This window comes from Hermetia illucens, chromosome 3, assembly GCF_905115235.1.
Source record: "Hermetia illucens chromosome 3, iHerIll2.2.curated.20191125, whole genome shotgun sequence".
Classification (NCBI taxonomy): domain Eukaryota; kingdom Metazoa; phylum Arthropoda; class Insecta; order Diptera; family Stratiomyidae; genus Hermetia; species Hermetia illucens.
In genome coordinates this window covers 130,003,652-130,580,367 of record NC_051851.1, presented here as the reverse complement: position 1 = coordinate 130,580,367, position 576,716 = coordinate 130,003,652, and the positions used below count along the sequence as shown (strand labels likewise).

Here is a 576,716-nt window from a genome sequence, read left to right as displayed (position 1 = left end):
TAACATCTGCTTGCAGGATGTTGAGTAGTACTGAGTATTCCACCTGTCAGAACTCCGTCTGGAAGACACTTCATCAAAACCGAGCGTGCTTCATAATCGATATAACCGTACCGTTGGACCAGAACATTACTGAAAAACAACAAGAAAAAATTCGGAACTATGGCCCCTTGCCAAGTAGTATGATATACTTATGTAGATCTAGGCTACAAAAGAACAAGATCAATATTGTTTTTTTGAGAACTGTGGGGTACTAAGTCCGCATCAACTTAATGGCGGTTCGGACTAAATGGGGAGCAACTTACTCCCTCTCAATATAGTCACAGTTTCGACGACGGGATTACTACAGCATAATTTATATATAGCGCTGAATACGCTTGATCGAAGGGTTGAACTATTTATACATGGAGATGGAAGTCATCGTTACATCTATGGTCCGAAGAGTGTTGTCTGGGTACAGTCTAGTCTATGTATATCTCTGCAGCTGGGAACCACCGCGACACTTCATCAAGGATGGTGCCACATACTGTGATGCGACCGAGTCATGTCCCCATAACGACAGTCAACATATATCATATATATAATATCTTACATTTACCTACAATTCGTTTTTTCGCCTTAGTAAACATAAAATTATTCTAAATTGCACTTTTTCCAAATTCCACATAAAATACATTTTTCCGGCAAGTTCATTGTATCAAATATCTTTCTAACACATGCTGGATCTGCATTTTCGAAATAAGCATAAAATAAAATGTATAAAAGTCAGAATCATAAATCAACGGTAGAAGTTGTAATCGGGAATTGGGCAGAAACGTTGCCCTAATAAATTGTTAAAAAATTTATACATTTGTTTTTTTTTAAAAAAGGTTAATGCGTAACCCATAACTGGCACAGTCGATTCTAAGAAAAGGGGCGAAAAGTGTAATTCGTTCGTTCGTTCGTGACAAGATTATTTCAGTTCGAAAAACTTAAGGGGGTCATCCCGTGTGAAGGCCGTTTCTTTTTGCCTTTTTTTGAAACATTATTTTGAAAGAGCGGATGAAGGTAGAAACATGATTTTTTCATCATATATTTACTGATATCTCTAGTATATGTGATAAATTTTTCAGCTTGATATCGTAGCTAGTTTTCGGAATACATGTCAATTTATGCACCCATCTCCAAAAAAAGGTGTTTTTCTGCTGCCACGCTGGAGGGCGCTGTGTTTATCTGAGGAAAAAAAACTAAACGGCGTTTTAATATGGACAATATTTCACGGTCCGCAAACTAGGATAATTAGAAAATATCAAAAGGTAAATTTTTGGTGAGCTTTTAAAGTTAATTTTTTGGATTCTGAGGTTTTTTTACGGCATTTTTTATGAATAAAAAAAAACTACCAGTCCGATTGCAATTATCCTAGTTTGCGGACCGTAGAAATATGTATTAAAGAAGTTGTGAAAATTTCAAAAAATATGGTTGGATAGATTTTGAGCTATGGTAGCAGCCGATTTTCAAGATGCAGTTTCGAGAAAAACGCATTTGAAAATTTAAATGCGATTATCAACAGTAAAATTTTAACTCACCATTAATCTGCTATACCTGGTCCGCAGAGAGCACCCTCCGTTTCCTCAAAAAAGTCTTTTAAAGCCGATCGTTGCTCTCTGGTTTCAATTCTGGCTCTTTTAGCGGGGTCAGTCGATCATCGTTCGGACCGCCAAATTCGTGCTTCATTACAACGGTCGGCATAAACCTGACATATGTGACCAACTTGACATCCCATTGTCACTAGGATTTTGAGAATGCCATTGACTCCTTCATTGAAAATATTTACAGCCAGAAAAGTGGCTATTTCTAGACCTTGGCCCCATAATGAAGGCGTTTAGGAGCGAAAGTCCAAATCAATGCATTTAACGACTCCTTGTTATTCCGGGTCATTGCTCCTAAACATCTGTTCAACAGATCATCTCGTGACAAATCTTCGTAGATTGGTTTGATGACTGTTTTAACTTCTTCAGTCAAAGGTGCCTTCTCGTGATGGAAACTATCCAGTTCTCCTTTAGCTTCCGCTTTGCGCCATTTACACCAACTGTCTCGCCTGCTGGACAATTTTGATGCTGAGGATTTTCGTCTGTAGAACATTTATGGAAGAAAGTTGTCCAAATTTCTTGCTTCATTCCTTCTATCGAATTTGCGTGTCGACGAATAGCTAGCCCAAAAAATGTAGTGAGGTCGTTAATAACCTCCTCAGTAAGTTTTCCAGCCCTTTTTCCACCAATGCCTTTGTGATTCTTCTTTGCATTTTTATGCCGTGTCCCCATTCTTTTCTCGACATGTCCTACGCATTCCTTTTCTACTACTACGTATATTTTATTATTCGCAGAAATTTGCAGAAATACCGGAGAAAACTCCAGCAAAATCCAATATACAAAACTTGTCGCAATTGGAACATCCATGTTCATGCTTGCTAAAAGTTTCTTTACTGATGTTGATGCGAAGTCCTTTTTCTTCTCTGATAAGTATCGATTCCCATGAAATACTCGTTTTTCAGTGGCAGCATGACGTTGAACGTTAAAGCGATCTTCCTTCGTACGATCCATTTAAAAAAATCACTAAACACACAAACAGCACAATACTTACAACAAAATATAACTGAGTATAGCTTGAAAGCCTTTCAGTGCTCACTCTAGACTGGATGATCCTTTTTATTCCAAACAGCAAATAAGTTTAGACAGTTGATTGGTTTTCCATCTTTTTATATTTATACTTGTGTTTGAATTTATAAGGCTCAGGTAAAAAACTAACAGGTAAAAAAGATTCGATGTTCTTTCTCATCGAGTACTCTAGCCGCGGCTCCAAACTCCTTACCTGTTTAATCCTGTAATTTCTGAACGATTCGGAATATCGGAAAATCCCTTTGCCCACATATTCTCCACTATATATAGATACAATTCATGCAAAAAAAAATCGATTTCTCCAACCCGACACACGGGATAACCCCCTTAAATTCCGAAGGTTTATCGGGGTCCGCGAGTGGATATCGCACTTTTTGAAATAAATAGTTCGGTGTTTGTGTGCAGCCTACCTGCAGCTACGTGAGCATAACGTGGTGAAGTTCCAACCACTAAGGTTCCCTCAAACAAATCCTTTACAATCAAGACCACAATTTCAACCGTTCGCAGGAATAAATAATAATCCCAATTTTACAAGACCCGTCCAATTTCAAAACCATTTCACAAGACCTATCCAATCACAAAACTACTTTCCAAATCCTCAATGGATCCAAGACTAGAGCCAATGGAATGAAAGCAATAATGATCAGAGTAGCTACCCCTTTCAAGACAATGACTGTTATCCAAGTCAGGATAATATTTACTGTTATGACCTTGTTCTTGATCATGAAAATAATAACCCTATAGAGGAAGTAATTGATGATGAAAATTTTCAGTACAGTGCCTGGAAAAACCACTTGGGTACTTAGACGTAAACAATCATGGTCATCTCCTACCATATATTCAAATTTCCTCACCATTTGGACGCTCATTAAAGTTTCTAATAGATACCGGCTCATCCTCATCTTTCATTAACCCAGAATACGTTCACCCTGAAGATGTTCAAAAATACCACCAGTTTCTATAAGCACTGTTCTCTCGGAACATGAACTGAATAAGGAGATACAACTTCCAAATTTTGCAGAATTTAAAAAAGAGGGTTCTACTCGCTTTCTCATTTTCCGATTCCACGGATACTTTGATGGATTATTAGGAATAGACGTTCTCAGTAATCTATGTGCCAAGGTTGACATTGCCAACAAAATCATTATTACTCAATACATTACTCTTCCAATCTATTTTAAACCCTGTTTCATGTTAAAAATATTACAATACCTCCATAGTCAAAAGGAGTTGTTCAATTACCCGTCGATCTAGAAAACGGAAACATATACATTAGGACCATTGAAGTCACCCCAGGCCTTATGATTTCAGAAGGGATTTATACCGCTCTTAATTGGTATGCTCTAGTGGAAGTAACGAATTCGGCAAGAGATGAAAAAACTCTTTTCCTTGAGCATCCACTGAAAGCCGAAAATATTTCTAGTAACTATGTCCAAATTAATAACTTCAGTATCAGTTGTGATGAATCCCATCCACATAGTGAACAGTTACCATACGGTGAGAACCAAACCCTTCGAACCTCACATCTTAATGACGAGAAAAGAAAACAGTTGTTTAAAATCTACCACGAATTCAGCGATATTTTCTTCAAATAAGGCCAAGATTTGAGCTTTGCTAATCAAATAAAGTATCAGATTAAAACCACTGATAACCTACCTATATATACCAAGTCCTACAGGTACTCCTTTGTGCACAAAGAGGAAGTCCGAAAACAAATCACTGATATGTTAAAACAAGGAGTGATTCGTCCTAACTAAATGGAGGTTGGTGATTGACAAGCTTAATGAGAAGACAATCACGGACAGATATCCAATACCGAACATTAACGACATCCTAGACAAACTTGGGAAATCAATGTACTTTTCAACCCCAGATTTGGCTAGTGGTTTCCATGAAATTGAAATGGATCCCCGGGATGTACAAAAAACGGCATTCACTGTAGAAGATGGTCATTATGAGTACTTGCGAATGCCTTTCGGACTTAACAACGCCCTTTCGACCTTCCAGAGGGTCATAGACAACGTAGTTAAGAACCTGCAAGGAACGATCTGCCTAGTCTATATAGAGAATTTGAAGAAGGTATTCCAGAGGTTGCGTGAGGCCAATCTAAAGGTGCAACCAGATAAATCGGAATTTCTCAAAAAAGAAATTGCTTTCCTTGTACATACAATAACAACCGAAGGGATAAAACCTAATCCAGATAACGTCCAAGCAATTAAAGAATTCCCTTTACCGAAAACTTCTAAAGAAATAAAATCCTTTCTCGGTCTCCTTGGTTACTATCGAAAGTTTATAAAAGGCTTCGCTAACCTTACCAAATCATTGACTGAATGCCTTAAGAAAGGACGAACCATCGAATTCAACACATGTAAAGACATACTCGTAAACGAGCCAATCCTCCAACACCCGGACTTCGAAAAACCGTTTGTTCTAACAACGGATGCGAGTAATTTCGCAATTGGCGAGATTCTATCACAGGGTCCTATAGGTAAGGATTTGCCTGTCTGCTACGCAAGCAGGACCCTCTCCGATTCAGAAGTTAATTACTCCACAATTGAAAAGGAGCTTTTGGCCATCATATGGGCCACCAAATACTTCCGTCCTTATTTGTTCGGGCGATGATTCAAAATCGTCACGGACCAGAAAACCTTTAACTTGGATGCTAAGTCTCAAAGATCCCAACCCCAGACTTATTCGTTGGAGACTAAAATTAGAGGAATTCGACTACGAAGTCAAAACAGTAACGCCAACGCCTTGAGTAGAATTAAAATCGGTGAGAATAGGGAGTAAGAAAACTAAGATCAGAGCCGATGTTAATGCCAGCGAAAATAGTACAATAAACCCAAATCCTTCCACACACACTACAAGAGGTTCAACAGTACATTCAGCCGATGAGGATATGAATACATGTATCCTCATTTCCCATCAATAAGTACCACCTAAACAATAAGCATCGGGGCATAAACGAGACTGTGGCACACCTTTAAAGCGATTACCATTTCTCATTTTTGAAAACTAAAATTACCCAAATTATTAATAATTGTGAAACATGCCAAACTCTAAAGTACGACCGAAACCCCCAGAAACCAAGTTTCAGACTCCTGTAATACCAGATAAACCCCTCGACGTGATACACATATATATATACACAATAAATAAACAGTACGTAGTTTCGATCATTGACACTTTCTCCAAATTTGCTGCAGCGTATGAGATGGTATGGGCTGGGCTCGAAATAGTTTATCAATAACAAAGGCATTAAAACACTTTATTAGCCTTCACGGCATTCCTAAAAATATAGTAACAGTAGTTACCGATCAGGGTACTGATTTTACATCTACCCTACTCAAGGATTTCTGCAGCAATACGACATTCACCACCATATAACTTCATACCAACAAACGAACAGCAACGCTCCAGTTGAAAGGCTCAATTCTACAATCACAGAAACCTACCGAATAATATATAATAAAAATAAAGAGAAAGATCCAGAAGACATCTTGAACGAAATTATCATAACGTACAGTATATAGAAAAGAGTGTAGGAGAAATAATTTAAATCGTAACGTAAATTCCAGACAAATAATACTAACATACGGGCAGAGAATGAACGTTCAGGACCTCTCGAATAAGAACGGATTGTTACCTATACGACTTGGAGACGCTAAACTTATAACATCTTATAACGAATTGGTACATATCTGGCAACTTGATAAATACGCTGACAATATCCAGAAAATACAAAAGACACTTGACACACTCGGGACGAATGAAGAAATTAGTAGTACTTTGGAAATAACGAAAACCAAACTTAAAGAAATAAACAATAAAGCTTGTAAACGGATTAGGCACTATAATAAAAACAATAACCGGAAACTTAGATGCAAATGGTGCAATTAGAATTAATTCCAAAATTAATCAAATACTAAATAACGAAAACGTAATAAACAAATAAATAAAGTAAATCAAAATCAGTAAAGTAAATCAACAAATGATCAAACAGTTTGAAAATATCACAAATCACATTAATCGTTAACAGACAACCATTACCAGCTACCTTAAATGCATTCAAGAAACGGCACCAAACAAAATTAAACAAGACAATACCAATGGGAAATATAGCCAATTTCTAAACCAAATTAACTACAATATTGACCTTCTTAACGTTCATTTGACCGGAATATCGGAAGAAATTATTTTGGCCAAACTGAACATAATATCTAAAATGATATTAGATCCTCACGAGATATCCGAAATACAACTAATGTTCGAAAACCAATCCCTAAATATAACATCTATTGAGCACATGTACGAATTATTGAAGCTCCAGGCTTATGCAAATGCAACAAATATAATCTTTAATATCCAAATCCCGGTCCTTTACAATCTTCCACATTATCCCTTTACCGCTAGAAAACAGTAAGATCATCTCCGCCAAACCCTCCCTCCGATTGAACCCCAAACATATCCAAAACGTCGACAGCGGATGCGAGAACATCGAGGGTACATACTATTGTCACCAAACAGCTGACCTCCAGGACTCGACCAATTCGAGATGCACCGGAAACCTGTTAAACAACAAACCAGCCCATTGCGAATTCTATAACTGGCAGAACGAAATGGAAATCTTCGAGCCAGAACCAAACCACATAGTTCTGATTAACACCCCAGCAACAACGATTAACACCACTTGTGGACCATAGCATGGTGCTAAATGGAACTTTACTCACCCAATTCAAGGATTGTGAAATCACAATCAACAATGTGATCTACAGCTCCAAGAAGTTATTTCATTGGAACGAAATAAATATATATCCCACAACTCTAAATAAAATAAATGTAACTTCGCTCAAAGGACTCGATATTAAATTCAAAGAGCTTCAAAAATACCAGTTCGTGAAGAGAAAGCCCAATGAAACCCTGCCAATACCGATAGAACAAAAGGACATCTACACACTACTTACCATCATCTCCATCCTTATCATCGGTATGATGTTCATGGAGTCCCCAATAGAAGAACAAGGTTTAGGGTAATAAGGTTTTTTTCTCAACATAGTTTTCGTCGCCCATTAGCTGTTAAGCCAGAGTATTGATCGCTTTAGTTCCGCCGCTTTACTTGAAATGTAAAACGCCAAATCTATGTATTTCCGTCATCTTTCTCTTCCGGTAATCTGTTTACATAATTTACCCGGGAGTGTACTGCAAGGCAATAGTTTGAACTTGTTATATTAGCTTTGGCCTTAGCCGCTATTATATCAACTGATTAGATGTACTTAACTTTTTCTTCCCTTCAATAAAATTAGATTATTATGCTGTCCCGCTTATCTCGTAGTAAACATGACTAGCGCCAACGAGTAGCCGGCAAGCGCTTCCATTGACCTTTCTGATGACGACTGTTATTATTTAAATAGTTAAGTGCATGAGAAGCTACTTACGAAGCCCAAAGTCGGTCAGATGTACTTAACAAGTTGAGAGTAAGAAGACGACGTCAAGGATCTCTTTTCAAAGAAAATTTGTAAGATTCTGAGAACACTTCCAAAGAGATAAATATACTCTGTTTTGTTTGTGGATTAAATTGTCTAGGGCAGTAGTCACCATGACTTAACAAAAAATAAGTGGAAATTATATGCAGAAAAGTCCGGAGAGACATTGGGGTTATGCAGCTGATAAGCATTGAAACCTGACCCTTTGTTTATCTGAGGGACTTATTTCGTGGAACCATCGTTGTTGGAGCACGTTTGAAACCAATTGAATTTGTTTATTGTGATTTGATGGCCTGTAAATCATATCTCTGGGTTAATGAGGTCAAGCAATTCCAGCACTATCGATCAATGAATGGCATCGAGCAATTAGTTATGAGATAATATGTACATTTTAAATTGATATTATTTTAGATTCACACAATACATTGCACTTCAATTGGGCTAAACAAAAGAGACTACAACAATGTCAATAATTGGGGGGCATATGTGTGCTTCGTAGAATTTTCACAGGCAAATTTGAGCCACCATAACTTTGTTAAGAATACTAGGATTTTAACCAATTTGATAGTGTAATCATCATCATCAACGGCGCAACAACCGGTATCCGGTCTAGATGTGCCTTAATAAGCAACTCCAGACATCCCGGTTTTGCGCCGAGGTCCACCAATTCGATATCCTTAAAAGCTGTCTGGCGTGCTGACTTATGCCATCGCTCCATCCTAGGCAGCGTCTGCCTCGTCTTCCTTTTCTACCGTAGATATTGCCATTATAGACTTTCCGGGTGGGACCATCTTCATCCATACGGATCTAGTGACCCGCCCACCGTAACTAATTGAGCACTCATAGATTTCGTCGTTATGTACGCTACGTCCATCCTCAGGTAGATGGCCAAAAATTCTTCGGAGGATTTTTCTCTCGAACGCGGCCAGAGTTCGCCATTTTTCTTTCTAAGAACCCAAGTCTCCGAGGAATACATGAGGACTGGCAAGCTCATTGTTTTGTACAGTAAGTGCTTTGACCCTGTAAGTTGAAATAAGCTCTGTTGGCTGACAACACTTGTGCGCGGATTTCATCATCGTAGCTGTTATTGGTTGTGATTTTTGACCCTAGATAGGAGAAATTATCAACGGTCTCTTCCTATTCGACCAGTGCGGTTTGATGTTGTTGGTTGGTTGGTTTTCGATGCTGACGTTGCCACCATATGCTTTGTCTTGCCTTCATTGATATGCAGCCCAAGATCTCGCGTCGCCTGCTCGATCTGAATGAAGGCAGTTTGTACGCCTCGGGTGGTTCTTCCCATGATGTTGATATCGTCAGTATAGGCCAGTGGTTGGGTGAACTTAAAGAGGATCGTACCTCTTACATTCACATCAGCATCACGGATCACTTTCTCGAGGGCCAGGTTAAAGAGGACGCATGATAAGGCATCCCTTGTCGCAGGCCGTTGTTGATGTCGAATGGTCTTGAGAGTGATCCTACTACTTTTATCTGGCCTCGCACATTGGTCAGGGTCAGCCGAGTCAGTCTTATCAATTTCGTTGGATACCGAATTCTCTCATGGCCGTGTACAATTTTTCCCTGGCTATGCTATCATATGCGGCGTTAAAGTCGATGAATAGATGGTGCAACCGTTGTCCATATTCCGACAGTTTTTTCATCGTTTGCCGCACAGAGAAAATCTGATCTGTTGCTGATTTACCTGGAGTGAAGCCTCTTTGGTATGGGCCAATGATGTTCTGGGCGTATGGGGCTATCCGGCCTAGCAAGATAGTGGAGAATATCTTATATATGGTACTTAGCAGCTTGATACCTCTATAATTGCTGCACTATGTGATATCTCCCTTTTTATGTATGAAATAGATTATGCCTCGTTGCCAATCGTCAGACTCGCTGTCCCATACCTGATTCGCTGTCCCATACCTTGAGCACAAGTTGATGAACAACTTGGTCCAACTGTTCGCCTGCATATTTAACTAATTCGGCTGTAATTCTAGCGGCTCCTGGCGACTTATGATTTTTAAGCCGATGAATTGCACGGACTGCTTCTCCTATACTTGGTGGTGGCAGTATTTGTCCGTCGTCTTCAGTTGGCGGGACCTCCAACTCGCCGATGTTCTGGTTGTTCAGCAATTCATCAAAATGTTCAACCCGTCTTTCCAATATGCCCATTCTGTCGGAAATCAGATTTCCTTCTTTGTCTCGGCAGGACGAGCATCGAGGTGTATAAGGCTTCATCCTGCTGACTCGTTGGTAAAACTTGCGCGCCTGGTGCGGTTGCTCCCTGTACTTTTCGAGTTCACAAACTTGTTGGTTCCCCCAGGCTTCCTTTTTCGGTCTGTGAAGTAGCTTCTCCGCTCGACGGAGTTTTGATAAGTCTCTGCGCCTGCCTGCGTTCTTTGAGAATGCAACATTACTCGGTATGTGGCATTCTTCTGTTCCATGGCTAGTTTACATTCATGTCATGCTAGCCGTTCTGACTTTTTTTACGGCTCGGGCCAAGTATCTTTGTGGCCGTATCCATGATAACGTTCTTCAGGTGGTTGTGAAGATCATTTGTTGATGTTTCATCTCCAGGACCTCTGTTGACTGCGGTCATTGCGGCATCCATTTCCCTCTTATAGGTGTTGCGGAGGGCTGTGTTGTGGATGGCTCTAGTATTCACTCTCACCTGATTGTCAGAAGGCATTGTAGGTGGTGTCGTAATTCGAGCTTGGAGCACCATGCCAACAAGATATTTATCCGGGTCTATATTGGCCCCCCTATATGTTCTCACACTCATCGAGGCTAAGAGGTGGCGGCGTTCAATATGCACGTGGTTAATTTGGTTGAAAGTGGTCCCCTTTTGGCGAGGCCCACGTATGTTTGTGGACCGCTTTCCGCGCAAACCAGGTACTTCCAACAAGCATTTCATGCGATACTGGTAACTTAATAATCCGCAGTCCGTTATCGTTGGTATTGATAGTGTGACGCTTCATATTAAAGCCTAAATTGCATTTTGAATTTTACGGACCTGCGATGAAACTAAGGAGGATTCGCAGTAAAGCAGTTATTTATTATAAACCTTATCGGAGCAGATATCGTAACGGAGAGTATTTGAAGGACTAGATACCATGCGTATGAATTACCATATTTTTTCTGATTTTTCTGTTGGGTAGTTGCTGAGAACGGGTCTTTAAAATAATTGACCCCTTTCGGACCCCAGCACTCCTTACCTTTCCAACCAATGTCAAACCTAATGTCAGCTTTGAAAAGTGCTAACTGAGACCTTTCATTTAATACTCAACATGGATGTATTCGTTAACAAAAAAAGTATAGGGCCTACAAATAAGTTCTGTCGGTTTTTTCTTTAAATTTGAAGCTTTATTGTGAAAAAGTGGTTATACATTCATTGTTCAAAGTATTGTCCATCGCTAGCCACAACTTTCTTCCATCTTTCAGACAATTCATAGATACCATCGCGCCAAAAATTGGCCTGCTTGGCCGCTATCCACTCATCGAGCCATTTTTTGAGTTCGTCGTAATTGGAGAAGTGCTGGTCAGCCAAGCCATGCTGCATCGACCGGAACAAATGGTAATCAGAAGGAGCAATGTCTGGAGAGTACAGCGGGTGGGGTAGGACTTCCCATTTCAACGTTTCTAGATATGTTTTAACGGGCTGTGCAACATGTGGACGAGCATTGTCATGTTGCAAAATAACTTTATCATGCCTTTGCTGGTATTGCGGCCGTTTTTTCTTGAGTTCGCGGCTCAAACGCATCATTTGACGTCGGTAGAGTTTGCCCGTGACCGTTTCGTTCGGTTTTAGCAGCTCATAGTATACCACACCCAGCTGGTCCCACCATATACACGGCATGATCTTCTCACCATGAATATTCGCTTTGGCCGTCGATGACGAGGCATGGCCGGGGTATCCCCACGTTGCCTGACGCTTGGGATTATCGTAATGGATCCACTTTTCATCGCCAGTAACTATTCGATGCAGAAAACCCTTCCTTTCTTGTCGTTGGAGTAGATGTTCGCACGTGAAAAAACGGCGTTCGACGTCTCTTGGCTTTAGTTCATACGGAACCCAACTTCCGACCTTTTGGATCATTCCCGTTACTTTTAAACGGTTGGAAATGGCTTGCTGAGTGACTTCAAGTGTTTTTCCAAGTTCTTCGTGCATTTGCGATGGATCTTAGTCGAGCAATGTCTCTAATTCTTCATCTTCAAAAATTGTTGGCCGTCCGGCGCGCTCTTCGTCTTCCAAGTCAAAATTGCCACTTTTAAACCGTCCAAACCACCTCTGACACGTTCGTTCAGATAGAGCATGGTCACCATAAACTTCCACCAAAATGCGATGACTTTCGGTTGCTTTTTTCTTCATATTGAAATAATTAAGTATAACTCCCCGCAAAAACACATTATTTGATACAAAATTGGCCATTTTCGTTGATGAAAAAAGTATTGTTGTTTACACTTCAATTAAATAATTTATACTGACGTTTGTGCCTATTGACAGTAGCTTTCCGATGAATGTTTGGAAATGTGGATCAATGGAATAAAAAACAAGCTACGCCATCTATTGTGAAAACCGACAGAACTTATTTGTAGGCCTAATACTATAACTCTACTTTACCTGTACGGGATTCCGCTTTAATTCAACGAGGAACAATGTAGTTCACCGTGTGAGTTGGGATTCACGGTTCCAAACTTTCTAACAAATTACATGACAATAGGTGTAACCATTTCTCATAAAAGTGCGTGTGCTAAGCAGATAGATAGACGGACAGAGTGATAGGTGAAGCCTAGGACGAGAGAACAATTTATCAAGAAAACTGTAGTAGCACATTGGATATCCAAGAAACTGGATAAACAAATGTTCGAAGGAGTACTATTGTAGGAGACAATAAAGATGAGAAACGCAGAGGAAAATGTGACGGAGGTTGTTGAAAAGATACAGAAAGCATGTGACGCTTGCATGCCATGCCGCGTTGTACTCAAGAAATCCACAAATTCTGGTGGAATTCCGAAATTGAAGAATGTCGCAGAGTCTGCTTTAAAGTTAAAGCAGTTACATTTAGCGTATCCGAGTACCGAGTTGAATCTGAAGAGTTGCCCAACCGATATAGAAAGGCGAACAAAGATCGGCAAGCAGCCATTACGAAAAGTAAAACTGGTTATGGTTCACAAACCGCAGAAACTAACGCTAATCCCGGAGACAAATAAGCCTTTGAGCGATCCTTCGTCTTACAGGCCTATATGCCGATCATTGAAATCGAGGGTGGTCTTTCAGATAGACATTTTGTATTGCGAAAAGCGAGATCTATTTGTACGATGGTGCAAAGTAATTGAGGCTTTAAGTAGATTATGGGCTCCTAAATATCTTGCGCATATAGTCATACAATTTCTCCTGGAGAGGTTACTGTGCTAGGATACTGACGATGAACCTAAAACGGTTCGTAAAATTTACCGGATTCTACAAGGATCGGCTTTGGTCCTCTTCTGTGGATAATAAATTACCGCGGAATGTTGACTTTATATCGTTTATCGTTATTGGTTTACTAGATGATATAGGAGTGACCATCGTGGCACAAGATATTAAAGAGATCGAGATTTTCGCAAACGTGTCATTTTGGGAAATAAAATCTTGGCTTGAAGATGCCGGTCTCGCGCTCGGGGAGCATAAAACCGAAGCTGTTCTAATACCAAAATAAGGCAGGAAGTATCGATACAGTTTAGAATTGGTGAACGTATCCAACGTTCGTAATAAGCGCGACCGAAAACTGAACTTTAAGCCACATCTCGAAAGGTTGGCAGCAAAGGTATCCGAAGTTGTTGGCCGAAATGTTACCGAATATAGTCGGCTTATGCCTTGAGAATTGCTAATCTGTTTTATGCAACTATTGTTTGGTCCTCGGCATTTTAGCATTAGGAAACTAGGAAAAAAATTGCAGGCTCTTACAAATCGAGCACATTACCAACATTTGTGCGGCTACCGTGCAACATCAGACGAAAGAGCATGTATGTTAGCGAGAATGATTCTTCTATGACCCAAAGTAAGCAATCACAGGATTCACAGAATTATGGCAAATGGCTCCAAGGGGATGTCGCCATGGAAAGGTTAGTTGCAACCTAACCCAATTTCTCAGAGGAAACAAGGTACAGGAAGATGGGATGGAATGATGCTTAGGAATACTTGCTCCGGGGAAAAGGGCGCGTTACCCAACATTATAGAAATGAAGCCTAATGCACTTGCAACTTAGACGGAAGCTGATACACCTTATCCGACACAGTAAAACGAACTTGGGAGTCAGAAAAAGTTAACTTGGACCCCAAGTTGGGCGCCATTTGTAATAAGCTCATTGTTTTTGGTTCCTTGGAAATTTTGGGAGAGTAAATTCCAATGTGTGGCAGGTACATATATTAAAACCACCTGGATCATGGTGTTCATCAAGAAAACCGCTTCTCTCTGCTCCATACGCTCAGATGTTCAACATCCCCGCCACCGGACGATGTTTTCCAAGCAATGAAACTTCTCCGGAGCAAATAGTCCAAAAATGAAATGATCGACCCATAGACGATTTGTCACTGAATTTTAACCACATAAAATTTTAAATCACCACCCCCAATGAAACAGACACTATCACTGTCAGTTACAGCGGTCTGTCAGGAACAATGGGATTCAAGTATCTTAGATTAGATCTTAGATTAGCTAATGATACCCTGCATTATGAAATTGCTTGACGCATCAAAGTTCCTTCGATAAAATGGCACTTGGGATCCTTTGCAATCAATGTATCAATGAGCATATGAAACCCAAACAAGTAATCCAAAGGGTCAACAATGCTGCCGCTCTCTAAGATTCTAAGTGTTGGTCGACTATTAAACGCAATGAACGCCATGCGGCAGAGATGAACCAGTGGCGTAGCATGCTATAATTACATTCGAAATGAGAACATTTGATATAACATTGCACAGATCTTGGAAAAATCACGACAGAAGCGTTTTCCAAGATATGGTCATATGGGCTGTTCTAACGATAACTCACTAGATACGATTGACCGACTTTGAAGCTGATAGGAAACATCCCAAAGGCAAACAGAGATAGTGATGGCTCGATGCCCTATATGGTGATTTGAAAGTTTCTCAACTCCACCTAGACCAAGCCTATTACCTAGAAAAGTGGCACATTTTATGCAGACGGGATGGACGCGTGCGAGTTCTACCCATCGTGGAAAAATTTCAAAAGATGCGACTTCCATATGATGGTTGCGTGTGATTTTTACGGGGATTGGCAAGCTGTCTAAGAACTGCTACATCAACTATGATAGAAATGGCGTCCGCTTTCTCCTATGTGATAGAAAAGCAATTTCACAAGAGAAAGCATCTAAATAACATCACTCATCATCAAAGTTCAAAGGAACCAACCACGATGATACGAGAGTATGCAAACAAAAGTGGATGATGACTACATGAGCAAGAAAGTAAAATCTATGCAAGTACCTAGGGGATGATCGAAAGAACGAGAAGCCCCTTTTGGGAGGGAGTGGATTTGAGCTTCCTGAAAGACTCAACGCTGTACGTATTGCATTCCAGCAACGATAAGTCATCAGGCTACTGCCTAAACACCTCTCGTCATCAAGGAGCCAGCTTGGAATCATTTGGGATGCTACGTTTCCACTGGCCCTTCCATTATTTCGCGTTAGGTAGTCTTCAAGTCGGGGAATTCCTTTCATCAAAGGGGAAGGGGAGGAGAGAGAAGAAATTTTTAGTTCAAAGAACCTTTTACCATCCGTCTCCTCCACTATTGAAGCTCAAATGTAATATGCAGTACGGGCTCATCTGTTAGCGCTCCTTAGCATATTTCTGGGAACTCCCTGATGCCAACGTTGAGTTTCTGATGAATTGAATTGATCAATCACTCTTTTCACAAAGAAAAGTGTGATCGCGTCGTTCACCACCCCATTGTAGAACACACCATCAGGGGAGCGGCTCTTCCCAATCATGTCCAAGTAAGAAAACCTCCATGGCCACTTAGAAGCCGGGTAAGGAAATAAACACTGTGTTCCACTTGTTGAGAAGACGTCTCATGATAGACGTAGGATCCCTATGCTTGTCAATAGATTACTTAAGAGCGAAATTGCAGCTGAAACTCAACATAGAGAACAGCTTATCTTCGAGTCGAACGGCAACCAAACCACTTAACAGTTACGCTCGGTACGGGGTAAGGTCCGAATTGTCTTGCTAGCCAAGATCATTACGTCGTTTTTTCCCATCGGAAGGCTACGGCTAATAGCAGCCATCCTTCTGGTTACCTATTGCATCAAATGCAGTTGTCCTTAATCTGCTTTGCGCTTGTTCAACATTGTGTTCGGCAGCAAATGCGACATCATTTGCATAACCGACTCTATCTTAGAGTCCCCGACGTGGTTACTCCTTCTGGCCCTTCAGCTTCTAAAAGAGCACTCAAATAATCTCTCAAGGAATGCATAGGTAACCCAGCACATGGCGTGAATTTTTTAGTGTACTTAGCAGAATGTTCAAATTACCGTCCGATCCGGTATTTTCCCATACGATGAAGATTTTTGAACGCATTCTTGACAACCGTATTCGTGAAACCACTCAAATAATCGTGAATCAAGCAGCATTTGTCAAGAATTGCGAAACTACTGACGCAGCGTGTATTGCTACATGATTACTCATGAGGAAACACTGTTAGAAGCATCGCCTTCTTTACATCTGGTATGCTCTACAACCACACTTAGTGTCAGGAAACCTCCTGCGTTGGGCCCAAATGTTCTACAATTATCCGAAAAGTGAAGTCCGAGTGTTGGTGTTCATCAAAAAGCGCCCTTCCACCACTGCTCTTTGTTCTTGTTATGGACACTGTCACACAGGACATCCAACGTGCAGCTGATGATGCTTTTCTAGTGTCTAATAACAACAAGTCGGGAAACCGGAAGCTTGACGCTTCAGGTATAAAAGGCTTTGTGTTTCTCTATGTGAGGAGCATAACGCAGTTCTCCATTGTTTGATAGCACTCACTAGTCTCAAATCTAAAATATAGCGCAATGTCGTCCGTCTGCCGCTCTCTATAATTCTGAGTGTTGGCCGACTATAAAAGATAATGAACGGTGTCTTGCGGTAATGGAGATGAAGATGTTGTATTGGTGGTCGTGTGACATGTTTTGATTACATTCGAAATGAAGATATCCGCGATCGATATGGGGTTGCATTGGTCGTGGAAAAATTGCGATAGAGGCATCTTCGATGGTATAATAACGTGATTCGCGCTAACGAGCATCGATATCAATAGTAAAGGAAGAAAAGGTCGGCCGAAACAACGGTGGTTTGATACGTTGGATGAGGTTTTGAAAGTCCCTCCATTGCATTTGTTCATCAGGCTTTTGATGAAACAAAATGGCGATACCAATTACGACGATCCGACCCCGCTTATGAACGGAACAAAGGCTGAAGAAAAAGAAGGATTATGGAATTATGGAAAAATTGCGAAAGAGGCGTCTTTGATGATATGGTCACGTAATTCGCGTTAAAAAGAAATCACTTGCCAAGGTTGGTCTGAACATCGAAGTCGATGGGAAAAGACCAAAAACCCGGCCGTAGCAGCGGTGGTTTGATCCGCTGGATGATGATTTGAAAGCATCGCGACTGCATTCAGATTAGGCCTTTGACAGAACGAAATGGCGCAACCGGCGCTAAGAAGAAGAATGCATTTCTAGAAGCAAGCATTTCGAGGACCATAGTCGTTGATATCAACAGCTTTGCGCTCAGGGCAGTCTATTCCTGATAAGCTTTTCGGATACTTTACCGGCTGGGTCAACATATAAGGTGGCCGTTATACAGACAGAGGCCCAAGGTCTCCTTTGCCTTTGGAAGGAAGGAGAGGTCCCCCATCTCTCTTCTTCCGTCAGGTTCAGGTACCTTTTTATTTTTCATAAATATCCTCTTTCGGTTTCTCTTGTGGCGAAAAGTGGGTAATCGCTATCGTTTCCCACACTGTTGTAATCAACCAAAACGTGCTGCGTGGGGAATCATGCCCTTACATCTTACATCTATCTGTTCGATATTAAAGTGAACATGATTACCTCAGAGCCCCGATTTTGTCGATGACTGATCTGCACTCTGCCATTCATTCGGGTGCATACCGCCTCCCGGTCTTTCGAACGTTGAAACAAATGGTCGACCCTATGACACTCCTTCCGCAGCTCGTTAATAGGTTTGTTATGACTACGTGCCCTCTGGACAATAGGCTGTCATTATCAATTTTTTCGGCCATGCTGTTCCCAGAGCAGAGGTGGTAAGAAACCGTAAAGCCGTCTTCGCTTTTTATTTTCTGTTATTATCAAGTTCATAACGAATGTGTAAGCCGAAGCTCATCTACCCTTGAAGTGTTCTTCAACGCAGCTTTGCCGATTCCAAAAGCTTCGAAGAATCTCCCGGTATTCACCTCTGACGTTTAATACGCATAGGCAGTGTTGGACTGAATTTCTTGCTATTGTGTCAACTACTTCGACTTGATGATCACTTGTGGAAAAATTTTCCGGAACTATGCGCAACAGCAACATTGATTCCGATGCCAATTTTACGTCGGGAAAGCTTCCTTTGCAGCCTGGATGCCAGAATGTCGGCGTGTATCCGGTGTTTAAAACCACGAGCCACATTATCATTATCATTTCGAGAATTCCTTTTCCTCTGGAATATAAATGAAGCACGATTCAATTGCTCTGGCATTGAAGTCTTTTCAAACCAGTGTGTCTAAGACAGTGTCTTCTAAAGCATCAAGTCTTCGTGAAAAGTCTGTCATGGTTTCGTTCGGTGGTAGACGCTGAGAAATGGAGCTTGGGTTTGAAGCCGAAGTCGAACGCCGCTCCGAACTCAAATGGGAGCGGTACTTGATAGGCGAGATGCCGTGAAGCCTGGCCCTTGTTCCAATACTGTTTGCTGATAAGCTTTTACTTCCGTACTGAACTGCTCTGCTGTACGTCGATGCATACGAATATGTAGGATGCGGATCATGTTAGCCGCGTCCTAGTCGTTCCCACTTCTGACCTGACTACCAAATACCGCTCGGAGTCCACAGGGCGTGCCACGCTCTCGTCGTCATACGCGCGCTACTACCCTCCTATCAGATCACCGGTAGGTTGTAGACGTGTACCCATGCTATAAGTACCTTTAACACTTGGTGGTATCTAGCCGCATTTGCAGCCAACGTACTATTTATTCCCAATTTCCGGCGTTAAGTTCCCTCGCATATTGTTTGGCAACTTCCAACGAGTTTTTGGCCTCCAGACTTCAACTATCTGGCCATTCACGCTTGATGGCCTCTTTGACTTCGGTCTTTTCTGGAAGACAGTTAACATCTCGTATTTTCAAAGAGCGCAGACACTAGGCTAAAAACCGGAGCCTTGGTTCCCAGTAGTCCCTAGATTTCTTCACAGAACTTACCCTGTCGTATCGTTTCCTTTGAAATACGTGTAAGCAATTCCCGAGTGCGGAAGGGTGGCTAAAGAACACAGAGAGAATTGAGGTACATTTCACAAATTGTGGGAAAAATTGTTCGAAACTATTGCTTAGAAAGGGGAATTTTGAAAGAAGAAAGTCACAAACTATCCATTTGGTTTGGCTTGGTTATCATTAAATTTCTTCTCAAATGTTACTTCTAATGGTGACGTGATCTTTCTGTCTAAGCAGTTGACGCATAATGTTAGCCAACCCTCTCCGCATGTCAATTTATATCGATTCTTATGGAACTTCCGAGTTATAATGGTTTGCTGTTATCCTTACATTGCAACCTTAAAAACTACTCTCAAGTATTGAAGGAAGTATCTCGGTTCTCGGTAAACTTTTATTAAAACTTATTAGTATTGTGTACAATAGATTTTGACTATGAATAAAAAGTATTAAGAATATAAATACATAATAGTCATCAATTTTAAAATAAATCCTTCTTTCTATTCAAGGCACATTATTAAGAACTTAGTGTATTTTAGTAGAAGCTAGCAAAATTTTCGTATAAAATACCGGTCAGTTTGGCCAGGATGGTTATTGCACTTTGGTTTTAAGCCCAGTTTCTGGACGCTTTCTTGCTCTTGTCCACTTTTGGTGGTGGCGGTCCACTACGACCAGCGTGCATGTGTCGGTTATATAGCCTGAAAAATGAAGGATAAAAAGAAAAGTGTTAAAATTGGGGGTTAAAATAAGAAACCGTGTCGTATCTATATCATTATTTGCAAAAAAAAGTATAAAAAGGTTAGTATATATTTTCAAATTACACTTTGTATGTGTCCGTTTTTATGTAGTCCAAAACATGGCTGATACCCAACAAATACTGTTCCATTATCGGCGTTACCCAAGGATTTTCTTCCATCTTCATCACGGATTTGCTGCCCAACAAGTCCAAGTTTGCAACTTCGGGAGGCAACACGGTGAGACGATTGTTCTGAATATGCAATTCTCTTAATCTTGTCAGCTCTCCAATTTCACGTGGGATATCCAACAGATCATTATCTCGCAAACCCAATATTTCCAAATTCTTCAAATTTTTAACTTCAGGCGGCAAAAATTCAAAATCATTATCTCCCAAGTAAAGTGCGCGGAGTGTCTCGATCATGAAGAAGTTCCCGGGCAGATTTTTCTCGTTCAAATTGTTGTAGGAGAGATCAAGAATTTCCAAGGCAGGGAAAGCACCAAAACCTCGTGGAAGTGAACTAATGCGATTTATTGACACATTCAGGATACGAAGTTTTGGCATGGATGATAGAGAAACTGGCAGCTCCTGAATCTGGTTGTTCGCTAATGTTAGAATTTCCAAGTTGGAGAGATTGGCTATGCCAGGTGGTACGATGGAGATTTTATTGTGGCTCAGCGTGATGCGGGTGATGTTGAGCATGTTGACTAGAAAACAAATAATGTAAAAATCTCTTTATCATGTTATAATTAGTCAGAATTAAATTAGTTATGCAATGAAATGTTATTGAAGAATCACGATTGTTCTATAGCTCTATTCTCCTAGTTGACTGGAGCTAACTTCACTAATTATTCTCAACATAGATTGCGTTCAGAGTGAAGACTGAACTCGCAAATATGGCGGAAGTAAAACTCTACAAAGCTCCTGTTTTAGTTCCTAATTTCTTTCTTGGATTGTCGAATCTGTGTATGTGCAATGTAGTGGGGGAGAAGCATAGCCTTTGAGTACTCAGTTCGTGGTGTCCCATTGTACTTGACTCACCAGTTTAACACAATATCCCGCATTCGTTTATGCATCGCAGACTTTCCGTTAGTGGTTGTGATACTACCAGACAAAGTCTGCGGTATGCATGTTAGGTTGTTGATACGGTCACAAAGATACATGGCCCCAGCCGCAGAAGAAGTCGGAACGGCTGGTTTGACGATGAATATAAGCTAGCAATGGAACGGAAAAATGTTGCATACAGAGTAATGTTGCATCCTCAAAGAATGCGGGCACGCGTAGAGACTTACCACGAACTCCTTCGAGCGGAGAAGCGACTTCACAGACGGAAAAAGGGAGCCTGTGAGAAGCAACAAGTCTGTGAACGAGAAAAGTACAGGGAGCAACCGCACCAGGCGCGGAACTTTTACCAACAAGTCAGCAGGATGAAGCCTCATACACCACGATGCTCATCCTGCCGAGACAAAGAGGGAAATCTGATTTCCGACATAATGGGCTTATTGGAGCGATGGGTTGAGTACTTTGATGAGCTACTGAACAACCAGAACATCGGCGAGTTGGAGGTCCCGCCAACTGAAGACGACGGACAAATACTACCACCACCGACTATAAGAGAAGCAGTCCGTGCAATTCACCGGCTCAGAAATCATAAGTCGCCAGGAGTCGATGGAATTGCAGCCAATTTAGTTAAATAAGGAGGCGACCAGTTACACCAAGTGGTTCATCAACTTGTGCTCAAGGTATGGGACAGCGAATCAATGCCTGACGATATCACACAGTGCAGCAATTATGGAGGTATCACGTTCCTGAGTACCATCTATAAGATATTCTCCGCTATCTTGCTAGGCCGGGGCTATACGCCCAGAACATCATTGGCCCTTATCAAACAGGCTGCACTCGAGGCAAATCAGCAACGCATCAGATTTTCTCGCTGCGGCAAGCGATGGAAAAACTGTTGGAATATGGACATCAGTTGCACCATATATTCATCGACTTCAAAGCCGCCTATGATAGCATAGCCAGGGTAAAACTTTACGCGGCCATGAGAGAATTCGGTATCCCGATGAAATTGATAAGACTGACTAGGCTGACCCTGTCGAATGTGCGAGGCGAGATAAAAGCAGCAGGATCACTCTCAAGACCATTCGACATCAACGACGGTCTACGACAAGGGGCTGCCCTATCATGCGTCCTCTTTAACCTGGCCCTGGAGAAGGTGATCCGTGATGCGGAGGTAAATGCATGAGGTACGATCCTCTTTAAGTCCACCCAACCACTAGCCTACGCTCACGATTTCAACATCATAGGAAAAACCACACGAGACGCACAAACTGTCTTCACCCACTTCGAGCAGGCGGCCCGAGATCTTGGGCTGCATATCAATGAAGGCAAGACAAAATATATGGTGGCAACGTCAGCATCGATAGCCAACCAACCAAAAATATCAAACGGTCAAACAGGAAGAATAAAGATAGGATACTAAAACTTTGAGACCATTGATAATTTCTCCTATTTAGGGTCGAAAATCACAACCAATCACAGCTACGATGATGAAATCCGCGCACGGTTGTTGTCAGCCAACAGAGCCTATTTCATCTTACAAAAACTGTTCCGTTCGAAACGTCTCACCATAGGGTCAACGCTCTTACTGTACAGGACTTGGGTTCTTAGCGAGAAGAATTGCCAACTCTTGACCGCGTTCGAGAGAAGAATCCTCCGAAGAATTTTTGGCCCCCTACATGAAGATGGACGATTCTGTAGCCTACATAACGACGAAATCTATGAGCGATACCATGACCGTCCGGTTTTGGATAAAATCCGGTTCAATAGGTTACGGTGGGCAGGTTACTTAATCCGTATGGATGAGGATGATCCCACCCGGTAAGTCTATAAGGGCAATATCTATGGTAGAAAAAGAAGACAAGGTAGACCCTGCCTAAGATGGAGCGATGGCGTAGGTCAGGACGCCAGACAGCTTTTAGGGATATCGAATTGGTGGACCTCGGCGCAAAACCGGTATGTCGGGAGTTCCTTATTAAGGCCGGCCTGGATCGAATACCGGTTGTTGCGCCGTTGATGATGATGATCTCGAGCTGGAAGAAATGTTCTCCCCGCTCAAGAACGCGGTACGGGTCTTCATAAGGAGCCTGCAGCGACTTCCGGACGGCATCTGTCCTGACCAGTACGTGCGTACACGTGTCCAACTCCTTGGGCGCACAGACAGATGCAGATGCGTGTGGGGTGGGGGGTGCGGCCTTGATGCGTCGGAGATTGTCCCTAAGCAAACGCGCCAACCCCGATTCTATGAGACCCGATCTCTTGTTGAAGACCGGATCACTTGCTGGCAGGCCTAACGTTGGGAGATCGAACTCCCAGCCAATTGCTGCGCGAAATGAAGCAATTGGGTAGGAGTAAGATCGACAACGAATTGATGAAGTCGCTTTGGGTGCGTCGGCTCCCGGAGGGCACCCGGCGTCTGTAGGCCCTCAAAAAGCTTTTGGTCTTCCCCACTGCATAAGTTCGCTAAGCCAAACGGCGAATGGCGCCCATGTGAGGATTACAGAAAGCTAAATACACAGACTGTTCCTGACCGATATTCAATTCCACTCATCCATGACTTTGCGCATCACCTCGCGGATTGCCGCATCTTTTCGACCTTACCAACCAAGGCTTATCATCAAATCCCTGTAGCTCCTGCGAAACCTCGACTTCTGTTTCGTATATTTGGATGATGTTTTGATCGCTTCTTCCTCAGAGTCTGAACACTTAGCCCATCTCGAGTGCATTTTTCAACGTCTCCTTGAGACCGGGTTAGTCCTAAACGTTGAGAAATGCAAATTCCTTCAAACACGGGTGAGATTCCTCGGCCACTCCATTTCCCCTGAAGGAATACAGCCCGACCCAGACAAGGTGCAGGCGATTACAAGCTTCCCGCGTCCTAAAACTGTAAAGGATTTGCGGAGGTTCTTGGGCACGCTAAACTTCTATCGTCGTTTCCTGCCCAAGGCCGCCCAATACCAATCCGTTTTGAACGCATACTTGTCTGGCCTCAAAAATAAGGACACACGAGATATCGTGCCGCTCTTCACCAAAAGGCGAATCACGTCTGGCACGTCTTCTTTAAGCAGTTGAACCCCGCTCAACGAACTGCAGTACCTATGATCGCGAACTTCTCGCCGCGTACTTGAGCATCAAATACTTTCGCTTCTCTCAAGAAGGCCGTTCATAGTGTTCACGGACCATAAGCCTTTCATATATACTTTGAAACAAAAGCCCGACAAAGCGTCCCCTCGTCAGCTTCGACACCTGTGCTTTATAAGCCAGTTTACGTCAGACATCCAGCACGTGTCCGGCAAGGACAACATAGTTGCTGACGCTTTGTCTCGTGTCTCCGAGGTTAACATCTCCGCCTCAATAGCCTTCTCGGCTATTGCCAAGTTACAGGAGGATGACGCAGTCCTTCAGAGCCTCAAATCCAACCCCAAATACAAATTTCGGGAATTTTCCATTTTCGGGTCGAACCTCTCTCTGTGCTGCGAAGACTCGGAAAAGAGACCTCGGCCATACATTCCGGCCGCCTTTCGTAAGGAAGTGTTCCAAGCGATTCACGACTTAGCGCATCCCGGCATCAGGTCAACAAATTGGTTAGTGACCGAGAAATACTTCTGGCCCTCCATAAACAAGGATGTCAATTCCTGAAGCTTAGTAAATGGGTATGCCGCAGATATCAGAAGGGCTTTCAGGAAAGAACATATGAAACCTTCTTCATCCAAAAACAAACACCAAAATCGGAAAAGCAAATTCTAATCAGACGTGGAATAAACCTACATCCTCCAGGAATTTCCTAGAGAACATTATAACCTCCGATGAGGCTTCGCGGCGAGAGCCACTTCAGATGAGTTCCTTGCAAACTCGGGTCTGATCGCCCCCCTCGGGGAGGGAGAAATTAGCTCGAGAACGTAACCTTTCAGTCAACTACCGCTCTGCCATACATGCAGCATGGGGAACCCGTACATAGAACATACAAGAAATAGTCCCACATATATGGATCTAGCAGCTCTCTTGCCTATACCCTATTTAGACCTCATCACACACTTTAGCATACATACCAATTTAATTAAACGTGACTTGAGTTCACGCAGTTGCGGGCACAAGGGCATACGCTCCGCGATTGTAACTTCCAAGTATGTCACTTTCTGCCGGTATTTCAAACATATCCCATTCGATTTCACCAAGGGTGGACGACGTAGGCAGTCTTTCAGCATCATCGCGACAGTTTTATTCATTGAGACCGCGACACCGACTTTTAGAGACCGCGCGTTAACGGTGCGCATGTATTTAGTACCCCGCTGCTAGAGTTCAAGTCGATTGTTCCCCTCAATAAGAATGAGGAGATCATCCGGGTAGGAAACACATTCATCTGCGGTAGAACGTTCACCCAACAGTTCATCCATCACCAGCTTCCATATAAATAGACCTGCTATAGATCCCGGTGGGCAGCCGCGCTCCACATTCATTCACACACGCTCGCTGACACCTTGGACGAATGCTTTCCTACCATGGAAGTGGCTCTTCCACGAAGCTCATTTTTGGCAGCCACACTCACAAAGTTTCGACAACACAGTCGACCGACTTAGGTAAGGAAATGTGCCTTTAAAATCTACAAAGATTCCAAGGATGTACTTGCTATAGAAACGGGCAAAAAAGTTCTTGACATTCATTAAGGCGTCGTCGGTGGACCTGCCAGTACGGAAGTCATACTACCTGCCAGGCACCAGATGGGATTTTTTCAGCCCCAGCTGCTGGACCACCAGGATCTTGCTAAGGGCCAGAAGAAGATATATGACCCCGTACTACTGAGGATTATTCTTATTTTTCTCTGGTGACTTTAGCAGCACAACCACCCTGGCAGTTTTCCTGAATGAAGGGAAATAACTCTCGTGCAAGCAACATTCAGACAGACACTGTATATGAGATGGGATGGCCCGTCAGATGGCTTTCCACAGTCATCTCATCCCAGCCAGGTGACTTCCGGGACCTGAGCCTCGCCATGCCCTCACAGCACCTCAAGGGTGACTACGCTGAACTTCGCTTGGTATCAAAACTCGAGCGCGTCACACCCGCCACCACTCGCAGCGGTCAATAGATTCTTCAAGCCGAGTCGTTCATCGATCCGCTTCCACGACCCCATAGTTAGTCAGATCCTATGACGCTCATTTTGGACATGGTCGACAACTTATGTAGCACCCGAATCAAGGTCCGACCCTGCGAGAAGTAGCGGACTCAACACCCAAGCGAACGTAAGCGACCATCTGATGGTGATCCCTGTCGAGGCCAATGTCAGCGCCATCAAGAGACAATTTCTAAATCTATTGCTGACGGCAAAGCAGTCGATCTAATTGCTGGTACGGTGTTGGTCAGTTGAAACGAACAATGTGCCACCAATGACGAGGCGTTACGGTCGTTTAGACCCGCTCAGGTTGGAGAAAGCAAGCATTCTGAGGAACCTCGCTACCATTATCGAGGAGCGTGCTCACATTTCCGAAACCAATCGTAGTCCGTTTTCAATAGCCAAAGGCGTGAGGTCAATCCATATTCGAGGCGTTTTTGATGTTTCCGTAGTAATAGCAGGGGACGAAACCGTTAGTCCTTATTTTTGAATAACAGGTTGCTAACCCAGAAATTTCTATCACTTCTAGACGCCTCTTACCACAAGCCGGGAAGACTGTATTTTTCAGCCCCAAATCACAAGGTAATGTGTCATTTACCGCATGGGTGGAAGTTCATAGTTCTAACCATTTTACAAATCTTGTGCCTGTTTTAGAACAGATTGGCAACCAAAATAAAGCGCTGGACTGGCCGTAACTTTCTTCAAATTGATGCGAAGCACATTATCGGAAAGATGCCAGACTATTTCTGTACAAATTATGATAAATCACAATCAGAGCCTCGACTTGGCTGGCCCAGCAGCACAAGTTTATACTGAATGCAGGCTCAGCATTTACACCAGTGGGGTGCTGCGTCCAAGCTGTACAGAGGAACTCTATGGTTAAACTCACAAGGAGTTCTGCTTGCAATATGTGCGCAACGACAGCCACCATGAAACTCCCTCAAGATCGCCAATCGCAAACAGCCAGGCCGACACAACAGCTTTTAAAGAGAGTATGCTCTAGAGGGCCAATCCACTGTTCATGGTACTAGATAACCTCTGGTGAGGCTTCATGGTAAGAGTCATTTCAGATGATTCCCTTACAAACTCGAGTTTAGTAATTTCTTCAGTATTAACACCAAGTGTAAACTGAAGTGTGTGCATTTGGAAGCGGCATAGGAATTGTCCGGACCCCGACTTTCTGCGGAGTTTTTTTTAATTTTCGCTTCGACTTCAACGCTGATAATATCCACAAGTTACCGTACGTCTCGGGCACTCGACAGCAGAATTTAGTTTGAATAATTTTTTTTGCATGTATCGTCAAGGGAATTAGTTTATGTTGTTGTTGTTATTGAAATAAAATTTAAATTTGTCGGCATTGTCTCTTTGCCTTCCAAATATTAAGAAAAGAGAAAGCCGCAAGAGACGTTGCAGGGTCATTTTTCTCTCCGGTCTTTCATTCTGCTCTTTCTGCACTCGTTTCGCTTGCGGGTTTTTGATTTTTTGTAGGTTGTTCGCTTCCGCTCATGATGTCAACCGGAATAAATGCAAGCCTCTCAGTAACTGCTGTGGCCGTTCGGGTGGCGTCGTTTTGGCGTAGGAGCCGGTCAGCGTGGTTCTATCTCGAGGCCCAATTCGTTTTGGCCGGCGTTACAATGGAAGCCATTCGCATCAAACACGCGCTGGTCGAGCTAGGTGATCGGACAGCTGAGCTTGTCTCTGTCGTTCTAGAGGACTCCTCTCATAAGAGACTAAAGGAGCAGCTCATGAAGGGCTTGCCAGTAGGTGAGACGGCTAAACCTAACCACTGACTGACAGATCTAACACTAGGTGACCGTTCGCCAAGCCAACTACCGGGCAAAATGAAGCAGTTGGATGTTTTCTAGTTGTAGTGGCTCCCAGAGAGCACACAGGCCATCCTGACATGTGCAGGTTCAGGGTCTCTGGACACGTTAGCTGCCACCGCAGATAAAATTCATGAGGTCCACGTGTGACCTATGGTTGGCGAAGTGTTTCGCGATAAGTCAAGCCAGATGGCTCAGCTGCAGCAGATGGTGGCATCATTAACTGTTACCGTCTCTGGGCTGTCAGAATCCGTCAGTGCCTTGCATTCTGGAAGTAGAACTAGATCAAGGTCTACGTACGCCTCCTGAAATTGGTGATTGATTAGTAGGTCGACAGACCTTCGGCAAGTACCAGGCCATGCTGATACCATCGTCCAAAAACAAAGAAATGTACCAGACCCCAAAAATTTACACCGAAAAAAAAAATGACTTGCGGGGAGTCCTAGTGACTGTTACCTGAAATTCCGCACCACGTCGCCTCACAATCACACACGCGGCGGCAACTTCTTCGTCGACTCGCACATACGGCTATAGGCGGGCAGACTTGAGTTTAGGACTTCGACCAACGTTTTCTTGGTGTTTCATTATAGCGGGCATCATCATTCGCATTTCAAGAGTAGATTTCCTGTGCTACTACGGATTGTTAGTGCTAGGTCCCTCATTGACCCCACAACTTCCCTTTGGTATTCAGGAAAAATCTCATCCTGCTCACCCAGAACTTTACATTTTTTGAAGAAGTTACCGACTCACGTATTCGCGCATTCCTTCAAAAATACCGCACTATCGTTACCGAGTGTAGTCTTTCTGAGCCCGTTAGACATGATGTCCAGCACCAGATTAACACTACCGGTTTCCCAATTTGTTCGAGGGTGTGTTCATTACTACTGCACTTGCAATTGCGCGGAAAGAGTTCGAAGAACTTCTTAAGCAAGTTATTTTCAAATCTGCAGATAGTTGTTGGTCTTCGCTACTTTACATAGTTCCTAAACTCATTGATGAATGGAGATCTTGTGGCGACTCTAAATGCTCAGACAATTCGAGACCGGTACCCCATTCTACTCATTCACGATTTTGTGCACTTGTCCTTAGACTTAGTCAAGGCATGCCATCAAAACCCTGTAGATTCCGAAGACATTCGGAAAACGAGAATATGCACCAGTTTCGGACTCTTCCGAGTTCACTAGGATGACTTTTGGACTGTGCAACGCAGGACAAACCTTTCAAAGATTCATCCACTCTGCGCTACGAAACCTCAACTTTTTTCCCGTATATTTGGATAATTTCCTGATTGCGTCTTTCTCTGAGTACGAGCATTTAGAGCACTCCGAGTGCATTTTTCAACGTCTCCTTCAGTCCGGTCTAGTTCTTGACGTTGCGAAATGAAAATTTCTGCAAAAGCAGGTGAGATTCCTCGGCAGGCACTCAAACGGACCCAGTCAAGGTACAAACGATTTTTCGTTTCCTGCTTTCAAAAACGATTAATGATTTGAGAAGATTCTTGGGCATGTTGAACTTCTATCGTCGTTTCTTGCCCAAGGCTGCTTACCATTAGTCGATCCTAAACTCCTTCTTGTCTGGGCCGAAGACCAAAGATTCCCGTCTGATTGTGTGGTTTCCAGAGACTGTGCAGGCGTTTGAAACCACCAAGGAACAGCACGTGGATGAAGGCTGGCCTTCCACAGTGTTCACGGACCATAATCCAAATACTTTTGCTTTGCAGCAAATGCCCGACAAACCGTCTGCTCGCCAACTTCGGCACAACACCTACTTCAAGACACAGCGTTAGCATAGCCTAGATCCAAATTATTAGAATTTCGTCAACACCGCGCTTTTTGGCGGCATCACAGAGCTTTTGGAAGGGCGCGCTGTCAAAAGCCCCTTCAATCTTCACGAACACCCCTATCCCGTACTCACCCTTCAGGATTTCATCCTATATTTTTGAAACCAAAGAATGAAGAGCAGACTCACAGGACTTTCCACGTTGGTAAGCATGTTGATTTTCATTTGGTGCGTGCGAACTTAGCGCCTTCTCGCGAATGTGGTGCTCAACCAGTCTCTGCAGCCATTTCAACGAAAATGATGGTAAGCTGATTTGCCTCAAGTTCTTTGGCTTTGAATAGTCATTTTTCCCAGGCTTTGGTATGAGACTACCTTCACCTTCTGCCAAGAGGAAGGCACGTAGCCCAGATCAAGACATCCTCGAAAAATATTTCTTAAAAGGTGTTCTAAGGGCTCTATACCCTCCTTTAGCATCGCTGTGTAGATGCCACTCATGCCAGGTGCTTTGCAGTGTTCAAATGATAGCATAGTACAAAGAAGGCAGTCAGAAAAGTAATGCTGTACTAAGCCGCAAGTCACAAAAGGCCTTAACAATGGCATTAAAACCGAAATTAACATCACTGATATAGCTGAGGCATCCTTACAGAGTACTAGAGATGCCACTATGCATTCAGCTGAGGAAAATCTTAACGCAGGTATTCCAATTTCTGAACATCCACCAAACGAATTTTGTCTTCAATTAGTACTCGAAAAAACTGATGTAAAACTCCAAGCGACCATAAAAATGCCATTCAGAGACAGACACTGAATTCGAATCCTGGAATTTACAGAAGCAGTCCTTTTTCAAGAAATTTATCCCTCCTAACAGGTTAACCGCAATCTATAGCACAGCTGAAATTTTCAGAATTGTACAAGCCATTTACACCAATCATTTTTCTCAATCTAATAATTTTAAAATTTTAAGATGTACAGGGATGGAGTGATGGAGTGTTGTGCCGAAGCGAGTAATTGTGTCGGACGCACGCATGACATCAAAAAACAATTCTCGACAACTGAACGGGGGACACTACTCCTTAAACTATAATATGGAAAAGATTTAAGAAGTTTAGAAATATAAGCCTCATAAACGTTCACCCCCCTACAGAGAAGACTGCAGAGTCGGAAAAGGATACCTTCTACGAGGTAGTTGAGCGGACCCTCGAAGCCTGTTCTAAGTATGATATCAAAATCATACTTGCAGATTTCAATAGTCAAGTAGGGACCGAGCCCGTATTCAGGCGATACGTTGGCTCCCATAGCTTACATAGAGATACCAATGATAAAGGACTACGGATTATTCAGTCAGCAGTATCGCACGAAATGGTTGTTGGTAGTACCTGGTTTCCGCGAAAAGCGGTCTACAAACATTCGTGAGCCTCTCCGGACGGGACCACTTTCAACCAAATTGACCAAGCGCTGATTGAACGCCTCCGCCTCTCAGCTTTGATGAATGTCAGAACATATAGGGGGGCCAATATAGACTCGAATCACAGTCTCGTTGGTATCGTGCTCCGAGCTCCAACTACGACACCACCTACCATCCCCTCTGACAATCAGGTAAGAGCGAATACCGAAGCCAATCACAACACAGCCCTCCGCGACACCTACAAGGGGGAAATGGATGCCGCAATAACCGCAGTCAACAGAGGTCCAGGAGATGAAGCATCAGCAATGATCTTCACAACCACCTGAAGAACGTTATCATTGATACGGCCACAAACATACTTGGCCCCAGCCGCAAAAGGAGTCGGAAAGGCTGGTTTGACGATGAATGTAAGCTACCGACGGAACGGAAGAATACCGCATACCGAGTAATGTTGCATTCTCAAAGAACGCGGGCACGCGCAGACAAATCAGCAACAGATTAGATTTTCTCTCTGCGGCAAGCGATGGAAAAACTGTTGGAATATGAACATCAGTTGCGCAGCTTTTCATCAACTTTAACGCTGCCTATGATAGCATAGTCAGGGTAAAACTGTACACGCCCATAAGAGAATTCGGTATCCCAACGAAATTGATAAGATTGACTAGGCTGACCCTGACCACTGTGCGAGACCAGATAAAGGCAGCATATCAACAACGGTCTAAGACAAGGACATGCCCTATCATGCGTCCTCTTCAACCTGGCGCTGGTGAAAGTGATTCGCGATGCCGATGTAAATGCGAGAGGCACCATCCTCTTCAAGTCCACCAAGCTACTGGTCTACGCTGACGATATAAATATCATAGAAGGAACAAACCGAGAAATTCAGTTCATCTTCATCCAGATCGAGCAGGCGACGCAAGATCTTGGGCTGCACATTAATGAATTTAAAACGAAGTACATGGTGGCAACATCAGCTCTAAAGCCAAAATGGAAACAATGAGTAACATCGAATCGCAGTGGTGAAACGAAAACAATGAAGATAGAAGACTACAACTTTGAGACCGTTGAAAATTTCTCTTATCTAGGGTCGAAAATCACAACCGATAAAAGCTACGATGATGAAATCCGCGCACGGTTGTTGTCAGCCAACATAGCGTATGTCAGCTTACGAAAACTGTTCCGCTCGAAACGTCTCACCATAGGTTCAAAGCTGTTACTGTACAAGACAATGATCTTGCTAGTCTAGCGAGAAAAATTTCGAACTCTTGGCCGCTTTTGAGAGAAGAATCTTCCGAAGAATTTTTGACGCCCTACATGAGGATGGACGAATTCGCAGCCTACATAGCGATGAAATTTATGAGCGATACCACGACCGTCAGGTTGTGGATAAAATACGGCTCAACAGGTTACGGTGGGCGGGTCACTTAATCCGTATGGAGGGCAATATCTATTATAGAAAAAAAAAAACGAGGCAGACCCTGCCTGAGATGGAGCGATGACGTAGGTCAGGACGCCAGACAGTTTTTAGGGATATCGAATTGGTGGATCTCGGCGCAAGACCGGGGTGTCTGGAGTTCCCTATTAAGGCAGGCCTAGACCGGATACCGGTTGTTGCGCCGTTGATGATGGACAACGTTGGGCTGGTGGTTTCGGCTATGTGCAGCCAATGTGAGGAGGAGGAATCGGTCCTGCACTTTTAATGCAGCTGCCCGGCCTCTTCACATCTCAGACGAAGACACCTTGGTAAGGTTTTCTTAAATGAAGAATCTACACAACCTCTGTCTCTGGCCTGCGAACGCCATAGGTGGGAAACCAGTGAATAGGCGATGAGTGCTCGGAGCTGCAGCTCCCCCCAGTAAACTAAACTAACTAGATAATACGGTCATAATATGATAGAGGAAATAAGGATTTTAAAGAAGCCTAGTAATTTCTGCAAGGACTGTGCTCTACGATCCCATTCGGTAGTATGGCAATTTCATTCACGACCCTGCAGCCACTTTTATTTTAAATGGCACCCACCGTGAGGGAGTGCTGGTCGTGACAATAGTTATCCCGAAATATAATTCAAGGATAACTGGTAGATATGTGTGGACATTTCCTAATGGAGTGTAGCTATACCTGGTGGTTAATGAAACTTATCTTGCGGTATTGTCTTTTCTCTGCCAGTAATGAATATTCTCTTAAAAGGCGCCCAACGTGGGGCTCAATAGCTTGGATTAGATAAATGTAAGAGACGCTTTACGAAACGAGTGTTAATTGCTACATGCTCGATATTCATAAATGATGTTCTTCCAAAAAACTTCGAAATTAGTTTCTTTCTGCCATTTGAGGGGGGGGGGGGGGCGGGGGGCTTTTCCCATCAAGCTTCTCAGAAGTGTCTGCTTCTTCCTGTTTGGAATCATTTCAAATCTTTTCCTTTCGACATCATCTCTTTTTTTGGAAAGAAAAAAGTTTCTATTGGCTGAATGTTTTTGAAAATAAGAAGCGGGTCGCCTATTACTAAATTTCGGTTCACAATAATATGCACGATTCCAAACATTTGTGAATTTCTCGAACGAATGAATGCTTCACTGTAGAATTTTCGCTGGGTATGATTTCACTCATTCCTCATATTCTTAATTGGAATTCATTTCACATTTTTCGATTGCTTACTTCATTAATACAAAGAATACAATGAATTCTCGATTCGTTCTTCGTTTCTTTCTGATTTATCGGAAAATTTTGTTTCGTAGGCAGTTACTCATGCAATAATATAGTAAGCAACCACGTAAGCCACCAAAAGAAAAGGAGAGTTGATTCTGTGCCTACAATAATGGTAGACCTGAACAAATTGGCCACGTTCCATAAATTTAAGTTAAGATTGGTTAAAACATCTGCATCAACAAATCTAGATTGAAGGATGTTATTATTAACTAGACAGTTTACAATTTGAATATGAGCCAAACCCAAGAAACACCTATAGAATGAGCAGTTTAATTTTCTGGGCATGTTCAGTCAACCCGGTGTAGGTGTAATTTATGTAAATTGTTCTCGATAATGTTTAACATAGTTGGCTGCAGGTTTGGAACTTCGCACATTTTTTAATTCCATATAATGTGAAAGACATCTAGAATTGAATAACTGCCATTTTCATAACCTGCGGGGCGTGAGTAACTTGTTTCTTTCGCGCCCTTTCCGTTCTATTTGCCAAATTATTAAAATTGTAAATAAACAGGCGGATTCCTTCGCCAGTATGAATTAATGACATCTAAAATATTTCTGCAAGAAATCTATAGTTTCTTAACGTAATTTCAGTTCACAGTTTGTTTTGAGAACTATTTCACGTCTCATTGACAGATGCTTGACATCTGCTAGGTGACTAATATCATACAATCAACCACGCCTATGTAGTAGTCCACTTTTCCCCTTCCAGCAACATTGCTCTCATTCGCACCCTCTCACGCCCATCACTCCCGACATGACACTATACTGTTGATTTTCTACCGAATATGGATGCAAAACTGGTTCCGGATAGATTGTCCAAAAACAGATGCAAGGTCGCACGACGATGAGAAATCTGAGAGAACTTACACAATCCGGGCAATTCCTCGAATGAGGAAACGCTCTTGTCCACCAAATCTAACTCACGATTTTGCGTTTCACGCGCTTCATCTAGCACTTTCTTTGCCTTCGACATCTTCGCCGATACTGGTAAACAAGACGATACTCCCGAAGATTGTTTCATTTTCGAATGTTTGACGTATCTTTTATCTTTTCTGAAACCGAACGGCTAAACGCTGCTAGTGTAGAAACGAGACAAATTACTCGAATTGACTTTATGGGGAAACGTAGCTCAGATGTGTGGGTGAGAAAGTATCTTTCGCTAGCAGTCAGTACGATGTGTATAAGATACTTTCGGAAATCTGTCCCAAATGGGACACTACTTAAAATTGGTTCAAGTATCTGCTAAACCTATGTTTTTAGCAATAATTAGGGTTTATCTTTTAAAACTTCTCTTAGAAACGAGAACTTTTAGTAACACAATTTTCTAATATATGTACTCTGCCATGAAACACTTTGTTAATGTTATCTTTTCCCTTAAGTTCGTGCTATGGAAATGTCTTAAATTCCTTTTCCCCCACGTAAGTACCTGAGCGCTAGTGTAGTGATAGAGAATATAATGCTTTATTGATTCACCCACGTTGGGCGCCACTTATAATAAACGTAACCGCTACGGTTAGAGTTACATAGGTATGACGAATCTTTGTAATGAGTTAATGAGAATAGAGATCGTCAAGCGACCATGCTGAATGGCCAAGGATGACCTAGAGGGAAGAGCTAAACCTAAAAAAGAAACGTAAAAAGTTGGCGAAATTTACCGGGAAGGTCCACCCGCAAATATTGAAGCTCCATCGGAGTGCTCAGTTGACACGTGCTTGTACGCATCTATGCTAACTAGGCTTGGGAATGTGTCCGGAGGGGGGGGGGGGTGTGGTCCTTTGAGCGCTACGATCCCTCACGTGTCATTATCCAAAATTCATGTGTCGTTCGTGGGTCCACACCGGATCTTGAAAATGACGCACAAACATATGGATTCGCGTAAGCCAAACGAGTTGAACTAAAACGCAAGCTAAAACCTGAAAAATGAAAATAAAAACAAGTCGGAATACCAGAAGTTTGTGCTTCAGGTATAAAGACTTTGTGTTCATCTTACGTGAGAAACTTCTGAACTCAATACAAAATGGCGGCACTGGCTATATGTACAAGGATTCACAGATCACATCTTCTTACCAAATTTCGGGATAATTGGTTTAGCTTATTTCGTAAACCGGTTGTGGCAGACAGACAGACAAGCAGACGTACAGACACGCAGACCTCTGTGGATTTACCAAATCTCCCATTACGCGCGTCGTTTCGTGCGGATAAAGAAATCCTCGGCAGATGCGTAGGTATATACACTTGTACGCTTTTGGAGGTGTGCTTACATGGGATGCGCAGGTCGGGTAAGTGAGAGAAAAATAGCCACCCGTGGACAAAAATGACTATGGAAAGAACATTCAGAACAAGAACCAATATGGAAGAAGAAAGGAGAGAAACATTTACGATGTAGGGACTCAGAACCCCAGTACCGGTGTGAACGATTATTTCGGATCCTCGAATCCTCCTTCGGACGCGGAAAGACACTTATCACCAAAGGGGAAGGCAAACAAAGTGACCAAAGTCGTGGAAATAGCGGTGTCAGCTCCAATCGACCCAAGGGAAGTTGTGGCGCAGCAGGATTTGCGGCATTCGAAATTTATTTTTACCAACTAAAGCAAAATTTCAATTAAATTATAAATAATAAATTAAATAAAACAAATGGCGACGTCTGCCTAGGAGGCGGCTGATGGCGGAGTATCCTGCTCCTGCGGCGATAGCGGTAGTGTTGGCGGCTGCTGCGGCGGTGTCTGTTGTGTTGATGGTGGCAACGGCTACGGTATCGGCTACGGTGTCGGCTACGGAGGCGGCGCTAGTGATAGTGTAGACGGCTGTGGCGGCGGCTACGGCGGTGGCGCTGGTGATGATGATGGTCAGCTGCGCTGGTTTTGACGGCGGGGGCTGCAGTATTTTGTTCAACTGGTTTCATACCTTTTATTGATTTTATAAACATGGTATTAAAACGCTACATGAATCGGGACAACCATTGAATTATTCTATGAGAACTAATTAGAATAAATTGAAGATTATTCCTTGAAAACTCTCTTCTTTCTCCTCGCTTTTAAGTTGAATAAACATTTATCGCGATCTAATTTTAAGGTAAAATAAATTGTTCTATTTTATCCGAATTCCTTTAATTGTAACGAACTAAGGGATACCGTACAATACACACTATTAAAAAGATCATGCCGTTAAGTCCTGGCACTCTGCTCTTCACTCCTGTAGCGAGGTCTAAACTGAGTGGAGAGCGCCGATGACGTCATCTGTCCGCTGGTGTTTGCAACATTCGAAATAAATTTCGAATGCCGCGAATCCTGCCGCCACAAGGTAAAGCCCTAAAAAAGACCCAGGGAAGCATGGACCAAGGTTCGTGGAATGAAAAATGCGGCACATAAAAGAAGATTACGGCCCAAATTGATTATCACAAAAAAAGGTGATATGATTTACGCCGATATCCTCAGGAAGGCCAAATCCGATTGAGAGCTGATGGACCTTGGAGAAGATTCCGCAATTAGAGGACAAGGACAGGCAAACGGCAACTATAAAGTTATCAGCTGAAGAAGCGTTCAAACTGCTAGCGGCTGGTAAAGTAAAAATAGGTTGGGTCGTTTGCCACAAGAAGCAGGGGTCCCTCAAGCGCTGCTTTAGATGCCTTGAGTTTGGCCACATTGCGGTGAAATACACCGGTGACTGTGACAGGTCAAAAGGATTTAGGAAATTTGAGGGAGAAGGTCATATGTTCACGGAGTGCACGGCTGAGCTTGTATGTATGCTTTGGAAGGGGAAAGGGCAGCAGATGCCCAGTATTTAGGAGAGCCTTGGATGCAGTAAAGAATTGAGGTATACAAATCAACCTCAACAACTACGAGGCAGCGCAAGAACGCCTATGGCAGATCATCAATGAGAAGGGAATAGAAGCTGTCATAATCAGCGAGCCTTATCGCAATAATGAGAACGGTGCCTGGACTACAGATGTAACTGGCAAGGCGGCAATATGGGCGTGTGGAAATCAAGCTATTCAAAAAATGATGGAGTTTGCAGAAGTTGGATTCGTCAGGGCGAAAGTAGTTGGTATCTATATATATAGTTGCTATGCTTCACCAAGAGCGAAGATACCAGAATTCGAAGGAATGCTAGGAAGTCGAAACCCCAAGATCATAGCGGGTGATTTCTCTGCGTGGGCCGTGGATTGGGCAGTTGCACTACGAACACCAGGGGCCGTATCTTGATCGTCTAGGTGCTTGCCAATACGGGAAATGTTTCCACTTTTTGTGGGACAGCGTCGGGCTCAATAGTCGAGTACCACATTGGCGAGGAGAATGGCATGGTTTGTCAGTGAGCATTACAATCACAACGACCGCTAGGCAATTTTCCTCCAGATCGAATATGGGCCATGCTGCAATGTGCGTTCCCATAGAGCTGGAAACCGGGGCTAATCCTTGAAAAACTTTGAAGAGGCTACCTTTATAGAGATGCTGTTGGAAGGCCAAAATCTAGGTGGTGCGGCTACAGAAAAGGTAGAGTAAATGATGGGACGCAGAACGAGAGCATGCGACGCTGCTATGCCGAGGCGGCGAGTCCTCGCAAAAAGGCGCTCAAATTATTGGCGGAGTGAAGAGATCGGAGAGGTACGGGATGCATGTTTTCGAGGTAGAAGGATCTGCAAATGATCTAGAGGAAGACCGGACTTCGGCGAGAAATGCCTAGTACATGTGAACTTTCGAGGTAGGTTTAAGCAGGCTATATGGACCAGCAAGCAAGAATACCTGAAGGAACTTTGTGCAGAGGCAAATCAAAGCTCCTGTGGAACAACGTACAGGTGGTTTGAAGAAGATGAGAGGGCGAACACGACAGCTGACTGCTTCTGCTCGTTATCACGATAGCCCTCTCCCCAGATAAAGGGGAGTGCAAAAAATACAAGCAAACATTCGACATCTATACTACATCTGTGGTAACTGAGGTAAGACTTACGCAACTTTGCAGGAGAATTGGTGATAACAAAGATCCCGGTCTGGATGCGGTTCCCAATAGAGCTCTTAAACTCGCTGTTAAGACCAGACCTGACTGGATTATCAGCGTATTTGAATCATGAGTTTTCCCCGACCGGTGGAAGGGGCAAAAACTAGTTTTGCTCTCGAAGCCGAATAAGCACCCAGGACATCCATCATCATACCGCCTCATTTACGTCATCAGCACCGTAGGAAAGATGCTCGAAAGGATTATCTACAATAGACTGCTCCCTATCATTGAATATAAAGATGGACTATCGGAGCGACAATTTGGATTTCGACAAGCCCAAGCCCCCAACGGTCGGCGCCGTAGACGTTGGTTTGAAACTGGCTCTAGACGTGATGTCGTCTAATAAATGTTGTGCCGTGGTGACGTTTTATTTTAAAAATGCGTTAAACTCCGCTAGTTGGAAGTGGATAAAAAGCTCACTGTCTAAAACGGGTTTCCATTGTTATTTGACTAAGCTCCTCGAGTGTTGGGTCGTCTCCTGTGGAAAGTGATGTACAATGCGGTCCTTGTCCTTCAGTTGACAAAGTAAGCCATAATAATCAGTTTTGCAGATGATCTAGCCGTGGTTGCCGTCACGAAGTGCCATAGCATCATGGCTGGAGATGGGACAAAAGACGGAGGCAGTCTTGATTACCAATCGTAGGAAGAGGAATGTGGTTAATGTTCGTGTTGGTGGTAACATCATCAATTCGAAGGTTACCAAATACCTGGATGGGATGATTGACGCTAAAATCAATTTCGAAGGACACTTGGACTATGCCAGTTAGAAAGCGGCAAATACCAGTGTATCATTAACGCAGATGATGCCTAACAACGAGGCTCAATGTTGGAGTAAGGACTTGCACGTAAGAGTAGTTGGAGGAGGGTAAACATGACTTACAGCTTACTGGCGGCAAGGCGAGAGTCGCTGGAAAAGTGGCAGTAACGGTGGGATGATTCACTCGCTGGACCCACCCCGTATTGAAGAGTAGATCCAACGATGACACGCCGAGATTAACTACCATCTGACGCAACTCCTGTCAGGACATGGTGGTTACAAGAAGTATCTGCACTAATTCAAGCTGGATGATTTTCCCTTTTGTCTTGAATGTGGTTGCACACCTGAGGACCCGGAGCATGTTATGTTCCACTGTCCACGTTTTTACTTAGAGAGGAGGAGCCCGGAAGAGCCTCTGAAAATCAACATAAGCCCGCAGAATATCGTCGGGGAAATGCTGAAGTCGGAGGTAAACTGGTGTACGGTGAACTCCGCAATTAAAAGTATACAGGAGGAACTTAGAAGGACGCGAAGAACGAAAGGTTTGTTCGCTTAAAGCTCAGTTCTCCCCGCGAAATAATGCTTTGCGACCGTTCCGGGGAAAGTGAGGGTGGCCTTTATTGGGTGAAAATCCCACACACTGCTCCAACCTTCCGCGGCAGTGTTTTTGTAAGATTTCCACCTCCATCCATAAAAAAAGACAGACAGATGTTGAACAAGAATAAGGATAGGAGAATACAACTTTGAGACCGTTGACAATTTCTCCTATCTAGGGTCGAAAATCACAACCGATAACAACTACGATGATGAAATCCGCGCACGGTTGTTGTCAGCCAACAGAGCCTACTTCAGCTTACAAAGACTGTTCCGCTCGAAACGTCTCACCATAGGGTCAAAGCTCTTACTGTACAAGACTATGATCTTGCCAGTCCTCATGTATTCCTCGGAAACTTGGGTTCTTAGCAAGAAAAATTGCGAACTCTTGGCCGCGTTCGAGAGAAGAATCCTCCGAAGAATTTTTGGCCCCCTACATGAGGATGGACGATTCCGTAGCCTACACAATGACGAAATCTATGAGCGATACCATGACCGTCCGGTTGTGGATAAAATCCGGCTCAATAGGTTACGGTGGGCGGGTCACTTAATCCGTATGGATGAGGATGATCCCACCCGGAAAGTCTATAAGGGCAATATCTATGGTAGGAAAAGAAGACGAGGCAGACCCTGCCTAAGATGGAGCGATGGCGTGGGCCAGGACGCCAGACAGCTTTTAGGGATATCGAATTGGTGGACCTCGGCGCAAAACCGGGATGTCTGGAGTTCCTTATTAAGGCAGGCCTAGACCGGATACCGGTTGTTGCGCCGTTGATGATGATGATGAGATATTGAATCGATTTTGTGTTTAAAAAAAAATGAGGGAAACCCGAAAAAAATGCTTAAACAGAGAATAAAAAAATAAAATACTTTAATAACTAAAAAAATTATTAAAAGAAATAAATAATAAAGAAAACATCGGAAGAAACCACTGTGGAAAATTCGTCTGAAGCGCCCGCGGGACTCACTAAGGCAAAACATTTCTAAACTGATTTAGATCAGCATTCGCAATGCCAGCAGACAGGTGAGAAATTAAATGCAGAGGGTATGCAGTCACTATGCCATCCCCAGTGAGACATTCACCCCAGACGTGTTCAGAACGCAACATACACCAGGAAACAGCGGAGTTTTTTTTCAGATTTCTTAACGAATCCCAACAAAGCGTTCAGACAGTACAGTTTTCGGTAACAAAAGTGAAAGAATATTTGAGGGTGAACTGCAGACCATGCTAAGTGGATCACCGCCGAAGGCACCCGCTATGCCACTATGCCAAGCATGAGTTTGCGGATGTTACCGAAGAGGAGGTTCGATAAGCCATAAACAGCTCGAAGAACTGGAGGCGCCCAGGTCTGGATTGGGTGCAAAACTTTTGGTACTAACAATTCACCAGTGTACACAGTCGGTTTGGGCACTGCATAAATCAGATCATTAGTCGGCCGGAGAAATTTCCATCCTTCTTCACTGCTGGGATTACCTACCTTATCCCTAAAAAGGACACGGTGCAGGACCCCGCAGACACAAGACCGATTGCTTGCTCACCAACCCTCTACAAATTTATAACGTTCATTATTAGTGGAAGGGTTAATATACATGGAGACTAATAACATTCTGTCCGAGGAGCAGAAGGGCTGCCAACTTGGGTCAAGGGGTTGCAAAGAGCAACTCATTATCGACTCGGTAGTTGTAGGACAAGCAACTATAGGTCTAAAAAACCTCTTTAGTTGATATATTGATTATGCCAAGGCTTTTGACAGCGTCCTGCATACCCGCATCGGTATCGTATTGATAAGAAACTATGATAATAAAATTTTTAACGACAGTCATGGAAGGGTGTCACACTACCTTATCAAACACCTCAGAGCCTATCCATATACTGATCCCCGGGGGATTCGTTGAGTCCCCTTTTGGATGGCACTGAACTCCCTTTCATGGCGACTGAATGATGCTAGAGGGTGCTAATGAAGTTTGCAGGTAGTGTCTAATTCAGATAGATATATTTGTACATTAAACCAGCCAGCCGTACTATATACTTTTGTGCATGATCTCAACCGGAAATATAAGTACGATTAATTTATATATGCACAGTATTTACAGTATTCGGTAATAGGTAGTTTGTTTGTTCAGGGTGATATTAATATCTATATCTGTAATATGAACAGACATGCGTGTAGTTTGGCAAAATATGAAGGAAGGAATATGTTGGTTGTAGCTATATACGTATGGAAAAATGAGCTTAGAAGTTTGTAACAAAAGATGAATACAAAATCTTCATACCCTAGACGCCCAGCTTCCGGTATTCCGACTTGCTTGTACTTAGATTTTCTTAGAAAAAACTGCGCTCGCATTAAAGCCGCGAGAAAGTTTATGTCTGCTTACCTATGCTCTTTCGACGATTATCTATCTTATCGTGGTGAGGGAGCCCAGTGAAGAAGATTCTCTAGCGAACCAGAGGTGACACCTCACGCTAAGCCGTAATCAAAACCACAAGCCAAGGTGTGACCACCGTGCCGAGGGCTTAATCGTTGCAGGGGTTAAAATGTGACCGTGAAGCGAAAAAGGACTCTGTCGAGGGGTTCGAGACCAAACGGGCCCCCCATGGGATTGAGACCGCCATGTTACAAGTATCGGCTCCTCAAACCATTGCAGGGCGTGAAATCCACGGAATTATCGCCCGAATCGTAGATGAGGTGCAACACATCTCAAATAAATTCGCAGCATTGTAATTCGGTGGCTGCCCTTATACCGCGTATGCCTAGCATACATCTATATTCCAATTAACTGGCGTGATGTGAAGGTGACACTTATTCCCAAAGCAAGAAAACCCACTTACAAGGACGCGAACATTTTCCAATGGACCAACCTGACGTAGGGATTGGAAAGACTACCCGCTCGGTTCACAAGGGATATACACATTCTAACATGGCAATTTCACTATAGGCAACACGCCTGGCAAAGAGGCGAATCCACGTTGACAGCACCCTATCAGCCACTGTAAAAGTGGAAAGGTGATAAAGAATTCGATGGCTTGAGTTTCCAATTGGATTTTAGGTTAGGGAATCTGGGTACCAGAAAAACTGCTGAAATTTTAGCGAATCTTGGGGAAGACCTCAAACGCTTATATCTATTAATTAATTAATTAATTAATTAATATTAAGAATTTCGCAAAAAGGGATTTAATTTGTGATCACTACTTCTGATAGAGGACCTGGGCTTCAAAATGGTATATAGATTTGGGGGGTCTGGGTGCCAGAAAAATTTCCGAAAATTCGATGAATCTTGGGAAAAACGTTAAACGCTTATATCTCCCTTTATATTGAGAATTTCGCAAAAAGGAGCTTAATTTGTTATCACTACTTCTGGTAGTGGAGCTTCAAAATGGTATCTAAGTTGGGGGGTCTGGGGGCCAGAAAGATTTCTCAAATTTCGATGAATCTCGGAAAAAACGTTATACGCTTAAATCTCCCTTAAAATTGAGAATTTCGCAAAAAGGAGCTTAATTTGTGATGACTACTGCTGGTAGAGGATCTGAGCTTCTAAATGGTACATAGGTTGGCGGGTCTGGGTGCTAGGAAAAGACTGTTACCAACCCAGAAGAGCAGTTCAGAGAGCGGTAGGCAGAATCGACCAAGGGCAAAAAGAGCGCGCCTATAAGGAAGCCAGGAAAACCCTCAAGCTCGCCATCCAACGGAGCAAGACGGAAAGCTTGAGGCAGCTCTATTCGGAAGCGAACGTAAACCTGTGGGGGAGCGCCTATAGAATCGTGATGGGGCGATTCAGAGGTCGATCATCTCCGCAGATCACGTGCCCTTCGCTCTTGTTATCAAATATCCAGGGGTTATTCCTCCAGCAAGAGGAGAGCATAGACCTTTGAGTGTGACGGCAATACCACCAGCCACCAGTGACGAGCTGGTGGAGATCTGCGCTAGGATAGGAGATAACAAAGCTCCGGGTTTGAATGGCGTTGCGAATAGGGTCCCTAAACTTGAGTTGTTCGAAGCGTGCATTTGCTGCATCATGGAAACGACCGAAGTTGGTGCTACTGCCTAATGCTGGCAAACCTCCAGGTGAGCCAACCTCCTACAGACCTATTTGTCTTTAGGATACTGTGGACAAAATGCTAGAGCGAGTAATCTATAATAGATTACTCCCGGTTGTTGAGAGCCAAGGAGGTCTCTCAGATCGGCAGTATGGGTTCCGTAAAGCCAGATCAACCATTGATGCCATCAAAATGTTTACTGGCTTGACCAAAGATACAACCTACAGAAAGGGTAGTTCTAGCAAATATTGCATAGTAGTGACCCTGAATGTGAGAAATGCATTCAATTCGGCCAATTGGAACCTAATACGAGAATCTCTGGCGACGATTGGTATTCCCGGTTATCTTGCAGCTACTGTCAACAGCTATTTACAAGAACGGAGGCTTTGGTATGACACCGATGACGGACCCCAGGAGTACGTTGTCTCCGCGGGTGTACTGGACCCACTGCTGTGGAACATCATGTATAACGATGTACTTAATCATCGCCACGGTGGTGGGCTACGCCGACGATATAGCGCTGGTTGTGCTCGCAAAACACCTCGAAGATGCTGAGTTATACTCATGTGAAGCGATCAGTGCTGTTAAGAGTTGGCTTTAGAGTTCTGGTTTGACACTCTCGGAGAAAAAAACGGAAGCGGTCCTCATCACCAAGCGCCGTAAAAGAAATTTTGCCCGTATTCAAATTGGGAATCATATCATCACATCTAAGTCTGCCATCAAATACTTGGGAGTAATGATAGATGCCAAGCTTAGCAATAAGTAACACGCGCAATATGTTTATGACAAAGGATCCACTGCAAGTGTGGCAAGAATGATGCCGAACGCGGAAGGGCCACGGCATGCTTCCAGGTTGCTAATAGCTAGGGTAGTGTGTTCGATTCTGCTCTATGCAGCTCCAATTTGGGGAAAGGCACTGCAGGTTGCATTTAACGCTAACAAGCTGAGTTCAGTCTACAGAAGAACAACCTTGAGGGTGTGTTCGGCATTCAGGACTGTCTCAGATGATGCAGCATTCATCATTTCTGGAATGATGCTCATTGACATCTTGGCAGGTGAGATGACGAATATATATAATGTAAAGCCTGTATCTTTTGAAGATTACCACCTCCTCAAAAAAAAAACAGAAAAGATAGACCGACATTGAACCGAGTTTAATCAGCAAAACCTTAAAAAGACTGCATTTGGAACACTCCACTACTTTGGAATGAGAAGTGCAATGCCGGTACAAGGTGGGGGAAACGTAATCAATCTATTGGAAAACACTATAACTTTTGCAAATGGCGCCAATTGTCAAATCGGTTTTGACATTTGTGAACCAAACAAACGTAAAATATAAATCGACAAGTCATGAATCGGCGATCGCTACGCAGAATTTTGGTGGAAGATTTAAAGGAGTTCCCCTACGAAGTACGATAGTGCTGTTGACAGTTAGTTGTTGACCGCCAAACGTGTCTAACTTACGCTCAAGCCATCCTGAAACGAAGAAGAGGACGATTTTTCATCAAATATGATCATGAACGATGAGGCTCATTTCCATCTTAGCCGTTACGTGAAAAAACAAAATAATAGTTTCTGGGGCACCGAAAATCCGTGTATCACCCACGAAGAGCCATTATATCCGCTCAAAGTTACTGCGTGGTGTACTATTTAGGCTACTAGCTAATTCAGATATGTTTCTAGAATTCGAGAGTGCAACCTTATACGCCATCATTTTTTCGTTTCCTAGTATTGTAATTGTTGGTTGTTATGTTGATATTAATCTGTTGAATGCAGAATTAAGTGGGCAGCTTATAAGCCTCATTGCATTTGAACATTTTTTAACTATTTGGCTGATTGTAGTCATTTCAATCTTATTCTTGACAATCTGGTACGGAATTCAATCGCAAACCATACAATGACCAATAGCGACTTATAAGCCCCCATCGCTGAAACCTGAAGGAAACATAATATTTGGCTCCTGTAGTTACTCGCAATACTTAGAACTTTCTTTGTTGCCTAACGCTTTAAATTTACCATTTAGATACGAACCAGTTCGAAGATGCTAGTGTAAATCATGAGATGGCCCGTTAAGGAATTCATTTTCGATCTATTTCAGCTAAATTGAAGTCGCTTTAAATAATTCTATTGGAATCTAAAGGTCCTTTCATCACTTTCTTTCCGTGACTTTATCAAATGTAATGTTGATGTTTGCATTCATTGGACTGTACGAGAAGTCGACGAACATCATCAATAGTAAGCAATCTTTCTATTAGAGATAAAAGAGAAAGCGACAAATCAACTCGTGTGAAAAATATATAATTTTACGCTTGAGTTTACCATCGGGAAGAAAGGCAGAGAAATTTTATTGCTTTTCCTTCTATAATCCTCTTAGCCAAAAATAGAAGTAGTTATCTGTGACTGAAAGTTTGTGGAAATTAGCGACAAATACGCACTTGATTTGAAATAGTGACATCGGGGCTTCGGAGTTGGGAAACCATGAGGAAAATTAGCAGAATCTCATGATAAACAGCACCGGGTTAGAACTGCTAATTTCGGAGCAAATCAACAATTAGCCCAATTGGGAAAACTGACAGCTTTCAGCAGTTGCTAATGCATTCTTACACTCTATCAGGGTAAGATTCCCATTTCGAGAATTGGACGTAAATCCACGCCTGGTTAGCGAGCTTAATCACGTTAGATATTGCACCCAGTTAGGAGCTCTGTTATACCTGGCTCTCCGGAGAATATCTATAAACATATTTAACGCAGATTTATATTTTTCCGACTTCGTTTATGAAGACAAAAGGGCATTAGAACATAACCATTACAAAATCTTACAATATTTAGAATTTATCAATTGAAAAAAGTAAAAAATCAACGTAAGTGCTCGAAGTTGGCCTTACCGGTTTCAATGCTTCCGCAGATGCGTTTGAAAATTTCCGATTTCGATCGGGCGCTGTTCAATGGAAATCTAGCTTTCTGCTGGTGTCAGCGCAGTTTTCCATGTGTGGATTGTACTGTAACTCATTTCTGTCTACTAATTTGACTATAATTTAGTCAAATTAAAAAAAAAAATGTTTGAATACTTGTAACCGAATTTACACACCTTGTAAATTAATAAGAAGATAAAGGTATGACAGCCACAGTGTTCACCCCCCACGTCCTTCATAATCACCTTATACACATCAAAGATCCACGACCAGTGTGCTCCCAACACACACAATTTTTCCCTGCCCCTCCACCACCGTAAAGCCGACCTAAATCTATGAAACAGGGCTTCCACAGCAACCTCATTCACCCACTCGAAAGCCTAAATAACTCGATACACACCTCAACGCACACTTTATGTAACTGAAATAACCTCACCATCCCCTGTATGCACACTTATATACATCTACTAGACCTATAAATGAGTACTACCTGTGTAGTTTGAAATTTTCAATCCAAAACGTATCGTCAAATTCAAACTGCCAAAACCTTACACGAACTCCGCTGGACTATACTATTTCCCTCTCTTTCTCCTTATCTTTTTCCTTTTTAAGGTTTAGTGTAAACACAAAACCTTATTAAAATCGGTTTACTGTGTGTCTGTCTGTCTGTCCGTCTTTCTGTCTGTCTGTCCGTCACACGCATTTTTCTTGGAGACGCTTGTAGCGATTGACACCAAATTTGGTAGAAAGGTGGAAACTGTGAACGCACATGCATATAGAGAGTTACATCCTTTTACGTTGAATTTAAGGCGAGGGGAGGTCTCCATGCATCGAAAAGGGGGGTGCACATTTTTTTCATCAAATAACGTCATGTGGGGTATCAAATTAAAGGACTCGGTTAGTACTTTTCGAAGCCGTTTTAACATTTGTTAGAAAGGTGGGGAGTGCGCGAAAAATCGGAAAAAAATCAAGAGGCTGCCACTATATGGTGCCTAGGTCCTTAAACACCCTGTTCAAAAAAAGTTAATAATAGTCAATTACTATCATCATCATCACCAACGGTGCAACAACCGGTATCCGGTCTAGACCTGCCTTAATAAGGAACTCCAGACATCCCGGTTTTGCGCCGAGGTTCACCAATTCGATATCCCTAAAAGCTGTCTGGTGTCCTGACCTACGCCACCGCTCCATCTTAGGCAGGGTCTGCCTCGTCTTCTTTTTCTACCATAGATATTGCCCTTATAGACTTTCCGGGTGGGATCATCCTCATCCCTACGGATTAAGTGACCCGCCCACCGTAACCTATTGAGCCGGATTTTATCCACAACCGGACGGTCATGGAATCGCTCATAATTTCGTCATTGCGTAGGCTACGGAATCTTCCATCCTCATGTAGGGGGCCAAAAATTACTATAATTTTTACTAATTGACAGGAAAACTTCCCTTAAGTTCATCCTAGAATCACGAAATGCAGTAATATAAGCTACAGCATAGACCATGATCCTGCCAAATTTGGTAAAAATCGCACTATTACTAACAAAGTTATAATAGTTTAAATCTGTCGCAAATTCACGACTTTGAGTGTCAATATCACTTGAAAGTGGATATTTTCACATAATATATGCGTATATTACGTGCTACATACTAATGGGACAAATGCACACTCAAATCTTTTTATAAAAGAAATACACAAAACCTTGCATACCTGAAACGTCTAGCTTCCGGTTTCCCGGGTTGTTTTAAGAAAATACTACTCTTGGGATTCGCCATCCCTATAAATTCCACATTTTTACGCACTAGAATCACCACTCACCAAGCTTTGATTGAGGTATCCTCATCCAGAAGCTTTCATTGAATATTCTGGTTTCGTTTTAATTGAGAAAAGATCCCATAGTCCACCCCAACACTTTGGTTGGCCTCGCTAAGGGACTGGCTATTTCTCAGTAGCTTACATCTTCAGGTATCCTTTCTGTTAGTAAGTCGTTTGGCTTTACTCTTTTCAGTGATCTCGTTATATTAGCGCTATCAGCTAATTATCGGACTTCGTTATTCTCATGGGAGCGTAGTCGGTGGCTATCTTTAATTCCTTGGTCTTTGATGACTGCACAAACCAACTGTACTGTAAGGTCTCTATGCAGAACGTCATTACGGATGAAACAGCGAGCATATACAATGCTCCTAAGCTCTATATTTTGGAACATATTACCTTCAGGTTTAATTCTTTGATAGAGCCCCAGAACTGGATGGCGTACGTTCATATGGGCCTTAGGATTTGCTTATAAATTAGCAGCTTGTTGTCGATAGTCAACTAAGAATTTCTCCCCAAAAGCCAGTACATCTGTCTATATCTGGGATTCAACTAGTCCTCCCCTCAGGGATCGTCAACGATTCTTCACGGGTCGCTTACGATACGGGGCGTGACGTCCCCGAAGTGCACGTGCAAGTAGTTCTGACCCCCTAGCTGACATAATACCTGCGTCCTAGGTAGTAGCATCGAGAAAGTTTCTCGGTGAAGAGCGGACTGCTAATGACCGATACACGCCGGGACACACTGGAAGTCCCCAGAGCCGTCGACAACTCCTTGTCGACGTCGATGGGGTGATGTGAGCCTAGCTCTGCCAAGGTGATAGTTGCGGCGTGTATCAGGAGCCAGCCCCTTCGGAACCCTGGTCAGGTAGTGTGCATTGGACCGGTATTAGTAGACCGCGTTGCTCCAGGCGAGCGCTGATCCGTCCGTGAGTTCCGGAATCAGCTAATCTTAGGCTAGCCATCAGGGAACTGGGGTAGGGGCTTTGTCTCCGAGGGTATAGCTCCCTTGCACACGATGCGCTGGTAAACAACTTAAATGGAGAATAAAAACAAACGAAACGAGGAGATAGTGGAAGTGGAGAATGAGATGGGTGCGTTTATTCTCAGCACGAAAATGCGCAGTTCGCCCCAGCGCGGAGCGAAGGAAACAACAAGGGCAGAAATACCGGGCAAGACATCGGGACGCGCAGACGGAGAGAGGGACTCACAAAGTGATGCGCCACCTGCAATGCAGATAGGAACCCAGACCATACCACACAGTGCTATAATTGCGGAAAGAGGCACAGTGGAAACTGCCGAAACTAATCAAATGGTTTCGAATATTGCCGAGTTGGAGGACTGTCGACTACTCTGGCGCGAGCTGATGAGGAAAGGCTTGTTAAGAAATGCACGCCAGTTGTGAAACACATGCGATCTGCGACGTTCCTCCAGAAAAACGTAGGCAAGGGGGTGAAAAAAGGGCTAGTGGAACTGGAGGAGCTCCTGGACAGGATTTCAAACTATAGGCTTACATGGAAAGTAAGACAAAATCCGCAAGAAGCAGAAACAACCGCGCTTCCCGACGGGGACACCACGAGTACCAAACAGATGGGTGACAGCCCATTGCACAGCGAATTTGGTAAAAAACGAAAGGAAGAAGGGACATCTGAAGGAGAATTCACTCAGGTACTCTCCAGCGGTCAAAAAAAGAAGGCGAAGATGAATAAAAGACAACAACACGTCGCGCCATCAGAAAAACATCTGCCTAGAACTAAGGCGGACATGAAGGACGGAGCACCAAAAGAAAAGGTGGGGAGACGAAGTAGGACTAAACCGTGAGCTTTGCTTATTAAGCCGACGGAAGACAAGACTTTTGCGGAAGTCCTCAGTGAAATCCCTTACAAGATTAAATCCGAAGATAACGGAGCAGAAGTGTCTTCCATTCGTAAAACGAAGGGTGGTGGAGTCTTAGTCAAACTAGGTCCGAAGACTATAAATAAAGTCACGTTCTGTGAAGCAGTCTAGCGGCTTCTGGGAGAAAAAGCTTTGGTTTCCAGCCTGGAACCCACGTGTTCTTTGGAAATCCGAGGCCTTGACTGTCTTGCAGAAAAGAACGAGGTAGAAGAGGCCATCAAACGCGAATGCCCGGAGGTAACCGATGTCCGGATTGGTATCACCTCTGTGAACTCCCGAGGACAAAACTCGCTGTGGTAGAAGTTGCCGAGCAATCCGCGATGAAGCTTCTAAACAGCGGGAACAAACGAATTTGTTGCGTAGTGTGTAGGATACGAATCCGGGCCGCCCCAACCAAATGTTACAGATGTTTGGATTATGGGCACAAATGTGCAAACTGTGCCTGACAGAAGGGCAACATGCCGTAAATGCGGTCAGGCAAGCCATAAAGCGAACACCTGCAATGAAAAGGAAAGTTGCGTGCTATACAAGGACCGTGGCGTGACTGATAAGAGCGTTGCGCATACTGCGGGATCTGGGTGGTGTCGAGTTTTCAGAGCAGAACTGGAAAGAGCTAGGACACGTCGTAAATTCAGTTATGAACCTGATAACGACGGTTTACGCAGCCTCCATGCCCAGGAAGGCATCGAGGCGCGGCAAACCTTCCTTGTTTTGATACACATCAGCCAAAAGGAGACTCCGCAGCGCAATGAACAAGAGCAAAGCTCACTGCTGGCAAGATCTGGTCGACGAGGTGAAAGGGGATCCGTGGGGACGCGGTTACAAACTGGTAACCCGAAAAATCGGGGCTCTGCGGAAACCCTGTTCACTTAAGGCCGAGCAGATGGACGCATTGTAAGGGCAGTCTTCTCTGCGCACCCCGTATGGGATGATGACGTCGGCGCAGAGAGCGCAGGGACTGTACACTTTTCTCTATAGAAGAGGTGAAACGGGCAGTCCTCTCTATGAAAAGCAAGAAGACGCCAGGACCCGATGGTATTCCAACAAAGGTATACAAACTGGTATTCCAACGCCGGCCAGACCTACTGCTCGGCGCATTCAACGCGTGCCTGAAAGAGGGAATTTTCCCTGCTCGTTGCAAGGTGGCGAGGCCCATCAGAACTAGACTCGCTGAAACGATACGCGCTGCCGCTATCTCCCCGGCAGTTTGGTTTTAGAGCAGGGAGATCCACAATTGATGCTGTCATGCAAGTCGTGGACGCCGTTCGACGAGCAGAGGCACATAGCCGCCGAACTCGACGAGTGGTGCTCCTCGTAACATTTGACGTCAGAAACGCCTTTAATTCCGTAACATGGAAAGACATTCTAGGCACACTAGACAATACTTTCAATGTGCCCAACTATCTCTTACGGATATTGAGGGACTATCTGAGGAACCGCTCCCTGGTCTATGAAACACTAGAGGGTCAAAGGAGGATGGAGGTCATGTCGGGTAGCACAGGGATTCAACCTAGGGCCGGACCTCTGAAACGCTGCCTATGACAGTCTGCTTAAACTCGACATGCCAGAAGAGTCGCGCCTGGTCGGCTATTCAGATGATGTCGTAGCGCTTGTTGCTGGACGCGCTATCGAACAGGCGCAGAGCAGACTCGGCATATTTATGCGACAGGTAAGCGGATGGATGACTACTCATGGTTTCAACCTTGCACTGAAAGTAGTCATCCTGACTAAAAAGAGAATTCCGACCCTGCGTCCCACATCGTTCGGCGAATCGATAATCGAGTCAAAATCAGCGGTAAAGTACCTTGAGTTGACTCTTGGCTCAAAGATGAGCTTTTATGAACAAATCAAAGCAGAAGCGAAGAAGGCTGCAGCTGGAATTTCGCGTTAAGTAGACTAATTGCAAACAATGGGGGTCCTACGTCTAACAGGCGACGGCTCCTGATGGATTCAACGCAGTCTGTCTTGCTCTACGATGCGGAGTTATGGGCTGGCGCTCCTAACAAGGAGGTATATCGTAAACGCCTCGCGCAAGTACAAAGACGGGGAGCTTTGCGGGTGGCGTCTGTGTTCCGCACTGTCTCTGAACCGGCTGTGATGGTGACCGCGGGAGTTATCCCCGTTGCCCTTCTTGCTAAGGAGCGTCAAGCCATATATAAGCGCAAGGGAGATGAGCCAAGGGAGGTCGCGAAGAACGGCAACGCACTCTAGACGAGTGGCAGTTCTCGTGGCAAAATGAAACTAGAGGCAGATGGACTGCGCGGCTCATCGGCAACTTAGGTGCGTGGCTGAATCGGAAGCATGGCGAAACTGACTATTTCCTTACCCAATTTTTGAGCAGGCATGGAAGTTTTCAGTCGTACCTGCACAAGATTGGAAAGGCGCGATCTCCAGATTGTGTGTTTGGCAATGAAGTTCTGGACGACGTCCACCACATTTTTTTTTCTTGTGGAAGGTGGGATGGGGTTCGTCAACAGCTCTAGGAGGAACCGAATGACAGGAGGTTCCTTGAACTGACAGTTCCCTTCCTCCTCTCCCCTCCCGTTGGTGAAAGGAATTCCCTGATTTGAAGGCTCCGCAAGGCGGGAGAGTTTGGGGACTAGCCCGAAGTAATATGACAAACGGTTCCGGGCTAGCTCTCTGACGATGGGGAGGTGTTTACTTGGTAGTCCGACAACGTACCGAATCGGGAGTCCAACACTGTGTGCGTAAATGCATTCACCTACCCTACCTGACAAAAAAAAATGCTCCTAAGCACTGTATTTTGGAACATATTACTTTCAAGTTTAATTCTTTGGTAGAGCCCCAGAGCTGGATGCCGTACGTCCATATGGGCCTTAGGATTTGCTTATAAATTAGCAGCTTGTTGTCGATAGTCACCTAATAATTCCTCCCCAAAAGCCAGTCTATATCTGGGATTCAACTAGTCCTTCTTTCTTAGGATTAGCCTTTTCCAGCTGAGCTTAGCATCAAGTGTCATACCTAAATATTTGACATCACTCGCCTGTGGCAGATCTTGTCCGTTCATAATGACCTTAGTCTTTTTTGTTTGTGAAGTTAATGTATAATAGCTCTTTGTAACTAATTTTTTGCTCCTTCCATGGTAAGTGTCGTTTGCGAATGTCGCTATTGGTATACAGCAGAAACAGTGTTGAGCTGCGGTACACGTGTTGCATTTCATTCAGTTCAGAGTAGGTTCCTTCGTATTTCACTCTGAATAGGCGCTCTGATGCATTTGTAATTCTGTGCACCTGTTGGATTGGGGAATGCTTTTCGCGGAAACCGAATTGGTTCCTTATCTGTCCCCTAGTTTAACGACCTCCGGGTGGAGCGGTGCGATAGCAAATATAGATCCGGAAGAATTACTCTATGCAATGGTTTTTCATTAAGTTTCATTTAAACGTTTCCCGTTTCTTGCCGAAATCCAGTCTTATTCCCATTGGTTGGTATATAGCTAGAAATTCCGCAATCTAATGGCTCCACTAATAGTTTCACCACCTATAACGAATACATTCTCTCCTTGCTTTCATGGACCAATCCAGATTCACGTCTTGAAAGAAGGTTATCTTATGGTTGCCGTTAGTATAGGACTTAGCTACGTACTTACGAATCAAACCATCCAGTCATCGACTATTTACCCCGAGCTCCTTGAAACGACAACGACCTCTGCTGTTTGTAATTCAAATACACAATCCAGCGCTCAGAGCACAAACCAAGCCAGTTAACATTGTTTCGATTGCGCAATTGTTACCTTTGGTGGAATGCAAACACCAGCCTATTTGCTCTGATGGATCCGAATCCCAGGCTTGATCTATTTGGGTCCCCAACGTATTACCTCCAATCCTCTCTGTGCAATTACCGCGACCGCTATTTTCTCGTTCCTAATATCGAAGATTCGTCGGCATCGACTGAATCGTTCCATTATTTTCCCCACTTTCTAACCGGTTTAAAGCCATCGATTTTGCGTTTGAATACGCTTTTGGGTATTCTGAAAACAAAACCTTGTTAAGAGGTTCAGCGTCTTTCTGTTTGTCTGTCTGTCACATATACTCTTCTGGGAAACCATTAAACCTTCAACTTAAACGCATAGCTTCTCCTTACCCGCTCTTTCATTACGAACTTTCTATAAGCTCGGGTGGCGACTATGTCGTCCAGGCAGCCATAAATCCCTCCGTCTCAGCAAAGAGCTCTCCAGTGCCCAGCCATCTATTCGAAAAATGCAAAACGACAAATGACTTCCAAAGGCAATTCATGTGGTTGCCGTTCATTGCCTTCGATTTTCATTCATCGATAGGCTCCTGGTCTGAGTTCACCCCACTCAGGGGATTGAAAGATGGATCCTTCAAGTTAAGTGGAATCAGCCCACAATCTGCCTTATAAACAGGTGCATGCAAGGTACTCGCCTGCTCTTTGCTGAAAAGATAAGCCCGCAGCGAGTCGACTGCGCTACATCAACCACGCTTCTACCTCCGATGACACGAGACAGGCTAATCCGCTACAAGCAGAGTTAGGATAGTGCATTCGAAAATCGGACATAGTAATCCGTATCTGTCGCTGAACGTTTTAAAAACCCATGGCAATACTCCAGATACATTCATTCAATGCGATTATCTTATTCTTCCCCAAGAGACGCAATTTCAGTACCAGCTTTACACGTTACAAAAATTTGGACAGCAGAACATCCTTCAGATAACCAACTCGACCATGGGTCCCTTGCAGAATTCCTAGGTATTTGTAGAAATCTGTTTCGCTCATAGCTTTAATGAGGAGGTCACCAACGCGACAATGACACCACCAGCTAGTGATGACCGTTGCGGATGGGCAGAGATCACTATTGTACCCAAGGCGTTTTAGGAAAAATTACACCGCCTGTTGATCCCTCCACGTCTTTTAACTAAGGTAGCGCAAAGAACGTCATCGATAATGAGAAGAAAAAGTATCGACGACAAGATGCGGTCATTGGATTTCCAATTCTTCTGGGATTTTACCTCGTGCTGCAACGTGATAGTTCTAACTTACCCGAAGCTCTGATATATAGTTAAAAAAAGCCCACGAACACTCTTTCTACCCAACCGGACCAAGGAGCGACCAACCTAAGGATGGGCTGAAAGCAACATCCAAAGCCTGCATCAATTTTTTGCTGGAAGCGCAGCATCCTGAATTGAAGTTAGGAATGCTTCGGTCTCAGAAGAAATTACTCCATTTGTCAACCAAGTTTTGGAGGTTCGATGTCAATGCCTGGCAATAACAAATTTTTTATATAACTTTTGTGAATGGGTTTCTTTTTCCATATGTCGACTTTCTGTTGAACTGAAGTACCATTCGACATGAGATCCAACTCTCTGCTTCTCAAGTTCAAAAGAGATAATTGCCATGACAGTAACCTGCTGTATTTGGCTAAAGGATTGTTTCTCATAGAAAAACTCACGAAGAGAATGCACTTGATTGTAGCGCAATGTTTTTAAATCAAGTACCCCCCTTCCTCCGTGACGACGTAGGTTAGTGATCCTCAATTTTTCGGCAGTTCTATTGGGCATGTTGTTGTTTGCAAGAACTACCCTTATCCGTCTATTGACAGATTCTAGATCGGTATTAATCCACTATATCACACCGAAAGTATATAGAGGACGGCAATAGCGAAGGTGTTGATTGCCATGATTTTATTTTTCCCAAACTGCTCGGTTTTAAGAACAAGAGCCAGACGCCATTAAAATTACACCAGCAACTTAAATTCCATTATTGCCACAACAGGTATTGTTGCTTGCAATATGCCAAGCTATTTGTAGACGTCGTCCGAATCCATACTTTCAATATGGATATTACTATGGCCGTACCCTTCATTATCAGTGTGTTTGTTCCGAAAAATTTTTTATGCGACATTTCTCCAAACCCGATTGCATGCCAATATCCCTGCTGAATTGGATGGATGGATGTCTAGCAAGGAATGAAGTTGATTCTTGTCTTGGCATACACTTTGATGTGGTGGTCAAAGGGTAGACGAAACGTGGATTAGTACCTACGATGGGGCATAAAACCTGGGAAATGCCTGCTGAACCAACACTAACAGCTCTACTATCAAACCGTACCTCCACCTCCACGTGGTGCCCGTTGAGAGCTCTTTGTTAACGAAAAGCTGCAGACGGAGAAGGATGAAGGCGAGTCTCCCGCACCTAAAAACGGCAGAAAATGTACCAACTGTTCCTCAAGGTTGGGGGTTGGGTAGGACTGATGACCCTACACGGAAAACCGATGTTACGAAGACACAACAGGAGCCTCGGACTGGACGGATAACACAATGACGAACCCGGCAACGACAACGGAATAACAATTTGCGCATTTTCTCATGTAACGTGCGCTCCATGCACAAAGATGAAACTGCCAAGCAGCTGGCCGATACCCTGTTCCAATATAGACCTGAAGTAACGGCGTTACAGGAGGTACGTTGGACAGGGACCGGTTTCTTGGAGAGGAGTCGCTACACCATATATATATAGTGGTCATCCAGTAAACCATGTGCTCGGAGTAGGTTTCTTAGTCAGCCAAAATATTAAACCTGCTGTTATCGGGGTTTGAAAGCATAAGCGGACGGCTATGCACTTTGTACTTGCCAGGCAAGTTTAGAAATAATAGCTTCATTAACGTTCACGCCCCTACACAGGAGTCTGAACAGTCGGAGAAGGGTACCTTCTACGAGGCAGTAGAACGAACCCTCGAAGCCTGTCCCAAATATGATATCAAAATCACACTTGGGGATTTTAATAGTCAAGTAGGGACGGGGTCCGTGTTCAGGCGATACGTTGACTCTCATAACTTACATCAAAATACAAACGATAACGGACTGCGGATTATTCAATTAGCAGCGTGACACGAAATGGTTTTTGCAAGTACCTGGTTTACGCGGAAAGCGCAAACATACGTGGGCCTCTCCAGACGGGGTCACTTTCAACAAAAGTGACCACGTGCTGATTGAACGCCGCCATCTCTCATCCTTGATGAATGTCAGAGCATATAGGGGGGCCAATACAGACTCGGATCACTATCTCATTGGCATGGTGCTCCGACTGCGAATAACAGCACCGCCCAGAATCCCCTCTGACAATCAGGTAAGAGTTAACACTGAAGCCATCCACACCACAACACCTATACAAGGGATTACACAACACCTATAAGAGGGAAATGGATGCCGCAATAACCGCAGTCAACAGATATCCTGGAAATGAAGCATCAACTAATGATCTTCACAACCACCTGAAGAACGTTATCAGTGATACTGCCACAAACATACTTGGCCCCAACCGCAAAAAGAGTCTAAGCTAGCTACGGAACCGAAGAATGCTGCATACCGGGTAAAGCTGCGTTCCCAAAGGACGCGGGCACGCGCAAAGATTTATCACGAACTCCGGAGAGCGCAGAAGCGACTTCACAGACGGAAAAAGGAAGCCTGGGAGAACCAACAGGTCTGTGAACTCGGAAATTACAGGGAGCAACCGGACAAGGCGCGGAACTTCTACCAACAAGTCAGCAGGATGAAGCCTTATACACCTCAATGTTCATCCTGCCGAGACAAAGAGGGAAATCTGATTTCCGACTGAACGAGCATATTGGAGCGATGGGTTGAATACTTTGATGAACTACTGAAGAACCACAATATCAGCGAGTTGGAGGTCCCGACAACTGAAGACGACGAACAAATACTGCCACCTCCAAGTATAGGAGAAACACTCCGTGTAATTCATTGGCTAAAAAAATGGAATTACAGCCGAAATGGTTAAATATGGAGGCGATCAGTTGCACCAAGTGGTTCATCAACTTGTGCTCAAGGTATGGGACAGCGAATCAATGCCTGACGATTAGCAACGAGGCATTATCTGTCTCATGCATGAAAAAGGAGATATCATGCAGTGCAGCAATTCTGGAGGTATCATGTTGCTGAGTATCATCTATAAGATATTCTCCGTTATCTTGCTAGGCCGGATACCAAAGCCGGATACCAAAGAGGCTTCACTGCAGCCAATTCAGCAACAGATCAGATTTTCTCTCTGCGGCAAGCGATGGAAAAACTGGTGGAATGTGGACTTCAGTTGGAAAAACTGTTGGAATATGGACAACAGTTGCACCATCTGTTCATCGACTTTAAACTGGCCTATGATAGCATAGCCAGGGTAAAATTGTACACGGCCATGAGAGAATGCGGTACCCCAACGAAATTAATAAGACTGACTAGGCTGACCCTGACCAATGTACGAGGCCAGATAAAAGCAGAAGGATCACTCTCAAGACAATTCAACATCAACAACTGTCTAGGATAAGGGGATGCCCTATCATGCGTCCTCTTAAAACTAGCCTTAGAGATTCGCGATGCGGATGTAAATGCGAGAGGCACCATCCTCTTCAAGTCCACCCAACTACTGGCCTGGCTGACGATATCGACATCACGGGAAGAATATCCCGAGATGTACAGTCTACCTCCATCCAGATCGAGCAGGCGGCGCGAGATTTTGTGCTGCACATGAATGAAGGCAAGACGAAGTGTATGATGGCAACGTCAGCGCTAAAACTAAAGAAACGAACAACATCGAATCGCACTGGTCACACGAAAACAAAGAAGATAGGAGACTACAACTTTGAGACCGTTGATAATTTCCCCTATCTAAGGTCGAAAATCACAACCGATATCAGCTACGATGATGAAATCCGTGCACGGTTGTTGGCTGCCAACAGAACCTATTTCAGCTTACAAAAACTGTTTCGCTCGAAACGTCTCACCATAGGGTGAACGCTCTTACTGTACATGACAATGATCTTGCCAGTCCTCATGTATTCCTCAGAGACTTGGGTTCTTAGCAAGAAAAATTGCGAACTTTTGGCCGCGTTCAAGAGAAGAATCCTCCGAAGAATGTTTGGCCCCCTACATGAGGATGGGCGATTCCGTAGCCAAATCGATGAGCGATAGCATGACCGTCAGGTTGATGATAAAATCCGGCTCAACAAGTTGCGGTGGGTGGTTCACTTAATCCGTATGGCAATATCTATGGTAGAAAAAGAAGACGAGGCAGACCTTGCCTAAGATGGAGCCATGGCGTAGGTCAGGACGCCAGACAACTTTTAGGGATATGGAATTGGTGGACCTCGGCGCAAAACCGGGGCGTCGGGAGTTCCTTATTAAGGCAGGCCTAGACTGGATACCGGTTGTTGCGCCGTGGATGATGATGATGATGAATCATCTGATTAAAATGAATTGCCAATACCGTGTGAGTGCTCTTAAGGCGCTTCAACCAGAAGTTGTGAATCTGATCAACTCCTGGCGCCTTCCAATTACCTGCCTTATCAAGGGCTACTTCTACGTTCACTTCAGTTATATCAGGCATGATCATTTCATGGATGGCTTTGCATGAACGCATAAGGTGTGGCAGCCACGCTGCTTCTAAATTGCAATGGCTAGATTCGCTACAAAGACTTCACAGGAAGTCTTGTGTCTGATCCCGATCGAGGTTGTTTTTACGACCTGAGTTAGTAAGATTTTTATAGAATTCCCGTTGGTTTTGGAAGAACAAGGTGATGTCTGCCCTTCGATGAAAGATTTTTTAATACCTGCGGGCGCGATTGGAGCATACCGCAAGCTTCTGCTTCAGCACCTGAAGCATTTCTTTGATTGGCATATCATTGAGCCGTGGTAGTTTCCATTGATGTTGGCAGTGCATATGTGCACTCTTGGTGATGGATTTTCAAGAAGTGCCTGCGTAACACGGTCGATCTCCTTTCTCAACTTTTCGACTCTTTTTTTGAGTAGAAACACTCAAAACTGTAAAGTCCTTCTGCGCTTACCTCCGTTATTCGCTCCAAGATGTAGATTATTGAGGCGAATAACCGTGGCAACAGCAACATCGACCAGGCTGTGCACCTCTGCGGCAGTAGTCTTGCTAGCCAAACGATCAGCCAAAATTCTGTCAACGGCAGCAATGGTGTGGGTAGTTGCCGAAGTAAACTTTAGTTTTGAGATTTTTGGCCTGGAAGAATCTCAGCATAGTCTGTGAATGCGATCTGGAATGCGGTCAAAGCCTCATTATAAATTGGGTCAACATCCCCAGTCACTAAGCTTATTCTAATTACTTTGTTCACGGAGTGTCTTACAGGCGGAGTATTCGAGTTGCTCCTTTGATCAGTGCAGTTTGTAAAAATTTGTTGCCTAGTTGATAGGACAACTGGATTGTTTTTCACTGTTATCCGGTATTGATTGACGACGTTCTGCCCCGGAGCATGACTTTGTTTTGGAAAGCGGGTTATGAACGCATCATGGTGTTGGTATCTGCACCAGAATGGATTCCACTCCAAATCCGTTACACGGTAACCGGCGCGGACGATAAATTCGTTTAGTTGATTCGTCTAAACCATACGACGCCCAGGTCTTTTGTCCCTGGTGGTTGACTCTGATGTTGTTTAGCGACTTTTAACCATGTTGGTTACCGTCTTCGTGCCCCTGAGGTCCCATTAAAAGAATTTGAAATATTATCCCCAAATTTCATTTCCACGAATAGTGAGGAAATCGTCAGCCTTGCAACCGAGCTTCAATGCCCCATGGTTACCTCCAAAAGTAGGGGAGGTATTTGGAGGGGAACCGCTGAAATTCAGTGTAACGTCACTTTAATTCATCCGATAAGCGCGTCGATTCTCTCCTCCTAATTATGAATTGTTTATGCAGGTTTACTCCCCCAAAAGAAGGAAAGGGTTTAGGAAGACGAGCATAAATGGAAATGGCTATTTATTTTCATAATAACTTGAACTTAGCCGGATCTGCGTTTGCAACTCGGGTCAGAATTAACCTGGTATGCCATATATATGTATATATTATCATACTTTTGTCGAATAGCACTCAAATAAACTCAAAAAAATTGTTCAAATCGTATTTTGGTACTGAGGCTTCTTTTCTGTGTGCTCGTTCGTAACATTGCGTTGGGTGTTGAGTTTGATTCAGATCACAGTTCATCCCTTTACTATTTCTTAACCCAGAATTCAAAAGCAAGCGAACTCATTAGAACCAATTGCGAAATAAAAAAGTGAAACAATGACTATAAATTTAGATTAAAAGGATCAAAATTCATGGGCAAAGGTAAGAAAATCGCTAATGTTTCTCTAGAAGAACTTTTGTTTATTGTGTTCTCAAGACACCTGTCTAAATTGAAGCTATTAATCTAATCATCCAACTGAACAAGGCTACATCATCCCCAAATCCCCCCTGCGTTATACAATTAAACGTCTGATACCCTCAAAATATAATTTCCGTAAATGGCAAAGAAAACAAGCACTGCCAGCATCACATTTTGCCTCAATTGCTGGGCACTTCAAATAGTCCTTCCATTCATTTGTGTATTACTCAGAACTCAATTCTTTCATTCATCCTTCCATTCATAAAGTCTGCTAGCGATACGGAGCTCCTTCTGAAATTTTGATGAATTGTCCTGACGAGCTTACAGACAACATCTTAAGAAACTAATCAGACTTAATGCCGGAGAGGACTCAACTGTGTACAAAACACACAAAAAGCTAGCTTACATCGACGCCCTCGAAGACAATAGGAAAAACAAAACGGTGCTCAGGTGTCCAGGTGGACAATACCCAACTATGTTAGGCAACGCACCTCGCCTCCAACTTTCCCTGGACGAGTACAATGTCAGAATATCCTGGGATTTATTTACTTTTAACGTCAATCAGGCTAAGAACCTTGTGGGATAGTGTCTAATCAAGGAGGTTACACCTGATTGGATAATTTATTGAATCTCATATGGTGCCTGTCGTTCCGGGCTCTCGCCAATTAATTAAACTCACTTAACGGGTGGATCCTAGTTTCTGCTTTTTGTACAGATTTCGAATGGCGCTTACCAACGGACGATGTTTTCTTTGAGGAAATTTAATTAGCGTGTAGTTTCAGTCATTGTCATTATTGTGACTACAGGGTTTCCTCGTAGGTCAGCGTCTGGTGAGAGATAATTCGGGAGCTCAGAAGGAGCCAGTGTGAACTTCTTGTTTAGGTTGTGTATCTGTGCTCCTCGAATTATCTGCAATGTTGCTGATTACTATACCTGGTAGATTTTGATTACACTCTCATTGTCGGATATTCTATCAAACTGTTTTAATGACGATGAAGTTGTCGTTGCAGAGGAAAATGCAAATCAGAATAGAGGAAGGCGATTCGAATGTTGAATAGTAGGACAGAGATGTTTGAAAAGTTTTTGATTGAATAGAAGTGGATTCTAAGATAAACTTTGAGTACTGAGATAGTAGATAAAATTAACTAGTTTGATTTTAGCCGTAAAAGGTTTTATTAGAGCGCTCAGGACATCTTTTAACGAAGGGTGGAACTTGTTTTGTTGTTAATTTCTTGAGTATACAAGGTATCTCGCACCCTTAATTCAATCATCGATCCTGTTCGTTTTTCAAGGATGAATAGGTAGTGATACACTACATTTTCAGGGACAACTATCCCTAAAGGATTCTTCAAACTTTATTTGCATTTGCAGTCTCACTCTCTTCCATTCTAATGAAGTTCAGACAACGGAACAGCACGTGATCTGGGTCCTCGCGTAGAAGTAGAAGTAGAATCTGGTGAATCTCTCAATCGAAAACGATGAAGCCGATCGTCATGAGGATTTATGTCAGATGATAATTCACATCTTCTTGGTCTCGCTCGACTCACTTTTCAATACAAAGAATCAACAGATAAATATATGGATACACCCATCTTTTCGGAATCTCTTTATAATTTCTTATTAGTGGGTTTCCGGAAGTGTGCAGTCAAATCAGAATGGGCGTCCAATTGGGCTACAAACAGCCGGGAACTGCATTTCATTCTTTTTATGTTAGACCCCACTTTCCCTAAACATGAGCGAGCACTTTTCCCCGGCATAGTGCCATTGTCAGGCGTTCGATCACTGCTTTCAAGATGTTGTTCTATTCACTTCCATTCAATCTTGGAGGTTTATTATCTCTAATATATCAGCAGATCTTCAATAGATTATCTCAGCAACTCACGACGCCGAGAAGATATTCTGCCCCTTCTTTTTCTTCGGCCTTTGTCCCATTTACAAGCGGAGTCAGCTCGTCTTTATCCGTTTCGCCATTTGGTTCTGTCAAAAACCTCATCTGGCTGCAATCGCGAGGCTTTCAAATCCCCATCTAACGTATTAAGCCACCGCTATTTCGGCCGGTCTTTTGGTCGCTTACCATCGACTACGGTATTCAGACCAATCTTGGCTACTGAATTCTCGTTAGCGCAGCTCGGAGAACATCACCACTGACTCTAAGGTCTTGATAGCCGATTGACTCTTGGCATGAGTCGAGTATCGCCAGAATCTCAGAAAAACATGCCATTAGTCCTCTTAGTAGCAGCTCAAAAATTTTTCAATGACCGTGGTATCATTGCGAGATCAGGAAACGTGAGCCTAGCTCTGCCAACGTGGGAATTCATACGTGTATCAGAAGCCAGCCCCTTCGAAACCCTGGTCGGGTAGTGTTTCATTGAACCGGTGTTAGTGGACCGCGTTGTCCCGAGCGAGTGTTGACCCGTCCGCGAGTTTCGGAATCAGCTAAGCGTAGTCGAGGCCTCAGGGACTTCCTGACTATTACGGCCCGCTCCCTTGCACACGATGCGCAGGGAAGGGGGAAGAGCCGATTGCGTTTGGGCACAGCACAAAAGCACGTCGTTCACCCCAGCGATCAGCGAAATACCCAATGTCACACCGGCACCCCCAAATAAAGTGGAAGCCTTAATAAGTGGCACGACTGACGGTGTAGGGACGGCAACTCCAATACCCTGTGGCGCCCCTGTTCCAAAGAAAAGCCCAGTGAGCATCGCTACTCCTAAGCAGATGGATTCGGACACGAAACGAGTACAAGTGCAGTCGACCATTCTAGCTAGACCCAAAGAGGAAAGGCCCATCAGGAAATGCGCGGCAGTGGTGAACCGTATGCTGTCGGCAACGTTCCTCCAGAGAAACGTCAGCCAAGGCTTCAAAAACGATCTCATGGAAATGAAGGAACCACTGGACCGCATCTCCTTCTACAGGCGAACTACCCTCCACGTTCGCCTGAAAAAGGAGATGCGGTCCAGTAGTTCCTCCAGTTCCACCAGATCGTTGGACACTTGGGAAGCAGAAACAATCACATCTCCCGCTGAGAATACTGCTAGCGCCAAGCGAACCGCACTGCGAAGCGAACTAGGGAGAAAGCGGGAAGACTTTACCAAAGGCAAAGATGGAGTAAATGAAACAATTGGTAACGCCGCCAGAGACCCGTTTATCCAAAGACAAGGAAACTACAAACCGAAAAGACGAGGAAACGAAAAAAGGACTAGACTTTCGGCTCTGTTCATTAAGCCGACGGAAAGTAAGTCATTTGCGAAGTCCTTAGTGAAATCCGCTTTAGGATGAAGCCCGAATACAACGGAGCATACGAAAAACGAGCAGTGGGGAAGTCCTCGTCGCAATGGGCCCGAAGATGACTAGCAAGATTATGTTCTGCGCAGCGGCCAAGGGGTTATTGGGGGAGAAGGCTGTTGTTTCCAGCCTAAAGCCCATGTGCTCTCTAGAAACCCGAGATCTTCACTGCCTCCCAAAAAAAGTTGAAGTCGAGGAGTACACGGGACCGGACAGGAGGACAGCTTTCCGGAGATATGGTCAGGTAGACCTTCAAGCGAAGACCTCCAATGAAAGCGAAAATTGCGTTCTCTGCAGGGATCGCGGCGCGTTTGGTGAGGGCGTCGCACACAATGCGAGCTCGAGAGGGTGTCCAATCTATAGGACGTATCTAGAAAGGGCTAGGACGCGAACAGGATGATCCGCATTCTACAAATTAACATTTATCAGAATGCAACCACTCACGAGCTGCAAGTGCAGCTCCCTGCGGAGGTAAAGGCTAATCTAGTGCTTATCAGCGAGCCATACCAATACAGGGACCTGGCTTCATGGTACCTTGACTTATCGGGTTCGGGGCAACGTTCGACTTCGTGTTCTTCTCCAAGGCCGAGGGAATTTGTTTGTCTGGATTCGGTATTCAGGGATAACATTTTCTAGCTTTTTCCTGACGCCGAATGAGATGATGCCAGATTTTCGCCGTCGGCGTGATGCTCTGGAGGACGCCGTTTCGGGCACAGAGGTACAATTCCTGGTAAACGGTGATTTTAATGCTAAGGCCCTTGAATGGGGCATCCCTCAGATTCTAGAGAAAAAGAGATGCTGGAAATGGTGGCGAGAACCGAGTTTTAAACACCCGATCCACGCCAACGTTTCGGCGCACTGGCTGTGAAGAAAGCATCCCAGACAACACTTTTGCGACGGAATCTCTGGCACTTTCGATTGACGGCTGGCGGGCCCTGGAAGATTTCTTGCCAAGTGATCGCAGTACATTGCATCCGAAGTGACTGACGATACTTGCTGGCGTGCACCAACCCGGCGCTTCCCCAGCTTGTGGAATGCCGCGAAGATGAATATCGTGAAATTCGTCCAAGTTCTTGAAACAGGCAGAGTCGCGCTGGAGGGCGCCTCGGAGGGTGGTAGTATTGCAGCTGACACTGTTGTAAACTCAATGATGAACCTGATAACGACAGCGTGTGAGACTTCCATGCCCAGGAGGGGCCCCAGCCGTGACAAGCCTTTTATGTACTGGTGGACTTGTTTATAAGCTCGTCAACGGGAAAATCGAAGCCCTGCAGAAGCGCTTCATACCAAGTAAAGACCAGGTGGATCGCATTGTACAGGCATTATCCCTAGACATCCCGAACGGGTTGATGTCAATAGCGCGGAAAGCGTCGATCATTGCCCCCTTTTTACAATGAGATAGTTCGAAGAAGCGGTTCTCACCATGAAGAATATGAAGGCGCTAGGTCCTGATGGTATCCCGGCGGAAGTTTACAAACTGATGTTTCGTCAACGGCCAGGCTTGTTGCTCGTGGCGTTCAGCGCTTGATTGAAGGAGGGCATTTTTCCTTGATCCCCAAGGCAGTTCTGGTTCAGATCAGGGAGATCCACGGTGGATGCTATTTTGCAGATCGGGAATGCGGTTCATCGAAACGAGGTACACAGCCGCCGATCTTGACCAATAATGCTTCTCGTAATGCTTCATGCCGAAAATGCCTTCAATTCCATTCCCATTAGAAAACTCATTCCATGTTTCAAACTATCTCCAGTGAATATTGGGGGATTATTTGAAACACCGGTGCCTGCTCTATGAGACCCTAGAGAGCTAAAGGAGGGTGAAACTCACATCGGGAGTAGCACAGGGATCCATCCCAGGGCCGGACCTCTGGAACGCTTCTTACGGTAGTCTGCTGAGTCTCAATATGCCCGAAGAATCGCGCCTGGTCAATTATGCAAACGACGTTGGTGGCGCTTGCTGCCTGATGCACTGTTGAACAGGCACAAAGCAGACTTTGCGTGTTGATGCGACGAGTATGCGGATGGATGGCGGCTCATGGTTTCAGCATTACGTTGAAAAAAAAAACAAAGTAGTCGTCTTGGCCAGAAAGAGAATCCCAACCCGGCATCCCATGTCGAGTTGAATATAGAGTCCAAACCAGTAGATAAATACCTTGGCTTAATGCTCGATTTGAAAATAAGCTTCTTCGAGCAAATCAAAGCAGCCGTGGACAGCGCTCGCAACGCACGGTAAGATTAATTATTTGCTTATCCAACTTCCAACGGGCATGGAGGTTTTCAGTTTTACCTGCACAATATTGGGAAGGCGCGCTCTTCTGATTGTGCGTTCAGCAATGGAGTGGAGGACAACGCTAAAAACACCCTTTTTCCTGGGGGTAGGACGGCTTTGTCAGCAGCTTTATGCAGATACAGGGGAGCTCTCTCCAGACAACATTTTCAGAGAGAGGTTGCGGAGCGCTGGGTTGGGCTCGACCAACGGAAGGATCGGATGACAAGGAGGTTCCTGAGCTAAGAACTCACTTCCTCCCCTCCGCTCCCGTCGGTGAGAAACCCAAAGCTAGGAGAGCGGGAGAGCTAGCCCGAAGTAATGTGTCAAAGGGTCCCAGGGTAGTTCCCTGATGAAAAGTATTAATTGGTAGTCTGACGGCGCACAGTTGCAGGAGTCCAACACTCTGTTTGCAAACGCATTCACCTACCCTGTTCCAAAAAAATATCCTAAGTATAGGAGACCTTGCGATCTTTAGATAGCTTTAGTATTATAATTTGGTATAATGACCGTTCTTTTGTGCTAATTGCCTCGCGAAGGTTAGTGTCCCTAGATAAAAGTATGCAAATTGGCAAAAGTAATTTAGAACCCATAAGCGAAAAGTTTTAAATCTAGTACAAATTTAATACAGTCAGTAATATGGATAAAATGCTTTCTTATCTATTTTCTAATTTTCGTTCATCTGAAGTTTAGCCATTGTTGCATTGACACGCATAGCATCGAGAATTGTCTGCCGCAGGAGACTTAGTTTAAATTGCAAAAGCACAACTAGATACGTTGCCATAAAAGAAATATTCTGAAAAAGAATTAAAATTAGCTTACATTGTAAGGAACTTTCGGTAATAATGTTATTGAAAAATCTTATCTGCCATACCGAAGTTAGCAATTCTCTGTTAATGTTGGCAAAGCCATTTAAATGCATCACTGGCGGATTCTTCTCTATAGCCACGAGGAACATTTCAACTTCCTTTGCTGTTAGATTGTCCACTGCAGTGAGGTTCACGTTAAAAAGTCGATCCTGAAAATCAGCTCCGACACTTTTCGAAGCATAATGCGCTTCATTGCAAATTATGAACAATAACGACATACAGTAGAAGGCTATCATGAAAAGCCCCAGCTCCTTAAGGCTAATTCCGTGATCAATAATTTCACTGAACGCTCCGTAAGTTGCGATGATTGTCGTGAAGAATATTACTAAGCAGTATATTCCGTACATGTTTGCGTAAGCCTTACCTGGAAATAATAGAAAAGGTGGGAGCTCGTTAGTCACCTTGTAGAGTGCGTGCTATAGCTAAGTCCTTAAAAATTAATGTCTGATGGCAGCCTACCTAATTGTTGCATCATGTGACTAAGATCAACCCATAGATGTCGATACTCCGTTAATTTTTCAGCAGGTCTCGATTGTTCCAAAGTTTCCTGCAAATTCGCCGCTAATGCTCGGCTCGTGAATTGGAAAGCTGTGCAGTTCACATACCTGCGGAATTTCAAAATAAATGAAGAATACTTTCAGGACATTAATGCGAGTATACTTACCACAGACTGCAAAATCCATTCAACATAGCTATGATATGATAGTAGGCGAAAGTGTGCCAAAATTCAAAATCCTTTTGAAGGTAGTACTGAGGTAGCACAACCAATATGCTTATAATCCAGGATGCAATGCACAACCCCCAGGTGAGAAGGTACAGGTGCGTAAATAGCAGAGGACGCCCGGTCACTTTTGCATACTTCAACTGGTAATTTGTCCACATATTTTTAAACACGGCTGCCTGCGGTCCATTCGGCCAAGCTGCGACCGGCAGCAGGAAGTGGGGAACTAAAATGCTTAGGAATATTACGTTGTAGATGATAGCATCGAATTTTTTCTCGGAATTGTCTATGAAGTTCATCACTCTATCGTATCCAACCAGTACCACCACCACCAACTCCAAGCAATATATAAAGATTGCCCAAACAAAAACGCGGGACCATTTAAATGATGTCCTTTCCACTCCACGTTTCGGAGGATTACGTCTTATGGGCATGATTCCCATGATTTGAAACAGGACGAGGAGACTTTTGGTTGTATGGTAAAATGAGTCGTATTCGTCAAGGAGCAATGGATCATCTGCCGTTGATTGTTTCCGCGTGTATAATCCTTCGGAGTCTGCACTTTCCCTCCGGATCCTTTCCAACTGATGTTTATAGCGTATTTCATCTTGGAGAAAAAGTCTTTGATTGGGATTTAATGTCGGTTGGATACGACCGGTTAATACCATTTTGCTTAACTTTCAATTGCTAAGGGATACTGCGGACTGTTTCTAACCACTTCGAGCTTTTAATTGAAGAAAACTAAATGCCGACTAATTACGCTGTTCTCTCTTTTATACGAATCGATTCTACTTGAATTATTAAGTTTGATTAGAATTTCCGTTGTTTATGGCGTTTATTTTTAAACTTTTGCATATGAAAGTGAACATTTGGTAGGAGTGGTTGTCAGGGAAAATAGAAATATAAATATTATCGTTTCAGACCATGGAAAAGGACGGAAAGCCCAATTAAAATGAACTTAACGTCTTCGCACATCGGACCAGCTGCTCGTACTTTTGTTTGACACGTGGAAGCTATTCCAAAACAGTTGAACCTGCATAATTTGGTGAGTGCGTGAAAAATGCTTACATTTGTATGCAAACGCGTTTGAATTTCAACCCAAGAATAAACATATGTAAATATCTTTCAAAAAATCGGGAAGCAAGGATCTAAGCTCCGCGCACTTTTCCATAATAAGCCAAAGGCTGTTAATGTAGCCTACCTTATTCTTTGACGTGCAGGATAATTTCAGTTATTATTTTTGCTGGAACAAAAAGCACACAAATACCTCTCCTATTGCTTTTTCTTGGGATCTTCGACTCCCTGCGAAAGATTTAAGATTCGAAGGAATTTTGTATAAGTGCAAGTAGCAACTCGATATTCTCAGATTCCTACTGGTAGACAGTCGCATACTCTACTTCATGGCTGAGAGTTTTGTTTGGAGAATCAGTACGTATTTGAAGTTATGTTGGGTTGTAATTTCTGTATTTCTCTACATATGTTGTTGAAGGAGTTGAAGTAAAGTCTCATTGAAACTTCAGTACTAAAGCAAGTAACTTTAATTCTTTCTTTTCTTTTATATTACTTGCCGGTCTTTTATTTCACTCGCGTTTGTGACAGAAACGGTGATTACTTGTGTCTCTAGTGAATAATTCCAAAGATCATTTAGGGTTTCAACAAAAAAGTGTTTTAAATGAAAGCTATATTGAAAATATACATTGTTGCGCTTTATCCTTTGATGACTTTCCGAGGTCCCCGCGCTCCTTCTCTTTTTTTTTGCCTCAATAGCCCTTGAGCCAGCCCCTCGTCGCTGCCTCCACTGCATGGCACAATGCGATTGTCGGCCTTTCTTAATGTGTGGCCTATCCACTACCACTTCTGCCTTCCCATCCCAGAGCGTACGAATGCCAGGCCTGTATGCCGATCAAGTTCTTGGTTTGTTATAGTGTCCGACCAGCGTACTCCAATGATACGTCACAGGCAGTTGTTGACGAAGACTTGGAGCGTTTGAGTGACAGTGGAGGCTGTTTTCAATGTGCTATTCTAATATAGCAACACAGAAAGAATACTAGACACTCAAATTGATCTTGGTGTTGAAAAAAACCGCATTTGCGAATTTCACAGAAAAAAACAGCGACAGCGAATCCAGGGCTATTAACACGTCCGATGAAATCAAATGCGGTGCCACGGTCAGCAGCAACCATGCTTTACCCATTATTGCAAATGACGACAACTCGTCAGACTGAGTGTCGAGCAAATAGATGTCATCAGAATAGTGAAAAGCGCAGATCAGCAACTTAGAGCTTCTAGCAGATATTACCACTCTTACTAACATTTTGAAAAGGGAAATTGCTAATACAACTTCACTCTGCACTAATCACATAGACCAACCGGAGGCGTGGTGAGCCCGGGAGCTTAAATTGTACTTTAAAGCACCTATTTGAGGAGGTCAAATACCTAGGCGGTCAAAGGGTAACACAGGCCCGAGGGCGAAACGTGGATTGGTACCCACGATGGAGCATAAAACCTGGGAAACGCCTGCTGAAACAACACCAACAAATCTACTACCAAGCCTCCACGTGGTGATCGCTAGGAGTCTTTTCTTCATGAAAAACTGCAGACGGAGAAGGACGAAGGCGAGTCTTCCGCGCCTAAAAATAAGACAAAATGTACCAACTGGTCCTCCAGGTTGGGGGTTGGGTAGGGCTGACAACCCTACACGGAAAACCGATGTTACGAAGTAAATTTTTTGTTGAGGATGCACCCAGTTGGTGACAGACCGGACCAGTTGGGAAGCAACTTACTTCCTCTTTTGCAGTCCACGGGCTCCTCTTTTTTAAGTTAAACCCGTCAGTCAGCTTTTTCGATGTTATGAAGCCACGGAAGAAGCCTTGGACAGGATATATTTTACAACGATGAACCCGGCAACGACAACGGATAAATGACCTGCGCATTTTCTCATGGAACGTGTGCTCCCTGTACAGATCGAATGCTGCTGAGCAGCTAGCCTGTTGCGACGCGAGTATGTAACGAAGACGCGGTGAAACTGCTCTAATCGACACGGCAGGCTGCACCCACAAACGTCCGCATGAACACAGAAGAAGACACTCCGAAGCGGACGCCCTTAAGCGCACACCGAAACTATTTAGAGAACCTCGCCAAGAGAGTGGAGAACTCGCGATGATGAGTACACTTCGACGCCATCTCCTGCACCTTTTATTGATTTTCATTTTCATTTAAATATTTAAATTAACTTCATTGATTTTATCAAAAATCTTAAACGTAAACTTGATTGAAACACTAAATAATCGTTGGTTTGTGAAATATCAAAGGGTGCCGATGTTGGCAGTAAGTAATCGTAAATATAATGCTCTCGCTGCTGTGTTAAGTCCTGTTGTTGCTGTTGGGTGAACGGCCTTGGGCAGGATCCAACTACGTGGTGGCCACGTCCATGAAATTAGCACTGCACGTGGTTCCTTTTGGAGCACGGTTTAGCCACAATACGCAACGAGCGGCACACAATAAACAGCCCGGACTGGCCTTGCTGCGATGATGCCGTCTGCCGCTCAAGTCTTGGCTGCCCTGCCTCGATTTATTTAGGGGCACTGATAGAGGTGTCGTTGTACGTGCACCCAACGCCTGATGGCTGATGCTATCGTCGTATACCCGCAGCGAAATGGTTGTACGATAACGATGAAGATTCAAATCGGTATCAAGTGTGGATACACGACGAGCGTAATGCTTCCGAAAAGTGCCGAGCTATCTCTTACGGATTTTGAGGGACTATCTGAGGAACCGCTTCATGCTCTATGAAACACTAGAGGGTCAAAGGTGGATGGAGGTCACGTCGGGGGTAGCACAGGGATCCATCCTAGGGCCGGACCTCTGGAACGCTACCTATGACAGTCTGCTTAAACTCGACATGCCAGAGTCGCGCCTGGTCGGCTACGCAGATGATGTCGCAGCGCTTGTTGCTGGACGCACTGTCGAACAGGTGCAAAGCAAACTCGGCATATTGATGCGACGTCGTCTAGTAGGCGACGTCTCCTGATGAATTCAACGCAGTCTGTCCTGCTCTACGGCGCGCAGGTATGGGCTGGCGCTCTTAACAAGGATGTATATCGTAAACGCCTCGCGCAAGTACAGAAACGGGGAGCTTTACGGGTGGCGTCTGCGTATCGCACTGTCTCTGAACCGGCTGTGATGGTGATCGCGGGAGTGATCCCCGTTGCCCTTCTTCCTAAGGAGCGTCAGGCCATATACAAGCGCAAGGGAGATGAGCCAAGGGTTGCTCGCGAAGAACGGCAACACACTCTAGACGAGTGGCAGCTCTCCTGGCAAAATGAAACTAGAAGCAGATGGACTGCTCTGCTCATCGGCAACTGAGATGCGTGGCTGAATCGGAAGCATGGTGAGACTGACTATTTCCTTACCCAATTTCTAAGTGGGCCTGGAAGTTTTCAGTTTTACCTGCACAAGATTGGAAAGGCGAGTTCTCCGGATTGTGTGCTTTGCAATGAAGTTGTGGACGACGTCCATCACACTTTATTTTCTTGTGGAAGGTGGGATGGGGTTCGTCTGCAGCTCTATTTAAACACTGGGGATCTCTCTCCAGACTACATTGTCGAAGAGATGCTGAAGACTGCTGACAAGTGGAACCGTGTTGCCCATTACGTTCGGGCCCTTCTCGTTGCTAAGAAGATAGAACTCGACCGGTGGAGGAGCCAGATGGCAGGGGGTTCCTTGAACTGACAGTTCCCTTCCTCCTCTCCTCTCCCGTTGGGAGTTGAAAGGAATTCCCTGATTTGAAGGCTTCCCAAGGCGGGAGAGTTCGGGGACTAACCCGAAGTAATGTGACAAACGGTTCCAGGCTAGCTCTCTGACGATGGGGAGGTGTTTAGTTGGTAGTCCGACGACGCACCGAATCGGGAGTCCAACACTGTGTGCGTGAATGCATTCACCTACCCTACCCCAAAAAAATGCTTCCGAAAAATGCCAAGTGACTAATTATTCGGGGCATTGAAAAACAGACCGGCGAACATCAATTGTGCCAATTAATCGCGCAATTTTCTAGTTGACTTTTCTTTGTGTACCAAACAATTTAGCTGGCTCCGATTTTCACTTGGTTTTAAACTGGGCGCGTTGTTTGTTTTCTCAATTTAGTAGATCGGGGTCACCACTTTATGTATTCACCTTTTATTTATTTTTACTTTTACTACAATTTCAGATAATACTTTATTTCTATAAAGACGTGGAGAGTTCCGTGCGCCATACATCCGCTCGTATTCGCAATTTCGAATGCTGCGAATCCTGCTGCGCCACAAGCCAATATAAGGCTGATATAACAGCATTGCAAGAGATGCGATGGACCGGTTTCCTGGAGAAGAGCTGCTACACCATATATTATAACGGCCAGTTTCTTAGTCAGCGAAAAAAGGAAACCTGCTGTTATCTGCTTTGAAAATATAAGCGAAAAGCTATGCACTCTGCGTTTGCGAGGCAAATTTAGAAATATAAGCCTCATTAACGTTCACGCCCATACAGGGGAAACTGGAGAGTCGGAGAAGGATACCTTCTACGAGGCAGTTGAGCGGACCCTCGAAGTCTGTCCCAAGTATGATATCAAAATCCTACTTGGAGATTTAACCAGTCAAGTGGGGGTGGAGCGCGTATTCAGGCGATACGTCGGCTCCCATCGCTTACATCAAAATGCAAATGAAAACGGACTGCGGATTATTCAGTTAGCAGTGTCCCACGAAATGTCTGTTGTAAGTACCTGGTTTGCGCGCAAAGCGGCTCAAAAAAAACGTGGGCCTCTCCAGACGGGACAACTTTCAACAAAATTGACCACGTACTGAACGAACACCGCCACCTTTCAGCCTTAATGAATATCAGAACATGTAAGGGGGCCAATATAGACCCCCATCACTATCTCGTTGGCATGGTGCTCCGAGCCCGAATAACAATACCATCCAGAACCCCTCTGACAATCAAGTGAGAGTTAGCACTGAAGCCACCCACAACACAGCCCTCCGCAACACCTACAAGAGGCAAATGGATGCCGCAATAACCGCAGTCAACAGAGATCCAGGAGATGAAGCATCAACAAATGGTTTTCACAATCACCTGAAGAATGTTATTATAAATACGGCCACAAACATACTTGGCCCAACCGCAAAAAGAGTCGGAACGGCTGTTTTGACGATGAATGTAGGATAGCAACGGAACGGAAGAATGCATTGCATTCTCAAAGGACGCGGCCACGCGGGAACCAATAGGTCTGTGAACTCGAAAAGTACAGGCAGCACCCGCACCAGGCGCGCAAGCTTTACCAACAAGTCAGCAGGATGAAGCCTTACACAGAGAGACAAAGAGGGGGGGGGGGCACATTGAAGTGATGGGTTCAGTACTTTGATGAACTACTGAGCAATCAGGACATCGGCGAGTAGAAGGTCCCGCCAACTGAAGACAATGGACAAATACTGCCACCACCAAGTATTGAAGAAACAATCCGTGCAATTCATCGGCTTAAAAATCACCCCCAGGAGCTGATGGAAATACAGCCGAATTGGTTAAATATGGAGGCGACCAATCACACCAAATGGTTCATCAACTTGTGCTGAAGGAATGGGACAGTGAATCAATGCCTGACGACTGGGCACAGTGCGGCAATTATGGAGGTATCACGTTGCTGAGTACCATTTAAGATATACTCTGTTATCTTGCTAGGCAGGATAGCTCCATACGCCCAGACCATCATTGGCCCATACCAAAGAGGCTTCACTCCAGGCAAATCAGCAACAGATCAGATTTTCTCACCGCGGCAAGCGATGACCAAACTGTTGGAATATGAACATCAGTTTCATCGACTTTAAAGCCGCCTATGATAGCATAGCCAGGGTAAAACTGTACACGGCCATGAGAGAATTCGGTATCCCGACGGAATTGGTAAAACTAACTAGGCTGACCCTGACCAATGTGCGAGGCAGCAGGATCACTCATCAAGACCATTCCACACCAACAACGTCCTCTTTAACCTGCAACTTTGAGACCGTTGATAATTTCTCCTATCTAGGGTCGAACATCACAACAGGTAAAAGCGACGATGATGAAATTCGCGCACGGTTGTTGGCAGCTAACAGAGCCTATTTCAACTTACAAAAACTGTTCTGCTCGAAACGTCTCACCATAGGGTCAAAACTCTTACTGTGCAAGACTATGATCTTGCCAGTCCTCATGTATTCCTCGGAGACTTTAGTTCTTAGCAACAAGAATTGTGAACTCTTGGCCGCGTTCGATAGAAGAATCCACCGAAGAATTTTTGGCCCCCTACATGAGGATGGACGATTCCGTAGCCTACATAACGACGAAAACTAAGAGCGATACCATAACCGTCCGGTTGTGGATAAAATCCGGCTCAATAGGTTATGGTGAGCGGTTCACTTAATCCGTATGGATGAGGATGATCCAGCCCGGAAAGTATATAAGGGCATTATCTATGGTTGAAAAAGAAGGCGAAGCAGACCCTGCCTAAGATGGAACGATGGCATAGGTCAAGCCGCCAGATAGCTTTTAGGGATATCGAATTGGTAGACCTTGGCGCAAAACCGGAATGTCTGGAGTTCCTTATTAAGGCAGGCCGGATACCGGTTGTTGCGCCGTTAATGATGATGATACTTATAATGAATATGGTAATATACTATTAATAACTTGTTTTAACCAGGTATCAGTACGGAAAGTATTTTGAGGCGTATATACTATATGCGTGGACATATTTTTGCAGATAGTTGGATTGGATAGTTTCTGAGAACGGGTCCTTGAAGGAACTGACCCCATTCGGACTCCTGCACTTCCCCCCTTTGCAACCAATGTCAAAACTAATATCGGTTTCGTGTACTAATCGAGACCTTTCATTTGATACCCCAAAAGACTATACTCGGTGAAAAAAAATTTACAACCCCCTTTTGCATGTATCCCCCTTTGCACAAAACCTTAGTTATAGTTCTCATTTGTCAATTTTATTCGATTATTCTTTCCATGAAGTTCGAAATCATCATATCGATACAATGGGATAAACAAATGACCTACGCAGTAAAGAAAATTAAAATCTTGAAAATAAAAGCAAGGCAGTGAAAATCCACTTAATGTGGCTTACAGTGATTGCGGTTAGCACGATTCGTGCTGCAATACCGTAAAATTTGTACTATTGCTTAATCCTAGTATTCATTCCCATCCAGATGCATCTTAATGAATAAACTTCTATAATTAACTTTTCCTACTCCAAAAGCCGAAGACCTGACCATCCATCCATCCATAAATGTTCACTAGACTATAATAGAATATTAAAGGCAATAAGTGAGGTAACAGATAGGACATTCATGGCTAAATGCGGTTGGCAGCATATAAAATGGAATAACAATAAATACCGGAGCAAATACTTTTTTCCACACGCCCATCCATGCCATCTGAATCACAAGTGCTCGCACTTACATACATTTTAATGAATTGACTCCGAACAATAACGTATGCCATTGAAGTGGGAGAGGACTTACCTTGATGATACCATTCATACGTGTGCACTAAACTATCTATAATAAAATATTAAAGTCTGTAAAGGAGCTAACAGATAAGGTATTCATGGCGACGTGACAGGACTTAAGTAGCGTATGTTGAATAACCTGGCTACAGGGTAAGGACGGTGCCAACGTATCTCGGAAAAGTTAAAAGCTCCTTGTTGCTGTTTTTTGTAAATCGCTTTGTGGTATGAGGGGGAACTTTCCGTGGTTTAGCGATATTTTACTATCAATGCTATAGAGATAAAACACGTCTATTTTCAACGGTTTCGGATTACATGCATTTGTAGAATTGTGGAATTTTAACGTGAGAAACTGAAAACCAATCTCAAGCCCGCTATTGCTGACAAACGATTATCTTGACTGACGTACTTAAGGGATATTCTCAGACCGCATTAATTTTTATTATAATACAAGAAAAACACAACGATATTACGTTCCCTGAATAATTCCCCCCATTATCAAGAACTCTTTTCGAAACCAATCTAATGGACACTACTATAATTCCCTGGAACGATTTCGAATTCTAGTCGGAGGTAAAATTCCGTCAAATATTTCCTCACGTTTTAAAAGTTTGACCGAATTATCTGCCCCAGTTTCGCTTTATGACATCCTATTCAACAGCCTTTAATCGATGCGATCTCACACATAAACATGAATCTTCGCTTTTCAAGATTTAAGGTACTTCTACATAGCTGCTTAAGGTAGACCGAGATTTATTTGGCTAAGGAAGCAAGAACTTCAAGCTGGTAAGTAATTAATATGGCCGAGAGGGTAGGCAGAAAGTTGGCTAAGATTTTCTCTATTCTTTTCATTACACACCGTTAAGGGTGCTTGTTGTTTTCTTGAGTCCTTAACTCAGGCATTTAAGGTATTAAGGGTTCCAGGTTAGAACGACATTGGTGAAATTAATTCACTTACCTGGGACTGTAAAGTCGAATGTGTGGGTGTAATTTGGTTAATTCCTATGAAGATGTGTAATAAGACAGTACGTAGTATACCAAGGATGGTATTTTCTCTGTCTGGTTGTGCATATGCCTATTTACATCATTGGATACTTGCTTATGGGGCAAGAAATTGAGGTCACCTTAATACATGTAGCTGTAATTTTCTGTCTTGTATTTTTGTATATCAAAATTTCAACTATCTTTGCTTCTTGCGAAACGAATTCGGTATTTTCGCTAGAAATTGCTTCTTCTGAGTGAAAAATCAAATACAGGGTGGCAATACAAATTAACTGGATAAGATATCTAGACCGTCACCTATTAATTTAAATAAAATCAGCAGACGGTGTGCACAGATATCCCTACCTCACCCAGGTGGCAAGTATATCGTGACCAGTTGGTTGTATCGGTTATGGGGATAAGTACAAATAGCTTGTGTCTTCAAAGGAAAATCAGGAAGTGACAGATTGCCACACAGGAAGATGAAGAGACACTAATAACATTAAAGCTATTTGAGTCTTGAGCCGCGCTTGCCAACTAGAAGGGCAAAACTTTAACGTTGGCGGTTATTACGAGTTCTATCTGTAAACTTACAACCAATCTACCGACACATATTACATACCATTCTGCTACCTAACGGAGAAGCTTGCATGAAGCGATATTCAAAACGATTTTTTGGGAACCTGTGGGCACCTTGTACCTATTTTCACTAACCTCAAGGTTCTAACTACAGCTGAACCGTCATTATGAGGATATCAAGTTTTATTAGTTGGTCTTATTCTTCTTTTTCTCTTGTCCTTGCCCCGTTCGAGGGTGATGACATTTCGAACAAATAAAGCCAGCTCTCGGCAAAAAATTCAGGAACTATTCAGATTTTCAGCTTGAATTTGAATCATTAAGCAGGAGATTAAAACCGTAGGGCTCTAACTTAATTTTTCATTCCAGACATGAACAATTGGACGAAAAATATTTTCGACGAACTGGGGCACAACTCACCAAGAACTAAAACTTCGTGTTTCTGCGAGTACACATAGTCTCATGAATGCTTTTAATAAATATTGTGACGCATGTACAGCCGTTTTGTTACCAAAGATGATTATGACCAAACCCGATATGAAAGGTGCTCGTTGCATATATTACAGGGATACGTAATTCCTTAACGCAGTCATTCATTACTTATTTACTAAGCCTTAATAAAGGATTTTACAGAGCTCTATTGCAAGAGGGCAGGCACTCTAGTAAAAATTGTTCGGTGATTTCTATCTCTTAATTGGGGAATTTCTGATCTGAACATATGCCCAGCTAGTACATTATGGCTAACCAGAATGCCCATAAACCTTTTGCAAGTATTTTTGTTGGGTTTTGATAGGAAAGGCTTGGATGTTTAGCAGTACGCAGCCTCTGGTACTTGTTCCAGTTTTAGGAAGCAGAACTAGCTAATGCTTCTGTTGCCTCGCCGGTTGTTGCCGGTTCTGGAATAGGTGAAATTGAACGCTTTTTGGCTAAGGGACCCGTAATTTTATTACTCTCTACTATAGAATATTTCGGTCTCCAGAGAAGTAACACCATATTGAATCTAGAAATACAGTTCAATCGACTACATTCCTTAATGATTTTTTAAGTGATCAAATGACTGCTTGTTATGCAAGCGGGTGGCTCCTTTTAGAGTCGAATACACTTCAGTCAGAAAGGCCAGTGGATATTTTCCCCAAGAAAAAACCCACTTCCCGTTTCAATTCGAAAGGCAGACTCCTGGTCCAAAACGCTGCTCACTGATGGCTGGTGTACAAGACCTCAGTATGTGCCGCCACTCGCTATTCTAGTTCTTCACCCCAGTTTTGTCTACATTCGATAGTAACTTGACATAACCTACCAAACAGATGTACTCAGCAGCCAGAGTTTTTTTTTTGAGAATCAAGGGATAGTCTCGGACGGCTTAGTCCTAATTTTACAAAGCGATTTTTGTCCTCGTTATAATTCACAAATATATCGTGCTTTTGGATTGATATAAGGGAGCAAATGCCTCCTTGTAAGCACTATGGTCACGCTGCTTCCAGGGCAGAGGTGTGGCAACGGATGATTAGTTGCCTCTGCCCTGGACAAAACCGCAAGTCATATACTTTTTGCAACACGCGTCCTTGCTCTAGAATAAGGATCGCGTGGACCATAACCGTGGAAGTATGCTGCTTCCCAACTGGTCCGGTCCGCGATCAAGTGGATGGGGTACTCAGGAATCCCACGATTCTCTAACAAAAAGTCTTCAAAGTGTTTTTTTCACAACTCAAATTTTCAAAGTCGGTGCCCCTCATAACTCCAAAATTATTTGACCGGTCCGTCTGAAATTTTGATCACTATTTCTGTATAAAATTTACGAGGTAACGCCGGAGAAGTTTTCTTCAAATTTATTAATATTTTTTACTTTACAATAATAAATAAGCCCGCTTTTTTCGCAATAATTGCATTTTTTTAATTCAAAGGGTTCCCAAAAAGCGGAAAATTGATATTTCGAAAAACCCTCGCAGCATTACTTGGGGAAAATGTTCCTCTATTGAACGAAACTTTTTAAGGTTTTGTGTAAACACAAAAATTAAAATCGATTTACTGTCTGTCTGTCTGTTCATCACACGCATTTTTCTCGGAGCGATTGTAGCGATTGGCACCAAATTTGTTAGAAAGGCAACAGCGAACGCTCACGCATAGAGAGTTACATCCTTTTACGTCGAATTTAAGGGGGGGGTGGGGGTTCTCATACCTGCAAAAGGGGGGTGTAAATTTTTTTTCCATCAAATATAGTCAAGTAGTCTCGGTTAGTACTTTTCGAAGCCGGTCTTAGCTTTGCGGGGGGTTGAAAGTGATCATTTTTTTAACGAACCCATTCTCAGAAACTACTCAACCGAAAAATCTGAAAAATCAGAGGGCTGCCAAAATACCCTCCACAACGATACCTGTTCAAATAAAGTTAATAATAATAATAATAAAGTCAAAGTTAAACTCCGCCGAAGCCGGTCCCAAGCCCGGTTGTGAAAGGAGGAGGGATGGATAGCTTCAGTCTGAATGGCTGTACGCCACCGCAGCGTCTCAGGGGGTAGGTGAGGAAAGTGCAGGAACTTTGCAGTCTTGCAGATTACTCACTAAGGAAGCTATCTCAACACCTGGCAGCTAGGGATAAAATGCACCACCAACAATGAGAAGAAGGAGAAATTTAAGGTCCGGTACGGATAACCGGCGGGAGTCGTCTGACTTGGTGACTGGGTCGGGCTCTCGTAATGGACAGCACGGCGTCGAAACCGCTAGTCGTGGGGCGGTTCGACGTCTAGGCGCCACGACGACCAGGAGCACAGCTCCGCCTGCTGCAGCTGTTTCGCCACAATCTGTGGCGACCACTTCAGCAGGTTCGCGTAGGAAGCGGATGAAATGGACTGAAGAAATGAACTTCTTCATCATCCGCTCCTACTACGAAATAACGGCGGGGGCGGGTACAACATCTTACCGCCCCTTGTTGCACCAGAGATTCGTCGAGCGTTTCCCCCAATTCGCGCACGTGACTGTGCAGCGAGTCGCAGACCAGTACCGCTTTATTACTCGCAGCGACACAATACCGGCCACCATCAGGGAGCGTGTTCGACTTGAGGTCGTCGGGGAGGCTGGTGACCGAGAGTCGATGGGGGCAGAGGCGACGGCATCAACAACACTACGCCGCACTGCAGGAAACAGGTTCAGTACTCGCCGAAGCACTCTTCTCCACCGTCCAGCTGAGGTTCGGGACGAATTCCAAAGAGCGTGTATAGAATTCTCGGATGTGGATCCTTTGCATAGACCAGGTATTCCCAGGCTCTATGCATCTCCAGCAACTCCGGGAATTCTATCTCAAATCAATGATGAGATTGCATCTCGACTGTGTGCTGATATGTCGCTGCTGCAACTACAATCACTTGTGTATTGTGGTGCAGTTGCGGCTATTAGATTGCACGGTCAGAAGATTCGCTTTCGCGTTATTGGTTTGAGTGACAAAAGAGATCCACCATGGAAAATTCGTCTGGAACGTCGGCGGGACTCACTAAGGCAGGACATTGCTAGACTGATTCAGATCAGCACTGGCAGTGCCAGCCGACGGGTGAGAAATAAAGTGCAGAGGGTTTACCGGAACTATGCCATCCCCAGTGAGACACCCGTAGTTGAAATTCTGGACACACTAAAACAGAAACTTTCTGTCATATGCAGTCGGTTACGATGGTATGGCGAAAGTTATTCCAGACGTGTCCAGAATGCAACATACGCGAGGAACCAGCGGAGCTTTTGCAGATCTCTCAACGAATCCCAACAGAGCGCCCAGACAATACAGTTCTCGGTGACGGAAGCGAAAGAGTATTGGGGTGGACTTTGGGGGTTACCTACTCAGTATGCTGAGCATGCTGAGTGGATCACCGCCGAAGGCACCCGCCATTCCAATACACCTGGCATGAATTTTGCGGATGTTACCGAAGAGGAAGTTCGACGAGCCACAAACAGCTCGAAGAACTGGAGAGGCCCAGGTCTGGATCGGGTGCAGAATTTACCAGCGTACACAGTCGGTTGGCACGCAGTATAAATGAGGTCATGAGTCGGCCGGAGGAATTTCCACCTTTCCTCACTGCGGGGATTACCTACCTTATCCCTAAGAAGGACACGTGCAGGATCCCGCAGACACAACACCGATCACTTGCTTACCAACCCTCTACAAATTCATCACGTCTATTATTAGTGGAAGGATCAATGCGCACCTCGAGATCAACAACATTCTGTCCGAGGAGCAGAAGGGCTGCCGAAATGGGGCAAGGGGTTGCAAAGAGCAACTCATTATCGACTCGGTAGTTGTAGGACAAGCAACTAGAGGCCAGAGAAACCTCTTCAGTTGTTATATCGATTATGCCAAGGCTTTCGACAGCGTTCCGCATACCTGGCTAATCGATATCCTACATCTGTATCGCATTGATCCGAAACTAATAAAGTTTTTGGCGACAGTCATGGAAGGGTGGCATACCACCTTATCAGTCCGTACATCTGAGGGTGCTAATACCTCAGAGCCCATCCGTATACGGAGAGGCATCTTCCAGGGGGATTCATTGAGTCCCCTTTGGTTTTGTATGCCACTGAACCCTTTCATGGCTACTGAATGATGCTAGAGGGCATGGTTTTGCAATAAAGTATGGTCTACGTGGTAAGTGCGAACTGACCCACTTGATGTACTTAGATGACATCAAGCTTTATGCTGGCACTGACGACCATCTTAGAAGTCTGTTGCGAATAATAGACATGTTCAGCCGTGATATTCGGATGGAGTTTGGATTAGACAAGTGTCGAATCCAAGCCATCCGCAAGGGTCATCACGAGCCACATGCCGGACATAGCATTGGTGACCTCCACATCGAAGCTATGACCGAGACAGACCTCTACAAGTACCTAGGAATTCTGCAAGGAACCCATGCTCGAGTTGGTGATCTGAAAGAAGCTCTGCTGTCCGAATTCCTGCGACGTGTAAAGCTGGTGCTGAAATCGCATTTCTCGGGGAAGAATAAAATAAGCGCGTTGAATGTATTCGCCATCCCTTCACTGGCTTATGCATTCGGAATATTGCCGTGGACGAAGACCGATCTGGAAAACGTCCAGCGGCGGATACGGACAACTATGTCCAAATTCCGAATGCATCACCCAAAGTCTGCCGTGGAGCGGATGAATCTGCCCCGTGACATCGGAGGTAGAGGCGTGGTTGACGTGGCTGCACAACATCATCGCCAAGTCGACTCGCTGCGCGCTTATTTTTACAGTAAAGAGCAGGCGAGCCCCTTGCATGCGGCTGTCTGTAAGGCAGACTGTGGACTGACTCCACTTAACTTGAAGGATCGATCTTTCAATCCTCTGAGTGGGGTGAAGTCGGACCAGGAGCGGATCGAGGAATGGAAGTCGAAGGCAATGCACGATAAACACGTGAATTGTCTTTGGCAGCCATTTGTCGATTTGCATCTGTCGAACAGGTGGCTGTGTGCTGGGGAGCTCTTTGCTGAGACAGAGGGGTTCATGTGTGCCATTCAGGATGGCGTGGTCGCCACCCGAGCTTATAAAAAGCTCATCATGAAAGAACGGGTGGAGAACGACCAGTGCAGAATGTGTGGTTCGGCGTTAGAGACGTTGAACCATCTCATTTCTGGCTGTACTGTTATGGCACCGGTGCAATACATCACCAGGCATAATGCTGTATGTAAGGTTATCCATCAAAACCTTGCATATAAGCATGGGCTGATCACGGGAACATGTCCGGTTTATCGATATGAGCCGCAAGCAGTACTTGATAGTTCTGCTTACAGCAACATTGAACGGAAATACGTGGAGAAGAAGGTGAACTATGAGCCATTGGCTCGGGAAATCAAAGAAATTTGGCGTCTCGAGCGGGTGGTCGTAGTTCCCATAATATTGTCAGCTACAGGTATTGTACCTAAATCCCTGACGGCTTCCCTTGATGTCCTGGGACTTTCGCACAGTCTGGTTCAAACCATGCAGAAGTACACCATTCTGCACACGTGCTCGATGTTGCGGGGAGTTCTCGACGGATTCTCCCACTGACCTACCACCGGCCACCACCACCAGTGCCCCTTTTAGTTTTTAAGTAGGTAGGATCGTCCGAGCCTAAATGCTTGGCACTTAGTGCTTGTATTAGGTAAAATCCGGCATCTGCCGAGATTGTGATAACTCGGAAATAACTCGGAAAAAAAGTTTTAGTAATTGACAGGAAATGCCCTTTAAGTTCAACCTAGAATCACAAAATTGCAGTAATGTTGGCTACAGCATAGAGCGTCATCCTGCCAAATTTAGTGAAAATCACACTATTACTAACAAAGTTATACTAAGTTAAAGCTGTCGCTCCTCTGCAAATTCAAGGCAATATATCAATATTAATAAACCGACTGACACCATTTGTTCAAGAAAAACAGATTGAATCCTCAGTAATTTTTTACTGATTTAAAAAAAGTAGTAAGTAGTAAGCTTTCTAGAGCACACGAAACATGTTTAAACCTATATAGCAGTAAAAAAAAGTGGGGACACATACAAAAACCTTAACATAAAAGAGGGCATTACTATCTATGTGACCAAAAAAGTCCCAAAAATAATCTCAACAATGTTCAAAATGTTGCAAATACGAGATGTGTTCAGAAAATTTGCAGCTCTATTCATTGTTTACTTTATCTATTGTAAGACGTGTTTGTATATTTTTTTTCGATTTGATCAATTTTTTTAACCAACGAAAATCGCCGTATGAAATTTGTTGCTTAGACTTCCCTAAATGAAGTCAACGACTTTCCAGGATTACTGAAATGTGTTACAACAGGCGACAAAACATCGGTTTACAGATACAACGTAGAAATTAAGATTCAATCATCCCAGTGGAAAAAGGCTCGACAAGTGGGGTCGGACGTGAAGGTGATCCTCACTGTGTTATTCGATTTTAATGGCATAGCGCATCGTAGTCAATAAGGAGTACTACCTACAAGTTCAATACCGTTTACGTGAAGCAATCCGAACAAAAAAAAATGTTGGAATACCGGAAGCTCATGCTTTGAGTATAAAGGTTTTGTGTTCATCCTATGTAAAAAACTTCAACGTACATTTTTCTATCCCTCTAGCTAGTGTCCGGATGGCTCAAGTGGTTAGAGCGCTGGGCTGTCGTAGCGGAAGGTCGCGGTTCAAATTTCGCTGGGGGCAGAGGAATTTGTTATCGTGACTGGATGTCGGACACCAGTCGACTCAGCTGTGAATGAGTACCTGAGTCAAATCAGAGTAATAATCTCGGGCGAGCGCAATGCTGACCACATTGCCTCCCACAGTCTACTGTGGTGTACCGTTACGGTCTTGAATGAAGTGCTCTAACACACTTCAAGGCCTTGATCCAATATGGATTGTTGCGCCAACGATTATTATTATTATTATTATACAGGCTGCGGCAGTATAACTTCCTTTTTTCAAAACTCAATAACAACTATTGTATGCATTGGAAAATATTTATTTATTTTTTATAATGTAGGTACATGTCTAAAGTTTTTATTTGCATTGTTTTGAAGATCAAATCTGTTAGGTGACGTCCCCCATTCTCCATACATTGCGTAAACCGAATTCCGGGCGTTTGTCATGACTCTTGTTAGCATAGCAGGTGTTATGTTGGCAATTTCTTCTTGGATGTTGGTCTTCAAATCTTGTAGGGTTCTTGGACGGTTCACATAAACACGGGATTTCAAAAAACCCCATAGAAAAAAATCACAAGGGGACAGATCGGGAGAGCGTGCCGGCCATTCCAAATCGCCTCTAATTGAGATAAGGCGCTCTGAAAAGTGTTCCCCCAAAACAGCCCTCGATGCTCTTGAAGTGTGTGCTGTTGCACCGTCTTGTTGGAACCAAGTGTCCCCCAAATCCAAATTTTCTAGCCGTGGGAAAAAAAATTCTGTAGCATGTTTACATACCGGTCCGAATTCACTGTCACTGTAACCTCATTTTCCTCAAAAAACCAGGGACCAATAATTCCAGCTGAGCAAACTGCACACCACTTTGACTTTGGGTGAATGCAAAGGCTTTTGATGCAATTCTCGAGGGTTGGTGTCAGCCCAGTAGCGCATGTTTTGTTTGTTAACCGACCCACACAAAAGAAAATGGGCTTCATCGCCAAAAAAAACAATAGCACCCTCGGGAACGACATCAAGAAGAAGTTCACACGCGTTCATCCGAGAATTGTTGTCACGTTCTGAAAGTTCCTGCACTATCACCATCTTATAGGGATGAAAATGAAGATCATCACGAAGAATTCTTCTCACAGACCGATCGGATAGTCCAAGGGCAGATGCGTGTTTGCGCGCAGAACGCCGTGGCGATCGCAACATTGACGCTCTCACTGCTTCAATGTTCTCAGGTGATCTTTTGTCGCACTTGCAGTTTGTCTGAATGTAGTGACCCATGTAACAATTGATTTGCGGTCTGGGACGGGAGCCAACGGGGCTAAATTAAAGCGATTCCGAAATGCACGCTGTGTTGCAATAACCGAACATCCGCAGTTACGTCATCCTCATCCATCCGCCTACACATGTCGGCATCATCAAAGAACGATGCCTAAATAAATACTCGTTAGCAAGTAAGTTAGTTTTATTGCACTAGACCTAAGTAAATACATAATTGTTAGGAAGTAAAAATAAGGAGAAGATGTGTATTTTATTGCTTGCATTGTGACCCTTTAAAAGGACATGTAACTGCAAGCAAAGGGTGCACTCTTATCCAAGATATTAAAGTGAAGAGTCACAGTTGAAATCATTTGTTTTGTAAAGGCAGATCACGGTCGGAAACTCGTGATCATAATTCCGCTTGAAAAGTAAACCTCAACGGCAAAGGCACGCTCCTCACTATTCCAACGCATGATGGCGACTGAACCGTGTCGGGACAAAACTTTACAGCATCCCCTCTTGAACGAGACCACTAGCGCTCCGCTATGACATCAACTAACTGAGTGGCGCACATTTTAAAAAAGGAAATTATGCTGCCGCACAAGCCATACGTACATAGATATTATCCTCACCCTAAATAAACAAATTACCTATTTCCGAGTGTTGCACATATATATGCACGTATATAAATTGACCATACCCATATTTCCGATTTACTCCGTACACAAAAGCATACATATGAACATACATAGCACGTATATTAAATACGGTTGGTTTAATGTACAAATATATCTATCTGAATTAGACACTACCCGCAAGGACAAGGGGAAGGCCGGAGGACCAGCAGCGTGAGGAGGAATACAGGAATCTGCGAAGCAACCTTAAGAAGGCCATTCGGAGAAGCAAGCGGGAATGCTACCAGAAGCTCTGCATGGAGGCTAATACGAATCCGTGGGGTTCAGCCTACCAACTTGTAATGAAGAAGATCCACGGGCAAAAATCACCTCAAGTGACATGCCCACGGCTCTTGTTGTAAATAATTGCAACTCTTTTCCCGCATCAGGAGCAGGACGAAAGATAACCCTGATGTTACCGAAGAGGAACTTTGGGAAATCTGCAGACGTATTGGGGACAGCAATGCTCCGGGATTGGACGGAATTCCGAACAGGGCTCTGAAGGGGGCGGTCAAGGCCAGACCAAGGTGGTTCGCAAGCACATTCGAATCGTGCATGGCGGAAGGAGTGTTTCCCGCCCAGTGGAAGAGGCAGAAGCTGGTGTTGCTACCGAAGCCCCGAAAACCACCAGGCGTGCCCTCTTCATATCGCCCTATTTATCTCTTGGACACCATGGGGAAGATGTTGGAGAGGGTGGTATACAACAGGCTGCTCCCGTTCATCGAGCTTTCGGGGGGTTTTTCAGAGCGGCAATATGGGTTTCGGCGAGCCCGTTCTACGGTTGATGTAGTAGCAAAGGTCGTGGAATTGGCTCGAAATGCATTGGCCATGGGCAAATGCTGTGCTCTGGTGCCGCTGGACGCCAAAAATGCTTTTAACTCAGCCAACTGAGGCTGGATTAAGGGCGCTTTGGCCAAACTGGGTGTTCCTAACTACTTGACTCGGCTCATCGAGAGTTACCTTTCGGACAGACTTCTCTGGTAAGAGACGGATGACGGGCCGAAGGAGTACATTGTGACAGCAGGTGTGCCTCAAGTTTCTGTATTGGGACCGCTGCTGTGGAACATAATGTACGACGGAGTGCTTGGCCTTCGCGTGCCGGAGGAGACAACGCTGATTGGTTTTGCGGACGACCTAGCGGTGGTTGCAATTGCAAAGCATCCCGAGGACATGGAGCTTTATGCAAATGAAGCCATTCATACCATCAAGTCATGGTTACGAATGGCCAAGCTGGACCTGGCGGACGAAAAGACGGAGGCGGTCCTCATTACCAACCGTAGGAAGAACAACACGGTTACCATCCGGGTTGGTAATCGTGAGGTCGTCTCAAAATCGGTTGTCAAATACCTGGGGGTGATGATCGATGCCAAGCTGTGTTTCAAGGGACACTTGGATTATGCGCGAGAGAAGGCAGCAAATGCCAGCTCATCCCTTGCAAGGATGATGCCTAACGTGGGAGGGCCGAAGTATAGTCGCAGGCTATTCATTGCGGGAGTGGTGAGGCCGATCCTGCTATACTCGGCCCCTGTCTGGACGGGAGCGTTGAGCCACGCTGTCAACCGGAGGAAGATAAGTTCGGCATACCGGCCAATTGCGCTAAGGATGTGCAGCGCATTTAGGACGGCGTCGACGGAGGCAGTGTGTGTCATCGCAGGAATGATCCCTTGAGATCTTCTAGCGAGCGCGGCACACTGGCTCTACGAAAAAAGGAAGCAAATCCAGCCGAGGTGAATGCGGATTTCCAAAAAGACATCAGGAGAGAGTTCTGTGGCAAGTGGCAACAACGATGGGATAACTCCAACAAGGGCCGGTGGACCCATACATTGATCCCGTGTATCGAGAAATGGGTCAACCGAAAGCACGGAGAATTGAAATACCACCTGACACAGTTCCTTACGGGACACGCTGGCTATAGGAAGTACTTGCATCGCTTCGAGTTGGACGTGTCTCCCAACTGTCCTGAATGCGGTGCTACACCCGAAGACCCGGAGCACGTTATGTTCCATTGTCCCAGATTTCTGCAGCAAAAAAGGAGGTTGAACAGCATCTTAGGGACGGACATCGAGCCCTCGAATCTGGTTGAAGAGATGCTGAAGTCGGAGGAAAACTGGAAGGCGGTAAATGAGGCAGTAGCCGTGGTGCAGACAAAACTCCTGGAGTTGGATCGAGCTCGGAAGGCGGCGCGACGGAGAGGTGACATGGACGAGCTGGTATAGCGAACCAGAGCCTCCCCCGCGAAGAAATACTTCACGGTGGTCCCGCGGGGAGGGGCGGAAGAGTGGGGGTGGTTTTAGTGGGTGCGAATCCCCCACACTGCTGCAACCTGGCGCAAAAGCGTCTTTCTAGGGTTTCCACCTCCATCCATAAAAAAACAAGTCGGAATACCGGAAGCTCGCGCTTCGGGTATAAAGGTTTTGTGTTCATCTTATGTGAGAAACTGCAACGCACATTTTTCTATCCGTATATAGCTACAAATCCAACATAATCCTTCATATTTTTCCAAACTACGAGACATACGTACTTATTACAGCCATAGATATCACGCTCACCCTAAACAAACAAACTGCCTATTACCGAATACTGTACACATATATGCACGTATATAAATTGATCATACCCATATTTCCGATTTACTTCTTATATCTATTTGAATTAGGCCCTACCCGCAAAGTTCATTAGCACGCATCTATTATATACCTACATACACACATGTCTGGCTGACAAATAACTAAAAAACTAAAACAAAATAATTCTCTGCCACCCAATTCATAAGGACTCATTTCGTTGTGGTATTGACGAATTGATATGTGATGATGACGTCATACAGGTTGTAGACTGCACGAAATTCATGGAAAACGGCCCCTACAACTCCCTACAACTTTGTTAATAATAGTTGAATTTTATTTTTAACTTGACCAAATTGTGGAATATGTTATCCCTTATCCTCGTACTGAATTTTGTATTTCTGGGATGAACATAGGGGGGGGGGGTTTCCGGGTAAATTTTTAAAATGTGGAAATATACTATTATTAACTTTATTTGTGCAGATATCGGAACCGGATGTATTTTAAGGCCTTGATTTCGTACAGATGCAACACTGTGATTTTTTCAGATTTTCCGGTTGGGTAGGTTCTGAGAACGTGACCTGTTACACTTTTTGGGGTGCATATTTTGAGCTCCCACTCGCCTACGTTTCACCGGATATCAAATAGGGAACCACCAGTACTAATTGTTCCTTTTCATTTAATACCCCATATGGTCACATTTTATGAAAAAAAACTTTTACACCCTCCGTTCATATGTCTGAGGAGCCCCCTTAAACTTAACATGAAATGGTGCCACTTACAGTACTTAAAAGGGACAACAGATCAGACGCTTTCACCGATTTTCGTGAAAATCGTTCTAGCCGTTTGCGAATAAATCGGGTGTGCCAGACAGACAAACAGACGGACAGGCAGACATCGACTCGATTCTAATAAGGTTTTGCTTCACACAAAACCTTAAAAACGCCCGGATTTGTAGCAAAACTAATAATGGCTTTTGCACCATGATAATGCACCTGCTCACACTTCATTACTTGTTCGTGAATTTTTGGTCAAACCCAATACTGCCTCCATATTCGCCCGGCATGGCTCCGTGGATTTTTTTTTATATTTGCAAACATAAAACATATCCACTGCTGGAGTTTTGACTTGGACTTGCGAGCGATTCTTTTTACCACAGATCGTGTCATTTCACTGCCATGGACCGGATGAACCTGCCTCGTGACATTGGATGCAGGGGCGTAGTTGACATGGCGGCATTATCACCTAGTGGATAGTTAAGGTGAAATCGGACGAAAAGCGAATCGATGTAAACGGTGAATTATCTTTGGCAATCATTTATCGACTTGCATTTGGCGAAAATACTGTAGTGTGTGTACTGGCGAGCTCTTTGCTAAGACGGGATTCATATATGCCATTCAGGACGGCTTGGTCCACCACTCGAGCTTATAAAAAGCTCATAAGGGAAGAGCGGGTAGAGAACGACCAGTGCAGAATGTGTGGCTCTTCGTTAGAGGCGTTAGACCACCTCATTTCTGGCTGCATTGTAATGGCACCGATGTTACAGGGAATAGGGATTCTCCCATTAACCTACCAGCGGATACCACCACCAGCCCCTTCATCTTTTAAGTAAGTAGATAAGATTGTCCGAGCGTAAATGCTTGCTACCTAATACTCGCAGCACCGAGATTGCGACAATTCGGAAATAATAATAATCGTTGGGGCAACAATCTAATTTGATCAGGGCCTAGAAGCTTGTTAGGGTACTTCATTCAAGACCGTAGCCGTATGCTACAGTACACTGGTCAGCGTTGCGCCCGCCCGAGATTATTACCCTCATTTGACTAAGGTACTCACTCATTCACAGCAAAGTGGACTGGTGACTTCCAGTTACCATAAGAAATCCCTCTGCCACCCGTAAGATTTGAACTGCGACCTTCCGTTCGACAATACAGCTCTCTAATCAATTAATCCATCTGGATAAACTTAATTTTTTGTTTTTCTAAGCTCCACACAGGAAAATAATAATAAGTGTACATTGAAAATTCCTCACATAATATGCGATATATAATATAACATGATAATGTACTTTAGCGCTACAGGTATGATCTAGTTTTGTGTTCCACCGTACTAACTTTAGGAGATATTCCTTCAGTTCCCTTAGGTTTCACCACATTGCTTGAGGATTTTTTTTATATTAAACTATTGGAAGAATGTAATACAGTGGTATTGCCATAATGTACCATGCAAATACTGGGAATAAACACGTATTATTATCCTTGAATTACGTTTTAGTACTCATTCTCCCATTGCGAGCTATATATGTATATATTAGTGGTTTACGGGGGTAAATAGTTGCTAAGAAGCAAGTATGCTTCAATGGAAATAACAAACTAAGTTACAATCAACAGCCAGGCAACAGAAAAGGTTCAAAGATATGCTTGCCTCATGAGAATTCCATTTATTTGGACCCCTATCCACACAGTTGACATAAGTACATATGTAGCTTCCAAACCGATCGATACATGAAAAATTCACCCAGCTCAATTTTGAGCTCTCAGCGTTGAATCCCACAATCATATTTCATGATTGCTTCTCAATTTAGTTTTTGTACAGCCTACAACGGATAAAAGGTGGTTCAAATCAATCAACCACCTATGAATAATGCGCCTTATGTCTTGTAGGATAACTAATTAGTTCTAAATGAGCAACTTAAGTTTTCCTGTTGAAATGATGTTCTTTTGCGTGCATATCCTATGTCGGTGTATCCCTCCTGGTATCGAAAAAGCGAGAACTATTAGTCAAATGATTGCTCTTGAAATGTATGCGTATTATGTTTTCAACATGACTATTATTTCCAATTACCCTTCACCGGATGGAAGAGAAGAAGGAATTTCGAGGAATCCTCGGTTGACAGGTGTAATCCTGGAGAAAGGATTCCTTTTAAAGGTATCGGCAATATGTTTGTTAGGACGAGTTACCACCTAGGATATGTTATGAAACGCAGGTGATATATGAGGCCAAATATTTAACAGGAAGCATAGATTCACTGTTTTCCCCGAAAAATAGGCCCCTATCGATATAAACCTTGGCATATAAAGGATATCCTAGTACTATTATTCAGCCCCGACAATCTAAAGGTGCAGAAGAAAAAACAGAGAAACTATTGCTGACAACCCTTCACTGCCACACACACTTTTTATCTGTTTCTCAAACGGAAAGGATTTATAGTGTGTCAGATTCGAGGTTCATTGGGATCCATCAGTGCTTATCAGTTATCACATTAGGCATCGTAACATTGAAAATTGATTGAGAATGTCGAGACAGATTATCGCCAGATGCTATCAAGGAAGGGTAGATGGGGATGTGAATCGGTATCACCTATGCTTGTTCTACCTTAACATGGGTAAATGTGTGAAATGCGTGCTAATCAAACCCGAATGATAAATGTTTATTTGGGGAATAATATGACTGTCTGTTTCCGGGGAAGAACATGTATGTGGGTGGTATTTTCTCAAGGACTATCTGCAAATACGCATAGCATGCCATGCATAAATATGAAAATGAAATTTCATATAGAGAATCTTTTACTTGAAGATTGTTGTCGCAAATCGGTTGGAGCTTGCAGTTTATTAAATATTACAACATAAGATTACTATTTAAATTCTATTCTAAATTTAATCTAAGTCTATGGAATGTATATTGTTCCATTTTTGAATATTATTACCACTTACAGCAACACATGTGTAGTGAAACTGCTCCTTAGACTACAATAAAAGTCCGCAATCTGTCGATTTCACAGAAAAAACTTTTGGAGAAAAATATGGTTGACCCTCGTCAGCCAAAGATTTGAATTCTGAGGCCCAAAGTACGTATTATCGGCGTGTCTACTGCCCTTGAAGCCAGTTCGTTGAAAGATAAATATAGTGCGGGGGGTAGCGTCATCCTGCCACATTGCAGGGAGAGTTTTCATTCTAGATGCCTATCGGTTGAATGGGCATAATGTTAAATGGTCGCTTCTAAGCAACGTATGCCGTTCATGCTTCCATGGTACCTTCTGTCAATTATCATTACCTGTACCTACCGTAACATGCTTATGACGTTATCAGAATGAGAGTGTTTCGCTGGAAATGTTATACCTGATAGTCAAATCTTTTTTGGACCAGGTGAATTACTATGACAAATAATTCGGGCCTGTAGGCTAAATATAATATATTTTCCCGTTTTCTGCTGAGCGTGTTAGATACGCTTGCAAGCAAAACCAAAAATCATAAATACAAATCGGATGTCAATCAGCATAACGAATGTATCTGGATATGGTGTGGAAATTATTTGTCACTGAAAAAAGGAGATAATAACACCAGTATGGTATAATGACAAGTTATATACATACTTATATATGACTGTGTGGAGTTGCTAAATCTCCTTTTTGGTGCGTCAGTTCGTGAGGATAAGGGAACGGTCGTCGATTGAATGAAAATTGGGTACTCAGAAATAATATCAAATACGGAGGAATAGAGGAAAAATAAAGTTACAATCCAGGACTTCAGGAACGCAGTACCGGTGGTTATTAAGAGTAGCCAACATAAGAGACGCGCACTAAAAACACGGGAGAGGTGAAACCGGGGAAGAGGCTGTATGAACAGGGAAGAAAACTCATAGGAAAAAGAAGGGTTCAACTCCCACGGAAGTAGCACCTAAGAAAAAGAGAGATTGGAGGAGGATACCTTTCCAAGTTATTATAATCACCAGACGAAACGAAGAGTCATACACTGGCATACTCTGTGGAGAACTCGTCAACTTGGGAGATAACATTATTAGACAGTGCCAAAAAGTAGGGCTTGTGAGCGAGCTTAAAAAATCGAAGCATATAACAACGGACAAACTTTTGAGACAAATTGAAACGTCCTTAGGACAGAAAGTGAAACTAAGGGCTAGTAGGTCGGGGACCACTATTGTTCGAAGGATGTAGATGAGATTTTCATGGAGAAGACTGATTAATAGGGAGTTCGGCCTCATTGGACTTCAAAGTCAACATCAAGCCATGGAAAGCCTGCGGTGGGACAGGCAAACCACCGTCATCAGTACCAGTGCGCAATACAGTCCAAAGGAATACAATAGATGCAGAGCAAAGGGCCATAACAATAAAGGCTATGAAGGTAACCTGAATTGCCCACTGTTCAAAGGAAAGAAGGGTGCAGACCATCCGGGTATTGGAAGCAGCTGCAGGTGCCTGAAAGGCAAGAGAGCCGTTGATACAAACTAACCTCAACCACTGTCAAACGGCGTAGGACCTACTATTGCAAACCATCAGAGAGAAGGATATTAATGTGGTCATAATTAGTGAACGATTTCGAAAGCACGGTGGCAGCATTTGAGTCAAGGTTCAAACTAGCCAAGCAACGTTATGGACTTACCGAGAAGAAGCCTTCCCAGAAATAATAGAGCATCGGGGGGAGAGATTCATATGAGGAAAGGTGAAAAAGGTGAACAAGTGTGTACTGGTATTATGCATCACTCAGCGCTATGAATGTGACCAAATTCGAACCAATTTAGTTTTGGACACGAGAAGACGATGACCGATAATCATTTTAGGTGACTTTAATGGCTGGACTCTTGAGCAGGACAACCGGACAACAAATTTGAGAAGACATGTTCTGTTCCAGCCATTCGGAGAGCTAGACGTGGCACCCGCGGGTGTTGCGACCCCGTACACTTTCAGACGAAGGGGCTTATGATCCGTAATAGAGCTAACAAGCGTGAGCACCACTTTATTTAGAAGAGTTGCTCGGTAAGTTAGTGAGGACTAAAATCACAGTGACCACTAGGCAATCTGCATTGAGATCCAGAGCGAAAATGGGAAAAGTTGAAGAGGAATACACCGTAGCGCTCGAACCTGATATATCCCTGAATGGTTTGGCTAATCCAAAACTCACCCAGATGAGGCAATGGGTGATGGCCGCATTCGATGCTACGATGCGCAGAAGTGAAGAACCCACCTACTGGTCTAAATCGTAGGTTTACAAGCCGCATATTTCCGACCCCGATAGTATAGATCAAAGAGTAGTGTAGTCCCCAGGAAAAAGCATGGATTGCTACACACAATGGAGCACAAAAACGCCTATTGACCTAACATCAACAGCTCTACTGTCCAACTTTATCTCCACCTCCATATGGTGGTAGTCAGGAGTTCTCTTCTCATGAAAACCTACAGACAGAGAAGGACATCCAGTGCAGTATTTCCGAAGTAAAGGAACTGCGTAGATTCTAGGTAATTGGGGAGATTGCGAAGAAAACACCGCACCCTCGATATGAAATGCACGTGAAAAATATTTTCGAGAAATGGTGAGACAGCAGAAATGCCATGAGAATTTCTTTTATACGGGACCCAGGAATTTCACCCAGGCTGACGAGATTATTGCAATTTGAGGAACGATTCAAAAGAAGTCGGAAATTCGAGGTGTTGTACAGGAACAGTATTAATGAATACATCCAGAATGGGTTCTTAGTGCATGCTGGTGAAGATACAGTAGTAAAGAATAACACCAAGAGGACTGCTGATGCGTCACATGCAGGTGAAGTTAGTCTGCACGGCCTTCATATGGTTCAGCCATAAAATAAAAGTTAATGCAAATTTTGCTACGAAGGTGCAAATGTCTCTGATGGTGAGCTCTGGCAATCGCGAGCAAGACTTATAGCGGGTACTGTGTAGAAATTCTTCTAATGGACGGATTTGGGATTGGACCACGGTGATTTTTGCCAGAGTAGTATCGCCAATCTTGGCCACACAAGTTCTACGGACTTAAATATAGGGGAGGAGACCAATCTGAAGGTGTTAGGAGTACAGTGGAATCCTGTAAAAGGCATGTTTAAAATTTGGGTAAACATTACATCAAATGATTGGCCACAGCCGAAGAAGATAGATACTCTCAGAAGCAGCCCCAATATTTGATCTATTAGGTTTCTGGCACCAGTTATCATTAACATAAAAATGATTTTGGGAGCACATAGTGAAATGGGATAATCATTTGCCAGATAACTGACTAAGATGGATAGGAATTCGACAGGAACTTCTCTATCGAACGAAATCAAAAGTTCCAGATGTGTAGATTTCCACAAGCAAGGCAAATGTGAGTTACATAGATTCTCTGAAGCAGCAGAGAAGAATTATGCGGCCGTCGTTTACATGCGAATGATTCATGGAGAGGAAATTAGGGAGCAATTCATGGTGACCAAAACAAATGTAGTACCGCTGAAGGAACCCAGTCTCTTCCGAGGCTGGAGTTATCTGGGGCTACGTTACTGGCAAATCAAAGCAATAGATGTTAAGGACATTGACTATTATGGGCGGACAGATTCGTCGATCGTGCATGGATAAATACAGAAGCATCCGGGAAAGCTAAAGTTATTTGTCGTTAACAGGGCATCAGAAATTCAACATTTGATTGATTGGGAAGCTTATTAAATATTTTAATTGCAATAATATAACTATTTTTATTGCTAATAGTTTTACAAATTTTTGGTAATAAAATGCTCTTATTTTTAGTTCTACTTGTTGATACTTCCTAACTTATTTTAGGTTCTATTGCGATATTAAATAATAAAATAAAAATTTAGATTATTGGAATAAAAAAATAGCATAATACATAAGTTACCAAAACAGTTTTTTCCATAAATTTAAATAGTTTGTAAAAAAACTAAATAAAGTAATCGGGTTTTATTGATTATGTATTCAATGTGCTTATTTCATTTTTAAGTCGGAATCAACTCCTATTCCTATCCTTATTGCAGCTGCATCAGTTATTTCTGTCAGTAGACATTTAGAATGAAAAATAATGGACGTAATATAGTACCTTGCGGCACTCCAGTTTTAATACTTTATAGTCACTAAATACATTGTCTACTTTTACGCTCTGCTATCTATTTGTTACATAACTACTTGGTAGTTTTAGCGCATCATCTCTTATTTCATAACAGTATATTCTATCTAATAATATTTCATGATTTACGGTATCAAACGTTTATGCTAAAGCGAGAAAAATGACTATCACTGGTTTACTTATATCCAAACAATTATATAAAGCAATTGTAATGTAGGCTAATACATCTTTGGTTCCTACTCCTTTAATGTAATGGATATCGTCACACGGAACATCCAACGTCCAGCGCCCTATATACTGCTTGATATAGATGATGTTTTTCTAGCGTCCAATAACAAAAATGATCTCCGCAACTTGTCCAAAAATGGAATGATCGCCTCAGCGGCAGTAACCTCCCCAGAACTAAGCAATTTAAATATCTCGAGTCAATTCTATCAGCTAATGGAAAACTGCGTTGTGTTATGAAATTGCGCATTAACGCAACCTGGATGAAGTGGCGTTCCAGAACTGGTGATCTTTATGGTCGACGTATCAACGAAAGTCTCAAATCAAAAATTTACTGTAATGTCCACCGTCCTGTCGGTCTCTATGTTTCTGAGTGTTGACCGACTATAAAAGACAATGAACGGTGTCTTGCGGTAATGGAGACGAACATGTTGCGCTTTGACTAGTGGTGTAACATGCCCTGATCACATCCGAAATGAGGATATCAGTGATCCATATTGAGTTGCACTGATCGTGGAAAAACTGCGAGCGATGTGTCTTCGATGAAATTCGCACTAACGAGAATTCACTTGCCAAGATTGGTCTGAACATCGAAGTCAATGGTAAATGACCAATAGGGGGGCAGAAACAAGGAAGGCAATGAAACGCTGGATGGAGATTTAAAAGCCTGGCGATTGCATCCAGATCAGGCAGATAGGCCTGTAGTTATTAGCTTTGCTGCCATCATTGGCCTTTTTCAAAATATCTGGCCACACCAAAACTTCCACGCATAAATTAAAAATGTTTGCTAGAGGTTCCGCTTTATATGCAGAGATAGTTTTCAATACTCTGTATTGATGTATATCATCAACCCTACCAGCTTTATCTTTTAGATTATCAAATATGTCTTTCATTCCATTTATAGATGTCGGATTAAAGAAAATACTATGTTAATTGGTAATTGGTATTTTAAGAACATAATTGGGAGTAAAAATTACTTTATTACCTAAATTTATTCAAATTTCACAAAAATATTTGTTCAATAATTTCACAACATCATTCGGATTATCAATCTTTGCCCCATCATTACTTCTTAGACAATCATTTCCTTTACATTTTCTTATTTTTTTGCCCAATTTTTGGTTAATAATACTCCATGACTTTTTATTATTATTACTATTTCATTGTATAATATCTCTATTGTATTTTATCTTTGCAAGTGAAATCACCTGACCTAATTTTTTGGCATATCTTTTATACTCATGACATTATAATACCTTTACTTATCCACAATTTTCTAGCTGTATTAGAATTATTGCAGCATTTAATTTCATTTATTAATAATTCAATGGATATATTGGGATCACACAGGAGAAATTCATTCCATTTGCTTTTATTTGCAATTATTCTTAGCTTATTGCAATGACCCGAGATATTACATTCGCTCAGTTCTGGGCACGTTACTGCTATTGCCAAAACTCAGCGATCTTAATATCAGTCAATGCTATCAGTCAATGGAGAACTGCGTAATGAATTTTTTTCACGCATTAACGCCACCTGGATAAAGTGGCATTCCCCAACTGGTGTTGACTGGTTGTGATCGACGTATCAGCACACGTCACAAATCTAAAATTTACTGCAATGTCGTCCGTCTGCCGCTCTCTATAGTTCTAAGTGTTGGCCGACTATAAAGGACAATGAACGGCGTCTTGCGGTAATGGAGACGAAGATGTTGAAATGCACTGGTGGCGTGACACGTTTTGATCACATCCAAAATGAGGATATCCGTGATCGATATGGGTTTGCACCGATCGTGGAAAAACTGCAAGAGAGGCGTTTTCGATGGTTTGGTCACGTAATTCACGCTAACGAGAATTCAATAACCAGTATTGGTCAGAACATCGAAGTCAATGGTAAGCAACAAAAAAGCCGGCCAAAACAAAGGTGACTTGATACACTGGATGGAGATTTAAACGTCTCGCAATTACAACCTGATCAGGCATTTGATAAAATAAAATGACGAAACCGACCACGACGAGCCCACCCCGCTTGTGAATTGAAGGCTGAAGAAAAAGAAAAAGAGGACTGACGAGTGCGCGACAGCTACGTGTCACAAAGCTAAAAATTTCACTGCTCTCTATTTTCTAAAAAGCGATTTAAATAAATCATTTGATGGAAAGCCCTGTTGATAATAGTCAACCTCACACGCTTCACACCCTGAATTTAATATTATTAGCAAATGCCAAGAATTTAACCAACATCAAAAATAAACAAGTGGGAATACCGGAAGCTCGCGCTTCGGTTATAAAGGTTTTGTGTTCATCTTATATAAGAAATTTCAACGCACATTTTTCTATCCGTATATAGCTACAAATCCAACATATTGCTTCATATTTCTCCAAACTACAAGCCATACGTACATATTACAGCCATATATATTAAACTCACCCTAAACACCCTACACAAAACCTTAAAAAGGGCTAGGGAGAATTAGATTGTTCTTGAATGGAATTTCAATATTTCACTCGAATGTCAATTATTCTCGTTAATTATGACTTCAGTATCTTATTTGTATGGCTTCGGATGCTGTTAATTAGCACGAAATTGATAAGTTTGAACTTCAATAACTTCGACACTAATAGTTGGATTTTCATGGAACGTGTGCATGAGACTGTCCTCTATATCAGTGCAACATTTAGTATACCTAGGATGAACTTAAGAAACGTTTTTTAATCAATTTCTAATAGTTGAAAATATACTATAAGTAAATTTATTTGAGCACATACCGGAATGGGACATCTCTCGAGACTTAGATTTTACCTAAGTGTTTTACACAAAACCTTAGAAAGGGCTGCAGAGAAGTAGATTCTTCATAAATGCGACTTTAATATTTCACGCGAATGTCAATTATCCCGGTTAACTATGACGTCACCATCTTATTTGCATGGCTTTGGAAGCAGTAAATTCGCGCGAAATTGCTATAACTTTGGCGTTAATAGCCAGATTTCCACCAAATTTAGGAAATATTGGGTGAATTTAAGGGGGTTTTTCAGTCAATTTCTAAAGAGTAGTAAGATACTATTAGTAAGTTTATTTGAGCAGATATCGGAATGGGACATATTTTGAGGCCTAGATTTCATCTAGGCGCACCACCCTGATTTTTCCCGGATTTTTAGGTTGGGTAGTTTCCAAATTTTTGGGGTGGCTAGTTTCCGAAAATGAGTCCTGTCTCACTTTAAGTGCGTACATTTTGGTTCCTTACTAACGCACTTTGCAATTAATGCCAAAACTAATGTCAGTCTCGAAAAGTACAAACCGAGGCCTTTCATTTGATACCCTACACGACTACATCCGGTGAAAAAAAATTTTGAATCCCCCCTCGCATGTATGGGGAGCCCCCTTTAAACTCCACCTAAATTTATGCCACTCGCTGTATGCGTGGGATTTCATAGTTCCCATCTGTCCACTAAATTTCATTCAGATCGATTTAGCCGTTTTGGAGAAAAATGCGTGTGACAGACAGTCAGACAGAAATTTTTTAAGTATATTATAAATCCAATTTAACGTTCTAATGTTTACATACAAAATAAAACTATTGTGTTCATTTAAATGTTCATTACAAATAGTAAGTTTGAAAAAATAATTGCCATTCTTAGTATTTCAAAATCTTCACCCAGGAGCTATCCATTTCTTACTTCTACTTCTTAGCTTCTTGAACTGGTTTTAAATGCTAATGAATTATGTTCATTACTTGACGATTCGGATCTATTTGATTCACGTGAAAAACTTGTTGTTGTTAGGTTTGCAAATTGTCTACATTATCGATGTATCTTAGTAAAATTGGCGCTTCTATACTTCTTACTTTATTTTTCAGAAATTGGAACATGGAACTGTCAGTTGCCACATGTACTACAGGGTGCGGCAGCATAACTTCCTTTTTTAAAATGCGCGCCACACAGTTAGTTGATGTTATAACGGAGCGCTAGTAGTCTCGTTCAAGAGGGGATACTGTAAAGTTTTGTCCCGACACGGTTCAGTCGCCATCATGCGTTGGAATAGTGAGGAGCGTGCCTTTGCCGTTGAGGTTTACTTTTCAAGCGGATGTTCGGTTATTGCAACACAGCGTGCATTTCGGAATCGCTTTAATTTAGCCCCGTTGGCTCCCGTCCCAGACCGCAAATCAATTGTTACATGGGTCACTACATTCAGACAAACTGCAAGTGCGACAAAAGGAAGAACTGGAGTCCCTCGCCCCGTTAGATCACCTGAGAACATTGAAGCAGTGAGAGCGTCAATGTTGCGATCGCCACGGCGTTCTGCGCGCAAACACGCATCTGCCCTTGGACTATCCGATCGTTCTGTGAGAAGAATTCTTCGTGATGATCTTCATTTTCATCCCTATAAGATGGCGATAATGCAGAAACTTTCAGAACGTGACTACAATTCTCGGATGAACGCGTGTGAGCTTCTTCTTGATGTCGTTCCCAAGGGTGCTATTGTTTTTTTTAGCGATGAAGCCCATTTTCATTTGTGTGGGTCGGTTAACAAACAAAACATGCGCTACTGGGCTGGCACCAACCGCCGAGAATTGCATCAAAAGCCTTTGCATTCACCCAAAGTCACAGTGTGGAGTGCAATTTCCTCAGCTGGAATATTGGTCCCTGGTTTTTTGAGCAAAATGAGGTTACAGTGACAGTGAATTCGGACCAGTATGTAAACATGCTACAGATTTTTTTTTCCCACGGCTAGAAAATTTGGATTTGGGGGACACTTGGTTCCAACAAGACGGTGCAATAGCACACGCTTCAAGAGCATCGATGGCTGTTTTGAGGGAACACTTTCCAGAACGCCTTATCTCAATAGGAGGCGATTTGGAATGGCCGGCACGCTCTCCCGATCTGTCCCCTTGTGATTTTTTTCTATGGGGTTTTTTTTAAATCCCGTGTTTATGTGAACCGTCCAAGAACCCTACAAGATATGAAGACCAACATCCAAGAAGAAATTGCCAACAAAACACCTGCTATGCTATCAAGAGTCATGACAAACGCCCGAAATCGGTTTACGCAATGTATGGAGAATGGGGGATGTCACCTAACAGATTTGATCTTCAAAAGAATGTAAATAAAAACTTTAGACATGTACCTACATTATAAAAAATAAATAAATATTTTCCGATGCATGCAATGGTTTTTATTGAGTTTTGAAAAAAGGAAGTTATGCTGCTGCAAAGTTAGTTTTAGAGCGTTTATTATAGTAAATGCAATTGACACATTGCACAATACTGAGCATTTTCATTCATTCATTTAAGTTGTCAAAATTTCTGTCATTTATGTCTAACTCTAGCATCGTTTTATAAAAATTGGCATTTTTGTCAATCCCATCTGTTTTTAATTCGGGTTTTAATAATTTTTATTTCTCTACTTTGTACTTTTTTGATTATTTACTATGAAGGTCTTTTTCTCCATTTCTAATACTTTCTTCATTGAGGCAAAGCAATATTAATTCGTCTCCTTCCCTAGTTATGTCCATTCGTTTAGTTTCAATAGATTTATTTTTAACAAGACACAGACTCGGCGGTCAAAGGGAAGTATAGGTCCAAGGGCACTACGTTAATTGGTACCCACGATGGAGCGTAAAGCCTGGGAAACCCTGCTGAACCAACACCGGCAGCTCTACTACCAAACCACCTCCACGTGGTGATCGCTGGGAGTTCTTTCTTTATGGAAAACTGCAGACGGAGAAGGATGAGGGCGAATCTCCCCCGCCTGAAAGCGGGACAAAATGTACAAACTTGTCCTCCAGGTTGCGGGTCGGGTAGGGCTGACAACCCTACACAGATGGATCTTAAAACGATGAACCCGGCAACGACAACGGAATAACGATTTGCGCATTTTCTCATGGAACGTGCGCTCCCTGTACAGAGATGAGCTGACGAGCAGCTAGCCGATACCATGTCCCAATATAGGGACAATGTAACGCTGTAACAGCGTTACAGAAGATGCGTTGGACAGGGACCGGTTTCTTGGAGAAGAGCCGCAACACCATATATTATAGTGGCCATCCAGTAAACGATGTGCTCGGAGTAGGTTTCTTAGTCAGCCAAAAAAAAAGAAACCTGCTGTTATCCGCTTTAAAAACATAAGCGAACGGCTATGCACTCTGCGCTTGCGAGGCAAGTTTAGAAATATAAGCCCCATAAACATTAACGCCCCTACAGAGGAGACTGCAGAGTCGGAGAAGGATACCTTCTACTGGGCAGTAGAGCGTACCCTCGATATGATATCAAAATCATACTTGGGGATTTTAACAGCCAAGTAGGGAAGGAGCCCGTATTCAGGCGATACGTTGGTTCGCATAGCTCACACGACAATTCGAATGATAACGGACTGCGGATTATTCAATTAGCAGGGTCACACGAAATAGTTGTTGGAAGTACCTGGTTTGCCCGCAAAGCGGTTTACAAACAAACGTGGGCCTCTCCAGACGGGACCACTTTCAACCAAATTGACCACGTGTTCATTGAACGCCGCCACCTCACAGCCTTGATGAATGTCAGAACATATAGGGGGGCCAATATAGACTCGGATTACTATCTCGTTGGCATGGTGTTCCGAGCCCGAATAACAACACCACCCAGAAACCCCTCTGACAATCAGGTGAGAGTTAACACTGAAGCCATCCACAACACAACTCTTCGCGACACCTATAAGAGGGAAATGGATACCGAATAACCGTAGTCAACAGAAGACCTGGAGATGAAGCATCAACAAATCTTCTTCTTTTCTTTTTCTTCAGCCTTTGTCCCGTTCACAAGCGGGGTCGGCTCGTCGTGATCGGCTTCGCCATTTAGCTCTATCGAATGCCTGATCTGGGTGCAATCTCGAGGCTTTCAAATCCCCATCCAGCGTATCAAGCCGCCGTTGCTTAGGTCTGCCTTTTGGTCGTTTACCATCGACTTCGATGTTCAGACCAATCTTTGCAAGTGAATTCTCGTTTGCACGAATTGCGTGACCATACCATCGAAGACGCCTCTCTCGCAACTTTTCCACGATCGGTGCAACCCCATAACGATCGCGGATATCCTCATTTCGGATGTGATCTAAACGTGTGACGCCACTAGTCCAACGTAGCATCTTCGTCTCCATTACCGCGAGACGCCGTTCATTGTCTTTTATGGTCGGCCAACACTCAGAACCATAGAGAGCGACTGGACGGACAACATTGCGGTAAATTTTAGATTTGAGACGTTCGTTGATACGTCGGCGTCGATCACAAAGGACACCAGTTGTGGAACGCCACTTCATCCAGCTTGCGTTAATGCGTGAAGCAATTTCATAACGCAGCTCTCCATTGGCTGATAGCGTTGACCCGAGGTATTTAAATCGCTCCGATCTGGGCAGATCACTGCCGCTGACAGTGATTGTGCCTGTTTCATGGGGATCGGTCGTCAAAAATTCAGTTTTGTTTAAATTCAATCTGAGACCGTGTTGCATGAGGCGATCATTCCATTTTTGAACAAGTTGCTCGAGATTATTTTTGCTATCAGATGCTAGGAAAACATCATCTGCATAAAGCAGTGTGTAGGGCGCTGGACGTTGGATATCCCGTGTGACGGTGTCCATAACAAGGACAAAGAGGAGTGATGAGAGGGCACTTCCTTGATGAACTCCAACAGAGACACGAAGCGATTTTGATACACCCGCCATACTTCGAACTTTACTTTTCGGATCGTGGTAGAGCAATTGAACCCAGCGCACGAGTTCTTCTGGCACGAAGTGTTGTCGTAAAGCATACCAGATGAGTTCGTGTGGTACACGGTCAAACGCTTTCTCTAGATCCAGAAATGCAATGTAAAGAGGGCGATGCTTCTCACGGTGTTTCTCCATGAGTAACCGCGCAGCGTGTATTCACGGTTATTTCAACGATTTCGCGAATACGGTTGTCAAGAATGCGTTCAAAAATCTTCATGGTATGGGAAAGTAACCGGATCGGACGGTAATTTGAACATTCTGCTGGACTACCTTTCTTTTTCGATACTGGAACAGTGGTACTTTCTTGCCAGTCAGATGGTGTTCTTCCTTCCTGAATAACCCGGTTAAAGAATTCACTCAGCCACGGTGTTGGGTCCCAGCTCTTTGCTTTCCAGAGCTCAGATGCGATGTCGTCAGGTCCTGTTGCTTTCCCCGATTTCATTTGTTTTATTGCCTCCTTGACTTCAGTTGCGCTGACTGGTGGAACTGCTTCAAACGTCGGCAATGATTGTGGAAGTGGAGGATGAGCAAATTCTTCAGTTGAAATCTGCTCGAAGTATTCTCGCCATCTATCCGTTGCGGCTCGACGATCAGTAAGCAAAGTACCGTTCTTGTCATTAACACAACAGAAGTGTTCGATATCCTGTGTGCGTTCATCACGGCTTTTAGCAAGTCGGTATAGATCTCTCTCGCCATCCCGAGTGTCCAGTTTATCGTAAAGATTTTTGAAATGGTTCGCTCGGGTGACAGCGACCGCTTTCTTTGCATCCCGGTTGGAATTCTTATAAATTTGCCAATTAGCAGGCGTTTTATCGTCGAGAAATTTGTGGTAGAGGCGTTTCTTTTCACGGACCTTCATTTCAACATCATCATTCCAAAGCCAAGTATCTCGGTTGATGTACCGCTTACCCGGCTTGGTGACCCCGAGGGTTGCAGAGGCCGCTTTGTGGATCGTGTCTTTCATTTGGTTCCATGATTCTTCCACATTCGTAATGGTTGGCAATCGTATGAGTGAGACCGTTTCTTCGTTCTTCTCACCAAATCGCCACCATTTAATGCGCGGCGGGCCAGTGCGTTCCTCACGCCGTTTTATCGGTGGCTTAATTCGCAGGACAGCAATCAACGGCCGATGTTGAGGTGCGATGGTCTCATAGGGAACGACTTTGCAATCATTGACAGTGGTAAAATGTTGACGTCTTATGAGAATATAGTCGATTTGCGTTTTATTGTTCCCACTATAAAATGTGGGAAGATGAGGCAATCGTTTGATGAACCATGTATTCATAAGTACAAGGTCATGGGTGTCCGCAAAATCGATTATACGCTCGCCACCTTCATTGCGCGCTCCGAACCCCTTTGCCCCATGGCACCTGTTACCGTCTGCCTTTTCACCCACATGACCATTAAGGTCGCCGGCAATGATTATGTAATCGTCAGCAGGCACGTGACAAGTCTTTTCATCGAGAAGTTGCCAGAAGGCATCTTTCTCGGCATAAGGTCGGCCTGTCTGTGGTGCATACGCGGTGAAGAAGTGAATAGTGCGATCAGCTGATATAATGGTGAGCTTCATCAGCCGATCATCAAATCGTTCGACTTCTTTAATGGCATCACGGAAACCCTCTGAGATGGCAATGCCAACACCATATTGAGTGTGTGGGTTACCAAAATAGAGAAGTTTGTAGCCATTTTTACCGCGTTCGGGTTCAATGTCGCAGCTTTTGGAACCAGACCATCGGGTTTCTTGCAGAGCGCAGATGTCAATGCACCTTTTCCGAAGGGCTCTTGCGAGTTCCTCGGTCTTTCCAGTTAGGGTACCAACATTTAGCATGCAGACACGTATTTGTTTTGTTCGTTGTGTGCGGACTAACTTGCTTACGTCCTGACGCCGTCCATGCGTCAAGAACCCTTGCCCATTTCTCGACAGGACCGGGGCCCGTCCTGCCGCGTCGACTGAGGTGGACGCCCTAGCATTTCTCCGAGGCCTGTGACTTAATCCGATCATCATGTTTGTAACGAGATTCTATGCATTTTCTTGGTCGACCTGTCGCGGGGCCTGTCACCAAGAGAGATCAGGTAGGATTTAGCATAGTAGAATAACTCCAACTATACTCTATTTATCTCTTTCCCTGATCTCCGCATTTTATTTTCATTTTACTGAGGATAGTACAGAGTACGTTGCCTCAAACCCTCCTCCTTTACCTGGGCTTGGGACCAGCATACTATGTTAATAGCATGGCGGAGTTATGAAGCATCAACAAATGGTCTTCACAATCACCTGAAGAACGTTATCATTGATACGGCCACAAACATACTTGGCCCCAGCCGCAAGAAAAGTCGGAACGGCTGGTTTGACGATGAATGTAAGCTAGCAACGGAATGGAAGAATGCCGCATACCGAGTAATGTTGCATTCTCAAAGAACGCGGGCACGCGCAGAAACTTATCACGAACTCCGTCGAGCGGAGAAGCGACTTCACAGACGGAAAAAGGAAGCCTGGGAGAACCAAGAAGTCTGTGAATTAGAAAAGTACCGGAAGCAATCGCACCAGGGGCGCAAGTTTTACCAACGAGTCAGCAGGATGAAGCGTTATATACCTCGATGCTCATCCTGCCGGGACAAAGAGGGAAATCTGATTTCCAATTGACATATTGAAGCGATGGGTTGAGTACTTTGATGAGCCACTGAACAACCAGAACATCGGCGAGTTGGAGGTCCTGCCAACTGAAGACGACGCACAAATACTTCCACCACCAAGTTTAGGAGAAACAGTCCGAGCAATTCATCGGCTAAAAAATCATAAGTCGCTAGGAGCCGATGGAATTACAGCCGAATTGTCAAAATATGGAGGCGACCAGTCACACAAGGTGGTTCATCAACTTGTGCTCAAGGTATGGCATAGCGAATCAATACTACTGGCAGCGAGGCATTATCTGTCTCATACATAAAAAGGGAGATATCACACTGTGCAGCAATTATAGAGGTATCACGTTGCTGGATACCATCTATAAGATATTCTTCGCTATGTTTCTAGGCCGGATAGCCCCATACGCTCAGAACATCATTGACCCATACCAAAGAGGCTTCACTCCAAGCAACTCAGCTACAGATCAGATTTTCCGTTTGCAGCAAGTTATGGAAAAACTGCTAGAATCTAGCCATCAGTTGCACCATCTTTTCATTGACTTTAAAGCCGCCTATAATAGCATAGCCAGGGTAAAACCGTACACGACCATGAGAAAATTCGGTATCCCAACGAAATTAATACCAATTTGCGAGGCCAGATAAAAGCGTCAGAATCACTCTCAACACCATTCAAAATCAACAACGGTCTAAGACAAGGGGATGCCCTATCATGCGTCCTCTTTAATCTGGTCCTGGAGAAAGTTATTCGCGATGCAGAAGTAAATGCCAGAAGCACCATTCTCGTCAAATGCGACCAACTACTGGCCTATGCTGACAATATTGACATCATAAGAAGAACAACCCGAGATGTACAGCCTTCCTTCATCCAGATCGCGCAGACTGTGCGAGATCTTGGACTGCACATTAATGAGGCTATCCGAAGTACATCAGCGCCAAAGAACAAACAACATGAGATCGTACTGGCCAAACGAAATCAATGAAGATTAGAGAATACAACTTTGAGACCGTTGAGAGTTTCTCTTATCTGGAGTCGAAAATCACAATCGAAAACAACTATGGCGATGAAATCCGGAACGGTTGTTGGCTGCCAACAGAATCTATTTCCGCTTACAAAAACTGTTCTGCTCGAAACGTCTCACCATAGGGTCAATAAAGAGAGCTCTTACTGTACAAGGCTATGATTTTGCCAGTCCTTACGTACTCCTCATGTTTTTAGCAAGAAAAATTGCGAACTCTTGACCGCGTTCGAAAGAAAAATCTTCCGAAGAATTTTTGGCCCCGTGCATGAGGATGGACGATTCCGTAGCCTACACAATGACGAAATCTATGAGCGAGACCATGACCGTCCGGTTGTGGATAAAATCCGGCTCAATAGGTTACAGTGGGCGGGTCATTTAATCAGTATGGATGAAAAGGGCAATATCTATGGTAGAAAAAGAAGACAACGCAGACCCTGGCTGAGATAGAACGATGGCGTACGTCAGGACGCCAGACAGCTTTTAGGGATATCGAATTGGTGGTCCTCGGCGTAAAACCGGGATGTCTGGAGTTCCTCATTAAGGCAGGCCTAGACCGGATACCGGTTGTTGCGCGTTTGATGATGACGACGAAGACAGAGCCGCACGGATTCTTTCTAGTCACTCTTGTTTTGAATATTTTTCTTTTTAATAATAATTTTAGATACTTTTTAAGGCTTTATGTAAAACAAAACCTTATTAAAATCGGTTTACTGTCTGTCCGTCTGTCTGTCCGTCTATCTGTCCGTCTGCCTGTCTGTCCGTCACACGCATTTTTCTCGGAGACGGTTATAGCGATTGGCACCAAATTTGGTGGAAAGGCAGGAACTGCAAACGTTCACACATAGAGTGAGTTATGTCCTTTTACGTCGGATTTAAGGAAGGGTACCCATACATACAAAAGCGGGTGTAAACATTTTTTCCACTAAATATAGTCATGTAAGGTATCAAATCCGAAGCCGGTCTTAGTTTTGACAGTTGTTGTAAAGGTAGGGAGTGCGGGGGATCGAAAAGGATCATCTCTTTAACGGACCCATTTTCAGAAACTACCCAACCGAAAAATCTGGAAAGGGGCTGCCACTGTGTGGTGCCTAGGCTCCGAAATACCCTTCCATCCCGATATCCTTTCAAATAAAGTTAATAATGGTATATTACTATAATTTTTAGTAAGTGGCTATAAAACCCCCCTTAAGTACATCCTAGCACCGAAAGTAATATAGACTATAATATTCAGCATGATCTTGCCAAGTTTGGTGGAAATCACGCTATTACTAACAAAGTTATACTAAGTCAAATCTGTCGCTTCATTGCAAATTCAAAACTTTGAATGTTAATATCACATGAAAATGGATATTTGCACATAATATATGCATATATAACGTGCTACATACTAATGGGAAGAATGCACACTCAAATGTATTTACAAAAGAAATACACAAAACCTTTCATACCCGAAACGTCCATCTTCCAGTTTCCCGGCTTGTTTAGGTTGTGGTGTAGAAACTCTAACAGCTTCTGAAAAGGTCGTAATTATTTGCTGACTATTACTCTTTTCTTTTGCAATAATGTCTTTTAAGAGCAGGTTTTCGTCGTCTCTCTTTTCATGTTTTATCTGTGCAATCTGTTTAGGAGGTACTCGACCCCGACGATATTGATTGGGGTTCTCCATAGATCGGCATAGTAGCATGCCTATGGCTTTCTTCTTCACACTCAAAAGTAAATGATTCTGTGGCGCAGCAGGATTAACAACATTCGAATGTTGTTAATTCGATTGACAGTTGCCACCACCGGTGTTCTCTGTGGCGTAGTAGGCCGTGATTTGTGAAGGAAAATACTTGAAAGTAAAAAGTTAAGAATGATAATTTGGAATTTGAAGAAAGAGTTGTAAATATTGATGTAAATAAAGATAAAATGTTTTTAATTTAAACTAAAATTCTTTTTGCTACAAGAGAATTTTGCACTTTTAAAAATGTATCCTCTATAAATTATCGTCTAGCTTGTTTCACGTATACAGTGGATATTATGTAAATTGCACGCAGGCAACTTGCACCTGTTTTCTAATTTCGATGCGAAAAATTAGAATTAGAAATTTACTTTTCTTCAAACAACACTTTTACTTCCGCTAAGTTCAACCAATATACGTTAATTTACTTTAAACTGCTTTTCCCCTTTTTGGAACAATATTCCCTTCACTTCAGTTACAACCTCACACTTGCTCAACAGCTGATAAAGCTGTTGTATCAGCTATGGTAAATTATTTCTATATTGTTTGGGTTGTTGGTTGTACAGGACTTCAACTCCATATGCAAATAATTGAGAGATTTTTCAAGTTAACGTGTATGAATTCATTAAGGTTATATGGTTCTTAAGGTGTGGCACAAAATCCATTTTTTAATAATGTACCAGTAAAACCGTGCATCAATTTTAAGTATTCTTTCTAATTCGTCCTCTAGTATTTCATCCAACCCATCGACTCCTAACTAATTCGTACTATTCCACGCCACTGCTTCCTAATTTTCCCTCAAAACATACTTTCCCCAGGGAAAATATCAACTTGTTCCTCGTGTTTTGGGAAATTTCAGCCACGTGCTAACAGAAAACCGATAAGAGTAAGCTTTTCATTTGAACTTGACTCCGCTCTTGCTCAGTACGTGCCTCAGTAGTTATCAGTTAGTTGCCAATGTGGGAGGACGTGATGCTTGTCCCACGAATTCGCGAATTTACGTAATTTTATCATTCATTGCTACGAGTATGTGCCAATAGACATGAACATCGAGACGGGTACATCCGTAGATTCCCGATTAATCACTTTCCTAAACTGAACACAAATCTGTCTCGTATATTAAGCTCCCTTATCAGTAAGTGTAGGAATTATGTAGCTCATGTGTATGAGAAAATGATTTAAATGTACAGACATTGGATTGTATATTTGAATATAGATAGTTCGGGGATTTTTCTGAAAGATAGATAAGTGTACAGTATGCATTGATATTTAGAAGAAGTATTCCACAATAACAAGAAAGTCCTGAAGGTAACCATTGTTTGCACTATAGTTTTTTCTGTAAGGGATTAAATGGCCTGTACTAGTTTTCGCATTAAATTAAAAGTAGTAACTTTGAGCTACCGACAATTAAAATTGAATATCAAAAAAGATATTGCCAGAGTTTGACCCCGACGTGATTTGAACACGCAACCTTCTGATCTGGAGTCAGACGCGCTACCGTTGCGCCACGGAGTCGTTGTATATCTTGCACCAAATTAAATATCGATTGAGACTCATTTTCTTTCAATTTTCTATCATGAAAGTGAAAGGCGTTTGATATGTAAATACGTGTGCATATTGATTAGATTCTCTGCGTCTTTTTACCTTATAACTACGTAAACAGATATGTATTTTGACGCTGAATTATGGTTTCGTATTCAATCTATGTACGTCGATTGATAAATATTTCACACAATGTTTGCCTTTTGTATGTTTATAATTAAACCGATTTAAGTGGTTTCTTTTTTTGTTATAATTATTACATAAATTGAAAACTATTTATTTTGTCCAGCTTTCCTTTTAATGGCGAAAAGTGATCCACAAAAAAAAAAGCTTTGAATTTCAAGATAAAAAGAAATCACACCTGAACAAATTACTACCTTCAATAACCGGGAACTATGTTGATTTGGGGTGCGTTTCCGACGGCATAGGCGTATACAATACACTGAGTGCTTTTCCTACCCTAGAATTTTCTTGGATTTGTTTGAATTTCCTGGAGATAGTACTTTCTTCGGAAATATATTTCCAGCGAATGAGTACCCTTCATGGTACTCAATTCACCTTATCAGGGTTTCTAGAACATTTATGATGAAAGTATTTTCAATTTAAGAGAAAAAGACCAACATTTCTCTAGGAAACTGATTTTAGTTCAAATAAACTTACCTTTTGAAAGTCGGTTAAGTTCGAGGAAAGATTTGAATTTACTTTTCTGCAAGTCTCACTTGAGCTAGTTCTGTAATTGTTTTGTATCTATATTGACTTTGAAGGCTGTGATAAGCGTTACCGAGAGTTTTCTTCAGAACTAAATCAGGAGCCACCGATGACTCAAGCGTTTTGACTAATCTATGGGGTTCACTCTAAACTTTTCATTTTCTTAATTTCAAACTAATTTTATATTATTTGCCTTGCCCAGGGGAAAAATAAATATTTACATATAAATTATCGCTTTGCAAAGACTTTGTGTTGGTTTGCTCTACCTTGTAAGGCCCATATTTATCGATAGTTAGCTGTACAATTATAATGCAATAAAACGTTCTATTAATAAAGTTGACGTTATCATCGAAGATCCCAAAACGCAACTGATGCTATTCACCACCAAAACAAGAATACCTAAATTCCATCTACCACTTCTGAATGAACAAAGATAGGTTCTTTCCTCTAATGTAAAGTATCTGGGTGTAATCTTGGATCCTAAGCTAAATTGGAGATTGAACATAGAACTGAGGGTTAAGAAGGCCTGTATAGCCTTCTATGCCTGCAAAGAAATGGGGTCTCCGGCCGAGGGTGGTTCTCTGGATGTAGTGCGTCCGATCCTAACATACAGCTCTATTGTATGGTGGCAGGCTTTGAAAAAAAAAATACAAAAGGACGAAGCTTAATAGGATTCAAAGAACCGCGTGTGCAGTTGCTACTGGGGCTCTGCAGTCCTGCCCGGCAGATGCTCTCAATGTACTCCTGCATCTCGTCCCCCTAGACCTCCACATTAAATACGTTGCAGTGTACAGAGCCGTCAGACTACGTGAGTCCCGGATACTGGGCAGCGAAGTCCTACGGCCACAGCAACACCCTAGATGAAATATCTCGGGAAATCTGGGCATCCCCCACGGACTATGCCACACGCAAGCTGAACTTCACGAGAAACTTTGCTGTGGACTCCCAACCAGGGAAGAGTGGAAGACCGGCGGCGTGTTGCAAGACTATGATACAGTATTCTTTACGGACGGATCAAAGATGGCCTGTGGAGTTGGCGCGGGGGTTTCGCCAGTGTATTCCAGGTGGAAGTACTGACGATATTGAAAGTCTGTCGATGGCTGGAGCGAGATTCGAGTCCCAAGCGTAACATAACCATTCTGACAGGCAGCCATGCGGCCATAAAGGCCTTGTACTCAGTGACGACATCTTCCAAGCTGGTGTGGCAGTGCAGAAATGCGCTGAACGGTCTGGGTGGCACCCTCAAGGTCACTCTCGTCTCGGTTTCCGGACATAGGGACATAGAGGGAAATGAGGGGGCTGACAGATTGGCGAGGCAAGGCTCTGCTCTTGGCAGTCCCTCGGCGAATACAGTCGGTGTTCCGCTGGTGGAAGTTGGGAGCCGAGTCTACTCGCACTACCTAGCAGCCTCCAGCCCAAGATGGCGAAGGCTTTCGAGCTGTGCCAAGTCAAGGAGAATTTGGCCCGCTTATAACATAGCCCGATCACAAGAGCTCCAGTGCAAGACGCGTGCAAATGCATTCAAAATTACGGCAGTCTGCACGGGGCACTGGCCCATAGGCGACCATGCCGACAGGCCCGGCATAACCTACAATTCGCATTGCCGAAGCTGTCGAGAAGGAAGGGAAACCCTCATGCACTTTCTCTGCGATTGCCCAGCTCTGGCTAGAGTCAGACTACGGACACTGGGTAAACCATTCTTTGGGGACCTCAGAGAGATTTCTAGCTGCAGGGTGGGAGAGCTACTTTCTTTCGTGAATGATACGGGCTGGCTCTGAAGGTCCGATCCGGCTGGACTCTGCCTCCTGCGCCCATAACAACAGTCACGGTCTTAAAAGTTTATGGCATCAACACAGCGCTTCAAAGCACTAATTGGGCTCCCCGGGGCGGCCCCTGATACCTACCTGCCTACCACATCGAAGATCGCTCCCCAGCAAGCAGAAATGATAGTCGCGCTTTGCTTTAACAACTAGAGAGTATGCTAGATAGAAAATTTTATGTACGATTTTGATGATATTTTCTGTTGCTGCAGTATGTGGGAATAACGGACTAATAAAGTCACTTCGCATTGATGACAGTCTGAAGGTTCGTACAATACGAAACGATATAAATATTTCCTACAATCACCACGTCTCCTCAGGAATTGGGTTATACACGAGAGCAGTGCTGGCGCCAGAGGCTAGTACCATTTTTGCCACTTTATGGGTGTCTCCCTCCCTGGAAGTCCGCTCCTTCGGATGGACTCGACTTTCTTCTCTGGTGAACGTAATGTACCTAATTCGTTAGTAGATCTAAAGATACTATTCCTACACACTGCCCTACCTTCAACACGATTCATGGTTTTGCCCACTACTCTCTCACAGCCAAGGGCATATATTAATATTGGCAATGGACATTGTACTGCATCCTAAAACAACCATTATCTCACCTTTTTAGTTACAGTATACCTATAGACTATGGTAAGGCATTTAAGCCTATAACCAGCAGGCACTTTATTATATTCCCAACTTTCAAACTCTTCAAGCTGGCATCTAATATTAACTATTTTTAAAGGTGCCTCAGCGTTTAAAAAATCTGTCCAGCGCTTGGTTTTGTACCCTGGACTGTTCCATTCTTGGTAAGTTCGTCCATTACAATTCCCTTAGCCGTCCTTCTTCGTTTTCTAGCGTAGTAGCCACGAACCTATTTCCGATTCCCCAGAATACATCCATACAAACGTCGGGCTCCGGCCTGTAGAGGGGCGTCGCTACTCTTTTCCTTGTGGGGCCGTCCACTGCCTTCTTGCCTTCTGGAATTCAGAGTATCCGGACTCTCTTGAGCGATCCGACTGTGTTCAGTCTGATCAAGCGTTCCCATACCAGTTCGAAATTCATCTGAAATTCACCCTATAGTACCTTTTGAGGTTGATGAGGGCACGTCTGTCTATGACACATATTCCCGGCTGCCAATGGTTCATTGGTACGTTGTTGTCAACCAAGAGAGCTTATAAAAACTGAACTGAACGAAGAATTTTTGGCCCCCTACATGAGGATGGACGATTCCGTAGCCTACACAATGACGAAATCTATGAGCGAGACCATGATCGTCCGGTTGTGAATAAAATCTGGCTCAATAGGTTACGATGGGCGGGTCACTTAATCCATATGGATGAGGATGATCTAGCCTGGAATGTTTATAAGGGCAATATCTATGGTAGAAAAAGAAGACGAGACAGACCCTGCCTAAGATGGAGCGATGGCGTAGGTCAGGACGGCAGATTTTTAGGGATATCGAATTGGTGGACCTCAGCGTAAAGCCGGGATGTCTGGAGTTCCTTATTAAGGCAGGCCTAGACTGGATACCGGTGGTTGCGCCGTTGATGATGATGATGAAGTACTGGCCTGACTATACTATACACTAACAGTGTATATCTAGTGCAGCATTTTCGCGATGCATCCCCATTTTTACCTGCTATTGACCTGCAAGTCATCCAAGCCCTTGTAGCTTTCCGTCATGTGTTTTCAACATCTGTCTTCCAGAGTAATTTTTGATCTTCTGTGATTTCCAAATATTTTACTTCTGTTACTAGTTTCATCTTCATGCCATGTAATCTAATAACTCCCAGGTAACCAAGCTCGCGTTTCCTAGTAAATATTACTAAATGGCTTGGCTGGATTGATACGCAGCTTCACCTGCCCTCGCAAATTACTAGCGATTCGTAGTACAGTTTGAGTTCTGTCATATAGGGTGTCCTCATATTTGCCCCAACAGGGCTTATAGCAGGATAGACTTCCCCACTCTTCGACATTTTGTCCTCTACAATTATTTCCAACAAGAGCCACGGGCTCCCCATTTGAAATAATTTTTGCTCAGGTATCTTGTTTATTACAATTATAGAAAAAGCACTGCACAGAGTTCTATTTGCCTCAAGGTACCGCTGGCTGCGGTAATACACTTTACCTTTTAATAGGGCCTTGTTAGGGTTGCCTCACAGAGCCCAGTATTATTCCTCCACTTCCTAGTATTTCATTTTCCCTCTTGGCCTTTTGCGGAGGTGCGGACTTTGCTTTTGTCCTTTCTATTTTTTCTGCTTGCCTTAAAGAGGTCCCACATGCGTTCCCGGCGATACTCTGCAAGGTAATGTGGAAGTAGTTTTTTCGTCTAAATCCCTGATGGAAGTAATCTTAATGCCCCACTTTAATGACCACACATAACTGCTTTATGCACATCCCCAGGTTCCCAAGTGGGAGCCCTTGTCAGAGTGAGGTAGCCTGTAGCAGTTCACTCCTACACTAAGAGTGGCAAAAATACACAAAGATAGAAGCTGCGGATTTTAGCTCACTAACTGGTAAGAGAGGGCACACACTTTCAATCCATCCACCACTTTGAGCAATGAATTTACGGCCTCTACATTTCAGTGGGAAGCCTGCATTCAATCTCTACGGCGCGGGCAGCCAGAGAGTAGACTACTACTTCCAACTTCCATATAGAGAGAAACTGGAAAACTGACTACAACCAGCCTGTCGGTGGCACTGTGAGAAGGGAAAAGCAGGGGGAACCTTCAGCCGCAAAGGACGGGAATCTATTATACAAGCTAAATGTTGCCTGTCAGAATCTTCTCTGTCATCATCTCTCGCAGGAAAAGCGGAAGGAAGGCAATCTGATGATGTGAATACCGCTAGCTTAAAACTGGTTTATGGAAACGAAGCCTTGCAGACCGGAAACTGTGAACGGTTTACTGGAAGTACAACTTTCAGTGGAAAGTACCAATAAGCTGATAACCTCGACTAACAGTGGACTCAACAATAACTTTAGTTAGCAGTGATTTTTACATTAGACTACACTTTTGTCTACAAACATAAAGATTAGTCAAATTAACTTGCATCATGCCAAAGTCTCATCCTTCCTGTTGGTAGCAAGGTTAGAAAAATTGTAGAACTGCCCTTGTATATTTCTGGCATATGACCCATGGGTCCGGTTTAATAAAATCTGATTCTCAATGATTTACAGGAACGAGAGCTTGCTTGTTGATTTCAAAAGTGTTAGTGTCAACCATGCTAAGATAATTCTGTATCCAGCAGTTGCGGTGACCTTGCAATATCAAGCTAATGGCACCATAGTTACCTCTGTGTATCTACCATATGATTCCCTGTGCCTTCCACAAGCGTGAGAACTAAGGAATCTGGTAAGGTATCTAGAGTCAAGCGGGCCTTGAACTCTTAACAGAATGGGATGTGACCGCTCAACGTATTTGTAAAGTTGTAGCGAATCCACATGAAAGTTTTAAGAGTTGATGGCGGGTGCTAGACAAAGTCTCAATATTAAGCTAGGGTTGCTTAGAATCTAATTTTACTACTGTAGCAAAGCCGGTTGAACAAAGTCTAATGGACATAATCTTGAGGAACTCATAGAGTGAATAAAGAGGCTAATAATACGTTTAAAGCGAGTCTCTTTTGGAACATGCAATGGTAAAAGAGAGACTTGAAGGCTATGCCGAGTGCACAGTAGATCTACTATAGGCAGTACCCTTACAAAAATGACCCCACTTGCAAATGTGCTTGCAGAAGCTTATCTGTACACATCAGAGACGCTAAACAAGGAAAAGGCATAATCTTCGTCAAATCGTATTGGTAAGAGAGAGATCGGTGAGCTTTTGCTATTCTGGTACTACGGCGTGCTCACCCATATAGCAAAAAGTTGTTTCACGTATTCACTTATACATAAGCAAAAACTTGCCAATCTCACCAATACATTGGCAAGTCCGGGCGGTATGTCAAACACAGCTGATCGGGTTTTCGGTACATCTCGCTCATGCTCAAGGGCAAAACAATTTGAAATCGTGTGTACCCGCACTGATTTCCCCCCTTGAGAGGCAAGGGGGAGTGAGGTAGCTGTCTAGTATCTAACTGTGGCCGAGTGCTTAAAAAAGATAAGTCTGCCAATTTGGACTCCTTTAGAAAACCAGATAGAACTTCCACGAACACAAGAGTTTAGTCTGTCCAGCTTCCCTTGGGAGTATACCATCCAAGAGAAAAGATGACAGAAGTGGGGGAGAGAGAAAAGGTGGTTCTTGCAAACTTTTCAATACGAAAATGTTGCAAGGAGAAATGGAACACTTCGAGAGCGGTATATATTTACTAGCGGTAAATATTTTACTAGCATGTTTTGCTGTGGACAATTTGCCTACCTCCCGGTAGAAGGTTTAGGTAGAACTTCATACCGAAGCCGGGAAAAGATATCTATTCAAAGCTGAAAAATTTCAGATAGATCACCTTAACATCATTCTTACCGAAATGTCTACAGAGAATGGTTGGGTGTCATATTCCCGAGAAGGCGCTAAGATTGCACGCGCAAATGAAAATCAACATGCCTGCCACCTGGAGTAGTTCTGTGCGTCTGCTCTTCATTTTTGGAAGACGAACCATAGGAGGCACAACTCTGGAAGGTGAATAAGCGAGGGGGGTGCTCGTGAACATTGAAGAGGTCTTTGACTGTGGGCCTTTCCAAAAACTTTATGATATCGTCAGTATGGTGAGCATGAGAGCATGGTGTAGATGACACCTTAATTAAGAGAACGTCGTTGTGGGTCTGCAAATCGACTATTCCTGGAGCGCCGAGCGGTAGATATTTGCTTTCGGGGACCCTGAAAATCGGTACTGAAATTTTTCATCGTATCCAGGAACAGAAAAAAATTTCTACGAAATTTGGCTTAACTTAAATTCCCCGTCAATTCCAATTTTTCCATTTTTTCACAAAATGACTAATGATGATATTTTTTCTGATAAAAAGCTCAAATATAGGTCTCAAAATTGCAACCAAGTAAACTTCAAAACGTTTGTGTATTTGCGGAAGAACCAGAAGAACGTGACTAACTCCATTTGTCTAAACTATGTGTTTGGACCACATCATTCCGAAATTACATCATCAGCAGATAATTAAATGTAAATGACCAACCAGTAACTGCAGCAGCGTAGAATCATTTGATCTAAAACTACATTCTAAGCCCTAAGACGGGGATTTTTCTATTATTATATAATTGCATATATGCATATTTGCGCATAACCAGCTGATGTTCTTTTATAATATGTGAAAATAATCTTCTAATATTCAGTTAACGGCTAACAGGGGAATGCAAGTGGTGAATAACCAAGCATTGATTGAAAGAATCAATGGTTAGGATCAATGATATCATTCAATATATAAGATGTAAACAACCTGCATTCACCAATGGTCGCCTCAAGTCAGTTTAAAACCCAGCGAGTGTTATTTTAACTTTTTCGGCCTGTTTGCGAATATTATCTTGATCCAACGAAGTCTAGGAAATCGAAATTGGGAGCCCCACAATCCTAACTTGAATGGTTCCCATAGCTCCCTAAGCAGTAGATTGCCTCTTACAATTTTGAAAACAGTTCGAGAATGTCTCATTGAAATAGATCCTAACCCCCGTGACTGATCCAAAACAACTTATTTTGTTAAAATGAACTCATGGGTCTTGTACCAGAAATATACAAGTCGGGAAACCGGAAGCTAGACGCTTCAGGTATGAAAGGTTTTGTGTATTTCTTTTATAAAGAGATTTGGGTGTGCATTTGTCCCATTAGCATCTAGCACGTAAAATATGCATATATTATGTGAAAATATCCACCCTCAAGTGATATTGGCATTCATAGTCTTGAATTTGCAGAGGAGCGACAATTTTGACCTAGTATAACTTTGTTAGTAATAGTGCGATTTTCACCAAATTTGGCAGGATCATGCACTACACTGTAGCCTATAAATTTTGTGATTCTAGGGTGAACTTAAGGGGAGTTTTCCTGTCAATTACTAAAAATTATAGTAATATACTATTATTAACTTTATTTGAACAGGTATCTATATGGAGGGTATTTCGGAACCTAGGCACCATATAGTGCCAGCCCCCTGATTTTTTCCAGATTTTTCGGTTGGGTAGTTCCTGAGAATGGGTTCGTTAAAAAATGACCACTTTCAACCCCCCGCACTCCCCACCTTTTCAGCAAAAGTCAAAACTAATACCGGCTTCAAAAAGTACTAGCTGAGACCTTTAATTTGATACCCCACATGACTATATTTGATAAAAAAAAAATTTACACCCCCCTTTTGCATGTATGGGGACCCCCCCTTAAATTCGTTGTAAGAGGATGTAACTCATTATATGCGTGAGCGTTCACAGTTCCCACCTTTCTACCAAATTTGGTGTCAATCGCTATAACTGTCTCCGAGAAAAATGCGTGTGACGGACAGACAGACAGACAGACAGACAGACGGACAGACAGACAGACAGTAAACCGATTTTAATAAGGTTTTGTTTTACAAACAAAACCTTAATAAGGGCAATCCTGGAACTTTACCAGCCTTACTACCAGTAGATAGAAAGAGGCGTCAGCATGCTCAAGGTTAATTTGACTAAAGTTTATACATAAGTATAGTCCAAAGTGATAACGGCTGCTAACTGAAGAATCCGCTACGTTTAATATGGGTCTCACCTGGGCTTGTCCTCACCTGATGGCGAAAGTGCCGAAAGTGGTAAAAGCGGAAGAAAAGGATTCTGACAGGTAATATTTAGCCTGTAATGCACTCTCCTTTGCGGCTGAACTTCTGCCGAGTCTTCCTCTCTCGTTTTCTGGAATAGTTAAGTAACAGTGTCAGCGACAGGCCGGCTATAGTCAGATTTCCAATTCCTCTCCGGCCTCCAACATTCGTGCCTCGGCTGCGACCTGATTGCGTAGAGTCACGGGCAGGTTCAAAGTCTGTGACTCCTTACCACTTGGAGAGTTACAAGCCTTCCGCCTTCATCTTCATGGGAAGTAATTTATATATTGAGGGATCGACTATGTAGGACCAATCGGCAATCACAGTTCATAAGTTCAGAGCACAGAGCACACCATCTGAATAGTGACAATGGTACGAAGTTCGTAAGGGCGATGAATATCATTCAGTCTGCTCAAACGCAAAATCAGGTTATCGAATCTGGGATTTGATGGATGTGATCAGGTATAAAAGCTATCAAACATCAACCAGATCGGATTATCCCTGATCAAAGATTAATATACGAGGAGATGAATACTATCTGGCCCCAGATAGAAAGACGCTTGAACTCCCTGCCATTAAGTCCCTTATCGGAACATATTGAAGAGTTCAATGCATTAACATCTAGGTATTTCATCATAGAGATACAAATGGAAACAGGAAACTCCATACCAAGGTGTAGAAATTGGACAATTCATTTGGTATTGTTAAAAAATGAAGCACTAGCCCCGTCCAAATGGCCTTTATGACGAATCATTGCAGTGTAAGGCGGAGCTGGCAATCTTATCCGACATATTCTTACTGCCAAGTGAAAAGACGATTAAAAGGATGAAATGGACAACTATTCTTCCAATTCTCCTTCGAATGTCGCAGTTACTGCGGAGGAACCCAGAACTTCTCTTAAGTATAGACCTTACCAGGGGCCATGCTAGTTATCGTCAAGATTACCGATTTCTTTGTTGGATGTAATTCGAAATCCAGCTATCACAATAAGGATAAAATGATTAGACATTGTAACAATGCGAACGTAGCAAAGAAATACAGTCAATGCAACAAGTTGATCCATCATCTGAAGGAATATGAGAACATTTTTCCACTTTTGACAGTCTAAAACCATCGTAACTCCCATACAAGCCAGGTCTACTACAGAAAATGTTGACATATGTTATGATAAGGAGGTAGTCAAAAGACCATCCTGAATCCGATCTGAGCTGTAACAAATGGCGTCCAACATAGATGCGGTCACTCGTTAAATTCATGGCCTAAATTCGTGAGGTTCTGAATAAATAAACCAGTGCAAGGTAGCCTATTGGGCCTCTCAACTTTGTTTTGGTGTGTCGGATAGACAGAAAACAATTTCTACACTTTGTTCCCGACCTCCTCTAAGTGCACTTGCCTTCATTGTCTAAATTTTAGCAAACTAGCGTTTTTCTACGAAGTAAGTGTTACCAAGCCTCAGTTTCCCATCCAATTTTGTAGACATGAGTTTACTGTCCTTTCCTTTTTAGCATAGCTTAAGACCTTGTCATTTCTTTGGTTTGTGTTAGGACATAGAATCTCGTAGTTGACTGCCTTCCAGAAATCTCTGGATTAAGAAGCCACTCCTGGCCTTTTTGCAGCTGCTCATAGAAAGCCTCCATTTCCTCTCCACAGGACACTTGCTGATTCTTGACTTCTACAACTGTGAGTTGACAATTCAGTACTACCAGATACCTGAATTGAACATATTGACAATAATTTTGGGGTCAATGACAATTAGATGAGGTAAATCAAGTACTCAAACTGAATGAAATCTTGTTCGCTGTCATATCTTCGATATTCCAGAACATCAAGACAGGTACCAACTGCGTAATACAACAAGTCGGAAACGGTGAGCTCGGCGTTGCAGGTATGACAGGTTTCGTTGATTTTTTATGCAGCAATATTTGGGTACACCATTGTTCTATAGCTCCACACGTCTTCTGAGGCAGTGTCCGGGTGTTATGCAAAGTAGACTGAAGCACCTCGGAGAATACTTTATACCAGATCCCAAGTTAAAATACCTGAAAGTAGGTAACATAATGAAATTCCTGTCGATTATAGGTTTGAATGACACCCTGTAGTTACTAGGTATACTTTAAAGGCGCGCAATAGTTATGTTAGGAAGCAGTGTGACTTCCTTTGACAATATTATTATTATTATCGTAACATAGGGATATTTTGAGATCAAGATACCATGTGCAGGGATCTCTGGTGATCAGATTTTTCGGTTGGATAGTTTCTGAAAACGAGTTCTTGGAGTAATTAATCACTTTCGAACCCCCGCATCACTCAACCTCCGAAAAAAATTAATCAAAAAATCAAAAAAAATTCCATCTTTGATGTGTTACGAAACCACCTCCTACAGGTGCAATAAGCAACGTTTCACAACTCCAAACATTTCAACAAATTTCGTGCCCATAGGTTTCTGAGAAACGTGCATGTGTCAGACAAATAGGTCAGCAGCGAGACTAACAGACACCTATGATAATTTGCCAGACCCCATTCCCTTCTTGTGAATAAAGGAATTTCCGACGCATTTGGAGGTGTGCACGGATTATTTACGTATGGGTCGGTTAGGTGAAAGGAAGATGCCCACCCGTGGGCAAAAATGACTATGGGAAGGTATACCACACACGCATATGGATCAAACAAACGAAATACTATTAACATTGAAGGGCAGAGAGAATATTGACCCCTTTCAGGTTGATTATAAAACCATCAAATAAGTAATAAGGAGGAGGTAACGAATCTGAATCCCTTTAGATGAAGTGGTAAAATGATACATCCAGTCCCGTAAAGATAGATGGACGGTCATGTTTTGATAGTAACCAAGGTTGTACCGGGAAGAGCAAGGAAGAAGTGATGCAACCCAATGACAAGAGAACTGATGCAGTTTTAGCAAAAGAATTCGTCGGGCCGAAGCAAAACGTTTACCGCTATACTAAGGTGGTTTTTCAAAACCTTAGAGGCACCTGCGAGAGGGCTATAGGCGATTTGACGGCCTACGCACGGCAAATACAGCGCTGCTACAAACTCCTACGATCATCCCAATGCAGCAGGTACCATTTGTTACCAAATGATAAAATGATCCAATCAAGCAAATCCAAAGTAAAAAACTGTAGGGTCATAAGGAGGAGAAGAGAAGGAATGAAAGATACTGGCCTAAAGCCTCCAACACCAAAAGAAGTAGAAGTTTCAAAAAATCCGCAACGGAGGGGATGCAACATTTCGATTTCGATTTCAAATGAAATCCCAGAAGAGTTGGAGCAGCTGTTTGGACAACTATGAAGCTAAAGAAACAAGCCGAACCAATGAAACCCCGTCTGGATGCGATTGTTATCGAGAGCAGAAGTAACCTCTCCTATGCTGAGATTCTGCGTAAGATCACGGGAAATCCAACGTTAAGGGGCATGGAAGAAAATGTTACAAGAGTTAGAACAACGCAGAAGGAAGAACTGTTCCTGGAGCTTCGGAAAACGCAGGGCTAATGACTATCCGGACTTGGTTGGTAGATCAATAGATGACAGGTTACGGGCAACTGATCCAGGAGGTAATTGTGAAGCGCAAGGACGTTCACGAGATCACGACGAAGGAGGATTCACTGCGGCTAATTCAAATTCCAGACGAGTGTGTTGACGGAATAAAGAAGTTGTGGAAAGAGTATGGTGGTACGAAAACGGCAGTCAGCTGCTTGGGCAAACAATTTGCAGGAAGCTTGCAAAGTTAAGATCGGATGCGTTTTATATACAGGATACAGGGAGAAAATATTTGCTGCTATGTATTTTAGATGCCTGAGCCCGGTATATGCCACCGGCAAAAGAGAATAGTGCGCAATCTAACCGCGTTACCTGGTAATGGGTTTTTTAAGAGCTAAAATTAACGGTGTTCATTTTTGTAGTTGCTACGTTCCGCCAAGCGCAACAAGCGTGGAATACGAGCCAATGGCACATGAACTAGCTTTAGACGCAATTGTACGCCCCCCCATTGTCATCGCGTGAGACTCCCATACAAGGACTACGAGGTTTCTAATAAATGAGGAGCTGGCATTGCTGGAAACCTTCTCTTCGCTGGACGTTGTACTTGGAAATATCAGAAGTGCCTATACCTTCCGTAAAGGGACGATAGACTCAGTGGCAGATATTACCTCCGGAAGCAGTACGTTGGTGAGGGACATTATCTGATGAGTTACTGAACACTACACCCATTGGGACCATCAACCAGTACAGTTTAGTATATTGGAGAGCAGGAAACTGGGGCATGCGGGAAACATAAATTTATATCGAACGAAATAGTCGTGTTCAATGATATTTGACGAGGAAATGTTTGGTCAAACATTTAAACAAAGTTTCACATTAACACGTATTACTGGAGAAAAATCTGAGCCAATTGTGAAAAACGTGATCGCAGCTTGTGATGCTTCTATGCTAAGACGTAGAAATAATGCCCACAGATTACCGAAACCGGTACTGATGAACACATTGATGCATCGTCCCTTTTGTTTGCTAGACAGTATGAAAACGCCCCAAGGATCGGAACTACGCCTTCTACTCCAGAGTCCAAGCCTTTCATCAAATACTTCGGTGTTATGCTGGTATTTTGGCATTGGCCTCTAAGGAACACTTGGGCTACACGGGGGAGAAAGTAGGGAAAGTTGTAGCTGTGTTGACTGGCATTATGTCTAATGTTGAGGTAAAGCACCGAGGAGGCCATTGCTATCAAAAGTGCGCTCATCTATTTTACTGTATAATACAAAGCCTCAGATTGGAGAAAGGTCCTTAATGTCAAGGCGTATAGGAGGAAATTATTTTCAGTATATCGTTTAAGCACATTGAGAGTCGCTAAGGCATTCCAAACAACATTATACGAAGCAGCTTTCACGGTCACAGGAATAGTGCCCACTGATATTTTCACTGAGGAGATGCCAAGATTATACAACTGGACAGCACGTGGTGATCATAATGCTAAAGACTGACGACGGGAGGAGGCGGGAACATACTCAAGAGGATGTGGACGCACTGACTAATTTCAAATATCCAGCTTTGGATTTGCACACCAATGGAGATATCCACTACCACTCTCTGTTTCTTCGGAACATGGTGGTTGCCGCAGGTATTTATCTCCTTTTGGACATGACGAAACTCCCTTCTGTCTAAATGTCTAAAAGAATACAAACACGCGCAGCACACACTCTTCTGCTGTTAGTGAGAGGGTACAGCTTGAACTTCTCTCGAAGAGACCCTGACTCGTGGAGACGATAATTCCACAAATACTTGAATCCCATTGGAAGTGTGGAATGCAGTTAGAGGTGCCATAAACTGTATTCAGGAAGAGCTTTGAAGGTTACAGCGCTTCCGAAAAAGCGGGTGTGGGGAGACTATTATCACCGTAGAAGTAAGCCGGCTGCGCTTTAACCCGTTCCCCGATGTAATGTCCATAGGTAGTTCCGTCCAGCTGAACGAGTGAGGAGAGGTGGTTTTAGTGGGTTAAAGAAGGTTAAGGTCAACACTGTGACAGACAGCCAGTGAACCGACAATGAAATTCCCGAATACCAACATTGGAATATTTCATGTTACTTCTATATACTGTTCAGTCCACCTTTCTCCAACTCGAAGCACGAAAATAAGGAAGTAGTGATGGTACCCCATTAAAGTAAAGGGATCGCCATTCTTACTGATGCGGTCATCGTTCAGTCTCTCGTCAGTATATCTAGTGAGATAGTCATCCCGTTGGACAACAATGTGGCAAGCATCCTTAATCTTAACGTACCTATTGCACTACTTTGAGGACATAAGTGGTATCCTGCCTTCCAATCAAACAAGGTGTTATCGATTGAAACGGTATTTTCATTTTCAATATTGAACAATTTCTAAAAAATAGATGGAAGCGAAGCTTCACTTCTGTGCGCCTTAGATCGACTAAATTTATGTTTATGAACCGGACAAATTTCCATTCATTCTCTATCTTAAAATTAAATAAAAACAATTCCCCCTTCTGGCCACATACAATTGTCGCTTGCTCACAAAATGTGACCGAAATTCTAAGGAAGTCTCCGCAAACCAATCCCAAGGACATTGATTAGAATTCAATAGGCCGGACAACTTTCGGTCGATTCATAGTCTGCACTCAACCGAGAGACCGTACATATGTACAAATATAAGTGTATTCTTCAAAGCCCTTGAGTTAATAGCAAGGACCAAATGGAGATGTGAAGGACGACATACATATGTGTAGGTGGGCAACAAGCGAGTCATCTAAAGCTGAATCACTCACTTGGGTCCAACTTTTTACCTACGATGTCTACGATTACTGCCCATCGGAACATGGATATGAAAATGGGAACTGTTTAATTCTGTTTTCCCAATGCTTTCTTTCAGGAACTTCTCCTTGTGAACGTGTCGGAAACAGATGATTAAGCACAAATCGAAAAGGATACATTGATTTTTCTGAAGGGACATTGGAATATGAATTTTTACCTGCGCTATCCATAATGTTAGCTTATGGGATGTTGACATTATGTTCGAAAATGAATTTTGTTTGGAATGAAGCCATTACGGAGTTTCACTACTATCGGGTCGTTGGTTTTCCCTTGTTCTGGGTGCCTTGACTTCCATTTCCTTGTTTCTAAGCCAAACTACCGCGTACTGAACCAAGAGCAGAGTAAGTGCTTGTATTTGAGTGGTTAGGAAAAGTTTTCAACTTTTTCTCAGCTGGAGAATAACAGAACAGTGTCTTTGTGGTCTTGGTCATATTTTTGACAAACACAAATTGATTTTCCTTTATAATATCCGGAATAATTGCAATGGAAATTAACATTTTTATAATATGATCCTCTTGGGTTATATACCTTCTGAGAAAAGTTTCGCCGAATTTATACTCGAGCGTTTTTGTTTTAAAATTGTCCAACGAAAAATATGGTAGAGAGTATTAAAATTAATTTATTCTGTTGAATAATTTCACAGGATGCCAGCATCTTTGTGAAGAACGAAGGCGACCTTCAAGTTAACGTTAACCTAATGTAATGAGATTCATGTTGACTTTATTATTTATTTCATGTTGTATCTACCTCACGAACTTATGTTGAAGAAATTGAATTCCCATTCAAATTGGGCTTTATCGAGCTGAATTATTTACAAAATATTAGACATTTGTACATTTAAAATACTGATAACTGTTAGATTTGTAGCACCATAATCTGGAGATGAGTTTATCGATAAAAGAATAAACAGGATGTATTTTAGAGTTTAGTATTCACCCACCACTTTCCATTTTTAAGGTTTTGTTAGCAAAACAAAACCTTATTAAAATCGGTTCAATGTCTGTCTGTCCGTTTGTCTGTCACGCACTTTTCTTAGAAACGGCTATACCGATTCACATGAAATTTGGTGAGAAGGTGGGAACTGTGAACGCCCAAGCATGCAGTGACATCCTTCTACGTTGACATTTAGGGGGGTACCCATAAATAAATAAATTTTTTTCACCGAATATAGTCATGTGGGATATCGAATGAAAGGTCTTGATTAGCACTTTTCGAAGTCGGTCTTAGTTTTTCGATTCGTTAGAAAGCCAGGGAGGGGTGGAAAATGATGATTTTTTTAACGATCCCATTCTCAGAAACTACCCAACCGAAAAATCTGAAAAAATTCATGAAGCTGCCTTTCCATATCGCTATCTGTTCAAATTAAGTTAATAATAGTATATTACCGCATTTTTGAGAAAATTGAGTAAAACCTCCCTAAAGTTTATCCCAGAGTTAGTTGGTAGTAGTATAAAATATAATATGAAGCATATTATATTTTGAGAATGACAAAACGAGCATTTAACATCTGCGAGTCGCTACGGTCACGCTGCTCCCAGGGCAGAGGTGAGGCAGCGTCTGACGATTTGCCTCTGCCCTGGTAAGAAATCGTAAAGCCGTCATCGCTTGACATTTCTGTGAAGTTTGAGTGCAAGCCCTAAGCGAAGGGTCCGTGGACCAGGAAAGAGGGAGTAAGTTGCTCCCCATTTGGTCCTGTCCAGCATTAAGTTGTTGCGGACTTAGGACCCCATCATTCTCAAAATATTTTCAGCTCTGGCCAGCTCTGGTCAATAAGGCGGATTTACGCTCAATATAATTCGTAGTCATGTCGTGTTCTACGAATTATATAAACGAGCATTTAACATCTGCGAACCGCTACGGTCACGCTGCTCCTAGGGCAGAGGTGAGGCAACGTCTGACGATTTTCCTCTGCCCAGGTAAGAAACCGTAAAGACGTCATCGTTTGACATTTCTATGAAGCATATTATCCCCAAGTTTGATCAAAATCATATTATTAGTAACAAAGTTACAATAGCTCAAAGTTGTTTTTACCGTGTAAATTTACAACCCGAAGTACTAAATCTAACATGTTTAATGCATATGCATAACGGGCTACGTACAAATGGGATAATTTTACACTCAAATAAACTAACAGAAGAAGCAAACAAAACCTTTCATACCGGAAGCGCCCGGCTTCCGGTTTCCCGACTTGTTTTATTTAAATTTATTTATATATTTAAATGTTATTAGATTAAATAAGATTTAGGAACAACGTACATGTTATAGTCAAAATTCCGGTTGCAGTGACAGGTGAAAATATTTATCTCTTTTTCTTTAATGCCAATCATTAATCCACTTCGTTTTAAATTTAAATGTCCAACTCCAATCAAAAATGAAAAATTTTAAAAACATGTTCCGCGGTCAGGGACTACTTAGAATCGCATTCCGCTCCCCCAAGAAAATATTTTCTTTTTCAGCCTTTGTTCCGGTCAGTAGTGGGAACGGCTCATCTCGATCGGATTCGCCGTATTTCCCGGTCCAAGGCTTAGTCCGAAGCCATCGCTGTACCGGCCAGGCTAAGGGTTTTCCATCGAATTGTATATTTAGGCCGATTTTAACTATACCTCAGTACTTGCTGCCTGATGTACAAATTGATTTGCACTACAATACTTCAAATGTCGATACTTGATTTTAATAATATTTTATCATAAGGTCGTCACAGTGTGTACAGTATGTACAATCAACCTCAAACCTCCACAATCCTGTATGCCTCGGATGGGTCGATGATCCTCAAAAAACCATCCCTTGTCACCATCCCCAGTACGGCAAGCCACGCAATCCCAGGCAATTTTATGGCTCTTCCTGAACGGTATGATTTGGACTGAGTATTTTTTTCTCTAAAAAATAGGGAAGGGTGTACATATATATTTGCCATTAATGGGACAAAGCCCACAAACCACGCGCGCCCCAACATTTACGCTTTGTGAGACGCTTTCACTCCTCCTCCGCTTCTCTGCGCCACGTGCTTTTGGGCGACCGCCATCATTGAACAAGGGTAGCCAACAACGGAGTTATCGCGCTTTCTTATTTGTGATCTATCCACCGCCACTTCCGTTTTCCACTTCAACACGTCAATAAGCGACTGCCAAGTGTACTGAAGTTTATCATTCGAAATAGTATCAGCGGACCCCAGTTACAGGTCGCAGACAAGTATTGATGGAGGCTTGGGGCTGTGCTAAAACAATCTCAACTAAATCTTATTGTTGAGATAACTGCATTTCCAAAATTTGAACAAGGCAGCAAAGACCGAGCTAGCGCTGTTAGCGGTCCTAGCGTCATGTACGTCAGTACCAACTCCTTCGATCCGTCCGACTGTGAAGTGTTTGAGGAACAGGAACATTGCAGTCTTGCAAACTACTCACTGAGAAAGCTATCACAAAATCTGGCAGTTAGGTGTAAAATGCAAATTTATTGATTCTCAATCAGGAGTAAATTGAGGTCCGTTACAGATACTTGGCGGTAGTTGTCTGACTTGGTGCCGAAACCGCTAATCTTAAAGCGGTGACGCGTGCATGACTGTCCAGAAAGATGGCGGTTTTTCCTCAGATCACTCAACAAATCCCAACAAAGCGCTGTCTGGGCGCAACTGAAGCAAAATAATATTGGGGTGACGTTTGGCGGTTGCTCGCCCAGCATGATGAGTAGATTACCGCCGAAGGCACCCGCAAGCAACTTTGTCAAGCGTGAATTTTGCAGAATTTACCGAAGAGGAGGTTCGACAGGCGATGAATTGTTCGAAGAATCGGAAGGTGGAGAATTGCTGATATATAAAGTTTACCAGTGTACATGGTCGATCTACACACAACATAAACCACGTCATTAGCCCAATGTAGGAATTTCCGGTTTCCTCACTGCAGGGATTACCTACCTTGTCTATAGAAAGGACACTGGGCAGGATCCCGCTAATTTCTTATCAGCCCGCTACAAATTCATAACGTCCACTATTATTGAAAGGGTCAAGTGTCCATCTCTGGACCAAGAACATTCTGTCGGAGAATCAGAAGAACTGGAAGTCAGTATAATCTCGGTCGTTATGGGGCAGGCAACTAGAGATCAACGAAATCTTTTTAGACGCCATTTCGCTATCGGCTTTTGATAGGGTTCCGCATAATTGACTCCTCCATCTGTATCGGATTCATCCAAAGCTAATAAAAATTTTGCCAATTATGCAGTGGCATACCTTGTCAGTGCCCTTATATGATGGTACTCAGATCTCAGAGCCCATCACCAATCTTTCATTCCTTTGAGGTGGACAGTTGAACTCGAAGAGTTTTCATCCGATCGATTTTCAATTACATAACTGTAACTTTTTTTTTGATTATCTAGTAAAATATTCGCGATTTGAAAAAGAAATTCTTTTTAAGGTTTTGTGTAAACACAAAACCTTATTAAAATCGGTTTACTGTCTGTCCGTCTGTCTTTTTTTTGAGGAGCTGGAAATCTTCAAAAGACACTGGTCTGGGCACACCAGCGTGTGGGATTTTTACCCACTAAAACCACCCCCGACTCCCTCCCTGCCCCGCGGAACCACCATAAGGTATTACATCACGGGGCGGAGTCAGCTCACTCTAGCTTAATCCCATTTCTTCTATACGCGCCGCACGTGACCGCGCTTTTTTCCTTTCCTCTGCCTTTCGCAATTTATCTTGAATAAATGCGATCATGCAGTTGCCCGCATCCCAATTCTCTTGATGTGCTAGCATTTTCGGCACCAGATTTTCCGGTACCAGCACCTCTCCTAGAGTCTCCTCTAGATTCCTCCTTTCTTCCACAAATCGCGGATAGTGGAAAAATACATGCTCTAAGTCCTCTCTCTGTCTGTCTGTCTGTCTGCCTGTCTGTCTGTCTGTCTGTCTGTCCGTCACACGCATTTTTCTCAGAGACGGTTATAGCGACTGACACCAAATTTGCTAGAAAGGTGGGAACTGTGAACGCTCACGCATATAATGAGTTACCTCTTTTCATGACGAATTTAAGGGGGGGGGTCCTCATACATGCAAAAGGGGGGCGTAAATTTTTTTTCCATCAAATATAGTCATGTGGGATATCAAATTAAAGGACTCGGTTAGTACTTTTCGAAGTCGGTCTTAGTTTTGACTTTTGTTGAAAAGTTGGGGAGTACGGGGGGTTGAAAGTGGAGATTTCTTTAACGAACCCATTCTCAGGAACTACCAAACCGAAAAATGTGAAAAAAATCAGGGGGCTGGCACTATATGGTGCCTAGGCTCCGAAATACCCTCCACACCGATGTCTGTTCAAATAAAGTTAATGATAGTATATTACTGTAATTTTTAGTAATTGACAGGAAAACCTCCCTTAAGTTCACCCTAGAATCACAAAATTTCGCAGCAATATAGGCTACAATATAGGTCCTCCCAAATCTGGTGAAAATCGCACTATTACTAACAAAGTTATACTAGGTCAAAACTGTCGTTCCTTTGCAAATTTAAGACTATGAATGTCAATATCACTTGAAAGTGGATATTTTCACATAACCTATGCATATATTACGTGCTACTTACTAATGGGACAAATGCACACCCAAATCTCTTTATAAAAGAAATACACAAAACCTTTCATACTTGAAGCGTCTAGCTTCCGGTTTCCCGACTTGTTTAATGAAATATTCTGGGCAATTTTCTTCGGCTAAAAAGGAAATTTTATTTTCCAAGTCTTCCTATTCTGCGCAAAAAAATTCTAAAATTATAGGTCGAGCGTGCCTGGGAGGATTTTGTAAAAATCTTGTATTGCTGATGGGGTCCTATATCCGGCATTTTGTAAATGTTGCCAACAATAAAATTCTCCATTACTTTGGAAAAGTTGCCTTATCGATTACTATACTAGAAACTTAGATATTGGAAACTCTGACAAGAAAAATTTAAAATGGAAAGTGAAGTACAGGTAACCGCTAGAACCTTTAGCAGGCTATAACTACACATGTGTGTGCTAATCCCTCAAAATTTGAATCAAATTGATTGAATATATCGTTCACAACCGTGTCAAACAGGCTAAAACGTGCGGCGATTGCACCCCACCCTGTGGGCAACCTTGAATAGTAATTATAACAATAGAATTTGTACCCGTCGGTTTCAGTTGACTGTCCTGCCCGGTAAGCGTGTTGATACTGATGTAGGTGATTAAGCTTTTGAACATTAGTTCTAATATATTATAGTTGTCTACAACCTTCTCCATCGTTTTGAGTACGAACGATATTAGGCAAATTTGTCTGAAAGATTTCGGATGAAAGGGGTCGTTTTTAACCGCTTTCGAAATAAAGAACACTTTTGCCGGTCTCCATGGCCTTGGTATATATCCCAGGGCTATGCAGTCCCTTATCACCCTCAGAAGAGACTCTAAGATGATTTCTAGGCCTCTCGGGATTAGTGCCGGGAATATGCCATCTACCCCGGGTGATTTCAGTGGTTCCAAAGTTCAACTACCCACCTTGTCCTACCTTCTGAGCATACCTCTTTTGCTAGTTTCCAGTTTTCCCTTTCTCCCCTTTTATCCGTTGTTGGGGTGTTAGGCAAAATATTGTCGCCTGCCGCTGTGGGGTAGAACCCCGGGAAATGAGTTCTGAAAAGCAGGGGTACCCTGTCTGTCTGTCTTCGTTCTTCAAACAGATTGAAGATATTGTTTCTGGCTGCAGCATTGTGATATGCTTGATCCCTTCACAGAATTCGCTGAAACTGTTTCGTTTTGCTTTCCTGATCGCGTTGCTATACCCAGTCAGTGTATTTTTCTACCCCTGCCATTCCCCGGTTTGTTTTGCCATGTTGAAGAGTTTTCGTACCTCTGTTACTTCATTCTGGCCAGGTTCCTGTCTTAGCCGAACAGCTGGCCTAATATGCGTTAATGACGACTACGTTCAGGTTTTCCACCACAGTTTCTAGTTTCAGTTCGCTCCTGATGTCACCGCCCCCTTGAAGGAGGGCCATATTGTCGCTGGAATTCCTCATTATTCTTTTTATTTCGGAGTGATCCTCAATGTCGAATCTGATTATTATGTGATTAGACATAGAGGGTTCATCCGACACCCTCCAATTACTAACCAGCTCGTTCATTAAAGAATTTCCTAGAGTTATGTCTAGCACCTGTTGTCTGGTCGCAAATGTTGGAGTGTTCCCCATGTTGTATATCGCTAACTTATTGCTAAGAATAAATTCATGAAGGTACTCACCTCTTTGAATGGTGCCGCTGCTTCCCCGGACTTCCGCGGAGGAGAAGTGGTAACGCCCTCTTTTCACCAGTTTAGGGACTTGTTCCTGTTGAACCCTAATGTCGTCTTCGGGGAAGTATCTCGACGCCACGACTACTTCTCGACTGCCCCTCCCGGCTTCCAATGAGACTTGGATAGCCACAAGGTCCCCGGTTAGGAACTCTGAAAGACATATATATTTTAAATTACGTTTAAGAATTATGCATGTTCGTGGTTTTTCACAAGAGGAGTTCCAAATTACCAGCATGATTCTCCCTTGCAGATCGTGCATCTGCCCCTGGAACACAGAGCTCCTGAGCCAGCACTATTCCAACGTTCTCCTTCGAACTTGCAATTACCGCAAATGTAACTTTCACATAGTGAAGTTTTATCTCTGGATATCTTACTGCTGGCCATTGGCTCTGTTATTGTTTGGAGCTCTTCTCCACTGTAGGAATATTGCCCTCCTCCTCCGACATGGTGCTTTCCTGCGCGTCGCTGTCCACCCTAAGCCCTAGAAGTCCTAGGTCTAGGTCATCCAGCTTTTGCTATTTACTGGGCACCAGGTCTACTTCCGTTGCAAATCCAGTCATTTTCGCCTCTATGGCTTTTGAGACTTCTTCGGGGACTTCGGCATGCTTTTCACCCAGTGTATCCTTCGAGGTACCTTTCTTCGGCCTTTCCCCGTGCACGTGCACAGGTACGTTGCCAAATCGATAATCGATATGACAACACCAACGTTTGATTGCCTCCAGGGATCCGTCACCTACCCCGACCGAGAGGAGTCTACCCCTGTCCTCCACCTTCCTTCTGAAGACTCTCCATAATCGCGTACGGAAAAAACTGTCACCATGTGTGCTCCTGATATATCATCCCCAGCACATATTGATAATTCTGCTCCTTTGTAGCCTGGCAATTTAGGAACTATGGTCCTAAGCCACTCTGCAGTGTCTTCCGTCGCGCAGTCCACCAGTATATGACTTGGCCGAAAGCGTATCCCGGTGAATACAAGTTTCGCAGTCCATCCCTTGCGTATCTGCCTGACGACAAGGTTTTCGATAATTTCCTGCTTCTAACGAGTGAGTATTTGCTCAGGAAACATTTTTGGCAATAGGGGCAGTCGAATTCCCTTTACCGCACTAGCATAGCTAATCGCGAACTTCCTGACCGCTGGCTTCATCCTTAACCTGCCCTGCCCCCAAGAGGGGGGTTGGGATTTTTTGAGAGCATTCCTTTCAGTCCCATAGCCAGAGTAAAACTGCATACGGCCATGAGAGAATTCGGTTTCCCGGCGAAATTAATAAATCTCACTAGGCTGACCCTGACCAATGTACGAGGCCAAATTAACAACGTTCTAAGACAAGGGGATGCCCTTTCATGCGTCCTCTTTTACCAGGTCCCGGAAAAAGTGATCCATGATGCTCAGGTAAATGTCGAAGATTGAAAAATTGTCAGCCAATGGGTGCGATTGCTCACGGTGGAGAACAAGCAGATGCGGCTGTTAACTTCGAAGCATTGTTTGGAGGAAATTAAATGAGATGCGAAGGAGCTTTTGCATCGAGTTGTCATCGTTGATGAAACCTGGATTCATCATTATACACTAGAAACTAAGCAACAATCAAAACAATAGGTTTTCTCCCGGCAAATCCGCTCCAAAGAAGGCGATGACGGTCCCTTCGGCCAGTCATGGGAACGGCATCATCCTCATGGATTTTTTAGAAAAAGGAACGACGAATGTGAATTATTAGACCGCTTCGACGAAAAATTGAAGGAGACACGGCCGCATTTTGCGAAAAAGAAGGTGCTTTTTCACGACGAAAAGGCACTAACACATTGATCTTCCAGACTGAATGAATTGCGTTAAGAATTGCTGCCGTACCCCCGGTATTCACACGATCTGGCTTTTTTGCGACTTCTTCTTATACCCTAACATGCAGGAATGGCTCGGGGGAAAAAATTTTGCTCAAGCGAAGAAGTCATCGCCGAGAGAGGAGCGTATTTTGGAGAGTTCGACAAATCCTATTTTTTAGAAGGGTTAAAGAAATCGCAGGAACATTGGGAGAAGTGTATTTTCCTAATTTTACAAAAATGGTGTCTTTATTTATAGCACGGGAACTTATTGTGCTTACAAAATGTTGCCCACCCTTTATCTTATATCTTACATCTTCGCAAAAAGTTAAAGATAAATTTGTTTTCATTTAGAGAAGTGTATTATTAAACTTTATCAAGTGCTTTCGTTTATGTTTCGCTTTGGTACCAATTCTAGTTAAATAAATGAAAGAACGATCCACCCCCAAAGTTCAAGCTCAACTTTCAATTTCGACACCCAATTAAATAGTATTACTAAATTACAGATATCTTTGAACAAACACCACTTTGGGAAATTGCTTGTGATTAATTAACGAATCAGTCCTTCAGAGCTAGCCATCATCACTAAATGTAAGATAATGTTTCCAATGATGTTTGAACATCAAAAGGCTTTGATTACACATTGAGGCGTTTCATTCCTACCCTTTCCGAGCTATCCAGCGTATGGCACAAAGGATATATACTAGGATCGCTATTTAGGACTTTTCCATTTTCGTGTCGTATATCCTGAATCAAATTCTAAGTAATTTCAATTAAAGAAAGAGCGATCAATTTCATTGCTAAAGAGATGAAAGCTTGTTAACAGAAAGTGAAAATAAAATCCTTTTCCCAAGGATGAACCTATAGTCCCTGATTTGCTATTATTGACATTTTATTGAAAATAAAATCAAGCTTCTTGTTACAGGAACAAGCAGAAAGCCTTCTACGATATTCTTCAAAAATAGCAGTTTCCGAAACTTTTGGGTAAATACTGGTAGTTTAATATTTAGTATAATGTTCGCGCCCTTAGATACTATGTTTATTCGACTAAAAAGAACGACCCTAAGATTCGTCTTCGTCTTCGAATAGTGCAATTGCTTAGCTAGCGAACAATTCAGACTTGCGGAAGAAGTGAGATTACCAGGGGCTTTGTGTGAACTTTCGAGATTTTGTTTGTTGTGCTCAAAATTGAAATTTTTACAAAACTTTAAGTAAACAACCATAAAAAGTTAATACATGGGAACATCGTCCTGTTTTGAATAGCAAGAATGCTCTGCTGTACACAAGCGCTCGAGCCTTAAATCCAACTTAATTAAAGCCGGTTCGCAGGGCCAATATCTACTCAAATAAAACCAATGAGAGTGTGTTATTGTAGATAAAATTAATAAAAATAAATATAAATCACAACACTAGATGCAACACTGGAAAGTTTGGTGGAAGTTCTACTATTATCGTCAAAACGGAACCAAGATTATGTTTTTGTGTTTTGTGTGCATGCACTGCTGTCTGCGTCGAAAGTGACTTAACCTATAGATGCAAAATTTTATGAACCATGCATTCCACGCATACAGTAAATTATCCAACTTGGTATCGAATTGAAAAAGGGGTGTCAATACAGGATAAAAGAGGGTATGAATGTTCTTTCCTACAAATATGACCTAGAGAAGTATCAAATAAAAGGCTTTGATTAGGTTTTCGCTTCGATATTAATCGCAAAGTAGCGTCTTTCTTTCTCGATCCATCCATCGTGTCCTCCAATTTCGAAATCAAAGCAGTGATGGGCTGTCTTCGTCAACGGAATCTGCCCAGCGCTTTAGCGAGTCATCCTAACGGGCTTCGTCCTTCTGCTCTTCCTACGTATACTCTTTTAGGTATCCAAGTATCATTCATACATTGAACGTGGCCAGCTCATTGTAACTTCCGAAATTTCCTATTATCCTCCTCAGAATCCTACTCTTACCAGGTCTGGGTGTATCTGAAATCACTACATACAGAGGCTGTCATGTCTGATAATATGAATTACACATTTGACTTCAAATTTCAGAAATTAATTAATAACCAAAAAATTACACAAAAAACTATATCTTGCATTTGTGGAAGAATACAAAATCATCGAATCCATTTGAATCTGAGTCCAAAACTTCAGGATGAATTTTACCTGCAAACTGAGTTTCGATGGTTTGAACGCGTCCGATCCATCAGATAAAGATGTTACTTTGGGTAGAGGGAATTCAGAATTTGAAGATTTAATTCTAGCAATTTATTTAACTACAGTAAAACCTCTCTAAGCTGAATTCTCAATTGCCAGGGAAAAGTTTCGAGTTAAAAAGATTTCTACTTAACTTTATATCTTAGTGGGTTTTACTCCAAATAACCTGAGGTTTTGGGAAAATGTTTTTAAGATGTTATTAGCTGGCATTCGTTGGAAAAAGGCAATGGCAAACAGCCGTCATCACTCCAATCAAATTTCTTGAAACCGTTAAAACAAAGTGCAGACTGCAATCTTTTTGATCTGCCGAACTTTATTGAACTTCAAACTGCGTTTCTGGTAATACATTTTAAAGTTCCAAATAACTCTCATGACCCTTGGTTGAACTTTGCCTACCAACTTGTAAAAATATCCCCTGTCATTCATAGCCACTTAGTAGTTGAAAACAATGACATTTGTTACGAATTGTAATTGTACGAAGTATTCGATTCGGGCATGTTGGTAACAATCAGGGAGGTTACTCGTTTTTTGCTATGGTTTCTGTCAAAACATTTATCTCCTTTTAGCACTAAAGTGTCCTTTGGCAAAAAAGACTTATCACTTATATCTGCAGTAAGTGAATTGTAAGATAATATTGAGGAAACTTTTTTAAGCCAGTCATCCACGCTTCTAGACTGCTGCACTTTCTCTAGATATATTTTTTCCATAGGTCGCACTTTTGAATCGCTGTAATCTCCTTTGAATGTTGGAACAACGATGGGGAGATCACTACTTCTCTTAGGTATTCGCATGCTCTGTTCTTTGCAGTTCTGCTAAAGCTAGCATTTCCATACCTTCTGTCCCTACCTACGAATTTTAACGTTAGTTTCGCCTTCTTCTGTGTCAATCGATAGAAATTTGTAGACAAACTCAAATAGAGATCGTGCATGTAGGTTTAGATAAAATCACTCCAAATAAACACTTTATGTAAAAATTTCATACACCAAGGGATCCAATGTGGATCTCGCTTCTCTAAAAATGGCAAAGTTTCACCTCCTATCTCTTTGTTAACAATAGTTGGATTTTCTTCAAACTTGACCAAATTGTACACTATGTTATCCCTTATCCCCATACCGTACTTCTGGGATGAAAATGAGGGGGGTTGCCGGGTAAATTTCTAAAATGCAGAAGTATACTATTATTAACTTTATTTGTGCGGATATCGGAGACCTGTTACACCTTTTGGGGGCAATATTTTGATTCCCCCACTCCCCTATGTTTCACCCGATATCAAATATGGAACTAATTTCGAAAAGTGCTAAATGAGCCCTTTCATTTGATATGAGGACATTTTATGAAAAATAATGTTGCACCCTCCATGTATCCTCCATGTATGAGGGGGGCGCCACTTGCTGCATGTAAAGGGAACAACAGACCACACGTTCTTGCCAATTTTTGTGACAGTCGGTCTAGCCGTTTGCGAACAAATCGGGTGTGACAGACGGACACGGCATGCTTCCAGGTTGCTTATAGCTAGGGTAGTGAGTTCGATCCTGCTCTATGCTGCTTCAGTTTGGGGAAAAGCATTGTAGGTTACATTTGACGCTAACAAACTAAGTTCAGTCAATAGAAGAACAGCCCTAAGGGTGTAGTCGGCATTCAAGACTGCCTGAGAGGATATAGCATTCATCATCTCTGGGATGATCTACAATGCGAAGTTTATCTCTCCTTTATTGCAGACGAAGCACGCCGAAAGGGAGAGATCTTTAGGAACATTAGGAACGCTCGGGAAAGGGTCGCTAGACACACAGGAGTGGTTGGAGAGACGGCATGGTGAGATTAATTATAATCTTTTTCAGTTTCTCACGGGGCATGGAGGATATCGACAGTACCTGTTCAGGTTTAAACTAGATACCTCACACGATTGTCCAAACTAAAAAGGAGTCCCAGAGGACTCAGAGCATATATTCTTTCACTATCCAAGTTTTGTGGAGGAAAGGAAGAACCTAAAGGAGACTCTAGGAGAGGTACTCGTACCAGAGAATCTGGTGCGAAGAATGTTAGCATGTCAGGAAGACTGGGATGCGATCAACTCCATGGTCGCATCTATCCAGAGCAAACCGCGAAAGGCAGAGGAGACTAGCAAAGCACGGTTATGTACGCCGCGTAGATACGAAAGGGGACCAAGCTAAAAACAGCAAACTCCGCCCCGTGATGTAATACCGTATGGTGGTTCCACGGGGCTTGGGGAGAGTGCGGGGTGGTTACACAAAACTTTAAATAAGTCGAGAAACCGGAAGCTGGACGCTTCAGGTACGAAAGGTTTTGTGTATTTCTTAGTACGTAGCACGTAATATATGCATATATTATGTGAGAGTATCCACTTTCGGATGATATTGGCATTCATAGTCTTCAATTTTCAAAGAAGCAACAAATTTGAGGTATTATAACTTTGTTAGTAATAATGCGATTTCCACCAAACTTGGTAAGATCATGCTCTATATTATCGCCTATATCACTGCAAAATTTCATGGTACTAGGATGAACTTAAGGGGAGTTTCTAGCCAATTACAAAAAATTGTAGTAATATACTATTATTAACTTTATTTAAACAGATATCGGCATGGAAGGTATTTCGGAGCCCAAGCACCATATAGTGGCAGCCTCCTGATTTTTTTCAGATTTTTCGGTTTGGTAGTTTCTGAGAATAGCCCCCTTAAAGAAGTGATCACTTTCAACCCCCCGCGCTCCCCACCCTTCCAACGAATGTCAAAACTAAGATCGGCTTGGAAAAGTACTAATTGAGACCTTTAATTTGATACCCCATATGACTATATTTGATGAAAAAAAATTTTACACCCCCCTTTTGCATGTATGGGGACCCCCCCTTAAATTCGACGTAAAAGGATGTAATTCACTGTATGCGTGAGCGTTTACAGTTCCCACCTTTCTACCAAATTTGGTGTCAATCACTATAACCGTCTCCGAGAAAAATGCGTGTGACGGACAGACAGACAGACAGACTAGAGGCTTTGTGTGGACAAAAATAAGCGGTATATTCATATATAGCTGTTACGTCCCATCGAGCCTCACACTGCCCGAGTTTGAAGAACTGTTAGACGATCTTGTTCACGATGCAAAGGGACGGAGTCCAAAGGTAATAGCCGGTGACTTTAATGCGTGGGCTATCGAGTGGGGCAGCAAAGAGACTAATGCAAGGGGGCGGTGCTTATTAGAAGCATTCGCCCAGTTGGATGTGGTTCTGGCCAACGAAGGCGATATAAACACTTATCGGAAAGGGGGAACTGGGTCAATTGTAGATCTGACTTTTATCAGCCCTGCGTTAGCACGTGACATGTCCTGGCAAGTTAGTGAGGACTTCACGTACAGCGACCACCAGGCAATCACCTTTGAACTAAGGATGGAGCCACAAGGCAGGAGACCCGCACCCCGGAAGCCGAAATCCAGAGGAACACCAGGATGGTCTGCCAAAGCGATGGATGAGCAGACATTCATGGAGGTGTGGCTAGACTTGCCTAGCAAAGCAGGCACCTCCACGGATAGAGCTCTCCATGTCACACAGACCATCTCTAAAGCATGTGACGCGTCGATGCCTAGGAGATGTTCATTCCCCACTAGAAGACCCAATTATTGGTGGAATAGTGAACTTGCCAATCTTCGATCAATTTGCCACAGAGCCAGACGAACGGCTCAGAGGGCAATAGGTAGGATCGATCAGGGGCAAAAGGAGCATGCCTATAGGGAAGCTCGCAAGAACCTCAAGCTCGCCATCCAGCGGAGTAAGAGGGAATGTTTTAAGGGGCTCTGATCGGAAGCGGACATAAATCCGTGGGGTAGCGCCTATAAAATCGTGACAGGACGATTCAGAGGCCGATCGTCTCCGCAGATCACGTACCCTATGCTCTTGTTGAAAATAATCCAGGGGTTATTTCCCCAGCAAGAGGGGGGTGCTGACACCTTTCAGCGCCCCCTGAATGTGACGCCGATTCCACCAGTCACCAGGGACGAGCTGCTAGAGATCTGCAGTCGAATAGGCGACAGTAAAGCCCCGAGTCTTGACGGCATACCAAATAAGGCTTTCAAACTTGCCGTCAAAAGTAGACCGGATATGTTCGCGGAGCTGTTTGAAACGTGCATGTCGGAGGGTATTTTTCCTGCACCATGGAAGCGGCAGAAGCTGGTACTGTTGCCTAAGGCTGGCAAACCTCCAGGTGAACCGTCCTCCTATAGACCCATATGTCTTCTAGACACTATGGGGAAAATGTTGGAGCGGGCCATTTATAATAGATTACTTCCAGTCGTCGAGAGCCAAGGGGGCCTTTCAGATAGGCAGTATGGGTTCCGGAAAGCCAGATCAACCATCGATGCCATCAAAATGGTTACTGGCTTGGCCGAAAATGCAATTCACGGAAGGGGTTGTACCAGCAAATATTGCGTGGTGGTGACCCTAGATGTGAGGAATGCATTTAACTCGGCCAATTGGAACCTTATACGAAAGTCTCTGGCGACGATTGGTGTTCCCACCTACCTCGCCGCTATTATCGATAGCTACTTGAAAGAGCGGACACTCTGGTATGATACCGATGACGGATCCAAAGAGTACGTTGTCTCCGCGGGTGTCCCCCAGGGCTCTGTACTGGGCCCACTACTGTGGAACATCATGTATAATGATGTGCTCAACCTTCCGGTTCCGGAGGAGGCTACGGTGGTGGGTTACGCCGATGATATAGCACTGGTTGTGGTTGCAAAGCATCTCGAGGATGCTGAGTTGTACTCAAGCGAAGCAATCAGTGTTATTAAGGCTTGGTTAGAGAGTGCTGGACTGGCACTCGCGGAGGAAAAGACGGAAGCGGTCCTCATCACTAAGCGCCGCAAAAGAAATTACGCCTGCATTAGAATCGGGAATTTTATCATCACTTCCAAGCCGGCCATCAAATACTTGGGGGTGATGATAGATTAAGCAGCACATAGAGCATACTTGTAAACGAGCATCCACCACGAGTATTTCTCTGTCAAGGATGATGCCGAACGTAGGAGGCCCGCGGCATACTTGCAGGCTGCTCATAGCCAGGGTGGTTAGCTCTATCATGCTGTATGCAGTCCCAGTTTGGGGAAAAGCACTGCAGATTTTAGGCAATACACATAAACTGAGTACGGTCTACAGAAGAACATCCCTAAGGGTGTGTTCTGCCTTCAGGACCGTGTCAGACGATGCAGCGTTCGTCATCTCGGGAATGATGCCGATTGACATCCTGGCAACCGAAATGATGAACATTTATAACACCAGGTCCATCTCTCCCTTATCTCAGGTGAAAAAAGCCGAAAGGGAGAGATCCATAAACAGGTGGCAACAGCGATGGGACCAGTCAGAAAAGGGTCGTTGGACTTACAGGTTGATCCCTTCCATCGGGGAGTGGTTGGAGAGAAAGCATGGGGAGATCAATTATAATCTCACCCAGTTTCTCACCGGCCATGGAGGATACTGTCAATACCTGTACAGGTTTAAATTGGACACCTCGCCTAATTGTCCAAACTGCAGGGTCCCAGAGGACCCGGCGCACGTTTTCTTCCAGTGTCCTAGGTTCGTGGAAGAAAGGAGAAACCTGGAGGAAACTCTAGGTGAAGTGCTATCACCGGAAAATTTAGTCCGAAGAATGGTAGCCTGTCAGGAAGACTGGGATGCGATCAATTCCATGATCGCTGTAATCCAGGAAAAACTGCGAAAAACAGAAGAAGTGAGGAAGACGCGGTTACGAACCCGGCGGGTAGACGGAAGGAGACCTAGCTAAAGTAAGCTAACTCCGCCCCGTGATGTAATACCTAAAGGTGGTCCCACGGGGTAGGGGGGGAGTCGGGGGTGGTTTTAGTGGGTAAAAATCCCACACTCTGGCGTGTCCAGGCCAGTCTTTTGAAGATTTCAACCTCCTCAAAAAAAAAAAAAAAAAAGACAGACAGACAGTAAACCGATTTTAATAAGGTTTTGTGTTTACACAAAACCTTAAAAAGGGCGCCCAGGGCAGAGGCAACTCATCAGATACTACTCCACTTCTCCCCCATCATCAGTCGGTCCAGAACTGCTAATTTTTGGTGTTATTGACCCTGACTTCAAACTTTCAATTCCACGTCGCGGCAAAATTTACAAAGCAATTTTGTGCATTGTTAAATGCATGTGCATTCGCCCTAGCTTGAGGTCGGAGGCTAGGCTTGCACTGAATAACAAGAACAACACTTCCTCTGTCCGATCCTGTTCAGCTTAACTCTGCCATGTTATTTATATAGCATGCTGGTCCCAAGCCCAGGTAAAGGGGGAGGGTTTGAGGCAACCTACTTTGTACTTTCCTCGGTAAAACAAAAGTAAAATCCAGAGGCCAGCGAAAGAGATAAATAAAATTTGGTTGGAGTTTCTCCTCTATGTTAAATCCAACCTCATCTCTTTTGATGACAGGCCGATTAATGAAATACCCTCAATGCTGTTAAATGTAAAATGATTGTGTTGAGATATCCTAAGCCTCGGCGAAATACCAGTGCGTTGACCTAAGTCAACGCGACAAAAAGTGCCGCGGTCTTGCCGACAACTGGGCAAGGCGCATGAACGGTATCAGGACGTAAGTAAATAAGTCCGGGCAAAACAAATACCCGTCTGAACGTCAAATATTGGTACTCTCCCTAGATAGACAGAGGAACTCACAACAGCCCTTCGCAAAGGCGGCAGTGATATTTGCGCTCTACAAAAACTCCGATAGTTTGGTTGCGAAAGCTGCGAAACTGAACGCGAACGGCGTAAAAATGGCAGTAAACTTTTCTATTTTGGTACAGCACATACTCAATACGATGCTGGCATTGCCATCTAAGAGGGTTTCCGTGATGCCGTTAAAGAAGTATAACCAAAAGCTCTGTATTGAACTGTCAAAAGCCGACACTAACGTACACAGGATATCGATCACTTTTGTTACATTAACGACAAACACGATACTTTGCTTGCTGACCGACGAGCCGCGACAGACATATAGGGAGGATATTTGGATCACATTTCAATGAACGAATTTATTCATCCTCCAATTGTCCAGGCACTGCCGACATTTGGAGCAATTACCTGTAAGCAAAACTGAAGTCGAGGATGCAATAAAACGAACGAAATTGCTGAAAGCATCAGAACCTGACGACATCGTATCTGAGTTCTGGAAAATGAAAAGTTGGCACCCAACATCATGGCTCCATGAGTTCTTAAATCAGGTTATTGAGGAAAGTAGAACACCATCTCACTGACAAGAAAACACCACTGTTCCAATTTGAAAAAAAAGGTTGTCCCACAGAATGTTCAAATTACCGTCCGATCCGGTTACTGTTCCATACAATGGAGATTTTTGAACGCATTCTTGAAAATCATATTCGCGATATCGTTCAAATAACCGTAAATCAAGTAGGCTTTGTCAAGCACTGTGTAACTACAGGCGCAATATATGCTGCGCGGTTACTCAAGTAGAAGCATCGTGAGAAGCATCGCCCTCTTTACATTCCAGGGATGGGAAGGGGCTTGACGGTATGCCACAGAAATTTATCTGGTATGCTGTACAAGCCCGATTGCCAGAAGGACTCGAGCACCGCATTGACTTGCTGTCCCACGATCCGAAAAGTAAAGTTCGAAGTGTGGCAGGCGTACCAAAGTCGCTTCGTGTTTCTGTTGGTGTTCATCAAGAATCTTCCGTCTTACCACACCTCTTTGTTCTTATTATGGGCGATGTCACATGGAGCATCCAAACTCCAGCGCTCTATACATTGCTTTAAGCAAATATTGTTTCCTAGCGTCTTATAGCAAAGTGATAGAAAATGGAATCATCGCCTCATGCAACACGGTCTCAGATTGAAACTGAATAAAACATAATTTTTGATGACCGATCACCATGAAACAGATAATATCACTAACAGTGGCAGTCACCTGCCCATAACTGAGCAATTGTGTGGATCAATCCTATCAGACAATGAAGAATTGCGTTATTAGCGCAACCTGGATGAAGTAACGTTCAGAAACTGGTGTGCTTTGTGAATTTACCGCAGTGTCGTCCACCTTGTCACCCTCTTTGTTTCTTCATGTTGGCCGACTATAAACGACAACGAGCGGCGAGTTGCAGTAATCGACATTACGGTAAATTTTAGATTTGAGACTATACGTCGATCAAAAAGACCACTAATTGTGGAACGCCACTTTATTCAGGTTGCGCTAATGCGTGAAGCGATTTCACAACGAAGTTCTCCACTGGCTGATAGCATTGATCCGAGATACTTAAATATAATAGATCAGCTCTGGGCTGGTCATTACCGCTGACAGTGATTGTGCTTGTTTCATGGGGATTAATAATAATAATAATCGTTGGCGCAACGATCCATGTTGGATCAGGGCCTTGAATTGTGTTAGAGCACTTCATTCAAGACCGTAACGGTACACTACAGAATAGTCTGTAGGAGGCAACGTGGTCAGCATTGCGCTCGCCCGAGATTATTACCTTGATTTGACTCAGGTACTCATTCACAGCTGAGTCGACTGGTATCCGACGTCAAATCACGATTAAAATTCCACTGCCACCAGTGAGATTTGAACTGCGACATGACACCCCAGTGCTCTAACCACTCAGCTATCCGGACATGGGGATTGGTCGTCGAAAATTCAGTTTAATTCAGATTCAATGTGAAACCGTGTTGCATAAGGCGATCATTCCATTTTTGGACAAGTTGCTCGACATTATTTCCCGTATTGCATTAATAGGTCCGCAGTTCTTGACAAATCCGGCTCGATTCATGATTATTGCAACGATTTCGCAAATACGGTTGTCAAGAATGGTATAGGAAAGTAACCGGACGGTAATTTGGGCATTCTGCTGGACTACATTTCTTTTCCCATATTGAAATAGTGGTATTTTCTTGCCAGTCAGATGGTGTTCTACCTTCCTCCGGTATAGATCTCTCTCGCCATCCCGAGTGTCCAGTTTATCGTAGAGATTTTCGTAATAGTCCGCTCGGGTAACAGCGACGGTTTTCTTTGCTTCCCGGTTGGCAATCTTATAAATTTGCCAATTGGCGAGCATTTTATCGTCGAGACACTTGTGCTAGAAGCGTTTCTCTTCATGGACCTTCATTTCAACATCGTCATTCCAAAGCCAAGTATCTCGGTTCATGTACCGCTTACCTGTCTTGTTAACCCCGAGGGTAGCAGAGGCCGCTTTGTGAATCGTATCTTTCAACTGATTCCATGATTGTTCCACATTCGTAATGATTGGTAATCGCGTAACTAACATCATTTCTTCTCACGAAATCGCCACCATTTAATGCGCGGCGGGCCAGTGTTCCTCACACTGTTTTATCGGTGGCTTAATTCGCAGGACGTCAATCAACGGTCGATGTTGAGGTGCGATTGTCCCATAGGGTACGGCTTTGCAATCAGTGACGATGGTAAAATGTCGGCGTCTTATGAGAATATAGTCGATTTGCGTTTTACTGTTGTCACTATAAAATATAGAAAGATGAGACCATCGTTTGATGAACCATGTGTTCATAAGTGCAAGGAGATGGGTGTACGCTCGCCACCCTCATTGCGCACTTTTCACCCACATGACCATTAAGGCCGCCGGCAATGATGATGTCGTCACCAGCAGACACGTTGCAGGCGGAAGTTTACAAACTGATGTTCCATCAACGGCCAGACTTGCTGCTCCAGACGTTCAACGCTTGCTTGAAGGAGGACATTTTTCCTTGTCGCTGGAAGGTCAACGGAAATGAAGATATAAGCGTCAGGTTAAAAAGTGAATAGTGATCAGGGTGTGAAGGGTTTTTGCTAGTTCCTCTGTCTTTTCAGTTAGGGTGTCAATATTTAGCGTGCAGACACGTATTTGTTTTACTCGGACTAACTTACTTAAGTCCTGACGCCGTCCATGTATCAATAATCCTTGTCCATTTCTTGACAGGACAGGGGCCCGTCCTGCCGCGTCAACTGAGGTTGACGCCCTAACATTTTTCCGAGGTTTGTTACTCGATCCGATCATCTTATTTCCAATGACATTGGATGCATTTTCTTGGTCGGCCTGTCGCGGGACCTGTCACCAGGAAAGATCAGTAGGATTTACCATAGTGGAATAACTCCAACTGTACTTTCCCTGATCTCCGCATTTTATTTTTGTTTTACTGAGGATACCCTCCTCCTTTACCTAGGCTTGGCATAAGCATACTATGTTAATAGCATGACGGAGTTGGTAACCGAGAAATCTAATAATTGTTTATTCCTATTGTGTTTGTAAAGACGGTCGTATTTTTTATACAATTTATTACAACTTCTTGTATCTGGATTGTTTTTCTTAATCGTGTTAACTTTGCGATGATACGGTATGTGAAAGAGGAAGCCTTGTAAGTATGAAAACTGTTAAAACAAGAAGATCGATATTGTAAGCATGAGGGCTATTTCTTCTGAGCCAGTCACACATGAAAATGCAAATTAACAGAAGTTTTTTTTAAACATGAAAGTTTACCAGATTTTTGTATAATAATTTTGAGCCTTCTGACAGCCTTTTACCTTCCATTTAGCCTTCCGACAGTATTTCCCTTATATTTGTGTATCTTGGGTGAATTTCTATACAAACATGGCTTCACCGCCACTAATCAAATCATTTCCAGCTAAAATTTTTCGAACTGCATCATTTTGATTTGTCTGGAGTCAGCTCTCTGTCTTTTAACATTACCAGAAAGATCAAAATTTCAGTAGGACTGAATATAATGAAACAAACGCAAGATATATACTTATCATAGGATTGTAATGTATTTTTTCAATAAAATTGAATTCGTTTATACAAAATCAAGGATGCCCATGCCCATCTAAGCTGCGCATATGTGTATAAATCGAGCGACCCTAGCTAGACCAGAACAAATATTGCTTTTGCCTGCTTTCCAAGACTTACCTTTCAAGCCCCTATTGAAAACCGTAAATGTTGGCATAGTTCAACCAATATGTCTACAGGAAAATTTTCAAAGATCTAAATTACTGGAAATATCTTTGAAATTAAAAATTTAATTATGCCACAGAAAGAAGCATTCCATGAAGTCTGCCTGTTTTTGAAACGGTTGACAATTAAAAATTATGTTTCTATTTCATCCATTTTTGTGTGGGAGCTATTAAATGAATAATCATTTTCTCCAGGAAAGTATTCGGAATATTCTAGCAATTATAATACTCATTCCCTAGATTCTACAAAGAATGTTACAAGTAAAAGGGCTGAAGGTCAGGGTTCATTTTCTAATTCAAGGTATATCCCACACCTTAAGAAGCAGCTTGCGTATATGCAGATTATAATGGTATTCATTGTTGTTGACATCAGAGGTAGGCCTCACAATAGCAAAGAAAGTACTTCCTAATCCCAACATCCTTTGTATCTGTCTATATAGTATCCTTGAATATTTAACTCTAATAGGTGCTCAATTCTCTCCTACACAGGTGTGCTGATATTATGCATCGAATCAATGTATCTAATCACAATAGAAAACCAAAACAAGGTAGATATGCCCATGTGGAGTGAATCTACCGAGAACGTGATAGCCAGCCCAACCGCACAACACTCGAACATTTAGCCATTTTGTCGCCACGCATACGTCACCTCGGAAGCTACCATTCGAGGCTGGAGTTTCCCGTTTTGCATGAATGACTAGTCCATAGGGTGATGAATAGTTGGATGTTTTGTGAATGCGGCTGAATTCCTGTGCCGATACTTTTACGGGGAATCCAGGAACAATATAGTATTCGGTAGTAGCATCCAACGTGTGTATGATGCTCCAGCATGCTCCGGCTCGACGGTTGGGCTTCTGGTCTGATACTTCTTCTCGCCATATTCTGGAGACTAGCAGTTTTCTGTATTTTAACGGAGTTGCCTTCATCCACAACAGTCAGTCGTTTCTTGTAAGCCAAACAGTTTAGAAGCTCAGATTCGGAACAGGCCGTATCGAAAAGTGAAAGAGCTTTCCTTTCATAGTATCTGAATCGTAGGAAAATCTGAAAATTTCTAATTTGCTTGGAATTTCTATCTGGAAGGTAATCGGCGCGATTTTTACCTTTGTTGTGTATTCGCTACTGAATTTGAGTGGTTTTGAACGAGTTGTGGAAATCTCTGCAGTGTTTTGGGAAATACAGTCCAAGCGTTCTTTTTTTCGGAATTCGTTATTTCTGCGGAACGGATGTAAAGTTATTTGGAAATTTCGGAAGAGCGCATAGCATGAATTTGTGAAGTTCTAAGTTGTAGAGTTGTTAAAATATAATAATTGTGTACAGAAGTTTTTAGATAATACAGTCTTGGAACTTTCTTTTGGATCAGTGTTCAGTGTAAATAAGAAGTTAAAATCAACTTTTGCTTTCTTTCGTAAGACTTTCGGGCCCCACAGAATTCAACGCTGCTTTGAAGAAAAGGTATTTATTTTTTTGCTAAAATTTTCCAATGTAAATTTAAAATTAAATGTTACAAATGCTTCTTGTGGGCAATAATGAGAAATTGAAGGATATCGCATTCAGTTACATTTTGTCAGTGAATAAGTTCGAAGTGATTAGTGGGCGTCAAAATTCTTATTCATTGAATTATGGGACTTTGAGATTCTTAGCTTGAAGGGCAAATGAAGCTGCTACCACACTTTACATAGAAGTTCCCATTCTCCTCAATTTGCATTTGATTAGTCTTAATCTTCGATACAACGAAACTGTTCCAAATACTGCTTTGATGAAAAATTGTATTCTATTGAAAAGCCAGAGCCCTTTAGGGATTGTTTCCTGTTCATTTCATTTGTTTCTTTTGTTCATTTCTAGATATCAGTATGTTAAAGCTAACATTACTTTGTTAGTTTCCAGCGTATTGGCCATAGATAATTTAAAATTTTGAGCTTCCTATATTCATACATAGCAAAGCTATGCAGGACCAAATTTAAACTGGATATCTTAGAAAAATCAAAACGACTGAAAAACCTTGCTCCTTACAAATGATGCCAATGTTCATTCAAACCATACCAGAGGTTATTATTTTAACAATGAATCTAGGTTGACTTTCGAGGGAAGTTGACAAGAAATCCTGAAGAAAGCGCAGGATATTTTGAAATATGTTCAGAGTCACTTGAATAATTATCTTGGCACGATTTAATGTCCCTCCTTTTTGGCTTTATTTTTTTTAATTTTTGATGTAAGATTATTTGCGCTGATATCTGATTATTTTCCTTCTAGTTATCTGTTCCCCTGTTATTAGGTTTACTTACAGATTTCCAAAAAAAACCTTCGTCAATGAATGGTGAACTCTTGTCAGCAATTGCACAAACGCATCTCAGGGTGGATGGTGAGGTTCATAGGTGCAGAATATTCTTCAGAGACTCTTCCGTCAGCTCTGCAAATGAAAATTTAAAAATAAGTTTGTGTCGATAAATTTGAGCTCCTTTTATTGTACGTTTAATGAATAAGTCAAGCAGTTTCTAAAATACAATATTCCATCCAGATTACTCGACGTTTAATATCTTAAAGTTAAACAGCTGCAAATGCTGGCAGCAGAATGGCTCCTCGTCTGCAATTGTGGCTGAGTAGAAGTGATTAATTGGGAATTTTACGGAATATGCCTTCAAAAACTCCAATGTACTATTTGGACGGCTCTATCCATTCCTAGATGCTGATTCGTGGCAGACCTAAAAGTTAGTGAAAATCACTCACCCTTCCAGCGTGATTTTCGTTTTAGTAAAGTTTCGTCCGTCGGCTAGATCCACCCTCAAATTCTAGCTTTTGCCACCTCGCTTTCGCAATCTTCTTGACATACTTGCCATCATACCATCTTCTTTTCGTCCCCATTCTCAGATTGGAAGCAGTCAAAGAGTCCTACCCTACAACTAATCATTTTTACATTGTCCTTAAAAGTAGAACCATCTACTGATTTCTTGTAACGAATGTTCCAAGTTAAGGACTATTCTGGGATAAGTGACAGAAGAAAATTGAATTACCCGTCCTTTTCTGCTGGGCAAATATTGTCAACCAGCCTAGGTAACTTCTCCTATCTTTATAAGTACGCATATTAACTCCGATCTTCTAAGTGTTGCTAATCTTGCGGTATTTCTAGCGATTAAATCATTTGTAGGAATTGTTTTTGCGTTTTGGCTAGTATTATTTATTACATTTGCAAATACCGATATTTCGAGAACCACTTGTTCCCTTCATCATTACAACAAGTTTGCTACATTTCGCTCTGTCCAAGACCTGATCTGAGTGCAGTCTCAAGGTTTTCAAACCACTGGCCTTTTAGACGTTTTTCATTGACTCCGGTGTTCAAACAAATCCTGGCAAGTGAATTCTCATTAGCACGGCTATGGGATCATACAGCAATTTTTCCACAATCGGTGCATTTCTAACGTGATCATGGCGGGTTACGCCACTTATCGAATGCAACATATCCATCTCTACTGCCGTGAGGTACGGTTCATAATCTTTTATAGTCGACCAACACCAACAGCCATGGAGGGTGACGTCGATCACAAAGATAACCAGTTGGAACGCCACTTCATTAAGGTTGCGCTAATTGGTTGATAGATTAATCGGAGATATTTAAATCACTAGGCAATTCCGGGCAAGTCACTGCTACTGACTGTGATAGTGCCTGTTTTGTTGGGATTGGTTGTCAGAAATTCAATTTTGTTTAGATTCAATCTTAGACCATGTTGCATGCGCGATCATTCCATTCCTGAATAAGTTGCTTGAGATCAGTTTTCCTATGAGATCTTAGAATGTGGTATCAGCACTCTGATTCTATATTTGTAATCTAAATGCACAGTTATAAGTAACGTATAAAATAACATTGACGGCTTTTATCCAAATTTCATATTTTGAGTTAGAAATACAAATAAAATATTGAAGACTAGAAAAACTCTCCTCTCTCTCCTGACTCTATCCTGCACTGACATCGAAAAACAATTTTCGCTGTCAAAAATTGTTTTTCGATGTCACGGCCACCGTGATTCGCATTTGCGTGTTTTCGACAAGAAAATTGTTCGCTCCGACACTAAACTCACCCCCCCCCCCCAGTTGAAACCAAAGGCAGTTACAGCGAGGAGTCAAACGCGTGGCTCCCTCAACCCGGTTGCCGCAAGTCAAAACGGAAGCATCGCGCGCCTTACCTCCTGGTTCCGCTTTCTCCCTAAAAGAAGATCTTTATTCGAGCCAAGGAGACCCTTTTGATTGTGCCCCCGAAGTTGAGGCTCTAATGGTGTGGGCCTCGCTCGAGTACCGCGAAGGGGTGGCTGCAGCGGCTTTCGATATCCCTAGACACATCAGCTACGGTTTTCATGTATCATAGTTAGCAGGCTTCAGCTTTGGCATTGCATAGTGTTGAGTCGCGACCTGGCGTTGAGTACAGGGTCGCTGAGGAGCCTTAAGTTCTCTCCGTATACCAACTCCACGGTACTTGTTCCAAGTTCTTCGCGATTGGCTGTCCGGAAGCTAAGTAGAACGATTGGCAAGAGCTACGAACAAGAAGGGTGATCTCGGCCTTCAGGGTCCTGTGCCACTTTCAACCATCTCATTGTACTGCGAGTGGAACGCACGCATCACGGGAACTCTCAGAAATGACAACACCATATCGAGTGTGTGGGCTACGAAAACAGGAAACTTTATAGCATTTTTTCCCGCGTTTACATTGTATATCGCAGTTTTTGGCACCACACCATCGAGTTTCCTGTAGAGCGCAAATATCAATACTTACGTCCTCACGCCGCTGATTTCTCGACAAGACCGGGGCCCATCCTGCGATGCCGACTGAGGTGAACGCCCCAGAATTTCTCCGAAGATTTTAACAACATGTTATGCGTTTTTTTTTAAGTCAGACCATATATGGGGCCCATTCTACTATATTCATCAAGGAAGCGCCCTCTCCTCTTTCTTCTTCTTATGGACACTTGCACATGAGATTTCCAACGTCCAGTGCTCTATACCCTGCTCAATGCAGATGATGTTTTCATAGCGTCTCATAACAAAGCTGATCAAGAGCAACTTGCCTGTGAAATGATTGCCTCGAGTCAATGTTATCAGCTAACAGACTACTTCGTTATGAAATTGCTTCACGTATTAACACAACCTGTATGAAGTAGTGTTCCACAACTCATGTTCTTTAAGATCGGCGTATCAACGAACGCTTCGAATCCAAAATTTACCGCAGTGTCGCTCGCCCTGTCGCCCTCTCCGGTTCTGAGTGTTGACCGACTATTAGAGACAATCCAATACTATCGGCCAACGATGAGCTGCGTGCCTAGCTTGGATGAAGTAGCGTTCAACCACTTACGTCCTTTGTGATGACGCATCAGCGAAAGTCTCAATTCTAAAATTTACTGCAGTGCCGTTCGCTCTGCCACCCTCTATGGTTCTGAGCATTGACCATATAAACAAGGAAATGACTGGTACCCCACGGTACTACGGACGAAAATATTTCCTTGGACCAATGGCGTAATACGCCATGATTACATTGGAAATAAGGACATTCGCGGTCGATATGAAGTTTAACCGATCGTAGGAATATTGCGAGAAAGGCGTTTTCGAGAGTATGATCATATAATTCCGGCTGATGAAAAGTTATTTGCCAAGAGTAGTCCGAAAATCAAAGACCATAGGAAAAGACTAGATAGTGATTTGAGAGTCTCTCGGCTCCACCCGGATCAGGCATTTTACGGGACAAAATGGCGCAACCAACCAAGAAGAGCCGAAAAAGTTTTTGAACAATTCAAAGGCTGAAGAAGAAGATTTATTCGGTTTCCTGGCTACCCCCCGCGCCTGATTTTGGCAATCGACGAATGTCTGCTAGGGGCAGAGAGCATGAAGCTTCCTTGTCGAAGAAGATTTTTTGCGATATCTCTGTCTTGGCTCAAAAGGTAGTTACATGTGAAGTACAGGACCTTGTCCTACTCATATTTGTATTGGTTACCTGTCGTTCGCTCTGCCACCCTCTCTAGTTCTGAGCATTGGCCAACTAAATAAGCCAATGACTGCGACCCCGCGACAATGGGGACAAAAATATTGTTTCGAGCCAATGACTTAACACGCCATGTTTACATCCGAAATAAGAACATTCGCGGTCGATATGAGATTTAACCGATCGTAGCGGCGTTTTCGAAGGTAAGGTCATGTGATATGCTCAATGGTGATTTGAGAGTCTCTCAGCTCCACCTAGATCAGGCATTTTACAGAGTAAAATGGCGCAGCCAACCAAGAAAAGCCGAATAAGTTTTTGAACGGGGCAAAGGCTGAAGAAGAAGTTCTATTCGGTTTCCCCGGCTACTCCGTCCTGGACTTTTAGAAATCTTCGAATGTCGCGATATTTCTGTTTTGGCTGATGAGGTAGTTAGTTACATGTGAAGTACAGGACCTTGGCTCATATTTATATTGGCTACTTACCTTGTCAAAAGTTTAGTATGGACCTCATGTTCTTTTTATGGGAATACCTTTTTTAGTGTCCGCAGCTTTGCCAACCAACGCAATTTAGATTTCTCTCTCGGTTGCATTGAAATTCTTGCGTCATCTATCTGCCCTATGTTATTTGCTCAGTAAAGCTTTAGAATTTTAATTTGGTTTTTAGTTTAGTAGTTGGAAATGCACTTCAAGCAGGTATATCATCCACTCTGCATTGATTGAACCTAGACACACCTTTAATTTCGATGTTATTTGAAATAATTTCATGTCTTCACATTTCGTCAATGATGTTTCGCCGACTTTATGCCCTTCGTAGCTCTTTACCGATAATGGCCTTTCATTGCTTCAATTTTCAGGGCTGCGTTCCGTTCTCCTCCGCTTTGACAAACTCGAGCCATCTATTGGTGTTTTCTCATTGTTTGGCATACTGAAAAAGTAGTAGTTCTCTAAAGCTCCTTTCATGTTAATAGTTATCATCTCGATTGCTTTTTTTATTCCGGTAATGCAGTTTATCTATTTTACTTGTAGTGTTATCCAAACGCTCAACGCAAATTGTACTTCGCCTAGTTGGTCTTCGACAGATTTTGGAGTACAGCGGCTGAAAATGGTTTCATGCACGTAAAAAATTCTATGCGCCTATAATCCCAGAATACAATATCATTTTATACTCAGTCCTCTCCCATGATACCACTTTGATATCGATAATTTCTAACCTAGTCGGCTTGACGAATCCGCATTCATGGCCCAAGTTCAGAATATAGAGATACATACATTGTTTTGATGATTGCTTGTTGATTTGGAAAACTTCGCGACAAATGTAGCGGGCGTCAGCATCGTAGCCCACTGATACAATCATGGGTTCTCCCAAGCGTATTGCATAACCTGTCTAATTAAGAATTTGGTTATCATTTTAAAAGAAATAAGAGAATCAGCGCAGAATTTTCTTGACTTGTTGCAAATGGTTTGACAATTGCAGTATTGTTATTATATTGGATAATTTTAAAGATAGCCTCGATAGCTTTCGAAACTTCCATGCAAGGACGGTGTCTAGTACCTCCGGTGCATCTGTGAGCTGGAAATTTGGAACCTTGATTTCTTCCCCAATAACTCATGATTTTTCAATCCTCCCTACCCTTTTTTTCTACCTACGATAGTATCAATCGTAAATACACTTCACAAAATTTGTTCCCCCTAGATTAGGGTAAAATCCCGATCTAAAACATTGAGGACCAAGTGAAAGTTCGAAAGAAACCATAACTACTCAATCGGATCTGGACTCAGATCAAGGAAACGTTCTCATCCCTATGGTCTTTAAATTGGTGCCAGCCATGGACGAATAGTTGAACTTTCGAGCAGGCACATCAGTTTTTGCACCCCAAAGTTCGGACCCTGCAATGAATGTCACAAAATTCTGCAAGCAAGTCACGGTGGCGTAAGGTATTTTATGCACTTCTCCCCTTTGTCAGAGGGAGGTTTACCGAGAAAGGAAAACTAAGCGGCCTTGTTATTATATAAAGTTGAAATGTGGTCTTCGCTTCAAAGAAATATGATGGACAACCATGAGTTTTATCAACTGTTTCACGACCCACCACCGTTTATCTTAGCTAAATTCCATAAATTAGAATGGGCCGGCCATGTCAGAAAATCCACTAGGTTCGAATTCCAAAACGAGCTTTTAAGGGCAGAGCTCCTTAAAGATAAATGTAGATAATTGCACAGAAAGGGCAAAAGGATTCAATAGGAGTGGATAGCAAGAGAACTCCCGGTTTAGCAGCGTTATCTACCAATCTAGTATTTTTCAACAACCAGAAAGGGCTGTGAAGCTTTTTATAATCACCAAGCTTCTAGGGCGTAGATCTACATCTTCTAGCCTTTTTAAAGTGATTTTCTTCGCAAATATTTCTTCCCCTTCTATTACAATCGGTCGAATGTCGGTCCTTATCCTCACGAAATATTCGCCTCATTTTGCTCGGTCCAGCGACCGTGTCTTCCCGGAAACGGAGCAATGAGTGACCTGCATTGTACACTGAGCCCACCCATTCCTTTCGGGGTTTTCCGGAGAATCGTTTGTCTTCCACGTTGCTTTTGGGTACCCACCTGGCGATTCTTCTGTCATCAATACGTTCTATATAGTCTGCCCATTGCAACTTTCGAACCTTAATATGGATAATGCATTCTAGTTCGTCCCGTAAGAGTAGAACTCACCGTTTTGCCCGATTGCCCTCTTTTTTGATTTTGGCATGTTGGTGATCTTCTATTCATTTATTTGTAGCCAATTTCCTTCTTTCCGCTTTCGACGGCGCGGCAGTTGAAGTAGGGCGTAAGCATCAAAATGCCTGTAGTTCAGGTTCGAATCCTGGTCGTGAAGGTTATGTTGTGTTCGTCTTCGTGCTTGTCTCCAATACTGTAAGCTTATCACTTATAACATTAAATGTGATCTTATTAAAACTGAAGTAGGATCTTCCTTAAAATATAATGTGAGAAAAAAATAACAATCAATGAGTGGACTGTGTGGAGGCTCTTTACTCTACAAAGGGGTGAACAGGAAACAAAATAGCTGCCCCATCGAGCTCCACCAGGGTTTACTTTGCCGTCTTTTCCGACAGTGGCAAGATATTTATATCAGCGTGAAGCACTCTCTGGGATAAGTTATACACTAGTGTATCATTTAGATCGACTAGAATCTTTCGCATTGTGTACTCCAGAGTGATGTTAAATAATGCTGGGGAAAGTCCATTATGTCCGGATAGCTAAGTGGTTAAAGCACAAGGCTGTCGTACGGAAGGTCGCGGTTCAAATCTCACTGGTGGCAGTGGGATTTGTATCATGATTTGGCGTCGGATACCAGTCGACTCAGCTGTGAATGAGTACCTGAGTCAAATCAGGGTAATAATCTCGGGCAAGCGCAATGTTGACCACATTGCCTCCTACAGTATACTGTAGTGTACTGTTACGATCTTGAATGTTGTGCTCTAACATACTTCAAGGCCCTGATCCAATATGGATTGTTGCGTCAACGATTATTATGATATTATTAAGCCCATTGGCATTTTGATAAGTCTAACCAGTTCCGTTGAAAATTTCAAAGGATTTTAAGGCACGAACGTTATATTCCCAGCACTTCTCCAGTATTTGTTTTATTGAAGATGACCGTTGACTTTACACTTTGAAATCCTCCTTGGTATTCGATATGAGAGGATTGTGGCACTCAATAGTTCCTTGAAATATTGCACTCATCCATTTTTTATCTGCTCCGACAAGGTTCCAATTTGTGTCCCTGCAAAATATGGTTCTGGGCTAATATTTTGTCTATTAAAGTTATCATTAAATCTGCAGATTTCGTTCCTTGTATGCTTCGGTTTCTTCCTTCTAAAAATTTCTTCGGCAGCACGTCTTTTTCGTACGTATTTTTCTCATTTGGCTCTCGTAGGTCGCAGGTCGCCTGCTGGCACCACTCGTTCCTTTTGCATCACTGTTTGTGTTCAAGGGTTTCTTTACAGCATCCTGATTGCGTCTTTTAGACGGTTTCCTTCATTTCTCTCGCCACCCTGGTGTCAGTTCGGCGTCTCCAAGAGTCTTGGACAAATCCAACGCTACGGCGCCATTTACTTCTTCGGGAACTTGCCAATATCGAACCTGATTGCTGGGATGAACTGGCTACTCCCATTATTTACTATCAAGCATTGATATCTTGCTTTGACGAGATAATGGTCGCTGTCCCAATTTGGTCTATGATATGATGAAAAGTAAGCCGAAGGTGCAGGTTACTTTGCGGTGGAACCATCGTACATAACCGAGAGTACTAAGGCCAAAATGGAGAACAAGGATGATATTTCCCCAGATCCACAGCATTACCTACTTCGACAAACATTTGAAAGATAGACTCACCTTTTTGAAGTACAACTTCCAAAAGGATTTCACGCATGATTTGGTGGTGATATCGAAAACTTGCTCCGAATTTGGCCAGAAGCACATCTTAGAGCCAACAATTACCGCAAGAAGAGGATTGGACGCTCAAAGAAGAATCTCAGATGGGCACCTACGAGAATCGTCAGGCGAACGAGGAGATGCTCGTTGATTTTCTAGTCTATTATTAAGTATTACATCGAACTCCGCGAATTTAAGTTGGTTCCATTGGAAACCATCAATAGACGATGACATTCACAGTATATTAGAAAACAAATTGTCTTCAAAAATAAAAGACTTGCAGTTTTGTCCAGGGTAGAGGCACCTCATCAGATGATGTCTCACCTCTGCTCTGGGAGTAACGTGACCGAAATGGCTACAAGCTGGTGTTAGCTAATAGCGCCTTTATGTAAATTGATAAATCCGATGGTGGATATATTCAGAACAAAGCGGCCTAATAAAATTCAGGCCTGAACTGGCTGATGCTAGTCCAAATATTTTTTAGGGTTTGAGGGAGGACCAGACTTTTTCCAGTGTTTGTGATCCACGGACCTTCCTGTTTTAGAATAGCAACCAACTTTCAAAAAAGAAAGCACTCAATTTTAAAAAAAGCAGCTTGCGGTTTCGTCTGCTCATCACATACTGCCTCACCACTGCCCTGGTAGCATTGTAGCCGAAGTGGCTATAATTTGGCATTTGTTTTTATAAATTTTATAAATTCATCAACATGAAGTGGGTATTAGTTCTCTCTGATCGGGATGAAACCGCAAATGGTCTATTTTTGCAAATTATGTACTAGCCCAAGACGTCTGAGAGTTTCGGGGACCAACTACAGTGAAAAAAGGTCTCTTCCCAACTGATCCTGGCATAGATTTCCTTCAAGATCTGTGATTTGATGGTCTGGAAAACTGTACTTGCAGGAATTTAAATTAAGTTGGATTGGTAAGATGTTAAGATAATTATGGATCAAATATCTGCGAATGTACATCCCGTACGAAATCTATGCGACTAGTCCTGAAATAAAATCTGTTCCTGTCCTTTGCTAAATTTCACTTGTTTCTCAAGATATACGTGTAAGAATTATTTATAGCTTGTCTTCACATGTTATCTGCTATTAATGGCTTGCAGATGATCCAACTACGCTTGCTTGAGGGACGCTTTGTTGGTCGTGTTAGTATCAGCTCCCGGGTATCTTGCCTCGATTTTAAATTTTAGTTTTTGCCATTGACGTTTATGCTTGACTTTGTGCTTGTCCTGACATTGTAAACTTATTACTACCTTGTCCAGCACTACGTGTGACAAAAATCAAACTGAAATTAGAGTTGGAATACAGTATCATTAAAGAGAATATATTATAGTATAAGTATGCTATGTGTGCTGTGGTCTTATGCTCAATCACAGTACTCTAGTTGATTATCATGGTGCAAGCTGAGCTCATACCGACTGACAGTCTGCTTGATTACTTCGCATTATGTGGGATATATATATGGGTAAACAAAAAGAATGGATGGGTGATCCCTATCTTAGAACATGGGAAGGATTCTTCTAGCTCTAAAAGCTATCGCCCAAACTGCAAACTGCTTAGGGTTTTGCTATTATCAGTATTCAGAAAAAATGAATTATTTGCTGAATAGGCCAGTTAGATTTGGACTCACAAAACAGCCAATGGGGTGGATTTACTTTGAATAGCCAGAAATATCCTATGTCTTGGTCCTTATTGAAGAGTTCGTTTTTCGGAGTTCTGAAAATTTTATATATCTTGAGCTTGGTCGTTGTATCGATTGGTTCTTTCTTGCTTGATTGCTTTAGATTTTTATTCACTGTCAAATCGATTTAATTGTAGTCTATTATGCCCATTCTGTCAAAATATAATCGAGCCTGAATCATTCAACCGGTCGCTGCCAATGGTTTGTTTATAATAAGTTTTTTCCCATTGTGGTACAGCCATATATTTTGAGTGCGATCTACTAGTTTGCTGTCAGCAGACATTAGTTGAGTGTGTTATAGATGAACAAATTATCAAACCTTTGTAAAACCAAAGTTTCTGTGCGAAATAAAACCTACTCAAGTTCCTTTATTAAGCAATTCCAAATTAACAGTTTCATACAATTAAGCAATATAATATCAATGATGGTAATCGAAGGTTAAGTGTTGTACGAAGTTGCGAATACTTAGACAGGGAACCAAATCAGAGCATTCTCGTTTCACTTCATAAATTTTCTTTAATTGTTGAAAAAATTGATTCATAATTTTGACTTTTTCTATTATTCTGTTGTATTTATTCAACTTATGAATTTTTATGTAATTTTGAAATAATTATCAACTCTCTTCCTGAAAGCACAAAATAATGCATGTATTTCCGGTACAATATTCTCAAGAAGTACCTTGTCTTGTTGTCCTGTTTAGTATGGGCACCCACATGGTCTCTACTCTGTGTTAGCAATCCAATCGAAAGTGTCACTAGGTGCTTTTGCTGGAAATTATGCTTATATTCCTCCTTAAAACATATTAGTATTTATTTTGCGAACGAGGCTATTTTTCTAAGTATTTCCCAGAGCAATGGAAAAATAATTTTCTAGTCTAGACGATGGCAAATGTGAAATCTGATATTCAAATCCCTGCAGCGGAAATTCGCGTTCACAATTTCGGAATCTTTTTTTCCTTGGAAGGAATGCTAAAAATAGGAAGAAAGCAGATATGTTTGAAGTAAATTGAATGTATATTACATTATTAAGAGCTAATGGCGAATAATTTCATAACATGAAATTATTTTACTTGAAAATAAACCTAAACCTGTTCCATGTCTACATATATACCTGAATAATGGAACACATACCTCTACCTTCTGATCAAAAAGCGATTTTTTTCCTATATTTCAATTTTCATATCCCGTATTTCAAGGTATAAACGCCCTTCAGATTTCATATGTAGACTGTTTTTAGGATGCTGTTACTGAAATTTTTTGTCAAATTCAAATATAAAATATCCTCTGGCAAACAATAAATTCTTGGAAGCAAATAGATATCTTTTTTGATTCCTTCATCCACTGCTCGAAGACTAATAGTCAATCGCTCCTGGATAGTAGATTATATTGTGACTTGAATCTTTCTCTCGTTATTCTCTGAAGCCAGGCCTATGCTGAAAGCCTCTTGGATGCTAATCTGTAGCGTTGAAGTCACCTAGAATCTACTTCCTTTATTTTTTATTGAATTCGTTTTATTTTCACGTCGTCAAACTCCTGTTCTTAACCAATTTTATCTAACTGAATTAATTTGTAATTGGGCTTCCCAAAATGCCTATGAACTATTTGCCTTTTGTTTCCTATAGTATCAATCAGGATTACACTTCGAAAATTTATCTATCTTATGCTACTCGGGATTATTTCATTCTAAGCGAAAGAAAAATATACTCTTTATTGCTCCCAGTTAAGGATAACTTTGTCTCTACGGTCAGATCTTTTAAGGTGCTTATACTTCCTAGTGCAGACCCCGGACAACTGTGGCAAGTGCGGTTGCCGTCTCAAAGCGTTCAGATTAAGCTCAATGCCCCCCCCCCCTTGATACTGCTAATTACTATTAAGTAGTAACTAGCTGATTTTTCCTTCAGAATTGCCATTAAGCAATTTTGCTATCTGAAACTTAGTTACCATATGGGGACTCCCTAGATACGTTTCATATGACGGGCTTCAGAAAGTTTTGTTGTAAAGTAAGGTGATTTCGAAAATTTGATTATGAATCACGTGGAATTGTAAAAAATTATTCTCCATTAAATTTTGGAATTTTGAAATAATCTGGTGATGGTTTCGTCTAGCACATCATCCCTAAGTGTAACAGTTAAACTCGCTAGGCCACCACATATCGAAATGAAGTAGATATCACACAGCAAAAGGGTCCCAACTATTGCGATAAAAGTTGAATAGGATGGTTCTTCAATGGAATACTGCCCTTTCCAGGGCGAAACGTGAATTGGTAAACACGGTGGAGCATAAAACCTGGGCAACGCCTGCTGAAAAAAGACCAACTGCTCCACTACCAAATCCTATCTCCACCCCCACGTGGTGGTTGCTTGGAGTTCTTCCTTAATAAAAACTGCATACGGAGAAAGATGAAGGCGAATCTTTCGCGCCTAAAACCGGGATAAATTATACCAACCGGTCCTCCTGGTTGGGGGTTGGGTGAGGCTGACAACCTTGACCTCTGACTATATTCACTAAACAACAACTAACCCGACAACGAAAACGAACTAGCAATTTACAAATTTACCCACAGAACGTGCACTCTCTTTACAGAAGAGGACCTAGCCGATATCCCGCCTCAATATAAAGCTTATTAGTTCAGCAGGCCACAGGAAATACGCTGGACAGGGATAAAACCTGCCCTTATCGGCCTTGAAAACGAAAGCCAAACGCTATTCACTCTGCGTTTGCGAGGCACATTTTGAAACACAGTAAATTTCCTTTAATCCTGTACCGACAGGACTTGAAGCATGCAGGAATACCAAACATTCCTGATTATCGGACACTGTTAGAATACAAAAGCGTATGATTGCTTTATTAATTATTGTAATTATAGCGCTGAACAAAATGGTTTATGCAGGTCTATTTTCGCGGTCTCGTTGGTAGAACACACCTTAAAGAGGTCCCGAACATCGGTTTGTGTTTTTGCTTTCTCCCTCCTTTTCTTAAGAAGCCATTTCGAATAATATGAGCCTTTATAATTTCGGCATCGTTGAAGTAACTGGACTTTTCAGAAAACTTCACCTACTTCACTCCAAGTGATTTGCATTGTTTCATTAACGTCATCTTCCGAGTCAAATGTCTCATCATCTTTGGGTGTTGTTGTATTGTATGATCGCCTCACCTATCAGAATATTCTTCCTCGCCTCATCATCCTCCACTTTTACCCACTCTGTTATTTCTTCTCGGTTCATTTTTGACATGAGGTTCTCTGACGGAAAATCACCCAAAACATCTTCCAGTTCAGCCATTGCATCGCATTCAGTAATTATGACATTATCTGCCACAACTTCAGGCCAAAGTTCAAGTCAAGACTTTATTAGCATGTCCTACTTGGCTTCCAATTTGGACAAAATAACGTCCGTAAAGTGACTTAAAATTCTGGATCACCCCCTACCCCATGGATTGAAGAAGGGATGTCACATTAGGAGGAAGGTAATCTATTGACATGTTACCAGACACTAATTTTCCCGTATTTGCATAGGCTCTACAGTTGTCTAAGAACGAAATTGTTTTGTTGGCTTCAGGCATTTTCAATTTGACGGAAGTGTTCCTTAAAGCTGGCCCAAGTATTTGAGAAACCAATTTCGAAACAAGTCTTGATCCATCGATGTACGAGTATTTATTTGTGCTCCATAAATCACAGCCAATGATTTTAAGCCTTCAAAGTCCTAGGCTTCTTTGGCTTTTTTATCTCAAACGGATCTAGCTTGTGATCACCGAACGAATTGGAACCGAGAAGTACTGTCAATCGATCTTTATTTTTCTTAAAACCCAGTTTTTTTCATCCCCACCAACAAGCGTTAAGCGTGGTAAGCAACGCCCCAATAGGCCAGTCTCTTCGGCATTATAAATTTGACAAGATGTCAGTTTATTTTCAGACACAATAGACTTGAATTTAACTTTAAATTCTTCACCACCTGCAATATCGGCAGACTTCAGTTCACCAGAAATATCTAATTTTCTGATACCATGAGGAATCTTAAGGTTCCCCCTTTAAGTCTTCCCAGCATATTCTAGGAAGATCAACGGCGCAGAGTGCCGAGGTTTGATTGCAGGTGATTAATTTCTGCAGGTAAGTCACCAGTACAAAATTGTCTCAAATAGTCTGCATACAAAAGGCAAGGACAAGTAAATACGGAAATAAGGTCATTAATAAATAAACAGAATAAATATAACCCAAGGATAGAACCCTGCGGGACTCCAGATGAAGAAAAAAAGGAATTGAGACGTAACTATTGAAGGTGACTCTACTCACTGTACCGCATAAAACTGAGAAATAATTTCGGTAAATCTCAGATATGTTGGTCACGAATGTAGCAGCCGAAGAGCAGCAATTCTGGCATGAAACCGGAAGGACTTAAATTCACGTCGCGTCAAATATTCGATAGATATTTTGAATAAGCATTCCTAATTAAGGCTTTTGTGGGCAAACGTAGGACTTTAAAGTTGGCAAGATCAACTGCACTGCCTGTGCAACGATATTTGACCCAATAGCGGGGTTTTGCACCTAAGGCATCACGAATTTCTGCTGTAAACCAAACCGGGTATCTACGGAGTTTATGGCACGAGATGAGAAAAAAACATGGAATCAGTTTTTCGAAGGTGAGATAAAACGTTATGCAAGATAAATTATGGAACGCTACGGTCCAATGGACTGAGCTAAGAAACTTATTTAGGGCCAGGTAGCCTTTTTTGGGGGAATTGAGTTATGAAACCTTATGCATTGCTTGCACGATGGGTCGATTTATACCGAAATCGACTTCAAAACGGTCATCCGGAGCAACAGTTTAGCGTAGGTAAGGGAGCGGACGGCGGTCTCTTCGGAAATTTTCTGCAGAATGACAACAGATTTAAATCCATCAAGATTGTGTGGGTATGTTATTTTAAACAACACAATAACACGAACGGAATTGTTATTCTTAGTTAAGTAGGTACAAGCAAGTGGAGATGGAGAATTATCCCAGCCTATGTTCCACTTACCTCAAAAAATGATCAGTCGTTATATTAGATGCAGATGAAATTTGGAGCAGCCCTGGGAAATGTTGTCGTTAACACTTCCTGAATGGTTCGGTGATCTGAAGACAAGTGGTTGCTGCCAGTAGGTAATGCAATATCTCCGCTCTATGTTGCCGGTAATGCGCTTTGGGTGAAGTTGTTAGTATACAACTGTTCATGTGTAGTCTGGCGGATCGGCACATTAGAAGAGGGATTCGATGTAACAGATGGTTAGTTCGTTATTTTAGCTTAGTTGAGGGAGCCGCAGGTCCAAGCACTAACCCCTTTACTAGACCCATTGTACTATCCTCGGAGATCACCCATTCATCGGCCTCTCGCGGACGACGTTTGCACGCTTTTGCGACCGAACAGCTGCATACGATTTTTTTTTATTTTGGTAGTAGTAGTGTACTGTTAAAAGCCCTACTAAGGTTTTCGTGTCCCACTTCTTAAGGGGCAACCAAAATGCCGCTCTAGCGCCCCCGGGTCCCTTCACAAATATTTTCGCCTGCCAGCAAAAGATCAAATTTCTTCATTGGGCTGCGTGAATCCTTTTCCTCCTCAAAGTAGACTTGGCAGTAGATGTCAAGAGCCAGTTCAGGCCCCACCATTGTGGATCCACAACCCTGGTCAGTCAATCTGTCAGCCTTCCTACCAGCGATGTTTAAGTGCCCTAGCATCCACATCAGAAATGTTTCGTTCAGTCGGCCAAGTTTCAGCAGCTCTAGATGACAACTTCATACCAACTGGCTTGATATATCGTTGCTATTTATTGCTGATAATGCTGCCCGACTGTCTGAACAGATTGGAGTGGTGTGACACCTCCATTTTTGCTGCAAACATTCTTCTGCTGTCAATAAAATGGCATATATTTCCACCTGCAATATGGTCGTAATTTTTCCGAGAGGTCGAGCCAGTTCCATATTCGGAATTCCCGAGAACACCCGATCCGTGTTCCATGACTGACCGGTCGCTGAAGATTATTAAGTCTGCAATCCCAACAGTCTGTCGGCGATCTATCAACCATTCTTCTCTTTTAGTGATTACGACGGAATATGTCTTTTCGATGATGAATCTGGAAACCATATGATCATCGGGCATCCCAGTCGCCTGATTTTTGCCAAGAAGTTTCCATATTGACGCCTGACCGTATGATTGGCTGCCTTCCCATGCGCCAATAGTATATAGCCTATATGCGTCGTTAGCTTTTCACCTCCAATGGATCAGCAGCTTCCTACTGTGAGCAAAGTTCTGTCTCGGTCACCAGACAATGCATGCATACATCAAAATGGGTTTCAATAAATCCATTTTGGTGAAAGTCCCCAGGCCGTATGTATCGCAGTTCTGCAGCATCAGAGCAATCTGCAGGATTTCTGGTATTGTTACTGGGCATGGTGCTTCCATGATAACTTGGAGTAAAGATGTACTCCTAAATATTTGAATTTACCAGCTGGGTTTTTGCCCCTGCTAAGGTGGGTAGCGTATAGCTGCCTCACCTAACGTTCCTAGTGAACATAACTAGTGCAGTGTTCCTAGTGTTCACCGTGAGTCCATTTTGGAGGCATCAATATACCAATATGCCGACAATTATTACGGCCGCCAATGTTTGCGCCATAGCAAGATGTCTATAAATAGAAGCAAACAGAAGGGAGAGAACCCCTCTCTGTGGGCAACCGCTAAGGCATCGTCCCTCAATTGACTTCTGTCCGACCAATATGTGAATCTTTCTCCACGCTCGCATGTGAAGGGGCGAACTGGTTAACAGCGGATCGATTCCATGCTGTCTTGCCCCGTTACAAATCGCCACTAATGAGGCATTCTTTATCGGACATCGTCTACTCGATTTTTGCCGTTCGTTCATGGAGTGCTGTCTCCGTTGATTTGCCTTTCTGGTAAGCATGTTGCCTCTAGGGAAGTGGCCAACTAGGGATATATGTATTTCTTATGAACCGATCTACTAGTCTTTCCCATCCTTTTAGCAGAAACGAAGTTAGACTGATCGGTCGGAAGCTTTTTGCGTCTGTACAGTTGGATTTCCCTGGTTTGCGAATAAATATTATCTTCACATCGGCCAGTTGATTGGAATATAAGCGTGTGCTAGGCAAATGCGGCATATATTCCGAATGTCTGGACCCAGGATATCCATTTCCTCTATTAGTAGAGCAAAAATAATGCCATCCGAACTAGCAGACTTATGTCTATATTACGAGTTAAATACTCGTTTAGTGAAACTAGTTTGCATGCCGTATGTATCTGGATGTATGTATCTGCCTGAGAAGTGCACTAGGTGCAAATGGTTTGCCGTTTCTTCATTTCTTTCTGTGTACCTTCGCTCTGTAAACGTAGGTAGCCGAACTGTTGGCTTCGCTCTTTGACAAGGATCGGCTTTAGCTTTGAGGTTGCCTCAAGAGAGATAGTCCCTTCGCAAAAGAGTCCCCATGATGATCATTTGGCCAACCTTAACCTCTCTCTCTTAAGAGCTCGATTGAAGGTTATTTTTGTCGTTCTCCCTTGATTCACCAAATCCAAGTTCCACCGTGGTTTTTTATCCTTCTTTTTGCATCATGAGTGGACAGCCCTCTTCGAAAACTTCTCTCATGCTGGCTTTGATCACCTGTGTTGTTTTCTCAATTCTAGCAATGGATTTGGTGCGTCTCCTAGGGATTGTAATTCAGGCGCTTAGTTCTGTTTCGCACGTCGCCCAATCTTTCTTACGTGCATTCCGAAATGTACTGGGTGGAAATAAAATAGGAGGAGGAGGTGAATCTATTCCCATTACTCTACTTCGATACTCTCCGCTCTTCGACAAGCACCGCATGTCAGGGAATGCCACCGTGATATCGATGACCTCTTGCCTGACCAGATACTCCAGTAGTTTCAATCCTGTCACCCTGATTTGTCACTTCCCGTTAACATAACATCCTGCTATTATTCCCATGCCTTTACTTTCGGCATATTGGTTAGCTTTGATGAATATTCCACTAGGAACTTCGTCTACGTTATAAGGAAAAATAAGCAGAGCATCATACAATCTCCTTATCTCCCTGTTGGCTTTTTATGGTCAATTTGATCGTTGTGGTGTCGCATCACATAGGTCGTTAACCAAGATAGCTTGGAGGCCTTTTGAAACCATCATGCAGGAGCGGGTCTATCATTTCCGTTGGCATACAACAAGTCAGTATGTCGGAAGTTTAAGCCCCTAACCACCAACAATCCATGGTTCTGGTATGAGGTATATATATGTAACAGATGGTAGATTGGGCGCACTCGTCGACTTGCTTGATTCGTTGTCAAGCCGTAAGACGCCTGGAGAAGATAACGCATAAGTCGAGTAGAGCACTCGGTCAATACTCAGAACCATAGAGCGCGACTGGGCGACAGGGATGATACTATGGCAAATTTTGCTTTGATCACAAAGGACAGCAGTTGTAGAGCGCCACTATGCCGGTTGCCTGAAACAATTTTATGACGCAGTACACCGTTGACTTAGGTATGTAAATAGCTCAGTTTTGGGGATGTTACCGCCACTGACAGTGGTAGTGCTTGCTTCATTAGAGTCCATCGTCAAAAATTCAGTTTTATGCAGATTAAATCTGTTATCATGTGCCACAATTCGAACTTCACTTTTCGGGTCGTGGTAGAGCAATTTAACTCTGCGCACGAGTTCTTATAACATATTGGCGTAGAACATACCAGATGAGTTCGTGTGGCACAACGTCAAATGCTTTCTTTAGATCTAGAAATGCATTACAAAAGAGAGAGTGCCTCTTTCCCAGTAACCTACTGTTGCGCCGGTAGCTCCGCAGTTCTTGACAAGCCCATCTTGATTCATGGTTCTTTAAACGATGTTGCGAATACGGTCGTCAAGAATGAGGATGGAAATCCCGAGTTAAGGCCAGGTCAACAGTTGTTTTCTACATATTTCAGTATTAACAACATCCACTTGGAATCTATATTATTACCCTTTCTAGTGCCTTCATCCCAAAAAAACACTTTTTCAATCAATCTTATCAAGAAAATCCGATAAATGGATAGTCTTGCCTTGCATGCCTCCAACGAAACTTGAAACTTGAAATGTAGTCGAAAGTCTGACTTCTCCGAATTTTCATTAAGGTGATTTTTATAGCAATTTGGAAGAGTCGAAATTTCACTTTAACTTCGTCAAATCACTCATTGTGACAACATGAAGTGGGCAGCCAAAACAGTGAATTAAAAAGTTATCTCTACGTACAAAAGCGTCACAATGAATTCATTCATTTCGCCTATTTGAATAAAGTGTTGAACTGTGTAAACGACATCTTTCGATACTTCTATCTGCACTTCGATAGAATAGATTTGCTTAGAGAGAGGGTAACCTTTCTGAGGGGGCGATAGACTCGCGGTGAAGTTGATTTCAACTTTTGGAACGACGGTTCTCCTTTCCAAATCGAAAGGCTCTACATCAAAGAATGCCAGACCCTTCGCTATTACCCAACAATTTCAAGTACGACAGCCGCACGATTTATAACGTTTCCTTTTGACTTCCCCTAACGTTCCTTAAAAATGTAAATGACATCTACATTAATAGCATATGTCAAACATTAGATTGAACTATAATAGCTGTAGATGTCTCCCACTGGGTTAAGTAGTTCCAGGACTGCGTATCTACATATTCGTCTAATAAATATAAATAGTTGTTTTATCAAGTCCTTCCCAGAACTCTTGTTCCCTTCCTTCCAACCATAGCCACGCACATGTATGTTTCCGCTTCGATTCTTCCTATGCAGTGCACTTGATAATTATCCGAACTAGAAATCTTTGTTCTCAGTTCAATAACTTCTAGAAATGCTGATAATTTCCAATTATTACGCAACGAGACCTCAACTATAATTGCAAACATTCTGAGATAAAACCACTTCAATCATTCTCCTCACTCAGGGCTTACCAGCAATTCTATTGATTCAATGCACTTTATTCTGATGAATGAAGTCAAATTAATTCCTTTTGCGGACAGTTTCAATGTCAATATCAATGTTAACACGTTGAAAATAGCTACGTATGCATATGCACATATGTCTGTTTTATACATCGTAGTATTCCCATATCTGAAATCAGTTGGTTTGATATCTATAGTACACAATCGGTCTGAGTGGAACCGATTAGTTTTCTCTGAAATAAAACTATCTAAATGGTGTTTATGTTGAAGCTCAAGTTCAAGGAATACTGATAAATATCAAAGAAGCGAAATAAGCCGTTGGTGCTTTGAGTAAATAAATTTATTCATTGTTCCTAAAAATTGTCAAGTAGCACAAAATGGAGTTGGAGCAACAATCGTCAGGACAGGGATTTTTTTAGGACGCACGTGCTAAATTTATAACATCCCCTACCTTATTCCGAAAAGCATGAGAGCTCCATTCACATATGCACATGTTAAATTCATCTGGAGTTGTAAAGTTCTTCACTTTGTTAGGTGAACTCATCTGCATTTTAAAACTATGCTGGGGTATCTACTTAAAATTTAGAAGTGATAAGAGAATGTAGTTCGCCGTCAGAGTGTCAACGAATTTTCCATTCTGATGAAACCGGGTTAAGTGTTTTTCGCGTCGGCAGACTGTACACATAAATTAGTTGTTATTTGAAGCTAGACAAAGAGTAGTTAACTGCTTTCGATTTCCAGCCATTTTGAAGTAGTTTCGACAAAGTATTCAGAAAGCGCAAACATACGCTCCTGCTCAGTTCCTTCTTTGTGGGAAGGGGTAATAATTTGTGGAATCTTTCAATAACCAGTTCTTGTCTGCATGCTAATATACATAAATTTTGATTTGAAATTTTAGATGTAATCAGGAATGGGTGGATACCTCCATCCACACTGATGAGATGTTGGAATTAGGGTGCGTTTGTTCGCCAGATTACTGAACTGTCTGACGTATTTATTTTCTAATTGAATGATTTCCTTTGCTTTGAAATCAGTATGCACGATATGCTCTTCTGTCTACCTGAACTAACTTAATTACTTGGTATCCTGGAGTTTGTCAAAAGTATACTAAAAGTATCACCAATAATAAGCCGCAGACCCACAACAGTTCTACATACGCATGCTTCCTGTTAACTCCTTTGTGGAGTATGCAAAAAGTCTCCTCGTCGCTACCATTATATTTTTTGTCTATTTTATTTTCAGTAATACTTTGTTTCAATTTCATTTTTCTGACGACTTGTTTTGTCGTAATGCTTTCAGCTGAAGTTAGCAATGGTGATTTTTTTCTGGTATTTCTAGCCCCTGTTACTTAATTTCATTCAGTAGCTGTCAATTTTTTTTCTGCGTAAGGATTGACACCATTGGTATTAACATTGAATAGGAGTAGACTTGATGTGTTTGTAGAGCTATGTGCTTCTGCTTCGCGATGCATCCTGGCTTAATGGCCAACATACTTGATCGATTGAATGATATCAGAACCGGGACATACTATGTTTAAATGGGGTTCATCAATCAAGGCATAGATCCGTTTGTTAGTTGTTGGGATCTCAATCCAAGCAGAATTGGTCATGATTGGTTCTATTTGACAGAACTCCGCCTCTAAACATTATTCAACAAGTCAACTTCACACCTGTTTTTATAGATTCCGCCACCTCGTGAGCAATAGTGGGTCCAGATAGGCCCGCAGAAAACCACTTCGTAATTGATCAATGGCCGTGCTGGTTGTATTCGATGTCATAGTAAATTACCCATCATCTACGCATATATCTTTCGCTTTGTTTTGTACAATGGATATTCTTCTCTTTCATATGTCAATATCGTTGCCTTGTAAATGCTACTAGCCCCTGAGATCCTACGTCCGCATTTTTAACGTGCAAGTCCGTCATAAATAATTTCAGGATTGGATGTTTTGCCTTGAACGAAAAAGTAGATGTCTCTAATCCACTCGTAATAATCCTTCTTCGTCAAGGAATAACGTAAACCTGAACAGTGCACTTTTCTTGTCGTCTTAAATAGGCTATATCACTTTCGAAATCTTCTTACTGGATTGTCTTTACTATAGCCAATAAAGCGGCATCCAACTCTTGTGAAGTCAGTGGCCACCACCCTTGAACATGTCCGAGTGCTTCTTGAAGACTCAATTTTGCCATTCTTGTTTCTTAAAAGTTTTAGGAAACATCATCATCATCAACGGTGCAACAACCGGTATCCGGTCTAGGCCTGCCTTAATAAGGAACTCCAGACATCCCGGTTTTGTGCCGAGGTCCACCAGTTCGATATCCCTAAAAACTGTCTGCCGTCCTGGCCTACGCCATCGTTCCATCTTAGGGTCTACCTCGTCTTCTTTTTCTACCATAGATATTGCCCTTATAGACTTTCCGGGCTGGATGACCCTCATCGATACGGATTAAGTGACCCGCCCATCGTAACCTATTGAGCCGGATTTTGTTCACAACCGGGCGGTCATGGAATCGCTCATAGATTTCGTCATTGTGTAGGCTACGGAATCGTCCATCCTCATGTAGGGGGCAAAAATTCTTCGGAAGATTCTTCTCTTGAACGCGGCCAAGAGTTCGCAATTCCTCTTGCTAAAAACCCAAGTTTCCGAGGAATACATGAGGACTGGCACAGTTAGCCGTTTGACTCTATGGTGAGACGTTTCCAGCGGAACAGTTTTTGTATGCTGAAATAGGCTCCGGTGGCTGACAACAACCGTGCGCGGGTTTCATCATCGTAGCTGTTATCGATTGATTTTCGACCCTAGATAGGAGAAATTATCAACGGTCTCAAAGTTGTATTCTCCTATCTTTATTCTTCCCGTTTGACCAGTGCGGTCTGACGTTGTTGGATGGGTGGTTTTCGGTGCTGACGTTGCCTCCATATATTTTGTCTTACCTTCATTGATGTGCAGCCCAAGATAACGCGTCAGTAACCACCTGCTCGATCTGGATGAAGGCAGTTTGTACGTCTCGGGTGGTTCTTCCCATGATGTCGATATTGTCAGCATAGGCCAGTAGTTGGGTGGACTTAAAGAGGATCGTACACGTTGCATTTACCCCAGCATCACGGATCACTTTCTCCAGTGCCAGGTTAAAGAGGACGCTTGATAGGGCATCCTCTTGTCGTAAACTATTATGGATGTCGAATGCAGAGAATATCTTATGGATGGTACTCAGCACGGATTGTTTCTTCTATACTCGGTGGTGGCAATGTTTGTCCGTTGTCTTCAGCTGGCGGGACCTACAACTTGCGGATGTTCTCGTTGTTCAGTAGTTCATCAAAATACTCAACCCATCGCTCTAATATGCCCATTCTGTCGGAAATCAGATTTCCCTCTTTGTCTCGGCAGGATGAGCATCGCGGTGTATAAGGCTTCATCCTGCTGACTTGTTGGTAAAACTTCCGCGTCTGCTGCAATTGCTCCCTGTACTTTTCTAGTTCACAGACTTGTTGGTTCTCCCAGGCTTCCTTTTTCCGTCTGTGAAGTCGCTTCTCCGCTCGACGGAGTTCGTGATAAGTCTCCGCGCGTGCCCGCGTTCTTTGAGAATGCAACACTACTCGGTATGCGGCATTGTTCCGTTCCGTTGCTAGCTTACATTCATCGTCAAACCAGCCGTTCCGACTCCTTTTGCGGCTAGGGCCAAGTATGTTTGTGGCCGTATCCATGATAACGTTCTTCAGGTGATTGTGAAGATCATTTGTTGATGCTTCATCTCCAGGTCCTCTGTTGACTGCGGTTATTGCGGCATCCATTTCCCTCTTATAGGTGTCGTGGAGGGTTGTGTTGTGGATGGCTTCAGTGTTCACTCTCACCTGATTGTCAGAGGGGATTCTAGGTGGTATTGTTATTCGCGCTCAGAGCACCATGCTAACGAGATAGTGATCCGAGTCTCTATTGGCCCCCTATATGTTCTGACATTCATCAAGGCTGAGAGGTCGCGGCGTTCGATCAACATGCGGTCAATTTGGTTGAAAGTGGACCTGTCTGGAGAGGCCCATGTATGTTTGTGGACCGCTTTCCGCGCAAACCAGCTACTTCCAACAACCATTTCGTGTGACCCTGCTAATTGAATAATCCACAGTCCGTTTGTTTTGTCGTGTAAGCTAAGCCAACGTATCGCCTAAATCCGGGCTCCTTCCCTACTTGGATGTTAAAATCCCCAAGTATAATTTTAATATCATATCTGGGACAGGCTTCGAAGGTTCGTTCTACTGCCTCGTAGAAGGTATCCTTCTCCGACTCTGCAGTCTTCTCTGCAGGGGCGTAAACGTTAATGAGGCTTATATTTCTAAACTTGCCTCGCAAGCGCAGAGTGCATAGCCGTTCGCTTATGTTTTCAAAGCCGATAACAGCAGGTTTCATTTTTTGGCTAACTAAGAAACCTACTCCGAGCACATGGTTTAGTGGATGACCGCTATAATATATGGTGTAGCGGCTATTCTCCAGCAAACCGGTCCCTGTCCATCGCATCTCTTGTAACGCTGTTATATCAGCTCTATATTGGGACAGGCTATCGGCTAGCTGCTCATCAGCTTCATCTCTGTACAAGGAGCGCACGTTCCATGAGAAAATGCACAAATCGTTAATCCGTTGCCGGGTTCGTCGTTGTAAAGTCCATCCTGTCCGAGGCTCCTTTCGTGGCTCCGTAACATCGGTTTTCCGTGTAGGGTTGTCAGCCCTACCCAACCCCCAACCTGGAGGACCAGTTGGTACAGTTTGTCCCGTTTTTAGGCGCGGGAGACTCGCCTTCATCCTTCTCCGTCTGCAGCTTTTCGTTACGAAAGAGCTCCCAGCGGTTACCACGTGGAGGTGGAGATAGGGTTGGTAGTAGAGCTGTTGGCGTTGGTTCAGCAGGCATTCCCAGGTTTTATGCTCCATCGTGGGTACCAATCCACGTTTCGCCCTGGGACCTATACTACTCTTTGACCATCTATGTCAAAAGTATACTAAATTTATCAACAATAATAAACCGCAGACCCACAACAGTTCTACATACGCATGCTTCCTGTTAACTCCTTTGTGGAGTATGCAAAAAGTCTTCTCGTCGCTACCGTTATATTTTTGTCTATTTTATTTTCAGTGATACTTTGTTTCAATTTCCTTATTATCACGATGTATTTTGTCGTAATGGTTTCAGCTGACCATTTTTGTACCGTCAACTATTCCGAAGAAAACTCTTAAGAAAATACCCTTTGACGAAACACCAATGAGTAATATGCTTAATTTGGTGAAACACCAACACAAGTTCAAGTTCAGTCAATAGTCCATAGCAGCCTCACTAGGGAAAAATAAAGAGGCTTGAAGTGATCAATTGATCGATTGCAAATTACAAGCACGTAAAATGATGTACTTGCAGATTTCCATGCATGTATCGCCCGTCATTGATTTCTGTGTATCTCACGTTTGCACCCAGACAAAAGTTAACTATAATATTATTTAAAACATTCTCGTAAATACAGTTTTTATGCCTACGTAAGATACACGTGAGAATTATATTCATACAATGCACCTACACATTGATCTTCCATCATCTTCCATCCATGATCAACGGGGAGAGGAGGAAAGGAGTTGACAGTTCAGGGAACCCCTTGCCATCGGGTCCCTCCGCCCATCGAGCTCAACCTTCTTCGCAACTAAAAGAGTCTGAACATAATGGGCAACACAATTCCGTCTGCCAGCACTCCTCAGCATCTCTCTGAAAATAAGATATACATAGGACAGACTAAACGCCGGATAACGACTAGATTTAATGAACACATCAACGAAGCGGTAAGTAGTGTTCGGAAACAAAAGTCGTGGATAAGATCACAGAGTCGAGGAAGCTCTTGCGTCATACACACCGAACGACAGCCTTGGACCCTTGGGAAAGTCATGAAATTTTGAGAGAATACACGACGCGACGCGGTTATTAAACACAGATTCCGGTAATTGCCCCTCAGAGCCCCCCCCCCCCTTAATAAGACTCGCCGCGGTAATTAACAGGTAATTAGATTAATAATTTAATGCAATTAGGGTTTAAGTATAAATAGAACCGTATAATCGCAATTGTTTTCAGTAGCTTTGTACTGATGAAGGGGGTAATTTGCTCCTGAAATATATATGTATATGTATACACTGTAAAATAAAATTTAGTTTTGAGAAAGGGTGTCATAGTCCACTAAAGTCCTCCACGTCCTCTGGACAAGGAGGACGACACTGTAAACAAGAGGTAATAGCTTGTTATACACCTTTGAACTTCAAATTTCCCAGAAAGTTTACCTCGGTCCAACACGTGACTTTTTCGAAGCGAAGATCTGAATGCCGCAAAATTTTCCAAAATAATCCGCCGAGTATTGATATGCTCAGTGCAGGAGGATCCAGAGAAGAAACCAGTCTGCTCTCTGTCGATCAAGTTTTGGAGCTACTCTTTTTGCGTTCCAATTGTAGCACTCAAGATGGATATCCTCTTTCAGAATCTTGGTTATTATCTCCTTCTTTCATTTATTCCGAGAACTTTATATTACTGCACCCGCAGCACTTGCCGAGATTTTCCGCGGTACCGCAGCTCGCTGTTCGTCTCCACCAACAGTCGTAATAAGAGCATCCAGTTCCTTATATTCGTCGATCCACTCCCGTGTCCCGATAGTCAGTCAGATCTTATGGTGCCCCTTCGCCACTTGAGCACTGAGGAGGGCACTTTTGAACGCGGACCAGTACACTGATCGTGACTGGAACACGATAGTTTCGGAAACTCGAAACTCGGCGCTTCAATCATTAAACGTTTTGTGAATTTTATAGAAGAATGATTGCATGTATCATACATGGTTCCCTCTGTAGAAAGCTCCTATTGAATTCGAAGCAAATAATTCAAAGTTTTCGCTTTATTGTGATACTGATGTATATGTAAGGTTTTACGCGAAACAGGCAGCTTCAGTTTGCTGCAACTTTGCTAATAATAGCAAAATTTCCACCAAACTTTCCGGTACATTATGATCTGGAAAATTTGAGAAGAGATGATATCTAATACTATTATTGAGCAGTTGCTTCAATTTGAAACAGATGACAAAAATAAAAGCTGCTTCTGAAAGTATCTCTCGAGATGTTTTATTTGATATCCCACATGACTATGCATATCTAGTAAGAAACAAATTTTAAAATCATCATTGAACGGTGTTACATCTAGGAAAAGTGCGTCTGACAGACAAACATACGAACTAGAGGGAAATTCGTACTCGCTGGTTTTAGAGAGAAGTTGAATCTTCCAAATGGTATAGAAGTTGAGGCGTCTGCTTGCCAGTAAAAAAGGAAGAAAAACTTTAAACGTTTGTTTTCTGTTATTATGAAGAATTTCATGAAGGAGTTAGAACTGCAAAGTGATATATAGGTCTACCTGAAAGGAAAATTGGGGAAAAGTAGAGGACTGTTGCGGAACACACGCTTGTGTCTCCGTTACTATTGACAATTTCAAAATTTGCGGCCACTGGCTTTACAGAAAGTCGGAGCTCCACAAAGATTTGTAGGTTGGGGGGTTTGGGTGCCAGGAAAATTGCGGTAAACGGGCAAAATTCAGTGTAAAAGAGTTTTCGCCTTGCTTCTTTATGAAAACCCCCTTAAACTGCACATCGGTTGAATAATGAATGAACTACGTTTACAATTCCTACACTTACACTAAATTTTGTGAAAGGGTTTCAAACAAAATGCGTGCAGCAGATGGATTAAGCCTGTGAATTCCTAGTCAAGATGCAGACTATCGGTTGAATCTGTTCTCTCGACTGATTTTCATGTGAAAAGATGATTTCGATTCTGTGTGATAAGCAAATTTTTTATTATACCCAGCAAAGATAACAGAAGTAATGCTCGGTCGCAAAAATCATGATTCCCTGTTCTTTTCTTGCAGAATTCCTAGGTATTTGTAGAGATCTGCCTCGGTCATAGCTTAGATGGATAGGTCACCAATGCTATGTAGCTCGTGATGGCCTTTGCGGTTCACTTGGATTCGGCACTTGTTTAAACCAAATTCCATCTAGGCATCACGGCTAGACATGTCAGCACATCAAGCGTGACAGCTCGCTCTGAGCACATAAACAATATTTGATTCCGAAACGATGACCTTTAGCATCATTTAGTAGCCATGAAAGGGGATTCAATGCCATGCAAAACCAAAGGAGACATTTCCTCAGCCCACTTCGTCCGCAGCTTACGCGAATTTGCTAAAGTGGAAGCGAAACAGCTACAGCAAATAAAGCCAGGTGTGGTGATAGCTTCCTCGGGGAGCAATTTGAAAGACTACAAAATTCCCGCACCTACTGCCTTAGGCGTTGCGGTGGTCTATAATCATTCAGATGGAAGTTGTGACGGAATTATTTTTATTAATACTGTGGTCTATGGATGCTACGGCATCTAGATCTAAAAAATATTTTTGTCCCTTTTTTTGCTCCCCTCCCGTTTTATTATTCTTATCATTTGTTCGAATTGTAGATCCATTCTGGGGGGAAAATGTTGAAGAAAAAATTTAACACGGCAAAAAGGAAAGATTCTTACCCACTAAAACCACTCCCTCCATACACCGTGCAACCGCAGTTTGCTCTGGATAGATGCGATCATGGATTTGATCGCATCCCAGTCTTCCTGCTAGCATTCTTCGCACCAGATTTTCTGGTACGAGCACTTCTCCTAGAGCCTCCTTTCTTCCACGAATCTCGGATAGTGGAATAATACATGCTCTGGGTCCTCTGGGACTCCATTGCAGTTTGGACAATGAGTTGAGATGTAGGTACTGGCGATATCTTTCATGCCCCGTGTAAAACTACGTTAGATTATTATTAGTCCCGCCGTGCCGTGGAATGAACGTATGTGCCCACCAACCTTTTCTCGAGCATTCCCAACGCTGTTGCCATGTATTTAGAGGTCTCTTCCTTTCGGCGTACTTCGTATACGGTAAAGGAAAAATAGACTTCGCATTGTATATGCCTCTTTTCCTGTAAACAGGTGTGGACAATAGCTGGTAGATCGGTGGGAATACCAACCTTCGCCAGAGATTCCTGTATAACGTTCCAATTAGCTGAATTGAATGCATTTCTCCGGTCCAACCGGGAGTAATCTATTGTAAATTACTCGCTCAAGCATTTTGCCCATAGTAATCAAAAGACATACAGGTCTCTAGGAGGTTTGCTTACCTGGAAACTTACCAGCCTTAGGTGGTAGTACTAGCTTCTGTCGCTTCCATGAGGCAGGAAATATCCCCTCGGGCATGTATGCTTCGAACAACTCCGTGAACATATCCGGTCTGGATTTGATGGCAAGTTTGAAGGACCTATTCGGAACGCCGTCCAGACCCGGAGCTTTATTATGTCCTTTTCGATTGCAGATTTCCCACAGCTCGTCACTGGTGACTGGCGGTATTGCCGTCACATTCAGAGGTCGCTGAAAGCTGTCAGTACCCTTGGGAACATAATCTCTCGATGATTTTGAATAAAAGGGAAGGGCACGTGATCTGCGGAAATGAATGGTCCTATCACGATTCTATAGGCGCTCCCCCAAGAGCTTCGTTGGATGGCGAACTTGCAGGTTTTGCAAGATTCCTTTCAACCGCGCTCTTTTTGCCATTAGTCGATTCTCCCTACCGCCCTCTGAGCCGCCCTTCTGGCTCGGTGACAAGCTGATCGAAAACTGGCCATTTTAACATTCCACCAGCAGTTTAGTCTTCTACTGGGGAATGAGCACCTGCTAGGCATGGACGCGTCACATGCTTTGGAGATGCATTGAGCCACATGGACATCTCTTTCCGCGCCTGCTTTCTTAGGTTGCTCTAGCCACACCTCTATGAAGGTCTGCGCATCCAAAGCTTTTGCACACCAACCTGACATCTTTCTCGGTTTCGGTCATGATAGTCCTCTGCCCTGTGGCTCCACCCATAGTTCAAAGAAGATTGCCTGGTGATGGTTGTCGGTGTAATCCTCGCTGAAGCACCAGGATATACCAAGCGTCAGTGCAGAGCTGACAAAGGTTCGGTCTACGATTGAAGCATCTTTCTGAAAGATGTTTACATAACCTTCGTTGGCAAGAATTATATCCAACTGTGCAAAATCGTCTAATAGACTGCGGCATCTTGCATTTGTTTCTCTGCTACCCCACTCAAGGGCCCAAGCATTGAAGCCATCAGTAATCACCCTTGGACTACGACCCCTTGCGTCGAAAACAAGACTGTCAAGCATTGCCTCGAATTCATGTACCCCGTTTATTTTCACCCTCACAAAGCCACTGGCTATTTGAGTACATTATATGGCTTGTAGACCGCATGCCCATATCGGCGCTCCACTAGTCCAATTTTTAACCCATACGCCACCATGACCGTTTCTATAAGGTCCACTAATGATGGCAATTTCCACATTGGATTCATAGGTGGTCTGCTCGAGTAATTCCTGGGAGATCGTGCAATGATTGAGGTTTATTTGAATAAACCTCATTTTCTCATTGAAGTTAGCGCCTTCCTAAATTCTGGCAATCAAGTACTTCCGGTAAGAAGAGAGCACTGGTTTTTAATTGACTGTTCTCTCTTTGTATTAATGAAAATGTTGTACTTATTTTACGCTTAACTTTACTTTGCCCTTCAGTCAATACTGCACCACCAAAAACAGGGGTGTTTGAAGATGAAGAACCTGGTGGGCACAAAACACTCATAAAGCAGGGAAAGTATTTTCCGTACACTTTGAAATTGGAGAAAGCTAACCCAAGTGTCATATCGCCGAGGACAGGCGAATTCTGTTCTGTTTATTAGTCCTTTAGTGGAATATACTATATTTTGTAACAATGCTAACGCATATTATTAGGCTGTTAACAAATGTTAGTTCATATGTAAGAGAAAGATAATATACAAAGAATTATGCCCTCGAATACGAATAAAACGTTAAGTAACAATAAGGGTCGAAATAACAAAGGGCTTTTCGTAAAAGCAAGGAAGTATGCCCTATTAAGCCTATAATAGATTCTGAAGTATTCAACATTGGAAATCTATTTATCTGTATTTTTTGGTTAATTATTTCTTAGCGTTTGAAAAGATACGCAAACAGATGTTTGATTTTATTTACAATACTTTCGGAAAGAAAGCCTATTTGCTTATTGAAAGTCTGATGAATTTCTTTCAAACTTCACATGAAGAAAAGAAATAGAAAATAACATCATCAAATATGGAAGTGAAAATCTATGTACGTATGCAATTCATGGGCTAGCCAGAAATAGGTCGCCCGTTGTTCAATTTCTAAGCGAAATATTATTCTACCAGAACTGATTTGCCACCCCCTTATATCATCATAATTGCCTGATTTGAATCAGCTGATTGAGTACTTGGTTTTGGCTAGAATAATTTGCGGTGAACATTGGAAAATTGCGGAAGATTGCCGCAAATTTGGAATTCACTAGCAGTTGCAATTCCATTTACAGTCCGTGCTCATTTGGTGCAAAAAACAACCACAACAATGCTATTCCAGGACAATTACACGCGACTGTATTTGGTCCCTCCGCTTCAAGTCGCCAGGAATAGTTATTTTCAGGAAAATCTGCCATGTGAAACAATGTGTGAAATGGTGCAATCATTTGTGCAAAATTAACATTTCATTTATTGGGGGAATAGACGCGGTGATGCTTGCAAATTTAGATACTTCTGGGTCATGTGTGTTGCCATTTGTTTTTTGGCCTTCTGAGAATTATTCTTTGGAAGATACTTTTTGAATAATGAGCTATTTCCCGAAATCATATTGAAAAATATAAATGTTATCCTTTTTCGTTAGAGTGACCTATTTCCGAAAATAGAAGGGAATACGGTGAGAGCTTCCTCAAGAGGAACTTTTCTACATGCACTAAGCGACTTTGTAAATAATCCGGTGAGAGCATGTGGTGTGAGCATTTTAGTTTTGGTGAATTTAGTCAAGTTCGGTTTCTTTGAATCTTCAAAGCGGTTGTGACGCAGATGTTGAGTTTGAAAGTAAGTATTGAGAGTAATCCACTTTATTGAAGATGGAAGTTTTTCCCAGGAATTCGCATAGAACAGGAACGGGGAGTCTGAAAGTGTTATCGAATATCGGAAAATTTAACACTTTCCTGTCACCTCCTTCAATTACTTCTAGAGATACATGTGCAAGTTTTACTATATTGTCCTGTCATATACCACATGTAGAGTAGACTGCACTTATTAGTAGTGTGAATAGTAGAATATCCTATTCTTATTTTATTTTCATCAAAAAGGGTGATCGGAAGTGATATATGATATTCATTGCAAGCACTTACGGCTGACCCTTTCCACTTGTTGACAAAATCTTATGTTTCTAAAGGTCTGTGTAAAACAAAACTGCGCTTGCTGTCAAGCGTTATCAACGCGTAGTGTTTCCTTTCATTAAAAGCTTTCCTGCCTAGCTTCATAATACTTTTAGTAGCATCAACCGCTGACTGAGCCTTCCGGAAGCCAATAAATAATCGGCGCTAACAATTATTAGATATAACCGGTTATATGTAACCGCGCGAAAACTTTGGCAATCGTGTTAAGAAGCTGGAAAGGCACCCAGGATGTTGGTTCACCTATGGGTTCACCCTAAGAGAAACGTCTTTGAAATATAATTGCTTGTTTACTGTTCGAAACTCATATTTCGAAATAAGCAAAAGCTCTTCAGCTCCTTCAGTTGACAATAAAAATGAAACTATTTGACGAATACATGATAGTTTGCCAATTTCTGGTAAGAAATAGTGCTTACAATTATAAATCAAATGCTTTCCGATACCATGACTTATCTCTTCAATTTTTTAAGGACTTATCGAATGTTTCTCGTATTTTTAAGTACCGATCTTGACTTAGTGCACGGGAAACCATTTTTAGTACTTAATGCATATTTGATTGCCCTCCACCCTTTGATAGCGTTTAGCGCGTCAACCTCATCCACGTCCCATCGCATGTGATTGATTATCTGAAATGCCCTTCAGCTCTCCTACGACTTCCCGAGGCTCGTCCTCTACTCTAATTGTCGCCACTTATTAGTGTGACCTATCCACTGCCACTTGCATCTTCCGATCACATCCCATGTGAGTGCCAAGCCTGTGCGAAGACTAAGTTCTCCGTTTGAGATAGAGTCAGGCCAGCTTACTTCGATGATACGACGCAGACAGACATTGACAAAAGCTTGAAACTTTTGAGTAAACGCGGAGTTCACATTTCATGTGCTACTTCCATATATCAACACAGAAAGAACCCTAGCACCGAGCAGTCTCAACTTGATCTTGGTGTTGAGATAATTGCATTTCCAGATTTTTGACAGGGATGCAAAGTGGATCTAGAGCTGTTAATGCCTCGGATAACGTATAGTTTAGTGTCGCCGTCGGTAGATGCTCTGCCCATTAATGCACATGAGGAGAGTGCGGCGACCAGTCAGATTGTGAACCTCGGTTTTGTTGGTATTTATCTTCAGTCCAACTCTACTCTTTTCAAATCCACAGCCATTTGGCCAAGGTCCATAACCCTGTCAGAGAACAATTGGATGCCATCAGCATTGTCAAAGTGTATGAGGAAAAAAGTTGCCGTCCATTGAATTCCTCCACGTCCTCCTGACAAGGCAATATGAGGAACGTTACCGATAACAAGAAGAAATAATATCGGTGACAGGATGCAACCCTGGCGCACCCCGTTTTGGACCTCAAAATCCTCCTAGATTTAACCTCGGTGCAACCCGTGACATTTTGCGCCCTCATAGGACACACAGTGGTGGTGGTGGTCAAAGTGTAGTATAGGTCCGAGAGTGAAACGTGGATTGGTACCCAGGATAGATCATAAAACCTGGGGAACGCCTGCTGAACCAACACCAACAGCTCTACTACCAAACCCTATCTCCACCTCCAAGTGGTGACCACCGGCAGCTTTTTCTTGACGAAACGTTGCAGACGGAAAAGGATGAAGGCGACTCTCTCGCGTCTAAAAACGGGACAAATTGTACCAACTGGACCTCCAGGTTGGGGGTTGGGTAGGGATGACAACCTTACATGGAAAACAACTGTTACGAAGAAACAACAGGAGCCTCGGACTGGACAGATTACACAACTACGAACCCGGCAACGACAACCGAATAACGATTTGCGCATTTCCTCATGGCACATGCGCTCCCTGTATACAGACGAAGCTACTGAGCAGCTAGCCGATACCCTGTCCCAATATAGAGCTGATATAACAGCGTTACAGGAGATGCGTTGGACAGGGTCTGGTTTGCTGGAGAAGATTCCCTACACCATATATTATAGCGGCCTTCCAGTAAACCATGTGCTCGGAGTAGGTTTTTTAATCAGCGAAAAAATGAAGCCTGCTGTTATCGGCTTTGAAAACATAAGCGAACGGCTATGTACTCTGCGCTTGCGAAGCAAATTTGGAAATATAAACCTCATTCATTCACGCCCCTACAGAGGAGACTGTAGAATCGGAGAAGAATACCTTCTACGAGGCAATAGAACGAACCCTCGAAGCCTGCCCCAGATATGATATCAAAATCATACTTGGGGATTTTAACAGCCAAGTAGGGAAGGAGCCGGTATTTAGGCGATACGTTGGCTGCCATAGCTTATACCAAAATACAAATGATAACGGACTGCGGATCATTCAGTTAGCAGGGTCACACGAAATGGTTGTTGGAAGTACCAGGTTTGCGCGGAAATCGGTCTATAGTCATACGTGGGCCTCTCCAGACGGGACGACATTCAACTAAATTGGCCACGTGTTGATCGAACGCCGCCACCTCTCACCTTGATGAATGTCAGAACATATAAGGGGGGGGGCACTATAGACTCGGATCACTATCTCGTTGGCGTGGTGCTCCAAGCTCGAATAACAACACCACAAAGAATAGCCTCTGACAATCAGGTGAGAGTTAACACTGAAGCCATGCAAAACACAGCCCTCCACAACACCTATAAGAGGGAAATAGGTGCCGCAATAACCGCAGTCAACAGAGGCCCTCGAGATGAAGCATCAGCAAATGATTTTCACAATCGCCTGAAGAACGTTATCATAAATACGGCCGCAAACATACTTGGCCCCAGGCGCAAAATGAATCGGAACGGCTGGTTTGACGATGAATGTAAACTAGTAACGGAATCGACCAGGCGGTGATTGGCGCGAGATCTGCCGCTGCACATCAATGAAGCCAACACAAAGTATATGGTGGCAACGTCAGCACCGAAAACGGCACTGGTCACACGGGAAGAATAAAGATAGGAGACTACAACTTTGAGACTGTTGATAATTTCTCCTATCTAGGGTCGAAAATCACAACCGATAACAGCTACGATGATGAAAAGACGAGGCAGACCCTGCCTGACATGGGGTGATGGCGTAGGTCAGGACGCCAGTCAGCTTTTAGAGATATCGAATTGGTGGACCTGGGCGCAAAACCGGGATGTCTGGAGGGCCTTATTAACGCAGCCCTAAGCCGGATACCGATTGTTGCGCCGTTAATGATGATGTTGATTAATCTATTATAGTATTGTAAAATAATCGCACCTTGGTCCTGTGATCAGGGTTGTCTCAGCGTAGTCGTTTTTGACAAATTTGACATCAGAATTTGGGCGCTCTTTTTTGAGAATCTCTTATTGTAGAAGATCCTTATCTCTCTACTGCTCCAATATCACAAATTTTCTTAAATCAAACCCGTGACTCTTGTATCAGAGAGATATGAGCCTTGCTCCCTGTAGAAAAGAAGTAGGTTTGGCTTGCTTCAAATTTATTTGACTAACCTTCATATTATTTTGACGTGGGTGTAGTCCGATATGTGCCGAGAAGCCGCCTTTAACTGAAGATTGCTGCCTCCAATGTAGGTTTTACCGAGGTCACCAGCTTCTAACCTCGTGCTGAAAGTTCCGCTTGTGTCGATTTCTCTAAGTATTGCCGCACCTGGTTCGTGCCTGGATCGCGACTTGATTACCTAAAATCGTGGATGTGCCCGAAATTTCTGCCTCCTTACCCCTTGGAAAGTCAAAATCCGTCGCTTCCATATTCATGCGCTGGACACGCTTGGTGTAGTAGAGAACTACTTCAATCTACCCCACTAAGGAAAGGGGGTTCGCATGGGCCTGGATAGGAGGATCAAATATTAGGAAGTAAGTCACATGCTTAGAAATGCTAAAGGTAGCTGAAAGCTTTTCGGTATAACCATATCCTATTTCCTGGGTTTGAAAGGCTTATACTCAATGCGTGTAGAGAACATCCGGTAATATCACTTCACTTATCTATCTTTTGTAATTCATTTCCTCCTGGTTCGCCAAAAGGATTTCATTTATTCAATCGTCTACCGCACCATTAGGATTCCTTGTATCCACTTAATCTTATAATTGATTAAAGTCTTGTTCACAACACGACACAGAAACCCCATCGCGCACATGTTCCGCGGGATGAAACACGAAAATAATGAAATGGTCCGTTTCATCAAAGGATGCGGGAAAGCATGTGATATAACGCGCAAAGTGAAACCCTGACACATTCTTCATTCTAGCTGGCTTTCTGTGACTTGCTATGTGATTTAATTAAGATTCATTAGCTGAAGCCAGCGCCCCTCCCCCAATAAACAGCAGTGATTAAGTGCATGTCCTTCTGCTTGTACTCTACGCGTGGGCTTTTTAATAATATCCAAAAGACTTTGCAGAAGCTTTGCTAATTGACCACGTTAAATAATTACTTCCAACATTTAATTGGAGTGAATACACATAGGATCCCCCGATTAAATTCCGCCAATGATGGAAAATAATTTTATTTTTTTACCCAGCAGGATTTTAAACCGCAAATTTAGTAGAAATATGAGGGTAGTATTTATGGCATTATTGAAATGTGAAATGGTGTTAATTCCGCATAAAATCCTTGTTTGCATTGGAAGATAAGTTGCGGGAAATGAGAACCCGAAATGGAATCATTATTATTCAATAAGGGACTTCTGGTATGGCGGCAAAGTCAATAATATTATGAAGTAAAAAATGTTATCCAGCTGTTCTTTTGAACTTAACTTCTTGGGGAATATTGATAGATATAAAGTTTAGTTTTTAGATTTCCTTCTTAAAATGTTTGACATTTATATGGACTCAATGTCACTCCACAGTCTCTTGGGGTGAACGGCAAAACAAATAAGAGTAAACGAAAAGTTTAGATATAAAAGCTTTGCAACTATCTTATGTTATCATCTAAACTGTGCCGTATATGATGTTGCTTGGAATATGTGTTTGACATTTTATTTGGGACGTTCCGAAAATTTTATTGCAAATCATGTTTGCACTATAGCCTTTTGCTTGGTATTCCGTTGGTGTTATGTATTTTTTATCCCTTTCACATTTTTAGGCAAAAATTGACGAAGTCTCTTAGAATAACGTCTACTTTCTGAGCAACTTCAGCTATTTATATTAAGCTGACCTATTGAATGATTTCCTCTGATCAGTCTTGTTTAGTAGCATGGACTCATCATATACTGTCTGCTCCGGGATAATATGAATATTTTGTTGCCGGAATTGTGGAAGGAAATCATTTTCTCAATGAGAGGAACTCTTTCTAAAAATAGGTTTGCAATTTTAAGTTTGGAACATCTACCGCCATACCATACCGAGTCTATTGCTAGGATTTCCTTTGAAACATTTTTTATTTCTGCCTTCGATAAAGAACGAGCCTCAACAAGCACTGCCTGTCCCATTATACTGCTGGAAGAACAAGTACTATAGATCCGTTGAGGTATTTTAGTCACTATTATAGGACCTAGGACCTTAAACTCATTTTCTAGAATGCTTTTGACGTAACAGGACGAAAAAAGAACAGGAACAGTAATACTATATTTGTTTGAGCCAAGTGTAGCAGATTCTAAATTGTTCTTCACATTTTTTTCCAATTTTATTCATGGCCAACTCTATTCCAATTACGTGTTTTCTACAGGCAAGTTGTTTGCTGCCACAATACTCCATCTCCAACTGAAACCAAAAAGGGCATCAGCAAGGAAGCAGACTCGCAGCTCCCTCCATTCAGTTGCCGCAAGTCAACATGAACGCATCGCGTTCAGTGGCGTTCAGAAATCTTAGGCCATTATAGCGGCTTTCAGCGTCCATTGCCGTTTTTTAAGCATCCCATTCCCTGATGGTTGACTATGATTGTCGGCACACTAAAGCGTGGAATCTAACTCCAACAGAGGGCCTCAGCACATAACTGTGCTGTAATGTCTTTCACAGGTCACATAATAAACCTATCAATGATTGTAAGGCAATACCGGAAACCATGTGAGTCTCGCAAAGGGCCAATGATGTCGAGATGGATTGTGTAACGCTTGGTGGACTGAGGGAACACGCCTACCTCTTTCCTCACATGTTTTATAGTCTTGCACTTCCGACATGCGATGCACTGTCTGGCTCAAAAATTAATGTCCTTGGTCGCTTGTCTGAGGTCTTGCAGTATATAGTGGATGCTGATCCGAAGCTATTAAACTCCCTAAATGTGTATTTGGAATTGGTCCACAAGCTCTGAGGAACTATGTCTTCCTCGACACTTGCCGGATAATCGACGGTTGCCGAGATCTTGACCTCTGCAACACGTGGCAAAGCGTCAGCAACTACGTTATCTTTTCCAAACACAAGTTGAATGTCGGAAATAAACTGGCTGATGTAGCTCAAGTGCTGAAGTTGACGAGGGGGCGCCTTTTCGGGCTTTTCTTTCAAAGGAAAAATGAGTGGCTTATGGTCCGTGACCACTGTGAATGGCCTATCTTCAAAGGGATATACGAAGTATTCAATTGCGAGGTATGCGGCGAGTAACTCACGATCATAGGTGCTGTAGTTCCGTTGAGCAGGATTCAGAAAGTCAACGGATGCAATATTTGGTTCGCCTCTTCGTATTGCTCAGTTCAAAGTCGTCCTAGTGAATTCGAAGAGTCGAAAAGTTGTGCATATTCCCGTTTTCGAAATATCTTCGAGAACTACAGGGATTTAATGGTTTTCCATGTCTAAGTCCAAGGTTGAGATACTGCGCCAGTTTGCAATAGAGTGCACAAAATCGTGGAAGAATAGGATGGGGTATCGGGTCTGGAATCGTTTAAGCATTTAGACGTCTGTAATCGGTTTAGGGACCATGTGAAGCGGCGAAGCCAAATAGCTGTCTGAAATTCTTCGAACTCTTTCTGTGCAACTATGAACTTTTGTACCGGGTGCATCTTAGAAATGATAGGGGAGCCAGTAGTGTTGATGCGGTGCCGAAAACCATGCTTAGCGGGCTTAGAGAGACTACGCTCGGTAGTGATGTTGTGATATTTTGGAAGAAGAACGCGAATATGTGGGTCAATAACGTCTTCGAAAACGATAGGTAGAGTGCTGGGTGTGAAGGATGAGATTCTTCTTGATTACCTAAAGGAAGTTATGGTGTCAATGAGAGATCTATTGTTAGTGAACAATCCATACTGACACAGGAAGTCTGCGCCTAAGATGGGAATTTTGATGTCCGCGATAATGGGCCTATAGACTTCTATAGCAGTACTGACTAGGTAGTTATTCTGGTTCTAGGAGTCGTAAATTGTACGACGGCTTGATGTTGCATTTTGGGTACTCGTTGTCAGGGACTGCTACATTTGGTGGCCTTTTTAGCGAGCTCGCGATGGTAAACGCATACCCTGGTATGGTAAAAGCAAACCCTGGTACTTGCCGAAGGTCCTGATGATCCTCTACTTGATCGCCCTTTTTAGGAAACGAACACAAAACACGGACGGCCTCTGTCAACTTAGAAACAAAGACTGTAGCAGCTGGGTGCCGACTTTATCAGGGCATGATTGAAGGGTCTGGGTCTTCCTCGTAACGAAACAGACAAAAATTCTACTCTAGGTTACTCATTATTCGACCTTAGCGGTCCTTTATATAAATAACTTGCGAATGATGTTCAATCACTGGGTTGATTCAAGTCTTTCACGGTGTTCCTGAAGTGTCCGATTCATCAGCCTTCCTCAGATCTGCAGACGTTCTGAGACGACCGATATGGTGATCAGCTTCGATTCGTAGCTGCAGTAAAAGACTCTTGCTTAGGTGTAGCAGAAGTCCAAGGTTGCGTAAGAGCTAAAGTTTGTCGAGAAGTTATCGAAGTGCGAAGTTCAATCGTTAGCTGAGACGTTGTAGAAGTGCAAGTGGTTACCGCTGCCTTTATTCAAACTTCGTATGAAGTTATTTAAAGCCGGATGAAGTTATTTAATATCATTACTCCCGATAACGTGGATATTTGAAATCCATCCCCTATTAGCCACTATCGGCGTTCCCGAACACGATGTTAAGGAGGTCCGGGAAAAATCGGGCTGCCGGCTGTACTATGGGCCGTCATGTTACAAGTGTCGGCTCCTAAAACCATTGAAGGAGACGTGCTCCCCTCGGCTGATACGTAGATGAGGTGCCTCATTTCCCAAATAAATTTGCAGCATTGTAAAGCGGCGACTGGACTTATCAGTCGTCGGATCAATAGCTGACAGACATTTATATACCTCATACAAGAACCGTGGGTGGTTTAGTCAAGGGCCTAAACTTCCAACATGCTGGCCTGTTGTATGCCAATAGAAGCGATCAACGCCGCTTCTGCATGGTAGTCTCAAAAGACTTCCAAGCTAATTTGGTTAACGACCTATGTGATGGCGACACCACATCGGCTAAGTTAACCATAAAAAGTCAACAGGGAGAAAAGGAAAGCAGAAAGCAGAGGCATGGGGGCAATAGTAGGACATATAAGAGGCTAAGCGATCATCATGGAAATGCTTTTGCGAAGAGACTAACTCTCTTGAGGCAACCTCAAAGCTGAAACGGATTCTGGTTAAAGAACGTAGCTAGAAACTGGGTTATTTACGTTTACAGAGGTACACAGAAAACGATGAAGAAACAACAAACCATTTGCTTGAAGTGCACTTCCCAGGCAGCATCCAAAATCGAATCTTGGGGCTGACAGGTGCATACAGTCCTCAACCGAGAGGGCCGGATGGCATCGTTCCTGCGCTAGTAATAGAGGGAATGGATGCCCTGGGTCTACATATTCCGAATATATATCGCGAATACCTAGCACACGCTTATATTCCAATTAAATGGCGTGATGTAAAGGAGTTATTCATTCCCAAACTAGGGAAACCCACCTACACAGACGCACGACCGATCAGTCTAACGTCCTTTCTACTAAAAGGACTAGAAACACTAGTAGATCGGATCATAAGGGGGACGCATATTTTTAAGTGCCCACTTCACAATACGCAACACGCCTACCAAACAGGCATATCCGCGGAGACAACTCTGCATGATATCCACGCCTACGCAATGGACAAGTTATGTTCACTAGGAACGTCAGATGTGGCAGCTATACGCTACCCAGGGGAAGGGCGGAAGTCCAGCTGACACAAATATTCAAGTATTTAGGAGTACATTTCGACTCGTTAACGTGGAAGCACCGTATCCAGGAACAATATCAGAAAGCCTGCAAATTGCTCTGGTGCTGTACAAATGCGATAGGTAAGACCTGGGGATTTTGACCAAAACGGGTATACTGGATGTATACATATATAATAAAACCCATTTTGATGTATGCATCGTCTGGTGGCCAACACTGAACTTTGCTGACAGCAGAAAGCTGCTAACGCAGATTCAGAGCCTTGGTTGCCTAAGTATTACTGGAGCAATGAGTGCTACGCCGACTGCGGCACTTGAAGCTATCCTAAACTTACCCCCCATTCACTCGGAGGTGAAACGGAAAGCAGCCAACGACGCATATAAGCTCGAAACCATTGGGGCGTGGAAAGGCGACCAATCACACGGTCATTCTTCTATCCACAAATTCCTTGAAAAACATCCGGTAGCGTTGATGCCGACAGATGATATGGTTTCCAGATTACCGAAAGCGAAAGATGGTCGACAAATGGCTATGAGTCTTTTCAGATTACAGAGTTAATAATCTTCATCAACGGGTCAGTCATGGAGAACGGATCGGGCGCTGGGGTGTTCTCGGGGAATCCGATTATAGAGCTGGGCCGACCCCTCGGAAAAATCACGACCATATTCCAGGCAGAGATATATGTCATTTCATTGGCAGCAAAAGAATGTATGCCACAAAAATGGAGGGGTCGCACCATTCGAATCTGTTCCGACAGTCAGGCGGCATTATCAGCACTAAATAGCAACGACATATTAAGCCAATTGGTGTGGAATTGTCATCAGGTGCTGCTGAAACTTGGCCGACTGAACAAAACATTCCTGATGTGAGTACCGGGGCACTCTAACATCGCTGGTAATGAGGAGGATGACAGACTGGCTCGCCGAGGGTCTGGATCCACAATGCGGAGGCCAGAACCAGCTCTTGGAATCCGACCATCTACTATCAAGTCTAGTCCGAAGGGTGAAATTGACAGAGTTCACGCAGCCGAGTGGTGAAGTTTGGATTCTTGCCGGCAGGTGCCGAAGAGCCTAAGGCCACTAGAGCGGCATTTTTGTTGTCCCTTAAGAATTGGGACATGGAAACCCTAGTAAGGCTTTTAACGGGACACTGCTCTTTAAACTACCATATGGGAAAGATTGGGGTAGTGGTTTGGGCTATGTGCAATCAATGTGAGGAGGAGGAGGAGACGGCCCTGCACTTTTTATGTATCTGCCCGGCTTCCTCAGATTTCAGATGAAGACACCTAGGCAGGGTTCTCTTCAATGAAGAATCTGCACACTCTCTGCTTCTAGAGAATGTGCTCAGATTCGCTGCAGCCTGCGAACGACGTAGGCAGGAAGCCTTTGAATAGGCGATTTACGGGAATAGTACAATGGCCTGAGTGCTCGTAGCTGCGGTTTCCCACAGTAAACTAAACTTAACTAAGTCCTGGAAATGGAACTGTCTCAACACGGTTGCCTCTAATCGTCTAGACATCAGGACACAAGTTCTCCGTCTTATGGATTTTTCATCGTAAAATATCATACTGAATGCAACAGATTCTATTAAACCGAGCCCATAGCTCTTGCACCAGAAAAATGTATTAGGTTGTTGCAAATGAAATGTCGGATATTTGAGTAAAATTTCAAAAAACTATAACTTTTATGAAAATTAATTTTATTAGTCAAAATAAGAACCAGCAGCTTCAATGCACTTCTCCCAACGAGATACAAGGGCATTTATTCCAGTTTCGTAAAAGTCTGGGTTTCTAGAGCTAAGAAATTCTTCAAAGGCACTTTTGACAGCTACTTCATTGCTGAATTGTTTCCCCGCCAAAAAGTGATCCAAATGCTTAAAAAAGTGGTAGTCGGTTGGCGAGAGGTCGGGTGAATATGGTGGATGAGGAAGAGTCTCATATCGTAATTCATTTAATTTTTGGACCGTCATTCTGGAAACATGAGGTCGGGCGTTATCATGGAGCAGTATCACTCCATCTCTGTTGACCAATCTAGGCCGCTGAACACGTAATTTCTCGTGCATTTCATCAAGTTGGGCACAATATTTCTCTGCATTAATTGTTTCACCACGCTCCAAAAACGAATAATGAATAATTCCAGATGCAGACCACCAAACAGTTACCATTACCTTCTTCGGATGAAGGCTCGGTTTTGGCATGTGTTGTGGAGGCTGATCGGCATCTAGCCATTGCGCTGATCTGCGACGGTTGTCGTACAATATCCACTTTTCATCGCATGTCACTATTCTGCGCAAAAAGGGATTGTTCCTGTTGCGGTTGAGTAGAGAACTGGATATTTCCATTCGCAGCGCCATGTTTTGCTCGTTGAGTTCATGCGGAACCCACTTATCAAGCTTCTTCACCTTTCCAAGCTGTTGTAAGTGCCGAGATACTGTCGAATAGTGTACGCCTATTTTCTCTGCAATGTCACGAATCGATGATCGGGGATCAGATTCCACTATCAAACGCAACTCCTCGTTGTCAATCGATGGTCCTGGGTGTCCACGAGGTTCACTTTGGAGGGTCATGTCGCCTGATCGGAATTTTTCGAACCACCGCTGTGTCGTTCGTTCGTTTGCTGCGTCAGCTCCAAATGCTCTGCAAATGTTTCTGGTTGCCTCCGCTGCGTTGTGACCAAGTTTAAATTCATCTAGAAAAAGTAGACGTTTTTGACTCCCTTCCATGCTTTTTTCTTTGAGTTTTACTTGGAACTTCAATGACGATTGAAACTGAAATGACTCCTTGATCGAACGAACGACTATTTATACTCAATTATCCCATACCACCAGAGTCACCTTGCGGCAGTTTTAAACATTAAAATCATAACTAACTTCACTTCATTGAAAAATCCGACATTTCATTTGCAACAACCTAATAGTTGCGGTCCTGCACTTTTGTCAGCCTGGATACCAGCAGATAAGAGGAGGCTTTGGCAGGCTTTGTGAAGCGTAGGCAGGTCTGACAAAATGGGAGGAGGAGGGTTGATTTTAAAACAATTTTCTTTGTCTGATAGAACTGATGGATTCGCATTTACTTCGTGTTCCGATTTTCTCTGTACAGCTCTCAAATGCCATGTTTTCGCGGATCATGAGCTAACCGTCTGCTAAAAATCGTTTAAACATTTTTCCTTTAACAAAGAGGAAATCGTTACTGTCATCAGAGCCTTGGGAGATGAGCACTACCCACAGGACTTAGAGAGCTACTGGAAATTTGGAGTATGATATGCAGAACCGAAACTTTCACTTCGGAAGGTAAACTTTATAAAATTTCAGCTTGTGATAAATACAAGGTCGGATATGTTTGCAAACAACATATTCCATGCACTATTCGCCGGGCGAAAAGCGTAAACACCAAATATCGAACGCAAGCCATGCGTAATATACTTGCAAATAGATTACCCAGGCCTCATGAAAGGAGGAGAAAAGAGGGTGATTAGGTTCGCACCCGTAATAGAAGCGCATAAATCCCTCGGACTAGGATTTTGTCTCCATGGCGCTGCCAATATATAAAAAGAGGAGGGGAAGAGTAAATGGACAAATTTACCACCTTTTCGGTCGTTTCCCGCAGTAAGGATGACCTTTCTGATAAGAGAACAGGAGCATTCTTTCACTTCTCGGTGATTAGGAAACGTGAAGAAATAACTTTCGGCGTTTGATTCGGTGTGCACCGCAATTATGAAACACATGCTTGGCTTCCTGCAGAGTTCACCGGTTTTTTAACCATGAAACACGGCATACCCTTTCAGATTAAAAAAGAGAAGTCCGAAATGCTCCAAAAATCCTTTCATGTTTTACAAATTCACCCCCTCCCCTTCCTATTTTTTCCCATACTTAAATGTTCATTAAAAAAAATGCGATGAGCGTGTGGGGGCGATGGGCGAAAGTACTACAGAAAACCTGTTTCGAGGAAGCCAGTCCGAATTTTGGTCATAGAGTTTAGCCTGCAATTAATTTAGTTCAAATGGGCAACATGCATTGCTCGGATGCTGTGGCTTTCATATTTTTATATTGGAAATTCCGCGGATCGAATGAGACGCGGACTTTCCTTCCCGGCGGTGTACGAGTATGTGTGCGTCGAGTGGTGTCGATTTTCTTTTGTTTTCTTTTGTGCTAGATATGGAGAATTTGTTAAATTTAGTTTGTGAAATAAATCCGGAATTATGGTTTTACTTCCACTTTCGGAAATGCTAAAAGTAAAAATGGTGATTTACAGTGTTTTGGAATTTAGGAAGATAGATGTGGCGGCAATAAATATCTATAATTTGGGATAGAAAACTACAATAAGAACCGTTTTCTATTTCTCCCAAAATTTTCCTATAAATATTACGTTATTTGCCTTCCAAGATTAATCCGGAAAACAAACGAAATCATCTAGTGTGACATCTGGAAAGGTAATCTATGTAATACTTTATAATTTTTACTCTTAAAGGTAGTTATGTATACAGGCATACCCCGACTTATCACGCTAATTGGTTTCATGAAAGTGCGTTATAAGTTGAAAATATGATAAGTCGAAGTGTAAGAAAAAAATATTAGTATGCATACGATAAAGAACAGTAGAATTCTTCGTTAACTGTCGCTTGTTGCTTATGAAGTACCAAAACTAACATTTCGCATAACATCATCAACGGCGCAACAACCGGTATCCGGTCTAGACCTGCCTTAATAAGGAACTCCGGACATCCCGGTTTTGCGCCGAGCTCCACCAATTCGATATTCCTAAAAGCTGTCTGGTGTCCTGACCTAGGCCATCGCTCTATCTTAGGCAGAGTCTGCCTCGTCTTCTTTTTCTACCATAGATATTGCCCTTATAGACTTTCCGGGCTGCATCATCCTCATACATATGGATTAAGTGACCCGCCCACCATAACCTATTTTTATCCACAATCGGACGGTCATGGTATCGCCCATATATTTCGTCGTTATGTAGGTTACGGACTTGTCCATCCTCATGTAGGGGGCCAAAAATTCTTCGCAGGATTCTTCTCTCGAACGCGGTCGAGTTCGCAATTTTTCTTGCTAAGAACCCAAGTTTCCGAGGAATACATGAGGACTGGCAAAATCATTTTCTTGTACAGTAAGAGCTTTGACCCTATGGTGAAACGTTTCGAGCGGAACAGTTTTTGTAAGCTAGAATAGGCTCTGTTGGCTGACAACAACCGTGCGCGGATTTCATCATCGTAGTTCTTATCGATTGTGATTTTCGACCCTAGATAGGAGATATTGTCAACGGTCTCAAAGTTGTATTCTCCTATCCTTATTCTTCCTGTTTGACCAGTGCGGTTTGATGTTGTTGGTTGGTTGGCTGGTTTTCGGTGCTGACGTTGCCGCCATATAGTTTGTCTTGCTTTCATTGATGTGTAGCCCAAGATCTCGCGGCATAGGCCGACTGATCGATCTGGATGAAGTCAGTTTGTACGTTTCGGGTGGTTCTTCCCATGATGTCGCTATCGTCAGCATAGGTCAGTAGTTGGGTGAACTTAAAGAGGCTAGTACCTATTGCATTTACCTCAGCATCACGAATCACTTTCTCGAGGGCCAGATTAAAGAGGACGCAATGCGATAATGCCTCGTTGCCAATCGTCAGGCATTGATTCGCTGTCTCATACCTTGAGCACAAGTTGATGAACCACTTGGTGTAACTGGCCGCCTTCATATTTAACCAATTTGTTTTTTAATCGATGAATTACAAGTACTGTTCCTCCTATACTTGGTGGTGGCAGTATTTGTCCGTCGTCTTGGTGGTGGGACTTGCAACTAGGAGATGTTCTGGTTATTCAGTGGCTCATCAAAGTACTCAACCCATTGCTCCAATATGCCCATTCTGTCGGAAAACAGATTTCCCTCTTTTTCTCGGCAGGATGAGCATCGAGGTATATAAGGCTTCATCTTACTGACTTTTTGGTAAAACTTGCGCCCCTGGTGCGGTTGCTCCCTGTACTTTTCGAGTTCACGGACTTGTTGGTTCTCCCAGGCTTCCTTTTTCCGTCTGTGAAGTCGCTTCTCCGCACGATGGAGTTCGTGATAAGTCTCTGTGGCATTCTTCCGTTCCGTTGCTAGCGTACATTCATCGTCAAACCAGCTATTCCGACTTTTCTTGCGGCTGGGGCCAAGTATCCTTGTGACCGTATCATTGATAACGTTCTTCAGGTGGTTGTGAAGATCATTTGTTGATGCTTAATCTCCAGGACCTCTGTTGACTGCGGTTATTGCGGCATCCATTTCCCCCCATTTCGCATATAGCACCAATTAAGAATCAACTCAAAATACATAGAAAAAGGTAAACGTTTTTAGTTTATACTATCAAAATAAAGCGGATTTATTAGATAATATTATAAAAGTACACATGTATATAAATATGAATATTTTTGTGTCACTCTTCATCACTTGATGACAAATCGCGATGAGTTTCTGCTGAGGTTTGCAGTTGAGAATCTGTCAGATGCTGACGGTTTGAAAAATTTAGTTAAAGTTGTCTGACTTGCTTTAAGAGTTCTCGATTTGTACCATTCCCGATAACATTCAACACTTTTGCTTATTGAAAGGACACTGTCTGCCTTCTTTCATTACCTCGGTTATCCTCCGAACACTGCAACACCTTCTCAATGTGAAATTTGTTTGGTTGAAAACTTTTTTTCTTCCTCGTCTAAATTTTGTTGGACCAATTCTGTGTCATCTGTTACAATATTCAATAATTCTTCGCTGGAAAGTGACACTGGGAGTATTAATTACGTCAAATATATCCTCTTCATCGATTTCGTCAAAGCCTAGTTTTCGCACTCTCAAGAATTTCTCTGACTCCTCAACAAAATTTATTTCTAAACCATTCAATGAATAACGCCGCAGTAACCGGCACCGTGGTTTTTGAAATATTGTTTAAGGTCCTTGCATTTTTCGAATGGTATACCAGTAGAGGCTTCAGTTTGAAAACGCCAGTGGCATTTCCGCCCAAAACAAATTTAAGCCTGTCTTTGGAGACTTGGAAGCCTGGTGTTTTAGCTTCTTCCTTGGAAATAAATGTACGTGATGATAAATTCTTCCAGTTAATTCCTGTCTCATCGGTATTAAAAATATCACTTGAGAGTGGACATTTTCACGTAATATATGCATATATTACGTGCTACGTACTAATAGGACAAATGCACACTTAAATTTCTTTATAAAAGAAATATACAAAATCTTTCATATCTGAAGCGTCTAGCAACTATCTTTGCTACTTTCCAGGTTCTGGGAAAATAACCACTGTTGATGCAGTTGTTCAAGTCTGCAAGAATGAACCTCAGTGGTTCCCTAGGAAGATTTTAAAAGATAAAATTTGCTATGTCCTGGTTGATTTTTTGCCCTCGAGGATTTTCGTGATAGCTGCTGGTTGCAGTAAACTCAAAAAGATTGTTCGGTCAGTTTGTTTATAGGATGGGTTTATAGTGAAGAAAGTAGTTAGCTTTGTTGAGTTTTCCCGGAGAAAGTCTTGGATTGTCGAATCTACAATCGAAGTAACAGCCTTTAGGTGGAGGTTAATTCAATTGGATTTGGAAAAACTTCGCAACCACTTGCCGGTTCCTGGCGTCATTACAGATAGTTTCATTGTTCTTACAGGTTTGCAGGTTCCCGATGGCAACTTCCATAAATTCATAGCCTATTTTGACTAATAGGGCCATTCCGCAGTTGGTATCGGTCCGGATAATATTATATCTGGTGAAATTGATTTTAATCGTGTTTGTGAAACGGAGTAGAAGTTCTAGGAAGAGTATTCCTAGCTACCTGGGCATAAGATACGCCTGGTTGAGGCGAGTATTGTGACATTTATGAACCGTTTCAGCGTTCTTTTTTGCCCTGCCAACTTCTATTCGAGTAACCATATTTCTGTATGCCGGGAATTATTGGTAGCTGGCTCGATCTAGCCCCAATTGCAGCAGTGTGGCGTCTCTGTCACGGCTTTCGGGCATACCTCACCCAAATGATTTTTTATGCACTTAACAGACCTGTACATAATAGAACAGCTCAATACACTTTTTTCAAGCGCAACCTTTTGGTTAAGCATATACCTCACTGAGCTTGTAAGACGGCTTGAAGGTGACCAGGAACACCCTCGTTTGTGATTTTGTCGGAAGTGCCCGATTCTTGCTGTGAAGCAGTTTATTCCTTTGTGTCACCAAATTAGATACATTTTTTACTTTCAAGTGCAGATGCTTCTCATTGAGCTCCTGCATTATGTCCGCTGGATTTGTCTCTCTGCGAAGACCTCGGATGAACTTTTTTGGGCGGGTTGCTTGAGGTAAGGTTTGTGTCTGTGCATTTGGCAGAGGCACAACTAGCACCAACCAACCTGATTTTTCTTTTTCCAACGCTGCAAGAAATTGAAGGTGTCGTCTTCTTCTTCTTGGATGATAGCTTCTAGGCATATCTCATTATCGTTTTTGTGTTATTGTTGATATTGTTCATGGTGACGTTGCTGCGCTGATGTTGTTGCTATTGCACGGATGAACTACCTTTTTCGTTGGCATTCCCTCTTCGAATTCTGCCAAGCGTTGCTCCCACCGCTTTTTGATTACCTGTTGGCACTCTAACTGCTGCATCATGACGGAATTTCCTGCTTTAATGTCTCAATTTTCTCACAGGGGCTCGAATTCTCTTCCATGCAGGAGCCGCGGGAGTGTCATCTCGCTCTTCTTGGTGCACATCCTGTCCCAAAGCCCGCTCTTAGCGCTAGACAATATTTTTAAAAGTTAAAAAAAAATTTCAATTAATGTTTATTTTTGTTCGTAAAAATCTGTCCCGATGCTCTCGAGACTGGTACTAGAACAATATTTGCTTTGGTGTTATTGTCACACCTCACTATTTTACTATTTTTTCGATTGCTACAAGAATTTTTCGCCGTGTTCTGTAGTGTTCTGCTTAGTTTCGGCGATGCTGAGCGAACTAACTTAGTTTCGAATAATTATATAAAATTAGAGGACTATTGAGGCATATTTTCAAGAAGATAATTGTTTGTTGTCCAATCCTGCCGATTATGAAATTCAAGAAAATGATGAAGTGGGGGATAACATACTATTCAAAATGGAAAAATACCTTTTTTTAGAAAATTTCAAAACTTTCTTTTCTGAACATGCTCCTTACAGTCTAGAATAAATAACTCATCGCCGATTCTGACTGAATGTTCCATTTTCGTTTCGAAATTCGGGCTATTGTGAGACTACTGTCGAAAGCGTTGATTTAATTCGCCACTCTGATATGAAAAGTGTTAATGTGGTCGGTGCAGGGGATCTAGAACGAAATCCAGCCGGTTCTCTGTGGATCGAATTTCGGGGGTGTTCCTTAATGCATTTCAGGAGGATTTTAGTCAACATCTGCGTGACAGTAGAAAGTAGGCAAATACCCTTCCGTTTGTCGCATTCAAACTGGGCGCTGTTCCTAGCAACATTATAGACCATCCCTTCTCCTCCTTATTCAGAGAGATCAGAGACTCTCAGCATTTAAGAATGAGTGGAAATAAGGACTCTGCAGAGGCAAGGGTTGCACCGAAAAATTCAACAGGATTTATTTGGCTTGAGTGCCTTGATGACAGAAGGTACGACTACGCTGGATGTTACAAGACTCTGAAGCGTGGTGAAGTGCTCCTTTTCCTTTTTTAGCTCCTTATCATCGTCAATGAGAAGTCTACAGTAAACACTTCAAACAGGACATTCCTGTTCCCTTGCCAGCAGATATTGTAGCGACATACAAGTAAAATTAAGCCGCCATCAGATGACGTCCTCTTTTCCTGACCGATGTCAGCGTCTTTCACGCTCATTCAGCAGGCAACTTTTAAATCTTCTGTTGATTACAATATGATGGATCTGATAAGATAGTCGATGCCGGCCATTTGAAATCTAATTGTGGCAGGCCCTCTACAAGAGAAGATGAAGATGAAGAGGCGGTGAAAGTTGCAAATGCCTACAAATCTTTCGCGGTTGTTGTTATGGTCGCCAAGGCTACGTCTCCTCATTAAATATCTAATCAAGGTATTGCCAGAGCCCACCTTAGCATTCAGATCGTCCATCAGAATCAGCCTCTCCTGAACTGCGTGTAATTACATCCTTTCTGCTGCATCAAAAATATAGTTGGGATACTCGGTTCTCATTTCAAAATAACGCTCCATGTGGCCCTTGGAACACTATTCCGTCTAAGAATGGGTGATGAGAGATGATTCTGTTGATTTTTGGTAGGAATTTGCTTTAAGTCAAACAGTCAATTTCTTACCCAAAGACTTTTTATTCTACCAGTGTCATGATGTAATTTCTCTGAAGTGAGGGGTGACTGAATTCTTTGAGGAGGAGGGATCTTGGAGTTTTCTACGAAATACCTACTGACGAAAGTCAGTTTGACACCCTTGCCACGTAACAACACGTGGCATTATATTTGATAATAAATTTAGGACTCTCCCTGCTAATGTGTTTAGTGGTACTCCACTGTGTGATGTGCATGCCTCGCAGTAGTTGATCAGGCTCTTCAATTCTCCACCCACCCAATGGGTGGGGCGCTAGGAAATCATATCGAGCGCACCATAATCAGCGGTAAATTTTGTGATTGCCTTCTGAATGTGCGCAATAGAAGCGGTGATGGTCGTTTCTCGTGCCGCATTTGCGTCTGTTGGTAGAAGAGCACCGCGTGACCTTCATATTTTAGAAGGGCCGCTTCCAACAGTAGGAAAAGTTCCTTTCTGTGCAAATCATATTAACTTTGAATGACTGGTTAAACTCTTGCAAACAAACATCACAAAGCCTGACTGATTATGGGAACCTGGAGACGGATGATGAATGTAATGAGCTGAGAGCTCTGTTGATCACTATGAACAAGGATGGGTGCGACGCACTGGATCTGTATTACTATGACAAGATACGAAAAATCCAGCATAGTAATTGGGGTTTGCTGTGGCGAGGAGGAAAACAGAAATCGCCACGAAGATTTCGCTATCGTATACCGCATCACAAAAGAATCTTTCAATGGTTTTGTGTTTTGCGATTAGAAGATGCAAAATCGTATCGCAAATGGTCCTGCTTGTCTAGGTTTCCCCAAAAAGGCAGATTTCGATATTTCTTTACTAAAAGAATATTCGCTTTTATGGGTTACAAGTAGCTGTTTCCTCGCATGCTATTGTAGAGTGCCGCCACCACGTTCCATAATCAGTGTATCACAAGCCACGATTTGGTGGATAAATTCTTCCCTATTGAAAGGCGTGACCTTTCCGTTTAGGAGATACAAACTGTACATCATGAGTCCCTGCCTATGCTCTTTATAGGGACTGGCTGTTGAGGTAGGATTCGTGGGGGTTTTGGTGGTCGTCTAATCTAAAAATAATGAAAATTGAAAGTATTTTTAAGGTATTTTGTAGTTTTATAACTGTATTTAGAGTGCTAATTTGCAGGATTTTCTTTTGTCTTTCATTAAAAATTAATTTTGAATCTAAAACTGAATTTACAGGAAATTTCGGTTATAAACATTTCTTAATATAACTTACCTTAGTTTACTGATTTCTGTTTAATTTACTTTGCAGGTACGTGGAATGTTAATGAACAAATTTATAATTACGGAAACATGTAGATCGTAAGTAAAATTTTGATAATTTTCTTGTTTTTTTCTTTTTTTTTGTATTTTCTTCTCAACGGAATCCGTCATGTTCAGTCAGATTTTACTATATGTTTTTTGCAGTCTAATGGAATATACAAGATTCGTTTGCGAACTACTAGTGGATACTAGATGCGTTAGAAGTGTTCCGGGAGCTCCGTTTCCTTGCAGGATGAACACGTATTTTATTTATTTATGTTACTATTCTAATCATATGGCACATATGTTCTAGGGAGTTATCGTCGGACAGACAGTATAAATTTTGGAGCAAAACCGTTTGGCCTTTACCATTTACTGGTTGCGAAGTCTATTTCTAAGTTTTTGGTGGCAATATTTGCTGCGTTATTGACACCCCAACTGCTAATTCTGGTCACGGTATGGGGGAAATCGAACCTTCTTCTGTTAGGGCATCTGAGACCTCATTAGCCTAACCTCTAAGTGGCCGGGTACTCAGAATAGTTCCAATATTTTTAATCTAAAATAGAGAGTTTAGCCGAGTTTCGCATTCCTGACCGACTTCTTAGGTGATCAAGTAATTGCTCTATCCATTAAAGCTGTTTGGCTTTCACTGTAAGAACCTTGTAAATTGTCCCAAAGAAACGTCCCATTACTCCCTTTTATCTGCGATATAAACTTCTGTTCTAGAACCTTGTTCTGTTTTTGTGTTATTAGTGTAGATAATCTCAGTATGCCCTGCCATGCATTGTTCCTACTCTGCCCTGTTGTTCTGCGGTGATCCTCATATCTTCAGTCATATGAACGTATGGTCTGCGCATTAAAAAACATTATAAGAGTTAAATTCAGTTCTCGTAAAATCTCCTCCGATTACCTGTGCCTCCCCATAAACCTAAACGGATTAGTTTCTGTTAGTACAACCATATATCCAAAGATTGCAAATTGAGGAGTACCCCTAGAACTCCGTTTGATGTCATGCTCGTGGCGCTGATAATACTCAAACTTAGAGTTTGTTTTGGCTAGTATAACTTCCAGTGAAAATGCTATGGTTTCATCCTGATCCGCTTGGCAGTGAGTCGACTAGTATACTCCCCAGAATTGGCGATAACAGACGTCCTATAAAGCAGCAGCTCGTTGCTTTTTTGCCGGGCAATAGTTAGCATAACATACACTCACTTAACTAAAGTTTCATAGACACCATGCTGGAAGAATCACAAGAAAGGAGAGGCTAGCAGTTACGGGGTGGGACACTTAAATTACTGCATAGTGTCAAACTATCATACGTTATTATATAGCATATATGATTGATATTCATCCTTTGTGGAATATATCGCTTCAATTATACCTACGCGAAATCGTTTGCAGTTCAATGCCCTTCAATTCTCTCCCGATCTCCCCGAAATCCCCGCACTCCTTGGTCGACCCGATCGTCGGCCATCTTGGAAGAGTGTGTTCCATTGGATGGCGTAGTTAACAATGAAATCGTCGTCCCTAACGTATCTGCTGCCACTTCTGCCTTCCGATCATATCGCGTACGAGTGAGTGCCGACCAAATCCTTTGTTTGAAATAGTAGCAGGTCAGGTTACTCCGATGACACAACGCAGACAAATGTTCGCGAGCGTTTGGGGCTTTCGAGTGGTAGTGGTGACCACTTTCCATGTGCTTTTCTCAAATAGAAATACAGAAAGAACACTAGCACAGCACAACCTCAAATTGATTTTGGTGGTGAGAACTCCATTTCTAAATTTTAAACAATGCAGCGAAAGCGGATGTTACACTGTTAATGTATTGAAGTGACATCCAGTGAAATCCTGCCACCATCGGCAGAAACCGCGCTTCTTAGGTATACAAATTGACCAATGCCTTCGACGCTTTGCCCGTTAATACAGATATGGAGAATGCAATGCTCCATTAGATTAGGAACTTTGGTTTTACTGATGTATATCTTCGGTTCAACTCTATTTGCCTCTATTTTGAAATCATTTAGCTAAGGTCCACGACTCAGTGAGAGAACGAACATATGTCATTCACGTCCATTGAACTCCCCCGCGGCCTTACGGCAAGGTAGCTTGAAAAACGGCACCGATAACAAGAAAAAATATCTGTGGCAGGATGCAACCTTGGTGGACTCTCCCATGAACCTCGAATATTTTTATAATTTTACATCTATGCAGCACGTGACATTTTGCGCCATCGCATCCGATTATAGTTATTAATTCCTCCTGAATGCCCCTCCTACGTAGAGCACGCCAAATACACGCCCTGCTCACGCTTTCGAAAGCTTTCTTGAAATCGATGAAGAGCAGTTGAAGTGAACGTGGGCAACTAGTCAAGGAAGGGACGTCCAAAAACACAACTTTAGTGGCCCTACATTCTTTCACAAAAATTTTCGCCTGCCGGCATCCCTTGCAATTTCACCTTTCGGAGTAGATCTGGTAGTAAATAGTCTGATACCAATAGCTGAATGTAGCCCCACCATTGTGGATCCTGAACCTCGGCGCGTCAGCCTGTCCTAATTACCAGGGATGTTTCCGTGTCCTGGTATCCACATCAAAAGCCTTCCTTTAGTCGGCCAAATTTCATCTGCAGTTGGTAGCAATTTCAAACTAACTGGTTTGATATGTTGCTTCTGTTTAGTGCTGATAATGCTGCCTGGCAGCATTCTTCTGCTGCCAATGATGTGGCATATATCTTCGCCTGAAATATGTTCGTCATTTTTCCGAGAGGTTGGGCAAGTTCCATAATCGAATTTCCCGAGAACACCCCTGCACCCGATCCGTCTTCCATGGGTGGCCCGTCGATATCTTTTTGGAGACGAATCGGGAAACTATATGATCGATAGGTACCAGAGCCACCTTATGTTTTCTAAGGAATTTCCAGATGGACGCATAAACGTATAATTAGCTTCTTACTACGCACCAATAGTATCAAGCCTATATGCATCGTTAGCTGTTTTTCGTTTCACTTTCAAATGAATGGAGGGTAGATTTATGATAACTTTGAGTGACGCTGTCAGCATAGTACTTATTGCTCCAGTAGGTAAGCGAACCTTAGAATCTGCGCAGTAGATTCCTGTCAGTCAGTCTGTTCAGTCTCGGCCACATAGATGTATATATCCAATAAATCCGCTGTAGTGAAAGTCCTCCAGTGCAATCCACCGGATATCTGATATTGATCCTGGATATGGTGCTTCCACGTTAACTTAGTGTCGAGATGTACTCCCAAATATTTGACTGTTTGTACCAAATGGGTTTCCGCACTGATTAGATGGGTAACATGTAGCTGCCTCACCTAAAGTCCCTAATGAACTAGTCCAGTCTTCCTAGTATTCACCGTGAGTCCGCTACGGAGATATCATCGCCGCATACTGTACCCGCAAAACTGCCGACAATTACTCCGACTAGATCGTCCGCAAATGCTTTGTTATGTCCACATGGAGCCACAGTAATGTGTCCGTGACAGGGTTAACATAACAAAAGGAGGAGAACGTTCCCTAACACATGTTGTCTCAATAGACTTTTGTGCCCCCAGTACGTGGATCTTTAACCACTCCAACATCCAAGCGATTAGCAGCGGATCGATTCCATTCTGTCTTGTCGTGTTACAAACAAAATGAGGCATAATTGAAGGTTCCTTCGATGTCCATGAATGCCCCTAGGGTGTATTCTTTTTCGGTCATGACCTTCTCAACTTTTTCCCTAAGCTCATTGAATGCTGTCCATGGATTTGCTTCTCTGGTAGGCGTGCTGCCTACAGTGAAGTGGTCATTTAGTATCCCCTATGAACCGATCTATTAGTCTTTTTAGTCCTTCTAGTAGGAGGTTAGGCTGATCGGTCGGAAACTTTTTGCGTTCGTGTAACGTAGGTAATTTTCCCTGTTATGGGAATTAAGATCACATCGCGCTAGTTAATTATAATATAAGCGTGTGCTAGGTAGTATCTATAAAACAAGTTAAATGTCCATTTTACTCGCTTCAGTGATACTGACATAGTCCAGTTTCTCGGATGAGGGCTGTATGCACCTGTCAACCCTGAGGTGAGATTTTGGACGCTACTTGGGGGTGCTTTTCAGACAAATAGTTTGCCTTTCCTTTGTCTGTGAACCTCACGCTTTGTGAACATAGATACCCCAGCTTCTGGTTACATTCTTCAATAGCGATTCGCTGGAACAAAAGGATCTCCATAAATATGAACCGATCCTATCCACTTCTTTAGAGCTTTTTGAGTTTCTTTGTTGAATCAGAATATAAGAGTTCGTTTGAGGAGAATCCTTGTCGTCCTTTATTCCAGTTTCACGTTGGTCTTCTATCCATCTTTGGCTTATTGAGTGGACAGGTCTCTTCCAAAGCTTCTATCATGCTAGTCGTGAACATCATGTTTGCTTTTTCAATTCCGGCAATGGATTTGATGCGGCTTCCAGTCAGCGTAACCTTGGCATTCAGTCTTATTTTATAAGTCGCCCAATTAGTCTTCCACAGATACCGAAATAGAGTGTTTGGAGGTGGATCCATGGCTATTGTGAAATCAATGTGCTCCGAGAGCGTGATATCGTTTGAGACTCTTCACTCTCCGACAAGGGCGGCAATGTCAGGAGAAGTCGCCGTGATGGCGATGACCTCTCGCCTAATTACGTTAAAGAAAGTGGTTTCAAATTGAGGATCTGTAGATCGGTTCCTATCAGATACTATGTTATAATCTTCTTGATCCTCGTACGTTGATGGTGGAATTTCTCCAACATACATGATGGGCGTCAGCATCACACCTGCTATTACCCCCAAGCCTTTACTTTCGGCATATTGGATAGCTCTGATAAATGTTCCGCTGAGACCTTTATCTACGTCATAGAGGAAATAAGCAACGAGTCTACTTACATATCTCCGTGTTGACTTTTTATGGTTACCTTGGCAGTTGTGAGGTTGCCATCATATTAGCCGTTAACCAAATTAGCCTGGGGGTCTTTTGAATCCGCCATGCAGAAGCGCAGTCTGTCACTTCCGTTGGCATATAACAGGTGAGTTCTCTGGAAATTTAAGACCCAGACTTCCCCGTCAACAACATGGTTCCTGTAAGAGGTATCAGGTAATTTATTTTCTTCTCCTTGACACCGCGAATGTCGGTGCACACACAAGTTGGTCGTTATGATATCAATTAAAGTATTTAAATCGAATATATTTCGCTTTTTTCTTTATACCAAAGAGATCCCACTATTTTTCTTCCCTATTAACAGAAAAACTACAAAAGTAATCTTCTGCAGTTACCCAAGTTGTAATTGGTTAATTTCCCTCGCATTGCTTCAAACATCGAATATTAATATTCGTCACTTCTGTTCTGTTTAGCGCAGATGCTCAAGATGATAAACTTATCCCGGTGGCCAAAACTTTTCGTGCACCTTAAATGGAAAAAACCATCTCAAACATTTTGATTATTAAACAAGGACTTTTTCCAAATATTTTCTACCACAGACACTCCTGCAGAGTGGTGAAACATCCGTCTGTCATTTGATGATCCTTTGAAGTATTTCCCACCACATCGACCAAAAAAGGGGCTGTCATTTGCGCATGCTTCCTCTCTCTCGCTGTGGTAATCACTTCCGAACACACCACCATCTACACCTTAGAGTTTACCAGAACGCTAGAAGTAGATTAGGACGGAGTACTTCAAGGCGGTGACCGATGGTTAAAGAGTGTCCTGGTTCTAGCGTGGGCCTCATCGGGGTAATCGTCGTATCTGCGGCTTCCGCCAAAGTTAATACGTTCTTTCTCAGGAGCTTGCCATGTTTGGTAGTATAGGAACGGGCAATTTTTCATTCTCATGGACCTCCGCCATTTTTCGCAGGGTTTTTTTTCCTATCGTCGGATGTGAACTTCCCAGTTTGATGATAATACATGTTCACATAACGATTTTGACCTGGCTGCGCCCACATCACCAATTTCCCTGATATAGGCGAAGAAGAGGGTTCTGTCAGGCAAGATCTAGTAGATAATCCTGCCTCGTTAGTGGTGGTAGTTTCCTTCTGACATCCCTTCCAATTTCGTTTTCTGAAAAATTTTAGCAATAGCGCTGCAAGCTGATCGGCTGTAGTCGGGTTTTCAGTTTCCTATTATGGAAGATTTCTCCATAAACGAACATGAAAAAGATGAGGCTTCCAAATTGGTTGGTCACGACTTCATTGCTCGAAGTTACGGGTGGATTTGGAAAGAGGGGAGTGAACCAATCTAGTCAGAGCCCCCTTCTTCAGACAGGGTTAATTAAATTTTGGGGCCTTCATCGGCCAGAATTCATGTTTCATGGGGTCTGATTATCGGCTGCGTTCACTTAATCATCAGCGCAGTAGCCACACCTTGGCTCAGGTTTAACTGCCGTTTAGCTTCAGCTTCCATTTTGTTGTGTCAAATATCCCAGATTAGCCTCTTGCGGCGCGGTTTGTCGTAGTTGAAGGTACGCTCCCCGAAATTAAAATGTCTAACTCTGCATAAATTGAACTTGCGAACCTTACTTATGATTCCATGATGTGTTAGAAACCCAAGGAATTATTCTGAGAAACTGGACAAGGCGGCTACGAATTTTAAATGACGGACAAACTTAAATATTTGTCAGTTCTTCAGCGGGTTCAGAAATAAAATTTTCAGTTTTACCTTTCAGATTTCTTCCCTTTCTGTTCGATAATCATTATGAAGTGGTTTTTGTGCTCATTAGTAATTATTTTTTGCAAATTTGCAATGATCAATACCCAAAATCGCATGATGAATGCAACGGAAGCCAAAGTCGGACAGTTTCCATTTATGGTAGCACTAACTTACGAATCTGGCTTTGCAACGTGTAGTGGCTCCCTGATTTCCGTTCGACATGTGTTGACGGCCGCACATTGTTTTAAGAAAAACTCTGACCTGCCATCACGGTATGTCATTGCAGGAGACATTCTTCCTCAAAGATCTGCGAACAACAAACCACCACGAAATAGACAAGTCTTACGAATAATGTATAACAGGATACACCCACTGTGCTATGTTGGAGGAAAATTCAACGCCTCTTACGATGTTGCAGTTGCTATATTAAATGGATCATTTGTCCTTTCACGCGACGTCGCAGTTATTCCTATAGCAAAATTCGACTTGAAATACGGAGATAGATGTACTGGCATGGGGTTTGGTGTATCTGAAATAAAAGATTCGAGATGTCTTAGATACGCGTTCTTCGTTGTTGAAAAGAATTGTGATCCGAACACGAGGTACTACTGCGCTGCTGAAAAAGATGTATCGACATGGGGAGGAGACTCTGGTGGGCCCCTGGTCAGCAAGTCCCCGCCATATGAAGTCTATGGCGTCTGCTCGGCACGTGCGCGCTATTGGCAGAATGGCATGTACCACTACAGAACAATATATCCAAGTGCACTGAGGCATAGAAACTGGATCACGGGGCAGATGAATACAAAATCTGTCCGATCCCTCCAAACGGGGTTATCGAAACTGGGAGTGGTGGCAGCCGTACCACTGTCAACCATTGCATTAAGTGCTTTCCAATTTCCCCACTGTGGAGTTACTCATTCAATCTGAGAAGTTTTGTTTAGATTTATTAATAGAATACGTCTTAGGTCATAGGTCTACAGGTGATTTTAATGTCAGAATTAAATTTGGGTTGCGTTGATTTCACAATTAAATACTTGAACCGCTTTCTTTATCATGCTAAGTACTATATATATGTTCATGTAAATAATGTAATAATTTAAATGAGTTGAATATATTCTAGAAACGAACAAGATGTCACTAAAAAATAATTGTGACGAAATTGTATCCCATTTTTAAGGTTTTGTGTCTTCGGTCTTTCTGTCACACCGGATTTATTCGAAAACAGCTTGACCGATTGTCGCAAAATTTGGTAGGAACGTGTGGTGTGTGAATCTCTTTACATATAGTCAGTGGCGTCATTTTCTGTTAATTTTAAGGGGGGGTCCTATACATGCCAAAGAACGTGCTCAATTATTTCTTTTAGAGACTAGTCCCATATTTAATATCGAGTGAAACGTAGGGGAATAAGGGCTCAAAATATGACCCCGACAAGTGTAACAAGTCTCGCTCTCAGAAACTATCTAACCGAAAAAAAATCAAAGTGGTGTATCCAAACGAAATCTAAGGTTCCAAATACATACTGTTTCGATATCTGGACAAATAAAGTTAATAATAGTATATTTCGATATTTTAGCTGACATAAGCATAAAGGATAGCATAAGGCATAACTTTGCGAACTTTGAAGGGAATCGAACCATTATTACCAAAGTTGTACATTTTATGTGAATTTCGTGCGTTCTAAACCGTGTATGACGTCATCATGACATATCAATTCGTTAATACCAGAATAAAATGAGCTTATATTTATGGAAGGGCTCAGGGAAACATTTCGTTTTAGTTTTCAATCATTTATATATCAATACCAATTATTCGAGACAGACATATGTATACATTTATATATTTATGCTAATGAAGCTTTGGGGATTTATATATTTGTGCTTTGGAGTTTTATGGTTGGAGGCGAAAATTTTAAAAAGACCTTGCTGCGCAGGCTGCAGTACCGTGTAAGATACTTATTTACGAAAAAAACACCCCTACGATAAGCAACCGACGACTAGATTTTGATCCTTCAATATTAGGCATCGTCCTTGCTGGAGATCAGTTAGCCTTTGCTGCCTTTTATCACGCATACGCCAGATGCCTCTTGAAGCTCAACTTAGTGTCGATCATTATTCCCATAAGGTATCTAATGGTCAATTTTGAAACGACCTCGTGATTACCAACCCGGATTTTGATAGTCTTGTTTTTCCTGCGATTAGTAATAAGGACCGTCTAAGTCTTATCCTCCGGTAAGTCCAGTTTCACAATTTGGAGCCATGCTTTGATGGCATATAGTTCCACGTCATGGGGGTCTTTTGGAACTATGTTCTACCACCGCCAGGTCATCCGTAGAACCAATCAATGACGCCTCTCTTGGCACGCGACGGCCGGGCACCCCGTCATACATTATGTTGCATAGCAGGAAAACTTGTTGTCGCAACATATTCCTTGGGCCCGTCGTTTGTCTCGTACTGACGAAGTCTCTCCGAGAGGTAACTCTTGATTATACGACTTATGTAACCAGAGACACCCAGTTCAACCAAGGTGCCTTTAATCCTATCCCAGTTGGCTAAGTTAAAGGCATTCCTGACATCCAGCGCATCACCAGCACTTACTTGCGGACAATGCTTCCAGAGTCAGGTTCGTTACCGTTTCTATTACATCGACAGTGATTCACGCTCTGCGAAACACATACTGCTGTTCCGACAAACCACTCGCTAGCTCGACGAAGGGAAGCAGCCTGTATATCACCCTCTCCAACATCTTCCTTGTAGTTTCTACAAGACAGATAGGGCGGTATGAAGAAGGTGCGCCAGGTGACTTTTGGGGCTTCGCTTGCAAAACCAGCCTCTTTTCCACTAGGCGGGAAACACTTTCTCTGCCATGCTTTCAACAGGGCAATTTCTTGGCCCCATCTGTAGTTTAGTTTCCTAGTGTGATGGAACTTCAATCCCGGCATTGTAGAGTTGCATGCCTCAGTTACTCGCTGACATAGCTGGTTCACTTTTTTCAGGGCCGTCCCCTTCTAAAGCCGCCAGTCAGGTTTCTTCCACGAAAGCTTCAGTGGACCACCCAGTTATCCTGGTTTTCTCTCTTCTGTCCCTCACTCGACCGTCGCTTCTTCCGTTCCTGATGTCGAGAAAGATGGCCTGCTGGTGACTGTGGGTATAGTGTTCACTCACCCGCCTGACCATCCCTCTCGCTAAAGAGGCACTGAGGTAAGTCAGATCGGCGATTGAGCCTAGCCCTCTGAATGGGTTGATGGTTGCTGTTTACAACATTAAGTTCAGGCTTGAGAACGAAGAGCGTAAGGCGGAAGTAGTACTAATCGGGGGAAAAGTAAGTTTGAAGAGATCAAAGTCGGAACACAAATAACAAATTGTTAGCCTGCGCTCAAGTATTCCGGTTTAATGGTAGATCAGAGGCTAAATTTCAAATTACATGTGGAGGGTGCTGCAACCAGGGCATAGAACACCGGAACACTGCTGGGGAGAACGCTAGTGAAACTAGGTACCCAAGGTCGGGTCGTCGACTGCTTGTTTTAAGGGTGGTCAGCTCGATGTTACCATACGTAACCCCATTGTGGGCGATTGCACTAGAAAAGAACGTAAATAGAAGAAAAATGGAAACTGCATTTTGCGCCTATCCACAATTATCTGACAAAGTGGCCTGCGCGATAGCAATTGACATTCTGCGACAGAAGCACATCGTGTTTATGATCGAGCGTATCTGGTGGTTGGTGGCAGTTCGCAGAGAGTGAGACTTTCGCTATATGGCAGGAGAGGTTGAATGAGTCAGAGAAAAGCCGCTGTACCCATTGAATCACATGATTGAGGAGGATTGATTCACCCCACGGCGAAGTAGGTTTCCACCTAACACAGTAAACCCGGAGGTTATTGAGTTCACCTCTATCGATTTGGGCATTACGATTAGTCATATTGTCCTGAGTGCCTGACCACTGCAAAGGATGCAAACACGCTTTATTTGAATGCCCGCGATTCGCGGTTCAAAGAGCTCCATTAGAAGCAACAACAAGGAAGGATGTGTGTGTATGATGCGGGAGAAAGGCAAAGTTTCTGAGCACTCAGATTCTAGTGGTCCATTGTACTTGATTTCCTCGTCTAACGGAATGTCTGGTATTTGTTTATGTATCGTACGATTTGTGCTAGCGGACGTGATGGTATCCTATGCAATTGGAACAAATCGGCACCAAAAATCTTCTGTCTTGGCGACCATATACAAAATGTTCCGTGGATTCCTCTTTCTCATTGCAAGATGGGTATGTATCACCTTGAAGAATACCTATTATCATCATATGTGCAGCTAGTGAATTATGGCCAGAATGCCTACAATACTCTCGCCTGCTTTTCGAGAGCAGAAACAAAAGGAAAAGTTTGATGTGTTTAACGGAATTAAGACTCTGTCACTTGTCATTAGGGGAAGCTTGTTCTCTGTGTTTGACAGCAGGATTAGCCAGTGCTACTGGCACACCAATTGCTAGTTTCGAACCGATCATGGGGGAATTGAATCCTCTTCTGCCAAGTCATCCGAGATTTTATTTCGCTCTGCACTACACTGACTGGGTAGTCAGAGTAGTTCCACCGAATTCTAGAATCTATAACAGAGTTCAATCGGTTCTTACATTCCTGAACGATTTTTGAAGCGATCAAATGACTGCTCAACGCCCTCAATGCAGTTTCACTATCGCCACAGATCGCGATGGGCCTGCTTTTCAACCACGTCAATCAACCAGGTTGCCGCCCTTCGGATCACATACACTAAAAGACCATTGTCCCAAGACAAAAGCCCACTTCTCATTTTTATTCGAAAGGTAGACTCCTGCTCTAGAACCCTCTTCTATTTTTGAACCATCGGTGTAGAAGACGTCAGTATACTTTGGCACGCATTCATCTATTTCGACCAGGTTGCTCATTTCTCATTTCAAGATAACTTGAAACAGATGCATGGGAATCTGAAAATCAGAAGGCATTGCAAAAAGTCGATTCCGTTCTCCTAATAATTCGTCCAATGCTTTGCGCCCCCCACGTTCCCAAAGTTCTAATCGAATTAGTCTATGAGCTGCTCTCATTGTATTTCTCTGAATAAAAAAATCCAAGGTCTGTAAATTGAGTAATGCATTTAGAGCTGCGCTAGATGTCGTGCTCATGGTCCCGGTAATAACCAGGCACACAGTTTTTTACAGTGTGGCTTGTTTACAATGAAAACTCTTTTGTTTCGCCTGAACCCACCCTTAACAATCACACTACGGATGCGGCATGATAGCAACATATATCCACATTACTATCTGAGGCCTAGTTCCCCATGTCGAGGGGAATATCCACATATAAAGTCAATAAGCTGCGAGAGCTACCCACTTCAGCACACAACCATTTCTCCGATAGCACAGATCCACTTAATTAAAATTTCATCAATACCATGTTCTTTGGTGGCATCAAGGAGTTATTGGAAAGGGGCACAGTCAAACGCCCCTTCAATGTCCACGAACACTCCCATCGCGTACTTGCCTTTTATGGTTGCGTCCTCTATCTTTGAAACCAAAGAGTGAAGAACAAACTCACCAGACTTTCCACGCTGGTTATCGTGCTGAGTTTCGATTAGTGGGAGCGACCTTCGGCGCTTTCAAGCGAATGTGACAACTATTCCCTCCTGACATTTCAGAGAAAATTATGTTAAGCTGATTTGTTTGGTACCTTATATTAAACAGTCATTTTCCTTCATTCTAGAAAAATATCTCTTAGAAGTTGCTCTAAAAGAGGGTATTGTGATAGATGTCATCCATGGCAGGTGCTTTGAAGTGTTCAAAGGATAGTATCTGCATTACTCTCGCCTTTTCATTGGTAACAACCCCTCTCGCAGTGTCAAAATTCTACTTGCAACCCCTTCGTGTTGAAGGGTTTGCGAAAACCGTCAATTCTCTTCCTCCCGCTGCTGCCACTTGATCTCTCCAATGGTGTACCTCCAAGACAGTCTGTGTAGACTCAACTCTGGAGTTTGTGAAAGTTGCATTCGGTTTTCTAAGAAAGCCCAATTTGGCCGATTCGTCGTTTAAGAACTCTGCACAGCCTGGAAGTCTCTTTTCTCCTTCTAGTTCCTCATAGGTGCCCGATAGAGTCCCGCTTCGAACGCTTTACGAGCTCCTTACATTCACCCTGTGAGTTCCAGAAGTTTAACTAGTCCTCATTCTTATTGCTTTTACAAGCACAGTCCAGAAGTTGTCTCGTTGATTTTCTGAGTCTTTGCAGTCCTCGGTTTCACCATGGAACCATTTTTTCGCTTTGGTATCGGGAAATAGGACAAGCCTCTTCAAAGCACTGTAAAAGTGTGCGGTTCAGAGCTTCCAATTGAGCTTTAATCGCCAAAGATGTTCTTAGTAACCTAAGGGGTTGTGCTTTGTTGCCCAGTTGCCCTATTGAACTTTGTCCAATCTGTTTTCCTAGGATGACAGGCACTCTACGTTCGTCGTTATCAGACTAGCTGACGTAATAAAATCAAACAGCTTCTCTCCTCTAAGATAGCGTTTGTTACTTCCTCGACAAATATGCTGAGCGTTCGCATCACAACGCATTAAAAGTTGAATGGCACTTGATTCTGCATACGCTACTTGATCCCTTAGTCCTTGCGTAAGTAGGCAGAGCAAACTAGTATGACGTTTCTTCTCTTGCTATTAACCTGGTATTGTAAGTTGACTACAACTAGGCTCTGGTAACAAAATTGTTTCAGCATGGTTGCTTCTAACAATTTTAATATTAGGACGCAGGCTCTCGGTCTTGATGGTCTCTCAACTCATCTCATCTCGTTCACTTTACTGATTCAATACCAGAGATTTTGTTAAAACGGACTCGTGGCTCTTCATCATCATCAACGGCGCAATAACCGGCATCCGGGGTAGGCCTGCCTTAATAAGGAACTCCAGACATCCTGGTTTTGCGCCGAGGTCCACCAATTCGATATCCCTAAAAGCTGTCTGGGGTCCTGATCTACGCCATCGATCCATCTTAGGCAAGGTCTGCCTCGTCTTCTTTTTCTACCATAGATATTGCCGTTATAAATTTTCCGGGCTGGATCATCCTCATCCATACGGATTAAGTGTGTGGCTCTTGCATCAGAAATATGTGAAAACAGCCCTGCAACTTTGCCAGCCTTGTTGCCAGCAGATAGGAAGAGGCTTTGGCATGCTGCAGATTAATTGGACTAGCCTTTATGTTTTATGTAGTGTAGTCTAATATGAAGACTGTTGCTAGCTGAAGAGTCTGCTGCTTCCAGTGCAGATTTAACTGGCGCTAACAGCTTGTTCTCACTTTCCGGAAAAAGTTTTGCTTTCTTGCGCCCGATTTCTCGGGACATCGCCCCATTTGGTGGTGTAGAAACGCCCATGTCCTTATTCATGAGAAACTTCGCCTTCTTTCCCAGTTTTTCGTTGCCGTGGGCTGGGAGCCTCCCAGGTTCACGGTGCCCGAGCTGCATGGATTTGTTTCCACATGCTGGTATTGTATAATCTCACTTGTGTCATTCGTAAACTACTACAGACTCCCTCACAACGAGAAAAGGGTTTCTGGAGGCAAGCACTTCAAACCCGACAGCAGTCCTTAGACCTTAGATAAGAGGAAGTTAGTTGGGAGAAGGAACAAGTGAGGAGCACGAACGGGATTACGAGTGCACCATGAGTGATCCAGTCCCGCGACGGAGAATGGAAAGAGAGGAAAGTGGTTTTAGTGGGTAAGAGCCCCGTCTGACAGGAGCCAACGGTAGCTTTTATAGCTTTCCACCCAAGACCTCCCGTTGCTACGGTGTTATAAGGCCATTTAGACGGTAGTGGCTTCTGACTGGTGAGTTCCGGATCCTTCGGCGTAGAATCCACCCTACATCTGACTTTTAGTGGATGGGCGGCAACTGCTAATCCAGTTGTGAAAATTTTGGATCTTTCTGTAGGCTTTTGATAGATATCCTTTTGCTGTCGAGTGTTTCGGTAGTCACTTGATTTTGTGGTTTTGCGGAGGCCACAACCATTTACTTAAAAAAAATAAAGTAGAGCCATCGACCTGGTTTCCTACGGCGGTACAGGTCTCCTGGTTTGCGTCCCCGCTCTTGGTTACTAAATTTGTTGCGATGGAACCACTCCGGTTTTAGTTCTGGTAATGATTTTTGGAAAAAAAGTTCCCAGGCTACCAGGTTTTGGATGCAGTGTCTAATCCTAACTTCTAGAACTGGTGACCATATCACGTTAGGGGTGATTTCATTGTTTTCACCATAATCTTGTTTAGGCGGTATATTAATTCAAATTGTAAATGAATTTCCTTGATGTGGAAGTATTAGGCTGTTGCACATGAAATGGCCGATTTGGTACTAAAATTTGAAACGACTGTAAAGCTTACAAAAATTTATTTAATTAATCAAAATAGGTGCCAGTCGATTCAAAACACTTCTCCCAGCGAGATACATGCCAGTTTCGTAGAAGTCCAATTTTCGGGGGTTGATAAACTCGTTGAAGGCAATTTTGATGGCCTCTTCTTTCCTCAATTGTTATTCTGCCAAAAAATGATCCAAATGCTTAAAAAAGTGGTAGTCGGTTGGCGAAAGGTCCGGGGAATATGGTGGATGAGGCAGAGTCTGATACTGCAATTCGTTCAACTTTTGAACTGTTGTTTTGGATTCATGAGGTCGTGCATTGTCGTGAAGGAGTCTAGGAATAATCTCAGCCGTTGAATACTCAATTTTTGGTGCATTTCCTCGTGTTTGCGACACTATTTCTATGCATTTATTGTTTCTCCAGCTGCCAAGAAAGAATAGTGGAGAATTCCAGCTGTAGACCACCAAATAGTCACTATAACCTTCTTCAGATGGATGCTCGGTTTCGGCATATGCTTCAGTGGCTCATCAGCATCTAGCCATTGTACTGATCGGCGACGATTGTCGTATAATATCCACTTTTCATCACATGTCACTATTCTGTGCAAAAAGGGATCGTTTTTGTTGCGGAAGAGTAAAGAACTGCAAATTTCCATTCGAAATTCCATGTTTTGCTCCGTAAGGGCTTGCAGAACCCATTTGTCGAGCTTTTTCACCTTTCCATGTTATTGCAAGTGCCAGAAAACTGTCGAATAGTGGACGCCCAGTTTCTCTGCAATGTCTCTCACAGACTGACGTGTGTCGGATTCAACTAGCAAACGCAGCTCGTTGTTGTCAATCGATGGTTCTGGATGTCCACGTGGCTCACTTTGAAGGTTTAAGTCGCCTAACCGGAATTTTTCGAACCACCGCCGTGTGGTTCGTTCGCTTACCGTATCAGTTCAAAATGCGCTGTTAATGTTCCTGGTCGCCTCCGCTGCTTTATGACCGAGTTTGAACTCATACAGAAAAAGTATATTTTCTTGGCTCTTTTCTATTCTTTTTTCCTTTTTATTCACTGTTATCACAAGGATGGTCAAAAGTGAAATGACTCCTTTATTAAATGTAGGAGTATTTATACTTCATTATCCGACACCAACAACCCCAACTGGTGGTGGTTTGATACAGCAAAATCGCAACTATCTTCACTTGAATGCCAAATCGGCCTTTTCATATGCAACAACTACTTCCGTCCAGCATTTCGATGAATCTCCATTTAGAACATAGTTAAATTACTTTAAATAATGACACAGTTGGGAGCGCGAGTCCATTATGGCTAGGGTATGTTATTTAATAATAGCCAGATTCAACCACATCATAAATCGGGAAAGGGATCACAATCCCAATGAAGTTGTACGCAACGATGTAATTCATTGAATATTGAAGAATCAAGTTGAATGGTGTATCAATTCAAGTAAATCATTTAATGGTCAAACCCCACCGTTTCGATCCTTTTTCCAGTAAATTTACTTCCTCAATAGCTCTTGGGTCACTTAGTCTGTGAGCTAAACTCTCCAGTATGCCATTTTCTTCTTGGCTGAACAGTGTGACGAGTGTCCAAGGAAATTAAGCAACAATATCAACAGGAAACCAAGTTTCCGAACTTTTTCCCAACCAGTCCATGGCGCCTCAACAACATTTTACGAGTACAACCATCAAAAAGGCTTATAAACTACACAAAATACCTTCTGCCCTATTTTTTTCATCCAATAATCTTTAATGGGGCCTAAACGACAAGAAATCCCTATAATTTGTAGGGAAAGGAACCCAAACATTTGTGCCAACAATTCAAAGCGAGCAAATGAATAAGTCTTGAGGAATTGCGGGTGGTTGGAGTTTGTCTGTAGTACCCAGTGAAAAAGGAGACACAGTATAGGGCTGTTCGTGCGGTTTAGGGTGGGAGGGAAGGAGGATCCAAAAGAATGAGCCCAGCGGGAGATGTTTTGGTGACAAGAGTAGTCTTGAGTGAGCTATCGAGGACCCAACCTGGCTGTTAATGTCGTTCACCCATGCTATAGGTGTATTATTTGCGACATATGTAAGGCTTGGGTTGTATGTGAGGAATCTCGGGATAGATAAAAGCCTTCTATGCGTATCAGGTTTATTGTTATTTTGGATTGGATATATTGCTTTGCATTTTAAGGTAATTTAATTTCGCTTTAAAATCCTTGGTGGAAGGGGTGCTAACTGGCCCTCTCAAAAAGTGGCGAATAGGATCCAACTGAGCCATTATTTCTACAAATTTGTTTTTTAGTTATTTAGTAATTGGCTATTACCGTTAGATGTTTCTATTAAGAAAAGATACGTAAGTCTAAATGCTGGTAATTCTGACATGCTCTTCTATAGGAGCGGCTGTTTGAGGAAGCTGCTGAATAAGCTCTTCACACTGGGAAAAAAGGTTCTGCCGTGTTCCTGTTTAAAACTGTGATTCTTTGAAAAAATTCCTTTAAATGTAAACGAACATAAAGGATTTTATAATACAATTGGATTAGAATATTCACAGAAAGGTGAAAAGCAGACAAAAATACAAAAATCTGGTTCTCATCGAACACTGGAATAAGAGGAACGAAAATTAGATTTGCAGAAACAGTCAGTGAAGGCATTCAACATGCGAATCTCCTATTCTATTCGGCTGCCCAAGAAGGAATCTGCGATGACATCTACAGATCCTTCCATTCATATGTATATATGTATGTACACGTGGAAAAAAAGCAAAAGATGCTCTGATGGCATCTTTCTCCGAAAATGTCGTATAAATCTCATAAATGAAAAGGAAAAGCGGAAGATGTTATATGAATATTTAATGATTGGCTGTTGTTCTTTTATATTTTTGAAAAGGATAGAATGCCTATGTGTATTTTACCGTCGTATTTTAGGGGTAGTGCTACCAACATCTGTTGATTTTCAGATAAATAGTCAATATTGGATTATATAAATGTGAATCCCAAATGTAATCATACGAGACAGCTCTGTATATCCAACATATTTGTTAAGTAATCAATGTTTATGAATTATTTGAACCATAATTGGTGCTGAATAAATTTTTTGTAGACATAGCTATGTTAACTATAATTTAGTTGCAGAGAATGATGGTTTTTAGTGGAAATCGAACCTGATAATCTCCCAAAATGTTACGGTTCAGTTATATTTTGTATTAATGTAAATGGAATGTGCAAGCAATAAGTCACGTGATCAATTAACCTCGCCTAACGAAACACACTATTAGACTCACCCAACTAGAGCTGCTCAACTTCGCTAATTTATAGTTACGTTTTTGTTGTACTGAACAGAGGTTTCTGCCAGTTCCATATCAGTGCATAGGGCCGCCGAATGCGTTTATGCACAGAGTATTGGAATCCCGTTGTCAGATTACCAATTAAACATCCCCCCATCGTAAAAGAGCTTCCACAAGAAACGTGTAATTGGTGTCGTCCACAACGGCATTTCAAAACCCACAATCAGACGATCGTGCCTTCCCAATTTTATGCAGGTAAGATTGAAAACCTCCATACGCACTTAGAAGCTGATTAAGGAAATAGTCGGCCTCACCACGCTTCCTACTCAGCCACGACCCTAAGTTGACAATGAGCTGCGCAAGTCCCACTGCTTCTTGTATCATTTTGTGAAAAGAGTTGCCACACCAACCAACTCTCTTGGCTCTTCTTCCTTGCGCTCCTTAGCAAAAAGGACATCGCGAATTACTCTCGCAATCAGAATCTGACGCCCCTCTAAAAATTCGACGTCTTTATACTTGCGCAAGGCGCTTACGATATAGCCCTTTGTCAAGAGCATCAGCCCATACCTCTGCGCTGTAGAGCAAAGCAGAGTGCGTTGAACTTATCGGGACACGTTGCCTACTATATGTAGGATCCTTCAAGTTTACCATTAGCCGACTTAATGCCGAAACTGTAGATGTAGCCGGGATAGCCGGGTGGGATTCTTGTTTTAGTGAGGATAACTAGTTCAGTTTTTTCCAATGCAAGGCTGAAACTATGAGCAATAATCTATCCGTCGCATGCATTCGACAATAAGCGCGGTAACATCATCTGTATTATCGACCACGCGCAACTCTTCTGGAATATCAAGTTCCAGAGGTCTGGTCCTACAATACATCCTTGCGCTGCTCCCGATGTGACCTCAATCTTCCTTTAACACGCTAGTATCTCATAAAGCAGGGTGCGGTTCTTCAGAAAATCGCTCAATATCCATAAGGGATAGGTCGGCACGCTGAAAGTATTATTTAGTGCGCCAAGAATGTCCTTCCACCTTATGAAAGTAAAACCATTTCTGACGTCAAACGTTACGAGAAGCATCACCCGTTGTACTCGGCGGCTATGTTCCTCCGCTCAATGAACGAAATCTACGACTAACATGATGCACTATACATCTTCGTGCTCTAAAACTCGACTTCCATGGGAAAAATCTCCATCTCTTCAGTGACTATACTTCTGATAAGCTTGTCGAGCGTTTTCCCAACAGGCACTTCTCAGCGCCTTCCACTCTGATGGTTGATAAGTCGATTAGTATTCCTCCATTGTCATTCCAACTTTTTTTCGGGTGTTAGGAGGTGAAATACATTTACGCGCATAGTGCCAGACGCCTGTCTCAGAGATACTACCGGCTATACACAAGCTATGACTTTAACTCGAAACTGTTTGGCACAATATCTTAGGCGAAGCCTATTCAGTGCAAGAAAACAACTCCGTGGTTCAGGTAGCCTCAGCTACCCTGACAATTCTTCTATTCATCTCCCCCTTTTTCAGCCAGATGCACTTGAAAGGTGATGGCAATGGCGCTCCTATCTTCTGCAGAAGAAAAAGATATGACAGGCACCATCCACCACACCCTTGTAATAAATGCAGTCAAGCGACCGTGATTTCCCGATTGTGTGCAGGTATATTACCGACCCGTGTCCGTTGAGCAACTGAGTTAAGTAATATTTACCGTGCTTTCGATTCAACAACGGGCGGACGTCTTTGAGGAGATGCGTGAGATTCTCTTTCATAAGATTGCTGCCATCTCTCTTCGCAAGCCATGGCTTCTTTATTTCCCTCACGGTTCTGAGGTAAATAAACCTTCGCTCGGCAGTATGGAGATCGATTGGAATAACTCCTGCTATCACCATTACTGCTGGCTCCGAGACGGTGCGATAGACGGAAATAACTCGCAGAGCTCATCGTCTTTGTTCATGCTTTAGGCGTTTGCGGTGCATCTCCTCAAGACAGTCAGCCAATATTGGAAACCGTAAAAAGGACAGACTGAACTGCAACAAGACAGTGGCTTTATCAATCTGAATAGAGGCGACTGTGGGAACCTTCTCCTCGATCAGGGCAATGTCTTCCGTTTTCTCCAGAGCTAAGGAGAATCCACAAACTGCAATTCATTTGTTAACTTGCCGCATCACCATTTCCGGTATGCGATGAGCTTGAGAATTTAATCGTGTGTGCGGTAACCAGTGCCGCAACATCATTCGTGTATCCGATCCGGGAGGAGGATCGAGCCCTGAGCTCCCCGATGTGACCTTCATTTTATGCTGTCCTTCGCAGAGTAAAGTCCTTTAAATAGTCTCAATATTTGCAAAAGGCAGCCTGTAGTATGAAAACGATTTTGCAGTGCTTTAAGCATGTAGCTCCACTTCGCAGAACTGAAGGCATTTCATATGGTTAATGTCGCAAGGAGCACCATGCGCCGACAGTGATGACTGTATGCCTGAGCCAATTTCACTGCTTAGACTACCTCCTTAATCGCATCAATTGCAGACCACCCACTCTGAAATCATATTGTGTTGGTAAGTAATCTCCCGCATCGCGCATTGCGTCAGCCAGTCTTGGTATGATGAGCTTCTCACGCAGTTTCTTTACTATGCCCAACATAGTGAGAGGACAGTGCGCTGACAGTGCCTCGGGACGCGTTTGCTCTTGCTTGCCTGCACAAGCCCCGCAACCCTCCAATGGGAGGGAGAAACATCCGCTGTCAAACATATGTTTGACGGAAGGACCGCCTCTTCCAGTTTCTTTATAGCGAAGAATGGTCATTCCTCAGTACTCATCTTCTCATCGACAGCGTTAGTTCGGATGGATTGGACAGAAACAAGGGCCTGCATAATTTCTTCTGATCGATCGACACTAGGTTTTTTGGTAACCAGCCGGGGGTTCATGGCTCCCGATTAAAATCCATGATTAGTTCCTGCCATTAGCGTGCTCCTCCTTCCTTTTTCCCTCTTTGGGGATCTAAGGGTTACTTTATCTTAGCCTCCTGGTTCGACAATTTGGTGGGGGTGTTTTCTATTCGAGGGCTCTCACGTTAAAGAGTCTCCCTTCCGTGTTTCTAATCTCATCATAACGGCCAATATTCAGCCTCAGTTGTTGACAGAAGTATTATAGCTCCCACCTTGAAATTGCTCATATCTGGGTAATCCCTTTTTATCGCTGTCTCCACCTCTTTCTTGTCAGGCTTCGACCCAATTCGACAAGTATATCGTCGTTTCAAGTCTTACCCCAGCTTCTTCTGGTTTGAAGTTATTGCGGATTTCTCGAAAAACTTCGACGATAAACTTCCCTTCGGTTAGCTTTGTTTAATTTAGTTACCGACTCACGGAATTTTTCTGATTGTGGCAAATCCACGCACCTAGCCACCTTTTGTCGGTTATTTGTTCATGCTGTGGCGGACTGAGGGACCCGCGTTTGCAAATGAGGACTGCGCCAGCGATGTGTTGTTTTCAAATTACACCATTCATGCAGATGTTTCGCTGGACGGTCGTTAAAGCCTTCATTTTCCGTTGGACGACTCCGCACCTCTTTAGTAGTTTTTCTTCTTCTACCCTTTTCTCGCAGAACCTCTCCAGTGAGATGACTTACCTTTCCACCTGGTCGGGGAATTCGTCGCCTTTTCTTCCCGGCCAAGGGGACTGACACAAATCCTTCTAGAAGTTTGCGTTCAGAGCAGAGATCAGATGCTAGTGAGGAGTCCATCCCAACTGAGCTTGCACTGCCAATTAAATGGTGTCATAGCTTTCGCATCCCTGCTAGGATTATTCTTAGGGTGGCGGCAACTGTAACATAAATCTGGAAGCCATTTTCACGAGATGTAGCGCTTGTGTAGTAAGGTAACAAAATGGTTCAGCTGTTGGTTGATATACGAACTCTTTTGAATCGTTAGGCAAATCATAAATCCATGCTATCCTCGTGAGTCGACTTGGTTTGGAAATAAAAAGGATCGTTAACTTCCTGCAATTTTACCAGTCATGGTGACCCCGAGAGCTACTAAGCCGCCTTGTGGATCGTGCCCTAACCAATAAACCATATGTTTATTGGTTAGGGCCTAAGCTCAAATCTCACTGGTAGCAGACTCAGCTATATATGAGTACCTAAATCCTACAGAATACCTTAGTCCTGTAGTATATTATTATGGTTTTGAATGAAGTCCTCTAACACGCATCAAGTCCCAGACGATAACTGACAACAATCAGTTGAATTTGGGCCGCGTTGGTCGTTATCTTGTCTATCTATATCTGAATTAACTTTGACAATGAATTGAGTCAGATATCCCTAGTTGCTAATTTTCTTTTCTTCCCGTGCTTATTGTATTGATTTAAATACTTTCCTTGTTTGATCGGGCTTTGGCAGCCTTTAACTTTTGTCTAAAATGAAGTCCTTTCATCGCTATTGTTCACTTAGCTTTGAATTCTCACTTCTACTTTATGATTATATGTCGTCCATCGCTAACCGCACTTTTTCCCCATCTTTCTGGTAACGTACGGGGCCGCGTTATATTTTGAGGTTATCTAGACACCAACTGAATTTTCGATATACCTTCAACAGAGAGCATATCTGGAGTGGGCACAAAGGGTCTTTCGAAGTAACTGATAGTTATCATCAGAGTTGAAATTGTCCCGCCTTGATGTTCTCACTGCGCTGCAATAATGGGGAAGCATATGGAAAGTAACTGTCACTGTTACTCAAGAACTTAGCCTTCGCTAACATCTGTCCCCACCATGCCATCGGCCGAGGTGCGGCAGACAGGCGAAAGCGGCAGTGGATAAATCACACAATAAAAAAGTGTGACAACTCCATTGCTGACTATGCCATCGAATGGGAACTATTATCTCAGAATAGTCGACGAATGGGTCAACAGTAGAAGAAGAGTGTAAACTTCTCGGGAAGACCTAGAGAGAGCTCAATCACTTCTCGGTGAATCGTTTGCGATGGCGGGTATGTGTGGCTAAAGCGCTATGCCCTACCTAGGGAATAATGGCAATTATAATATATAATATATGTTAATGAAGCTATCTGTTTCTTAAGCGCATTTTGCACAAAATTGTTACTTTCTATTTTCGTTTTCCGAAACTACCTATTTAGGCAACACTTTTGCCAAATACATATTTGGATATTTCTGGGTTTTCCAAATGTTTGTCCGTTGATTAGACTGGTTGCTATTCACTCCTTTGTGGAGTACAGGACGTCCACACTATCTCTTTGTAAATGGAATATGGGTTCACTAATTTGTGGCATTTTTCTGTTTGGATAAAATTTCGAAACCGGCAGGAAAATAGATATTAACGAAAAGATACTTCCAATGGCATTGAAATCATTTCAAAGGCTTTGCGTGTATAGTTGGATTGATACAGGTAATACCATTTGGATGGGTTCATCTCAGTTAGAATTGAATTAATTGAAATCGATTATTGGAAGGATATTTTGTTAATTTGAAAAGGAATATGTGGATATTTGGCCAAGCGTATAAACATTAACGAATTGGTGAGCATACATACATATGTATATGATCATTACTTCGCATGGTTTTATCTCTCCTTTGCGTGGAATGTTTTCGTTTGATTTCGTTATTATAATATGACAGGACTAGCAAACTAGATATCGGATAGCTCACGTTTTCAGATTTTCCTTCTAGAATTACCCTTTAAACATCATAATAACCATGTATGAAAATTATATGCTAAATTATAGATTCATGTAAATTACAGAGCTCGTTTCACAGGAAAATCATTAACGGGTTATCTCGAACATTGTGTGAAGATTGTAAAGCTTAGATTATCATGGATTTCGCATTTACGTCTAACATATCTTCAAACAAATTAATTTATTCACTACTTCTCCGAGATGAAAGTCCATACTGATAACCTCACTTTTAACAATAATATAAAGCAACTCCCTTCACAACCTTTCAAAAACTATACTTTGTGGCGCAGGATTAAAAATATGAAAGGCGTTCTGGTCTCGAAATGTGGTGGGTTTGAAGGTGTTTAAAATTGTACCAACTGGTCCTCCAGGTTGGGGTTGCGTAGGAAGGACGGAGGAGGGAGCGTCCGCCTGGATTGACTACACAATGACGAACCCGGCAACGAAACGGAATAACGATTTGCACATTTTCTCATGGAACGTGCGCGATTTCCTGAAGAAGAGTCGCTACACCGTATATTATGTGCTCGGAGTAGGTTTCTTAGTCAGCCAAAAAATGTAACCTGCTGTTATTGGCTTTGAAAACATAAGCGAACGGCTATGCGCTCTACGCTTCCGAGGCAAATTTAGAAAAATCAGCTTCATTAACGTTCACGCCCCTACAGAGGAGACTATAGAGTCAGGGAAGATTGCCTTCAACGAGACAGTAGAACGAACCCTCGAAGCCTGTCCCAGATATGATATCAAAATCATATTTGGGGATTTTAACAGTCAAGTAGAGACGGTGCCCGTATTCAGGCGATACGTTGGCTCCTATAGCTTACATCAAAATACAAATGATAACAGACTGTGGATTATTCAATCAGCAGTGTCACACGAAATGGTTGTTGGAAGTACCTGGTTAGCACGGAAAGCGGTCCACAAACAAATGCCTCTCCAGACGGGACCACTTTCAACCAAATTGACCACGTGTTGATCGAACGCCGCCACCTCTCAGTCTTGATGAATGCCAGGACATATAGGGGGACCAATGTAGATTCGGATGACTATCACGTCGGCATGGTGCTTCGAGCTCGAATAACAACACCGCCCAGAATCCCTTCTGACAATCAGGTGAGAGTTAAATACCACGCATCCCCAGCACAGCCCTCCATAATGCAGGCGGAAATCGATGCCGCAATAACCGCAGTCAGCAGAGATCCTGGAGATGAAACATCGACAAATGATTTTCACAATCACCTGAAGAACGTTATCATAAATGCGGTCACAAACATATTTGGCCCCAGCCACAACAAAAGTCGGAACGGCTGGTTCGACGATGAATTTCAAATGGCAACGGAACGAAAGAATGCTGCATACCGAGTAATGTTGCATTCAAAAAGGAATGCGGGCACGGGCAGAGACTGACCACAAACTCTGGCGAGTGGAGAAGCGACTTCACAGACAGGAAAAGGAAGCCTGGGGGAGCCAACAGGTCTGTGAACTCGAAAAGTACAGGGAGTAACCGCACCAGACGCGCAAGTCCGCAGATGAAGCCTTACAAACCTCGACGCTCATCCTGCCAAATCTGATGTCCGAGAGAATGGGAATATTAGAACGATGGGTTAAGTATTCATCAACTTATGCGATTCTCTTTAAGTCCACCCAACTGCTGGCCTATGCTGGCGATGTCGACATTATGGAAAGAACGAACCGCGACGCACAAACTGCCTTCATCCAGATCGAGCAGGCGCTGCGAGATTTTGGGCTGCACATCAATGAAAGAAAGACAAGATATATGGTGGCAACGTCAGTACCAAAAATTAACCAATCATCAACATCAAACTGAGCTGGTCAAACGGGAAGAATAAAGATAGGAGATTACAACTTTGGCATCGTTGATAATTTCTCCTATCTAGGGTCGAAAATTACAACCGATAACAGCTACCACGATGTACGCACGGTTGTTGGCAGCCAATACACCTTACAAAAACTGTTTCGCTCGAAGCGTCTCACTATAGGGTCAAAGCTCTTACTGTACAAGGCAACGATCTTACCAGTCCTCATGTATTCTTCGGAGACTTGGGGTCTTAGCAAGAAAAATTGGGAACTTTTAGCGTCACTCGAGAGAAGAATGTTTGACCGGGGGTTGGTCGATTCCGTAGCCTATATAACGACGAAATCTATGAGCGATACCATGGCTGTGAGGATATGGATAAAATCCGGCTCAATAGATTACGGTGGGCGGGTCACTTAACCCGTTTGGATGAGGATGATCCAGCCTGGAATGTTTATAAGGCCAATATCTATGGTAGAAAAAGAAGACGAGCCAGACCCTGCCTGAGATGGAACGATGGCGTAGGTGAGGACGCCAGACAGCTTTTAGGGATATTGAATTGGAGGACATCGGCACCTGGAGTTCCTTATTAAGGCAGGTCTAGACCGGATACCGGTTGTTGCACCGTTGATGATGATTATATATGGATCTACCAGCTCTCCTCTTTAACCCCAGTCAAACCTCACGCCTCAGCACAACAGACATACCAATTTAGTTAAGCCCGTCCTGAGCTCAATTAAGTGTAGCGTTCCCCGATTGTGATTATGTTCAGTAACTTTCTTCCAGTATTAAAAATTTGCTGCGTTCAACTTTCCGAGAGGCAGACGCGCTTCACATTAACCCCAAAACACCTTGTTCAGATGCTTCCCCAACATGAAAATAGTTCTGCACGAATCTTCAAAAGGCACTGTTGTTCAAAATAGTTGTTTTTGTGTGTATAGTGGAGTAGTTCCATCGTATTAAATCTAGAGAAAGAGTTCAAACAGTTTCTGCATTCCTGAACGATTTTCGAAGTGATCAAAGGGCTACTCAACGCCCTCAATGCAGCTTGGCTATCACCGCTGATTGCGATGCGCCTGCCCTTCAACCGCTCGTCAATCACCCAGTTTGCCGCCCGTAGGATCGCATAAACTTCGGCTTGAAAAACCGTTGCATACTGTCCCAAAGGAAAAGCCCACTTCTCGTTTTTATTTGGCCCCAAAACTCTGTTCTGTTTTTGAGCCATCGGTGTAGAAGACTTCCGTATATCCCGCCACGCATTCCTCTGGGACTTCCCAGTTCTCTCTACGCTTCAGGGTAACTTCATATCTTCTAGTCTATAACTAGTCTATGAGTTGCTCTCATCGCAGAGCTTTGAATAAATCTATCCAGGGGCTACAAATTGAGTAATGCACTTAGTGCTGCGTCGGATGTCGTGCTTATGGCACCAGTGATACCCAGACACACAGTTCTTTGCAGTGCGACTAGTTTACGGTGGAAACATTTTTGTCTCACCTTAACCCACCACATTACGAATGCATAAGCGAACATCGGCCTAATGATGGCAACATATATCCACATTACCATATGAGACCTGAGTTCCCATGTCGAGGCAATGGTCTGTCTGCACAGCCCATAAGTTGTGAGAGCCTGTTTCATCTTTATCTCTACATGTTTGTTCCAAAGAAGGTTTTTATCTAGAGTGACTCCCAGATGTTTGACTTCTATGGAGAGTTGGAGGGTAGTACCTCTCATTTCAAGGAGGCAAACTCCATTCAGCTTTCTCCTTTTTATGAATAATACCATTGTGGTTTTATTTGGATTAACTGAAAGACCATGTCTGAGGCACCAACTGTCAACATGTTGTATATTTCTACACCGCTCCAAGATCCCGATCAACAGCAACCCAGCCACGTTATCAGTATAAGCTTGAGCGTGTATTGGCTAATTTCGCGGTTCGTATAGTATTGTATCGCCCAGCATACCCCAAAGAAGTGGCGAAAGGACACCTCCTTGGAGCAGCCTTCTGTTGCTTCTGCTGTTAGATAGCGATCGACCCCCATCTCAGCGCACATCAATCTCTGCGTTAGCATAGCATGGATCTACTTAATTAAACCATCATCAACACCATGCGCCCTGCCGGCATCACAAAGTTTTCGAAAAGGCGCACAGTCAAACGCCCCTTCAATGTCCACGAACACCCCCATCGCATACCCATCATTCAAAATTGCATCGTCTATATTTGTAACCAAAGAATGAAGAACAGACTCACAGGACTGTCCACGCTGGTAAGCATGTTGGTTTTCATTAAACGGATGCGACCTAAGTGCGTTTCCACGAATATGACGCTCCACCAGTCTCTCCAAACCTTTCAGCAAGGATGATGTCAAGCTGATCTGTCTGAAGTTCTTTGACTAGTCATCTTTCCCAGTCTGAAGACTACCTTAACCTTTTGCCAAGAGGAAAGCACGTAGCTCAGAGGAAGGCACGTAACTCAGAGCAAGACATCCTCGAAATAATATTTCTTAGAGGTCGCTCTAAGTGCTCCATGCCCTCCTAGGGCATTGCCGAATAGATGCCACCCATGCCAATTGCTTTGAAATGTTCAAAGGACAGTATGGCAATTTCCACCTTTTCATTGGCAACAACCCTTTTCGCAGTGTTCCAGTTCTCCTTGCAGCACTTGCCTGTTGAAGAGGTTGCGAGAACCGTCAACTCTTCTCCTGCCACGTCTCTCATCCGTTCTCCCGGGTGGTGTACTTCCAGGAGGGTCTGTACTGAATCCAGTCTGAAGCTCGTGAAAGTACCGTCGGGTTTTCTAAAACAGTCCAACTTGGCCGATTATCCCTTTTAAGGACTCTGTATAGTTTTGAATTCATTTTTCGGCTTCCAGTTTGGCCACGGGAATTAGGACAAGCCTCTTCATAATACTCTAAAAGTGTGCAGTTCAGAGTTTGCAATTCATTTTCTAGCGCCAAATGAGTACCTAGTCGCGTAAGGAGCTGCACTTTATTGCCAAGAAGTTCAATGAACTTTGTACTGCAGACTATTCGCCCGCATTCTAGGTATCGGTGATCTGACAGTGAGACCTCTGGCACTCGCCAGTGTGTAGTCAACTCTAAGACGTTTGTGGTACAGATTGTAAGGTCAATTACTTCACTTCTTCTTGGTCCCACAAACGTAGGAGCGCACCCTACGTTTGCAGTCCTAAGACCAGCTGTCCTCATCCATGAAAAATCTCATCTCATCCCGTTTTCCACTTAACACCTTGACTGGTTTGCATAAATTCGATCATTCGAACTGGCATCAAGTCAGTTCTCTTCACGTCTCTGGCTTCCCTTTCTTCCGCCGGTTCCTTGAAGTTGTGGGAGAAGTTATTAGTAGGTAGGATTGACTCTGTATTCCCTTGACCGGTACGAACCCCCATACGTGAGTTCCGTCCCTATATGCACTATCTTCCGTGCGCAGCTTCATTGTAGGAAGGCGGACCGAAGATGCTGCAATTTGCTCTATATTGTGTGAGTCGAAGACCATCATTGTTCTTCGTTCTCAAAATGGAGATGATGCTCTACAGTTTCCTGATATGACTGAATTGTGACTTCTCCTGAGCACATTCAGACTCTTTTGGTCCAGTTCGAATACCAAGTTGAATTTTACCCTCGAGTGTCCAAAGTTCATGCCCGGGTTCTGTCCACCCAGTTTGCAGATGATGTCCTCTGTCTTCCTTCGAGGGCCCGGTAACCAACATCCGTCATGTTCCATTGAGAGGGTAATGGTAGCATTTATATATGTATAAATTTACCACGCGGGTATATTCGGAAAGAAAAATTGTACCACCTTTAACCCTCCCCCCTTAAATTATACACAATATCAATATCCATTCGCAGCTTGCATATGTCCTTGGAATTTCGAATTTGAGAAAATGCTCCTGACAAACAGACAGTCAGACGGATAGACAGTTAGTAAACGGATTTTATATGCCTGCAGAAAGTAGTTAGATGTTCGGTATCTGGAGAGTTTGGTGTTTTTGCTCCGTTAGCTATATTTGCTATATTATCCTTTTGTGGCTGAGTCTCTTTCATCAAAATAAATGATACTTCCAGCGCTTATATAAGCGTTAGCAGGTGGTTCTGTACTATGTCCTCACTTTGAATTTGCGTAGGAGCATTTTCCGGTTTTATGGGTGAGTGAGATATTTACCTATATGTGTACGCTTGAATACACTGAAGAAATAGATGCAGCATATAGGAATGAAGACCACCACTCCGCAGTCGCCTAAACCGGGTCTGGGAGCTGAATAAAGTAACTTAGTGACTATAAGCATTCATAAAGATTTGAAATATTTTCAGCTTTATTCTCCGTTTTTATTGCTCTTTGAGTTCCTTTTTGTGTCAACTAAAAATTCTTTGAACCAGAATAATGATTTTCTTTGCACTGAATCCAGAGCATTTCCAGCTTCACGACTGGGCACTATGTTGTTTCGGGGGAGCAATATCTGGGTCAAGTAGTCAGTGCGGGTGCTATTGAAATCATAGCGAGGTTTAAAGACTGAGAAGGAAATCATTAAGTCTCCATTGTCTGAAATGCTCCAAACTACTTGGTTTTTAACAACTTAACCATTATCAAATGAATTCGTTGAGAAAGTACCATAAGTAATTACTTACAAATACAAAACAAGAAATCTTAATATCTTCACGTAATCAAGTTATTATGCTTAATACGAAGATGGATATATCTAAGAAAGCTTGAACTGAAAACGCATTCCCATATTCAAATTGGTTTCGTTCTTTCTACACTTTTACAAGGAACTGGTCTGAACTCGACAATTTATGGAACATTTCCTTTCATTTCACAAGATTCCTGTGCAACTTGTGTATCTTAGATATTTCTCGAAAGCTAATTTGCGTTTCGTCTAGAATTTGTCTTATTTCCCTTGTTGCTGGCAGGCGCAGCTTCTTACAAAGTCGGAGCAAGCCAACAATCTGCATAACTCATTGCTTATAACGTCGTAAGAACTCTGCTATGCGGCATTTTAAATTTCATTCTTGTTGGGATCCTATTTTCATCCGTTTCACTTTCCACTACATCTAAATGATGCACTTGTTCATTCTAATTCAAATTCATGGTAGAGAAAACTTATTTAAAATGCATTAGTGGAGAAAGGCAGAAATGTTCGGAATGTATTAAATATGAATGTCTCCTGTGGGGTGACCGTGTGGATTTTACTTGAATCCTTTTCAGGTCTTGAGATACAGTTCTTTGGCATAAGGAAGATCAGGTTGCTTCCAGATTTCCAGACGAGACAACTTTGACCGACGTTTATTTTCCTGTTGAAAGCAAATGCAGATTGTTTGTATTCGGAATAAAAATTAATGAAAGAATTAAACTCCATTGTTGTAGGGAAATACCGTTTAACGTCCAGAAGGTCCGCATTTCTATCCAATTACTTTTATTATTTAATAACTTTTGCAAATACAATCAAATGGAATTAATCCACAAATCAAATGGAATTAAACCGAGAGTTTAGAACTTGATCCTTTCTTGGCTATTAAATAAAATAAACAAGTCGGGAAACCGGAAGGTGGATGCTTCAGGTGGTTTTGTGTATTTCTTCTATAAAGACATTTGAGTGCTCATTTGTTCCATTTGTTATTAGCACGTAATATATGCATGTATTATGTGACTCAACTTTCGGCTGATATTGATCTTTGACCTATTATAACTTTGTTGATAATTGTGCGATTTCTACCAAACTTGCCGAAATCGTGCTCTATATTAAAGCCTATGTGGCTGCAGTTGCTAGGATGAACTTAAGGGGGTTTTGCATCCAACAACCAAACATTTTAGTAATATACTATTATCAACTTTATTTGAATAAATATCGGTATGGAGGGTATTTCAGAGTCGGTGCCTAGACTAGTGGCAGCCTCTTGATTTTTTTTTCAAATTTTTCGGTTAAGTAGTTTCTGAGTATGGATCCGTTAAGGAAATTATCATTTTCGACTCCCGCATTTCCCACCTTCCCACCTTCCCAATGTCAAAATTAAGACCGGCTTCGAAAAGAAGTAACCTCTCATTTGATACCCAACATGACTACATTTGGGGAAAAAAAATTGTACCCTCCCTTTGCATATATGGAGCCCCCCTTAAGTTCGACGTAGAATGATGTAATTCACTGTATGCATGAGCGTCCACAATTCCCACTTTTCCACCAAATTTGGTGTCAATCGCTACAACCGTTCCCGATAAAAATGTGTGTGACAGACAGACAGATTGCGGGAAGCGGCAAGTGTCCCGAGCTCAAAAAGACTAACTAAGTTCAGCGAGAAAATGAAGTTGGTCCAAATGAACACCAATCACTGTAGGGTCGCGCAAGATCTGCTCTCGCAGACCACTCACGAATCAGAGCTGCAAGTGGCTATAATAAGCGAACCCTATAGAAATCCTAACAATAATATATGGGTAGCCGATCCAGGGTGGGCGGCCTTGATGACATGAGAGGAAGAGAGAGAGAAAGGTGCGATTGCGAATGCAATTGCTAATCGAAGGGAGAGGCGAGAGCATGTCCACCACGCGACAAAATACTTTGTGGTTATTCCATGGGGAAGAGGACAGGAGTTAGGAGGTGGTTTTAGTGGGTAAAAATCCCATACGCTGGAATATGTGCACCAGTGTCTTTGGAAGATTCCCACTTCCCGGAAAAAAAGGTAGGCACACAGACAGTAGACCGATTTTAATAAGGTACTATTTCCGTTGGGTAGAAAAATAATAAAATTGATGAAATAGTAGGCAAAGAATAAGAGTCAGTTGCGTTGGGCGCGCGAAAGAGGAAATCTCGTTGGGACGACAACTGCAGCATTCTGTAATCCTCCTGATCATCAGCCGAATGAGAACACAGTCGATTATCCTTGCGAGAGCCGCTGAAGATAGGAATATCAGGAAATTTGCGGCAGTTGCAACTTCCCTCCAGCAAAATATTAACAAAGGGAAGGAAAACGGACTGATGAAACTGGAGGAACTCTTAGACCGTACTTCCTTCCAGGCAAACATAGACAACAACGGAAAATACCGTAGGTGCCAAACGGATCCTTACAAAGCGAACTTGGGAAAAGGGGGAAAAGAACTCGCGCTTGAAGGGAAGTTTATCTAAGTAGTCTTCAGAGCTCAACAAAAAATTAAAAAAGGACAAATCAAAGCAACAGCTCACGTCGTTAGAAAACCGTTTTCCTAAAGTCAAGGCAGATACGAATGGTGGATTACCAAGGGAAAAGACGAGAAAACGAAGGAGGACTAGACGATTTACTTTGCTCATTAAACTGAGGCCCAAATATTTGCGGAAGCAAAATTCGCTATAAAATCAAATTCGAAAACAGTAGAGAACAACCGTACGGAAAATGAAGGTTGGCAGAGTCCTCGTTGAATTTGGCCGGAGACAACAAATAAGAGTACCTTCGGCAAGCCAGGGTACTATTGGAAGGAAGGCTACCGTTTCTCTCTGCTCTCCGCAAATTCGAGATTTTGACCACCGCACAATAAAGTTTGCAGCAATTGCTGTCATCAATTGCATATAATAATAATAATCGTTGGCGCAACAATCCAATTGGATCAAGGAATTGAAGTGTATTGCAACATTTTATTCTCGACTGTAACGGTACACTACAGTACATTGTAGGAGGCAATGTGGTCAACATTGCGCTCGCCCGAGATTATTACCCCGATTTGACTCAGTTACTCATTCACAGCTGAGTCGACTGGTATCCGACGTCAATTGCATATGTGCAGAGGTAACCAAACCCCGAAAAGGTATAACCTCAGCGTGTTCTCAAGGAACAAAGCCCGCTGTATGCGGGAGATCTCCTCAACAACAGGAAAATCAGAATTGGTTTGGTAGAATGTTGGGTTTGAAGGCAGATAACCTCCACCAACTGTTACAGGTGCTTCGGCTATGGACGCACGTCTACAATATGCTGGGGGTGTGCCGTAAATGCGGGCAGGTAAGCCATATAGCGAAGACTGGTAGCGAAAAGAAGAGTTGCGTTCTTTGTAGGGATTGTGACGCATCTGGGGAGACCTTTACACGCAGGTAAAACTGATCTAGGGTAAATCAGCGAACAATTCTGGAACAAAGGTCCAGCTTCATGGCTTCTCGATTTGTCGAGTTCTGCCGCCGCCTGTATTCTGGATGACCCTGAACTTCGTGTTCTCACACAAAGCGATGGTTTTCTTTGGATTCGGTGTTTAATGATAACGTTTCTTAGCTTTTATTCAATTCCGAATGAGACGATGCCGGCCGTTAGGACTTCTGTCTCTCTGGAAAACGCCGTTTTTAGCACGGAGAGACGGACTCTAGTTGGGGGTGCTTTCAATGCCAGACCGCTTGATTGGAGCATTCTGCATCCAGAATTTAGAGAGAAACCTACCCTGCAAACGGTAACGGGTACCGGGCTCGCAGTTTTAAATATCGAAACGGCGCTAACGTTCCGGTAGCCAAGTTGAAAAAAGGCATCTAAGCATGTAATCTTTGTCTCGGAATTACTAGTGTTCTCACTGGTCAGGTGTCGAGTTCTGGGAAACTTTTCGGTTAATGCTATTTTTCGATATGCACAACCCGGCGTTCTTCCTGCATTTGGTTCGTCGTGAGAGGGTCATGTGAAGTTCTTAGAACAGCATTGGAGCTTGCCCTGTCATAAATTCAGTGGTGTATATGATAACAACACTCATGCTCATGTCCCAGAGGACACCCAGTCGTGGTAAGTCTTCTGTTTATTGGTGAACGGCGGAAATAGGCGATCAGCGGAAGGAGCGTTATAAAACCCGCCTTTTGGCATATGCTTTACGGCAAATTATCCTGGGGCTGCTATGAAAACTGGTCACTGCACTGAAAATTTTACACCTTAGAAGAAGGCGCCATGAGCTAGATATCTTTTCCTCTGGCGTCCGTAGGCGAATTGGCAGGGTCCCGAACCTTCTCCATATCAATTTCTTTAACGTCGATAGTTGCAAAAAAGTTCACTGGTTAAGTAATATAACAAGAGGTAAGGTATGCTAGTTAGCCTGTTAGCGGCGTTTGTCCACAAGGCGTACTCGCCGACCGGACTGTCACGGTGCGTTTGGCGGAAGATTTCAGTTTTTTTGTGGCAGCAGCAAGCTATTTGCTACCTTCACCCGTATTGCAATCCCTGAAAACAAATTGTACGGACTGTCGTAGTTCATTTTCAGCGTGTTTTTCACCGCGTCATGCCGAAAAGAAGCGTACATGCAAACTGTTGCCGACAAACCCTAGCGCCAGCTTGGTTGTATACCCAGGAGAACTGTTGATAGTATTCAGGTTCATAACTCTCTTTTGCTCTCTCGTTTGGCGAATGACCACTTTCAGTTGTAGATGGAATGACCAAACCGTTCGCCTGGGGATGCTACGGAGTGGTGTGGTGGTATTTGGTGCATGTTAAGCGGTTAAGAGAAACAGCTCCGCCCATCGCGAGAATGAGTCCATGTATGTAAGACAATATCGGTTTCCCTTGGAGTAAGGTAACACGATTATGTCTACGTGCACGTGTTTAAAACGGATCGACGGTAACGTGAAGTAGTCCTGGCTGGCATTGCAAATGTGCTTGGCTCCATGTCTTTCAATTGGCTTTGATGTTCGGTAGTTTTCTTGACGGTACAGCGTATTCCCTGTTGTGGCAGTCCGTGCAGGTGATGAACGGCCCATCTCTCCCGGGGGAAGACTGCGATGGCTACGATTGGCATTTTATCAAGTTTCCAACGAAGACCAGTCTCATCTTGTAGGGGTTCCTGCACTTCAGGATCGGTGCGTTGTTCCCTCGCGAGAACCTCATAATCGATTATAATCCTTACAGTTTCTACGCGTGAGAGTGCGCCGGCAACGATGTTACCTCTGCCAGCCATGTGCTAAATATCCGTTGTAAACTAGCCTCTGTAATCCGGATCCCGAATTTGGCCAGGTGAGGCGTTTTTGTGTTTTTGCTTGAAGGCGAATGTAAGCGCCTTGTGGTTGATAAAAATTGTAAATTCACGCGGTTCGAGCATGTGCTTGATATGCTTTATTGTGCTACAAATTGCCAAAAGTTTTCGGTCCAATGCACTGCAATTCCTCTCCGTAGCGCGCAAAAAGTCGGCAGGTGTGTGTACGATCAGTGCAGCGCTAGAAAGGCCACTCTTTGCTTTCTATAAAATCCTACGAGTAGCTGATGTCCAAACTATTGTAACAGGTCGTTGTGCAGAGCTTGGATCTTCACGTGCGGGGTATGCACTTCCTATAAAAACTGAGCTTCCCGACGAACTTGCCTTGTTGTTTTGTTCTCGTGGGTTCCAGGAGGTTCTGGATGATGGCTACTTTCTCCATACCTCTAGAAGCGCTCGAAGATGATCTTGAGATGTTCGAGGTGTTGTTTTTTTTATCTTTCGGTACAACCGGGAAATCGTCTATATAAGCATAGACGAAATCAAGATTGCTCATCATATTGTCCCACGAACGGAAATATGAATAGTCCGAATGGAGTGATGAGAGCGCTCTTGGGAACGCCCGCCTCGGCGACAGGCAGCTGCTTGTATGCTTTCGGAAAATCAATTTTCAAGTAGATATTGGTCCTACAGGTCTGTTGTGCAAATTCATGGACGTGGCATACTGGATAAAGATCAGGGTACGTGCGTTGGGTCCCTTGGTCACCAGTCTCCGTCCCCTTTCGGTATCATCTGCTTCGGTGCTGCTCACCTGCGAGACGACGGACCGCTCCAAGGAGTCAGTGTCTCAAATTGTTTTTTAGCTACCAATCTTTCGGGGCGAAGCGGCGAGTCTTGCAGGCTACCGATACGGGGAGGTTAAAATATGGTGGTTAGCCATCGGGATACATAATTTGCTAGTAGTTGGTGCTACCGCGGGCCACCGAAGAGTTCTTTGACACATGGAGTTGCGAGCTTCACTATCTGACCTCTCGAAAAGAGCAGAGTTGTGTTGTCGATCAGCTGCCTATCTTATTGATGGATTACAAGATCATAATGATCTAAAAAATTGGCGCCAATAATGGCCCCATCTACGTTCCCTACGATGAAATTCCACATAAAATCACCCTGCAGATCGATGTTAAGAGTGCGGGCTTCTGAGTTTCCTATTTGCTGCAGATATTTTGTAGGTCGACTGTCGGGGTTTCTTCTTCGGTATTGACCGAGGGCGCATGCATAAGTCGGTGCTAGAACGATTCGAATACATTCAGGATGACATCTTATCAGTGACGAATAGACGACGTGAATTTGTAGCCGGGTCGCGCAACGGCGTTAGTGAGTGCTGGTCGTGTTTTCCGAAAACGCACAAGGTTTTTCTCATCTTTTAGCCTTGATGCCGGAAGTGTTATGGTATCAGCAACAGCCGTTTTCATAACTCCGTGCGCAGGCCGGAATGGTCGGAATTCGAATCAAATGCCTTACTCAAGTGCGGCTACTTTTGGCGGCTTAGTAATGACCGCTCCCTCTCCCGCCGGGTCGCACATTAGTGATTTGCGATGGTGTGTTCCCATGGACTGGTGATCAAGTTTGCTAAGTTGGCTCCTTCGCTGAGTGAAACGTCGGTTTGGGTGGCCAGGAAGCCCTACATGTTAGTTGCGTATCGGCTCATCTACAATGTGCGCGCAGGTTCGTCATCCATTGTGGTTACAGCTAAATCTTGCAGATATCATAAAAATTGGTCAGGTTTGCCGTCCCCCATCTCCTTACGCTCCAATATTCACCTGGTTTTTTACTCTTGCGACACACCTAAACGTTAAATTAACGCTTTATTGAAGGCAAAATACACCCGTATAAACACGGTTTGAGGTTTGGATTGAGGACGATGCCCTTGACCTCGAACGTGAATTTTGCATTAAGAGCAGCGACGACGTAGCTAAAACACATTGCTTCGTCGGTATCGCGATGTATCGCAAAGCTTTGCTCGCACACAAACCCTATCTCCAATTCCACATGCTGACCGCTGGGAGCTCTTTTTTTAAAGAAAAGCTGCAAACGAAGAAGGATGGAGGCGCGCCTAAAAACGGGACAAATTGTACTAACTGGTCCTCCAGGTTGGGGGTTGGATAGGGCTGGCGTATGGCTGCCGAAAAGCAGCTTGTTACGGACTGGACTGACAACATAAGGACGAACTCGCCAATATAGACTCAGATCACTACCTCGTTGACATGGTGCTCCGTGCTCGAAACTTATAATGAACTTCGTCGAGCGGAGAAGCGACTTCACAGGTGCAAAAAGAAGTCTGGGAGAGCCAATAGGTCTGTGAGCTTGAAAAGTACAGGGAGTAACCGCACCAGACGCGGAATTTTTACCAACAAGTCAACGAGATGAAGCGGTAACCCTGATGCTGACCCTGCCGAGACAAAGAGAGAAATCTGATTTCCGGTAAAATGGGCATATTGGAGCGATGGGTTGAGTATTTTGATGAACTGATCAACAACCAGAATATCGGCGAGTTGGAGGTCCCGCCAACCGAAGACGACAGACAAATACTTCAACCACCAAGCATAGAAGAAACAGTCCGTACAATTCGTCGGTTCAAAAATCATAAATCGCGCGGTGTCAATTGGTAAAAAATGGAGGCGACCAATTACATCAAATAACTGTCCCATACATAAACAGGTGTCCGAGTAGCTGAGTGGTTAGAGCACTAGGCTACCGTACGGAAGGTCGCGGTTCAAATCTCACTGGTGACAGTGGAATTTGTATCGTGATTTGACGTCGGATACCAGTCGACTCAGCTGTGAATGAGTACCTGAGTCAAATCAGGGTAATAATCTCGGGCGAGCGCAATGCTGACCACATTGCCTCCTACAGTCTACTGTAGTGTACCGTTACGGTCTTGAATGAAGTGCTCTAACACACTTCAAGGCCTAGATCCAATATGGATTGTTGCGCCAACGATTATTATTATTATACATAAACAGAGGGATCTCACGCAGTGGAGTAATTATAGAGGTATCACGTTGCTAAGTACTGTCTATAAGATATTCATGGGTATCTTGCTTGGTCGGATAGCCCTATACGCCCAGAGCATAATTGGCCCATATCAAAGTGGCTTCACTCCAGGCAAATCAGAAACAGATCAGATTTTTTCTCTGCGGCAAGCGATGGAAAAACTGTTTGAATATGGACATCAGTTGACATCATCGACGTTAAAGCTGCCAAGCCGCATAGCCAGGGTAAAACTGTTCATGGCCATGAGAGAATACCGAGGAAATTGATAAGACTGACTAGGCTGAACCTGACCAATCTGCGAGGCCAGATAAAAGGAACAGGATCACTCTCGAGATATCAACAACGGTATAAGACGAGTGGATGCCCTATCATGCGCTCTCTTTAATCTGGTTCTGGCAAAAGTGATTCGTGATGCTGAGGTAAATGCGAGGGGCACGATCCTCATTAAGTTCACCTAACTTTTGGCCTATGCTGACGATATCGACATCATGGGAAGAACGACCTGAGACGTACAAACTGCCTTCGTCCAAGTCGAGCTGGTGGCGCGAGATCGTGGGCTGCACATCAATGAGGACAACACAAAATATATGGTGGCAACGTCAGTACCAACAACATCAAACCGCACTGGTCAAACGGGAAGAATAAAGATAGGAAACTACAACTTTGAGATCCTTGATAACTTCTCCTATCTAGGGTCGAAGATCACAACCAATAACATCTACGACGATGAAATCCGCGCATAGTGGTTGGCAGCCAACAGAGCATATTCAGCCTGCAAAAACTGTTTCACTCGAAACGTCTCCCCATTGGGACAAAGCTCTTTCTGTACAAAACAATGCTCTTGCCAATCCTCAGATATTCCTCGGAGATTTGGGATTTTACCAAGAAAAATTGCGAACTCTTGACTGAAAAATTTTTGGTTTCCTTCATAAGGATGGACAACTCTGTAGCCTATATAACGACGAAATCTATGGGCAATACCGTGGCGGACAGGTTGTGGATAAAATCCGGCTCAATAAGTTGCGGTAGGCGAGTCACTTAATCCGTATAGATGAGGATGATCTAGCCCAGAAAGTCTATAAAGTCTAAATCTTAAGTCTATAGTAGAAAAGGAAGATGAGGCAGAACCTGCCTGAGATTGCCGTTGGCTAGACCGTCAGACAGATTTTCGGGATATCGAGTTGGTGGACCTCGGCACAAATGGGGAGGATGTCTGGAGTTTCTTATTAAGGCAGTTCCAGTCCGAATACCGGTTGTTGCGGTATTGATGATGATGATCCTGTTGGGCTAGCAGGAAGACGCTTTTTAACACAGGTCACACTTCACTCTGGTTTTTAAAGATTTGTGTCAAACAAAACCTTATTAAAATCGGTTTACTGTCTGTCTGTCCGTCACACGCATTTTGCTCGGAGACGGTTATAGCGTTTGAAACCAGATTTGGTAGAAAGGTGGGAATTGTGAACGCTCTCGCATACAGTGAGTTACATCCTTTTATGTCGAATTTAAGGGGGGGGGGGGTCCCATACCTGCAAAAGGAAGATGTTCATTTTTTTCATCAAATATAGTCATGTGTTAAAGATCTCGGTTATTACTTTTCGAAGCGGGTCTTAGTTTTGACATTTGTTGGAAAGGTAGGGAATGTGAGGGGTTGAAAGTGGCCATTCTCAGAAACTACCCAACCGAAAAATCTGAAAAAAATCTAGAGGTCCGAAATGCCTTCCATACCGATATCTGTTCAAATAAAGTTAACAATAATATATTACTATAATTTTTAGTAATTGGCTGCAAACCCCGTTCGTCGCCACATGTCATACAATACATAACGGCATTGGCTGCTAGCGAAGCCTTAGCGGGTAAGAGACGAGCTAGCTTTGCTGATGTTGGCTTAACAAATTCAAATTGTCGTAAAACCACCTTCACTTTGGTTTTCTCTTGACCGCAAATTTCTAGAAGCCTTAAATTGTATTATATTTCGCAAGCGTATTTTTTCTTCTCGCGGCACATCTAGTTTTTCTTTTGAATAGCTTAATTTATTTTAAGAAAATCTGGAAGGATCGTGACATTTGAAAATCTAAATACGCTTTTCTCCATATCTACCATTCTATGTCCTACATTGTTTTTTTTTTGCTGGTGGATATAATATCGTATATAAAATGCAATTTTATGGTTGATTAAATTGAGTCCATAATATCTGCAGGAAAGGAGTGTCCTAAAAACGTGTAGCTTGTTTTATTCACATGGCACAATCTTCCAGTTTCCTCATCCTCATTATCGACTAATGTTTCTTCCTAGAATACCAATTTTTTCTAATCTTTAAAACATAATAAACTGAAAGGATTTTTTATTCCCGCCTATTCTTCCATAATTAATAAATTTATTAGGTGTATAAGATTATTTGTATTATTAGTATTGGTTTCGAAATAATTAGTGAGCTCATCTCTTCCTGACGAAAAATTTGTTATAAAATCTTCATAGCTTAGGATATTCGTATATACAAAAAAGGTTATATCCAATATTTTACCCATGTCGCAGTAAAAGCAGTGTGCCGTATCCCTCTAGGACAAGTTTCGAAGAATAACTTAATTACCACAACTTATGTCAAATTTACGGCGATGCCACAATAAACCCCCAAAAAAAGATGACTTAATATTGACTTCTTTTATCCTTTTTCCGCAGAAATTTTCCTTAAGTCATTCTTTCCATCCCACAATCATTCTTCCATTATAAGAAGAAGCGAAGAGACAAACGAGTGGGGATGTATAATAAATTCAATGGCGACTCATTTAACAGCCAAAATATACTCCCAAGGATACAAGTATTATATTGTGGACAAATTACTTATTCCTCTTTCTATGGCTAGACGCCAAGATGTGGGGAGAGTGGAAAAAAGACGGTCCATGACTACCTAAATACGTTTTTTTAATAAACCATTCAAGAAAATGGACAGTTTTAATAGACGATGCCGACGTCCTTTTCACTTTTATTCATTCTTTTACTTAAGACTTGTTATTTAATCCTTTCGGTTAGAAGGCGGAACGAAGATGTTACCCATTATTATAAGTTGGTTGCATGAGGAAGCGAAGTGACCACTTTTGACTTCAGGCGTCTTTTTTGGTCAATGTCCGTTGGAAAGAAGCTTTCAGAAGGGTGAGGAAAGTGTCCCTATGATGGACATTTTTCAAGGAATGTTAATTTTGTTGTTGGGGAAAATTGTTTTTATTATCGGCATATAAACTGGGGGAAAATGTAAACTCCCTCTGGCAAAGTAGAAATGTAAAAAGGCATCACAAACACTGGTCACCCTGCGTGAAATTTTTCCTTCTGTCCAGAAAACCTTAGAGACAAGGAAACATTAATCAATGTCTCTGAAGGAGGCTCTCAGTGGTTCGTTTGAGTTTTGGGGAAACAAGACTTCTGTAGCAGAAATTTCATAATTGCTCCCAAATATCAGTGCCAATTTTTCCTTTCTATTTACGGCTTCATTTGTCACTACAACGTTTTCTGTTGTTCTTTTCCGACTTCACATTTGTTCAATTAAATTAGGTAATTAATGGATTAATCGACTGGAGTATTAGGCGTCTGAGTTTTCCTGCGTCGGAAAAACACCAGAAACCACAAATTAAATCAAATTACCATCCTTGATGTGGAAAAAGGCTCAGGTTACTGTGTACGTTTAAATCTCTAAAATTCCCTGCAATGTCATTATCAGCACAATTTCATTTTAAATTGCCACCAGGCCCCTTAATTTTGTTCAATCTCTTGGAACTCCATCGATTTCATCTCCAAACTATGTCCAAGTTAAGCCGTGTAAATTACCCAAATTGAAACTTCTGAGTAGCCTGGTCTCCCAGCAATTCTCGAAAATGTTATTTAATTAAAAGAGCCCCTGAAAATACATCAGTTCCGCTACAAAGGACTGCAGAGACAATATCCGTGACCAACAAGATTTCTGTTTACATAGTCTTTTTGATGGCAGTGAACATCAAGAATTTTATCGGTTTTGTCTTAGGAGGATTTCTGAAAACGAAGCACTTCATGTAATTGAAAGTATTTTAACGCCTTTATGTTTTGCTATGAAATCTACCCAGAGGGAAATTGTTTTGACCCCCGGAAACCAGTGGCAAATTTATTACCTCCAGGTATTTGTTATGCTGCTCGTAATAGGATTTGATTTAAATAGCGTTGGCGGAGGGTGTGTGGTCGGCGGAGTTATGGAGTTTCAGCTCAATGAATTGTGGAGGTTGTACAACAGGGGGGGGGGGGGGGGGGTTTAATGGCGAGTAAAACCGATAGAAATTTGTGGGCTATTAACCTGTTACCTTCGAAACTTGACTGCTACCGAAACGCCCATAATGCCTTGGATAATGACTGATCGACGACGGCTAAGACTTTTGACTATCGAAGACGGACAATGGTTGATTCGGAATGAACGCCCGCTCATCGACGACGGTATAGAAGGTCCTAGAATGCTCGCTTTCCCTCACTCCAGCTAGAATTATAAACTGGAGATTCTTGGCCTAAGCGCAGTAAGATGGTGGCACTCTGCTGCGAACTAACATCGGCCGCTTGTGTGATCGACCTGTCATTCGACATTGGGAGAACTAATTGCTAATCGTATGGTAGATACACTGAGTAACGCGCCCATGAGCATTGGGCTATCAGAAATGTTCTTTTCTCGCATGCTTTATAGGTGGACGCCCACACCCACACCATGCAAAATACCGGGAAGTTCAACGTGGGGTGCGCCGTGACAAAAGATAATTTGTTATTGCCCTGGTCAGGGAAACGGAAGGTGCTACAGAGCGCTATAATTTCAGAAGTGTCTACCGCATTACGTGATCACAAGTCTTTGGGTGTGAAAATTGGTGGAGTATCTGCCTGCCGTCGCAAAGATAACACCTAAAACAATAATGAAACTCCTCAAAGTTTTGTCAACAAAGAACAGGCTGATTCCTACTCCGGATACATCTGCATTGTCCGCATAAACATCCTACGGATCATTTTGAAACAGTGCGCGGAGTTCAAATCTTCGCTTCACTTGCTTCTCATCAATTTTAAGAAACCTTTCCAAAGCACGAACAGGGTATGTATCAGCTGTGGTCTACGCGGCAGGGGCGTTCCGGAGAAACTAATAGCTATTTTCAGAACGACATATGATGGCGCAAAATGTCATGTGCTGAACCGAGATAAAATCTCAGACGACGTCGAAAGCGAAGTCCACCAGGGCTGCATCTTGTCACCGATATTATTACTTCTTCTTATTTATCACGTTCTTCATGCTGCCTTGTCCGGATGATCTGGAGGAGTGCAGTGGATGATTACATCTGTTTGGTCTCTCATCGCTCATGGACTATGGCCAAATCAGGCCGAAGGTAAACACAAACCGCTCTCTCCTATGTAAATTCTTTTAGGGTAGCATAGGTGAATGCATTTATACACAGAATGTCGGACTCCCGGTTCGGTACGTCGTCGAACTACCAACTAAACACCTCCCCATCGTCAAAGAGCTAGCCTGGAACCGTTTGTTACATTACTTTCGGCTAGTCCCTGAATTCTTTCACCTTGCGCAGCCTTCAAATCAGGGAATTCCTTTCAACAACAGGAGAGGATAGGAATAAGACAACTGCCAGTTCAAGAACCCCCTGCCTTCCGGTTCGTTCACTGGTCGAGCTCTATCTTCTTAGCAACGAGGAGAACCCGAACCTAATGGGCAGCATCTCCTCGACAATGTTGTCTGGGTAGAGATCCCCTGTGTTTAAAAAGAGCCACTGGCAAATCCCATCCCACCTTCCACAAGAAAAAAAATGTGATGGGCGTCGTCCACAACTTGATTGCGGACACAAACCGTAGATCATGCCTTTCCAATCTTGTGCAGGTAAGACTGAACGCCTCCATGCCCACTTAAGAACTGGGTGAGGAAATAATCAATCTCACCATGCTTCCGATTCAGCCACGGATTACCCGTCGAGTTGGGTGCCTTCGCTCGTCGAACGGCATTCAGGACTTGCATGACAGCATCAGCTGTGGACTTCCCTGTTCTAAAACCGAACTGCCGGGGAGATAAATCTCCGGGAGTGCGTATCGCTTCAGCAAGTCAACTTCTGATGAGCTTTTCGGGCACTTTTCCAGCAGTTTTCTATAATACATACGGGCGGTATGAAGAGCCCCGATTTTTCGGGTTACCACTTTGTAACCGAGTCCCCACGGGCCCCTATTCACCTCGTCGACCAGATCCTGCCACCAGCGAGCTTTGCTCTTGTTTATTGCACTGTGGAGTCTCCTTTTGGCTGATTTGTACTGCGTCATTATGGTACATGCTTCCTCCCGGTCGCTTAGACGTTGTGTTAAACGACGGAGCCTGTGACACTTTTTCCGGAGCTCTGCGATTTCAACTGTGCGCCAATATATAGAAGGTTTGCCACGTCTCGATACTCTCCTAGGCATGGAGGCCCCGCAGGCCGTCGTTATCTGGTTCATAGCTGAATTTACGACAGTGTCGGCTGCAGCGCCACCGCTCCCAGGAGTACCCTCCAGCGCGCCCGCTCTGTTTCAAGAGTTTCGGAAAACCTCCCGGTATTCACTTTCGCAACCTTCCATGCACAGAAAGAGCGCCGGAGTGATCCACACCGAGAGTTTGTGGCCACCATTTCGAAAACAATGTATTGATGGTAGCTTGCCGAGGAGTCTTCCAGATCGCGCCACCAGTCCGCCAGCGACATCAGTGATTCCGACGCGCAGGTTACGACCAGGACCCGCCCATCTGTGCCTAAGACAGACCAGCGACCTCTGAAGCATCAAGCCTGCGTCGAAAGTGCGGATCGTTTCATTAGCCGTAAGACAGACACTGAAAAACGTTATCCTTGAACACCGAATCCAGACAAATCCGTCCCCTCGGCTTTTGGTAAGAACCCTAAGGAGTGTGCCGTCCCGAACCCTTACGGCAGCGGTACCTGATATGTCAGGGTGCCACGAAACCGCGTCTTTGTTTTGGTACTGCTCACTGATGAGTACTAAATCAGCTTTGGTCTTCGCAGCGAACTGCGCTAGCAACTCGTAAGAGGTTGCACACCGGTGCATATTGATTTTTAGGATGCGAATCATGTTGACCGCCCCCTAACTCTTTCCAATTTCGCTCTGAAAATTGGACAGCACCCGAGCCCGCAGTGTGTGCAACGTTCTTATCAGACGTGCCACGGGGACTCCCAGTGTATCCCGCCATATATCGATCATTAGAAGATCGCTCTTCACCGAGAAACTTTCTCGAGGCTACTCTGTAGGAGCCAGGTGTTATGCCAGCTAGGTGGTCAGAACTACTTGTCCGGGCACCTCGGGGACGCCATGCCCCGTATCGTAAGCGATCCGCTAAGGATAGTTAACGACCCCTGAGGGGCAAGGCCGTCCGGAAAAACTAATAGCTATTACCAGAACGACATATGATGGCGCAAAATATCACGTGCTGAATCGAGGTAAAATGTCAGAGGATTTTGAGGTCGAAAGCGAAGTCCGCCAGGCCAGCATTTTGTCACCGATATTATTTCTTCTTGTTATCTGTAACGTTCTTCTTCTTCGGAGGATCTGGAGGAGTGCAATGGATGATGATATCTGTTCGCTCTCTCACTGCTCTAACCAAGTCATGGACCATGGCCAAATCAAACCACTCTCTCCTATGTGCATTAATGGCCAGACCATTGAAGTCTTCAATCAATTTGTACATGTATGTATCAAGCGTGGCTTCTAGCGGCGATGGAACTGAGCTGCATATTGCTCGGTGTATTAACAGCGCTTGGTCCGCTTTCCCTGCCTTGTCAAAAATTTGGAAATGCAGCTATCTCAACAACAAGATCAAGTGGGGATTGTTCCGTCCTATTTTTCTTTCTGTGTTTCTGCATGCGATTAGCACATGTTACTCGAAAGCTCTAAGTCTGTCATATCATCGAAGTACAGTGGTCTACTACAATTTCAAACGAAGAACTTGGTCGACATACGTGGGTGATCTGTTCGGATCTCGGACGTGGCAGTTCTCCTATTAAGTAAAGACAGCAATTCTGATCTCGCCCCAAGAGCACGCGGAACAGTGAAGAAGGAGTGGGTGCATCTCGGAAACTCGGGGGAAGCTAAAGTGCCTTTCAGGAAACCGCGAACGATGGCATGTGCGGTATATCCTGCTGAGGGGCAAATGACAACCTATATATGTATTTATATATCTATATATATGTGTGCATTTGTATTAAGGATCGTCAGTGGTAGTTTTAAGGGAAAATTAGAACGAAACGAAAAAAATCAACTCGATTCCGAAGATAATAGGCCGAAGTTAACTTATAAGATTGACGAAAGAGAGTTGGAAAATGACACGAAATAGAGCAAAGCAGCAAATAGGGGGCCTGACAAGAACCGAAAATCTGAAAGGAGTCCTCATTCTCTTGCTGACAGCTGAAAAAGCCAAATTATAATGTCACTACTTCGTTGCAGCAAGCGCGTCCCCGTATAACGATTTCGGGCATTGAAATTTTGACTGAACAAGGTTAGCCCGCCAAAACGATAACAAAAGCTCTATATAAATATTTGTCTGTATATCTCCTATGGCAACGTGTGGATTATTGACAAAAGCAATGACAAATAAGAAAATTCAATGGCGCACATACGCGAATAAAACTTCTCGATTGATGAAGATCATTGCGAGACACCTCCGTAACTTATGTGGTGAATTCGAAACAGAAGAAGATCGAGGCAAAGTCAATGAATGGTTCCTAGTCATTGATGATTGCCAATTACACCTCTAACTCGTTGAATAGATTGATTGGAGATCAGTAATATTAGTAAGGAAAAATATTAGCCGTCATCCAGAGGATAAAATAGGCTACCACGAATTACAATTATGTAACAGCTTTTGCCCTTCTTCACTCTGGAATCCAGCTTTCCATCTGCGTTTTACATCAACATCGAGGTGGAGTATTCCTAATTTATTTGTAATATCTAGTAAGCAGCGGAGGAAAGCACTCCCTTAAAGTGGTACAAAGTCTATATATGGGTAGGATAAGCCATTTTTATCTAGAAATCAGTTGCAAAAAAAAAGGAAAAGCAGGGAAAAAATAGCATTCGATTAGGTAAACAACCAAAAAACATATCAGTGCATTTAAAGATGTTTCCATTACAAGATTCCTTCAAAACCTTACTGCCAACCAGTCAGCTGACTACTTTTTGTGGAATGCCGCCAAAGGTTTAAAAAGACCACAATCGTCCGATCCACCACTAAAATCAACCGATGGAAAATGGATTGGAAGGCCTAAGCCAGCATCTTCGCTGTATATCTCGTGAATATTTTCAAGCCGTTCTCACAGGCAAAATACGACAGCTGAAGAATTTTTGAATAAATAACTTAAGCAACATTTTTCGGCTGCTACTTTATCACCGTGCAAATAATTGAGGAAGTTCCTGATATTCGTCGTCTTCGTCGAGACTCTATAGCCTTGATGTATCGAATGCATTTCCTTCAGCTATCTTGATCTATCGATCGCGTCCTTCAATCTCGAAATCCTAGTCCTTGTCAACGGAATCTGCCCAGCGATTATTTCGTCCTTTTCCTCTCCTTTCAAATACTCTATTTAGTATCCGAATGTGGTTGATACGTTGAACGTGGCTACTCTTTGCCACTTCCGAAATTTGATCAATTTTACGACTTCAGAGCCGTCGAAGATCTGGTACGACTTGTTGTATCTGATTCTCCATTGGTCGTTTTCTTATTTAGCTATTGAAGATATTGACCTATTTCGGAGTCATGTTTCACATCCGTAGCGCCTTATTATCGTTTTGAATACTCGGAGCTTTGCTTTCCTGTTGGTGGAGCTTGCGAGCTGAATACGTCATTTTATTTTGTCAAGTTCATTTCCTTTCTTCGTCAGTTGTACACTTAAGTATATAAAGATGCCTACATTTTCGAAGTTGTATTCGTCAATCGCTCTATTTTATCTTGTGGGCATCATTTTTCCCGTTTGTGTCACAATTTAGGTGTTCTTTTCGTTAATTCGTCGACTAACTTCGTTTGGTGCTTTGTCTTCAGCATATTCGACGGTTTGGTGGGACTTATAAATCAGTGTGCCTTTTGTGTCCACAGGCAACCTTCGTCTAACCTGCTGCCCCTCTATCTAGGGTCCAAAACCATAATCGATAACAGATATGACGTTAAAATCCCCTCATAGTTGTTGGCAGCCAACAGAGCCAATTTCAGTCTTACAAAAACTGTTCCGCTCGAAACGTCTCACTATAGGGTCAATAAGAAAGATCTTGCTGTACAAGACAATGATGTTGCTAGTCCTCATGTATTCCTCAGGGACTTTTGTTCTTAGCAAGAAAAATTGGGAACTCTTGGCCGCGATCGAGAGAAGAATCCTCCGAAGAATTTTAGCCTCCTCCAAGAGGATGGACAATTCGGTAGCCTACACAGTGACGAAATCTATGAGCGATACCATGATCGTCCGATTGTGGATAAAATCCGGCTCAATAGGTTGCGGTGGGTAGGTCACTTAATCCTTCTGGATGAGGATGATCCAGCCCGAAAAGTCTATAAGGGCAATGGTAGAAAAAGAAGACGAGGCAGACCCTGCCTGAGATGGAACGATGGCATTGGCTAGGACGCCAGACAGCTTTTAGGGATATCAAATTGGTGGACCTTGGCGCAAAACCAGTTTGTCGTGCGTTAATTGCAATAAAAAAAGTTAAGACAAATAAACCTCGATCATTACATGGTTGCACAGGTTGGAGAAACAGTTACGAATCCGCGTTGGAGATTGTCATCAGTCGTGAACCGTACACAAACCTTGACAGTGTGTATGGGTCACGAATTCGACTGGTGGTGTGATCGTCAATCCATCAAATATAGCATGGATCGGAAAGGTGGATTTGGTTCAATTATAGATCTGACTTTTGTCAGCCCCGGGTTAGCACAGGGTCCGGGCAAGTTAGTGAGGATTTCACGTAGAGCGACCGTCAGGCAATCACCTTTGAACCAAGGACCCGCATACCGGAAGTCGAAATCCGAAGGAACGCTAGGATAGTCTGCAAAAGTGATGAACAAAAATTCGCGGTGTGAATAGACCTGCCCAGCAAAGTAGGCACTTCCACGGATAGAATTATTTACGCCAAACAATGCATCTCTAAATCATGTAACGCGTTAATGCCTAGGAGGTGCTCTTTCCCCACAAGAAGACCCAATTATTGGTGGAATAGTGAACTGGTCAACTTTCGATCGATCAGGAGCAAAAGGAGCTCTGTTCGTGACAGGACGATTGCGATGCTGTTAATTTCCGCAGATCACGTGCCTTATTCTCTTATTAAAAGAATCCAGGGGCTATTTCCACAGGCAGACGAGTATACTGGCATCTTCCAGCGGTCCCTAAGTGTAACACCGATTCTACCAGTCACTATGAACGAGCTACTGGAGATCTACAGTCGAATAGGCGACAGTAAAATACTGTGTCTGGGCGGCATATCGAATAAGGATCTCAAGCCTGCCGTCTAATAAAGACTGGATAAATTGACGCAACTGTTCGATGTGTGCATGTCGGAGGGTATCTTTCTTGCACCATGGAAACGGCAGAAGCTGGTGCTGCTGCCTAAGACTGGTAAACTTGCAGGAGAACCATCCTCCTACAGACCCTTATGTCCTCTAGGCAGTATAGGGAAAATGGTGGACCACGTAATTTATAATAGATTATTCTCGGTCGTCGAGAGCCAAGGAGGCTTGTCAGATCGGTAATGCGGGTTCTATGGAGCCAGATCAACTACTGATGCCATCAAAATAGTTACTCGCTTGGTCGAAAACGCAATTATTGGATTGTACCAGCAAACATTGCGTGGTGGTGACCCTGGACGTGAGGTATGCATTCAACTCGGCCAATTTAAATCTTATACAAAAGTCTCTGACGACGATTGGTGTTTCTACCTACCTCGCTGCTATTACCGATAGCTACATGAATGCGGACCTTCTGGTACAATACTGATGATGCATCCAAGGAGTACGTTATCTCCGCGGGTGCCCCACAGGGCTCCGTACTGGGCAGACTACTGTGGAACATCATGTACAATGGTATACTTAACCTTCCAAAGGAGGCCACGGTGGTGGGTTACGCCGACGACATAGCACTTGTTGTGGTCGCCAGGCATCTCGAAGATATCAAGTTGTACTTAAGCGAAGCATTTAGTGCTACAAAGGCTTGGTAAGAGAGTGCTGGAATGCCACTCACGGAGGAAAAAACGGAAGCGGTCTTCGTCGCTAAGTACCGCCAAACGAAAATATGCCTGTGTTAGAATTGGGAATCATATAATCACTTCCAAGTCGGCCATCAAATACTTGGGAGTAATAATAGATGGAAAACTCAATTTTAAACAGCGCATAGAGCATACTTGTGAGAAAGCATCTACTATGAGTATGGCTCTGAAAAGGAATGATACCGAACGTAAGAGGGCTGCGCCATACTTGCAGGCTGCTCATTGACAGGGTGGAGATTTCTATCTTGCTCTATTGTTTTGGCAATCTACATAGCTTGAGTACGGTCGACAAGAGAACAGTCTTAATAGTGTCTTCAGCATCAGGACCGCCACAGATGATGCAGCGTTCGTCATCTCAGGAATGATGCCAGTTGACATCCTCTCCTTTATCGCAGATGAAAAAAGCCGAAAGGGATCCATAAGCAGATGGCAACAGCAGAAAACAGAAGAAGTGAGCAAGGCCCGGGTAGACAGAAGACGACCTAGCTACAGTAAGCTAACTCCGAATCGTGATGTAATACCTAAAGGGGGTAAGGGGGTTCGGGGGTGGTTTTAGTGAGTAAAAATTCCACACTCTGTCGTACCCACGCGATAGTCTTTTGAAGATTTCCACCTCGTTAAAAAAAGGACAGGCGGACGGAGAGGCAGACATTAAACCGATTTTAGTAGGGTTTAACACTATGTAGAGATTTTTATTAAATTCACTTCCGATTTCAAACTACACATTATTCTAAGTTTACTCATTAATTTCTACAAAAATATCATCTTATTCAATGCAAGTATTTAGATCGAATTATTAGGTTTATTAGATTGAAGATGATGTTCCATGTATGGCAACTGGGCACATTGTTCCAGCGCTGGTGTCGATGAGGACAACGAAGCAAGGTTCATCTGCGAATGCTTCAAACAACAGAAGCTGTATTACTGTACCCCACCTTGCTACGGGTGCACCATGTTACCCTTATCATTCAAGATTATGAAAATAAAAGTAGCATATGCATATCTTCGAGTTTAGTAATTAATGAACGGATATTTCCCACTTTTGGTTCTGGAACTAAAAACCAAATAAAGTGAATTGAAAGTATTAAAGTATTTTAAAAGCTCATCAGACCGCTCAAAATAATAATTACTTTGCTTGGCCTCGACCGTTGGCATTGTCACAGATTGTATTCGTATCGTTCCAAGCACTGTTCAAACATTCAGAAATTCGCCGGGATAATAAATAAATGAATTAAAGAGAGACCATACGGCCACAATTCAAAGATGAATACCTACTTGAAATTCTCGAGGAGTTCTACAATGTCCATATCTACAAGCGTCCTTAATATCCACATTATGGATACTATTATTGTTTATTCAACGTAAACGTACCAAAATGGGTCGATCTCCAAAGGCATGATTCAATCGTTCCCCCACAAAACAATTTCCCAAGTGCCACTCGGCCTGGCCTAAACATTTTGGTGGCAAAGGTTTACCAGTCCATCATGGGGTCGTGCTTCTCGAACATCCTTCAATATTCTTCATTACCATATCAAAACGAAATAGGACCCTCTTGACGTTTCCACAAGTGGAAAATCATAAAATCAAGAAAATAAAATTGAATAAAAGTGAGTTTTTTGTTATCTTTAAACGTTCCATTCGGAATGGGCACTTTAACTTCAGATGATTGTCGGAGGCAGGATTTGAATTATTCATGTTTAAAGGAGCGCTCTCCTTGGCATATTGCTTTAAGAGGGACGGATGTCGGAAATATGGATATCTAGTTACAGGACTTCTGGCCGAATTGGGTACAATATTGGATTAGTCCTTGTCGCTCAAGTAATTAAATTATCAGTGTTTGAATTCCATGAATTATCTGGTCTGACTTAGATACTAATCACCGAGACAACAGAAACAGCTTTGCATGTGACTAAACGTAACCAGCTCTGAGTACAGGCTCAGCAATTACACAATTCTAAACAAGATAAGCATCAATTTGATTATGTGTACTAATTTGAGGCTATGACTACTAATCTGAATAGCAAATTACCGCAAATTGTTGGCATGTTGCTGGAGTGAATTTCACCCCTGCGGTCAAACTTTCAAGTGGTATAAAATGTAGTCCTTAGGTGTCATGTACTCAAAATTCCCCGCATCGCATTAATTGAAGGTCAACAATTCGTGGATGTCGCAGCTTTGATAAACTGAATTTCAGGACTTCGCTCCATTATAATTAATTTTATGAGAGTATTTACGATAATTTGGTGATAAAGTGGTTATAGCCTCCCAAGGAAGTGCCGCCTCCTGTCATTTATGGCTTCGATGTATATTGTTCACGTTATCAATTTATTGCAAAATGTTACCAATTACTTGGATGGCGATGATTTGTGATTATCGTTATTCGAAAATCAAAAGTGTAAACAGCTTTGATGTGATGTCCTGGACGTGACTGACTTATAAAAATCACGTTACTTCCTTGTGTTCGCTTTTGATAAACTTGGAAATTGCCATAAACAGCAGCCTATAATTTGATTTTGAAAATCGAAAGATCTTGAAATGAGGAATAAAGTCAGGGAAATTGGGGATTCTGAAGAAATCAAATTAGGTGAACCTCTATTGGCTTGACTAAATGAAGGCCATCAAAAGAAAAAATATGTTTAGACGTAAGATGGTGAATAAATCGCAATTGGGCTTTTGACATATTCAAAATGGAGTTTAGTCATCAGCAGTAAGCCTGGATCCGGGAGTCATTAATTTGGATGGAGAGCTAACATTGTCATTTTGGAAGATGTTTGCGGAATCTAGAGGAGTGGGCCTTAAGAAATGAGTATCGCTATTGGTTATCACGTACTTCCTTGATAATTGTACTTAGCCTTTACATCGACTCAGGCTTCGACGTGGAGAGCTTCAAGAGCGGTATTGAACCTAATAGTTTGGGAATATTCCATGAGGAAATTATCGGTTGTCGTTTATTCAGGGTACTTATGAGCCTATTCGGAGAGACTATTAGTACCTCTACTAATCTCCGAATTACTTTATTACTATTTCTTTATTATACGAATATTCCAAAAACACTAACTTTTTATTACCTAACGCCCTGAGCTCACAATCGGATTGGGTTTATTGTAAAGAAGCCCAGCCCTCAGGGGTCGTCAGCGATTTTTAATAGGTCGTTCACGATGCGCGGAATGACCCCGATGGTGCCCAAGTACGTAGTTCTGACTCCACGTCGAGGCAAATTGGGAGTTCTTGGAACCGTTGACAGCTCTCGGCCACGTGAGCTTAATTCTGCCAGGGTGATAGTTCCGTCGTGTACCAGGAACCAGCCCCTTCGGGACCCTGGATACTGTACATTGAATTAGTATTAGTAGACGGCGTTATCCCGAGCGAGCGCTCATCTGCCGTCAGCGTAAGTCAGGACTGAGGGAATTGTAGTAGGGGCTTTCTCCCTGATGGTACACCCGTTCCTGACTTTTGCGGTCCGCTGCTTTGTACTTTGCGCTGGTAAAAAAATCCCACGGAGAATAAAAATTAAATAAATAAAAAATCGATGTAATAACAGCAAAGAAATAAAAGTTGACTGCGTTGGTGTCCAGCACGAAAATGCGTTGCTCAGGCAGCGCCCAGTGAAAGAGGTAGTGAGGGCTGAAACACCGTATGTGCCACCGAGACACTCGAATTGACAGAAATCACTGCAGTGTTCCGGTTCTGGAAAAAAACCCAGTCAAGATCGCTAGACCTGAGCGGGTGGACTCGAAGACGAACCGGATGGAAGTGCAGTTGATCATGGAAATGCTGGACAATGGTGAAGCGCATGCGGTCGGTAACGTTCTTCCAGAAGAACATCAGCAAAGGCGTGTGGTGGAAGTCAAGAAATATGCAATCCTTAACAAAAAGGAAAATAAAAATTTGGTGTGTAGTACATATGATAGGCATGGATGTGGATAACCCTCACCAAGTGTTACCGATATTTGGACTATGGACATATGTCTGCAACTTGCCAGGAACCAGACAGGAGGACAGCACCCGGCGGATGTGGTCGTGTAGGTCAACGAAGAATCACGGCGCTTCTGGCGAAAGCGATACATACACTGCGAGTTGGGGGGATGTCCAGTCTCCAGAGCGGAACTGGAAAGAGATAAGACACGAACTGAGCGAACAATATCGGAACAAGGACCTGGCTTCATGGCATTTCGGCCTGTTTGGTTCGAGACGGCGTTCGATTTCGGGCGCTTGGCCAAAGCTAAAGGAATGGTTCTGTCTGGTTGTTTAAGTGTTTAAGAATAATGTTTTTTGGCATTTACTTAACACCGAGTGAGTCGGTTCCGGGCTTTCGATCCAGGCTCGATGCCCTGGAGGACGCCTTTTTGGATACGGAAGCACGAATCCTGGTAGGAACTGATTTCAATGCTAGGGCCCTTGAATGGCGCATCTCTCACTTAGACTCCAGGCGGAAACGAATCATGGAAATGGCGGCGAGAACCGAGTTCGTAATTTTAAGCACCGATTCCACGCTAATATTCCCGCACGTCACATGACGTAACTTTTGCGTTGAAATCTTTGAAATCGTCCATGAACGGGTAATGAGTACTGGAAGGCTTGTTAACAATTAACCACCAGTACACAGCGCTCAGAGTGGTTGATGCTATTTGTTGTGCACCATTTTCTCTGCCTTCGGGTCGAACGTTGTAAGAGTGAACGTCGGAACATTCGTCAAAGTTCTTGAAGCAGGTTCGGTGAAGGGATGCTAACGTTGCACCTGACACTGTTTTTAAATTCAGTGATGAATCTGATGACAGCCTGTTCGAGTTTCCATACCCAGGGGTTCCAGCCGTGACCGGCCTTCTATGTATTGGTTTAAGGCAGAAACTACTGCTCTACGGAAAGAGTGTCATAAGCTCTGCCGTTGGAGGCAGAGGTTACACGCCTGCGAGGAGGCATGCGCCGCAAAGGCAGAATGCAAGTCAGCTAAACGCTCGCGGCTGGCAATGTGGTAAACGAGGATCCGTGGAAACTGCCATAAATTTGTTACCCAGAAAATCGGGGCTTTGCGGAAACTCTGCTTACTTAGTACCGATCATATGGACCGCATTGTACGGGCATTATTTTCTAGATATCCTGTACCAGTTGATGTCAATCGCGGAAGGCGTCGAGAACTGTCCTCTTTTCATCATGAATTATCACGAATAAGCAGTACTCGCTATGAAAATTAAGAGGGCGCCAGGTACTAATGGGATTTAGGCGAACGTTTACAAACAGATTTTCCACCAATGACCGGACTTGTTGTTGGGGGCATTTTTCCTTATCTCTGGAAGGTGGTGCTCAGAGGTGGCGGCGAGGAAGATGGGTCGGCAACCCTATCGGCCAAACCAAAACCAAGTGGCCGAGCAGAACCTCCATAGTGGTGGCACCGGGAGACGCTGTAATCACTTTGGTTTGCCGGCCGTGATTCAGTGGGCGAATGCTCCAAAGGCCTAATCAGGGCGATCAGACCCGAGTCTGCACGGGGACTCATCTGAAGTGGCAAATTGGTCACGAAACCTTACCAGGGGTATACTGACAGGAGGGCGGGGGGGGGGGAAACCCCTGGACTCACATTCTTCAGGTGAACTCCTGTTGTATGTGAGGACAGCTCGGTTATTTGCGGTTGGCCGCCCTAGTGGGAGTTTCATGGTGGTTGTGGTTATGCTCAAGCGAGAAAAGACCTTCGGGCCTCGGCGTGGTGTTGCGTATCAACGCGGGTGCCATACTCCATATTTCGGTAGAGATTTAGGTAATTCTTGCATCCACCAGTATGAATGCTAAGCCATGCACTGGGTATAGACTGGTACCGTTGTTGCTTGTCTCAGCGGGGCTCTGATTGTGGTCACAAAATCAATCCGTGTCTTAAGAAGACCGTAGGATTAAGTCTCACGACAGGTGCCTACGTAAAACACCATGGGCTTCACTGTCTCTGGAAGGTGGTGCTTAGAGGTGGCGGTGAGGAAGACGGAGTGGCAACCCTGTCGGCCAAACCAAAACCAAGTTGCCGAGGAGAACCTCCATAGTGGTGGCACCGGGAGACGCTGTACTCACTTTGGTTTGCCGGCCGTGATGCAGTAGGCGAATGCTCGAAAGGCCTAATTAGGGCGATTAGACTCGTGTCTGCACGGAGACTCATCTGAAGTGGCAAATTGGTCACGAAACCTTACCAGGGATATACTGGTAACATGGAAAACGGGATAGCTCCTGGACTCTCATACTTCGGGTGAACTCCTGTTGTATGTGAGTACAACTCGGTTATTTGCGGTAGGCCCCCTAGTGGGAGTTTCATGGGGCTGTGGTTATGCTCAAGCGAGAAAAGACCTTCGGGCCTCTTAGTGGTGTTGCGTTTCAACACGGGTGCCATACTCCTTAGTTCGGTAGAGATTTAGGTATATCTTGCATCGACCAGTATGAATGCTAAGCCATGCGCTTGGTATAGACGTACTGCCGGGGACTTATCCGTAAGGCAGTTCGGGTTCAGAGCCGGGGATCCATGATGGATGCTGTTATGGAGGTAGTGGATGCAGTTCATCGAGCTGAGGCACACAACCGTTAATACCGACGGATAATGTTACTCATAACGCTTGTTGTCACAAATATCTTCAATTCCGGAGATGGAAACACATGCTAGGCACGCTAGAAAACTCACTCCGCGCGTGCCAACCTATCTCTTGCAGATATTGAGGGATAATCTGAAAGACCGTTTCTTGCTCTATGAGACTCTAGAAAGCCAGATGAAGATGAAGTTCATGTCTTGGGTATCGAACTTCCTAAGATAGTGTGCTAAGACTTGACATGCCGGAAGAGTCGTGCCTGGTTGATTATGCAGTTGATGTTGCGGCACTTGGTGCCGGACGCACTGTTGAACAGGCAGAACGCAGACTTGGCATATTGATGCGCAAGGTAAGTGAGTGGATGATTGCTCGTCCTTTTAGTCTTGCGATGGAAAAAGCCGAACTATGCATCTTGACCAGAAAGAGGATCTTGGCCCTGCATCTGCGTCTCACTTCGATAAGCTATTTGAATATAGAGTCAAAACCAACGGCTAGAGATGTTGGTTTACTGCTCGATTTGAAAATGAGCTCTTTCGAGCGAATTAAAGCAGCAGAGGGCAAAGCTGCAGCTGGAGTCTTGGCCTTAAGTCGGCTAATGGAGAACGTTGAGAGCTCTTTATTTACCAGAAAACGTCTTCTTATGGGAGCAATGCAGTCCGTCTGCTGTACGGTGCGGAGGTATGGGTTGATACCGTTAAAAAGAAGGTGTATCGTAAGTGCCTTGCTCAAATGCAATGGCGGGGAGCCTTACAAATGGCATCCACTTATCCATTGCTTTAGAACCGGCTGTAATAGTGATCGCGTTTTAGTGATCCCCGCAGCCCTCCCTGCTCAGGGACGTAAAGCTATCTACAGCCGCAAGAGCGCAGTTTTAAGAGGGGTGGTTGCCCCTGAAGAAAGTCAACACACACACTTCGAATGACTACTAACGAAACGAAACGAAAGCATGGTGAGATTGACTATTTCTGTATGCAACTTCTAAGCGGGTATGAAAGTATTACCTGCCCAAGATCGGAAAGGAACGATCTCCTGATTGTGTGTTCTGCAATAGAGTGGTGGACGACGCCGAACAGACCCTTTTTCCTGGGGAATGGTGGATAGGTTTCGTCACCAACTTTATGCAGACACAGGTGAGTCCTCTCTAGACAATGCTGTTAAAGAAGTGCTGAGGAGCGTTGGCAGATGCAGTCGTGCATAATGTTAGCTCTTTTCGTGTTGCAAAGAATGTTATGCTCGGGCAATAGAGGGACCAGATGGCAAGGGTTCCTTGAACTAATAACTTCTTTCGTCCTTTTCGCTTCCGTTGGTGAGAGAAATTTCCTGACTTGAAAGCTCTCTAAGCCGGGAGAGCGAGAAAGCTAACTCGAAGTAATGTCTCAAACGGTTCCAGGCTATTTTTTTGATGACGGGGAGGTGTCCGACGGCTTACCGTTTCGGAAGTTTAACACTTATAGAGTGTTGTATCTGTCCGTTGCGACTTGTCGATTCGTAAACAAAGTGTCGATCTTATCAATAACACAACAGAAGTTGTCGATCTCATGTAAGCGTTGGTGTTGGCTTTTGACCAGTCAATACAGATCCCTTTCGCCGGTTCGAGTATTAAGTTTATGGTAAAGATTTTCATAATGGGCCGCTCGGGAAATAGCGATCGCATCGCATCTCGGTTCTCATTTCTTTTATTTTCTCATGAAATCACTACCATTTATTGAGGAGCAATGGTAGGGAACGGCCGTGCAGTTAAAAATGTCGGCGTCTTATAAAATGTAGAAAGTTGCGACAATGTGTGGAGCGTGCATGCCGCTTATTTTTGTCCACACAAGGTCAAGGCCAATCGAGTCGGTGGCCCCTACACCGTTACCACGGTTTCTGTAGTGTTCACTTGCCATGCCAATTTCAATCTCAGATTCATAAGTGGGCTACTTAACTAAATCCTCAACGACCTGCTTACTATGCAGATTTCGTGGTCTTGGACGTTGACATTCTCCCCAAGAGACGAAAAAATCGAAAGCCATCAATTTTGCCCAAGCTGGATCCCATCAACTCAAACATGAGGACTTCCCTGGGTGCTTCGGATCTTGCTGACATTTCCGTCCAGATCTTTTAGGGGGGGTCAGCTTTGACTTTTTTTACTGAACATGACGATTACCTGTAGGCGAATTCGCATTTCTGCTTTCTTCTCCGTGTTTTTGTTTACGACCTTCGTCCATTCACTATTTTCTTTTTTTAGGTCTCCCTTTAATTGCTGACACTCGCACTTCGGGCACAGCTTTTCTATCTTCCGTTTTTCGAAACTACTAAGGTGCTTTTTTAGGGTTTTGTTTGGAACAAAACTTTATTAGAATCGATTCGACGTCTATCTGTCCGTCTGTTTGTCTGTCTGTCACACTCGGTTTATTTGGAAAGAGCGAAACCCGATTATCACGAAATTTGGTAAGACCGTGTAGTCTGTGAATCCTTTTACATGTAGCAAGTGGCGCCATTTTGTGTTGAGTTTAAGGGAGGGAGGGGGTGCTGATGGTTCCCCATACATGCGGAAGGGGAGTGCGGGCTCAAAATATGACCCTTAAAAAGTGTAACAGGTCTCGTTCTCATAACCCATCCAACCGAACCAAAATCTGCTCAATTGTTTTAGCTCCAAGATTTCGTGAAACGTAGTTCCTCCTAGTCAGGGTTCTGTTCTCTATGAGGCATTACTACTCCTAAACAGACCTTTATCTTTTAATGTGCTTGCTGCGTTTAATTTTTATTTTCGCATTGATGGGGATCGATGAATTGAGGAGCTTGACCTGAATAGATCAATTTCCTGATTTTTTTAAGTAACTCCTATGGACGTTTCTCTTGGATAAATGCGGTAGGTGTCAAAGCCGGCTTAGTCGGCCTGCGATGACCTTTGAACCCATCATTTTGGTTCCGAGCCCGTGCTCCGTAAGTTGCCTCCCTCTATTTGGTTTTATTTTCTGGGTATCCCTCCCATAGCCATTTTGCTCCACGCAGTAGAGATGAGGAAATATGCAAAAATATCATCGCATTTATTATCGCATCTGGCAACTCCTCATAGGAGTCTTTCACTCGTGCTTTTCTCAGAAACGGTTCTACCTAGCGATACGAAATTTGATAGAAGGTTTGAAACTGTCGACCTCCATGCGGTTGGTGAATTGCATTGCTGTATGTTGATTTTAAGGAGGGGGGCGGGACCTCATACACCTCCATGAGTGGGTGAATCTTTTTTTCAAATGAAAGGTTTCGATTAATAGATAGCAGGAAACACGTGTTAGTTTTGACATTGGTTGCAAATGGGAGGATTACGGGTGTCCCAAAGGGTCGATTACTTAAAAAAACATGGTTGTCCATGAACATGGTATCGAGGTAACAACATACTCTCTGTTATGAAATGTAATGCAGTAGCAACCACCGTGTCCAGTGAGAAACTACGTGAGTTGATAGTTCATCTCCCCGTGCCGTCGGTCATGCCATTTCCTAATATTAGCAATAAGCTTGTATGTCCACCGACCCTTCCACAACTCGTCCCACCATCGTTGCCAGAGTTTATGTGACTCCTCTCTTGCCGTTCTCGGGTGATCTGCTTCCGTTCTTGATGAACTCGCCTGCCTCCGTCCATACAGGCATCGCATCTGTCTCGTTAATAGGTCAATAGGGACCATCTCTGAGATTACAAACACAGCATCATGCGGACTAGTTCGAAATGCGCTGCATACCCTCAGTGCAGTCAAACGATAGACAGAATTTATCATCCTCCAGTTCAGTACGTTGTTCAAAACCTCCGGCCACGCAGGCGACGCGTACAACAATATGGACCGCGGGACCCCAGCTATCAGCAGCCTACTACACTGTTTTGGCCCACCTACGTTCGACATCATCGTGGCAAAGCCCGTGGTGGCTTTTGTAGCTTTTCTCAGGCGTACATCTTGTTTGCGTCTTTCATTAGAGTCATTAAGAGGAATAAAGCCCACTGAGCCTAGAATTTTTCAAATTTTCAGCATAAAATCCATCTTGCAATCCTTTGCTCACCGTTGGATTTTATCGTTATTTTAATATTTGTAAGGTGTTGGCAAAAAAGATGTTTTAGCGTATTTGCAAGGTAAAGGACCCTTCGAAATCAATGAAAAAGTCCCTCAGAGCTAATCGCATTAAAAACCTTTGCTTAAAATTGACTTGGTTAATTTGAATTTCTGTGCAAAAAAAACTGGAAATATCCATGCACTGCGAATAAAGCAAAAGCATCTTCAGGCTACAAGTCACATAAATCACTTAATTTTAATGGCACTCGCTAAGCTGAAGACTTTTCTTTTTATGAGATTTAAATTTGTCCTGCAAGCAATAAAATGCTCATAAAATTTAACTTACTTCCAAATTTTTGTTCCAGGCCAGACATCTACAGGGCCACCGAAAACGAGGAAAAGCAACAAGTTAAGCAGTTTCGAAACCAGCAAACACGCATACATATGTAGAAAAGGAATAGTGAAGAAATCAAACTCCAATAGCGACGACAGACATAATTTCAAAAAAACATAATACAAAACAGGCTACGAAATGCAAATCCTTAAATCGAATGCTATGTCCTGATCGTACCCTTTGTTGTGTTGACCAGTGGAAAAAAGCGACTTTAACAGGATTACAAGCTCTAGTGGTATTCCACGAGGTTGTTGCTTGTGAAAAACGAAACGACAAAAAACCTTTTAGACAAACGCCTTAACAAGCAAAACACCAAAGTGTACACAGGCAGTTTTCAAGGGCTTTACGAAGCCAAAAGTACGCAGATTCCGGATATTAGTCGTTCCTGCAGAACACAAAAGTTCGAATCATGATGTCGCATCACTTCAATTCGATGCTTGAACATTTGCGAATTGGTTCGCTTCGAAAGGCTAAGTCAACTGAAACTGAAAATTCAGAAACAGCAGAGTCGAAACGTCCCCCACCGGAGGGCGAGGACCCTAGACACAGGGAGGCTGGCATTGTCGAGAATGCTAATGCGGAATCCGGGCGTCGCGTCAGTGATTTGAATCGGTTGCCAAACGGTATGATTTTGAGCGAAGGTGGAAGTCCTCGAACCGGCTCTCCACGGAATTCCATCCCTGCCCTTGACTCTGAGCCATACCGAAACCATACTGGAATCGATGTATGCCCTCCGTTGGGTTCATTGAAGAAATCCCAAGCTTGCGAACCCAAATATAAACAACAGGAGAAAAAGCGTTTGAGCATATGCGTTCCTAACGGGCAAATTCGTAGTGAAAATTCAAATGGAGTGACGGGTTCCTCGATGGGGGGAGCAGGAACTATTCCGATTGTTACTGCAACTTCCGCATCCCCGAACTCAACAGGCCATCATCGATCTCGTGAACTATCCCCGACACCACGTAATCAACAACGTAAATTCTCACAGGATATTCGCTCGCGGGCGGGCAGCTTTGTTAATATGGATGAGGACGGACGTAGTGCTTTGATTCGGAAACCAGCGAAACTGAAAAATGTTAGCACAAAAGCTGAATCCTACGATACGCTTCATACTAAAGGACGTGATGTAAGTATTCGTTTTTTTCTCGAATTCGCAAATATTTTTGGCATCTTCGTTGTGCTTTCAATTTGTTTGAAATTAAAGGGTTTCGTTTGTTAATTGAACTTAGAAATAGACCTCGAAGTGAACAAAATAAAATGGATGAATTATTCGATGGGCTGCAAACAAGCCATTTGGACTTTCTGATAACCATCAACTGCAACCGAGATTTTATTGTAAAGGAATAAGATGCAAGATTTTATGGTAGTCAGTTTTCATCCGATATTCGACATGAAATAGTTTTGCTTTTAACTCTGGATATTTTCTACTTTTCCTGATTGTGTGTACTCCAACTTCTTTTTCATTCTTATTGACCCTTAGAAAACACTGACACAAAGTTCTCCTTAAAATATTAGATCACCGAAGAGGGGTAATAAAGATATTTTGGATTTTTTTTTAGTGGGACAATGAAGTTAATCGAAATTCTAATAATGGTCCTTAATTGTGCATGTGGTGTCTATCTGAGCTAGAGCAGGCTCGTACTATATTTTTACAATTACGGATTAAACGGTATGCCAGTTTTGTCTGGAGAGTAGACTTACGCTCCTTTTCAGCGGTTGATTCTGGTTTCTCCTCTCCATCGTAGGCCTTAGGCAGTGAAACACCACATGCTCTGCTTGCTCCGATGTGTTATTACATACATCGTGTCCTGTGAGGAACTAAGTAATATAGCAGTTGATATCTCCATGTTGCTATTCAAGCCATACACAAATGTTGGGAATGAGCCCAATCTTTGGAATACGTCCCATCTGCATTGCCAGTAATCATCCGCCTTTGACCTTGGCGTATTCCTGGGTTCTGCTTACATCTCCTTAGGTCTTGCATGGTATAGCACACTCATTTTATTCGCCATGGCTGGAGTTATGTTCGCCAAACTAATACGGCCTCGCTTTCTTCTCCGAACCTTTGGAAGCGTCTCCGTACACACATTACCAAAAAAATCGTCATCTTCATCATCATTGGTCTAGGCCTGCCAAAATAGGGGACTCCAGACATCCCGGTTTTGCGCCGAGGTCCACCAATTCGATATCCCTAAAAACTATCTGGCGCCCTGGCCTACGGTATCTTTCCACCTCAGTCAGGGCCTTATAGACTTTTCCGGCTGGATCATCCTAATCCATACGGATACGGACTCGCCCACCACAACTTATTGAGCCGGATTTTATCCACAACCGGACGGTCATGGTATCGCTCTTGGATCTCGTCGTTATGTAGGCTACAGAATCATCTATCCTCATGTAGGAGGCGAAAAATTCTTCGGAGTATTCTTCTCTCGAACGGGGCAAAGAGTTAGCAATTTTTCTTGCTGATAACCCAAGTCCCTGAGGAATGCATGAGGACTGACAAGATCATTGTCTTGTACAGTAAGAGCTTTGACCCTTTGGTGAACCGTTTCGCGCGGAACAGTTTTTGTAAGCTGAAATAGGCTCTTTTGGCTGCCAACAACCGTGCGCGGATTTCATCATCGTAGCTGTTATCGATTGTGATTTTCGACCCTAGATAGGAAAAATTATCGACGGTCTCAAAGTATTCTCCTATCCTTATTCTTCCCGTTTGACCAGTGCGGTTTGATGTTGTTGGTTGGTTGGTTTTCGGTGCTGACGTTGCCACCATATACTTTATCGTGCCTCCATTGATATGCAGCCCAAGATCTCACGCCAACTGCTCGATCTGGATGAAGGCTGTTTATACGTCTCGGGTGGTTCTTCCCATGATGTCGCTATCGTCAGCATAGGCCAATAGTTGGGACTTAAAGAGGATGGTAGCTCTTGCATTTACCTCAGCATCACGAATGATTTTGTCCAGGGCCAGGTTAAAGAGGTCGCATGATAGAGCATCCCTTTGTATTAGACCGTTGTTCATGTAGAGTGGTCTCGAGGGTGATCTTGCTGTGGTAGCGTCGCACATTGATCAGGATGCACCTAGTCAGTCCTATCGATTTCGGAATACCGAGTTTTCTCATGACCGTGTGCACAGGCAACGCTTAAAGCAGAATGGATCGCAGCATTCCGGCTAAAATCATTCTTCTGATGTTTCGGCTTACCGTCTTTCGCTAACAGTCTTGCAAGTGCCACGCTGGTACTAGCTGCGTTTTGACATGCATCCTCTAGGTGTTCGCTAAAGCTGAGTGTAACGTTAATTATCATGTACTTATAAAGACGCTGTTTACGTAGCCCGATAATCGCTGAGTGCTACGCTCATAAAATCTAAAGGAACACAAATTTGTCTATTCAGTAAAAAAGCCGATCCTCAAAACCTCCTCCCCGCCTTAATGGTTTCTGTGCGTAGGATTTTGCCCTAAACCCCTGGTGATGCTTTCTTATTATATATTAATTTGTTTGTCGTTGCTCAGTTAGTAGTTGGATTGGCTTCTGAGTATAGTAGCATCGCATGCTTGCGTCATCCATTGGGTGATCTTGGCGACTCTTTGTATAGTCGTATCATTCAGGGATATAACAGGCTAAAGCGAAACCGCTCGGTTTCCAACCTGGCAACCCACCCGCCACTTTGTAAGAACTTTTTTTGGAACTGTATTCACCCTTGATTTCCTGAAGATTGCCTGGTGACCAATGTGAGTGTAGTCCTCACTAACTTGCTAAGCAGCTCTTCTGATTAAAGCGGCACTCACGAATGTCCTCTATAGAACCCAAGCCACTTCTTCTGAAAGTATATGAGGTCCAAACTTTTGCGAGTACCACGTCTTCTCAAATTCGTTGTGCGACTGCTCCATTCAAGAGCCTACATATTAAAATTATCTGCTATGATTATTGGCCAACGTCTTCTTGCATCCAAAACCACTGCACTCAGCATTGGTTTATGCTCGTGAAGTGCAGCGCTGTGTAGAGTATGCAACCTTTGCTCTGCTGAAGCTATTGTCCGATATTCCATTAATTTCTGAAAGGCTTGTTTTTCGAAAGCCCATAGCGCTACTAGGCAAGTTTGATCCTTGACCTAAGTGCCACCAACATGATTTCGATGAAGGTCAATAATTATGGCCACGTCGATATCTTTCTTGCGGCTGGTTTGTGAGAGTAGATCTTGCACCTTCTGGCAGTGGTTGAGGTTCATTCGTATCACTGAAATTTTTATTCCGGACTTTCGAGAAAATTACAGGCCCGGGGGAATCCCCCTTTCCACGCCTGTCTCTTCAAGTTTGGATATACCACATCCCCTACCCTAACGCGCAAACTGTCAGTGCAAACCCCCGAGCACAATCCCACCGTGTAGTCTCACTTAACCCCACGATATCTACCGCTTAACGCTAGAATTTTTGCTCAAGATGGTCAACTGGTGACCTTGTCCGATAGTCAACGTTTGTAACCGGTTAGCCTATACTTATTCCAGGCATGAATAATTGAGCAAGTAGAATCAAAATTTCCAGGTAGCCATCCACGAATTACTGTTCTTTTTGGTAGTCTTTTACGATTTGCAGGGAATATTCCCTAATGTTGAATCACTATCTAAGTTGGGTAAAGATCTGACAGGTAGTAGATACTGTTAATCTGGTCCTACTTACACCTTTACCCCGTCCTTGCATGTGTTACATGGCCCATTCAGACTCCCATCCCGCTTCCTCTCACAAACGGAGTTAGACTCTCCAAAATTATAAATTTAATCAAAGGCGAATAATCCTAGGCATCATTTTGTTTCCGATCGTCTGATCTTATCTCTTCCTTACCTTGTCATTTTATTATCCTTCGTTCTTATCAAAGGTACTTCCTTTGATTGTATAACTCATTAATTTTACAGGTGTTGCGTATTACATCAAATTTTGCATCGGAATGGCATTTCTCAAGAGTTCTAGGGAGTGCAGTTTTAGTGGTTGAAGAAACAGAGCTGACAGCTAGTACCAAATTCGCAGTTTCGCTTTGGTTTTCGCGATTCTTTAGCCCAGAAGTGTATTCCGGTCGGTTTCTGGAGTAGCCTAGTTAGCGTGTTTTCGCAGTTTTTAAAATCCGAAACTTAAGGAAATGAAGTGGTCCTAGTGGGACTTTCCGGGTAGGCTTTGTGGAATGAGTCTCGCCTTTTAGCGCGGCGTATGAGATTCCTTAGAAGCCTAAGATCTAGCACCACCTGCTCGATCTCTGGTTGTCCGTCCCATTACCTGGATATTCTCAGCATAGATCAGTAGTCGAAGGGTTTGTATAGGATAATATCTCTAAAATTTACATCAGCATCATAGATTAGTTTTTCTCAGGCGAAGTTCAAGTCGATACTTGATAGAATAAGGAGATGTCCATTGTTCCATGTATGGAGCAGATAATGCCTCGTTGCCAATCATGAGGCGTGGTTTGTTTGTTCAGAACTTTAAGTACAAATTGATATACTGGTGTAGTTAGTTGCGTCTATATTCAACCAGTTAGGTTGTAATTGCATCGGCTCCTAGCGACTTAAGACTGTTACTACGAATTTCACGGATCGTTTCTTCCAGCTTGGTCATGGTAACATTGGTCTTGTAGTCAAATGGCTGGTCCTCCCAGGCTTCCTTTTCACCGGGGTTCATAGCCAGTCCCAAAACTGGTAGGAAAATGTCAACGATGTCGCGGATAGGGATTGACCTTATCGCTACTGTCTTCGGATATCGGAAACGGCTTATGCTTGGAATGTGCGCACACTTCTCGACAATGTTATCAAGAGTCCCCTAAATGCTCGCTTTCTTCGACTCGAGTTAGATTTGCAGCGATATAAGCTGAATATTTTGGGCCTAAGCGGAATTAGGTAGTGGGTGTCTGGAGAGTATTTCTCTCTATCCTCCCTTCCAGGGCAATGAGAATCACCATTGTACAGTGCTATGCGCCAACAGAGATTTCCAACATAGCGGAAAAGTACTTTCGATGGGCAGTTACACGCAGTTGAGCAGAGGCTTTCTAAAGGTGATATTGTGATCGTGATAGGTGATCGACAGCACTTTGTTCGGATATGTAATGAAGCAAACACAGTCTGGGCGGCCGTACCAATAATGGTGGGAGATTTACTGATTTATAAAGCTTCCATCGTCTCGTTATTGGTGGGGAATTGTTCGTGCAAAGACCTTGCGATAAGGTCAATTAGATTTCTTCTGACCGACATCCTACCAGCAATTAGATGTATGACAATGTGATCCTGTTGATATATCTCTTAGTTGTCATTTCGAAGGGGATTACCATTTAATCGTTGTTTTCGTTCGATTGCGTATTGCGCAGGGTCAGAGAAGTGCGAAGCTCCTCGAACATCGACCACTTATAAAATCCGGCTGTCGCTGAGTAACCCGCTTGAAAGTATTGATGACCATAGGGGTGTCATCAAAAATATTCTTGTCTCAAGTGCCACGAAGATTTGAAGTCAGATCGGCTGATCGGCGAAATCGTAAAAGTGGATCTATGATCGTAAGGGATTGAAGGCTCCTTTGATCAATACGAGTGATGTGTTCAACTTACTGTAAGCCGTGACTAAAGGTGGTTTATTATTTCGCTGGTCGGCGAAACAGAAGCTTCCACAGATAGTAATGACTTTTGAGCCGTATACCGAACCGCCAAAGATTTTGCATGTGGTGGCAACTCAAACTGAGTAAAACGGATTGGCCTCTCCTGAGAGCTATTCATCGCTACTTCTGCAGTTTCTCCAGATCTCTTAATTCCGCTTATATGGAAATCCTGGGAACCCGAGACATTTGCGAGAAAGTGAAAGAATGGAATCATCGTTAAGATTTGGGAAAAGCTACCTCTAGTGTGGCAATTTGAAGGCGTATTTGTTTGCTTTCTCCAATCGATAATCACTTAAATAATCCTGGAACACATCAAGCATAATCTCGAAAATTTGTTCCACAGAGTGCAAACTGTTTTCCACTCTCAATTCTCTTGCTTTGAGAGCACCTCGCTGCAGATCATTTTGAGACAATGCGAGGAGCTTACATCCGCGATTCACCTGCTATTCATCGATTTAGAGAAATTTTTGACTGCGTCGAATATAGGTGCTTTACAGACAAACTAATCATCATCATCATCAACGGGGCAACAACCGGTATCCCGTCTAGGCCTGCTTTAATAAGGGATTCCAGACATTCCGGTTTTGCGCCAAAGTCCACCAATTCGATATTCCTAAAAGCTGTCTGGTGTCCTGACCTTCGCCATCGCTCCATTTCAGCAGGGTCTGCTTCGTCTCCTTTTTCTACCATAGATATTGCCATTATAGACTTTCCGGATGGGATCATCCTCATTCATACGGATTAAATGATCCGCCCATCGTGACTTATTGAGCCGGACTTTATCAACAACGGTCATGGTATCACTCATGGATTTCGTCGTTATGTAGGGGCCAAAAATTCTTCGGAGGATTCTTCTCTCGAACGCGGCCAAGAGTTCGTAATTTTTCTTGCTAAGAACCCAAGTCTCCGAAGAATACATGAGCACTGGCAAAATCATTGCCTTTTACAGTAAGAGTTTGAACCTATGGTAAGACGTTTCGAGCGGAACAGGTTTTGTAAGATGAAATAGACTCTGTTGGCTGCCAACAATCGCGCGCCGATTCATTATCGTAGCTGGCGTCGGTTGTGATTTTCGACCCTAGATAACCGAAATTATCAACGGTCTCAAAGTTTTAGTCTCCTACCTTTATTTTTCCCGTTTGACCAGTGCGGTTTGATGTTGTTGGTTGATTGGTTTTCGGTGCTGACTTTGCCACCATATATTTTGTCTTGCCTTCATTGATGTGCAGCCCAACATCTCGTGCGGGTGGTTCTTCTCATCATGTCGATATCGTCAGCATAGGCCAGCAGTTGGGTGGACTTAAAGAGGATCATTCGATCACTTTCTCGAGGGCCAGGTTAAAGAGGACCCCCTGTCTTAGACCGCTGTTGATGTCGAATGGTCTCCAAAGTGATCCTGCTGCTTTTGTCTGGCTTCACACATTGGTCAGGGTCAGCTTAGTCAGTCTTATCAATTTCGTTGGGTTATCGAATTCTTTCATGGCCGTGTATAGTTTTACCCTGGCTATATTATCCTGGCGGCATTAAAATCAATGAAAAAGTGGTGCAACTGTTGTCCATATTCCAACAGTTTTTCCGTCGCTTGCCACACAGAGAAAATCTGATCTGTTGCTGACTTGCCTGAAGCGAAGCCTCTTTGGTTTAGGCTAATGATGTTCTGGCCGTATGGGGCTATCTGGCCTAGCAGGATAGCGGGGAATATCTTATAGATGGTACTCAGCAACGTGATACCTCTATAATTGCTGCTCTGTGTGATATCTCCCTTTTTATGTATGAGACAGATAATGCCTAGTTGCCAATCGTCAAGCATTGATTCGCTGTCCCACACCTTAGGCACAAGTTGATAAACCGCTTGGTGTAATTGGTCGCCTCCATATTTAACCAATTTGGCTGTAATTCCATCGGCTCCTGGCAACTTATGATTTTTAAGCCGATGAATTGCACGGACTGTTTCTTCTATACTTGGTGGTAGCTGCATTTGGCCGTCGTCGTCAGCTGGCGGGACCTCCAACTCGCCGATGTTCTGGTTGTTCACTAGTTCATCAAAGTACTCAACCCATCGCTTCCCACTCTGTCGGAAATCAGATTTCCCTCTTTATCTCGGCAGGATAAGCATCGAAGTATATCCTGTTCACTTGTTGGTAAAACTTCCGCGCCTCCTGCAGTTGCTTCCTGTACTTTTCTAGTTCAGAGACTTGTTGGTTCTCCCAGGCTTCCCTTTTCCGTCTGTGTCGCTTCTCCGATCGACGGAGTTCATGATAAGTCTCCTCGCGTGGCCGCGTTCTTTGAGAATGCAACATTACTCGGTATATAGCATTCTTCCGTTCCGTTGCTAGCTTACATTCATCGTCAAACCAGCCGTTTCGGCTCTTTTTGCGGCTGGGGTCAAGTATGTTTGTAGCCGTATTTATGATAACGTTCTTCGGGTGATTGTGAAAACCATTGTTTGGTGTTCATCTCCAGGATCTCTATTGACTGCGGTTATTGCGGCATCCATTTTCCTCTTGTAGGTGTCGCGGAGGGCTGTGTTTTGGATGGTTTCAGTGTTAACTCTCACATGATTGTCAGAGGGGATTGTAGGTGGTGTTGTTATTCGAGCTCGGAGCACCATGCCAACGAGATAGTGATTCGCGTTTATTTTGCGAGTATGATTTTGATATCATATCTGGGACAGGATTCGAGGGTTCGTTCTACTGCCTAGTAGAAGGTATCCTTCTCCGAGGCTGTGCTCTCCTCTGTAGAGGTGTGAACGTTAATGAGGCTTACCGCCCTGATAACGTCAGTCGGACTGTGCATTAATGGGTAGAGCATCGAAGGCGTCGATCAATTTGTACATCTAGGAAGCGTGTTTTTTGCCGCAGGGGGCGCCTCATTGTATGTCGCTCCGCCTTCCTTGCCTTGTCTCAAATCTGAAAATGCAGCTCTCTCAACAACAAGATCAACTTGAGATTGTTCTGTGGTAACCACCTTTCTGTGCTGCAATTTGGCGGTAGTTTATGGAGAATAAGCACCAATTTTAGTCAAACGCTCATAGCCTTCGTGAACACATGTCTGCGATGTGTCATTGGTACGCTACTATCAAGTGGGTCGATCATTTTGAACTTTGGATCCTACATTTTCAGAAATATGTAACATATATATATAGAGTGTGGAGTGTGTATTTCTTATGCAAGACTGTCTAAGTGGGTACTTCATCTAATTGTACTTCGTAATGTATATGTATGTACAAATTTGACCTATTATTACTTTGTTAGTACTAGTGTGATATCTACCAAACTTGGCAATATTACGGTATATATTATGGTAATTTTATAATGACATGAACTTAACTAGTATGATGGCACTCATTGCAGGTACAGCCGTTTCTGAGACAGACAGACAGATCGACAGATAGACACACAAACAGATAGACATTGTAAACTGATTTAAGTAAGATTTCGTTATACACAACCCCCTAACAATGTGGTGGCGATGCTTTTCCTAAGTTTCAAGTTCAAATTAACAACACATGCCTCCCTTTACTTGAAAGACTCTTAAACTCAATGTTCGGTTCTTACATCCCATTTTCGTGCAATTAACAAGAAGCTGTAATTGAAGTGAAACTATTTGCCAATTCAAACTTGCATAGTTTATTAAAACCAATAAACACTCAGGGCGATGTTCCCCACATAAACTACTAACCAAGGAGAATTATTTGCCTGTTTGTGGTCCTTACTTTATTCGTGCACACGCGTTGATTATCTTCTTAATATATCCCCATCGCGCATCCATTGCTATAAATCCTTCAAGCAAATACGATTTGTTCGAGATATTATCCGGGAGTCATCCTTCTAATTCCAAGCCAAGCCTGTTTTGAGAACGTGGCGGAGTTATCTCAAATAGCAGAACCGATGGAAGCCTGAACTCGAGCTGGCAGCAGGCATATTGAAAACAACAGAAACCGTAATGGTAAAATATCCCACACCTTATGAAATATGAAACTTTGTTTCGGTATTCATGGAACGGTTCTGAGGTTGAGTCAAGGAAGAGTGCTCTTGTTTCTCACCTGATTTGCATACAATTACCGGAGTGGAATTATCTCGTTTGGCTTTCCTCATTCCTATTTGCATATCTTAATCTGGTCGGATTCTTCGGTGCGTGTAAAGTTTGTGTGATATACCGGGTCTGGTTATTGACGCGGATAATTTGATCAATTCATGGAAGGAGATGACTGGTAACGGGTGCTGCTAGTTAGGGTAGATTTTCAATGCAGATGTTAGGATTTATGAATAGTAATGATACCAAATGCAGTCTAATTTGATTGGTGTCCTCTGACTAGTTGCTTCTAGGAGAAATGCTTTGTTTCTGGAATTATTTAACTTTACGATGGAAGCTGTTTCCCTGTTCCGTAGTTTATCGTGTTTATTCTAGAAAAGTTGTAAGGGTGTGCTGAATGAGCCAAACATGGAATATTCTTTCCCCGAAATTACGTCATTTTCGAATGAGTATAGCGAGGGAAATGTATTCTGTCGGAATATGTGCTTCAAGTGCCAATAAAGATTCGGAAGATGCGACTTTAACAGTTTGACCGCATGTGCCCATCTACCCCGAATATAGAATATGCCGTCTTCTCTCGAGGATTTCGAGTTTTTCAAAATCGCCACTTTGGCCGTTGCCCATCCAAGACCAGCACGTCAATGATAATCCCAAGGAATCAATGGGAGTTTGGCAACCATTGTGGATTCTTGATGACTCCGAATTTGCATATCTTCCCGAGATTAATCTGGAGGATCTGTTGTTTATCAACGGAGCTCCAAATATATAGATCATAGCTGTATGAATATTATCTTTCGAAAACTGCACTTTCTATACATTTTGCTTCTAAAAATGAAAGGGAGGGAACTAACTCACAATACAGAATAAAATGTCATCTGAAAGTGCAAAATGGTTATAAAGGATATTTGGGACGCCATTCCATTTTCACCAAACTGGACAGATTAAAAGAGCAAGTTAAATATTCAACTTGCCAGGCAAAACACAGCCCAGTAAACTGAAAAACTTCGCAAATACATAAGGGCTTTGTTCACACTAATAATGTAGCCATATTGCGAAACATGCTGAATGACTCCCAAGTCATAGTGGGCCAGTCGAATGATTAAACGCAAATTAATTAAAACACTCGCTCAAAATCTTCAGATTTTCTTCCCGAAGCCTAGACGGCCCAGATTATAGATTTGTTTATACTATTGGACGGAAGGAATTTAAATTAAATAAAACCCCTATAAACTGAACTTTGATTTGGGTGAACATTATTTCCCCAATGAATGTTTAGTTATGAATGGAAACGTGTGATAAATATTTAAATATTGACTTTTAGTCAGGCATTTGCTGTTTTAGATAGATCTTTTATTAACGGTGAAATATCAATTTATAGGAAATAGTTTTATTTTTAAATATATGGCAGCATTTTTACTTTTAAAGAATGGATCTTTAAAAATTTTGCGAGACTCTAACTTCAGAGGGAATGGCCCAACCAGGTTCTCGGGGCACAAATTTTAGAGATGACCCCCGGGACGGGACTTGTTGTGTCAGTAACACTCTGACATTCCAACGCCTTGGTTGTGAGGTCACTATTCCTAGCGTGAGTTCTTAGTATCAGCGGTGAAACTGTGAGGGTACTGGAAGATACAATTGCCAGTGATAACCACTTGGACCCATGTTTGACTTTCGGCAAATAGCTTCCAGGACTAACATCGAGAAAATCGACGTTAGCAAATTTGCCAGCTTCCCCAAGAGGGCCAAAAGAATCACAAGAAAACCTGCGGCTTACGGTGCATTGGTGCCAAAAAGGAGACTTCGCCACGGGAAGCCAACTGTCTACTGACCGGAATTGCAAGATTGGGGAAGAAGTATATCAAACTTCGGCGGATTGCAAGGTTCCAAGATATAAGATCCAGGGGCTCAGGGAGCCATTAGCAGAGGCTCAAGGAGCCTCGGGTATCAGTTGGTTACCAAAAAATCGGCTCTGAGGCGTTTAAATAATAATAATAATAATAATCGTTGGCGCAACAATCCATATTGGATCATGGCCTTGAAGTGTATTAGAGCACTTCATTCAAGACCGTAACGGTACACTAGGAGGCAATGTGATCAGCTCGCTCGAGATTATTACCCTGATTTGACCCAGGTACTTATTCACAGCTGAGTCGAATGGTATCCGACGTCAAATCACGATGCAAATTCCACTGCCGCCAGTGAGATTTGAACGGCGACCTTCCGTATGACAGCCTAGTGCTCTAACCACTGGGCTATCCGGACCGGCATTCAAACCATCACTATATCTAATAGGCAACGTGATACCATATCACACGTATCGCATGAAGAGCGGTACTGTTGGGTGATGTTTTGAAATGTGATATCATATTACAACATCAGTTTTGTAATGCGTTAATGTTAGGTAACGCATTGATGTTTCATAATGCTAGGTAATGCAATGGTGCTAAGTAGTGCAGTGATGGTATAATGTTTGATGGTATTGTTTGGGTCGCCCTTGGTGATGGGTAATATAATGTTTTACTTTAAAGTGACATCACTTTTGTATTGTTATATGCATAGTATAGCCATAAGTTCTGTCAGTCGATGCGTATAGCGAGAAACACTGCGCACGGAGAGTACCTAACTATACCCCACTTCCGTCAGATTTTCAGGTTCCGAAGATCAGTAGCGCGTGAACGACACCACGATGAAGTTGGGTAACTACGAAAAAAGAATCGCGATTATTGCGTTGCACCAATGTGGGAATACGCCGAAAAAGATTCATCGTTTGTTCAAAAAGCTTCCGGTAAATGAACGATTCGTTTTTAGGACATTAGCTCCATACCGCGAAACAGCTGATGTGGTTGACAGGCCGCGGGAGGGGTGCGCGCCCTCCGTACGTCGCCCGAATATCATGCATGCTGAGCGTGAGCGTGTTCGAAACGAATGTCGACGGAAATGGGCTTTTAAACTGGAAGTATTAGTTGTATTTTACGTGAACATCTCGGTCTCGGTGCGTATCGGCGGTGCGTTAGCCATATGTTAACACCAAAACTGAAAGAAATGCGGCGAACTCGGTGTGCTGCTCTTCTGCAACGATTTCCCGGTAAAAAATATCGCAAAATTCTATTTTTTGAAGAGAAAAGTTTTACCATCGAGAAAAAATTCGACCGAAAAAATGATCCGAGTATATGCTCACAAGTGTTATGAAGCCAAAGAAAATGCTCCGCGAGCCCAACGTTTTCACCGTCCGACTTCTGTCATGAAATCGTGGGGCGTCTCATATCTCAGTACGAACAGATACTAGAGGATGTAGTCGAGCCATTGAGTGAATCTCTATTCGCTGGAAAGCCGTGGTCCTTCCAGTAGGACGCGGCCAAGATAATTCAGCAGTGGATAGCGGCGCATGTTTCTGACTTCATTACCGCGGCTGAATGGGCCTCAGGCAGCCCAGATTTGAATCCTCCGGACTACAGCCTTTGGGCTAAGTTAGGAGAGACTGCCTGCGATCGAACTTATCCCGATTTGGAGAGTTTGAAGGCTAGCGTCGTTCGTGCAGCTCGAGAGAAGTCGCTTCATACCGTGCGTGAAGCGATGGATGCATGGCCTCACAGACTTCGGGCCTGTATAGCTGCTAGCGGCTGCCATTTTGAATAATTTTTGTTTCGTTTGAAAGCTCTCGATTGATTTTTATTACTTTGTGAGAAATAAAGATTTGTTTGACTGACAGAACTTATGGCTATACTATGTATATCACTACTCATTTCTAGTGCTAATTAATCACCCTGTTCCATGGAAGCAGTAAAATAGAAGAAATCCTGCAACTACTTTTTTCCTGTCGATCAATGGGAGAGAGATAGAGAGTAATGAGGAGTGGCCAAAGAATCTGGAAGAGGTGCTTTGTCCATGAATAACAAGGAACCATCGGGACTGGATGTTATTCCCAACCAAGTGCACATACTAGTATTCAAGTACAACAGCAGGTGTTTTTTCCTAATGCTGGATGTTTGCGAGGCTCGTGCTGATACCCAAAGGCAACCGAAGTCACTGTCAGCGTACCGTGTTTTCAGTATGCTGCTTACAGCGGGGACTCTGCTTGGCGAATTTACGATAAAAAGTTAAGAGCAGTTGAATCCAGCTTGGTATCGTTCGAGGAAACTTGGTCATCTGCGTGGTTTTCTTGACTGCTTTTGGTCCAGGAGCTAAGGATTGGAACGCGCGTTGAAGTTTGATATTGTATTCCAGGGGGTGATTGTGCTAGTGCAATGTGGACTCTAGGTTGAACCATCAAAGATTTGGTGAAACTACCATCAAAGATTTTGGGCAAACTACTTGTTCTGTTTCAAGCGGTCTATTAGAACTGTGGTACGTTTCTCTGTGCAGTGGACAACGTAGGTCGTTTCTACTTTGCTTATAACCTTGAATGGCCTATCATAAGACATAATGACATTATGTCGCAAAAATACATGTTCAGAACTTGCAGGATGTTTGAAAATGTCAGCCTTCTTTTATCCGTGACGTTTGACTCGCGTTGGGCGAAGTTGTTAAAACTGTCGCCGCAACTCCTAGATTAAATTGTCACCACTTAATGGCTTAATTTGCTGGTGAACCCAAAAATTCTCCATAAACCTATTCAAATGATGCTCCCCTGAGGTCTTTTTTCCATGCTGCACGAATACTGATTACAACGGTTGGTAAAATCTTAGTTCGAGTATCTATTTTGTGACATCGAATGGTTGCCGATGAAACTGTTTTACCATTCCATTGGCTTGTTGTTTTCGTTGCCTTCAAGCCAAAATCACCCAAACAACCTGTATAAGGCTAGTAAAAATTGTTTCCTTTGTTCGGTGGTAATTTCTTAATGAGCATCAAGTCGGTTAATCTATCTGTTGTAAAAGACACGATCTACGGTCGTTATTTCCACCTTTTCCTAGGGGAAGGCTTCTAGCTAGCATGTAAAACTGTGTATGTAGGTATCATTATTTTGTGTACATGGATATGTTGACATTCCTACTGGTTGAGTCATGTTCGATATTTTCCTTGAAATATTAGACCATTGACAAGGTCCGCATGGATTTTCCTACTCATGGCGGTCTAGTTTGTCTGTAGCTGTTAACCCAGGATTGTGCACAATTTCGAAAGCCACTTTGGAAAATGGTTTTCTAAGATATGAGCGTGCTTTTGCTGTTGAGGCGTTACAGTATACTTCTGTGTCCATCCCAGCAAGTTGGATTTTCTCAAAGAAACAAGTGTTTGGCTGCCACAATGTTTGCTTCTCGTTATCACTTTTTTGTGAAAATGTCAAGGCCTCGCAATCAATGGTAGTAATTTCACATAAGTCGATCTGTGAGAGTATCAGTATTAAAGTGTATATGTTGATTGTCTACGGTGTATTTGCTGATGAAGCTTAAATGGGGTGACAATCGTTATGAAGCCTTTTGTAATTTTTATGTGAATGAAAAAAGTTTGGGGTCAGTGCAAATGGTAAAATGTTTCGACTCGAGCATAGGTATGAAGAATTTTACATCATAAATTGTCAAAAACTCGTGCACGTAAGTGCTATATTTGACTTCCGTCGAGATGAATCTCAGTTTGTTGAATAGAAACTCTACTGCTCCTATTCACCGTTGGCAGAGCTTACCCCCGATCGCCTCCAACTTTTGAAAACGTTCCTTTGCCTCATATGCCTAGCAAGCGGTGTTCTTTTAGCTTAAGCTTAAGGAATAAGGCTGAAGTTTTAGGCAGTAAAAACCCCTTGAGCTTCCTTGCTGATTTTTTCTTTGAATATTGCTGGATTACGATGATCTTCTTCCGGAGTGGTTCGGCACTATGGCAGTTTACAAAATAGACTAAAGTGGCACCTCTTGCGCACTTGGCAGAGTTAATGATGCTCCCGCAATCGACGATTTTCTTGAAAACGATCCGCAGATGTTTTCCGCTGTTTTTACTTCCACCAAGCTCTTTGGCCTACTTGCTGCCGGAGGTCCTGTTGCGATGTGGATGTAATGCCTAGTGTTGCGCTCTTGACCATAGGTCTTCCTGCTGGGTGTGTGATTTCTGGAAGTTCTACTAGTAAATTTGTGTGCGGTCAATCGATACTGATTGCCTGCACACTGGCGGGTGTTGCAATTAAGTACTCACCCTCTCGACGTAAGCCTTCTAATTTGGTTGGCTAGTTGATTGTTCTACAAATCGAACAGTAAGTGATAATGATAAACAAAGTCTGCTCAGACGATTGGTCTTGACACACCCTCTACGAAGAATCGCTAAGGAAACTCTCATCATAGTCCAAGATTCGACGTCAACGGCGTTGCGATATATGACTGTTTAATCCGTTTGTCACCGCCAGTTAATACATCGTCTTGAGGTCACGCGTATGCATTCTCGATCGAAAATATACACACAAATCTGTTGATAATGGAAATTCCTTCAAGTTGTCGGTTATGAAGAAGCGGCGGGTAGTGATGCTACGGAGGATATTCTGGGACAGTGAGTTGCATTGCATGCGTAATCTGCAATTTCAACGACGCAACAACTGGTATCCGGTTTAGACCTGCCTTAATAAGGCATCCCGATTTTGCACCGAAGTTCACCAATTCGATATCTCTAAAAGCTGTTTGGCTTCCTGGCCTACGACATCGTTCCATCTCTGGCAAGATTTGCCTCGTCTTCTTTTTCTGCCATGAATATGGCCCTTATAAACTTTTTGGGCAGGATCATCCTTGTGCATACGGAGGTGGGGGGGTTATCACCCTCTTTTAATGTGCCACTTATCCACTCTCCGCTTTCTAACCAACACGTCCACAGGTATTTAGCCCGTACGCCGAGCAAGTTCTTCATAAGGCATTATCTTAGGCCAAAATACGCCGATGACACAATCCAAACATGAATTGATGAAAGCTTGAAACCTTTGAGTAGCATACGGTAGAACAGAAGGAATGTTGACGCTGAACAGCTTCAACTTGTTGTTAGTGTTGAGATAGTTTTATTTCCAGATTTTGGTCAAAAGGACGAAAGCGAATCTGACGCTCTTAATGCGTCGACCTTTGTCGAGTTCGGTGCCACCGCCGCGTCGGTAAAAACACAGCTTTCTGGATATACAAATAGGAGGTTTTTTATTTTTCTGGTGCTTATCTCAAGTTGACTTTGTTTGCATCTTTTTTGAAATTCTATTATCAACGTAGTCGAAGTGTTTGCGACAACATGGAATGGACCATTGAGCCCCTCTACTTCTTCCAGTCAAGGTGGCGTTGGGGTGAAATTTTCTGAAATATATTGGCCTGATGTGAAAAGCCAATAAATAACCTAAGGTATCAATAAAAAAATGTGTATGTTTGTATGAGGTGGGGAGGAGGCAAAGCCTCTGTGCACTCAGACCCTAGTGGTGCATTGCACTCGATTTCCCCGCCCAAATAGAAAATATTCCGTGGATCTCGCTTTCTCATTACAGGTTGGACACGCATCAGCTTGGATAATTCCTCTTCTGAACATAATGTGCCCTTGACTAGTTATGACCAGTCAGAATGCCCGCAATACTCTTGCAAGTCTTCCTGCTTTTCGACAGGATAAACTTTGCCTTATGTTTGTTTAGTTTTCACAGAAAAAGTTTGGTGATTTTACCAGAATTAAGGCTCTGTCACCAGTCAAGAAAGGGAAGCTTGCTGCCAGTTTTTGATATCAGCTTCTTGTCTAGAATAACTCCAAGATATTTTACTTCTTCGGAGAGATCAAGGGTGTGCGATCTCGTTTTTTTATTGGTAACAACCGCTCTCGCAGTATCTTGCAGCACCTTCTTGTTGAAGGGTTTGCAGAAATCGTCTATTCCCCCCTCCCACTTCTTAGACCTTTTCTTCTGAATGATGTTCTTTCAAGGGAGTCTGTATAGATTCAACTTTGGAATTCGTGAAAGTACAACTTGGCTGACTCATCTATATTAAGGACTCTGCACAGCCTGGAAGTCTCCCTTTCGCTTTCCAATTCCTCACAGTATGCTCTAGAAAATTCTCGTTTCGAACTTTTGACGAGCCTCTTATATTCACGCTGTGATTTCCAGAAGTTTAATCAGTCTTTATTCTTATTACTTTTGCGAGAAGTCGTCTAGTTGATTCCCTGAGCCTTTGCAGTTATCCGTTCTACCGTGGAACCGTTCTACCAGATTGGACTTGGGAAATAGGAGAAGACTCTTCAAAGCACGATTCAAAATTTCGAATTTATCTTCTATCGTCAAAGGAGTCCTTAGCTGCCTAGGAAGGCTCACTTTGTTAGCAAGGAGTTCATTGAACTTTCTCCAATCCCTTTTCCTAGGATTCCGTCTTTGCGTTATAGACTATTCGCCTGCAATAGTCAGACTAAATTTTAAGTAACGGTGATTTGAGTGTGAGACATCTAGCGCCCGCCCCGTCTCTGTTCAACTCTAACAACTTTAGAGTACAGATTATTAGGTCAATTACTTCACTTCTTCTTGGTCCCACGAATGTAGGGGCGCGCCCTATTTTCAAGTAATAAAATCAAACAGCCTCTCTTCTCTTGGATTACATTTGCTACTGCCCAATAAATATCCTAACGATTCGCATCGCAACCTACTATGAATTCAAGGCCACTTGGTTCTGCAGAGACTACCAGATCCTTTAGTTCTTGCGTCGACGGATGACATAGAGAATCATAGGGTAAGTAAGCAGAGTATCCAGACTTTGTTAGACGCGCAGAGCGTATTCAGTCTCTGAAGGCATTCCCATATCAGTTTAGAATTCACCTGGTTGGACCCAAGTGCCTTGATCACTGCTTGGCTCTCGGTGAGAATAGCAATATTTTGCCACCTGCCGTTCCTTTGGAGATTAAAGGAAGCACATCTGTCTATCGTGTATATTTCCGCCTGAAATATGGTTCCAAATAAATTTTCTTTTGACCAATGACACCAGCAAGCGCTCCCTCTGCTGTGAGGGATCCGTCAGTGTACCTGCTAGTTTAAGTCGTATGTCCCAGCCAGGCTCTCCTAGTTTACCTTCTTACTCCAACGTGTTTCATACTTCTTATCAAAGTGAAACCTCGTTGTCATGTTATCCCTTGGTATCAGTAATTCGGGATACCGCCTAGAAAGAGTATCAACGTGCCTTCGGGTTAGGCAGCTTCCCGCTTCACTGATACCTCGGCCATCTTGAAAATGGCCCTCCTTACCTTCGTCTGTATGTGCAGATGGAGAGGGATTAATCTCAGAAGGACCTTCAGCGATGCGGTTGGGCATGTCCTTATTACCCCATCGATACACACCCAAGCCAGTGTTTGGAGTTTGTGTAACTCTCTGGCTTGTGTGCTAAGTTCTTTCCGCTCAGCTTAACGCCTCATAGGTAATCATTGGACTTACTATTGCAGTATATATTCAAATTAGTATCTTCGGACTGTAATCCCTTTTTTTCCTGCTATGGACCGGACATGGACATCAGAACCCTCGTGGCTTGACAATAGAATTTGTACCTGTCGGTACTTTCAATTACCTACTCTCTAACATTTTGGCCATCCAGAAAGCTAAGATGTTTCCCACTTCCTTGCGACACTAATGTAGGGGTTACGCTTTAGAACGTTAGTTCTAATATGACTATGACTTTCTCCACCGTTTTGAGTACGAACTATGTTAGGCAAATTGGTCTGAATGATTTAGGGCTATGCTGCCCCTGATTTAGGGCTATGTTGCCCCTGACCACCCTCAAAAGACACTCCAAGATGGTTCGTAGGCTTCTCTGGATTAGTGTTGAGAAAATGCCATCCACTCCGGCAGATTTCAGTGATTCAAAAGTTCCCACTACCCGCCTGACCCTCACTTCTGAGCATATCTCTTTTGCTGGTTTCCAGTTCTCCTTTTTCCCCTTTTATTCGTTGTTGGGATGTCAGGCAAAATGTTGTCGTCTGCTACCGTGAGGTGGGAGCCCAAGAAATGAGTTCTGAGAAGCAGCTGTACCCTGCCATCTTCCTTCTTTAAACAGACAGGATATTGCGCCGACTTTTCATACAGCCTTGGAAAACCTGCTTCCTTCTGTGATCTGTTCGATCCCTTCACAGAATTCCCTGAAGCTGTTCCGTTTGGCTTCCCTGAGCGCGTTGCGATATGCAGTCAGTGCATATTTGCACCTCTGCCAGTCTCCGGTTTGTTTTACCCGGTTGAAGAGTTTTCGTACCTCAGTTCTCATTCTGGCCAGGTTTCTGATCCACCATGGTACATCCTTTGATGACTTAACTATCTAAGCCGGACAGTTGACGTCATATGCGCCAATGGCAACTGTGTTGAGGTTTTCCACCACTGTTTCTAGTGCCAGTTTGCTCCTGATGTCACCGCCCCCTTAAAGGTGGACCATGTTGTTGCACAACTTCGTTGCGTAGGATTCACAATCCGTTCTCCTGCGACTCCTTATTATTCTTTTTATTTCGCAGTTACCTTCAATATGGAATCTGATTATTCTGATATCAGACATAGAGGGCTCATCCGAGACCCTACAATTCCTGGCCAGTTCGTTCATTAGAGTATCTCCTAGAGTTATGTTTAGTACCTGGTCACAAATGTCTAGTCCTGTCTAGTCTTGGTCACAAATGTTGGAATGTTACCTAAGTTATGTATTTCTAACTAAGAATAAAGTCAAGAAGGTACTCACTTCTTCGATTGGTTTTACAGCTTCCCCAGACTTCGTGATGGGCGTTGGCATCGCATCCAAGTAGAGGTGGTAACACTCTCTTCTCACAGTACTTCACCAGTTTAGCGACTTGTTCTGGTATACTCGGTATAGGCTTAACCTTTCTTTGTTGTTTTTTTTTTGATTACTAAGGCAGCCCTGAGTCCGCAACAACCTGATGAAGATCCGGACTAATTGGGAAGCACTTACTTCCTCTCTTCTAGTGCTCGGATCTCTCTTTTTGGGTCAGATACTTATGTTATTCAAAAAATGACTAACGGTTTCGTCCAGGGCAGAGGGAAATCGTCAGACGCTGGCTCACCTCTATCCTGGGAGCATCGTGTGAGATGGCGTCTGATGAGTTGTCTCTGCCCTGACGAAACCTTCAGTAATTCTTTTTTTGTTGCCTTTCAGTAGGCTTCAACGCACAGAATCAGAAGCTAGTCATTGTTTCTGAATTCTACAAAATGGATGTACTGGAATTATTCGTACTGCTTGGCTTAACTACTGTCCAGGACTTACTGGGATTGTGGTGGATTTAAAGTGAATGTCATTGAGGTTGCCTTAGTAGTGCACATGTACTAATTGGTAGATCCACTTTATGTCTTGTTTTAAGGCTTACCTTCTCTGCTCTACAAAACAGACAGGTGAAAAATGTTTTTCAATAAATATGCATTTAAATTTTTGGTCTGTTAATTACATGTGTTTATCACACTTCTCTGAAGATAAAATCAACAATACCGTATTCAACATTTCGGTAGAATAGCTTTACTTTCATTCCGCGATTATCACATTCGCAAGCAAGGAGCATTTTATAAACTAGGTCAACTGGTTGATGAATTGAATTTTTTACCATTCATTACCACATTGCCGGCAATTTCCATTTTTTCACCCCATAATAAAGTTTGCATTTTTTCACAGGAAATTGTAGAGATTTAAATTAATTCAATAAACATTTGTTCTTATCACCGTGTATAACGAGTACGAACAGCAGCTTCTTTCCGAGCCAACACAAAAAATATTTAAATAAATTTACCTGGAAGGAAAACTCCGTTCCAGCTTTGTAACTGTGAGGGCTCCTACTCGTTATCTTTATTCTCGTTTCTCGAAGCATCTCCTTGGTCTTAACAGATGCTGCCATTCACGCGGAAGTGGACCTAATTCTATTAAGAGTTAGAGGCAATCCTTTTTTCGGCGTCTATAAAACTATTTGCCAGACTGCTTTTTCCCACCTTTCAGGTAATTTAGTTAACTAATTGCCGTGAACCTAAAGTGGTACTTAGGGAACCTACTGAAAAAATGTACCTAAAAAATTTCGGCTTATTAAGATAAGGTGCAGACTACTCGGGTAGCTGAATTATGTTAGGCAAAATATTATATATCGTTGATTACGGCCATTTGCTGTAGCTATGCGAGCGAATCCTTTTACTGGAACAAAGATGAGATTATTTTACATTGTAAAGAGGATTCTGGAAAGCAAGTCTATCGAATCAGGGTATTGATGGAAGCCTACGATAATAAGGTTAATAGCAGTAAGTTTGAAACAAAATGAATGGTAGCCCTTCAAGTGCTTTTTTGTGGGCGCCGGTATCCGTTCATCATCCTGATGTAACAATGCATTCCAATCGGAATGAAAATACAATAAAAAACTTAAAGTAATTGATTGGGAGGGTGGACTACCAGGACATTTCAATACCAAAATCTTTGCACATTAAGAAAATTGCAGAGAACAAGTAACGAAGGGAAACGATTGCGTTGTTTTATGACGACCCAGATCAATTGTCTTCCAACTCGAAAGATACGTTTCCTTCAATATCTCATGAAATTTCTCATCCAACATGAATTTCATCGTCCTCGTTTTCATTGTCGACAACTTGTTCATCATCCAGAACAAACCAAATTATTTTGCCCCGGGACTCTGAAAGTGTTATTCCTGAAACTAACCATACTAGTCGCAACCTGTTGCTCGCCAGTGCCATGTAAACATATCGAGTCCTGTCAACCAACAATCCTGCGGCATGCTTCACGTTTTTCCTAGCTTTGCATGTTCCTCCTCTCGGAAAACAGACGAACCAGCAGACAGCCCTGGCAAAGACACTTCATCTCCGGCAAGTTCCATGCTATCCTCTCTGACGGAAAATTGACTTTGTTTCGGCCTTAAATGGGGGATTGTGGTAAATGAGGTAGTCGGGGGATACTGCATAATTTAATGGTGAATGAAAGACGGCTAGAGCTCATGAAATTATGTGGCAAATTGTTGCGAATTAAGGATGTTTGCGGAAAGAACTGGGACTAGGGAGCACTGGATAAATTGGAAAGGAATTTTTCCACGGTGGTTGTGTTTTGGGGAATGCTTTGGATTGCATATTTAATTTTGAACTATATCTTATCTGATCAAATCCTGTTTTGCCCTCTGTGTATTTTGAGCTATTTTTAGTTTAAAATTCTTTAATACAAGAAATATTTTTGCATTTGGTTAAATCCACGATTTCAACACGAACCGCGCGGTGAATATTTAAAGGAGGTCAACATAGAACACTGAGGAAATGAATAATTTGAATATACATATCTACATTTTCTAAGTCAATTGCTAATTAAGTAGAATCAGTTAGGATAAATTTTCAAGTAAATTGTATAATCAATACCATGGCTACAAAAGTTATGCGGTTTTAACACTAAAGTATGTAATCATCCGAAAGTTGGGAGCCTTCGAAATATATCTATCTATTGACTATTAAGACTCCAAGCAACTTTATTCTGCTCATTTTTCTACAGGAGATATTTCTTTTGTACACTTTCCCATATGAGTTAAAGTGTTGGCCAGATGACTACGAGAAAGCATTGGTAATTTTTGGTAACTCTGGCAAACGAAATAACTTCGACAAAAACGGGAAGAAATTTTACACGTAAAGCACCTCTGCAGTCATGCCCGGCAGATGCTCTCAATGTCAGACTACGTGAGTCCGGATGCTGGGCAGCGAAGACCTATAGCCACAGCAACATCCTAGATGAAATACCTCGGGAAATCACACGCAAGCTGAACCTCACGAGAATCTTTGGTGTGGACCTTCCAATCAGGGCAAAGTGGAAAACCGGCGGCGTGTTGCAAGATTATGACACAGTATTCTTTACCGACAGATCAGACATGGCCTATGGAGTCGACGCGGGGTTTTCTCGAATACACACGGTGTATCCAAGTCGTATGGTGTCCCAGATTTCGCCAGTGTATTGCAGGCGGCTGTCGATGGCTGGAGCGTGATTCGAACTCCAAGCATAACATAGCCATTGTGACCGACAGCCAAGCGGCCATCAAGGCCTTGTACTTAGCGACGACATCTTCCGGGCTGGTGGGGCAGTACAGAGACGCGCTGAACGGTCTGGGCGGCACGCTCAAGGTCACTCTCCTCTTGGTTCCCGGGCATAGGAACATAGAGGAGAATGAGCGGGCTGACGGATTCGCCAGGCTAGGTTCTGCTCTTGGCAGTCCTTGGGCGAATACAGTCGGTGTTCCGCTTCCAGCTGTCGGGGGCCGAGTCTACTCACACTACCTAGCAGCCGCGGACCTGAGATGGCGAAGGCTTACAAGCTGTGCCAAGTGAAGGAGAATTTGGCCTGCTTATAACATAGCCCGTTCACGGGAGCTCCTGTGCCAGACGCGTGCAAATGCATTCAAGATTACGGCGGTCCACACGGGGCACTGGCCCACAGGGGACCATGCCGCTAGCCTCGGCATACCCTACAACTCGCATTGCCGAAGCTGCAGGGAAGGAAGGGTAACTCTCATGCACTTTCTCTGCGATTACCCAGCTACGGACACTGGGTAAACCATTCTTTGGGGACCTCAGAGAGATTTCTAGCTGCAAGGTGGGAAAGCTGGTTTCCTTCGTGAATGCTACGGACTGGCTCTGAGGATCCAATTTGGCTGGACTCTGCCTCCTTGCTGCTCTAACAACAGTCACGGTCTTAGGAGTTTGCGGCATCAAAACGGTGCACCAAAGTGCTAATTGGGCTCCTCGGAGTGGCCACTGATACCTACCTAGCCTAGGACCTAATTGGCTTACAAACATCTAGCGGTTGCGGGTAGAGTGGGGACGGCAGTGACGGTGTAATCCTGGATACAATTCAAAACCATTACTTCCAGTATATCAGGGACGAAGATAAGGAGCTGATTATCACAAATTTGCCTATAAATTCTCGGACAACAGAAAGGGCTGCAAGCTTATTGTCAAGCGACTTGTGCATGCCGAAGTTCCAATGGAAGTGAACGTTTATTATTATTCTGGTAAGAGGAAGTCGTACTCCGTCTTTAAAGAGCTATTGTGCCCCTTTTACTGGTTATCGTTAACTACAGTATGTCAAGCAATCCTATAACCGTTTGGAATTTTAGTATATTTCAACTTTGCATCTGATATTAAGTATTTTCCCTGGTGCCTCGACTTACTTTCCACAAGTGCTGGATATTATCTCAAAACGTATATAGAGGTTTGGACACACTCCGCACAGAGCCTGTAGACAATGTCCAAAGATATCCCTAGTTTACCCAGGTGATAGTTTAGTCGGCAGTGACCAATGAGAATTCCGACTATGATTCGGAGGTTCTTCTTGGAAAGATTTGAACCTTTCCTTGTGCGTGTATTTGGGTTCGTATCCCCCAATGAACACCTTGGACTGCTTCATTCCTAGTAAGATTGATCAGGATAGTTCCCTCAGCCGTTTCTCTTAATTTTTTAATGTCATAGCCATGAAACCGTTTCCGATTCCACAAAAGGGCTCTGGCCCGAGTAAAGGCATTCCTGTTCAATTCTTGACATGTTCATCCCCTGTCTCATTGCCTTGCAACCAAACATGGCATGGAACCCAGAGTTTCCAGAACTTACTGTGCGTATTCAGTCTCTAAAAGCACTCCCATTCCAGCTTTGAGTTCACCTGGTTTTACCTAAGTGCCTTGATTGCCACTTGGCTATCAGTCAGAATAACAATTTTCTGCTCCTGTAGTTCCTTTTGAGAGTAAAAAGGAGGCACATCTGTCAGTGGCGCATATTTTCGCCTGGAATATGGTAGTGTGCTTACCCATTTGATCCAAGTACATTTTCCTTAGACCAATGCTGATTGAAGCCGCATGTCAATGTCACGCTCTCTCAGTTTGTTTTCTTGCTCCAAACTATTTCAAACTTATTATCGAAATGGGTCTCGTTCTCATGTTATTCCTTGGTGTGAGTAATTCGAGATGCTGCTTAGAAAGAATATCAACTTTCCTTCGATTTAGGCAGCGCCTCGCCTTGCATACATTTGTACGTTTAGATGGAGAGGGGTCAATCCTAAAAGAACGTCTGAGGATACTGTTGGACAGGTTCTCATTGCCTCACTGAGACACCCAGAAGCCAGTCTTTCAAGTTTGCGTAACTCCCTGGCTATGGTGCTGAGTTCCCTTCTTTCGGCCCAGTTTATCGCTTCATAGGTAAATATTGGCTTTACTATTTTAGTGTATATCCTGTACAGCATTTTCGGTGTGCATCTCTATTTTTTCCCTGCTGGGGACCTTTGCTTGCTAGGAAATGGTACCATGTTGGCCTTGGCTGCATTTCTGTGCAGCCCCGCCTTTCTGCACTAAATACTAGTCATTCGCAGTTCGCTGTGAATTCTGCCACATACCCTCGTATTTGCCCGCAGAGGTTCAAACATCATCAGCGTAACCCTGGACCTGTATTTCAGTGTTGGCGCTTCGCCTACTCTCTAGCATTCTATCCATCGAGAAAGCCAGGGTATTTCCCACTCCCTAGCGCATCAAGGTAGCTTGTATCTCTGTGTGCGATGTGCTATTTCTTTTATTTCTATGGTATCCCATAATACATCCGTAAACTGATGCAAAGCAGTCTCGATTGGTCATCCTGGCCAGTAAGCGTGCTGACATGGACGTATTACAACGTTAGCTCTAATATCGTGGTCTATAACCTTCTCGCACGGTTGTTTGCAGCTAACAGAGCCTATTTCAGCTCGAAACGTCTCACCATAGGGTCAAAGCTCTTACTGTACAAGACAATGATCGTACCAGTCCTCATGTATTCCTCGGAGGCTTATGTTCTTAGCAAGAAGAATTGCGAACTCTTGGCCGCGTTCGAGAGAAGAATCCTCCGAAGAATTTTTGGCCCCCTACATGAGGATGGACGATTCCGTAGCCTACATAACGACGAAATCTATGAGCGATACCATGACCGTCCGGTTGTGGATAAAATCCGGCTCAATAGGTTACCGTGGGCGGGACACTTAATCCATATGGAAGAGGATGATCTCCCCCGGAAAGTCTATAAGGGCAATATCTATGGTTGAAAAAGAAGACGAGGGAGAGCCTACCTGAGATGAAGCGATGGCGTAGGTCAGGATGTCAGACAGCTTTTAGGGATATCAAATTGGTGGAACTTGGCGCAAAATCGGGGTGTTTGGAGACCGGCCTAGACCGGATACCGGTTGTTGCGCCGTTGGCGATGATGGTGATAACCGCCTCTAGTAGGAACGATGTCAGGCAGATTGGTCTGAAAGATTTACCTTTTTATCCGCTTTCGGAATAAGGACCCGTCTCCATGCCCTTACCACTCTAGGTGAAATCCTAAGATAAGGGAAAATGCCACGATTTCGGGAATTTAAGGATTGCCCATGCTATTCTAGCTTCCGATCATACGTAGCTAGTATCCAATTAACCTTTTTCCCTTCTGTTCATTGTCGGGGTATCAAGCAGCATGCTATTGCCTTCCGCGGTGGTGTAGCGATTCGGAAAATGAGTTGTAAGGAGCAGATGTAACCTATTCTCCTCATTCTCGGTAAATGTCTCATCTTCCTTCTTCAGACAGACAGAAGGCCTGGATGTTCCTGTGGTTTGTTCTATTCCTTCACTGAATTCCCTGAGGCTCTTTCGTTTTGTTTCTCTGATCGCGTTGCGCCCTTTTGTATCTTTACCAGCCCGCAGTTTGGTTCGCCCGGTTGAAGAGTTTCTACACCTCCTTTTCCACTCTGATAAGGTTGGTACTCAACTTGACTGTCTTTCCAGTTGGCCTCATATGCGTCAATGACGACTCTGTAGAGGCCTTCCACTATTATTTCGATCCTTAACGTCACCGCTCACCTGTAGGTGAGTCCGGTTGTCAGTCAGGTGTGTTGTGTAGGAGTCCCAGTCTGTTCTCCTGGGATTTGCTTGTTGTTCTATTTACTTCAATGTCCAATCTAATTATTCTGTGATCCGACATAAAAAGTTCATCTTCTTCTTGATTAAGACGGTCATCCAAGTGTTTATTCCCTTGAGTTATGTCTAGCACCACTTGTCTGGTACTGGTCACGAATTTTCGTTTGTTCCCAACATTACGTATTTCTAACTTATTACTGAGGATGAATTCTTGAAGGTACTCACCTCTTCGATTAATATCGCTGCTTCCCAAGAACTCATGGTGGGCGTTGGCATCGCAGCTGAGAAGAAGTGATAGTGCCTTCCTCTCATAGCACTTCGCCAGTCTAACAGCTAATTCCGATGGGATCCGGGTGTCGTCTCCTGGGAAGTATCCTGGTGCCACAACTGCTTCGCGAGTTCTTCCCCCCGTTCCCAATGAGACTTGTTTAGCCACGAAGTCTTCAGTTAGAAACTCTCACATATGTATCTCAAGTTTCTTTTGCGAATGATGCACGCCCTTGCTTTTTCACAAGAAGAATCCCAAATAACCTGCCTACTTCCTCTCTGCAGACCGCGAATCTGCTCCCGGTAGCCCCAGAACTTTCTCGTGCAACTGCTGTAGCCGCAGCTTCTGCATGGTGGAGGTTTACCAGGGCTATTTTAGTAGTGACCATCGGCTGCATTAGTGATTGGAACTCTTCTCCAATGTGGAAGCATTTCCCTTCCCTTCCGCCATGTCACTTCCTTGAGTTTTGCTATCGGACTTGAGCTTTAGAAGGCCTAGAGCAATGTTGTTCAGTTTCTCCTCTTCTGTTTGCATCATGTCCACTTTCCTGCTTGATCCTTCCCTTTCAGCATCTATGGCTTCCTCGATTTCTTCTTTCCTAAGTTTACCACCCAATATGTCCTTCGAAGTATCCTTCTTTGGTTTCTCCCTGTGCATATGCACAGGCATGCTACCAAATCTGTAACTGATGAGGCAGCTACGACGTTTAAACGCCTCCAAACAAGATACTAAACGCCTTTTTTCAAAATACCTAACCAACTTGCCAGAAGAGATCACGGGGAACACATCACGGAACGGCTACCTCCACTCCGTAGGGCAGAGCGGACTGCGTTGTTTTTATAAGAAGGCGTTAAAAATAGGGCCCCGAATATTCGCCAGCTCAAGGCCGAGACTGCAGCCTTGTTTACTGTGTTATTATTATTATTATTCTGTTACGGGAAAGTCGCACCGCGTCCTTGAAGAACTATTGTGCCCCTTTTACTGGTTATAGTGTACCTATTGATCATAGTATCTCAAGGAGGCCTGTAACCGTTAGGAACTTTAGTATGTTCCCTACTTCTAGATCTTTCAGCTTTGCACCTGGTATTAAGTGTTCTCCCAGATGCCCCGACCTACTTTGCACAAGTGCCGGACACTGTCGCAGGACGTGTATAGGGGTTTCGTCCTCCTCCTCACAAAACCTGCAGGCTGTTTACTGTGTTGCTTTGATTTGCTCGAAAATGTTCATATTCGAGTCGAACACTAAAGCAAGGTATTTAGCCGCTGGTTTTGGCTCTATAATCAAGTCGATGACCGATATGGAGGGGTCTGGATTCTTCTTCCGGTGAAGCTAACAGAGTATTTCTCAGCGTAAAGCTGAAACAATGAGCAGCTATCCATCCAACGTATCAATGTATTAAGTCTGTTTTGCCTGTTCAACAATGCGTCCGGCAACAAGTGCCGCAACGTCGTCTGCATCACCGGTAAGGCGCGACTCCTCTGGCATATCCTGTCTTGAATGAGCTTTCTAATGTGCCTAGGATTTCTTTTCATCTTGCGAAATTGACGACATTTCTGATATTAAACCTTATGAGGAGCACCATCGATATCGGCGGCTGTGTGCCTGCGCTTGATAAATCGTATCCACGACCTTCATAACAACATTCACTGTGGATCTTCCTGCTCGGAACCCCAACTGCGATGGGGATAAATCCCTGGCAGCACAGATAGCTTTGGCGAGTTTACTACCGATAAGCTTTTCGAGCATTTTCCCGGCCGTGTCAAGAATGTACATCGTCGGTATGCAGACGGTAGCTCAGTGTCTACTTTGCCTTCACTGATTGGCGCGAGCTTCGCCATCTTCCAGCGACAAATTTCTGCCGGGATATCGTCAGAATATAACCGCTTCTTAATTTTCATGGTGAGAATTGCCTCTTTGAGCTCTCCCATGACGAAAAAGAGCCGTCCGCTCCTTTCGCGCTATTGACATTATCCCGTGCAGGGTGTCTGGGCAATAATGGTCGACCAATATGGTTAATTAGGTTCTGACAGTCGCAAAGTCTCTTTTTGGCTGTTTTGACTTGTGGCGCATGCCTCCTCGCGGACGTGTAAACATTGTGACAAACGGCGGAGCTTATGAGACTTCCGTAGGTTTGCAGTTTCTGGCGTCCACCAGTGGAAAGAAGGATTATCACGGCTGGGGCCCTTTTGGGGCACGAAATCTTCACAGGCTGTTATTAGCAGGTTTATCACTGAGGTTTTGTTAGTTGCAACGTTACCATCGCCCGGAGCGTACTCCGACGTAACTCTGCCTGCTCCAAGAATTCCGACGAATCACTCGATGTTCTCGCGGGGTTCCATGCGAGGGGGAGGGTCGGGCCAAAAAATAGCATGAACCACTTCAAACGCGATGTACCATGGTAATTTGTCTCCTACCAGAATTCAACCTTCCGCCCGGCGTCGTCCAGGGCATCAAACCTGCTCCGAAAGTCGGACGTTGTCTAATTCGGCGTTAGTAAACGTTAAAGACGTTTTCCCTAAACACCGAGTCTAGACAAAGCCATTCCCTCGACCTTGAGCAAGAACCCGGAGCCAAATGCTGCCCCGTATGCAGCGGCAGTCAATAAGTAGTGATGCCATGAAGTTGGGTCCTTGTTCCAGTATTTGTCGCTGATTAGTGCTAGATGAGCTTTGAGATCCACCGCGAATTGCGGTGATCTATTTTCGTGCTGGACCCAAACGTGTCATCTCTTCCTCCTTCCCCTCTTATTGTATCAATTTTTAAGATTTTGTGTAAAACAAAACTTTATTAAAATCGGTCACACTCGATTTATTTTGAAACGGCCAAGGCATTGTCACGAAATTTGGTGAGAACATGTGGTCTGTGAATCCCTTTACTTACAGCAAGTGGCGGTTTTTAGTGTTAAGTTTAAGTGGGGGAAGGGCTCCTCAGACATGAGAGAAATGTAAAAGTTTTTCTTTTGACAAAATATAGTCATGTGGGGTATCAAATAAAAAGGTTCAATTGGTACTTCTCGAAATGATGATGTTTCCGATACTGGGTCAAACATAAGGAAATTGGGGCCGAAAACTGGTACCCCGGAAAGTGTAACAGGTCTCGTTCTCAGAATCAAAACCCTCCGTAAGTTCATTCTAGAAGTACAAAATTTGGTAACACCTTAAGTAATGATGAATATTTAGAATTTTTCGTGAAAACACGTGCATTCGAAATTTTTGATATAAGGTTAACACAAAACCTTTATACTTGAAGCATCCAGCTACCGGTATCGGTATTTCAATTTGTTTATGTTATTCTGGTTCTCCGTGTTTTTTTTACCAGCGTCTCATATGCAAGGGAACGAAGTACAATAGTCAGGAACGGGCGTACCCTCTTTAACAAAGCTCCTACCCCTATTCCATGTGGCCTGACCTCCGCTTAGCTAATCCCGGAATTCACGGTCGTTCATTTAGAGAAACGGGGTCTATTAATGCGGTTTAATGCACACTATCCGACCAAGATCCCGCAGGGGTCGGCTCCCGATATACGTTGATACACGTTACGGCTCCCACTACAAGAACTACTTACTCAGGCACCTACAGCCCATCACTAACCACCCCGTGAATGATCGCAGACGGCCCCTGAGGGAAATGTCCCACATACAAACTCGCTGCTTCATCACCGTTTAAAGAAGACACAAAATCAAAACTGGCCCAGGACGGCATTTCGCTACCCACCTCGAATCAAATTCCCAGCTACACAGTGGAGAATGTTCAGTCTTGCTAGTATCCCTCTATGGTAACGATATGAATGGCGATATGTATTGCAAAAAATCTAATTAAGGGAAATCCCTGGGAAATCCAAATGGTACAGTGAAAAAAAAACTTGAAAGCAAACAAATGAATGAATTAGAAGCCTTCAGATAAAGAAGGAACCCCTACAATAACATAAAACAATAAATATTCCGCTCAACCCATGGATCACTGCAAGACCTTCCATTTGGCACCCCACGGGGCTGTATTCGACGCCTTTCATTTAACATACATGTTAAATATGTAGGAAGACCCTCTTCAGCTCAACTTGCCATAAAATGATGCCATTAACTATACTCGTGGGGGTTCACAGTTCCAACATTTTCACTGAATTTCATTTAAATAGGTGTAACCGTTTCTGAACAAAAGTGTGTAACAGACAGGTTGACAGACAAACAGGGAAAGTTGGAGGGAGTGAGAGTATCCGTTTCGATGCAGCCAGTACAGACCTGTTAAAATGGATAGCAAGAGAATTAATTTCTTGAAACAAACTTTCATACATATTTGAAAGAAACTGATTCGATTTAAACAAAAAATGCTATTATTGCCTTTATACAAACCCCCCTCCCCCTTTTTGTTCTATTTATAACAACTGACAGAATCGGTTTCCCCGATAAAAATGGCAACGAACACTCTGATATCATTTTCCTGCGCTAACCACCTCCAATTGAATTTTTGCGGGAAGTGAAGTATTCACATCCCCCAACCATTTCTGTTACATGCCTTACATACCCTTTCAGCCTATTTTGTTGTTCCGTGCCGCATTTTTCATATCCGAGTTGATTTGAGTGCACAACCCGGAAGGATGCCAATCAGCGCATTTATCCGTCAATACTACGCGAGAAGTCAAGTACACTACGTTCGCTTTACGTCAAAAGTGTAATGAAATAAACCAAGATCGAATCAATTTATCCCCTTCTGACATAACCAAATCGTTTCATTTGCCCTCCATTTTTTTTGTGATTGTTTACTACCCCAGGAATGCCTCTGAGATTTACTCTCTACGTACTTTTACAATATCTATGGTTAGAGGATGCAAACTAGACGAAATTTGCTGCCATATGTGCGTAGACAGAGCAGACATTTGCCAATATGTTGGGAAAAAATATATAAAACCAACGAGGACAGAATAGCGGTAGACAGAATTCGGGGAAAGGTGAAATTCCACTTTCATCCAAACAATCCTTCTCGCGCACATTTAATAAAATTATTTGGAGTACAATCAACCCGGTGCTACCTAAAAGTCCAAACATGAAGTTTCTCCATTTTAAGAACCAAGAAAAAGTACAATTTAACTTTTGGAAATTGAACGCAATTTAGCTCAATGTCTATTTTATGGCTAAGTCTGGGGGAAAAGGGTAGAATAATACGGTGGGGGTTCACTGCTTTTCTTGCTCTTTTCCGTTTGAAATGAACTGATCTAAAGTCAAGGACACAGAAATACAAGAAATGGAAAATCGTTTGCTTTCACGAAGCAAATAATGGGATAAAAAAATTTATAGAAGTATCTCGTGAACACATAAACCAAAATACCTCAATGGAGCCTGTCGTGAAAGGGTGTCTCTGACAATTCGCTACAAATAAACACCATATTGTCCTCATGAACTCAATCTCAATTGTGTATACGTTTCCCAAATTTAATTTATTTTGAAAATAATTTGGATTTGAAATAAACAATTCTTCATAGGCAGTAATGCACTCCGGCATCATCTAAACAATATCTTGTATTATTTTTCAAAGAGATATGGTTATGACATATGGACATGACAAATTAATTTGTCGGGATATATTGTATGTTAGTTTTGAGCCTCTGTTCAGTTTCGAATCATTTAAAAGATGCACATAGGTTGGTCCTTTATCATACTTAAACGGGCACAATTTAATTACTTTTTCACTTCAATAGTGGTTTCCCGGCATACCGAAGCATCTCTGGGTTAGTTTTTAGTTTAGTTTAATGGGGGGAGCCGCAGCTACGAACACTCAGGTCATTGTTAGGCCCATTGTAGTATCCCCGTAATTCACCTATTCAATGGCTTCCCGCCTACGGCGTTCGCAGGCTTTAGCGAATCTGAGCACATTCTCCAGAGGCAGAGAGTGTGCAGATTCTTCGTTGAAGAAAACCCTGCCAAGGTGTCTTCGTCTCAGATCTGAAGAGGCCGGGCAGCTGCATAAAAAGTGCAGGGCCGTCTTCTCCTCCTCCTCACATTGGCTGCACATAGCTGAAACCACTACCCCAATCTTCTTCATATGGTAGTTTAAGGAGCATTATCTCGTTAAAAGCCCTACTAGAGTTTTCATGTCCCACTTCTTAAGGGACAACAAAAATGCCAGTCTAGTGCCCCTAGCCTCTTTCGCAAGGATTTTCGCCTGCCGTCAAGAGTCTAAATTTCTTTACTCGGCTGCGTGAATCTGTGGCGCGGCAGGATTCGCAGCATTCGAAATTTATTTCGAATGTTGCGAATGCGAGCAAATAGATGGCGCGCCGAACTCTCCACTTTTTAGAACTCGCCACGGGAGTGGAGGACTAGCGGTGAGAAAGTGCCGTTGGTTGGGACAGGAAAAGCCGGTCTTTTCTGTCGCAACCACCGGTAGGTACATGTGGCTTCTCACGCGGCCAAGTAGAAAACCATTCTCCAGTCACCGTATTAAATATACAGTAAGACGAGGAATTCTTCGACTGAAGTTTCTAAATTGAGTGATGATAATAATAATGTTGTAACGTAGCGTTAATTAATATCAGCAACATGAAATGTGTGAAAATGAATGTTCGGAATATATTGAAAACCCATATATACCAAAGTTAGAAAACTGTGTTACTCCTTGTTTCGATGAAATTACTGAGTTTGATCAAAAATGTGTAGAGAATCGTAATAACTGTGAATGGCCAGACGATACGATCAGTTGCGAAAGGTTGGCGATTAAAATTCTTCAATGCAATTTCACCCTTCAGAGTAGACTTGACAGCAGATGGTCGGGTTCCAAGAGCTGGTTCTGGCCCCATCATTGTAGATCCAGACCTTCGGCGAGCCAGTCTATCAGTCTCCTCATTACCGGCGATGTTAGAGTGCCCCGGCGCCCACATCAGGAATGCTTCGTTCAGTTGGCCAAGTTTCATCAGCGCCTTGTGACAACTCCACACCAACTGGCTTGATATGTCGTTGCTATTTAGTGCTGATAATGCCGCCCGACTGTTGGAACAGATTCGAATGGTGCAACTCTTCCATTTTCGTCGCAGACATTTTTCTGCTGTCAATGAAATGGCATATATCTCCGCCTGGAAAATGTTCGTCATTTTTCCGAGGGGTCGGGCCAGTTCTATAATCGAATTCCGCGAGAACACCCTTGCGCCCGATCCGCCCCTCATGACTGACCCATGGGTGAAGATTATTAAGCTGTAATCTGAAAAGACTCATGGCCATGTATCGACCATTCTTCTCTTTCGGTGATTACGATAGTGTATTTCGTTTCAAAGGCAAATTTGGAAATCATATGATTAGTCGGCATCACGACTACCGGATGTTTGTCAAAGAATTTCCAGATAGATGCATGATCGTGTAATTGGTCGCCTTTCCACGCCCCAATGGTATCGAATCTATATGCGTCATTCAATGCTTTCCGTTCCATCTCCAAGTGAATGGAGGATAAATTTAGGATAGCTTCAAGTACCGCAGTCGGCTTAGTACTCATTGCTTCCGTGATACTTAGGTAACCAAGTCCCTGAATCTGCGTTAGTAGCTTTCTGCTGTTAGCAAAGTTCAGTCTTGGCCACCAGACGATGCATGGATACGTTAAAATGTTTTATTATGGATGTATACAACCAATATATCCATTTTGGTGAAAGTTCCCAGGTCTTACCTATCGAATTCGTACAGCACGAGACCTATCTGCAGGATTTCTGATATTGTTCCTGGATATGGTGCTTCCACGTTAACTTGGAGTCGAAATGTACTCCTAAATATTTGGGTAGCGTATAGCTTCCCCACCTGACGTTCCTAGTGAACATAACTAGTCCAGTATTCCTAGCGTTCCCGTGAGTCCATTGTGGAGGCACCATCTGTGGATTTCATGCAGAGTTGCATTCAAGCGGTCACATACTGTGTCCGCAAACTTTCCGGTAATTATTATTGCTAGGTCAGTAGAGAGAGCCATAACAGTAGAGAGAGAAACCCTCCCTGTGGGCAGCCCCTAAGACAACCTTCTTCAATAGACTTCTGGCTGACCGATATGTGGATTTTTCTCCACTGTAGCATGTGAAGGATCCAACTGTTTAGCAGTGGTTTGATTCCGTGCTGTCTTGCCGTATCACAAATTCCCGCGAATGAGGCATAATTGAAGGCACCTTCGATGTCCATGAGTGCGCCTAAGGCGTATTCCTTTTGGAAAATCGCCTTTTCAAGTTTTGCCGTAAGTTCATGGAGTGTTGGATTTGGCTTTCTGGTAGGCGTGTTGCCTATGACGAAGTGGCCACTTAGGAATGTGTGTATTCCTTATGAACCGATGCACTAGTCTTTCTAGTCCTTTTAGTAGAAAGGAAGTTAGACTGATCGGTCGGAAGCTTTTCGCGTCTGTGTAGATGAGTTCCCTTGGTTTGGAAATGAATAACACCTTTACATCATCATCATCAACGGCGCAACAACCGGTATCCGGTCTAAGCCTGCCTTAATAAGGAACTCCAGACATCCCGGTTTTGCGCCGAGGTCCACCAATTCGATATCCCTAAAAGCTGTCTGGCGTCCTGACCTACGCCATCACTTCATCTTAAGCAGGGTCTGCCTCGTCTTCTTTTTCTACCATAGATATTGCCCTTATTGACTTTCCGGGTGGGATCATCCTCATCCATATGGATTAAGTGACCCGCCCACCGTAACTTATTGAGCCGGATTTTATCCACAACCGGACGATCATGGTATCGCTCATAGATTTCGTCATTGTGTAAGCTACGGAACACCTTTACATCACGCCATTTAATAGGAATATAAGCATATGTTTGGCATGGGCGATATACATTCCGAATGTGTAGAACAAAGGCATCCATTCCCTCTATTGCTAGCGCAGGAATGATGTCATCCGGACCTGCAGACTTATATCTTTGGAATGAATGAAAGGCCCATTTACTTTCTCCAGTGATATTACTTTGCATGCCAGATTCCAATCTCTCGGTTGAGGGCTGTATGCACCTGTTGGGCCCGAGATTAGATTTTCAAGCAATTGGTTTGCCGTTTCTTCGTCTCTTTCTGTGTACCTCCAGAATCCGCTACAGCTTTCAGGTTGTCTGAAGAGAGTTAGTCTCTTCGCAAAAGCGTCTCCATGATAATCGTTCAGCCGATTTTATGCTTCTCTTTAGCCTGAATCTGAGTCTAGACTCAGGTTCTCCATCGATGAGCTTAGGGTCGGCTTCCCCTTCACTCGGGCTTTGATCGTCACCAGTTTTATGTTTTTGTTTTTTTTTTCATAATTGGCTGCCATGGCCTCAGTTTGATCGGGGAAAGTAGGTCGATCTCGGCAGATCCCCCCTTGTCTTGCCGAGACAAGACAAGTTGAAACTGGGGGTCACCTTGTACCCAGAGTCCATCGTTTGGGACCACATCCACATGAATGGTCACCGGGGGTAAGGTGACCATTCAGCCCTCGGCATGATATTACACCTTGGCTTGGGGTTTGGATTACTGCTTGGCTTCAGGTGTCACCTCCCGTTTCCTGGAGGATCTTCCTTACTAAGCTCGCTCCCCACGAAAAAATAGGTAATCGTCGAGGGAGAGCACATCTGCGTGTTGCTGAGGTAAATGGTTTAATTTTCCTAGAAAAAAAAAAGATATCTTCATATCATGATGTCAACTCCAGTTCAGTTGTGCGAGTGGTATGGCTGGTAAGTTGGTTCCATTTTCTATTAAATTTCTGGGCCCTCATACTGTCACTCTGAAGTATGGGGCATTCAATATGGTAGCCACATCTTCATAGTCAATTCAACAGTATATTTTTGAGATTTTTTACAAAATAAAAAATGTTTTGTATACAATGTGTACAATATGAAAATTGGTCCAATGTCTGGCTGTCTGTTTATCTTTTTTTTATAAGTAGGCGGAAATTTTCAAAAGGCTCTGGCCTGAACACGCCAGAGTGAAGGATTTTTACCCACTAAAACCAGCCCCAACTTCCTACCTCGTGGAATCACCATAAGATGTTAATCACTGGCCAGAGTTAGATCACTTTAGCTTTTATGCGCAACGTTCCTTCCTCACCTCTCCCATATTACCCTGGATTGATGCGATCATTGAGTTAATCACAACCATCCTCCTGCGATGCTACCATTCCCCTCAGCATATTTTCAGTGCTTCACCTAAAGTTTAGTTAGCTAGTTTAGTTTAGGTTTTTCCTCTCGTCCAATTTCCGACATTGGAAGAGTATGTGCTCCGGGTTTTTAGGTCTACCTCGCAGTTTGTACAATTGATCACCTGATATCCTCCATGCGCCATGTGAAACTAAGATATTAAGCTCCCCAACCATTCCGTCATGGTAAAGTTCAGCCTGTGTATCCCCTGGCTTTTTCGGAGTGTTGCCAATCCTCATGCTATCTATTTGCAAATCTCTCCCTTTCGACGAAGGAAGACTAACTTTAAATTGCATATGCTGCCATGACGTCAATCGGCATCATCCCATGGTTAATGCTGCCCTTTCTAAGACGGTTCTGAAGGCAGAACACACCATTAGGGTTGTCCTTCTGCAGACCACACTTCGTTGTTGGCACTGCATGATATGTGAAATGTCCTTCCCCAAATAGGGGTGGCATAAAGCAAGATCGACCGTATCACCTTGCCATTAACCAGCCTACAAATATACCGTGGTCCTCCATTATCCGTGTCAAGAACACACATTGTGCGTCTTTTGTCTCAAGCATAGTGCACATGTTGCTGAAAACTTAACTTTGTGGCTATCACCACTCCAAGTATTTGATGGCCGGCCTGGAAGTGATGATGTAATTTCCACTGGTAATACGGGCGAATTTCGCTTCCCGCGCTTCGCAGTGACGACCGCCCCCGTTTTTTTCCTCTGCAAGTGCTCGTCCAGCGCTCCCTAACCAGGCCTTAACAGCACTTATCTTTAGATGCTTTGTGACTATATCCAATGCTATACCACCGGCGCAACCCACCACTATGAACCGAAGATTAAAAATCATTGTATATTATGTGCCACAGTAGTGCGTTCAGTACAGATTCTTGTGTGGCACCCGCGGAGACAACGTATTACTGAAGTTACTCATCGGTATCATACCAAAGCCTTCTTTCTGCTATATAGCTATGGATAATTGCAGCGAAGTATCGAAAATACCAATCGCTGCCAAGGATTTCTGTATTAAGCTACAACTGGGCAAATTTAACACGTTTCTGACATCCAACATTACCACCACCACGCAATATTTTCCGGAGCTATCCGTTCTGTGAGTCGGGCTCTCCGTCAATGCAGTAACCAATTTCATGGTATCTATGGTTGATCAGATTTTACGACACCCGTTCTGCCGGTCCGAAAGGCCTCCTTGGCTCTCAATAACTGAGTGCAATCTATTGTAGATTATGCTCTCTAGCTTTTTCCCCATAATGTCTAGGGGTCTATAAAAGAATGGCTCACATGAAGCTTTACCAGCCTTACGCAGCAGTTCCAGCTTCTGCTGTTTCCATGCTGTAGTATTTATCTCCTGGGATATGCACGCTTGAAACAACTCAGCGAACATGTACAGTTTGGATTTTATGGCGATCTTAAAAGCTCTGTTCGGTATGCCATTGTCGCTTATTCTGCTACAGATCTCCAACAACTTGACTCCGGTTACTGCAGGAATTGCCGTTACATTCAGAGTATTTGAGTTTCAGTGCTTTCTCTGCTGTTGGAGTAACTTTTCATGGTTTTCAATAAGACCGCCCTCTGAGCCGTTCCGTCACAATTTATAGGAGTTCCCCACAGATTTGCGTCCGCTTGCTAGCAGAGCTTCTTAAAACATTTCCTCTTGCTCCGCTGGATGGCAATCTTTGGTGATGCACTGTGCCACATTGACAACTCTTTCCGTAGAACCGCCTGGCTTAATAGGTTGGTATAGCCTCATTTCCAAAGAGGTTTCCTCATCCGATGCTGGTGCAGGCCTTGCCCTTCTCGGTCCCGAATATGCTGCTTCCCTGCGGTGGCTCTCTTCCTTGTGCACAGTTGATTGCCTGTTGATCACTGTGGAAATAGCCTTCGTCAACATGCTAGGGCATAAAGTGCACCAGTGCAGGACTGGAGGTCAGGTCTACGATTGAAGAAGAGAAGAAGAAGGCCCTCCTTTCAGAAGAGCATCGCCTTTAATAGACTTCAGCCCCTTGCGTTACTCTCCCTGCTTCTACACTCTAAGGCCTAAGTTCAACGCTTGCCACCAGCAGTCATTTTTGGACTTGGTCCCCTTATATCGAGAACAAAGCTTTCTAGCACATCTTGAAATTTAGACAGTGTGAGGCCGAATGAGGTGTAGCAGTTGAATACACCGCTTATTTTCGCACGTGCGAAGCCACTAGCCGCTAGTCGAGTCTGGGACCCAAACACCATCATCACGATTTCTGAAATGTTCACTAAGGATGGCAATTTCCGTTTCAGATTCATAGGTGGTCTGATGAAGTAAATCCAAAATGATTGAGGTTTATTCGAGTGAACCTTGTTCATCGCAGTTAACCCCTACATTCTGTGCATTCACCAATTCCAGGAATATGCCGGTTACCCGGTCCTTCCTTTTCTTCGCACAATAGGCATTTCGGGTTCCTACTGCGCTCCTTTGCAATTTGGCCTTTCTCACCATACCTTCTGCATGCGTCCCATTGATCAATGCTGCTGATGCATGCCTTCGCAATGTGTGCAAACATAGCGTACTTAAAGCACCAATTTAATGAAATCTACTATATCAAATGGTAGACAATCTATCCGATTCGAAACTTTCCGGCCGACAGTAATTTCTGCGCTGCCTCCACTGGTAGTTGCATTGTGGCCGTTTGAGTATTACCACAGGCTTTTCTTCTCTGTTCCCAGTTCTTTAAAATGGACATTTCTTCTCTAGATGTCACTTCGCCAAGATCCTTACACTGTATATGAATTTCACGCGTCTCAGCCCGTGCGGGATATTCTCTTTCCCCCCCTCTGAGTTCGTCACTTGGGTGCGAAAGCCATCAGTTTTGTTCAAGCTGAATTTTTTCAACTCAATAATGAGTTTGCCTTCTTTCAGGGTCCTCCAGATCTTGCTTACATTTCTGCCCAGATCTTTTAGCTCGGGATTGGTTTTGACCTTTTCTACAATCTCCACTATTGCTGAATAAATGGGGGCGAATTTGCACTTTCGCTTTCTTTGTCCTCTTTTTGTTAAAAATCTTCGTCCATTCATCATTTTCGTTCCCCTTCGATTGCTGATGCTCGCGTTTGGGGCGCTGATTTTTTACTTTCCGTACATTTAATTCAGTGTTTGGAACTGCTAGCGCGCTTTTTCCTCTTAGGCGTCTGTTAGTTCACTAGAGGATCACCATCTTTCTCTCGGGCGATGGTCGGGTGTCACCTGCATTGCCTGTGACACTGTGGGAATGGCAGGGATCAGCTTTTCCTTGGGAACTCCTTCCTCCCCAAAAACCTTTTGTAGAAGACCTTAATGACTCTTACGATTGAATAAATCGTAGGAGTACTGGTTTTCGTATGCTATGAGAGACCAACTGATGTACCTCTTCTGGTTTGAAGGGACTTTCAAGTGGCGAATGACCTAGCTGAACTGCTAGCGAGAACGTGCACAGTTTGGCGGAGGTTGTTATCCTGCTTTTCGATGAGGTTGCTCGGTTTTCGTAACGTTGCTCTTTTTGCTTGTGTGATCTTTTTCTTCTTTCATTTTTTTTCTGACGTTTTTAGTGTCGACAACTGTCATGCTTTCATGTGCCAGTTTTACTAGAGGCTCGGAACTTCGATGCTTTAGTCATAAGCGTACACCGGCTGTTAATTATTACGCACGTTTTGACTACAGTTGTTTCCAGATTGCAAATCAAAACTCCATTTTTCGCCCGATATCAGAGGTCCCAAAAGTCACTGATTTCACTAGTCCGCCGTTGTCTCCTGATTGCAGACAAGCATGGCAAATTGATACTAGAGGATGACGGACGGAGTAAAATAGTCGAAGATCTGAAAGGAGGTAAACTTGAAACTACGGGTCAACTAACTGGCCACTGTACGATCTGTTATGCAAACTACTTCATATTGGATTTCAATATGCACTTCCAGTGAAAGACCTCCTGAGATATGTTTTCCAAACTAATTGGCACTCCATACTCGAATCGCTATGATTATATTAACTTCAGATGAATAGAATTTTTAAAAAAAAGTAGAGCATTGGAAACAGAACCAACCATTTAACAACCATTTCGTTATTTGAATTTACCTGATTTGCTGTCCGTATGTTCGAACAGTATTATCAAAATGGCAATTACTGAACACATTAGCCACCACTGATGGACGGTTCTGACCCTAACAGCAAAAATCCCCCTCATTACCTGCTTCCTATTACAAACTCAATTAAATGTTCACTTGTTATATCCTGCCTAGGGTGATATTTCGATAGCGTTACGGTCAGTAGGGACACAATGGCTTGTAGTACGTCCGTGAACTTGTGCAGGCACAACATTAGGAGTCATGAATTACTAACTACCTCGTGCATGGTGGCAATTGATGGCTCCTAATTGCTTGTTAGATCGTTTATTCTGGCTGTAAGCACATTTCAGATATCAATAAGAATGACCTCATCTCATGAATGGTTCAGTTTGGCATTCGTATTTTGAAAAGGAGCCCAGCGGCTGTAAAAGAGATTTTATCGAGCTATCCTGGAAGTGGAAATTTACAGTGATGAAATTGGGGTTTGAAAAAAACCTAGGAAGAGGGAGGTAATGATACAGCAATAACGAAGAACGATCAAAGTAAAGAGAAGTGATTTCTCTTGTGAACTGTGTTGAGTGATGCAAAATAGGGGTTGAAATTATAATGAAAATTTGGAGGTGATATTATGCGTGTTATGCTATGGGATAAAAATTTATATATTTTGTGAACAAATACTATTGAAAGTGCGTGCTGCGCTGTCACTAAGCTGCCAAAAACTGCAGCAACAGATTTACCTTACACAGGCTCTTGAACTTTGACTATCATGAATGTCACAAAATGCAGTAAACTAAAATTACCTTCGTTGTCAGTGGCGGTACAAATTCTATCTTTTCATCCGTTTACTTTGTGCAGATTCGTGGACTTGAATTGCTCCAGAGCAGAGTCAATACCACAAACCATTGCAATGGAGCTTCTACTGTACCCAACATTTCGCCATAGTTGCATCTTAACTACATGAACTGGCAAATGGGGCCACATTTAAGGCTTTTGAGGACTCTTCAATGCACATTCACCGTCAGTCGTTCTTTTGTCCGTTGCAGAAGGCAAAATAATGGAGTACTTCTGCTAAAATGGCAAAGGATGTGGAGGGCGACCGGATGTCATTCGGCTAGATAAAGGATAATCGTGGGGGAGGAGGGCTATGTATACACTGTTTTTAAACAGAGAGTTAAAATTCGAGAAGCAAGAACAGCGATGCTTGGAAATGGGATGTCATATTTTTTAGAAATAAACCTCAAGTCAGGTGATATGTAACCAAACCAAAATAAGATGAATTGGGGAAGCTAACATTCTTTTGGCCGTTAATTTAAATATTTTACTTTTGCGTGTGAAGTTTTGCTTTTGTGGTGGAATTTAACCGACATTTTTTTTGTTTGCAACAGAACTGAGATACTAGAAAAGGGCTTTTCAAATTTATCCCTTTTACCAGTGCAAAAGCATTTTCTATTATTCAAAGGATTCTTCTGACATCAAAAGGTAAACCTGAAGGATCTGCAAACACTATGCGGTTCAGAAAGTTCATACTTTGCATGCATCACTGCTCCTACCTTTTTGGTTTTAACTTGCTTTCTTTGAAATCATACACACAATGGTCCACTAACTCTGAAATATTAAACACTCAAATTCAAATATTCCTTTTTCTATCTGTTCTAGGTTCTACAATGTGCTCGTAATACATGTCTAGGGAGCACAGTGCATTTTACTGTAGCGAGTGCGGAACCGAGAAAAGCGGACGCTGTATTGGATCACGCCAAGGATTTTTTAGATCAATACTTCACATCAATTAAACGGTAATTCATCTTACATAAGATATAAGATAAGAAATTGAAATAATAAGAAGAGAACTCTAATCGCCACTCAAGACATGCATCACCTGCTCACGAGGCTCGCTGGCAACAAGTCCAAAAGGAGATCGAGTCAACGGGCAGCTATCACCTAACCGAAACAGAATTGATTTATGGCGCAAAGCTGGCATGGAGAAACTCCTCCAGATGTATTGGGAGGATTCAGTGGTCAAAGCTTCAGGTAAGTTATTACAAAGTTACTGACAGACGATAGTCGACATTTATTAAGACATTTCAAGAAATGAACTTAGTTAAACTAGCAACATTTGGTAAGTTTTTTTTATGATTCGACTGAACAGTAAAACATAACATGCTCCGGGTGCTCAGGCGTATAATCGCATTCAGCGCAAAAGGGAGTAGGTGCAGATACTTCCTATAACCACTATGCCTTGACAGGAATTGAGTCAACTGATAGTTAACCTTGAGTCTAGGGACTCTTCTGCGAACGATCCCTTTATCGCTGCCGCTTTTCTAGCGGCTCCCGCCGTGTCACCTTTCGGCATTCTGTATACTTTTCGGGTGGATTCATTTTCCTTTTCTCGTACAGACAACATGCCTTACTTACCAGAATGTCTATCGGAACCATTCCCGCAATGAGACACACGTCGCTTGAGATTGTTCTGAAGGTGCCGCACACCCTTAGCGCCACTAAGTGGTAAGTTATGTTTACCTTCGGACACTAGTGCTTCCTCCCAAACTGATGCCGCGTATAATAGTGTTGAGCGAACCACTCCGGCCAAAACTAATCTGCGGCTGTACCTTGGGCCTTAAATATTAGGCATTGTTCGCGCTAAGGATGAGCTGGTATATGCGGCTTTTTCATAGGCATAATCTAGGTGTCCCTTCAAATTTATCTTCGCGTTAATCATCACCTCGAGACAATTGAAGCGACCATGTGGCCACCCACATGAATACTAATCGTATTCCTCTTCCTACGGTTGGTAACCAAGACTGCATCTGTTCTTTTTTCCGCAGTGTTAGGCTAAACTATCTCGGGCCACGCTTTTTTCGCCTCGATAATTTAATTAGTGTATACTTCAACATTTTTAAGTTGTTCCGCAACTACAAACGCGACAAAATTATATGCAAAACTAATTATTCTGGTCTCTTCCGCACGGAAAGGATAGGGACATCACGTACATTACGTTCCACAAGAGGAGACCCAACGCTGAGCCCTGTGGTGCTCTTGCTATGACGATGTACTGCTCGCCTTTCCGAGAGGCAAATCGGGCGGCATGATGGTCGATGTGCTGATTTGTTATTGGGCTTCGGTAGCAAAACTTGCTTGATTATCTGGTCGTGTTCTAGATAGTTAGTATATCCTTTTTGCTCGAAAGCATGCAGTCCGTAACTTCTCGATTTTTTTGTTCTGCCAATAATGTGACCGCCTATTGGCCAGGATTGGCCACCTCGGCATGGCAGCATCGCATGCTCTCCTTATGGGCCTCACCATCTGTGCTACCTTTTCTAAAGTGACCCCATCGGGATCATGTTCTCCCAATAGCATCTTTGTAAGTGCATCCCCTTCAAAGGTTTTCATGGACCAGCCCTAGTTACCACCTCCGCGGGAACGCACCTCGCTCTGTGACCCATTTTGGTTCTGGAGAAAACCGGCCTGGTGGTCGCTAAGAATATGTATGTTGCTTACTGACAAAGCATTTGTTGCGATAAGGCTTACTGATTATGGCCACTTCGACTCCCTTTTTATAGATGGTCTGTGAGAGTAGATCTCGCAATGGTTTAGATTCATTTACATCAACCTCATTTCTTCATGAAGCATCTGCTGCTGCCTGCCAAATGCCGACAGTCGTCGTCCTTTTCCCTCCTTACAAAGCATGCGCTTGGAATCAGCTTTATACTTGCTGAATATATGGTCCATTCCGCTTATGACTTCTCCACCTTGCCGAACCCGAAGACTTCTTTCTTTCAACAGTAAGATAATGGTGTCTGAATGAAGTGTGGCATACATTTGAAGAGCGAACTTACAACTCCCGTATGGTTATTTCACCGAAGATTACTAATAATAATAATCGTTGGCGCTACCTTGAAGTGTGTTAGAGTATTTCATTCAAGACCGTAACGGTTCACTACAGGATTACAGTACCCTGTAGGAGGCAATGTGGTCAGAATTACGCTCGCCCGAGATTATTACCCTGATTTGACTCAGGTACTCATTCGCAGCTGAGTCGACTGCTATCCGACGTCAAATTGGGATACAAATTCCACTGCCACCAGTGAGATTTAAACCACCATCTTCCGTACGACAGCCTTGTGCTCTGGCCACTCAGCAAGAGGGAAAAGCTGTAAGAAAAACTCAAAAACTTGGCAAAATTACCCGTGAAGGTCTGCTTGCAAATATGGATGCAGTTTGGAACTTGAGAAAAAACGGCTCCACTGCACACTTGGAGTCGTAGAACTTAGTTTATGCGAGTTTGGTAAGCATATGAGCCAAGGGAGAGAAGAGTTGATTATCCTGAGCGCTGATGGGTTTTCTATTACAGTTGAACATTCCTCGGGCGTCTTCCCGTATTATCGAGTCCAGTGGTGAGCTCGTTCTTAATTCGTGGAAGTGTCTGCTTTGCAGGCTCTTCGTGACTGCTTCGTCGTAATCCTATCTGCCAATAATCAGTATTTTTTTCGCCTTGTCAGCTTGAAGGTAACAAGCTAGTTTGCTCTTCTAGTCTTTCACGATTCCTGCTTTCCTTTCTGCGCTCCTTTTCAGATTTTATGGTTTTATGCAGTTTCAATGTCGATGATAATTTTTTCCTTCGAATCGCGTAATTGAGTCCATTATTAATAATTGTGCCTCCGGGTTGATGTCTACCTTATTGATGTCTTAGCTGCTGATGACGCTTTAGCTTTCGAAAGCTTTCTTTATTGCAAAAATTTCAGTTTTCTGATCAGAACCGTTCAATTTTTTCGCTTTTCTCTTTCGAAATCTCGCTGAATGGATGGTCCTTCTGCTCCAGATCTTCGAGCGCCTTTTGCGGTTCCTCATCGTCAGGGTATTATATTGGTGGATGCCCCTTATTAGTGAGAATTTTGCTGGCGTGAGAGAAAAAGGAACGGAGTCCTCAGAGCGAAAACAATTATCTCAACTTCATGTTCATATAATTCCGAAAGCAAGAGTATTGGTTGACAAATGTGGAAACCCCTCTCCCAGAACTCCGGGGTTGGTCCTCCAGGATATAACTTAAGTTTGGTGAATCGTACTTTTGCCCACACCCATCGGAAATCATAAATCTTAATAAGCGCTGGAGAACCAAATGTGTATAAAAATTTAAACATTCAACGAGACAGGTAACACTAGGTTGAAGTTTTAAATGTTTAGTGTTATAGTTTTAGTGTTTTAAATGATATAGATGAATATAAATATTTGTCTGAGCAAAAATCAGATTACAAGTTATATCTTTAGCCTCTAAACTTCACTAATCCAGTTTCAATTTCGATCGCCCCAACAGCGTCACGTCGCAAAGTATATGGATCGAGAAGTCGGAAGTTGCAATTCACACGATGGTGATAAATTTGGAGTCACTTTTACCACTTAAGTCTTCGCTGGAAGATATATAACCTCAATTTTCTTAACAATGGGGTACAACTTGGTATACTTAACAAAGAAGTGTGACTAATTTGCTCGAATGTTGCAACTAAACACTTACCTTCCCATTGCTGCCCATTGTCACAAGCCAGAAAAAAAACGTTAGAATTATCATACATTTCACAATATGCACCATGATTTAGAATTATATGTAAACAAGAACAGAGGCGAACGAATGTTTCTCCGAAATGTAAAAAAAATTTATATATTTATTTTGAATTTTAGAATTTCGTGGGAATTTCAAAATGGAATAGGGTTAGACAAAGCTTTAAAAAGGAAGAAGGGATTTAAGTAAGCAAAAGGGAAATATGGTGCATACAAAGAACTGAGTCTCTCCACCGCTCTTCACTAAAAAAAAGAACTAAATAATGAGGATACCAAGATGCCACGGACCAATTTTTCCAAGGGGAGGTAGAAGGATCATGAAAGGGGATTTCCTTGCCTCAAACCGATATTGATCGTGAAAGGTCTGGAGAGTGGTCGCGATCAGCCTAGTCGAGATACTGAATTCTCTCATTGTCGTGTATAGTTTAACCCTGCTTACTGTATCGCAGGCAGAACAGATGCAACTAATGGCCATATTCCAATTTATCTTCCATTGCTTGCTACGGAAAGACAATTTGATCCGTTGTGAACAGTGGCGTGACGCTTGTTTGGTATGAACTGGTGGTTTCCTGGATGTATGCGGAAAATGTTTTATTAGTGGTACGCAGTAGCCTACCTACCTACCTCTGTAAGTGCTGTCCTGCGTGATATCCCCTTTGTTATGTATGGAACGGATGATGCGCCATTGCCATCAATCAGGCATTTGTTCGCTGTCCCAAACGTTTAACGTAAGTTGATGAGCCGTTTATTGTAGTTGGCTGCCTCCATACTTAACCAGTTCGGCTTTATTTCCACCCGCTCCTGCGACTTATGATTTTTAAACTGATGAATTAGACGAACGTTTTCTCTCTAGTGGTGGTTGAACAGTTCATCCACCACTCCATTACGTAGCTCGCTTACAATCATCGTCGAGCTAATAGTTTCGAGTTTTTGTACAATTGACTACAAACAATAATTGGCAGCAGTTACAACGCTGGCTGATTTGAAGTCCTGCTGTACAGTTTACCCGGCATTCCCTACTTGCAATGTTAGGATATGTTAGTTTTATCTTGGCCACTTCTTGATTAAGAACAACATTCATATAAAGTCGGAACGGAATACGTTCCACTCCTTGAAATCTTTCTTCTTCTGCGGGACATATCACGATACCTTCGTCCTTGCGGTCAAACTCCCTGAATAATCATTCGTACATCCGCTTTTGTTTCGCCAACGCCAACGCCACCAACGTTAATTGACGGCTTATTGGCTATTCCTTAAGGTACCATCGCGTATCCAATGACGTGAACTAATGGCTGAACTAATTCAGAAGTAATTCAATTACTGAAACTTACATTTTCTTTGGGACGTCATCCTTCAAGATAGTACAAAAAAATATTAAAATGTAGATACTCTTCTTCCTGAAATCCTAACTGATCTCTTTTGGTGGCAGCTCCCGCGACAGCGCGACCAAGAAAATGCATCCAATGTCGTTAAAAACAAAATGATCGTGTTGAGAGATTCCAAGCCTCGGAGAAATGCTAAGACATTCACTTCAGTCGACGTCGAGAAATGGGCATGGGATTATGACGCATGGACGACGTCAGAACATAGGTAAATTAGTCTAAGCAAATCAAATACGTACAAATGCCTAAAATATTGGAATCTTCACTGGAAAGACCGAAGAACTCGCAACTGTCTTTCGGAAAAGGTGCATTGATATCAAGAAACCCGAAAGGCTGATGCTAAAATCGATATAGAACGTGAATGCAGTCAAAATAGTTATAAACGTCTCTTTACTTGGTAGCCTAAACAGTCAATGCAATGTTGGGATTGCCATCTCAGAGGGTTTCCGTGACGCCATCAAAGAAATCGAACGATTTGATGACTGCCTGATGACGCTCGTCATTATATCAGCTGATCACACTATTCACTTTTTCTCCGCGTATGCTTTTAAGACAGGTCGACTTGATGCCGAGAAAGGTGCCCTTTGGCAACTTCTCGATGAAGACGAGTCACGTGCAAGCGTTTTTGAAAAGGCGGACAACAACAGGTGTCATGGGGGAAAAGGGTTTGGAGCACGTAATGAGGATGACTAGCGTATTGTAGATTTTACGGACACCCATGACCTTCCTGTTTTTTATAGCGGGAAAAGTAGAATCCAAATCGACTATATTCTGATAAGACGCCGGCATTTTACCACCGTCACTGACTGCAACCCTGTTCCCTATGAGACCATCGTACCTCAATATCGACCCTTGATTGTCTTGCGAATCAAGTGATGAATCGAATCCGTTTCGGTTCTCTGTCGGTGATCACCAAGGAAGCGCCCTCTCACCATTCCTTTTTGTTCTTGTCATGAACACTGTCACGGGGCATCCAACGTCTGGCGCCCTATACACTGTTTTATTCAGATGATCTTTTCCTGGCGTTTAATAGCAAAGTTGACTTCGAGCAACTGATGACGAGCCGACCCCATTAGTAAATTGGACAATAGCTAAACAAAAAAAAGATGCTTTTTTTTCTGAAAAATTAATACCTTCAACCCAATATTTGCTTTGAATACTCATCATCTTCCTAATGGTCGGTCCAATATAGAACTTAACCTATATAATATATACTGGGAACTTCGAAAGATTTCTCTACGACTTGGCAAATTTATATTCCTAAAATAGCAGTCGTCCTTGCAAACACAAGCCACAGTCCAAATTCCACATGCTTGACCGAAGTTTCGAAACCGCTGTGAATGCATGAACCGAGTCCCTTAAATCCAGTACATCATCTGTCCAAGCAACTAGTAAAACTGTCCTATTCAAGTACCCACTTTGCTTAATCTGGCTCATTAGCTCTATTTCACCACCACCACCAATTACAAATAACTTGATCTAGCCCAACAATCGCAAAAGTTCGTTTTGCATAGTATAACAAAAAGGGCGACCGTGCTTGATAACATCACAACCATTATTACCGAGAATTGCTTTGTAAATATTAGTTCTTTCTTATTCTCCTTAATTAATCGTTGCCTGCTCAACGCCCACCTCTCCGTAAGTTGGAAATGAGAATCGTCTCTGTATTCATCGTTACAAGCTTGTATTCATCCTTTCAATCTTCACCACCTATGAAATGATCAATTTCATGGGAACACTACTATCCTAATTTTCCAGTTCATCAACTGAGCAAACCAGCTGGCTAAACACATCGTTATAATTCGATATCTTGTCGGACTTAACCACAAGCCACTTACAATAGCCTGCCTTCTTGACAAAAGGTAACAGTTCTACTCCCTATGGCAATATGGACTAGTTTATGCTCTCCTATGCATGTTTCATTTCTCCTGGAATCCCACACGTCTTTGTCCTTTCCTTAGCTCTCTTGTTGCCCTCCACATTGCACATTTCTAAGCCCGCTATCAGTCATAACCCCATCGAATTTCTCCAATATGCCGATGACCTCAGTGTACATCTGCCCGGAAGTGATAGTACGCGTCGAGGTTTGCCTGGATTCTTATTTAGACGAATTGCTGCTTGCTTGCTGAAGCTGGACAGTGGTTTCCCCTAGGCATCGGAAAACACTGTACCCCAAGAAAGACCAAACTTTCGCCATTGTTCCGAAATTTGTAAAAATGACGAAATACATATTCATCCAGATCATCTAGGACACTTCCCAAAGGCTGATTGTTCATGGCATGATGTAGTGAAATTCCTAAAAAGTTGTTAGTCACATCTCGTCGCCTCTAGTTGCCCCCTGTCTAAGAATTGAAATCGGGGAGGAGAAATTCTTACAGAAGAATCAATTCCCACAAATCTTCACTTCCTATAGCAATGATAGCTGTTTGCCAAAGTTTTTTTGTTTTTTATGGAAAAACTGACAGGTAATCATTTTCCTGCGGGTGTGAATAAGGTCAATTTCCGCCTTTTCGCCTGCAAGACATACTAACATATACTTATGAATCCACGAAAGAAAAGCAAACCCCTCTATGCGTGTGATCTTTATAATTCAAAAGGGTGCACAGCTTGTCATTCAATGTCTTCCATTTAATGACATGACTGAGGACAAGGAGGCAATATATGCTACAAAGCAAGGCCTGTTTTGATCGGGGGTGAGATTTAAGAGACTCCTTTGCATTCTAAAGTTTTTATGCAGCCGCTTCAAATGGCCTCAAATAAGGGCTTCTAACGAAAATCTACAACTCAAAGCACGCAACCAGCTGGCTTCGATTTCTACAATGCATTTACGTATGTCAATTCCATAATTGAAAATTTCATGCAGCAAAAAGTAAAAATAAAAATTCTGTATTCGGTTTTCATTTTCCATTTATTTATTATATTCATTTAAAAATTTGGCTATGTACAACTTTTGGTTGACTTTATTCATACTTTTCCATGAGGTTTGCTGGAGCAATACCCTAGATGACATGTCGACTCGAATGGTAAATGGGACGAAAGTAGCCCTCGGAGTGTTCCCGTTTGTAGTCGTAATCGAAGACCAAAGTGGATTTCCCCTTTGCTCAGGGTCTTTGATTAGCCCTGGGCATGTTTTGTCGGCTGCACACTGTTTCTTGAGTAATTTGGCTGGAGTGTTCTATGTTGTGGCAGGAGATATTGTCCCCGCAAGGAAGCCCCAGGATAAAGCACCTTCATCGAAGCAGATACTAAGAGTTGCCAAGGTCCGGGTCCATAATAATGCTAAAGGAATACACCGCCCTCTCGTACCCTATGATGTCGCTATGTTAACCTTAAACGGAACATTTTCTCTTTCAGCGAATGTCGCGTTGATTACCGTAGCTCAAGCGAGCATGGGGGTTGGATCTAGATGCATAGGTTTGGGATTCGGATACTCTCGGTTTACTGGTGATGAGCCACCAATTGAGAGATTCCTCAGATCCGCAAGATTCATCATTGAGGCCAAATGTTGCACTCAAATTGAATGCTATTGCGTTCGACAGCAAAGAGTATCTGTATATAGGGGAGATTCTGGTGGACCTCTGATCAATGCTCTGCCACCATATTTCGTCTATGGCGTCTGTTCGGTGTATGATAGTACTGGCAGAGGCAAGTATGCAAACATAGTGCGTTTTCGTTCATGGATCGCGAAGCAAGTGGACTTGGACGCTTCGCGTTATAGAGTCGTCAAATCGGATAAGACAGATTCTGTCCGGAATGGCTCGTTGAAGTTAAAGACGCCGCCCTTTGCAATATTAGTCCTTTGCCAAGCTATTATCCGAAATTATTGCAAAGCAAGTTTTGTGGAATGCAAGTGAATTGTTTGTAGCCATAAAAATATTTATGTCTTTATTTGTAGTATTAAGACTAATAAATCAAGCCCTTCTTTAAGAATAACTATGACTAAAATAGATTTCATGCAGAAGATTGGTTACATTCGTTTTTGAATCAAGCCTAATTAAGCTTAGCTCCTTTTTCATCATTGTGCGATGGCGTCGTATAACTATACTTTTCGGTTAACTAAAAGTACTTAAGGGAGTGCATCTAAGATTTTAAGAGCAGAAATATTTTAATTCCTCTCGTGTGATTCAACAAAACTTCACGTGCGCTTAACCGATGCGTTGGTCCGCAGCAGAACTTGAAAGATGAACAAATACGGCAATTTTTTTTTGTATGAAGATTTCATTTGGGCCCATTTTGGGCCTGACTATAAAGGCGGATTTCACTTGTATATATAAAGGAGCGATTACCACCTTGAGCTACTTGTGGTCATCCTAGTCCCAGGGCAGAGGTGAGGCGGTGTCTGATGAGTTGCCTCCGCCCTGAATGAAACCTTCAGCCACTTTTTTTACAGGAATTCCTGCAAACCTGCTGAAAGGTCAACACCCGAGCTAAACTTAGAAATTAAAAATAAAAACAAACAAATGAGTGCTCGACCGCATGCGTGGAGAGGGATGATCGACGATAGATCGCATCTTCAATCGATGGTCTCCCTAGCTCAGGTGTGCAATTAGGCGCGGCCGGAAAGTACTAAACGAGCGCTTTCATTTGATACCTCATATGACTATATTTGGAAAAAAAAAATGTACACTACCCTTTGCCCCCCCCCCCCCGCCCCCCTTTAAATTCCAGGTATTCGTGAGCGTTCACAGTTCCCACTCTTCCACCAAATTTGGTGTCAATCGCTATAACCGTTTCCGAGAAAAATGGGTGTGATGGACAGAAAGACATACAGTAAACCAATTTTAATAAGGTTTTGTTTTACAAAAAAACCTTAAAAAATATACTGAAATAAACAGAAAATTCACGAATATTTCCACTCGAGAGCACATCCAAGACGGTCATCAATTCCTTCGTTTAGGTTCTTATTTTTGCTATCAAATTTCGCGCTTGCGTGGAAAATCTATACCTCAAGAATACTTGCTATCTGAGCTTAACTTGATGAGAATCATCTGCTCAGTAGTGAGCAGAACCGCAGTTCTTCATTTGCAATTCTTCGCCGATCCCGCCGAATGACCCCCAAACTTTCTTCTTTGTTTTTCTGACGACTCCGGTAGTTCACACACACTTTTTCTCGCTGTTTAAAATCTCAAATACACTAAACCTTTCCCAGTGTCCATATACCGTCCTATGCCGGCGACAGCTCTTCACTAGCTCAGAGTTCAACTGTCTACCAGTCCACTTCCTTCAGCCGATCCAAGCCCCCCCAACTCATCAGACACCACTTCACCTCTGCCCTGGGAGCAGGGTAACCAAGTTGCGCTACGGACCAACGCATCGGTTAAGCACAAGTGAAGTTTTGTTAAATCATACGTGAGGGTTCAAAATATTTCTCCTCTGAGCCTACACCGACGTTACTTGAAGTCTTAGATGCAACCCCTTAAGTACTGTTTCGCTTTCGTTGTCCCTGATTTTGCCGCTCTGGGGTTGTCGAGGCAACAACCTTATCGACTGAATCAGCATCAAGTGGCCGAGCAGCACCCTCATGTGGTGGCACCGGGAAACGTTGCACTCACTCTTGCTTACTGGCCGGAATACAAGCGCTAATTAGGATTGGCCCGTTTGCACGTCTGAAGTGAAAAAATAAGTGAAGAAGCGAAAACTCACCAGAGGTTATCTGATATTATTCGGACCGGGAAAGCCCACCTAATTTATATGTTTCAGGAGAATTCCTGAGGCACGTTCTTTCAGGCCGGTTATGAGCAATTGACCCCTAGTGGTTGTTTCATGCGGGTTGTGGTTACTTCCAAGCGGAAAAGAAACCTTCGGGCCAAAAACCTGCAGTTGGGTAGAGATTTGAGTGGATCTTGCATCCACCAGTATAAATGTAGCGCCACGCACCTAATATAGCTTGGTATCGTTGTTGCTTGTCAGAGCCGAGTTCTAATTGCGGTCATAAAACCAATCCCTGTCTTAAGGTCTTAAGGAGACCATGGGGTTAGGTCCAAACGACGGTAAACGCAAAAACTGTACCATATTTTTCCCATTACGAAAACAATTTGTAGATCACTCAAGCCAGAAACAAACGATGGATATGTGTAGTATGTGCCCAATAATAAGCAGCAAGAGCGAGTCTATGTGAAAGCAAATGGCTGATGATCCTATCGCTATATTTTAAAAACTGCATCTTAAAATTTAAAATATTTAAATGGAAATGGAATTTAGAATTTGGGGGAAGTGGTAGGTCAAACAGTTTCGACGGCGAAATCCACAGTTATTGAACACAGCCTTTTTGAACTTACAAATCGTCTTACCATAAGGTCAAAGCTCATACTGTAGAAGACAATGATCTTGCTAGCATTCATGTATGCCTCAATATTCCTCAAGGGAAATATCTATGGTAGAAACAGAAGACGTGATAGCCCCTGTCTCAGATGGAGCGATGGTGTAGGCCAGGACGCCAGACAGCTTTTAAGAATATCGAATTGGTGGACGTCCGGTTCCAAACCGGAGTGTTTAGGATTCTTTACAAAAGCATGCCAAGACCAGAGTGGAAGGGTTGTTGTGCCGTTGGTGATTATGATGAACAAACAGGTTTTAAACAAATCCTCAGCAAATACGTGTACTTTTGGGTAATCGTATTTAAAGTTCCCTCAATGCCCTCTGTTGACCAAACTTTCGAAGTGTTCCTTGATCCTTTCTAGGATTATTTCAGCTTCAGCCTTTCCGACGGCAGTAGATACGCAGGCACATCCATCCCCCTTGGAAAATTTCAATACAAGAGAACATTTATTATGCAGGGATGCTATATAGAGGTTGAACATCATTGGACTTAAAAGGCGTCCTCGGGGGATGCCGTTGTGTAACTTGGACCCTATTATCCTTGACACCCATAAAACAACGTCCGCAGGAAAACGGAAACGTGACATTGTGTCATAAAAGGTCGCAAGATCCACCTTTCCATAGGCATTCTTCGCATCCAGCACCACAACCAGAACCTGGTGATTTCTCCCTTTAGCTATCGAGATGGGCAACAGAACGTCATTAATGCAAGCAGACGAAGATTTGCCTGCAGCATACGCGTAACAGTTGGCCGGTAGGACTTAATCATCAATGAAACTATTGATACTAACCTTGATCATCGAATTTAATAGTTAGGCAAACACATTAATGAGCGCGATAGGACGGTAACTCGTCAAAAGTTCAGGGTTCTTTAGAGCTTTAGGAATGGATACTACCCAAATAATGGACCAATCCTCCGGTGGGATCAAATTGCACCAGATGAGGTTATGCCTCTGTGGAAAACCGAGAGGACTTCTGGCGCCAACTAGTGTACACATTGATAAGTGATGTTGTCAGCACCAGGGGCAGAGGCACGCTTGTGCTTGAGCAAAACGGCACTGAGCTCTTCTAAAGAGAATGGCAGAGACACCATAGGATATTTGAGGACATCAGGAAGAGAGAGAGGGAGAGGGGCTATATTGCCCACCTAGATAGTCGAGATATCCAATATTCTTCCTTAGATCCCAAGTTGGGCCTCTTCAAAAAAAGGAAAATTTCTAGTTGTGGACCTAGTTCTAAAATGTCTGTATGCGATTTGTTCCCTTTTAAAGTAAAACTTAAACTGTGGAGCCCATCACTTCTTTGGTTGGCCAGCGTGTTTAATGCAAAGTCTAGTTGCAACCGCAATTTCCCTTTTCAAAAGGTTCGTTAGAGTAGGAATATCTTCTTGTTGTACTAAGTTGCTGATCTGCACCTTTTACCTAATCGAATCAATCTTGAATTTAGGAGAGACATTGGGCACCTGCGTGGAGATGCATATGGGAGTGTGGTAGCTATTAGATATTAACCTCGTAATGAGGTTCCACTGCCAACATTGATTGGCAGAATTAGCAAGAGCAATGTCCAGAACCGAGCTAATTGGTTTGACATTGACGGTGAGTTGTAAAAAGTAGGCATACTAATATTAAGGAAGATAAATCAGGACCTTTGCCATTGCTGAGGTAATCACTCAGGTTGATGGATCTGGCATTCAGATCTCTCATGGTGAGAACGTTGTCATATTTTTCACAAAAAGTGGGAAGCCTGCCAACACCGTGTTAAAATCCCTTTTGAAGATGCTGGGAGCGAGAGAAACCGAAATAGTAACAAAATTTGAAGAGAGGTTGACGGTTTCCGCTATGACGACGTCATCGACGGAAACATAGCTGACTTGGCGGAAGCGAATGGATTTACGGAAAGCCAAAGTGACACCACCATAGCTGTCCTAACTAAACTTAGCAATAAGTTAAATCCAGAGATTTAACCGTATCCAAGTTTTAGACAAGGCAGCAAAAGCGGATGTAGCGCTACTAATGCGTCCGGCAACATTAAGTTCGATGTCTCCGTCGGCAGAAACCATGCTTCCTAGATATATAAATTGGTAGATGTCTTGAATGCCGTGCCCATTAATGAAGATAGGGAGACTGCGATTGTCCGTCAGACTGAGAACCTTGATTTTGTTGGTGGTCATCTTTAGTCCAACTCTACTTGCCTCTCCCTCCAAATCCAGAGATGTTTGGCCAAACTCCATGTCGTTTTTGAGGGAACACATCCCAGTCCATAGTTTCACTTCTTCCGGATAAGGCGACATGAAGAACGTCACCGATAACAAAAATAAATAATATTGATCATCATCATTATCAACGGCGCAACAACCGGTATCCGGTCTAGGCCTGCCTTAATAAGGAACTCCAGACATCCCGGTTTTGCGTCGAGGTCCACCAATTCGGTATCCCTAAAAGCTGTCTGGCGTCCTGACCTACGCCATCACTCCATCTTAGGCAGGGTCAGTCTCGTCTTCTTTTTCTACCATAGATATTGCCCTTATAGACTTTCGGGGCGGGATCATCCACATCCATACGTATTAAGTGACCCGCCCACCGTAACCTATCGAGCCGGATTTTATCCACAACCGGACGGTCATGGTATCGCTCATAGATTTCGTCATTGTGTAAGCTACGGAATCGTCGATCCTCATGTAGGGGGCCAAAAATTCTTCAGAGGATTCTGCTCTCGAACGCGGCCAAGAGTTTGCAATTTTTCTTGCTAAGAACCCAAGTTTCCGAGGAATACATGAGGACTGGCAAGATCATAGAATTGTACAGTAAGAGTTTTGACCCTATGGTGAGACGTTTCGAGCGAAACAGTCTTTGTGCGGAATTCATCATCGTAGCTGTTATCGGTTGTGATTTTCGACCCTAGATAGGAGAAATTGTCATCTCCAAGTTGTATTCTCCTATCTTTATTCTTCCTGTTTGACCAGTGCGGTTTGATGTTGTTGGTTGATTCGTCTTCGGTGCTGATGTTGCCACTATATATTTTGTCTTGCCTTCATTGATGTGCAGCCCAAGATCTCGCGCCAATCACCGCCTGTTCGGTCTGGATGAAGGCAGTTTGTACGTCTCGGGTGGTTCTTCCCATGATGTCGATATCATGAGCATAGGCCAGCAGTTGGGTGGACTTAAGGAGGATCGTACCCTTTGCATTTACCTCAGCATCACGAATCACTTTCTCGACGGTCAGGTTAAAGAGGACGAATATCGATATCAAGATATAACCCTGGCGACTTCCACTTTGAACCTCAAATTCCTCTAAGATTTTATCTCCTTCAGCACATGACATTCTGCGCCATAATATGTCGCTTTGATTAAAGCCATTAGTTTGTCTGGAATGCCCCTTGCGTAGAGCATTCCAGATACACTCCCTGTACATGCTATGGAAAGCTTTCTCGAAATCAATGAAGAGCAGGTTCAGCGAAGATCTAAATTCCGCGCACTGTTCTAAAATAATCCGTAGGGTGTAGAGCACGCAAATACCGTCCAATTTTCACACGTTCACATGTGTGCCCCCACTATCTGGGGCCGTCGATCGGAAATTGGATGAGTTGCAGCTCTCCAATCCTGCGAGAATTAAGCGAATGTAAGCGAGCACCAGATGGTGATCCCTTTAGAAGTCAATCTCAGCGCGTTCTACATCTGCTACTGATCACAAAGTGGTTATTCTGTATGCTCATATGGTGGCGGTCAGTTGAAATGCAACTAACTTTCTGGAAGGCTCTGTGTTCAAACAGTGTTCCATCAATGATGATTTGCAGAAATCCACAAACCTTCCACCATGATCATTATCACCGCCAAGATCGTGCTTCTCCATCACATGACCGAACAAAGTTTTGTCAGCATCCTTCTATGCTATATTGGAAGTCTGCGTTGGTGCATAGCTTTTTCCAAATCTGATGCTCCGTAACCTGGACCGGAATCTTGCAGTTAGAAGTCTGCGAGAAACCGGCTCCTTGGTCAAAAGAGAGCGCCTTGCGATAGCTTGGCTAGCTTTTTCCATAGTACAAAAGTATATTGCCGCAAGAAGGAGAGGAGTACTCTCTCGAGTATCACCATGTTACTTCGCTTAGGCACAGAATGTCCTGCTTATATCTTTAGAATTCCCGCCCGAGTTGGAGAAACCGAAATTTCTAGGAACTCACACTACAGGTGTCGAATGGCGTACGCACATTCCCGAAATCAATCGATAGCCAACTTACTTTTCATTGCGAATTAGTTGTGTATTTGGAAAATAGTACACAATCGAAATTAAGTGTAAGTAAGTGGGATTGTGAACTTTTCTGAAGTTTTCTTCCATCGAAAACCGCCAAATAAATTACATTCGAAGCCTGTACATAATGTGTGTAGCACTCGAATATCCAGAAGGAACGCACAATATTTCCGAGTCCGGTCAACAGAGAGGTATGAACGCCCTTATCGACGAGAAACTTCATTGCACTTAGGTGCTAGCGAAATTGTATGGTTAATTTTCGCCACTTTTTCTTTTAGGGTCGCTCTACTCGGAATTGGCCATATTCTTTTCATTCTCCCGACCTATGATAACTTCTTCTTACGGACATCCTAGAGACAACTCGTGAATCTACTACTAATCGCAATTTAGTTCGTTCACTGTTGAAATCCGGTTGACTTAGCAGGCTCACTCTTCAAACCGTTTTCCACCAATGGTAAGGGTCGGAAGCTACAGAAATCCACAAACGTCTCACCGTCATCGTTGCCAAGATGTCTTTGCACATCATATGCGCGAGTGAGGTGTTATCGAAGTCCATGCTGGCATTCAGATCTGCGTTAGGATAACTTTTGGGAAACCCCTTCTGGAATCCAATCAGTTGCTCACGGAAGACCTCTTTCGCCTCTATATTGGAAGTCTCCGATGTTGCCTAATACTGTGCAATTGAAATATTCATCGTCTTGGTTATACCGCATTCAGTGGACTCCCAGGCAATGAGGGCGTACATTAAGCATTAGTCCGATTGTGAATCCATGCTTACTTTCGTCACGCTTAGTAAAGTACAATAGTACAATGCCACAGGAGTGATAAGAGTGCCGTCTACCTTTCAACCTCACTTGGTCCCACCTCATTTCGCTGCAATTTTATCTCGATTTTGAAAAGAGGAACATTCTGGTCTGGTCTTTCTATACCCTCGTCTTTGTGGGGGCGAATAGCATTTCAGTAATAAGAAGGACAGTCGAAATTTGCATATTGCTAGCCTGAATACCCCACAAAGGTGTACGCGTTCTTTACTAGAGAGCAACTTTTCGCATTTTCTTTCCAAATACTCTATGAAATATTCGTCCCTACTTTTATACAATTTGTGTGCCGTTACTCATCATCTTCATCAACGGCGCAACAACCGGTATCCCATCTAGGCTTGCCTTAATAAGGTACTCTAAACACCCCGGTTTTGCGCCCAGGTCTACCAATTCGATATCCTGAAAAGTTGCCTGGCGTCCTGACCTAGTGCCATCGTCCCATCTCAGGCAAGGTTTGACTCGTTTTCTTTTTCTACCATAGATATTGCCCTTTTAGACTTTCCGGGCTGGATCATCCTCATCCACACGGATTAAGTGACCCGCCCTGACGCAACCGACGGTCGTGGTATCGCTCATGGATTTTGCTGTCATGTAGGCTACGAAATCGTCCATCCTCATGTAGAGGGCCAAAAATTCTTCAGAGGATTCTTCTCTCGAACGCGGCCAAGAGTTCGCAATTTCTCTTGCTAAGAACCCAGGTCTCCTAGAAATACATGAGGACTGGCAAGATCATAGCCTTCTATAGTAAGAGTTTTGACCTTATGGTGAGATATTTCGAGCGGAACAATTTTTGTAAGCTGAAATAGGCTCTGTTGGCAGTCAGCAACCCTGCGCGGATTTCATCGTCATAGCTATTATCGGTTGTGATTTTCGAACTTTCGAACGAGTTCAATTCGATATTGTTGTTTCTTTGTTCGTTCAGGCTGACGCTGTTACCATGTACTTCGTCTTGCTTTTATTATTCTGCAGTCCGAGATCTCGCGCCGCCTGCCCGATCCGGATGTAGGTAGACTGTACATCTCGGGTCGTTCTTCCCATAATGTCAGTATTCGTCACCATAGGCCAGTAGTTGCTTGGACCTGAAAAGAATGGTTCCTCCTGCATTGACGTCTGAATCGCGAATCGCTTTCTTCAGGGTCAGGTTAAAGAGGACACATGATAGGGTATCCCTTTGTCGTAGACCGTTGTTGATGTGGAATGGTCTGGTGAGTGATCCTGCTACTTTTATTTGGCCTCGCACATTGGTCAGGGCAGCTTAGTAAGTCTTATCAATTTCGTCGGGATTCCGAATTCTCTCATGGCCGTGTACAGTTTTACCCTGGCTACATAGGCGGCCTTAAATTCGATGGAAAGATGGTGCAACTGATGTCCATATTACAGCAGTTTTTCCATTGCTTGCCGCACAGTGAGATTTGCGTGGAGTGAAACTTCTTTGGTATGGGCCAATGATATTCTGGGCGTATGGGCTACCCGCCCTAGCGGGATAGCGGAGAATATCTTATAGATGGTACTCATCAACGTGATACTTCTATAATGGCTGCATTGTGTACCTCCCTTTTTATGTATGGATAAGAGGCGATAATGCTTCGTTGCCAGTCGTCAGGTATTAATTCGCTGTCCCACATCTTGAGAATCAGTTAGTGAACCGCTTGGTGTATTTGGTCGCCTCCATATTTAACCAATTCGGCTAGTCCGTCGATTCCGTAATTTTTTCTAACGAAACATAAGTATTTATAGTATCAAATAAAAGGGATCGATTGGTACTTTTCAAAGTCGGTACTACTTGTGACATCAATCTTAAAAGGGGGCAGTTCGGGTGATAGAAGGAGGTTTTTTTGTTTTGCTAACACATGCAGAGCGAGATATCACCAAATTTATTGAAAACCTGCTATGACTGACAAAGCAAATCAAAGTCGTATCTTTTGTGTAAATTTTCTACAACGAAACAACGAAAATCAGTATCACACTTAAGTGAGTAGTGCAAGTAAAACCACTGTACATTCAAATATTTTCCCCTAATATATATGCGTATTATTTATCCCTTGGTATACCCCACTTTTCGTCTGCGTACCGCGCTATTTCTGAACCGGCCGTGATGTTAATCGCAGGAGTGACTACCATTTCTCGTCTTGCTAAGGAACGTTAAGCCATATGTAAACGTGAGGGAAAAGAGCCCAGGGAGGTAGTAGCTCGTGAAGAACGGCAACGCAGATTAAATAAGCGGCAACTCTCAAAATGCGACAAGTAGCATATGGATTGCGCAGCTCATTGGTAACTTAGCTGCGTGGCTGAATCGGAAGCATGATGAGACTGACTATTTGGAGGTTTACAGTCTTACCTGTATAAGACTAGGAAGGCAAGATCTCTTGATTGTGTGTTTTGGAATAGGGTTGTAGATGATGCTCATCATACTTTTTTTCTTATGAAAGGTGAGATGGGATTCATCAACAACTTTATAAAAACACAGGGGATCTCTCTTCACACAATTTTATCGGGGAAAAACTAAGGAGCGTTGTTTGGAGTTGTTTTGCCTGTTATCTTCGACTTCTCCTTGTTGCAAAAAATATAGAGCTCGATCGGTGGAATGGCCGTACGGCAGAAAGTTTTCTGGATTAACAGTTCCCTTCATCCCTTTTCTACCATTGTTGAAAGGAGTCCCCTGATGCGAAGGCTTTCGAAGGCGGGAGAGCCTTAATAATATTGATTGATCCTGGCGGCCTTCGCGTTGGCCATCAAGTTTTTCTGAGATTTTACCACGTGCAGCTAGTGGCATTTTACGCTATTATATGTCGGTCTGATAATAGCTATTAGTTTCCCAGAAATGCCGTTCCTGTGGAGAACCCGAAACAATTCAGGTGAAGCGAAGATCTAAACTCGACGCACTATTCCAATATGATCCATAGTGTGTTGGTGTCGTCAATGCAAGAGGATGTTAAGTGGAAACTAGCAGCAATATACCTTTCCCACTGTTGAACGACGACCGTGGGTGGTCGTAGCTCTTCAAACTTGCGAGAAGTTGCGGACTCCTAAGCGACTAAATTTTTGTCCATTCTCCCGTACGTATGATTACATATTGTTATGAACATCCTGGAGACAACTCTTGAATCTATTACTATTCGCAATCTAGTTCGTGTACTGTTGAAACCCGGTTGACTTAACAGCCTTACTCCTGAAACAGTGTTCTACCAATGATAAGGGGTGGCAGTTATAGAAATCCACAAACGTCTCACCGTCATCATTGCCAAGATGTCTTTCCACATTATAAGTTCGAATGAGGTGTTAACAAAGCCCATGCTGGTATTCGGATCTGCGTTAGGAACACCTTTGGGAAACTTCTTCTGAAATACAATCAGTTGCTCACGGAAGATCTCCTTCTCCTCCATATTGGAAGTCACCGATGGTGCATAATACTGTGCAGTTGAAATATTATTCGTTTTGGGTTGGAATCCCGCAGTCAGTAGACTCCCAGGCAATTAGTTCAACTCCGAATCAATGCTTTCTTTCGTAACGTTTAGTAGGGTACAATAGCACAATGCCACGGGAGTAATGAGAGTGTTGTCCAGTGTTCCACCATTCAACCTCGTTTTATTCCAGCTTATATAGCTGCAATTATATCTCGAGTGGAAAAAAGGCAAGCATTCTTGGGTCCCTCAATACCTTTGTCTTTGTGTCCTTGTACAATAACAGAAGGTTTAATTAATAGGTCCTTACCCGAGGTATCGACAGCATTCCACTAACAACAAGAGTAATCGAAATTTTCATATTGCTAGCTGGAATATCCGACAAAGGGGTCGGGGTGCTTTACTACAACTGCTTCTAAGATTTTCTTACCGAGATTCGAGTCATCTGTTATCACAAACTCTATTAAATATTCGTTTTCCTTTTATACAAATTTTATGTCCTCACTAAATTGATTATTTTAAAAAGAAAAATGTTAATATTACATACTTATTGAGCTTGTTCCTGGCACCCGAGCGGACCATTACAAAAATCTTTACGGTAAACTAAATACTCGGGATGGCGAGAGAGATCTGTATCGACTTTCCACAAGTCGAAAAGAACGCACACAAGATGTTGAACACTTCTGCTGCGTTAATGATAAGAACAGTACTTTGCTTACCAACCGTCGAGCCGCAAGGGATAGATGGCGAGAATCTTTCGAGCAGATTTCAACTGAAGAATTTGCTTATCCTCAACTTCCACAATCATTGCCGACAATTGGACCAGTTCCACCTGTCAGAGCAACTGGTGCTCAGAGGTGGCGGTGAGGAAGACGGGGCGGTAACCCTGTCGGCCAAACCAAAACCAAGTGGCCGAGTAAAACCTCCATAGTGGTGGCGCCGGGAGACGCTGTACTCACTTTGGTTTGCCGGCCGTGATGCAGTAGGGGAATGCTCCAAAGGCGTAATTAGGGCGATCAGACCCGAGTCTGCACGGGGACACATCTGAAGTGGCAAATTGGTCGCGAAACCTTACCACGGGTATACTGGTACCATGCGAACCGGGAAAGCCCCTGGACTCACATACTTCGGGGAACTCCTGTTGTATGTGAGGACAGCTCGGTTATTTGCGGTTGGCCCCCCTAGTGGGAGTTTCATGGTGGTTGTGGTTATATTCAAGCGAGAAGAGACCTTCGGGCGTGGTGGTGCGTTTCAACACGGGTGCCTTACTCTTTAGTTCGGTAGAGATTTAGGTATGTCTTGCATCCACCAGTATGAATACTAAGCCATGCACTTGGTATAGACTGGTACCGTTGTTGCTTGTCTCAGCGGGGCTCTGAATAATAATATAATAATAATAATCGTTGGCGCAACAATCCATATTGGATCAGGGCCTTGAAGTGTGTTAAAACACTTCATTCAAGACCGTAACGGTACACTACAGAATAGTCTGTAGGAGGCAACGTGGTCAGCATTGCGCTCGCCCGAGATTATTACCTTGATTTGACTCAGGTACTCATTCACAGCTGAGTCGACTGGTATCCGACGTCAAATCACGATTAAAATTCCACTGCCACCAGTGAGATTTGAACTGCGACATGACACGATATCCGGACACTGATTGTGGTCACAATATCAATCTGTGTCTGAAGAGGACAGGTACCTACGTTAAACACTCAAGGGCTTAACTGTCAGCGCAACTGAAGGGCAATAAACCGAATGAAACGACATCCCATCTGAGCTCTGGAAAACGAAGAGCTGGGGTCTAAGACTGTGGCTCAGTGAATTCTTTAATCGGGTTATTTAGGAAGGAAAAACACCATCTGACTAGTAAGAAAGTACCACAGTTTCAAAGAAAGGTAGTCCAGCAGAATATTCAAATTACCGCCCGATCCGGTTGCTTTCCAATATCATGAAGATTTTTGAACGCGTTCTTGACAAACGTATTCGCGAAATTGTTGACATAACCGTGAATCACCCCGGATTTGTCAAAAACTGCTGAACTACTGACGTAATACACGCTGCGCGGTTACTCATAGAGAAACACCGTGAAAAGCATCGCCTTTCTGGATCTAGAGAAAGCGTTTGACCGTGTGCCACACGAACTCATCTGGTATGCTTTACGACAACACTTAGTGCCAGAAGAACTCATGCGTTGGGTTCAACTGCTCTACTATGATCCATAAAGTAAAGTACGAAGTGTGGCGGGTGTATCAAAACCGCTTCGTGTCTATGTTGGTGTTCATCAAGGAAGCGCCTTCTTACCACTCCTCTTTGTTCTTGTTAAGGACACCGTCACACGGGACACACAAAGTCCAGCGCTCTACACACTGCTTTATGCAGATGATGTTTTCCTAGTATCTAATAGCAAACATGATCTCGAGAAACTTATATATAAAAATGGGATGATCGCCTCATACAACACTGTCTCAGATCGAATTGAACAAGACTGAATTTTGACGACCGATCCTCATGAAATAGGCACAGTCACTGTTACCGGCAGTGATCTGCTTAGAACTGAGTGATTTAAATACCTCGCGTCAACGCTATCAGCCAATGGAGAACTGCGTTGTGAAATTGCCTCACGCATTAACGCAACCTGGATGAAGTGGCGTTCCACAACTGGTGTTCTTCGTTGTTTAGGATCTGCGGGATCCTAAGTCCCCATCCACTTGATGGTGGACCGGACTAAATGAGGAGCAACTTACTCCCTCGTTTTTTAGTCCATGGATCCCTAGTATGGGAGCGTAGCACCCCAAGCATTAAGAATTGAAAAAATCAAAAATTTGACTGACGGTTTCGTCCAGGGCAGAGGCAACTCATCAGACGGTGTTCTTTGTGATCGACGTATCAACCAACGTCTCAAATCTAACATTTACCGTAATGTAATCGGCCCTGTTACCCTCTATGGTTCTGAGTGTTGGCCGACTATAAAAGAAAATGAACGGCGTCTTGCGGTAATGGAGACGAAGATGTTGCGTTGGGCTAGTAACACATTTTGATCACATCCAAAATGAGGATATCCGCGATCGTTATGGGGTTGCACCGATCGTGGAAAAATTGCGAGAGAGGCGTCTTCGATGGTATGGTCACGCAATTCGTGCTAACAACAATTCACTTGCCGAAACAACGGTGACTTGATACGCTGGATGGGGATTTAAAAGCCTCAAGATTGCACCCAGATCAGGCATTCGATAGAGCTAAATGGCGAAACCAATCACGGCGAGCCGACCCCGTTTGTGAACGGGACAAAGGCTAAAGAAAAAGAAAAAGACATGCTTATTGAGGATACTAAATATGCTTGAAACAATACTTTCCTCCCACCCTAGCGTGTTAATTGTTGGTCAATTCAGATTTAGTTCCTCAAAATCCACTACATAAACAAAGTCATAACTCGCACTCAACTGGTAGAAAGAAGCTAATCTTCATCTTAGTCCTAAAAGTAACTTTGGAAAGATTATCAAACTTTTGTCATGGCTTTTCAGAAAATGATATTCCATAACCCATATGTACTCCCAGTCCAGGCTATATCGTGGGTACGACTATCTAGATATTGAGGGGCTTTCTTGCAGACTGTCTCGATTTAACTCTTACTTTCAAGTCTCTTATTCAATCTGGAAAGTTATACGTTAAACTTTTGCCACTTCATCTGTTCAATGCTCCTTCTGAGTCGGTTTAAAGTGGATGAAAATCGTTTCAAGAAAAGTTTCCCAACAACAAGCTTTGGTCTGCAAGTTTCATGAATGGCAGGCAATGTTTATGTTATAGGTCCTTCCTTTCGGCAGGTGTGTAGATGGAAACGTTTCCTTTGGTTAGCTTTGTCGTATCTCAAGCGCAAACTTAATTAAACTAGTACAAGAATGAAGTACTTCATGGGGTTATTGCTACGGAATAACTCGACGGAAATTTATTTCAATTGAGTTTCTTTGAATTTTATTGGGCAATTATGAAATGATTCGAACGTTTCAAATTTAGCTTTGGTTAACGAATAAAATGCTCAGGATATTTTCGTTAAATATATTTCGAGGAAATTAATTTTCATCCAAACCTCTCAATTCGCAGGTATTTGATTGCCGATATGTAACTACAACGAGTGGAATGTTTGAGGCAATTTGCAACCACATCAAATATGCCACAAATCGGGGCAACCTCAGGTGAGTCGATGCTCGATGTACATTTTGCTTACCTTTAACTGCTTCTGCCACAATCCGAAACCACGTTGACGGTACTCCCAGTTGCTCCTTTCGTTGTAATCACACTGACCATTAAATTCTCGACTAAGGGAGTTGTAATTTTCATCCCTCAACAGGTCAGCCATTACGATATTCCCGCAACGAACAGATGGACGCCACGACTACCGAATTTGGAACAGTCAACTGATTTCGTATGCTGGCTACAGAAATCCAGACGGAACAATTCTCGGTGATCCACTGAATGTGGAATTCACAGAGGTAAGTGGCTTTGTTTTCCTACCGTGACTTTCCTTCCGGATTTTATGTACTTTTTACTGTACATCGATTGCTGGAATTTGCGGGGAGTGATTCATTGGATTTCTGTTGTTCTTGCAGGTCTGCATCAAACTAGGATGGAAAAGCAAAAGGACTGCTTGGGATATTTTGCCTCTTGTTGTGTCGGCCAATGGGCATGATCCGGATTATTTCGATTATCCACCAGAGCTTATAGTTGAAGTTCCATTACATCATCCCACGTAAGATAGCATTTTAGTTATTTGCTTACATCAACAACATTTTTTTCCATTGGTTGCTTTTTTGGTTTGTTTTTGGATAGCTTTATGCTAGTCTCAAATAGCGTATGTATATGAATACTTAGACCCAATATGATTGAAGGAATTACTTCCGACTACAAGGTACCTTCACAAAACAACAATTTTTTGTGCCCAAACTTTTTTGAAATTTTTGAAAGCAAAAATTAGCTTATCTCCTACATTTATAGAAACGTAATAATTGATTTCATTCGAATGTCTCCTTATAATATTTTCCCGGAGTAACTTTAGAGCCGTTAGATAGTTGATTTATTGGATTCATCCCCATGAAATCGTTCATATGATAGTGAAGTCCTGAACGAGCAGTGTCGGATAAACCAACAAAATTTCTTTAAAATCTTCAGAATGAACAGATATCCTTTATAGAGGAAACAGCGCGAATTGTTTATCATTTTAGTTTATGATATGTTTCGACTTGATTCAAATGACCATATCATTCCGAAAGCCGGGGGTGAATCCAGAAGAATATCAGATTCCGAGAGTGATTAATGACAGATGGAATTATACGTTATAGAAGGTGAACCAATATTTATACTGGCTTCGTAAACATATGTGTAGTATGAGGGCATCATGCAGGAGATTGTTTAGTTGTTGAGCAGAATTGGAGAGCGTTTTTAAGAGACGGGTGTTATCCTACTTTTATGAGTTTGCGGTGTGAATCAAGGGCACATTACTAAAAGATGGAAGCGACGTTATTTTTTAGATCCGTATCTTCATCATCAACGGCGCAACAACCGGTATCCGGTTTAGGCCTGCCTTAATAAGGAACTCCAGACATCCCGATTTTGCGCCGAGGTCCACCAATTCGATATCCCTAAAACCTGTCTGGGGTCCTGACCTACGTCATCGCTCCATCTTAGGCAGGGTCTGCCTCGTCTTCTTTTTCTTCCATAGATATTGCCCTTATAGACTTTCCGGGCTGGATCATCCTTATTCATACGGATTAAGGGACCCGCCCACGGTAACCTATTGCCTATGGCCAAAAATTCTTCGGAAGATTCTTCTCTCGAACGCGACTAAGACTTCGCAATTCTTCTTGCTAAGTACCCAAGTCTCCGAGGAATACATGAGGACTGGCAAAATCATTGCCTTGTACAATAAGAGCTTTGATCCTATGGTGAGATGTTTCGAGCAGAACAGTTTTGGTAAGCTGAAATAGGCTCTGTTGGCTGACAACAACTGTGCGCGGATTTCATCATGGTAGCTGTTATCGGTTGTGATTTTGACCCTAGATAGGAGAAATTATCAACGATCTCAAAGTTGTATTCGCCTATCCTTATTCTTCCCGTATGACCAGTGCGGTATGATGTTGTTGATTGTTTGGTTTTCGGTGCTGACGTTGCCACCATGTACTTTCTCTTGCCTTCATTGATGTGCAGCCAAAGATCTCGCGCCGCCTGCTCGATCTGGATGAAGGGAGTTTGTATGTCTCGGGTCGTTCTTCCCATGACGACGATATCGTCAGCGTAGGCCAAAAGTTGGGTGGACTTAAAGAGGATCGTACCTCTTGCAATTTATCTCAGCATCACGGATCACTTTCTCGAGGGCAGGTTAAAGAGGACGCATGATAGGGCATCCCCTTGTCGTAGACCGTTGCTGATGTCGAATGGTCTTGAGAGTGATCCTGCTGCTTTTATCTGGCCTCGCACATTGGTCAGGGCCAGCCTGGTAAGTCTTATTAGTTTCGTCGGGATACCGAATTCTTTCATGACCGTGTACAGTTTTACCCTGGCTATGCTAACATAGGCGGCTTTAAAGTCGATGAACAGATGGTGCAACTGTTGGCCATATTCCAACAGTTTTTCCATCGCCTGAACCACTTGGTGTAACTGGTCGCCTCCATATTTAACCAATTCGGCTGTAATTCCATCGGCTCCTGGCGACTTATGATTTTTTAGGCGATGAATTGCACGAACTCGCCGATGTTCTGATTTATCAGTAGCTCACAAAGTACTCAACGCATCGTTCCAATATACCCATTCTGTCGGAAATCAGATTTCCCTCTTTGTCTCGGTGGAGTGAGCATCGAGGTGTATAAGGCATCCTGTTGACTTGTTGGTAAAACTTCCGCGCCTGGTGCGGTTGCTCCCTGTACTTTTCTAACTCACAGACATGTTGGTTCTCCCAGGCTTCCTTTTTCCACCTGTGAAGTCGCTTCTCCGCTCGACGGAGTTCATGATAATTCTCTGCGCGTGCCCGCGTTCTTTGAGAATGCAAAATTACTCGGTATGCGGCATTCTTCCGTTCCATTGCTAGCTTACATTCATCATCAAACCAGCCGTTCCGACTCATTTTGCGGCTGGGACCAAGTATATTTGTGGCCGTATCAATGATAATGTTCTTCAGGTGGTTGTGAAGATCATTTGTTGATACTTCATCTCCAGGTCCTCTATTGGCTGCGGTTATTGCGGCATGCATTTCCCTCTCATAGGTGTTGCGGAGGGCTGTGTTGTGGATAGCTTGAATGTTAACTCTGACCTGATTGTCGGAGGGGATTCTGGGTGGTGTTATTATTCGAGCTCGGAGCACCATGCCAACGAGATAGTGATCCGAGTCTATATTGGGCCCCCTATATGTTCTGACATTCATCAAGGCTGAGAGGTGGCGGCGTTCGATCAACACGTGGTCAATTTGGTTGAAAGTGATCCCATCTGGAGAAGCGCACGTATATTTGGGATATATGAAACAACCCACAAGTGGGTTCGTATAGGCAAAAATGGATGCAATATACGTCTATGCTTGTTATGCTCCAACACTGACGTTGGCTAAATTCGAGTACATGTTGAATTTTTCATCTTGGACGCGAAAGGACGAGAGACTAAAACTTATCACCGGTGACTTTACTTTTCGGTCCTTCACTAGCGGGCGATATGTCCTGGAACGTCGGTGAACAGTACACGCACAAGTCACGTAGCAATCATCTTTGATCTGAAGAACAAGCCATCAGGGTGGAGAACTGTTTGCCCAAGAATGAGGAAAACGTTAGGTTGGTTTGTGAAAGTAATCGTTGAGCAAACATTAATAGATGTGTGATTGGACCAGAACACGCGTACTCTCGGGGATAGTTCTTCATATCAAGGAGTACATCGCGGGCAGTATGCCGACTCATCCATGCCGAGGCGTTATACTTCCCTAGCACGCCTAACTGCTAACCCTGAACTGTCTGATCTCTTGATCGGCCAGACGAGCAGGACAGGCAGCAATGAAGAAGTGTGTCCTATAAGTAACTTTGGAAGAAACCGTAAGCTAGCTACACAGTCGAAGCAAGAGGGACTGCTGAAAACAATTAGCAGCAACTGGCGGATTTAAACTCATGGAGAATCACTTACAGGGTTGTAATGGAGTGATTCAAAAGCCAGGCATCTCTGCATATTACATGTGCCAATTTCCTACTGAAAATTGTTCAGAGTCTGTTTCTTTAGTAGGACACGAGCGATAACAGTCTTCAGAGGACCTTTGTTGTGTCTGTAATACGATGATAATGAATCATCTCCCTGCAGACCTATATGCCTATTGGACGCCATGGTAAAAATGCTGGAGTGAATAATCTATAATTGACTGCTTATCAGACCGACAATTCGGTTTCTGTGAGGCTAGAACAACCGCCGACGCCATCGTGGTTACTGGCATAGCTACAAATGCAATGCAGGACAAGTCAAGTATTGCGCAGAGATTACCTTTAACTCAACTTGGCCAAGTGGAACCTGGTAAGGAGATCTTTGCGGTCGATTGGTGTAGTAAGTTACTTAACTGCACTTACCGACAGCTATCTATGGAAACAAAGAATACATTGTCTCTACGGTGTCCCACAGGGCTTTGTGCTGTCCTTAACATTCCAGTTGCTTGCCACAATAGTGGATTACGCCGATCACATAGCCGTCGTTGTTGCTGCATTGTATCCATCCGAAGCAATCGCTGCTATAAGGAAGTAACTGAAAGATGCAGGTCTTGCATTCCCGGTGGACAAAACTTCATTACTTCAAAACCAGTAGTCAAATACCTTGCAGTGATGATAGATGTTAGGTTGCTAGAAGCAGCATTTACAGCATGTTTGAAGTTTAAGTGGGTTAAAATCCCACATGTCATATGCAGTGTCTCCAAGATTTCCACCTCCGCAAAAAAAAAAAACAGATAGAAAGGCAGACAGATAACCAACCGATTTTAATAAGGTATTGTTTCACGCCAAACCTTAAAAAATGGCGCTTCATGCATGAATATGGAATTTAGGAATATTCTATCCCTCACTTTTCCGGAGCTAAGTTTTTTTCTCCCAGGGGTACCCTGTGGGTTTGCGCTTAAGAATGCACTCAAAGTCTTCCCTGTCGTAAGAGGCGACTAAATGGGATACAAATTTATGATCTAGTAACCTGCCAATTTCGAAATATTACTGTTATGGAAACGTCAAGAATGCCTCGAATAAGGGCTGATCTCATGACTATGACCTTCTATTGAAAAGAAACTATAATTACTTTCTGGAATATGCACACGTGTCTCTGCAATGATAGTGAGGGTCCTCAGAATAGTTGCTGTCCCTAAATTAAGCGAGAATTTCAAAGATATAAGCAGGACATTCTGGGTCTAAGCGAACTAAGATTGTGGGACTCTGGAGAGTACTCCTCTCCATCTTGCGGTAATGTACTTTTGTACTCTGGAAAACCGTGCGGTATCAGAAGCTTATCCTGTGTCGAGTTGTTTGCTGGCGCGTTTTCTTCATTGGGAAGGCCTTCCTGGCAGACTTCTTACTGCAATATTCCGATACAGATTAAAGAGCATCACAATTGTACGGTGCTCTGCACCAGCGGTGACTTCTGATATAGGAGGATTCTTTCTGCGAGCAATTACGCACTGTTCAGGAGAGGCTTTCCAAAATTGACATTGTGATCGTGATAGGAGATCTGAACGTCAAGGTGAGCTCTAAGAACACACTACTCGGACATGTGATAGGGAACGATGTAACGATAATGGTAGAGGTTTGTTAATTTCTACAACTTCCATCGCTTTGTCATTGGATACACATTGTTCGAGGACAGAGTTTTCCATAAGGTCAGTTGGGTTTGAACCGATACCGTACGAGCAATCAGATTGACCAGAGTAATAGGATTAGTGGTAGTCTCCTGAATGTAAATAGATCACCATCTGATGGTCGCCTAAGCTCGCGTACGTGTCGCATCGGCTAGTTCTAGCACGGCTGGAGAGCTGCGACCCACCTCCCCCTCCTCTCAAGTTCAACGTCAACCACGTATATGATCCAACTGTCGCTCCACTGTGGGGGTAGTTATCTTGTTCGGTGTCACTGAGCAACCCGCCTGAAAACATCGATGAGTATTGGGCTCCCATTGAAGCTTTCGTTTTCTTGGGTGGTACGCAGATCATTGGCCACGTATCGAGAGGGCATCATCAGATCTGACTCACAGCGGAATTATGGAAACGAATCGATAAATGGAAGGGTTTGAATGCTCTATTGAGGCTGCAAGTGATGCCGGGCGTAACGTGCTCGAACGCAGGCACCGTGCGAAACCCTGGGAAGTTCACCGTAGTCTGCGCCGTGACAAAAGGAATTTGCTATTATGCTGGTCAGGAAAGCAAAAGGTGCTGCAGGACGCAATGATTTCAGAAGTGTATACAGATCATAAACGAATTTGCATGTGATCGCAAATCTTTCGATGTTCTTGCGGAGAAGTCCGCATGCACGATGACGAGCAGCTGAAAAGGTAGAAGGAACACTTCATCACGATTCTCAACTGTGTCTTATTCAGTGAAATTCCGCCTCTTGTGAATAATATGGCTACTTGCCGTTACATGGAGATATTGACTGTTTTTCCGAAAACTTATCAGACGTGCTCCATGTTTGATGGACATTCGAGAGAAATTAACAGATATTATCAGAGCGACATATGATGGGGTTAAATACCATGTGCTGCATTGATGTAAAATATCCAAAGAATTTCAGGTTGCAGGTTAAGTTCATCAACGAGAATTTTGCTCCTTGTTATCGGTAGCATTCATGCATTTCATGCCACCTTGCCCGGAGGACGTGGAGGAATTCAATGGGACATGAGATCTTTGCGAAAACACCACGGCTACGCTGGTGTCATCTGTTTGCTTTCTCACCGAGTCATGGCCAAATTGCTCTGAATTCGGAAGAGAGGCAAGCAGATTTACACTGAAGGTAAGCACCAACAAAACGAAGGTTTTCAAGTTAGCTGGCCATCGCACTCTCCCTATCTGCACTGGCGGGGAGAGAATCGAAAGGGCGATTAATTTTTATATCTAGGAAGTCCGGTTTCTGCCGACTGTGACACTGAACTGCATGCTGTCCGACGCGTTAACAGTGGTAGATCCTGAAAATGCAGCTATTTCAACACTAAGATCACGTTGAGACTATTCCGTCCTAGTTTTCTTTCTGTGTTGCTATTTTGGAGTTGCACATGGAAAGTGACCCCCACCATCACTCGATGGCTCTAGCTCATCAATTTTACCAGCGGCGTATCATCAGGGAACGCTTGCCTGATACTATTTCAAACAAAGACCTGGGTCCAGAAAGTTCAGGAAAATATAGCGAAACTTTCCCCTGCTCAAGAAGACAGTCACTCTTGTCAAAAATTTGCAAAAGGGAATAAAGAATGCGCTGAGTAATAAGTTTAAGTTATATTTGAGTACAAATTTCAGTAGTTCTCTAGATATTCCATTCAGCCTGGTGCTTTTTCAACATTCAACATTGGACAAAACTCCAGGTTCTTCGCAGTGATGAGTGGGCTTTTGTCAGACGTCAGCTTGGATGGGGTGACGGGAAGAAGTACCGGTATGATTCCTTTTATCTCCGCTGCTTCCATAGAACAAGGTGATCCATGAGCTTTGTGTTTCTTTTTGTGGCCTTACAGCTTCTGTCTGCATCGTATTTGTGCCTGTTTTTTTCGTGGCAGAGTTCCTCTTTCACTCTCTTGTATTCTGAGGATATACGGGTTTCCTTATCTTGGCCTTTTGCGGCCTGTACAGTCTACCAAAGTTTGAGGGAACTTTTTCGTAGACCCGCACTTTCAACGCCCACCAGCACACAGGTGCCTTCTTGCAAAGAAGCTCCTTCTGGGTGCCAATGCAATGCAAATGCTAATGCGGTGACAAGGCTGATTATTGAGTTCAATTGCAGTTTTTCTATCCGCGTTTATCCTTCTTGGGAGAGCTTCAGCAAATTTTTCAACCTCGATTTTCCCTATGCTCCACTTGGTAAGTAAGACCGGCTGTTTACAACTTCGAAGTAAAATCTTCCAGTATCCCACGTCGTTGTAGGGCCAATATTAAGGCTCGGTATCAAAGGTCACGTTACGAAAAGTGTTTTTACAACCAGGGCATCGAAATGTCGGAGTGTCGCCCATATTTAGGACAATTAGACCCGTCCTGACGGCCACCTCCAAACTGTATATGGCCTCAGAATTTCATCTTTTAAGGTGGCGATCTTATTGCGAAAAGCGGCATAAATTAGTTCAGTATGAAGCAAATCGTTCCGCACAACGAATTGAGACGAAAATATCTCGATGATCATGGCTCCAGACTCAAAAGTTAACCGCATATCTCACCCAGATAGCAGCGGTACTTATTATAAGGATATTACGATGACGAACTCCTATTTCGGCACTGTCCTGAAGTCAGCTCTTCTTTCTTTCTCCATTTGTCTGATCAAGCAGTTATCCTCTTTTGCATCTTCGCTTGCAGGATGTGAATCATGTTACTTCACGTTTCACTGTTTGAAATCCTTCTTAGAAGACCTGGTACCGCCCGGAATCGGGAAATTGAACCACGTCTATTTTTGGTACAGAACGCGATCCTTGCACTGAACACAGCATTTTCCGAAGTGCAAATCTTTGCTTTACGCCCGGGTTTGACGCACTTTTATGACAAAGGACAAACCCCGGCTATGTGCTCATAGAACCAGTACTCAAAGCAACGAGTTGAAACTGGCTGTCTCCTTGGTTCACTATCTTCTCAGGGAAAGTCACAATGGCCAAATTTTGCCCTCTGGAATTGACAGATGTAACTCCTATCGTGAGGTTACTCGTATCGGGCTAATCCGTTTTTATCATTTCCTCAATCGAGATCCTTTATTTCAAGGGTACATATGGTACTTTCTTACATAGAATGCTCCGGGTTGTCTCGCAACACATACTCTTCTTGTCGGTCGGATAGAGTTGACGTCTACTATAGCGTGTCATGGAGCTGTTGCGGATTGCTTAAAGAATTTCTGCCAAAAATCACCCTTCATTCGATTTTACGAGGAGTGTTCCAGATCCTTGTTTTTCCCTTCTCGTTTTCATTAACGCTGGTATTGTCGTCGTAGCTGACTTCAACTTTAATACTGTGGAGTCAATCTCATCGATGTCCAACTTAGGCTGTTGTTGCTGTACTTTTCCTCTTTGTAGAGTCAGCTTGATCCGTTTGGCTACCATCCAACGGAATTCTTCTTGCTGCGTCAAGCAAAAACTAAAGTGATTTATCACAACGTTGGGCAATGATGGCCGTGCTCATTTTCCGTAAGACCGTTCTGCACTTCTTGACTATTCTTTCTTCCCTTGCCTTAATTTTTCGATTAAGGTCCATCTTCTTCAGAGAAATTACTTGCGTTTTCGCAACAATGACATGTCACGCAACGTAGAGGTTGCCGTCTTTTCTCTGGATTGAACTCAAGAATGATGGCATCTCCTATTATCAAAGGTTTTCCTCATCTCAAACAGTAGGTCTTTCTCCCCTTTCCGTAAGCGGCCTTCGTAGCTCTGCGCTTCTTGTAAATAATTTATAGTAGAATTCCCTAGTTTAATTGCAAGAAGGGGTCAACGTGGTGCATTGCCGCTCCTTCTAAAAATTTCGACTACTACCGGTTTTGTTGTCGTAATTGTTATTGTTGTTAGTGGTACTGTTGGTGTCATTGTATTATGGATACCAGCTGCAAGCCGTTGCCTCCGCTAGAAAAGTGCCTTAAAAGATCCCATGATTGTCAGTTGGAGTAACACGGTTTTTTTAGCTTTGGTGCCAAAAGTGCGAAAATCGAATCTTATTTCTGAAACAATTAATTATTGATTTATTATAACCCACATTAGGCGCGAACATTTGAATTCTAGAACTGCTTTTATTTAAAGCTACTATTCATCATATCCATTACGCTATGTGGACAAAAATTCACCTCCGTCACTTTTCATTACAAAATCAATTTTCTGTTACGTCTTACGTACGAGTACATCAACCTTCACCCATAGCCAGGAGTCACTCTCATTCCGACATATTATTATTTATCGCTTTCTAATAGAAAATTTCCGCTACGTATGACTTTCTCTCGTTTCAGATATCAATGGTTTGCAGACATGAATCTCAGGTGGTATGCTTTGCCGGCCGTCTCCAATATGCTGTTCGATTGCGGAGGCATTCAATTTACGGCCACGTCGTTCAGTGGCTGGTATATGTCAACGGAAATTGGCTGTCGGAATCTCTGTGATACGAATCGTAGGAATATCCTTGAGGTGAGTTGGACGTCGCTGTGCGGTGTAAAGATTTCAATATGCCAATATGTTCCGAAGTTATGCTTGTACTGCCGATACACTAGTTACTCCCATATTGCGATCGCATGAAAAGGATATGACTTTCCATGCTCTTTTATTGCCCAAGGGGTGGCGTGAAAGTCGGTAGATAAGAGTCATTTGGATGTTCAACAAGTGTTTCATCCTACGGACATTAGTTGCCACTGGGATGTTTGACGGTTAGAGGAGATAGCAGAGAGAAGTTGAAGGACAGAAGCTTATGTTACACTTCGAGGCGTAATAAGGAGAGACAGCCAAGAAGTCAGCCGCGGCATCCAGACAAATTCCTCTAATTTAAATATCTCGTACTTTCCTAAGTTGCTCGCTTTCAAGCTAATATTATCAAAGGAGAGTGCCTTTTGAGATGAGTTGAAGTTGATTTTAATAAAAGAGCAGCATAACTTAGCAAAGAGTTCATCTAAAAAAGCACATATTTTAGACACACACGTGCAGGTACCCTTGGCAAAATCCCTACATTTCTTTTCAAAAAAGACTTCCGTATGTTTAGCTTTTTTTCAACTCTTCCCTATTTCAATAGAGAACATCTGCTACATCTTGTGCCTCCCTCCTCATATGATATATTTCAAGATTTATTTTCCAGAGACTTCTACATGCATAGACAGAAATAATTCGATTTGAGCGCCGCAATCCTGATTAAATAGATTAAAGGATAGACTTCTCGCCCACAGATGTATTCAATCGTTCCTATTGAAAGGAAAGTGCGTTGGTTGGTATTTGTTGCCCTTTTGGAAATGGTTCGAAGTTACAGCTTATTATCGTTACTTCCAAATTGGGGAATAAAAGAGAACTCATCTTATAAATTGTAGGCTATCTTTTGTGTATTTGAGGAAATTAGGGTAAACATTCGGTATATTCATTCGAGAGAGGGTGATATATTTTGGGAGCGTGGATCCTTCCGAAGAGAAAAACATAAGGTTCTTCAATTCTCATATGGAACCGATAGATAGATTTAATACCTGTTGGTTTGGATGTTTTTCTTCTATTGCTATATTTGTTGTAGAAGGAAAAAATTCAGTTATGACCGTCGGCTATTCGGCGTTATCATTTCCTTCCATTCAGTCACGTTGTTGTCACCGGTACAAGTCACATTTTCCTTTGTTCGGTTTTTCTTCTGTCGAATCTAAAACACATAAACAAGAATAACATCTCGCATAAATTATCGCAAATACAAAAAAAAATATTTATATCCTTACAGTTAGGACCATTTAAGTCCAGAATTCTCAAGCCTGAAATAGTTCCGTAAGGTGAAATGTAGCGCCACTCTCGGATAATCGACCGGAGGAATCAGATACTGTCCTACCTCAAGCTTTTGGGGTACCGCCTTAGTATAGAACAGATTATATATCTGCTTGCCATTTATGTAGAAGAAACTTCCTCATTCCCCAGAGATATGCGATCTTCAGGGATCCTAAATACATAATAGAATCTTTGACAGTATGCCGGGAGTCCGTCAATTTTGCAGAAAAGATATTTGATTTTGAAAGCAAAATACTTGATTATGCTTATTTGGCTCAATTCTGCAGTCTCTGAACCATGATTTCTTGTCATGTTAAGAACTGAAACTATATCCTAACGGCCTTTTAGCGTTGCGTCACTGATCTTCATTTGCAGGCTACCTCGGATGACCCTTTTCGACATTACATTCAAAACGAAGTCTCTTCTTTTCATATTTGCCCGTATATACGTCTCCCGTCTAACCTCAGATTTGTTAGTGGATGTGATGCTACCCGCCGCAGCTAGAACACATTAGTACAAATAATGTGATGTCTGATACTCTCGCAGGACTCTTAGTCTCGCTCACATAGAAAATGTTTCATGAATCCCGCTCCCTCATCATGGGGATGCGTACACGTATCATCTTGGAGAAGCCGTTATTCTGAACAATATGCCCAGATAGTGAATTATGGCCAGTAAGAATGCCCACAATACCCTTGCTTTTCGACAGCATATACTTTGTTGTTTGTTTGGTTACTGACAGGAAAAGTTTTTTGTGTTTAGTAGCATTAAGGCTCTTCCACCTGTTCTAAGGAGCTTGTTCCCAGTATTTGCTAGTAGTGTGGCGCGGCAGGATTCGCGGCATTCGAAGTTTATTTCGAATGTTGCGAATACCAGCGGACAGATGACGTCACCGGTGCCCTCCACTCAGTTTAGACCTTGCCACAGGAGTGAAGAGCAGAGTGCCATGAAGGGGACGGCAAATGTCATTCGTGGAAAAAAGAAAAGTGTTCTCAATTACAATTGGTGACCCCGACGTGATTGAAACGGGTCGCGTCCGCTTCTTCACTACCGGAGGTCTAGTCAGTGTACCCTCCTTAGCCTTCTTTGGGACCTTCTTTCGCAACACCAATCCGTTTTCGGACGCGGGAAGCTTGTAATCGCTTGCACCTTCGTCTCAGTCGGGCTGTATTCCTTCAGGGGAAATGGAGTGGCCGAGGAATCTCACCTGTGAAAGAACTTACATTTCTCAACGTTTAGGACTAACCCAGCCTCAAGGAGACGTTGAAAAATGCAGTCGAAATGGGCTAAGTGCTCAGACTCTGAGGAAGGAAGCCGACCAAAACATCATCCAAATATACGAAACAGGAAGTCGAGGTTTCGCAGGACCGAGTGGATGAACCTTTGAAAGATTGCGCCGCATTGCACAATCCTGAACGTTATCCGGGTGAACTCGAAGAGTCCGAAGGGTGTGCATATTGCCGTCTTTGGAATGTCTTCTGGAGCTACAGTGATTTGATGATAAGCCTTGATTATGTCCAAGGTCGAAAAGATGCGGCAATTCGCGAGGTGATGCACAAAGTCATGGATGAGTGGAATTGGATATCGGTCAGGAACAGTCTGTGTATTTAGCCTTCTGTAATCCCCACATGGGCGCCATTCGCTGTTTGGGTTAAGGACCATATGCAGTAGGGAAGACCAACAGCTGTTTGAGGGCCTGCAGATACCATGTTGAATGAGTTGTTCAAACTCTTTCCGCGCAATAGCCAGTTTCTGGAATGGAAGAGGTGTGTCCTTCGAGAAGATCGGGGAACCAGTAGTGTTAATGTGGTGCTGCACATTGTGCTTCACGTTCAACTTGGACGAATGTTTTCCTACCTTAGAAGTAGCTCTTCCACAGAGCTAATTCCTGGCAGTCACACTCACAAATACTTTCATCAGAAAAAAAAAACTTCTGGCTACGACTGCGAATCCTAATGGATTGTTAATTTTAAAGCTGTATTCGTTGGAGTTCGATTAGGGAAAAATAAATATGTTCAAAAAATTTATTAGTAGATTTAAATATTATAATATATAAAAGAAAGTAATTTTAATTGCAATGTAATTTAAATAACAAAAGAAAAGTGTTCTTAATTACAATTGGGCAGGATTCGCGGCATTCGAAATTTGTTTCGAATGTTGCTCTCAATGCGGCTTCTCTATCGTTTCAGATTGTTGCCCTTAGGAGCGCATACACTTCAGCCTGAAAGACCGTTGTATATTTCACCCACGCAAAAGTCTGTCTCGTTTTTATTCGAAAGGTAGATTCCTCCTTCATAATCCTGTTCTGGTTTTGAGCCATCGGTATAGAAGACCTCAATATATCCCTCCGAGCATTTTTCTGGTTCGCCTCGTTTCAAAATAACTTAATATCTTTACCAAACAAATCTATGGCAGAAGGCATTGGGAAACCTGGATTCAGTTCTCCCAATGCTCTGTGCCCCTCACGTCCATTGTTTCCACATAGATATTCGCCAATTAGTCTATAAATTGCTCTCGTTGCAGTGCTTTGGATAAATAAGTCCAACAGTTGCAAAATGAGTTATGCATTTAGAGCTACGCCGCATGTTGTCTTCATGGTTCCGGTAATACCCAGATAAACACTTCTTTGCAGTGCGGTTAGTTTACAGTGAAAAGTCTTTTGTTTCGATTTTAACCACCACACTACGGATGCATAAGCGGATATTGGCCTAATGATAGCAGATATTCCAATTTTTCGGAGAGATGAAGGGTTGCACACCTCATCTTTGGAAGGCCAATGAATTCCCTCTAACGCCATTGTTGTTTTATTCAGATTTACTGAAAGGGCACGCCTAAGGCCCAAAATGACAATCAAATGAGCGGAAATGCTCTGACATCCAATATGGATTGTTGTGCCAACGATTGTTATTATTAAATGAGCGGCACGTGGTGGTTTTCCACACATCGTTCCATTCTGCTGTTGGGTAATGATCAACACCCAGTTCCGCATATAGCAATCTTGTGATAGCTTAGCATTATCATCATCAACGGTGTAACAACCGGTATCTGGTCCACCCCTGCCTTAATAAAAAACTCCATACATCCCGACTTGGCGTCGAGGTCCATCAATTCGATACCCCTAAAAGATATCTGCGGTCCTGGCCCACACCATTGCTCCATCTCATACAGGGTCAGCCTCGTCTTCTTTTTCAATCATAGATTTTCCTTACAGTCTTTCCGGGCTGAATCATCCTTATGCATATGGATTAAGTGAACCGCCCACCTGCAACCATGGCACCTGGTCATGGTATCGCTCATAGATTTCGTCGTTATGTAGGCTACGGAATCATCCATCCTCAAATTGAGGGCCAAAAATTCTTCTCTCGAACGCGGCCAATAGTTCGCAATTTGTCTTGCTAAGAACCCAATTCTTCGAGAAATACATGAGAACCCTCTAGTGAAACGTTTCGAGCGAAGCAGTTTTCGTAAACTGAACTCTCTTGTCTTTACTATTCTCGTTTGGCAAGTGCAATTTAATGCTGGTGAGTGCGTAGGATAGATTCACTTAATTAAAATCTCATTGACATCACAAAGCTTTTGGAAAAGCGCACGGTCAAAGCCACTTCAGTGTCCACGAAAAACCCCATCCTACTTGCCTTTCAAATTTGCGTCCTCTATTTTTGAAACCGAAAAGTGAGAAGCAGACCCACAGGACTTTCCACGGCGATAATCATGGCTTCCATTTAATGGAGCGTATATGACGCTCAATTAGTCTCTCTAAGCATTTCAGCGAAAAGGTTAAGCTGATTAGTCTGAAGTTTTTTTGACTGGAATAGTCAAATTTCCCAGGCTTAGGTATGAGCGCCTGCAAGCCGTAACGCTTTCCAGCAATTTCTCCAATAAATCAAAATGGTTATTAATTGATTGCGCTCTGGGAGTTGGGGCTTAAGAATATACTCAGAGTCTCTGCTGCTTTTCATAAAAGGCGGCTAAAAGCGATAGAAATTTATGGGCTTGCACCCTGCAAGTTTCGCAAAAAACCTTTGCATATCAAAAGCGAACCAGCATTAATGGAATGAAATGTGCGCACGCTCCTAAACAACGATATCGAGCGTCCACAGAATGCTCGTTTTTTCAACTCCAGCGGAAACTGCAACGATATAATATGGAAACTTTGAACCTAAGCTAAATAATGGTGGCACTCTGGAGTACCCCTCTCCTTCTTGCGGCAATATCCTTTCGTGTTCTGGAAAGTTGGGTGGTAACAGACGCGAATACGGTGTCGGTTTGTACCTGACTGTGATCTGAAGGTTGGCTTCTGACAGACTTATGACTTCGGTCCAGATTAAGGAGAATCCCAGTACTATATCAATGGAGACTTCCAATATAGTGGAGAAGGATGCCGTCTACGAGGAACTACACACTATTCAGGAGAGGCTTGGCAAAGCTGACTTTTTGACTGTAATGAGTGATCTGAATGACAAGGTGAAAAGGATTACCAACTGATGATCGCCTCTCTTTCAATATCAATCGCTTGTATGGTCCAGTTGTCGCTCGACGGCGGGAGAGCTATTTTGCCGACCGGACGGTAAAAACATTGAGTAATCCGCCAGAGAATATGTATGGACTGGCTAACTATGGAATCGTGAAAGCGGATCGATGAACGGAAGGGAGTGAAGGCTCTAGGGATTGGATTGGATTGGAAGATACTGCAGATCTTAATAATTTCAGAAGTGTATTACGGATCAGTAAAGAACTTACATGTAGTTGCAATTCTTTCGATAGTGCTGTGAAAAACATCCATGGTCGACTCCCCATCCACAATCACGAGCAGCCTAAGCAGTGGAAGGAACACTTTAACAGGTTTTTAATCAGATCGCATGAGGTAAACTTGCTCCTCTTGTGGATGAAATTCACCAAAGCATGCGGATATGGACTGTTCCCTAAAACAAAAGAGAAATTGTCTCGGCCACCAATACACTCAAACGGATCAAAGCCATTGGGTTTGACGGTCTTTCCACAGAGTTATTTATCGCTGCACCAGCGGTTGCTGCAGATTTGCTGCTGCCACACCTATGGAAATCTTGGGAATCTAAGAGCTTTCTTAATGAATGGAAGGAGGGGATAATTGTTAAGATTCCAAAGAGAAGCACCGGTTTTGAGTGTGACAATTGAAGGGGCTTTGCGGTCGCAAAAATAACACCTAAAATAATCCTTTGATCGGCGGAGAGCAGGCAGGTTTCGCCTCCGAAACCTCCTGCATTGATCACACCAAATCCTTCGAATCATTTTGGAACAGTGCACGGAGTTCAGATCTTCGCTTCACCTAGTCATCATCAAGAAAGCGTTCGATAGTAATGGGCATTCCGGAGAAACTTATAGTTATTATGAGAGCAACATATGATGGCGCAAAATATCACGTGCGATACCAAGGTAAAATCCTGGACGATTTTGAGGTCCAAAATAAGAGTCCGCCAGGGTTGCATCTTGTCCCCGATTTTATTTCTTCATATAATCGGTGACCGTCTTTATGCAACCTTGTCCGCAAAGCGTTGGGAAATTCAATGGACAATAACGTTTTTCTCGAACACCTCGATTACGCAAATGATATCTGTTTGCTCCCTCAACGGGTCGTGGACCTTGGCCAAATGGCTCTGGATTTGGGAAAAGAGGCACATCGTAGTGATATATATCTCACACTATTACTATTTTTAATTTTTTCACCTTTTTGGTTTGGTTGCCGGGTAGGTGGAGCACCCACTCGTCTATAAATTCTCAATGGGAAGGATACCCAGAAATCAAACCAAATAGCTCACGACCGAGAGCAACGTTGTCCATAGGCGCCTGAAATTCAGCGCCGAACCGGACAGAAACACGGATAGCTTCCGGATCGACAGGCATGCTGCTGCCGTAAAAAACGGGTGTAGAAGGCAGCAAACTACAACAGCGTTTCTTTCACTGGGAGAATGCATAAATGTGGTCGAGAAAAAAAACAACTCAAGCGCTTCTTCGCTAAGGAAAGCTGAGCCGACGAAGGCTCCGGATAGTTCTTCGATTACGGTCGCAACTTTGACAAAAGGGGAAGAACCTGCAGCTCGTAAATCTAAGAAATAGACAAGGCTGGGCAGCAAAAAGTAGCAGAAGGAGAAAAAGAAGTTTCCTCCGGAAATACTCACTATTTCCAAGAAAGGAGATAGGCCTTAGGTGAGCAAGCAGAAGTGAAAGCTAGAAATAACCAGATAATAATCGAGTACAAAGCCCTAGACGAACAATTCAAATTTTACGGAATACAAGAAAGTGCGATGAAGAGGAAAAGGCGTATGGAGGTACACCTACCGCTAAGAATAGGTTGGGCCGTGTTCCGACGAGGAAGCAAATGTCTCAAGAGATGTCCTAAATGCCTTGACTTCGGACACTTTGCAGCAGCTTGCTTTAATATGCATAATAGGTTGAAAAGGTGCAGAAAGTGTGGAGAAGTGAACCATCTTATCAAAGATTGCACTGGAGATTCACGATGCATATTGTTCAAAGGGAAAGACTTGCTCTCGCAAGAGTCGAATGTAGCCGTGGCGGTTATCTGTGAACCTTACTGAAATTCCGGTAGTGCTGCACTGATGAAAGATTCATATAGAAATGCGGCGATATGGGTATGCGGAAAGCAAAGCATCCTTCACGGATGCGTGCCCACCTTCTGAGGCAGAGAGCTAGGTTCGATTTTCGATCCGACTTACGTCACTATCTCTTTGGCGAGAGGAATGGTCTGTTAAGTGAGTGAACACTATACCCACAGGGACCACTAGCCCATTTTTATTGACATCTGAAACGGAGGAGATGAAAGTAGAATGCGCAACAAATGTGGATGAGCAATGATAGCTGGAGAAAGAGACATTCCTGGCGGCTTTAGAAGGAGATCACACCCCGAGGAGACCTTGCCAAAGGGCAAGGGAGGACCAGAGCATCGGCAGTCGGAGAAAGAATACCGCGATCTTTGAAGTAGGTTTAAGAGAGCCATAGGGAAAGATAGGGGGATCGCCACAAGCAAATACGAACCCCCGGGGTGCTGCTTCCAAGGTTGTATTGAGTAAGATTCGTGAGTAAAAATCATCCAAAGTGACGTGCCCACCATTTTTGTTCAGAATAATCGCAACCCTTTTCCCACAATAGGAAAAAACCGGCGCTTCAACAGAACGTCTTGTCAACTCCCGGGTTGATCGAGGAAGAACTGCAAGAGATCTGTGGACGAATTTGATATAATATTGTTTGCGCGGGACCATATTCAAAAATTTTTTCAAATTTTACTCACTTTTGTAGTGTTTTGTCTTTTCTAATCGAAATTCTCAACCTGATCTGACTTTTATCTTCCTTTGACAGGCCGTAGCACTCAAAATGGATTTGGATACCCGCACACCAACCTCTCTATGGAAAGATAAGGCCTTGGTTGAAGTTAACATTGCCGTTTTACACTCGTTTCAAAGTAAAAACGTTACAATCGTAGATCATCACACAGCCAGCGAAAGTTTTATGAAACATTTTGAGAACGAATCGAAACTCAGGTAATAATCAATTTTCATATTGTCCACCTAAATTAAAGGAAAACTTCCTATGTAGTATTTTCACTTTGATTTTTCTTTCAGAAATGGTTGTCCAGCCGACTGGATATGGATTGTTCCACCCCTGTCAAGTTCAATTACTCCAGTATTTCACCAGGAAATGGCACTATACTATCTCAAACCTTCATTCGAGTACCAGGATCCGGCTTGGAAAACTCACGTTTGGAAAAAAGGAAGGGATCAGGGTAAAAGTAAAAAACCGCGAAGGAAGTTCCATTTCAAACAGATTGCGAGGTAAGTCCTTTTTCTATTTGTTTTTAACATGTAAGACTCCAGAGGTAGAACGGGATTCGCATTCATTTATTCCTGCCAAAAAATTTCTTTAAAGAGAGTAGTCAGAACTTGCTGTAGAAATCTGTTACTGTGTGTTCGTATGTTTGATCTTCTAGTAAAGGTTTATGTTTGCAATTAATTATCAAGAAAATTATTGGTTTACCTCTGAATATTATAATCTTTCAAGCTTAAATTACTAAGTTCGAAATCAATTTGTGCATCTACGAAGCGTGGTTTTTGCTGACGGTGGCACCGAATTGAATGGTACCCGACGCATTAACAGCGCGAGATCCGCTTTTGGTACCCTGTGTAAAATCTGGAAAGACCAAGTTGAGACTGTTCTGCGCTAGTGTTATCTCTGTGGTGCTATATGAGAGTAGCACATGGAAAGTGAAATTCATTGTCACCTAAAAGATCCAGCCTTTCGTGAATACCTGGCTGTGTCGTATTATCGGGGTGCGCTATCATGACACTATCTCAAACGAACAACTTGGTTGACGCATAGGTCTGTCACTCGTACGCACTGTGATCGGAAGTCGAAAGTGACAGTACATAGGTCACACTTTAAGGCGGGGCGAGAATTGCATTGTGGGCTATACCATGCACTGGCATCCACTCTACCAAGGGCACTTGGCAGACGAGTGCGAGCGTCTCGGCAAGTCGTGGGGGGGAGCTGAAGCACGTCTCAGGTAACCGGAAACGATGGCGCGTAACTGTGGCTGACACACTATACCCCACTAAGGGGTGAATGACAACCATAGTAACCAAGTAAGCGAGACTTTTCCCAGGCCCTCCATGTCGCTTCCTGTCCATCAAACCTACATAGAATTTTAAAACTGCAAAGTTATAAAACGGTCCATGGTTTACCAAAGCTGTTCTATGTTAATTTTCACAAGATCCATTTTTCCTTCTTATCTCGATTCTATGTATCGATTGTGAAAATATGCTTGGTAAATTTCTGATCGAGTATGCTTGATTTTGAATTCCGGAAGATATGAGGTAGCTCGAAGAGAAAACACACTAATGCCGCCTTCTTGTATATATCCTGTTCACTCTTTTGTGGAGTATTCGGCATCTACACAATCTCTTTTTCGTATTGTAATTTTTCTTTTTTTTTTACTTTCTTTAAGACTGTGCTACAACTTATTATCATCACACTAAATGATATGCAAGTACGAAGGTGATGCGGTCACGAGATCGAGGGGCAGGCGCTTAAAATAATCAGCTATCGCACCGCCATGATGGTACTTTTCACACTTTCATTTAGTTCTTCTGCACGGGTAGCCTGTACAGCTACGGAGTTTTTATTCGAAATTGTATCAAGTCAGTTTACCCCGATGATATTTCTCACAGATCTTCCAACAGCAGTTGATTATCTATACTCCTTCTGGTCCTAAAGCTTAATGACCTCCTAAAGCATGACGACCTTGTGGAAATTTTAGACGCTTGAATGGCCTGACGATATCGCGTTCGCGAACTTTCTGCTGCCTAAGACGGTCGGAAACCTCAGAAGGTTCTTGGGCATGGTAAACTACTATCATCTTTTCCTGCCCGAAGCCGCCTACCACCAGGCCCTACTTAACGCCTTCCTGTTCTCCGTTTATTTAATAATAATAATATATACTGTAGGTGGCAATGAGGTCAGCATTGCACTCGCCCGAGATTATTACCCTGATTTGACTCAGGTACTCATTCACAGCTGAGTACGTTGGTATCCGCCGTCAAATCACGATACAAATTCCACTGTCACCAGCCTTGTGCTCTAACCACTCAGCTATCCGGACACGCCGGATATTTGGTCTCCAGAAAACACCCAGGCGTTTGAGAACACTAAGCGAGAGCTGGTAGATGCTACACTTTTGGCATTCTCTCAACAGGAGGCACCCCGAGCCGTGTTTTTCGATGCCTCAACCATCGCGGTGGGTGCTGCTCTTCATCAGATGGTAAACCACAGCCGGCAACCGTTGGGTTTCTTCTCCAAAACAATCCCGCTCAACGAAATTATAGCGCCTAAGATCATGAATTACTAGCCGTGTATCCGAGCATCAAGTATATTCATTTCTCCCATGAGGTAGGCCCTTGGTTGGACCATAAGCTTCTGATTTTTGAATTTTGACAGAACCGCGACAAAATGTCCCCTTGGTTGAAAAAATCAAAAATTTGACTGACGTTTTCGTCCAGGGCAGAGGCAACTCATCAGACGCTGCCTCACCTCTGCCCTGGGAGCAGCGTGACCGAAAGTACCAACAGGTGGAAAGACGCTCCCTTTTATCATCGCGAAAACACGACAAGGTTCCGAGTTATATTGGACTTAAAACACCAGTCGTTGTAGTCTAAGCTAGACTAAAGCTAGGTTGTTGTTTAGGATCTGCGGGATCCTAAGTCCCCATCCACTTGATGGTGGACCGGATTAAATGAGGAGCAAGTTACTCCCTCGTTTTTTAGTCCATGGATCCCTAGTATTGGAGCTCCAATACATTTAGTCCGGTCCACCATCAAGTGGATGGGGACTTAGGTCCAATATAACTCGCAACCTTGTCGTGTTTTTGCGATGATAAAAGGGAGCATCTTTCCACCTGTTGGCACTTTCGGTCACGCTGCTCCCAGGGCAGAGGTGAGGCAGCGTCTGATGAGTTGCCTCTGCCCGGGACGAAAACGTCAGTCAAATTTTTGATTTTTTCAATTCTTAATGCTTGGGGTGCTACGCTCCAATACTAGGGATCCATGGACTAAAAAACGAGGGAGTAAGTTGCTCCTCATTTAGTCCGGTCCACCATCAAGTGGATGTCCCCTTGGTATTTAACCTTCATCAGCCAGTTTACATCGGACATTCAATATGTGTCCAATAAACTTTGTCACTGACGCTTTGTCTCGGATCTCCGAGAGCAAAACCCAACTGCATTTGATTTTTCGGCAATCGCGGCGACCCAGAAGGATGGCGCAGCTCTTCAAATCCTTCAGTTGGACTCCCAATACAAGTTTAAAGTGTTTCCTATCTTCGGCTTACCTACCTGCTCCGAGATCTCCGATAAGGGACTTAGGTCATGTATTCTGGTCGGTTTCGATAAAGAAGTGTTTCGCTCGGTGCACAATGTTCCACATCCCGGCATTCGGTCAACGACCTGGCTAATCCCCAGCAAGTATATCTGGTCGGCCATGAACAAGGACGTTAATTCTTGGTGCAGAGAGTGTATCGCATGGCGAAGTGTAAGATCAGTAGGCATTTTAAGAAGGAAATGTGAGTATTCCCTAAATCGACAAAGCGCTGCCAAACCACATACTTCGGCATTATAAACTCCTTGTACCTTTGCAAAATATTGCTTTACGATCGTTGATCGGTTTACATAGTGCTCCGATGCAATACCTCTGGCGGACATTACAACACAATCATGTGCTGAACTCTTCGGTCAAAAGTTTGGTGTTTCCAATGTAATTACCACAGGCCAGGGAATACAATTCGAATCTAGCGCAGCAAGCTCCTTGAATTAAAACGCCAACGAACAACCGCATAGCATCCCTAATTCAATGGAACGTAGACATCGGACGCTGAAGGCGGTCATTATAGCACGTCACGATCCGTTCTGGTGACGGGTCTTTCCTTTCGTTCTGCTTGGTGTTTTCTGTCAACCATGCTGATCTGGTGTACGTGAAGAACCTACGACTCTCTTTCTTACTTCAGAAGAGAGGCGCAGATCATTTCGTCACGCGCAGCGAACGGTCCACGTTCTAGGGAGCTTGGAGTCTGCACTCACATTCTGGTGAGGACTGATACCACCCGGTGTGCGTGTTCAATCCGGCAAGTCGGGGACTCGTGGCAGTCATCACTGTTTATTTAATTTGAGAAGTTTATCTCCTCTCTGTACCAATAAAACAAAAAATCAAACCAGTTTTCGCGTTTTCTCTTATTCCTTTTTCAGTCTTTATCCCGTTCAGAAGCCGGGTTGGCTCGTCATGAACGGTTTCGCCATTTGTTTCTATCAAATGCTTGATTTGGATGCAATCGCAAGGCTTTTAAATCCCTATCCAGCATACCTTACCATCGACTTCGATGTTCAGACCAATCTTGGCAAGTGAATTCTCGTTAGCGCGAATTAATTGGCCATTCCACGCCTCCCTCGCAGTTTCCCTTTATTTCTCACCCGATAAAAATACGTCCATCAGTATCAAGCCGACGTATCCCAACGATATCTTTTAGGCAAATACTGACGAAAGTCTAGAGGTTTTGAGTAACAGCGGTGGGTACTTTTCATATGCTTCTCCCGTACAGCAACAAGCGAACATTACATGGTGATCCCTTTTCAGTATGGTTGAGGCTTTACCCATTGACAACTGGCAATAGGAATTTTTCAATGTTCAGCTGAAGATACGACGAAGCACTGATACTAGAAATGCTAACGCTGCCATGTTGTACGAATCCTCTTCACTCCTTTGAGGAGTATAAGGGGTATACAAATTATATATTTTTTTCTATTTGATTTTCACACGCATGGACACTGGACTGTTTCCCCTTTTTTAGTAAATTCGCCCAGTATAGTTCCTTCAACCGTTTATCTTCAGTTCTTAACGTCACAGCCATGAACCCCTTTCCGATTTCCTAAAAGGGTTCCTGTCCGTATAGTGGCATCCTGTTCCCTTCCTGCCTAGCTCATCCGCGGCCTCGTTATTTTTTAAGTGGTGGCCGACTATAAAAAACAATGAGCGAGGCCTCGCAGTAATGGAGACGAAGATCTTGAAGTGCAGTAACATACCTTGACCGCATCCGAAATGAAGACATCCACGATCGATATGGGGTTCTTCAATGGCGTAATGATGAAATTCGCACTGACGAGATCTTACTAGCTAAGCGAGCAGCGAATTTAATGTGAGCCTCAAGGTCGACCGAAGTTTCGATTGCTTGAGAAGGTGGATGTTAATTTGAAAGCCATAGATACTGTCCCTTTGAACTTTCTAGGCTAAAACTTCCTGATCCATACGGATTAGGTAACCCGCCTACCGCAATCTGTTCAGGTGGATTTTATCCACAACCAAACGTACATATGAAGTTGTCTATCCTCCTGTATGGCGCCTATAATTTTTCGGAGGATTCTTCTCTCGAACGTGGCTAAGAGTTTGCAATTTTTCTTCCCAAGAATCCAGGTTTTCGAGGAATACACAAGGAGAGATTAATGTCTAGTACAAAATGCAAAATCTGTGTGCGGATTTCATCGTCATGGCTGTTATCAATTGTGATTTTCGACCCTAGATAGGAGAAATCAACGGTCTTAAAATTATACTCTTTGTCATTCTCATTTGATCAGTGCAATTTGATGTTATTGCTTCTTTGTTTTTTGGTGCTCTCGTTGCCATCCTGTACTTCTTCCTGTCTTCATAAATGTGCAGACCAAGATCTCGCGCTGATCGCCGCGTGTCGATCTGGATGCAGGAAGGTTCTATATCTCTGGTTGTTCTTCCCCTGATGTCAGTAGCGTCAGCGTGGGCTAGTAATTACATGGATTTAAAGAGGATGGTGTTTGTCGCACTTACATCAACATCATGGATCATCTTTCCCAGGGCCAGGTTAAAAAGGATGCATAATAGGGCATCCCCTTGTCTTAGACCGTTGTCGGTATGAATAGTATCTAGAGTAATCTTGCTGCTTTTAACTGGCCACGCACATTGGTCAGGGTCAGCCTAGTCAGTCTTATCAATTTCGTTTGGATACCGAATTCTCTCATGGCAGTGTACAGTTTTACTCTGGCTGTGCTGTCATAGCCTGCCCTGAAGTCGATGAAAAGATGGTGCAGATGGTCCACATTCCAACAGTTTTTCCGTCTCTTGCAGCATAGAGACAATTTGACCTGTTGCTGATTTGCTTGGAGTGAAGCCTCTTTGGTATGCGTCATTGATGTTTTGGACATATAGCTGAAAATATCTTATAGATGGTACTCATCAGTGTGATACTTCTATAAATGCTGTACTGCATGACATCCCCCGTTTTCATTTATAGGACCCTTTGCCAGTCGCAGGCATCGATTCGCTGTTCCATACCTTGAACATCAGTTGATGAACTGCTTGATGTAGCTAGCTGGTTGTGAAGAACAGCAGAAGCTTTTATTGCGTCATCTATTTAACCCTCGATTAGCAGGTCTTTTATTTGGTTGAAAGTGTCCCATCTGGAGAGGTCGACGTTTGTTTGTGGTCCGCTTTCTGAGCGAACCAGGTGCTTCTAACAACTATAGATTTCGTGCGATACTGCTAACTGAATAGAGAGTATTCGGCTTCCACCGGGCTCAGTGGCAGAGCCTGGAATTCCGCTAATTTGTGGAAATAATTGAATGCTGGCTGCCTAAAGTGTGTTGACATTCGTGGTCATCGGCTCACCTTGTGTTCTTTGAAGTTGTTTTGTCGGTGTTCATAGTCTTCAGCGCGACTATTGTTCCGCTCGCGCGTCTTATTTACTTTATAGGCTAAAGGCGGCCGAGAAATTGGAAGATATTTCTGGTAACCCAGCATTGGCTTCGGTTAGTTTAAGTTAATTTGAGTGACTAGTGCATTGGTTGCTATCTTTCAAGAAGAAGGAAGGATTTATTAATGCGTTACGTTCAAAAATGGAACGAAAATCAGACTAATATTTGTAAATGACAGACGAAGATAGTTATTGGACTAAATATTAGAATATTCATATATGTATATTTTGATTAAAGCAAGAAAGAAAGAAAGAAAAATGAGACTGTTCAGAATGGTGTATTGCTGCATGGTTTGAACCAGACTGTGTGAGAGTCCCAGGACATCAAGGGAAGCCGTGAGGGACTTAAGTACAATACCTGTAGGTGACAATATTATGGGAACTATACCTAGTTTCTCAAAACGCCAGATTTCTTTGATTTCCCGAGCCAGTGGCCCATAGTTCATATGCGCGGAGCGATCCGTCTTTTCAACTCGGACCACGTGAAGCTTGCTATGTCAAATGTGGCGATCAGTTAGAACTTGCCAGTTCCAATGCGTTTATTTTATTCTTCCCCGAGAGTTGCGATTTCAGTACCAGCTTTACACGTCGCAGGAATTCGGACAGCAGAGCATCCTTCAGATCACCAACTCGAGCATGGGTTCCTTACAGAATTCCTAGGTACTTGTAGAAGTCTGTCTCAATGTGGTGGTCACCAATGCTATGTCCGGCAGGCGGCTGGTGATGACCTTTGCGGATGGCTTGGATTCGACACTTGTCTAACCTAAATTCCATTCGAATATCACAGTTAAACTTGCCTACTATTTTCAACACACTTCTAAGGTGGTCGTCAAGAGTACTAGCTGTATACAGTCAACTAAGTACATCATGTGTATCAGCTCGGTATTTATCACGTTGGCCATATTTTATAGCAAAACCATGCCCTCTAGCGGCATTCAGTAGCCATGAAAGCTGATTCAGTGCCCTGCAAACCCAAAGGGAACTCAACGAATCCTCCTGGAAGACACTTCTTCGTATAAGGACGGGCTTTGAGGTGTTGGCACCCTCTTATGAATGCACTGATAAGGTTGTATGCCACCCTTCCATGACTGTCGCTAAAAACTTTATTAGTTCGATATAGACGATATAGACGCCAGGTACGCGGGACTCTGCCAAAAGCCTTGGTATAATCGATATAACAACTAAAGAGATTTCTTTCGCCTCTAGTTGCTTGTCCTAGAACTACCGAGTCAATAGGGAGTTGCTCTCTCTCTTCCTTGACCCGACTCTGCAGCTTTTCTGCTCCTTGGACAGAATGTTGTGAGTCTCGGGGAGTGCATTGACCTTTCCACTAATAATGAATGTTACGAATTTGTAGGGAGTTGATAAGCATGTAGTCGATCTGGTGTCTGCGGGGTCTTGCACCGTGTCCTGCGTAGGGATAAGGTAGGTAATCCCCGCAGTGAGGTAAGGTGGTAACTCCTCCGGATAACTCATCACCTGATTAATGCTGTGTGCTAACCGAGCATGTATACTGGCAAATTTTTGATACCATAAATTCAGCATGCGATGCAGACCAGGATCCCTCTTCGGGCTGTTTATAACTTGTCGAACCTCCTCTTCGGTAACATTCGAAAAATGTATGCCAGGCGTAATGGCATACGAGTGCTTAAGCGGTGGTCCACTCTGTATGCTGGGCGGGCAATCCCCAAAATCCACCCCAATATTCCTTCGCTTCCATTACCGAAAACTGTACTGTCTGGACACTCTGTTGGGATTCGTTGAGAGATCTGAAGATTCCCGCTGGTTCCTCTGGTACGTTGCTTGCAAAACACGTCTGGAGTGACTTTCACTATACCGTCGTAGCCGACTGCATACGATAGAAAGTTTCTGCTTTAGTTTGTCTAGAATTTCAACTACGGTTGTATCACTGAGAATGATATAGTTCCTTTAGACCCTCTGCTCATTGTTTTTCACACGTCTGTGGGCATTGCCAGTGCTGATTTGAGTCAGCCTAACAATCTCTAGCCATAGTCCCGCTAACGTTCCCAACCCATGGTGGATCTCGTCGATCACTTAAATCAATAACGCGAAAGCAGGTCCTTACTCCCTTATACGACTGTAAAGTTTCTTTTTTCCACCACCACTGTTGCTGCTTCTAAACACTGAACTGCCCTCATTCCCACTCCCTCCAAGCTTATTGATTTAGGGATAGTGGTTCTATCCCATATTGCCCAGCCTTCCGTTCCACAGTTCGCCAGTGTTAGATCTGGTCTGTTCATATAGCTGGCGGAACGGACGTGCCGACTTTCAAAGTTGCCACTAACCCTTTGGTTCCGAAAAGTAGCCTAGCTAGTTAGCTGTTTGTGGAATTGAGGAAGTCGAGTTCTCTGACAATCGTTCACCAATTGTGGACTAAAGTGATAACTATGTGCAGGAATCGGTATTAGTGATTAAAGGTTCTGACTTTGACTTTAATAAGGCACTGATGGAACACAGATTCTGCTAGGATGCAAATCTGAATTATACAATGCTGTGTTCGGTGGTTGAGGAACTGACAATAATATCCATAAAATATGAATTTACTGAACATGATTAAGAGAATAACAATATAATATAAACATACCACACCAACATTTTATTACAAGGGGCTTAAATTAGCAAAAGACCAACGAATATTTTGATCATTTGGAAAATAATCAGATTAAAAGACCTGGTTTGTGCGCAATTTGTGGTACCCAGAACGTCAGAACGTATTACACTTTTAATCCACTTGCGGTTCTGTGAAATACTGACACACATTCCGATATTAGTAGGGTGCATGTGTTTAGAGATTAGAGCATATAAAATATATGGGGGATTTCGATTGACAACTGGGCCTCCTGCATCCATCCAATATATTCCTTGAGATGTACTTTTGATGCAAGTAAGGAGTGGATGGCATTGACTCTTGTCCACTTTAAAGATACTGTGGCGCGGCAGGATTCGCAGCATTTGAAATTTATTTCGAATGTTGTGAATACGAACGAATAGATGGCGCGGATCTATCCACTTTGCGGAGCTCGCCACGGGAATGGAGGACCGGCGAGAAAAGTGTGCCATGAGTTAGGGGCAGAAGAGAAACACATGAAGCGAGTCTCACTTCTGCCTCTAACGAGCATACGGTGACACGAAGTAAAGAAAGTTAAACATCTAAAAACTTTAACAAATGTAAAATATAAGTTCTACGGTTATTGAATTTAGACTGTCTGTACTTCACTGCAGGATTCTAATTTTTGAAAGCGTTTTGCATCTGGCACAGAAGTTATCAGTTAAAAAGTACGGAGAAAATAGAACTGATTAAGAAACAGAGAACAAACAAACTAAAATGAATATCCAGGGAAGATTACAAAAAGAAAGTTAAATTGGTGACCCCGGAGCGAACATTGCAGCAAGGAGCCAGCGTGTCCAGCCCCGCTCCGCAGTCTATAACGCCAATCGTCATCGTGAACCAATCAAGCGGGCAGACCATCGCACAAAACTTGAACATTGCCTCCTCCGCAACTGTCGTTCCACTGGCTATTTCGTCGAAAACTCCAAATGTGATTACCGGCACAATCAAGGTAGCGAAAGTGATCCCCCAACAATAACAGCAGCAGCCGCAACAGTCGCAGCAACACCACCAGCAGAGCCAGCACCGCAGCGCTAGACGTTAGCATCACTGCCGCAGCCACCATCAATTCAACGAGCGCGACCACCTTTCAACATCGACAACGCAGCAACGGCGGAAGCATTCAAAATCCCATCGAGGTACAACAATATCAGCCTCAAGTTCAACAACATCAAAATCAACCGCCAGCACAACAGCAAAAATATCAACAGCAGCAACATCAGCCACCACAAAATCAGCAGTTCGCTTCAATCAACTCGCAGGTTTAGTTTTGAATTTGTGCACTGATTGTTTATTATAGTATTAAAATGTAAAAAATTGTGATAATAATAATCGAAAATCGCTGCAAGAGACGGCGTTACGTGTTTCACATCGCGGGTTCTCCGTTTCCTTGTTGGTGTTTTTGGTCTGCGCTGGAGAGCGTCCGCTTCGGTCGTCATTTCTCTGTTCGTGCGTGCATTAGTGGGTGCGGCCTGCCGTGTCAGTGTAAAATTCACCGCGTTTCGTTTTAAATTCACCGCGCCTGCATTACAACTCGTACTTTTCGTGAAACAAGATGTCGTTTGACAGTAAAGACGCGGCAGGCCCATCGGACCCGCAAGTGACCGCCCTCGCCGTACGCGTTCCTCCGTTTTGGCGGCGGAACCCGGAGCTGTGGTTCGTGCATTTGGAAGCGCAGTTCCAAATGTCCGGCATCACATCGGACGCGACCCGCTTCAACTACGCGGTGGTCGGCCTGGACGAAGAGTCTATTCTTCTGGTGTCCGACGTTGTGAAGTCGGCATCGTACATACAGCTCAAGAGCGAGTTGATCAGGCGCCTGTCGGCAAGCGAGTCGGCAAAATTAGACCACTTGCTGGCGGGTTTAACGTTGGGTGATCGAACTCCCAGCCAATTGCTTCGCGAAATGAGGCAATTGGGTGGAAGCAAGATTGGCGATGACCTGATCAGGTCGCTCTGGCTGCGACGGCTCCCGGAGGGCACCCAGGCGATCCTCGCTTGCGTCTCCGGTTCCTTGGAGGAACTGGCAGCGACGGCCGACCAGGTGCAGGAGGTGTACGTACGCCCAACCTTGGCGGCCGTTCAACCACCGTCGGATGAGGTGGGTGACTTGAGGCGCGAGATAGCCGCTTTAACAGCCAGTGTGGCCGAGATGCGGGCGACGTTGGACGCTCAGCGTTCGGGCGCCAGATCGCGAGCACGCTCGCGGTCTGCCACCCGAAAAGGGCGATCAGGTAGCAGGTCGTCAAGACAGTCCACGGACCAAGGGATTTGCTGGTATCACCGCAGATTCGGGGATAAAGCGACAAGATGTACGCTACCGTGTAGATTCTCTCCTACCGCAAAAAACTAGGTCCGCGGGGGGTCTTGGCGGCGGCCACCCAGAACGCAGCGCCACGTCGCCTAACTATTTTCGACCCCCTCAGCGGGCGCAGCTACCTCATAGATACTGGTGCGGAGGTTTCGGTTCTTCCCGTACCTCGGCAACATCAACTTTTCCCTCAACCGCTCAAACTTGCGGCAGCAAATTCCTCCCGCATAAACACGTACGGGTATAGGCAAGTGGACGTGAGTCTTGGCTTGCGTAGGACGTTTTCGTGACGTTTCATCCTGGCGGATGTCAGCTTCTCCATACTAGACGCAGACTTCCTGTGTCACTATGGATTGCTGGTGGACTTGCAAAACAAGTCTCTTATAGATTCCACGACCAACCTTAATTCGCCGGGACATATGGTATCTCACCCAGGCAATAATCTTTCCGTTCTTTTAGAAGACATTACCGACTCTCGTGTTCGGGCACTTCTCCAAAAGTTCAGCCAGATTACTACCAAGTGTAGTCTCTCCAAACCAGTGAAGCACAATGTGCAGCACCACATTATCACTACTGGTTCCCCGATCTTCTCGAAGGTGCGTCCTCTACCATCTCAGAAACTGGCAATTGCACGGAAAGAGTTTGAACAACTCGTTCAACAGGGTATCTGCAGGCCCTCAAACAGCTGTTGGTCTTCCCCACTGCATATGGTCCCTAAGCCAAACGGCGAATGGCGCCCATGTGGGGATTACAGAAGGCTAAATGCACAGACTGTTCCTGACCGATATCCAATTCCACTCATCCACGACTTTGCGCATCACCTCGCGAATTGCCGCATCTTTTCGACCTTGGACTTAACCAAGGCTTATCACCAAATCCCAGTAGCTCCTGAAGACATTCCAAAGACGGCAATATGCACACCCTTTGGACTCTTCGAGTTCACCCGGATGACTTTCGGATTGTGCAATGCGGCGCAAACCTTTCAAAGGTTCATTCACTCAGTCCTGCGAAACCTCGAGTTCTGTTTCGTATATTTGGATGATGTTTTGGTCGCTTCTTCCACTGAGTCTGAGCACTTAGCCCATCTCGAGTGCATTTTTCAACGTCTCCTTGAGGCCGGTTTAGTCCTAAACGTTGAGAAATGCAAATTCCTTCAACAACAGGTGAGATTCCTCGGCCATTTCATTTCCCCTGAAGGAATACAGCCCGACCCGGACAAGGTACAAGCGATAACAAGCTTCCCGCGTCCAAAGACAGTGAGGGAGTTGAGGAGGTTCTTGGGCATGCTGAACTTCTACCGTCGTTTCCTGCCCAAGGCCGCCCATCTCCAGTCCATTTTGAACGCGTACTTGTCTGGCCCCAAAACTAAGGACACACGAGAGATCGTGTGGTCTGAAGAGGCTATCTGCGCGTTTGACAAATCCCGTCAACAACTGGCTGACGCTAACTCTTGGCATTCCCTTTGCAAGATGCACCCCTAGCAGTTTTTGTTGATGCCTCTGACATCGCAGTAGGTGCTGCCCTTCACCAAAAGGTGGATCAAGTTTGGCAGTCGTTGAGCTTCTTCTCGAAGCAGTTGAATTCCGCTCAACGGAACTACAGTACCTACGATCGCGAACTGCTCGCCGCGTATTTGAGCATCAAATACTTCCGTTTCTCCCTAGAAGGCAGGCCGTTCACAGTGTTCACGGACCATAAGCCTCTCACGTATGCTTTGAAACAGAAGCCCGACAAAGCGTCCCCTCGTCAACTTCGCCATCTGAGCTTTATAAGCCAGTTTACGTCAGACATCCAGCACGTGTCCGGCAAGGACAACATAGTTGCTGACGCTTTGTCTCGTGTCTCCGAGGTTAACATCCCCGCCTCACTCGATTTCTCGGCTATTGCCAAGGCGCAGGAGGATGACGCAGCATTTCAGAGTCTCAAATCCAACCCCAAATACAAATTTCGGGAGTTGCCCATCTTCGGCTCAAACCTCTCTCTCTGCTGCGAAGACTCGGAAAAGGGACCTCGGCCATACATTCCGGCTACATTTCGCAAGGAAGTGTTCCACGCAGTTCACGACTTGGCGCATCCCGGCATCAGGACAACAAACCGGTTAGTCACCGGAAAATACTTCTGGCCCTCCATGAACAAGGATATCAATTCCTGGGCCAGAGAGTGCATCGCATGCCAAAAGTGTAAAGTCTCCAGGCATGTAAGGAAAGAAGTGGGCTCATTCCCCCGCACTACCAAGCGTTTCCACACGATACACCTCGACATAGTAGGGCCTTTGCGAGACTCGCACGGTTATAGGTATTGTCTCACAATCATCGACAGGTTCACGCGGTGGCCTGAGGCAATACCTCTGAAAGACATTACGGCGCAATCATGTGCCGAAGCCCTCTGTCGAGAGTGGATACCTCGCTTTGGCGTCCCTGCAGTGGTCATCACTGACCAGGGAATGCAATTTGAGTCCACCCTTTTCTCCGAGTTAGGCAAACTCCTTGGTTTTAAACGCCAGCGGACTACTGCATACCACCCGCAATCCAATGGGATGCTAGAACGTTGGCACCGGACGCTGAAAGCCGCCATTATGGCACATGACGATCCGTCCTGGTCCCAAGTCTTGCCTCTCGTCCTACTCGGCCTGCGTACAACCCGACGAGAGGAATTTGCTGCCAGCCCCGCAGAGCTGGTATACGGGGAGAACCCAAGACTCCCAAGCGATCCGGTCTTCGACAAGAGATCGGGTCTCACGGAGTCGGGGTTGGTGCGTCTGCTGAGGGACAATCTCCGACGCATCAAAGCGCCACCACCCACTCGACACTCGTCCATACCTGCTTGTTCGCCCAAGGAACTGGACACATGCACGCACGTGCTGATCAGGACGGATGCCGTCCTTAAGCCGCTGCAGCCTCCATATGAGGGCCCGTACCGCGTTCTCGAGCGGGGAGAACATTTCTTCCAGCTCGAGATCGGTGGACGCAGGAAGGCGGTCTCTCTGTCCAGGCTGAAACCCGTGTCCGCCCGAAGCAGCGTCGTGTCCGTTTTGTGGATTGACTGCGAACGAAGTTCCGGGATCAGTCGCCGAAACCCCTAGGTTTCATCTGGGGGCGGAGTGATGTGGCGCGGCAGGATTCGCAGCATTTGAAATTTATTTCGAATGTTGTGAATACGAACGAATAGATGGCGCGGATCTATCCACTTTGCGGAGCTCGCCACGGGAATGGAGGACCGGCGAGAAAAGTGTGCCATGAGTTAGGGGCAGAAGAGAAACACATGAAGCGAGTCTCACTTCTGCCTCTAACGAGCATACGGTGACACGAAGTAAAGAAAGTTAAACATCTAAAAACTTTAACAAATGTAAAATATAAGTTCTACGGTTATTGAATTTAGACTGTCTGTACTTCACTGCAGGATTCTAATTTTTGAAAGCGTTTTGCATCTGGCACAGAAGTTATCAGTTAAAAAGTACGGAGAAAATAGAACTGATTAAGAAACAGAGAGCAAACAAACTAAAATGAATATCCAGGGAAGATTACAAAAAGAAAGTTAAAGTACCATATCGTAATTTGCCGTCATGTTCTCCTTCCGCTTTCCTATGGAAGCCGAATCCAATCGCAACACATTTAGAGTTATCCGCCAAATCGGTTTTTGCCAGAGGAATCCAAGAAACGCCTTCAGATGATATAACTTCCCTATTAAGTTCTAATACTGCTAAATTGTAGATATAATTAACTTTATCGCCTGCAGTTCGTGCTTGAGGATGACGTATAATCTTTATTATTTTCCTGGTCTGCCTGGATGGGGGAGCTGGCTTCTGAGGTGGCGATGACTCAACGTCACCCACAAGAAGTAAACCGGTCCGCACGCCCACAAAACAGTAGGCTCCTGACAATGCATATTTCGGTGCAATCATCGTAGCTGAGCAAGTGGATTTATTATATTCACGATTTATAACTGCAGCTGCAAATGGAAATTGTCCTATCTTCGCCAATGTTCCATTTACTATGGATAACTGCGCTTTTGCATCGTCTAGTATGATGTCGAAATAGATGAGCGCTGATAATATTGCAAAATATTTCATAATCACTCATGGATGAATTTCGAAAATTTCAAGATCTTCTGAGCCACCTTTTAGCTACACGTGTTCTTAGCGATAATTTCAAAGATAAATCTCTAGAATTTACCAAATTCAAAATTTATAATTAAAATAAATAAGTTTATTCGGAAATTTATGCTGAAATGCCTAAAATACTAGACGATAATATCACGTCAAAAGCTTAGCCTTCATTGATCGCTTCGTTTCGAGATGAGAGCATTTACGGTCTCTTTACGTTTGGAAATACGAACCTCGCCGAAACTTCCTAATACCCCGAAACTACATTAATTAGGCCACCCTTTGTTAAATTTTTGCGGGATTGCCACCGCCGCTTTTTGTGAACCGTAAATATGTTTTTTCGTTGTTCTCTCTGATTGCTTTGACAGATTTTTAAGCTTTCGTGTAAAACAAAACCATTTTAAACCGATTATCGAGTTTTACTTGCTTCACCTCAACCCTCCACCCCCTCCTCCCTCCTTCAGCTATCTTGTGTTTTCGGTTTTAGCAAATTTTTCCTTGATATAGTTCTCTTCTGAAAAATCTTTACAATTAAGCCAGGCCTCGTTCCGATACTCTTCCAAATCTCTCAAAATATTTTTGACTAAATTTGGGGAAAATGGATGCAAAAACCGAATGCACATTATAAATATTTTCAAGATAGCCGACACAATATATTTTTGGCACTACCCTTATACCTTTCGGAAACTGTCACAGAATTGCTGTCATACGTTCTTGAATCTCTCTGACGTCCGCAAATGACGATTGCTGTAAGCTTGTTTTCAAATAAGAAAACAGAAAAACAAATTGGAGTGAGTTCTAGAGAGAGGAATAGGCGTTTCAAATCAGCTACGCCATGCTAAATCTTAAAACAAATTCGCAAAATTAACAGCTTTATTAAATTAATAAATATTAATTATGTTGTATATTTATTTCTCCCAGAAAGCAATATAATGAACGTTTACCACGTATGTTTCACTCTGTTCGTTTCTGTTCTACCTAGAAAAACAATAGTTAAATGTTCTTTGAGGACCTTCTTGTGACTAATTGATCACTCGAATGTTTCCACTTCAAAGATCCTTCTTCAGCTTTTGTTCCGTCCAAAAGCGTTTGATGCAATTTTTCTCAGTCAAACGCCTGATCTGGACGCAGTGGCGAAACTCGCAAATCATCATCCTTCGTATCAGACCATCGTCGTTTCCGCCGGCCTCTTAGTTATTTCCCGTTGATTTCGATGTTTAGACACTAGGATAGAGGCAACCCGTCAAACACTGTCTCACCTCTATCTTGGGAGCAGGATGACCCACGCGGTTCGCAGATACATATTAAACCCTCCTCTATATAATATACAAAACGCGACGTGACTGCAAATTACATTGAACGTAAATCTGGTAAGGCAGCGTCTGGTACGAAATTGTAATGCCATCTTTGGTTATTTTTTAAACGACCATAATATCGAAGACGCCTCTTTCGCAACTTTTCCATGATTAGTTTCACCCCGTTTCGATCGAGGATATACTCATTTCTGCAATCGCGAACGGAACATTTTCGTCCAACGGAACATTTTCGTCTCCATTACTGGGAGATGCCGTTCATTGCCTTTTATGGTCGGCTAACACTTACCATTGGCTGATAGCATTGACCCGAAGTTAGTCAATGAGAATTTTAGAGACGATTATCATCATCATCAAGGGCGCATCAGCGCGGGCTAACGTTTTAATACGGAACTCTAAACATCCTGGTTTTGCGTCTGGCGTCCTGGCTTACGTCATCGTTTCATCTGAGGCAGGGTCTCCTATGGTTTTTTCCTGTCATAGGTATTGCCCTTATAGACTTTCCGGGCTGGATTATCGTCACCCGTACGAATTTTATCCACAACCAGGTGGTCATGATATTGTCCATCGTTATATAGACTACGGAATCGTCCTCTCTCTTGTAGGGACCTCGAAGATCCTTCGGAGGACTCTTCCCTGGAACGCCGCTGAGACTTTGTTATTTTTGTTTCAAAAAACCGGAAATACATGAAGACAGCAAGATCACTGTCTTGCATAGTAAGACCTTTGACTCTATGGTGAGACGTTTAGAGCGCCAGGGTCTGCCTCGTCTTCTTTTTCCCATAGATATTGCCCTTATATACTTTCCGGGCTGGATCATTCTCATCCACACGAATTAAATGCTCCACCCACCGTAACCTATTGATCCGGATTTTATGCACAACCTGACCGTCACGGTATCGCTCATCGTCGGTTAGGTACCTTACGGAATCGTCTATCGTCATGTAGGGGGCCAAAAACCCTTCGGAGGAATCTTCTCTCGAACACGGCGAAGAGTTCGCAATTTTTCTTGTTAAAAACGCTGCGAGTCTGCGAGGAATACATGAGGACTGGCAAGATCATTATCTTGTACAGTAAGAGCTTTGACCCTATGGTGAAACGTTTCGTGCGGAACGGTTTTTGTAAGCTGAAACCGGCTCTGTTAGCTGCCAACAACCGTCCGCGGATTTCATCGTCATGGCTGTTATCGGTTGTGATTTTCGACCCTAGATAGGAGAAATTATCAACGGTCTCAAAATTGTAGTCTCCTATCTTTATTCTTCCCGTTTGGCCCGTGGTTTGATGTTGTTGGTTGGTTGGCTTTGGATGCTGACGTTGCCACCATACATTTTGTCTTGCCTTCATTGATGTGCAGCCCAAGATCTCGTGCCAATCACCGCCTCCTCGAGCTGGATGAAGGCAGTTTGTAAGTCTCGGTTCGTTCTTCCCATGATGTCCGCATCGTCAGCGTAGGCCAGTAGTTGGGTCGACTTGAACAGGATCGTATCCCTCGGATTCACCTCAGCATCACGGATCACTTTCTCGAGGGCCAGGTTAAAGAGGACGCATGATTGGGTATCCCCTTGTCATAGACCGTTGTCGATGTCGAATGGTTTTCAGATTGATCCTGCTGCTTTTATTTGGCCTCTCACATTGGTCAGGGTTAGCCTAGTCAATCTTGCCAATTTCGTCGGGACACCAAATTCTCTCATGGCCGTGTACAGTTTTAACCTGGCTTTGCTATCACAGGCGGCTTTAAAATCGATGAATAGATGGTGCAACTGGTGTCCATATTCCAACAGTTTTTCCAACGCTTAGCACAGGGAGAAAATCTAATCTGGGGCTCTTTGGTTGCTCTCTGGTATGGACCAATGGTATTCTGAGCGTTTGGGGTTATCCGGATTAGCAAGATAGAGGAGAATATCTTACAGATTGTAGTTAGCAACGTGATACCTCTCTAATTGAGACGATTAATGCCTCTTTGCCAGCCGTCAGGCATTGATTCGCTGTCCCACACTTTGAGCACAAGTTGATGAACCACTTGGTGTAATGGGTCGCCTCCACATTTAGCCAATTCGGCTGTAATTCCATCGGCTACTAGCGACTTATGGTTTTTAGCCGATGAATTTCACAGACTGCTTCTTCTATACTTGGTGGTGGCAGTGTTTGTCTGTGGTCTTCAGTTGGCGAGAACTCCAAATCGCTGATGTTCTGGTTGTTCAGCATTTGATCAAAGTAGTCAACCCGCGTAAAAATTCCACACCTGGTGCGACCCTCAAGTTCAATGCCGACCGAATATATCGTCCAGTTAACCGGACGGCACATTCCACATTCCGCAGGGGTGTCATAAGATTTGACTGGCTGGATCGTGAAAGCGATTCCATGAACTGTGAGTAATGGTGGTCCTAACGCGCTCTAGCTAGTTATGGATGCGTCAGCACACATAAATCAAAAAAACAGATTACACGTGCCTGTATCTAATCCGCCAGATACAGACACCTTAGACGCGATGAAACAAGATACCGCCTGGAAAGAATTTGCTGCATTTCTGGAAAAATGCAAGCAGTCAGACGCTTAATCAGCGTTTATAAATGAATAAATACAGGAAATCAAAATAACATCTCGCCTAGTTGCCGCGAATCATCCGTCACTTCATATTGTCAATTAACATTGTGTAGAATAAATATTTCCGAAAAGTAAAAACTCTGTTTTCATTTATATTTCTTTTTTTTTTATCCCCGCTCGGAGCCAGGGACTTAATTAGCTCCGATACCGACCGAAATCCTGGGAACTTCAGCGTAGTGTATGCCGTGGGAATTTTCTATTGCGTTGATTAGGGAGCAGGAAGATATCCCAGAACGCAATAATTTCAGAAGTATATACCCCATCACAAAAGAGTTTGTAAGCGGTCGCAAATCTGTCAATGGTCTTGTGAAAAATATTAGAAGTTAACTCCTTATTCAAGACGACGAGCAACTAAAGAGGTGGAAAGAACACTTCACCGCGGCTCTTAGCCGTAAAACATCCGGTGAGGTCTCCCTCTTGTGGATGAAATGGGTAGTCATCGTAACATGCGGATACAGACTGTTCCTTCAAGTAGCACAGAGATCCAGCCATCAATACACTCAAACGGAGTAAAGTCCCTGGGCTTGAAAGTCTCCCGCAGAATTGTTTATGACTGCACTTGGAATTACTGCGGATCTGCTACTTCCACTATTACGGGATGAAGGAGATGATCGTTAAGACTCCAATGAAAGACACCTGTTTTGAATGTGACAATCGGAGGCTCCCTGCGGTGGCAATGATAACAACTAAAATAATCTTGGAATGCATCAATCAACATTTCGAAAGCTTGATCGACCTAGATCAGGCTTCCGCTCTGTATTATCCTGCCTTGACCACATCAACACTCTACGGATAATTTTGGAACAGTGCGCGGGGTTTAGATCCTTAACAGTAGCAGTGTATAGGGCACTGAACATTGGACGTTCGGTGTGATGATGTCCACAACAAGAACAAAGAGGAGTGGTGTAAGAGCGCTTCCTTAATGAACACCAACAGAGATACGAATCGGTTTTGATACACCCTTCGAACTTTACTTTTCGGATCCTGGTAGAGCAATTGAACCCAGCGCACGAGTTCTTCTGGTACTAAGTGTTATCGTAGAGCATACCAGATGAGTTCGTATGGCACACGGTCAAACGCTTTCTGTAGATCCAGAAATGCAATGTAACGATTGCGATGCTTCTCATGGTGTTTCTCCATGAGTAACCGTGCACCGTGAATTGCGTCAGTAGTTCTGCAGTTCTTGACACATTCGGCTTGATTCATGGTTATTTCAACAATTTCGCGAATACGGTTGTGAAGAATGCGTTCCAAAATCTTGATGGTATAGGAAAGTAACCGGATCGAACCCCTGTCCGTCTCGATGCCCTTGATGTATATCACAATACTCTGCTGCGCCTTATCCCTCTTAGAAGATATCCTAAGATAATTTCTAGGTCTTTCTGGAATAGTACTTTAAACGCTTTCACTGCCAATTTTCCTCTAGTTTCTGAGCATACCTCTTTCGATAGTTTCTACTTCTCATTTCTTTTCCTTTTGTCCATTGTTGAGGTGGCAGTCAGAATGTTATTGCCTTCCACCGTGAAGTAGGACAACGGGAAATAAGTTCTGGCAAATATATGTATCTTGCACTCGTCATTCTTGTCTTTGGTTATAATTTCACATAGCCTGGATGCTTCTATGGTTTATTCTACCCTTTCGCAGAATGCTCTGAAGCTACTTCATTTTGCTATCCTGTTGATGTTGCTATGCGTCGTCAGTACTTTTTTGTACCTCTGCTAGTTCCCGGTTTGTTTCGCTCGGTTGGAAGATTTTATTACCTCGTTTCTCATTCTGGTTAGGTTCCTGTTGCACAAGGGCGCATCCTTTCATGACTCGACTGTCTTAGCCAAACAGCCGGGTTCATATGCGTCAATGATGACTCTGTTGAGATCTTCCACTACTGCTTCTATAATAGCTCTATTTCGCTCCTGATGTCACTACTCACCTGTAGATGACGACGTAGGACGTCAAACACTCCTTGTTCCTCACGAGTGGTTATTTGCTCCGGAAATACTCTCACAGTATGGCTAGCCGAATGCTCTTAACCGCATTAGCATAGCTAACGGTGGATCTCCTCGCCTTCACCTCCGACCGCCACGGTATTTCCCCTCTCTTAGGCTCGGATTTGTGTTTCTTGGGAGCATTTCCCTTTTACGGGCTGATTTCCGCTACTTCTCGCTAATGTCTGCCTTTAGTTTTCTTCTCTCCCTCTAGTTTCAGGCTTTCTTCAGATAACGCAGATACTATTAAGCCCGTACGCCACAAGGATGTGGCTCCGCCCTGATGTCTCATATGCTGAATTGAGATATACCCTTGCTCGTCCCTTATTTTCGAGCGGGAACTTTTTTTGGTTGTGGCATTCACAGTAGGGTCTGCAGTGTGGCAGTGTTGACCTTGGCTTCAGTGCTTGGCCCTCCAACTTCTCTGTTGCAGTTTGTAATTTCCCCCCCCCCCCCGGAATCCTCCTTGTTTGTTGTTTGATTTTTTCGTTTGTTTTATTGTATTTCCGCCGTGCAACGTAGTAGAGTAAGGTCAGGCTTACTCAGTGAGGCAACCGGGTATCACTGAGTCTCCGTTCAAATTCGACTGCGAACTATCCAACGAGTACAGTTCGCATAACACTCTGGATTCGGGAAGGGGTTTTTCAACTCCTCAGCGTAGCGGAGTAGTGGGTGGCGCCACCCACTAACGGGAGATGAGTGGCTTGGCTCCTAAGGAGCCACTAATCAACCCCAAAAGGAGATAGGTTGGCTCCCGGAAGGCTGACATGAAAGAAATAACTAAAATGTACCCCGGAGCCTTTCTAGGGTTGTCTTTTTCCTTAGTGATGCTTTCAACATCTTTCAGGGAAATTTGTAGGTGGCCCAGCTTGGTGCTAATTAAAGATCTGGGAAGTCTAAAGGGGATTTAGACGTCGATTGCTTGAAATACTTCTTGCAAATGGGTTTTTTTTTGGTTTTGCCCTCATTACTTCTAGTTTTTTCTGTGGTACTTCTTAGCGGGGCTATCTGAACGTTGGCATTTTAATCTTTTTAGTGGCTTTCCACAAATGGTGGCGATGGGTGTGTTCCCTAAAGTCTTAAAGCACTTTAAGTTCTCCTGATCACATCCCTTATCTGCAGGAATGGCGAGGTTCCTTGATTGATTCTAATTGGCTAATTCCAGTGGATAGGAAGTTGAAAAGGCGGCTGCGAAATATTTTAAGTCAAACGCTTATTTTAAATTTGATAGTTAATTCGTTGTCAACGGTTGGTCCTTTTTTAGGTTGAATTTTAAAAACACAAAGAATGCAGTGACCTCTCAAGAAAATTCCAAATTAACAACAATCCACATATTCTATTTTATATTTAATTATATATTTTCTGTAATTTAAAATGAAGATAGTTTGGCTGGCATTTCTAACTATCTTCAATCAAGTCAAACTAAATTATTCAGGGCTGGAGCGGAAGGGATTCGGGAGTGTCGCTAAAGTTGGTCAGTTTCCGCATATAGTTGCCATAGCATACTCATCATCCTCAGGGCGGTTCACTTACGTGTCTGGATCTCTTATTACTTCAAAGCATGTTGTAACTGCAGGACATGCTGTTAAGGGCGAATTTCAGAGGTTCGTAATAGCCGGTGACAATAACCTCGGCGTTAATGAGTTTGCACCTAGCCGGGAATCCAGGAGTGTAAAGAAAATCACGCTGCATCCCCAAGCACTTAATCCGGATGGCTCACCGAATTATAATCACGACTTGGGCGTTGTTGAAGTGGTGGAGTCGTTTACGTTGTCGGACAAAACTAAGATAATTGGTTTAGCAGAAAATAATTTGATAGGTGGAGAGGAATGCCTTGCAATGGGATTCAGTACCCTTGGTGATAAAAATCCGATAGCATTTCTTATGTTTGATCGCTTTAAATTAGACGGAAAGAAGTGCGGAGATATGAACAAATCAAATGAGTATTGCGCTTATCGGTCTAATAAACCTTGGCATGCGGGAGATGTAGGGGGTGGACTTATTAAGGCTAATTATAAGCAATCTGTCCTCTATGGGGTAGCGGTAGGGCTCGCATCTAGCGATAAAGCAGGAGTATATGTCAACGTAGCACCGCATGTGAAATGGCTGCATACGACAACCGGTATCGAGTACATGCCTTCGGGTCAAGACAAATTATGGAGAGCAACATTACGAATCCTTTTTCTATTCATGAGTAGTTTTCTCGGTCAAAATATTTATTAAATAGGAATTGATTAATTGAAGCTCTGTAAACTATAGTTTTAAACTGAATAAAATTTGTAGTTTCATTTTTTCAGTTTAATAAACTTTAGATAATATAATCAACCAGAAAATCAGTCGGGAAACTGGGGCTGGAAGCTTCAGGTATGAAAGATTTTGTGTTTCCTTATGTAAGGAACTTCGAGTCCATGGCAGTTCCGGGTGAACGGGTTATTCAATTACCCAATGCTTTTGAAAGTGCTATTTATCCAAATAATTTGATCTGAAAAAGATTGTATTGACAACGGTTAGTCAATTTCAACCATCCCTTAGTTTGAAATTTTACGCTCGTGGGAGGCGTATAACAACCAGGATCCGATCTAGGCCTGCATTAGTAAGGAAATCTAGGCACCCCCGTCTTTCGCTGAGGTCCACCAACTCGATATCTCTAAAAGCTGTCTGGTGTCCTAACCTCGTCTTTCTTTTCTATCATAGATATAGTCCAGCCTCATGTACGGGGGCCAAAAATTCTTCGGAGGATTCTTCTCCCGAACACAGCCAAAAGTTCGCAATTTTTCTTCCTAGGAACCCAGGTCTGCGAGGAATACATAATGGCTTGCAAGATCATTGTCGTGTACAGTAGCTTTGACCTTTTGGTGAGACGTTTCGAGCGAAACAGTTTTTGTAAACTAAAACACGCTCTGTTGCCTGCCAACAATCGTGCGCGAATTTCATCGCCATAGTTGTTATCGGTTCTGATTTTCGACCCTAGATAGGAGAAATTTTCAACGGTATCGAAGTTGTAATCTTCTATCTTTATTGTTTTCGTTTGACCAGTGCGATTCGATGTTTTTGCTTCTTTGTCCTTTGACACTGACGTTGCCACCATGTACTTCATCTTTCATTAACGTCCAGCCCAAGATCTCGCGTCGCCTGCTCGATCTGGATGAAGGCGGACAGTACATCTCGGGTTGTTCTTACCATCATGTCAGTATCGCCCGCGTGGACCAAAAAAAAAGGAAGTAAGTTGCTCCCCAGTTGGTCCGGTCCCGCATAAAGTTGATGCGGACTTAGGACCCCACAATTCTCAAAAAAAATGATTTTGATGTTATACTTGCGACATGCTTCAAGGGTCCGCTCAATTGCCTCGCAGAAGGTATCCTTCTCCGACTCTGTAGGCGTGTGAACGTTTATGAAGCTTATATTTCTAAACTTGCCTCGCAAACGTAGCCTTTCGCTTATATTTTCAAAGCCGATAACAGCAGGTTTAATTTTTTGGTTGACTAAGAAACCTACTCCGAGCACATGGTTTACTGGATGGCCACTATAATATATAGTGTAGTGGCTCTTCTCCAATAAACTGGTCCATGTCCAACGCATTTGCTGCAAAGCTGTTACATCGGCCCCGTATTGGGACAGGGTATCGGCTAGCTCCATCTCAGCAGAGGGGGCGCACGTTCCATGAGAAAATGCGCAAATCATTGTTCCGTTTTTATCGGCGGGTTCGTGGTTGCAAAATCATCCTGTCCGAGGCTCGTTCCGTGGCTTCGTAACTTGGGTTTTCCGTGCAGGGTTGCTGACTCTACCCAATCCCCAACCTGGAAAACCAGTTGGTATAATTTGTCCCGTATGTAGGCGTTTACCTTCATTCTTCTTCGTATGCAGTTTTGCTTTTAAAAAAAACTCCCAGCGATTACCGCGTGAAGGTGGAGATAGTGTTTGGAAGTAAAGCTATTGGTGTTGATTCAGCAGGCGTTTCTCAAGTTTTATACTCCTTCATGGGTACCAATCCAAGTTTCGCCTTGGCACCTGTACTACCCGTCGTATAATATAGAGATTTAAATTTTGGAGTACATTGATTTTACAGGGTTTCAGTTGCTTTTATGCAGTTTGGGTACTACTGGGTTCACTACTTTAGACAAGTGGAAAACCATTTCTGGCTTTAGAAAAGGCGAAACGCTTTTCGGTCACATAAACTCATCTAGTATGCACTGCGACAGCACTTAGTGCTAGAGGAAGTGGCGCAGGGTTAAATTACTCTACCTCGAACCGAAAAGTGAAGTCCGAAGTGCGCTGGATATATCAAAATCATTTCGTGTCTCTGTTGGTCTTTGCCAAGGAAGAATTCTTTCTTATTATGGACATTGTCGTACGAGACATCCAATGTCCAGCATCCTATACATTGCTTTATGCAGATGATGTTTTCTTAGCGTCTCATATCATAGTTGATTTCCAATACGGTCTTGGACTTCATCTAAGTAAAACAGCATTTTTTACGACCGATTCCATTGAAACAGGCACTAACATTGTTAGCGACCTTCGCAGAATTGAGTGATTTAAATACCTCGGATCACTGCTATCAGCCAATTGTGAACTATGTTATGAGGGCAGTCTTTCGTCGCTTTCGTTATTGGGTAGCTATCAACACTCACTTCAGCACCTAGCAATCTCTGCGGTAGCATAGCATAGATCCACTTAATTAAAGTTTCATCAACACCATTCTCTCTGGCGGCATCGCATAGCTTCTGGAAGGGCCCACATTCAAACGCCCATTTACACCACTACCGCGGACTCGTATTTTAGAGTTGCGTCCTCTATCTTTGAAACCAAAGAGTGAAGAACAGACTCACAGAACTTTTCCACACTGGCAAGCATGTTGGTTTTCATTTAGTCGGAGTGCCCTTAGCGCCTTCCCACGAATATGATCTCTCTTCAGACATTTCAGTGAAAATGATGTTAAGTTGATTTGTCTGAAGTTCTTTGGATTTGAGTAGACATCTTTTCCAGGCTTAGGTGTGAATACTGTCCTAACCTTCTGCCAATAGGAAGGCAAATAGAACAGAGCAAGATGTCCGCGAAAAATATTCCTTAGAAGTTACTCTAAGTGCTCTATACTCTCCTTTAGCATCGTTAGATAGATACCATCCATGCCAGGTGCTTGGCAGTATTCCAAGGATAGTATTGCAGCTGTCCCCTTTTCATTGGTAACAGCCTCTTTCGCAGTGCTCCAATTCCCTTTGCAGCACCTTCGTATTGAAAGCTTTACGAAAAACGCTAATTCTTTTCCTCTTACTTCTATGACCTGTTCTCCCGGCTGGTATACTTCCAAGAGAGTCTGTATAGACTCAACTCTAGAGTTCGTGAAAGTTCCTTCCGGTTTTCTAAGAGAGTCCAACTCGGCGAACTCATCCTAATTAAGCACTCTGCACAGCCCTTCCCTTCCACCTTACAGTTCCTCGTTGTATACTCTAAAGAAGCCTCGTTTCGGACGTTTTACGAGCATGTTTTACCGCGTTGGCTTCGGGAAATAGGACAACCTTCTTTAAAGCACTCTAAAATTGTGCTATTTAGAGTTTCCAATGAATATTTTATCGCCAAATTAGTCCTTATTATCGTAGGTAACTCCGCTTTGTTGCCAAGAAGTTCATTGAACTTTCTCCAATCCGCTTTCTTAAAATTCTGTCGTTGTATTATAGACTGCAATAGTTTGACTAAATTCTAAGTAACGGTAATCTGAGAGTGAGAATTCATCTAACATTCGCCAGTATCTAATCAACAACTGTGATGTGCATTGCTTGGTAAATTCCTTCACTTCTCCTTGGTCCAACGAACGTAGGGGCGCACCCTATGTTCACGGCCATTAGCCTGGTTGTAGTGATAGAATCAAACAGCTTCTCTCCTCTAGGATTGTATTTGCTACCGCCCCAACAAATACAACTCTCAAGGCCACCTGATTCTGCATATACCACTAGATCCCGCAGTTCTTACGTCGGCGAAGGGCACAAAAAATCGTAGGGTAAGTGAGCAGAGACAACAACGACGACGTTTCCACAACAAGGTCGCGGGAACAGAATTGTCGCAGCAAGGTTGGTTCTAGTAAATTTGATATCAGGACGGTGGATCTCGATCGCGAATAAATCTCATCTAACAAAGTCCTAGTCCCCTTGAATAAGCCAATTCCACAGATTCTGTTGAATCGAACCATTCGCACTTGTACCGGAAATATGGATGGACCATACTGCAACTTTGCCAGCCTTGCTGCAGGTTAATTTGATTAACTTTATGTTTGTAGTCATAAGTGTAGTCTAATGTGAAAACCGCGGCAAACTACTGTGTTCAGCGTGGACGTTAACGGGGTTACGAGCTTGTCTTCCGAAAGTTCCACTTTCTTGCATCCAATTTCTTTGGATATCGCCGCATCTGATGGTGTAGCAGCGCCCATGTTTTCATTCCCAAGAAACTTCGCCTTCTTTCGCAATGCTTTCCGTTGTCGTCGGCTGGGAACCCTCCCAGGTTCACAGTGTCCGGGTAGCATGAAACTGTTTCCACATACCGGTGTTAGACCAGAGAGAAGGATCTGACAGGCAGGCCTGTAGTCTCCTTTGCGGCTGAAGTTTCCTCATGCCGAACCTTTCTCTCCCGTTTTTTCGAAGAGTTAGGCAATAATGTCATCGACAGACCAGCCGTAGTCAGGTTTCCAGTTCCCCTCATTAAGGGAGCTGCTGTACAATCCTTTTCGGCTGACCACGCCTTAGACACCGGATGCGAGTTTTCCACTGAAGTAGGGTGCCAGGGTGCCGCAGATTTCTCCGTAGGAGATCATGAATTTGGTGAGGCCTCCAAAATCCGTTCCTCGGTTACGACCTGATTTCTCAACATCTTACCAATTGGAGAATTACAATCCTTTGCTTCCATTTTTTGTGTTTTTGGATACCTTTAGTGTAGTACTAAAGTACCGCAGGCTCCCCCAACACGAAAAGGTGCTGTCCGAGGAGGAGGAGTGGCCAGTTAATTAGAGTAGCTTCGGCAAGTTGAACCTAGGTTCAAGCGACTTCTACATTTCTGAACGATTTTTGAGGTGATTAAGGAACAACTTAACGTTCTCAGTGCACTTCGAATATCACTGCGTATTGCGACGCGCCTATGCTTCAATTCCACTTCAATTACCTAGGTCTCTGCCCATACCATCACGCAAATTTCAGCTCGAAAGACCATTCCATATTGTCCCAGGAAAAAGGCCAACCTTTTTATTCGAAAGGTAGGCTCCTGCTGCAAAACCCTCTTCCGTTTTTAAGCTATCTGTGTCAAAGACCTCAATACATTCTACCACGCATTCTTCTGGTTCTCTGCGTTCCAGGCTAAGTTCATATTTTCTATCAAACTGATAAGTGGATGTCTAAGAATCAGTAGCATTACAAAAACGGGCTTTCAAATATCTCTTCCAATGCTAGATCTACACTTATTTACCAAGAAGCTTATTGAAGTTTGCCCAATTCGTTCTCTAGTTTCGTTTCTTGTCTTTCCATTGGAGTTTGTTCGTCCGCAAAAACCAAACCAAATTCTAAGCTACGGTGGGGTGACAGTGAAACTTCATCTAGCACCCATCAGTGTCTTATCAACTTTGACTTTCCTGCAGTGTACATTGTTAGTTACATTTTTTCGGCGCGACGATCGTCGGGGCACCTCCCCGTGACCAACTGAAGTGATGAAACTAAATGGCTTCTCCTCTGGGATTGCATTTGCTACTCTCCCAACAAACATGGTGAGCATCAATGCCTTTTATGAAATGAAGACCATAGTTCTTGCAGCGGTAGATGGCATAGAAAATTACAGGGTAGGTACAGAAAGACAACTATGACTATCTTCCTCTTAACATTAATCTGGAACATATTATAATATAAGATTACTGTAGCTATCATCAATTCAATGTCAGGATATGCGATCTCGGTTTTGGGGATCTCTCATGGTAGAAGATAAGTACCACAGATTTCGTTAAACCGAGTTCATGGTTTTTATACCAGAAAGATATAAATGCAGTCTTACAACTCTGTCATCGTTAATGCCAGTAGGCATGCTGGAACTTAGGGGTTGATTAAGAAATGATCGGTTGAAAGAATGCATTCCTGTTCAGTGTGACAACTACTGTCTCTTAGGTGGTAGCTGAAATAATTCACTAGTGTATCAAAAAGCGTTCCGAAAGTTTGATCGGGAAAGAAGAGGCTAATTACTGTTTTAGAACCTCTTATATTGACAAGATGAAAATGTCAATGACAATGTCCGTAATTTAGATTCCCGCATTACCTGCTCTTCATGGAGCTAGAGAAAACTTCTGAGAGCATTAGCAGGGTGTATTTGCAGTGCTCTACGCAGTAAGAGTATTCTAGATAAAGTAGAAAATATTTTGGATAAGTAGGGACCCCGATGCTAACTGAGATGTACTTGTATCATAGTTCATCAGTCCGTTGGTGATTAGTGACATTCTCCATGTTGCTGCAATGGACTATGATGACTTCTCTCAAACAGGCTAATCGCAGATGCCATCGGGTTACTTTTCTTTTAACACAAATGGCTCCGTGTTTGCAAAAACACAATACCAGTTAGTTGAGTCCACTATATCATGATGACTGACGAATAGGTCGTTTTAAAAACGTATACACAGCCCACAATATAGGAGTTTAGACTTCTGCTATTCCAATTAAGATGTCTTACATATTGTCAGGTTATGCCATTGGCGCACTAGGAGCAGCATAGCAACTGTCAACCCAAATTATTTTGGTCTGGAAGAATTCGACCTCTTCTTCAAGAGTGCTGTATTCTTCTAAGAACATATCTGCCCCTGCCTGTGTATGCCCTCGTTCTCCTTGAAAAGCATACATCGGTGGTCAGCTTTGCATTCAATCCATTTAATAAGCCAGCTCAGAGAGCTGGCCTAGGACCCTTTGTCACTTCAATTCAAGCTAGCCTCTCGAGCTCTCTTGCCTTGAGGATGCTCAGATCAGGGAACTCCTTTCACCAACGGGAGGGGAGAGAAGTAAGTGGATTGCTAATTCGCTCTAAGTGTGCCCATCCACCGGTCAAGCTCTTCTTTCTTTGCATTAAGAAGAACCTGAACGTAATTTGCAATGACTCCACCTGTCAGCGCATCTCCCCGACAATGTTCTCTGGAGAGAGCTCCCCAGTGTGTAAATAAAATTGTTGACGAATCCCAATTTTGTGCAGATAAGATTCAGAATCTTGGTGTCCACCTAAGAGTTGCTTCCGATTCAGCTACGCACCTGTTGCCAATGAGCCTCTTACCTTGTCGCTTGTATATAGATTTACGCTCCTTAGCAAATAGGACAACGGATATCACTCCCTCGATCATCATCACGCCGCCCGCGAAGCTTCCAGTCTCTGTACTTGCGCAAGGTGCTTATGATCCTCCTTTCCAAAAGCATCAACCCGTATCTCCGCGCTGTGAAGCAGAACTTTGGTTTTTTTGCTTGCAAGACCGAAATCATGAACATCCATCCCCCGCGTACCTGTCACATCAATTTTCCGAGGTCGCATTGCGCCTATTTGACGGTGCTTGCGGCAACAAGTGCCACAAAGTCGTCTACATAACCGTTCAGGCGTTAACTTTTCTAGTATATCGAGTCCTTTCGGACTATCGTAAGAGCGTTCCAAAGGTCTAGCCCTAGGATGGAGCACTGTGCGGCCCCCGATGTAATCTCCATCCTCCTCTGACTCTCTAGTGATTCATTAAGCATCTTACGGAATTGAAGGCATTTCTGACATCGAGCGTTAGGGGGAACACCTCCCATCGAGCTCGGAGACTGTTTGTCCCCACTTGCAGAATCATCCATGACGTGCATGACAGTATGCACTCTAGAACTCCCTGCTCTAAAGCCGAACTGCCGTAGGTGCCAGTCTCGCCCAGTACGTATCGATTCAGTGAGTCTACTTCTGATGAGCTTTTCAAACACTTTTCCCGATAGTGTCAAATATACAAAGTGGTCGGTATGCAGACGACAGCTCCGGGTCGCCCCTCCCTTTACTGAGTAACGCTAGCCACGCCACCTTCCATCGAGAAGGAAAAATGCCCTCTTCCAGGCCAGCTTTAATGCACTGAGTAGTAGGTTTGACCACTGTTAGAGCATCGGTGTGTTCTGCTGGTGGGATACCATTGGGCCCTGACGCCTTTCTATTTTTCATAGAAAGGACTGGGTACAGTCCTTGCCGCCTTCCACACTGCTGTCATCAACCAGTACGAGATGTGAGGGAGATTGGCAGAGGGTGAGGTATATTGGCAGTTCGTGGCGATCCACTGTATTGGTTATTGGACAAATATATCCGCGATCTCCATTGTAACACTAGATATCACAATAGCTACGTTCTTCCTTCCCACCACAGGCATATACTGCAATACCCGCCATCCTTCGGCGGATAATGGTAGGTTAATAGGCCACCCAACACAGAACCTTTCTCTTTATATTTAATAGAGAAACAAACCATAAGAAATCGAGTCAGCAAATTAAATAAATTACCTCTCCTCCCATCGAAAACTAGGCTAGTCCTGCTAATTGATAATATCATTACCTTTCGAAAATCACTTGTCTATTAGTTTTACCACCAAAAACGTTGTAGAAAATATCAGATGACAGTACACCATAGAAAATGATAAAATTTAGTCTTTGTAAAACCAAATGTCCTTCCTTAACTTCAAGAGGAACTCCGTGCTCTCCGATCGCTGCTGAACTATCAGGTTTTGCTTCTGGCTCAGATATTTTGATGCCTGTAGCGAAATGAATTGAATTTGTCAATGTCAAAAATAGTACGTTGTCAAGACTTTATTAATGCACGTTACGTCCGCATGAAATCAGTTAAATTTTTAGTTCCAAATCAGTTACTTTTAAACAGATAATCCGGGATTAGACTTGCCTATGTAGACCTTATTTTTTACCGGTTTAATTCGTTTTATTATGGATTAAGTTTCACAATCTGGATTTCTGGAAAATTGCTGAACTTGTCGTTTGTCATGAGGTCTATCGGGTTACTATTGGTCATCATTTTAAATCAGATCGCAGTAGATGGCGCAAAAAGGACGAAATTTCATCGTATTCTTAATGGTACATTAGCAAGTCTGGGACAATTTCCCTTTGTTGTAGCGATTACGGACTGGACTTGGCGAACTCCCATTTGTTCAGGTTCCTTAATAGCACCGCAACATGCTTTATCGGCTGCCCACTGTTTTGTGGATCCATGTAAATGCGGTATAGTGGCTGGCGTTGTTAATACAAATTCATCTGACGAAGTCGTTTCTAAATACAAGCAATCTCGGAGTATAATTCTTGTGGTTCTGCATCCTGAAGCGTTTTTTCGAAATGGTGGCACCAACCGGAATCATGATTTAGCGGTTTTGAAGGCAGATGCACAATTCATTCTCTCTGAATATGTCTCCATAATCCCTCTGGCAGGAAGTACATTGTTGGAAAAAAGACCATGCATTGCTGCTGGATTTGGAAGTTACACATTTCACTTGAAAGCTGACGGTAAGATGCGTTATGGGAAATTCTTCGTTAAGCGTAGCATTTGCGAAAAAGATATACCACTCGCTACCTGTATCACATCAAATAACCAAAGTATATACTATGGGGATTCTGGATGTCCTCTTATCAATGCCAACCCACCATATTGGTTATATGGAGTTTGCTCGGCAAGTCACAGAAGCCTTCGCCTTTACGCGTTTACCACAATATCTAAAAATATGAAATGGGTTCGTCAGGCACTTAATTCCGAGCAACATGAAAATTTTCGACCGCAAGGAATTCATTTTTGCCTGATTTTCATATTTCCGATATTATCACTGGAGTAGATATGGAGGTATGGATCTAATTAGGCATTTTAATTAATTCCGCTGTCTCAGAAATATTCGGTTTTGCAATGTTCTGTATCTGTCGCTACGAATAATAAAAAAATATCTGTTAACATAAACATTCGTTTTCTTATCTGATATAGTTAATTGTCATAGCTTTCAATCTATGCACGTGCTTTCTCTTTTTGTTAACTGACGAACTGATAAGCAAGTGGTGCATAGGTAAGAATACAAAACATTCCTTCAGACATTGCCAAACTCCAAGATATATCTTCATGGTAAAGACATAAATATTGTGCCCATCCTAAACAAACAAAAGTTGCTCACTTTTCGAGCGGGCTAGAAAATCCCATATAGACGAATACGGTGATACCAATAACTCAATTCACGACTTCCACTTTGCAAACCGACCTAAACGCTCGGCCATTTAAAATCTTCCTCCGTCATTTAAAATCTTCTAGGTATACACCGGTGAACTCCAACAATCGTCTGTTTCCCCGAACTAATGAAGGGGTTCGACTACGTATGACAGTGCGAACTAGTCTTTAAGCTATCCATTCGCACTTCTGAAAACTAATCGTTACGAATCAGTCTTTTCTCTTACTCTCTTCTCTTTGTTCACCGCCGGCTTTCTAGACTACCACCACATCCAAACCCCATCCAAGTTCTCCAATATGTGGATGACCTGATCTTCTGTACCTTCACTGAAAATATTCCTCCTAAAGCGCGCCTCACTTCTTACCCAAACGAACTTTACAAATGCATGTTTGTGGTGGAGGAAGAAGCTATAGTTTCTGAGCAATCAGGCCGTGGTGGTCCATTGTACTCGACACATCCATCGAACGGAATATCCCGGGTTCATTAACATATCGCAGGATTTCCGTTAGTGGATGTGATGCTATTTATAACAACTGAATTATGGGGTATCAGAATGCCTACAATATTCCTACAAGTCCTCCCGCTTCTCGACAGGATTAATTTTACGGTATATATGTTTGGTTCTGACAGGAAAAGTTTGGTGTGTCTAACAGCATTTAGGCTACCTGTCATTGTGGGAAGTTTGCTCCCAGTTTTTAAAGGCAGCCTTAGCCCATGCTGCTGATACTCCAATTGCTGGTTTCGCGCCTGAACCCTCTTTTGCTGAAGCATCCGACATTTCATTTCTTTCTACGCCAGAGTAACCAGGTACCCAAAGTAGTGCCACCGTATTGAATCTAGAAATAGAATTCAAACTTTTTCTGCATTCCTGGACGATATTTGAGGTGGTTAGAGAACTACTCAACGCCGTCAGAGAAGTCTGGCTCTCACTGCAGATTCCTATGCGCCTGATTATGATATTGAATCTAGAAGCGGAGTTAAATCGGTTTCTACAATCCTGAACGATTTTTGAAGCGATCGAAGTACTACTACTCAACCCCCTCAATGCAGCTTGGCTATCGCTACAGATTGCGATGCGCCTGCCCTTCAACCGATCGACAATCACCCAGTTTGCCGCCCTTAGGATCGCATATACTTCGGCCCACTTCTCGTTTTTATTCGACAGGTAGACTCCGGCTCCAGAGCCCTATTCTATTTTTGAGCCATCAGTGTAGAATACTTCCCGTCCTGCATTCCTCTGGGACTTCCGAGTTCTCTCTACGTTTCAAGATAACTTAATATCTTCTACCAAACAGATGTATAGGGACCTGAGAATCAGAAAGCATTGTAAGAACTGAATTCAGTACTCCCAATAACTCTTCCTATGCTCTCTGCCCCCCACGTCCGTTGTTTCCCCATAGATCTAATCGAATTATTCTATGAGTTGCTTTCATTACAGTGCTTTGAATAAATATATCCAGGGGCTGCAAATGGAGTAATGCATTTAGAACTGCGCCAGGTGTCATGCTCATGGCACCGGTAATATCCAGACACAGTTCTTTGCAATACTTCTTGTTTACAGTGAAAACCTTTTGTGTCACCTTAAACCACCACACTACGGATGCATAAGTGAACATCGGCCTAATGGTAGGGATGTATATCTACATTACCACATGAAGCCTAAGTCCTCATGGCGAAGCAAAGGTCCGTCTGCACAGCCCATAAGCTGTGAGAGCTCGTTTCAACTTTACCTCTACATGTCTGTCCCAAAGAAGCTTTTTATCTAGAGTGACTCCCAGATATTTCTCGTCTACGGAGAATTGAAGGGTTGTACCCTTCATCTCTGGGTCGATCCAGTTTCCTCCTTTTTGTAAATAATACTATTGGGGCTTTATTTGGATTAACTGAAAGTCCATGCCTGAAGTAGCAGCTGTCTACCAAATCAACGGCACATTTTATATTTTTACACACCGTTCCAAGATCCCGATGAACAGCAAGCACAGCCAAGCTATCAGCATAAGCTTGAACGAGTATTGATAAATTTTGCAGTCCCCATAGTAGTGAGTCGATCAGCGCACTCCACAGAAGTGGCGACAGCACCCCTTTTTGGCGGCAGCCTTTCGTTGCTTCTGCTGTTAGATAGCGATCGACACCGACTTGAACACACAGTAATCTCTGCGTTAGCATAGCATAGATTAACTTAATTAAAATAAAGTGAAGTGCACCATGCGCTCTGTCTGCATCACAAGGTTTTTGGAAGAGCACACAGTCAAACACCTCTTCAATGTTCACGAACACTCCCATCGCGTATTAGCGTTAGCGCGTTGTACCCTCTATCTTTGAAATCAAAGAATGAAGAGCAGTCTCACAGGAAAAGTCCTGTGATGATGACTATTCTAGCTCAACGAGCTTGACTTCATTCTTGCTGAAAAGCGTGGAGAGACTAGTTGAGTGTCACATTCGTGGGAAAGCACTTAGGCTGCAGCCACTTAATGAAAGTCAACATGCTTCATTATATCCCAGGCTTCATTATAATGACTACCTTAACCATCTGCCAAGAGGTAGGCACATAGCCCAAAGCAGACATGTCGTCGGTATAATAAAAGTCACTCCAGATAGAAAAATATTTCTTTGTAATCACTTCTTCTTTCCACATTCCTTGCAACACTTACATGTTGAAGGAGTTGCAAGAATCGTCAACTCTCCCTCTACCACTTCTCTCACTCGTTCTCCCGGATGGTATACTTCCAGGAGAATCTGTACGGATTCCAGTCTGGAGCTCGTGAAAGTAGCATCTGGTTTTCTAAGAGAGTCCGACTTGGCCGACACATTCCGTTCAAGGTTTTTGCACAGCCTTGAAATCTCTCTTTCGCCTTCCAGGTCCTTACAGTACGTTCTAAAGGAAGTTTAACCGGTCTTCGTTCTTATTGCTGCTGCAGTTCGTAGATAGAGTTCCGTCTCAATAATCAGATTGAATTCTTGGTATCGGTGATCTGACAGTGAGAATTCGTCTAGCACCCGCAAGTGTCTAATCAATTCTAATACTTTTGAAGTACAGATTGTTAGGTCAATTACTTGACTTCCTCGGTCCCACGGTCGGCGCAGCATACGTTTGCCGTCATGAGACCACCTGAAATGATGAAATCGAATAGCTTTTCTACTCTTGGATTGCATTTGCTACTACCCCAACAAATATGTTGCGCAGTCGCATCGCAACCTATTAAGAGTTCAAGACCACTTGATTGTGCATGCAGTACCAGATCCCTTAGTTCTTGCGTCGGTGGAGGATACAATGATTCATAAGGTAAATAAGCGGAGGCAACTATGATATTTTTCCTCTCACCATCAATTTGGTATTTTATGATGACCATAACTAATTCCTGGGAGCAGAACTACCTTATCAGGGTTACCTCTAACTGTCTTGCCTCAGGTCATCAGCTCTCGGTCTTATGGATCTTTCGTCGTAGAAGACCCTGATCCAATGCCACAGATTCTATTAAATCGAACCCCTAGCTCTTGCACCAGAAAAATGTAGGGGAAGTCCTGAAGCTTTGTCAGTCTCGCAGCCAGTAAAAAGGAGGAGGCTTTGGCATGCTGCCGGTTAATGTGACCAATCTTCATGTTTTTCGACATAAACTAATGAAAAACTCTTATAAGCGTATGCCACGGTCCGCGTGTGACGGGGTTTCCCCCACACTGTACCGGCAGTTACTCGATCCCTCGTGTTTGATTTCTCTGAGAATAGCCGCATTTTAGGCACATCATTTGCCATGTCCTCATCCATGAAAGGTCTCATCTCATCCTGCAAAGCAGTCGTCTGTTTTCCACTTAACATCTTCACTGGTTTGCGGTGTCCAGTTTGCATAGATTCGATCATTCGAACTGGCACCAAGTCAGTTTCGTTCACGTCTTTGGCTTCCCTTTCTTCCGCCTGTTTCGTAAATGGTTTAGGAGAAGCTACAAGCAGTATTCACTCTGTAGTCCCTTCATCAGTGTGAACCTCCATATGGGAGTTCCGCTACTCTATGCACTATCCTTGGCGCGCAGCTCCATTGGGGGAGAGAATACCGAAGATGGTGCCATTTGCTCTATATTGTGCGAGTCAAAGATCGTCATTGTTCTTCGCCCTCAAAATGGAGATGATTCTCTACAGTTACCTGGTATGATTGAATTTCAATCTATCATACGGTGGCTTCCCCTGAGCACATTCGGAATAAACTGAATCCCTCCATGTTTGTAGGTTTGTCCTTCTTGGCGTTCATGAACTCCAATGTCCAAAGTTCATGCTCGGGTTCTGTTCACCTAATATGCGGATGATATCCTCTACCTTCCTTCGAGGGCTTTGTAAATAACATGCTACATGTTCTGTTCTGCGCAGTTCAGTGTTCACAATAGTGAATTTAAGCCGACCGCCAGAACTCAAAGCCCGGATTACCTGCCGGAGCCACTTGAAGGCAGCCTCATCAGTGCACTCCAAATGGAGCAGCCCATTGCGGGAATCTTGATAAATTAAATTAAATCTTGGCTTCGATCCAGGCTCCAACCTTTTTCGCGAGGCATTCCCGGGGATGATAAATTGTACTTCTGACATTTTGACATCCTTGGAGGAAACTGCAACGGCAGCAGTCAGAACTGAGGCTACAGCTGGCGCATACATCCTCTCCCTTCCCGACTTCGTGTCCGTATTCTTATGGGAGGGACCAGCTTCATTGAGATCTCTCTCGTTGATTTGATCGCCTCCCTGCACACCGGTCCTAATCCCCGCCGGTCACCTGGATGTAGGCCGGACAGAAGAGTCTGATGCATCCAGTGAGGGTTTCACCGAGGTTACCAGTTTCCCTTCCCACCTTCCGCCGAGGATTCTGCTTCCTTGCATCCTTCGCAGTGCCTTCTTCTGCCACCAGTTTGGGGCTTTCCCAGGTGCACGTGTCCAGGACGCTTGAGTCCATTTCCACATACCGGTGTTAAACCTGTGGCGTCAACTTCATCATCTTCCCTTTCTTCCGCTCCTCCCGGTAAGAGTGAAGAGGAAGGTTTTGACAAGCAGGATTCAGCCTGTACTCTGCCTTGCTTAGTTTCTCAAGTTCCCTTCTGCCGAGCCTTCCTCTTCCGTTTGCGGGTAGATTTGTGCTGTAATACCATGGACGGGTTTCTCCCAAATTGGGAGTTTGCATACTTTACTTTGTGGCTGGCTTCGCCGTAGGCGCTAAATGCGAGCTTTCTATTGATTTGAAAAGCATACCCTCCACAGATTTATCCATAAGGGGGCATGAATGTGATGAGGTCTCCAAAATCCGCGACATGATTGCTCATTATCGTGGGTGGATTCAAAGTCTGTGACTTTTTACCACTTGGAGAGATCAAATCTCTAGTTTCTATATTCATGTTTGGACACCCTTAGTGTAATAGTAAAGTACTACAGACTCCCCTACCACGGCAATGTGGTGTCCGAGGGGGGAGCCTTACAAATACTTCTCTAAATGGAAACTATTCTACATGCGAAACCATTTCTGTTCCATGGAAACACCCTTTTTGACGCCGCAAATGTGTTGGGACACATTTTCAAAAAGAAGACTGGCCCAAATACATCTTCAATCAGATGCTGTACGACTCCTGCCCTAGCCCGCATCCACTCAACTTCCTCACATCCCAACTCACTCACTACTCAGGCTATGCAGATCGAGATCGTTCAAGGGAACCTCAACTGCTCCCACTTATCTAGGGAGGAGGTTTACACGAGTAATTATTCCCATTCCAAATTGTACAAACTCTCCCATCACTAACGCATCTCCGCATCTCGCATCACTTCTTTGCGTTCGTTTCGGCTTTTGGCAAGTCGATGCAGATCTCTCTCGCCATCTCGTAAAGATTGGACCGCTCGGGTGACAGCGATCACTTTCTTTGCGGTTGCCATTTTTATATACTTACCAGTTGGCGAGCGTTTTATCGTCTAGAAGCTTATGGTAGAGGCGTTTCTGTTCACGGCCCTTCATTTGATCATCGTCATTCCAAAGCCAAATATCTCAGTTGATGTACCGCTTATCTGGTCTGGTGACCGCGAGGATTGGAAAGGCCGCTTTGTAGAACGTGTCTTTAATTTGATTCTATGATTCTTCCACATTCGTAATGGTTTGTAATCGCGTAAACGAGATCATTTCTTTTTTCTTCTCACGAAATCACCACCATTTAATGCCCTGCGGGCCAGTGTGTTCCCCACGCTGTTTGATCGCTGACTTGATTCGGAGGACGGTAATCAACGGCCGATGTCGAGGTGCGATGGTCTCATAGAAAACCGCTTTGCAATCAATGACGGCGTCTTATGAGAATATAGTCGATTTACGTTTTGCTATTTCCCCCATAAAATTTGGGAAGATGCGACAATCGTTTGAAGAACCATGAAGTACAAGGTCATGGGTGTCAGCAAAATCGATCATACGCTTACCACCCTCATTGCGCACTCCAAACCCCTTTCCTCCATGGCACCTGTTACCTTCTGCGTTTTCACCCACATGACCATTAAGGTCGGCAATGCGCATATATTCGTCAGCAGGAACTTGACAAGCCTTTTCATCGAGAAGTTGCCAGAAGACATCTTTCTCGGCATAGGTCGACCTGTCTGTGGCGCATACGCGGTGAAGAAGTGAATAGTGCGATCAGCTGATATAATGGTGAGCTTCATCAGCCGATCATCAAATCTTTCGACTTCTTTAATGGCATCACGTAAACCCTCTGAGATGGCAATGCCAACACCACATTGAGTGTCTTGGTTACCAAACTAGAGAAGTTTATAGCCATTTTTACCGCGTTCGCGTTCAATGTCGCAGCTTTTGGCACCAGACCATCGGGTTTCTTGCAGAGCGCAGATATCAATGCGCCTTTTCCGAAGGGCTCTTGCGAGTTCCTCGGTCTTTCCAGTTAGGGTACCAGCATTTAGCGTGCAGACACGTATTTGTTTTGCTCGTTGTGTTCGGACTAACTTCCTTACGTCCTGACGCCGTCCATACGTCAAGAACCCTTGCCCATTTCTCGACAGGACCGGGGCCCGTCCTACCGCGCCGAGAGAGGTGGACGCCCTAGCATTTCTCCGAGGCTTGTGACTCAATCCGATCATCATGTTTGTATCGACATTGTATGCATTTTCTTGGTCGACCTGTCGCGAGGCCTGTCACCAAGAGAGATCAGGTAGGATTTAGCATAGTAGAATAACTTCAACTATACTCTATTTATCTCTTTCCCTGATCTCAGCATTTTATTTTTGTTTCTCTGAGGATAATACAAAGTACGTTGCCTCAAACCCCCCTCCTGTACCTGGGTTGGTATCATCATTTTATGTTAATAGCACGGCGTAGTTAGTGTACTTGCCTTAGCTTTAGGCTGAGAAAAGGAATTCCCTACGACATAACTAACTTAACATTGGGTCTTAAGATGTAAAGTATGGTTATCGGCGAGTTCGATGCAACGATAAGTTAATATTGTATAATGATCCTGAAGATTGAAGAAATACCTCATTGTAATTTGTACGGAAAAGTGAAAATAGGATGACAGTTCCACTCATCAGTTTTGGTCACGTTTTCAGATTTTCATAAAGTCAATATCAGAAAATTTGAATCAGTTCTGAATATATCAAGTCAATTTACAGATCAGATCATTGCATCTAATCAGGAGTGGCAAATGATATCTTTCACATGCTAATCTCGCCCCTCACTTTCATTACAGTTGATTAGGTTGGCAAACATTGGTTCCGAATCGCGGAAACGGCACGTTGTTACAATACAATACACCTCCACCCTATATATGTCCCGTCAACCCCACACCCTTACTCTCTTTCATGTCACTTTACTTCCCTTATTTTAAGATATCACTGCCAATTTTCCAATTTTTCTAAAGTGAAAATTACGCAGACAACACGTTTCCCATTGAGAAGAACTCATTACACGCACCCTCTAAACATAGGGACATGTATCACGTACTCCAGGTGGTGGCATGATGTCGGAATCATTCTTGAATGATGCTTTTGTGATGTTACGTGAAGAATCATTACTTTCTCTCTGGCGGAAGGAAACCGCCTTTCTCTGACTCGATGTTTTGTGCGACTCCTGCTTTCAGGTAGTCAGAAGGTTAATTTCGGGAGAATTTTCTGAAAATAATAACAATGAATGAACAAGAGATGAATGTGTATTACAATGGTGCGGAAGGATTATAGGCGAAAAAGCTTGGAGGTATGTACTTTCAAGACAATAGGGGTAGTACGTGCCGTTAGCGATATCCAGGTGAAACTCAAGTTTAGGTAGATCGATAGTTGAGGGAGTTTCCTTCTCGTGAACTTCCCAACAGCATTAATTATAAACTATTCGTCTCAACTTTACCCTTTTGCTGAATAGAAAACTCGAAAAAAACCTGTTACCTCAATTCTCCCCCTCCCTGTTCTGTAATTTTCTCCTCATTCAACTTTTCTTTCTCATCAACAGGGCTGTGAAATTTACATCGAAATTATTTGGACGTGCTCTTTCCCGAAGGATAAAAGCTACTGTTTTGTACGCGACGGAGACCGGAAAGTCTGAACAATATGCTAAACAGCTGGGTGAACTTCTAGGACATGCATTTAACGCTCAGGTAAGTCAGCTTTTACGTACGTTTATTACAGAGAAAAGAAGACAGGTAGGAAAAGCGGCATTGTATTGTAGCCGGTGCGAGGTTAACCAAAGTTTGAAACTCTGTGGCCCACAAAGCTAGTTCTCCTTGTCATCCGTTTGGATCCGCCTGCCTGTTGCATCGTTTTACACTCGCTTTTCCCTTTTCATGTTGTATTCATTTGCGCTTGACACACATAGAGTTTATTGTGTTTTGCGTGTTAAAGATACTGTCTTAAACTATGCAAGCATATCCTGCGGGTTTGTTTGCCTTTTTCTCGCTTGTAATGTTGTTCGAAAAGAATTTAAAGAAAGACTCAAAGGGAGGGACTAATTGAAAAATGTTTATTTAGCTGGGCGTATTCAGCTCAAATAGGAATGAAAAGAAATGTTTGTAATGCAACCGGAGAGGGGTTGAAAGGTGTTTAGCCTCAGAAACGTAGAGTTTGGAACCCAGATCATGGTTCCTACAGTTTTGCTTGCCTCTTTTGTAACCCTGTGTAGAGATTTCTTAAACATTTCAAGGTCGTTAGTTTTACTACGGCTTTATGACTAAAGGCAAGTGAAAATGATCTTAGTAACTACATGTTGCACTGCTTCGGACAATAGTAATGGACTGATATATATGACGCTCGTTTCTTACCTATATTTCCATTCCAAAAGGTCGAAATTCCAGTTACTGTTTTTTTCAGAGGGGGGAGAAAGAGAGTAATTAATTCTATGTTTCAGATTACAAAAAATATAAAGTCAAAAATCCGTTTAATTTAAGGATTAGGGAGTGTTTCGAGCTCTTAGAAGGGAACGTCGGGAATGTCCGTGCTACGGGAGAGGGAGGGGTGAGATCTGCTCACCAGGCATTTAAAGAAATTAAAAAGGGTACATATGTCACGGGAGATTCAGCGTTGTTGTGGGTAGAGGACACTGAAAGAGTGGGGTCGAACAAGATAGTCCAGAGGGAGAAAGTTCTTTTTAAAAAAGGGGAATCGGATAAATTAATGCCACACCGTTTCAACAGGAAAACAGGCACAATTTCCAAACCAATTTAAGTCAAATTAAGGAAACGGAATTTTCGATCGAAATAAAGTTCATCAACGAAAGTTCATAGTGTCGATCGACAGAGTACGAAATACCTGTTGGCAGGGGTTTGACTTCTAGTCTGAATTAAGGCACCAACAAACTAATGCATCTAAATTGGGTTGCAAAGAAGCACAGTCCAACGATGACGAAATACCTACGTTATGTAGGTATAACCAAGTGAGAAAAGAGAGAAGATCATTAATGTAGGCCCATAAAAGTGCATTGTAATCCTCCAGAGGAAGGAGAGACGGGAAGGGATGAACAACAATTGGAAAAACTCTGCAGGATTGGTTAGAAATGTAGGAATGGAGCCATATGAAAAGGGGTGAAAGGATTGAAGAGACTTTCGAAAGGAGTACGTTGTTGTTGGCGCACTCAACGCCTTTAGAGAAATCGGTGTAGATGCATGTAACTCCGGTCGGCTCTATGAATTATTTTACTGATTCAATGCAGAACATGACGCAAGAAATAATGAAAAATCAAACCAAGATCTCGAGGATCCCTATCATCATCAACGGCGCAACGGTCTAGGTCTGCCTTAACAAGGAACTCCAAACATCCCGGTTTTGCGTCGAGGTCCACCAATTAGATATCCCTAAAAGCTGTCTGAGGTGTTGACCTACGCCATCGCTCCATCTTAGGAAGCGTCTGCCTCGTCTTCTTTTTCTACCATAAATATTGCCCTTATAGACTTTCCGGGCTAGATCATTCTTATCCATACGGATTAAATGACCCGCTCACCGTAATCTATTCAGGCTGATTTTATCCACAACCGTTATGTAGGCTACGTAATCGTCCATTCTCATGTAGGGGCCAAAATTCTTCGGAAGATTCTTCTCTCGACCGAATACATGAGAACTGGCAAAACCATTGTCTTGTTCAGTAAGAGTTTTGACCATATGGTGAGACGTTTCGAGTGGAAAAGTTTTTGTAAGTTGAAATAGGCTTTGTTGGCTGTGAACAACCGTATGCGGATTCCATCACCGTTGTTGTTATCGGTTGTGATTTTCGACCCTAGGTAGGAGAAATTATCAACGGTCTCAAACCTGTAGCCTCCTATCTTTATTTTTCTTGTTTGACCAATGCGATTCGATGTTATTGGTTGATTGGTTTTTGATGCTGAAGTTGCCACCATTTACTTTGCCTTGCCTTCATTGATGTGCAGCCCAAGATCTCGCGCCGAAAGTCGCCTGCTCGATCTGGATGAAGGCAGTTTGTATGTCTCGGTTTGTTCTTCCAATGATGTCGGCATCGTCAGCATAGGCCAGTAGTTGGGTGGACTTACGGATCACTTTGATGATGTCGAATGGTCTTGAGGGTGATCTTGTTGCTTTTATCTGGCCTCCCACTTTGGTCAGGGTTAGCTTAGTCAGTCTTGTCAATTTTGTCGGGATACCGAATTCTCTCATGGTCGTGGAGTGAAGCCTCTTTGGTATGGGCCAATGATGTTCTGGGCGTATGGTGCTATCCGGTTTAGCAAGATAGCGGAGAATACCTTATAGATGGTACTCCACAACGTGATACCTCTATAATTGCTGTTCTGCGTGATATCTCCCTTTTTTTATATGATACAGATATTGCCACTTTACCAGTCGTCAGGCATTGATTCGCTGTCCCACACCTTGTGCACAAGTTGATGAACCACTTGGTGTAATTGGTCGCCTCCATATCTAACCAGTTCGGCTGTAATTCCATCGGCTCCTGGCGACTTATGATTTTCAAGCCGATGAATTGCACAGACATTTTTTTCTATACTTGGTGGTGGCAGTATTTGTTCATCGTCTTCAACTCGCCAATGTTGTGTTTGTTCAGTAGTTCATCAAAGTACTCAACCCATCGCTCCAACATGCCCATTCTGTCGGAAATCAGATTTCCCTCTTTGTCTCTCAGGATGAACATCGAGGTGTGTAAGGCTTCATCCTGCTCACTTGTTGATAAAACTTCCGCGCCTGGTGCGGTTGCTCCCTGTAGTTTTTGAGTTCACAGACCTATTGGTTCTCCCAGGTTTCCTTTTTCCGTCTCTGAAGTCGTTTCTGCGCTCGCCGGAGTTCTTGATAAGTCTCCGCGCGTGCCCGCGTCCTTTGGGAATGCAATATTACTCGGTCTGCAGTATTCTTCCGTTCCGTTGCTTGCTTACATTCATCGTCAAACCAGCCGTTCTGCCTCTTTTTGCGGCTGCGGCAAAGTTTGTTTGATCACATGATCAATTTGGTTGAAAGTCGTCCCGTCTGGATAGGCCCACTTATGCTTGTGGACCGTTTTCCGCGTAAACTAGTTAGTTCCAAAAACCATTTCCTCTGACACTGCTAATTGAATAATCCGCAGTCCGCTATCATTTCTATTTTGATGTAAGCTATGGGAGCCAACGTATCGCCTGAATACGGACTCCCTACTTGGCTGTTAAAATCCACAAGTATGATCTTGATACCATATCCGGGGCAGGCTTCGGGGGTTCGTTCTGTATCCTTCCTCGCCTCGTAGAATATATCCTTCTCCTCTGTAGGGGGGTGAACATTAATGCCCCCAACCTGGAGAACCAGATGGTACAATTTGTCTCGTTTTTAGGCGCGGGAGACTCGCCTTGATCGATCTCGGTCTGCAGCTTTTCGTTAAGAAAGAGCTCCCAGCGGTCACCACGTGAAGATAGAGTTTGGTAGTAGAGCTGTTGGTGTTGGTTCTGGAGACGTTTCCCAGGTTTTTGTGCTCCATCGTGGGTACCAATCCACGTTTCGCCCTGGCACATATACTATCCTTGAACCAACAAACGATAAAAGGTAGATCCATATCAGGAAGAAATAAACCAGCTTATAGTACAAACTACCAATATAACACTTTTTGTTTGACAAAAAAATCGACATAATGCTCACATCTGAAACTCATCACACTCATAAAAATATTTTCGAAAATTATAGGTATTGCTTTCATTATAATAAGCATCTGGACGAAAAATCTTATTGCAGTAGTGGATTACTTACCAAACCAGCATTAAGCATTTTCTTCTAAAAAAGTACTGCAAGGACTACCGTCAATCGACTTGGAGTGGGCTAGTGAGATTTACTGTGCTCTAAACTTTAAGTCGTTTTTGCCACGAGGACTTAATGCTAAAAACGCGCATTAGGGATCTTGACTAATTATGTCGAAATAAAGAGAGCTGTCGAACGCGGTAACTCAAGAGACCAGAGTAGACAGTCCAGTTATTATCGGCCAAAAATTATCCACCTAATTGACTTTAGTGTTATTAGAAATGTGTGGGTAAAAATAGGAAACACCTCCTATCAGAATCGATAAAGCGGCTGAAAAAAAGAACAATAACCGAGTTCGCAGTTGTCATTCGAAACTTTTAAACGGTACGAATGTCCAAACCAATCCTAACAAGGATCAGATGTTGTCTTAAATCCATAAACCTGGAAATTGAATTAGAGAGACAATCGTCGCAATAAACTCGCCAATTCAGAAACCATCCAAATGGCTGGTATTGGCGAAGATCTCGTTGAACCGATCCACGGATTTTACAAGAAAATAACAAACGACGAAATGCTAGTATTCTTCTAGGTTAGCAAGCTCTGTTCCCCAGCTTCCATGTAAAAGAGAGGTTGCGTTACTTGGAAGAGGAATTCCTGACGAAAAAAAATTCATATGAGTGGAAGCAAAAGGTTCCTTGATTGGTCTGTCTATGTATGAGCGAATATGTTTTCATTTTTACGGGTGGGTTCTACAAGACAGCATCAGGAGTTGCAATGGGCAACACCCTTTCCTTCCTACTTAGCGAAATTTTCATGAAAAAAAATGTAAGAGAAAATGGGAGAGCCGAGAGCGTGAGAATAATCCCTCCGTTTTGGATTAGGTATATGGTAATGGTGATAATCATATCATTGCCGTGGTCAAGAAGCAAGACGTAACCTCCATTTTCGAAACTCCCAACAATATCCACGAAAAAATTGCCTTCAGAATGGAGACGGAAATGGAGCGCAGCCTTCCATTCTTGAACGCCAAAATAATGAACAAGGGTGGAAAAGTGGAGTTAGGCATCCACAGAAAAATCACCCATACCCGATCAACCATCTCAATAACCTCCAACTCTATTCATAGAGTCAAAAAATGAGCCCCTTCAACTTCATGATCCCCACGCATGATACCCGCAGTAGGCAAAAATGGGTTCCCTAACAGATTGCCTTCTATAGAGGGAAAAGAGTGAGGTTACAAGCAAATGGTAAACAACAACCACAACATCACTACGGAGAACTACGAGATGCTACACAGGGCACAAAGAACACTGACATTAGACATCCTGGAAAGTGAGGGATAAAGGATGGACAGACCTTGGGACCGCTTTATCGTGGCTCTTCAGCCTAATTTGAAAATAGTTAATTACGATGCAATTAATAAAAAATCCCCGATACTTGAATGGGTAGCTAATTACTTGGCTATTTAAGTATCTGAATAATTTGTCAAATAAAAATAGAAGCTAAGACTTTTTCAATTTAGATCATAAGCACTAAGAAATGGAACAACTGACGCCTGAAATATCGTTATATGCATTCAAATATATTAAGGTTGTCCCTAATTGAAAAACTGTGCATGATTGCACGCTACCCACATTATCAACTACAAATTTTGAAGTATTTCGGAGTGCACCTCGACTCCTAGCTCCAAACCAATGTGGAACCATTCTATCCAGAAAATCCGCAAAATCAGAAATGCTACAAATTTAGTTGGTGCTGTAGCGCTGTCATAGGTTCTGGGGCTTTCATCACATCACCATCAACAGGTTCACTTGCTACTCGGTTAAAGCTGAGCTTTGGTAATAATAGGAGGCTATTAGCATAGAGCCAGAGGCTAGGTCGCCTATTTATTACTAGAACGGCGGAAGCTTTCCTGTAACCATTCTATCCAGAAAATCCGCAAAATCAGAAATGCTACAAATTTAGTTGGTGCTGTAGCGCTGTCATAGGTTCTGGGGCTTTCATCACATCACCATCAACAGGTTCACTTGCTACTCGGTTAAAGCTGAGCTTTGGTAATAATAGGAGGCTATTAGCATAGAGCCAGAGGCTAGGTCGCCTATTTATTACTAGAACGGCGGAAGCTTTCCTTTCTACGGCATCGAAACTTATCCTAAATCTATCCCCATTCATATGAAGGTGAAACAGAAATACCCTTGGCGCGTCGGAAAGTGACAAATCATACGATTAAGCGGTCATCAAGAACTCACTATTCACTCAGGTAGCTCTGACGCCTAGTGATCACATACCTAACTCCAGATCTGCTTTTGAAAAAGCATACTTTGCTGTAACCACCAAAAAGAAGAATGATGGACAAATCTTCACCAACCGCACTTTTTGGATCGGCCTAACAGATAACTTCGGAACGATTACTGAAGTTGCCCGACCTCTCAGAAAAATGACGATCATATTTCAGTTACCATATCAGGGTGATTGGTGTGAATCTGTTGAAATTTGACCAATTGAACAACGCAACAACATCGCTGGCTAGGGAGACTGACGCACTGGCCCCAAAATCTAGCTACACTTTCTTTCTTCCCGCTATAACCCTATCCAATCCTCTGCTCTGGATCCCCGAGGATTCCATTGCAGTTTGGAAAATCGTTGAAACAGATTATCCAATTTAAATTTAAAGGTGCTGGAGACATTGTCTCTGCCCCGTGAAAACCTGGGTGAGATTATGATTAATCTCCCCATGCTGTCTTTCCAACTACTCCTGGATGATAGGCCTGTATGTTCATCGACCATTACCGGAGCATTCCCAACGCTGCTGCCATCTCCCTTCCTCTTCCCCCGCCCTTTTCGACATTCAGACGAATGCTACATCATCTGAGGCGATCCTGAAGATGGAACACATCATTCAGCCTGCTGTTCTTTAGACCGCACTCCATTTAGTTTACGTATATTAGATAAAACATGCAGTTAGGTCCTCCAAACTGCAGCTGCAAAGGACTCACCGCCACAGGTATATGCCCTTCCCACGTTACCAGCGGCGAACACTTTATTGCAAGCGGTGACGATTTGACACTTATTCCTAAGGTGCGCGTAATTTCTCTCGCGGCGATTGGTGGTGAGGACCGCTTCGGTTTTCTCCTCCGCAAGTGTCATTTTCCATGTGCACCTATCTTATGGGCGCAAATGGAGAACATTCGTGCGGAACAACCTCAGTTAGATGTTGATATTGAAATAACTGCATTTCCAGATAATGGGAAAAACTGCGAAATCAAATTTAACACCGCTCGTGCATCGTGCGATATTAAATTCGGTGTCACCTTCGGAGGATTTACATATAGGTGAAACTTCACCGCATTTTATACGACTTTGAAAAGCAATCCCAAGCTCTTCTCACAACTACTCGTTATTGTAGATGAGAACCCTACGATCGATTTTTCTCATGGAACCATCGAAGAGCTCGCTTTTTCGTGTGGAATTCGCAACCACTTTAAACAACCCCGCTCCCAGCTTCGCGGGACCACCATTCACGCATTACTTTTTGAGGTGGATTTCCCGTTATGCACTCATGCTTCGCGTCCTTTGGGGTTTCATCATCCTTACTTCCTTTATCAGCTCAGATGAATTTTTACAACTGCGGAAGAAACTGTAAGACGATTTCCCCTTGACCTCATTCCGCCACTATACTCTCCGTTCTTGCGCTCCTCCCCAGCGCTTAATTTCGGTGCCTTCTTTTCACCGCGAACCTTGAATGTGAAATATTACATGGTTTGGATCCTTTGGTGTTCCACGGACTACGGACAATGAATCATCCAGCCCAAAGCAGTGCAGATGCATCCTATAGCAACCACCGTGTCCCCTCATGTGACTCTAATTTTGCCGCATTTTTGCGTTCTGCATGTCCTTTAAAATGTCTTACATGGTACAAATGCGCTGCAAACCCTCTGAGCCTGAAAGTTTGCAAGCACCTCCGCCAACACAAGCGACATATAAAGCAGAATGGATCGTATCAATAAGGCTAAAAGCAATCTTTTCCGGTGTTTCCAACATACAGCAGCATTCTTGTAAGGGCCGCCCAGCAGCAACTACTGCCTTTAAATATGCATCCTCTAGGGGCTCCCTTAAGCTCAGTATGGCGTCAATTATCACCTCCAAGCACTTGATAGCTGTTTTTCATTGTACGGTTCGTTGTTAAGACCGCTTCTACTTTCCCATTCTCAACTCGGTCAATCAGAACTTTACCACTTTCAGTGTATCCGTCGCGTAAACGTTGACACCCTCTGGGTGCAGTCGAATTATGGGTGATGCCTTTATTCGTAGCCTCCTTTGGGGCGGGAAACATAAGCAGTGAATTATACATAACGTTCCACAGCAAGAGTCCAGTATCGATCCCTGTGGGAGCCCCGCTGTGATGATGTACTCTTTGGGATCCTCATCCATCTTGTACCAAAGAGCTATTTCTGAGAGATAATTCTTGACTAAACTCGACAAACATCAAAAAACACTTAAATGTCAGCCAATGCGCCTACAAGTCGGCCGCAATTAGTGGAGTTGAAGCGTTTTTGACATCCGGCCATCACAATTTCGTGTGTCTTTTGTCAAGCTCACTACCATGCATTATTGCATCCATTGTAAAGTGGGCGCATTGCGCAATAATGGTGCTGTGGCATGTCATTGCCGTTTTCGATGGTGGCTAACGATCTGTTGAAGATAACTCTTTCTATGATTTTCCCCATTGTGTTCAGCAGGCAGATCGGACGATCTCCAGGTGGCTTAATGGCTTTAGAAAGCACTAACTTTTGCTTTTTCGACTGGGCAGGGAATATTCCTTGTTTCAGGCACGCCTCGTAGGTGTTGGCGAGAATGTCGGGTCGTCTAGTCTTTAGTGCCAGCCTTACAGTCACCGATCTTACCACATATTTCCCACAGTTGTTTTGTTGATGGGGAAACAGAGTAGTAACAATTTTTTTCAGATAACATGGACGCAGCCTTTTTATTACTATTCTGTAAACCGTACTGTGTAAATCTGAATATTTGCACAACTGTTTGAAGCAGTTTCTTTTACTTTTGCGGCACGCCTCTTTTAAGTGGCACCCAGTTGTCCTCTGGTAAAGCCTCCTTGCCGGGAAACAAGCGATTCGCAAACTTCCGATTTCGTTCTTCCATCAGTACTGGGGAGTAGTTGCCCTGGGCATGGTAGGAGCGGATACTTTCGTCACTCATTTAGTAGTCTGGGTGACTTTTTCAATGGTCGTACCATTTATGGATATATCAGGCTCAAACGCCGCGGAGAACGTGACCCCCTCGAAAGCTTTCACCGCCAAACCCTTTTTTGGAGCTCGATTCACCCTTAATCTCCATGCATATTGTCTGGTGGTCACTGTAAGTATAGTCCTCATTAACTTGCCAAGTTAACGTAAAATGGCCCACCATGGATCCCACGTTCCTTCCTCTGGAAGTGTTTCAGGTCCAAACATTGGCAATGTGCCGGTTGTTACACCCTCCTTTGCTTTGCACAGAGGGGAACTTGGATTTGCTCCACAGTCCTTGCTGATGTGGCTCTCCGCTCTGCATCTGCTGCATTACTTCGTCTTGTGATTTGAACTGGTGCATGCCTTCATGATGTGAGCGAAACCAAGTCATATAAACCATTGTTTCAATTGCACCTGCTCCCTAAAATGACAATTAGGGTCGAACTCCTTTTTCAAGGTGTCCGGCCTCCATTTTGGTAGTGACCTTATTTATATCTAGCGTTATATTCTTGGATTTCTTGGCCTCCAACATACATTTGTGAATTCTGGATCTGCCTTCACTCACCTGAGAATGTCAACATCTTACCGTTCATCTCGGAGATGATAATATTCTCCGGTCGTATCTTCCTACTTTTTAGAGGTGCCACCTTTCTCCAAACTTTCTTGGCAGGTCCTTTGTTCTGGAATTACGGCTACGTAAATTTTACCAGCTACTTCGCCTTGCATTCTTAGCTGTTCCACTTCGTTAGGAGTTGAGACCTTTTTTCCCTTCGGCGTTTGCTGCCCTTTTGATTCGTTCAACCATTCACGCAGCCTCTTTCCCAGTTTCTCCCCCCTCGAGTTTTTAGTGGACGTCGGTTGTGTTGCTTGGATGTCGAGATCGGGAGCCCACTCCTAGAAATCGCCGGTATTGGGTTTTCGAAGCCCTGCACCGTAACCGCCCAAATGGACCCGGTTGATGGGAGGTTTATCAACTCCTCCCATATGACTATAATATATTTTGGATAGTACAATGTATATACATATATAATACAATATTTACAACATTTCGAATGCTATGATGTGGTTGCGCGATATTTACGTGCACATGATACCTAAAATCTAAGTAAATGATCCTTCCTGATTTTATGCACTGCGAAAATCGTGGCTTCATAATAATTTCATAACAAGTCAGTAGATAGGCCTACAATTCGCAAGCCACATAACGCTTTCACCAATGCAGCATTCATTAGAAGACTTCTGGAGACTCTTTAACCGACAAGTATCTGTTAGATGCAAATGATGTTTTCGAGTATACACTCATCGAACGAAGCAACTGAAGAAAATTAAAGAACTACCCCTCATCTAAAATGAAGCCACGTAATTATGTCGCTTGTGCGATGAACAGCTAACTCGTCTAGCTTTAGCGTCCGTTTGAAATAATTTAATCAGATAATAACACGAACACATTTGGAAGTTGATAACGTACATGTTGTGCTAATATTTACCGTATGAATTTCATCGGGGATACGGAAATAAAACCTTTCTCCAAGAACAACATCAACAGATGAGCCTAAAAGTGCTCTGGATGAAAGCCACCTTAATGAACTCTACGTGCCTTGCCTGATGGTCATATCATAGACGCTCACAGGTCAACATGCATTACCGACCAAGGGTTGAAGAAGATGATGAGTATGTTGTTTGAGAAAACCCTTATCCTATGAGGGAACAGACATTTTCCGGTCAAACATATGCTCCCAATGCTTTTGAACTACAGGCCTTACATACATAGAAGGATTCTGGGGATGCTGAACTCCATTAGCAGGGAAGTATCTGTGGACTTCTTAACTGCGGAGAATCTACTAGATACGAATTGAATATGAACTTATTTGTGTAAGGCATTACTAGGTGATTTAGGTTTGAACTGTTTTGATGACTTGACCTTTTTCAGAGTTTATCCGAAATTAGAGTAGCAGTAATAGTAACTGGATTTAGTATAGTATCATCTGATAATCAATATTTTATTGTAACTCGTATTTGTGCCGGATTTAAAGAGCCAAACGATAAATCTGGATTTTTAATGAAATTAATGAAAGTCTAGAAGTTATTTAACCCACACTGAGAAGTGAACAATTTTTAATTCCTAATTCGCAGAGGGGATTATTCCTGTAGAGGGTTTGGTGCATTCAGTTGACAGTGACTATCAATAATAGCAACTGATTCATGGAATATAATCACGTTTCTCAATGTTGATATCGAAAGTAATATCACAAACATCCCCTTTCATTACCCTATTCACTTGGCAGCCAATTGTACCAAGGATTACTTATTATTACAATATTTTGTCATTTTTACATAAGGTAGGTAGGGATTGGTACTGTCGTATACTTCATGTACATTATGTATACGACAGTACCAATCCCTACCTGATAGCAAAAATGATCTCGAGCAACTTGTTCAAAAATGGAATGATCGCCTCATGCAACACGGTCTCAGATTGAATTTAAACAAAACTGAATTTTTGACAACCGATCCCCATAAAACAGGCATACACATCTGCCCAGAACTGAGCGATTTAAATACCTTGGGTCAACGCTATCATCCAATGGAGAGCTGCGTTATGAAATTGCTTCACGCATTAACGCAACTTGGATGAAGTGGCGTTCCACAACTGGTGTCCTTTGTGATCGACGTATCAACGAACGTCTCAAATCTAAAATTTACCGCAATGTCGTCCGTCCAGTCGCTCTCTATGGTTCTGAGTGTTGGCCGACCATAAAAGACAATGAACGGCGTCTTGCGGTAATGGAGACGAAGATGCTACGTTGGACTAGTGGCGTCACACATTTAGATCACATCCGAAATGAGGATATCCACGATCGTTATGGGGTTGCACCGTTCCTGGAAAAGTTGCGAGAGAGGCGTCTTCGATGGTATGGTCACGCAATTCGTGCAAACGAGAATTCACCTGCCAAGATTGGTCTGAACATCGAAGTCGATGGTAAACGACCAAAAGGCAGACGTAAGCAACGGTGGCTTGATACGCTGGATGGGGATTTGAAAGCCTCGAGATTGCACCCAGATCAGGCATTCGATAGAGCCAAATGGCGAAGCCGATCACGACGAGCCGACCCCGCTTGTGAACGGGACAAAGGCTGAAGAAAAAGAAGGGTACCAATCCCTACCTACCCTACCTACCTATAAATAATAAATCAACCTTCCATACGAGAGAAGAAAAAAGATCCCGTAACGATGTCAGATAGATAGTATAATATGGTATTTTTACATGCAAGGGACAGGGAATCATGATTTTTGCGTACGAGCATTACATCATTTAAAAGTTGCCTGTGCTTATCATAATTAAAAGTTTGTCTATCAAACACAAAATCGAAAAACTCAGCCGAGAGAACAGATTCGCAACGGATAGTCGGTATCAACACTTTATAGGCGCCTGTTGTAGTGTTTGTTCCCTTAAGCGATGGTAATGTAAGGTAATATCATTTTTGTAATATTACATACATCACCTACTCATCGCTACATTGGTTATTCTGGGTCTAAGTGAAGGGAAATGTTGGGACTCTGTAAAGCATTCCTCTCCCTCGTGCATCACTTTGCGTACGCTGAGAAGTCTAATGAAAGCAGGTGCAACTTACTCGGGCATGTGAGGGAGAGGCATGGCCTTGTTAATTGTTTAAACAATGATAAGTGATTTGTAGATTTCTGCGCCTCATCATCAGCGGTAGATTTTTCGAGCAAAAGGCCTACGACAAGATCTGCGTAATTTTGATCAACAGAAAACAAACAAATAGACAGATCGGCCAAAACCAAAATAAATGTTGACATCACCCTCGAAAGGGACCATCATCATTATCTTCACTTGCGTATCCTTACTAAGTTTGCTCGTAGGGGAGCAAAACGTCGGAGTCCAAAATCTTATGTGTCGTCAAACAGTCACCTGCCATCAAAAGTGCCTTCACTTCTAGCGGGGGTTGAAATTGTCGGGCAGAACCCAGAAGGGCATCACAAGACGTGGCTGACTGCTGAAACGTGGGAGCAAACTGATAAATATAAAGAATCCGCGACGGTGAGGAGCTCTGTAATTGTGTCAATATCAGAAGTAAGGTGGTGCATACGCCATATCATTGCATTGGTGAGAGAAGCAAAAACTGCTGCGAATTACAGTAGTTTTACTAACATATTCCGCCTCAACAAAAACCTTGAAAGTGAACGAAAGTTTTTCGCCGACCTCTCTTCCATGGTAACGAGCAAATGAAGAGGAAGAATGAGCATTCCAGTCCAAATGTCTATGGGATGCTATCCGGTGAAATTCCACCTCACTTCAAAGGAAAGCCGCCATATTATGCAGATACGAACTACTCCTTCAAACACCATCGAAATTATCACTATTATTAACGCGGCTAAGCGGAGTAAAGCCGTCATACTTGATGGTTTCCCTATGGATATAGTCTCTTCAGTCCATGAAGCCTTTGTAAAATGTTCGGATCCATTTATTCGTAAATTCTGGGTTTCTAAAATTTTACCCATTGAACAGGGGAAGAGAAAGATAACCAAGATTTCGAATAAAGACAGCCGCTTTGAGTGCAAGAATGGAAGGGGGATTTTCGCACTCCCCGTTCTGGAACACATTGAAAAACTCTTTGTTTCCGTTTTGCATCCCACATCGACCGCATTAACGATCTTCGGGTCACTGCAACACAATGTACGGGGTATGTATCACTCTTCACCTGGTCTTCATTGATTCCGGGAAAGTTTCCCATAGCATGAATCTAAAGTATAACATATTTGGAACGCTCTACGTAGGAGGGTAATGCCTACAAACTAATAACTGCTATCAGTGGAGCATATAAAGACGTAAAATGTCACTTGGTGCATCGAGGTAAAATGTGGGAGCGTCCAGAAAAAAGCCTCTCTCTCTCGTTATCGTTGATGTCATTCATGCTGTACGACGTAATTTTCTCTCAGCGCTAGGGTAATAACATTAGTTTGTTCTCGCACCGTGTCATAGACGCTGGCCACCACCTATTTTGAACCTAAATTGCTCCTTTTGGGGTTCGTAGTAATGTCATCATGCTAGCGATATGTTTCAGATTTGCAAAACTGGTCTACCACCATCACTAGAATGTTTTTCTTACATAGGGTTACTTAAGATAGGGTCACTATCTCATTTATTAACATCTGACCTACGGAGTGAATGATTTCTGGCTGTGATCATGTTCGAAACAATACGTGAATACGTGTTTTTTTTCAAGTTCGAATTCTGGAGAATTTTGAACTTTCATATACGTTTACGTCATCGGAGTGTCGTGGACTTGTAATCACCGTCAGGTCTTCAGGAAAACTAATGCAAATACGGACCGATCCATTTTATATGATCTACCTTAAAGGCGCTTTCAATATGAGAAAAGCCTTTTTCGGAATTTAGCTTTTAATTAACCGAGCTACTAAGATACTTAGAAGGGACATAAGTCCAAGCGACCCCCATTCGAGCTATGTTTCCCAAATTAAAACCATTCCTTACACCTGGCGCCACCACTGCGCAGCAGTTGCTAACAGGCATCGCATACAGAGCTAGGCTTACTACCGTTGCGATCGAAAAATTATTATTTAGATAGTTCGCCCGATAGTTCGATCAACCGACGCAACCTTCTCCTACATCATAATTTTGTCTAAAAGTGTAGGCTGATATAAATTTTGACGTTGGTTTTGAAGTGTGTTATAATACTGTATTTCTAGACCGTAACAGTACACTAGAAGGATTGGTCAGCATTATTAGATAGTAGTATTTGATGAGATTTTCTGGATCGACCAATAGTTTGATTATCAGTTGTGGTAGAGACCCCGTAGCGGTATTGCAGCCTGAAATAACTTCCTTAAGCGTAGAGACAGCTCTCTCACCTTTGCGATTGCTGCTACCTTTGGGCCATGGGCTCCTTCTAAAGCCGAGAGGAATGTTTCCTCCTCAAAAACCTCGACGGACTAACCAACTGTTTAGATTTTTTTTTGTTTCTGGAGCTCTTTCAACTGTCATTTCCTGTCCTTTCCTATCGGGAAAGGGAGCCTAGAGGGCCGCGATGGCGAACAGTAACTCACTAATGCTTTATTTTTTTTTTACATCGGGAAACAATTTTTCGATGTCATGGCCAATGCTATTCGTAAACCGAGTATGCACGTCACAACACTCTGCACCAGCTGAAACCGAGGGATTTGGAGGTGAGAGCCTGCGGCCAGCTAATCGACCGCGGCTGAATTGCGTTCGTGAAAACGTATGTGGCGTTCACACTCTCTTCCAGTGTCGTCTGCCCCCTGGAAGAAAGGCTTCAGGCTATCTAAGGAGATTGTCTTGGGCTTCCCACCGACGTCCAAACTGAGCGAATTTGAATTTAATCTCACATGAGGTGGGAATTAAGATTGAGAAAGTGAGTTAGGGGGAAGCGCTTTTGGTAGGGAGAGAGAGGGCTTTTGCAGGCATATGCCGTCCTGCATTGAAGTAAAATACATGAGGATTTTGAGGTCCAAAGCAGTATCTGTCAGGGTTGCATTTTTTCATTGAAACCAGTGCCTTGTCCGCAGAAAGTAGAGGACTCTAATGGATCATGATATCTTTACTCAAACACCTTGACTATTACTACTACTACTAATGGCATCTGTTTGTTCTCTCACAGATCCACAGTTGCAGATTTGCAAAAAGATGCAAAAAGAGTCGGATCGACGATAAAAAAGAATGAAACTAAAATTTTCGGATTGACGATGGATGAATCGGTAAAGCCGATTGTCACTACTTGATGAAGTGGGAGTTTGAGAAAATGGGCTCAAGAAGAGTAAATTTATCTTGCGTATTTTAATCCACAGTAAATCGGCAACTGACAGGGTAGTAACTACAACTGTCAAGAAACTTAACCATAGCTAGCTAATGAGTGGTATGTTGGTGTTTCGTTTTCCTTTCCGTATTCCTCTCCCTCCAGCTGCACTACCCTTTTACACTCTGCAGAGAGATGGAAGATGCGAATGCAGTGCGGAAGCTGCCCCAGAAAACAATCCTTCAAGAACCGTTTAACATCTGGTCAAGTTCCACTTCTCGTGGCTGAAATCGCTAGTCAATGTTTACAAAGACACTTGTTCCAGCGTGTTGGATTTTTACCCACTAAAACCAACTCCCTAACTCCTGTCCTCTTCCCTGCGAAACCCGTACAAAGTATTATGTCGCCGTGTGGACATGATTCTTCTTCTTCGATTGCATTTGCAAACGCGCTTTTCCCGCCTGCTTTGCCCCTCTCAATCTCCAACCGCCCTACCTTGTCGTTAACTGTATTCCAGTTCTCCTGGCACACAAGCATTTCCCCAATTAGACTTACCGGTGCTACTGGTCATCCCAATGTCTCCTCTACACTCTTCCCTTCCTGTGTGAATCTAGCACAATAGAAGAAAACATGCTCCGAGTCCTCCGGAATTCGGCCATAGCTGGGAGAGTTGGGTAAGCTGTCCAGTTTAAACGTCTAGAGGTATTTATGGTATCCGCTGTGTCCCGAGAGAAATTGCGTGAAATCATAGTTTATCTTACCATGTATTCTCTGCATCCACGCTGGGAATCAATCTGTGAATCCATCGATGTCCTTTTGCATCCAAGACCAATCTGTCCAATATAACCTCGAATCTCGTTACGGTTAAGCTTGGAGGTCGTAGTTCAAATTTCACTGGCGGTAATGGAATTTGTATCGTGATTTGACGTCGGATACCGGTCGATACATTTGTGAATGTGAAATCAGGGTGATAATCTTGGGCGAGCGCAATGATGACCACATTGCCTCCTGTGGGGTCCTGTAATCCTGTAGTGCACCGTTACGGTCTTGAATGAAGTGCTCTAACGCACTTCAAGGTCTCGATCCAATTGGATTGTTGAGCCAACGATTATTATTAGGTTTGGAGGAGCATAACAACTATAGACGTATATGCCATCTATTTTTGCCCACAAAGCCGCTGCACTTGTAGGATCGGCCACCCTTACATTATTATTTGAGTTTCTATGGGGTTCGCTTATTATACCTACTTGGACCTTTGATTCGTGGGTGGTCTGTGAGGGCAGGTCTTGAGCGGCCCTACAGTGATTGAGGTTGATTTGGACCAACCTCAGTTTTTTAGATCATTACCGCCTTTTTGAACTCGCTAGGTTCACCTTTTCATCGCAAAGCGCGGATTTGGGATTCTTGCTACGTTCCCGAGTAATGTCACTTTTCCTCATAACGTTTGCATGCAAACCGATCAACCGCACTTATGCATGCTCTCGCCAGATGCCCGTATAAGAGACACTTGAAGCCTTCAGCTTTATTTGAAATAATCAAAACTTTCTTGTGTTATTTATTAGTCTTGCAAAAACCGATATTTCGGGAACCACATCTTCTCTTCATCAGTGCTAACCAGTCTTTCGGCGTTACTCTCTCTGGATCTTCTCAATTCGAACATAGGATGTCACTTTTGGTTCCTTCGGATCCTGATTACATTTCCCCTCCATTCCTTTGAGATTACGGTTTCACCCTTCTTAGTATGCCTGTGTAAGACATACTACCAGTGCTTGAAATTATGATCGCCTCGGGGTGGATCCTCATTCGCTCCTTCTTTTTTTTTCGCTTTTTGGTCCAACCTTAGTCCAACCGTCGTGTACCTTTTGATCAGAAATCGGCTACTTTAGCGGCGCTAGTGTTTTAGGTACTTTCCACCTACCGAAATTTTAGGCTTCTTCTTCAGAGCGGGTGATACGCCTTTTTGTTTTTTGAAAACCTGCTGATTTCCTGGATGCTTGTCTTCCATTTCTCATTTTTTCCCCTGCCCATCCACGATTATACGGTTGGGTGCCACCTGCGTTGACCGCCTTTCCTTGGAAGGCGTAATTTTCAAGGCTCTCTTTCATTTTGAATGTGATTAAAACGTGTCACGCCATTAGTCTAACGGAGCATCTTAGTCTCCATTACCGCAAGATACCATTCATTGTCCATTGAGCCAACACTCCGAACTATAAAGAGCGACAGGACAGACGACATTACAGTAAATTTTAAATCTGGCACGTTCGTTGATACGTCGATCACAAAGATCACCAGTTGTGGAACGCCATAACGCATTTCTCCATTGGCTGATAGCGTTGATCTGACATATTTAAAGTGCTCAGTTCTGGGAGGTCACTGCCGCTGGCTGCGATTGTGTCTGCTTCATGGGGATCGGTTGTCAAAAAAGTTTTATTCAGATTCAATCTGAGATCGTGTTGCATGAGGCGATCATTCCATTTTTTGACAAGTTGCTCGAGATCATTTTTGCTATTAGATGCTAGGAAAACATAATCTGCATAAAGTAGTGTACAGGGCGCTGGACGTTAGATGTCCCGTGTAACGGTGTCCATAACAATAACAAAGAGGAATGGTGACAGAGCGCTTCCTTGCTGAACACTAACAGAGACACGAAGCGGTTTCGATACACTCGCCACACTTCGGACTTTACTTTCCGGATCGCGGTAGAATAATTGCACTGAGCGCACGAGTTCTGCTTGCACTAAGTGTTGTCGTAGTGCACACCAGATGGGTTCGTGTGGCACACAGTTAAACGCTTTCTCCAGATCCAGAATAGCAATGTAAATAGGGCGATACTTCTTACGGTGTTTCTCCATGAGTAACCGCACAGCGTGTGTGGTGTCAGTGGTTCTGCAGTTCTTGAAAAATCCGGCTTGATTCATGGTGATTTCAACGATTTCGTGAATCCGGTTGTGAAGAATGTGTTCAAAAATCTTCATGCTATGAGAAAGTAACCGGATCCGACGGTAATTTGAACATTCTGCTGGACTACCTTTCTTTTCCCATTTTAGAACTGTGGTACTTTCTTGCCGGTCAGGTGGTATTTTACCTTCCCGAATAACCCGATAAAAAAATTGACTGAGCCACAGTGTTGGGTCCCAGCTCTTCGCTTTCCAGAGCTCAGATGCGATGCCGTCAGGTTTTCCCTGATTTCATTCGTTTCATTGCTTCCTCAACTTCAGTTGCACTGGAAGTTACGTCTCTGGGGTTTTACGTGGGTGCCTGTTTCGGGGGCTTAATCCCATGGTCTTCCCGAAACAACGCATTGATTTTGTGACCCCAATCAGATCCCCGCTGGGGTAAACTATAACGGTACCAGTCTATACCGAGCGCATGGCATATTCGTGGATGCAAGAGTTAAATCTACGGCTCGCATGTTGAAACGCAACACCACGTCGAGGCCCCAAGGTCTCTGTTCGCTTGAAGGTAACCGCAACCCCCATGAACCTCCCATTAGAGGTCCAACTGCAACAACTGTGCTGAACGCACATACAGCAAGAATTGTCCTGAAGTATGTGAATTCAGGGGCTATCCCGGTTCCCATGGTACTAGTATACCCCTGGTAAAGTTTTGGTGACCTATTGCCACTTGAAATGAGTTCCCGTGCAGACTTGAGTCTAATTAGGCCTTTGGAGCATTCTCCTACTGCATCACGGCCGGCAAACCAATGTGGTCCAGCGGGTTTTCGCCCCGAATATACGAAGGCAACTTTCAGCTGTATAAAATCTGATTTCCTAAGTGATGCACTATTCACTTATGCTTCATTCTTCAAATGAAAACTTCCCCACCATCCATCTAAATAAACTAGCTGACATCATTTTATAAGTCATAGAACGGCTTCTCTGTAGTTCGTTTCTGGATCTCAAAGTTCTGTTGTATTTTGGTATAGGCAATAGTATTTGAAGCGAATCCTATTATTCTTAGTCAGACGTGTAGAATCTGCGCTGCGCTATCAAAAGTCGTAAAGCGACAGTAGAATGGTATCGCATATCCGCAATCAGTGTGTAGTCACTTTTGAGCTACAAATACGGAAATATTTAAAAGAATTTTTACTTTTCTAATTTGATAATTACTCGTATGTATTCACAGCCTGTCTATGATGGGGTGATAAGGGTTTCGATTCGGTAACTTCCGATATATAGTATATACTAAGCAGGTCTGCATCATTCTGAAGATAAGATCAATAAAAATATTTCTTGGCGCTTCCGAAAGGATTTTCAGTCCCAAACTCTAGCAACGGAGAGGAATAATATCACAAGCTCGCTGAAAAAAACTGCTTACCTCCTCACATTCCCAATTTTAGTCGATATCCTCTGATTCAGCGACAACTCTTCGTTCACAGCATTACGAGTACATCCACCAGTCATCATCTCCTTAACATCTCAGCTTACCTCAAATATTTGCTACTATTTCAGGTATACTGTATGTCGGATTATGACATCTCATCGATTGAACACGAAGCACTTCTCCTTGTGGTTGCATCGACTTTTGGAAATGGAGATCCACCGGAGAATGGAGAGGTAAGTTCCTACTCCTGCCTGCCATCCTCGCACTCAACTTTCCCATTTCGCCATCTATAACCCAATTCTTAGTCAAAGAACGAATATGTGAAAGTTTTTCACAGAAATTTGATGATCTGCGGATTTGAAAGTTTGCGAGAATAAAGTTGAGTGGCTGGAGTTGAATGATGAATGAATGGATGAATGGGTAGCGAAGGAGCTACCCTCTAATCAGATATGGTTACTGATGCGAGCTCCTCTCGATTTTCTTCTTTTTCCTTATTTGGCTTGATAGGTATTCGCACAGGACTTGTACGCCATACGACTACAAGAGAGTGGGGAGAATATTAATGGGGGCAATACGAGGTAAGTTTTAATTATTAACTTTATTCTCTTTTACTGGATTAACGACAAATGATTTGGTAGTAAAGTTTAGGGTTAGAAAATTATAGCTAAAGTTTAAAAAAATCAAATATTTAGATCTAGTGTATAAACTTCATAGAAAGGGTAAAGATTCGTTTTGTTCCAAATGGTCCATGACCAGTGGTACTTGTTTTTAAGCCAGTGCTTATCCATCAAATCATTCACTTCATTGATTTCCAAAGAAAAAGGTTCGCAACGTTAAAAACGTTTCCTAGACATTGTCTTCAGGCGATTTTATTAAAACTCCGTCACTGTCGAAAGCAACCCGCAAAAAATTTAAATATTAATGCAGGCAAATTGTCTTTTGTTAATAATTGCTATCCTTCATGCTGTCTTATTCCATATCCTCCTAATTCCCAAGAATAAACAACAAAAATCATTTCCAATTCCCTTTTCGTTCAAATATTAAAACCAGGCCAAGACCCTCACGGAATTGAAGTTTTAGGCATTTTCCAACTCCGACCCAGTCCAAAAGTTGAAGGAAATTTATACGGTCCAGTAAAATCGGGCGCTTTATGACGGTATAAAACCCTTTCCGGCGATCCTTAAAATGTTAATCAGAATTTTTTAAAATTGTCACAGATTTAATCAATAACAATATTATGATGTCTTAGGGTTCCGGTTTTATTGTTCTCGTTATTTCGCACGGAAGTAAAGAGAATTTCAACGAAAAAATTCAAATGGGAATTCGAAGTTTTTAAAGGATTCGTTTCCACATTGAATGATATGTTAATTTCAAATTGGAATAATTTATGGCGACGTAAAATTTCGAAACGTAATTCTTGGAAAACGAAAAGAAAGTTCTTTTATAGACCAGCATCACTTTTCTTAGTTAACGTTTATATTTATGACGTAACAATGTTTGTTAAAGGTAGGTTTGCGTAAAATTGGCAGTTCAAGCAAAACCTTCAATTTAATTTTCGTGTAAATAACAGGAATACAAAGGGAACGTATCACCATTAGAGGGAATGTAGTGTCGTTTGCTAACTTTCTTCCAAGGATGACAGATAATATTAGGTTTCTGCTATACTTAAAACCGGAACCCGGACAATACAAGGTTCATGCTTTTTTATATGAGCAACTTTGGGTGGCTTAAAATTGAATTGGGTACTATTTTTCCAAACTCATTTATATGCGAGTTTGCTAAATGAACTCTGTCGAGCATGGGGAAAATTATATGGTTGTCATCTACTCATTGGTGTAGTATAACGTGTTAGACGCAATCGTTTACAATTACCTGAAATGTGCTTCAGCTCACTCAGGACTTCCCAAAACGCTTGCACCTTGCGGCTTTGGGGCAACCCACTCGTCAGCCATCTTGGGTTCTACTACATGGCGTAGGCAGCATTAGAATTGTCGCCCGTATGTGATGCCACTTTGGCCTTCCGCTCACAATGCGTGCGATTTCCAGCTCTGTGCGCCGAACAAGTTCTTCATTTGAAATAGTATCAAGTCAGCGTATTCGCATGATTCGGCGCAGACAGGTATCGACGATGGATTGGCCCCCAGACACTGGGGTCAGTTTGCATGTACTACTGTATATGGCATATAGCACACAACAGTCTCAACTTGATGTTGTTGTTAAAATAATTGTATTTCCAGATTTTAGACAAGGTAAGGAAAGCGGATCTAGCGCTTTTAATGCGTCGGGCAATATTCAGTTTGGAGCCAGCGTCGGCCGAACCAACGCTTCTTAGATATGCAAGTTGATCAGCGCCTTTCTATGCTCTGTCTATTAATGCAGACCGGGAGCGTACAATGAGCCGTCAGAATGAGAGCCTTGGTTTTGTTGGTGTGGCGAACAAACAGATGTCATCAACGTAGTCGATGTTGAACTCCATGGATGGTCCATTGAACTCCTCCGCGTCCTCCGGACAAAGCAGCATGAAACAGATCTCTAATTACAAAAAGATATAATATGGATGACAAAATGTAACTTTGGTGGACTCCGCTTTGGACCACAAAATCTTTTGAGATTTTACCTCCGTGCAGCACGTGACATTTTGAACCAACATATGTCGTTCTGATAATAGCTATTAGTTTCTTCGGAATGCTCCTCCTGCATAGAGCATTCTCAAATAATGAAGAGCAAGTGAAGCGAAAATCTAAACACTCCACACTGTTCGAAAATTATCCATTGAGTGTTGATGTGGTCAATGCAGGAAGATCTAGAGCGGATATCAGCCTGCTCTCTGTCGATCAAGCTTTGAGATGTTCCTCTATGCGTTCCAGGATTATTTTTGCGACGGCAGCAAACATGCAGATACCCCCCCAATAGTCACACTCAAACCGGGTGCTCTTCTTTGAAATCTTAACAATCATCCCCTTCTTCGACTTCTTGGGAAAGGTCTCAGTTCCGAAGATTTTGACTGCAGGTGCAGGGATAAATAACTTTGCGGGGAGACTATGAAGCCCATCGGCTTTACTCCCATTGATGGCTGAGATGATTTCCTTTTTGCTTGTCGGAGCAGTCCATCGCCGCACGTTGCGTTTGACTGGCCATTTCATCCTCAAGAAGAGGAACTTCACTATATGTGGTACGGTTAAGAACCGTGGTGAAGTGTTTTTTCTAACTCTTTAGTTGCTCGTCCAACCGTTAACGTCCTTCTCAGGACCATCGAAAGATTCGTGACCACATGAAAGCTCTTTCGTGATGAGGTACACAGTTCTGAAATCATTGAATTCTATGGAATCTTCCGCTTCCCTGGCCAGTGCATTAGCAAGATCTCTTTTGTCACGGCGTACACTACGCTGAACTTCTGGGGCTTTCGCTCGGTATCGGAATTCGAGTGCGTCACGCCCGCCATCACTCACAGCGATGAGTAGAGCCTTCAACTCCATTCATGGATCTACTTCTACAGCTCAACAGTCCGTCAGATCGAATAATGCTTGTTCGGGCCGTGGCCTGCGTAGTTTAGAAAGGCACATTTTTAATGGCGGCCCGATGCTCATCGGTATTCTTCGGCGGGTTACTCAGTGTATTTGCGATCCGATCAGAAAGATTGCTTTCTCACTTTCGAGCCCCACCTCGATCTTAAAGTTGAGGCCTCGTAGCTCTCCAAACCTGCGAGTGACGGACGCAACACGCAAACGAAGGCAATCGGCCATTAGATGGGGATGCCTATCGTGACCGATGCCAGCGCCTCTCTTGTTGTGTACACCCAAAAGATTACTCCTCAATCTACTGTTCACCGCAAAGTAGTCAATTTAATTGCTCATTGGGTGTCGGTCAGTTGAAACCCAATTGACCTTAGGGAAGACTCTGTGCTCGAACAATGGGCTACCAAAGACAAGGCAAGGGAAGTTTCAGAAATCCGAGGAGCCCAATTAGCGCTGTGGTGCATCGTTTTGATGCCACAAAAGCTCCTAAGACCGTGGCTGCTGTTGTGAGAGCAGGAAGGCAGAGTCCAGCCGGGTCAGATCTTTCGAGCCAGCCCGTAGCATCCACGAAAGAAAGTAGCTCTCCCATCCTGCAGCTAGAAATCTGTCTGTAGCCTGACTCTAGCTAGAGCTGGGCAATCGCAGAGGAAGTGCCTGAGGGTTTCCCCCTTATTGCAGGTGGAAAGCCTGTAATACAAAGATGGAATCCTAGAAGACGGACTGTTCAATGAACACACATAATGACGGAAGTTTAATGAACTTCTTGGCGACAAAGTTTTGCTCCCTAGGCTACTAAGGACTCCTTTGGCGATAGAAGATTAATTAGAAGCTCTGAATTGCACACCTTTAGAGTGCTTCGAAGAGGCTTTCCCGAGGCCAACGTCGTAAAACAGTCCATGGTGGAACCGAGAATTGACTCCGCAGCTTCGGCAATATGAATTGTAGAGTATGCCGAGCCTTGCGGCATGGTCCCCTGTGGGGGAATGTCCCATGCAGTCAGCTGTAATATTCTATGTATTTGTAGAATTCCACAAACCTTCTACAAATATCATTACAGCCGCCAAGTCCGTGTTTCTCCACCACATGTTCGAGTGAGGTATTGTCAGAGTTCACCTTGGCATTCAAATCAACCATCATGATCACAATGTCACCTTTAGGAAACCTCCCCTGAACTGCGTGCAATTGCTCGTATCCTTATCCATAATTGTGATGCTCCTTAACCTCAACCGGAATTTGCACTAAAAAGTCTGTCAAAAACCGGCTCCCAGGTCAAGCCGGTAGTTTAGTTTATCTAGTTGAAATTCCCGAGTTTGAGAAAGTAAGCATTCTCCAGAAGCGGGTCTTAGTACGTTCTTGATATCCAAAGATGTTCTCCGTGGGGTCAGTCCCTATCCTAAAATTTGCAGGTTGCTAACCCACAAATTTCTACCCCTTCTAGTCATCCCTTACGACAGCCAGGGGAGACTTTGAATGTATTCTTAAGCTCGAATTCACAGAACTCTAATGTTAAGTTGATGATATTTAATGGGCGGGGGGTGGGTTAACCTCAATATAAGTTGTAAACACAGAGTTGCGTGCGACCAGGCGCTTTTCATGTGTTACGGATAATGACATGGCCCACCGGGTCAACTAAGAATATCGCGTGTACATAAGTGTGAATAAGGAGCAGCGAACAAGCAGAAGTTTCCCGTCCTGTCTGTTTCCGTTACCTGTTCTTCCCTTTTTTGGGAAGTAAACCTCGTTAAAAAATTCGAATTCGAGTGAAGGAATCGGTGCTCCTACCAGACGAATTACGATGGCGCTCCACTACATTGTAGGGGCTCCGTTCCAAATATGCTCCCTACCTTTGGAGGTAACCATGGTTCTTTGTTTCAAGGTTGACAGCTTCCTCAATATTCGTGGAAAAAAATGTTTGAAAACCTTTAAATTCTTTTAATGGGACCCTAGAGACAAGAAGACAGTACCCAAAATACTCATAGTTTAGTCTTGGACGTTTGCAGTTGTGCCGCTGATTTGGACGTATCAACTACACGAATTTATCGCCCGTACATATTATCGTATCACATATTTCGAGCGGAATCCAACAGGGTATATATATCGACTCCATGACGTGTTCATAACCCGCTTTTTGGAATTAAGTCATGTTCCGGAATAGGAAGTTGTCAATCAATTTCATTTGATTGTGAAAAATAATCGAGTTGTCCCTGCAATTAGACAACAAACTTTGAAGCAAGTTTCACTTGTGCTCGGTGTGGAGTCGTCAACAAACCAGACTGACCAAAGGAACGATTCGTATACTACACCTGTAAGGCATCCATTGAACCCAGTAATCAGCAGAAGCTTAGTAATTGGGGATATTGACCTACTTTATGATGAGATTTTGCCCTTGTTCCACGTCGTATTCATAAAATATGCTTAGAATCTCCAAGCCGTTAGCCCAAATACCCCAAAACTAAACTTAACTTCAGCCACTAATACTATCCTCACTGCCGTCGACAGAATTTTGGCCGATCGTTTAGCTAGCGGGATAACGGCGACAGAAACTCCACAACGAACATATTGGGGCGAGTGACAGAAGTATACATAGGAGAACTTTACCGTTCTGGAAATTGCGACTCAAAAAAATCGAGAAGTTGACGAGGGGTAATATGCCAAGCACAGAAATCTATGAGATGCTGAACTTCCAGTATGCTCCAGTTGCATCCGGAGGTATCCAAACAGCTTTCAGCGAAGGACAGACAAAACTTTGTTCTTCTAAAACCAAAACAGATTTTGTAAAAATCTCACAAACTCAGATCGCGAAAGTGACCTTGATCCAGAGCGGGCAGCAGACTTCTGGAGAAATGTTTGAAGCGAACCCAGCCGTGCAAGCTAGAAGATGCATGGCTCCCACACCTTATGCGTTCATGCGAAGTCCTCTCCGAAATGAGAGTTTACCTCCGTGCCTTTTACGACACCATGTCATGATATCTACATGTTAGTTTCTCTAGAATGTCCTTCTTGTGTAAGGCACTCTTTGTTCATGCTGCCGAAAACCTTCTCGAAATCGATAAAGAACAGGTGAAACCGAGATCCGCTGGGTGTTGATATGGTCATTGCAGGTTGCTTTAAAGCGGAAGCTATCGGTCAAGCTTTCAAGATATTCTTTGATCCATTTCAGGAATACCTTATGCGGGGAATAAGCAGATACCTTTACAATTGTCACTCTCAAGATGGGTGTTCCCTTCTTAATATCTATGGGAAAGGTTTCAGATTCCCAGGATTTTTTTATGGGCGGATTCAGTGAATCTGCGGAAGGTGTAGAAGCAGCGATAAGTAGCTGTGCGGAGAGACCGTCAAATTTTGCAACTTGACTTCCTTTAAGTGCATTGATGGCCGATATAGAGGTGCTACCCTTATCCGCATGTTGTAATATTAACCACACTCAAAAGAGGCGGCACTCTACCGGGTGTGATGGCTAAGAGCCGTGGTAAAGTGCTCCTTCCCACGTTTTCAGTTGTTCGTCATTATGAATTCCCGCGAGCTCGAGTGTGACACTTAATCTTTTGCTTTCATCGGTCTCTTCTCCAACTCCGAAGATAGCCAGATATTGTGACACCATTTCGTAATGTGTCCGACGATCTGGGTAGCATCCGATGAAAGAATGTTTTTGATATGTGCTCAATGCTGCTCGATATTCCCAGAAAAGTTACTGAAACCATCTGTATTTCCATTAGCAAGATAGTTCTTCCACTGCGAAGGACACCTAAATCGTACAAGCGATCGATGTTCAACTTCGCGGGTTGCAGTTCTCCAAGACTGTGAGAAGTGGCATATGCAACATGGAGGCAAACGCAAGCGATCATTAGATGGTCATCCCTTTCAAGCTCAACGTCAACCTCTCTTGTTAAGCAGTTATGGAGACAATTCCTAATTTTATTGGTGTTCGCAAAGTGGTCAACTTCCTAATTTGTACTCTGTCGGTCAGCTGCAAATCAACTGACCTTATGACAAGCTGTGCTCGAACAATATGTGGTAGCGGTGGAAGCTGCAGAAATTTACAAACCTCACACCATTATCGCTTTAGTCGCTTATATCGTACTTCTCCATCACCCTCACGTTTCCTTTACCAAGCCTCTTCTGATTACTTGTATGTAGTTACTCAGTAGAAAACATCCTTTTCCAAAACATTGGAAATCTGCGTTGGTGCATAGAACTGCACAATTGTAATGCTCTTTAATTTGAATCTTACAGTCAGTATCGTGCCATAAACCGGATCCCAGGTCCAGAAAATATACCTTGCTGTTGCCGTCAGTAACAACATGGCACTGTATTAACGTCTGAGGAGTAGGGTAGGTAGTATCAGTGTGCATTTCCTACTGTTTCTATGACTGGCAACTCAACTCTATATCTAGGAAGGCAGGTAGAGTACATTACTTGTACTGTAGTGACCGCTGCCATTTACGTTGTGGATTTGCCTTTAACGTACGTGGGCTGGGACATAGAGAATGGCTTTCTCTCCATAAACAACCTTAAGTGGATGTCCGCGACCCAGGTCTAGGGTCCTTAACCCAAAAGAGGTAAGACTGATTGGTCGAAAAACCTTTGCGGACTGTTGGCCGGACCTGCCCCTTTCGGTATGAAAGCTACGCGTGCGCGTCTCTAAGACCCCAAAAGATACCGCTCCTGTAAGGTGTACTCTCCAGAGCCCACCATCTTACTTCGCTCAACTCGTGAATGTTCAACTGGAATTCTCGACCGGGATGGAGAAAACGAGCATTCAAAAAATAGGACATGTACATTGAGTTAGAGTAAAAACCAGTTGACGGGGTAGTAGCGGTAGAAAAGGTCATCTTAGGGAAAAAGTAACTCAAAAGACATGCTGCAAATGCTTTACAGCCGAAGGATCCGAACAATGGCCTCAACTTTGCTTTCCTTAAATTGAGCATCACATCAGCTGGGAAAGCAGCTATGCTGCTAAACCATCAGATTGTTGTAGGTAGTAGTAAATTAGGGTCATCAACCCATATCGAAAACGAGACCCGCACAAGACTTAGTCTTGCCGTCTATTAACCAAAAAATGCTTATTTCATCATAATTATTGCACAACATTGTAATTATAGAGATGTCACCTGAGTGAAATAAAATGGCTGCCAAGAAAGTAAAAAACGCGCTGAAGCTGAATTCGCAACGGCAATGGTGCAAAAAAATCACCTTTACAGATGTTGCTCCTACATTCTAAGAGTGTGCAAATGGGGAATGCTTACCAGTAAGTAACTTAATTGCGTATACGTTTCAGAAGGAGTTTCTGTAGCATCGAATGAGAGAATAAGCAAATTTGTGATGGAACTTGGGAGTATTTATAAAGGGCAGCAAAAATTACTTCAAAAAGCTTAGAAGGCTGACATAAACAGTTGGAACATGGTCTCCAAGGAAGATGGCAATTAACAGTGTTTAAAGATCGGTAAGGCAGGAAAAGCATAAATTAATTATCCTTATCTGGACACAACAGAAGACGCCGCCAACAATAAAAAAATAAAATGTACCAACCCTTAAAGACATGAATAGTCTGCCTAAGCGACAATATGGGTTTTGCATACCTGTACAGTGCCTGCAAAAAACAAGGCTTTGAACCAGGTTTCACAGATGGCTTGGCCTGTTTTTCACTGAACGGCACCCATAGGGAGCTGAGGCCTAACTAACGGAAATTGTAAAGAGAATGCTAGTTTGACCTGACCACGAACTGCAGGAAAAGTAATAGCATGAAGGCGGAAGCCAGTAAACATAGCGTCACCTTCAAGTTTGCTGTCATATATCTAGGGATGATGGACGATGGCAGGATGGGTTTCAGAAAGGTTTTTAGAATATCCCTGTGAAAAGGCGACCACTTTGGCATTCGTAAGAATAAGTCAGAAGATCCAGTCTTTGAAACGGTTGAAGATTACTTATAGCTAGAGTGTTATCGTGCATGCTGTCCACTCGAGCAGAGACGCTGACGAGGTGGCAGCACCAGAAGAAGAGAAGTTCGGATTACGGTCTGGGTGTTTTCAGTAGAGATTGGACGAGATCTCGGCAGATCTCTGTACACAGAAGTTTATCTCTAGTATTAGAAAATAGACCATCGGGAAACTAACTCTTCTTCTTTTTCTCCTTCAGCCTTTGTCCCGTTCACAAGCGGGGTCGGCTCGTCATGATCGGTTTCGCCATTTGGCTCTATCATATGCCTGATCTGGATGCAATTTCGACGCTTTTAAATTCCCCTCCAGCGTAGCAAGCCACCGTTGTTTCGGCCTGCCTTTTGGGCGTTTGTCATCGACTTCGATGTTCAGACCAATCTTGGCAAGTGAATTCTCGTTAGCGCGAATCATGTGACCATACCATCAAAGACGCCACGATCGGTGCAACCCCATAACGATTGCGGATATCCTCATTTCGTGATCAAAACGTGTTACGCCACTAATCCAACGTAACATCTTCGTCTCCATTATCGCAAGACACTGTTCATTGTCTTTTATAGTTGGCCAACACTCAGAATCATAGAGGGCGACAGGATGGACGAAATTGCAGTAAATTTTAGATTTGAGACGTTCAGTGATACGTCGATTACGGGAAATCAACTACTATCTACTATCTATCTGTGTTGCTTTGAATTGAATGATCCTCTAAATTGGGATAGAACACTCGAGCCCCGGACCTTCTAGGAAAATTCCTGCAATAGGGAGGTGATGGTGAGATCAGTTAGATAATTCGATAATTTCTCGCCAAGGGATTAATACTCAATTGGATGCATTTTTTTTCGAAAAATGTAGTTTCAGTGGGCCATGATTTTATTCAGAAGTATTTCGTGGAAAATTGTAGTCCATGTCTTTATTTTATTCAAAGCTTTTATCTGTGTTTTATTAAATATTTTATTTAAAATATTACAAAATCCTAATGAATCTTTGCTGGGCCCAATTTTTAATATTTTTTTTCATCAAATTCGTAAATACAAAAAATTCATCGACGCGAATAATAAACGGCATACCGGCTGAACCTGGACAATTTCGATTTGCAGTGGCTATGACAACCAAGACTTCTTATGACCCGATTTGTTCCGCAGTCTTGCTTACAGGACTGCACGCACTTACAGCGGCACATTGTATCGATGATGACTCGCCTTTTGATAGGCGAATTATCGCAGGCGATCTATACCCTGCGCTATCAAATGAGGGAAAGACTCCGCGATGCAGGGAGGAAAGATGTGTAGTTAATTTTCAGAAACATCCCCTTGCTTCTTCTAAGTGCTGCGATTTGGCCGTTGTAAAGTTAAATAAACCAATAACTCCATCAAAGAATATAGGGTTCGTACCTATTGCGACCGACCAACTCAAGGAGAGAACCTTGGTCATCACTCTTGGATTCGGGCGGAATGAGAAAAATGACAACGAGTCGAGTCGAAAACTACGTTTTGGAATATTTCCGGTTACCAGAAAAAATTGTAGTGACAATGGTGGAACAAGTTATTCTATTCGAAAGAACTCCATCGGTCAATATCCAGTTTATGAAGACGTAGGTGGTCCTCTGATCAATATTGAGCCACCATATCGGTGTTACGGAATATGCGCAGGAGGTGAGGGAGACTTAAACACCTATGTAGACACCGCTCAATCTAGAAGATGGATTCTGAATTCGGTTTTGGTTTTGGTTGATCCAATGAACGCATCTTCAGCCGAAGGTGAATCTCAACTCCAAGGAACAGTTCCCGTTGCTTGTTTACTCATTTATGCGTACTTATGGTGACGTGTATATATTGATTCACGCAAGCTGGACCGAATAGTATGTAAAGTTTTTGAAAGATTCGGTGCTTGAATGAAGTTTTTATTTTAAACAGAAATGGGTTTTATTTTAAAGTTTACCTCTGACTTGTATAGTAGGTAGGGTCTTTTGTAAGACAGGTTATTAACCGCTACGATTTTAAATGATTGTTGAGATCATCATGTACTAAGTTTCTCATTCTAGTATATTTAGTAGTGAGTTACTGCGTGCCTCTTATGTCTCAACATGAAGTAATCGTCATACGCTCAGAGGGTCTCTCATGTATCGAGTCCGCCATCCAGGGATCACTAATTCATTTGATCCAATCGCATTTTACCCCGTATATGATTCCTTTCTATGCTAGGGATAATTGCATCTGTTGCCAATATGCTTACTACCTGGATTTTAGATAAGCGCTTCTCCTAAAATCTTTGTTCCGAAGAAGTATATATACATATATATTCCCGCATTTTATGTGGGCTACGTCCTTATACTAGGTAGATATCCCATTTAAGTACTCACTGCAGAGCTATAAGATCCCATTTCTCTTCCCTTGCAGACAATTTACTTCTAGGCCTCCTTGCTCGGGAGCGCTCACCTTTATTAGTATGTTAAATGGCACGCCGCGCGAAATAATTTTCAGTTTTCAGTCTTCGTGCATAGCACGCTTATGTCCCCGATCCTTCTGCACTTTTATATTGTGGCTTTTTTCAGTTCACTTTATTTACCTAGCCAATGCCACTCACTCCAAACACACCCCTCCTCCTGCTCTTATATTTTGAGCCATTGGCTCATTTGTTACTTTCGATAATGGCATGATCTATCAAGTTGAACACTTTTCAATCGGCAGCAGATTTAGTAGCTATCTTCTGAATGTAGAGACGCTAACATTGACCTCAAGAGGGATCATTACCTGATGGCTGACGGCATTTACTTGAGTGTTGTGTCCCACGGTTGTCTGCTATGGTTTCTTTATTGGACGGAAGGAAAAATTTTAAAAAGACCCTGCTGTGCCAGGTTGCAGCAATATGTGTGGGATTCTCTCCCACTAAAACCATTCCCCCTTTCCGACATTGTTCCCACGGAATCACCAAGAAGTGTTACATCGCGGGAATGGTGCCAGTCTATACCAGAATGTTTAAGTCACGTGCCCCAAGCACTTTCCAGGCTTAATCTAGTTTATAGAACTTTCCTTGTATCGCGATTGTCGCGTTATAATACGTCCGACCTCAGCATCTCTTCCACCGAATTTCGGAGTCCCTTAACTATGTTAGGAGCATCGTTCAACTACCCTCCTTCTTCTGCGAATCTCGAAAAATGGAATATAACACGCTCCCGGTCCTCACGTGTAACGTTGCGTGTGGGATAGTTGGGACTTGTCTAATCCGAAGCGATTCAAATACTTCCAACAACTACCGTGTCCCATACACAGTTTACCACGAAAGGATGTCATTCAATTTTCCGTGTTTTCGCTCGACCCATCTCTCAATATCCATGATCAGTTTGCAGCGGCCTTTTCCGGAACATTCCTCTACAGCTAGTTTCTGGTGACTTTTCGCAAGTTGCTGGTCACATCGGGCAGATTCGCTTGACAGAAAAAATGCGCCTCATTCGCTGGAAGATTCAAAGAAATTATTCCTGCGTGACGCACAGTGCCTCACCTAATACTGTTCCATATTTGCTGCGCACCCTCAGCGTAAATGTTTGGTCCGTCGAACTTACTTTCCTCCGGTTGAATGCATGGCCCAGTGCTATTCTGTTTTTTTTTTTTCATTTCTGTTACGCATTTGACTGTCGCCTCCTCTGTTTCTAATGAAGAGGTGGTCACTGTGGGTACAGTCTTCACTTACTTGTCAGACCATCCCTCTTGGCAGAGGTTTCAAATGTGATTTACCCCTAATTGCCGGATCTCTGGTCCATAACGTCTAATAACAAGCTATCTAGCATCTCATTGCCACATTTGCTGCTTTTCACACAAGTAGCACTACCATTATTTCGATAAGGTTCACAGATTACCACCACGTCCATATTCTACTGTCAAATGGTTTGGGAGTTGCCTAGCCTTACGAACAGGTCGACTATTCCACTACAATCTTTGAAGAGGTGGCTCTTTTCTCCACACTTCCTGCACCTTTTCGATCTATCTTTTCTTTTTTCTGCTTTTTACTGCCCACCTTTGTCCACGGCTTGGATTTTCGAACTGTCAATTCCTCACCTTTTGTGATTGTTGGGGTCGCAATCGAGGAAGAAGAGTTTTTTCTTCTTGGCCGCTTGCTAAGCATCAAAGGACTAACTAATATTCTGTTTCCCCGCGGTCTCACGTAACTGATGTTGAGGAAGTTTCACCCACATTTCCCTCGAGGCTTTGCCTAATGCGTACTCTTCTTCCAGTTGCCGCCTTCTACGTTTATCTTTTGCATGAGCAGCATTAATATTGATTGGGGGACTATCCGCATTCCCTTCGGATTCAAGTAACGTTCCCCTTGATAATGACCTTTCAAACCTCAGGCTCTTAGGAAAAGGATTCGTTGTGAATCTCATTTCCACTCCACTTTTATCTTTCATAGTATCAAATACCAAAGTGGACCACTACTGAGCGGCTGCGGTCGCTGGATATCGACGGACAGGAGCCTCCTTGCTAACTATCAAAAACCGCTACTGGGTTTCCGAAGCTCCAATTTGTATTCACGGTTGGGCATTTGGTCGCACCACCCAGCTTGGGCATGAGCACGTCCATGCGCTCACAACTCCTGATGTGTACATGTCGATGCCCATAACGCAACAACCGAGCGTGCCCTTATCCGCCTGGGGGGACACGCTTGATTCGAGATATGGCAACTCCCCACAGTTAATGGTTTACCATTTCAGGGCGTGTGATATAGTCAAAAACAACGGCAATGTCTTATTGGGAAATCTACAATTCCACTGAGTTTCCCCAAAACTAAGTTAATGTAGAGCTCCTTTTCTATGATGACAATATGATTGTCTTAATCCGCTTTTTAAAAATGAACGGGATTTTGGTTAAATCTTCAGATTATTCGTCTATGTTTAGAGTCATTTTTCCTAACGTGTTACTTGTGACTTCATTCAGCTTTCTGTACTTTGACCTACATCTTTTTTATCCGAGCTTCCTGGTCAACAATAGTATCAATCAATGGTAAGCCCCTCCTAATTTTGAATTACCATCCCTTGTTCAGCACTAACGTTTCTTTTTCAGAAAATTTAGTTGTGGATTTATTGTTCCCATAATCATTTGGAAATCATTCTCCTGTTCGTTGTATTCCCCGATATTTCCAAAAGTGTGGTATAAGTAAGTTGGTATTAGTGGCGCTTCGAGGAGCCCAAGCGGTTTTGATGCCAGAAACTCCAAGACCGTGACTGCTGTTCTGAGAGCACGAAGGCAAAGTCCAGCCGGCTCAGATCTTCATACCCAGCCCGTAGCATTCACGAGCGAAAGCAGCTCTCTCAACCTGCAGCTAGAGGTCTATCTGAGGTCCCCAAAGAATGATCTTCCTAGTGACCATAGCTTGGCTTTAACTAAACCTGGACTATCGCAAAGCAAATGCCTGGGGGTTTCCCCCTCTTCTCCGCAGCTTCGGCAATGAGAATTGTTTGGACTGGCGGGACCGTTCCCTATAGTCCAGTTCCCCAAGCGGACGGCTGTTAACTTGTGTGCATTTGAAGGCGCCTGGCCCAAGAGCCTTCGCGATCGGGTTTTGTTGAATACAAGCCAAATCCTCCTTTAAGGTGGTGAGCCTTTGCTATCTGAGGTCAGCGGCTACTAAGTACTCTGAATAGATTTCAACCCTTGATAGTCGTCAGCGGGGCACAGTCTATACCCGTTGCAATACTACCGTCTGAATCAGCCCGCTTATTCCCCTCTATATTCCTATGACCTATGTGTCCGGATAGCTGAGTGGTTAGAGCGCAAGGCTGTCGTACGGAAGGTCGCGGTTCAAATCTCACTAGTGGCAGTGGAATTTGTATCGTGATTTGACGTCGGATACCAGTCGACTCAGCTGTGAATGAGTACCTGAGTCAAATCAGGGTAATAATCTCGGGCGAGCGCAACGCTGACCACATTGCCTCCTAGTGTACCGTTACGGTCTTGAATGAAGTGCTCTAACACACTTCAAGGCCCTGATCCAACATGGATTGTTGCGCCAACGATTATTATTATTATTATATATATTCCTATGACCGAAAATTCAAAGGACGGTAACTTTCAGTGTGCCGCCCAAGGCGTTTCTGCAATGCCTGGAGGATGACGCCGCTGAGTACAAGGCTTCAATAGTGGCTTGTCGGTCAGAATGGGTATGTTACGCTTGGGGTTCAGATCATGCAGCAGCCATCGACAGGCTTCCAGTATCGCCAGTACTTTCGCTTGGAATAGACTGGCGCATCCTGGGTGACCTTTAGGACTCGGATTTGATATTGTGTCATAGTCTTGCAACACGCCGCTGGTCTTCCATTCTGCCCGGGTCGGAAAGTCCACAGCAAAGTTTGCCGTGAACTTCAGCTTGCGTGTGCCATAATCCATGGGGAATGCCCAGATTTTCGTAGCCGTATAGCTTCGCTATCCAGTAAATCCTCTTACGCTTCATTCTAATGTACTTTTTGCTCAAAGGCTGTCTCCATACAGAGACGTACGTTAGGATGGGGACGGAACGCATCGTAGCTGTGTATATCCAAAAATCCAACCTCGGTCGGAGATCCCAGTTCTTTGTAAACGCACACTTGTAGGCATAGAAGGCTATACAGCCCTTCTTAACCCGCAGTTCTATATTCAATCTCCAATTTAGCTTCGAATCCAGGATTACACCCAAATTCTTTACAATGAAGGAAAGAACCAATTTTTGTTCATTCAGCTGCGGTACGTGGAATTCTACCCTACCCTTGTTTTGGTTTGTGAATAGTATTGGTTGCATTTTGGTTGGATTTATGCCGAGCCCGCGGCTTGCGGCCCACAGGCACATCTTTCTCAACGCTCTTTCCGTGATGTCACTCATAATGGAGAGAAATATCCCTGACACTAATATAACTAAGTCGTCGGCAAACGCGACCACCTTCACCCCGCTCCTGTCTAATATTCGCAAAATTTCGTCCATCACTATTAACTAAAGTACCGGAGATATGGCGTGTCTTTATTCACATCCGGCCAGGTAGCTGCCTTTCAGATCTGACTGGATTCTCCTGGTCCTTAGCATGGATATTATCCAATGCGCAAGATATTCCTTCAATCCAATACTGGTCAAGTTTAATGCTCCGTCTATCTCCGAGAAGACAGCTGGGGTATATTGCTTGTACTGCAATGATTGCTCAACCGTGCCATTTACCTCGTGGAGAGCGGTTTCTGTGGATATACCTTTGATGTAGATAGGCTGGGTTTTATAAAAAGGCGTTCTCTCTATAATCGTCGTGAAGTGGATGTCCAGGACGCGATCTAGCGTTTTCAACACGAAAGAGATGAGATTAACTGGTCGAAAGTTTCATGGCCGCGCTGGCCCGCTTGTGGTATGAAAACCATTCGTGTGAGTCTTCAAGAATATGGTATGTACCCTAAGGAGATACAGCTCCAGTTAATCTCGACAAGCAACGATACAACCCTTTCCTCCTGCTGTAGCATGAACGGCATTATGCCATCTGGATCCGGAGATTTATAGGCGAAGAAGCTGTTTATAACTTAGCCGATTTTATTCTGGGTAATTACCGATATGATAGTCTCGTGCGGCTGGGGTGGCTGCATACTCTCCAAGCAAGGCTTTAACTTATAGTTGTCCGCGCTGACGGGGATGTCCACCTGAACCAACCACTCCAAGAAGCTTCGGACTTTTTAAGACAGGATGGACTCCTATATTGCTTAGACAGACACTGGTGCTTTCAAAGTTCCGACAAAAGTCCAACCAGGACCGCCTCTTGGCAGTCTTAATGGTCCAGTTGTACTTCTTTAGCAGGTGTATGGTTGCTAATATTTGTACCTATAGCAGATGTCGAAAATCTCTCTGGTCAGCTTTCTGATGCTGGACACATCTTCATTCCACCACGCTTTATTTACAGTGCACGAGACTTTCAAGACGGTATCGAATGTCTTTCACAAAACAATTGATCTTTGACTCCAGTTCATCTATCGTGCCAATCTTACCAATTTGCACACCGGAGAGTTTTTTCTTGATAACTGGACCAAACTTTCTTCAGTTGATCCTCCTGAGGTCTCTGAAAGGTTTAGAAACCTCTACGGCGAGATCTAGAAGGATCGCTGGTCAAACACTCCTCAGTTCTCCATCCCAATAACCTGACAATTACTAGAATGATATCAAACACCTCTTTCTAGCCGTCACAGTTCTCTCGACTGAAAAAATGGAAAGTTGGTGTACTCCCCCTATTGCATACCGACACATTTGTATTAATAACAAAATCAAAGAATGACTCACCTCTTTCGTTGATTTCCGAACTCCTCCAAAGTGTGTGTCAGGCATTGGCGACGCAGCCTATTAACAGCTTGGCCTTCGTTGCTACTATGATGGTCGTCAAATGTTGTGGTTTTAACGGGGGAGCTGATCGGTTATAAACCATATAAACGGGGCAAATATACATGCTCTCTGCCCCCGCCTGCTCCAGTTAGACCGCGACTAGTTCGCTGGAACTCAGGTCCGCACACCGAAAAGCATGCGGGCTCTCCCATGCTCTAGATCTGTTCTGATCAGCGTCTCTTGTGCTGTGGTATTTGGAGCCCTTTGATAGACCGGTCGCCCCCTATCCAGAACTCCTGTACTAGTGTGATGTCGATGTCTTCCTCTAAGAGAAAGCCAAAAGGATTAGCCGAAACATACCTCGAGTGCTGCAGATTTATCTGCGTTAAGTTCAGTATGACTTGCTTGCTTGAGGAGTTCGTCAGTCCCCATGGGATCGTCGATTCTGATCACCCCCAAGAGCTTGTTGACTAGGTTCAGGTTGTTGTCCGGTTTTGTGTAACGGAATACTTTCATCTTTGCACTAGCTGGATGCCAGCAGCACGTCCTCGCGATGCACCTGGAATCGCCACCCCTTCTTCTATCGTCGGTTTTTTGTTTTTATTAATCGAGTGCATATCTTGGTCCCACGAGTATTCCGGGAAGAATGTTCACCCTGGCTCGACCGCCAATCAGTGTAAGGGTGTCATTTGAAACTGAAGATGCCCAAGGTATTCACAGATCGCATACTGATGACGTGCTCCCCATTGGCCCCGCAGCCCTCGGCGTATGCTGTTCCACCTTAACGAAGCTTCTGCTTTGGCTCATCCCCTCGTCTGATCCACTTGTCCCCAGCACATAACTAGCAGTGAAGTCCTCGGTGTTTTACGTAGGTACCTGTCGTGGAGACTTAATCCTACGGTCTTCTTCAGACACGGATTGATTTTGTGACCACAATCAGAGCCCCGCTGAGACAAGCGCAACGGTACCAGTCTATACCAAGTGCATGGCTTAGCATTCATACTGGTGGATGCAAGAATTACCTAAATCTCTACCGAACTATGGAGTACGGCACCCGTGTTGATACGCAACACCACGAGGCCCGAAGGTCTCTTCTCGCTTGAGCACAACCACAGCCCCCATGGAACTCCCACTAGGGGGCCAACCGCAACCAACCAGAGGAACGACAGGAATTCTCCTGAAGTATAAGAGTCCAGGGGCTACCTCGGTTCCCATGGTACCACTATACTCCTGGTAAGGTTTCGTGACCGAAGCTACTTCAGCTGAGTCCCCGTGCAGACTCGGGTCTGATCGCCCTAGCTAGGCCTTGGAGCATTCGCCTACTGCATCCCGGCCGGCAAGCCAATGCGATACAGCGTTTCCCGGTGCCTCCACGTGGAGGTTCTCCTCGGCCACTTGAATTTGGTTCAGCCGACAGGGTTGCCGCCCCGTCTTCCTCCCCGCCACCTTAGAGCACCCAACCTAAAGCATAATCAGACCTGCCCGCTTGGTGTAGTATAGATCGTCAGCAAAATCTACCTGCTATAGTCCGTAATTCGCTGAAAAGGGCTTCAACTCCCCCTAGGACTTCCTGAAATGCCGGCGGTGACGCAATCCCCGGCCTTCGTGGAACAGTGGATTCCACTGTATGGCGTATGGATGGGCAGCCCCTTGAACTTAATGTAAATTTATGTCACTCACTGTATGGGTGAGATTTTATAGTTCCCATATTTTTACCAAATTTCGTATGAATCGGTGTAGCCGTTTTAAAGAAAACGGCGTGTGGTACACAGCCAGACAGTTAACTGATTTTTACCTTAAAAATTAAAGAGGGTCCATCTAATTGATTTGTTTTGTTTTAATATTTAGCTAATAAATTGATAAGCGTTAATTTAAATACAACTGAACTTTACATATGGTCATTTGAATTAACAAATCCACAAGCGTGCAGAAGCGCAGTCCTGTTGGCCACAAAACATCAAGTTGCGATATTCCTGCTTTGCCTGATCTTGTGAATTTCCGAAAAGTCCGCAGTATTCATTTTTTGTTTTTTGCAGCGCTAGTATATAATGAAGTCTTTCTATTCAAATTGCTCCAAGTTAAAAACCCAAAACATTCATATGGAGAGTGTCTGCTGATTAGAGCACCGCCGGTGTCTCTTTTATATGGATTTGCAGTCCTACTAAACGCGCAAAGTACCCCGTGGTTTTTATAACTACATTTCCGTTTGTCGATTTTCACGAAGCTGTAGCGCAGCCTCCGGTCTTGTGAGTCTGCCATTGTTTTCATATTCCGGCCGAAACCTATGACAACACCTATAGATCTATCCTTCAAATCCAAACTGGCAATTGGGATGTAATTGACGATATTCGATATACTTATTGGTCTCTCCAAGAAGAAAACCGCAACGTTATGGGCAAAGTTTATCTTGGGTGGCTCTCCCGCCTTAGGGTGGTGTATTACTTTGGTGATGTTCACCAGTTGCCTGGTGGGGGAATGCTTTTCACCTGGACATGCAAAGCAGAGATCTCCAGCTAAAAGCATCATACACGAACTTTTTCTACCGCAGCTGCTGGCTGATACTGCGCGATCTGCGGTGATCAGCACGGCTGAGCAAACTGGATACGGTGACCCTAGCCAAATTATAGCTGCCGCGAAAGGAAACTGCCCAATAGTAGCTTCCGAACCGTTGATTATGCGATTCATCCCGGACTCCACCTGATTTGGTTTAATTCCATCAAACGCGAGCAACACCGTTAGCCAGCAAAGATACATGATTTACGTACAATGCAAATTTTACACAATAAATTAAAACCGTAACAACACAAATTTAATATTAGGTGGCACTGCAGGTCACTTAGTACCAAAATTTAGACATTAACCTTCCTTCCATAAAATCTGCGTTAGTTGACAAGATGTGACACAAACCTTTCGCTCGCTTAGATGAATATTTTCTTGTGTTTTAGAGCAAAATAATTTCGTCAAAACTTCTACACTCTTCTCCGAAGTCCTACGCTCTATTTATACGATCCCGCATGGAGCGTGGGCAGCACAGCGCAGACGAAAGTATTCATACGATCTGGCAGCTAACGTGTCTAGAACTACACGCCCATTCCTTGTTTCTTTACTGTGGAAGAAAACTATTGGATGTGCGCCATTCCGCACATCTCGGGGGGACTTTGTGACAAATGCAACTGCCGTTCTTTCTGCATGATATTGTAATCATTTGTTAATTTATCCAAGCTGCTGATAAGATTTCGCAGCTGAAAACGGAACGAATTTGGTACAAAACTGCTATCATCGCGAAATTTTAGATCAAATAGAAACCTTATATTTGCGAAAATTATCCTTGAATCCTTGAGAGGTACATTTTGATGTAGATTGGCTTTCGACGGAACAGTTTCAAAAAAAACTCATACGCATATCTCTGCTTCTTTGCTTCCAACGGAATGGGTTTTCAATTTCCCTAGGAGATCTTCCAGCACCGGGAAAAATATTCTTTGCAAGAATTTTGACCTGCGCTGTGCATGTGCGAATCCGAGCCTGCTGCTGAATCGTTTGAATACATCAACAAAAGCTATGTCCGGCGTGTGGCTTGTGCTGACCTTCAGGAATCAGATTCTAACCGAATATAACCGCTAAACATGTTTACTAATCGTAACAGACTCATAAGGTGGTTACCAGTACCAGTATACTACTTGGACGTCATCATAGTACGCTAGGTCGCACTTAGCGCGTAGAGTATATTTTATTGCGAAATCATGTCCCCTGGCATCGTTCAGTAGCCATGAAAGCGGGTTTATTGTCCTACAGAACCAAAGAGGACTTAACTTTTCCTCCTGGAAAATGGCAGTCCGAAGGCAGATGGACTTTTTTTGGGTAAGGTAGGTGAATGCACTTAAAAACAGAGTGTTGGACTCCCGAAACGGTACGTCGTCGGACTACCAACTAAACACCTCCCCATCGTCAGAGACCTAGCCTCGAACCGTTTGTCACGTTACTTCGGACTAGCCCTCGAACTCTATCGCCTCGCGGAGACTCCAAATCAGGTAATTCCTTTTACCAATGGAGGGGAGAGGAAGGAGAAAACTGTCAGTTCAAGGAACCCCCTACCATCCGGCTCCTCCTTCGGTCGAGCTCTATCTTCTTTGCAACATGGAGGACTCGAAAGTAATGGGCAACATGGCTCCACCTGTCAATGCTTCTCGGCATCTCCTCGACAATGTTGGCTGGCGAGGGATCCCCCGTGTTTAAATATAGCTGCTGACGTATTCCATCCCACCTTCCTCAAGAAAAAAAGGTGTAATGAGCATCGTTCACAACTCAATTGCAAAACACACAATCCGGAGATCGTCCCTTTTCAATCTTGTGTAGGTAAGACTGAAAACCTAAGAACTAGGTAAGGAAATAGCCAGTTTTACCATGCTCCCGATTCAACCATGCCCCTAAGTTGCCAATGAGCCGTGCAGTCCATCTGCTTCTAGTTTTATTTTGCCAAGAGAGTTGCCACTCATCTAAGGTGCACTGCCTTTCTTTACGAGCAACAACCTCCTTTGAATCTTCTCCCTTGCGCCTATATATGACTTTACGCTCTATAGCAAGATGGACAACGGGGATCACCCCCGCGATCACCAACACGGCCGGTCCAAAGACAGTACGGTACGCAGACGCCACCCGCAAAACTCCCCGTCTTTGTGCGTCCCCGATATGCTTACGATATGCCTTGCCAAGAGCTTCAGCCCATTCCTCTTCGCCATAGAGCAACACAGACTGCATTGAACTCATCAGGAGACTTCGCCTACTTAAAGTCTAAACTCCAGCTGCAGCCTTTTTCGCTGCAGCTTTGATTTGCACAAAAAAGCTCATTTTGAGTCAAGAGTCAGTCCAAGGTACTTTGCATTGGTTTTGACTCCATTATCGACACGCCGAACGATATTGGACACATGGTCGGAATTAGCTTTTCATTCAGGATGACTACTTTGGTTTTTTCCAGTGCAAAGTTGAAACCATGAGTAACCATCTATCCGCTGACCTGTCGCATCAATATGCCAAGTCTACTTTGCGCATGTTCGACAGTGTGTTCAGCAACAAGTGCCGCGATATTATCTGCATAACCGACCAGGCACGATTTCATCATCGTACGGGGTGCGCAAGGAATAGTGTCCGTACAATGTGGTTTATTTGCTCGGCCTTAAGTGAAAAGGATTTCCGCAGGGCCCCACTTTTTCGGGTTACTAGTTTATAACCGAGTGCTCCTCATTCACTTCGTCGAACGAATCCTGCGGAGCCTCCTTTTGGTTGATTTATACTCTGTCAGTATGGTACATGCTTCCTCCCGGTTGTTTAGAGGTTGTGAGTATCAGCCTTAGAACTCCTAACTCGAAACCATCGACGTCGGGGCTCTCCTTAAAACCAAGAGTTGATGAGAAGGTCGGGCACTGGAAACAGACAAAAGGACGAAGGTTCGCTTGGGTCCTGCTCAAGAGCCAGTACCAGAAGAGCGTACATATTCTAACTAAGATTGCGAAGAATAAGGAGGCGAGCACTATCAACGAGCGGGATGAAAGGGACCTCGCTAAATACCAGGATATTGTTGAAGAATATAACAAGAAACGCCTGTGAAGCAGGAGCAAGCAGCAAAAAGCGAAGCCTTCAAACGCAATCGATCTCGAGACAAGGTCAAACAACAACACAAGTGGAGCAGAGTGTACATGGGCTCAGACGCCAAGCAATCGCTGAAAACAGGAAGTGGCAAGTTAGCGGCGGAGGTGTGGACCATTGTCGAGGGCAATTTGTCGGAGATGGTCATCGAGGATCTCCTGGAAGGCAATGCGAACAGGGAGATTCATTCCCTGCTTCGAATCATCCCAGGTGGCCCGTGGATTCTACATGATGGCATGTGAGGACAAACTCTCCAGAGACTTTCTCAGTTCGTGTGTCCTAAGTTCACCTGAAAACTCTCATACCACGAGATCCCCGGAAAATCGGTCGATCGCATATGACCGAAGATCTGCATAGATAAACGCAAGCTCGTAGAATCCCTACGCCTGCAAAACCCCAGGATTCTCATTGACGACTGGGTAGTTATCAAGGAGGAGGAAATCTACGCAGACTGCGAATTTTTTTTTTGCTCCGTATAAACGTCCCAACCCTGGATCGGCTGAGACCGAACCGCCGAAGGAGCAGAGTTCCAGAGTTGGTCTTGATCAATCTGAAGCCAGTGAGAGTGGAGAACGTCAGTTTAGGTATCACACGAATACTTAGCTCCGCCGGAAAAAGTGCAGACTGTGACGGTCAGGACAATTCTTAGGATGAAGTACAAGAGAGTATCTGATGAGAGATTTTACTCAAATGACAGTCGAATACTTTTCGGTCTAGATCTCGCTGCAGAGGTATCCAACCCTTTCAAAAACCACAGGGGAGATCAACTGAAGGAAATTTGATCAAGTTATCAAGAGCAAACTCAGTGCGCAGGCTGGCACGACAGACGAACTGGAGTCAAAGGACAGGATTCTGGAAAAGGCATTCAAAATCGCTTTGAAAGTCTTGTTCTCTGCAAAATACAGCAAAAAAAACGTTGCAACGGTAATGGAATGAAGATCTGTTTAGCCTCAGGAAGCCGACCAGGGAGATCTTCAAGAAGAACTGCCTGAAGAATTACAAGTCTACCAAGAGGCGGTCATGGTTGGACTATTTTCATGAACAGAGAAATCCCCGGCGAATCGACGAGACTCAGTAACATTCTATTTAAGAACACAGGAGCCCAGCCTTTCTTGAAAAGTCCCAAGGCTCCTAGACGAAATCCCTGTAGCTGCGGATTTAGACGCACTTCTCTTTCAGCGAGGAGTACTACGAGTCGGTAGCCTTGCGTTGAGGGTACGCAGTAGCCTCAATCATGCGAGACTATCAAATCAGTAATTACCGAAAATAAGATCGGATCTAAGCAGCTTTCCGCATATAATGTCATGCTACAGAAGCACCCGCTTGTCCAGATTTATCGGAGTTTCATCTCTTTATGATACATACCACACTCTTGGAGATGCGTCGTCGTGGTTTTCATACCGAAAGCGGGCAGGCGCGAGTTAAGGTAGTAGGAAGGAGAAACTCCAAAAAATATAATTATCAATTTATTCGGACAAAGTTTCCACGTTTAGATAGTAATTACAACTCCGCTCTTACGTGCTAAAGTTACAATTTTATATATTCTAAATCTGCTTACACAGGTGGGTCAGGTAAAATGCATATCCGGCATGTGTCGTTGGAATTAGCCCGAATCGTTGGTTCGATGATCTGCACATTTTGCTGAGTGGGTGGTTAGAATGTTTAGCTGGTTCGATGGCATGTGTTGCATTGTCGGAAGGTATTAGATGTTAAGGGGTGATCCCGTAACTCGCGGCCATTAGTCTGCGAAGACTATCGACCAATCAGCCTCACCTCTGTCATGTTGAAGACTTAAAGACGATCGTGGAGAGAACGCATTTATCTAAGTCCCAGCAAGCCTACTTCATAGGAAAATCCGCTGAAGTCGCTCACCATGAGATAAGAGGTTAAGTAGCCACTACAATATAAACAATAAACTCTAGCTGCCTTTCTGGATATAGACGGAGTATTCAACAATGTTAATACAAACGCTATCAAGGAAGCCTTGATCAGTATTGGATTCCAGGGGTATCTTACGCATTGGATTATATCCATGCTAAGAACTAGGATAATCTAGCTGGATCTGATAGGTAATCATTTGACTAGAGTTGTGAATAGAGGTACGCTCTAGTGTGGCCCCATCTGCCCGGTGCGCTGGTTGATAGTGATGGACGCAATTTTACACATATTGGACATAAGCAGGGTGAAGGTGTTGACAACTTGGTGATATTAGTGTCAGAGATGTTCCTACCCATTGTGAGTGACATCATGGAGAGAGCATTAGGAAAGGTGTACCTTTGGGCTGCAAAAGGCGAACTCGGCATAAATCCAACCAAAAGGGAACTGATGCTATTACCACCAGGACCAGAGTATTCGAATTCGACCTCCCGCGGCTAAATGAACAAAGTTTAATCAAAGCTAGTCTATGCTTGTGTCTCAGCTTGTGTATCCGAGTTGTACAGTCTCCCAGTGTATTCCAAGCGGAAGAGCAGTCGATAATTAAACCCTGTCGATGCGTGGGACATGAACTCCTGGCGTAACATAGCCATTCTGACCGATAGCCAAGCGACCATTAAGGCCTTGCACCCAACGGCGACAATCTTTAGGCTGATGGGGCAGTGCCGAAACGCGTTGCATAGTCTGGACTGCACGCTCTTGGTCACCCTCCTCAGTCTGTGCTCCGCTGTAGATTGTTAAGGTTGGAATTTTCACACTGTTTAACAGCCGCGGCCGCAAGATGGCAAAGGCTCACCTCCTGTGTCAAGTCAAGGAGGATTTGGCCCACATTCAACAAAACCTGATCGCGAGAGCTCTTGTGCCAGACGCGTGGAAATGCCTACAACATTACAGCAGTCCGCACGGGGTACTAGCCTAAATGGGACGGTGCCACCAAACTCAGTATACCCTACAGTTGGCAGTGCGGAAGCTGGGGAGAAGGAGAAGAAACCCTCGAGCACTTCCTTTACGACTACCAAACTCCAGTTTGACCCAAGCTAAAGACACTAGGTACAATATTCTTTGAGGACCTTAGAGATATCTCCAGTAGCAGGGTGGGAGAGTCGCTTTCCTTCGTGAATGTTACGGCCTGCCTCTGAAGATCTGAGCTGACTGGATTCTGCCCTCTTGCTCTTACCACAGTTGTCATTTTCTTAGAAATTTGTGGCATCGAAACGGCGAACTTCAGCGCTAGTTGGGCTCCGCGGAGCGGCTACTACTGCCTATCTACCTACCAAACCCCATACTTCACCTGTCAGTATCTTTTAGTATGTTTTCTTCTTGTGAGGAAAGACAGGCGACCCAACAAACTAGTAAATTGCATTGTAATAAATTCTATTCTACGCAAGACTTGGAAAAGGATGGGCTTTGCGATAAGATTTCCAGATTCTACCATGACAAATGGGTACTCAATTATTTCAACATTTCCGTATCCATAACTATAATTCCTAGGTGGAAGTTAACCTTTCGTTCGTTACATAAAAACTTATCTACATACCTTCCAAAAGTTCCAAAATCATTTGGCATGCATATTAAACCGATGCAGTTATAAGTTCACCCTAATTTACGAAGTTTTGACCGCAAACGCTACCAAACTTAATCAGGGAAAAGGACTCCACAACTCCACCGCAACAAACTACATACTTTTCATTTATAATGCCAGCAGTAAAAAGGTAGAAAGGCAGAAACAACTCGAAAAGTTTTTTACCTACGGTACATTATCACTACTTTATACGCAGCTGGCGTTTCCAGGATGACTTCTCATATAATGCCTGCTGTCTACGCTTTGTGTAGTTCAGCAGAACTGCTTGCTGCTTCTGAATTATAACATCATACACAGCGCTACATATGTACATTAGAAGCACAATCATCTTCATATATGTATCTACGTGCATGCAAATGTCACGAGAAAATCAGGAAAAGTTTCTCTAGAATAAACACTTTGGCAAACAACACCATAGGCAAATAGGAGACATTTTACGTCTGAAATCAGGAACATTAAGTTAAATGGAGATGACCGTGTGTAATATTCAAAAATATGGCCCATGCATACATACATGCACAAGGATATTTTGAGACATAAGGAGGTGACAAAACATGTATGTATATTTTATATGCTTGGAAGGAAAATTAAATTATTTCACTTTGTAATCTGATGAAAGCACCCTTTCATGAGCCTACCCCTACTTAGGTTCAGACTTCACAGCCAATAATGAGCTCCAATTTACACCAGAGTAGCTTTCTGACCAAAAGTAACTATCAAAGGCTCTTTACTGAAGTATGGTACTTGCGCTTTGAAATGAGCATTATGTATGGTATGATCTCGCTTTTATCGTTAGAGTTCCTCTTGCAGCATTAGTTCTCATTCCCTCTATCCCGTTTGCTCCTAGTGCTGGCAATCAGAGAAATCACATTAATTGAAAGCATGTGTAGCGTGTTTGTTATCCTTCTGAAGAGCAAACCTGAAACTTTTCGATGGCTACGGAGTACCAACTCCAATGAAACTTTAGTCTTTAACAAAGAGAACAGGACTATTTATCTGATATGTATTGAACCTTCCGTTTGAAAACTTAGACAAGTTGTTAGCTTTTCTAGATTAGTTCAATTGCATACTCTTCCTCTACTTTTGTACTAAATGTTTGTGGATCTTATTTGAACCTTTCTTTCTTTTGCAGCGTTACCATGGGATCATCTAAGTCCTTCATGAAAGCCAACTCAAGACAGGATTTCTCGAAAATTGCATTTCAGCAAGTAAAGAAAATTGACCGCTTGGATTCGTTACGTGGCTCAACTTCTGAGACGTTGACTGAAGAAACATTTGGACCACTTTCAAACGTACGGTAAGTAAAATGGATTTTCGCAAAGGAAAATATTAGCGCATTAATAGTAGATGGGGGTATACATATGTAAGTGTATTACTTGTAAGAATGTCCATCCAAGTCGATGGGAAACGTCAGCAGAGCGGTAAGGGAGAAGACTCTGTGATTATCCAAGACAAAAACTTTTTAGCGGAAGTGAAATTATGTAGCTAACTTAGCCACATAAATGGAAAACTTCGCAGCAAAATATTTGATTATCTAAAATCTATTTCTATGAGATATGCCACGGCGCGCTTTCAAATACTAAATCCCCAATATATCCCCAATTCGATAAAAATGGATAGCAAATGAATGAAAAATAGTATCATATCGTAAATATACGAACAATTTTAAATTATTAAAGAAAGCTTTTTTTTGATATGGGGAATTTCCACCCGGAAAAACCATTCCCACTTAAGAGGTGAAAAAAACACTACACCACGATTTCCATCCATATAACATCTGGTAAATTTCCATCACTTCCGGATGAAAACAAAAGTCAAATAATTTCGGCCTACAATACACTCAATTGGGACTTTAAGGTCTCCAGTTCTTTGAAGCTCCTGCAGTCTATGCTGAGTTACTATCCCAATTCATCCGTAAATCGTGGGAATTTGAAATCTTTTCCAGTGAGTGGGTAAAGGGGCTGATTGTCAAGAATCCGGAAAAGAGCACCAGTCTTAAGTGCGATAATCAAAGGGGTGTTTGTTTCGTTGTGATCGTTGCAAATATAGCTAAAATTATATAGCTACGCATTAGAGTGCACTTTGAAAGCTTGATCAACAGAAAGCAAGCAGTTTTCGCTCGGAATCCTCCTGCACTGACTACTTGAATACTCTGCAGATCATTTTGGAATAGAGTGCGTAGGTCAGATCTACGCTGTACTTGCTCATTGTCGATTTAAAGATGGTTTTCTATATCGCCAGCAAGGAGTGTATATAGGGAATGCTCTACGCAGGGTGAAGGTGAAATTCATTTGTACTCAAAGTGCTGGACCCCTGTCTCAGACAGACGACCAAAACACCCTCAACTACCCTGCCATCCTTCCTACATATCTTCCTCTTTTTCCACTAAAGAATTTCTTTAGTAATCCACCACCGTGATTCGCGTATCCTTGCTCTGCAGCATAGCCTCCGCATGAAGAATGCATTGCTGAAGAATTTTCAAAATTTATACACAGAATAATATTTGATGTTGAAATCGCCCTTTCTTTGACGCTTTGTTGAAAATAAAACCTTATCAAAATCGGCTTACTGCCAATCTGTCGGTGTGTCTATTTGTCTGCCACATGCATTTTTATCAGAAACGGTTACTTATCTTACTTACTATTTACTTATCTACTCGAAATTGGGTAAACTATGAACTCCCTTACATGCGGTAAATTACAATGTTGCACGTTGAACTTAAGTGGGGGCGTATATAAACGAGGGGTGAACATTTTTTTTCACCGAATATAACCATGTTGGGTATTAAATGAAAGGTCTCAAATAAAAGCATTGGCTGCAAGGCGTGGTGAGGGGGTTGGAAAAAGGTCAATTCCTGAAATTTTAAATAAATCTTGGTGGTCCCTACACATGACATTTGAGGCTTCGAAGTACCCCCTTCCATTATACTTGATCCTTCCATTATCAACAAAGTTTTAATAGGTCCAACTTGCCTCTTTCGCATCAAATTACTACTACGTAAGAGATAAAATCCCAGTAACAAACCGACATACACTAGGAGCTATATATAAATGGAACCATTATGTTCCTAAATATTTTTGCATGAAAAATCAACAAAACCGTTCATACCTGAAGTGCCGAGCTGGCGGCGTCCGACTTGTTTGAGACTTGATCCAACCTCTCCTGGTTTTTTTCCAAACCATCAGTCTCGATTAGTACTTTCCAAACCCGATGCCAATTGCGAAACAGGATAGTGAGAGGGTCATAAAGTTGTTACTTAAATTAAGGGGCCATTGCCAGAAACTATCCACTAGAATAATCTGAAAAAAGTCATGATGATGCCTGCCATAACATCAACGCCCTGAAATATCCTCCATATCGATATCTGGTAAAATAAAATTAATAATACTACAATAACAAATTTTTTAAATTTACTGCGAACGCCCCTTCTGTTTATCCTAGAGCCGTAAAATCCATCAATTAAGGCTTTAATATGGAGCAGCCTACTAGAAAGTTGCAATGAACTTAATTGAAATAGGGGGAACGGACGAACATCCTAGTTGGCTGAGAACAATCTAGAGGGAAGAGCTATCCCAGAAACCTAAAAAGTTGGCGAAATTAACCGTGAAGGTCCGCCCGCAAAGACTAAAGCTCGGTCGGCACGTTCTTGCACGCCTCTGTGCTAGCCAGGCTCGGGAATGTGGGGGCCTTGAGCGCTTTGATCTCTCACGTGTCATTAATGCAAAATTAACGTGTCTATACCGATACATAGGTCCGCAACGGATTTCAAAATAGACAACAAACGAAGGAATTCGCGATGACCTAACGAAAACAAAACCGATGAACAGAAGAGGCGTTCATCCTAGAACTGTAAAATCCATTAATTAAGGCTTTAATATGGAGCAGCCTACTAGAAAGTTGTAATGAACTTAATTGAAATAGGAGGATCAGACGATCAGCCTAGTTGGCTGAAAACAACCTAGAGGGAAGAACTATCCCAGAAACCTAAAAAGTTGGCGAAATTGACCGTGAAGGTCCGCCCGCAAAGGCTAAAGCTCGGTCGATACGTTCTGGCACGCCTCTGTGCTAGCCAGGCTCGGGAATGTGGGGGGCCTTGAGCGCTTTGATCTCTCACGTGTCATTAATGCAAAATTAACGTGTCTATACCGATACATAGGTCCGCAACGGGTTTCAAAATAGACAACAAACGAAGGAATTCGCGATGACCTAACGAAAACAAAACCAGACCGCGAACTAAAACTGAAAAACAAAAAAACCGCTCGACCGCGCGTGTGGAGCCGTAAGTCTGCGAACCCAAGTGCCGCGATCGTGTGGGAAGATCCACGACGGATTACAATCACGATCATGGTTTCTTCTGCCTCAGGTCGTGATTGAGGCGCAGCCCCTGAGGTTTCCTCCCTTCCTTGACATCCTCAGGCCATTATTTCAGAGGATGTCTCTAATAAGGTTTTGCGGGGTCAAGGAGGAAGAAAGAGGGAGGAAATCCTCAAATCGAAAAATCACAATTCATGATATATTCATCCACTCCAAAAATAAACATATAAAAATAAAAGAAAATTGAAAAGTAATAATATGTAAACGAAAAGAAAAATTAAATCAAAGAAAAGAAATGAGATCCAATCAAAAAAATCAACACTTCCACGTTGATTCGCTTCGAGCTCGGCGTGGTGTGTATTAATGGTTGTACTGATTCTGTTTGTGGATTAAAAATATTAGACCATTCAAATACGAATTTTATACTTACATAATCTACTACTTCATTTTCTTCGAGATACCAAAACTCGACCGAATTCCTTTCAAAAGCACTTTGAGAGTTCCTGGTTGCTTCTAGGGCTAGTTTTCGATGCGTCGCGTTGCGTACGGTTTGCAATGAACCACGCTTCTTGCATTACCAAACTCTTAAGTAAAATCTCTTAAATAACTTGCTGTTCCGCGGAACGGCCACAGATGAAAATCACTTTAGCCCTATTCTTGCTCCAGCCTTAGCCTTAACACCTTCTGTGCCAGCTTCTTGGATGCACACTGTAATTTTCTCAAGATCGCGCTGCGAAAACGACACTTTTGGGTTGCATTGTGATATAACCGGAATAATTCTAACACCAGAATGTCCACCGATAACCGGAATATCAACGGTATTCACCCCAACTTTACATGAATCAGAAATGAATTTACAAGCACGGACAATATCCAAAGCTGAAACACGGAAGAAACGACGGGGATAGTACTCTCCTTTGGATTGTAGAACTTCTGGGGCAATTGGTACACACGAGTTCACAGGATAGGTAATAATCGTAATTAAAGCTTTTGGACAGTTGTCCACAATGGCAATGGTATCGCGAACGATACCAGCATTGGTGTTGAATAAATCATCGCAGGTCCTTCCAGGTATACGTGGCACGTCCGCTAGGATAACAACTCAGTCGGCGCCTTTAGAACAATCAGCAACTTGCGTTGCTCCAACGTATCCTTTGCACTCCTGGCTGTGTCGATGTGGGGAATATCGGCTTCAAGAGTGAGGACAGAGGCTGCCTGATACCACCACCGTCTTCACGGCTATTTCAGGTGCCAATGCCAACCTTTCTCCTCGTCTCACCGGCCGTTGCACAGCTGTTCAACCAAGAACCGGTCCCCATGCCGCTACGCTCGCCTTGAACTCTGTTGAACTCCGAGAGTTGATGTTGCAGCAACATGCGTGTGTGCCTACGGATGCGGCAAATCATTCCCCTCTATCAAGATTAATTCGCCCGAATGCATTCAATAATGTGCAATCTGCGGCAAATATTAGGGTAATTGCACATTATGAAATGCATTATTGAAGTAAATTAATTCAGAAAGAGGCGAATGAGATTCCGCTCCCGTCGTGTAGCCGCGGTCGAAACAAAGTTTGGTGGAAATCCTGCTATTGTCAACATAATCCTACTATTATCAACAAAGTTCAAATGTGCCTCGTTTACATCAAACTGGTAGAAGAGATCAAATGGCAGTACCACATGGAATTGAATATCGGGTACGTTCAACGTATATGCACTACGAGCTATGTATAAATGACAACATCATGTACCCGAATATTATTTCATGAAAGACCATAAAAACCTGCTGTTAATTAAAACATAGAAACATGCAGAAGCTTCGATCATAAAGGTTTTGTGTTCATCTTTGTGGGAAACTTTCTACGCACACTTTTGTATTCGTATATGGCTAAAAACCTAAAATATTTCTTCATATTTTTTCTCAAACTACAGGATGTACGCACATATTACCACCATGAAGTATTACTTCGCAAGAAGGGCTCTGGTTTACATCTGTACAACTAAGTCTCGCATTCTGGGCTAGTTCCATTTGCTGCAGCTTTTTCTGTATCGCAGTTACTGTTGCGTTTATGGCACTCCAGTTTGCTGTGAAATTCAGCATCTCCTCGACGAAATTATTCGGTTCGATAACTGCGTTGAGGGCATCATGTAACCTCCCTCTTTCATTTGCGAATCTCGGACAGTGGAACATAACATGTTCCGAGTCCTCGGGTATAGCGGCGCATTTGGGACAGTCTGGGGACTCATCCAATCCGAAACGATGCAAGTACTTCCTGTATCCAAATAATTGCGTTAGGTGGTAATTTAATTATCGATATTTGCGCTTCACCCACCTCTCAATATACGGGATCAGTGTATGGGTCCAGCGGCTTTTTTCGGAATTACCCCACCGTTGCTGCCATCTCTTGTACAGCTCCTTCCTAGTGGCCTTCCGGAAGCCGGCAGCCACTTCGGCCCGATTCACCCTCCTTCCCTGGTAGAAATACGCGATGACACAAACTACCTCACCATCCTATACGTACTGCACACTCTCAGCGCGATTCGCCCGTATGCTTAACTTACCCTTCCCTAGCTCACTGTGTTATTCAATACACACGCCCAGACAGGAGCCGCATACAGCAGAATGGATTTCACCACCCCTGCAATAAGCAGCTGGTGACTAGATTTTGGCCCTTCAATATATGGCATCATGCTTGCTAGAGGTGAGCTGCATTAGCTGCCACCACCCCTGCAATAAGCAGCTGGTGACTAGATTTTGGCCCTTCAATATTTGGCATCATGCTTGCTAGAGGTGAGCTGCATTAGCTGCCTTTTCGCACTTATAGTCCAGGTGCCCCTTGAAGCTCAACTTGATATCGATCATTACCCTCAGGTATCCAATGATCGATTTTGGAACGAGCTCGTGATTACCAACCCGAATTTTGACAGTGTTATTTTTCCTGCGATTGGTAATAAGGACTACCCCTGTTTTATCTTCCGTCAGGTCCAATTTCACCATTTGCAGTCATGCTTTGACGGCATAAACAGTTTCACTTGCATACAGTTCCATATCCTGGTGGTGTTTCGCAAGTACTACCACCGCCGAGTCGTCTGCAAAACCAATCAATATTACCCCCTTTGGCACTCGAAGTCTGAGCGCTCCATCATAGATTATGTTCCACAGCACGGGCCCCAGTATGGAGCCTTGAGGAACATCTGCTGTCGCAACATATTCATTTGGTCCGTCGACCGTCTCGTACCAAAGAACTCTCTCCGAGGGGTACCTATCGATTATCCAAGTTAAGTAACCAGGGGCACCCAGCTGAGCCAAGGTGGCTATAATCCAATCCCAGTTGGTCGAGTTAAAGGCATTCCTGACATCCAGAGTCAGCACCACGCAGCACTAACCAGCGGTCGATGTCTCCCGGGCCAGGTCTACGACCGTTGCAATGGGTATTCCGCTTCTCCTTAATGAACTCACAAAGTTCATTTATACGTTCCCCCAGTGAAACAAATACTGTTGTAGCTTGCTACTTTCTACGATCATCTTTTACAGCATCCATAGTTATGTCAGTCCGACGACTGTCCAAGTTTCTTTCCTTTTCCTGCTTAGAGATAATGTTGCCTGCAGTGGTGACCTCCCAAGTTTTGAGCTTTTGCGAAAAAAAAATCGGTGCAGATCGCATTTTCACTACATTAACACCTCTTGTAGCATTACCTATCAAAGTAGCTAAGTATCCCACTACTGAGGTGCTGTGGTCGCTGAATATCGACAGCCGGGAGTCCGCTTGTCCACTCCTAAAAACTGCCGGTACTGGATTTCCGAAGCACATTAAAAAAACTACCTTTCTCGTCCTTCATACTTGGTTTGGTTTCTGGATGTCCTGCGTTTACTTCCCACCTACCCGGGCAACGCATAAACATGCCAATGCATGCACACCTCCTGATGAGTACATGTGTGATAGGAGTTTTGGCAACTCTACACGGGAGCGTATAAATTTGTACATATAAACACATACATATGTTTGTCCCGAATAATTGATATTGATATATAAATGATTAAAAACCTAAAACGAAATGTTTCCCTGCGACCCTTTGTTATGGTCGAACGCGGTCAAGAGTTTGCAATTCTTCTTGCTAAGAACCCAAGTCTCCGAGGAATACATGAGGACTGGCAAGATCATTGTCTTGTACAGTAAGAGCTTTGACCCTATGGTGAAACGTTTCGAGCGGAACAGTTTTTGTAAGCTGAAATAGGCTCTGTTGGCTGACATTATTAACCTTATTTATGTAGATATCGGAATGGGATGTATTTTGAGGCCTTGATTTCGTTTAAATACACCGCTGATATTTTTCTCAGATTTTTCGGTGGGATAAGTTCTGAGAACGTGACCTGTTACACTTTTTGGGGGTCAGATTTTAAGTCCTTCCTACGTTTCACGGGATATCAAATTGGGTTCGTTTCGAAAAAAAACTAATCGAGCTCTTTCATTTGATACCTCAGATGGCTTTATTCTTTAAAAAGGTTTTGCACCCCCTTTCGCATGTATACACTCAATATACATAAAATGGTGCCACTTGCTACAAGTAAAGGGATTCACAAACCACATGCTCTCACGAAATTTCGTGACAATCGGTCTAGCCGTTTTCGAATATATTGGGTGTGACCGACGAACAGAGAGAAATCGAATCAATTCTAATAAGGTTTTGTTTCATACAAAACCTTAAAAAGGAATTTGAAATCTCAGAAATTCTAGCTCGGACCATAACGACGAGTATTGCAATTATCTTGATAAAAGAATTGTTAAAATCGATCCCGTCGGGAAACTGGAAGATGGACGCGTCAGGTATGAAAGGTTTTGTGTTTTCCTTTTATAAAGTCATTTGAGTGTGCATTTGTCCCATTGGTATGTAGCACGTAATATACGCATATATTATGAGAGAATATCCACTTTTGCGTGATATTTCCATTCATTCAAGTCTTGAATTTGCAAAGATGCGACAACGTTGACCTATTATAACTTTGCTAATAATAGCGCGATTTCCATCAAGGTAGGTAGGATCGGACTCTGTGCTATAGCCTACACTGCTACAAAATTTCGTGATTCTAGGATGAACTTAAAGGGGGTTTTGCATATAATTACTAAAAATCACGCTGTTCCGGTTTGCTGCCTTCTATATTCGCCTTTTACACCAATGGCGTTGGTTTCGATGCGCGGACTATCGTATTCCTTTCCGCAATGGATCTAGATTAGCGAGGAACAAATTTGCCCTCAGCAGTGACCCCACGAAATTAATCCGGTATGGATCCAATTTGCGCTCCAATATTAGTTGTTGTAGCAATAGTTGTCGCAGTAGCCAAGTTTCTCCATACTGAGGCACTATGGTTGCTGGAAATCGTCAGTCAAGAGCACACTTGCCCACTTCCTAAAACTACCAACACTGGGTTTCCGTGGACATTTCGTATGCACCTACCCACCTACCTATGAGCATTTACATGCGGGCAGATCTTCGGGTTCGTACATGTACATGTTTTTAAGGCCTCCACCGACCATTTCCTTATCCGCACAGAGGAAGGCGCCTGATGGCAGATTTTTTAACTCCACGTAATGTCCCTGGTAGGATTAGCATGAATACGAATATTTTACCCTGAGAGTTTTAAATTTTCTAAAGGTACCATCGACTTCATTTCACTTGCAGATGGTAGTACCAGCAAAATCACTTCCACCGTAATGGTACATTAGTTGTCAGCATTGCGGCCATCCGTGGTTATGACGCAAATACTCATTCACAACTGAGTCGGCTGGTATCCGACATCCAGTGAGGGTGAGATTTGAATCGCAATGTTTCGTGTGACAGCCTCGCGCTCTACAACCTAACCCTTGCGGACAGCGGACAAGAATCAACCAATTATTATCGCTAAATTTGGTTACTAAATTTGCGTATATATTTTAAGCTATCGGCTCGCTTCAGGTACTTCTAGGAATACATGCAAACCTTCAGTCAGTCCTTATCATTTTAATTATGAAAATTTGTCATGAATTTTAAAGCAGAATTGAATCCTCTATTTTATTTTGGGCACTTCCACGAATTGCCCAATGATACCGGTATTAACAATTAACCTTCCGATCCATAGGGAAAGCTGCTGACTGATTCGTAGGTATCAAATTCTATCTGGGTTTTTTCAACTTGCAACGCTCAACAATGTCTGTCTGAAAATAAGGACGAATCTTGTTTATTTATTATTCCTTGGAGTCGGCTAATTTTGGGTGCCAGAAAAACACATGATATGATAACGCATTTAGTATACGTGGCTTCAAGTATTCTTGCTAGGAGGGCTTCGAAAATAAAAGTATTCTCCTGGTACTTCGATAAAACCCTGTAGCAACAGGAGACCATTGCTTCAGCAACAGATAAACATATCACATATTGGGCAAGGCACGTGCATTTATTTGGGTAAAAGCAAACTTTCTTACGATGGTCCTCCAAACCAATTTCTTTTTTCATATCGCCAGAATAATTGAAGGATCCTTTTATCCCTCTAGTGTAATTTTTTCTTCTCTTTAGGATGAAATTGTAAAGGATAGTATTCATTACCCTTAATGTTGTATATATTCGTCGTCATTGTTGTCCTGAGAGACATGAAGAGTAATTTTAATACTTTCCTCAATTTTCCACTCTATTGTTTTCGAAAACAATTTTGATGAAAAAGAAAGATGAGGACAAAATGTTGCTTTTTCCCGCCGAAGTACGAAGCTGTAGAATACGCCCGAGTAGAAAAACATATTGTGTTACATAATTGAAGATTGAGGCCTTCTTCTCACTGAGTTAATGTCTCATGCAGATAAGGAGATGATGTTAAGTGGCTTGTTCAATTGCTTTGTTATATTCGAAACATTGGATGCTGTTTAGGCATTAACTTGCTAAGCTTCTATACATATTTTAATAAAAATCAGCAGTTATGCTACATGGCCAGGAAAATTTAAATTAGATTTATTTTTCAGTACATTGCTGCAAATTGTTTCTGTCATCATGTCCTTTTGGTACTTTCATTATCTTCATACTGAGAATACCAAATTCAATGTGTGAATACTTTTCCGGGAATATAGCAATACTTGAAGCAGCATTTGAATTTTCATACCTTCTCGGTTCAGAAGCTATTTTGGTGTCTTCACTCTCTCCTTTTTGCCTGATATGTGATTACTATAATTATCCCTGTAAATAAAGAATTGTTTGACAGTTTGTTTGAACTCCTTAGTGTCAGATTCCCTTCCCTCCCTTTCTTCCTTTGCGAAGATTTTAACCTCCTCATGCTCTACTGGCCTAATCATCCTAGCCTTCCAATTTCCTCTAACAACCTCTCCTATTCTTCCCTTCTACTTTCTTCCTTTATGAACACTTGCTCTGCTCTAAATTTCAACACCACCGAAAACACCTTTGCCGCACTCTCGATCTCTTCCTTTCCAACCTCCCCGAGCGCCACCTTTCTTTATTTCCTTGCACATCTCCGTATGTCGAAACTGGCGCACACCACCACGCGGTTGAATTTGAAGCGGAGCTCCTTGGTTCAAAATCCAAAACGAAGCGTAAATCTTTTAACTTCAACTTCCGCCTAGCTAATTTTGACGGTCTGAACGCCAAAGCTGACTCTCAACTGGGTACTTATGTTAAGCAACTCATCGCATGATCAAGTTCTAAACACCTTTTACAATATCCTGTCCGATCTCCTCTCCTGTTATGTCTCTTCTTCCCCTCCCTGCCTACGTTCGTACCCAACTTTGTTCACAACGGAAATTTTTAATAACATTCGCCTGAAACATACACTGCGGAAGAAGTTTCGGGCTTCTAAGAATCACGCCGACCTTGCTCACTTTAAGGCTCCTTGCTCTACTGTGAAGTCAATGGTCAGAAAAGTGCGTAAAAGGTACTTATTGTGCGTCGAACCCGACCTTGCCCGCGGTAACTTAAAATTGTTTTGGTCTCACGCTCGCAATTCTTGTAATCCTACTCAATCTCTCCCTTCTTCTATCAGTTTCGCTGACCCCACTACCAACTCCCAATAGCAATCCTGCGACCTTCTCTGCACCTACTTCTCTTCAGTGTTCCCTCCTTCGAGCCCTCCACCCTCCACACCTCTCATAACTGCAGACTGCTCCGAATCTCTGGCCATTCCTCTCCTTACGCCTTTCTTGGTTGAGTTCCTCATTGGTAATCTTGACCTCAATGTCAGACCTGGCCCCGGTACGCTTCCTAACCTCTTCCTCCTTAACTGTAGAAAATACATTTCCCTCCCCCTATATATCTATAATAATCTACAACAAAGTCTAGATGAATGCTTCTTTCCCCGTCTCTGAAAAGAGGCCCTTATCATCCCTCTCCTCAAAAGCGGAGAAACTTCTCTTGCTGTGAATTACCGTCCCATTTCTCTTCTCTCCTCTTGCTCCAGAATGCTGGACAGATACGTCAACAACTGGTTGATCGCACACTTCGGTCACCTCATTGTCAAACAGCAGCATCATTTCGTAAAACATAGATCTACGACTTCAAATCTTCTGGCCTTTACCAACTTTATTGCTAGATGCTTTAATTCACGACAGGAGGTACATGCTATTTATACCGATTTCTCCAAAAGCTTTGATATCGTGGACCATAACATTCTTCTCTCTAAATTTTCATTACTAGGTTTCCGTCCCTCAGTCATCTCCTGGCTTTGCTCCTATCTCTCATACTGTTCCTCTAAAGCTTCTTTTCATGGTTACTCATCTCGTTCCTTCTCTCCTTCCTCTGGTGTTCCCCAAGGCTCTATACTTGGCCTGCTACTCTTCCTGTTTTTTATGAATGACCTCGCCTCCATCCTCACCTGCCCGCAACCTTAAATTGTTTGCCTCTCTTTCGTCTCCGCTGGACTATGCTCTCTTGCAGTCCAACTTTAATAATTTAGTCCATTGGTGTTCGGTCAACAAGCTAACACTGAATGTCAACAAATGCCACTGAATGTGCTATTCGCTTAAACCCTCCCCAACATCCTTTTCATATTCTTTCAGTGGACAACCTCTTTCACTACTGACCTCCTTCAAACCTCTGGGTGTAATATTCGACGATAAACTTCGTTTCGATTCCCACTTCGTTGACATCATCAATAGAGGTCCCAAAATGTCTGGTTTATCCTACATTCCTCTTTCGACTTTACCTCAATTCAGCCCTTAACACTCTTCTATTCCCTTGTCAGAAATGGCCTTGAATATTGCTGTGTATTCTGGTTCCCCTTCCGCATTCGTGACTGCCGCGCTCTTGAAGTTGTACAACGCAAATTCACGCAGACCCTCTTCCACAAAAAGAACCTTCCACGGATTGATTATCCATCACGACTCCGCACCGTCAATCTCCCCTCCCTACAGTAACGCCGTATCTTCCTTGATATGTGTACTCTTTTCAAACTCTGTAATTGTCTGATGGACTGCTCGGTCAACTCGGATATTACTTTCCAAATTGTCTCGTCTCATAACACACGTAGTGCGGAGATTTTTGATGTACCCTTCGCGAAGCTCGAGATTTACTTCTACTTTCCGATCCCGAGGCTATGCCGGTCCTACAACACCCTACAGCTTGGTCTCTAATTCCTTCTCTAATTTTAAGCGTAAAATAAGCCATTCACTTGCTCCTCCCTCTGAGGACAATATCTAATAAGGAATTTGTTTTCTGTGTATTGTCCTCATTAAATAAATAAATAGTGAAGGGGATAAGAGTCTTGAGTTTCCACCAGATGCTATGAACCAGAATGCTGAACACTTGAATGAAATAGCCTCAGAAAAACTTCCTCTTTCTTCATAATTTTAAATTGGAAATGGATACCAGGTGCTGTTTAGATTCGATCGACCGAATGAAAGATTCTGTAGTGGTTGCCGGGACATAAGGTTAAGGTAGCTCGTTAAAGCGATGATACGGCTGCGTTGATACCAAAGTCGACATATCATGACCCCTTCCGAAGTATAAAGGCAAAATAAATTGCTATCGGCAAACAGAAACTACTATATATTAATGAATCTGAAGTTATTATTTGCCTCAAAAATAGTTCCAACCCCTCTTCTAATGGGACATTACATTAGGTTAAATGATGACTATAAAAAATCATACTGGTGACGTTAAATACCTGTACCTATTGCGAGTTAAAAGACAAATCAACCCATCATTTCAGGTGCAGTTATTCGGTTGATTAGACATAAAAGGATAATACCTCGGTAGGAAATCTTAGCAATTGCGAACCGCCTAAAAAATCGAGATTCTAGATCGAATCACATCAAATAGTTTCACAGAATGTGCTTAAATTATTGTAGCCCTGGAGCTGGGGTTTAAGAATACATGTTAAGGATTCCCTCCCCGACGTGAAGGGCGACTAAAAAGGGCAGACTTTTTGTTGCTACCGAAATGGAAACAATTCGGAGAAGGATTGACTTCACCGCTATGACCATTGGTTATCGAAAACGGTTTATGATTAGTTTCTCGAATGTGCGCTTCTACAACCTGAATGAGAATTCCGACGACATATTCTGGACCAAAGCGAAGTGAGATGCTTAGACTCCTTTCCCTCCCGCGGGCACTGTGCTTTTGTACTCTGAAGAGGTAAGGGGCAATAAAAGCAAAGCCTGCATCGGTCTTTTCCTTGCGGCCATTGCATAGCGTACTCTCATGACTTTGGAGCCGGTTTCAGACAGGACCTTGACTGCGGGATTCCAATTCAGGTTCATATTAATAAGCATCACAATTGTACAGCGTTACACACTGGTAACGTGATTTCTGAGAAGGATGCCTTCTATTAGCAAGAACGCTCAGTTCATGAGAGGTTCCTAACGATAACATTGTGGTCGTGATGGGTAACCTGGGTGCCAAGACTGACGAAAGACGAAAAGAACTTTCATGATCGCTTGTCACTGGGTTGGCACGCAGGGAAACACAATGTCGTCAACCCAAGTATAACCCTAAATAACTCGCAGAGAACTGGATCGCCATCTGAATTGTGTGCATCTCTGGTATGGATGAAATTATCGGTCATGTCCCAGAAGAACGTCGCAATAAACATAAGAAGCTGAGAGCTCTGTTTATCGCCGCGAGCGGGATGAGCGAGAGGCATTCGAACTCTGGTACCTCGAAAAACTATGAGAAGTGTAGTGTAATTCGCGCAGTGTCAAAAGTAATTCCACCATTGCGTTGGTAGGTGAAGCGGAAGGTGCCGCAAATAACAACGATTTCACTACAGTAAAGCTCTGTGAGTTAGGGTTTAAGAATACACTCATTACACGACTTGATGAGCATAACGATAATAATGGAAGGTCATTAGTGGCACATTCAACTTACCTATACCGTACAAACAATCATATTTAGGAGTTGTCTTATGAATCTGCGTAACAAGTGAGGCGTGGTATCGACCTCGAAAGGGATCACCATCTGAAGATCGCTTTCCTTCGCTTGCGTGTTTCATGCAACACTTCTCGCAGGATTGAAGAGCTGCATCCCTAAAGTTCAACAACGACCTGTTAATCAGAGTGAAATTATGCGGTGTTTCCAACGATTAATTAATTGAAGTAATAAAAACTTGTTTCTTTTTCGTTGATGTGGGTATTTATTCTTGCAAATCTCGATATTTCGGGAACCACTTGTTCCCTTCATCAGGTCAACAAGTTTTTATTACTTCAATTAACGACCTGTTGTATGATCTAGATGTCACTCGAAAGTGAGAGAGTTAGTTAGGTGATACCTTAAATATCCCGTCTGCGAATATTGATATCTATTGGGCCATCGTTAAATATGCTCTTTTCTCAGGTGCTACTCAGGTACGGATGCGGTTCGATGAACGAAAGGGGTTAAAGGCTCTTTTGATCGATGCGAGCGACGAGGAGCGTATCGCGCACAAAATGCCGCAGAACAGAATGATTCCAGAAGTGTGTAACCCACCACGAAATAACTCCCATGTGGTCGAAAATTTTCGTAAATTAACGGTTGATTCTTCACTCACGATGACAAGTAACTGAAGAGGTGGAAGGAATACTTCATCACGGTTCTCCTTCAAACAGAAGCGAAATCATCTCGGGTATCAATGTATTCAAACGGAGTAAAGCCGCTGGACTTCCTGGTCTCCATGCAGAGCTTGTACTCATCGCTGCTAGTTACCCTTATACGTAAATTCTGTAAATCAGATACCTTTTCCACAGAATGGAAGAAGGAGATGATTCTTAAGATCCCACCTATGATGGGGATGATTCTTAAGATCCAACCTACCACCTGTCTTGAGTGCGATATTTGGAGGATACCGTCTTGCTCCCTGCCGTCGGAAAGATAGTAGCTAACCTAATCCTAAAGCTCATCAAAGAACATCTCAAAAGTTCGATCAACAGAGAGCAGGGTAGTTTCCGCGTTGGATCATCCTGAATTGACCACAGCAACACACTAAGGATTATTCCGGTTCACTTGGTCTTTAATGTTGCTTTATGCAGGGGGAATAGGATAAACTTGTAGTAGACGGCGCAAAACCCCGGAGGCCAAGGTGTCATTGCACTCTCCCTGTCTGCGTTAATGGGCACAGTATCGAAGGCGTTGATCAGTTTGTATATCTAGGAAGCATGGTTTTTGCCGACCATGGCATCAGACTGATTGTTGATCGACGCAATAACAACGCTAGATACACTTTTGCTGCTTTATTCAAAATCTGAAAATGCAATTATTTCAACGCCACGATTGCGTTAACACTGTTCTACGCCAAAGTCCTCTCTGTATTGCTTTATGGGAGTAGCACATGGAAAGTGACCACCACTGTTGCCTAAAAGCTTCAAGCCTTCGTCAACATCTATGTGCATCATATCATGGGAGTATGCGGATTTGATACTATTTCGAACAAAAAACGTGTTCTCCGTGCTGGCCTGTTCCTCAAAGGCGAGTTGATTAAAAGGTGAAAACGAGATTTAAATCCAAAGCAGAGCCTGCTGAAGTTCCATCTTATTACTAAAACTTTTTCTTTTCGGTAACGGTGACGTTCATTATACTGACCCGGCTGCAGATGTGGAGAGGTTGAATGGACCGCGGCATTTGTGCTCAGCGACAATAACAGAAATTTGAGACTCCTCTCGCCAAATCTTCCTCTACTAAGCGCAGATAATACAGGTTCGCTATCTGAAGTCGGTGGCTATTATACGGTGCGAGTAGATTCTATTCTCCACAGTCACAGCGGGACGCCGACTACACCAATTAGAGGACTATCACGAGCGGAACTTCACCTGCCCATTCCGACTGCCCTTTCATTTCCCTCTATGTTCCTTTCACTTGGAACCCAGAGGAGAGTGAGTTTGAGCTCGCCTGTTAGACTATTCAATACCTCCCTGCATTACCTCACCATCCTGAAATATGTCACCATTGAGGATGAAGCCTGTCAGTCAAAATTACTTTGTTATGCTTGGGACTCCTGCATTGCAGCACTTGCGTACATCCAGTATTGCCACTACCTGCGCTTGATATACACTGATGAATCCCGGAAAACCATAATATTGTACCAGGCTACACTGTGCGTATCTGAGAAAGCTCCCGCACAGACTCCCAGACCATCTTTGGGAAATCCTGTTTCATAACCTTGCAACAGATCGCGAGTCTTCCGCTCTGGCTTGGTTAGAAAGTCCACAGTAAAATTCCTTTTTAATGTCGGTTCGCCTGTTGTGTAATCCGTTAAGAACACTGGGAGTTTCGACTTACTTCCTGCAGCATCTTACTATAGCCATAGGATTTCGCTCTTGCTCCAACGTATTTATTGTGAAGGTGAAGGAGGAGGGATACATTAAGGGAATTGACCGGGCTGACTGACAACAGGCCCCAGTAGCACCTGCACATCAGGCCTTTGAATCCTATTAAGTTCTGCTGCTGATAACTAATGAAGAAGTTTGTCGACTAATAGGAACAAGCATTTATGAATGTACTGATGAGAAGGCGAAAGTGTAGAAATTGGATGGGTCACAAATTGAGAAAACGTGACAACTCGGCTGCAAAACAGTGCAGCATGGCATAAGTCGGTGGAGGAGGAATGTGCGCTTCTCGGTGAATTCAAGTACATTATCAGGAACAGACAAAGATGGCATACCTGTAGATAATAATTACATTTTTAAGTTGATATTCTGAATAACATGATGACGCTTCGGGCGCAACCGAATACTCCTTAGTGCGAATATTTTTTGATTAGCCTTTATAGGGTTGACACAACAGCGAAAACCCTACCAACGATGTTAAGATTGTTAAGTGGCTTTATTTCGCAGGATTCGTTATCCGTTGGGTTCATAACCACCGAGTCGATAATTTATCCAGTCTTTTCCCATTACTTCGTTTGTGTTACCCCCATTGTTCTCTTTAACTGGCTAACTAAAGTTTTGCTGGAGGCAGTTTGGTGGTTAACGTGTGACTATAGGAAGGCTGTATTATTTGTATCCAATAGGGTCGTAAGCACTGTATGGCTTGTGAGCAAATCTGCAATATAGATAGAGGAAACTTCCTTCTGGGGATCCTGAGCAGATTTTTCGCTCTAAGAAGGCGTGATTGTTAAAGAATTGATTTTGACTTTCTTTTTCCATCAGCAGTTAGAAAATATTCAACCTACTAGAATTCCTTTGAGTGCGAAGAATATAAGTATAGAAGACGTCTCTCAGTTTTTCTCTTTTAAACTACATTGCTATACCACAATTTTCCCCCAATTTGGCTGCAGAGGTTACCAAACTCTACTTTGAGCTTGGGTCCCACTGATTGCCAACACCTTCTACACTAACTACCGGGGATTCGTTCGTATTTTCTTTTCACGTTTTTTTAGGTACACGCATACCGTCTTCGGTTTTTCTCTGACGTATTTCTAAATTCAATCCTACCCTTGGTAGCACCCGTCATGTGTTATCTTTTCTATTCATATAAACATTTATATCAACTCAAATGATGGTGGGTAGTTACTACTAACTTCGCTAACATTTTTGCCTGAGAAATTTTTATTGATGCTCGCTTCTTCCCTGGTTGATAAATTCCATCAGTCCGACATGCTTCTGCATTTTGCTTGAATTGGTGCTTCTCTTCATGATGTTATCCTGAATAGCCAGAATCGCTCCGCCTTTCTTTCGAGGTATTTAAAGCAGTGGCGAAGAGTTTTTTGTTTCCATGCCGCTATTTCATTGTCCACGGGTTTCTGGACTTGTGACTGTCTCTATAACGTTATCTGAAACCCTGCACCGTGGGTTCATAACTATTACCTGATGATAACAATGCGAATTTGGGATCAGGATTCGATAGCAAATATTAGTCTGTCTCTCCTGGTACCAAATTCGAAAGGCGAAAGGCGAACTATTACAGATGCCAACAAGAAAACGCATTGAATGCTACTGCCAGTAGCAGTGCCCTGCCCAGAACTGAGCGATTTAAATACCTCGGATCATCCAGCTCTCGACGAACCTATGAGTCCATTGTCTTTTCTTGCTCTTGTCTCATCGTTTCTGCCATTTTACCAGTGATAGATTTCTTGGCGACGGTGGTCGAGCAGCCTTAGTTTCACCAGTTTTATAACTTGGTTCATCATCCCAGTTATTATACATGCTACGTTGTCGGGTGTCGCTTGATTAGCGCAGCATGTTCGGAGTATACTGAATCTATATGCCGCTGTTATTTTTCTTCTGTTGTTGATCTTACCGGGAGCGGTTGCCCACACAGGTACTGCGTGCAACAACATCGAAGTAACCGCTCTTGAAATGAGTTGCCGAGACCTCTGTCTTGGGATCAACGAGCCGGTGTTAGACACCTTTGTAGCTGCATATTGCAAATGTTGTTTTAAATTCAACTTCTAATCGAAAATGACCCCCAGATATTTGAGAGCAGGCTGGGAATGTATAATTTGGTCTCCGGCTTTAATCTTCATAAACGTATTATTCCTGATAGTCCAGCATTTTCCCACCGCGACTTTATCTGCCAGATTGTTTCCTTGGCGTATATTTCGATACCGTCAGCGTGGCTTGTTACGATTGCAATTCCAATGTCATCGCGAATCCCATGGAGGTTGTACCGCGGTGGAGATGAAACGTTAGCGCTCCGTTATAGATTATGTTACACACTAAAGGACGGACGTCTGATCCCTATGGTACACCATAGGTTGTTTCGTATTCTTCACGGCCCACACCTGAGTCTGTCTGTCTGTTACCCGATTTATTCGGAAACGGCTGTAACTATTATCACGAAATTTGGTAAGAACGTGCAGTCTGCATTTTGAGCTGGCTTTAAGAGGGGCTTCCTATAGATGCGGAAGAGGGGTACATTTTTTTTTTCACAGAATATAGGCATGTGGGATATCAAATGAAACGGGTCGATCTGTACTTTTTGAAACTAATCCTATTTCTGATAGTGAGTGGACCATGTGGGAATTAATATGTGGCCCAAAATGTCTAACAGGTGTCGTTCTCATAACTCCTCCAACCGAAAAATTTTTAATAATTCAAAACGGTGTATCTATATGAAACCTAGGCCTCAAAATACATCCCATTCCGATATATGTACAAATAAAGTTAATAATAGCATATTACTATATTTGAAAAATGTATCAAGAAACTCACCTTAAGTTCATTCTAGAAGTACAAAGGCATTAGTGTAAGGGATAATATTAGGCATGATCGGAAAATTCGAAGGAAATCCAACTATTATTAACAAAGTTATAGAGGATCAAACCTGTGTATTTCACGTGAATTTATTGCACTCTAAGTCGTCAACATCATATAAAGCGAACTGATATGGACGGGAGTTTTAGCTATGTGTGAATGGAAAACACTCGTAGGAAATTTCTCACACAAGATGAACACCCGAAGCGTTCAACGTCCGGTATTCCCACTTGTTTTATATCGCAGCAAAGTTCTTCAAAGTTCTTCAAATCCGGATTAGCATTTTCTAAAACATACTATATTTTTAAAGTTGTCTACAAAATGCCCCGTAATATCATTCTACGCGAACAACATTTCATCACTATATAAATTGTAATATCATATATGGGAAGTTACTGGAAAACTTGGTCGAAATTTAACTACAATTAACACAATTATAGTACGACAATCAAACGCTATTCGTATAAAATTACGTCATTAGGAAGAGCGTAGAGCCCCTATTATATTGGTGCACATAGTCAACATATTATGTTCTAGAAAACAGAACTTGAAGTGGCAAATTCACGGCTTATGATTAATTTATCTTTTTATATGTGTTTAATGTCCTATAATTTGTTTATATTACTTATTTGCTTATTATTTCTTTTGATTTTTATTTAACTTTATTTTATTTTTATTTAAAGATACGTTTCTGAAGGTTGCATTAAAAGGCTTCTGGGAATACCGACTCCATTGAGGTAAATTATAATTTTGTTTTCTTAATAATATTATTTTATAAGCTATTAACATTTATTTGTGTTCTTCTGTAATTAATTTCTTCTTCATATCACTCTAATCGTTTTTTTGTCACTTGTAACCATATGCACTTTATACATATATAAGGATCGACAGAGACACATTTGATAGCCGAGGGATATAATGACCCTTTACTTGCCAAATGAAGAGGTTTCATTATTTGATAAGAAGGTTCATTATAATAATTTCAATGTTCAGAAAATATTTGAAGAATTTTCATTGCTCGCAAACCCTTAAAGGCAATGCCTGGAAGGAATCGTACGCGTATAAAACGTACCCTTTTGACTGTGTGAAATTTAATAAATGTGTAAATTCTCATTATTGTGGGATTATGTTGCTCTTGATCTAATATTCATCTACATTATACTATACATACATGCATGTATACAATTAGGAATTCTGTGGCAAAGACTGAATCCCTTTATGCGGTATTTGTTTTCCCCAAAATTTATTAATAAATGATATTTATTTGGGGACTTTAAGTGTAAAGAGTATGCATGATGTTGGGTACTATGTATTTAATCGAAATCCTTGAGTTAAGTACATCGCAAAACTGGTCGGAGTCATAAATTAATGAAACGAGATCCTTTCTGGGGAACTTCAAAAGTGAAATACAATAGCTGACTAGCTCGGAGGATTTGCATTATTCAATTCAATTACACAAATCATGTCAACTTGACAGCGGAGTTGAATTCCAAAGATTAATCTTCAATTTCAATTCGAATGTTATGATGGCGCTATTCATTTCCACAATATTTTATTAAACCACAATGTTCATGAAGATATGGAATATATGAAGCATGTTTCGAATTCTGACTCCAGCTATGATTGAGATACCAATTTCAATTTTCTTAAGGTTGTCGCACAGTGCCTTTGCTTAATTCTTGATTTCCTTCAGCCAGATAGATTGGGAGTTTGTCTTTATTTTCATCTGTTTGTGAAGTTAGTTAGTATTTAACAAATAAAAATAATTTTTCATGATATATTAGGCCAATGCGTAGTCATTTAGTTGATTTTACGATAGACGAATAACACTACCCTTTTTCCGATGCCAAGACTAATACCTCTTAGACTTCTTAAGTAGCAACATAGTTAGCTTTCCATCATTCACAAAATATTGTAATATTTTTTTCGGAATTGGATCTGTCAGATCTTTCAGTGTAGTTTTCCAAAAGACAACAACTAACCCAAGCAAAATGTCGCCATTGTGGAAGTTCTAAGTCCGCTCTGTTTGACACCGCATCAATTGTCTGTGCTTCATCTTACATTCATGGAGTTCTGAGGATAAAATACACCCACTTTGCAGCCGCATTCCGACTCACCAAATAAACAAAAAGGAATGAATTGTTTTGCGGATCAGCTCAAACTTAGGAAGCTAGTTTAGTTTAGTGGCAGTACCTAATCCTCAGACCGTTTGCTGGCCCCATTGTAACACAATAAATCGCGAATTCAATAGCCTTCCGTCTGTGGCGTTCGCAGGCTTTTCGGAATCTAAGAACATTCTCAGAGGCAGATAGTGCGCGATTCTTCGTTAAAGAAATCCTTGTCGCGATATCTTTGTCTGGGATTTGAGAGGGGCGGGTAGCTGCATCCTCCTCTAGCTCATATTGATTACATATAATCGAGTCCACCACCTTATTTTCTATGTGGTGGTTTAAAGAGCAGTGTCCCGTTAAGAGCCCTACTAGAACTTTCACGTCCTACTTTTTAATGGAGAACAAAAAAAAACACTAGCTTCCCCGAATTCAGTACAAACTGGCGTGATATGTTCTTGTTATTTAGTGCTAATAATCTTGCACGACTGCCGAAGCAGATTAGAATGGTGCTAATTTGCCACTTTTGTCGCAAATATTCTTCTGCTGCAAATAAAATGGCATATCTCCAGCTGTCTCCGTCTGTAATCCCCAAAGACTTGTTGCTATTTGGGAGCCAATAGGTTGAAGATAGTCGAAGGACCATGTTTAGTGGCCGGAAACGACCTAGAGGGAAGAGCTATCTCAAAAACCTAAAAACAATTGGCTTAATTCACCACGAAGGTCTGTCCGCGAATTTCGCAGCTCCATCGAAGTGTTCCGTCGATATGTGCTTGCACGCCTCTGTGCTAGCTAGGCTCGGGAATGTGGCGATCCCTCATGTATCATTATACAAAATTTATCCATGCTGGTGCGTGGGTTCGCAGTGGAACGAGTGGAATTTGGCAGTGTTCTTATTTTCTATTATCAAGTTAAATAACAATAAGCTAAAAACTGTTTAATTTATTTTATTTAATTTTTGCAAATCAATAAAAATAATTATAAACGAAAAATATTTAGTACTTGGAACAAAAACCTGACCTTCATTCACTTGTTTTTTTTTTACAATTTGGCACCCCATGCTGCTACACTTCCAGAGCATCGCTTCAATAGTAAACATTGCCGGGCCAGCTGTCAATCGATCAATGTCTCGGTTCCGCTCATTTCGTGCCAAATTCACTTTCAATCGCCTCAACCAGGATAACCGTTATACCTGCATTTCACAATTTAAGACTCGGCCAATGTGACCCTCCATTTTCCCTTTTGCGCGGTTATACAATAATCGAACATTATTATTAGGTACAAATTAACAATTTGCATATATAATAAATATATAAATGTGTTTAAGAAATTTTAGGGAAAGGTAAAAAGTGGTAGGTTTTTGATAAATGAAATGAAATGGTTATTTTTTAAAATTTTGAATGAATAATGTACATGAATTTCAGGATTCGAAAAAAACAAATTGGGAGAAATATATTGGGAGGGTAATGGGTGTTAAAATGGAAGAAAAGGGGTAAATATTGTATATTATCAAATGCATTCCCTTTCAAAATTGTGTCTGGAAGAGACAAAAAACAAACCATACTAAACATGTAGCAAGAGACCGCCACACTACAACTCACTGCTCCAGTAATACCTATGCCACCCAGCCTTTCAATCTACGCCCAGCAGTTTCCGGCTGGTCAACTCCTAAGACATCTTGCTTTTTCAATAGACATCCTTCCGAATAATATGTGGAACTAATTAACAGCGCATCGATTTTATGATGTCTTGCCACATCACAGATTGAACGAAACATAATTAAAGACACCTTCGATGTCCATGCATTGCTTTTCGCATATCGTCTTCTCAAATTTCGCCGTTAACCGATCCCAGTCCTGCTGGTAGAAACGAAGTTAGATTGATCGGTCGGAAATTTTAGGTGACTGTGGTAAAGTCTTGTCCTGGTTTGGGAATAAATATCACCTTGACATTACCGTAGATAACTAGAATATAGGCGTGTGCTAGGCATGCATGGTATGTATTCCAAATATGTAGGTTAGGTGTATCTATCCGTCTGTTACTAGCGTAGGAATAATCTCATCCGGACCTGCAAACTTCAGAAAAGGTTAAATGTCCTTTATTCATCCAAGTGATAGTGCTTTCCAGGTTTGCGTCTAGTCTTTTGGCTGCAGGCCCTGAACTGAAGTTTTGGGTGCTGCCTGGGCAGTGCTTTTCATGCAAATGGTTTGCAGTCGTCTTTGAGATCGCCGCAAAGAAGTTAGTATCCTCGCAAAAATATCTCCGAGGTGATCGTTCAGTCGAATTTATTTTCTTCCTTGGAGCGATCTGAACCTCTTTGCGCCGATCCCTGCTAACAGCTGAATCATACTTAAAAGCTCCGTTTGAGAAGTACCCTCGTCATTCTCCTTTGAATTGCCACGTTCTGTGTTCGCCCTTGGTGGTTTATCTTTCTATGACGTATTCGAAAATTTCTCTCATGCCAGTTGTGATCAACTGCGTTATTTTCGCAATTCAAGCAGTGGCCTTGATACTCCTCCCAGGGACTGCAGCGCTCAGTTCTGTTTTTTACGTCGCCCAATCTGTTTTTTGTAGATTCGTAAATGGAGCATTCATTTGGAAATCAATGCACCTGTGTTCCGAGAGTGCAACATAATTTACTATTCTCCACTCCCCGATAAAAGCCGCCATGTGACGAGATGCCACCATACTGTCGATGACCTCTTGCCTGACCATTATTGAAGAAAGTGGGTTGAAGATTTGCACTTTGGTTCTTGCTAGATGTCTCTAATAATCACGAATCTCTCGTGTTGATGTTAGAGCTTCCCCTGCTGACATGGTAGCACTAACGTCATATCCTGCTGCTCTACATTACAGTGCCGTTTCCCAGTAGACCATCAGTTGGGATACCAAGTATCTCTCTTACTATCTGGAACTCACACGGTATTCCCGTGTTTAGTTTTAGTGTTGCCCCACATTGTCCTAAAGTTTTCCCTTTCCCAAGTGGGGTTTGTAAAATACAAGCTACGGCCTAGTTTATTGCGGTCCCTGGCTTTAACGATTCCTCCTTTATTATAGTTACTTCTGCGCCCGGGTCGATAAGCAACTCCACCTCGCACCTCGCCCCTACGTCTAAAGGGACCCGAACCGATGAAATTGTTTTACGAGATGCACGGGTGTACCGTCCTATGCTACTTTTCTTGGTCGGATTTGGGGATTTTAACCCTACATTTGGGAGTTTCCCTAACGTCCAAATGTCATAAACGCCCGCAGAAATAGCAAGTCCTTTCCTCAGACGGAGATCTAGTTACTGCTGATTCAGGTTGGCTGTCCTGTTAACTTCTCTCTCTCAAGCTTGAAGATTGTACTTTTTACATATGGTACAATATGGTCGGTTTTTTCGCTTCAAGTTTTCGTCGTATGTATGCCCCTTTTTGTAACAAAAAGCACATGTTATATTGTGTAGGGCCCCCTGTTTGTCTTCCGCGGTTTTCTACTTGGACATTTGTCAAGTTCAAGTAGGCATTGTTGAGTTGCTGAATATTTAACGGATTTTACATAGCTAGTCCAAAATTACTAACGCTATAGAAAGCCGACTGCTCCAACTTTTCCATATCCAGAGCCCAGTGTGCTACGACTTCGAGTATTTAACGATGAGTAGATATTGACGCAGATGCGGGTTGTTTACCCCACTTTTCAATGTATCTACTACAAAACCTCTAACTGTGCATGTATGTGGGTAGCCGCTATTCCATACTCCATACTGCCTTGTTAAAATCACATTAAAACTATTTTCAGCTAAATTTATGTCTTTGTGAAACTATTTTCAGTATCGAAAGAGAGAGAGAGGATTGCTCAAATGCCAATAAATCTGCTGAAAATTTTTCGGTGACGTCCCTAATTCGAGTCACTTTTTGCTGTCTTTGCGGCTGTCTCTATTCAAAATGTCTATTTAACGTTTCCCGGAATACGTTAGAGCATTCAATTCTCTCCCTTTCTGTTTGAAACTTTTGGCGTGGATTCTTCACATCAACCTTTACTTTTGCCATATTGGATAGCACGCACCAAAGAATCTCACAATTTACCTGTTAATTTGACCATTACCAAGATAACCTGAAGGTCTTTTGAATTCACCATGCAGAAGTGCGGTCAAGTGCTTCCATTGACATACATCACCAACCCGCGTTTCCAAAGCTTTTTTAATATTCGATTCAGGAACGTCGAGAGTGAGGAAAGTTCCTAGCCTATCCGCTCTGTTGTTCCAGAACCTCAACGCTATTACGCTTCCTATTTGGAAGTTAGAGGAAGCCCTTTTTTCGTTCGTACTCTCGTCTGCAAAGTTCAGCCGTAACATTTTGCGGAATACACCAATGATGTTGTCCCTACAGCTGAGAACTGCTCAGTATTGTATCCGGATAGATGAGTGTTGCCATTCAAGGCTGTGATAGCCTTAGCTTTTGCCAGCCGAGTTGTCTTTGGTGCCCCTTTAACGAGGAGTTGGGATCATTAGGGGTTGTGGTTTGCCCGGTAGTGATTCGTACGAAGGCTGTTTTCCCGGAGGTGGTTGCCCGGAGACGCTTTCCTCGATGGCGATTTGCCTGCTTCAGCATTTGGCGCCGACACTGAGGGAAAAGGCCTGCTTCAGCTCATCCTGTGAGGACTGGCTCTCAACCGGATTGTTTGGGAATCGTATGAATGGAAAATTTGAGTCAGGTTCTCAGGGTTGTCACCTCACTCAGAGCTGCATCGTTGCGGTCCATATTTAAGTTTGGGTTTTGTTGTGATAAAATATATTTTTAGATAGCGTTTTGAATGATTGAAATTCTCATACACAATTAAAAGCACAGCATCATAGACCTCTGGCAATCAATTTTGATACTACAACACAGTAACTGTCATAAGGAAAATTGATAAATTTTCAAAATACTTACTACTACTAAACCAATAGAAAACGCAAGGCTAAATATTGCTCATCAAGGCAAAGTACTTAGTATTAGTACAGAAAGGCTCCAATAAGTTCACGTTATTCATTTCATTGTCAGGGATAGAGTGGAGCCAATATAGAGAACGCACTTCATTTCCGCTAAAATAAGCCAGACAAGTCAGATTAGGATATTTTCCCGACCTACGCCACCGCTCCATCTCAGGCAGGGTCTGCCTCGTCTTCTTTTTCTACCATAGATATTGCCCTTATAGACTTTCCGGGTGGGATCATCCTAATACATATGGATTAAGTGACCCGCCCACGACAACCTATTGAGCCGGATTTTATCCACAACTTGACGGTCATTGTATCGCTCATAGATTTCGTCGTTATGAAGGCTACGGAATCGTCCATCCTCATGTAGGGGGCCAACAATTCTTCGGAGGATTCTTCTCTCGAACGCGGCCAAGAGTTTGCAATTTTTCTTGCTAAGAACCCAAGTTTCCGAAGAATACATGAAGACCAAGATCATTGTCTTGAACAGTAAGAGCTTTGACCCAATGGTGAGACGTTTCGAGCGAAACATTTTCTGTAAGCTAAAATAGGCTCTGTTGGCTGACAACAACCGTGCGCGGATTTCATCATCGTAGCTGTTATCGGTTGTGATTTTCGACCCTAGATAGGAGAAATTGTCAACGGTTTCAAAGTTGTAGTCTCCTATCTTTATTCTTCCCGTTTGACCAGTGCGGTTTGATGTTGTTGGTTGGTTAGTTTTCGGTGTTGACGTTGCCACCATATATAATACTTTGTCTTGCCTTCATTGATGTGCAGCCCAAGATCTCGCACCAACTGCCGCCTGCTCGATCTGGATGAAGGCAGTTTGTACGTCTCGTTTTTCCCATGATATCAATGTCGTCATCATAGGCCACTAGTTGGGTGGACTTAAAGAGGATCATAGCCCTTGCATTTACCTTAGCATCACGGATCACTTTCTCGAGGGCCGGGTTAAAGAAGACGCATGATAGGGCATCCCCACGTCGTAGACCGTTGTTGATGTCGAATGATCTTGAGAGTGATCCTGCTGCTTCTATCTGGCCTCGCACATTGTTCAGAGTCAGCCTAGTCAGTCTTACCAATTTCGTCGGGATACCGAATTCTCTCATGGCCGTGTACAGTTTTACCCTGGCTATGCTATCATAGCTTTAAAGTCGATGAAGAGATGGTGCAACTGATGGCCATATTCCAACAGTTTTCCCATCGCTTGTCGCACAGAGAAAATCTGATCTGTTGCTGATTTGCTGGAGTGAAGACTCTTTGGTATGAGCCAATGATGTTCTGGGCGAATGGTGGTGGCAGTATTTGTCCGTTGTCTTGAGTTGATGGGACCTCCAACTCGCCGATGTTCTGGTTGTTCAGTAGTTCATTAAAATACTCAACCCATCGCTCCAATTTGCCCATTCTGTCGGCCGTATTTATGATAACGTTCTTCAGGTGATTGTGAAAATCATTTGTTAATGCTTCATCTCCAGGATCTCTGTTGACTGCGGTTATTGCGGCATCCATTTCCCTGTTATAGGTGTTGCGGAGGGCTGTGTTGTGGATGGCTTCAGTGTTAACTCTCACCTGATTGTCAGAGGGGGTTTTGGGTCGTGTCAACGGGATAGTGATCCGAGGCTATATTGTTCTGACATTCATCAAGGTTGAGAGGTAGCGGCGTTCGATCAACATGTGGTCAATTTGGTTGAAAGTGGTCCCGTCTGGAGAGGCCCATGTATGTTTGTGGACCGCTTTCCGCGCAAACCACGTACATCCAACAACCATTTAGTATGACACTGCTAATTGAATAATCCGTAGTCCGTTATCATTTGTATTTTGATGTAAGCTATGGGTGCCAACGTATCGCCTGAATACGGGCTTCTTCCCTACTTGGTTGTTAAAATCCCCAAGTATGATTTTGATATCATATCTGGGACAGGCTTCAGGGGTTCGTTCTACTGTCTCGTAGAAGGTATCCTTCTGCGACTCAGCAATCTTCTCTGTAGGGGCGTGAATGTTAATGAGGCTTATATTTCTAAATTTGTCTCTGAATCGCAGAGTGCATAGCAGTTCGCTTATGTTTTCAAAGGAGATGGGGTTTGGTAGTAGAGCTGTTGGTGTTGGTTCAGCAGGCGTTTCCCAGGTTTTATGCTCCATCGTGGGTTCCAATCCCCGTTTCGCCCTGGGACCTATCCTACGCTAGTGCAGGCAATTAATTGATCTGTTCATGGCAATGCATGAATTCCAAATTAAAGCCAAATAAATCTTCACAGGCAAAATCAATTCTCATAACCGGTAAAACAATTTCCCAGAGTCCTTTTATAACAAACATAAGACAAAATTATGAATCACATTCATTTCATTTCATAAAACGCTAGGATAGATTTTATAGATCCATAAAGAGGATACAAACCCTCATTGATTATTTCATACGAATATTGTCATCGATTGCGAAATTCGTTTGATGGTGCCAATCAATCTGCATACATTCTCATACATATATATCCATCCATGTAGATTGAACGTACTTTAATATTTTCCCACATACAAAAGATTGAAATTTTCAGTAGGTTTTATAGAAAATGTTTTCCATTTGGCTGCTTTTCACGTCCTTTTATTATGTAATCCTATTGTACGTAAAAGATTTTTGGGTTTCCTTTTTACCGCAAAATATTCCATGAAATAAAGTTGTATCTATAAAATTTATAACGGAAATTTTGATATTAAAGTTATAGACCCAGTTCTGAATAGTTGTTGTCAATTAAGCTGGAAGAGATGTGAATTTTTGCGTAAAGTACAATAGGACAATCAGGTTTTATGGTTCATAATTCTTCGAATGGAAAAAATTGTGTGTTTTAAGCGTTACATTTTGTTCAGAATCAGAACTGTGAATTTCAGTTAAAGAGGTAGAAATTTATTAAACATTTTATGGATATTTGACGAAAGAACAATATGCCAAATATAACCACCTTCCGGGTTACCAATTTCGACTGGTTTCTCTTTTTATTAAGGTTTTGTATGGAAACGTTCCACTGTCTATATGTCACACGCACCTTTCTCGAAACACAACCTATAAACACATATGTAAACAATCGGTGCTAATACTTTTTTCAGCCACTGTAACCACGTGCAATATCAAATAAAAAAACTAACTTCTTCTCAAGCCTTAATTGCGATATTACTTTCAAAGTGGATTAGTAGAAATTTTGAAAACCCTGGTATATGGTTCTCGAAATTAGACAGTTCTTTATTGTGAGAGAAATACGAGAGAAAAGCTAGGAATTCAGTCCCCTCGATTTTAGTGAATTTTAACAGGCGTTCAATAAGTCCATTGGAAATCCCGTACAACTTAATCAGTTTACGACGGCAGACCCAATATTGCAGTAGAGCCCAGTTGCGCTGACAAACGAAGTGAAAGCATGTCACAGGGAGTACTGGAGTGTTCGAAACATTCAATCCTGGGCCAAATCAGTGTTACTAGGTGATCATATCGATCTTATTGAGGTCGCTCATTTGAAGTTCTCTTTATATTTCTGTGTGTCCGGATAGCTGAGTGGTTAGAGTACAAGGCTGTCATACGGAAGTTTACGGTTCAAATCTCACTGATGGCAGACTGATCCTGCTAAATTTGGTGAAAATCGCACCATTGCTAACAAAGTTATACAAGGTTAAATCTGTCACTCCTCTGCAAATTCAAGACTATGAATGTCAATATCACTTGAAAGTGGCTATTTTCACATAATATATGCATATTTTACGTGCTACATGCTAATGGGACAAATCTACACCCAAACCTCTTTATGAAAGAAATACACAAAACCTTTCATACCTGAAGCGTCTAGCTTCCGGTTTCCCGACTTGTTTAGTCTTCAGCGCAGGCAGCAGTACGGATTAGAACACTATTGTAATTAATTAAAATTAAACTAAAAAACTATCATAGACTAATAAACGCAACCACCCACTGAAAGAAAACGAGGGAATTCCCTGAGAATCACCGGCATTTGTAGGCTGGTCAAATTCTGGGATGAAAACATATTGGAGTCCACGTTGATTTCAAAATCTACTAACATCTCTTGCACTTAATGCAAAATTTTTCAATCCAAGTAGATTTGGCTCTGTCCGCGTATGATTTTCATATCGCTCTGTGGATATCATCTGCTCATTAATAAGCATGTGTTTTGTGCGTGGCAGTTTATAATGCTTGCTCAATAAGCTGTATCAAATATGTATATATGTATGTGGTTGCCATTCACAGTTTAATGCCCTTAATGGGGTATAACACGTGAAGTGCGCCGATCCTCGTTTAGGATAAACGAAATGTGTTGCAATGCGCTCCAGGACTTTTCAACACACTTGTGCTCTCCCTGCATTGTTCTGGGCCATCCTGGGGCATCCATTCGTCTGCTATCTTGGAACAGTGGATTCCTTTGCCACTGTCTGGCGTAGTCAGCCACGGAATTATCGCCTTTCCTTAATATGTGACGTATTCATTTCGCCTTCTGATGAATACGTCAACTGTTGCTGGCGCCGACCAAGTTTTTCGTCCGAAATTGTTTTAGACTAGTGTTTCCTAATAATAAGTTCATCGTAGACAAGTGTTGACGAAAGCTTGGATCCTTGAGTAACAGAAGTACTCCCTTACCATGTACTATTTCCATATAGAACATAAGCGCAGAACAGTCTCAACTTGGTCTTAACTGCATTTCCAGATTTAAGAAAAAGCAGCGAAGGTGGATCTGGCACTGATAGGGATAATGCGATGACTCGTCGGACCGAAAACCCTGGCTTTGTTGGTGTTTATCTGCAGTCCCACTGCCCTTCTCTCTATTACAAAATTCAGAGCCAGTTGGTCAAGCTCCATAATTCCGTGAGAGAGTATTCAGATGTCAGCCTATTCGAGGTTACTTCACTGTGCTTTACATGGCTACCTGTCTCGCGGACTTAATCCCACGGTCTTCTAAGGCACGGATTGATTTTGTGACCACAATGAGAGCCCCGCTGCGACAATAACAACGGTACCAGTCTATGCCATGTGTATGGCTTAGCATTCATACTGGTGGATGCAAGACCCCCTAAATCTCTATCGAACTGGGGAGTACAGCTTCCGTGTTCAAACGTAACAGTACGCTGAGGCTCGAAGTTCTCTGTTCGCTTGAAAGTAACCACAACCCCCATAAAGCTCCCACTAGGGGACCAACCAAGCTGAACGCCCATACAACCATGGTACCAACATCTCTGGAGCATTCGCCTACTGCATCATGGCCGGCAAAGCATTGTGATACAGCGTGTCATAGTCCATTAAAACCCTACACCTCATTCGGACAAGGCTGCATGAAACACATCACTCATAACAAGAAACAACCCCGCCAGACTCCGACTTGAATCAAAAATTCCTCTGAGATTTTACCTCGACGAACTGACATTTTACGCCATCATATGTCGTCCTGATAATTGTTATTAGTTTCTCCGGGATTCTCGTCCTGCGTTAAGTACTCCAGGCATACTCCTTATTCACGCTATGGAAATCCTCCTCAAAACCGATATAGAGCAAGTCTAGCGGAATTCTAATCTCCGTGGACTGTTCCTAAATGATTCGTGGAGTCCTAAAGTTTTCAATGCGGGAGGATGGAGAGCAGAAACCAGTCAGCTCAGTCGATCTTGACTTCGAGATTTTCGCTGATGCTTTCCAGGTAGCACGAAAATACCCCTCCAATTGTCGCAATCACGACCGGTACGCTTCCTTGGAATTTTAACGGTTACGCCTTTCTCCCAGTCTCTGGGAAAGGTCTTGAATTGTCAGGATTTCCGTATTCTGCAGAAACTGGTGGGGCAGCAATGAAGAGCTTTACTTGTAGACCGTTGAGCGCAGTTTACTCCGGTTGACTACATTAATATCGTAGATACTTTCTCTTCTATTTGAAGGAGCAGTGAGGTCCGCATTCCAGTACTTCAGCTACTCATCATCGTAGATGAGGAGCCGACGTTTAGGTCCGCATATGACTAACGAAAGATCTTCGCCATGGAAATCTTAAATGAAAATTACGTACACTATATGGAGAGGGTATTATTGCTAAGATTAACAGCTTTAGCAATGAAACAATTAGCGTCCTTGGCATTACATAAATGATACAGGGACAAGAGCATTATCCCAGAATTCCTATAAAGTAAACAATGTTTCGCAACCATGAAATCCCAGAAAATTCCCCGCAAAGCTGGCCTTCTTTTCCTGAAAGAACGTACCCAATTTGCGAAAAAAATATATTTAAACCAAATTTCGCATGATCTACTAAAATTACACTTAAAGCAGTCAACCAAAATAACACCGGACATATGGAATAAACTAGACCAAATTTTACGAATAGGCCGGCGAAGCTTATTTACAATCTACGCAAACACGAGAAAGGAAATTCGACAAATCATCACCGTGATCGAGCACAAAAAATCTGGTCTTCACAGTCAGTAATTTGTCTAATCAAAACATTGACGATACGGCTACGGAGAAGAATCGCTAACATATTTTCTAGAAACAAAACTCAACGACCCAACCTAACGAAACAAAGAAATTCCGTGCACAGCATAAATTAAACCAAAATCCTAAAATCACCATTCTTTCCGCCGACAAGGGAAACACAACAATCCCGAATAACACCGACAACGACTCCGGTATCTCTGAACTCCTAACCGATGGTTCCTACGTAAACTCAGAAAAGACCCCACTATCACAATTTCAACCACAACGAAAATCTTACTGAAGAAGTCATAATTACCAGAAGACACTATCAGGAAACTCATCCCAAGGAATCCAATAACCCCACAGTTCTATAGCCTGCCAAAAATCCATAAACAAAACACCCCACTCAGACCTATTTTAAGCGCCATCGACTCTCCAACGCTACGTTACTTAACAGGACGATTAACGCCGTTCAGTGGCAACACCGATACACACATTCAGAACTCGTTTCACCTATGGGCAAAAGAAATAACCAAGAAACAGAGGAGTCCCAAAGGAAACACGGATTCACAGAACGGGGCATTAATAATAATAATATCGTTGGCACGACAATCCATATTGGATCAGGGCCTTGAAGTGTGTTAGAGCACTTCATTCAAGACCGTAACGGTACACTACAGTAGACTGTAGGAGACAATGTGGTCAGCATTGCGCTCGCCCGAGATTATTACCCTGATTTGACTCAGGCACTCATTCACAGCTGAGTCGACTGGTACCCGACGTCAAAGCACGATAAAAATCCCACTGCCACCAGTGAGATTTGAACCGTGACCTTCCGTACGATAGCTTTGTGCTCTAACGACTCAACTATCCGGAATGGGGCATTACTTTACATAAAAGGCACGAGGGCGCAAATCAGGAGAATTATCAGGAAACACAAAATCCGCACTACTGCACAAACCGGCGACCAAAATAAGGCAAACGCTAAAAACCGGGAACGACAAAATGCCGCCACTTCACACATCAGGGGTATTTAAAATTCCTTGCTTTTGTAGAAGAGTCTACATAGGGTGACCGGTAGGACGATTCAGCCACGGATTAAGGACGACGATAGCGATATAAAAGACAACCGCTTCAAAGAATCAGCCCTAGTAGAACACAAATGGTTATCAGCGCATCAATTCTCCTTCCACAGGGCCATACTATCAAAAAATGGCTCACATTACCCCGAAAATATGATGAGGACATTGAGATAAAAAAACACCCAAACAATGTAAGCAGAGACCACGGTTATACTAAACTAACACAATTCATAAAAACTTTTTATATCTTAAAATGTCAGCGGAGTGCACATGTCGATTCCTTTTTTTTTTCTCCAGGTCGTTGTTAGTCGAAGTAGAAGTCCAGCAATTATTTTTTTAAAATGACATTCTGCCGTCCTTTCATGGCACTCTGCTCGCCACTCCTGTGGCGAGGTCTAAACTGAGTGGAGAGCGCCGGTGGCGCCATCTGTCCGCTGGTATTCACAAGATTCCAAATAAATTTCGAATGCCGCGAATCCTGCCGCTCCACAATACTATAAATTCATTAAAGGATAATAATTTAATTAATCAGGAAACGGAGCGAACTTAGCCTTAGACGCACACCCTGAAGAAGTGAGTCGGATTGCTCACGAAATTGGCAACGGAAACGAAGTATGTTGCTGAAAATCAAAAAAAAATAATCATTAATCTTTTCTTGCAGCCCAGTCTACGTTGAACTTACCGGCATTTGACACCCAACTGGCATTATGTCAAACTCTATGCTGGAACAATTTCCCACCAACGACGACGCGACGCGAAGTAACTGTATCCAGAAACCTTCCACCATTATCGTTATAGTTACCAAGACAGTGATTCCCCATCTCATTTCCCGGCAAGTAGTTGTCAGAGCCTACCTTGCCATTCAGGTCACCCATCTCGATCATAATGAACACCTTTAGAAAACCTCTCCTGAATTGCATACAATTTGGTCTGGAAAACTCCTTTCTCTTCTGCATCGGCAATCTCTGTTGGTGCCCAGTACTGTACTACTTAAATGTTTTTTATTCTGGCCCGTAATCAATATTCTATCCGGAACTATTACTGAGAAGCGTACCCATATTCAAGTAACCATGTCCAGTAGATAGCGCTTGCATTGTTATTAGAAAAAAACGAAATCTGCAGGTTGTTCAGCCTCAGGTTTCTGTCCATTTTAGTCGCCTGTTACGACAGCCATGATAGTATACTATGCATTGTTAATACCCACCTCACAAAAGAGTTACTGTTTTAATCTGGTAAAGATCAATAAATTAGTAGCGAACACTATTGAAGGCCCTGCCTCCTCCCTGAGGCGCCTGGAAGTTACATGGCTATTTAGACTAGTAGCTCATCCATCTCCTTTTCTTAGACGGCCTTAAACCGTTTTTGGAGAAGTTTGGCCAGTTATGGTGCAGGATGCAGGCAGGTCTCCCATGGTTAAAAACCGGACAAATTGTACCAATTGGTTGGGGGTTGGGTAGGGCTGGCAATCCTACATGGAAAACCGATGCTACGAAACCACAGAAGCAGCCTCGGACAGAATGAACTTTAAAACGACGAACCCGGCAACGAAAACGGAACAAAGATTTGCGCAATTTCTCATGGAACATGCGTGTACAGACCGAATACTGCTGAGCAGCTAGCCGATATCCTGTCCCAATATAAGGCTGATGCGTTGCTAAAGATGCGCAGGAACCGGCCATCATATATTATAGCGGCCATCCAGTAACCTTTGTGCTCGCCAAAAAGTGAAACCTGCTGTTATTGACTTTGAAAATATAAACGAAAGGCTATGCACTCTGCGTTTGCGAAGCAAATTTATAACTGTATACCTCTTTAATGTTCATTCCGCTACAGAGGAAACTGCGGAGTCGAAGAAGGCTGCCTTCTATGAGGCAATTGAGCGGGCCCTCGCAACCTGCCCAAGTATGATTTCAAAATCATATTTGGACATTTCAACAGTCATGAAAGGGCGGAGCCCGTATTCAGGCGATACGTCGGTTCTCGTAGCTTACGTAAGGATACTAATGATAACGGACTATGGATTATTCAGTTAGCAGTATCGCACGAGATCGTTGTTGGAAGTACCTGGTTTGCGCGGAAAGCGGTCCACAAGCATACGTCGGCCTCTCTTCTTGATTGAACTTGAAAACTGTACACGGTCATGAGAGAATTCGTTTTCCTGACGAAATTTATAAGACTGGCTAGGCTGACCCTGAAAAATGAGCGAGGCCAGATAAAAGCAGCAGGATCAGGGACAAGGGCTCTAGAGAAAGATTGAGCAAGCGGCGCGACATCTTCGTTTAATGAAGGCAAGACGAAGTACATGGTGACAACGTTAGCACCAAAAACCAAAAAAATTATAACATCGAATCGCACTGGTCAAACGAAAACTATAAAGGGAGGTGACTACAACTTTGACACCGTTGACAATTTCTCCTATCTAGGGTCGAAAATCACAACCGATAACAACTACGATGATGAAATTCGCGAACGGTTGGTGGCAGCCAGACTGTTTCAGCTTATAAAACTGTTTCCTTCGAAACTTCTCACCATAGGGTGAAAACTCTTACTGTACAATGCTATGATCTTACCAGTCCTTGTGTATTCCTTGGAGACTTTGGTTTTTAGCATAAGAAAGTGCGAACTCGTGGCCGCGTTTGAGAGAAAAATCCTCCGAAGAATGTTTGGTCCGCTACATTAGGATGGATAATTCCGTAGCCTAAATCCAAATTCCGAAATCTATGAACGATACCACGACCGTCAATTGGTTGCGGAGGACGGGTCACTTGATTCGTATGGAGGGGGGGCTGATGCAGCCCGGAAAGTATATAAAGGCAATATCTATGATAGAAAAAAAAAAGACGGGGCAGATCCTGCCTGAGATGGAGCGATGCCGTAGACAGGCAGCCAGCTAGATAGCTTTTAGAGATATCGAATTGCTGGAAACCGGTATTCGTGGAGTTCCTTATTAAGGCATACCTAGACCGGAGACCGGTTGTTGCGCCGTTGATGATAGTGATACAAACAACTAAGAAAGCTAAACAAATCGGGAAACCGGAAGCTGATCGCTTCGGGTATGAAAGGTTTTGTTTGCTTCTTCTGTGAGTATATTCGAGTGTAGAACTATCCCATTTGTACGTAGCCCGTTATGTATATGCATTTAGTATGTCTGACTACCTATCATACTTTAGTGTGATATTGATATTTAGTTGAAATAAATTTACTCAGTAAAGTCAAGTTTGAGCTTCTGTAACTTTGTTAGTAATAGTACGATTTTGATCAAACTTGGGGATAATATGCTTCATATTATTTTTTATACTACTACTAACTTTTATAACCCTGGGATAAACTTAAGTGGGGTTTTATTCAATTTCCCCAAAAATATGGTAGTATACTATTATTAACTTAATTTGAACGGATATCGATATGGAGAGTAGTTTGAGGCCTGGGCACCATATAGATGCAGCTTCGTGATTTTTTTCAGATTTTTCGGTTAGGAATGGGTCCGTTAAAGAAATCATCACTTTCCACCCCTCCCACGCCTTTCTAACAAATTTCAAAACTAAAGTAGAAAGTAGTTATCAAGACCTTTCATTTGATATCCCACATGACTATATTCGATGAAAAAAAAATGCACACCCCCCTTTTACATGTATGGGGACCCCCCTCTAAATCTCAACGTAGATCCACTGTTAATATGAGATACCTTTATATGATGATGACGTCATACTTGTGTTGGAATCCAACATATTTACATGAAATTGAAACTTCGACTTTCAATAGGTTTGTTAATAGTAGTTAGGCTTCCGTCAAGCTTCCCACAATTATGTCCTATTTTATCCTTTATACAGATACAATATTGTACTTCTACGGTGAACTTCGTGACAACAGTAAATCTGACGTGATAGATATTGAATCCATAAGGTGTAAGCTTTTATGTGAAACGAAATCTTAAAAAATAACATATTGGTCCCATTAGTTTTTTTCGATTTCGATGAAATGGCCGGTCGCTTATAGGAAGTATTCGTACTAGACACAAGGTTACTTTTAACTGCAATACAACTCTTTCACTGAGGGGCTTAATTTAGAATATTCGTCAAATTATTGTGACAAGACGAACTTATTACGACACAGAATTATGCGTGGAACATGCTTTCTTTGCAGGTTCTTACTACTACCCATTTCAACTGAGAGGAGTTAATGATTTTCACTCGGATATCCACGTCCTTCTTTACTATGCAAAAGGACATTCCACGTTTAAGAAATGAATACAAAACGAATATAATTAACAAATTTCTACGTGACTGCTTCCTTCAGTTTGCCATCCTTCCATCGCGAGCTCCATTTTCAAAACTAGAATTGACACGTTGACCATATCCAGCATTTCTTGTTAGGATAATTAATTTTCTCATTCCCCTGCTTGTTAACTCGTTTTATTATAGTACGGAGACATCTCTTGTCTGACGGCAGACTAGAAACTCAGAACTATAACGTCCATTTTAGAATACCCTCGTTACCATAGCACGTTTTAGAATAACAGTTTCCATTATTCAGATTTGCAGTTTTCGCCTTGGGATCATCTGCTTATCCTAACTTTTGTGCATTTGGAAAATATGTGGATAATATACTTGGTGAGTTGGGTGGTGAACGACTTTTAAAATTGTCCTTTGGAGACGAAATGTGCGGCCAGGAACAAGCCTTTCGAAAGTGGGCACCAGAAGTGTTTAAGGTGAGTAACTTTTCTGCTGGTTATAAAATTATAAATGTCCTTGATATACGTCTAAATCCAATTATTTACAGGTCGCCTGTGAAACATTTTGTCTTGACCCCGATGAGACATTCTCGGACGCATCGTTCGCGCTTCAAAATGAATCGTTAACACTGAACACAGTACGTTTGATATCGTTCAAGGAAACTGCTCCTATTGAGCAGCTTCTTAGCAAATTCCACAACAAAAATGTCGCCAAGTATCATTTGAAAAGGAAACCTGTTAACTTGCATGGTGAGAATAGCACTGCCCGAGCAACGATACGTGTGGAAATTATAGCTCCTGGTGTCAATTATGAACCTGGTGACCATGTGGGAATTTTCCCAGCAAATCGAAAAGACATTGTGGATGGAATACTCAAGCGACTGACAGGAGTAGACGATCCTGATGAAATATCACAATTACAGATACTGAAGGAAACACATACGTCGAACGGAATCTTCAAATCTTGGGAACCTCATGAAAAGATTCCAACGTGTTCGATCCGAACTCTCTTGACGCGCTTCTTTGATATCACGACCCCACCTTCAAGACAACTTTTAACTCTCTTCGGAACTTATTGCGAAGACAAGGTAGACGCCGAAAGAATTAACATTCTGGTAAACGAATCATCGGCTTATGAGGATTGGCGACACTGGAAAATTCCCCATCTTTTAGACGTACTTGAAGAGTTTCCCTCATGCAAACCACCGGCTTCCTTACTTTTAGCTCACCTTACACCGCTTCAACCAAGATTTTATTCAATATCATCCTCACTTAAAAAATATCGTGACGGTGTCCACCTTACTGTCGCAGTGGTAAAATATAAGGTGGAAGACGGAGACGGAGCCGAACATTTTGGGGTATGCTCAAATTACCTCGAGGGACTCGATGAAGGCGAGGAAATCTATATGTTCATCCGTAGTGCTCCTAGCTTCCATATGCCTAACGACAATACAAAGCCGGTCATCCTCATAGGACCAGGGACCGGAATCGCCCCATTCAGATCATTCTGGCAGGATTGGGAAATGAAAGCACTGGAAGAAAGTGATAACAAGCGTATGCCAAAAGTTTGGCTATTCTTCGGCTGTCGGACGAAGGAGCTGGATTTGTATCGCGAAGAAAAAGACAACATGGTTAAAGTGGGGATCCTGGATCGAGTATTTTTGGCACTTTCGCGAGAGAAAGACATTCCAAAGGTATTTTTTCCATTTGCTTATATCAACAATGAAATAGCGAGAGGAAGAGATTAAGTTTCAGAATCAACATTTTTCTGACAAAGTTGTTCACTTATCAAATAATCATAATATTCCCTTATGGTCGATAAACATTCGAAAACTTTTTCAAAAATATTTGACTCAACTTTCAAACTTTCCAACAGACATACGTTCAGGACTTGGCTGTACGTGAATCGGAAGCACTTTATGAAATTGTTGTTTTGGAGAAAGGTCACGTGTACGTATGCGGAGATGTTACAATGGCTGAGCACGTCTACCAGACGATAAGGTGAGTATATTTATTGAGCAATGCTTTAATAGAATGTAGTCTTAGCTACGCTAGATTAATTCAAAAGATGAATACATGTGGATAAAAATATTTTAAGATAAAAACGACTACTTTTGCCATTTTTCGTGTTCCGATTAGATTATTATCAATCGAATTTTAGCAATTATAGTGAGTGTAATCAACTTGGCTTTGGGATAATCAAAAGGCTCTACGTGGTATATGTTTTAATGTTATATCTGATTTGTTACAATATTTGTACACTTTCCAATTTGTTACAACCGAGCGGGACAAATTGAGACTCAGTATGTAGTGATAACCATCGAAAAATCACAATGGATATCTCGATTGACTTAAGCTAAAAGCTGCCAGAGAAAACCCCGTAAATCGACTCACGAGCAGTTGTGTTTCTTGGCCTATAGTCCCGCTTACTAAAAAAAACAGGTGCATAGCAAACCACCTTTTCCGTATTGTAATGATACAATGTAGACTGAGTCTATTCAGCCAAAATCACTAACCTAAGTTCAACTATTCCAGCATTTCGGAGAATCAAACATATGCAGTAAATTTTGCCAATCCATCGTGATAGAGGTAGTTCAAGTGTAAGGGTGCGTTCTTCGTATCATGTTGTTTTATAGGTGTTTTAAAATATTCTGAAGGTTGGGGCATAAGAATGCACTCGAAGTCCACCCTGCTTCACTGCTACCAAAACGTCAGTAACGCCTGGGATAGGGACTCTTACGGGTGCAACCTTTGGTTTGCTTTTGTACTCGGGAATTGTACGCGGCTTAGAAGAGGTTTCCTCGAAGTGTCATTGTGATCGTGATGGGTAATCTGCACGCCAAGGTAAGGGTTCAACTTAACCTTCCTCGGACATGTGATGGGATAACACGGTCTTGGCGAGTATTACAATAATGGATTGAATTTCCGCTTCTTCCACTGTTTCGGCATTTGTTACACATTGTTCCAACACACAGTTTGCTATAACGTCTATTGGATTTCAACTGACCGACACCGCACGAGCAATCAAATTGACCAGGTTGTGATCAGCAATCGATTTATTAGCTGTCTTCTAGATGTGCGTAATAAGTTAGGCACTGACATCGGCGATAACCATCTAATAGTCACTTACGTTCGCTTGCGTGTTGCGTCCACCACTTGTCGCAGGTTTGGGGAGCTGTGACCTCTCAATTTCAAAATAGACTGTTTACATTATCCAGCTGTCGTTCGACAACAGCTGTTTTCCTAATCGGACGGCAGATGCCCGCTTGAAAGTGTTGATGAGCATTACACTGCCATCAGAAATGTTCTTTTCTCAGCTGCTACTTAGGTCGTCGGCTACGTCCAAAAGAAGCGTCACAAGATCTGGTTGATTACGAAATCATGAGTTCAGATCGAAGAATAAAAGGAATTGAAGGTTCTATTTATCGATGCGAGTACTGACCAACGGGAGGCACTCAAGCTCCGATACTATGAGAAATCTGCGCAGTGATAAAAGGAAATTTGGTATTGTGCTGGAAGGACGTTAACGGTCAACGATAACGAGCAGCTTAACAAGTGAAATGAACCATTCACATCACACACCCGTGACCGTACGACATAGGGAATGCTCGTTAAGGTTCCAAAGAAAGGTACCCGTATTGAGTGTGGCAATTGGAGAGGTGACTTATTGCTCCCTAACGTCGCAAAAGTAACAGTAAAATAATTCTGGAATGCATCACTGAACATTTTGAAATCTGAATCGACAGGGAACAGGTTGGCTTTCGCTCTGGATCCTCCTGCATTGACCACATCGGCACCCTGTGGATGAATTTGGGGCAGTATGCGGAGTTTATATCTTTGATTTACTTGCTCTTAATCAACTTCGAGAAGGTAACAGCTATTGTCGGGGCGACATATGACGGCGCGAATGTCATATGCTGCACAGTGATAAAATATTAATGGAATTTAAGGTCCAAGCGGAATCCGCCATGCTTGCATCTTCTCACCGATATTATTTCTTCCTGTTATCGGTGAACAGATACATTTATGTATTTTCGGTAATGGATATGATATCTGCTGCGTCTATAGGCGCGACAATAACATAATAAATGTTCCGCGGATTTCGCTTCCTCATTACAAGGGGAACACGTACCATACAATTCCTGTTCTGAACCCAACTAATGAATTACGGCTAACCAGAATGCTCACAATACTTCTGCAAATCTTTCTTTACAGCAGGATAAACTTTGCAGTATATTTGTTAGTTTCTGATAGCATTTAGGCGCTGGCATCATATGAAGCTACTTTCTCGTTTTTGAAGGCAGCCTTGCGAGCTGCGATGCAACGCTCACTGAGGTCTGGCCAATTTGCTGTTTTGTAAGCCCTTCAGACATACCCAACAATGGGACATCAGTGCACATACTACCGACTATGTTCTTAGAGCATTATGTCTCAAAATATTATTCACTGAAGCTGGTAGTGTTCAGTTTTTTCTGTGTTAATTCCAATTTAACAAACATTTAAAAGATATCTTAATAGAAAGGTTGGGTTACATTCACATGTTTTAAGTTCATAACCTAACCTAAAAACTTTATAAAAACAACGGTCTCTGGTCTTAAATACGGTTCAATAACGGTCTCACTTGGGGTGTTCTTATACTTGGGTTGCGACTGTTTCAACATATTTACCGTCAAAGTCGTGTTCTCTTGGGGGCTTCTCAGACCTGGGTGACGGATGAACAACACAAATTTTTGCGCACCTTATCATTACTCATCAAATCGACCCTTATATATCGAGAACTCTGGCAATATAGGCTCCGTCCTAGCTATTAGTCCACTTGGGGTCTTTTCAGACCTGGGGGACAAATCAAAATGGCACACTCACCCACAAGGCATCTTTAGCTACTGACACTCCAATTACATGAGGTAAATTGGACCTTTTTTTTACTAAGGTATCCGAGATTTCATTTCCGCCTAAACCATAGTGACCAGGTACCCAAGGTGGTTCCATCGTATTGAGTCTAGAAATAGAGTTCAATCGGTTTCTACATTCCTGAACGATTTTCGAGGTAACCAATGGACTATTCAGCGTCCTCAGGGCTCCGTGGTTGTCGGTGCAGAGTGCGACGTGCCTACCCTTCAACCGCTCATCGATCCCCCAGGTGGCTGCCCTTGGGGTCACATGCACTTCAGCCTGACAAATCGTTGTTGCGGCGAATGTTTCGCTCGTACAACTGGTAATACCCAGACATACAGTTTTTTGCCATCTGGCTAATTTACAGTGAAAACTTGTTTGTTTCACCTTAACCCACCACACTGCAGAGGCATAAGCGAACATCATCTTTACGTTACTATCATTATCCTTTTAGTACAAGAAGCCTAATTCCCCATGTCCCCATGGCAAAGGTCCAGCTGCACAGTCCATAGGCTATGAGAGTTCGTTTCATCTTTACCTCTACAAATTTGTTCCAAAGAAGCTTCTTATCTAGACTGACTCCCGGATATTTCAATTCTTCGGAGAGTCGAAAGCTTGCACTCCTCATCTTTGCAACGCAAAGTCTCTCAAGTTACCACCTTTTTGTAAATAATGTCATTGTGGATTTATTTGGATTTACTCAAAGTCCATGCTCCACCAACTGTAATCAAATCAATGACCGAAATATACATTTCTACATACCGTTCCGAAATTCTGATCAAGAGCTCGTACATCTACGTGATCAGCAAGATGTGGGTACGTATCCCGGAGCATGACATTCTCAAAAAATATTTGTTAGCAGTCTCAACATCTTCCTTGAGCATCACTGGGTAGATGCCATCCATGCCTGGTCCTTTGGTGCATTTTGTAACGTTTTCATTGGTACCTACCACTCCCGGATGGTCTACTTCCAATCTGGAGCTCGTGAAAGTAGCATCCGGTTTTCTAAGAGAGTCCAACTTGGCCGACTCATCCCTTTCACAGAATGATGTAGACGTCGCCTAGTTGATTTGCTAAGCTTTTGCAGTGCTTTCCCGCGTTTGCCTTGGAAAATAGAACAAACCTCTACAAAGCACTCAAAAAGTGCGCAATTCTATGTTCCCAATTCTTCTATCGCTAAAGAAGTCCTTAGTCGCCTAGGGTGCTTCACTTTATTGCCAATAAGCTCATTGAATTTTGTAGGCATCGATGGCTGATGCCTGACAGTGAAACTAGCAAGTAGTCTAGAACCCGCCAGTATGTAATCAGCTCTAACACCTTTGAAGTACAAATTGTTAGGCCGATTACTCCACTTTTTCCTGACCCCACGAACGTAAGGACGCACCCTACGTGTGCGGTCCTGAGACCAGCTGAAGTGATAAAATCAAACCGCTTTTCTCCTCCTCCTCCTACCAGATCCCTTATATCTTATGTCAATGGAGGACATAAAGAATCATAGGATAGGCACACAAAGGCATTGTCAAACGACCCTAACAAGATTCTGGGAGCTGAACTGTCTCAGAATGATCGCATATAACAGTTTTGACATCAGGACAGAAACTCTCGGTCTAATAGATCTTTCATCGTGAAGGATCCTAGCTTCCTTAATTGATCCGAGGCTACAGATTGGGTTAAATCGAAACCATGGTTTTTGTACCAGAAAATGTAACGACAGACTTGTAACTTTGCCAGCAGATATTAGGAAGCTCGTGCAACCTGACGGTTAATTTGGTCATCCTGTATGTTTCCCACCATACCACCAGTTCCGTTCTGGCTTTCATTTGTTCCGTTAAAAGTAGGAGAAGTTACTAACCGGTAGGATTTACTCTATAGTCCTTTTGCCAGTGCAAGCTCCCATACAGGAGTCTACTACTGTAGAAGTTACTAATAGGTAGGGTTTACTCTGAAGTTGTCTTGCCAGTACAAGCACCCATACGGGAATCCGCCACAGTATGAAATATTCTCCGAGCAGATAGAAAAATCTAATGATCTATTGAAATTTATTGCAAAATTAGATCAAAATATTAAATTTTGACAACTTCGGAACACTTTTCCCGGCGGCAATGACGTCTACGAAAATCTGATATAATGTGTTCAAAAGCTTCCCAAATTTCCAAAATTCAAAATTAGGTGTATGCATCCGAACTAAAGATATATTTTTGTTGAATTAGATACGAGTCACTTGAAAAACCTGAGCATCAGTCCGGTCGGCTAATTCTCTTTACATTCTCACGCTAAAACAAACTGTTTTTCATACATTTAACACTAGAATAGCTTTTTTATTAGGAAGCAAAGCTCAAATATTTATCATAACGAAATATCTATTTTTTCTACATGTTATCTAAAATTAATATTATTCTAGGAAATAACAACTCAACTTATCAATATACTTAACATAACGTTCCTTCTTTCTTCTATTTTTACAGGAAAATCATTGCTAAAAAGGAGGATAAATCGGAAGCGGAAGTTGAAAAGTATATGCTATCGATGAGGGTGAGTACTATCTTTTTGGGAAAGGGGAAATGTTAGGAATATTAAATGCTCGTATTAATACTCCTTTTCGAACAAAAATATACATTTTTATATAAGTTTATTTCTTACTGAATCATTAGAATTTGGTTTCATTAAAATTCGAACCTACATACAGCCGATTCTATACATTGTTTTCCACCATCAATGAATCATAATAAGAAAATGGACCATCTCATTTCTGACTGCACTGTTAAGGCGTCGGTGCAATACACAAAGGGACATAAGCTGTATGTAAAGTGATCCAGAAAAACCTTGTTTTGAAGCATGGGCTAATTACGGAGACACGTTCAGTTTACTGATATGAGCCGCAGGCAGTCCGTTCTAACCGATTGCCATATAGCACCTGACTTGCTGTTAGTTGACAAGACGGCTTCCCTTGATGGCCTGGCCCTCGCATACAGTCTGCTGCAAACTATGCAGATATTCTGATACAATTTAGAGCAAACTCCCCGGTCCTGGTGTAATAATTAACTCAGGACTGCTTGAATTCGGGCTACCATCATTTCCGCTGCTTACGACGATGTTAGAACTGAGTGTTGGAATTTTGGAAAATATTTTGTTGGTTATTTTACAAATTCCGCTGTACCGCGGGGCTGTGTTTTTGTAGGGCTCTAGCCGAGCATTTGAGTGGACAATGGCAAACCTGGACTGATCCTCGATTACACATTGTCGGAAAAACGGGATAACGTGCCTCAAATCACTACAATTTCAATTTGCCCCAACCAAAAATAAACTTCGGATATGCTCCTGTATGCAGCATGAACAGGCCTATGTGGAAGCTTTTCGCATTATTAGGAAAAGCTAAGCTAAAAGTTGGTCATGGAAATGGGTTTTAAACTTTTGAAGAAAGGTACAAGGCGGTAGGTTTGGAAAGAAAATGAAATGAAATTTTCGCTATGAGTGTATCTCGGGAACGGAGTTAAGATATTGGGGGAAGTGTATTGGAAAAGCTAAGGGGTGTAAGACCGTGAGAGAGCAGAGGAAAAAACAAAGAAGAAATGGTGCATATTAGTGAATGCACTCTTTCGTTAGATTGTCACTGGACAAGACGGCTGGAATGCTGCACAACGCGGAACGCAAACTTAAAGTACCTGTTTTAGGTGAACTTATTCACACTTGCTATTTAATATAAGCGTATAGAGTTGACTACATATATCGATACAATACTGTTCAGAACAAACTATTTGTGTAAATGGCTCTTGAAAATTAGTGCATAATTCAATTTTTAATTATATTAAAAGTGGAATTGTTATGCACTCTAGGTTCCTCACATAAGAAACACAAAACCTTCCTTACCTGAAGCATTCACTTTCCGATTTCTAGACTGCCTTGATTTCGGTCCATATTTTGGCTTCAAAGTCAACCCAGGCTGAGGCCTAAACCATGTCATATTCTGTTAAATGATGAATGAAAAACTGATGTGCCAGGTTAGGAATATGCATTTAGCATGTCAGCTTTAGTACTTCGGGTTGTAAATTTACATGGTAAAGACAATTGTGAGCTACTATAACTTTGTTACTAATAGTATGATGTTGATCAAACCTGGAGATAATATAATATTATATAGATAATATATTTTATACTAGTACCAAATTTTATAACTCTGGGGTAAACGGACCCATTCTCAGAAACTACCCAACCGAAAAATCAGGAAAAAATCAGGAAGTTGCCTCTATATGGTGCCCAGGCCTCAAAATACTCTCCATATCCTGGTGATTTCAATGCTTGGGCGGCGTAGTAGGGAATCAAATGCTAAGGGGCGCAGTTTATTAGAAGCTTTCGCGCAGATGAACATAGTTTTGGCTAACGAAGCTGCTGTAAACACCTTTCAGAAAGGAGGGTCAGGCTCCGTTGTAGACGTGACCTTTGTCAACCCTGCGCTGACGCGAGGTATGTCCTGGTGCGTCAGCGAACGCTACATCCTCAGCGATCACTAGGCAATCTTCTTTGAGACATGTGTCGAGCCACAGGGCAAAGAGCTATCATGCCCGAACTACAGAATCGTGATGGGACGATTCAGAGGCCGTTCATCTCCGCAGATCACGTCTCCCACCCTCTTGCTAAAAGTCATTCAGGGGTTATTCTCCCAGCAAGGGGAGAGCACCGACAGATTCCAACCACCTCACAATGTGCCGGCAATGCCGCCAGTTACCAGAGACGAACTGTTGGATATCTGCGGTAGAATAGGAGACAATAAAGCGCCAGGCCTGAACGGAGTACCGAATAAGGCCCTTAAGCTTGCCGTGAAATCCAGGCCGGACATGTTTGCTGAGTTGTTCGAAGCGTGCATGTCCGAAGGGATATTTCCAGTGGCATGGAAGCGGCAGAAATTGGTAGTTCTGCCTAAGCCTTGTAAACCTCCAGGTGAACCATCGTCATACCGACACATATGTCTCCAGGACACAGTGGGGAAAATGCTAGAGCGGGTAATTTATAATAGATTACTCTCGGTTGTTTAGAGCCAATGTGGCCTTTCAGATCGGCAGTAAGGGTTCCGTGAAGCCTAATCAACCATTGATGCTATCAAATTGGTTACTGACTTGGCCGAAGATGCAATTCACGGAAAGGGTAGCAAATATTGCTTGGTAGTAACCCTAGATGTGAAAAATGTATTCAATTCGGCCAATTGGAATCTAATACGCAAATCCCTAGCGAAGGTTGGTATTAACGCCTATCTCGCTGCTATCGCCGATAGTTATTTAACTGAAAGGGGGCTCTGGTATGACACCGATGACGGACCCCAGGAGTACGTTGTTTCCGTGGGTGTCCCACAGGGCTCCGTATTGGGCCCACTACTGTGAAACATCATGTACAACGATGTACTTAACCTTCCCCTTCCGGAGGAAGGGTGGCTTACGCTCACGACATAGCGTTGGTTGTTGTCGCAAAACATCTCGAAGATGCTGAGTTATACTCAAGCGAGGCAATTGGTGCTGTTAAAAGTTGGCTAAAGAGCTCTGGTCTGACACTTGTGGAGGAAAAAGCCGAAGTGGACCTCATCATCAAGCGCCGGAAGAGAAATTACACCTGTATTAGGATCGGGAATCAGATCATCACTTCCTAGCCGATCATCAAATACTTGGGGGTGGTGATAGAAAAGAAGCTTAGCTATATGCAACATGTGAGGTATGTTTGCGACAAATCATCAACTGCAAGTATGGCCCTGGCAAGGATGATGCCGAACGTGGGAGGGCCACGGCATACCTCTAGGTTGCTTATAGCCAGGGTGGTGACCTCGATCATGCTCTATGCAACCCCAGTTTGGAGGGAGGCGTTGCGGATGTCAGGGAACGCTACCAAACTGAGTTCAGTCTACAGGAGGGCAGCCCTGAGGGTATGCTCTGCCTTCAGGACTGTCTCAGATGATGCAGCATTCGTCATCTCTGGAATGATGTCGATTGACATGTTGACAGATGTTTTGCAAACAAAACCTTCAAAAAACGGAAATTACTGAAAGACGTTCTGAAAGTAATACACACATGATGACATTATCGACCAAATGACCAGTCATGATTAAGTAATAGGAGAATTGGTTTAAATTTTGCATGCGTCTAAAGCAACTTTTGAATCCGAAAGTCCCACCTCATGTCCAGAATATGACAAGTTGCATACTCCTGCCGACAGCGTACCCCCTTGTAAACATCGACTTTGCGATATCTTTGGAAGTTTTTTGGAATTGGTAGCACATTGAAGTCTACATATTTTGATCCGTACTTAACAAGACGTAGTTAAATTTTCTCTTAAAGCGTATTGAAAGATTTCCCAGCTATTTTACTGAAAGGATATTACAAGCGCCTTAGGTATGTATATCTAATTGCACCTGTAGATGACTTTTCAAAAGAAATTCAAAAATTGCTGACAGGCGCAGTTGGTTGCAGCCTGGAATATTTAAATCGTAATACATAATTGATATCCACGAAATCCTTAGGAAAAAGTGGATGTCAATGTAAAGGATTTTCTTCTATCATTTTATTTTCCTTTTCTTTCATAAGAGCATGAGGAAAATTACTGAAAAGGCTTTGAAGTGAATTGATAAAGGTTAGATTTTAGTTCTGTTAATGAGATAACTACCTACAGCCTAAATTTGGACGTTTACAAGTGCACAGCACGTGATAAATATTGGCATTGATATTGGCTTAGGAACTTCAGGGGCAACCTTTACCCACAAGGTTGGTCCGGGAAAGTTGTACGGAATAACACAAATCAGAACAAATGTTATTGAATTTAGCGACAAATTTTCGTATTTTTATCACGTCTGGACTCACATTGTTTCCAAACAGCAGACAATGGTATCGATCACTATAATCATCAATGAATACTACGATAATTGCCGTCAAATGTATGATTATATGTGCGAGTATGTTATCATTCGATTGTCTATGGAAGTCATCAATGGCGATGACCGCCCCATATTTATTTATTCTTGTTTCATAAACTTAAGTATTTTTGCTACGAGGTTCAAGAGGCTTCAGTTTTTTTCATGCTAATAAGCTTAATAATAAGCGATTTGTTATTCAGTGTGAAATTGGATGATTTTCCATGACGATTTGATCACGTCCTTTCTGGGAGGTTGACAATTGAATTCTCGAGTTTAGGTAGTTCAATTATTTTGCTTTCAGAAACGGAGGCTAATATGAATGGGGTTTATTGTAAACGTTTTAGGGCTGCAATGTGTGAGAGATGATAAGGTTACGCGAGTACTGTAAACTTAACTATTTGATTGCTTTGCCTATTGTTTGCATATATTATAAAACAAAAATGTAGGAAATAGTTCCATGAATAAAGGGTTTATTAAGCTTTTCATAAACCCAGATGGTGTCAAGGGGTCTCGGCAAAAATCGAAAGGAAAATAAGAACACAAAAACACAAAATCAGCCCTTCATACCTAGCTCAGGGCTAGTTCAGTTTGTACTATTGTTGGGCAGTTAGGTTAAACAAAACCTGATCAAAATCGTTTTCACTGTCTGTCTATCTATCTTTTTTTCCGGGCTTTCGAAAGGTACTAATTCTCAGGTTGAATATGGTCCAAAAGGCTGGGGGCGTGCGATCAAGTCCACAACCGCCCGTACAATGGAATCCCTTCATCAGCCGGTACAGGATCATTTTGCATTTCCGTGGGTCGCTTTAGACATCGGACAATATTGCCCCAAATGTATCTTAGGACCGCCAAACCTAATCCCGCAAGGAGCGTTGTCACAGCCCCGGAAATCAATGTGATGTGGTGGTGAAGCTGGCCGTGTTCTTCGTTCAGTGATTGAGTCTATCTCGGAGGTTGGTTTGATAAACACCTGCTACCCAATCCTTGCTATTGAGAAAACATGCGGTAATGAGTGTAGATCTTTTGATGGGGGACACGAAGACAGTACCCAACACAGTTAAGGGTCGCTCAACAACACCAGTGCGGCTCTTCGCCCTTGGATGTTTTGACGGTTATGCCGTCAACCACCAGGGATGGGAGACCTAGGCGTGGTATGGTTTGGACGAATCAACTTAACGAATTTATCGTCCTCGCCTATCGCCTACCGTGTCACGGATTTGGAACGGAATCCATCAGGGTACAGACACCGACTCTATGACGCGTTCATAACCCGCTTCCCGGAACTAAGTCATGTTCTGGAGTAGAACGTTGTCAATGAATACCGGGTGCTAGTAAAAAATAATCGAGTTGCCCTACCAACTAGGCGCGAAGTTTCACTTGAACTCGATCTGGAGTCACCAACTTACCGGAGCAACGCGAATACTCCATTCGTAAGGCACCCCATGAACCCAGTAAGCAGGAGAAGCTTAATAACTGGGGATGTCGACCCAATTTATAATGAGGCTTTGACCGCATTCCAGGTCGCATTCACAGAGTATGCTAAGATTCTCCCAGACGCTAGGCCAAAGATCCCAAAATTGAAGTTTACTTCGGCAACTACGAACATCATTGCTGCCGTCGACAGAACTTTGGCTGATCGTTTGGTTAGCAAGATTACTGCTACAGTGGTTCAGAGCCTGATCTACGTTGCAGCTGCCACAGTTATTCGTCTCCATAATCAACATGTTAGAGCGAATAACAGAGGTATGGGCAGAAGGACTTCGCCGTTCTGGGCGTTTCGACTCAACAAAAGAGTCGAAAAGTTGGGAAAGGAGATTGGTTGTATCACGCAAGCACTCCTTCGAAATCCATCACCAAGAATGCACAGATGCGTTGCGAACATCATTGGAAACTACCATCTGTCCAATGATATGCCAATCAAAGGAATCATCGAGGTGCTGAAGCAGAAACTTGCGGTATGCTCCAATCGTATCCGTAGGTATCGAAAAAGCTTTCAGCGAAGGACAGACAACACCTTGTTCTTCGAAAACCAACGGGGATTCTACAAAAATCTCACCAACTCAGATAGGGAGAGTAACCTCGATCTGGATCAGGCAGAAAACTTCTGGAGGAGTGTTTGGAGCGAATCCAATCGTTGCAATTTAAAAGCAGCGTGGCTCCCACACCTTATGTGTTCATGCGAGTCCCTCCCCGAAATGACCATGCCTGACGTCACTGAAGTCGACATAGAAGCAGCCCTTGTCAAGGCAGGTAACTGGAAGGCGCCAGGAGTTGACAAGATTCACAACTTCTGGCTGAAGCGGTTCAAGAGCACTCACTGGATATTGGCAAATCAATTTAATCCTGATTTAGTTCTACATTTTTTCACCAAGGGGATAACTTTCCTCATACCCAAGGAACAGGGTGCCTCTTGCCCTTCAAAATGTCGACCAATTACTTGTCTTCTTACCATCTACAAGGTCTTGACTTTAGTTGTGTGCGCGAACATCTCAAAACATCTTGATGTTCGTAAATTGATAGCTGAGGAGCAAAAAGGATGCGCAAAAGGCTCCCGAGGCTGCAAAGAACAGCTGTAAAGCAGGCTCCCCATCAGAAACGAAATATTTCGAGAGCCTGCATCAATTATAAATCAAGGTTTGGCTCCATATCACATTCGAATGTCGTTCTTCAGAGAACAGTAATGAAGAATTGGAGCACGAAGCTATCGGTATCCTCACAAACATCAGGAGAGATACAAATCAGGCGTGGCATTTTTCAAGGCGACTCTCTAACCCCACTGTGGTTTTGTTTGGCTATGAATCCACAATCCCATCTTTTGCATGAAAGCAAATACGGGTTCCAAGTCAAACATGGCATATTGTGTATGTGCATGGCTTAATGTACCCATTTAATGTACATTGACGACATCAAATTGTATGCCAAAGACGAGTACCAACTTCGCTCCTTGCTGGACATCACCATTCAGTTCAGCAGGGATATCGGCATGCAGTTGGGTTTGGAGAAATGTCACATAAAACCAATTGTTCGGGGAAAACACACCGAAGGATACAGCCAAAATAACATCCGAATTGAGGGTATGGATTCGGACGACGTGTACAAATACCTCGGCATATTGCAAGCAACAACACCCGCTGTGGCAATAATCAAATCTAAGCTGCTGGGGGAAGTGGGAATTGAGGTAAGTGGTTCATCAACTTCTGCTCAAGGTAAGGGACAGCGAATCAAAGTCTGACTATTGGCAACGAAGTATTATCTGTCTCATACATAAAAAGGGAGATATCACACAGTGCAGCAATTACAGGGGTACCACGTTACTGAGCACTATCTATAAGATATTCTCCTCTATCTTGCTAGGCCAGATAGCCCCGTACGCCCAGAACATCATTGGCCTATACTTGGCTTCACTCCAGGCAAATCAGCAACAGATCAGATTTTCTCTCTGCGGCAAGCGATGGAATAACTGTTGGAATATGGACACCAGTTCCACCATCTATTCATCGACTTTAAAGCCGCCTATGATAGCATAGCCAGGGTAAAACTGTACACGGCCATGGGAGAATTCGGTATCCTGTCGAAATTAATAAGACTGACTAGGCTAACCCTGACCAATGTGCGATGCCAGATAAAAGCAGCAGGATCCTTCTCAAGACCATTCGACATCAACAACGGGCTACGACAAGGAGATGCCCTTTCATGCGTTCTCTTTAACCTGGCTCTCGAGAAAGTGATCCGTGATGCTGAGGTAAGTGCTACAGGTGCGATCCTCTTTAAGTCCACCCAACTACTGGCCTATGCTGATGATATTGACATCATGGGAAGAACCACCCGAGACGTACAAATTGCCTTCATCCAGCGGCGCGGGGTCTTGGGCTGCACATCAATGAAGGCAAGACAAAATATATGGTGGCAAGATCAGCACCAAAAACCAACCAACCAACAACATCAAACCGCACTGGTCAAATGGGAAGAATAGCCAACAAAGCCTATTTCAGTTTAAAAAAAACTGTTCCGCTCGAAACGTCTCACCATAGGGTCAAAGCTCTTACTGTACAAGACAAGGATTTTGCCAATCCTTATGTATTCCTCGGTGGTCTGGGTTCTTAGCAAAAAAAATGCGAACTCTTGGCCGCGTTCGAGAGAAGAATCCTCCGAAGAATTTTTGGCCCCCTGCATGAGGATGGACGATTCCGTAGCCTACATAACGACGAAATCTATGAGCGATACCATGACCATTAGGTTGTGGATAAAATCCGGCTCGATAGGTTAGGGTGGATGAGTCACTGAATCCTTATGGATGAGGATAATCCCACCCGGAAAGTCTATAAGGGCAATATCTATGGTAGAAAAAGAAGACGAGGCAGACACTGCCTAAGATGGAGCTATGTCGCAGGCAAGGACGCCTGACAGCTTTTAGGGATGTCGAATTGATGGACCTCAGCGCAAAACCGGGATGTCTGGAGTTCCTTATTAAGGCAGGCCTAGATCGGATACCGGTTCTTGTGCCGTTTGATGATGATAATGATGCGGTAATGAACTATTGTCGTTGGTAAAATTACCAGGCATTATTTCTTTTGTGCTATTCCCATGACCTTCTGTACCTCCGCCAAAGTTCGCGTTCGCTCATATAAGACAGGTGGCGCGAGTATGTATTATTCCGACCTTGCAGTAATATCCCGTCCCGTCGCCCATCACAAATTACTGAAACAACGGTGGGTTTTTGCTTAGTTCTTTCCACGATGTCTGGTTGTTTATTGTCTTATCCATTGGACAACTCGTTTTGTTCGGTCTCTCGCAGGCCGTATCTATCATGCAGTTGGGTATCAAATCAATGTTATTAGTGAATTTTGGCACACAGAAGAAGATGTCCAGTGTGGCATGCTGTGAGCTTGGATTCATTAAGTTCAAAATGATTTTCTTAATTGAAGTTTACGGCAACAGTGGGCGCAACTTCTTGAGGACCCAGAAAGTGCCCATAGCCAGTCGCCTAGGGTATCGCGGTTACATGGAGCATGTCATACTAATGCTTCCCGCTAATGGAAAAGTTCCCAAACACCATGATTTGTTCATTATCCTTCTGTATTGACATTCGTCTTTCCGGAACTCATGGTACCTCATAGAATGGAGCAATTTTAGTTAGTTCTCTCTAGATGTTTGGGGGCAGACTGTCAGCATCCAGCAGGCCCAAGATATTCCCATGAACATACAGTGCATCTCTAATCCTGAAGGAATTCCATCCAATTTATCTTAGTAATCGATGGCTGTTAGATATGATGATACGACCTGCATGCTCAGGCTAGCAGCATCCACCTTGAACCACGCACTCATTTTGTTGACTTATGTGATGAATTCATCATGTTTTTTAAGGCACTCTTCTAACTTGGTAGAGTTATGCCTCCATGCGGGCGTTAAGCATCGCGTTTTGTTCAGTCATCGTTTATAGAGTCACGATCTGATTACGTCATAGACAGTCGATGTCATTGTAGATTTCATCATAGCCCCAAAGACCACTGTCAACATTTTGCCGAGCAGTCCTCTCCTGCTACTCTTCATCATAAGGATGTCGAGAAGCTCATCGATTTTACGAATGCTTTCCTTGCTCTTGAACTTAGGCGCTTAAATAGTATATTGCAATGTGTGGTACTCACCAATCTCCCTGCGTGCTTACAGATATTTCACGTCTGATCCAATACGGTTACCATCTCCTGCCGGGTTTTCATTATTTCGTCGATAGGAAAATCGACCTCGATTTTCAAGGCTCCCCGAACCATTCTGACTTGGCCTAGCCTTTCTAGATGATACCCGGTGTGAGGATTTCATATCTCGTAGTAATATGTGAAAATGTTTTTTCGAGCAAACCACGCTGACTGCAAGGAACAGTATCGTTTCATTCAGGAGTGCATGCCCCCATGTACAAGGTACCATTCGGGATTTCTATTGGTTAGAAACATAAATGGACGATCCCGACTTGCTGTATGGACTTCACCATTATTTCTAGGGTAGACTACATTAATCCGGGCTAAAGGCCATTTTGCCGGAGGGTGTCACGGTCTGGAATTAACACCAGCTGTTCAGGCTTTACGTTACGGATTTCCTTAGTCCATTTTGCCCTGGATTGTAAGTGGCGCAAATATTCCTAGAACCACCTCTTCACGAATATCTGATGAAGCGCCTTTAATTGTTGTCACGGTGGAGGTTTTGCTGAGATCTATCTATTATAACTATCGATTTTACCGCAGCTTCCCATAAGCTACTAAAATGTGCTGCTGCTACGGGAATAAATCCCCATATAACACCTTGTCTTGCAGAAATCGATGCTACCTTTTTCGATGCCGAAGATATTGTTTGCTGCATCTCACGATCCATCTGGTTCTTCGCCCGCACAAAGCTCGTTCCGTGATCACTATATATCTCCGAGCATAATCTCTTCTTACCATTTTACCATTTGAATGCAGCCAAAAATGCTTCTGTTGATAATTCACTTACTAATTCAAGATAAACAGTCAGAATACGCTGACGTACCCTTTCAACTTACCCGTATAAATCCCTGTCTTGAATGGGCCTACATCCAATCTATTCCGCAAGAACGGTAGGCTTAAGCCATTAGCTACTAGCCATGACCTTTGGTATATCGTACACAAGTAATATCGCGATGAAATTCATTTCGTACCACTCTTTGGTCGTTAAGGATCCAATACCGCATTCATAAGTGATTCCGGACCGTCTGGATGCTTCTATGTAGACTGTTCTTGTGTGCTTCCCGGATTATTAAACCAGTAACATAGTGTTCTTGAGGTAGGTGTATCGGATGTTTGTGTTCATCTGAAACGACTGCATTCCTTAGTCGTCCTCCAACCTTCAGGGGGCCTTGTTGATCAACGATCGGAGTAAGTACCTATAGCCCTTTGGGCAGAGGGCTATTCTTTACGACGTCCTCGATCTCCTTGTTAAATTCAGTATTTTGCACGGCACGAAGTATCCGTAATTAACTATTTTTATACTCCCCCGAAGAGATAGGTCCCTTTTCCCTTATCACGAAGCGCAAGATGTATGCCATTACTCTTACCAAACTTCGAAAATGACGAGAAGCACTTACGTATGCTACTCTCTGTAAGACATTGAGACCCGTTCCACCATAGTAGATGCCCTAGGAGATTCTTAGTGCTAATTCCTCTTAAGGCGCAGTCACTCGAGTTTATGTATCCCCAAGATTATTTTTTTTGTATTCTGGCCACCCGATTTCGGACATAACTGTCTATGCTTGCTGGGTCCTTCTTAAGCCAAGCCAGGACCGAGTCACACCAGTAATGTACCTGCGATATTTGGAATTCTATTGTATCCTGTACCATCTGCATCAGCTCGGACAGTAGACGGGCTCCATTCAGCTTCAATCGCAGCAGAGTTACCTTTGCTGCTGGCGGCTTAACGCGAGTCTTAGCGTACAACAGAGTGACCCTTGCTTTCCCAGCATTTCAATTGATTTTATATAGATGACAGCACCGTACTCCGACACCTCACAGTATCCATACAGCTCGTTTTTTGTTGTTTTCGCGTAATGTACCCATCGAAGGATTCGAATCGATTCCAGCATTGGTCTAACTGGCCCAGAGTAGCAACCGACACGACGCATCTAGTATTATTTCACGTAATCCCGTATCCTCGAAGCTACCGGAATGTCACTTAACAATTCGGAATCATTTACTGCCTATTTACTTTCCGCAGCTACGGAGGGTCTTTCCGTTGTCGGAACGTATTGCTGAACCGGCATGTCCCTAATCGGCCTTTACAGTACTCGTTGGAAGTTCATACGACTAGGCTGGATGTTAATCATATGGAATATTTTCTTGATATCGGAGGACACGTCGTATTGAAATTTCCTCCTATCTGGGCTAGGTCATCCTGTAATTTAGGGCCGGTGTGTAGCAGGCCGTTTAAACTGGTACCACTGTTTTTACTGAAGCGTCATAAACTGGTCGTATCTTAGCAGTAGTTCTTTCCATCTTTATTACGGGTGATGTAGTGCCTTGTTAGGCTGCTCTAGTCATACCTCGATGAATGCTTCTTTCTTCCATTTCTTTTGCAGACCATCCTCGTGGTCGCTGTTCGTTAAGTGGTCGTTTCTATGCCAGAACACTTTACGTGCCAGCGCAGGGCTGACAGAAAATATAACCAGACCCCCCTTTCCGATAAGTGTTTACGTTACCTTATTTGGCCATTAGTATATCTGACTTGGCAAATGCCTCAAATAAAGTGCGCCCCCTAGCGTTAGTCTCTTTACACCCCCTCGAGGGCCCACGCATCAAATTCACCGGTATTCACTTTTGGACTTCATCCCCTTGCGTAGCGAAGATGAGTGTCTAGCAAGCATATTCAAAGAAATGTTGGTTTATTTTTTTATTTTTGCAAATAAAACGCCACTATCCATCTGACTAATATTACATTGTATGGCTTGGCAACCAGAACCCCATATCGCCGCTCTACCAGTCGAATCTGTGAACCATACACTACGGTCAAGAATTTCCTAGTGTTCACTGGAGATGACAATCCCTATCTGAATTCGTAAGTGTCCCTATTGCACTCCTTGGTAGTATGTACTTTCTCCCTCCCCCATCGGCATCGATCGGACCGATCAACGTCGCTAGCGTATACTTTTGCGAAGTGCCCAGGCTTTTCTCAGAATTACGACGGATTCTTCTCCGAATTCCTCCAATTTTAATTGTTGTTTAAAAGCAGGGCAGATTTCTTCTAGATATCACCTCATCGAGATCCTTGCATTTTATAAAGATGCTGCGTTTCTGCTAACGTAGCGTGACATTCTTCCCATGCGAGTTTATAGCTTGGTTATGAAAGTCATCCATTTTTCTCACGCTGGAATGACCGCCTAGATCGTTAAGGGTAATCTTTGATTTCTTTTAGTATCTACGCGTATGATAAATTTACCATGCTGGAGATAACAATTTCTGGGCGTATATTAATACGCCCCAGTAGGTATTAACCTTCGGTTTCTCCTCCCTCTTTTTCCATCGACAGTTCCCACTTGTTTGTTTTCCCCCTTCTGGACTTTTAGTAACTCCGATCATCCAGGGATTATTTTTCCAGGAAGAAGATTGTACTGAAACCTTCTAGGAATCTTAGGATGTGACGCGAAACCTAGTCGCCACCAGAGATGGGCTGCTGCAGTTATGTGGTAGAATTGGCGATAGTAAAGCCCCAGATGTGAACGGCATACCGAATAAGCCCCTGAAGCTCGCGTTAAATCTAGACCTCACATGTTCGCTGAGTTGTTTGAAGGGGAGCATGGAAACGGCAGAAGCTGATAGTACTTCCGAAGGCTGGTCAATCTCCAGGTGAACCATCCTTTTATAGAACCATATGTCTTTTTGACACTATGGGAAAAGTGTTGGAGCGGGCAATTCAAAATAGGGTACAACAAGTTCTCGAGAACCAAGGAAGACTTTCAGCTCGACAGTGTGTGTTCCGTAAAGCCAGATCAACCCCTGGTGTCTTCAAGTTGGTTACTGGCTCAGTTGAAAATGCAATTCACAGAAGGGGTAGTACCAGCGAATAGTGTGGTGACCTTGGAGATGAGGAGTGCATTCAATCTTTATATGAAAGTCTCTGGCAACGACTGACGTTCCCACCTATCTCGCTTCTATTGTGGATGGCTAGTTGCAAAAAAGGATACTTGGGTACAACGCCGATGATAAACTGCAAGATTTCGGTATCCCCGCACACTCGCACTCGTACTCGACCCACTAATGTGGTAAAATGATGAACTCAAATTTCCGGTTCCGGAGGAGGCTGTGGTGGTGGATTATGCTAACGACATTATACTGGTTGTGGTCTCAAGGCATCTTGAAAACGCTCAGTTGGAGTGAAGCGAAATGATCAATGCTCTTAAGGTGTGGTTAAAGAGCCTTGGACTGCTATTTGCCGAGGAAAAAAACGGGAGCTGTTCTCATCACCAAGCGCCGTAACAGAATTGGGAACCATTACTACTTCTAAATTGTCCATAAAATATTTGGGATGTCGAGGCGAAACTCAGGTTTTAGCAGCAGGTGGAGTATATTTGTGAAAAAACATCCACTACGAGTATGGCTCTAGCAAGAATGAATGAATTTAGGAGGCACACTTGCAGATTGAGGCACAGTGCTACATAGTTTATGTAACGTGCATTAATTGAGTTCGCAATAGAAAATAATGGCCTTTAGGATGTGTTATACTTTCAGGAGTGTCTCAGATGATATGGCATTTATCATGTTAGAATTGACATCTCGACAAACGAGATCACGACCATATATAACGTCAAGTCCAACTCTCCTTTATCGGACATAAAAAAAGCCGAAAAAGAGAGATCCATAACCAGGTGACAACAGCGATATGACCACTCAGAAATGGGTCATTGAAAGCAGATGTTGATCCCTACCTACTGGTGGTGTCACGAGACACGAAGAGAAGTCGGGGTGGTTTCTAGTGGGTAAAAATATCGCATTCAGGCGTGTCTAGGTCAGAAGATTTTCACCTCCTTAAAAAGGAAGGCAGGCAGTGAACCGTATTTAAACCTTAATTAATAAGGTTTTGTTTTCTTCTATAGAATATTCTCCACTATCTTGCTGGGTTGAATAACCTCAAACCCCCATAATATTATCGACCGACAACAAAGAGCCCAGGATATAATAGTGGACGTCAAAGCGGCCATTCACCACCGACCAATAGGTGAAAAGGAAACCGTAAGAAAAAGTGTAGCCAAAATTCACCTTCAGAGGTAGATTCTCTAAGACAACCTCAGGAGTTCCAATGGCTAACTCCCTTTCTCCCCTGCAAAGCGAAGGTGGAGGTCGACATCCACAGAAGAATCATCCACACCAGACCCACCAGATCCATGTCAAGTGAGGAAAACTTCCAGAAAAAGCAGTGCAGCATGTAATGAGACGAAAGGAGAAGCAACTGAAGGGAAAAACTAGCGCCTCTAGGCGTGCAACAAAAAAACTTCTGAATTTACTCAAGGACAACGCGCAGTATTGAAAAATTAATAAGAATCACAAACCTGGTGTTGATACACACAATCAGGAAACAACAGTTAAAATAAAGACTGGCCTTCCCAAAAGATTGCCCGCAACAGGGGGCAAACAATAACATTAGGGGTTACCAAGGTTAGAGTACATATAGAGGAAGCACAGGTAACAGTGAGCGAAACAAAATCGTCAATTGCCAACCAAGTGGTCAACAACAACCGCTGCTTCCTAATGCACTGTACGAAGTAGATGCACATTGGACATCCTGAAAAGTTTAGAAATCCCCAGACAACCTGAGAGAAAAAGGATGAATACCAATCTTGGGAACGGTCATCATTGCGCTTCAGCTGAATTTAAAACTTTTCCGAACACCTTTTTGTGATAAGATGGGAGGGCGTATATACGGGAATATGGAAACTTACATAAGAATTCAAACTGTGGGAGCCTTGGGATCTTACACAACGATAACCAGTCCGGCTATGGAAGCCATTTGCATAGCAATATATTTATATCCGTCAATAAGTGTGGGCTGACCACTTTATTGTTGAAAAACAAAAACGACGATAAAGCGTGGCCTAATTCAGTAACAAGGAATACAAAGTGCAGGATCAACTTTCAGATTGACTGTCCTCCCAGCTTGGTGCTCAGAGGTGGCGGTGAGGAAGACGGGGCGGTAACCCTGGCGGCCAAACCAAAACCAAGTGGCTGAGGAGAACCTCCACAGTGGTGGTACCGGGAGGCGCTGTACTCACGTGATGCAGTAGGCGAATGCTCCAAAGACCTAATCAGGGCGATCAGACCCGAGTCTGCAGGGGACTCATCTGAAGTGGCAATTTGGTCACGAAATCTTACCAGGGGTATACTGGTACCATGGGAACCAAGATAGCCCCTGGACTCTCATACTTCGGGTGAACTCCCGTTGTATGTTTTGTATGTTTCCGGTTGGACCCCTAGTGGGGCTGTGGTGATGCCCAAGCGAGAAGAGACCTTCGGGCTTCGGTGTGGTGTTGCGTTTCAATACAGGTCCCGTACTCCTTAGTTCGGTACAGATTTAGGTAGGTCTTGCATCCACCAGTATGAATTCTAAGCCATGCACTTGGTATAGACTGGTACCGTTGTTGCTTGTCACAGCGAGGCTCTGATTGTGGTCACAAAATCAAGGAAGACCGTGGGATTAAAGCAGACAGACAGGCGCTCGCGTAAAACCCTCAAGGACGTAACTGTCCTCCCAGCTTTACAATGTAGCGCGGAAAGCTGAACCTCATGTAGAACAAAACATAAAGAAATGGATTGCAATCTGATGAGTGATCGAAGGCCCCGGTAAAGACAAAAACTTGCGGGCAAGGACAAAAACTACGCTATTCGCCCGTGAAAGAATTCTGCGCTACCTAAAATGACCACTACGATGAACAACAGACTGGATACGCTAAAACATGCCACTGATGGCGCAAAATTGCTTTTCACAAAATATTTTTCCGACCCTAAGGACCAACACTCTCGAACATATACATGTTCGCAGTGTCGTAGAAAATGACAGATAAAAATAGTATGAATTCTTTCGGCACCAGATAACCACATTATTCATATCACATTTTCAATTATTTCAACAAATCCATTCCTACTTCCTTTTCCATTTTCACGGCAGTTTCTAAACATAACAAACTACCTCTCTTTTCTCTATCCATCAACAGGACGAAAATCGATATCATGAGGACATTTTCGGCATCACCTTAAGAACAGCAGAAATCCACAATAAATCACGGGCTACAGCTCGAATTCGCATGGCATCACAGCCGTAAGAAAGCACTGTCAGAGAGAATGCAACAATTTGCTATATATAGAAAGGTAGGTAAATGCTGATAGTAGTGACAGATGGTGCTACGGTTAAGACAATGATGAAGGTGATAGTGACAATGAAGATAACGATCCTGCTGTCAACAACAACGACAAAAAAACGAAAGTTTATTACTTGCGGAGTGAATAGTTTGTAACGAGATAAGTTCTAGGAATGTAGCAGATGAAGACAAAAGATGTAGCACCAAACTTCTCAAATGAATACAATAAATGATTTTGTGGACAATATTATGTGTATCGTAGCAACTGTATTTGTTTGTACATTTTCACCTCTGCTGGTAACCGACTGACTATCCTTTTTCAACTTCAATTTCATTGATTAAAGTAAATTAACAAAAATGCGCCGATTCAGTTTCGTTAACATTTTAAATCTGTTCTATATAGTAGACTGTACATTTCACCTTTTCAGTAGCCCGATTTTCTACTACCCACAACTTGTATATCAAATAAAATACTATCAACTTCACTTCCTCCTCTAAACGAAATTCCATCGTAAAATAAGATAAAAAAAACGAAAAGAATTACCTTAAACAAAATCAAAATTAAAAAAAAAAACTATAAATTATTCCTTGGAGCTTTTTGTATATATAAGTATCTTTCCATTTTAAACAAACTAAAGCAATAATATATTTTGAACTAAAGCCTTTTACATTGAATAAGGTAAAACCGTTTAATTCTTATGTTGTCAATTAACTTTTAGCCTAAATCTTTAATTTCCTCTACTATTGCTTTGTATAATTTATTAATGTAAAGCTTCAAGCTATCTTTTCTAAAGCTGACAAATTTGGTGCACAATTTTCAAACTGTTTTGCACAATTTTGAAAACAGTTACATTGTTAACAAAGGGTAATATAATTTAATCATAGATATCTCCTTGTGCACTTAGCAGAATAGTCATTTAAATATAAATCATATATAATCATGTTGAATAATTCATCTCAGAACTTTTATTATAAAATTTTACATATCGAAAGCAATTATAAAAATTCAAAAATCACCTCAGAACTTACGCCTAAACAAAAATTAACAGAGCTCAAAACTCCAATTCAAAATCATAGAAACTTTGTCCCCTTAAGAAACTCAATCATTCTGTAAAGATTTTGTAAATATGTACAAAGATGACTGAAGAACTTTTCTAAAATTGTAAATTACCTTGAAGAAAGCCTAACTAACTTTTCTCAGAACAATTCAAATCAAAAACACTCTTAGATAATTGTTTTCGAACAATCACTTTTAACGTTCACTTCTGACGCTACTTTAAATAGAACAACTTTACTCAAAACTTTCCGAGTTTTTCAAAAGAAATTAGCAAAAATTTAATTCTTAAACAAATAAATAAACATCCAAAAACCAAAATTTTCAAATAGACGGAAGCTAAATTTTCTCTAATAATATTGTAAAATATTGTATACTTTATTGGTATTTTATGATTCATTGAATTAACTTCTAATATATAATAATAATAATAAATAAAATATTTTCTGTGCAATTAAGGTTTTTTTCTCTGTTATGTCAATATTGGAAGTAGCTTTCTCAACCTTGCCTGAAAGTCGAAAAAATAGGTTTCTTTTTGTTAAAGAACGCCTCCGAGGTTTTCATTGCATTAAATACACAAACTACGCATCATAAATAATACAATCTAAGATATAAAAATACCAAATAATTGATATTACATAAAGATTTCGATATTTGCGAATTTAGAACCGAATAAACTCACAGAATTATAATTCATGGCCGCTGCACCAGGTACGGTACGGGTCAGTCATAAAGGATCACTTCGTTGGACAAGGTTTGATGTTCAACAAGCATCAACAAGCCTTCGGTGTCCTGATAATCCCCACCGAGAACCAATTCCAGACAACAAAAGAGTGTGCCTTTGTTGTTGTCGCCGAACCGGTATGGACTTCTTAAGTTCAAGGTCATGTACAGGGAATGATAATTAGTGGGACTGAGGCCGGCTAATGGATGAATAGCTGATCAGCTGGACCGAGGAGTTGATTTGATGTCTTCAAAAGAGTGACCATGGAGTGAACCCTCTCAGGACCCTAACAAATTGCGTCGCAATATAGTGTTAAAGGAACAGTTGATAATTTAAATCGAATTAAATACCGAGTGCGAATTTCGAAAATAAAAATTGAATTGAAAAGTAAGATCGTTTTCGTCTTTATGGTAGTTAGGGGCGGGAGGAGTTTTCGCTTTCGTCGTGGAAAGGAGACGCGGAAAATTTCTCGAGATTCTAGTGTCTGCGTCTAATTTAATAGAATCGATCAAACGTCCACAAAGTAGTAGTTTCAAGACTGAAATTGTCTAGAGAATCGTCATGGAAAAGTGCGCGTTTTCCGGCCGCCAAAGCTGGTAAATTTTCGTGTATGTAGAAGCAACAACAGCAAATCCGGGTAAGAGAGGAATCTGCCGTCGGAGAAAGCACGTAACAAATGATCACACAAACAAAAAGAAACAGAAGTGTGCATGCATTGTGTAGTAATTCGAGCTCATTGCTAATATTCAGTAAAATCTTCAGAGACGGAATTTATCTTCTTTTGAAACTAACAGCAAAGACTAGTTACTGCCAATCGTATCACTACTCACAGTAAACATACAACATTTTGGATAAGGTTTGCGTTGTATAATCCAACTTTTGTTATTTTTTTATTATATATATAATTTTGATAGAAATCTTGATTTTTTCTAAGGAAGCAAAGTTTTGACTTAATTTCAGCCTTTTTATCCAAAACGTGTTCATTAATGATCACTCTGTTTTAGTATCTCACATGAAAAAGGAACCTATTTAGAAAAATTTGAAGGCACAAGACTCTGGGTGAAAATATTTAAACGTTTTTGTTTTGCTTGTTGCTTGATATTGAATTTATTTTGCTTTCCTACATTATCTTTATGATTCTTTAATTTACTTTTTTTTTATATTTCTTGAAGTTTCTTTTTTTTTTAGAATTTTTTATTTATTTGATTTTCTTTTCTCTTAGCACTTTGATATGAATAATTGTTTTCCTTAATTTTGATTATATTTTATTATTTTCCTGTCTTCTTTTTTTATTTTGATTTAAATTTCTTTTGAGTGAATGACTCCCTGTTTCCCTCCTTTTCTTTGATCCCACAAGACTCACTTTTAGCAAAGGGTATCCTCTAATATAATGGCTTGAGGATGTCAAGGCAGGGAGCGAACCCCGAAAGCCGCGCATCTGAGGTAGGAGAAACATCAATCGAGGATGCGAATCCCCGTGGATCCTCATGTTCGATCGCAGCACTTGGGTCTGTAATTTTACAGCTCAGCGCGATCGAGCCGATATTTTTCTTTATTTTCATTTTCAGGTTTAACCCGCATGTTGGTCATTCGATAAGCTCGAACGGAATCACTTTTTGTTTATTTTTTAGGATCCGGGCCGGGCACAAAGCACCTCGATGGAGCTTTGAGATTTCAGGGCGGATTTTCAGAGTTAATTTCGTCATCTTTTTAGGCTTTTGGGATAGTTCTCCAATTTTTGTCATTACAATTTTTACACACCAGTAGTTACCATTTTTATTCTGAATTCTCAATGGAAAAAGGACGCGATGTTTGATTTTTTTTAGCAAGTCTAGTGTTTGTAGCTTTTGGCATGTGCAACATATCATTCGCCCTTTCCAGTGACAATCTGACGACAGGGTGCACTTGATAATATGTAGCATTTCTTGTTTTTTCCTCATTTTAGCAGCTTTTCCAATGTACTACTTTCAATTTCCTAATTCCAATCCCGAAATTCGCTTATGTTATATCAAAAATAGAGCATTTAAAATGTTTAATTTTATTTTATTTGGACACTCTATCATTTTGATTTAAAAAATTTCAATATTCACATAATAATTCCCTAATACATATTGTAAGCTGAACGTTGACCGAAGGAAATGAGCGTTGATCTGCACGCAATGCCTCTGGCTGAGGCGAATGCGAAAAATTTTGTGTAATTTTGCCTTTTGAGTTTTGAAAGGAAGGATTAGTAAGAATTGCGTATTCAAAAAATTGTTCTTATCAAAACTTTAAATATTCTTCTGTTGCAGATGACATAAGTTGTAGCAATGTAGTGTTTGTCGTGAAGTGAAATCCATTATGTTACAGATTAAGATTTCTTTGTTTTATGCCGCTGATAGTGTACTTGCTGCGCTTCTATCTTTATTGTGCAATTAATATTGGGTTACATGTGCATCACGAATGAAGAGCTCCACAAAATAGTAAATGATATCAAGCTGGCCCTCAATGAAACGAAGTGCTATTTCATCCTTTCCTTGGTTACCTTTAAGGCTTTCGACAAAGTCTGGTCCAGGGGCTCCTTTCTAAAATAACCTTAAAATGCTTCAGAAAAATCTGCTCCGTTACCTTTCAAAACTCCTTTGAATTAAAAAAGGTACAAAGAGTCATTGACTCAGTTGATCATGGCCTGAGTTCCTCAAAGTTATGGACTATGTCAAGTCCTCTATTTGATCTACACATTAGATATTTCAATTTGCCCGTAAATTCTAACTGCAACCTTCGCAAATGGCATGACAACATTCCCAAGTATGTCCCTATAGCGTGCAACGCCTCATACAAAGACCGTGGGTTGTTGGTGGGGTAGTCAGGGGCCTAAACTTCACATGCTAACCTGCTGTATGCCAATGGAAATGATCGACCCCGCTCCTGGATGGTAGTCTCAAAAGACTTCCGGATTAATTTGGTTAACGACCTATGCGATGGCGGCATCACATTGACTAAACTAACCATAAAAAGTCAACAGGGAGATAAAGAGATACTATGGTGCTCTTAATATTCTCCCTATGATGCAGAAGACATTCCCAGTGGAACATTTATCAGAACTATCCAATATGCCAAAAGTAGAGGTATGGGGGTAATAGCAGGATGTGATGGGGGGTCGAAGTTCGAACATCAATGCAAGAGGATCGACACTACTGGAGTATCTAGTAGGAACCGATTTGCAGATCCTTAATTTGGGTAATGAACCCACTTTCCTCAACGTGGTCAGGCGAAAGGTCATCGATATTGCGGTAGCATCTGCTGACATCGCCGCTCTGATCGGAGAGTGGAGAGTATTAAACGATATCACACTCTCGGATCACAGACACATTGATTTCGTAATTGACATGGATCCACCTCCACCCACTCCATTTCGGAATCCGCCGAAGACAGATTGGGTGATGTATAAAATAAAATTGAGCGCCCGAGTCACGATCCCTGGGAAGCGCATTGCTGGAATTGAGAGGACAACCTAGATGATCACAACTAGCATCAGAGAAGCTTTCAAAGAAGGCTGTCCACTCAAGAAGCCAAAGAAGGGTAAAACACCATGGTGGATCATCATGGAGACGCTTTTGCAAAGAGACTAACTCTCTTGAGGCAGCCTCAAAGCTGAAGCGGATTCTGGTTAAAGAACGTAGCCAGAAACTGGATTATTTACGTTTGTAGAATGGGAGGTACACAGAAATCGATGAAGAAACGGCAAACCATTTGCTTGAAGTGCAGTTCCCAGCAGGCAGCATCCAAAATCTAATCTCGAGAGACTGAAATCTGGCATGCAAAGTAGTATCACTGGAGCGAGTAAAATGGGCATTTAACTCGTTCCATAGATACAAGTCTGCAGGTCCGGATGGCATCATTCCTGTGCTAGTAATAAGGAGAATCGATGCCCTGGGTCTACATATTCGGAATATATACCGTGCATGCCTAGCACACGCTTATATTCCAAATAAATGGCGTGCTGCGAAGGTGTTATTCAGTCTCAAACCACGGAAACCCACCTGCACAGACGCAAAAGGCTTCCGATCAGTCTAATGTCCTTTCTGCTAAAAGGACTAGAAAGACTAATAGATCGGTTCATAAAGGATACACACATTCCTAAGTGGCCACTTCACCATAGGCAACACGCCTACCAGAAAGGCAAATCCACGGAGACAGCACTCCATGAACTTACAGCAAAAATTGAAAAGGCGATGTTCGGAAAGGAATACGCCTTAGGCCCACTCATGGACATTGAAGGTGCCTTCAATTATGCCTCATTCGCGGCAATTTTTGATGCGGCAAGACAGCATGGAATCGAACCGCTGCTAATCGGTTGGATCCTTCACATGCTACAGTGGAGAAAAGTCCACATATCGGTCGGTCGGAAGTCTATTTAAGCAGGTTGTCTCAAGGGCTGCCCACAGGGAGGGGTTCTCTCCCCACTGTTATGGCTCTTGGTAATAGATACCTGGCTGTGGCTCCTGGAGGACAAAAAAGTCTTCGCGCAAACGTTTGCGAAAGACCTAGCCGTAATAATTACTGGCAAGTTTGCGGACACAGTATATGACCGCTTGAATGCAACTCTGCATGAAATTCATAGCTGGTGCCTCCGCAATGGACTCACGGTGAACGCTAAGAAGACTGGACTAGTTATGCTCACTAGGAACGTCAGATGGAACAGCTAAACGCTACCCACCTTAGCAGGGGCGGGAATCCAGCTGGCGTAAACAGTCAAGTACATAGGAGTACATTTCGCCTCCAAGTTAACGTGGAAGCACCATATCCAGGAACAATATGTAGAAATCCTGTAGATTGCTCTGGTGCTGTAGGAATACGATAGGTAAGACCTGGCGACTTTCACCCAAACGAACATACTGGATGTATACATCCATAATAAAACCCATTTTGATGTATGCATGTATCGTTTGGTGGCCAAGACTGAACGCGACAGGAAGCTGCTAATGCAGATTCAGAGACTTGGTTGCGCAAATATTACTGGAGCAATGAACACTACGCCGACTGCGGCACTTGAAACTATCCTAAATTTACCCCCATTCGCTTGGAGGTAAAACGGAAAACAGCCAACGACGCATATATGCTCGATACCATTGGGACGTGGAAAGGCGGTCAATCACACGGTCATGCGACTATCTGGAAATTCCTTGAAAAACATCCAGTAGCCCTGATGCCGACCGATCATATGGTTTCCAGATTCGTCTTTGAAAAGACATACTCCGTCGTAATCACCGAAAGAGAAGAATGGTCGACAAATGGCCATGAGTCTTTTCAGATTACAGACTTAATAATCTTCACCGACGGATCAGTCATGGAGGGGGCATCGGGCGCACCATGTTCCAGGCGAAGATATATATCATTTCATTGGCAGAAGAAGTCGCACCATTCGAATCTGTTCCGACAGTCGGGCGGCATTATCAGCACTAAATAGCAACGACATATCAAGCCAGTTGGTGTGGAGTTGTCGTCAAGTGCTGCTGAAACCTGGCCGACTGAACGAGACATTCCTGATATGAGGGCCGGGGCATTTTAACATCGCTGGCAATGAGGAGGCTGACAGACTAGCCCGCCAAGGGTCTGGATTCACAATGGTGCGGCCAGAACTAGCTCTTGGAATCCGACCATCTATTGTCAAGTCTACTCTGAAGGGTAAAATTGCAAGGAATCTCGCAGCCGAGTGGAAAAATTTGGACTATTACCGGCAGGCCAAAATCCTTGTGAAAGAGCCTAGGGCCACTAGAGCGGCATTTTTGTTGTCCCTTAAGAAGTGGGGCAAGAAAACCCTAGTAGGGCTTTTAACGGGACATTCCTCCTTAGTCTACCATATGGAAAAGATTGGGGTAGTGGTTTCGGTTATGTGCAGCCAAAGCAAGGAGGAGGAAGAGACGGTCCTGCACCTTTTATGCAGCTGCCCGGCATTCTCAGATCTCAGACGAAGACACCTTGGCAAGGTTTTCTTCAATGAAGAATCTGCACACTCTCTGCCTCTGGAGAATGTTCTCAGATTCGCTAAAGCCGGCGAACATCGTAGGCGGAAAGCCATTGAATAGGCGATTTACAGAGATAGTACAATGAACCTAACGATTAGAGGCAATAGAATCAAGAGATGCCCTGGTGGTAGCCATATCTGAGAGATAGACAACACTGTGCAATACTACAGTGTAACCTAGAGCTTGATTCTAATAACGTAACATTTAGTTGAGGGACGCGGTGCGGCCGAGTTGCTTGCCACAGAATATTTTGCACCGTCACGTGTCATTTCTATATAGTGAACTGGTTTGTCCACTTATTAAAATATCAAAACATGCATTTACTTGCAGTTGGCTGACGCTAGTGAGATATAGGCATGCCGTGTCCCGACAGCTATGCAGAATATAGTGCGCGACACTGCAAAACATTCTTTGGGAGGTAACCCGGCTGCGCCGCGTCACTCGGCTAAATGTCGCGTCATGCAGCGTCGCTTAAGTGAGTATTGCTGCCTATCACAGTGCAGCTCGTGGTCGCATCGCGTATCGTAGTTGCGGTCGTACCTTAATCCTTAAAAATCTGTACCTGAATAGAAATAAAAAAAAGATTTTCATAATTTCCTTAGTGAAACGCCAAAAAGAGATAATCGAAAATGAAAGAAATTAGAGAACGCGCTAGTAGAATTGTATTATATAGTGTTTTGAAATGGGGGTGCGCGTCGAAAAGTGTTACGAGGAGGTGAACTATTTTGCAAGGATATTCGCCTGTAGTTTCAGAGAGATAAGAGGAGTGGCAATGGGATCTATCAACGTCATGGCGAACAGTCTCCTGAAATGCAAGTAGGTTTCCTTATACAAAATTTTTCCGCCGAAATGTTCTACGAGGTGTAGTGGATTTGCACACAGGGTTTTGTTGCTGACTACCTGACCCTCGACCTGAAGCGTACTTATTGCTTTTTGCGACATAAACATGCAGTGGCATCTTTATGGATATTCTCAGCTAGCAGCCGCCAATAATGATTGTGCGTCAGTGGAGTACGTTGCTTGATGAGAAAGTTCGTAAACTCTGGCCACCTCTGACATATTTAGACCGCGCCGGGTCTTAGTGCAACTTTCGGTTATCTGTGCGTAAATGCAAATATTCGAATAAGATTTGTGCAGTGAAAGTGAATATTAAAAGCCAATAATGAATACTAGTGAGGAACGTTTTAAAATATATCGCCGACAACAAATATCCGGGAAATTCTTCGAAGCTGCTCAGAAACAACCGTGGTTAGTGTTAACCTCTTCCTTTATGTTGTCTAAAATGGCTTGCTGTTCGGTAAGTCCCCCTTGTGGGTTTGGCTTTTTAGAATAACATGTGTTGTTTTATTGTCCTCGTTATTTGCTATTAATTTAATTTAATTAATCGTTTTCATTTTTCATTCATTCTTACCCACTGAAGCCACCCCCGACTCCTTCCAAGCCCCGTGGAACTACCGTACGGTATTACATCACGGTGCCGAGTCAGCTCATTTTAGCTTGGTCCCCTTTCGTCTCTACGCGGCGTACGTAACCGCGTTTTTCTGGTCTCCTCTGCCTTTCGCAGTTTGCTCTGGATAGATACGACCATGGAGTTGATCGCATCCCAGTCTTCCTGACATGTTAGCATTCTTCGCACCACATTCTCTGGTACGAGCACCTCTCCTAGAGTCTCCCATCTATCATCACTCCCAAGTATTTAATCGTAGGCGTAGAAGTGATGATATGATTCCCAATTTGAATGCGGGCAAAATTTCTTTTACGGCGCTTGGTGATGAGGACCGCTTCCGTTTTTTCATCCGCAAGTGTCAGACCAGAACTCTCAAGCCAACCCTTAACAGCACTGATCTGTTCGCATGAGTGTAACTCAGCATCTTCGAGATACTTCGCGACAACAACCAGCGCTATATCATCGGCGCAGCCCAGCCCCGTGGCTTCCTCCGGAAGGGGAAGATTAAGAACATCGTTCTACATGATGTTCCACAGCAGTGGTTTCAGTACGGAGCCCTGTGGGACACCCGCGGAGACAACATACTCCTGGGGTCCGTCATCGGTGTCATACCAAAGCCTCCGTTCTTGTAAATAGCTGTTGACAATAGCTGCAAGATAAGCGGGAATACCAATCTTCGCCAGAGATTCCCGTATTAGGTTCCAATTGGCCGAATTGAATGCATTTCTCACATCTAGGGTCACTACTATGCAATATTTGCTAGTATTGCCCCTTCCGTAGATTGCATCTTCGGCCAAGCCAGTAACGATTTTGATGGCATCAATGGTTGATCATACTGCCGATCTGAGAGACCTCCTCTCAACAACCGGGAGTAATCTATTATAAATTACTCGCTCTAGCATTTTGCCCACAGTGTCCAAAAGACAAATAGGTCTGTAGGAGGTTGGCTCACCTGAAGGTTTGCCAGCCTTAGGCAGTAGCACCAACTTCTGTCGTTTCCATGACGCAGGAAATATCCCCTCGGACATGCACGCTTCGAATAACTGAGCGAACATGTCCGGTCTGGATTTCACGGCAAGCTTAAGGGCCTTGTGTCCGGATGGCTCAAGTGGTTAGAGCGCTGGGCTATCGTAGCGGAAGGTCGCGGTTCAAATCTCGCTGGGGGCAGAGGAATTTGTTATCGTGATTGGATGTCGGACACCAGTCGACTCAGCTGTGAATGAGTACCTGAGTCAAATCAGGGTAATAATCTCGGGCGAGCGCAATGCTGACCACATTGCCTCCCACAGTGTACTGTGGTGTACCGTTACGGTCTTGAATGAAGTGCTCTAACACACTTCAAGGCCTTGATCCAATATGGATTGTTGCGCCAACGATTATTATTATTAAGGGCCTTATTCGGAACGCCATCCAGACCCGGAGCTTTGTTATCTCCTATCCTAGTGCAGATCTCCAGCAGCTCGTCACTGGTGACTGGCGGTATTGCCGTGTCGTTCAGAGGTCGCTGGAAGCTGTCTATGCCCTCGTCTTGCTGAGGGATAAATAATAATCCCTGGATGATTTTCAGCAAGAGGGTGGGACACGTGATCTGCGGGGATGATCGGCCTCTGAATCGCCCCATCACGATTCTATAGGGGCTCCCCCACGGGTTTACGTCCGCCTTTAAACAGAGCTCCTTAAAGCATTCCCTCTTGCTCCGTTGGATGGCGAGCACGAGGGTTTTGCGGGCTTCCTTATAGGCGCCCTCTTTTTGCCCTTGTTCGATTCTGCCTACCGCTCTTTGAGCCGCTCTTCTGGCTCGGTGACAGGCTGATCGAAGGCTGGCCAGTTCAGCATTCCACCAGTAGTTTAGTCTTTTACTGGAGAATGAGTACCTCCTCGGCATGGACGCGTCACACGCTTTGGCGATGCATTGGACCACATAGGCAGCTCTTTCAGTAGAGGCGCCTGCTTTTTTAGGTTTGTCTAACCACACCTCCATGAATGTCTTCTCACCCAGAGCTTTAGCGGACCAGCCTGACATCTTATGATGATCTTATGTCCGGTAACTCCACCCATAGCCCAAAGAAGATTGCCTGATGACCGCTGTGGGTGTAGTGGTTGCTGAAACACCAAGCCATACATACGAACATGAGGTCACCCTTTTGGGTCCTTCGAATCTTGCTGACATTTCCGCCTAGATCTTTTAGGTCGGAGTAAGCTTTGACCTTTTCCAGTATCTCCGCGTAAGACAAACTTCCATTGCTGGAGATTACAATCGCTTCTGGACGAATTCGCACTTTTGCCTTTTTCTCCGCCTTTTTCTTCGCCTTTTTCCCAACTATCTTGTTACGAGGCTTTAAGGCTTATCGAGTCCATCGCCGGAGCTTGCACTTGGCGGACCTGCTTTCTCTCTTCTGTGCCTTTAGTTCCGTTTTTCGGAACTATTTGTATGGGTTTTTTCCTCTTAGGCGCTGGTTGACTTCCCAGAGGATCCACATCTCCTTCCCGCACTCTCTCGTTTGGTGGCAGGCCGATTGCAATACGATTAGGTGTCACTTGCGTCGCTTTTGACACCGTTGGGGAAACAGATTTCGACTTGCCCTTGGAAATTCCATGACTATGTGCACCAGATATTTAGTGGCGCCAAATTTGGCTAAAGCCGCAATTATTTTGCTCTACTTCGCCGTATTAAAGGCATTCTTCATGTCGAGAGTAACTACCGCGCAAAATTTATTGGCCTCCATTGCTTTTAGCGCAATTTCCGCCACCATGCTGATGGCATTAATAGTAGATCTTGCCTTTCGGAATCCGAACTGCCTGTCTTCCTCTTCTGTGATTGGTACAAGCTTATTGAAGATCCCCCGTTTGAAAAGTTTGCCAATGTCGTTTAGACATATAGGCATATAGGTCTATAAGACGAAGGATCACCCAAAGGTTTATTTGGCTTCGGGATAAGCACAAGCTTCTGTTTCCGCCACTCTTCCGGGAAAATCCCATCTATGAGGCACGTCGTAAATGTTTCAGCGAACCCCCTTGGAACTGTTTCAACGGCCACTGTCAGTGCTTTACTCGGAATGCCGTCTAAACTTGGGGCTTTATTTTTGGCAATCTTCTTCGCGGCTTCCAGGACTTCTTCCGTGGTTACCTCGGGAATTTCTCCGGGATCTACCTGGACAGTGGGTAGGTTCGACTCACTTGAATCGTATGGGAAGAGAGTGCCAATGATTTCCCGCAGCAAATCAGAGTTGGTGATTGGCGGTGAGTGCTTTCCCTTGATTGTTACCATAACTATTTTGTATGCACCTCCCCAAGCGTCGAAGTCCGCTTCCTTGCATAACCTCTTGAAGTGTTCAGTTTTACTTCTAGAGATGGCTGCTTGCAATTCTTTCCTCGCCTTCTTATATTGGTTGTGCAACTCTTCAGACTCAGACCGGTTTCTGCTACGTTGGCTGTGTCTTCTGGCTTTAAGGCAAACTTACGAAGTTCTTCGATTTCGGCATTCCACCAGAGGTTGGGCATTCGTTTTTTGAGTAACGTGAAACGAGGCATGTAAGCGTCACAAGCTTTTTGTAACTTTTTAAGGGCCTGCATCACCTTTTCTCGTGCATTTCCCACCGGCATCGCTTTCTGCAGAAGTATTTCCTAGAACATTTCTTTATCAAGTTTTTTGGATATCCAACTCGATACTGCAGTGTTCTTGATTCGCTTTCCTCCTGTCGTACGCTCCATCTGGAAGATGATAGTCTGATGGTCACTGTGCGTATATTCCTCGCTCACCTGCCATTGGAGATCCTTAGATAATGAATCGCTAACAAACGTAAGGTCTATTACCGATCACATATCCCTTCTCCGAAAAGTATTGACGCCGCCAGTATTTGCGAGAACAACGTTCAGACGTGAATACTTCGAGCAATATGCAGCCTCTAGCATTTGTTTCGCGACTTCCCCAATCTTCGGCCCAAGCGTTAAAATCGCCAGCTATTATTGTTGGGTTGTGGCGCGAATTCATCTAGCGTGAGGCTCGGTGCAGCGTAGCAGCTGAATACGTGAATGCCGGATAACTTAGCTCGTGTGAATCCGTCTTCTATCCTATTGTTCGTATTTTCGATCGCTCGGTTTCCGCAAGTCCAGATCTCCGCTTTGCCGCTCCTGTCTTATACAAAGACACCACTGTGCAATCCTTTGTAATATTCGGATATAATGGCAACGTCAATTTCATGTTCCAGCACACTTTGAGAGAGTAGCTCCTGAGCTGCCTGACAATGGTTTAAATTCAGCTGTAGGAATTTTTTAAACGCCGGACATCTGTAGCTGCCTGTGAAATGAGCGACGTTACCCTCCTGTATTTCTCTGCATAGCAGGCATTTAGGATTCGCATTGCATTATTTGGCAATATGCTTTTCTTCTCCACATCTTCGGCACAACTTAGATCTATTGTACTTGCTCGAACAGTTTCTCGAGATGTGTCCAAATTCCAGGCATTTGAAACGCCTTTTTGGCGATATCTGTTCTCGCAGTCGACAACTGACCCAGCCGACGCGTATTTTGCCAACAGTAATAGCCTTTTTTGCTGCCTCGAATGGTGTGGCCGTCTGAGTACCCCCATATGCTTTTCGGAGCCTTACCACATTGGACTTAAGGATCGAATCTAGCCCGAGTTGAGTCTTTAAGACCTCGCAGATCTCCGGTTTTGTGGTGATCTCATCCAGGTCCTTGCATTCAATTAGCATTGAGTCCTGGCTCACCTTTACCTCAGCTACTTTGTCCAGTGACGACTCGATCTTCTTATGTAAATCGTGGGACTTACTCTCTGCTGGCCTAAGGTCAAGGAGCAAATCGCCTTTCTGCGTGCGTCTTATACGGTTCACGTGTTCATCCAAGTCCAAGAGGGAACTGTCTGTTTTCACTTTCCGTAAGATTTCTGTATGTGTCAGGTCGCTTGTTGATTTTTTAATCAGCACATCGGGCCGCGACCTCTTTTGTGGTCTACATTTTCGCTCTACTTTAGTCCAAGTAGAGTCACTAACGCGTATCTCCTGATGGTTTGGTAGATTTTCACCGGGAAAGTTTGTTGATTGCACTTGCTGTACTTTGCCCTTCTTGCGCTCCGGGGATTCTATAATATATTAGAGTCCCTATGTCGTTTTCAGGGCTCTGCTATTTCTTTTTCACGAAGGCGATTCACTGCTAGATTATCAGCTCTAGTCCGAGTTGCTACCAGGTGTATTGATTTTGAGGACGTTTGTGTTGCTACTTCTACTGTAGCCTTTTTTTTCTGAGAGCAGTGTAGCTCGTTTCGTGCTTCAAAACACATCGATCTGATAGCACGCACTTGGCTTTTTATTCCGCCGTGCACGTTGTGTCGGGGACCTACAAACTCCATCAGGTTCAAAATCATCTCCCCCAACTTTGCAAAAGCGTCTTTTTCCTCGCCATTTACAGCATTAACACCGTTTGCTGCCGAGTTTTTCGTTACGCACACTGGTGTGTGCTCCAATATCCGATCTCCTCCACTTTTCCCTGTCGGCGATCTCAATACTCTAGCGCTGCGCCTGAAAGGATCGTTAACGTTTTTAAACGGCTACTCTTTAGCACATTCACTAGTGAAATGCACACCTGCTACCGCGATGTCCTTCGGCAAAGGGGAACACATATGTCTGTGTGTCTGTCTGTCACACGTACTTTTCTCAGAAACGGCTATACCGATTGACACGAAATTTGGTGAGAAGGTGGGACCTGTGGACCCCCAGACATGCAGTGAGTGATATCCTCCTACGTTGAGATTTAGGAGGGTCTCCATACATGAAAAAGGGGGCTGTAAAAAGTTTTTTTGACAAATGTAGTCATGTGGGGTATCAAATGAAAGGTCTTAATTAGTACTTTTTGAAGCCGGTCTTAGTTTTGAGATTTGTTAAAAAAGCAGGGAGTGGGAGAGGTGGAAAGTGATGATTTCCTTAACGGACCCATTCTCAGAAACTACTCAACCGAAAAATCTAAAAAAAATCATGAAGCAGCATCTATATGGTGCGCAGGCCTCAAAATACTCTCCATATCGATATCTGATCAAATTAAGGTAATAAGAGTATATTACCATATTTTTGGGAAAATTGAGTAAAAAAGTTTATCTCTGAGTTATAAAAGTTGGTAGTAGTATAAAATATAATATGAAGCATATTATCTTCAAGTTTGATCAAAATCATACTGTTAGTAACAAAGTTACAGTAGCTCAAAGTTGTCTTTACCGCGTAAATTTACAACCCGAAGTATTAAATCTGATATGCTATGTAAATGCATATTCTTAACGGGCTACATACGTACAAATGGGATAGTTCTACACTCAAATATACTCACACAAGAAGCAAACAAAACCTTTCAAAACGCTTCAGGCGCTACCCAGCTTCCGGTTTCCCGACCTGTTTCTAATTTATTTTTGGTAATTTTATTCCGTAATTATTAGTAATTAAAGTTCTTTTTTTATCATATTTTATTCTTTGTTTGATGATCAAGGTTTATCACCAAGATTAAGTGTTGTTCGTAGCGGTTAGTTCTGAACCAGGTGAAATAATGAAGATGATAATCGTTAACGCAACTACGTAATTAGGTCTGGGTCTTGATGTGTGCTGGAACATTCCGCATTGCGTTCTCTCGTTATTTATGATGTTTATAACGATTTAACTCAGGCATTCTGAAATCCAGGCGGAATAGAAATCCTTCTGCCACCAATGCGGAAGTCTTACGCTGTAATCACTGAGCGGGCCCATGCTGACATTGGTCATCCTAATGTAAGCACTTTGTTGTTTTTAACCATTTCCTTTTATTCATCAATCTTTCATTTACAGAAAATGAAACTCATATTAGGGAATCAAATCTTAAAATTAGGTGCTTAACATGGGTCTTTCCAAAAATCAAGGTGTATATGATTGTAAGAAGCGAACGTTACGCTTTCTTCAAATATAAATATTATTGGATCCCTCTTTCAAATATTTTAAGCCGCCAAGTTTTGGACTTTCGCAAAATATCCTTTACCAAACTGTTTGGATGAGTTGTCAGTTTGTACGTGCATTTGCTGATATAAGCTAAAATCTCGCACAAGACTGTGGTTATCTGAAGATCTCTGTGAATGTGAATGTTGATCCGATTTAAATGCTGCTATAGGACGCAAAATGCTAATCTAGATTCAACATGGGTGCCCAGAAACGAAATAACAACCGCAAATGTAGATGTGACTATATCACTGCTAATGGGCATGTATGATGTGTAGATGAGGTACAGCACCGGCCCTATTACAGTTCCTTGCGGTACGCCAGCGTTAATGTTGTAACGTATTCTAAACTTGCGCCCAATTAGATGGGATTCAAGAATCATTAGCGGGAAGCAATTTCTTAATTTTATAAACCATCGAGCCATATACTATCAAATGCCTGTAGTACGTCCACGAAAACCGCAGAACAATACTTCTCTCTTCTAATGCTCGGCTAATTTTCGCCACAATTCTATGAACTTGTTCTGTCGTACCATATCTGTTCATCATCATCATCAACGACGCAACATCCGGTATTCTGTCTAGACCTGACTTAGTAAGCAACTCCAGACATCCCGGCCATCGGTCTATCAGAAGCAAGGTCTGTCATGTCTTTTTTCCTATCATAGATATTCGCCTTATATACTTTCCATTTATTCGCTCGAACGCGACCAAGAGTTCGAAATTTTTCTTGTTAAGAATCCAGGTCTAAGAAGAATACATAAGGACTGGCAAAATCATTGCCTCTTACATTAACGTCTGCATCGTGGATAATATTTTCCAGGGCCAGGTTAAAGAGGACGCATGATAGGGCATACCCTTAGACTGTTGTTGATGTTGAATGGTTTCGAGAGTGATCCTGCTGTTTTAAAAACTTTGACAGGGTCAGCCTAGTCAGTCTTATCAATTTCGTTGGCATACCGAATTCTCTCATGGCCGTGTACAGTTTTACCCTGGCTATGCTGTCATAGGCGCTCTTGAAATCGATGAAAATATGGTGCAACTGATGGCCATAATCCAGCGGTTTTTCCGTCGCTTGCAGGGACAAGAACTGATGTGTTGCTGATTTGCCTGGAGTGAAGTCTCTTTGGTATGGGCCAATGATGTTCTGGGCATATGGGGCTATCCGCCCTAGAAATATAATAATAATAAGAGAGAATATTCTCTAGATGGTATATAACAACGTGATCCCTCTGGAATTGCTGCACTGCATGATGTCTTCTTTTTTATGTATGACAGATATTGCCTCGTCGTGAACTGCTTGGTGTAGTTGGTCACCTCCACATTTAACCAATTCGGCTATAACTCCATCGGCTTCTGGCGACTTATGGTTTTTAAGCCGATGAATTGCGCTGATGGTTTCCTCCATGCTTGTTGGTGGCAGCATTTGTACGTGGTCTTTAATTAGCGATACCTCCAACTCGCCGATATTTTCGGTTGTTGAGCAGTTCATCAAAATACTCAACCCATCGCTCCAATATATTCATTATGTTGGAAATCAGATTTCCCTTTTCTTTGCTTTGCTGTGGATGGCTTCAGTATTCACCCTCAGCTGATTGTTAGAGAGGATTTTGGGAGGTGTTGCAACTCGAACGCGGAGCACCATGCCAACGAGATAGTGATCCGAGTCTATATTGGCCTCCCTATATGTTCTGACATTCATCAAGGCTGAGAGGTGGCGGCGTTCAATCAGCACGTGGTCAATTTGGTTGAAAGTGGTCCCTTTCTGGAGAGGCCCATGTATGTTTGTGGACCGCTTTCCGCGCAAACCAGGTACTTCCAGCAGCCATTCCGTGCGATACTGCTAACTGAATAATCCGCAGTCCGTTGTCATTGGTATGACTATGTAAACTATGGGAGTTGACGTATCGCCTGAAAACGGATTCCGTTCCTACTTGACCGTTAAAATCTTCGATTGTGCGCTCAACTGTCTCGTAGAAGAATTCCTTCCCCGACTCTGCAGTCTCCTCTGTAGGGTTGTGAACATTAATGAGGGTTATATTTCTAAATTTGCCTGGTAAGCGCAGAGTGCATAGCCTTTCGCTTATATTTTCAAAGCTGATAATAGCAGGTTTCATTTTTTGACTGGCTAAGAAACCTACTCCGACCATATGGTTTACTGGATGTCCGATATAATGCATGGTGTAGTGGCTTTGTGACGCCTCGGGGTTAACAACGTTCCAAATTTATTTTGAATGTTGTTAATTCGATTGACAGTTGCCACCACCGGTGTTCTCCGTGGCGGAGTGTGCCGTTATTTTGGAAATAATAATTGAATTTAAACATTAATTTTGACATTTTCAATTAAGAGAAGAGTTGATACAAAGTTGTGTAGTTTCTCGTCAACTTTATGTAATATCTTCCCTCTGCGGTTTAAACCCATAAACAACAAGTTTGTAGCCTTTATAAAAGGGCTTTGCGAAATCTAGAAGCGTGGTACGATCGAAGGCATATTTGAGGACATGGTTTGACGAATCGCGTTGCATTAAAGACTTGCGGAAAGCTCGAGATTTACTCCAGGAAACCAGTCCATCAGTCTTATATTGGGAGAGGGTATCGGCTAGCTGCCGAGCAGCCTACGGTGTCCTGTCCGAGGCTTCATAACATTGGTTTTCCATGTATGCCTTTTCTTTTGCAGAAGCCAAATCGGAGTTGAGGAATTACTTTTTCGTCAGCAAGGAAAGGTGAGAGTTTTGCCAGGAGGAGATTTCGAGAAGCTTTAACAGTAGTAGATAGTAAACTGATTGGCCGATATGAGCTTGCTAGCGTTAAATTCTTGCCACCCTTCGAGATTATTGTAAGCAGCGATGTTTTCCGGGTCCGTAGGATGTAGACGGGCTCAATAATCCTAGTGACTAACTGGATGAGATACTTGATTGCGATAGGTAGTAAATCTTTTACGGTTTTACGGTAATGTTGTCAAGTCCAAATCAGGAGATTTTTCGCTCTTATGTAAAACTCACTTGCTAACCTAACAAGGGGTAATCTGGGTGAAAGTAGATCATTGAATTTGGTTCTTGGTGGCTTTTACGAGCTCCTGTTCCAGTCTCGGGGAACGATGATCCTGCCATTCCTGCCTCAAATTTCGTTTACACCTTATCAGCTGTTGGATTTCTGCCGAGGATATTTTCCTGAACCCACCATTACTATTCAGCGCTGGAGAGGAGTGTTGAGCTGCTGCATTGATTAAATTAATCGAGAGCATTGTCGATGTTGTGGCAAGTTTTCAGTGGAACTCTGACGTGGAGATGGGCGCCGATATATTTTTTGTACTTCAACTTGTACTTCTTATTTGTTAGTTTGTGGGACCTGTTTAGATTTATTACTGGGCTGGTGGTATCGATTATAACAGAGTGTGGTCCGAAGATAAGTCAAATTTGGCAGGCGCAAATCGGTTCCCGATGGATGATTTTTGTAACCCCCAGGATCGATAAGGTCAGAGATTTGTGCTTGGCATTATAATCCACGGCCACTAAAAATTTCTTTGCAAGAGTGCTGAAGAAACCAGTAAACTATTGTCCCGTAATTTTTAACTTGGAGGGCAATATACGGCTGAAAATGTGATTTCGTCGCTAGTTGCGGTTAGGCGGAAAGATCCTTGCAGTAACTGGTCAGAGCGAAGTGTCTAAGCGGGGATGTGTATCCTTGCATTTGGAAATGGTTCTTTTGTGTAAAATGTGCTTAGAAGATTAGCAAAATGTATATAGAGTTGCCGATTGAAAACCTGTACAGCTCAAGTTTGTGTTGACTGATGCCATTAGCATTTCAATGATAGATTTTTAGCTCGATTATTTGTGACTTGTAGCATTTGTGACATCATCTGCTGGAACACGGTCTACATCTATGTCTTGACTTGTGTCAACGTCACGAGAAGTCCGAAGTCCCTCTAAAGTTTGTAAAGCGGGGTTCACCGGTGCTTGACGTGGGGAAGTGAATTCAAGAACAGTCGCATAGCTAACGGTGGACTGATTGTTAGGTGATGTGATTGAAAGATGGTTGGTTCATGTCAGTCTATGGGTACAGCGCCCTTTTCTGGAATTATGCCAACGTTGCTGCCATCAGGCGGGCCTAACGGCTTTTCCGAAGTCCGCAATCACATCAGCGGATTCGTCCTCCTTATTTGGTAGAGAAAGTGTGCCTCATCCGCTAGAAGATCCAATCATTTTGGCGAGGATACACATTGGCCCAATATTAGGCGTCATCTTTATTACCTTTTATCGCGCGTAGTCCAATTATCCCTTGAAGCTAAACTTTGCATCGATCATTACCCCCAGGTATTTAATGATCGATTTTGAAACTACCTGGTGATTAACATCCTGGATTTTGACAGTATTGTTTTTCATGCGATTGGTAATAAGGGCCGTCTACGTTTTTTCGTCCGCCAGGTCCAGTTTAATCATTCCTAACCATGCTTTGATGGTATTAACGGTTTCTCCTCCAGAAAGTTCTGCGTCCTCGGCGTGTTTTGTAACTACGACCAACGCTAGGTTGTCTGCCAGATCGCAATACGGATTTTTGAGGAACACCCTCTGCCACAACCTAATTTTTCGGCCGGTACATCCGCTCCGTATCAAAAATGTCTCTCCGAGTGGCAACTCTGAATTATTTGAGCTAATTAACGAGGAACACTTAGTTTAGCCAAGACGCCTTTAATCCAATTCCAGTTAGCCGAGTTGAAAGTAATCCTAACACCCAGCATCACCACCACGCAGCACCACTTTCCAACGGCCGATGCCTCTCGAGGCAGATCCACTACTTTTGCTAATTCATCGACCGTAGAACGCGCTCTTCGAAACGCATACTGTCATTTCGATAAACCACCCGCTACCTCCACAAACGGAAGCCGCCTGTTATATATCATCCTCACCAACATCTTTCCCATAGTGCCCAAAAGACAAAGAGAGCCATATGAAGAGGATGGAAAGAAGCAGAACTAATCTCTGCCTCTTCCACTAGGTAGGAAACACTCTTTCCGCCATGCACGATTTAAGTGTGCCCATATTCGGAATTCCGAATCCACTCTCCGAGCGTATTATCTCCAATTTGCTCATAGATCTCTCATAGTTCTTTCTCGGTCACCCCGAGGATCATGGAGACGCTCTGTTGAACCCTTGACTGAAATTATTTCTTCCTGTTGTGGAAAAAGAATTGCTGTGCTGATTTCTGCTCATTTCAACCTTTTAAACAGCACCCCATGGGTTCGATGAGTAGGATGCTTCAGTTACCCGCTGACAAGGCTGACTTTTCCATCGCCGTTCCCTTTGAGTCTTGACCTCCTCCTAAAATCACCAGGAGTGTTGCTTCGTCGGAAATTCTAGTGGGCTAGCCAGCTATTCGGAGTTTTCTACTTTTGTTGTGCATTTAACTGTCGCCTCCTCCATTTCTAATTATGAAAAGGATGGCCTGGTAGCCACTGTATGTGTAGTGTTCACTCACCCGCCAGGCCATTCCTTTCCAACAAGGTACTGAGGTAAATCAGATCGATGATCGAACCAAGCCCTACTTGTTTCGGAAGGCGGGCACGCATCCAAAGTTGAAAACGTTGGCATCAATTTTAGGTCTATAGTGTCCAACATCAAGTTGGAGGGGTATAATAGCTGTAGATGTGGACGCCTTCGGTGATTTGTATCAACTTCATTTACCGTTAAGATTCAGCTCCCATCTGGAAGCCGGACAACTGCCACCACCTGCAACCTACCAGTCGTTCAATCCCTTCTTTCCTTCGCATAACATGCATCGTGGATCTTAAATGCAATTTTTGATAAAATGGCCTTCTTCTCCACACTTCCTGCACTTTTTTCATCTATCTAAATGCTGCCCTGAAGTAATCAAAACCGAGGTAACTGAAGCACCGCTTAAGGGTTACTTGCTTCTTAAGTCAGCATACGAACCGGCTTATTCTTATTAATAATAGCGCCTATGAGCCCTAGTATGCTTTCTTCATGCTCTTTATCCTTTTTTCTATTCCACTAAGGTCGAATTGTTCCCTTAGCGCAACGTAGATATCCTCTCGTGATGTAACCTCGTCTAGATCCTTGCGGTGGATTACTACCTTTTGCTTTCAAGCTTTCATTTCTGCTTTTTCCATGTGGTACCGAAAACAATTTGCTGTGTTTTCCCTGGATTTTTTTGATCCATCATAAGATCTCCTTTCTGCATGCACCGGACAGGACCCCCACTACCGCCCAATTCTGTCAATTCCGGATCGGTTTTGATTTTCCCAACTATATCGACGCAAGACATATCTTCTTTCTTGAAAATAATGGTTATATCCAGATGAATCTTCGTTTTCTCCTTCTCCCGCTTCTGCCCCGACCGCTTACCTTTGAATGTTGATCACCGGACAGCTTTCTTCGGCGATGGGGCTTTTTTTCTTATTGGCTGCTTCCTGGGTACCAAAGGGTTAACTAATTTCGTCCCTACTCCGTTTGTCCGTCTTTTCACCTACTTTATGTTGCCACTTGCGGTTCTCGTAGGACACGCGGTGCTTGGGCGTTTTCCTCCTCTACTGCCCTTATATAGGACAACTTAATTCCCCGTATCAGAGTCTTGATATTTTGGTAGATATTGGTAGTGACTTTCCATGCTCGAAAGGACCCGGTGTTGACCTCATTTCCACGCACTATTATCTGGAGAAGTGCGTTACTGCTTACTGCAGACATCACCCTTTTGACCAACTAATTGACCTCTAAACCCCTAGAATCCGTTCTCAACCGAGTGTGGTGCAAGTACACGACATTTCCAGGACATACGCCAAGCTAATAGTAACCTAATTGTCAGAAAAGTACAACAAGTGTCTTGTAATAATATAGCTATAACATTAGCGGATAAATACCTTGATGAATCAAGACCCCTGGAGAAATTATGTTACTTTTCTTCCTGACGTAAGCATACATAATTGAATCGAAAAAGTTGGCGCTGCGTGTTTATATCTTCAATTTGCATATTCAGTTTCTCCTATGTCCTGAATGTTGATCCTCGTAAAATCTTCCCCCATACGTAGTAGGCATTCCCACACATATTTTCACGGTGTTTAGTTATTCCATACAGCAGTAACTATTGTAATTCACCCCTGCATAATGCGGCTATTGCGTTGTTTTGCATCAATGCATTTCTACGTGCGTATTTTAGACCAACATCAAGTTCGTTACGTAGACAAAAGCTAGCTATTTTTTACCAACACTCCTCCAGTATGCATAACAGTATCATTCATCCTACCTTCAATTGCCTAGTTGCCTTGACATAATGAACTTCTCACATTACGTTGTGACCTGCAGCATGTGGGAGTCTATTCACTCGAAGTTAGTCGAACTCCTGCCTTCTGTTTTATCTTTTCCTGGTCTCATGACCCATTAAAGCTTAACTTGCTAGAGAGCTACAGCAATGATGACTCCCTGCAAGAACTGAAGGCACCCATTCATGAATAATTTATGAGTATCTATAATGACTGCTTAGCTTCCTTGGATTATTTCGTCCCATTTTTCTGTCCTTTCTCTGTGCTTTAGCTTATTCAAAACTTCATTTGAAAATTTTTTTACAATACGCCAACTGCTGACTTAAAAAGTGGAGAGATAATGCTTTTAAAGGAATTCTCCAAACGCCTGGGAGCTGTCGATACCATCAGAGTGTTCATATGTTGAAATTTGGATTGTTTGCTGGATTTGTGACTTGAACAAATCAGGTTCTGTAGTATTCTGTTGTGCCAATGATTCGTTTCTCTTTTTAAATGTGTAATATTATACTAAGCAATCTATCTATCTATATCTTCATTTTAGATCAAAGGTCACTTGCATTTGACATGCGGGGTCGTCGTCTTTTTTCTCACATTGGTATAGCCACGACTACCACTTCGTGCTACTACCACAAAACGCGAAGAAGTGTTCCGTTAAAAGCCCTATTAGGCCTTTCTTATCCCCGTTTTTAAGAGACAATAAAATGCGCTCTTGAGCCCATAAGTTCTTTCCCAAAGATTTTCGACTGCCGACAGGATGTCAAATTTCTCCAACTGCGTGAATCCTTGCAACTTCCCGTTCAGAGTAGAATTGACAGTGGATGGTCTTGTTATTCAAAGACGTTCTTTTAATTCATTTTTATTTTTTTCTAATTATAATTAGAAGTTCTTATTATAATCAATTTCTTAATTTAGTAAAAATTTACAACAACACTGCATCCCCAGCTGAAACGGTACGAAGGTCATCCGAATGGAGGTCTTGACCAGAGCATGGATGTAGACTTCAAGCTCCACAGAAGTGTGGACCGCTAGCTGCGCTGGAAGTAGTTTCAATTTAGGAACGGCCTCTCGTAGCAGGCGCAACAATTCGGTGTCTCCAAGCCCGTCTCTCTTGTAGAGGACCTGGTCGCCAGGCAGTCGTAGATTCTTCCGGGCACCAAATTAGCACGATTGGCAGCAAACTCTTAGCGAACGGCTGTGCGGATGCCAATCAGAAGGCAAGGTAACACCTACGACCAGCAGAATATGTCAGCTTTCTGGTATGTGGTTGTCCGATGGTGTTTGAATTCCAGGAGCTTCCCGAGCTCTGCGAAAAGAGTGAATTCGAATTGTATTGCTGTGATGATTACGTCAGGAACTCCAAACCGCGGAATCCAATCTCGACAGAGGGCCTCAACACATCACCGGGTAAATCAATCAAAGATTGTGAGGTAATATTTATTGCCGTACTAATCTTGCAAAGGGCCTACAATGTCGAGATATATGGTATGATAGCGCTTTGTTGACTTAAAGAATACACCTAATTCCTTTTTAGCATGCCTGTACTTTCTGGGCCAGGAATTCAAGTCCTTGTTCATGAACGGCCAGGAATATTTGCTGGAGACTAGCTGATTCGTTGTCCGAGTGCCAGGGTGCGCAAGATCGTGCAACAAGCGAAATACTTCTTTACGGAAAACGGCCTGAATATATATCCTAGGTCCCTTTTTGGAGATCCCGCAGTAAATAGAGGAAGGTAAGCTGACGATTGAATTCCTTGAACTTGCATTTGAAGTCTAACTGCAGGCTCTAAAGAACTGCGTCATCCTTCTTGGCCACAGCGATAATCGAAAATTTGACAACGTCTGGGATGTTGATCTCAGCGATCCGGGGCAAAGTATCAGCGACTAATTGTCTTTGCAGGACACATGTTGAATGTCCGATGTAAACCGACTTATGTAGACTAAGTGGCGGCCTGACTTCAAGGGAAAAACGAAAGTACTTGATCCTCAGATACTCGGCTAGTAACTCACGATCATAGACGCCGTAATTCCGTTGAGCGGGATTCGACTGTTCTGTGCCTTTGGTGAAGAGCAGCACCTACCGCTACGTCTGGGGCATCGACGAACATGGCTAGGGGTGCATATTGTTGAGGGAATGACAAAAGTGTAACGTGTACCAGTTGAGCTTGAACGGTTTGTGCAGACCACAAAAAGTCCCGCGGATCTTTGTTTTTAAGGCCACACAGGGAGACGTTAAGTAATGGCTGGTTGTGAGCTGCTTTGGGCAGAAAATGACGGTAAAAATTGACCGTGCCCAAGAACCATTTAAGGTCTTTGATTCACTTTGGCAGTGGAAAGCTCGCGATGACTTGCAATCTGCACTTTTCAACGTTAACAATTAGGCTATTGTCAAGGAGACGTTGTATAAGAGCAATTAAAATGTGCCTAATGCTCGGATTCGGTGGAAGGAGCGACCAAACTGTCATCCCAGTGGACGAAGCAGAAGTCCAAGCTTCGTAGTACAGAGGGAATGATTCTTTAGAAGGTTTGCGCCGCACTGCACAGGCTAGTTATTCGTGTGAACTCGAAGAGTCCAAAAGGTCGAGAAACCACGACAGTATGCTAAATAATGTGCAAAATCTTGGATAAATGAAATGGGATACCGATCTGGAATCGTTTGCGCATTTAGGCGTCTATAATCTCCACAAAGTCGGCATTCGCCTTTGGACTTTGGGACCAGATGGCGCGGAAATGACAAACACACTTTCGAGATTTGGGGAACCAGTAGGGTTGATGTGATGCAGAACATCATTTTTAACTGGCTCGAAGAGACTGCAGTCGGTAGTGGTGTTGCACTATTTTTGAAGAAGTGTGCTAATACGTGGACTGGCACCATCTTTAAAAATGATAGAAAGAGTGTTGAGTGAGTAGCCTGAAATTTTCCTTGACGTCCTAAACGAGGTGTAGGGTCTGTCAGGGATGCTGCATTTCCACCAGCAGCGCATAGTGACACAGGAAGTCCGCCCCAAATATCGTGGTTCTGATGTTAGTCAAAATGAAACCCCACGCCTATAGCCGTAAGTTGTGAGGTGGGTGGAGTTTGCTGCCACTCCTAAAGGAAAAGCTTGTTGGGTCTGGGGACGAGGAGGACCAACACCGCCCCTATCTACTAGATAATTGCGCCTACAAAGGGTTTGTACCCTCTAAGGCGACGAGTGGCTGTAGAGGTAGAGGTCGTGCGTCCCCTAGCGAACTCACGAGAAAAGTGAACGGGGCTGGTACATTTAGTGGCCTGCTCCGTAAACGTACGATAGTACCAGCATACGCCTGAGTTCGATACGGACCGCCGCGCGTGGTTACTCGAACGCCCATTTCTTGAAGCGGATAACGAATGTGTTCACGATCGTTCTCTCGAACGCAAAGCATTGATCGCCGCCGTCAGCGTGGCCACATTAACCGTATGCGCGTTCATTTGGCTCCTCAATTCAGCCAAGTTGGTGGCATTTAGCCGCATCTCTGCGCCAACGAGATGGATTTTCTTCGCGGCCAACACTGCTAACATACCGCCGTCGGTACACGCTAGTCTGAGTTGTGTGCCCTGCGACAGTCGCTGAAACTACAGCAACTTCGGAAGCCCAGACCTAACCTTGCCGCTACCCAGTTGCTTCATATCTCGAAGGGAGCTGGCTGGGGGTACGGTCGCCAAGCGTTAAATCATTCAGAAAGTGATTCAGCTTAGCTGCTTCACTTACTGACAGGCGCCTGATGAGCTAATCCTTCAGTCGGGGTGGGAAAACTCGCTCAGCACGTCGGGGACGAGCGCGACTGGCTCCTCGTCCAGGGCGACCAAAGCATGGTTAAATTTAGTGGCGTTCGTCGTGACCCTGCCAACATGGACTGTGCCCCCAGCTGGACGAACCATGCCTCCGGGTTCCGCCACAAAAACGGTGGAACTCTATCCGAAACGGCGGTTAAGGTGGCAGAAAGTCACGCAACCTCCTTATTTTCACTTAACACAGCACACATAACCTCAATTGAAACAATATTTCTAAAGCGCTCCAGAGTCCGCTTCATGCAATTTACACTTGGGGTCACCAATTATAATTAAAACTGGGCTCTTTTATTTAATAATAATAATTTAATAGCTCTTACAATAATTAATTACTTACATTAGTAAGAACCCAAGAGACGATTAGTCTTTCCTGATTTTCTTATTTTTTCTTGACATCGAAAAAACAATTTTTGCGATATTATGGCCAACGCCAATTTTGAAATACAGTACGTTCATTCCGTCACAGTCTAATGCCAAATGCTAGTTTTGGTTCCACCAATATGGAGTCATACTCTTAGCGAGCCAGTCTGCAGTTCTCTCATTGCCAACGATGTTCAGGAATGTTTCGTCCAATCGGCCAAGATTGAGGAAACTTCGAGTGCCGCGAGCGGAGTAATCTTTAGGAAACGAGACTTTGGATGTCATTCTGAATGCGCACATAAAAATGGGCCTAGGTCGTTCCTATCGCAGGACTACAGCACTACAGTTAGCTCTCTCGGTGATGATGTTTCCACGTTAGTTGAAATACGCTCCTAGTGTGTACCACGATTTCATTATGGAGCGCGGATATCGTTTTCTCAATTTTTTCGTAAGCTCGTGGAGTACTGACACCGTGGGATTACTTTCCAGGCCAGTTAGGAGAGAGGGATATGTACCCCTTATGAACCGATCTGATAATCGTTCTTACCCTTTTATTAAAAGGGAGGTATGCCGTTCTCTCATGGATTTCTATGTACTTCCTGTTCTGTGCCCAGCTGCTGGCTACTTTTTTGACAGATAGGTTAGATGTGGTTGAACCTGTTGCCTGAAAGCAATACATCACCCTCCGACAATAGCCACCATACCGAGAATGACATTCGCCTTTGCCCTTCTCCGTCTGCAGCTTTTCGTTAACAAAGAGCTCCCAGTGTCACCACTTTGAGGTGGAGATAGGGTTTGGTACTAGAGTTGTTGGTGTTAGTTCAGCAGGCGTTTCCCAGGTTTTATGCTAGATCGTGTATATCAATTCACGTTTCGTTCTCTGACACCTACTACCCTTTGCCCACCCTACTAGATATTACTATATTCTTAATCCGCTCATGAGTAGGTAATAAGGTCCCCAATAAATACGGTTCACGTTAGCATATCACGCTGCTATTACCACAATGCCTTTATTATTGGCGTGCCTTTTAGATGCCGACATGTATACTGTCGCGGCCACAGGTCCGTGGTAGAGTTGGCAACCAGTTTGCTCTCGAATCTGCGTAACTCCAGATTAAAGAACGCCCATAATAAGAAAAGTTCGCAGCCTATCAACTCTTTCCCCTGCTCTGCCTAGTAGCATCAAATGATGATCTTGAAGTTGTTCTATTATATTTTTTACCCTTTTCAGATTTAGTTGTGCACCTTTCTATACATATGATAGATAAGCGTAGTTGACTTTTTAATCGGGATGTATTGTCTAAAACTTTGGCGCCCGTGCTATATTAATAAAGCTTCATCCAAAGATAGATTTTCGCCAGGACAATAAATGCTTCGAATATTGCGCAAGATGTGTTCTATTCCTTGGTCAATTTTGTGAAATCAGCTGGAAGTATCGTTTTTTGGCTCATAAAAACAAACTTCTCGAAGTATTGCCTCAAATCTATTTCACGACACCACCTTTTCGAAGACATGATGGTGGTAAATAATATTATTGCTCAAATATGACTTTACTGGGCATAATGGCGAGAATATTTCAAGGAGATTCCACCCGAGCAAATTGTTCATCCTTCATTTTTATAAGCACTGATATTTGGTGCAATTCCATCTGTTGGTATAGCTGAGTCCGAATAAATAAAGCGAATGAAAATGGAGAAGCAACAAGACCTAACAACATCGTATCTGAGCTCTGGAAAGCGAAGAGAACTCTGACCCAGTGAGTTCTTCGACCGGCTTATTGAGAAAGGTAGAACACCATCTGATTGGCAAGAAATCCCCAGACATCCCGGCTTTTCGTCGAGGTCCCCCCTAAAAGCTGTCTGGTGTTGTGGCCTACGCCATCGCTGGATGCGAGGCAGGGTCTGCACGTGACGGTACATCTTTGGCTACCCGGATTAGGTGTCCCGCCCACCGCAACTTGTTGAGTCGGATTTTATCCACAACTAGGCGGGCGTGGTATCGCTCATAAATTCGTCCATCCACATGTAGGCACCAAAAATTCTTCGGAAGGTCGCGGTTCAAATCCTACTGGTGGCAGAGGGATTTGTTGTCGTGACTGGATGTTGGATACCAGCCAGTTCAGCTGCGAATCAGTACCTAAGCCAAATCAGGGTAGTAATCTCGGGCGAGCGCAATGCTGCCCACATTGCCTCTTATAGGGTACTGTAATGTATCATGGCTACCTTGAATGAAGTGCAACACACTTGAAGGCTCTAAGCCAATATGGATTTTTGGATCAACGATTATTGTTATTCTTTTCTCGAACGCAGGCAAGAGTTCCCATTTTTTTTTCTAAAAACCCAACTCTCAAAGGAATACGTGAAGACTGGCAAGATCATTGTCTTGTGCAGTAAAAGTTGCGACCCTATGGTGAGTCGTTTCGAGTGGAACAGTTTTTGTAAGCTGAAATAAGCACGGATTTCATAGCTATTATCGGTTGTGATTTTCTATGCTAGAGAGGAGAATTTATGAACGGGTCAAAGTTGTAGTCTCCTATCTTTATTGTTCTTATTTAACCAGTGCGACTTTATGTTGTTGCTTCTTTATTCTTTAGTGCTGACTTTGCCACCATGTACTTTGTATTGCGTTCATTAATGTGCGGTCCAAAGTCTTGCGCTTCGATGTTAAAATAGTCAGCATGGCCCAGTAGTTGGGTGGACGTGAAGGGGATCGCGCCTCTTGCATTAACATCTACATTGCGGATCACTTTTCCAGGGCTAGGTTAAAGAGGACACATGATGGAGCATCCCCTTGTCTTAGACGGTTCTTGATGTGGAGTGGTCTCGAGAGTAACCTCGCTGCCTTTATCTAGCCTCACACATTGGTCAGGGTCAGCCTGAAGTTGATGGAAAGATCGTGGAACTGATGGCCATAATCCATCAGCTTTTCCATTACTTGCCGCAGAGTTCTCTCTGCGGTTTTGTTGCTGTGCCTGGAGTGAAGTCTCTTTGGTATGGGTCGTTAAAGTTCTGGGCATATGGGACTATTTGGCCTAGAAAGATAGCGGAGAATATCCTTTAGATAGTACTCAGCATCGTGATACCTCTGTAATTGCTGCATTGTGCGATATTTCCCTTTAATGTATGTATGTTCGTGAACCGCTTTCCGCGCAAATAAGACACTTCCAACAACCATTTTTTGCGATACTGTTAACTGAATAATCCGCAGTCCGTTGTAATTGGTTGTTTTGGGTAAGCTATGGGCCTGTATACTGGCTCCCTCCCTACCTGGCTGCTAAAATCTCCAAGTATAATTTTGATATCATACCCGTCTGCAGTTGAAAGGACTCTCAGCGGTGATCACGTGGAGTTGGAGAGAGTGGTTGGAAGTAGAGCTGTTGGCGTTGGTTCACCATGCTTTTCCCATGCTTCATCGTGTGTACCAAACCACGATTCGCCCTAGGACCTATACTACCCATTGAATTCATATTCTTGACAACTTTTTTCGCAACATCATACAAATAACCGTCAACAACCTCGGTTTGTCAAGAGCCGTGAGAAGCATCGTCCTCTCTTGATCAAAAATGGAATGTCCGCCTGGAACAGGTTCTAAGACTGCGTATAAATAAAACTGAATTTTTGATGACCGATCCTAATGAAATAGGTCACTATCAGTGGCAATGACTTGACTAGAACTGAACGACCTAAATATTTCGGAGCAGTGGTTTCTGCCAACGGTGAACTGCGTTATGAAATTACTTCATGCATCAGCCCAAACTGGATGAAGTGGCATTCCACAACTGGTGTTCTTTATGATCGACGAATCAATTAACCGACGTGTTGTCCGCCCTGTTGCCCTCTATGATTCTGAATGTCGGCCGACTAGAAGAGACAATGAACAGCGTCTTACGGTAATGGAGGCGAAGAAGTTGCGTTGAACTAGGGCGTAATACGCAATGATCATGTTTCAAATAAAGATATACGCGATGGCGTAAGCCTTCGCCATCTTAGGCTCGCGGCTGCTAGGTAGTACGAGTAGGCCGGCCCCGACAGCCGCCAACGGAACACCGACACCAAGAGAAAAGTCTTGCCTGGCCAATCTGTCAGCCCGCACATTCCCCTCTATGTTTCTATGCCCGGGAACCCAGATGAGGGTGACCTTGACCTTAGACGGTTGAGCGCGTCTCTGCACTGCCCCACCAGCTTGGAAGATGTCGTCGCTGAGTACAAGGCCTTGATGGCCGCTTGGCTATCGGACAGAATGGCTATATCGCCAGTACTTAGCCTGGAATACACTGGCGAAACCTGAAAGGCCATATGACTTGGATACACCGTGTGTATTCAAGAAAACCCCTGCGCCGACACCACAGGCCATCTTTAATCTCGGTAAAGAATACTGTGTCATAATCTTGCAACACGCTCTGGTTGGAAGGTCCACAACAAAGTTTCTCGTGAAGTTCAGCTTGCGTGTGGCGTAGTCCGTGGGGGATGCCCAGATTTCCCGGGGTATTGCATCTAAAATGTTGCTGTGGCCGTAGAACTTCGCTGCACAGCATCCGGACTCACGTAGGTTGACGGCAGTGCCCGCTGCAACAAATTTAATGTGGAGGTCTAAGGGGAGGAGATGCAGGAGTTCATTGAGTACATCTGCCGCGCAGAACTGCAGAGCCCCAGTAGCACCCGCACACGCAGTTCTTTGAATCCTATTAAGCTTCATCCTATTCTATCTTTTCTTCAAAGCCTGCCACCGTATAATAGAGCCGTACGCTAGGATTGGACGCACTACAGTGGTGTACATCCAGAGAACCATCCTCGGTCGGAGCTCCCATTTCTTTGCAAACGTTCTCTTGTCGGCATAGAAGGCTATACAGGCCTTTTTAACCCTCAGTCCTATGTTCAATCTCCAATTTAGCTTTGGATCCAGGATTATAGAGGTGAAAGAACCAATCTTTATTCATTCAGCCGTGGAAGATGGAATTCAGGTATCCTTGTGTGGTGAATAGCATCAGTTGCGAATAGCGTCAGTTGGTTGGGTTTATACTGAATCCGCATCTTGCGGCCCACAGGCACACCTTTCGCAACGCTCCTTCCATGATGTCGCTCATAATGGACAGAAACATCCCTGATACTAATACCACCAAGTCGTCGGCATACGCCACCACCTTCACCCCCGCTGCTCTGCAATGTACGTAAAATTTTGTCCATTACTATTAACTAGAACACCGGTGAGATGGTGCCATCCTGGGGCGTGCCTCTATTCACAGCTGAATTATCTGAATTATCCTAGTACTTAGCATGGATATAATCAAATGCGTGAGATACTCCTCCAATCCAATACCGATCAAGGCTTCCTTGATGGCGTTGTTACTGACGTTGTTAAAAGCTCCCTCTATATCCAAGAAGGCAGCTAGGGTATACTATACAGCGACAAACCGTGATAATTACCTCGTGGAGGGCGATTTCAGTGGATTTTCTTTCTGTATAAAAACCACTCGTGCGCCTCCACGACGGCGGTACATATCCTAAAGAGATGCAGCTCCGGTAAATCTCAACAAGCCAAGGCACAACCCTTTCCTGCTGCTTCTGTAGCATGACTGGCATTATGCCATCTGGGCCTGGAGATTTGTATGCGGGGAAGCTGTTTATAGCCCAACAGTCTCGCGCAGCTGGGGTTACCACAAACCCTCCAAGCAAGGTTCTGATTCACAATCCTCCTCGCTGGCGGGAAAGTGCGTTTGAACCAGCAGCTCCCGTCCAGGAGCCTTCCGACTTTTAAAGAAAGGATGGGCTCTTATGTTCCTTGGACAGAATCTTACTGAGCCTCGCTGATTTACTAGTGCTTTCGATGTTCTGATAATAGTCCAACCAAGTCCGCCTCTTGGCGGTCCTGATGGCCGACTTGTACTTCTTCAGGCAGTCCTTGTATGGCTGCCTGTATTTTTGCCCGTAGCAGATGTTGAAGATTTTTCTGGTCAGCTTCCTGGGACTGGAGAGATCTTCATTCCACCACGGTGGCAGGGTCTCTTTGCTGTACTTAGTAGGGCACGAGACTTTAAAGGCGGTATCGAATGTCTTTTCCAGAGGTCCCACCATTGACTTCAGTTCGTCCGTCGTGCCAATCTTACCAATTTGCGCAGCCGAGAGTTTGTTCTTAATTACCTGACCAAGCTTTCTCCAGTCGATTCTCCTGGGGTGTCTAAAGGGTTTGGAGACCTCAGCGGCGAGATCTAGACTGAAAAGTATCCAACTGTGATCAGAGAAGGATCTCTGGTCAGACACTCTCCAGTCCTCCACCCTAAGAATCCCATTGTCGGTGATATCAAGGGCTTCCTCCCAACCATCACAGTTCTCCGATCAGGGGAAGTGGAAGGTTGCCCCTGTTACATACCGATAGGTTTGAAGTAATAATAAAATCAAAGAATGACTCCTCTCTTTCGTTGATTTCGGAACTGATCAAAGCGTATGCCTTGCATTAGCGTCGCAGCCTATCAGCAGGCTCGCTTTCTGTTGTAGTTCTTCTGGCGGAGCTGATCGGTCATGAGCCATGTAAGCCGAGGAAATATACACGTTCTCTGCCTCCGCCTGCTCCAGCTTCACCACGACTAGGTCACTGGAACTCAGGTCCGGACACAGAAAAACGTGCAGACTCTTCTCAGCGAGAATACATGCTCTCATCCCGCAGCACGCTGATTTGGGATTTAATTATCGGTTGATTCCAGGAGAAAATTACTTCAGCAAGGCAAAGCAGGGAATCATCGAGGCACTGATCACTCTTTTGTTAAGCAGGACATTCACACAAACCATTCTTGAACATTGTTGCTTTTCTCTCTTTAGCTTCGTAGTAGAATGTCCTTTAGTCTCATTTTCTCAAATTTAATACTGTGAAACTGATTAGCCTATAGCAGATAGACAAGCACAAAACCAGGCTCAAATCAGAGGCAAAATTCGAACCAGAACTTGCATTGTATTAAAATATCTGAATCACAGTTATCTGTCGAAAGGGCCAATGCATATAATAAGTTTGGCATTTAATCATTCATGCGCCTGGGTTAGGATTTATTTATTCAGCAAACTCAAAATCAACTGCTTATTTCTGTTAGCAACATCGGATTAATATTCCAGCAACATGTTCTCATATTAGGAGTACCTCAATACTCTCTTAAAATCCATTCCCCTTAAACCTAAGAGAACTAGCATGCAAATTGCTGAAGAGTTATCAAATGCACATATCACCTACCACCATGAGCAAGAAATGGTATAAAGTTGCGCTTAGTATCTTGCAGAGCGCCCCTGCTGGCTATGCAAGTTCAAGGCTGTTCGTGTCTTTTCGAGCCTAGTAGGAGGGAAACTCTTCAGCCAGTCTACATCTAACCATGCAATGCGTCTCTATTGAACCAATGAACCGGTTACCGGCATACCAAACGTTACATCCACTGCAACCTCGGGCAAGTTCCCATGTAAGAAAAGCCTTAGCTCCAGTAGTTGCACCTGTTTCACAGCAAGACACTTACCTTCACATTGAACTTGGCGGTGGATGGTAAGTTGATCGCAGCGTGTAACAGACTTGTCTTGAGACGACCAGAAAGTCTGATGGAGTGACTCTGGGCTGTAAGTCAGTAGTATGTAGCCGCACAGATGTGGAATCACAAGTGTCACCACGTAAAACCTTGGAAAAGTATCTCCGGTGCCCAAGTGGGAAAAGATTTAGTTACATAATAAGGAAAAATTATTGAAACAAAACTGGTCCAGCTGTAATCGTATGAGTTCTTTTTTATGCACTGGGTTCCATGTCGTAGCAAGAGAAGATACTTAGCCAGTCTAGAAAAGAAAGCTTTATTTGCGATGGATACAAAAATAGATAATGCATCCAGAGCTCCAGGACTCGCAAGCGTAAACGGTGGGTAACACACCGATTTCTCGCACATTAGGAACAATCAAACCGCTGTGTTTCCGCATCTACTGGAACCCTACACATTTCAAATGAGGCATCATTTCGATAGAAATGAGCACATGTAATCACTCTACAACCACCCCCCAAAGTAAATAATAGAAGAAACACTTCAAAATCATACTTTGTTAATTATTCTTATCTGAAGAGGCTTAAAGCTATTTAAATCAAATTAGCACAGACGTGCCATGCCGTCACCAATGTTTAAACGAATCAAACGATTTCGCTTCCAGATTATAATTAACCACCCCAGTTTGCGCTTTCCCTGGTCGGAAGTACCATAATTAAGAACATAGTGCTAACCCTGTACGTTGTGTACTTTGAATATCAGAACGGCAAAAGACTAAAAGAACGTGAAAAGTGAGAATTACGAACAAATAGATAAACAAACATGTTATGCTAATTTTGAAACGAAGTAACGCCATTTATCAGCAAGTGACATCTCATTTAATCGAAATAAAGACGGGGATAATTCTATGAAAAAAAGAAAGCCCAGAATTAAAAGTTAATTTTTAGTTGCTTAATTGTCACCTCAATGAGGTGAGTGGGGTTAGAAAATAAAATGTCTGAACCCGCTATCTCTACAAATAATGAAATAATGACAACCTTATGCAATATGAATTCTGCAACTTTCATTATAATTTAATGGAAGACTTCCTTCTCAAAGTTGTAGCGTGATTGAATTTGACAAACTGACTTGTAAACAGAACTTGTAGATGTTATGTCCGCAACATCTTACATAGTAATTTATCCTCAATTCCTGTTTTTGCTGTTGCCCTTACTGTCCATCCAGTAAATGCGATAATGAACTTAGAACTGGAAGATGGCTAATATGACCATCAACTATGAGGGCAGAGCTATACCAAAAATCAGAGGAAAAGTGGCCAAAGTTGATCGTGTAGGTACCCCAGCACTTAATTGCAGTTCCACTTATGAGCCCCGTTAACACACGATTCCATGTCTCTATTCTAGACAGAAGAGGAAGGGGGGGGGGGGAGGATGTCCTTTGATGTGCACAGTCTATGTCCCGCTGGTGATTGTTAGAGGTGGAATCTACTCGTACTGCTTAGCAGCCGCGGACTTCATATGGCTCACCACCTGCTACAAGTCAAGGACCCAATCGCAAAAGCTTTTGTATGAAACACGTGCAAATGCATACACGATAACCGCGGTCTGCACGGGACACTGGCCTATAGGGGCCACCAGGCTCGGCGTACCTTCAATTCGCATTGTCGAAGTTGAGAAGAAGACAGGGAAACCCTAAGGCACTTCCTTTGCAACTGTACAGCTCTAGCTCTGATCTTTGGATTTTGCGACATAAAAGTCGCGGACCAGGGTGATATCTGAGCTCCACCGTGCGCCCACTGATACGTTCCCACCTTGGCATCTAGTTTATTTAAAAAAGCTTAGCATACTATCAATCCCAGTCACCAAATTATTTTGGAATACTGGTTTTATTGATGTTATATTTCTTAACAGCGTTGTAGGGTCTATTTGAGGAAAATGCAGCAACTTTGTTGTCTGTCACACCCGGCAAAAAGGTATTAAATGCGCAGGTCCGGCGCAGATAATCAGCGGAACCTCACTGATACCTGGTTGCCTCAGTGAGTAAGTTAAACCTCCTTAAACCAAGTCTCACTTGGTGACAGGGTCAGGCTTCCGTAGTACGCAGCATGCGTCGAAACCGCTAATCATAGGGCGGTTCGACATCTAGTCAGACAACCAGAAGCAGGGCTAAGCCTGCAGCTGTTTCGTCGTAACCCATGGACCAACCAACAGTCAATGAAATAGAGGCAGCGGCATACACGCCGTACTGCGGGCAACAGTTTCTGGTCTCACCAAATCACTCTTTATCACCATTAGATTGAAGTCTCCTATAAGGTTCAGGACGAAAAGCGTGTATTATTATTCTGTTAAGGGAAGTCGCACTGCGTCGCTAAAGAACTATTGTGCGCATTTTGCTGGTTATAGTGTACCTATTAATCATAGTATCTCAAGCAAATCTATAACCGTTAGGAATTTTAGTTTATTCCCTATTCCAGATCTTTCAACTTTGCATCTGTTCCCCAGATGTCTCGAGCTACTTTGCAGAAGTACCGAACACTCTGTCAGAACGCGTATAGAAGTTTCATCACACTCCGCACAGAACATGCAGGCAGTGCCCGTAGATATCCGTAGCTTCCCTAGGTGATTGTTTAGCTGACCGTGACCAGTGAGAATTCCCACTATTATTCGGAGGTTCTGAGTTCTAAGCATCCCTTTGTGCACATTGGTTCGTATCCCCCAATAAGCACCCTGGACTGGTCCATTCCTGGTATGCCCGCCTAGTATAGTTTCCTCAACTGTTCCTCTTCATTTTTAATGTCATAGTCATGAGCCCGTTTCCGATTCAACAGAAGGGTTCTGGCCAGTGTAAAGGCGTTCCTGCTCCCTTTTTGTTTAGTTCGTCCGCTGCTTCATTGCCAACCCAACATGGCTTCGAACCCAGAGTATTCAGACGTTGTTGGACGGACCGAGCATATTCAGCCTCTCAAGTTAAGTCCCATACCAGTTTAGAGTTCACCTGGTTGAGCCTAAGTGCCTTGATCGCTGCTTGGCTGCTTGGCAATGTTTGCCCCTTGTAGTTCCTTTGGAGATTAAGGGAGGCACATCTGTCTATGGCGTATATTTGCGCCCGGAATGTGCTAGTGTGCCCACCCGTTGGCTTCAAATACATTTTCCTTTGATCAATGACACCGGCACCCGCTCCTTCTGTGTGAGGGATCCGCCATTGTACCAAGTACTCTCAGTTTGCCTTGTTACTCCAACGGGTTTCAAACTTCTTATCGTCATGTTATCCTTTGGTATCGATAATCCAGGATACCACCTAGAAATAATAAAAGCTCCCCGGCTCACTGATATTCCTGGTCGTCCTGAATATTGCCCTCCTTTCCTGCATCTTTATGTGCAGATAGAGAGGGGTTAATTCCAGAAGGCCCTCCAAGGATGCCGTTGGGCATGTCCTCATTGCCCCACTCATACACACGCAAGCAGTCTTTGGAGTTTGTGTAACTCCTTGGCTTATGTACTAAGTTCAGTTCTTTCTGCCCCGATTACGGCCCCGTAGATTGGCCTTACTATTGCAGTGTATATCGAAAGTGGTATCTTCGGGTTGCAATGCCTTTTTTCCTACTATTGATATACAGGTCATCAAAGCTCTCGTGACTTTCCGACATGTGTCTTCCAGAGTAATTTTTGGTCTAGCGTAGTTCCCAAATATTTTACCTCTGTTTCTCGTTTCACCTCCATGTTATATAACCTTATAGCTCTAAGGTGATCAAGCTACATCTCCTAGGTGCTATGGTACTATGGTGGTTTTAGCTGGATTAACTCGGGGTCCCAACTTCTTGCACCATGCACTAGTCACTCTTAGTCCAATTTGGATTCTATCACATAGGGTATCCTCATATTTGCCCTCACAGATTAAAACAATCTCGTCGCGCAACCCTGGACCTGTATTCCAGTATTTACTAGTACACCCACGAGTTCGTTACTACCATATTCCACATAAGCGGTGATAGTACCCCGCCCTGTGGGCAACCTTGACTAGTATTTATGACAATGGAATTTGTTCCTGTCGGTAATTCTGTTTGCCTACTCTCTACCACCCCTTGCGGCTCAGGGCATTTTTGGCAATATAGTCAATCGAATGCCATTGACCGCATTAGCATAGCTAATAGCGAGCTTACTTATTCCTGCCTTCGCCTCTGACCTGCCCGAGTTTTCTCCCTCCCTTGGGTTCAGGTTTCGATTTTTTGGGAGCATTCCCTTCTTGTAGGCTAATCTCTGCTGGTCTCCGCTTTCTTGGTTCCGATAAAGATGGCTTGAGTCTATCCTGAGCCCTCTTAAGGGCTTCTTCTGGTATCAGGCCTTTCTTCAGGTAAGGCAGGTACCATTTAGCACCTACATCACTGAGACCTGTCTCCTTCCTGACGTCTGATATATTTATCGCAGACGTGCTTTTGCATGCCCCTGCTTTTTAAACATTGGTGTTTGTCGGTTGTTGTCCTTGCAGTATGCCAATGTTGACCTTGGATCCACTGCTTGACGTCCCAACTTTTCCCTTCTTGGGTGTAATTACCTGGCTCTCAGTATTACGGAGATGTGCCTCCTCCTGGCTAATCAGTTTGTGTGCGGGGTAAGGTCTAACTTACCCACTGAGGCGACCCGGTATCAGTGACGCTCCGTTCGGATACAGTCAGTTACCCTCGACTGCAAACTATCCAATGGGCACGGTTCGCACATCTTGGACTGGGGGAGGCGTTTTTCAATTCCAGGCCGTCATTAGAGAACGAGTTCGACTTGAAACGCGCAAACTGGTAACCAGGAGTCGATGAGATAGAGACGGCGGCGTACACGTCGTACAGCGGGTAACAGTTTCTGTACTCGCCAAGTCACTCTTCCTCATCATCAAACTGAAGTCTCCGATAAGGTTCAGGACGAAGAGCGTGAATATGATTCTTGGAAATGTATCGTTTGCATAGACGAGATATTCTCGGTCGCTTTATGCGCGCACTGTTATTATGGGAATTCAATCCCAAATAAAATTGCGCCTCAACTCTCAACACTTATATATTGGGAAGCTGTTATGGCTGCTAGCTTATACGATTCGGTTCTAAGGTTCGTTTTCGTGTTGTTGGTTAGAGTGACCGAAGAGATTATCATCACCGGCGCAACAATCAGTATCCGGTTGAGGACTGCTTTAGTAAGAAACTCCAGACAACCCGCTTTTGAATGGTATCGATAATGATCTAAATGTCTTCATGTGACTTCGCATATTTGTCGGGATATCAAATTCTCTCATGGCCTTGTACAATTTCACACAGACGATGCTATCGTAAGCGGCCTTAAAGTGGACGAAAAGATAGTGCAACTGATGCCCATATTCCAACAGTTTTCTTATCACAGAGAAAATCTGATCTGTTGCTGATTTTCCTGGAGTGAAACCTCTTTGGTATAGGACGATGATGTTCTAAGCATATGAGGATATTCGGCCCAGCAAGATAGCGTAGAATATTTTAGGGATAGTACTCAGGGGACCTTTTGATGCTTTACTCCATTACAGTTCATTGACAAAAGTGTGCCCTAAGAAAACTATATATAGGAGATACATTTCCTAGCGCATTACTTTAAATTTTATTGTGGAATAAAAAGTATTGTACAGGCTCCGCATCCTTCAATCATTTGGGGTAAAGAATTCCTCACATATTTTGATGCTGTTTGTGTTATATAAGTGACTTGTTGGATGGGGAAACATGCAGAAGAAAAACCATCTAGGCATCATTGACACACGCGTCAGTTAGCTACCTCGTACCTAGCAATCGTATATGCAAATGGCATTCCTTTCCACCTAGAAACTCGATTTGTCCTCCTCTGGGTACTCTTCTTGCTGTGTCCATTAAACTGATCTGTTTGGATCGCACCAGACCCTGAAATAAGGGAAACCGTGAGTAATGACGTAAATGCACGCAGTGGTGAAATTCAAAACAAAAAGCAAAAAAATCAGGAAGACCAGCGCCAGGGAGCCAGAAAACTTGTGATTCGAGTACTCTGATCGAGGGATAAGATCCACACAGCTGGCACTCCAATCGCTGGTTCCGGGACGGCAAGCGAGGAGTTGAAAAACCATTTCAGGGGTGCATAAGCGAATATTGGCCTAGTGATAGCATTATATAATACATATCCACATTGCCGTATGGGACCTAAAACCCCATTTCGAGGCAAAGGTCCGCTTGCACAGCCTATAGACTGTGAGTGTTCGTTTCATCTTTTCATCTACATGTTTGTCCTAAAGAATCTTCCTGTCAAGAATGATTTTCAGATATTCCCCTTCTTCAGAGAGTTGAATGGTTTTCCCCTCATTTTCTGAAGGCATTCAGTTTCCTCTTTTTGTACTATTGTGGTTTTGTGGGATCTGCTGAGAGCCGGTGTCTGAGGGACAGAATACCAACCAAATCAATGACGCGTATAATATTTCTGCACACCGTTCGGAAGTCTTGGCCAACAGCCAACATACTCCATCGAAGTAGTAATAGCACACCCGCTTTGGGGCAGCCTTTAGATTCTTCTGTTGTCAGGAAGAGATCACCTGTGCTCCTGGATGGTGTAATTCCAAAATAGTTTGTGCAAATTAAGCTTCGGAATTACTGAAAGTTGCATCCTGTTTTCGAAGTCGAACTTGGCCGGCTCATTCCTTTCGAGGAGTCTGCAGAGCTTTGAAGCTTCTTTCTCGCCTTGCAATTCCTCACAGTATGTTCTAAAGGAGTTTCTTATTGAACATTTTACGAACCTCTTATATTCACCCTGAAGTTTAACTAGTCTTCATTCTTACTGCTTTTAGAAGCACGATTCAGAAGTTTTCCGGTTGATTTCTTGAGTTTTTGCAATTTTCCGTTCCACCTTTCGAAGAGTTGTATTGTATTTACCTGGGATAATTGGATCAGCTTAAAAAAACTGTTTTACTCAAAACGTCTCACCGTAAGGTCAAAACTCTTACTGTACAATCTTGCTAGTCCTCATATATTCCTCGGAGGCTTGGGCTCCTAACAACAAAAATTGTGAACTATTAGCCATGTTCGTAAGAAGAATACTCCGAAGAATTTTTGGCCCCCTACACGAGGACGGACGATTCCATAGCCTACGTAACGACGAAATCTATGAGCCGACCGTCAGGTTGTGAATAAAATTCAGCTCAATACGTTGCGGTGGGCGGGTCTCTTGACCCGTATGGATGAGAATGATGAAGCCTCGCAAAGTCTATAAGGGTAATATCTATGGTAATGGTAGAAGAAGAAGACGGGGCAGACCCTGCTTCAGATGGAGCAATGGCGTAGGCCAGGGTGCCAGACAGGTTTAGATAAATCGCATTTGTGGACTTTGGCGCAAAACCGGGATGTCTGGAGTTCCTTATTAAGGCAGGCTTAGACCGGACACCGGTTATTGTGCCAATGATGATGATGAATTGGATAAGTCTCTCTAAAGCACTCTAAAGGTATGCGGTTCAGAGTTTAGAATTCAACTTCTATCGCCAAAGGAATTCTTAGTTCCCCAGCAAACTGCACTTTATTACCAAGAAGTTCGCAGACTCCGTGTTCCTAAGATTCCGTCCTTATACTACAGTCTACAGTCTACAGAAGAGTCTGCTCGTCGCAATAGTCAAACCAAATTCTAGGTAATGGTGGCAAACACCACATCACGAATTGCGTTTACTACTTCCCAGCACACGGTACTGGGTCCATTGATTCTTCCATCGCGTGAGGAAATATTCATAGGGTAAGTATACAGACGCAACTATGAAGTTTCTTTTGTTGTCATTAATTTGGTATTGTAAGATGACTGCAACTCGGTTCTGGGAGCAAAATTATCTCAGAATGATTTTTTTCCGCCATTTTCTACATCAGAAAATAGCCTCGTGGTTTTGAGGATCCCTCATCGTAGATAGTAATATCTTAGTTTTTGTTCAACCGAACCCATTGCCCTTGTTTCAGGAAGAAATAACATTAGTAGAAAAGAAGAAGCTTTGGCATCACCATCAACACAGTCAGACTGCTGGTGTAGGGGTTTAAAAATTCTTCCAAGGATTTTTCTTATTAACAACGGAAGTCTTCGTGGAATACATGAGAACCGGCAAGATTTTTGTATTATACAGTAATAGCGTTTCGTGCGGAGCAATTTTTGTAAGCTGAAATAAGCTCTGTTCAATGCCATCAACTACAGATCACGCTATCATAGTAGTTATCCGTTGTGATTTTCGACCCTAGATTGGAGAAATGATCACCAGTCTCAAAGGGGCAGTCTCTTTTTTATTTTTTTTGTCTTTATTGTTCGCATTTGACTTGTGCCATTTGATGCTGTTGCTTCTTTGGTTTTGGGTACTAAAGTTGCCACCCCCACCTTAATTAAGGTAAGATGGAGTACATATCTTACCTTAATTAAGGTGCATATATAATACCGATCGCCGATCTAAATGAAGGTAAACTATATATCTCGAGTTGTTCTTCCCATAATGTCAGTATAGTTAGTATAGGCCAGTAGTTGAGTGGACTTAAAGAGAAGCTTTCCTCTCTGACGCGTTTCCTGAGGCAGAAGGCGAGATTCTAACAAACAAGATTTAGCTTGTGGCCTCCTGCTCTTTGCGGCTGAAGTTTTCTGTGCCAATTGTTCCCTTTCATTTTCTGATGAAATTGGTCAGTAGTGTTACAAACAGAACGACCATAGTCAGCTTTTCTTTTTCACTCATTACGGCCCTTTCTGGCTGCCCGGCGTAGATAATTAAATCCAGGCTTTCCACTGAGGTGGAGCACAAGACTTCTACTGCATGAAAATACACAATGTAATCTGCGGCGGTGGTTCTACTATAGTCAAGTGGAATTAACTACGATACGATAACATCAGGGCCAAAGAAAAAAGCGAAAGGGGAAACCATGGTCAAGGGCAGTTTTCACGAAGCTTATCGAATGAAAATTTTTCGCAGAAGCTGTTCGACGAAACCGCAATAAGCCCAGATCAGAAGACGCTGGTGTAGGCGTCAAATCTATCTGACCAGAAGGGTGGAGGAAGCGATGCAAAGAGACTACCCAGAAGTGAGCAACCTCGAGGTGGGAAATATACCTATTAGCTCTAAAGGACGAAAATTGAACATTATCACTGTCAACACCAGGACAGCTAACTTTGCGTTAATAGAGAAGGGGAGCAGAGGAGTGCCCTTTTTAAGGTTTTGTGTGAAACACAAATGTGGCCATGTGGGGTGTCAAATGAAAGGTCTCAATTAGTACTTTTCGAAACTGGTTCAATATTTGATATTGGGTGAAACATAGGGGAGTGAGGGCTCAAAATATGACCCCCAAAAAGTGTAACAGGTCTCGTTCTCAGAACCTATCCAACCGAAAAATCTGAAAAAAATCACAGTAGTGCATCTCTACGAAATCTAGGCCTCAAAATATGTCCGGTTCCGATCTCTGCACAAATAAAATTAATAATAGTATAATTCCACATTTTAGAAACTTACCCGGCAGCCCCCCTTATGTTCATCCCAGAAGTACAAAATTTGGCATGCATATAATGAAGAACATAGTGCACAGTTTGGTCAAGTTTGAAGAAAATCCAACCATTATTGACAAAGTTATAGGGGGTAAAACTTTACCATTTTATGTGAATTTCGCACACTCTTCATGCATGACTGCATGACGTCATCATCAGATATCAATTCGTCAATACCACAACCAAATGAGTTCTTATGAATGGGGTCCCAAAGAATTATTTTGTTTTAGTTTTTTAGTCATTTGTATATGAATATCAACTGTGTATGTAGGTATATAGTATATGCGTGCTAATGAACTTTGTGGGTAGTACCTAATTCAGATAGACATAAGAAGTAAATCGGAAATATGAGTACGATCAATTTATATACGTGCATATATGTGTACGGTATTCGGAAATAGGCAGTTTGTTTGTTTAGGGTGAGCGTAATATCTATCGCTGTAATATGTACGTATGTCTCGTAGTTTGGAAAAATATGAAGGAATATGTTGGGTTTGTAGCTATATATACGGACAGAAAAATGTGCGTTGAAATTTCTTACATAAGATGAACACAAAACCTTTATACCCGAAGCGCGAGCTTCCGGTATTCCGACTTGTTTAACTGTTAAGTAACTGAGAGAAGCGATCTTGCTCAGGAAGGGCAAAGAAGTATCAATCTTGGATGGTATTCTTAGCTAAAACTTATATTCAGGTATAAGCTGAACTTGCGACGCAGTGCGTCTAATCCATGTTTGCAACGCTTTTCTCTCCTGTTGAAAGACTACGAGGCTCGTTCGGATAAGCGAAGGCAAAGCACAACAAGTTTTATGAGTATACATTCATATGTGTCCCTGGCGCTTCCAAATTGGTCAAAGTTCTCAGTTGTGTGCCAGAATATTTTTAAGAAGTGACAAGTGTTGCACTTTTGATAAATTGGGCAACAAAGTGGTGCACAAACAAGTTGTCGACATTTTGAGCCTAACTTATTTTCCTTATATTGACGTGAGTAATATAGACTATCCAAAGCAGCACTAAAGAAGGAAGATTTTGACTCATTAAAATCATCCCCGACTCCTCTTCCTGTACCATCCTTAGATCACTCGACTCCACTCCCATGTCGCTGGCTGGCCTGCCAAGTTTAACTTTCGCAAGGAAAACTTCAAAGGTCTAAACTCAGCCGTAGCGTCAATCAACTGGGCTCGCCCCCTTTTTTAATTGACCATTGACCAAGCACTCAACATCTTCTATACCGTTCTATCAGATCTTCTTCCCTGTTACCTTTCTCATCCCCTCTGCTGTTACTCCGTCCAATTCGCTACTGAATTCCACAAAAAACTTCGTCTAAAACCTACTGTTAGGAAGAAGTTTCTGTCATTTGGAAGTTATAATGACGCCGTTATTATGTTCAAAATTCTACGTTCCTCTGTCAAATCTTCAATACTTAAGTCTAGAAAGGAGTATGTGGACAATATTGAAGACTCACTAGAACCTTAAATCATTCTGGTCCCACATTGCCAACTACCGCAGTCCCGCCCAACTATCTTTTCCTTTCGTCAAATTCTCTAGCACCTCTGCCAATTCCCCCCAACTATCTTATATATTTGTGTATCTTGTGTATCCTGTCAGTTACTATTTCGCTACCATTCCTCAATCTATGCTCGTTCTTCTGTATCATGCAGCCTACCCAATATTTCCTGCTATTTCTTACCCCTCTCCTTGGGCCTAGTCACGACGGTTTTCTTCTGCTTAAAACTGTTTAAATGAACGGGTCCCCTTCACCATTACTTTCAATAAGAGCCTCGAAAGAACCATCTCCTTAACCTATGCAAAGAGGCTTTTGAAAATCCCATTCACAAAAACGGCAATCGACTCTTGCTGAGAATTAACATCCTGTTTTGCTCCTCTCCTCCTGTACCAAAATCTTCGGCCACCTTATTGTTAAAAAACAACACGATTTTCTTAGTAGGTCCCCTGTCTCTAACCTGCTTGACTTCACCAACTTCTTTGCCAAATCTCTAAATTCACGGCAGGGAGTGTATACTATGTGCACTGACTTCGCTACACAGCCTTGTGCTTACTTGTCCCTGTTTGCTCTTTGCTGATGACCTTAAGCTGTTTTTACTCTATCGTTGCCTTTGAACTTCAATCAAACCTCAATACTGTGATTCTCTGGTGTTCTACTAATAGTTCATGCTAAACGCCAGAAAGTGTCACTGTATGTGCTACTCGCACAAACCTTCATCTACTTATTTTTCCTACTTGCTTGGAGAATATTCCTTATCAAATCAGAACTACACTCTGGATTTTGAGGTCACTTTCAAAAATAAGCTCTGGTTTGACACCCACAGTCCCAAAGTCACTAATCGACTGCAAGATTATCAAGTTCTGTAATAGGTTCCTCTCCTGATTTTGACTGCATCTGACTCTCTTCAACTTCTCCGTGAGAGGTATCCTCGGGTACCGCTGCGTGATCTGGTCACGGATCTGAGGCAAGTAACTGGAGTTTATTTTGTTTATTATCCATTAATAAATAAATAAACAAATCCATAAATAAATAAATAAAAAATAAAAAATACTTTTTCGCAAGTACATGTATTCTATGTCCTGCTTAAAACCGAGTTTATCATCATTATCCTTAAGTATTCGATGACCAGCTTGGAAGTGATGGTGTTAATCGCAATTCCAGTACAAATGTAATTTCTCTTTCGTCTTTTCCACCACTTCGCTCTGTAACCCAGTCTTAACAGCACTGATTACTTGAGTGTACTTCAGCATCTTCAAGATGTTTTCCGCATCCATTGTGCATGGTGTCCCATAGACACAGGGCAGCTAAAGAGCCTTGTCGAACAGTCGCGGAAATAGCACATTCGTTGGGTCCATCGTGGTTGTTATACCAGAGAGCCAAACCTTCCTTTGTCGTCTCGGTCGGTTCTACTCAATTCTCACTGTTATGCATTTCTGAAAAACTAATTTCTCGGTATTATTTTAGGTTAATAATTTCTGTTGAATTCTCCTAGGAAGAACGGAAAAAAAACAAATCGTCCTTTTGAAAGAAACTGGACTTTTAAATTATGAAATTCGATACTGAATTAATAAATGGTGGGAAGTAATACAAAATTATTTCAAATTGAGAGACAAATAGGGCATTTTCACTTCAAATTTGCAGGAAACCTGAAAATACGCAGCCAACAAATTAATATTTTCAAGGAAAAGTCACCAAAGCCTCGGACGTAGCTACTATTGCCTCAAAAACTGAACCACAGCTTCGGAGGTGCGTCAACCCTTAGCTATTATTACGGAAAACTGTAATTTTATATAATTTTTTTACCACCCCGGTTTCTTGTAGAGCGCAGATATTAATGCGCCTTTTCCCCAAGGCAAATTCCACGGTCTTTTCAGTGAAGGTACCAATATTTAGCGTGCAGGCAAATATTCATCCTGACGCCGTTCATGCATCAAACATCCTGGCCTATTTCTCAACAAGAGCGGGGCCCGTTCTGCCGCGTCGACTAATCGCCCTTGGATTTTTCTAAGACGTATGACTTTACACGATCATTTTTTTTAACGACATTGGATGCATTTTCTTATTCGGCCTGCCACGGGGCTTGTCACTAAGAGATAACTCTTTACTTATCTGCTTTCCCTGATCTCAGCATTTTTTTTTGTTGTACTGAGGATAGTACGTTACCCTCCTCCTTTACCTGGGGTTGGGGCTAGCATTTAATGTAAATAACATTGCAGAGTTCAGAAACCTCCACTCTCCTAGCATCAATGTCACACAAAAGTGAATAGTGTAACATGCAACACAAATTAGGACTAAAATATACAAAAATTTTCACTCGAAGGATCAAGCTTCCAGTTTTCGACTTGATTTATTAATCCGTAAAATTTTCTTTTTTTAAGGTTTTGTGTAAACACAAAACTTTATTAAAATCGGTTTACTGTCTGTCCGTCTATCTGCATGCCTGTCTGTCCGTCTGTCCGTCAGTCCGTCACACGCGTTTTTCTCGGAGACGGTTATAGCGATTGACATTAAATTTGGTATAAAGGTGGGAACTGTGGACGCTCCCACATACAGTGAGTTACATCCTTTTGCGTTGAATTTAAGGGGGCTCCCCATACATGCAAAAGGGGGGTGTACCTTTTTTTTTCATCAAATATAGTCATGTGCGATATCAAATTAAACGTCTCGATTAGTACTTTTCGAAGCCGGTCTTAGTTTTGACATTCGTTGGAAGGGTGGAGAATGCGGGGAGATGAAAGTGATCATTTCTTTACATACAGATAAAGTTAATAATAGTATATTACTATAATTTTGTGTATTTGGCTGGAAACCCCCTTAGGTTCATCCTAACACCACAAAATTGCAGTGATGTAGGCTATAATGTAGAGCTTAATCTTACCAAGTTTGGTGGAAATCGCACTATTATTAACAAAATTGTAATACGTCAAAGTTTTTGCGTCTTTGAAAATTGAAGACTATGAACGTCAATATCACCCGAAAGTGGATACTCTCACATAATATAATATATAGATATATTACGTGCTACGTATTTAGAAATACACAAAACCTTTCGTACCTGAAGCGTCCAGCTTCCGGTTTTCCGACTTGTTTCCTTTAGCCTTTTTTTAAGCGTAACGTATCAAGACACCGTTGTTTCGGCCCACCTTTTGTCGTTTACCATCGGCTTCTATATCGAAACCAATCTTGACAAGTAAATTCTCGTTAGCGCGAATTGATCGAGGCGTGTTATGACACTAGTCCAACGCAACATCTTCGTCTCCGTTCATTGGCTTTTATCCTGTCTCTCCTGTTGTCCGTTTGTCCATCTGCCCGTTTTCTCAGAGGTGGAAGGAAATCTTCCAAAGACACTGGTACACATGTGCCAGTAAGTGGGATTTTTACCCACTATAACCTCTCCCTAACTCCTGTTCTCTTCCCTGCGGAGCCACCATAAAGTATTTCGTCACGAGAGGGACATGGCTCTAGCCACTTCATTCGTCCATCGATTGCATACGCATCCACGCCTTTCTCTTCTCCTCTGCACTAAAAATCTCGGGAAAGATCGCATCCGCAAGCATGCTCCAAACAACTCTACGGATATGCTGGCCTCGACTTAACAGCCAGCTTAAGCCTACCGAAAATCTCCAGTACTTCTTTTGTCTTTTTTGGGGGTATTATCGCCACATCCAAAGATGTCTGTAAGACCGTAACCGCTTCTGCTCTCCTGAGAGAACAAACCCTGAACGATTTTCAGTACCAAATCAGGACATGTAATTGCGGAGCTGCCTGACCTCTAAATCTCCCCATCACAAACCTGGGTCTATATCCATCACTGCGCAACGATGCTTGAAGGAATCCTTCTTCTTTGTAACGTCGCAGCTTCACTTCTTCGTCAATCCTACCTATTGCTCTCTGATCAGGCAGTTCACTATTCCACCAGCAGTTGGACCATCTGTTGGGGAAAGTATAACATTGTGGTATCGACGAGTCGCAATACACTACGTGATATGGAGGGCTCTTCCCGGCTCAGTGAATTCTTTAATCGGGTTATTCAGGAAAGAAGAACCCCATCTGACTGGCAAGAAAGTACTACTGTTTCTATATGCAAAAAGAAAGTTAGTCCAGCAGAATGTTCAAATTACCGTCCGATGCGATTACTTTTCGATTCGATTTCGTATTCGCGAAATGGTTGAAGTACCAGTGAATCAAGCCGGATTTGGCAAAAACTGCGGAACTACTTACGCACTACACGCTGCGAGGTTATTCAAGGAGAAACACCGTGAAAAGCATCGCCCTCCCTATATTGAATTTCTGGATCCAGAGAAAGCGTTTGACCGTGTGCCACACGAACTCATCTCGTATGCTTTACGACAACACTTAGTACCAAAAGAACTCGTGCGCTGGGTTCAGTGGCTCTACCACGATCCGAAAAGTAAACTTCGAAGTATGGCGGGTGTATCAAAACCGCTTCGTGTCTCTGTTGGTGTTCATCAAGGAAGCGCCACTCCTCTCCTCTTTGTTCTTGTTATGGACACCGTCGCACGGGATATCCAACGTCCTGCGCCCTACACACTGCTTTATGCAGATGATGTTTTCCCAGCATCTGATAGCAAAAATGATCTCGAGCAACTTGTCCCAAAATGGAATGATGCCTCATGCAACACGGTCTCAGATTGAATCTAAACAAAACTGAATTTTTGACAACCGATTTCCATGAAACAGGCACAATCAGTGTCAGCGGCAGTGATCTGCTCTCTATGGTTCTGAGTGTTGGCCAACTATAAAAGACAATGAACGGCGTCTTGCGGTAATGGAGACGAGGATGTTACGTTGGACTAGTGGCGTGACACGTTTTGATCACTTCCGAAATGAGGATATCCGCAATCGTTATGGGGTTGCACCAATCGTGGAAAAGTTGCGAGAGAGACATCTTCGATGGTATGATCACGCAATTCGTGCTAACGAGAATTAACTTCCCAAGATTGGTCTAAACATCGAAGTCGATGATAAACGACCAAAAGGCAGGCCTAAACAACGGTGGCTTGATACGCTGGATAGGGATTTAAAAGCCTCGAGATTGCACCCAGACAGGTATTCAATAGAGTCAAATGGCGAAGCCGATCACGACGAGCCGACCTCGCTTGTGAACGGGACAAAGGCCGAAGGAAAAGAAGAAGATATGGAGGGCTCTTCCCGAAGGTTTGCCCGATATAGTGTCCTGGCCCGACTACACATCTATAAATGTTTGCTGGTCAATTGCTTTTGCAGACCAACTTGACGTTCTCCACATCCTTGGACGAGTAGATTTCCAACCACTTGACTTGTCCTTCAGATCAAAGACTATTGCCTTTTGATCACTGTAGGATTAGTGTTCAGTGACGTCCCAGCACATATCGCGAGCTAGTGAAAACTGCCAAAAGTCAGATCCACAACCGAACCGGACCCCCGCTTCCTTTATTAACTTGACCGTCGTTAGACAAGATGATATCTAACTACGCGAAAGCCTTCGAGAGACAACGCCCTCTTGCATTCGTCAGTTCAAATTTCTGCAGGATCCCCATTGAAGTAGTGACAAAGTTTTAAGAATTCCACATTTTAGTGACGATGTCTGCCAGAAAAATTATAAACAGGATGAAGATACTCTTAGCTTCAGGGCGACGGATGTCTACGGTCAAAACTATAGATCACCTGGTAGGAACTGTATGAAACCCAGGTCCTTATGACTTCGGTTTTCAACAAATATATATGTCGTGCAAATATTGTCGTTCTGTCCTGCATTTCATCAAATACTACTGTCAAAATAATTTTCACTATTAGATCCCTAATAAAATGTCAAACCAGCTGCTAACTCTGTTCCTATTTACGCGTTCACTATTAAAAGATAGACTGTTATTTGATAACCTCTGGTAATGGAGCTAAAATACGATATTTGTAAAGTTGACTATTATTCCTCAGTTAATCATTACACCAACTTTGTATCATTTTCAAGAAAGTACCCTCCAACAACCAATTCTTACAATCTAACAAGTAACATACAAAGTTCCTACAAAGTAACATCTTAAGGAATTGCAAAATTAATCTCCCCCACAGTTAACGAAGCAACAATTTGACTCTAAATTATTATAGAAATAACCCTTATCTGATCCAAGAATAGTCACCATAAAAAGCTTCAGGTCGATGTGATATAAATAGCATCTGAAGTATGTAGACAGTCGCCTTCTTGTCTTAATTCTGTTCCATAATCCAAAAGGAGATGAGTGTCGAAGACATTGCGACTGGCGCCTCGTATCTGAGCACATGCCAATCCCCCCTGGGGTCGCCCCATAAAAAAACGGACTTCGTGACAGGTGGAAATTATGTGTCAATTAAAAAATTCTTTTCTTTCTCTTGCGTCGTGGCATCAGCTAACATATGAGTGTACACGACTGAATTAACATACAGAAGACATGTTAGCATCTTCTGGAAACTGCTACTCGTCTTTAATTTAGCTCACAGCTCCAATATCTCAGGTTCGCTCCACGGACGGATGAATTCAGGCTGGAGTTTTATGGCACGCACGTATAGTTAACGACTTTTCGAAGGAATTCTGTTGGAAAGTATCCAGGCAGGGGTTATCGAAACCATGGCTTCTTAGGAGGCTCTCAAACTCCTAGGTTGGATTTGCCCGAAAGCAAGTAATGGTTCTTGTCGGATTTCAGAAGAAGTATCTAGATCAAACTTCATCGGGAGTTGCCCTGGGGTTCAGCCTGCAAAACTCACACTTTCGGATCTCCTCGTTTGAATTCCGCTCGATAACACTGCCTCTATTAAAAAGTCATTTAATGCAATAAACGAAGACTGGACTGCAATAAAAACAACGGGAAAGGCGGTCTTTAAGAAAAATTAGGTTCTGCTACTACACTTCACATAAACTGTCGATGACGATGGGGAGAACTAAGAAAGGAATTTTCATCAGGGAAACTTGTTCTTGTTGGGCGAATGGAAACCAACGTCGGTAATGATGACGATGGCGATGCTGTTGAAGACGATTTGGCCTTTGGACTTTTCAAATCGGAGCGCGTTGGAAGTTCATCAACGTTCCTTCACGTTCGCTTAGCCTGCAAGGAAGGGCGAGAGAGAAAAATTGGAGCAACTTAAATCCAATTACTGTCATCAGTCAGCTAATCAGATATCTTGTGGAAATTTTGTCGTATTTCCGATGGAATTTACATCGAAATCAGGTCGATACCAAGATGTATTTAGAAGAAATGTAAAGTGAGTTACGCTACCAGTTTTCGGTGCTTGCGGAATATAAGTGTGAAATTTTTAGAATACCCATATAGTTTGCTCTTTCCTACTGAATCATTAGCGAGATATCCCAGGTTATGGTATCTAACAACAAAAGAGAAATAGAGATTTTCCATAAAGATGCTCGAACAGTTAACGTTTTACTTCAAAGCAAATCGATGACGTACGATGACAAAAAATTATGAGGTTTTTTCTAGGAGATACTTAGACGTAGCACAAAACCAAACAGTTATTACCCATATAATCGTCTTGAGTCTAAGAAATTGGGACAATTACATATGGCATGTAGGACAAGCCCATCCTCTGCTTAATATTGGACACAGATAGCCAAACCTAAAATTAAGGGGGAATACCCTGTTAAAGGCCCTGCTAAGGTTGTCATGTCTCCTCCTTAGGCGACAGATTCGAATGATGCGACCACTTCAGTTTCATGAAAGGCATTCTTCTTTTGTCTACAAAACAGCGCGTACATTGCTCAGCTGTGAACATAGCCTTCACTTTTCGGAAGGGCCAAGTGTCATTCTTAAATTTTTCGAGAATCGGCCAAAACTCCGTGACTTATTTGTAAACGACCCGCCACTAAAGATTACAGTGCCTTTTAGTCCAAAAGTCCAGCGCTCATCTTGAAATCATATGGTCCGCAGAGATCAGAGGCTCTTGTTGTTTTCTGAAGGAAGATCATCATTTTTCGAAACAAACAATCTGTGTGGATCAGTGACTCTTTTCAATTTTGCTTTCGCCTCGTACGTTTGAGATAGTTTCAAGCTGAGTTGGCGGCCTAATATATCATAAGCAAGACCTTTTGGTAGATGCGTACCTCCAGTAAACTTATTGGGGATTACGTGGCCTGGCAATTCGCATACAATTAGAAAGCCAAATGTGTTCATAATTGAGGAGCTTCTAATTTTGTTGCCGGTGACAGGGGGGGCGACGACGAAATCTATGAGCAATACCATGACCGTCCGGTTGTGGATAAAATCCGGCTCAATAGGTTACTGTGGGCGGGTCATTTAATCCGTATGGATGAGGATGATCCCACCCGGAAAGTCTATAAGGGCAATATCTATGGTAGAAAAAGCAAAAGACGATCTATGGTAGAAAAAACAAACGAAGCGATGGCGTAGGCCAGGACGCCAGGCAGCTTTTAGGGATATCGAATTTGTGGACCTCGGCGCAAAACCGGGATGTCTGGAGTTCCTTATTAAGGCAGGCCTAGACCGGATACCGGCTGTTGCCCCGTTGATGATGATGATGATGATGACATGGGATTTACAACACTTTCCCTAGAATTCTGGTTAATAACCTAGATAGCATCATTAACTCTTTTTTTCCTATATTTAGCTAATTTTCTCACTTGTTCTATTTCCAGCTTGTACACAGATTGTGTGCGACCATGCGAAAATGCATTGCTACGTCCTCCATTATCACAGATACTTTAAGTAGCGACATGATCGTTCATATTTACGGACAGAAAAGTAAGGCATATATTAAACAGTACAAATTACATTTTTTCGTGAAAGGCAAAGCGCATTTTTTCCTCTACTGTTCTGCCCCAAGTGCTCTTTAGGAAACCCCCTAGTCGGCTACCTTGGGAGAGTGCGTTTCAGTGCATGGCTTAGCCCGTAAAAATAGCGTGACCACTTCCGCGTTCCGATCACATTGCCCATGGGTAACTGGCTTGTGCACCGGCCATCGGGCCAATGTACCCGGATAACGGTAAGAGCGGGAAAATTTTTCTTGTACTACTACCATATAGAAAGAACATTGTCTAATAACGCAAATAGGTGAGAGTACGAAGCCAGGTCAAATTCAGAACTTTGATTCCGCTGGTGTTTATCTTCAGTCGCACTGTACCTACCTGTCCTTCGAATTCGATCAGCATAGTCGAGCCGTTTGCAGGAATATGCCATCGTCCATTGAACTCCTCCATCGCCTCCGGACAAGGCTGCATAAAAATCGCCTTCGATAACAAGAAGAAATAATATAGGTGACAAGATGCAACTTCGTTGGACTATGCTTTCGATTTTAAATTCCTCTGAGATTTTACCTCGATGCAGCACATGATATTTTGCGCCATCATATGTTGCTTTGATAATAGCAGTAAAATTCTTCGGAATACCCCGCACACCAGATAGAGTTCCTGTTCACGCTGTCGAGAGCCTTCATGAAATCGATGAGCAGCAAGTGAAGTGAAGGTCTAAACCCCGCGGAACAGTATGTTAATATGGTCAATGCAGGAAGATCCGGCAAGGACCTTTCGCTCTAGCTTTCGAGATGTTCCTCAATGCGCCCGAGGATAATTTTGACTATTATGTAAGCGACGATTGAGGGCATGCAGGTATCACTCCAATTGTCGCACTCAATACGGGTGGAATCTTAATGATCACCCCTTCTTCTCCTTCCTGGAAAAGGTCGTCACGATCTCTCCCGTTCATCGATTCATTTCCACAATTTCAGCACGTGACCGACAACCTACGAAGCACCCGAAAAAAGAGTATTTTTGGTGGTTGCTCAATGCTCATCAATATTCTCATGCGGGTTAATCAGCATATATGCCGTCCGATCAGCAAAATACCTCTCGCAGTGTCGAGGGATAACTGGGTCATATAAGTTGTCGCTTTTGAACTCAGAGTGGAGGGGGGTCGTTGCAGCTTTCTAATCCTTCGAGACGTGGCGGACGTAACATCGAAATTAAGGTAAGCAGGCATCAAATGCTGATCTCTGTCGAGGCAAATGTAAGCATCTCTCTTGTTACGCAAATCCACAAGCCCACTCCTAAATCAATATCTGCGGATCGCGGAGTGGTCAGTTTGATTGCTCGTACGGTGTTGGTCAGTTGAAATCCATCTAACCTTATGGCAAACTCTGTGCTCGAACAATGTGCCACCAACGACGAGGTGGTCACGGCAGAAATCCACAAACCTCCCACCATTATTGTTATGGTCGCCATGACCGTGTTTTCAGAGCCCACCTTGGCATTCAGTTCACCCATCACGATCACAATCTCAACTTTGTAAAGAAACCGGCTCCCAGGCCAAGAGAGCGCATCTTGCGGTAGCCATAAAAAACAACACGTCCCCAGATTTGCGTCTGCTAGCAAAGTACAAGAGCAGATTGCCGCAAGAGGGAGTCTAGTCCAGCCCAGATTCCTAACATCTTACTTCGCTTAGACCCTGAGTGTCCAGCTTTTATCATTATAATTATCGCTCTAGCTGGGAAAGCGTCGATTTCGTCATTGAGGAACCCGTGTACATTCCAGAAACCGATCATCGTCCGTTTTGCAATAGCTAATGATCTTCGGCGTGAAGTCGTGCCTATCCGAAACGCTGAAGGTATTTCGGTAGCAGTAAAGTTGGGAAATTTGCAGGTTACTAGCCCACAAATTTCAATCCCTTTTAGTCGTCTTTTACGACAAGGAGGGAAACTTTGGGTGTATTTTTTAAGCCTTAACACCCGGAGAGATACTGCTAGGTCCCAGGCCCTTCAAGTTTTATGGCGCTCACAGGTGGAGTTGATCCAAATGTTAGAAGTGGTGGTGAGCAAATTTTTCGAATTATTTTTGCTATTTGTCCATCACAGCTTGACGCCGGTAAGGAACATTCAATTTTTGCCATTCGATTCAGATCTTTCTCGCCACCCAGGGTATCCCGCTTCTCGTAAAGGTTTTCATGAGGGAATATTCGGATAACAACGATCGCTTGCTTTGCCTCTCGTTTTGTTTGTGTGAAATTAACCAATTGGAAGAATATCGCCAATCCAAAAATAAATAACTCGGTTGGTCAACCGTTTATCAGGCTTGGTGATCCCGAAGGCTTTTTAGCCTATTTCGTGGGTCACATTTCTGCTTTGATTGGACGTTTGTTCGACATTTTTGAAGCGCCGTAATCAAGTAGGTGAGATGACCTCTCGCAAAATTACCCCAATTGACTTCATGTTGTTTCAAAGGAGGTTTGATTTGCGAAACAGTAATCAAAGCCGATGTTGAGGGTGCAGTGGTCTCATTGGAAACAACTTTACTATCAGCAATGATGAGAAAATGTCAGTTGCATGTTACTGTTCCCACTAAAGAATGTAAAAAGATGAGACGACCACTTAATAAAACAAGAATTGATTCCAAGGTCGTGGTCATCCGCAAAATCGGCAATGCGCTTGCTACTAGGGGCTAATTCTCCCGTAATATTTTTCCATAGCTTGTTAAATACCATAGTCAGGGATCTTTTCAAGCAACTGTGGAGAAAGGTAACTCGAACGGCAGCAGTTTTCCCTCGATTTCAACGCACCAAGCCAATTGATAATAATAAAGCTCTCCCGGCGGCGGTTAAGACCTCATTGGCACCCAAAGTCATCAGAACTAATGGATGGGTCTTCTATGGTGACACCAATTAATCGGAATCTCTTCCTGTCTGCAAGAAGTGCGTTAAGCTTTGCTTCCAGACAGTTAAAATTTGCTGATAACAGCCCAAACGAATTGTTCAACTATTTGTGCGGTTCCTCGTACGTGTTGAGATTCTGAAAAAATTCCATGTCCACAGGAACCCTAAGTCTGTGAGGCAGAAGACTGAGAGAGGAGCCAGAAATACAATCTTAAGAAGACTAGGATGCAAACGTAATGCCAACTGTTTATGGGTTTGGCCTAAGACTAGGGTGCAAACATAATGCCAACTGTTTATGGGTTTGGCCGCGTGACGTTGAAGTCCTGATATGCTGATTTACTGGGTGGCATTGGAAATGCTCGGCGTCGTTCGTGCATTACAGCTTTGAAAGACCCTTCAACTACCTTAATTAATAACTTATGTAATGGGTATCATTAAAGTGCCTACACTAATATATCCATATACGGAAAGGCATCATTCAGGGGGATTCGATGAATCTCCTTTCGTTTTGCATGGCGCTGAACCTCTTGGCTGTTGAAAGATGCTAGAGGGCATGGTTTGCAATCAAATATAGTCTACGTGCTAAGTGTGAGAAGTGTCGAATCCAAGCCATCCGTAAAAGTCATCACAAACCGCATGCCAGACATAGCATTGATGACCTCCGCATCCAAGCTATAATCGAGACAGGCTTCTACAATACACCCAGAAATTCTGCAAGGAACCATGCTGGAACCCCAGCCCCCGGCGTTGATCAAATCCCCAACATGGCGCTGAAACCGGCAATTAGAATGGCTCCAAGCATGTTAGCACAGGTATTTATAGACTGCCTAAAAGAAGGGTCATTCTACACAGAATGGAAAATAAAAAATCTTGTATTGTTCCCGAAGAGAGGTAAGCCGATAGGTGAACCAACATCCTATAGACCTCACTGTCTTCTGAATACAAGGCAAAGTCCTCGAATGGATAATCTATAACCGGCTATATTAAATAATTGGTGGGTTATCAAATAGGCAGTTTCCGGAAGGCATGGTCAGCGGTTGATGCTACCAAACTGGTTTTAGAGGCAGCCATAAAAGCCAACGACGAAGGGAAATACTGCGCACTGGTGACTCTCGACATCAGAAACATGCTCAATTCTGCCAATTGGAACCATATCATCGAAGCGCTGATCGCAGCACAGACGCCAAAATACATAGCTATGTATATTTATTGATGATGACAAAGGGTCGAAAAAGGACGGTATAATGACAGCAGTTACGCGCTATGATACTTAATGTATGATAACGTTTTACAGCTCCCAGTAGCTAAGCAAGCTCTCATCGGATTCACAGATGACGTTGGAGTGGTCATAACTTCCTATCACCCCGATGAATTAGAAATATATACTAACGAGGCTATACGGACGATCATGGCTTGGCTTTAAGATCACGGACTGAAGCTTGCTGAACACAAGACGAAGTTGGTACCCTTTACAAACCGGTGGAAACAGAAAACTGTTGAAATTTACGGAACGCATGTTGATAGCTCTCAGCCATTGCTGAAATACCTGGGAGTAACATTCAACTTCAGACTGAGTTTTAAACCCAACTTAAAGCTCACTGGGCTTTGAGGGCTTATATACTCTTTATCAATTACATCTGTTCGTCATTTATAGGTTGTATTTAGGAAGGAACACACCATTAAAATCTCCCTCTGATAAAACAAGACATGATAAAATCCCGATAGAAATCATTATAATGTCTAATAGTGGTACTTATTATATTATTGACTAGAATATCAGATCAATTAATTTAATTCAATATAATTAGTTTGTTATACACTTTAAGTAATCAATTACAACTAGGAGATACAGTCTTCGAAGAAGTTTTTTGTAATCCTTTTCTTTTCTCACAAATGACATTTGCCGTCCCCTTCATGGCACTCTGCTCTTCACTCCTGTGGCGAGGTCTAAACTGAGTGGAGAGGGCCGGTGATGTCATCTGTCCGCTGGTATTCGCAACATTCGAAATAAATTTCGAATGTCGCGAATCCTGCCGCGCCACAGGGCAGAAAGCGGCGACTATCAGTTCAACACTGGCAAGGATGCTTTCGAATAGAGGAGGCCCTGACCATAGCCGACGATTACTTTTATCAAGAGTCGTCCGTTTTGTCCTTTTATACGCGGCATTGATGTGGACATCGGCGCTAAAAATAGGAAAAAATCGCAGATAACTCAAAGCTGCATATCGATTAAGCGCTCTCCAAACATGTTGCGCCTATCGAGCAACATCTAATGAGACAGCGTGAATGCGGGGATGATCCCAATGGATGTTCCAGCCGATGAGGCAAGTTGTTTGTCCGAGAATCAGGAACCAAGCCTAAACAAGCAAAGTGAGCGTATGAGGTCATTGGCTGCAAGGCAAACAGCATGGGACCAGGCGGAGAATAGCCAGTGGACACACAGGCTTATCCCAAACATGAGTATATGGACTATGCGGAACCATAGTAAGGCAATTTACGATCTGACTCATCTCTTAACCGAACACGGTGGGTACAAGAAGTACCTCGCCGTAATCGTCCGATTGTCCTACGTGCCAAGATTTTAGTCGGTAAGAGTTCGACATGTGGGTCCTAGATTCAAGATGCGTATCCATAAAGAATTTCCCCCAATAAAAAACAAAGACAGACACACAGATATAAAACCGTAAAAAGCAAGAATAATAACTTTTAACCAGTCTTCTTGGCAAATCCTTTAGTTTGTTTCACAATAGTAACGTAGTAAATACTAAGGATACATAACACAGTCACGAAGAAAAACATATAAACTATGTAACTAGTCAGGCGAGAGTAGATATTTATAACGAAAAGTGCAGTTCAATTGGATGCAAATATGTATACCTGATTGTGTACGTGGTTGTCTACGTTTCGCTTCTACGAAAAAATTGTCACGTGTAATTATATTTCTCCACAAAGCCAAACACTTTCCAGAAAACACCTAGCCACGAACTTTCAAAAACAAACAATTCAATGACCTGTCTGATGTGTTAAACTCCCAAGCCCGCGTCATCCTCAGTAAATATATGCAAGCTTATCACTCTGCATCCGGCCCGCTTATGTTTCTACCGACGTGTCCTTTTTCGTGTAAATAAATTTGGCCTAGTCAACATATAATGCATATCTTCCGCCGGAATATTGTATTAACTATTTCGCCCAATATGAGGACACCCACCTTCCGGCGTGTAATCAAATCGCGCCGCACTGTCTCGCAAAACTGCAAGGCAAATATTGCACTTGCACAATAAAAGTACCGAGTCAGGGATTTCTGTTCACGTTTTCACGCAAAGCATGTGCAGAAGCAGACTTGAATCGGCAATAATTTGGAAGCACAAAAAAGAAAATTAATAGGAAAAATAGGCAAAGAAAATATCAGATTTAGAAGAAGAAAACGCTAAATCTATGGATGTTGATTAGCAATTTGCTTCTTAATCAGTATCAATCTAAATAACAATCATCAAAGATCAATGGCGGAAAGGAAGAATTTTTGAAGTGCATATAACGTCGATGCCGTGCTTCCGAAATGAGAGTCCTTTGAAAGTCGAAAGGTTTTTAGCGCTAAGAGTGACATATGAAACGCAACTGAAAGGACCTCATTCCAGTACCTACAATAAAGTACAATAAAGTCGCGGCTTTCATCGATAAATTGCGAGTTCGAATAGCTCTGCAGGGTTTTAATATCAAAGATCTATACCACGAAAGATCAAAAATATTAAAATTAACCTGCGTGTTGGCGGCAACTTCCCGACTGCTTCTCTTCAAATTTCGAAATGAGAAAATGGTAATTACACGGGTCTCTCACAAGTTGAGTACAATCCTAAAGAAGTCCCTGCTCGCAAGTACCTGTTTGTCGCCCCTACCTTATTGCGGAATATGGACCAAGTTTTCGTAATTTCCGCTTTTCGTTGTACAAAATAGTGTTTCGCCCATAGTCTCCAAGCTTTGCAGCAAATTGCTGCTCAAAGGTAGGGGCTCTCATAACGTTGTTTGGGCTCTAAATATTTAATCAGAGCGACTTCATCGCAATAAGCAAGAGATTTTGAAGGAATATACGTAACAAAACAGTGCTGATGTCTACCTCATGGACATCGGTCGTAGTGTATTCACATGGATTACAGCAAGCTATTTATATAAAACCTTGGTCCAAGCTCAGGTAAAAGAGGAGCGCTTCAGGCAACGTAGTTATACTATCCCCAATGAAACAAAAATAAAATGCTGAGTTTAGGGAAAGAGGGTATAGTTGGAATTATTCCACAATGCTGAATATACTATCACGCGACAGACCGACTAAGAGAATGCATGTAATGCCGTTAAAAACAAAATGATCACGTTGGATCATAAGCCTTGGAAAAATGATAGGGTGTTTACCTCAGTCGACGCGGCAGGAGGGGCCCCTGTCCTGTCGAAAAACGGACAGCCGTTTTTGACGCATGAACGGCGTCAGGACGTAAAATATTCCGAGCCAAGCAAATACGTGTTTGCACGCTAAATGTTGGTACCCCCTATGGAAAGACCGAGGAACTCGCAAAACCCCTCCGGAAAAGGCGCATTGATATCTGTCCTCTACAAGAAACCGGGTAGTTTGGTGCCAAAGGGGGGGGGGGGGGGGAGTCGTTTTATTGGTTTCGCCATTTTATTTTGTCAAATGCCTGATCTGGATGTAATCGCCATCCAGTGTATCAAGCCACCGTTGTTTTGGCCGGCTTTTTGGTCGATTACCATCGACTTCGATGTTCAGATCGAACTTGGCGAAGACGCCTCTCTCGCAATTTTTCCACGATCGACGCAACTCCATATCGACCGCGGATGTGATCAAAACTTGTCATGTCACTAGTCCAATGCAACATTTTCGTCTCCATTACCGCAAAAGGCGTTCATTCTGTTTTATAGTCGGCCAACACTCAGAACCATAGAGACCGACAGCATGGACAACATTGCGGTAAATTTTAGATTTGAGACATTCGTTAATCTATCGATCACAAAGAGCACCAGCCACTTCATCCAGGTTCCGATCATTCCATTTTTAGGCAAGTTGTTCCAGATGATTTTTGCTATTACACGCTAGGAAAACATCATCTGCATAAAGCAGTGTATAGGGCGCTAGACATTGGATGTCCCATATGACGGTGTCCATAAAAAGAACATAGAGAAGTGGTAAGAGGGCGCTTCCTTGATTAATACCAACTCAGCCGCAAGCGATTTTGATACCCCCGCCACACGTCAAACTCTACTTTTCGGATCATAATAGAGCAACTGAACCCAGCGCACTAGTTCTTCTGGCAATAAGTGTTGTCGTAGAGCATACCAGATTAGTTCGTATGGCACCATCAAACGCTTTCTCCAGATCCAAAAATACAATATAGAGAGGGCGATGCTTTGCACGGTGTTTCTCCATGAGTAACCACGCAGCGTGTATTGCATCAGTAGTTCCGCAGTTGTTGACAAATTCGGCTTGATTCACGGTTACTCCAACGATCTCGCGAATATGGTTGTCAAGAATGCGTTCGAAAATCTTCATGGTATGGGTAAGTAACCGGTAAATTGGACATTCTGCTGAACCAACTTTCCTTTTCCTTATTGGAATTGTGGTGCTTTCTTGCCAGTCAGATGGTGTTCTTCCTTGCTGAATAACCCGATTAAAGAATTCACTGAGCCACAGTGTTGGATCCAAGCTCTTCGCTTTCCAGAGCTCAGATGCGATGTCGTCAGATCCTATTGCATTCCCTGATTTCATTCGTTTTATTGCTCTCTCAACTTCAGTGGCGCTGACAGGTGGTACTGCTCCAAATGTCGACAATGATTGTGGAAGTGGAGGATTAGCAAATTCTTCAGTTGAAATCTACAGGAAATATTCTCGTCCCGTCGCGGCTCGACGGCCGGTAAGCAAAATACCGTTGTTGTCATTAATGCAACAATGGTTCGATTTTTGGCAAGTCGATACAGATCTCTCTCGCCATCCCGAGTGTCTAGTTTATTGTAAAGATATTTGTAATGGGCCGCTCGGTTGACAGCGGTCGCTTTCTTTGCTTACCGGTTGACATTCTTATAAATTTGCAAATTGGGCAGCGTTTTATCGTCGAGAAACTTGTGGTAGAACCGTTTCTTTTCATGGACCTTCATTTCAACATTGTCATTCCGAAGCCAAGTGTCTCAATTGATGAACCACTTATCTGACTTGCTGACCCCGGGAGTGATGCATAAGCCACTTTATGGATCACGTCTTTAATTTGGTTTCACGATTTTCCACATGCGCAATTGTTTGGTAATCGCGCCAATGAGATCATTTCTTCTTTCTTCTCACGAAATCGCCACCATTTGATGCGCATTCCTCACATAGTTTTATCGGTAACTTGATTCGCAAGGCAGCAATCAACGGACGAAAAATCTAAAAAAACAGGAGGCTGCCACTATATAGTGCTTATGCTCCGAAATACCTCCCGTACTTTCCGAAGCCGAGCTTAGTTTTGACATTTATTGGTGAGGTGGAGAGTGCGGGGGATCGAAAATGATCAACTCTTTTGCGCCCTATTCTCAGAAACTACCCAGCCGAAAATCTGAGCAAAAACAAGAGGCTATCACTATATGGTGTCTAGACTCCGAAATACCTCCCATACCGATATCTTTTCAAATGAAGTTAATAATAGCATATTACTATAACTTTTAGTAATTGGCTGCAGAACCCCCCTTAAGTTCATCCTAGTACCACGAATTTCAACAATATAGTCTAGAGCATGATCCTGCAAAGTTTGGTGGAAGTCGCACAATCACTAACAATGTTATAATACATACTTTAAAGTTGTCGCTTCGTTGCAAATTCAAAACTTTGAATGTCAATATCACCGGAGAGTGGATATTCTCACATAATATATGCCTATACTACGTGCTACATACCATTGGGACAAACGCACACTTAAATGTCTTTATAAAAGAAATACACGAAAACTTTCATACATGAAACGTCCAGCTTCCGGTTTCCCGACTTGTTTCTTGTTTTGGGCACTGTCACACGGGGCATCCAACGTCCAGCGCCCTATACAGTCCTTTATGCAGATGATGGTTTTCTTGTGTCCAATAGCAAAAATGATCTCGAACAACTTGTCGAGAAATGGAATGATCGCCTCATGCAACATGGTCTCAGATTGAATCTGAATTCGCTTTGGCCGACGTCACAGCGGATGCCGTCCGTTTCAATCCACACGCTGGTCGGACTAGACGAGGAGGCAGTTGAGCCTATTTCCGATTTCCTCGAGGACTGCTCTTATAGGTAATTAAACGAATAGCTCATAAAATGCCCGTCAGACGGCTAAACTTAACCACTTACTAACAGAGTTAATGCTAGGTGACCGTGCGCCGAACCAACTCCTGCGTGCAATGAAGCAGTTGAGTAGTGACAAGCTGCTACAATCTTTGGCTTCCGAAGAGCACACAGGCCATCATAACATGTGTGGATTCGGGGTCTCTGGATATGATAGCCGTCATCGTGGAGAAAGTTTATGAGGTCCACGTGCTACCCATAGCTGGAGAGGTGCACCGCGACATCTCAAGCCAGGTGGTTCGGCTTTAGAAGATGGTAGTAGCAATAACAGCTACCATCTCTAGGTTGGCAGAGGCCGTCGGTGCTTCGCATTCAGAGAGTAGGACCAGATCAAGGTCTAGATCCGCCTCCCGAAATGGGCGATCAGTTAGTAAGTCATCGGTATCTTTGGCAAGAACCAGAACATGGCTCGTTGAAAAAACTAAAAAATGTATCCCCCTTCAATTTCTTACCAAACAAATCAGACTTGTCGCTAGTTCTGGCGACCGCTACCCGAAATTCAGCACCATGCCACCTCACAATCTACGACCTCTTAAGCCGGCGCAACTACCTGATCGATGCAGGCGTTGAGGTTTCGGTTCTTCGCATATGCCGGCATCATAAGTTAACACCGCAATCGTTAAAACTTACGCGAGCAAATTTCTCGTTGATCCTGGATACAGGCAGGTAGACTTGAGTTTAAGACTTTTATATTTTCTTGGCGCTTTATCATCATGGATATTAGCATACCCATCTTAGCCGCGCAAGTCCCTCTTTGACCCCACAACTTCCTTTATCAAGAAAAATCTCAACGAGATCATTCAGCACTCTTTCAATCGTTTTTG

At 43.0% G+C, this 576,716-nt stretch overlaps 5 protein-coding genes, 1 long non-coding RNA gene and 1 other non-coding gene across 9 annotated transcripts; 2 read left to right on the top strand and 5 right to left on the bottom strand.

The window, feature by feature from the left end:
- Positions 1–19,962: 19,962 nt before the first annotated feature.
- On the bottom strand, positions 19,963–35,321 carry LOC119651534 (ras suppressor protein 1). The gene is made up of 3 exons (XM_038055166.1): positions 35,074–35,321; positions 20,410–21,031; positions 19,963–20,286 (listed from the first exon to the last, which is right to left on the bottom strand). Exons 1-3 carry the CDS (start codon positions 35,225–35,227, stop codon positions 20,196–20,198), a joined length of 867 nt encoding a protein of 288 aa, XP_037911094.1. The 5' UTR covers positions 35,228–35,321; the 3' UTR covers positions 19,963–20,195.
- Positions 35,322–68,558: 33,237 nt separating this feature from the next.
- LOC119652146 (gustatory and odorant receptor 22-like) lies at positions 68,559–70,165 on the bottom strand. The gene is made up of 4 exons (XM_038056090.1): positions 69,425–70,165; positions 69,220–69,365; positions 68,766–69,124; positions 68,559–68,687 (listed from the first exon to the last, which is right to left on the bottom strand). The coding sequence occupies exons 1-4, from the start codon at positions 70,147–70,149 to the stop codon at positions 68,559–68,561; spliced, it is 1,359 nt and encodes a 452-aa protein (XP_037912018.1). The 5' UTR covers positions 70,150–70,165.
- Positions 70,166–113,808: 43,643 nt separating this feature from the next.
- Positions 113,809–113,880, bottom strand: Trnaw-cca. Its single transcript has one exon. It is a non-coding gene; the product is annotated as a tRNA-Trp (tRNA).
- A 38,842-nt stretch (positions 113,881–152,722) lies between these two features.
- Positions 152,723–512,221, top strand: LOC119651134 (nitric oxide synthase). Of its 2 annotated transcripts, XM_038054528.1 has the most exons (20): positions 152,723–153,208; positions 268,668–269,822; positions 313,292–313,428; positions 313,501–313,663; positions 337,454–337,545; positions 337,701–337,842; positions 337,960–338,099; positions 347,506–347,680; positions 356,345–356,526; positions 356,608–356,817; positions 398,901–399,045; positions 419,594–419,698; positions 419,973–420,043; positions 447,513–447,677; positions 468,002–468,055; positions 486,432–486,606; positions 486,678–487,823; positions 488,006–488,130; positions 493,488–493,554; positions 510,615–512,221. In XM_038054528.1, exons 2-20 carry the CDS (start codon positions 269,106–269,108, stop codon positions 510,720–510,722), a joined length of 4,119 nt encoding a protein of 1,372 aa, XP_037910456.1. In that variant the 5' UTR covers positions 152,723–153,208; positions 268,668–269,105; the 3' UTR covers positions 510,723–512,221. The 2 variants fall into 2 exon arrangements, with proteins under 2 accessions (XP_037910456.1, XP_037910457.1); XM_038054529.1 differs by lacking the exon at positions 468,002–468,055.
- Positions 321,404–322,494, top strand: LOC119651136 (chymotrypsin-like protease CTRL-1). Of its 2 annotated transcripts, none has more exons than XR_005249423.1 (2): positions 321,404–321,869; positions 321,922–322,494. XR_005249423.1 is itself a non-coding variant. In XM_038054531.1 (2 exons), exons 1-2 carry the CDS (start codon positions 321,507–321,509, stop codon positions 321,934–321,936), a joined length of 336 nt encoding a protein of 111 aa, XP_037910459.1. In that variant the 5' UTR covers positions 321,404–321,506; the 3' UTR covers positions 321,937–322,494. The 2 variants fall into 2 exon arrangements, 1 of the variants encoding a protein (XP_037910459.1); XM_038054531.1 differs by having other exon boundaries at positions 321,404–321,827.
- On the bottom strand, positions 365,713–372,976 carry LOC119651135 (coagulation factor X-like). The gene is made up of 2 exons (XM_038054530.1): positions 371,781–372,976; positions 365,713–366,245 (listed from the first exon to the last, which is right to left on the bottom strand). Exons 1-2 carry the CDS (start codon positions 372,308–372,310, stop codon positions 365,933–365,935), a joined length of 843 nt encoding a protein of 280 aa, XP_037910458.1. The 5' UTR covers positions 372,311–372,976; the 3' UTR covers positions 365,713–365,932.
- Positions 512,222–557,956: 45,735 nt separating the features above from the next.
- Positions 557,957–562,657, bottom strand: LOC119651632. The gene is made up of 2 exons (XR_005249475.1): positions 562,573–562,657; positions 557,957–558,346 (listed from the first exon to the last, which is right to left on the bottom strand). It is a non-coding gene; the product is annotated as an uncharacterized LOC119651632 (long non-coding RNA).
- Positions 562,658–576,716: the final 14,059 nt, after the last annotated feature.

What these genes read in the sequence shown, in the direction of transcription:
- LOC119651534 (XM_038055166.1), bottom strand. Translation starts at nt 35,227, where the DNA reads ATGAAACAATCTTCGGGAGTATCGTCTTGTTTACCAGTATCGGCGAAG. An exon ending in CGAGGAATTGCCCGGATTGT is followed by an intron (nt 21,032 to 35,073) that starts GTAAGTTCTCTC and finishes TTTGTTTTCTAG; the next exon opens with TCAACATGCTCAACATCACC. An exon ending in AAAACGGACACATACAAAGT is followed by an intron (nt 20,287 to 20,409) that starts GTAATTTGAAAA and finishes TTCATTTTTCAG; the next exon opens with GCTATATAACCGACACATGC.
- LOC119652146 (XM_038056090.1), bottom strand. Translation starts at nt 70,149, where the DNA reads ATGGTATTAACCGGTCGTATCCAACCGACATTAAATCCCAATCAAAGA. An exon ending in AATGGATTTTGCAGTCTGTG is followed by an intron (nt 69,366 to 69,424) that starts GTAAGTATACTC and finishes GAAATTCCGCAG; the next exon opens with GTATGTGAACTGCACAGCTT. An exon ending in TCACATGATGCAACAATTAG is followed by an intron (nt 69,125 to 69,219) that starts GTAGGCTGCCAT and finishes TATTATTTCCAG; the next exon opens with GTAAGGCTTACGCAAACATG.
- LOC119651134 (XM_038054528.1), top strand. Translation starts at nt 269,106, where the DNA reads ATGATGTCGCATCACTTCAATTCGATGCTTGAACATTTGCGAATTGGT. An exon ending in ATCGTAGGAATATCCTTGAG is followed by an intron (nt 347,681 to 356,344) that starts GTGAGTTGGACG and finishes TTCCTTTGACAG; the next exon opens with GCCGTAGCACTCAAAATGGA. An exon ending in GAGAACGAATCGAAACTCAG is followed by an intron (nt 356,527 to 356,607) that starts GTAATAATCAAT and finishes TTTTTCTTTCAG; the next exon opens with AAATGGTTGTCCAGCCGACT.
- LOC119651136 (XM_038054531.1), top strand. Translation starts at nt 321,507, where the DNA reads ATGTACAACTTTTGGTTGACTTTATTCATACTTTTCCATGAGGTTTGC.
- LOC119651135 (XM_038054530.1), bottom strand. Translation starts at nt 372,310, where the DNA reads ATGAAATATTTTGCAATATTATCAGCGCTCATCTATTTCGACATCATA. An exon ending in GGCAAATTACGATATGGTAC is followed by an intron (nt 366,246 to 371,780) that starts TTTAACTTTCTT and finishes GCGCCACAGTAT; the next exon opens with CTTTAAAGTGGACAAGAGTC.